Here is a 557400-nt window from a genome sequence, read left to right as displayed (position 1 = left end):
TGAGCAAAACTGATCGTGTGTACCCCACTGATGCTTGGGACAGTTTACACTGCAACAGAAAATATTGGCGTAGATATACAATACAATGTGTACGATGCCGAAGAGCACCACCAACGGTTATTGGCACCTCTTGAAGCAGGTGTAATCTTACCATGCCTGCAGTGGAAGGAAGCAGGCGCATGAAACTTTGTGGCTTTGAACGACAGTAGTAAAAATTGTGGCCAAAATCAAATTAAATTCGCAAAAATATTTGATTGCTTGAGTTGGAGTATTCCCCCAATGGCTCAACTTAATTTATTACCCTCTATTACAGAGAGTAATGTTTTTCAAAACGAACTGACAGTGTTGCAAAATGTTACTGATCGCTACCAATGTCATGATTTCATCCCGGCGAAGGGAATTATCAATTGGCTTCTCAGTTTTTGAAATGATGCCTTTTTAGCGAAAAACCGAACTCTTTAAGTGTCTAGTATTTCCATATGAATGAGAATCACACCCACTTTTCGGGTTTTCCAAAGAAACACCAAAATAAAAATATTCTGCAACATGTCAGCACGTATCAACTAAGAATTCATGGAATTCTGTGAGTTGAAAAAATATCTTAAAGCCTGGGTACATAAGCTACCTAGCCTGATTGCCTTGCTTTCCCGCTTCATTTCGGACATAATAAACTTAGAAGAATAAAGAAGGCCGAGCAAATTTCGAACTGGGTTGCCCTTTTCCTTTTTATTCTTTACAGCCTGTTTCTGTATGTCGAAAGAAGAATGTGTGCGAAAGAAACACGTCCAAACTCTTGTGTGTTTTTCAAATTTGTTTTTTGTTGTGAAGCAAAAGAAAAGTTTAATTATTTGGAAAACTAATGTTCGGGCGTGTTTCATTCGCACACATTCTTCTTTCGACATACAGAAACTCCCTGTTAATCAAGCAAGCAAGGTAATGCTTGGTTTACATTTACGAAATCCACTCGATTTCAACTGTCAATTCCATTGCTTAAACGTCAAATGAAATCGAATGGATTTGTGATGAGTTTTTATTTGACGTATACGCAAGGGAAGTGACAGTTGAAATCGAGTGGATTTCGTAAATGTAAACCAACCATAAGCAGTCGAGGTAGTTTATGTAGCCAGACCTTTATTCCAGTACAGATATCACGATCAGTCCCGGTCCACACTAGAGCAATTTCATTGGACAAATTTCATGAAAATAGGCGTTCTTACTACACTACAGCAACTTCATGATATTGCTCTACAAGGGAACTCGATCTAGGGACGCATAATTTGATGAATTTTTTTCAATGAAATCACTTTACTGTGGACCGGTACTGAAGTGATGAAAATTCATAGTAAATTAGATCAAGAGCTATTAATGTGATTGAAAAAAAAACTACCATGTATTGCAAATATTGATAACAAATTAACACATTTTATGGCAATTTTAGTTTTGTATAGGAGAAATGCGTAAGTTGTTTTAGCAAACTTCGTGCGTTGTATTTCTTAATTATCAATACTTGTCTAATCAATAACTGTAAGTATCTGAATGTTAAATATTTTAGCAAATAAACAATAATAAATTAATAGTCAGTAGGTGGTACATACGTACATATATGCATAGAAGATAAAGAATTCAAGTCTAAAAATACCACTTATGCTTATGACAATTATGAAGTAATACATATACCTATTATACATATACCTATTACAAACAAGTGTAATTCACGACTCACGACGGTATGTTTTTCCCAGCAAAAATTTGCAAGTTCTCAGTCACAAAACTCTTCAAAATTCTCCAAACTCGCTCTCTTTTGCTGGATAATTTGTTATCGAACAAGCCATTGTAAAGGCCCTGATATTGCAGTGTCCAGTAATAGCTCCCGGCATTACTCTAACTTCAGCTTTAGATTAGAAGTCACGTAGACAGAGAGTTAGTTTTTTTGGCTGACAGAGTTGGCCAGATGGATCTCGACACAAGGCACCTAGGTTCATTATGCCATAATTCACTGGCTCTTTCTTCAGAGAACGTCTATTTTTTTTTTTTTTTGAAAAAGTGACAAATTGGTGGTTTGATGGAGTCAGCGATTGCTAGACTGCGATCCTCGTCTGCTTTTTCATTATCAATAAAATCGCAGTGCTCTGGTACCCAGCATAGTTGATAGCTGTTACTTAGCGTTTCCAAGGCTGTTTTACACTTGAGGACGACCTCATGCTTGATGGCTTTCAATCGGTTCAAAAATGTCTGCATCCAGACTTTTTACTTCAGCCTGGTAAACATTACAGTTGCTATCTAACCTGTAAGTGTACTCAAGAAATAGCCTTTCACAGTAGACGCCAGCCACAGTTTTCGATGCAGGGAATGCCACCAGACAAGGGATCCATAGGATAAGATGGGCCTCACGACGGTGTTATGCAACCAGTGTACAATCGATGGGTTTAGACCCCAACTTTTTCCAATAGAATTCTTGCATATAAAGTGCAATTGTCCGGATGTTTGGAGTTCCTTCACACCTGTCCCGAATTTTCCTGAAGAATTTTTCTATATTGTCATGGCATGTTAACTTCATGACTTTTGTGTTATACTTTCGTAATAAAGCTTTTTAAATATAAATCTTTCTTTGGTCATTCAATAGCCATATAGTCTATCTAGTCTTGCCTTCCTCACCTCCCAAGAAGAATGGTCATCTTCAGAGAATACTTGGCAGAAAAGTATCATCGCTTCTACTAATTTTCGCGTAGGCCGCAGGGTTGCGTCCTGCTCTTCTTCCTCCTGTTCTTCTTCTTGTTGATCCTCTTCATCTTCCTGTTGTCGTAGTTGTCGTTGTTCACGACGGCGCAGTTTTCAAAGGACATTTGTCTTAAAAATGTCCATGTATTTTTCGATGTAAAATGCATCGATCAAATAACCAGTTTCTACGGTGTTTATACGAGTTGGGAGGTGTGGGGTATTCATAAATTCACCTTCATATGTGATATTTACATTCCTGAGTGAACGAACAATGGCGCAGAAAATATGTGCAGGTTCACGCTCCATGTTATATGGCGCGCTTGGTCTAAAAACCCAGTGGGAAGTTCAATTTGGGAAAATAATGGTACGTGAGTAGGCTGTTTTACACTTGAGGGCGACCTCATGCTTGATGGCTTTCAATCGGTTCAAAAATGTCTGCATACAGACTTTTTACTTCAGCCTGGTAAACATTACAGTTGCTATCTAACCTGTAAGTGTACTCAAGAAATAGCCTTTCACAGTAGACGCCAGCCACAGTTTTCGATGCAGGGAATGCCACCAGACAAGGGATCCATAGGATAAGATGGGCCTCACGACGGTGTTATGCAACCAGTGTACAATCGATGGGTTTAGACCCCAACTTTTTCCAATAGAATTCTTGCATATAAAGTGCAATTGTCCGGATGTTTGGAGTTCCTTCACACCTGTCCCGAATTTTCCTGAAGAATTTTTCTATATTGTCATGGCATGTTAACTTCATGACTTTTGTGTTATACTTTCGTAATAAAGCTTTTTAAATATAAATCTTTCTTTGGTCATTCAATAGCCATATAGTCTATCTAGTCTTGCCTTCCTCACCTCCCAAGAAGAATGGTCATCTTCAGAGAATACTTGGCAGAAAAGTATCATCGCTTCTACTAATTTTCGCGTAGGCCGCAGGGTTGCGTCCTGCTCTTCTTCCTCCTGTTCTTCTTCTTGTTGACCCTCTTCATCTTCCTGTTGTCGTAGTTGTCGTTGTTCACGACGGCGCAGTTTTCAAAGGACATTTGTCTTAAAAATGTCCATGTATTTTTCGATGTAAAATGCATCGATCAAATAACCAGTTTCTACGGTGTTTATACGAGTTGGGAGGTGTGGGGTATTCATAAATTCACCTTCATATGTGATATTTACATTCCTGAGTGAACGAACAATGGCGCAGAAAATATGTGCAGGTTCACGCTCCATGTTATATGGCGCGCTTGGTCTAAAAACCCAGTGGGAAGTTCATTTTGGGAAAATAATGGTACGTGAGTAGAAGCTCCATCGCACAAAGTAAGTAAAATTTATTTCTTATTTTTCCTTATTTAATTTAGTGTTAAAAAAACCCTTATTTTTAATATACAAAGAAATATTGTTAGATATAAGCAAACTGCGAGTAGTAATGTTTAGATGTTTTTTGGAACCGCTCATGGCCCTATGGGCTAGGTTACTGTAATAAATAAATTAAATTAAAAAAAAAAATTTAAAAAAAAAAAATGGGCACCAATGCTGTTCGCTGCTGCATATACATATAATTTGCAAACATTTTTGTATGTCTTCCGTTGTATTGTGTTCTCGAGTAACAGTGCCGATTAATATTTCCCAATCACCTCCCAGTCCAGATAATAGGAAGCCATATTGTGATGTTACAGTGTCACGTAACACTCTAAAACGTCAAAACAGTAAGTCAAATTTTAGCACCAATGCTGTTCCCTGCGGCGTATCTAATTTCCAAACATCTTTGTATGTCTTCCGTTGTATAGTTTTCCCGAGTCAAAGTGCCGATTAATATTTCCCAATCACCTCCCAGTCCAGATAATAGGAAGCCGTATTGTGATGTTACAGTGTCATGTAACACTCTAAAGGCCTGCGTACATAAGCTGCCTTGCCTGCTTACCTTGCTTACTTCTGATAAAAGAATAAAAAAGAAAAGGGCAACCCAGTTCGAAATTTGCTCGGCCTTCTTTATTCTTTTATATTTATTATGTCAGAAATGGAGCAGGAAAGCAAGGCAATCAGGCGAAGCAGCTTATGTACGCAGGCCTTAATGGCGTAAAAAATGAGGACGCATTGTTTTTTCTTCAGCTGACTTATGTCGAAACAATTCAGTAAGTTTTGTTTTTGTCGATTCTAAGAATCCCATTTGGCACTGTGGGTATATTGTGCCCTCTACGTATTAGAGCTGCGGTGTTACATCATCTTAAAAAACGTTTTTCCAGCTCAGCGCGGTCCTGGATACTAAGGCCTTCATCACCAACACTTTCCTTTCTTCGTCGTTATATGGCGCTCTGACACGTCCCATTGACAAGCGGAAGTCGATTATTTGCTTGTTTGCCATTTTTTAAATATTATTGACTTTATATTACGTACCGTACAACAATTTCGGAGAGCGCGCTGCGACAAGCCCCAAACAATCATCCGAAAAACTGAAATTTTTTCGTTTTATAACACTTTTTTTAATTTATTGTTTGGCTTGCTTTCTTCCATCGTTCGTAAATTTTGTTCTACAAAAAAAAAAACACATGTTGACAATGTTGCCGCATTTCAAGTAATAACGATCAATTCGGTGTGATTTAACGAGAGAAAGCGAAATTCGAAATTTGTTTATGTACTAGTTATTAATAAAATTGAAGAATAGATTAGAATTAATATAGAATTTTCAAAAATATCATCGGTACAACCAATAATTTCTTCTTTATTATAATTTCAGGAAAAATAAGAATATCACTTTTCATGCTGGCGCTGGCGGAATGACATTAACAATACATGCAAATGCAGTGTATATTTACAACGATTATAACGGTACTGGTGGTGATGACGGTGGCAACCACGATTTTTTTTCCGAGGAGGTCCTTTCAGATGATGCTGCTGGTTTCGGCGAGGTCCTTTCAAATGATGTTGCTGGTTTCGGCGAGGCCCTTTTAAATGATTCTGCTGGTTTCGGCGAGGTCCTTTCACATGATGCTGCTGGTTTCGGCGAGGTCCTTTCAGATGATGCTCCTGGTTTCGGCGAGGTCCTTTCTAATGGTGATGCTGGTGGCGACACGGCAACCACGTCGTTCAAATGGAGCGAGCAATTGAAGCATGCGTGGATTATGGTCAGGATATTAAAGCTGCTGCAGAATACTACCATGTCCCACTTGCAGAGCTATTGGACAACGTACAACAACATCGCGAAGATCACTTAGTCGATAATATCAGCACCACAAACAGCAGAACTTTGAAGAGACAGAATGAGTTAGACCTAGATGAGGAAATAGAACAGTGCATTGGAAGGACAAAAATAAAATCAAAGAAGTTCACCATCGTCGATTTAAAGATGACAGTGGAAGAATCCATAAGAAGAAGATTTTGCGTATTGCCAAAAAATATAAGATACATAACGACGCTTTACGTTACCATCTAAGGAAGGTGCCTGCCTATTTAAAAAGAAAAGAAAAACAAATAAAACAGAAGAGTGCAGAAAGAAAACAATTACCAAGTGTAAAACGCCTGTAAAAACAAATGACTCAAATGACATTCCAAACATTAGCTTTGTTCCAGAACTAAAAAGTTTTTAAAATTTTTACGACTTCTACACATTTTACCCGAAAACCCGTTCCCGTACACAAAAAAGTTGTAAAATGTTCTCTTCTCTTTAAACAAAAGAGGCGTCATTTCTCTTTAAAAACTTTTTACTCGACAAATTCGAGCGTGTAAAGAATAGCAACATGGATGCCGACGTCTGATTGGCTGATGCGCCGAATTTGACATTTGTTCCAGCTGTTTTGAGGGGTTTTCCATTTTTGCGTTCCCGAACTTTTTGAAAAAACTTTTGGGTGACAACAATTTTTCTCTCTTTCTCTCTTTTATGAGTTTTACTTTTAAAAAGTACGAGAACAAAGCTATAATGTGTGTTCGTTTACCCAAAATTTGTGCGAATTTTTACTGCACGTTTACTCTACAGTACAATGCAAAATACCTTAGTCGTTTACAACAAGTTACTGTACTTGTACGAATTTGTACAAAATATTGAGTAAACGAACACACTTATTATTATCAATTTCCTCTCAGGCCCATACCTACAGTGAATCACAGTCAAAAGTATCCACTTCAGTTTCTTTCATTAAAACTGTGATTGCTAAGAATTGGTTAATGATAGCGATTTCATTCCTTTTTATATTTTTACAGTAGCTTTGTTCCTTTACTTTTTTAATGGTAAGGGTGGTAAAAGAGAAAAGTGTCAAAATTGCTCTCTCATAAACATCTTTAGCAGAAAAGTAAAGCTGTGTTCCTTTACTTACCTGAGGTTACCATTTTAACCATTTGTTACCATTTTTAACCTGCAAAGCGTTCCTTAACCCCGAAAAGTGGCAAAACTGGAAGCAATTTTTAAGAGAGTGAGAGGGGAGAGAGAGCGAAAATGGCTTTCTCTTCTACCACAGGCTACCAGCAAAATTTCTGCAGGTAGAAAATGGCAGAACTGATTTTTCGACTTTTGTTTGACAATTATTTCACAAAATGGACGATAAACCGAAGAAAAAGTCGAACACTGACAACACTATATTAAAAACTGTGAAATAAAAGACGAAAATTGATTTTTTATGTTTTTTCTGACATTGCTGCTAGACCTACCATTTTTCCGTTCCTTTACTTTTCTGGTAAAAATGTTCATGAGAGAGCAATTTTGACACTTTTCTCTTTTACCACTCTTACCATTAAAAAAGTAAAGGAACAAAGCTTAAAGGAACGGAAAAATTTTAGATCTGGCAGCAATGTCGGCGTTCGACTTTTTCTTTTTCATTGTGAAATAATCGTCAAACAAAAGTCGAAAAATCAGTTCTGCCATTTTTACCTGCAGAAATTTTGCTGGTAGCCTGTGGTAGAAGAGAAACCCATTTTCGCTCTCTCTCCACTCTCATTCTCTTAAAAATTTCTTCCAGTTTTGCCACTTTTCGAGGTTAAGGAACGCTTTGCAGGTTAAAAATGGTAACAAATGGTTAAAATGGTAACCTCAGGTAAGTAAAGGAAAAATTCAGATATCGTGCACCGAAAATTTAGTTCAATTTTTGCCAAAAAGGCTAAAAGCTGTAAAGGATAACAAAGGATGTCATACCATACTAAAAATCCTTTTTGTTTCATGAAACTTTTAGAGTGCATACTTTTCACTGTGAGGTAGAAATCGATGTTGTTTAACCATTTTTATTTTTTATCTAAATTTACCTGAATTTCTTTAATTTTATTTTATTATATTTTAGTTAAGACCCTAATGTAAAAATATAAAAAAGAATGAAATCGCTATCATTAAATAACTCTTAGCAATCTCAGTTTTAATGAAATAAATTGTAATGGATACTTTTGACTGTGATTCACTGTATATGTTTTCAAAAATGTTAAAGAAATTGGCCACCACACAATCAGGGGCCTAATTACGTGATTCGATTCGATCGAGTATTTGCTCGTGAAAAAGATTTCGACACGATAAAAAAGCGGCATGACGAGATTCGATCGAAATCGTTGATCGAATGTTTCGAGAGTAACCGGTAATCGAACTATGAAAACCTATGTGTACTATAGGGAATATTATGAAGGTAGATGTAAAAAGGTGTTTTTTGAAAGCAAGAACCAAAAAAAACTAAATTATGAATGAAAAATGTAAATATTTGTGGAATTTGTTGAACAATACATTCAATAATAATTTCGGAATGAAGTTGTGCTATGGAAATAAGAAAATTATTAATTCTTGCAAAATCTTTTTGACATTGTTGTAACGGATTGCTGATACATCAACCTTAATAATCCTCTCTCAAAATAAATGAGAGAGAGTTTGGTCGATGTTTTGTATTAGCCTCTCTGAGAGAATATTTCCTTTGGTAAACAACGGGGGATGAAATGTTTAAAATGTACTTCCCTTATACAATAAAGGCTATTAATCAGGCATGTCACAGATTCCGATCGGAATGGTTGCAATTCCGAAATTTCATTTCGATCGTTTTTGTCTTAGCTTCTTTAGATTCCGATCGATTTTGTGAAGTCAAAAAACTTAATTACAGTCGGACCTCGATTACCCGTGATGGTCGGGACCGGAGCCATTACGGATAATCGATTTTCCCGGATAATGGAGGCAATGTTTTGTGCAATTTTTGAACATACAGTCAACCAAAAAAGTCTACATACACCCTATAAATCTCGAGTTTTAAGGGTAAGGAAACATTTTTATGAAAATCCAAGTACATAGATCTATTTCACATCCCTAATGAACAATATTACATACAACAAAAATATATTCCATAATACAAATAACGGTAAATTCTATAAACATTGAAAAATTAATCGAGAAAAAGTGTACATACACCCAATGAAATATTAAGATTACTGTAAAATTTATGGAATAAGCAGTACAAATTTTACATTTTATTGCTTTATCGAATGTCTCTGGTTGTCTATGATATATTTTTGACAAAATAGGAACACATTTGTGCTTTAATTGACGTTATTTAAGGTCAGACTTCGCGTATAGCTCGTTAAGGCGGACCCTTGCAGATTTCTTTGAGTTTTTCAGTCTGATAGTTTATGAAACCCCAGGAAATACAGTGGGACTAATTATTTTGAGATCCTAGAGCACTTTGAAGTTGTTCTTTTGGATAATTTATGCTCCTGAGCTTCGCTAAATATGCGAATCCCTGAGTTTTTTTTATAAATTTTATAGTTTTCACAGCATTCCAAGGGTCAAATTACAAGCAAGAACCTTGGAATTACTTTGTAATACATTTTTGGACCTTAACTCAATCAGAAATGTACAACATTATTCTCCAAACCCGCTCCTTAAGTTTCCAAAGCATCAAAATAAAAGCACCACCAAAGAATGCATGCAATTTGTATGAAATTTACACTGTTAACTAGTATGCCCTCGTATTATGACCGTTAGGGTCACTTGAAGCGCAACAAATGTCGGATACTTTTACATTGCTGATTCAAGGCATGCTCGAGGATTGTACCAGACCTTATTACAAGGTAATTCGAAGGCTTCTGCATGTAATTTGCTCCTTGGAATGTTGTGAAATCTTTAAAATTTATAAAAAACTCAGGAATTCACATATTTATCGAAGCTCAGGAGCATATATTATCCATAAGAACAACTTCAAAGCGCTTTAGGGTCTCAAAATAATTAGTCCCACTGTATTTCCTAGGGTTTCATAAACTACCAGTCTGAAAAACTCAAAGAAATCTGCAAGGGTCCGCCTTAACGAGCTATACGCGAAGTCTGGCATTAAATAACGGCAATTAATCCACAAATATGTTCCTATTTTGTCTAAAATATATCATAGACAACCCGAGACATTCGATAAAACAATAAAATGTAAAATTTGTATTGCATATTCCATAAATTTTACGGTAATCTTAATATTTCATTGGGTGTATGTACACTTTTTCCCTATTAATTTTTTTGTTTTTATAGAATTTACCGTTATTCGTATTATGGAATATATTTTTGTTGTATGTAATATTGTTTATTAGGGATATGAGATAAAACTATGTACTTGGATTTTCATAAAAATGATCCCTTACCCATAAAACCCGAGATTTATAGGGTGTATGTAGACTTTTTTGGTTGACTGTATTTTTAAGTAAAAATTACATAATATTGTACAATAATATGAAAATCTGCAATTTTTATTAAATTTGTTACAGTAATCCACCAAATTTTAGAAGGATACATACTATCTTCATCATCAGATTCATCTGAACTGACTTTGTCCCATGGTTTTTGTGATACCATAAATACACAAATTGTGTAATACGGGAGAATTTCCAGTTTTCTTTTGTTTACCTTTTGTTTGCTTAATCAGATTAATTGGAAAGTGTGTTTTTACTCCCGGGCAATGAAGTTTATAACGAAAAATAGAAGAAAAGGAAAAAAGTCGAACTTTTCTTTTCTATCACGGATAATGGAGGTTCCCGGATAATCGATTCACGGATAATCGAGGTTCAACTGTATTTATTTTAAATGCGAAATTAAAAGTAAATTTGTCAATAAAACATTTTAATTATTTCTAAGTGTTTTTAGAGTGTTTTAAAGTGGCAGATTTAAACAAAATAAAAATACAATTTCGTTTGCAAAATCAAAAGTGGTTTCATTCCGAAAAATTCTTCGTTTTTCCCCTGTAGGAAATGTCAATAGTGAATCTATACTGACTCACTACTGACATTGTCAACAGTACTACTGACAAACTGTAGACAACTAATGTAATTTCCTATAGACATTTTGTATGAACGTGTCATTCGAAAGTCAGTACTGACAATGGAACTAGTATGTCAATAGTAAGTCAGTAGTTCCTGAGGAACCATGTGTTGACATTGGAGGTAGTGAGTCAGTATAGACATTGGTGGTAGTAAGTCAGTATAGACATTGGAGGTAGTAAGTCAGTATAGACAATGGAGGTAGTGAGTCAATAGTACCAGATTTTCAATACTAAACTTTTTAGCTTATTTGGAACTTTTCATAGATAAAACAGCTATATAGTCTGTTTAATAAGAAGATGAAACTACACATTTGTTTAAATACTATATTTTATTAAAGAATAAAATAAATAATATTTAAAATGCTAAAAATGTACAAATTGCGTATTATAGCTCATTTAGACTAGCCATAAATCCTCGACTGGATTTAATAAATCCAGTACAAATCTCATTGCATTTAGATATACATTTTGGAGGATTTAAATGGCAGTCAGCTGATTTTTGTTCATAGCACAATTACCAAGGTAGATGCATCAGCCCATCTGAACGAATGTGAAACGTCAAAAGAATTTTTTGTAAATTGAATTCGTCTCAAAAAACATACGTCAAATTACAAATGTATTGTTTAATACTAAAAATGTTAGCACATTATGTTACAAATGCTAACTAACGAGCAAATAAATTATTTTTTTATCGCAGTTTGCCCATCTAAAATAAATAAACGAATTATTTTATCGTTTAGACATCATAAATATTAGTCTTGATTGATTAAAATCAACTTTGTACATCAAAACAAATTTAATTTTTCCGCTTTGTTTACAAATTTTTACATTTTAAATTATTTTTAGTGTAGCAATTCACAAATGCATCTACCTTGTTTCTTGTGCCAGCTTGCAACTTTTTGTATTTTCTAGCAACATGTTGCTAAAAACAGAGTTGTATACGAGGATTTATGCCAGATTTAAAACAAATCCACTCAATTGGAGGATTTATTTTTGTATGGGAAATCTGGTAGATTTTGGCTGGATTTAGCAAATAAATCCTGATAATGCGCTAAATCCGGCTAATGGTGTCATATCTAAATGGCATATTACAGTATTTTTATCTTTTTAAATGGCTAAGCCAAAGATTCCACATAAGTAAAAATTAGTAAATAAAGACAATGTTTTCAAGGCTGCTTAAACATTTTAACATATAAATAATAAAAAACGTTTTCGTTTTGTTTTCTTGGCCAAGTCGCACCAATGACTTGTCTGTTTAAAATAGTTCTTCTTCTGTTGCACTTAACGTTTTATCAGGCGATTCGCTGAATGTTGATATAACATCTAGGAATTGAAAAGAATAAACATGTATAAACTTAAATAAAAAATATGTCCTTAAATTTTCTTGCCTATTACAGCTGTATAACATTGGAAAAATCTCACAATCGTTTTTTGCCAATTAATTCTTCAGCATTGTAATTCATTATTATGTTTAGTTGCATTCAGCATTTCAGGACAATATATACATCAGGCTCCACAATCTTCTCTAAAGGTTCCACATAATGTCTAATTGTCGAAATTTCACCACAAATGTTGTTAGTCGCCTCAGAATTCGTACTTTGCTATAGAATTGTTTATTTTTCACATGTCTTTTATATTTTCTTTTGCTCATACTTGTTATTTAAATTATATGCTTTAAGTTTTCACGATATTTTATTGATTTTTACAAAAACACTTTTTTCACCAACCGCAAAAATCATTTTACGCCAAACAATTAAGAAAATTAAAAAAAGGATGCTTCGTTGGGCTATCATCTGTCAATATACACAATGCTTCTTCTTTTTAAGGTAAAGGTATCAATAGTTGACAACCTGGTGACAAAGTGTTGACTTTGTCACCATATTAGTAGACAAAGTGGCGACATGTCAACACATGACCCCACACTTCCTACAGGGTCGTTTTCTGAAGAAGCTAAATACGGAATCAATTCCACTTTCGATCGGAATTCGTTTCTGTGACATGCCTGAATATTAAATATTTTTTTTTCTTTTTTCCAGAAATGCTTATTTTTCAACTTATTTTTTAACGACTGCAAAAGTAATTTTTGGTTAATGATTGCATGCATTTTAATTCTAAATTTATCACAATTTCTCAAAACGACTGCAAAGGATTTTTCCCAATTTCTCTTATGTTGTCTAAAAAATGGTGCCAATTATTTACTAACATCGTTTTTCTTCTATAAAACGACAACAAACAACAATTTTTACATTTTAAACAAAAAGACAATAAGGAAATCTTTCATTTTATTTGTTTACGATAGGTAATTTGGCCTCGAGAAATTACTCGCAAATTTATGCTCAATTTCTCGATAATTTTACTCGATAACGAATGTTGTCATCCCAACTTTGAGTACTCAGGTCGAAACAACTCGATATCGAATCACATAATTAGGCCCCAGGTATGTGATGAAAATCGATTTCGATTTCAAAACGAGTCGAAAGCGACTGTAGGTGTGATGCATGTACATTTTTCGATCTAGAATTGTTTTCGATATCGGTTTCATATTCCATTGTGTTCTATGGAAAATTGATCAAAAAAGGGTGTGATGCAATCCGATAATCGTTTATTTTTCTCGTTTTGAAAATGGTCATATTTTTGTGGTCGATTTATAAACGATGTAATGAATTTTGAGAGACTATCAGGTATGTGATGAAAACCGAATCGACTCGATTTACAGAATCGAAATGGTATATAATCGGAGTGATATTGATGATATAGATGGTTTTGCTTAGCAAATGCCCCTTATTTGAATAATATTTTTAATATCCATTTTCAAGTTTATTAAAATATTCACCAAAGTTAGAGATATACGATTTCGATTTATGGCAAAACGAGTCGAATCGTTTTCCATCACATGCCTGTAAATAAGGGGCCTAATTATGTGAGTCGATTCGATCGAGAAATTACTCGTGAATTTGTTTTCGACACGATAAAGAAACGGCATTATAAGTCTCGATCGAAAACGTTTAAGCATTGTTATCGATTTTTTCGATAGTAACCGGTAATCGAACTGTGAAAACCGGTAATCGAACTGTGAAAGCCTATATTTTCTTAAAGGAAAATAATTATAGGTAGATGCCGAAAAAGTATTTATTTTAAAACAAAAACGAAAAAAGCATTATTATGAATGAAAAAATGTAAATTTTTGTGAAATTTTTTGAAAAATACTGTGAATAATAATTTCGGAATAAAGTTGTGGTAAGAAAATAAGACCATTATTAATGTTTGGAAATCCTTTTTTAAATTGTTGTGACATATTGCTAATGCATCTACCTTAATAAACTTACGGTTGTTTTGGCAGAATTATTAGAAACATTTTTGGTTGGCGCAATTTTTATAAGAAATGAACATAAAATTAAAATAATAAAATGGATCCATCTGTGTTATTCTTGTTATCTTCTTCAGACGAAGAAGATGACAACATTAATTTAATTCGTAAACAAATTCGTTCACACAGTGAACCTTTATCTTTACCGGAAGCTGCGTAAGTGTTTTAAAGTATAAATCATAAATTGATCAATTTAAAATGTATATTATATTTCTTCGCAGATTTCTACAGAGATTCAGGCTGACAAAAGAGGCTTTCCGTTATGTACTTTCTTGTTTGGAATTTTCGTGCCAAAGTTCAAAATCTGTCCCCCCAATTTTGCAGTTGGCAGCAACGTTGTCCCTTTTGGGAAGTGGCGGTTTCCAATATACTGTAGGGAATGATTTCCTTTTAGGTCTGTGTCAGAGTGTTACATCAAAAATTGTTAAACATGTTGTAAATGAAATGGAGCGAAAACTATGCCCACAACATATACGATTTTCTCCAGAGCAATCTACTATATGTAAGGAATCATTTTATACCAAATATGGAATTCCTGGAGGTTCGTATATAATATTTAATATATCATGCAATAATGAACAACATTATATTAGTAATTGGATGTGTTGACGGAACCCATTTTGGCCTACAAAAACCAACGGAAAATGAGCATATGTTCTTTAACAGAAAAGTTTATCACAGCCTTAACTCTATGATAGTAAGTTTTGTTTATAGAAAATGTTATTTTCATCAAATTTTATTTACATGACTATAGATTTGCGATCATGAATATACAATTTTGGCTATATGTTCCAAATATGGCGGTGCGCGCACGACTCTTTTGTTTGGAAACATTCAGACCCAAGACGGTTGTTGGAGCAGTTATACACCAACAATAACTTTAGAAATGGTTGGCTTTTAGGTAAGCGCTATTGCAATTGTTGATTAAATAATAATTTTGTATCATTTTGTAATCCTTTTTCAGGAGATTCCGGTTACCCACTAGAGCCATGGTGCATAACCCCATATAGAAATCCACCGGAGGGATCAGTCGAGGCCAAATTTAATGAAGTGCACTCTTCAGCGAGATGTATTATAGAAAGAACCATTGGAGTTTTGAAGGCCAGGTGGAAAATTCTCTGTCATGACAAAAGAAGCCGGTATACCCCAGAAAAAGTAGCCCAATTTGGAAATGTATGTGCCGCATTACACAATATATGCCTGAAATTCAAAGTACAAGGGTATACCGACACTGATTTTAATGAAGAAGCTCCTACAATAGAAGTAAACACAGGCAACCAAAACAAAGTAGGAGAAAAAATAAGAGATCAAATTAAAAGAAATATGTTTCCAAACTAATAAAAAGTTTGTATTATTAAATAGTGAAATTATTATTTATTTAATTCATTTTTAATACATAAATTTTATAAGTATAAAAGTACGTTTTTATTTACTTCAAGGCTCTAGTATGGGTTGGGACTAATGGTAAGTAATTTAATTCGATGGTGCTTTAACATTAATAGTACGTTTGCATTTACGAAATCCACTCGATTTCAACAGTTAATTTCTCTGAAATCCATTGAATATAATTTGGGGTGTTAGCAAAGGAATTGACGGCTGAAATTGGGTGGATTTCATAAATATCAACGTACTATAAAGGAACATAATTGAATACATGTGGTACATGTAATTGTAAAAGGTACATATATGATCATTAAAGATAAATTATCACAAATTTGATCGTTCTTTAAGAATGTTTAACTGTAAGTTTTTTATTTCCAGTTCCACCTTTTTTATTTCCATGTTTGTACGGTGCTCTTCCTCTTTCAGTTTCATGGACCTTTTAATTTATATATTTCTTCTTTTATTTTAAGCGATTTCGTTTTTGCTTCTATCAGCGATTCCCAAAATATCTTTTGCTCGCGTCTTCCTTCGTCTTGCTTTTCTATATTTTCTTTTAAAAGGGATATCTTTGAAGTGGACTTTGCACGAGAGTTGCTTTTTAGCGATCTGGAACTACTTGTTGGCTGCATGGGACTATTGATTGGTGTTGTGACGTTTGTTGGCATTGTATTGATGCTTTCATCTTCGCTATGGTTAGTTAAATCCAATTGCACTTCATCATCACCTTCTAGAAGTCTTTGAACTTGTGTGCCGAAACTTTCAACAGACGAAAGTCCTTCTACAGCTGCAGATAAGCCAGCAGCCTCCAATATTAGCTCCTCGGAATGTGTAAGCAATTTTTCCTCATAGGGACCCCCTCCAGTCTGTTTCTTGGAAGCTTTATTAAATGACAGCTTCTTTTTCACAATATGCTTTTGGTCTGTAAATACCTAATTATAAGAGTTAACAAAGACTCTGAATTAGAACGATTGCCATAATATTATATGTGTCTAGTTATTTGCAAATTATTGCTAGAAGAAATTTCTGTAGCAATAACTTGCAAGTTGTTAGTTAAGAAATGTGAACGAAGTGTGATAACAGACAACTTTCTGTAACAATTTGTGTACAATCTATTGGTAAACAGACAGATCCATTTTTGAATTCTTACCTTTCGCCACAATATTGTATTCTTAATTGGGGGCCCCGCGGCATTTAATTTAGTTGCAAGTTGCTCCCATAAACGATTTGAACATGCCCGAGCTTCTGGACAACTAAATTTTCCTTTGGCCAAAGATGGGTGTTGGGACATGAATTCTGCCATAATCGCTTTTTGTTTAAAATTTATTCTGTTTACTTTTGTAGTCCTAAAAAATAACAACTTTAATTTTGTTTTCTTTGTTTTTCACAGAAATACTTACATGTTCCTCTTATTTCCTTAAACGACTGCAAAAATTTGTGTTTAAATTCTAAATTGAATACGAAAATTATTTTTGTTTCAGTTTTGCTATTATTTCTCAACACAATTTTTTTATTCTTACTTTGTTCAGAAATCTTCACATTTATTAACTAATTTATCTGTTTTTTGCATAAACGAAAGCAAGATTCAATTTGCACATTACTTTTCTTGCATTTTCTTTCCTTTTGCTTGTTTACGATTGGTAATGAAGCAACGAGAAATGTCTCGCAGAAAATTGATCGATAACTCGATAATTTTACTCGATACCGAATGTTATCATACCAACTTTGGGTACTCGGTTCGAAAAAACTCGATATCGACTCACATAATTAGGCCCAAGGATCCGATATAAAGTAAAGACACAAACGTCTTTCTTTGTTGAATGCTATACATGCACTGTTTATTTAAAGTCAAATTATTCTTAAGAACTAAATACAAAAATATTACTTAACCTACTTAACTAGTGTGTAGAAAAGAGAAAGAGTGCACATATGTATGTCTACGAACGCATCTGCCATACAATCTTATGGAGAGGTCGTAAAATACTCTTATCCTACATGTAGCAAGCAACCACATGGTTATTAGCCTGCTCATAGATTGCCTGTACCAATCTATTTCAGACTTTCTTCTAACGACCTCCACGATAAGGAGGTCTGCTTGCCACATGTTTACAAGTGGACTGTATTTAAACTAGATCCCTATTTAACAAAATGATCTCTAATCTACACATGCAACCCTCACCAAGACATTCATTATATTTATTAGAAAATTAATATGTTTGTTGTGTTTTTAAGACAAATAAATGCACGCTTTGAATAAGGAATAATTCAATAATGATGTTTTATTAAAATGGTAAAAAGGAGATTAACAACCGATGTGTGTGATGGAAGAATCAAAGAATTGAAGTGAAGAGTTAAACGTTACAATTAACAGTAATCTCATAAAGTTACAAAGTGGAATAGATTTATATACAAAGAAGATAAAGATTAAAAATAGAATTCAATAACATAGAATAAATAGTTGCCATATATCAATTTTGGATACTACAATTCTCCCAGGCTAATAACGAACATGATCTGCAAGATGATTAGGAGGTCTTCTAACTCGGCTTGATCTTCTTAATTCTTGAGTTTGATGTTGTAAAGCTGGTTGTACTAGCGGTTGAGATGTAGCTAAGCTTGGTGGATAGGTAACACGGCGTTCAATTCGGATTTCATCAAAAGGTGGTTTTTCTTTTGCCGGCTGATCAGAAAAGGTAACAGTCTTCCGTGGAATTTCGACATTGGATTTATAAAGTTGGTTGATATGTCTTTTAAGTTCATACCCATTATCGAGTTTCACTTGGTAATGAAGATTTCCAAATTTTGCTTTAATTGTTCCGAATTTCCAGGTTGGTTTATTTTTGTCATACCATCTCACTTGCACTCTGTCTCCCAGGCTTAAATGTCGTATTTTTGAGAAAATTGAAGATGATTTTATTTTTTTCCAAGGGCGAATGGCATCCAATTTTATTCTTAGTTCCCTACCGAGATATAATTGAGCTGGACTTTTCCCATTTGCTAGCGGCGTAGCCCTGTATCGAAAGACAATTTGTTGAACTTTTTCCATTAGCGTTGATTTATCATTTGCCATTGCTTTTAATTTATATTTCAGCGTTTGAACATATCTTTCAGCTAATCCATAAGTCGCTGGATGTCCTGGCGCTATGAATTTCTGAATAATTCCATTCGAAAAGCAGAAGTCATGAAACGTTTTACTTTGAAAAATAGACGCTTTATCCGAAACAATAATTTGTGGCAAACCATGTGTCGCAAAAATGTTTTGCAATAAGCATATTGTTTTCTCAGTTGTCGGTGCTTCCCGAATCACTTTTACCTCTGGCCATTTTGATTTGGCGTCGACCAATACAAAAAAGTAATGATTTTGGAATGGCCCAGCGTAATCTATATGGACTCTCTGAAAATTTTCATCTGGTTCCTCCCACTGATGCGTAGTAACTTTGGATGGATTCTTTTTCACTGTCGCACAATCAGAACAGGATCTTACCAAATTTTCAATGTCTGCGTCGATGCCTTTCCAAAAACAGTATCTTCTGGCCAATTGCTTCATTTTGACAATGCCAACATGGGTGTGGTGTAATTCTTTAAGAATGTTTGCACGGAGCTTCAATGGGATGACAACACGTTCGCCTCGGAAAATGACTCCATTTTGAATTGAGTATTCTGGATCAGAATTTTTACCACTCATCAAATCCTTTTTCAGTTTAAAAAGTTCATTATCTTGGTCCGTTTCGTTTGCAATGGTCACAGCCGTAATTGATGATGTGGAAATTTGATTAACGATTTGATTTTGTATACTTCTTATTTCTTCTTCCAGAAAGTGATTGAATTTTGTAGTTTTTGAAATTGGAGCCCTGGACAAACAGTCTGCGTTTACATTATGCTCCCCTCTGCGATGTTCGACTTTGTAGTTGAAGTTTTGAAGAAAAGATGCATATCTTAGCAATCTTGAAGACGTCATAGCAGGAGTGTTTGCATTTTGATGAAATATACGAGAAAGCGGTCGATTATCCGTTATAAGTGTAAATTCTCTTCCGTGAAGATAAGTAAAAAATTTGTCAACAGCAAAAATTATTGCTAAAGCTTCTCGATCTAGCTGACTGTAGTTACGCTCTGCTTTCGTCAATGACCTCGAAACAAAAGCAATGGGCCGTTCAGCCCCATCCATTATATGCGATAAAACAGCTGCTATTCCAGTAGGACTGGCATCACAAGCAAGAGTAACTGGTAACATTTCATTATAGGGAACCAAAACCCTGTCCGAAGAAATTTCTTGTTTTAATTGTTTAAATGTGTATTCACACTCTGGAGACCATACAAATTTTCGACCTTCTTCCAATAGTTGACGTAATGGTGTTGTTATTGTAGAAACATTAGGAATAAATTTAGAATAGTATGTGATCATTCCCAGAAAACGGCGTAAATCATTGACATTCTCAGGTCTTGGCAAGTTGACTATAGCCTCTATCTTACTTGGGCATTTTGAAATTTGATTATAGCTCACTATGTAGCCCAAATATTTGAGTTGTGTTCTGAAATACTCACATTTATTTTTGTTGACATGAAGATTATTTTCTTTTAATTTTTCTAGGCACTTGACCAAACGGTCTTCACATTCTCTTAAAGTGGCACCATGAATAATGATATCGTCGAAGTGAGAAATTGTTCCCTCTAAGCCTTGTAAAATCTGGTCTAGAATACGGTTGAATTCGCTTGGAGCAGTTTTGATTCCAAAGGAAAGCCTGTTCATACGGTAAACTCCTCTATGCGTTGAAATAGTTTGAATATTTTTGCTATCATCGTCGACTTGAACATGCAAATAAGCCTTATAGAGGTCTAACTTGCAAAAATACCTTGAATTTTTGAGGCTATTGAAGATTTCGTCGATTCTTTTTATGGGGTAGTGAGCCGGTTCTAATTGAGGATTGACAGCTACTTTATAGTCGACACACAAGCGCACGTTCCCATCTGGTTTTGGTATTATCACAAGCGGTGAACCCCAGTTACTGGTATTTATCTTGGTAATAATGCCATCTTTCTCCAAACTGTTTAATTCCATCTCGACTTTTTCACGAAGAGCAAACGGTACCTGTCGCTCTCGCAAAAACACAGGTTTCGCACCCTCTTTTAATTTTAAACAGCATACGGCATCCGGAATACATCCTACCTCTTGTTTGAAAATATCGGCGAACTTTTCCATAATTTTATCGATCGAATTTACCACATAATTTCCTTTCGCATTGTCAGTTGAACGTTCCAGGTCGATATCATTAAGATTTATTTTTAGGTGACGAATCCACACTCGTCCCAGCAGCGGTGAATGATTGGATGACACGACATACATTTCTCCCTTCGATGTTTTATTGTTGTATTTGACGTTGACGTCGACGACACCCACTGTCTGAAAAACATCACCGGTATATGAACGAAAAGATATGTTTGTTTTCCTCATAGGATTCTTTATGTTCAGCTTCTTGAAATCGTTTTGTGGTATCAGCGTGTACCCAGCACCAGAATCTACTTCAAATACTTGTTTTCTGCCTTCAATCAGAATTTCCGTAAAAAATTTATGTGTATCCACTGCTGATATTTGTTTATGTTTTGAATAGATATCGATTACACTGTTGATTCCATAAAACTCATCACTATGGTGAGTATCGCTGTTTGACGTTTCTGAACAGTTATCGATTGAATGAGTGTTGACCTTCTTTTGTTTAAGTCTGTGTTGAATGCATACTTTCTGTATATGACCAGTTTTACCGCATAGACGACATTTCAACGTGTTTTTATTTAACCTGCAATCATTCGACACGTGATTAGTACGTCCACAACGAATACACATACCTTGCAATCCTAATTGTTTATAATTGATTTTTGTTGAAGTTGATCTTATCCGGCTTTGACTGTTACTTCGATTTCTTCCTCTTCGATTGTTTTTTTTGAATGTGGTGAATTTCTCCTGTTGATGTTGAGTTGTTGGAAATCGCTTTGTTATCAACTTTCGCAGCTTCTAACGTTGTTGCTTTTCCCACTACTTCCGAGAATGATGCATTTGGCGTTTGCAACAGCTGTTCGCGAATATGTCTGTCTCTTATGCCCCTGATGAACTGTGCTCGTAGAAAAATCTCAGCCACCGATTTCTCGCACACACACACAAAACCACAATAAGCAGAACGTTGTTGTAAAACGGACACAAACTCTGTGATGGTTTGGTTTTCATTTTGGATTTCAGATAAAAATTTGTGTTGTTCTACCAACATGTTTTTCTTGGGACAGAAATGCGATTCAAGCAATTTAATTAATTCATCATATTTCATGTCACTTATGATTCGCGGAGCGGCAATGTTCGAAAGAATTGAGTATGTTGAAGACCCAATGTACTGCAACAAAAGTTTTCTACATGTTTCTTTATCAGCAAATACACCTTTAAGTTGAAAATGAAGTTCTAAACGTTCTTTATATGTTTTGAAACTTTCTGTTTTATGATCGAAATTGTCGAAGTTCGTTACTATGTTAACGCTTGTTGTTGTGGCTGTTGCTGCAGATGCCTGTTGATTCTGCATTGTTGCTGCCATTGTTGAGATGGCTTGTAATAATGTTTGCAACTGTTCTGAGTCCATTTTAGGTTATGTGAATTCACTTATTGAAATTAATTAATTTTGTCGAAATTTTTATTCACACTTTGTTTAAATCGAGTTTATACTCGTCGCCAATTCCTTGTTGTGTTTTTAAGACAAATAAATGCACGCTTTGAATAAGGAATAATTCAATAATGATGTTTTATTAAAATGGTAAAAAGGAGATTAACAACCGATGTGTGTGATGGAAGAATCAAAGAATTGAAGTGAAGAGTTAAACGTTACAATTAACAGTAATCTCATAAAGTTACAAAGTGGAATAGATTTATATACAAAGAAGATAAAGATTAAAAATAGAATTCAATAACATAGAATAAATAGTTGCCATATATCAATTTTGGATACTACAATGTTCACGTGAACAATGCCTGTATTACGAGAAAAGGATTGAAATGTAAGCTCGGATAGAGAATAGATAAATTTAGATTTATTTTCCCTACTTTTGGCATATTTTGTTGAGAAAATATTTGATATTTTGATAAAAAATCATAGAACAAAAAATTTACGTTTAACATCTGTGTTTTCTCCAAATTGGTGAAGGTCCAGCTTAATATGTTGTTATGCACTGTTTGTAGTTCTCATCATGCAGTAGCACAAGAATTCCCTCACTAAGCTTCCATATAAGCCCACTTAAATAAGAACACACGTTTATCTTATTTTTCATTAAATTTATTTCGGTTTTTGCCTTCGCCACAACAAAAAAATATTTTGTGCCGCTTTCATCTGAGGATTTGGGGTCACTAGTCTGTTTTTTGTTTGGAGGCATTTAATGAAATTGAAACAAGGTGAATTGAAATTCGATGCGGTTTCCACCACATCTAAATACGATTCACTCATTTTGGGCAAATCGTTTTCATACCAAATCGATTCGGAATTCATCACATACCTGAGTATCTTTACCGCAAAACCAAAGTAGTATTCAAACAAGAAATGAAAGCAATCTTATGCTTGGTTCACATTTACGAAATCCACTCGATTTCAACTGTCAAATCCATAAATCCAGATGAGATTTCATTTGACGTTTGAGCTATGGAATTGACAGTTGAAATCGAGTGGATTTCATCTGTCAATTCCTTTGTGTATACGTCAAATGAAAACTCATCTGAAATCGATTGGATTTCATTTGACGTTTGAGCAATGGAATTGACAGTTGAAATCGAGTGGATTTCGTAAATGTAAACATAGTATTAGCATTAGAATGGCAAGATGTCGACTAGAAAAGACGAAACAAAGAATTGATTATATGGGCAGTAAAAGATTTAATGAACAAATATAAAATCCTTGCAAACGCTTTCAAATTTTAAATCAGCTTGCAAGAATTACTTGTGTTCTAGAAAAGAAACACTTCTAATATAAAGAACTACATAATAATTTGCTTATAATAATTTGTTTTTCATAATTTTTTATACAAGTTTTATCCAATGATAATATTTTTTCTGTAGTGGGATTCTGTAACTCATTTTTGCTGTTACCGACAAAAATCGGTAAAATTAAATCGCAAAATTAAAGTTGGCTTCACTGTTTGTGTCGGTAGAGGCTAGCGACTACTTTTTATTCATCGTTAACTTACCGAAAAATTTCGTTAATTATCGAAATTATAAGCATTTTAATTTTACCGGCAATTATCGATAACAGCAAAAATGAGTTACAGAATCCCACTACTGATGTTATTATAAGAATTTAAAATGTTGTCAACTGCCTCAATAATGCCTTTTGGCGCTGAGGCTTCACTTAAAATGAATTAATAAAAAACATTTGAAAAAAAGTTACTGAGAGCTTGCTGAGTACATACTTGCAAGTACTTTTTACTTGCGAAGTTATCGTACAGACCTATTAACAATACATGCAAATGCAGTGTATATTTACAACGATTATAACGGTACCGGTGGTGATGACGGTGGCAACCACGAATTTTTTTCCGAGGAGGTTCTTTCAGATAATGCTGCTGGTTTCGGCGAGGTCCTTTCAGATGATGCTTCTGGTTTCGGCGAGGTCCTTTCTAATGATGCTGCTGGTTTCGGCGAGGTCCTTTCAGATGAAGCTTCTGGTTTCGGCGAGGTCGTTTCTAATGGTGATGCTGGTGGCGACGGTGGCAACCACGTCGTTCAAATGGAGCGAGCAATTGATGCATTCGTGGATTATGGCCAGGATATTAAAGCTGCTGCAGAATACTACCATGTCCCACTTGCAGAGCTATTGGACAACGTACAACAACATCGCGAAGATCACTTAGTCGATAATATCAGCACCACAAACAGCAGAACTTTGAAGAAACAGAATAAGTTAGACCTAGATGAGGAAATAGAACAGTACATTGGAAGGACAAAAATAAAATCAAAGAAGTTCACCATCGACGATTTAAAAATGACAGTGAAAGAAGCCATAACCCTATTCGGGAAACCGATTTTGCACATTGCCAAAAAGTATAAGATACACATAGCCCAGAAAGTCTGCGTTCATCTTACTACTTTTCAAAAATGATGCTAAAACTTTAATAAATAGGTAAATGAGATCAGTTTTTCTTTCAAAAATATGTTATTGGCACTCTTTAGTACCAGAATAAAAAGAAAAATTCCAGAAAATATATTATTATTGCGAAGATAACGGTAGAAAAGTGTTACAAGTGCTAAATTAGAGCCCCAAAAAGTCTGCGTTCACTTTGTATGTTGCAATAATACCGTTAGTTTTTTTTTTGAATTTTTTTGAAGTTTTCTCCCATTTTTAATCAATATTGTCACAACTGGTCACTCTGTGAGGTCGCTTGCAAACTTAACTTAAAAAAGTAAGTTATTTCAAGAATGGAAAACAAGGGCAAAGAAATTGGCATCGATAAAAGGAAAATTCTAGGTAAATTATGGAAATAGCTATCGAAATATTGGCGAAACTGTAGGTAGAACAATACATAGAGTGATAATTAACTATAAACAAACCAGAATTTTTACGTCAAAACCCAGATCTGGGCATTATATAGGAGCCAAAACCTTACAATCTCAGCAGTATGCTTTGAAACGTTATGTTGTTGCAACCAAAATTTCGTAGTTCTTCTGCATTTTGGTTCAAATTGCGCTTCATGATGTTTAGGTAACCATACTTGTCCATTGTCGATTCAATAAATACAAGTTGGCCCACTCCAGCAGCTGCTACACACCCCAAATCAAAACAGCACCCTCGCCATTTTTTACAGTGTAAAACAAGATTTTATTTTTTCAAGCGCTGTTCGAGCTTTCTCCAAACAGTTTGAAGTCCTTTCATTGCAAACATATAGAACATGCTTTCGGCCGAAAATATGACATGATTCCGGAATACTTGGAGGCTTGTTTATGTATTCATTAGCAAATTCAATATGCTTCTGCCTGTTCACTAGTGATATGTACGGCTTTCGCCGTGCGACTATACCATGATATCCAGCTTTATGCAATATTTTTCTGGCGGTTTGTGCACAAATACTTTTTTCGGATGCCATTTTCACATTTTCAACAATTTTTGCAGTAATTACACTGTGCGACAACAAAAAAAATGACGAGGAAAATCGAGTAGATTATGAAAGTAGAGCTAAAAATATGAGACACGTGTATCGGCGTTTTAAAAGTTTACGTCGGAAAGTAACCAAAATAGGCGGGGCAAGTTCCGCCCATTTTTAATTTTTTCGAAATATTCGAGTTAAGATATCTTTGAATCCTTGCATTTCAGGTATATAGTGTCTTTGGCAACTTTACAGAGGAGTATGTGGGCAATATTTTTGTTAAATATTTTAACCCTCATGCTGTTCATCAAAGGGGTCTTTTTTGTCCTTTTTTCAAAAATCTTTCAAAAACTCCTTAAAAATGTGATTGTATCAAATATCAATATTCTACAAAATTGTTCGCCATAAAATTTTACTATAGGTCTCAGAATACACCAAATCTGTAGCTCTTGTCTAATCGCCAGGAATCACTAAAAACGAAAAACACGTTTTAGGGTTAAAGTCGGACTTCATCTGAAATTATTCAAAATTGTCCAACAAAACATAATTTTAGAGGGATGACGTCAAAGACAAAAATATTCTCCGTCAAATTTTACTATAGGTCACCAAAGAAATGAAATGCCTATTTACATTATATATCATAAAAATATCAGTATCAATTTTGTTGAAAAAACATGAAAATATTTCCCAATCTTTTTGATGAAAAATTGTTCCTTCTTTTTTCGAGTTTATACATTAAAGTAATATGAAACTTGGTTATAGGTGAAAAGTGTCAAAAGATGAAAAATTCTACACAAAATTTCACTATGAGTTTCAGACTAAACCATATATCTAGCTATACTATTTCCTTAAAAAAATTAGATTCCAAATTTATATATATTTGGATGAAATTATATGTTCTAATTTTGGACTGTTAATTTTACATAATTCCATACTGGATCAAAATCTAGCAAAATCCTTTACTTTTTGGGAATATTGTTAAAGAAAGAAATGTTCCAAATGAAATTTCATTATGGGTCTCTGAATAAAAGAAATCTGTAACCATAGTATATAACATTCTTAGCAGCACTTGTTTTTGATATATGTATATATTTTCGGTCCATATTTCCCAATTTTCATACAGTTTGTCGTTGTGATTGGATACTGTAAATATCATATTGATGGTTTTTCGTTGTGAATTCATACAGAAGATGTTGTGCGTTCCATTCATAATGCTTTTGAAATATTTGTGGTGCATATATATTTGGAATATAAAAAACCCACATTGGACCTGCCCAAATTGCGTATTTTTAGTACTTTCAACTTACATTCCGTAGTTTTGATAAGCCATTGGTTTCTTATATTGTAAGTGAAAATACATTAGAGGTCTACGGCTATGGTCAAGTGAAAATATAGGTGTCATATGGGCTCTCACATGCAAAATTTGGTGTGGTCCAAAAAACTACAACGATGGGACTAACTCCTACTTCGGTGGCATTTACGGAATTAATTAGCATTTGACATAAATAGCTGTATCATGAATGACCATAACGAACCCAGTTACGATATAGTCATTTACGTCAATTTCTATGGTATTCCGTAAATGCCACCAAAGTAGGAGTTAGTCCCATCGTTGTAGTTTTTTGGACCACACCAAATTGTGCATGTGAGAGCCCATATGACACCTATATTTTCACTTGACCATAGCCGTAGACCTCTAATGTATTTTCACTTACAATATAAGAAACCAATGGCTTATCAAAACTACGGAATTTAAGTTGAAAGTACTAAAAATACGCAATTTGGGCAGGTCCAATGTGGGTTTTTTATATTCCAAATATATATGCACCACAAATATTTCAAAAGCATTATGAATGGAACGCACAACATCTTCTGTATGAATTCACAACGAAAAACCATCAATATGATATTTACAGTATCCAATCACAACGACAAACTGTATGAAAATTGGGAAATATGGCCCTAAAACATATATATCAAAAACAAGTGCTGCTAAGAATGTTATATACTATGGTTACAGATTTCTTTTATTCAGAGACCCATAATGAAATTTTATTTGGAACATTTCTTTTTTTAACAATATTCCCAAAAAGTAAAGGATTTTGCTAGATTTTGATCCAGTATGGAATTATGTAAAATTAACATTCAAAAATTAAAACATATAATTTCATCCAAATATATATAAATTTGGAATCTATTTTTTTAAGGAAATAGTATAGCTAGATATATGGTTTATTCCGAAACTCATAGTGAAATTTTGTGTAGAATTTTTCATCTTTTGACACTTTTCACCTATAACCAAGTTTCATATTACTTTCATGTATAAACTCGAAAAAAGAAGGAACAATTTTTCATCAAAAAGATTGGGAAATATTTTCATGTTTTTTCAGCAAAATTGATACTGATATTTTTATGATATATAATGTAAATAGGCATTTCATTTCTTTGGTGACCTATAGTAAAATTTGAAGGAGAATATTTTTGTCTTTGACGTCATCCCTCTAAAATTATGTTTTGTTGGACAATTTTGAATAAACTCAGATGAAGTCCGACTTTAACCCTAAAACGTGTTTTTCGTTTTTAGTGATTCCTGGCGATTAGACAAGAGCTACAGATTTGGTGTATTCTGAGACCTATAGTAAAATTTTATGGCGAACAATTTTGTAGAATATTGGTATTTGATACAATCACATTTTTAAGGAGTTTTTGAAAGATTTTTGAAAAAAGGACAAAAAAGACCCCTTTGATGAACCGCATGAGGGTTAAAATATTTAACAAAAATATTGCCCACATACTCCTCTGTAAAGTTGCCAAAGACACTATATACCTGAAATGCAAGGATTCAAAGATACAGTCAACCAAAAAAGTCTACATACACCCTATAAATCTCGGGTTTTATGGGTAAGGGATAATTTTTATGAAAATCCAAGTACATAGTTTTATCTCATATCCCTAATAAACAATATTACATACAACAAAAATATATTCCATAATACGAATAACGGTAAATTCTATAAAAACAAAAAAAATAATAGGGAAAAAGTGTACATACACCCAATGAAATATTAAGATTACCGTAAAATTTATGGAATAAGCAATACAAATTTTACATTTTATTGTTTTATCGAATGTCTCGGGTTGTCTATGATATATTTTAGACAAATAGGAACATATTTGTGGATTAATTGCCGTTATTTAATGCCAGACTTCGCGTATAGCTCGTTAAGGCGGACCCTTGCAGATTTCTTTGAGTTTTTCAGACTGGTAGTTTATGAAACCCTAGGAAATACAGTGGGACTAATTATTTTGAGACCCTAAAGCGCTTTGAAGTTGTTCTTATGGATAATATATGCTCCTGAGCTTCGATAAATATGTGAATTCCTGAGTGACCCTAACGGTCATAATACGAGGGCATTCTAGTTAACAGTGTAAATTTCATACAAATTGCATGCATTCTTTGGTGGTGCTTTTATTTTGATGCTTTGGAAACTTTAGGAGCGGGTTTGGAGAATAATGTCGTACATTTCTGATTGAGTTAAGGTCCAAAAATGTATTACAAAGTAATTCCAAGGTTCTTGCTTGTAATTTGACCCTTGGAATGCTGTGAAAACTATAAAATTTATAAAAAAAACTCAGGGATTCGCATATTTAGCGAAGCTCAGGAGCATATATTATCCATAAGAACAACTTCAAAGTGCTCTAGGATCTCAAAGTAATTAGTCCCACTGTATTTCCTGGGGTTTCATAAACTATCAGACTGAAAAACTCAAAGAAATCTGCAAGGGTCCGCCTTAACGAGCTATACGCGAAGTCTGACCTTAAATAACGTCAATTAAAGCACAAATATGTTCCTATTTTGTCAAAAATATATCATAGACAACCAGAGACATTCGATAAAGCAATAAAATGTAAAATTTGTATTGCTTATTCCATAAATTTTACGGTAATCTTAATATTTCATTGGGTGTATGTACACTTTTTCTCTATTAATTTTTTAATGTTTATAGAATTTACCGTTATTTGTATTATGGAATATATTTTTGTTGTATGTAATATTGTTCATTAGGGATATGAAATAGATCTATGTACTTGGATTTTCATAAAAATGTTTCCTTATAGGCCGTTTATATATAACAAGGTTAACCCAGTGGGTCTGGGTTTCAAATGTCATTTCCATTGTATATACTTCAAACAAATCCTCATAAAGAAGGTTAACCCTGCAAAAAACTATAATATAAACGCCGTATTACCCTTAAAACTCGAGATTTATAGGGTGTATGTAGACTTTTTTGGTTGACTGTATCTTAACTCGAATATTTCGAAAAAATTAAAAATGGGCGGAACTTGCCCCGCCTATTTTGGTTACTTTCCGACGTAAACTTTTAAAACGCCGATACACGTGTCTCATATTTTTAGCTCTACTTTCATAATCTACTCGATTTTTCCCATCATTTTGAAAAAAATTGAATTTTGTTGCACAGTGTTATCGGACTGTTTGTTTTAACTATATTAGTTATGTTACGCTCCTCCCGTTCTGATAATATTTTTGACCGTTCAAAACTGAGCTTTGATCGTCCAGATCTGGGCATTGACTTCAAAATCCCGATTTTTTATAGCTAATTATCACTCTATGTATAGACTAATATGTTCTACCTACAGTTTCGCCAATATTTCGATAGCTTTTTCCATTATTTACCTAGAATTTTCCTTTTATCGATGCCAATTTCTTTGTCCTTGTTTTCCATTCTTGAAATATTTTACTTTTTTAAGTTAAGTGTGCAAACGACCTCACAGAATGACCAGTTGTGACAATATTGATCAAAAATGGGCGAAAACTGCAAAAAAACTAAATGTACTATTGCAAAATGCAAAGTGAACGCAGACTTTTTGGGGCTCTAATTTAGCAATTGTAACACTTTTTTACCGTTATCTTCGTAATAATAATATATTTTCAGGAATTTTTCTTTTAATTCTGGCAGTAAAGAGTGCCAATAACATATTTATGAAAGAAAAACTGATCTCATTTACCTATTTATAAAAGTTTTAGCATCGTTTTTGAAAAGTAGTAAGGTGAACGCAGACTTTCTGGGCTATGTGTACATAACGACGCTTTACGTTACCATCTAAGGAAGGTGCCTGCCTATTTTAAAAGAAAAGAAAAACAAAACGGTATATGAGGGTACAGAAGAGTGCAAAAAGAAAACAATTACCAAGTGTAAAGCGCCTGTAAAAATAAATGACTCAAATGACATTCCAAACATTAGCTCTGTTCCTTTACGTGCAAGAATCTTCAAGTTTTACCACTTTTTACTCGAAAAGCGTTCCTTTATCTCGGACACCATACAATTCATATGGGAACAGTTTACAACTTTTACTACTTTTGCCGGTTTTACCATTTTCAAAAGTAAAGGAACAGACCAATTATTAACAATTTCCTCTCATACAGCAAATTTGTTTGAAGTTAGAAAATAAATAACAAAAACCATTAACTTCTGTACTACTCATTTCACCATCATCATAATAAAAATAAAGGCCTGGGTACATAAGCTGCCTCGCCTGCTTACCTTCATTTTTAATTTCAAACTCTTTTGAACAAAAATGGTTAATCAAGTAACATACATACATAAGTGATCTATTTTTCGGATGCCGAAATGGGGACCTAACTTCTCCTGTCGTCGAAAAACTACAGGAGTGGAAACTAATTCCAAAGGAAGGCATGCTCAAATGCAACCGGGGTCATGCACTAAAGTTGTGTCCTTACCCAAGTTGTGATGGATGGATATGGAGGTATGTATATAAAAGTACAGCTTTGTTTTTCCCATTGTAACTTTTTTTATTTTAGATGCAGTAAAACATTCCGGGGCCGTACAAAGGGCAAATGTAATTTCAGACGTTCCTTTCGGAAAGGAACGTTCTTTGATAAATTAAAGTTGCCCATTTACAAAATCCTTGTTTTTGTGTTCATGTGGACAAAACGTACCGGTGGATTAAATGGCATAATAGATGAAATATCAATTGGTTTGCGGGCTGTAGTGGACTGGAACAACTTCTGCAGAGAAGTTTGTATCCACAGTTCCTTTCAGACCCAAATATAAATCTGCGGCCCCGGAAAAATTGTCGAATTGGATGAAACCAAAGTGGGGAAACGAAAATACCACCGCGGACATCATGTTGAGGGGCAGTGGGTGTTTGGAGGTGTTGAACGTGGTTCCACTAACAGTTTTATGTTTCCAGTGGAGGATCGGACCCGAGACACCCTACTGCCCCTCATTAAAACATATATTAAGCCAGAATCCAAAATTATTTCCGACTGCTGGAGAGTAAGTATAACAGTATATTTAAAACAAAAAAATAAATAATATATTTTTACTTTTTAATTTTAGGCATATAACACACTATCCGAAGATGGATACACCCACCACCAAGTAAAGCACTCAGAAAATGTTGTGGATCCACAGACCGGTTTTCACACAAATACCAAAGAGGGGCTATGGCGCCATCTGAAAAGATCGATTCCTGAATATAACCGTAGGAAAATATTTTTCGACGGTTATATTCAGAAATTTGTCTTTTCAAGATGGTGCCGTGCCAATAACAAGAATGCATTCTTGGAATTTCTCAAATTCGCGGGTTAGCTGTATGATCCAACAAAATCTTCAGCTGACTCCGAATTTGAGAAACCAAGAATGGATTCTTCTTCCTCTAATGTATTGCTGGAAAGTGGATCCACAAGCGAGGAATCACAAGAGAATGAAGCCGATACTGAAATCGGCAGCGAAGATGCTAAAAGCAAAGATGAACCACCCGCCAAAAAATTAAAGATTTAAAATTAATAGCAAAACTATTTTTTAATTTGTTTAGTAATTTCTTTTTGTCTAAATAAGTATTTTGTCTTACTTTATGTTACAATTAGAAACATTTTAAATTACAAATTTTTCTTTTGAATTATAATTTTTTTTCTGTAAATAACCGGCCTTCTGGGGTGCCACCGTGGTGCAATGGTATGCACGCCCGCCTTGCACGCAGAAGGTCGGTGGTTCGATTCCCCGGCCAGGCAACATCAAACATTTTTCAACGGTGGCAAAATACCCCTCAGTAATGTTGGCGACATTTCCTGAGTATTTCAGCCTTGTAAAACTTCTCTACAAGTGGTGTCTTTAGACACGCCGTTCGGACTCGGCGATAAACAGTAGGTCCCATATCATTGAGCTAATATGAATCGGGGTGCACTCATTGATATGAGAGAAGTCTCCCTTGTCCCGTATGGGATGTTGTGGAACAATGTTTTTTTAACCGGCCTTCTGCCGTGGATTTAAGACTTTCTCCTATGGACAGTTGCAAATCTCGGGAATGTAAACAAAATTTCTTTTAAATCGCCGGCCTTCGAATTGAGTTTAATAAATGTGTTTAACTTAAACACTTATTTACTATATTTACTTTAAACACTTATTTACTAACAAAGGGATTTTCCGGAACTTTCGAAGCCTATATCTCGGGAAGTATACATTACAAAAGTTATACGCCGTTGGAATAAAAAGGACTACCTATGGTGCAAATGTGGCCCGGGAAGTATGAACTTCCCCCCAACAAACTTTATGGGGGTTATCAAGAACGGCAATTCCCCGTGATTTTTTTCACTTTCTCCCTTAAGTTGCAACGGCGGAAAGACAAAACTCACTGAGAAATTTCATTCATGATAACCCCCTATATTTTCGTAATCAGGACGTAAAGATCTATGTACCTGTGGTAATCATTTCAGATTTTTCCGCCAGATGGTAGAGTATTCAATTTATGTCCAAAAAACAAATTTGAAAAACACACTCGAGTTTGGTAGTGTTTCTTACGTATTATGTGTGTTCGTTTACTCAAAATTTGTACAAATTGTTACTGGACGCTGTTCGTTTACTCTTCAGTACAATACAAAAGACCTTAGTCGTTTGCAAGAAGTTACTGGACTTGTACAAATTTGTACAAATTATTGAGTAAACGAACACACCTATTGTTACGAATGTAACTGATAGATTTAAGTTAATTTAGTTTAATTTCCGTTAATTTAAAAATTTGAATTGTAACGTAAAGTTTTTATTACGCAGTTACTTTATTTAAGCAACAACAACTACCATGTAGAATTCTCTTTATCATTCTAGTTCTTACTTTACCTTCCGTTAATGTGCTTTTGTTTTGTTTTGCCATAATCATGTAATTATCGTTTAGTTTGCTACTTCTTTATTTCTTGCATTTGTTTGTTGTTGTAATTACGTCATTAGTGTGTTTGTCCACTTGTATTGATCTTCGCCCATGTATGTGAGTTTGGCTGTTCGCTTAGTGCGAATGTGCGTCTGTGTGTTCGATGCACAGATTCGAGGATTCGTTCATGATACCTACTTTTTCTCCATCGGAATTTTTTGTTTGTGATAGGAAAGAAGGGAAAAAGAGAGAATTTCCGCACGGAATTTTCATTCATGATTGGGCTGATAATGAAGATTTTTTTCATCGCAATTCCTTACGTGCTGCATGACTGCAAATTTTTAATAAAAAACTGAACATTTATTTTTAGTTGATAGTGGAGGGTGTGATTTAAATTATAAAAAAATAGTTAGGGGCCTGAATGGTTGGTTGTACGCGCTTGTTCCGTAGAGTGCATCTTGTAAACTTTGCCGACATTTTGTTCGATTATTTTTTAGTGAATTAAATTGGACTATGGATATCGAATAACCAAATTATGGCTGCAAATAGTCTAATAACTGCATTTTAAAAAATTGGTCTTTGATTGAAATGAATACAAATTTAACTGTGCATTTGTATGCCAGCTATATAAAAATATGGACCTATCTTGAAAAATTTTTGCAAAGAGGAGTTCTACCCCCGGAGGCACTAAAGTACCACATTATAGCTAAATCAGGGATAACAAGTAAAAATTTAACGAATCGGGGGTACCATAAAAGGGGGCTACATCGAAACATAAATCCATATTGAAAATCGGAATGTACCGTTATATGGGGGCTATACCAAACATTAGTCGATATCTGCTTTCCGAGATTACAGGAGTATTAGCTACAGTGATCTGAATGACAGATTAAGTCAGATAAATTGGTGTGAAGTATACAGAATACCTACAGCCGATCTACAATTACAATTTCTTCAACAAAACATTCTTCATTTGTATGATTCCACTGTTCCGATGAAATATAACAACAGCAACCCTAAATCGAAGCCCTGGTTTAACTCAAATATTAAAGTCCTAATTAAAAATAGAGACGCAGCGTATTTCCGGTGGAAGTGCTTTAAAACAACAGAACTCTACGATATATTTCGTTCCTCCCGTAAGTTAGTGAATAGAGCGATTAACACAGCAAAAATTGAGTACTACGCCAGTCGTTTTAGTTCTGCAATAGACTCACAAAGTACTTGGAGAACAATTAATGACATTGGTCTTGGGAAATCGAAGACTCCGTCCACCTTTCAAGGTGATGTGGATGAATTAAACAAAACATTCATTAATCACCCTTATTACGGTTGGCGTAGTCGTATCCAAAATTGCAAGCTGACGTGTTGTAACGTCTAATTGGTATTATGTATGTTTTTGTACAAAAAAGCAAAAATTTCAATTTTTAAAGAATTCTTTTGGTAACTGACATTATTAGAATTATTGGTAGATCATTTTTAAACTTTTAATTCAGAAGAAAAACTAACCCTACAGTTTTTACAATCAAAATAAGTGTTTGGCGTAGACGTTTTTGTGTTCGTTGGCGTAGTCGTTGTCGTAGGGATATTTTTTGGTACCACGTAACATTTACGACAACGACAATTTTTTTCTCATACAAAATTTAAAAAATATATATTTTTTTAATTGTAAAACAATTCGTTTGAAATCATCTTTTGAGCAAGAACTAAGAAATTTACATTGCATCAATCGTTATATGAGGACTCTAACAGATTTTCAATAGAACGTTTGTCATCTGATAAAGACACGAAATTTATCTTATGAAAATGAATCAAAGTAGTAAAATTTGTATTTATTATAGTTATTTTCCAATATATTTTAATAACCATTGCCAAAAAATTCTTTTGAAATTAATTTGTTTTTATTTTTATATGCTGTCGTTTACAAAATCGGTCACGACTCTTTCCTCGTATTTCAACGCCATACGTAATACCTATTTGTCGTGATACGCCAAACGTAATACCGATTTGTCGTATCAAAAAAAAAAAATGTTGTATTTAAACCAAGAAATTCGTTTTGGGAATTACAAATGTATTTCTTTCGATTTTTTTAGGATATTAAATGCTATAAAAGACAAAAAAATTCGTTGTATATAATTTTTCATCATATAAAAATTTATCTTACGACTACGCCTACGTCTACGCCTACGACAACGTCTACGTCACTTGAACGTCTACGACTACGCCAACCGTAATAAGGGTGAATATTTCGTCTCTTCGAGCAAATTCTTCTTTTTATGATAATCTTGAAGTCTTTGCTGATGGACATTTTGAGTTTAGAAACGTCACTGTAGATGAAGTCTTACAGAGCTTCGCTGCCGTCAAATCTAATGTCATTGGGCCTGATGGACTTGACCCCAAGTTCCTACGGATACTTCTCCCAAGTCTTCTGCCATTTATTACACATCTTTTCAATACTATTCTCACAACCAGCACTTATCCTGTGCAATGGAAACATGCGAAGATTATACCTGTTTTGAAGTCTAACTTGGAATACCGACCAATAGCGATTCTATGTTATTTGTCCAAAATATTTGAGAAGATACTGCACAAGCAAATATCTGACCACATCCATCGCAATTCTTTGATAATAGAAACCCAATCGGGTTTCCGGGCCGATCACACTTGTACCAGTGCACTTATAGAAATCTCTGAAACAATAAGATGTGCGATAGATGATAATGATCTCTGCTTTCTAGTTCTCCTCGATCACTCTAAAGCATTTGACACAGTTGATCACAACAACCTTTGCTTCAAACTACGTAGATTCTTCAATTTTTCAAATACTTCGACACATCTTATACTATCCTATCTCTCCAATAGATCTCAATCCGTGTACTCGGGAACGAAAGCTTCTAGAGCCTTGATGGTTGATAAAGGAGTACCACAAGGATCTATTTTAGGACCTCTCCTTTCCACACTCTATGTCAATGACCATCCCTTCCAATTAGTACATAGCAAGGCACACATGTATGCGGATGATGTACAGGTCTACATTAGTTGCCCTTTGAACGATATTGTGCAGTGTACACGGAAACTAAATGATGACCTCGAAAATGTTTCCAAGTGGACCAAAGAAAATGGCCTTTTATTGAATCCAAATAAATCCAAATGCATTATCTGCCACAAAAATAACAAGTAAAACGTCGTTAAGTTCGGCTGGGCCGAACTTTTTATACCCTCCACCATAAAATAGTGTTAATTAAAATGGAATAATTAGGGTCCTTTCACAGTTTTAGGTGGAACAACTTTTCGACAATGGATAGAATCCTACTGCCTCCCACTATTGCTTAAATTACACTGTGAACACAAATGTTGGGGCAGAGATAATTCCTTTTGGAGATGAAAGCCCTTGGTGTGTGTATATTAAAAACCCCGAAGGACAGATGCGCCGTGAGTCGAACTTCCGCGTTATGGCGTGATGAAGTTTTTGCAAGAGACCCTGTAAGCCATCATGAATTAGCATTATATCTTTGTTTGTTGTTTTTGTGGAGCACTTAAGCAATAGTGAACAAAGATATAACGCTAATTCCTGATGGCGCCATAACGCGGAAGTTCGACTCACGGCGGATCTGTCCTTCGGGGTTCATAATATACTCACCAAGGCCTTTCTTCCCCAAAAGGAATTTTCCGTGCCCCAGACTTTCACCTCCATTTTGTTGCACGGTGTTATCTAATCTAAAAAATGTGTTCAGCTAGGTGAAAAGTACCACCTACGGGGCTATATCAAAGAGTCAACCTATATTTAAATTTTTTGGCGGAAAAGTTTTATAACTGCAGGGAACTTCAAGAGTCAAATTGAGGGTAGTTTCATCAAAAAAAATGTAAACCTTCAAAAATGGACCCATGTTGACGAATTTTAGTGAAGAAATTTCGTGACCACTGAAAATTCCCGAAAATCGGGTGGTACAGTTATATGGGGGGATATACCAAAACATGGACCTATATTGACGATTATTTTTGAATAGACAAAATTGTAGCTAAATTCTCAAAATACCGATTATTACAGCTAGTTCGGTTAAAAATTGCAGCTAACATTCTCAAAATACCGAAAATCGGGAGGTACCGTTATATGGGGGTTATACCAAAACATGGACCTATGTTGACGATGTTTGGTGGAGATGTTTCATGACCACTGAGAACCTCAAATGGCAAATTACAGCTATTTCGGTAAAATACTGTAGCTAACATTCTCAAAATACCGAAAATCGGGAGGTACCGTTATATGGGGGCTATACCAAAACATGGACCTATGTTGACGATGTTTCGTGGAGATGTTTCATGACCACTGAGAACCTTAAATGTCAAATTACAGGTAGTTCGGTAAAAAATTGTAACTAAAATGATCAAAATACCGAAAATCGGGAGGTACGGTTATAAGGGGGCCATACCAAAACATGGACATATGTTGACGATGTTTAGTGGAGATGTTTCATGGCCACTGAGAACCTCAAATGTCAAATTGCAGATAGTTCGGTAAAAAATTGTGGCTAAAATTCTCAAAATACCGAAAATCGGGAGGTACCGTTATATGGGGACTATACCAAAACATGGACCTATGCCCACATCCTTAGGGATATAAGTTTGTTGATCACTAGGAACCCTAAGTGACAAATTATAGCTAATTCGGTCTGCAAATGTGGCGAAGAACGTCAAAATACCTCAAATCCGGAGGTACCGTTATATGGGGGCTATACCAAAGAGTAGACCGATATAGCCCATCTTCGAACTTGACCTGCCTATGGAAAAAAGACCCTCGGGTGCAAAATTTCAGCACTCTATCTCAATTATTGCGGACGCTAGAGTGATTACAACAGACGGACATGGCTAGATCGTCTTAGAATTTTATCCTGATCAAGAATATATATACTTTATAGGGTCGCAAATGTTTAGTTCGATGTGTTACAAACGGAATGACAAACTTAATATACCCTCCATACTATGGTGGAGGGTATAAAAAGATCACCTTTGAAAGTGTTGACATTCTACTGGACCAAAATATAATTGAAATTGTGTCTAGTGCTAAGAATTTGGGGGTCATTTTTAACTCATCTCTTAGCTGGGGAAGTCATATTAACGTTGTGGTAGGACAAACTTATGCTAAGTTACGTGCTTAATGGTTAACCCACTCGTTCACTCCACTTCATATACGTGCTCTCCTAGCAAAAACCTTCCTGTTACCCGGACTAACCTACGGATCCAAGCTCTTTGCAAATTGCGACGCACCGAGCAAACGTAAATTAAATATAGCATATAACAGCATTGTGCGTTATGTTCACGGGATTGGTAGAACAGAACATGTGTCACCTTTTACTCGATCACTTTATGGAGTTAATTTTGATGATTATCTGAATATGAAAAATTTAATTTTTCTACATAAGGTCTTAGTCAAACAAAAACCTATTTACCTGTTCAATAGATTAAAATTCACAAGATCTAATAGAGGCAGAAAAATTATTCCCCTAAAACGCCGTAGTTTGGTGTCAGAACGGCAATACTTTATTAGCACCATTCGTCTGTGGAATTCTCTTCCAAGTCAATTGTAACGCATCAACAACGTTCATACATTTAAAATTAAACTTCAAAACTATTTTCGAAACAATGAAACTAAGACCTAATCCTATATCATTGTTTGTATATTTTTTGACATTTTTCTTGTTTTGGCTTTGTGTTAAAACCCATTATTTAGTATTAATATTAATCTTGTATTGTGTTTTTTATTATATAATTGTTATCCCGTAAATTATTTTTTTTAAGAAGGATATGTATCTACTATAATAATTCCTGTACTTTAATTTATAAGATTTTTATCTTGTTGTGCAGGAATATCAAATACATATCAAATATCAAATTGTTCATATTTGGGAATGTTCATAATAGGCTGAAATTGTCTTGTGTAAACGCCTAATTAAAAAAAAAAAAACATTTTTATTTTTTTTCAAATTTTTTATTTTGGATTTCTTTTTCGTATATAATGGAATTTGTTTTCTCTTATTTAGCTCTTACGGTTAAAGTTAAGTAAGAAAAAGAAAATTTTACATAGCATTTTATAAAAACGTATGTGTGATATATGTTATATAGTATGTATTTTTAGGTTTTGTTTTATTGTATGTTGTTTGTTGTATATAAAAATGCCTATAGAGTCGTGACGTAGCTACAGATTGTTAAACACTGCTGCACAACAACACTTGTGTCATCATGTCATGCAAAAGGATCATTTCATTCGCGTTCATTTACTTTGATTCGAATGTTCTGGTCCGTCCGGTTTATAAATTTTACACTTTAGCTTCTTACTAACATTTCAAAGATTATTACCTGAATATAATTTCAATAGTTGTTGGTGTTTCTATTAACAATTCTTTTTTTTCGTTTAAAATTATTTTTTGTTGGTTGATTGGTTACTGGGTGTGTTGTTGTTGGCTGCCTAAGATGTTAGTTTTAAGTAACTGTCTCGTCGTTTATTAGGTTGCTAACAAATATTTTGTTGTCCATGAAAAAATTGCTAATTAAATTTTGCGAGACCTCCAAAATGGACCTCTACTAATTTTGTTTACAATTTTTGAATATTGTAGTTATACATTTTTAAAGAAGTGTGAATTTCCATTTATAGTATAAATAAAACATCTTTCGAAATAATTAAGGAATTAAAAAATAGAATTTTTTTAAAAACAGGAACCAAAGGAACTTTGACCTTCACAAACAACACCATATCACATCAGTTAACAACAAACACTCTCTGCTGTCTTATTTCCAAAAACGAGTAATCGTTTTGCCGTGCCATGCAACCCAGAGAGTGTAGGTTTGTTGCCTAAGTTGTGATGGTGTTCTGTGAGGCCATTTTGTTGTGTTTTTCTCTTAAAAATAGTGTTGCTTAATGGTGTTGAGGAGCAGGTTTTGCAATCACACCTTAGTATAGGAGTGTTTGTATTACATATTATATAATAATCATCTTTTTTATAAATCGGTTGCCTATATCTGTTGTGGTTTTTGTTGTTGTTGTTACTTTATAAAAAGAACAGAGGTAGTTTTTGTGTTCTAACTTGATTTATTTCTTCTTGTTTTTGGCATTTTTGCCATCGGCATTATTTTCCACTTTTTGCTTCTTCTTTTGGGGTTGTGCCTCATCTTCTTCCTCTTCGCCATCATCCTCCTCGTCAGATTCATCATCGTCCATATCTACAACTTCGACTTCATCTTTGATGTTTTGGCCGTGAATGTAGACGGGACCGTTACCCTTGATCAATGTGAAGGTAGCGGATGTTTCATAGAATTCGATATCAGGATTGACGGCACGAGTTTCGCCAGCTTTCAAAACGGCAATGGGAATTTTCAAATTGTCTTTAACAGTGTGTACCTGAAAAAAGAAGAGTCAACAAAATACAATTAATAAATAAATCGATAAAAATGTTACGAGTACTGTGGATGGATAAGAAATTGTAAATCAAAATCAATTGATGTAATAAAAAAAGCAAAACCTCTCAGACAAAAAAATTATAAAATAATTTGTCATTTATTAGCTTTTCTACTCGAAACAGTGTAGAGCATATTGTTTGCATTTGATAACAGACTATGTGTGGAGTATTATGGCCCAGTCACCCCAAAACCCATTTTCATGGTCGGTGTGTGTTTGTTTGTATAGAATGGTGTACTTGCAAAAAAAAGTTTTGTTTGATGTGTGAACGAATGCAGCGAGAATGCAAAGGCACTTTCTCCTACACAGGTATTCATTTTTATAAGAGAGAGTACAATCACCCCGTTTTATGAATTGCTGCTTATTAATGTAGTCCGTGTAATCCTTATGAGACAACGAAAATCAAATTTAGATAAATATGTATATTTATATTATATTAGGTATACCTAATAACATTTGTATCCGATTTGATTAATATTCGATAGCTTGACTATAGAAGATTAGTAAACAAAGAACGTGGTGAAACATATGACCTTGAAAAAAAAAAAAAAATAACGTGGACCCATCTAGAATGATAGTGATTGCTATTGGTTTTAGTCAGTATCAAGAGGGGGAAAACCTCTGTTTTGATTTGTATGTTCGCATCGCTTAAACCGTAGAAAATTGCAGAAAGTTATCGAACAGCATTTTGCAAAAACTTGCAAGAAAGTCAGCTGTTTCCGAAAAAGTATGCAACTTGTTTTTGTTTCTTTTGATATTTTAAACCAAACGAAACAAAAACATAAATTTTATAATTGCAGTTTACTTATTTAATGCTTTAATCCTATCCACAACGCTTTAGAATCTAAAAAAATTTGCAATAGTGAAATTTTCTTGGTCAAAAATGTTAACATTTCGAGTTGTTTACATTGAACAGGTGATTAAAAGTCAGCTGATCAGACTTGCAAATTTTTTCCCAGCAAAACTCTCCAAACTCGCTCTCTTTTGCTGGATAATTTTGTTATCGAACAACATTCAGTAAAAATTTGTACGAATTTGTAAAAATTTTTGGGTTATCGTACAGACCTATTATGGTACCAGAAGTAGAGGTAGTGGTGTAGATGTGTATATTTGTAGGGGCTCATGGACATATGTATACGTGCTTTTATTGAAAATAATTCTATTGTGGACTGAAATGAATAAATTGCACATGAAGACCTTTTGTTAAACCCTTTTGGAACTTGAATTGGAAGAAAGTTTACGATGCAGAAATTTTCGGCCAAGTCAAATACTCAATTCGTATGTGATGGTTTTTCTTAGGAAGTATAGACTTGACAACAAGGACAATGAATTGCAAACAAATTATAAATTTTCGACCATACGGTTACGGCTTTCAGAGTTATGGTGCGCACAATTTTTCCGGAACATTTTAAACTTTTGTGGGAGAGGGTGATAAAAAAAAATTACGAGTCAGAAAAGCACACGTTCGGATAGGGTCATTTCGTGTTTGCCAATGACCACAAACGTACCCCTCGCACAGAGCAGATTGATATTGCAGAGTACTCGAATAAGCAGAGGATGATACTGGCTTTGCATGTTTTAGAAAAAAAAACCTTCGAATGGATGACGGATTCCCAAAAAGGCATTGGGGGTTATCATGAAAGAAATTTCCCCGTGAGTTTTGTCTTTCCGCCGTTGCAACTTAAGGCAGAAAGTGAAAAAATTCACGGGGAATTGCCGTTCATGATAACCCCAATGATGTTCGTTTTGTATAACGGCACAGTAGGTGACGAAAGAATTTCCCAGATTAAATTTAAAATTTTTGCTGGGATACTTATAAACCTGTTGGCCAACTTTTTCCGCTGTCAGACTCACAAAAAGCATAATTCTTCTTACGAGTATATCATGAATACCATTTGGGAACGGGTTTTGGAACATTCGGGCCATTATCGAGGAAAATATGGAGAATAAAATTATACTTTGTAACATAGACTACTAAAAACTTTAGGAATGATAGGTTGTACTTTTTTGGAGGAGGTACCTGAAGGAATGGACCGACATGTTTGGCCGAACTTGGAACTAGATCTAATTTTTGGAGTATGACTTTTTAGAGCTTTCGGTTAATCATGTTAGGAAACATAGACTTGGCAACGAAAACAAGTAATAAAGTATCAGTCAGCTTTGCTGACAGAGATATACCCTCAGCATGTATATATTGAAACAATTTCCAGCCACTACATATGGTGCCATAGGGGGTTTTTACACCTTTCGGGCTGTTTGCTCAAGAAGTATGGACTTGCACCTGAAAAAACTTTTACCATCGTAATTGAGGCAGCGAATGCAAGTTGCTTAAAGTGAACTTATCCGAAATTTTGTGTGGGAGGTACCGGATGGAGTGGACAAATATAGTGCATATTTGAACCTGATCTTTATCTGGTAGATATATTAGGATGTGTAAAGTATGGACCAATTCGGCCACTCCCTTCAAGAGTTACCGTACGAACAATTTTTCCGAACATTTTTGAACTTTGTGGGGGAGGTACCTGACGGAGTGGACCGATATGGCTTATCTTCGAACTTAAACTATGTTTGGAAAAAATATTACTAAGGCCAAATTTTGGACCGAATCGGCAGATCCGTTCGAGAGTTATCTTGCGCTTCAACCACCTCACACGGTGTCATAGGTTTTTATTTCAACTTTGGGGCTATTTTCTCAGGAAGTGTGGACTTGCCCTGATGAAACTTGTACCGTCGTATGGGGGGCAGTGAATACAAGTTGCTAAAACAAAAATCAAAGCGATTCGAGAGCAGGTCCTAAACTGAACTTATCCCAAATTTTGTGTGGGAGGTACCCGAAGGAGTGGACCGATTGAGTCCATATTTGAAACTCATCTAAGTCTGGTAGACATTTCACGATTTGCAAAGTTTGGACCAAATCGGTTACTCTCTTCAAGAGTTATCGTACGTACAAATTTTCCGAACATTTTCGAACTTTTGTGGGAGAGGTACCGGAACCCATCTTCGAACTTAAACTAAGTTTGGACAAAATATTACGAAAGCCCAATTTTGGATCCTCGAAGAACGTTTTGAAATTTTGTGAGAGAGGTACAGGAAGAAGTTATCCGATATAGTCCATCGTCGAACTTGTAAAGGATGGACGACTAATGTCAGTCACTCTTGCGGATAGTTATCGTGCGCAACAGTCATTTTAATTGATCGCCGTAGGATTTTTAAAGCTTTTGTGTCATTATGTCAGGAAGCATAGGCTTGCCCACGACAAACAATATATCATTGTAATCAGAATAACAAGAGGCTACATTTGATGAAAAGGTTGGACCAATGTCAATAACTCATTTCGATACTTATCGTGCACACCAGTCATTTTAGTTGGTCACAGTAGGATATTTAAAGCTTTTGGAATGAACCAGAAGGAAGAATGGACTTGCCTACGAAAAAGTATGTAGTTGAAATCAGAATCACAAGGGCTACCACCTTCGATGGAAATGTCAAAACCATCATCGAACAGCTCTTAAACCATTCTCAAGCGAAAATGTGGAACTTTGAAAGAGATGTCCGACATAGTCCATCTTCAAACTTGAAACAAGTTTAAGGTGAATATTACAATGGGCAATTGGGTGCCACCGTGGTGCAATGGTATGCACACCCGCCTTGAACGCAGAAGGTCGTGGGTTCGATTCCCCGACTAGGCAACATCAAATTTTCAACGGTGGCAGTAATGTTGGCGACATTTCGTGAGTATTTCAGCCATGTAAAACTTCTCTACAAGTGGTGTCGTAGGACACGCCGTTCGGATTCGGCGATAAACTGTAGGTCCCATATAATTGAGCTAATATGAATCGAGGTGTACTCATTCATATGAGAGAAGTCTCCCTTGTCCAGTATGGGATGTTGTAGAACAAAGTTTTTTTTTTTGTTTATTACAATGGGCAAAGAATGGATGAACCAAAATCTGTTGTTGTTGTAGCAGCATAAGATGCTGGGTTGGCAGCCGCTGGCCGAAACACTTTTGGTTTCGGGTCTATCCGGTACGAAAGAACCCGCTGCCGTGGGATTGAACCAAAATCTGTGACTCCTTTCAATAGTTATCGTGGCCACCAACCAATTTAGTTGGTCATCGTAGGATTTTTAGAGCTTTTGGACCATTAGAATTGCCAACGATAAACATTATGTTGCTGTAAACAGGACCAAAAAGACTATCTTGGGTAAAAACTTCAAAACGATCGACGAACAGACCTTCAACTGCAGTTCATCGGGAATTTTGAACTCTTGTGAGGAAGGTGGTACCCAAAAAGGGTTTGATGTATGTTTGGAAGAAATTTTACGATGTATCAAATTTGATACTCTATTCGTAGGTTATCTTTTTGGCCACTGCCTCAAGAAGTATAAACTCTCCCCAAAAAAAATTTTACCATTGTAATAGAAGCCACCGTGGTGCTTACCGTCCGCATTGCACTCAGAAGATCCCTGGTTCAATCCCTTACCAGAACATCCAAATTTTCGGTTGTGGCAAATTCCTTCAGTGTAATGTTGACTTACTTTTCCTGAGTATTTCAGCCATGAAAAACTTCTCTACAAGTGGTTTCGTAAGACACGCCGTTCGGACTTGGCAACAAAAAGTAGGTCAGACTTGGCAATAAAATTGAGCTAATATAAATCGGTGTGCACTCATTGATATGAGAGTCCAGGGATGTTGTGGGAACATACGTATGTATGTTATAGGAACCGCCAGGTCAACATTCTACAAAAATTAAAAACGCTCCTACCTAAAATGTCCTTATTCTGCACTTTGGCGAAATGTTTTGAAATTTAGTGTGGGATGTACCAGAAGGAATTGACATGACATGATTTATGACTACAAAAAAGCTTATCGTGCCACCATCCATTTTAGTGAAAATTTTTGAACTTTTGTGGGGGAATTACCCGATGGAGTGGGCCGATATGACTGCCCTTATAAGGAACTTGATCTAGTTTTGTACAAAATATCGATATGCAAAGTTTTGATCAAACCGGTAAATCCGCCGTTCGAGTTAAAGTGCGCACTAGGGTGGTTTTAAAAATCGGTGTCAGATTTTTTAGGCGGCACTCCCCTTAAGTGTTCAGTTTTGTTTGATTTTAAGACTGCCAAAGTTTGAGCACAATCACAATATTTAACACGTGTCACTGGGGCCTCAAAGTTTCAATGGGCCCTATATAAAGCTAATATTAAAATCCGAACTGATTTTCACAATTTTTTGTAGGCTTAGTTTTTTAGGCACAAGAAATAGCTGGTAAAATGTTTTCATTGATTTTACGATAAATAGGGTCTGTAAAGCGATTTCGAGAAAATTCGCCTTTGGCCCTATACAAATTACTATGGAAACTTCGAGGCCCCAGTGGCACGCGTTAACATATTTCGATTGTGCTCAAACGTTGGCAATCTTAAAATCTAACAAAACTAAAGACGTTGCCGCTTAAAAAAATCCGACATCGATTTTTTTTCCACCATCCACAAATTACTTGTGATCGAAAAACATTATAGCGATAAGACACATTTTCTTTTACTATGTATCGTGTCAATACTCTCTCTCGTAGTTAGCCTGAAAGCTGAAGCTATTTTAAAAATACAGCAACCTTCGGAAATAATGATAAAATTAATTTGAACTTAAATTTACGTGAATACTCCATCATAAAACTGATTTTATTATTTTGTTAATTTATATTTCACGCAAAATTCAAATAAATATCGTAGCAAAAAAAAGAAAACTACTACAAAATATTATACATCGCTAGTAAAAAAAACTTTGTTTTGCATTATGGTGAAAACAAAAAAATTTCCATTGCCCGAAAAAAACTTTCCATTTCATCTGAAAATATGCACATTAAATTGCGAGGGTAATTTTCCATTACGAAAAATAACCGATTTTTTCAACATTGATAATGACCGACAACGACGACGTCAAATTGGATTTGATTTAAACAATTAAACAAAACATACAGTTCAATAAAGTCCCAATTTTTTACTCATTCACCTAATGATGACATAAATATCAGCTTGTATAACATATTATCACAAAAAATAACATTAAAACAATTGAAATTAAACAAGTGTTTTGAGAGATGGTGAGTAGAAGATACAACTAATATGCGATAAAGGCTACATTAGTGGTAAGTCTATGGGCAGAGGATGATATGAACTATGAACAAACAAATAGAAGGAATTTCCATGTTATATTGTTCTGCAGAATAATAGAAATAATACCCCCATCACACCCCACACTTTCAAGAGGTAAACAATCAAATCTAAAAATATGGAAATAATAATTGAAGAAAAACAAGCTTTGCAGATGAACAATCATTTCTGAAAAGTGCTGCATACCTTATCAAAATTATTAAGTCGAAAACTTATATGAATAATTTGAGGTAAACATACATATGTCATTATAATTTAGTCTTCCAAGGATCCTAAAACTGTTCCGCGGGAAATTTCAAGAATAGTACTATGTTAGAGGAAATTTTTTTGTATCGTATTGTTATATCAGATATAACAAGATAAGCTCATTCAAATCAAGTCAGAAACCGAATATGCATGAAGAAGCCAATGTATTTGGTAGGAGATAATAAGTGTGGTTCGTTTAAGGTGCTGTTAAAATTGATCAGACGATCATAGAAGTTGTTTCCAAAAAGGGAGCAATCAATGAAAAACAGCCAGAATATGTTCCGAAGCCATAATTTTTCAATCATGGCAACGGTCTTGCAAATGATCGAGATTTTGGCAGACCGATGAAAAACTATTCTCAAAAAAGTAGCTAAGAATTTTAGTTCCCTTGACAGAACAAATCAGCACAAGAAAAAGAATCTTCTTTATATTGCAAGAATGCCACATTGATGAGGTTTTTGAAACATTCGGAACCAATGTCGAGAAAAGTTTGGAGAATAAAAATATTGCGTTGTTACAAAGAGCACAGAAATTAGTAAAACTTTAGGGAGGCGTACGACGTGTCGACCTAAATATTGGGACATTGCGGGGCCCATATCACAAGAAGTATTGGCTTCCCCCGACAAAAAAAAAAAAAAAAAAAAAAAATCAACACAATCCGAGTATAGGCCTTAACCTGGATTGAAGCGCAAAAGTGTTCAACTTAAAATGGACCAACATAGTTCATCTTGGGGGAGGTGGATCTAAATTTGTGAGTCATTCCTTTCAATAGTTTTCGTACCAAACAGCCATTTTAGTTCCACTAACATCCCAGACGGGACAAGGGAAACTTTTCTGCACACCCATTCATATTAAGCTCAATGATATGGGACCTACTATTTATCGCCGAGTCCGAACGGCGTGTCTTAAGACACCACTTGTGGAGAAGTCGCCAACATTACTGAAGGGTATTTTGCCACCGTTAAAAATTTGGTGTTGTCTGGCCGGGGAATCGAACCCACGACCTTCCGGGTGCATTACCGCCGTGTTTCGGCACCGTAGAATTTTTACAAGCTTTCGGGCCATTATGACAGCAAGCATGGACTTGTCCACGAAAAACATTACATCCCTGTAAGCAAGGTAGTCCTTCCATAAAATGTTTAACATTATTCTCGAAGAGCTCTTAAACTGCACCTAAGCGATTTTTTGGACTTTTGTGAGGTAGGTAGCCGAAGGAATACTCCATTCGTAAGTTATCTTACCCACCTCCAGTCATTTTAGTTGGTCACCATAGGATATTTAAAGCTTTTTGAGTAAAATGTCAGAAAGCATGCATGGACTTGCTTACAAAAAAACCTTTTATCACTTTAAACAGGACCACAAGGACCACGTTCGGTAAAATTTTCAAAACGATACTCGAATAGCGCTGCAGCTAAGCGAAAATTTTAAACTTTTGTGAAGGTGTTGTCCGATAAGACTCTCTTCATGGAACTTGGTGTACGTTTGAATAAAAAAGTTTCGTCCAAATCGAATACTCAAATCCTCATCAGCTCATTAGCCATTTTAGTTATTGTCGGCTGGGCTTTTCAGAGCCTTTGGGTCATTATCTCAGGAAGTGTGGGCTTGTGCCCCCGAAAAAATTGTGCCATTGTAATAGGCAACGCAAGGACAACTTGTTGAAAAAATTCAGAACTATCTGAGACATGCACTAGTGTGAAAAATTTTGAAATTTTGTGTGGGTGAAGGGTTAAAGCCAAGTTTAGGGCCTCATCCCTGATCACCTTTTTATATGTACTGGATACACAATTTGCGTTATTAAAGTCCATACTTCTCGAAATATAGGCCACGAAAACTCCAAAGGAAATCTTATCGCGTAACCGCTGTTGAACTATGACCATAGTTGAAAGTCTTAAAATATGAGAACAAGACCGAAAGATTGATTTTTAGAATCTAGTCCTCACAAGCTTTAAATATATGTCAACATTGGTTGGCTTTCAAAAAAATCAATTATGGGTACTCGCGTAACTTTATAGGCCTACATCTCGGGAAGTACAGACTTCCGCAACACAAAATGTACATATTAGGGTTATGACTTTTTGACATTTTTCCTCAAAAATGATTTCCTGTAGCAGGGATGAATGAACTTTTGCCTATTAATCACTATGCTATCATTTATTCCATTGAAATATAAAAAAGTTCACGCACAAATCGATTTTAAAAAAATAATTTTTTGAAAAAATATATGAAATGAAAAAAAAAATTTTTCTAAAAATTATTATTTGTTGCACGAATGAATAAATATAACCCTACTAATAACTATAATAAAGTTTATTTCATTCAAATATTAAAAAAGTCGCGAAAAAAGTCACTTTGAAAAAATTTTAAATTTTTTGTTTTTTTGTTAAAAAATTATATTTTTGAATAAAAGCGTTTACGACATTTTTACGATTCTCAGAATTGAATAAAAATAGCGAGAAACAAATTTTATGTCATTTTAATTATCTTATGTGGCTCTAAAGTTTATTTTCAATTATATATCTGTTTTCAGTGACTTCAAAAAATTGTCCATAATTTTGATAAATTCAAATTTTAAAATCATTTTGTGCGTGAGGTTTTTTCACAGAATCACCTTATAATTAAGATTTTATGTAATCTTATGGCAAAACTCATCACGCTATGATACAGGGATATGAGGTTGTAAAAAAGTCATAACCCTAGTACATATATCATTGTAATTAGGGCTCCAAACAGATCCACCATCAGGCCTTAAACTTGACATGTCCCCAAATCGGTTACTCCCTTCTAGAGTTATCGTGTGCACCAATCTGGCAAGTAAATTTGAACCTTTGTGTGGGGAGGTTGTATCCAAAGATGGGCCATCTTCAAACTTAATTAGAACAAGTAAAAAAAGCGTTAAGTTCGGCCGGGCCGAACTTTTTATACCCTCCACCATAAAATACTCTGAGCAAAGACGGAATAATTATTTTCTTTCCTGTCCACAATTTTAGGTGAAGATATTTTGTGACCGCTGATACCTAAATAAGCTAAAATAATGTATTCAATCGGTCGGGAACCCTATATGGGGCTATATCAAAGTGTGGACCTATGTTTTGGTGGAGAAATTTTATGACTACTAGGAACCTCAAATGTCGAATTGCAGATACTTGGAAAAATTTGTAGCTAAAATCAAAAAAACCGAAAATCGGGAGGTACCGTTATATAAAGGCAATACCAAAACATGGGCCTATGATGACAGTTTTTGGCGGAGATGTTTTGTGATTACTAGGAAACTCAAATGTCGACTTACAAATAGTTCGGTCGAAAATTGTAGCTAAAATCTTCAAAATACCGAAAACCGGGAGGTAACTTTATATGGGGGCTATACCAAAACATGGACCTATGTTGACAGTTTTAGGTGGAGATGTTTTGTGATTACTAGGAATCTCAACTGTCAATTTACAGGTAGATCGGTCAAAAATTTTAGGTAAAAACCTCAAAAGACCGAAAATCGAGAGGTACCGCTATATGGGGGCTATACCAAAACATGGACCTATGTTGACGGTTTTTGGTGGAGATGTTTTGCGGTCACTGGGAACCTCTAATGTTCAATTGTAGGGTAGTTGGGTCAAAAATTGTAGCTAAAATCCTTAAAATACCGAAAATCGGGAGGTACCGTTATATTGGGGCTATACCAAAACATGGACCTATGCTGACGGCTTTTGGTGGAGATGTTTTTCGGTCACTGGGAACCTAAAATGTTCAATTGCAGGTAGTTTGGTCAACAAATGTAGTTAAAATCCACAAAATACCGAAAATCTGGAGGTACCGTTACATGGGGGCTATACCAAAACATGGACCTATGCTGACGGTGTTTGGTGGAGATGTTTTGCGATCACAGGGACCCTGAAATGCTTATCTGCAGGTAGTTCGGTCAAAAAATTTTGCTATAATCCTCAAAATACCGAAAATCGGAGGTGCCGTTATATGGGGTCTATACCAAAACATGGACCTATGTTGACGGTTTTTGGTGGAGATGTTTTCCGGTCACTGGGAACCTAAAATGTTCAATTGCAGTTAGTTTGGAAAAAAAATGTAGTTAAAATCCACAAAATACCGAAAATCGGGAGGTACCGTTATATGGGGGCTATACCAAAACTTGGACCTATGTTGACGGTGTTTGGTGGAGATATTTTGTGACCATTAGGAACCCCAAACGTGAAATTACAAGTAGTTCGGTCAAAAAATGTGGCTAAATTCCCCAAAATACCGAAAATCGGGAGGTAGCGTTATATGGGGGCTATACCAAAAAGTGGTCCGATATAGCCCCATCGTCGAACTTGACCTGCCTATGGAAAAAAAGACACTCGGGTGCAAAAATATAGCGCTCTAGCTCAATTTTTGCGAACGCTAGAGTGATTACAACAGACGGAAATGGCTAGATCGTCTTAGAATTTTATCCTGATCAAGAATATATATACTTTATATGGTCGCAAGTGATTAGCTCGATGTGTTACAAACACAAAAACAAACTTAATATACCCTCCATACTATGGTGGAGGGTATAAAAATATAAATACAAAATTTTGAACCGAATCGGTTGATCCTTTCCAGAGTTATCGTGCACACCAGCCAGACAGACGGACGGACAAGGCTCCAAATTGTCTGTCGGATGATTTCGTTCAAAAATATTTGGGTTCTACATCCATTTTTGGTCGTAATAAATTTCTTTATGTTTGGTTCTTTCTAATAACAAGGAGCATTATAGTGTCCAGAGCAAGTAACTACCCTCTTCTTTGAAAATCAAGTTGATATTTAACCATCATTACGTTTAGTTGGAAGTTTATATTTATCATTCCATCAACAAAATTCCTTTTCGAATTTAACTGTCTAACGCCGTCACTATAAATATATAAACCAGTGGTGCTAAGAAAAATCGGTGTCTCTCCATTACTAAACAATGTCATCTTAAAAATAAAGGGAGGATAATTGTTGTAATGCTAGCGTAAAGAGTATAGCACCAATGATGATATAAATCAATTCTTATCTTTTTACCAAGAAATACAAAAAGACACCAATTGATCATTGCAGAAGTGTCAAATTTATAACACATCAGAACAACAACAACAAGAAGACATTATCAAAGTGACGTTTCTGCTGTTTGGATGATGAGCACACAATGATAATGAAATAAAACGAAACTAATACGGTTCTATATGATTAATAAATGGGTTGTGGGCTTGTCGAAAGTTATCAGCGATTGCTCTCAAAAATAAAAAAATATATATTTGAAATGTTTGTTTTCTTTGGTGTAATCTACAGTCTCTTCTCAACTAGACAATGTCCGGCACACGTTAACTCTAAAAACAAAACATAGACAGCGCTTCAACGCCGCAAGTGACAACTTATCACATGCGAATTTATTCAGTCATTCAGTTTTCATAAGCGTTACAGAACGAACGCTTCAAGTACGCGCTTTTCGAACAATATAAAATTTTAAACAAATTTTCTGCCAAACTGGACGAGAAAACTTGTTTCATTAATAACAACAATATGACAGACGATATTGAAGGTGTGCAAAAAAATACAGTTTATCTACCGTTCTAATAAGACAACAATAGTTTGTTGAAATATTTAATAATTTGATTTTAGTTTTAATATTGTATTCAAATTAAATCGAAATGTTAAGACATTACATTGAAGAAATCATTTTAAACGAAATCTTAGTAAACTAACAATAGTGAGAATTTGTTTTCAAACCCCGCAAATGCCGGTTACATTAAATAACAACGTGATTTGAATTTGAAATTTTTAATTGTTGTGCTTAGTGTTGCTGCTTTGATTCAAGTGTTTAAATAATTAGTAACAAGCGTTTTTATTATGTAGTCCCTGAGCCCCCATACCGGAAGAACAAATATGAATTAAAATAATGTAGTGTGAATTTTTCTTATGTAGATTTCGTTGTGATGTGCGCGATAAACTTTGACATACATATTAACTCATAATCGCGCAAGTAATTTTGTTTATTTTTCAATTTTTGAAAATTATTTGTACTGAGTGATAATGCAAACAATCTCTTGCCAACAACTTTGTATTCTTAATGGTTTCAACGCCACATGCCGGCAATAAGTGTTTATATAATGTAACATGTAATCAAAATAATTAGAGTCCAGCATCTTTATTTGTTTGCCAACCGCAAAAAAGCTAACCGACCAATGTGACAAATAACCTTAAAGTGCAAAGAAGTCATTTTTATAGAAAAAAAAGTTACGTTATAAATGAAAGTACTAAATGTTAATAAAACAAAATTTATGATTATGTCTCATTATAATTGTTCCACAAACACCCCATACGGGACAAGGGAGACTTCTCTCATATCAATGAGTGCACCCCGATTCACATTAGCTCAATGATAGGGGACCTACAGTTTATCGCCGAGTCCAAACGGCGTGTCTAAGACACCACTTTTGTAGAGAAGTTTTACATGGCTGAAATACTCAGGAATTGTCGCCAACATAACTGAGCGGTATTTTGACACCGTTGAAAAGTGTTTTGAGGTTGCCTGGCCGAGGAATCGAACCCATGACCTTATGTGTGCAAGGCGGGCGTGCATACCATTGCACCACGGTAGCACCCAATTATGTTTATGTAAACCCTGATTGAACTCGAGATATTGGCTGACTTCATAAATACAATATTTACATTGAAAATATTGACATCATAAAACGGCGAAGTAAATATGTGTGGCAACACTGACATGTCAAAAAAGACATGATATAAGTTATTATTTGGACGAAATTTGCACATCGTAAAATGTATTCCAAACATGCATCAAGTTTCATCAAGGTCCATTATTCGGATGAAACCTTCGGGTACCTCTCTCACAAAAATTCTATTAAGTGCAGTTTAAGAACTGTCCGAGGATAGTGGTCCTAATAATACTTTTTCGTGTTTCCTGACAAAAAAAGGCTCAAAAAAATCATCCAACCTTTGACTTTGGTCCAATCCTTGCACATTGTTCGAGGATTGTTTTGAAATTTTCATCAAAGCTAGTCCTTGTGATTCTTATTCATTTTCATTTTTTTTCCATTTCCATACATACAGAAAACAAGTAAAAAAGTCGGTTTTGCCGTCAGAGGTATACCCTCAGCCTGTGTATATTGAAAAAATTTTTTCAAAAAAAAAAAAAAAAAAAAAAAAAAAAAATACGGGGTTTTAAAAATTTTAGGCGTTTGAACCGACAAAAATGGTGATTAGGATTAAAGATCAAAAGTTTTGCGGAGGAGATACTAAAAGGAATGGATCGACATTGACCATTATGGAAGAGGATCTCCAGCCAAAACATATGGTGCCTATGGGGGTTTTACACCCTTCGGGCTGTTTGTTCAAGAAGTATAGACTTGCCCCTAAAAAAGCGAAGGCAGCGAATGCAACTTGCTTCAACAAAAATCAAAGTGATTCGAGAGCAGGTCTTAAAGTGAATATGTATCCGAAATTTTGTGTGGGAGGTACCGGATGGAGTGGACAAATATAGTCCATATTTGAACCTGATCTATATCTGGTAGATATATTAGGAGGTGTAAAGTATGGACCAATTCGGACACAACTTTCAAGAGTTACCGTACGAACAATTTTTCCGAAAATGTTTGAACTTTTGTGGGTGAGGTACCTGAAGGAGTGGACCGACATGTCTTATCTTCGAACTTAAACTATGTTTGGACAAAATATTACTAAGGCCATATTTTGGACCGAACCGGCAGATCCGTTCGAGAGTTATCTTGCGCCCCAACCACCTCACGCGGTGTCAAAGGGGTTTTTTGCGACTTTCATGCTCTTTTCTCAGGAAGTATGGACTTGCCTCTAATGAAACTTGTACCGTCGTATGGGGGGCAGTGAATACAAGTTGCTAAAACAAAAATCAAAGCGATTCGAGAGATGGCCCTAAATTGAACTTTTCCGAAATTTTGTGTGTGATGTACCCGAAGGAGTGGACCGATTGAGTCCATATTGAAACTTTATCTAAGTCTGGTACACATTCCAGGATGTACAAAGTATAGACCAAATCGGTTACTCCTTTCAAGAGTTATCGTGCGAACAAATTTTCCGAACATTTTCGAACTTTTGTGTGGGAGGTACCGGAAGGTGTGGACCGATATAGGCCATCTTCGAACTTCAACTAAGTTTGGGTAAAATATTACGAAAGCCAAAATTTGAACCGAACCGGTTAATCCGTTCGAGAGTTATCGTGCGCTCCAGCCAGCAGGACAGACAGACAGACGGACGGACATGGCTAGATCGACTCCAAATTGTCTGAAACACATTTCGTCCAAACATACTTGGGGTCTAAAACCATTATTTCGATGAGGCACATTTTCATCGTATCAAAGTGTATATACCCTCTTTAGCCTAAAGGCTGAGGGTATAAAGAAGAATTATATTTTTTGGTTAGACTTAATTGATTGAACCTGTCAAAGGAATAACGCCAAAAAATACCATGGAAAAGTCCTCTCTTGCCACCAATGAAATTTCTATTTACTTTAAAAATTAGGGATCTCTCCCCGTAGGACATTTAGGTCCACCACTCCTGTTATGATTTTTGGTACAGTCATATGCTGAGATTAACTTTGGGAAAGCCGACTGATTTCTTTTTACTTGTTTTGGCCCAACAGCGTGCAAAATTGTCCCGCCAAGTCTACTCAACTAACTCGAGAAGCATTATGATCACGGCCCTAAAACGGTAGATTGAAAAAAATTTAAACAGATCATATCGTATTCTGCTATTACAAAAACTCTCCAAGTTTTATTGATTCGTGGGAACAAATTGAATACTCTACCAGCTGGCGGAAAAAATCTGATTTTTTTAAATTGTATTTTTTTCTAAGTAGCCAGTAGGCCAATTTAGCGCACGGGAACAACATTTTTTTTAATTTAATTTTTTCTTACTTTAACAAGGGAATTTTCGGAACTTCAGAGGCCCATATCTCGGGAAGTATGGACTTCCCCCCAAACAAACTTTATATTTTTGTAATCAGGACGTAAAGATCTATCTGTGGTAAACATTTCAGATTTTTCCGCCAGCTGATAGAGTTTTCAATTTATGCCAATTCGTGTACTTTGGGTGCAACTTCTTAAGTTGTTAGTGGACAAAATGTCTCCTTTCGGTATTTCCGGCAGACACCCGTTCCCAGGTAAGACACAATGTTCGGAGTCGATAGGAGGATATGGTATCATTGAACTAAAATGGAATCAGGCAGCAGCCATTGATATGAAACAAGTCTCCCCTTATCTCTTGGGAGATGTTCATGGAAAAAAGTTGTTTCAGCCCAAAAGAAAACAAAATTAAATGGAAGGCAATTTGTGGCAATTTTCCTTGTTCCTTCTTAAAGTAACGAAACATGTTGCTGTTGGCAACAGACCATGACATACCTATCTTATCTAAGTCATTTCAAACAAAATTCTTTTAAAAGTGACACTCTTTATGAGAGAGAATTATCAAAAAAAATAAAATTTAAATGTTACTACCATTTGTTGTCCTACAAAAAATATTTACTTAAGAAATTTGTATTAAAAAACACATGCCGGTTGTGTTTTATAGAGCACAATGAACGGGCTCTGTTTTTGGGGAAAAACAATATTTAAATATATACCTGCATGGCAGGTAAAAACAGAGCATTGTCTTAAAATGAATATAATATTAAAAATAATTAACCATCAATCAAAAAAGAAATTTTTTTATGAATGAAAATATTTCAATAAAGAAATAGTTTTTTTACACTAAGTCTAGTGGCGACCAGTGATAACAATATTTGATCAATCACGGTTATGGTTGGCTGGCTGAAGGTGGCAAATATTTAGTTTGTTAGTGGAACTAATAACATAAACCAAACAAAAACAAAGAATTTATTTGAAACCAAGGCAGAACTAAATAATTACTGCTAATTAATAATAATTTGTGTTTTGTTTCCCCTTTTTTTCTCCCCCAGCAAAACTATATCACGAAGATTTACCAAATCTCGGACGAATAGTAAAAAATCGCAGCAAGCAATGCTGTAAACCCGCAACGTTTAAAAAATTCCTACCAATTTTGGATTGGTTACCCAAATATAATGTGAATTTTTTGATAGCTGATTTTGTGGCTGGATTAACGGTGGGCCTTACCACCATACCGCAGGCCATTGCCTATGCTTCGGTGGCAGGGTTGCCAACACAATATGGCTTATACTCAGCATTTATGGGGTGTTTTGTATATATTCTATTGGGCACCTGTAAGGATATTACAGTGGGTAAGTTTGCACCTTCTTTTGGGAAAAGAAAAAATATAAAAAATGTTTTTTTAGGACCCACTGCAATTATGGCCTTAATGGTACAAACCCATGTCACCGGTAGTGCCGATTATGCCGTGTTACTATGTTTTCTATCCGGCTGTATAATTTTGTTATTGGGTATTCTAAATCTTGGTGTATTGGTGAGATTTATTTCCGTACCAGTTACCACAGGATTTACAACAGCAGCAGCCATTACCATAGCCAGTGGTCAAATAAATAATTTATTTGGCATTAAAAGTAAGTTGAGTGGAATTTCTCATTGGGAATATATGATTTCTAATTCATTTTTCTTTTGCCCCAAAAACTATAGGTTCATCAAATGAATTCTTGGCAGCGTGGGAGAATTTCTTTACCCACATTGGTAATGCCAAGCTCAATGATGCGCTGTTGGGTGTTATTACTCTAGTGGTGTTGCTGTTGATGAGGGTAAGTGGTAGATATAAATAACAATAAAAACACTCGGTAAATGTGGTGAGATATACATTCACCTGTAATAACATAAAGGACATGTAACAAAATTAGTTTGAAATAAGCGGGTATGTTCTGAGACACACTTCACGCCTCAAGCATTGTGTTCACCCCATTTTAAAACCAGTAAGGAAAGGATCAAAGTCGGGCGGGGCCGACTATATAATACCCTACACCACTGTGAATATGTAAAATATAAATCGGAGCTATATCCAGATCTTAACCGATTTTGATATAATTTGGCACATTTATTTCCAGACCGAATTCAGTCACACATCCAAATATCATTGAAATCGGACTTATATAGCTTGTTTGGAGCAGAAATATGCGAAATCGGCCGTAAATGTATATGGGTGCTATATCCAAATCTGAACCGATTTTGATATAATTTGGCACATTTAGTTCTAGACGGAATTCAGTCACACAATCCAAATTTCATCAAAATCGGACGTATATAGCGCGTTTGTGGCAGCAAATTCGTGAAATCGGGCGAACATATATATGAGAGCTATATCAAAATCTGAACCAATTTCGATATAATTTGGCACATTTATTTCTAGACCGAAGTCAGTCACACATTCCAATTTTCATTGAAATCGGACATATATAGCGTGTGTGGTACAGGAAATACGTGAAATCGGCCGAAAATATATATGGGAGCTATATCCAAATCTGAACCGATTTCGATATTATTTGGCACATTTATTTCTAGACTGAATTCAGTCACACATTCCAAATTTCATCAAAATCGGACGTATAAAGCGTGTTTGATGCTGCAAATTCCCGAAATCGGGCGAACATATATATGGGAGCTATATCCAAATCTGAACCGATTTCGATATTATTTGGCACATTTATTTCTAGACACACATTCCAAATTTCATCGAAATCGGAAATATATAGCGTGTTTGGTACAGAAAATACGTGAAATCGGCCGAAAATATATGTGGGAGCTTTATCCAAATCTAAACCGATTTCTATATAATTTGGCACACTTATTTCTAGACGGAATTCAGTCACACATTCAAAATTTCATCAAAATTGGACGTATATAGCGTGTTTGGTGCAGCAAATACGTGAAATCGGCCGAAAATATATATGGGAGCTATATCCAAATCTGAACCGATTTCTATATAATTTGGCACACTTATTTCTAGACCGAATTCAGTCAAACATTCCAAATTTCATCAAAATTGGACGTATATAGCGTGTTTGGTGCAGCAAATACGTGAAATCGGGCGAAAATATATATGGGCGCTATATCCAAATCTGAACCGATTTTCACCAAAAGCAATAGCGTTCTTCCTATGGCTAAAAAAGTTGTAGTCCCCAATTTTCAGCTGAATTGGACAAAAAATGCGACCTGTACGTTGCGAACAAAAATACATGGACAGACAGACGGACATGCATAAATCGACTCAGAAAGTGATTATATGTATATCCCCATAAGGAACTATGGGTCTATTTCGTTTCCTTTTGTATGTTACATACAAATGCACAAAGACATAATACCCCTTACCACATAGTGGTGTAGGGTATAAAGGGGAGTAGTCCGTCCATAAAATACACGAAAAATAAGCGTAAATGGGGTGAACAATATTCTTGAGGCGTGAAGTGAGAGGTGAAGTGTGTCTAAGAACATACCCGAAGATCAACTGGTGCTACTATGGAGGGGTTACAAATCTATATTTCGTTCTGCTAATGGTACAAATGTTCTGCATTGAACCACTTATTTCCAAAAATAATCCCAGTAGGCGATTTAAGAAAAATTGAAGATTTTAATATAACATTGATTTTGGTATCGGCGGTTCACACATTATTCTCCACACAACTGATTTAACCTCTTATCCTTATCTTTACAGAAAATCAAGGATTTACCATGTTCCATGAAAATGCTAACAAAATATATCTCCCTATCGCGTAATGCATTGGCTGTTATAATTGGCATTGTACTGTGTTATTGCTTTAGCAAAGATGGCAAATTGCCATTTGCAGCTAGTGGTGAAATAACAAAAGGTATACCCGACTTTAAGATTCCACCGTTCAGCACCACAGCTACTAATGGCACAACAATTGGTTTTGGTGAAATGATTTCAAATCTTGGGGCATCAATCGTATCAATTCCACTTATTTCAATATTGGAAAGTATTGCCATTGCCAAGGCCTTTTGTAAGTATATATTGCATTCCACAAAAGAGAACAATAATTCAATGTATTTTCATTTACAGCCAAAGGCAAAATGGTGGATGCTTCCCAGGAAATGATTGCTTTGGGATTTTGTAATGTACTAAGCAGCTTCTTTTCATCTATGCCGATTACCGGCTCCTTTACTCGTACCTCAATTAACAATTCAAGCGGTGTAAAAACAACCATGGGTGGTGCTGTTACCGGGGCATTGGTCCTTATGGCATTGGCATTTTTAACCACAACCTTTTCATATATACCAAAGGCCACATTGGCAGCAATTATTATATCGGCCATGATATTTATGGTTGAATATGAACGCATTTTTGAAATTTGGAAATCTAAAAGTAAGTATATTTTTTAAAAATTGTTCGCTAATAGAAATAATTATAAACTAAACGCTCGCTCCTTTTTAGAAATCGATATGATTCCTCTGACCGTCACATCATTGGTATGCTTATTCTGGAGTCTGGAATATGGCATGGTTTGTGGCATTGGTGTCAATGCCATATTCATTCTTTACAAGAGTGCCAGACCAAAAATACAAATAAATTTGGAGAAAATCAATTCGACATCAGTGGCTATGGTACAAGTAAAGGAAAATCTATGCTATTCCTCTGCAGAATATTTAAAATCGAAATTAATTAAATTTGTGACAACACAAGGCGATGGTGTTGTAAAAGTGGCTATATTAAGGGGAGATGAAATTACCAATATTGATTCAACTGTAGCCATGGTAAGTTCCGCTACAACTACTTCTACAAAATACAACAAAACCCGAATTGAAATAATAATTTATTCTATTCACTCTTTCTTAGAATATTATCTCAATGAAGGAGGATTTATCCATGTTGGGTTGCAGTTTAATATGTTGGAATTGGAATTATGATGCAGCTGGTGTTGTTTGCCGTTTACATCCCAAAGAAAGATCAATGTTTAAATTTGGCAAATCTCTTGAGGATATAGTAACTGATGCAATGCAAAGTGCAGCATTACAATTGGAAAGTGTTAATGTCCACGAAGATTTGTAGCTTTAAAATTTGTTAAGCAAATACATAGAAGCGGTTATCTTCTTTCATTTATAATCTACCTTAATGCACACATATTGTTCCATATACATTTAAGTTGTTCCTTCCATTGTTATTGTTACTCAAAAAGACTGTTCAAATAGTAAGTTAAAGTAATTTAAAAATAAAACAATTTTAAATTATAAATTTTTAAATATTTTTTATTAATCGGTTTTGTGCCACGGAAAACACATGCACACCCAAGCTGATTACATCTGTGAATGTGGCCTAAACATTAATGGTCGGTTTCTCTAAGACGATTCGAATACAAATTCGTTAGTATTACAACCAAATTCCTGTTATTGTAGAATTTTTGTTTAGTTGAAAACAAAAATTAATTACATATTTTTCAAACACCCAGAAGTTTGGTAGTAGCTCGAACGAATTTGAATTCGAATCGTCTTAGGGAAACAGTGTATACGTGAGAAGTACGTATATCGAATAAAATCGAATTGTAGTGTTAAAAATGTCGAGAAGCTGAAAATCTTGCAATGCTGTTAAAATTGCAAAAGTACCCCAAAAGTGGCCTTTAAATGTCTTTAACCCAAAAAGAGTTAAACTTGTGTGTGGTAGGTACACGAAGGAATGGAACGATGAAGTTTAATTGATGATGATGTAGATATCACTGTGCAACATTTTTAAGGTGATCTTGTGCAAACAATTCGAACTGAGGATTTTTTGTACAGTACAGAACCAAACGACAAGAAACCCTCGTTGGGTTTTGTTGTGTCAGATCCAGCTCGGATTTCATGGTTAAATATTGACTTTTTAAAGAAATTCTGGGCTTTGTCTCTGAAACCTATGTGAATCTTTTTCTGACCTCTGAAGCAAATTTGTAGATATGGGCAAGAATAAAATATTTAGAGAAATAATGAATTCGAAAAACTACATTTATTGCCCCAAATTTCAAAAAATATGCAAAAAATTCCACAATTTTTATACATTTCGCACCGTATGTCCAAAACTCTTCAAATCATGTCATTGTGTTAAAATGCCTCTATGCTGTTGTTTTCAGTACATTTTTATACCCTCAGCATTTATGCTAACGAGGGTATGTATATACACTTTCATACGGGCAAAATGTGCCTCATCGAAATAATGGTTTTAGACCCCAAGTATGTTTGGACGAAATGTGTTTCAGACAATTTGGAGTCGATTGAGCAATGTCCGTCCGTCTGTCTGTCTGGCTGGCTGGAGCGCACGATAACTCTCGAACAGATGAACGGCCGATCCGGTTCAAATTTTGGCTTTCGTAATATTTTGCCCAAACTTAGCTTAAGTTCGAATATGGGTTATATCGGTCCACTCCTTCCGGTACCTCCCCCACAAAAGTTCGAACATTTTCGGAAAATTTGTGCGCACGATAACTCTTGAAGGGAGTAACCGATTTGGCCACACTTTGTACATCGTGAAAGTTCTGCCAGACTTAGATGAAGTTTAAATATGAACTCAATCGGTCCACTCCTTCGGGTACCTCCCACACAAAATTTCGGAAAAGTTCAGTTTAGGACCTGCTCTCGCTTTGATTTTTGTTGTAGCAACTTGTATTCGCTGTCCCCCATACGACGGTACAAGTTTCATAAGGGGCAAGCCCATACTTCCTGAGATAATAGCTTGAAAGGTGCTAAAAACCCCTATGACACCGTGTGTAGTGGTTGGAGCGCAAGATAAATCTCGAACGGATCTGTCAATTAGGTCCAAAATTTGGCCTTCGTAATATTTTGTCCAAACATAGTTTAAGTTCGAAGATAAACCATGTCGGTCCACTCCTTCAGGTACCTCCCTCACAAAAATTCAAAAATCTTCGGAAAAAATATGCGCACGATAACTCTTGAAGGGAGTGACTGATGTAATCCATACTCTGCATATCCTAATATATCTAGCAGATATAGATCAGGTTCGAATATGGACTATATTTGTGCACTCCTTTGGGTACCTCCCACACAAAATTTCGGATAAGTTCACTTTAAGACCTGCTCTCGAATCACTTTGATGTTTGTTGAAGCGATTTGAATTCGCTAACTCCATTACGACGGTAAAAGTTTTTTCAAGAGCAGGTCCATATTTCTTGGGAAAACACCCCGAAGGATGTAAAAAGCCCTATGTCACCATATGTGGCTCTCGAACTGTTCTACCGATTTGGTGCAATATTTGGTCTTCGTCATATTTTATCCAAACTTAGTTTCATGGGGCAATACCGGTCCCCAACTACCGGTACTTCTCCCCAATATTTAAAAAAAATCACTAAAATGTTAGGTCGATATCACTTGAATGGTGCAACCAATTTGGTCCAAACATTGGATCTCCTAATATTTTGTCAAAATTTAGTTTAACTTCTAAAATGGCCCATATCCGTCCTCCCTAAGGGTACCTCCCCCACAAAAGTTTAACATTTGTGTTAATTCCTAATCCACATTTTTGTCGGCAAGTTCAAATGTTGAAAAAGGGCCACAAAATTCTGAAGAGACGATAGATACATTCTATCTGTCCGTAGAAAAAAGTTTCAATTCACATTGGCTGAGGTTATACCTCTGTCGGCAAAGCCGGCTGACACTTTTTTATTCGTCAAGGACTTTTGGTCCAAATATCCCACCGAAATGGATGAAACTTGGTATTAAGTCTTCGTTAGGGGTATGCAACTTTACAACTGAAATCTGTCCGCATAGGTCCACGTCTTCATATATCCCCCATAGAACGGTACCTACCGATATTCGGTTTTTTGAAAGTTGTAGCCTCAATATCCCACCAAAATGACTGAAAATTGGTATTTAGTCTTCGTTGGGGTATAAAACGTTCCACCTGAAATTTGTCGGCATAGTTCCACGTCTTCATGTAGCCCCCATAGAATGGCACCTCCCGATTTTCGGTATTTTGAAGGTTGTGGCCACAAATTCCACCGAAATGACTGAAATTTGGCATTTCTTCTTCGTTGTGGGTATAAAACTTTCCACCTGCAATTTGTCGGTATAGGTCCACGTCTTCATATAGCCCCCATAGAACGGTACCTCCGGATTTCTGGTATTTTGAGGGCTGTGCCCTCAATATCCCTCCGAAATGGCTGAAATTTGGTATTAAGTCTTCCTTTTGGGGTAAAAAAACTGTCCAGCTAAAATTTGTCGGTGTAGGTCCTCTTATTCATATAGCCCCCATAGAATGGTACCTACCGATTTTCGGTATTTTGAAGGTTGTGACCTCAATATCCCACCAAAATGACTGAAATTTGGCATGTTGTCTTCGTTGTGAATATAAAACTTTCCACCTGAAATTTATCGGTATGGGTCCACATCTTCATATAGCCCCCATAGAATGGTCCCTCCCGATTTTCGTTATTTTGAAGGCTGTGGACTCAATATCCCACAGAAATTACTGAAATTTGGTATTTTGTCTTCGTTGTGGGTACAAACCTTTCCACCTTAAATTTGTCGGTATAGGTCCATGTCTTCATATAGCCCCCATAGAACGGTACCTCCGGATTTCTGGTATTTTGAAGGTTGTGCCCTCAATATCCCTCCGAAGTGGCTGAAATTTGGTATTAAGTCTTCCTTTGGGGGTAAAAAAACTGTCCACCTAAAATTTTTCGGTTTAGGTTCAGGCCTTCATATAGCCCCCATAGAACGATACCTCCGGATTTTCGGTATTTTGAAGGTTGTGGCTGTGGTTATACATTTCTCTATTTTATTGACCTGTCTGAAGAGAATTTTAAAAAGAAAAATTGTACATACACTCAAACATTTTTGTACCTATTATTGAAATATTTGTTGCATAAGAAAATATGTAAAATGCATAAATTTTTCATATGCAAAAAATTATGCATTTTGCATAATTTTGCATATGTCATAAGTTTCGATTGCAATGTAATCAGAAGCCAAAAATATGCCCAGTCCCAAAAATTGACATGAATCGGACCAAAAATAGGGGTTGCATAAAATTCCGCTGTCTATTGATGACCGTAGATCTTTAGCGTCATTATCTTGTAATGAGAAACGCATGGACTACCTTCATAAAAAATTCTAAATGATCCTTCAGCAGCCCATAACGCACTTAATCGAACATTTTATTAGGTCATGAAGGAGCGAATCGATATTTGATTCTGATGTAAATATTGGAAATATATAAACTACGATGTGCAAATCTTGGACTCATCCGTCTTGGATAACCTAATCGTTATTTTTTTTTTTTAAATTATTATAGCAATAATATATATTTTTACTATAAGTTTTGTTGGAATTACAAAATGCTTGCAATTCAATTTATTTATTTATTTATTTAACGTTATAGTAACAAAGCACATTTTGCCATCTAGTTACACAAAACAACAGAAATTATACTACTCTGAGATCAAAAAACTTAATAATATAATAAAAAATAAAATTTAGAAATATGCTACTAATAAATTGAATTGAAAATAATGAAACTTAATAGTAAAATAAATAATAAAATTTAAAAATATAATAAGAGTAAATTGCATTGAAAATTATGAAATATTAGCAAAAATAAAAAGGGGATATAATCCCAGTATTTCACTTAAACTACTCACAATATTCATTAATGAAAATTGAAACAATTCAGACTTATACGATTTCCCTAACATTACAACGCAATAAAAATGTTAACTTTAAAATCCCAGTTTTGCAACGTAAAGAAAAAAATAAAAACACAGTTAAATTTGAATTTCATTAGCTCGAACATAAGCAACAAACTTCCTCTTAAAAGTACAGGAAGAAAAACTAAACGTTTTAAGCTCAGGCGGTAGGACATTAAACACACGCGCAATTCCTACAAAAAAAGTCTTTTCCAAAATCCTCTAATTTAAACCCTCAAGTTACAAGGGCACATCAGCATTTCAATTTGTAATCTGAAAATGTACATATATCTCGGAATATCAGCCATTGTGTCGTATGGCATATTAATTTGTTTTATGTTTACATTGATTTCAACTAATTGAATTTGTTATATAGTTAATTAAAATCAAGGTTGTTATGACTTCATTAAATAGAAATTGATGTACTGAACAAGTGGCAATCACAGACAATGTTCAAAAAATAGGTTTTAATTATATTTACAATTACATTTCTTTCAAATTTTGATTAACTCTTAACGTTATCTGTCTGTTTAACCGATATTCAGCAACAATTATTAGCAAGTCTTACTGGACTTATTTCGAACATTACTTCATTGAGAACTTGCCATTCTTTTTAGAACTAGCAGGAAAATGGAAACATATATTGATTAAGCAGTTTTTAAATTCTTACAAAGTTGATAATATTTTTAAGTACATAGTCCCAATTTACATTGGGCGAGTTTACTTGCGGCAATTGTCATTTTGTAGGAGAGAGAGGTGAGGCATATGGTAACCCTTTGCCTCTCAGCACCCTTTCTCACCTACAAACTGACAATTGCCGCAAGTAAACTCGCCTAATGTAAATTGGGACATACATTAATATTTTGATCAAAAGAATATTTGAATTGTAGTTTACATCATTGAAATATGTTATTATCCAATTTGATTTAATTACAGGTTAACCTGATTTTGCATTGTAGCTGTTGTTGTCTTTAAACAGTATATACCGCGTCATAAGGTAATAATTTGTCATTGTTAATATACATTGAAAACTTCAATATTGTTTTGTGTTTTCTTTTGTAGATTTCTAATCATGTCTACATTCTTTTTTATGTTTGATGGCATAACATAATATTTAAGTTGACATTATAGGTAATTAATACTAAGAAAAGATATCAAAAATATATAGTTATGACATCATTACACAAATGATGTATTAGAGTAATGACAACAGTGATCGTTAAGATATTGTCATCCTCTTGATATAATGTTACGTTCTAAATAGTCACATACATACGTCATTTATTTAATAATGTGTCATTGAATAAAAAACGATTGCTATTTAAACTAGAACAGTACACAAACTATATCCTAACTGAAAAGTGGTGTTTACACTGAAGATACTTTTAGTAAGCATTTTTTGAAAGTACATATTGAAACTACAAAAACCCTAGTTGGGTTTTGTCCTGTCAGATCCATTTCGGATTTTATGGACTCATCTAAACCATGCTAAAACTACAGTTTTTTTGCATTTATCGCGTTTTTGGCAATTTTGTGGCCCTAAACTAGTAGAACTTATCTTTTGAACAGACCAAATAACAAAAACTCCATCATGGGCATCACAATCGATAAAATATAGAAAATTTTACATAATTGCTGAAATTCTGGTCAGTATCGGCTAAACTATTGGGAGTTGAACTAAGTTACCTTTTGCAACTCAGCAATTCTTCGAAACATTCTGAACAATTCTTCGGAACTCTAAAATGCTTACTTCATGTTGTTTCAGCAGTATTTTGCATCGTATCTTTTACAACACGGATTTCAAACACAGTTCACATCAACAGTTTATTCTCGCATTTCGGATTCCACCACATTATTATTATGACGATACGGAATTCAGCCTTAATTTATATCGTCACCATAAATGCCCGATGACGTAACCCACAAAATCAAAACTTTACAGGAGAAGCAAAAAACGTTATAAAATGAAAAACTGTTTTATGGAATATGCAGCGGTGTGAAAAATAATAAGGACAGTGACATTCACAACTTTTGGTCGCTCCTAAAATGTGTAAAATGGAAGAATTTGCGATGGAAATTTGTTTTTGAAAATGTACATGTATTGCAATAAGAAATCCAGTTACGATTTTGGTTTCATTCTGTTTAGTTTTTATACAAAACAAATATTTTTCATAAAATCCGTGATTTTTGCTGTGAAAAATAATGACAGTTTTTTCGTTTTAGTAAAAATAAATTGATATTATTTTTTGTGATTCTTTCCTGTAAGTAAAAGTTTAAAATGAATTAATTTCTATTCATTAAATGATAAATCTACCGGTATTTTTTAGTTTTTCTTTGCAAATATGGATAAAATACGCATCGTTAACATGCTACTCGAGAAATCATTAAATGTTTACATAAAGAAGGAAATTCATACAGAAAAATTACAGAAAAAGCTTAGAATCTTTAAAAACAATGGTGAAGAATGCGGCTAAGTGAACTTCAAAGATAAAAGTCGTAGCAGAAATCCAAAAATTGCAACTATAATAATAAATGCGTTATTTGATTATTAAAAAAGATCTTTTTACCACATCTTTACAAATAAAATACTACTTAAATATTTTGACGCATCAACAACTCCTAAAACCCTCTGTGGTGGCCACATTAGATCTCACAGTGTCAGAAAAGTATAATTTTAAACGAAAAATTATACACTTCCCACGTAGTGGTGTAGGGTATAAAAATATTCAGCAAATAATACAGTTTGCTAGAAATCACATCGCTTGGTCTAAGAAAAATTACGTACCATTCTTTGGTCTGATGAAACCAAATATATTTTTTGTTCCGATAGAGGAGTTTATGAGGGTTGAAGACATAAAAAATCAATAATATAACCCAAAATATACTCTGAAGGCGGCTAAATATGGCAGAGTTAACAGCATGGTGTGGGGCTCATTTTCTTACTATGCTGTGGGGTCTCTATACAGTATTCAAAGTGTTTTTTAAATCACCAGATTACATTGAAATTTTGAAAAATATAATTCTTCCGTATGCTGAAGGGGGTGTCCCTCTCAAATGAGTCTTCAGCAAGGTTAATGACCCAAAAATGACGGCAAAATGAAAAAGGTGTTCCACGATAATTAAGTTAAGTTGTTAGAATGGCCCATACAATCCCTTGATTTGAACCCGATTGCAAAGTGTTGTGGAATGAAGTTAAAAAATCAAGCAGGGGAAAGTATCCATCAAGTATGACGACCCTTGGCAACTTATACAGGTTCGTAGGACGCGATACCAGTAGAGAAGTGCCAAAATTTGGTCGACTCGATGTCCAGACGATGCGCTTCCGTTTTAGAAAACAAAGGATCGTCTACAAAGTATTAATGACACTGAAACACTTTATCTACCATTATTTAGTAAAATCCTGCATTAATTTCTTTCAAGTTTGGTCCTTATTAAAAGATGTCATGAAGTGTCCTTATTATTTTTCACACACCAAACTACGACAATTCGTATAAAATATAAAAGATAAATAAAATATGGTTACAAGCAATCAAAATATTTTTATAATACTTTTTCTTAACATTTTAAGAAAACAATAAATTTTATAAACTAAAGTAATTTTTACTTTTTTAGTCAGTTTTCAATGTAATCTTGGTTATGGGTTGAAGTGTCCTTATTATTTTTCACACCACTGTAATTCTTATGAGGGCGAGTATTCGAGATATTATCAATCCTATACGAATGGGAGTAAAAAATGAAACCAAAACAGCGGAAACGCTTGGTTTTTTATCTGTCATTACAACAAAATCTGCAAAATTATCCCATTTTCCGAAATATCATTTCTTGATAGGATCGTTGTCTTTGAACGTTGCTTGAAAATTTGCCAGCGCATGTATTTTAACTTTATGTATCAGATCCCATAAAAAAACGAATTTCGATTTGCGTGTGGGTTTCGTCTTCGGGCATTTTTGGTGACGATATGGTCTGTTCCAGAACTGCAAGAATCTACTAAGTTTTACTATTTTTTTCGATAACATAAAGAAACAAATGTTATCGTAGTAAAATGTAGTAGTAGTGCAGATTCTGGAACAGAGCAATAGTGTCTTTGTAATAAGTTACATATATATGTACATATAAGAAGTCAATTAAAGATAGCTGTAATTATAATTATGGCTGACTTCATAAAAGCAACATGATTCGTCTCGTCGCTACTTCATAAATGCAGTACGTCTTTTTATAGATATCGTCGCGACTTCATAAATGCAACAAGACGCGTCACGCTGCGCAATAATTGCCAAATTTAAAGAAAATTTTGTTCCAGTAGTGCGTAAACTCGACTTGTTCCTTATATTTTATTTGTTATTATTTTTTATATTTTACTCTGTTCCAGAACCTGCAAGACGCTACTAATTTTTACTACGATAGCATTTTTCCTTTTATGTTATTCAATTAATTAATTCAACTATATACATACATACTTCAGTTTGATAAATAAAAATAATTAGTCCTATCATAAATGTCAACTCCTTGTAAGTTTTCTCATTATTTTCTTTATTGATATTAAGTGTGTCTGCGTACTCGATAATTTGTAATAATTATTACAAATTATTACTGAATGTTGTCTTTTTACACAAATGTTCAGTAAAAGAGAATGAATTGAGAAACTTGTTTTGAAATTTTTTTACTGAGAACTTATAATTTTTACTGAAGGAATTTTGTTCAGTAACATATCATATAATTTACATTTCATGATTGTAACGGCTGCAAGACGAAAAAAGGAAACCACGTCTGACCAGACATGCATATATCACACCTACACATCGATATCCAAATGTCAGAAGTAGGGATAAGGTTCTAAAGTCTCTGTTAGTACTTGGATTACATGTAAGGAATCGATGTTATGCACACACAGTACAGACCTATCACGCTTGAGCTCGACTCAAGTTGCCTAACATCAATATGGATTCCGGAAAATGCATAGTACTACAACAGCATTACACGCCATAACCTCACTCATATCAATAGAGGACTAAGCCAGAACAGGCCGTGCGACTGAACAGGCATTGTGGTCCGTTGACCTGACCGTCAACCACGCCAAGCTGTTTGAGGATATAGCCGTGTTTGAAACATTGAATTATCAACTATATGTGTGGAATACAGAAAACAAAAAGTCCAAACCCCGTAGGGTGAAACACGGAGTTCCTCAAGGCGGGGTGATATCTGCGGAACAGTTTAACCTCTACCTTTTGCTACCCTCCCTCCAGACGGCATAGAGATCGTAATGTATGCGGCGGATACGATCTTGGCGTCGGTTCCTATCGTTGCATATTTTATGGGTTAAATGTCAACATAGCTGACGTAGTACAGTTCTTACATCTGAGGAATATGAAAATATCCGCCGCTAAATCCACTACCACACTGTTAATTACTTAGACGGCAGAAATGAAGCTTCCACTGAACGTAGTGGTAGTTGGTGTACTGATTCCGACCACTAACTAACCCAAAATATTGGGTGTAAGGTTCAATCGCATATTTAGGTCGTCTCCGCAAACCACGTTATTTGCTATAAGACCAGAAGCAGGAACAAGGTCCACAAGAAACCTTGTTGATGTCTTACAATGCAATAGAACGGTCTGCGGTAAACTATTCGGCGCCAGTGTGAGCATCCCTGTCATGATTTAATGGACAGGCTTCCCCCACCCCATGTATGTCAGGAGAGGAACAAAGGTATAAAAGAGAAACTCTAGAGTCTAGACCAACGAACCTATCATGCAGGTTTAGATAGTGTGTTAATGCCATACTTGAAGACCACCACCATCCATCGCAGCAGAAGAACGCCAGTTGCCAAGGCAAACACGAGTGGTTTTAGCCCAGTTAAGATTCGGACGATGAATCCGCCTCAATTCATATTGAGCCCGAATTAATTCCACGATAACTAATACATGCGGCCAGCATGAAGGCTATTTGAAATGGTATTTTTAACAGCTTGAGCTGTCATATATGTCATGACTGTCTGTGGACTGCTTCGGGAAGAATCTTAAAGTACTACTTCGTCATGGAGAAGTCCCAGCAAGGGTTATTATTGTTGAAGCCATCCTCCGACCTATAACAATTATTTACATACATGCAATAACAACAATTTAGTGTAGGACCGCATTTTCACAATTCTTTTCCAACTGTATCGAAACATGCACTGAAATCTCTACACCACATTACACGACTTCCAACTTACTTTTTTGCTGGAATTGGTAATCAATGATTTGTCATACCAGAATCAAACCCAGCAAGGTGGTAACAATCCATGGGTCAGGTCAGACTTGAGCCTTGCACGTGTTTTGGTATTGTGTATGTGTTTCAATATGGCTTTGACCTGTGATGGCTTATCAAACATATAACATTACTCAAATACACAATTATACACCAAGTGAATTTTGCATAAAACACTGTACTTGACCTTGAACTATTCACATGTAATTGATGGGAAAACAATTATTGGTTGTTCTCTAATTACATTTTCAATATATAAATACTCGTTATGCCTTCTTAATCCTGTATACATTACCCAGATTTCCTTTTTTTTAGAAACCTATCCTCCACTTTTTCCACAGCCGCCGGCCGGTAAGCAGAGTAGTAGTGGTGGTGGTAGTAAAGTGATATAGAGAAGACATATTAATGACGCTTTTTCTCTAGATGTTGTTGTTGCTACTGCTCTATAAAATACATTGTACAGGCATGTGTTTTAAATGATGGTACACACAAAATATACATATAGTATAAAACACGTATAAAGAGACAATAAAAAAACTGCCAAAAATTATAGACTCTTAGCGAGTAAGGTTAACCTCCTAACCACGATTTTCAAGCTTTAAAAATGTATTCAAGGTTATACTCTAAACTTGATCCCTTCTCTAATCACGACTTTTTGAAGTTGAAGTTTGGCTTACCTCGACAACATTGAATTCACCCTCTTTTGCTTCAGCTCCCAAAAGAATTTGTCTGATGATTAATTTTTGGCCTCTTGGAAAATCTTCATCGTTGGACAGAACTTCCCATTCAACTTTGCTGCCTTCGCCGCTCAATGTAACACCTGAAAAGGGGGGAAAACATATCATAAGGATAATGTACAAATTAAATTTCAAAACACAGTTTTGCACTCGAATTTTTATCTCTAGACATCAACGAGCGCCATTTTTTGCATGCTTTTTTAAGTTGTGAAATTCGTCGCAATTTAACCAATACTAATGCCATTTTATTGCCGAAAATCTCTTTTTAAATATTTACCATAGAATGATTCGTCAGACATTGTGATTTTATGGATTCCTTTGGATTAAAATAATATGTAGCTGTATTTCACGCGTCTTTTGCAGAGAAAATCGAATTTCTTTCTTTTTTGTTTTAAAAGACAGCAGAAAGCAAGCCGGCAAGACGAAGATAGGGTTAAGTGAGAAACACAAAAAAATTATTGCAAATTGTGTAGCCATATTTCGAGTAGAAGCTGCAGCAGGAGTTGCCAGAGTTCATAAATTACAATATTGGAGAGTTTCATGGAAAATGTTTTGCTCAAGAAAGTCCCGGTCCACACTAGAGTGATTTCAATGAAAAACTTCATAAAAGCTCTGTTCCAGAACTAAAAAGTTTTTACAAGTTTTACCACTTTTACACATTTTGCGTTCCCGTACACAAAATTTGTATGAAAATCGTTTACGACTTTTGCCACTTTTACGACTTTTACCACTTTATAAAGTACGGGAACAGGCCAAAAATTAAATTATGCGTTTCTAGAACGACTTTCATAGTCCCGGGCCACACTAGAATAATTACACTGAAATTTTAACATGAAATTATGAGTCTCTAGATTGAGTTCCATAGTAGAGCAAAATCATGAAATTGCTGTAATGGAGAATTCGGCCTAAGAACACCTAATTTCATGAAATTTTTTAATAAAATTTACTCTAGTGTGTACCGGGACATAGTAAAGTAAAATCATGAAATTGCTGTAGTGCTGAACTCGATCTAAGAACGCCTAAATTCATGATTTTTTTAAAATAAAATTCACTCTAAGTCCCAGTCCACACTAGCGTGAATTTCGAATTTCGGAAGTCGATGAAATCACTCTAGTGAACACCGGGACTAATATCAATATGTATAATAATTTCATGAAATTAGGCTTTCTTAAGGCCTGCGTACATAAGCTGCTCTGCCTGATTGCCTTGCTTTGCTGCTTCAATAATAAATAAAAGAACAAAGAAGGCCGACCCAATTTCCAACTGATGGCAACCCAGTTCGAAATTTCGTCTTTATTCTATTATTTTTATTACGTCAGAAATGAAGCAGGTAAGTAAGGCAATCAGGCAAAGCAGCTTATGTAGCGAGGCCTTTATGGCTATATCACACCATAGGCTTTTTCACTTTTATGACATCAGATGGTCTGTATACCCAATTGGTATACCCAAAATGACAACAAACATGTGAAAAAGCATATGGTGTGATATAGCCATTAATTCCAATTTAGTCCCGGTCCACACTAGAGTGATTTCATTGACAAAATTGCATGAAATTATGCGTCTCTAGATAGTAGAATAAAATCATAAAATTGCTATAGTGGGGAATTCGATTTAAGAACACCTAATTTCATGAAATTTTTTAATGAAATTCACGCTAGTGTGGACCGGTACTTATGCTACGTTTACATTTACGAAATCCACTCGATTTCATCTGTCAATTCCATAGCTCAAACGTCAAATGAAATCTCATCTGAAATCCATTGGATTTCATTTGACGTTTAACCTATGGATTTGACAGATGAAATCGAGTGGATTTCGTAAATGTAAACATAGCATTATATATGCACAGTAAATGATTTCGTTTTACGAAATCCTAGAAACAAATGAAGTGTATTTACATCTGTTTTTTGTGTCATTTGCTTACGCACACAATCGCACATACACACGCACACAATAATTTTAATTCCAAAAAAAAAAAAATTTCACAACACTAGCTGTGTCTGGTTACCCTAAAATTTGTAACAATTTGTACCAATTGTTGCTGGAAGTCGTCTGTTAACACAAACAACCAGCAAAAGAGAGCGATTCGAGAGAGACATTTTGACAGTTCTTTCACTGAGAGCTTGCAAATTCTTGCTGGACAAATTTCTTCTAGCAAGCACTTGCAAGCTCTTCTTCTTCCTGAAAACAATCAATCAGCCGTTTTTAGTTTTTTGTTGATTTATGTTTGTGAACATTAAAAACAATTTTATTGTGGAAATAACATAGTCTAATTGTATTGTTTTATGGAGAACAAATTTGTAAAGTGGAAAAATACTTTTTTGTTTTATTTTCTTTTTTATTTTTAATAAAATACAACGTGTTTGCTTCCTTTGTTGCGGACAAATTGTTCTGTTTTGGCAAGTCAGCTGATTGCTTGCTGGTTTCTGCTGGGAAGGTGTCTGTTTACTTTTTACAATTTTCTAGCAAAAGAGAATAAAAACTCCTTACTCTCTGAGAAAGTTCTTGCTGGTCAATTCTTGCTGGGAAAGTAACCAGACAGACATACTAATGTTTACCAACTAATGCTAATACCCCGGTTACACTATTGAAGGTTAACCCACTGGGTTTAATAGATCCAGTGGGTTAATCTTTGCTGGATACACTTAGCTTTTCGAGGATATAAACTGTCAGCTGATGTTTGTTTACGTATACATACAAAATAACTAATAAAGTAGTGTGTTACACTTTTACAATTTCTCGTATGAGATATCGTCCCCCCTTTGCTCATATTGGTATATTTTACACACAGGGGTACATTTTTGTATCATGGTATCAATCGTACTTTTTGTTAAAAAAGTGTCTAATGAAAAAAAAATAAATTATTTTATGATTTTCAAATAACTTTAGATTTATTAACTCCATAAAATCTCATGCGATCAATCGTAAACGTGTAAAACACGACAAACTCTGTTGCAAAAACAGTTGCAACTTTTGGTACTTTTTGAGTAGAGTTGGATTTTTTTGCACAAATACCGAATACAACACTGTATTTTTGGTGGATTTGTGCCGGATTTAAAATAAACCCAGCCATGAGAGGATTTAATTTTTGTATGGCAAATCTGGTCAGATTTGAGCAGATTAAGCAAATAAATCCTCATGAAGTGGGTTAACCCGGCAAAAAGCTGTAGTGTAACCGTGCTATAAGTTTACATTTACGAAATCCACTCGATTTCAACTGTCAATTCCATAGCTCAAACGTCAAATGAAATCTCATCTGGATTTCATTTGACGTTTAACCTATGGAATTGACAGTTGAAATCGAGTGGATATCGAAAATGTAAACCAAGCATAACTTGACTTAATTCAAAATTAAAGAAAAATATAACTTTTGCAAGTTTTTTAACCATTTATTTACACTTTTGTCATCGTTTGAGTATTTTTGTTTTTCTACAACACACACAAACGAACAATGACATCATAAAAAGTTGCATTTTTTGGTAGTTCATGACGAAAAAGCAGGGTTGCGTATAATAGTATGGTGTTTTCGTGCATTGTTTAGAATAAATGACGCAGCTATCGTCATTTATTTTTGTATGGTAAATGACGCAAAATGTTGCCTGTTTTAGCAAATAAATGACGAAACAGCACATTAGTCCCGGACCAAACTAGCGTGACTTTCATTAAAAAAATTCACGAAAATATGCGTTTCTAGATCGATTTCCATAGTCCCATACTAAAGTAATTTTATGAAATTGCTGTAGTGAGGGATTAGATCTAAAAACGCCTAATTTTATGAAATTTTGTAATGAAATTCACTCTAGTGTGGATCGGGACATGAACCAGCTATATAAACTATACAAAGACATGAATATAGTTAAACGTATCGAGATGCAACGATTGCGTTGGCTAGGCCATATCATGAGAATGAGCGATGATGAACCCGCTAAAAAGGCGTATGAATACATGCCTCATGGCGGTGCACGCAGAATCGGCAGGCCTAAGCTTCGATGGAGCATACAAGTGGATGATGAAATGAAAAGGCGCGGTATTCCAAAAAGTCAAGCGAAAAACAGAGAGGAATGGAGATCTTTTCTTAGTTCGGTCTATGGAACAAATGTTCTGTAATGGCCAACTAAGTAAGTAAGCCTGAAAATTGCCGGTACAAGCAATTTTTTCCACTTCTATACCCCTTACGTGTCTCTCCTACAAACTGAGACTTGCCGCAAGTAAACTCGCCTAATGTAAATTGGGACATAGTTGAGTATAATCATGAAATTTTTGTAGTGGGGAATTCCATCAACTAGGCGTTTACACCAGACAATTTGTCTTCAAATGGAACTCTGCCCCCCTATTCTGTAACTTTTTAACAACTTTACTCATTGTTTATTTTACAACAATTTCATTTGTATGTTTTGTAGTTGTTATAAAAACAAAAGCAATTTTAACAACATTTTAATCGAAGTTACAGAATACCTCGACTGATGTCGGCTGTCTCCCAGCTGTCGGGTTCACAAATTTTTGACATTTTTGTAAAAATAAGTGAGATAATAGGCCTATTCGATAACTTAGCAAGTAAAAAGTATTTGCAAATTCTTGCAACTTCTTGCAAGTACTTCTCATTTCTGAGCAAGTTTGTTATCGAACTGTATTTTGTACAAACTTTTTTTACAACTGTTTTTGCAGTTGTTTTGGACGCCTTCGTCACACAGGCAAGTTTTGGGTTTTTGATACGCAGCAAAAAAAATTGGAAGTTGTGCAATTGGAGTTATGATTTCACAACATCTTTCGATGTAGTCCAACAGAGTTATGAAAAAAGCACACCGTTCGATACATTTTATAAGGAGTTGCTTTACAAAATTGTATTTATACATAACTTTATTAGCTTCGTTCCCGTACTTTTTAATAGTAAAACTCGTAAAAGAGAGAACTGCAAAAAATTTGTTTTCACACACAAGTTTTTTGAAATAGTTCGGGAACGGAAAAATGGAAAATACGTCAAAAAAAAACTGGAACAAATGTCAAAGTTGGTGTATAAGCCAATCAGACGCCGGCAACCATGTTACTATTTTTTTACTCGCCCAAATTTGTCGTGTAAAAAGTTTTTAAAGAGAGCGTCATTCAGCGCCATTTTTGTTTAAAGAGAAGTGAACATTTTACAAATTTTTGTGTACGGGAACGCTTTTTCGAGTAAAATGTGCAAAAGTCGTAAAAATTGTAAAAACTTTTTAGTTCTGAAACACAGCTATTGTTAGGATTGATGCTCAAATTCCGCAATTTTATTGTTTTTTAAATGTAATGTTATGAGCTATTGCTGCTCGGAAACCGAATAGTTTCTTAGCTGGATTGTGTTTTATTCATTTTATATGCCGATACCTTCACTAGTTCTGTTGTTATTTAGTGGAAAGTAGTTGTGTATTTGAAGTTTTTATATGTTTTTTTATTGTACCTATGTTTAGCATCTCTCCGATTAATGTTTTATTTCTGTTAAGTTAAATATCCTGTTGTTTTGTCAATTTCTTTAATGAAGTCTTCGGACTTGGAAGAATAAATAAATAAAATTAAATTAAAAAAATACGGGAACGGAAAAATGACGGAAATTGCAAAAACTCCAGTAGAAATGTCAAAATCAACTTATCAGCTGTCGTATTTAGATGTAAATGAACGTGCTGCTAGTTTCTACTAGGACAAAATTGTATGGCAGAAAACTGGAGAAGAGGGTGTTATTCGGCGCTATTATTGTTTAAAGATATGTGCAGTTCTTGCTATATTTCGGAGTACGGGAACGCATTTTTAGCACTAAACGGGAAAACTGCTGCATGCAGTCATATTTTGCAGGTTCTGAACACAACTTTTATCTATCAAAATTTATTATTATGTGGTTCAAGAACTGCAAGAATGTGCTAATTTTTGCTATATTTATCGATAATATAAAGGAAAAATTGTTATCGTAGTAAAAAATTTTAAATTCTTACAAGTTCTGCAACAGAGCAATGATGTATCAGCTATAAAGTCCAATTTACATATGCACATTAAATGATTTCGTTTTACGAAATCCTAGAATCAAATGAAGTGTATTTACATCTGTTTTTTGCGTTATTTGCTTACGCACACAATCGCACATACACACTTATACAATAACACAAACACACGCACACAATATATTTATTCAGAGAAATAGGAATTTCACAACACAAATGTGTATCAAATAACTTAAATTAATTCTAAAAACAAAAAAACATAATTTTTGCAAGTTTTTTAAACATTTATTTTCACTTTTGTCATCGTTTGAGTATTTTTGTTTTTTTACAACACACACAAACAAACAAAGACATCATTAAACAGTTGCATTTTTTGGTAGTTTATGAAAAAAAAAGAGAGCTGCTTATAATAGTAGCTCTGTTCCAGAACTAAAAAGTTTTTACAAGTTTTACCACTTTTACACATTTTGCGTTCCCGTACACAAAATTTGTATGAAAATCGTTTACGACTTTTGCCACTTTTACGACTTTTACCACTTTATAAAGTACGGGAACTAGAGTTGTTAAAATCTAGTTCGTTTGAACGACCTAGTTCAAAATATAGTTCAGTGGACACCGGTTGTTCCCATGAACGAACTGCGAATGAGTTATTTTATCTCTTTGTTTTAATAAAATAAACCATACGCAAACGAACTATGGTACTGAACTAGTTCACTAGATTTAACAACTCTAACGGGAACAGGCCAAGTATGGTGTTTTCGTGCGTTGTTTAGAATAAATGACGCAGCTATCGTCATTTATTTTTGTATGGTAAATGACGCAAAATGTTGCCTGTTTTAGCAAATAAATGACGAAACAGCTCCAAATGACGAAAAAGTTGCTAATGTAAATTGGACATAAAATATTTTTTTATTTTTTTCATTTGTTAGTACTATACACAGTTAATACGATATATTAATAATTTGACGATAAGTTTCAAAATAAAGTTGTAAAGTTCTATATTGTCGTATATTTTTGATGACTAATTCAATTTACAACAATTTGTTTTGAAAATTCATGTTCGATCAGCTGCGCAAATGCATCCATCTTGATTATTATATGTTTGCAATCAACAAAAAATAAGTGTAAACACCGGGGTGTATTTCAAAATTTCGTGAAATCCAGTGGATTTTGGATCGCAAGTGTAAACTTGGATTTGTGTATTTTCGGGTTAAAAACAAACTCTACACTAAATTTCATATTATTGAAACTTTCTGTATTGGAATTCCCAGGTGCTGCCGGTGGGTGACACGCATTTAAATTAGGTTGTTTGTGTCATTCTTTTCATGGTACAAATACACAGGTAGCCGCATCGGCAATTGTTGGTAACATAAGATGTCAAAATTTGACATCAATTCAATGCAATTGACACATTATGTTACCATCAGCTGGCTTGATAATGCTACCTGTATTATTGTACCATGATTCTTTTGTAGTATGTTTTTTCAACGATATGGCTACTCTCTGTATTAGCTGGATTGTTGGAGAGCAACACAACGAACCAAACGCATTTCAATAGCCGTTTTGGCACGTGTAAAGTGACAAAGTTTTAAGCAGAAACTACCCGAAACTTAATATAAATATTAATATATTTTGAATATATTTCTTAAAACAAATTAAATAAATACAAAATGGAAACAGAATCTTTCTACGGTAAGTTAATTGCACAGGAAGATTATAAAATTTCGTTGTATTGATTTTGCAAATTCACTGGTATGGTACAGTCGTCGTTCAGTCGTTAAATCTCTAATCAAACATGTCTGAGACGACACGAAAACCGATGAAATTTAAAGCCGGCAAAAGAATAACCTTGTAAATGATTAATAATAATTAACGCTTTTATTGTTTTATTTCCAGGTGTTGAATTAAGCGAAAAAGATCCCTTGGCCCAATTCGAAGTGGCTGAAACCGACAAAGGTCTACAAGATCAAAAATTGATTATTAAACAGATCAGTCTTGGCGCCGAAGCCAATGATGAGTTTAATGTTGTACAGGTAAGGAAGGGGAACGTGTTGCGTTGTTGTGTGTGTTCCGCGCAGCACATGTATTGGCGGCGTTGCGGTATCAAATTATTTAGTTGATGTTTAATTAACACTCTTCTTTGTCTTTATAGGCTGAAGTGAAAATCAATGAAAAAGAAACTCTTAAAATCCCAATTGCTGTACTCAAGGCTGGTGAAACTCGTGTCCTTAAGCCAAATTTAGAATTCCCCAGTGATTCGGTAACCTTTAAATTGACATCAGGTAAAGGCCCCGTTTACATTTGTGGGCAACATTTAGTCCATGACATTGTTGATGAATGGGGCAATGCCGAAGAAGAAGATCTCGATGATGAGGAAGAGGATGATGAAGATGATGCCCCACCACCACAACAGAATGGCAAAAACAGCAAAAAGAAGTAAAATTTGATGTCCAAAAGATTAGATGTCAAATTATAAATATACCCCCACACATCAAAGAAAATTCCTTTATATATCTTGGGAGCACACACTCTTTTCTAATATCCCCCGTTTTTAGTTCTATAAAAATAACCGTAATATCCCATATTTCCCTCCCCAGTTCTCTAGCACACAAACACTGTATGTACACACTTACTATAAGTTTATATGTAATTAAAATATAAAAAGTAATTACTTAAAAAATGATAAATATAAACTAAAATTCAAAGAAACAAATGTTTTTATTTTGACTTCATTTTTATACCCTCGGCATTTATGCTACAGAGGGTATATCGTCAGCATAAATGCCAAAATTGGTAACTTACAAAATAATCGGGTATGTTCTGAGACACACTTCACCTCGCGTGTAAAGTGAGAGCGGAATTTTTTTACAGCTTTAAGGCTTATTTTTCGAGTATTTTATGAATGGACTAGAGTGAACTCTTTTTAAATATGCTAATGAATCTTAGCCCCAAGAAATTCTCAAAAATTAGGGTATATGGGGTGAAAAAAATGCTTGAGGCGTGAAGTGTGTCTCAGAATATACCCTAATAATTTTACAGGAGAATCAAAAAGCGTTATAAAATGAAACCCCGTTTTATTGGAATATCATATACGAATGGAAGTTGAAACCAAAAGCACGGAAACGCTTGGTTTTGGGAACCGTCATTACAACAAAATTTGTAATGTTATTCCATTTTCCGAAAAGCTTTTTCTTGAATAGGATCGTTATTTTTTAACGTAGAGGCTTGTAATTTTGCAAGAACATGTATTTTATTTATTTATTGGCTATCAATACGTAGAAAGCCTAGGGGGCAAATTATACATGTATTGTGAGATTACAATTAAATTATTCTTAAATTAAATTATGTATGTATTAGATTCAATAAAAAAAATAATTTTGACTTTTTTGGAGATACGACTTCGGGCATTTATAGGGACAAAATTGACTCATCGAATAATGGTTTTAGAACCCAAGTTGTTTGGACGAAATCCGTTTCAGACAATTTGGAGTCGATTTAGCAATGCCCGTCTGTCTGTTGCGCACAGTAACGTTAAAACGGAGCAACCAATCGGGTCCAAAAATTTGTAATACAGTTGAACCTCGATTGTCCGTGAATCGATTAAACAAAACATGTGACAAAGTCAATTCAGATGAATCTGGTGATGATGATATTATCAGGCATGTCACAGAAACGAATTCCGATCGAAAGTGGAATTGATTCCGTATTTAGCTTCTTCAGAAAACGAAAAACGAAAAATTTTTCGGAATGAAACCACTTTTGATTTTGCAAACGGAATTGTATTTTTATTTTGTTTAAATCTGCCTCTTTAAAACACTCTAAAAACACTTAGAAATAATTAAAATGTTGTTTTATTAACAAATTTACATTTAATTTCGCATTTAAAATAAATAATTAAGTTTTTTGACTTCACAAAATCGATCGGAATCTAAAGAAACTAAGACAAAAACGATCGAAATGAAATTTCGGAATTGCAAGCATTCCGATCGGAATCTGTGACATGCCTGTATGTATCCTTCTAAAATTTGGTGGATTACAGTAACAAATTGAATAAAAACTGCAGATTTTCAAATTATTGTACAATATTATGTCATTTTTACTTAAAAATATGTTCGAAAACTGCATAAAAGCATTGCCTCCATTAGCGGGGAAAATCGATTATCCGTAATGCCTCCGGTCCCGACCATCACGGATAATCGAGGTTCGACTGTATTCTGTCCAAACTTAGATTAAGTGCGTAGGTGATGGCTCATCCAAACATTTTCCGCCAAAATAGTACACACGATATCTCTAGAAGGCAGTAATCGTTTTGGTTCATACTTGGACACTTCGAAAAGTGCAGTTTAAGACCGGCTCTCGAATCCCTTTGATTTTTGTTAGAACGTGTATTTGCTTCCCCTATTACGATATGTTTGATATGGTAATGATTGTACCATGGTGTACCCGTCTTATGCGGTGGTCCACCACTCTAGTAATTGTTTTTTATACAGTCATAGCCTGGGGTATTTAACTGTCAGCAAAGCCGAGTGCTTCTATTTTAAGTAATGCTTCTCGAGTTCCCATGCCGAATTCGAATTCAAATTGCGCCTCTGACCTGAGTTTCCCAATAAAAGTCTACACATGTAAAATCTAATGACTAGTTTTTGGTTTTAATTAAACGGTATCTTATATAACTACATATGTATGTACGTTTTTTACTTAGGTATTAATAAAATGCATTGAGTTGAAAATGCGATTTTTTAAATTGTATAAATTTAAATATAATCTACAAAAATACATCTTTGTGCTATGTGCGATGATTTACATGCGGGCCATGGACATTTTTTGCCGCGGTACCCTGCAAAAAACAAACAACGATTATTCGCTTCAAAGAAACACTTTAGATTCTGTGAAAATTACTGACTTTTACCTTATATGTATGACACGTCGCCGGTCACTGGGATGTATTAAATCGTTCTTTTGACTCCATTCAATTTGTTTCAATTCATATCGTAGTCGTTTCCTATCAAAATAGGATATCACACAACTGGCGGGTATCCAAAAGATTGAAGTGAACACAACAACGGCCACTAATTGGAGGAGGAGTGCATTGTGGGAGAAAATGAAGTTAGTGTGAGTGAAGTGGTAAATAGTTGGACAATCAAATACTTACAGACAATGTTATCCTTTAAGAATCTCAACACACGATTGATATTAATTTCTTCGATAATATCCCAAAAACGTTCCACAACGTCTTGTATCGTTTTCTCGCAGACACCCTAGAATAAAATGTTTAATATATATTAAAACTATGTAGAGCATCCCTTAAGTATAACCCACCTTATTACAAAAACCTTGAATACATGGTGTACCATCTGGTAAGACATCTGGTGGCTCGACGGGGAAACATGTTTCGTTAATACTCATGCGGCAGCATCTATAAATAGTTAGAAAATAGATAATACAAAGAATTACTAAAAATATTAAGAATTTGTTACGTGAAACTACTGGATACTAAGAGGGATAATCGTCCTGGCAAGACGCCGGCTAACTACGTTGTTTTCATTTGAGTTTGTTATCCCATCTAATCCCCTCAGTACGAAAGTACTGGGTACGAAACAAAAATTATAATTGAATAGTTATAAAAATTGCTCATCAATCCCACGGCAGCGGGTTTTTCGTACCAGATTGACCCGAAACCAGAGTGTTTCGGCCAGCGGCTGCCAACCCAGCATCAAACCTATGCTTCTACGTAGTTTTCTACCATCAAACTGTCTTATAACATATCTTCAAGTCAGGGCATAGTTAGCTTAAGGTAAACACAAAAAGTTCCCCTTGTGCTAGGTCAGTCCAAATCTTACCTCTTGCAAGCGTCCTGAATTATATCGCACATACAGCTCTGCAGTCCCTGTGTTTCACAATATGGAACTAAAAAAAAACAAGAAAATATTAATTTTCCAGGAATATCGCAACCAAACTTAAAACTTACTGCATTTGCCGCTGCGACACTGGCCCCGTTCTTGACACATTGTACCGTCATCCATGGCGGGTGATTTTGGGCATTCAGCATGTGTCCCGGTACAACGTGCTTCTCTTTCACATGTGGCATAGACCTGATCACGACACTTTACTCCAGCTGGCATAAATTGGCAATTCTGACAACATGGAGAATTTTTATCACTACAAACTGCTCCTTGATTGCGACGCAATTTACAATTCTTGTCACAACAAGCATCATTGTCCTCCGTGCCCAAAAGACCAGCATCACATTGTTCATCACCTTCAACACGAAGATTACCACAAAATGATTCTTCAGGTTCGGAGAAACAACGACCCGATTTGGCTTGTAAAACTTTGCGTATAGAACGTAGGGAGCAGGGGGAGAATTTCTGAAAGGGTAAAGAATTATAAGTAGATACACTTGCAACAATTTGGAATACATATGATGTCTTTAAGTGGATACCTACCTTATTGTTGACATCATAACCACTAACGGAATAGGTGTACATTAAAAAACTACCACCCTGTGAGGCACTCGGTGAACATTCTGGTATATCAGGATCATGTTCAGATCCCCAATTATGCCCAAACTCATGGGCTGTTACCAAGTCAGCTTCACGTGTAATTACACGTTGACCATAGTGGTTACGGGAACTGCTCAAACCCGAATTTAAGTAGAGTGTATAGCCATTTTTGAAATACTCTAAGAAAGATAATGAGAATATTGTTAAAAAGCGGAAGTAAAACAGATTATGCTATGATAAAAATAAAAAGAAAACATAACCTAAACAAAAAAAAAAAAAAAAACATTTTTAAGAAAAATTTAATGATCTGTTTCTCTAAGATGATTCGAATTCAAATTCGTTCGAATTACTACCAAACTCCTGTTATTCTAAAATTTTTTATTTGATTGAAGACAAATGGTCTGTTCCAGTACTGAAGAATTTACTAATTTTTACTATTTTTTTCGATAACATAAAGGAAAAAATGTTATCGTAGTAAAAACTAGTAGCTTCTTGCAGGTTCTGGAACAGAGCAAAAAATGAATCAAATATTTTTTTAAACCGGATATTGGTCGTATTTCGAACGAATTTTAATTCGAATCGTCTTAGTGAAACAGGCCATAAATAATTTTAAAGGCAAACTATTACAAACAAAAACCTTAACAAAAGAGTTCTTTTTCTTTAATAAATTTCTACTTAAAAATTATATTTTAAAAACAAAAGTGTAAATAACTTTTAAAATCCATATTGGGTTTATTGTAATTGTTGGTAACCTGGTGTACAAATGCCTCCTACAGAATTACGCCTAGGTGAACCCACATATGCCAAGCCTAAAATTCCACCTTCGAATTTCAAATCCGTAAATAGATGAGCTAAACAAAAATCTTTATGACTGTATTCACGTGAAAAGACCTGTCATTTTTATGATACAGACATTTTAAAACAGATATTTTATTTTAATTCGTTAAGTTAATCATTTCATAAAATATCCAATAACATGCACTGAAATCTCCAAACTTACCTCCAATAGATTTCGAACATCCCACTTTTCTCGTATCATATTATAATGGGCTTCACCACCACGTAAACGTGTCGGTTCTGAATGTACAACAATTTTCTTTATGACAAATCCCATGCCCTTGAAACCTTCCTGATCGGAACGATCTTGCCACACAGTGTCATTGTAGATTTTATGGACACGGTCAATGAGGCTTATCTATAGATATACTAAATTAAAATAAATGTATATTATTTCTACATGACAGAAACCTACCAAATAATTTATGGTAGTTTTTGTGTTGCCACCACCCATTTCTTGGAAAAATCTGTAGTCCGCCACCAACAACAGTGGACATCTGGTCTTTGTCGGAGTATATTCATATTGATCTGCCTGCCGCTTTGATCTTTTGTGGGGTTCATTGTGTACGGAAGATAAAAGCTGAGATTGAGGTTGATGGTCATGATGGTGATTGTCAGCTTCATTTTCAGAATCTTCATCATCATCAGCTTCTAGTTCTATATTAAAAAATAACTCTTACGATTCCTCCTTGTCTTTTCGTTTCTAAATTACTTACCTAAACCTTCCTTAACATAGCCACAAGTAAGCGGAGCTCCACCCATATCACCTTTTTGTGGATGCTGCCAGTTCATTTTTATGTCCGATGTACGATAGGCAACCATGGTATTGTCTTTGGCAGTAGGCAAGTGACGCCAAGAAGGCTAAAATCACAACAAATTAAAACCCACTACAAAAACACCACTAAAACCGCGTACCTCAACATGATATGCTTCATCTGGTAAATTAATGGACATTGTCATTAGGCCATCTTCAATGTGAGCTCTAACCGAAGAATCTACTTCACCAAAAACTCTTCCAGCGTAAAAATTATCATGGTCTGCAACAAATACAATGTACATCGCCCTCATAATATTTACAACCCTTATAATATTTACATCCCTTTTATAACTTACCCAAATGGACCACTGTTTCATTGCCATCACCGTCTACTGTATAGGCCTTAAACTTACTATGCAAAACTTCTCGATGAGGATGTAAAATTAAACGAAAATTTTTACCCAATGTTTTAAATTCCACTTCTTTGATGACATTAAAGGGATTGGAACTGTGCTTGACACCTCTTTTCACAATGCGATGTTGGACATCGTCCTTGTGAAAAATTTCATAGTGTTTAAGGGTTCGATGTAGAGAATCTTAGAGAAAACAGCATCAATATTTAAAATATCCATATCATTATAATTGTCTACACATATTTCCGCTACTTACCAACATTTCCAATAAGAAATAAAACAAATATTACAATAAATATCAAATTGTCCTTAAAATTGTCCTTTTTCATCCTTCTAATTAATAGAATAGGGATACGTAAAATCGATTTCGGTTAATCGATTATTAACCGTAAAATTTCCAAAAGTCGTAGTCGACTATTGACTGTGCGAAAAATCGATTATTCTTAGTCGATTTTCGGAAGACGGAGTCAACTATAGCCCTGTTCGATAACTTCGCAAGTAAAAAGTATTTGGAAGTTCTTGCAACTACTTGCAAGTACTTCTCTTTTACTGAACAAGTTTGTTATAGAACAGCATTTTGTAAAAGTTTGTACAAATTTGTGCAAACTTTTGAGTTATCGTACAGACCTTATTATTCGTAGTCAACCATTAAGTGGGGTACACACGATCAGTTTTGCTTAAATAATCGGTTGCTTGCCAGTGTGGCCGTTCATTTTTGTCAGTCATCAGGCTACCACAAAATATTTTGTGGTTGATGGACAGTTTGACAGTAATCGATAATTTCGAAAAATCGACAGTCAAGACTGATCGTGTGTACCCCGCTTTAAGCTGGGTACACATTGTCAGTTCTGAATGACAGCTTTGTTGTTGCTTGCTAGTGTGGCCGTTCATTTTTATCATTCATCATGCAACCACAAAATGTTTTGTGGTTGCTGGTTGGTTGGACAGTTATCGATACTTGAGAAATATCGACATTCAAAACTGACAATTGCTCTGTTCCAGAACCTGCAAGAAGCTACTATTTTTTACTACGATAACATTTTTTCTTTATGTTATCGGAAAATATAGTAAAAATTAGTCCCAATTTACATTAGGCGAGTTTACTTGCGGCAATTGTCAGTTTGTAGGTCAGAGAGGGTGCTGAGAGGCAAAGGGTTACCATATGCCTCACCTCTCTCTCCTACAAAACGACAATTGCCGCAAGTAAACTCGCCCAATGTAAATTGGGACTTAGTAGATTCTTGCAGTACTGGAACAGACCAAATGTGTACTGCTCTTAAGTCTAAAGTGGGGCACACACGATCAGTTTTGACTGTCAGTTTTGCTCAAATAATCGGTTGTTTGTCAATGTGACCACTAATTTTGTCAGTCATCAGGCAAATATTTGTGCTCTGTTCCAGAACCTGCAACAAACTACAATTTTTTACTACGATAACATTTTTCCCTTTACATCTTTGTGTTTATTTCAGCTTGAGTCCTTTTCCTTTATGTTATCGAAATAAATAGTAAAAATTAGTTCGTGTGTACTAGATCTGGCAAAAAATCGATGGCACTATCGATAGTATCTATTATTATTTAAAAACTCAATATCGATAGATAGTTTTGCCTATCGATATTATCGGAATAAAAACCCCTAACCTGAAATCCATTGAAATAGATAGAAATTTCGCTGCTTTTCGGTTATATGTGTGTGTAAAGCTGAGTACACATTGCCAGTTTTGAATGACAGCTTTGTTGGTGCTTGCTAGTGTGGCCGTTCATTTTTGTCATTCATCATGCAACCACAAAATGTTTCGTGGTTGCTGGACGGTTGGACAGTTATCGATAACTGCGAAATATCGACATTCAAAACTGACAATGTGTACTGCTCTTAAGAAAGTAAGTCCGTAGTCAAACCGTACACATTTTTCGGTAAAATTAATGCTCTGTTCCAGAACCTGCAATAAGCTACTATTTTTTACTACGATAACATTTTTTCCTTTATGTTATCGGAAAAAATAGTAAAAATTAGTAGATTCTTGCAGTTCTGGAACAAACCAAAAATGTATTTTTTACATTTTTTATAAAATAAAATCAGTTGTTTATTCTCCTTTACATTTCTGTGAAATACTTTTGCATAATTTCAAGAATATCATTGACATTTCCGCCATTTTCATCTCCAAATTAATGGCGACGACAACTTAACGATAATATCGATAGCAATCGATATTTTAAAACATTATATCGAAAATATCTAATGTTGGGAATATCGATGGTTTCCCAGCTCTAGTGTGTACCCATGGTACAATTATTACAGGTAAAAGCAAGTGTTGTTGTACAACAATCGATACAACAACCACATAGAAATTTGTTGTTGTACGTAATACAAGTGTCATAGCCATATGGGCAAAAATGTAAACAAATATAAAAAAATAAACACACATTTTGAGGGTTCATAAATATTGTTTTGAAAAATGTCAAGGCTTCTTAATTAAAAAGAGATGAATAAAAAACGTTAGATTTTCAATTTTAACGTTTCCACTACATTTTTTCTTAACAAGGAGTTGTTAGCGGTATGTATTTCTCTAAATAAAATATTTACAATCAATAATTGATTATTTTTCAGATGATATCAATAATTATGAAGAAAGAGGACGAGGATGACAAAACCTATTCCATTGAAAGATATCCAAGTGATTTGTTGAAAATAGAACAAGAACTTAAAACTGATGTTTATAATGATTTGGATTTGCTGGTGCAAGATTTTGAATTGTTGGTTAACAACGCAAAAGCTTTCTACAAACCAAGATGCTGTGGCATTGTGGCAATGTGTTACAGCTCACAAACAAAAACTACTGGAATACAGATTCGCCGAAGATGAACCGAAGAAAAGAGGCAGCAGACGTTTGACTTCCTCAGCCGATGAAGATGGTACCGGTAATAAGAAAGATGACTTGAATTTATATGAAGAACTGTTTCATCTGTAATGACATCGGTGGATAGCACCATGAATGACCGCCCATTGCATAGAATGTTTTTGCTGCCCTCCAAGAAAATGTATCCTGATTACTATGATGTTATTGAATATCCCATTGATTTGAGATTAATTGCCACAAGAATGCCTGTCAATTGAATGAACCGGATTCACAAATTTACAAAGCTGCTAAAACATCGAAGAGATATTTACCCAAAGAAGGTTAGAAATGGAAAGTGAAACTCATAAAAAGGCCAAACCATTGATGAGTGCTGCCATTGCGGCCCTCAAAGAGGAAGTAAATAGTGCAGAAGATGAGGAGAACATTAAGAAAGGGAAAGGACCGTGGGCCTTACTCGATCATCACCAGGTTTCTCACAGGGCCTATATTTTGAACTTCTAAAATTTTGAACTTCTAAAATGTCCCATTTCCATGTGTCAAATCCACACGAAGTTAAATAAAGGAGAATATTACATGAAAAGGGTTTTTTTAAATATGTTTCCATTACATTATTGAGCTAACGTGAATCGGCGTGCATTCATTGATATATCGTCATCATAAATGCCCAAAGTCGTAACTAACAGAAAAATAATTTCACAGGAGAAGCAAAAAGGTTATAAAATGAAAAACTGTTTTATGGAATATTCATCATATGAAGGCGAGTATATGGGATATTATCAATCAGATACGAATGGGAGTAAGTAATGAAACCAAAACCGCGGTAACACTTGGTTTTGGTATGCGTCATTACAACAAAATCTGCAATGTTATCCCTTTTTTTGAATAGGATCGTTATTTTTTAACGTAGAAGCTTGAAATTTTGCAAGATCATGTATTTTAGTCTTATGTATTAGATTAAATCAAAGAATGAATTTTGATTTTTTGGAGATACGTCTTTGGGCATTTATGGACGATATGTGGTATGTTGGACACGGGAGTCCCAAGTAATTATATTATGCTAATAAGTAATTATATATCAGTAACAACGATTCGTTCTTTTTCACTTGTTATAGTAGCGGAATAGTAATAAAACACTATTAATTTTATATACATACTAATTTTATTTTGTATTTTATGAAACTCAAAATGTTACAAAATATTGGCAATTAACTGCCTGTGTACCACATTCATGAAACTTTTACGATTCCATTTTATTTCCTGCGTAAAAGAAAAATGCAGTAAACACATAATATGGATTATTTATGTAAGACTAACTTTTTCTCCTTGTCTGTATCTATTTCCATTTCCTCACAATATTCTTCAACCAATTTGGAATGGAATGGTATATTTACATCTGTTGAATAGAATAAAATATGTACATGTTACATAAATGTTCAATTCTAAATAACATACAGCTACTTACCATTCCATAGTCGAATGCACAAGAAATGGTTCTGCACGTGGCATGAGCTTCCATTTTTCCTACTCTTCTCGTATCCTCCGGTTAAAAGTTATCCCAGCATATACAGTCATTCTTCTTGAAATCCTTTTCATAAATTTTAGCCCAGTCACGCCTTTTATGTGGATCTAATGGAATGTTGAAATAAGGTCCTTTTCCTTCATTTCTATTTCATCGCAGAATACGCACTTCCTTATTTCACTTTCTCTTCTAACTATGAGACAATAACCATTATTTATGAAAATATTGCATTTCTTTGTACTTACCGATGTATATGCTAATATAAAAATTCAATTTTTTATATTTTTACTTTCTAATGTGTTTGTTTGTGGATGATTTATTTTTAAACTTTCAATACAAGGGTTGACAAAAAAGTATACACAATGACAAAACGTCATATACATTTTGACACTAGTATTACGTGTCAATCTAATCAGCTGGGACTTGCTTTTACCTGTATTATTGTACCATGGTGTGTACCCCTCATATAATAGAGCTGGCAAACAATCGATGGTACTTTTGATATTATCGATATTATATTTTAAAATTCACTATCGATTGTTATTTTTTCTATCGATATTATCGGACCAAATTGTAGTGTATACCCTGCGTTTACATATGACAGTACAGTTGAGTACATGTATTGATTGTCAAAAACTCAAAACTTGCCTGTGTGACGTAGGCGTCCAGACAACTGCAAAAACAGTTGCAAAACTATGTTTTCCGTTCATATATGTAGTTTTTGTTCATTTTCTTTTGTTTTAAACACAGTTTAATACCTATCCCATTTATTTTTACAATAATAGCTGTGTTCCAGAACTAAAAAGTTTTTACAATTTTTACGACTTTTACACATTTTACTCCAAAAACCGTTCCCGTACACAAAAAAGTTGTAAAATGTTCACTTCTCTTTAAACAAAAATGGCGCTGAATGACGCTCTCTTTAAAAACTTTTTACACGACAAATTTGGGCGAGTAAAAAAATAGTAACATGGTTGCCGGCGTCTGATTGGCTGATACGCCGACTTTGACATTTGTTCCAGTTTTTTTGACGTATTTTCCATTTTTCCGTTCCCGAACTATTTGAAAAAACTTGTGTGTGACAACAAATTTTTTGCAGTTCTCTCTTTTACGAGTTTTACTATTAAAAGGTACGGGAACGAAGCTAATAGGTGTGTTCGTTTACTCAAATCAGAGTTGTATTTGCAGAGTCTGTCTTGTCTAACCCTGCGTTTACACATGACAGGACAGTTGACTTCATGTATTGATTGTCAAAATCCCAAAACTTGCCTGTGTGACGTAGGCGTTTAGACAAATGCAAACAGAGTTGTAAAATAATGAATTAAATTCATCGATTTCTTTTTGTTTCCGTTCGCATATTTGGGTATGTTCATGTTCCTTTGTTTTCAACACATTTCAATTATTATCTCACTTATTTTTACAAAAATGTCAAAAATTTGTTAACCCGATGATGGACAGCGGGAAGACAGCCGACGAATGTATGTATGTATAACTCTGTTCCTTTACGTGCGAGAATCTTCAAGTTTTAGCACTTTTACACGAAAAGCGTTCCTTTACTTCAGACACCATACAATGCATATGTCCCGGTCCACACTAGCGTGAATTTCATTAAAAAATTTCATGAAATTAGGTGTTCTTAAATCGAATTACCCACTACAGCAATTTTATGATTTTACTCTACCATGGAGGTCGATCTAGAGACGCATAATTTCAAACAACTTTTTCAATGAAATCACTCTAGTGTGGACCGGGACTATGGGAGCACTTTACAATTTTTACTACTTTTGCCGGTTTTACTATTTTCAAAAGTAAAGAAACGGACCGTATGTGTTAAGCTGGGTACACATTGTCAGTTTTGAATGACAGCTTTGTTGTTGCTTGCTAGTGTGGCCGTTAATTTTTGTCATTCATCATGCAACCACAAAATATTTTGTGGTTGCTGGACGGTTGGACAGTTATCGATAATTGCAAAAAATCGTCATTCAAAACTGACAATGTGTACTGTACTTTAGTAAATCAGAGATGTATTTGAAGACAGTATGTCCTGTGTAAACGCCTAGTTATGGTCTGTTCCAGTACTGCATGAATCTAATAATTTTTACGATTTGTTTTCGATATCATAAAGGAAAAATTGTTATGTTAAGCGTTGTACACACGATCAGTGTTGACTGTAAATTTTTCGGAAATATCGACAAATGTCAAACTGTCCAGCAACCACAAAATATTGTGTGTAAGTAAGGTATGACGTACAGCAAATACCGCCTTTGTCCCTAAACACACAATTCCAACCATAAAGGAGAGGAGACTCTGTTATGGTATGGGGTTGTATGAGTGCTTACGGTGTAGGGAATCTTGTTTTTATCGAAGGAAATAAGGATAAGATATATTGGGGGTTATCATGAACGGCAATTCCCCGTGAATTTTTTCACTTTCTCCCTTAAGTTGCAACGGCGAAAAGTCAAAACTCACGGGGAAATTTCATTCATGATAACCCCCATTATTTAAACATCCTGAAGGACAATTTGAAATGTATCGTTGAAAAAATGGGATTTGGGACAACATTCCAATTTTATCAATATATGAGCCCGAGCACAAATCACATATGTATTTTTCCAAAATGGATGCTATGTAATGTTTGGTTTACAATCGGCGTATTTTCGTGATTTCGAGCGGAATCATGCAAAATGTATCATGATTTCGCATACAAAAATGAAATCATCTCATTTCGTGATTTCAACGAAATCAACATCGAAATCACAGTACACATGATATCCAACCTTGTTTTTGCCTAAAAAAGTACCAAAAGTTGCAACACTTTTCACGTATAACAATAAACAAGGTAGAAGGTCAATTGCTGCAAAAAAAAAAAAAAAAAAAAACAATACAAAGCCAACAACAATAACAGGCAATCAGCACGGCCTTACTTGTCGACTACGCATAAAGCAAACACAACATTTTGTTGTGATCTCTGCTTACTGCAAACAACACTACTTATGCTTGTCTTCTTTGCGATGCAGACAGCATAAAAAACAGTAGTGGGTATATGATTTTGATTATTCTGACTCAATTGTGCGGTCAACAGATTTAGGAGGATACAGAAAATTTCTCGTTCTGTTTAATTTTCTGGTCACTCTTATTGACCTGTTTATCGATACAGAGTCAGCGGTTAAGAGAACTGATGAGGAAGTTTGGCTGCTTCCGAAACTATAGTCTTCTCTGCCTCCGCTCGTAGTAATCAATTTCATTACCCACTGTTAAACATTTTGTTTCTTTCTTCAATAAGCGGGGGTAAAAACAACAAGAAAGTTGTTTTTGCATTACAATAAAAAACGCCAACAACAATAATAGGCATCAGCACGGCCTTGTTGACCAATGCGTAATGCAAAAACAACTTTCTTGTTGTTTTTACCCCCGCTTATTGAAGCAACACTCCTATGTTCGTATTCTTTGCGAAGCAAAGACGACATAAAAACAGTGGTGGATATGAAATTCTTTAGTTCGACTCAAATTGTAGGGTAAACAGCTTTAGGGCCATACAGCAAATTTCTCATTTTATTTAATTTGCTAGATGGCTTTATCGACCTGTTTATCGATACAGAGTCGGCGAAAAAGGGAACTGATGAAGTTGTTTGGTGACAACTGAAACTATAGTATTCCCTACCCTTCGCCCGCAACTAATCAATTTCATATCCACTTTAAAATATTTTGTTGTTATTCAAACAATTGAATTGCAACAAAATATGGACTCGAGCTGAAATAAACACAAAGATGTAAAATTCTGCAGTCCAATAATAAAAAACGCCAACAACATTTTGTTTCTTCAAATTTTAAAGCAACAAAATATGGACTTTAGCTGAAATAAATACACAACCAGGAAAAAAAATAGTATCAAAATTTGTAAACAGTGTGAAAAAAATATTAAATTACTTTGTTACAATGCTATTTTTCACTGTGTTCTCGTACTTTTTTAATGGTAATGTTAGAAAAAAGAGCGAATTGTCAAAAATTGCTTCCCCATACAAAATTTTTTAAAAAATACGGGAACGAAAAAATGACGGAAATTGCAAAAACCGCAGCAGATATGTCAAAATCAACGTATCAGCTATTGTATTTGGATGATAATGAACATGCTGCTAGTGTCTACTATGCCAAAATAGTATGGCAGAAAACAGGAGAATTGGGTGTTATTCGGCGCTATTTTTGTTTAAAGAGTAGTGCAAATCTTGCTAGATTTCGGAGTACGGGAACGCATTTTTAGCACTAAACGGGAAAACTGCTGCAACTATTAATATTTTGCAAGTTCTGAACATAAATTTTATTTATCAAAATTAATTATTATGATGTCTTAACGATAAAATCATTTTGTATTTTTTTCATTTGTTAGTACTATACATAATTTATACGATATATGTATAATGTGTGTTCGTTTACTCAAAATTTGTACAAATTGTTACTGGATGTTGTTCGTTTACTCTACAGTACAATGCCAAAGAACTTAGTCGATTACAAGAAGTTACTGGATTTGTACAAATTATTGAGTAAACGAACACACCTATAGATAATTTAACGATAATTTTTTAAAGTTGAAAAGTTCTATATTGTCGTATATTTTTGATGACTAATTCAATTTACAACAACTTGTTTTGAAAATTCATGTCCGATCAGCTGCTCATATGCATCTACCTTGATTGTGATATCGAAATCAACAAAAAATAAGTGTAAACACCGGGATGTATTTCAGGATTTCGTGAAATCCAGTGGATTTTAGAGCGCAAATGTAAACTTGGCATAACTGTCTGATTTGAATCTTATGGGCAATTTATGGAGTATTTTGGAGACAAATATACAAAATCGTAACATCTAAAGTATAGGAACCCTGAAAATGCCTTGCAGGAAGGATGGGGAAAAATTCAGATATCGTGCACCGAAAATTTAGTTAAATTTTTGGCAAAAAGGATAAATGCTGTAAAGAATAACAAAGGATATCATACCAAGGGCTGAAACCCTAAAAAAATCCTTTTTGTTTCATGAAACTTTTTACTGTGAGGTAGAAATCGATGTTGTTTAACCATTTTTATTTTTTATCTAACTCTTATGTTACACGCTAAAACTTTCATACGAAACTTTCCCATTATTTTGGCATTCTTAGGTCGAGTTCCCCATTACAGTAATTTCATAAAATTACTTTTCTATGGAACTCGATCTATGAACTCCAAAATAATGGGAAAGTTTCGTATGAAAGTTTTAGCGTGTAACATAAGAGTAAATTTACCTGAATTTCGTTAATTTTATTTTATTTAAGTTAAGACACTAATGTAAAAATATAAAAAGGAATGAAATCGCTATCATTAACCAATTCTTAGCAATCGCAGTTTTAATGAAAGAAAGTGAAGTGAATACTTTTGACTGTGATTCACTGTATATCTCAGACACCCAGAGGCATTCGCCAAAACAATAAAATGTATAAATTTTGCTGTTAAATTCATCAATTGCAGGTTAATACGCATATTTCCTTGGGGTGTATGTACATTTTTGTCCCCATAATTTTTAGGTTTTTGTAAAATTTACCGTTATTTGTATTATGAAATATACTTTTGTTCTATTAAATATTGTTCATTAGTCAGAAGAAATAAAACTGCATACTTGGAATTTCATAAAAATCACTACTAACCCTAACTAGGCGTTTACACAAGACAGTCTGTCTGCAAATACAACTCTGATTTACTAGCACATACATACATACAGTTGTCGGCTGTCTCCAAGCTGTCCATCATTTTTTCACAGACAGCCGGGTTAACAAATTTTTGAAATATTTTTGTAAAAATAAGTGAGATAATAATTGAAATGTGTTGAAAACAAAAGAACATGAACAAAAACCAGGGTTCAAAATGCTAACGCCATATTAGCAAAAGCACCGAATATTTGCAGCTTTGCCTGCTAAAATTTCTTCGAAATATGTTTAGCAACAATGAACAACGGCAACATGTAGCAACAAATTTCAGAAAAATATTGCTAGCGATGCTGATGCTATTTGATATTGTTGCTTTAATAAAAAAGCATCGGACTCGCATACTCATATTTTGCAGCACACATGATCAACACATATCAGAAAAGAGAATAAGCAACAAAGTTTCAACGGCTTAGCCATGTTTTCAGCAACAATTGTTTTTGAGATCAGGGTTACCAGTGTAATGCACTAAAAATTACGATATAATTAATTCCACTTTTTCGTTCAAAGGAAATGTGAATTGTTGGTGAAGCCGTTCAAAATATATTTCTTTTATTTTTAAACAATAATAATTAGTATTCTTTAGGTTCTACCATATGATGGGAGCATTTTGACATTAAATGACATCTTTTTATTACTGCGTTGGCAACTCTAATGACAAAAAACACACTCTCTGGCTAATTCGCTGGGTCGAATGGTCAGCCGACTGCTAAATATGTAGCGTGATTGTCGATTATGCCTAACGAAAAAAGATTAGGCGTAAAAAACGAAATAAGCAAAAATGTACAAAAATAAATATGCGTTCGGTTGCTTATTTAGCCGTGTGTGATAATATTGTGTAGCAGTAGAAGTGTACAGCTAATGCTAATGTTTTTAGATGCTGGCTTTTAAACCCTGACAAAAACAAAATATTTGAACGGAAAACAAAAAGAAATCGACTATTTTCATTCCTAATTCTACAACTGTTTTTGCAGTTGTCTGGACGCCTACGTCACACAGCCAAGTTTTGGGGTTTTGACAATCAATACATGTACTCAACTGTCCTGTCATGTCTAAACGCAGGGTAATACCCGAGATTTAGGGGGTGTATGTAAACTTTTGTCCCTGACTGTATATCTTACATTTAATTCATTGGTGTCCAAAATAAATGAGAGAGAATTGTTGTTAGAGTAATGTCCCTATGTTAAACAACGGCTGACATGGCTCTCACTTGGATTTGTTATTCTCTGTTGTTACGACAACGTGCAGGCGTGTACATCCAGCATTTAATTGCACACATTTCATTCATAAGTCCATATTTATATTAGGCAATTTTCCTTGCGGCAATTGTCAGTTTGATGGAGAGAGAGGTGAGGTGTATGGTAACCCTTTGCCTCTCAACACCCTCCAAACCATCAGTCAAGTCTAACCCCCTGTTTTTGCAACTTATTTTTGTTCGTTCGTCTATATTCGTAATAATTTAGGCATCTATAGCTCAGCCCCCAGAAGACATACAGTGAATCAAAGTGACGTGGACTTTCTTTCATTAAAACTGTGATTTCTAAGAGTTAATTAATGATAGCGACTTCATTCTTTTTGATATTGTTACATTAGTGTCTTAACTTAAATATTATAAAATAAAATTAATAAAATTCAGGTAAGTTTAGAAAAAAATAAAAATTGTTAAACAATATCGATTTCTACCTCACAGTGAAAAGTATGCACTCTAAAAGTTTCATGAAACAAAAAGGAGTTTTTAGGGGTTCAGCCCTTGGTATGACATCCTTTGTTATCCTTTACAGCTTTTAGCTTTTTTGGCAAAGATTTAACTAAGTTTTCGGGGCAAGTATCAGAATTTTTCCCCATTCTTCTTGCAAGGCATATTTCAGGGTTCCTATACTTTAGATGTTACGATTTTTTATATTTGTCTCCAAAATACTCCATAAATTGTTTTTTGTTTTTTAATTCATTTATTTCTGTTTTAATTCATTACAAAAGCTATTTTTTGCCCCAGCGCCTTGAAGCTTTATAGAGGCAATTTTTTATGATTCAAATCCGAGGATCGGGGAGGTGTTTGAATCACTTTTGGACAGTTACATAGCATCCATTTTGGAGAAATATGTACACAGTCTTACATAAGTATATGTACGCCCCATAAATCTCGGGTTTTAGAAAAAGTAATGATATTTATGAAATCCAAGTACACAGGTTTATTTCGTCTCACTAATAAACAATATTTAATATAACAAAAGTATATTCCATAATATAAAAACGGTAAATTTTACAAAAACCAAAAAATGACACTTACAAAAGTATACGTACGACCTTATATTGACGGTAGTGGTCATAATACAAAAACTACGTTGTTCATAGTGTAAATTTCATGCTTTTTGGTAGTGATTACATTTTGATGCTCTGGGAGCAGGTTTTTAACAGAATACTCCAAATGAGCTAACTCTCCTCTCTCACTCTCTTAAAAATTGCTTCCAGGTTGACTACTTTTTGGGGTTAAGGAACGCTTTGCAGGTTAAAAATGGTAACAAATGGTAAAAATTGTAACCTCAAGTAAGTAAAGGAACACAGCTATAATTAATTTGCTTGCTTTCATTTGTTACCCTGCGTTTACACATGACAGGACAGTTGAGTACATGTATTGATTGTCAAAAACCCAAAACTTGCCTGTGTGAAGTAGGCGTCCAGACAACTGCAAAACCAGTTGTAAAATTTTGAATGAAAATTGTCGATTTCTTTTTGTTTACCGTTCATATATATTTTTTTGTTTTTTGTTGTTGTCTTTTTTGTTATTTGAAATAGTTTTGTTTTCATTTGTTCAAAAATGTCCATGTTTACTGTCTACGAAAATTATCAGACAGTGTCGAGGCAACTAGCCAAATGTTTGTATGTATTAGTAAATCAGAGTTGTATTTGCAGACAGTCTGTCTTGTGTAAACGCCAAGTTAGAGATGAGACATATTTTATCGTAGTTCGGAGAGTATTTCTACTTGAACAACGTAGAAAAATCGTCGTTCGTTCTCAGAATTTTGAATGGGGAATCAAGTAATTTATTCGTATTTGAGGGTCGAACAACGAATAGAGAACGAACGACGTACTGTGGAAACGGGCTATTATTTCAGACACAATACAATTCATATGGGAGCAGTTTACAACTTTTAAGCGCCCCATACACTATCAAATGTTGATGTCAACATTTGTAGTAGTATGTGTAAATTTTTCTAAATATGAAAATGTGTGTGTGTATTTTATGGATTGAGGAAAATCAAAATAGTTTTGATTTTCAAAATGAAACCCGATCAATCCGACGAATATGGTTTATTTTCAAAATTGTCAAAAAGAAATTTTGAAAAAAGAAAACATATGCTCTGTTCCAGAACCTGCAAGAAGCTACTATTTTTTACTACGATAACGTTTTTTCCTTTATGTTATCGAAAAAAATAGTACAATTTAGTAGATTCTTGCAGTACTGGAACAGAGCAAATGTGTTTGGAAAGAAATAAAAAAAGTTTAAGTTCATTCGTTTTTTAGAGGAAAATTTGAAGAATTCGGTTGCAGATTGAATGCTTTGCTACACACTTATCAAGCACACACGTACAGAAGGAGTTCATCGGATGGACAAGCCCATTTGATAGTGTATGCTATTCTTTACTATTTTTTTTACCATTTTCAAAAGTAAAAATGTAATGGAACAGACCAATAGTTTTTCATGTTTTCACATCAATGGATGTACTCAGTGTTGCCAGAGGGTTTGGTGCATGAAATACAGTGATGCCACATTTTTTTCTCCTTCTCTTCCATTCCATCTCTATACTCTCTATACACTCTATACAGGCGAATTATTTTTGCAAGGAAAAAATAGGAAAAGTGAATGAATTCGTTGTACAATTTTCTTAATTTTATCCACATTTTTACAATTAAATTGCGGAAAAAAGTAAATAATTTGCAAAAACATACAATGGGGTTTGAAAAAAACCAATAAAAAATCGAATGCAAACGGTGCCGAAAGTGAAAAAACTGAAATTTTAGGCAACAGTAGCTGGAGAAAAAACGACACGGCTAGAAAAAGGAGGAAAATTCTACGCAGAGCTAACTGAGAGAAGAAGCTTAAATCTTCTGTTCATCAGTTATTTGGAGTTCTGGATTTTCCACGTAGGCCATGAGTGGAAATATGTGTGATATTTGTTCAGATTTCCAACAGCTATTGGAGTCGTGTAAGTTAATATTAATGTAAAGAGGATGTGTTTCGTTGTTGTGTTCAACGCCTTGCAGACAGACAATCCATGCGAATTTTGTGCTGGATGTCGTATAGAGAAAAGGGGAATGTAATTTACGAGAAAAAATGTAATGTTCGATGTTTATGTGAAAAAGCCGGTGTTATTTGGAATTCAACTTGAATTGTGGAATCCTTTGTCAGAAGGGCACAATATGGTAGTGTAATTTTTAACTTGAAGAAACGGTGTTAGTCCAGTTTGGGGACTAGTTTAGAAATGTTTGTTACAGATGGGAAAAGCCCATATTCATACTTCGGAGATTTCCAAACTTCTGGAAATTGGGTGTTTCAAAGTGGCCAATACTCCTAATACTCCTATACCTAAATCTCGGTTTAAGCTTTGCTGGGTTTGAGTCTGCCCAAGATGAAAATATTTTTTGTCTGTGTCTTGCTCTATATACATTTTATGATTTTCAACCTGATCGGCAAATTTTAAACCTTTCGTTTTCTACATTTCTTTTCAGACGAGGCACGAATAACCAGCAATGATGCCAAACATTCAATAATTTATAAAAGTGAAATTGAAACTGCCTTTGGTTATATACAGGCATGGCCACAAAGACAATGTATGTGTCTGTATCGCGACACCAAGAATTTCGAACGTTTCAATTTACTCATACAGTCGATGATATGCCTTGCCGTTCATCATTTGAAACACATTAAACGATTAATTGAGGACTACAAAAAGATCACAACCCATGCTGCAGCCACTCAAGCACCTTCACAGACCCAACAATCACCACCCAGCAGTTCCTCTACAGCAGAAGGCGGCCAAACAAAGGAGGGTGAGAAAACTACCAGTTCAGCAACGAAAGAAGAAAGTAAAATCGAAGAAGTAAAGGACTCAAGTAGTCCCCAAAAGCAGAAGGAATCAGATAATGCAAAAGATAGTAAAACTACCGATAAGTCGGGTAGCATTACGGAAGATGAAAAACCGCAACAGTCTAGTTCATCAGCAGCTGTATCATCGAAATCGCCAGAAGACTCATCACAACAATCATCGTCAGCAGCAGCAGCGGTGGCGGCGGATGCAACAAGCACCCCACATCCATCAACTTCATTATCACCTTCATCTTCAACAGTATCACAGCACACAGAAGAACCTTGGATATTACCCGAAGTAGAGAAATTACTACTATTGGTATCCAAAATCTTCTTGCTCAACTTTCCACTGTACATAGCCTATAAACATAGTACACATGCTCGCTTAGATGATATATCGGCTGAAGAGGCACAACATTTGGCCATATTTTGTGATTTACATGATAATGAAATACCCGTACATTTGTTGAGAAACACAACACTGTTTTGTAACTCCAATGGATTTGCAGCAATGAAACTGTGTTTTGATCAGCCTGATTTGCCAGTAACCACAGCTCATGCCATTACCGCCACAGTCTCGAATATAAAACTATGGTTGCATTATGGATGTATTGTCCAGTTATATGTTCCCCTGAGGAGTAAAATTTTACAATATATGTGCAAGTTATCCGATCAAAATCTTAGAACAGCTGCCACCAGGGCCATGGCGGATTTTGTGTGGTCAGCTGTAAGGGATCCCCTGGATGCATCGGTTAGTTTTGATGTTGAAGGTTTGGCATTGGCCTTTAAATATTTCACATCAACAACATTAACCATGAGATTGGCAGGTAAGTTCAAATACAGTATTAAATGTTTATATCACTGATGTATGTTTTTGTTTCTTATTTTAGGTATTACCCAAATTAACGCCCACATCAACATATTTGGTGAAATCGAAACAGTGGGTGAATTTGAGGTGGTGGCCCAAAAGATTGCCAACTGGTTAACAGAGAATCAAATAATCCAACATTTGTTTGGGCCCAATTTACATGTAGAGGTATTGAAACAAGCCCACATTGTGTTGAATTTCTTGGCGGTGGAAAATCAAATTACCGAGGAACACATAAAGCTTATATGGCAAGCTACGCAGCAGCTGAAACATTCTTCAAAGGCCATATTTGATATTTTGCCATCGCTGGTAAAGAATTTAGCTCCAAAACCGGCCATGTATTTGTATACTCTGCTGTGTCGCATGGATCCCAAAGAACATACAGAACAAAGTATTTATATTGCATCGGCCTTAACTAAACTTATTTGGTCACGGGATAGTGTTCAGCTGAGTTTGGAAGAAGAATTAATGGCGGCAAATGCAACAGCTACTAGTTCGGATAGTGGCAGCATGGATGGTAGTAATTCGGATGAAGGTAATGGGGATGACAGCAGTCTGGCTAGTGCCCGTAAAAGTCCCATAGACATTGAAAATGTATGTTCATCGGATACTGGTGTATCACCCTGTAAACAGGCCAGACGCAGGCGTCAAGTACCCATAATTCCTTTGGGAAAAATTGGAAAAGATTTAACCGAAGATGACTTGAAAATTATCATTTCAAAAGCTGAAAAGAAGTGAGTATTGAGTTACATTTCAAATTTAATATTTCAAATTTCAAATCGAATAATTCGAATTACAGAATAAATAATTTGAATTTCAAATGGAATCGAATGATTCAAACTACAAACGAATTTCTGAAAAGGTGTAAAAAAGTACAGTTTAAGAGTTCCGCTTTGATCGGTTATGTTTGTTTGGTAGATGGCTTAACTTCGCTTTAGGGGTTCCTTACGGAAGAAGTCCATATTTTTACCAAACGCAGGTTGACTTGATTGTAAAAAGGCTTCAAAAATAGAGCACAACTGCAAATTTGCAACACTTTAGCACCGGAAGTGTTTACTTTCCGAGTTATGGACTGTCAAAGTTCAAGAGAAATCCTAAACCTGTGTTGAGGTTTCAGTTTGAGTATAAGTTGTAGGGAAATAAATGGTAATTTGTACCCTAACTTAGGATCTTTCTATAGAAGATGTTTTTAAATTCCGGCCGCTAGGTAGGCGGAACTTGAAGATCCATTTTCGGAGAGTATTAATTTTCGCAGAAAATGGAACATAAGATATACAAAGTCAGAATTGTCTGTGGCCGATAGTGAGATTTTTTTGAGTTACCGACAAAAAGTTCATATAAAAGTTGACAACACTCTTGACATCGGTAGAACTTTGCGACAGCTTTTTATTCGTCGCTAACTTACCAAAAAACATCGGTAATTACCAAAATTATTAGCATTTTAATTTTACCGACAATTGTCGGTAACTCAAATTTTTTAGAGAATCGCACTACAGCTCGTTGTGATCTGCACACAAAGCCAATTCACTTACCAATGATTTTCCCTTTACAGAATGAAAAATCATCGAATTGTAAATATCATCGACAATTCCAGTAGTGAAGATGACATGACCCAAGGATCTCTTAACATTGCATTACATCGTAAGAAATCACGTAAACGGACACGTAAGAACAACAGTAACATGCCGCTAACACGTTTGGCTTATGAAATTGTTGAGGCCATCTGTGATGGTGGCGAGGATGAGGCATCAAGTGATGATGGCGACGATGGTGATGATCCAGAAGCTGAGCTGCTTAATGACAGCGATGACTGCAGTGATAATGGCCAGGTGTCAGGTGAAGTTCTGACACATTTACATGGTGGTGGTCCGTACATAAGAGCTATAGCTGAAACTCATATCAGTGAACTGTTGAGTGGGGCTGAAAATGAAGGCAGCTATTCATCACCAATGAGCAATAAATCCGAGAAAAATCTAGCAGATTTTGATGATGAAGATGTATCGCCATGTGAAGAGGAAATTGCTCAGTTGGTAAGTTCTCACGCCCAAAGGGTATCACATAATTGTATGCCACCTGCCTTGGCGGCGGCAGCAGCGGCAATGGCTGCGGCGCACACAGCAATGTCTATGCAAAAGAATGATGCTAATGTTGCGGCAGCGGCAGCAGCTGTGGCGGTAGCAGCTGTTGCCACGGGAAATGCCCAACAATCGTTATTGGCCATGCAGCAACAGGCAAATGCTGCAGCAATGGCCAAAGCAGTAACAGCTGGTCTTCAAACGAATGCTGCATCCAGTAAACACTGCAATGAGGGGGATATTGAAACGAGTAAGGAATGTAACAAGGCTACAACTTCATCCATATCGCCACAACAGCCAACATTTAAAATCAATGATGTCTGTCAACCGGGAAATACACTGCTATGGGATTTATTGCAAGATGATAAAATTGTAAGTAATGAGATTAAATAAAGTAAATTACAATAACCCTAACTTTATCTTTCAACAGGGTCAACTTGGCGAATCATTGGCCCTGGAGGCTGAAAAAGCACTGGCCACTCTCTTGTGCTTTAGTAATGATCGCCATCTGCGCACCAAATTCATTGAAGGTTGTCTACAAAATCTAGCCAATAATCGCAGTGTTATTGTTTCACTACGTTTACTGCCCAAATTGTTTGCATCATTCCAACAATTTCGTCCATCGGATACACATCAGGTTACCATGTGGGCCGAACGTCAACATCGTATGATGTATCATTTTTTCAACAATATCAAGTATTATTCCAAACGGCATATGGAATATTTGGTGGCCAAGGCATCGGGGGAGCAACAACAAATGGCCTCAAATGAACTGTCATTGTATTCACACAAGACACAGGTGTCGGTGCGTTTGCAGTTTTTGTCATCCATATTTTCATCAATGGGATCGCCAAAGACTTTTCGGTAATTAAATATTTTGGGGAAAATCTTTTTATTTATTTATTTTTTTGTATTTTTTTAGTTTGAGTCTGGAACAAGTGGATGCCTTGTGGGAGTGGTTAGCCCATGATGCAGATTGCTGTGATTGTTACTTCTCTTGGTTACAAAGTCAAGCCAAGGGTGGAGATCAACATGCATTGGGTTTGGATGCCTTGCAGCATTTGTATTTGAAGAAATTACCGGAATTAAGACCCGAGGACTTTTCAATGGTAGCATTGGGTTTGTTTCAACAATTGTGCAGTTTGGCACGTATGGCAATTGCTCATTATGAAAAGCAAATGGATGCCATATCAACAAATTCATCTAACATTGTGGGTATGTTTCATCTGTGGAAAATTGCACTGAGGGCACACACATCTGAAGTATCACTGGCCGCCATTCAATACATAAACATGTATTATATGGGGCAACAATTGAGGCTGGAAAAAGAATTTGTATCACAATGCATGGAACATCTTACACAGGCTGCCAATGCTTTGGAATGGTAAGTGGAAATATCAAGGATAAATAAATAATTAAATAAAGTAAAATAATATAAATAAAATAAACTGAACATAAAAAATAAAAAAATCTATTAGCCTTCTTATTCTGAATATAAACTCCCCGTGAATTATGTTTTCTGCTGATAAACTTACGGCGGAAAATTTACGTTCAGAATAAGCATATTAAATCATTCTTAAAAAAATTTATTTTAGTAATAATGAGGATGAGAATGCCTTAATGTGTGTCCAACGTGGTCTAATGCTACTCAATACCCATTTGGATACCTTTCGCCGGCGTTATGCCTTCCACTTGCGTCGTTGGGCCATTGAGGGTCAGGGCATTGGCTCCCATAGTAATCTTAAAAATGAAGGTTCTGGACCTGCTATACGAATTATACTGCAACCAGCTGGTCTGTCTGAAAAATCCATATTACACATGCATGCTTGTGACTTGATAGCTGATTTAAAAGCCGAAATATCGAAATGGTAAGTAATATGTTTTTAAGTTTAATTTGTAATAAATGTTTATTTGCTTTATGTAGGTGGGAGAACCTACAAGGTACTTCTAGTTCTGGAGTATCAGCCCCAGTTTTGGGTCTTCTCTTAAGCGAAGGACCATTACGCATAATAACACAAGGACAGGAACTTTCGTCGGAATACGATGAACGGACATTAGGGGATGCTGGATTTAAGGATAATCAGGTGAGTACCATTAAACAGTAAGTCTATTACCCCCCGACGAACTGCTATAATTCTCCCCACCACTTCAATTTTTAGTTCTTTTTAGGGATATACATAGAATGACTTTTTGAGTCGATTTATACATGTCCGTTCTTCCGTCCATTCGTTCGCAACGTACAACTGACATTTATTTTCCGATTCAGCTAAAAATCAATTTGTATGTCTGATGAAATTAAATTTGGGATGTGTGCCCGAATTCGGTCTAGAAGTAAGATTGCCAAATAATATTGAATTCTGTCGAGATTTGAATATAGGTTTCGGCTTAGTTCGTTTATTTGATGCACCAAACTCGATATGTACGCATGCACAATTTCAGTGGAATTAGGAATGTGTGATGAAATTTTGTCTTGCATTAAACTGGCTAAATCGAACCAATTTTAACGAAATTGGGAATTTGGTAAATTCGGTAAATTATATTAAAATCGGTCTATGTAGCTCCCATATTTCCAAATATATTTCACATATTCACAGTGATGCATGGGATCATATAGTCTGCCCCGCCCGGGCATTTTAAATTTCCTGGGAAGAAAGTTTTGATTCAACACATCATTTCTAATAACTACAACAACTATTCCAATTCACTTTCGCTTTAACTTTTCTTACCCTCCCTTTTTTCAGATTGTATATGTCTCCCTGGGTGGACGTGGTGCCAGACGCAAAGAAACCAATATCGACCATCCATCTATGCAACCGCCACCGCCCAAAGAATGTTTACCAACAGTATTATTATTACAGCCAAAATATTTTGAAAAGCTATTCTCATTAATGCAAACTTTGGGCGATATGAAACCGCAACCGAATAATTTGCAATTGCATACTAAGGCCCAGATTTTATCACGACGTGTATGGGATATTTTAGCAATACTGCCAACAAATCCCACAATACTCGATGCATTTAAGGGTTTGGCCAATGATTTGTCCGAATGTGATCAATACGACAGTGGGCAAGAACAGCAGAAAGAAAATAAACACAAAGAAATCAAACAAAAGCTATGTGACCTCTTGGATCCAAGCAATTTGCAGAAATTTATGTATTCACTACATATTGTGGAGAGTTTGGCATTGCATAGTGTATTTCAGCAACGAGGAGGTGCCCCGTGTTGTGGCGGTGTCAATGGTAACATTATAAGTGTAGAATCAAGTCGCGGTAGTGCTGGCAGCACTGCTTCCAAATCAAAAAAGGCAAACAGCAGTTGTGCCGGAACTTGTTCTGGTTCTGGCAGCGGAAGTGGTAGTTGTACTGGAAGTGCCGGTGGCAGCATATCATCTGGTGCGAGAAGGCGCAACAGTGTTGAAAGTCCTCTAAGCAATAATAATAAAGATCAACAAGAGGAAGACTCGCCCAAACACATGAGTAGTGATGAAAGAGATAAGGATATGTCGTCAGATGCGGCTGGACAAAAGGAGGCTGGCGCTAACTCATCCATGGTTTCCATGAATACACCGGAAAGTGAGCAGCGTAACACATCGGGTAATCATCTGACTACAAGTGACAAAGAACCCAGTAGTCCCATAAAACACATGGCCAAGAAAGCAAAGAAAACTGATTGTGCTGCTGCCCATGCCTCATCGACGACCCAGGTGGAAACATCAGCACCTGTTGATAATAAATGGAGTGAAGTATTTATACGCAGTGGTGGTTTGAAACATCTTTATGACATCTTCATATCGGGTCAATTACAGCAAAGCTCCTATCCCAAAGAGCTGTTGAATGAATGGCGCCATGACTGCTTGGCCAGCCTATTGCGCATATTATGGCTATTGGGTTTTGAAGAGGACTATCATGAAGATATGCTGGTTTCCATTTCAAAACCAAAAGAATTTATGCTCGAAATGATGTCTGTAGATTCGTGTTTAAGGCGCTTATCCTCGATATTGAATGATGAGGCGTATAGCAATTATTTGGCCACCACTTCAAGTTATCAATATCACCACTTAAGAACTGGATTTTGGGGCAGAGCCCAAGTTGTACAATTCGCCATGAATATTATGGTTAGTTTTGTGCATGCATCTGCTGAGGCCAGAAAGTCATTGTGGGCACATGCCGAGTACTGTAATTGGGTGCAAAAATTCATTTTGGAAGATCCTGAACCAGCAGTGAGGCGTGAAATATGTGCTGGACTTTATCGCATATGTTTGGGCAATTCACAAAGTTATCAACTGCTGCTGGCTCCATTACTAAGGAAATTGATATCCTTCCTGCCTGTGGCGGAAAAAATGACTTCTTACAATCATCACAACCCCTATATGTTGACAGATGATGGAAAAGAGCCGTATGGACCAGCATGTCGTGATTATTTTTGGCTCTTGGCTCGATTGGTCGATACCTTATCCCCCGAAATGGTAAAATCCTCTCTAGAGGCATCATCATACAATGAAGATGCCATTGATGTGGAAAAATTATGCCAATCCGTGGCCCAAAGTATACTCACCCGCGAATTCTATGAAACTCGTTATGGTATGCAGGATGATGGCTTGGTTGGCCTCATAAATCTCATGTCGAATTTAGTTAAATATGATCCCACCTTTAAGTTCAGTCCACAAGCTGTACAATTCATAGAAAAGATATTTGAATTTTTGTTCGATATGCCCTCACCGAATAATCGTCAAAAACCTAAATGCAAATCAGCCACATCACGGGCGGCAGCATATGATCTGCTGGTGGAGCTGTGTAAGAATTGTCCCAAAAATTACACTTTCTTGCATCAAAAGTTACTGGCACAACATACACCGGGACCAAAACCACCATACCCTTGGGACTATTGGCCACGTGATGAGGGAAGATCCGAGTGTGGCTATGTAGGTCTTACGAATTTGGGCGCCACTTGCTATATGGCATCTTGTATACAACATCTTTATATGATGCCACAGGCTAGAGCTGCTGTATTGCGGGTACCACCCGGCAAGGCACAAAAACATGCACCCACTCTATTAGAGTTGCAGCGCATGTTTGCTTATCTCCTGGAATCTGAACGCAAAGCGTATAACCCCAGGTCATTTTGCCGTGTCTATCAAATGGATCATCAGCCACTAAACACCGGAGAACAAAAAGATATGGCTGAATTTTTTATTGATCTTGTCTCCAAGCTGGAAGAAATGACTCCCGATCTTAAGGATTTAGTTAAACGTCTATTTTGTGGTACTTTAAGTAATAATGTCGTATCTTTGGACTGTGATCATGTCTCTAGGACAGCTGAAGAATTTTATACGGTACGTTGCCAAGTAGCTGATATGCGTAATTTACAAGAATCATTGGATGAGGTAACTGTCAAAGACACCTTGGAGGGAGATAATATGTACACCTGTTCACAGTGTGGCAAAAAGGTAAGGGCCGAGAAACGGGCCTGCTTTAAGAAATTGCCACAGATATTGTGTTTCAATACAATGCGTTATACGTTCAACATGGTGACAATGTTGAAGGAGAAAGTCAACACCCACTTTTCTTTTCCCATGCGTTTAAATATGTCGGATTATGTTGAGAAAACGCTAATGCCGCATCAATATAAAGGTGGGTGGGTGTTGTTGGGGGAGTTGAGATTGAAATGGTTATTTATTGTTTTTGTTTACTTTCCAGAGGACCGAGAAAAACGAAAAGCAGAGGGAAATACAAACGATTTGGAGGACGATCTAGAAGAATGTTTAGAGTAAGTATTTGCGTGGAAGTGGTTGGTAGTTTTATGTTAATATGCTATGATTTATATTTCTCTCATAGATATGAGCTGGTTGGTGTGACCGTTCACACCGGTACTGCTGATGGTGGCCACTATTATAGTTTCATTAAAGAACGCAACAAATCTGCAATGCAGCATGATCGTTGGTTCCTTTTCAATGACGCCGAAGTGAAACCTTTTGATCCATCACAAATAGCAGCAGAATGTTTCGGTGGAGAAATGACGGTAAATAACAGCAATAACACAAATGTAACATATAATTGAAAATGCACTCATGTTTTTTTTATTCTATTACAGAGCAAAACTTACGATTCTGTAACAGAAAAATATTTAGATTTTAGTTTTGAGAAAACTAATTCGGCCTATATGCTGTTCTATGAACGAAGATTGCCCGAACATCTAAAGGAGAAACATGCACATCTTTTGGCTTCGCCACCAATTGCAACGATCCTCAAAGAGAAAATACAAAACCGTGGCGATGAAAGTGTAACAGAAAAGGAAAGCGGCGTACCCATTAAAGAAAAAGATAAGGACGGGTCATCATCACAAATGGAAGTTGAAATCGATGATGGGACTTCGAAAGACAAATGTGATAGTAGCAGTAAAAAATCTGAAAAGGCAAAAGAAAATGAAAAACCTAACACAGAAATCGAAAAACCATCGACATCAACTGGAACAATATCATCATCGTCATCAACGTCATCTGCTGTTGCAGTATCACCCACCACATCATCCTCCATGTCAAATAAAGCAAATGAACATCATTTTATCAGACCACAATTAAGCAAAGAATTAGAAGACTGGATATGGCAAGATAATAGACAATTTTTACAAGATCGTAATATATTTGAACATACATATTTTAAGTAAGTCCATGATTTGTAAATTGTTTTTGGAATATGTGCAATTATTTGCATCTTTTTTATAGCTTTATGTGGCAAATTTGTGGCCATATACCACAAACTTTAATAGCCCAACAAGATGTCACTTGTATGGCTGCAAAATTATCTGTTTCGTTTTTTATTGAAACATTTATACATGCCAAAGAAAAGGTAAGGACTTTTAATATTTTTACAATATGTTTAGGCCTGATCTATCATTTACATTTTTTATGTATATTCTTATAGCCCACCATGGTACCTTGGGTGGAACTTTTGACAAAACAATTTAATGCCAGCCAGGAGGCTTGTGAATGGTTTTTGACACATATGTCAATGGAACCATGGTGGCCAGTACAAGTTCTAATTCAATGTCCAAATCAAATGGTTCGGCAAATGTTCCAACGTTTGGTGATACATGTCATTCAAAGATTGCGGTAAGTTAAACATTTTAGTTTGGACACTTGTAAGTTTAAAAAGTCTTCTGTCAAAGGACTTCTGTCTACTAGAGAACAGCTTAAAAGGACTTCTGTCTACTAGAGAACACCTTAAAGGTTTTCTGTCTATTTGTGATAACCCTAAAATAACTTTTGCCTAGTAGAAAATACCTTAAAAGGTTTTTGTCTACTAATGAGGCCCTTAAAAAATCATGAAAATTGTGCTCAATAAACTGCTATAAACCCTTAAGCCAGCTTCTTATATACTTACATATTTTTTTGCTAGGGGGAGACAATGCTGCCTCAGATATGAGGCCCGACATGGCCCATCCTTCCACTCCTTTATACATATCTCGCACAAAAGTTTTTAATAGTCTTTGTGGTCTTTGTTAACATTTTATTCTGTGTAGAAGGTGTTGTCTAGGTTTGTCAGTGAAATAAACAGACCCACTGTTTGTGATCAATCCCACGGCAGCGGGTTCTTTCGTACCGGATTGACCCGGAACAACACAAAACCAATGTTCCGGCCAGCGGCTGCCACCTCAGTGTTCGTATTTGTTTCGTTTTTCTGTGTTGGGAGCAGCATATCCCGGAATGCCTGCTCCGAATTCTATTGGTACGAGCCGGGACGGAGGAAAACCCAGGACCAATATATCTGTGCTCAGTTTGTCACATTCGCATCTTCACCCACATCCAACCTTCGGTGAGATGCAATAGATGTCAGGAGTGGGTGCATCTAAGGGGTTGCTCTGGACTCGTCCACGTGAGGGACTACGACAGGGACTATGTTGCTGCATGCTGTGTGAACACAGTTCCCAGTGAGTCGTCGTCAGATTACGAGACTCCCTCGTCGTCTGATTACGAAACTCCCCCGCAGTCCCCTCGACAACAACCGCACACGCAGCCTTTAACACCAGCCGTTGTTGTCCCAATCCCCGAAAATGCAGCCTTTTTGCAATTGAATTGCAATGGACTCCGAGGTAAGATCGAGGAGATAGTAGATTTTATGAGTCGGAAGAACATCAAGGTCGCGGCGGTGCAGGAAACCAAGCTGAACAACAACCACAGCTTAGAGCATTGTGATGGTTACAATGTTCTGAGGGAAGATCGCACCAGAAGTGGAGATGGGGGATTGGCTTTCCTATTGCACCAGTCTGTCCAATACAGACCTATCTCGCTTGAGCCTGCCCCTAATGACCCATACATGGAATGTATGGGGGTAGCAGTCAGGTGTGGAGCTGCCGAGATAGAGTTGCTGAATGTATACATCCCGCCGAGAAATAGCTGTATCCCTGATTATAGGCCTGACATTAGCCCGCTCTTGCAAGGTCATAATCGTCTGGTCTTGGGGGATTTTAATGCGCATCATGAGATGTGGCATTCGGCCCTCGGAAACGACCAGAGAGGTACAGCGCTGGCTGAGCAGATTGATAGCTCTACGTTTTGCACGGTCAATGAGGACGCCCCTACCAGAATTAGAGGAGAGTGTCACAGTTCGCCTGACATAACCATCGTGTTACCTGGTCTGACAAATGACGTTACCTGGCAACCCGTCATTTCCCTTGGATCAGACCATCTCCCCATAATTGTCTCCATTAGCAGACCACCCGACTTCATCACCTCTGAACGCCGCACGTTCGTCAATCATAAAAAAGCTGATTGGCCGAGTTTCAGAGAGTTCACCAATCACCGCTTCAGAGAATTGCCCAATCCTTCTGATGTTCGGGTAGCGGAAAGGACGTTCCGGGACATCATCACTGCTGCAGCCACTCGCCATATCCCTGCTGGTCGAATACCCGAAGTAAGACCAAATTTCCCAGCAGAGGCGACGGGATTAGCAAACGAGCTTCGTCGTATCAACCCCAATGACCCCAGAGTCAGGGAGCTGACACTGGAAGTTAACAGGCTGGTCGGCGAGCATAAGCGGAACAAATGGTTAAATCATCTGAAGAGCTGCAACATTGGAGCCGGTATAGGTGAATTGTGCGCAACGGTTAAGTCACTCTCGAACCCTGGAAGAAGGGAAGATAGGACCTCAGTCACGTTTGGCGACGTTACGTTGACTGACCCGAAGAGGTGCGCAAGTAATTTCAATCGACAGTTTGTCGAGCATCCCGAGAGTGACAGGGCGAAGAGAAGAGTATTACGTCGCATCAGATCTCTTCCTGCCGAGGATGAACCACCATAATTTACAATGGATGATGTTGCCAATGCCATCAGCAACGCTAAATCATCCAAAGCGTTGGGCCCTGATGGAATCTCCATGGTAATGTTGAAGCAGCTGGATGAGCCGGGAGTCGAGTATCTCACCAAACTTGTCGCTAGCCACCCTCGTTGTTCCCGAAGTCTGGAAAATGGGCAGGGTGGTCTCACTACGGAAGCCAGGCAAGGATGCCAGCAAAAGTGAATCGTACAGACCGATTTCGCTTTTGTCGCCCGTAGCAAAGACACTTGAGGCCTTGCTCCTCCCCAGTATCAGAAATAGCTATCAAGTTGCCGATCATCAACATGGATTCCGTAAGCAGCACAGCACGACAACAGCGCTGCACGCCATTACCACATATATCTGTAAAAGACTCAACCAGAGATGGCCGTGCGATAGAACAGTGATGGTGGCGCTTGACTTATCAAAAGCCTTTGATACAGTCAGGCACTCCACGCTGTTTGAGGACATTGAGCAGACAACCCTCCGGCCAAGCTTGAAACGTTGGATAGTCAACTATATGTGTGGACGCCAGTCGTACGTGGAATTCAGGAATAAGAAGTCCAAACCCCGTAGAGTGAAACAGGGAGTTCCCCAAGGTGGGGTGATATCTCCGGAACTGTTTAACCTCTACCTCTCCTGTATTCCACCCCCTCCAATCATTGAGATGATTGCACGATCCTGGCGTCGGGTACCTATCCTGATGACATCTGTGAGAGTGAACAACTATTTAACCGATCTTACCACCTTTTTCCATTCGAGGAATATGCAGATTTCCCCCACAAAATCTACAGCCACTCTGTTCACCACATGGACAGCGCAGTTTGGACGTGAGTTGAATGTCGTGGTCGACGGTAGCAGAATTCCGACCACAAACTGCCCTAAAATTTTAGGGGTCACATTCGACACTACATTCACACGCCACAGCTATCTGCGACAAGTTGAAAAGTAGGAACAAGGTCCTCAAGTCCCTGGCCGGCAGCACTTGGGGTGCAGATAAAGAAACCTTGTTGGCCACGTATAACGCGATAGGTCGGTCTGTGGTAAGCTATGCGGCTCCAGTCTGGTCCCCGAGATTGTGTGATTCGAACTGGAAAAAGATTCAAACTTGCCAGAATGCCGCCCTGAGAACAGCGACAGGGTGCCTCCTCAAATCTTCATCGGACCATCTACATGAGGAGGCAAAAATTCTTCCTGTAAAGCAACACCTGCTTGGATGTTGCAGTACCTGCTTGGATGTTATTGTGTAAGCCATCCCAATCACCATCTTGTGGGTAGGCCCGGCCCATTCAGGGAGATCAGGAAGGATATCCATGCTCTAGAGGGAGAGGTCCAACGATACAGGAGAGAACCCCTAGATCAACAAGCATATCAAGCAGGATTGAATAGCATTCACACGGACGCAGTTGCCAAGGCCTTAAGCAATTATAGTGTGAATAAAGTACTCGGAGTACATCCTCCATCTATCGCAGATGAGGAGCGTCAGCTGCCACGACAAACCAGGGTAGTTTTGGCTCAACTACGCTCGGGATATTGCAGTCGCCCAGTATGCGGCATGGGCCCGCACGACACACAACACCTTTTTAACTGCCCCGCCAAACCTACCCTAACTCCGGTGGATCTGTGGCTACATCCCATCGAAGCAGCCACTTTTCTGGAACTGGAGATAGACCCAGAGCCAGATTGAACAGAGGAACGAACAAATAAACATAACAAAAACACTGTTACAACAACAACAACAACTGTTTGTGATACTTAACCAACAACTGCCTGAAAGTTGTCGCTGGAAACTTCTAAACTATTTATTAATTATATTTATTTTTAAAATTCCGAGCAGCTATTTTTTTGTACATATACAGGCTGAGGTCAATTGGTAGGTAAACTTACTGATGATTTACTTTTTTAGACGTTTTTTGCTTCAAACATTAAAAAATCTATAAATTATGGTTCAGCAATAGGTGTTGTAGATTCTATGCTGATAGTCGTAGATAATGGGATCTTTGTTGTTGAGGACGGAAGAGGCGACATGGTTGTTGAATCTACTGCTGCTGGGGAGGGAGGCCTACTTGTAGTAGTACTCTGTTCATTTGTTTTAGCAGGTTTTATAGTTGTTACAGGCTCTGCTGTTGGCGAGGGAGGCCTACTTGTAGTAGTACTCTGTTCATTAGTAGTTGCAGGTTTTATAGTCGTTACAGGCTCTTCTTGTTGATTTGTATCCACAGAAAAGATATCCAAAAGGTTCTAAAAAAATCCAATTAATGAAGCATTTTAGTACCAAAAAGTTTAGATCAATTAGAAGAAGGATTATTACCTGTGTTATGTTATCCAAAAATGTCAAAAATTGATGTTTAGTTTCTGTCAAACTAATTTCCAATTCACTTAGAAAACTATTCCTACGGGTTAGGCCATTTTCGCCGCCATAGTCCGCAGAGTGTATGGGCAAAAATGCAGATATTTGTGAGGAAAATATCACAATTATTGCAACAGAAAGGAATAGCTTCATTGTTTTCTTTTATTAGGGAGTATTATACTCAACTCAAAGTTAATAAATAAAATGAGTGAATCGACTTTACGATCTTTAGCATTTAAACTAAATATTAAGTTCAAATTGGCGTTATTTGTTTTAAGTTTGAAAAACATTTGTATAAACAATGCCATGTTTAGGAAATACATATGTAGCTAAGACTAGAGAAGGTCACACAAGCTACGGACACTTACGCGTTTAAACCTTTCCCGTGTTATTATATATCTTAAGAACTTTATAGATTTATTTGTTTTTATAATATTGTTGTTTATATTACAGACCTTCCCATTCTCATTTATATTTAAAAACCGAATCGGATGTTGATGACAAAGAGGTTATTGGTACAGCTTCATGTGTTACACGTTTCATAAGTTCATTGACCATACTAATGGAACATGGTGCTAAAGCACATTTACGCAATCTGTCTGAATTCTTTGGCTTGTTGTTTGAATTTTCACGGATGGGTGATGAGGAAACTTTGTTCCTGTTACGTATTGGCGTTATAAAAAGTGTTGCCGATTTTTATTTAGGCAATAAGACACATGATAATGTAAGTTAAGATTTGTTGTTGTAATTTCGAATAAAAGTTACTAAAATCACATTTGTTTTACAGCTTGAGGTTGGTTCGGATAACGATGATAATTCCTCAGATGAGGCATTGTCTGTTGATAAGACCCGGCCAGCTTCATTAGATAAAATGATTGCCTTGGTGGCCAGTTTAGTTGAACGATCAAGGGGACCAGATTTGCGTTTGAAATTATCACCCAAAGACTATAATGCCATTGCTGGGGGAAAGGCAAGAAAGACGATACATTTGGAATTTGACAAATTTTCATATTTTACCTTTTATTTTTTCCAGGGTTTTCCATTCTTGTATCAACAAATCAAGGATAACATCAATCCTCATCAAACCAGGCACCTAATACATGCCCTTTGTCGTTGGGATGAACGTTTGGCCAATCAAATAATTACCATGTTATTTAGTTCGGTAACAAAACACACCGAACTGTGTGGTCCCTTCTTTAAGCTGTTAACACTACTTACCGAAACTCAAGGTGGGCCCTCTGGCCTGCCATGTTTTTCACAATTGGTTTTGCAACGTGTTTGGGATGCTGCTGAATATTGTCCACAATCAGCACTGGATTGGTTAGCATTTCAGGCACCCAAAAATAAAATAGCCCATGCCTGGATATTACAATCGGCTGATACATGGGTGGAGCAATATCTTCTGGCCCATCACAATTCAAGAGTTCGTAATGGTATGTTTACAACAACACAAATTTCAAGAAATAATTTTGCTTTATTATATGGAGCATTCGAATTAATTTCAGCTGCTGCTTATTTATTGGTCTCACTGGTTCCATCACAACCATTTAGGGCTAATTTCCGTATACATTCATTGCACAAATTATCATCGTCTTCATCATCTCATGTATATCGGTGAGTGGTGGACTTATTTGAATTCCATGTAAATTCTATAATGTTTTCTTTTGTGGTGTACTTTATAGCGAACTTAATAACGATGCTCAAATAATTCTACACAATATTATTAATTTGTTGCTACGTTTATTGCGTCCAGCAAGAGCCTATGCTGATATTGGTGTCCATGGTACAACAAAATTAACTTCTTACTTTAGCCTATTGGCATATTGTATGGCTTCCAAGACTGAAAAACTTATGGTAAGTAATATATACACAATCTAATGTATAATTCATAATAGCTCTATTAATTTCCGCGTTTTATAGATGGGCCCTTATATGCGTGCTTTGTGGGATCTGTTTCATCCTCGTTTGTCAGAGCCAAGTGTCCCAGCTCATCACAATAAACATGCTCTGTTAGCATTTTGGCATCACACAATTGTCGATTGTCCCGAAAATGCCTTGATTGTTGCCAATTGTCCAGAAATCACAAGAAATATAGCATTTAATTACATATTGTAAGCATTTTGCACAACTTTTCCTTTAAATAGTTTTATTATTTATTTTTTCGCACACAGAGCTGATCATGACGATTCAGAAATAGTGGCCTATAACCGTGCCATGTTACCAGCCTATTATGGCTTATTACGTCTATGTTGTGAACAAAGTCGTAGTTTAACACGCCAACTTGCTGCCCATCAAAATTTACAATGGGCCTTCAAGAATATCACTCCACATCCCACACAATATGCAGCCGCTGTAGATGAACTTTTTAAATTGATGACCCTATTTGCCACACGTCACATGGATGCCAGTGATCTGGAAAAACATGAAGTCACCACATTCCGTCGCACCACATTGTCAGCTTACTTAACGGGGCTGGATGCCAGAGTATCTTGGGGTACATTGATTAATGCTTTTCGAATATTGGGTAAGTTTGCTGTTTTTTTGTAACATCGAAAATTTAGCTCAGTCCGGCACCACCCTCCTCACCACTTGGTATATATAACTTTTATACGATCAAAAATCGAAATAATGGCTTTAGACCCCCAAGTATATTTGGAAGATATCCGTTCAAACAATTTGCGCTCGATTTACACCGCCTGTCACGATAAATCTCGAACCGATTTTGTAAAACATATTTTATGCACACTTAGTTTAAGTTCGAAGATGGCCAGATCGTGGGCCTGTCCATGTTTCTTATTATTACATAATATTCTTTACATAATAATCCAAAAGCTCAAAAAATCCTACGGTATCCAACTGAAATGGCTGGTTGGCACAATAACTATCGAAAGTTATGACTCCCAAAGTTAGATCCACTTCCAAAATGGACTGTTTCGGTCTTTCTCTGCAAAAGTTCAGCACTTTCGCATATATTCGGAACGTCGACTAAGATAAATGCCCCAAATTTTATATTTTTGTCGGCAAGCCCATAACTCCAAAAAGGGGCACAATTCCGAAAACCTTCTAAAAAATAATGTATAGCCGGTATTCGATCTGTCCATAGATTAAAGTCTTATTTCACACAAGATGAGAACATATCTCTGTCGACAAATCAGACTAACCTCCGATATTATAAGTCTTCTTTTGTTATAGTTTGGATTTACCGAACAGATTTATAGCGTTCCGGTTTACTTAAAGTTAAAAGTGATGATTGAATTTCAAGGAGGAGCTTCTTTTCATTAACTTTCAATGTAAAAATTATATTTTTAAAGCCTCCAAATAAGTTTATTTTGCGTTTTCAAATCCATCAGATAGTAAAAGAACACATGTAATAATGGCCCTAATACTTACTGTTTTACTTCTTTAAACATTTTTTTCTGTATTTCACTTGAAACTCTTCAAATTGTGTTCAAATCTAACATTTTATCTTTTGGCGCTTTCAGTTGACAATGAAGAAGATCGCCTCCTGGTCATATATAATGGTGGCTTGGAGATGTGTTTTGAGGCTCTGCACACATTACATTCCATGCATCATGAGGCCACGGCTTGTCATGTTTCGGGCGACCTACAAGAGCTGCTCAGTGAAATGGTCCTGCTTTTGAGCACTCTGCGCCTGAGTACTCGTCTCGATAGTAATGCAAGTAAGAAACAACAACAACAATTGGAACAACAGGTGCAACAGTTGCAGCAACAACATCAGCAGCTACTACAAAAACAACAAGAACAACTAAAACAACAACAATCGCAACAAACATCTCCCCAACAAACACAACAGCAGCAGCAGAAAGAAAAGCAGTTACAACAACAAATGCAACAGATACAATTACAACAAATGCAGCAGCAATTGCAGCAACAACATTTTCTACGACAACATCAACAGCATACAGCTCTGCTAAAGGGTCTTCCCGATGCCGTCAAGAGATTGGCTACATTTTTAAATACCTACAGCCCACCTGAATTATGTTGTCTAGCATTGGATGTCCTTAAGGAACTTGTGCGTAATCCCAACTTGGATGTAACCAGTATTTTGGCACCAATTTTACTTAACTGTCATTTATCGGCGGCCAGTGCACCCAATGCCATTGGTCCCCTCGGTCCGTATTTTCCACGTAGAGGTGGAAAAACAACATGGCCCACCATGGCAAAAAATATGCCACGACCACCAAGACCGATGGTGCAAATGTGTATACCACACAGCGAACTACTGCATCGTGGTGTAGACTTTGCCTATGATGCCCAGGTGGAGGCATTCTATAGGCCCTATCATGACTTTTTGGATGTAATGATGAGAATGGCTGTAAATACCAATCAATTGAATGACACCCTGGTTCGGTTGAGCTGTTTGGCGGCTATAGAAGCTGCGCCATTGGGTTTTAATTATTTCCCCAAATTTTGGGTTGGCATTTATAATAATAAGAGTACTAATAAGTAAGTATTGAAACCAAGGTTTTGGAAATGTATCTTTATCTCGTCTCGTTTTCTTTAGATATGCGGAATTGTTGCTTAATACTCAATACTTAGTGGAATATATACATATTATATTGCGTGATTGTCGTGTCTCATTAAGTGATCAATATATTCGAGGATTTTTGGAAATTTATTATCCCAAGGTAAGGAAGTTATACGAGAAACCTTGGAAGGCTATTTCAATGTGTTTTTTTCTATTTCATCTTTCAGGTTTCTTCCCAGCTACCCATTGCACGCCTCTTGTACTCGATTAGTTATTCTATGCATTCTAAGGAAGATTTAGATGACTTATGTGGTGATCTATTTGCCATAAGGGTGTTTGCCCAGTGCACTGGTATACCAGCATCGGTGCGTAAACAACTTAGAGGATCTCTAAAGGCTTTGTTGTATAAAAGCGCCCGATATCAAGAAATTGCAGAAGACGGTAAGACAAAAATCTTTGTTAAAATGTTGGCTTTATATTCCTAACATAGGATTTTTGGTACCACATTCAGAATTATTCCCCAATAAAAAGCTGAAATTAGACAACGATGACAAAGAACAGGATGATAAAGATTTGAATAAAACTCCACTTGAGGTTGATCCGGTGACCAGCAAGAAGGAAGAAGACGATGATAGATCAAAAACCCATGAAGATCAAAGAGTCGATGATGAGGATGAAAAAACTGCCACAAAACCTAAAGAAAATTGTCCCAAGATGGAAGAGGAAGAAACATTAAAAAGATGTCTTATGGAAGATAACGAAAATGAAGAAGTTAAGAAAAAACCTAAAATTTCTTCGGAAGAGATAGAGGAGACCACGGACAGTAAAACTGTCAGTAGGGAAGACAACAACCCCAAGGAGGCTATTAAATCACCCACAAAGGAGAACAAAGAACCATCACCAAAGGCATGTCTTTTGGAAACACCTTCAACATCAGCGGCGGCAGCGGCTGCTGCTGCAGCATCAAATTCCTCTGCCTATGATAAAAACCCCACAAAGAAATCTGCTGATGAACGTTTAATGGATGAACATGAGAAGCGTATCAAACTATTGCTAACCATGGAGACATACATTAAAAGCATTTTGATTTTAATGCAAAAGGAGGAAAGTAATTCTCCAAATAATGCTGGAAATCAAAATATACTCGATGAGACCATGGAAAGTGAACAGAATACAACTCCAATACCGGAGAGTAGCGATGAAGGTGGTGGCGGCGGTAACGGTGGTAACAATAATAATTCACAAGGCAGTGCCTTTAATTGTAATTCCACCAACAGCAGTAGTAATAACATCACAACGACTTCACCTGAAAATCAAAAAGAGACGAAAGAGGATAAAGATGATGAGGACATGCCCTTGACTGCCCCCTTGACTGGAGATGACGAAAAAAAGAAACCTAATAAAGAGGAGGAAATGCAACAAAAATCCGGGGCTTCTCCATCGAATGACAATGATATTCAACAACAACAGCAACAGTCTAGCCAAGGGCCAGCTGCTGCAACCACAACTACTACAACGAGCACAGCAACACACACCCAGAAAGCGATTAGTGATGATATTATTAATGCAAACATGGCCTCAACGTCCACGGCTGCTAATTCGCCGCAAATTTAGTTATCGTTTAATGATTTGTTAAATATTTTGTTTTTTGGCAAAATGCTAGATTAGCAGTGCTAAGCACTTTGACTAATTTACCTTTTTTTATAATTATGTATTTTTAGTTTGTTTTTCTTTTTTATCTCTTTCCCCTTCTCCCCTACATTATTATCTCTCTGCTGAAAGTAGGCATTGTTTAGAGACTATGCAAACTTTGTTTCTCCAACAAACTATTACTAATAATGTTTTTATATTTAAATTTCTTACCTAACATTTAAATTAAGCTTTAAGCTAATTTTCGTTTCTAAATCTAAATCCTAATATTTTTATCCTAAGATTGTTATTAATTATAATTTTAATAGTTCTATATATTCCTATTCATCTTTTACCTTCTTTTACTTTCATTTTAAGTTCCATTATATCCCAAAGTTTTATTTTCATTTCACCTATCCCGAAAACAGGTGGGCAAATGTGTATGTAAACTATAAGAAGAAAAAATGTTTTTTGTAAACAATATTTGCTTTCTATAGAAGGTATTTATAACTCTCTCTCTATCTCTCTTTTATATAAAAAAATTGTTGTGTATAAGAATTCAAAATCTGATAATGTGCATAATCTGGTTACACTCTTAAAAGTCATTGTGGTTTTTATACTATTTTATGCTAATTGAACAACTATGTATTTCAATTATTTTAAATTACAAGGAAAAAAACATAAAAGAATTTCATAAATATGGAATAATAATTGTAAGATTTTTTTGGCTACAATATCATGTTTTCTTTAAAACTGGATAGTCTAAGGTGTGCGTGAGAATCGTCGTTGCACATATGCATGCAGTTTCAAACTGCAGGTAAAGTTTCTCACCAATATTTATTATGTAGACACATGCAAGCTCTAAACATTTTTACAATCTGAATTTAAAAAAAATCTATAAATAAACGATAATTTTTAAAATAATATTTATTTGAAATTTCATCTTCATAGAGTGGAGTAAAGAAAAAAAAATTATTATAGTTAAAAATAAAGTCTATGAAATTCCCAGATAAAAAAAACAAGTGAAACATGACCAACATATCGAAACCCTACTTTCATTTTCTCCGTGTTAGGCTATGATAAATATTTAATTCGTAAAAAATAGAAATGGATTTCTCTTAAAATGATGTTATAAAAAAATCGACATTGGTTAAACAGATGAAGATGAATTCACGAACACTTCATTTGCAATTGGATGTTTTTAACGAATGTATGTGTACGTTATCCAAAATTAAATATTTGTCAAATATGTATTTTAGCTGTATTTTTATGAATTGTCATTATTTGGTGTCCAAAAGGGTTAAAAAACAGCAAGTGCAGTCATTGTTCCGAACATATTGAGGGTTAAGTTGAAACGGCAAAAAAAAAAAAACAAAACTCACGGGCAGTTTTCATTCAGAATAACCCCCATTATGATTTGTTGGAAGTAGTGATGAGGTTTCGTAAGATATATAAAAGTACAGTGACTAAACTGGGCAATACATGTATAGATAATGGCAGAAAGCAGAGAGTAAAATACAGGGTGATAATGAATGTAAACTCCCCGTGAGTTTTGTCTTTCTGCCGTTTCAACTTAAAGGGATATAATTGGGCTGATAAAATCCTCAATGAAAAACACGCGCAGCACATGGACAAAAGCCGAGAAAATCTAAAAATTCAATTGGTCACATTGGTAAACAAATTAAAAATGAACTATTGGAATGAAATTGCACTAAACAGAAACGAATGAAAAAATAACGTAAGACGCATCACGGATGATTCAAATGCAAATGCAAAAGAAACTAAGAAAGCTAAGGCGGACTATGATGATAGCCAGCAAATGCGGATTCTTCAGTCACACCTATGAAATCTATATTTATTACATCTGTTTGTGATCATCATCGAATCAGCTTCATTGGGTTGACATTCAAATTCATTCGAGATCTAATAGGTGAGTGTTTATTGATAACTAGACAGCGGAATCCTATGCAAATGCATATATGGTTAGGATGGTCGTAGAGAAAATCTGATTAGACAGAAACTCGTTTCATTACAAAATAAAACGAATTAGGCCCAGAAATTTTTGCATAATTTGCATATTTTGCATATCGCGCATATTTTGACATATTTTTACATATCTGCATAAAATGAGCATATGCAAAACCATATGCAAAAATATATTCAAGGATTTTTGGTCTAAATATCCCACCGAAATGGCTGAAATTTGGTATTAAGTCATCTTTAGGGATATGCAGCTTTACAACTGAAATCTGTCAGCATAGGTCCAAGTCTTCATATAGCCCCCATAGAATGGTACCTCCCGATTTTCGGTATTTTGAAAGTTGTAGCCTCAATATTCCACCGAAATGACTGAAAATTTGTATTTAGTCTTCGTTGGGGGTATAAAACATTCCACCTGAAATTTGTCGGCATAGGTCCAAGTCTTCATATAGCCCCCATAGAATGGTACCTCCCGATTTTCGGTATTTTGAAAGTTGTAGCCTCAATATTCCACCGAAATGACTGAAAATTTGTATTTAGTCTTCGTTGGGGGTATAAAACATTCCACCTGAAATTTGTCGGCATAGGTCCAAGTCTTCATATAGCCCCCATAGAATGGTACCTCCCGATTTTCGGTATTTTGAAAGTTGTAGCTTCAATATTCCACAGAAATGACCGAAAATTTGTATTTAGTCTTCGTTGGGGGTATAAAACATTCCACCTGAAATTTGTCGGCATAGGTCCAAGTCTTCATATAGCCCCCATAGAATGGTACCTCCCGATTTTCGGTATTTTGAAAGTTGTAACCTCAATATTCCACCGAAATGACTGAAAATTTGTATTTAGTCTTCGTTGGGGGTATAATACATTCCACCTGAAATTTGTCGGCATAGGTCCAAGTCTTCATATAGCCCCCATAGAATGGTACCTCCCGATTTTCGGTATTTTGAAAGTTGTGGCCTCAATATCCCACCGAAATGGCTGAAATTTGGTATTAAGTCATCGTTAGGAGTATGCAACTTTACAACTGAAATCTGTCAGCATAGGTCTACGTCTTCATATAGCCCCCATAGAACGGAACCTCTGGATTTCTGGTATTTTGAAGGTTGTGGCCTCAATATCCCACCGAAATGACTGACATTTGGTATTAAGTCTTCCTTGGGGGTAAAAAACTTTTCACATAAAATTTGTCGGTTCAGGTTCAGGCCTTTATATAGCCCCATAGAACAATATCTCCCGATTTGCGGTATTTTGAAGATTGTGGCTGTGGTTATACATTTCTCTATTTTATTGACTTGTCTGAAGAGAATTTTAAACAGAAAAATTTTACACACAAACATTTTTGTACTTATTAGGGGTGTCTTTTTACTTACTAAATGTTGCTGAAACATTTTTTCAGCAACTTTTCCTTTATACAACTGTCAAAATCTGCAACATTAGTAATAATTATTACAAATTATCACGTAAAAAGACACACCTATTATTGAAATATTTGTTGCATAAGAAAATATGTAAAATACATAAATTTTGCATATGCAAAAATTTATGCATTTTGCATAATTTTGCATATGTCATATGTTTCGATTGCAATGTAATCAGAAGCCAAAAATATGCCCAGTCCCAAAATTTGACATGAATCGGACCAAAAATAGGGGTTGCATAAAATTCCGCTGTCTATTGATAACTGAATGAATTGAAACTTTAATTTTTAATCTGATGAATTTTTGTATATATATTTGTTAGAGCCTCACGGTGGTGATTCGATTATATTATTTGTTTTCTGGAACAAAGAGTGTTAGCGGTTTCCCCTAAATACCTCAATGAAATCTTGTAAATGTGGTGTCGAACAATGATCAATGTCGCAGTGTTCAAAATCCACAATTTTTTCAAATAAAATTATACATTTTAAAGTAACTGAGGTAAGTTGGTAAAATTTACAGAAATATAGGGGTCGATTATGAATAGCGACCCAACTCCAGTTGCGTTGCCGACAGCTAATTTCAAAATAGAAAATTCCGTTTCTGCATTGAAATGCATACTTTTTTGCCATTTAATTAATAGCTGAAGGTTCAAAACACTGATCTTGAATGTATTTGATAAAAATTTCTGTCGTTTCACTCATTTTAATTGTATGATTTTCTCATCTGGCAACGCAACTACAGTTGAGTTGCAATCCATAATCGACCCCATAGATTCAGTCCAAATATACATGTTCACTTTCGGGAGATTTCTCACTTTCACAATCTCATCCTATTGTAAATGAATATGGAGGTACCCAAAGGAGTATATCGATATAGGCCATCTTTGAACTTGATCTAGGTATGGCAGATATATTAAGATGTACTGTTTTAGTTATGATCACAAGGACTACCCGCTATTAAAGTTTCAACTTTATCCGAGAGTTTATCTTAAAATGCATTTAAGGGCAAAAGTGAAGAACTTTTGTGGAGTAGGTACCTGAAGGAATGGGCAGACTTGCTCACCAGACTTGCTTGTCATCGTATTATGTTTTAGAGTAACAAGGACTACCTTCGATAAAAATTCGCAAGGATCCATGAACACCTCTTAAACTGCACTTAAGCGAGGGAGTTACTCAAAGGAATTGTGCGATATAGTCCTGGTTCGAACTTGATTTAAGTTTGAGAGAAATATTACTACTTTGATATCGTGTTCACCAAACAAGTTTAGTTGGTTAACGTAGAATTTTTTGAGCCTTTGGATCATTTCCCCAGGAAGTATTGGCTTGAGCACAAAAATTATATCGGGATCCACTTGGGAGCGATGTTTTTCTTATTTGTTTCCTATAATAAACAAGTATGAAAGTATTAGTTAGCTGTGCCGACAGAGATATATCCTCAGCCTCGAACCGAAAGAAGTAGGTTAGGTTAGGTTTAGGATGCGCAGCTGCCGTGCCGGCAGCCACTCCACTCGGAGACCTTAAGGTCCATTGTGATCATCCTGACTATTGTTTTGTATATGGTGATGATGTGACGGGGATGTAAGTCGTCTATGGATGAAGTAATTGCGGTTCCGGCTATATGGTGATGTGTGCAAGTAAAAATGGTGATGATGTGAAGTAGAAGTGTGATGTTTGTTATGGATGAGGCTGTATGATGTTACGTGTCTATAGATGATGATGTACCGTGATACGGCTATATGGTGATGTGTGCAAGTAAATGGTGATGATGTGAAGTAGAAGTGTGATGTTTGTTATGGATGAGGCTGTATGATGTTACGTGTGGTGATGATGGCGAGTGAAGACATGACTGTGATGTATATTCTGGATTGATTGTTGATTTGTGCATACGGTGATGATGGTGTGCAGGAGAGATGGCTGTGATGTGTGTTCTGAATGGTGCTTTTTGCCTGCAGATGGTGATACATGATGATGATGAAGTGTGCTGTATGGAGAGGATGGTGTATTAGGTTGGAAAGACGGGAAAGGAGGGAAGTGGAGAGTGATGAGACAAGAGAAAGAAAAATAAAAAGAATGAGTGATTGTAGAGGAGAAATAAAAAGAATGAGTGATTGAAGAGGAAAATACCAGATTTAGAAGAGGATTGATTATAAAAAGAATATATATAAGACTACTCAGAGCCTATGTTGATCTGCCCCAGAGCCAATTTAAGCTCTTGCAGTAAGCTAACAGGACTGTAGGGTCAATGGAGGAGAAGAAAGAGAGAGATTCAATCACATGCGCACCAAAAAGTTTATGTCTTTTGACCATCAGTCTAGGACACCTACACAGAAGGTGCTCGATTGTCTCAGTCTCCTCCTCATCCTCGCATAACCTACAATACTCAATGTTGTTGCCATCCCACTTTCAAGTCATAGATCTTATTCGGCAATGGCCAGTTATGACCCCTGTAACGAAAGAAGTAGGCTTTTTTTTAGTTTTTGGGTCAATTTCTCAGGAATTATGAATTCAACCCAAAAAAATGTACCTTTTTAACCAAGGCAAATTTAGAAAGGTGATCAAATAAATATCTACAAAAGATAGATGAAAACGGCAAAATATTCTTTGCGAAGTTTAAATAAAATGCTATACACATACATATATTCTTGATAGAAGTGAAATATTAGTTATTTATTTTTGATTAAAAATATGTTTTGACAGCAAATGAAGACATCAGTTGGTATTCTTGTATCACCTTCTCTCTTCCACCATGTTTTTAACTAGAACCGCCAACAAAACATGTTGCCAAAACTTCAAAAACAATCCCAGACGAGTCCTGAAATTGCCCTCTTTCTAAACTTTGTGTGGGAGGTACCCGAAAGAGTGGTCCGATGTAGTCGATGTTCGAACCATGGTGTAAGAAAGAAGGTGATACAATAATAGCAACCTATGTCTTCATTTGCTGTCAAAACATATTTTTAATCAAAAATAAATAACAAATATTTCGCTTCTATAAAAAATATATGTGTACCACATCTTTGTTTAAGCTTCGCGAATAATATTTTAACGTTTTCTTCTAACTTTTGTGGATATTTCGCGCAAAAAAATTTGATAACAAATGAAGACTACAACCTAACGTCAACTATTGGATCACCTTGTTAAATTCGCCTTGGTTCGAACATAATCAGAGTCTGTAAGGAATAAAACAATGTGCAACGTTTGGACCAAACCTATTTCACCCTTGTGGGGTTATCTTATCGAAAAATTTAATTACCGAAATATGAGCATTTCAATTTTACCGATTTTTGTTGTTAGCTCAAAAATTGAGTTACAGGATTCCACTATTGAGCCTATTCTCCCCTTTAAGAAGAGAATTTAGTTAGAAATAGCGCTAAGATTGAGTACCTTAAGTTTGAGGTTAGTTGTAATATATGTTATTCATAGGAGTAATTTTTTTCCAAGTGCATATATCAATCTGTTGTAACACCTTAAATTACTCCTAGGATAACTCCCACTTGTATTGACACATTTTACTCCAATAATGATTATGATATGTCATAAGTAAATATAGGTAACTGTTTCCCCTTCACCCATACCACTTAAGAAGTCTCTCAGATGTATAATATTTAATAATATTAGCCTTGGTTAATTGATAATTTCTATTGACTTCAAAGTTCCTTATATAATGAATTAGGTTGGCGTTGTCGTAGTCAAAATTGGAAGATGACGTGTCGTAACGACTCATTGGTATTATGAATGTATTTGTGCTAAAAGGCAAAAATATAAATTTTTAAAGAGTTCTTTTGGTAACAAAAATTAATAAAATTGTTATTAGATCTCTTTTAAACTTTTAATCCAGAAGAAAAATCAACTCTACAGTTTTTACAATCAAAATGATTGTTTGGCCTAGACGTTTCTGTAGTCGTTGTGGTAGGGTTATTAAAATTTACGACAACGACAAATTGTAAAATAATTAGTTTGTAATAATCTTTTTTATAAGAACTGAGAAATTTGCATTGCATGAATTGCTATATGGGGACTCTAAAATATTTTCAATAGAAAGCTTGTCATCTGATAAAACACAAGTTAAATCTTAAGAAAATAAATAAAGTTAGTAAAATGTAGTTTTTATTTTAGATGTTTTCCAATATATTTTAATAATTATTGCCAACTTTTTATTTAAATTGATTTGATTTTATTTTTATATGCAGTCGTAACCAAAACCGGTCACGTCTCATTGTCGTATTTCAGCGCCATACGTAATACAGATTTGTTGTATCAAAAAAATAATAGTTATTTTTAAGACAAAAAAATAATGCTAACAATTATGATTTTTTTATATTTCATGGTGTAAAATTCAAAATTTTTCGATCTATATTATTTTTATTATGTAAAAAATGTAAAATACGACTACGACAACGTCTACGACACTTGCATGCCTACGAGTAACCAACAATAATAAGACCGATTATCCATTATGTGTACACGCGTGATATTTTTAATAAAAGCATAACCTGATTGATATCTAGTATGTTTCTGCACACATTTTACAAATATCGATTATATCCCGTCCAAATTCCGATACACATTTCAAATTTTATTGAAATCGGGCATATTTAGCGTGTTTGGTGCATCAAATACATGAAATCGGACAAAAATATATTTGGGAACTATATCCAAATCTGAACCGATTTCGATATACATATTTTGGCACATTTATTTGTAGTTTAAATTCCGTCACACATCCTAAATTTGGAGTCTGCATCTGTAACAGTTTTGTAGATATTTGCATACAAAATCTAAATTTTTTGAAGGCACCTCCGCTTCTGATGCTATATCTCCGGATAAACGCAGAATTTCTAAACTTTTTATAACCTATGTTACTTTGCCTGAATCGAGAAAAACTCAAGTTAATGTTTAAGGTCATACAGGACAAAAATGGTGCAATAATCCAATATTTTAAAAGATCAGTTCTACTAAACAAAACTCATAGAATATAACAGTAGTTTATTTTAGTCAGATATCTGTGATAGTCTAGAAGTTATGGCCAATTTTTATAATTGCAAAAAGTTGCTGAATTGTTCCATGGAATCTTTTTTTCATGTTTTTGGCAGTTTGTGTCACATGGAACACATTTTGTCACATTTCAACCAAAACACTTTTTATCAATCGTGTTCCACCTCCCATATATGAAGTGCTACTGTTGAGTTGAAAAATCAGGACTTTAAATGAAACATTTATTTTTCTCATATAAATACAATAAGGACCATTATTATAGGTTTCCTTAACATTTATTTAAGGGATTGCCTCCACTTATCACTATTTTTTGTGGTAAAATCGGACAAAAACGGATTGATATTTTGCATTTCTATGGTAACATAAAACATTTAATGCGTCCACACTAGCTTCAAGTCGAATGAACGTTTTTGCGTATATTTTTGTGGACTTACATCAAAATTTTGTCTTTAAACTAGGAATTTTTTTGTTTAAACGATTGATAAATTTTCGTTTTCATATCGACACCTCCAAATAATAGTATGCTAAGTCTAAAAAGTGAGTTTTGCAGGGGAAGCTCTAAAAGTTTGGAAATTTCTTTGACCTTCAGTACTATGCTAAGTAAATATTTGTTTATAACTTCTGTTCGGATTGTCCGATTATTACCAAAATTTGACAGAATTTAAGTTAAAGGACGTTAAATATAAAAATGTAAAGAACTTGAAAACATGCTAAGTCGACTTAGCATACTATTGTTTGGAGGCGTCGATATAACAATACAATATTCAAAAATATTTGGATTTAGAAACTATTATTCTTCAGTTTTTAAACCAAGTCCATTAAAACAATTTGTTCCATACGCCACATTATATTCGTAACTTGGCAAAAATGGGCAATTTTTTGTTCCAAACGCCATCATTTTTGGTGCGGAACAATTAGTTTTTGTCTCTTTTTGTTCCATACGCCAAACGACATGGATATGGAACTAATAAGTTCAATGTTGTTTTGTTCCATAAGCCAGGCTTTATGGATATGGAACAAAACGACAAGATTTTTTGGGTCACAAAGCGGATATGGAACATACTGGCATCTGAATATCTCAGAAACTATAAGAGATAGAGAAAAACCGACCAACAAATCTGAAAGAGCACGGTTCAAAACCTTGTAAGGTACCTTTATCTCAAAATGTCAAAAACGGCGTAGGGAACACTTAAGCATGACACCGACGATATGTAGATGTAATTTCAAAAACGACTCAAAAAAAAAAAAACTAATACAAACCTGTTTCATACCAATAACTTATGTCATGTTCACACGAGCGTTTGAAGTACGTTGTTCGAGAGTCGAAATACGTACACGAATTAACCCGTTTCCACGACACCATTCGTTGTTCACCGTAACGTATTTCAATTCTTCTCACTTTTTGTTTCCTGGTTTTTAAGGAAATTTGAACAAAAAACACACATGATACACATTAAATGAACAGGAAATACTATAGCCATTCCTTTGAATGTATGTTTTATATTTAATTACACGTTTTTCATCATATTTTCCATAAATTCTGTAAATTTAGCTATTTTCAATATATTTTTATGTATTTCTATTTTCAAATTAAGGAGAGAGAGAGAGAGACATGTCAAAACAATATTTGTGTATACAGACTTTCAGGCAGGTATTTGATTTTTGTTTCTAGATTTGTACGCGAAATTAAAACAATGGACCAAAAATGGAACTGCAATGAAAGAGAATAGAAAATTTGCTATGCTTTGAACGTATACTAATCGTTGAACCGTTTACCTTTAATTCATGTTTTCCATTTTTTCTAAAAAATCCATACATTTTTAAATTTTATATTTTGTCTGTCATAATTAATTTATTTGGATAAATGCTCTCATTTGTTAGAGATGGGACTTATTTTATCGTTGTTCGGAGAGTATTTCTACTCGAACAACGTAGTAAATGCTTTGTTCCAGAACCTGCAAGAAACTACTATTTTTTACTACGATAACATTTTTTCCTTTATGTTATCGGAAAAAATAGTAAAAAATGGTAGATTCTTGCAGTTCTGGAACAGACCAAAAATCGTCGTTCGTTCACAAAATTTTGTATGGGGAAATAAGTAAATTATTCGTAGTTATGGGTCGAACAACGAATAGAGAACGAACGACGTACCGTGGAAACGGCACATTAATAAAACGTTGCTCCTTCAATATCTATGGCATACTGTCAGTATCATTTGTCACATTTCCTTAATCGTCTTCCCAGTATGATGCTTTACTGACTTTCTGACCCCAGCACATTTCGGCTTGTTCACACTCACATTTTTCTTGATCAGCATTAGGGGTGTCTTTTTACTTACTAAATGTTGCTGAAACATTTTTTTTCAGCAACTTTTCCTTTTTACAACTGTCAAAATCTGCAACATTAGTAATAATTATTACAAATTATCACGTAAAAAGACACAGCTATTGTTACCTTTGAAAATAAGGGGTTGATTATGGATAGCAACTCAACTGTAGTTGCGTTGCCAGAAGAGAAAATCATGCAATTAAAATGAGCAAAAATACGGAAATTTTTGTCAAATTCAATCAATATCAGTGTTTTGAACCTTCAGCTATTAATTTAATTGTAAAAAGTATAAATTTTAATGTGGAAATAGAAAATTCTATTACTAACTTTTCTGTGGGCAACGTAACTGGAGTTGGGTTGCTATCCATAATCGACCCCTTAGTTTTCCTCTATATGGCGTTGCTACGTATTGAGTGGCAACAATATTTCTGCTTTACGGCGATTCTAATCGTTTCATGCACAGTATTGAAACACTATTTTACATACATATTACACTGTACAATACAAAAAATAATTAAAAGAAAATTCGGCCAGATTATGAAAGAGGACCGGAAAAAAGAAGACACGTTTATTGGCGTTTTGAAATTTTACGTCGGAAGTAACCTAAATAGGCGTGGCAATTTCCGCCCATTTCTACAGGTATTGAATTTTTAGGTATAAAGTGTCTTTGGCAATATTACTGACAACAATGCGGATTATCTTTTTATGGAAAGAATTAACCCTCATGTGAGTCATTAATCGGGTCTTTTTGGTTCCTTTTTTTCAAAAACGTTTAAAAACTCATTTAAAGTGTGATCGTATCAGATCAAAATATTCTACAAAATTATTTGCCATGAAATTTTTCTACGGGTCCCCGAATACACCAAAACTCTAAATCGTGCCTAAACGCCAGGAATTTGCCAAAAGTAAAATAATGTTTTAGGGTTAATGTTGTACTTTATCTGAGTTTATTATGTTTTGTCCATGGCAAAACTACCAGGTAGTGGTAACACGCCAGCTGATCGAATATGAAAAGTCAAATCCCTTTATAAAAAAATAATTTTTGTTGTAATTTCCCCAACAACATAAAGAAAGTTTTGACATAACATATACAAAATTTTACGATGCCACTACCTGGTTAATTGTGCCATGGTTTTGTCCCAAAAGACTTCATTCTAGATAGAAGACGTCAAAGACAAAAATATTCTCCATCAAATTTCAATATAAGTCGCCGAATAAATGAAATATGTATGAAATTTTATGGCAAATAATTTTGTAGAACATTTTCATCTGATACGATCACACATTAAATGAGTTTTTAAACGTTTTTGAAAAAAAAAAAGTAACAAAAAGACCCGTTTAATGACTCGTATGAGGGTTAATTCTTTTTATAAAAAGATACCCCGCATTGTTGTCAGTAATATTGCCAAAGACACTTTATACCTAAAATGCAAGGGTTCAAAGGAATCTGATGTCGAATATTTCAAAACCTGTAGAAGTGGGCGTAACTTGCCACGCCTATTTAGCATGGTAGAACAAATACAAGGTAAAGTTAATACTACAACAAATACAACTCGAACAACAACCACAAAGGAATTTGTTTTTGTTTGTAACGTTACTGCCAGTTGTATTTGTAAACAAAACATGGAAATGTCTATAAATTATTGGAATTTAAAAAACTAATAATTTTTCACATTTGGTTGAATATTTTGGAAAACATGAATGAAAATTCGTTACATTTTCAATTTTTATGGTTCCACATCATTTCACTAAATGCATAAATTCTCGCAGAAAGTAGAATTCTTGCAGAAAAGTTTGGGGTCGCTGGAAATTCATAGAAAAAGGAGAAGCTGTTTCAATGTTTTGTTTTAGAAATCAAAGAAGCACATGTTTATTAGGGCTTTAATTTTTTTAAATTTTAACAAAATACCTCACATATTAACAAACGTTGTATTGCCTCTACAAGCGGTGATTTACTGCGCGGCTTATCGTTCGAACTTGGAGGAGGTTACATATCATTGATATGAAGAAGTCTTTCTGGGAAATGGTTTTTTCCGAATCAAACATTTTTTTCTCAAAAAATATATGTCCCTAATGTACATCGAAATAGAAATGAATGTATAAAATGTCATATGAAATTTGACACTAACACTTGGTCTGTTCCTTTACTTTTAAAAATGGTAACAGTGGCAAAAAATGGTAAAAGTGGTGAACTGCTCCCATATAAATTGCGTGCTTTTTAAAGTAAAGGAACGCTTGGCAGGTTAAAAATGGTAAGAAATGGTAACCTCAGGTACGTAAAGGAACAGAGCAACTACAACCAAGTTCAGTCAGCTGGGTATTGCTGCTACCTTTTCTTGTTCTACCATGCCTATTTAGGCTACTTCACGGCGTAAATTTTCAAAACGCCGATACACGTGTCCTCTTTTTTCGGTCCACTTTCATAATCTGTGTGGGGTTTCTACACCTTTTTCAGGGGCCTAATTATGTGAGTCGATTCGATCGTGAATTTACTCGTGAATAAGTTTTCGACACGAGAAAAAAACGGCATGATAAGACTCGATCGAAATCTTTGATCGAATGCTTCGAGAGTAACCGGTAATCGAACTATGTGTTCTTCAGGGAATGTTATGAAGGTAGATGTCAAAAAAATGTGTTTATTTCAAAGCAAAAACTAAAAAACAAAATTATGGATGAAAAATTTAAATATTTGTGGAATTTTTTGAACAATACATTGAATAATAATTTCGGAATGAAGTTTTGCTAAGAAAATATGAAAATTAGTAATGTTTGCAAAATTGTTTTGACATTCTTGTTACAGTTTGCTAATACATCTACCTTAATAATTCTCTCTCAAAATAAATGAGAGAATTTGGTGGGTGTTTTGACTTAGCCTCTCTGAGAGAGTATTTCCTTTGGTAAACAACGGGGGATGAACTGTTTAAAATGCACTTTATTAAAAGTTGTTCACCTATAAAGTGAAGGCTATTAATATTAAATAATTTTTTGTTTTGCAGAAAATCATATTTTTCAACTTGTATTTTAACGACTGCAAACACTAATTTTTGGTTAATGATAGCATGCATATGTATGTATGTATTTATTTTAATTCTAATTTTATCACAATTTCTCAAAACGACTGAAAAGGACTTTTCCCAATTTCTCTTGTTATTTTGTGTAAAAAATGCTCACAATTTGTAATTCGAATTATTCTATTTCTAATTCGAATTATTCTATTTGTAATTCGTATTATTTTATTTGCAATTCGAATTATTTTATTTGTAATTCGAATTATTCCATTTGTAATTCGAATTATTTTATTTGTAATTCTAATTATTCTATTTGCACCATTTCATTATTTTAAACTCTCTCATCTCTAGCTACTTTGATACAAGCGATCATCACATTAAATTCATACAATAAAACAAGATTTTCAATAAATTAAAACTGTACATAAACAAACGACGAACGTCATGTGGTTGTTGTTTAATATTTTCTTCGTTCATAGAGTAATTTGAATTGAACAACGTACAAAAATCGTTGTTCGTTCTCAAAATTTTGTATAGGAAATGAAGTAATTAAATCGTAAGTTGGGTTCGAACAACGAATAGACAGTGAATCACCGTCAGTATGAACAAGGCATAATCGGATAAGGTCTTTTGCATTGTACTGTAGAGTAAACGAACAACATCCAATAACAATTTGTACAAATTTTGAGTAAAAGAAAACACATATTTGCTCTGTTCCAGAACCTGCCAGAATCTACTATTTTTTACTACGATAACATTTTTTTCTTTATGTTATCGGAAAAAATAGTAAAAATTAGTAGATTCTTGCAGTTCTGGAACAGACCAATTTTAAATTTGTTAACGTTAAGAGCAGTACACATTGTCAGTTTTGAATGTCGATATTTCGCAGTTATCGATAACTGTCCAACCGTCCAGCAACCACAAAACATTTTGTGGTTGCATGATGAATGACAAAAATGAACGGCCACACTAGCAAGCACCAACAAAGCTGTCATTCAAAACTGGCAATGTGTACTCAGCTTTAAGGTCTTCACCCGGGAAAACATGTTCGCTGTCGCCGTGTCTTTGTATGGGCTGTAAAGAAAAGTGTTAAAATTCACAGCATAATTTTAGGCATTATATTGAACAGCGAATGTAAATCACAAATTCAATAGTTTTAGTAATTCTCCTAAAATTATAATATACTTTACTGAAAATGTATAGAATCTTATGAGACAAGTGATCCGGTAACACTGTTTTTTGCTTGTTTGGGCCTGTTCGATAACCCAAAAATTTGTACATATTTGTACAAACAAAATGCTGTTCGATAACAAACTTGTTTCAGTAAAAGGAAACTTCAGTTCTCTCTCAAAAACTTGCAAGTAATTTTTACTTGCGAAGTAAGGCCGCCATCAGACCATCTGCTTTTTCACATGTATGACATCAGCTGTTCTGTATATTAATATACCCAAAGTGACAACATACATGTGAAAAAGCAGATGGTCTGATGGCCGCCTAAGTTATCACAGACCTAATGAAAACGTAACATATTTTGGCACAAACAAATTTTCAACTGCAAATATCTCAGCATCTAATTGAGCTATCTTCGTGAAATGTATGGTCATTAGAAAAATCATACAATTTTTAAAACTTTGCGAATGTTAAAAATGTCAATGTCAAATTTAATATTTTCATACGAAATTGAATCTCTTATTGTTGCCTTCATTTCCCAGGTTATAGAAAAATCACATCACTTCGAGGAAAACAACTCTCTGCTAAATTTCATGAGATCACAAAATTTTTAACTCTACTACATACTAAACACCATACCAAGGTAGTGTACCTGTTGATTATTAAAAATAACTACCGTTACATAAAATCGTTGCTATCGATAGTAACGATAAACGTTAAAAGAACAGTCATGCGCATTTAAAATAACCATCGACTATTTTTTTCAGGCAAATAGAGACACAAACCTCATAAAGTAGCAAATTTTTGTATTCTACAGTTCACAAAAAAGAATTTCTTAATAAAAATGCCTTGCAAGGGATGTGAAAAAGGTAAACAATTGTAATTTTTTGTTAATATATTTTATTAATTACATAATAAACATTTAACAATTGTATTTTATTACTACAGACTGCAAATGCACCACCACAAAGTGCGATGAACGCTGTAAATGTGCCAAGGATAATAAATGCAATTGTATGAGTGGTGAAAAGGAGGCAGCCTCAGGAAAAACTTGCTGTAGCAAGCAAACCAAAAGTGATTAAATGAATGAATGGTTTTGTATTAAGATGGAATTTGACTTTTACAAGTTTATAGAAAAATGAAAGAAAAATAAAAATGAATAAAAACTAAATGGGACAATGTGGATTGTTTAAATAAAATGGTTTTAAAAACCTACATAGACGTAGAGAAAAAAATAAGATAAACAGTTGTTTCGCCGATTCTAGAAATGACTTGAAGTGGACGTGAAACTTAAGCGAAGACAAGAGGAAAAACATTCCTTTGAAAGGTTTGCCTGGTGTATACATGGGACAAACACACATATCGGTGATATAAGAAGCACTGAAACATTCGGGTATGTTCTGAGACACACTTCACCTCTCAATTCACGCCTTAATCATTTTGTTCTCCCCATTTACGCTTATTTTTCGAATATTTTATCAAGGGATGTTAGCCCCAAGAAATTCGCAAAAAATACGAGTAATGGGGTGAACAAAATGCTTGAGGCGTGAAGTTAGAGCGAAGTGTGTCTTAGAACATACCCGATTAAAAAAGTCTTTTAAGGACTTTTCATCAGCAACCAAAATTACTCTAGTATCATTTAATGACATTTTTACCAGGAAAATACTGTAGTATGCAAGCAACATGTTAGCTTACTGACAGTATCCTTGTCTCATGTAAATGGTCACATTCGACATCTTGGCACATTGAGTCACTCGAAGTTTACGCCATTGGGTGTCACTCAAAAAGTATATGCAGACCGGGACTGTGTAGCTTATCATCCAGCGGCTAATGGGTTTGTACGTGAGTGTTATGAGTGTTTTTTTCTCCGTCGCAAGAGATCATCTTGTTACACACCATGAAGTCAGATGTATTGATTCAATTTGGCACTTATTTCTTCTACGTTAACCATGATGGTGCAGTCATCGGTATAGCAAACCATCTGAAACCATCAAAAAAAAAAAAATAACGTTTAAAAAGAAGCGGCAACAAATCTCCTTGCGGTAAGACCATTTTTAATTTGCGATGTTTTGATTTACTTCACATATGACCGTTTTCCATTGAGGTAATTTCCAAGCCATGAATGCTTTTTCCAATACCGAGGAGAGGGGTGATATGATTATCTCAGAAATTATTGGTTGGACTTCAACATTTGTGAAGGAGTTTCCAAAATTTCTATTCTCTATCTCGAAAGGGCCGGTTATTTCCTGCAGTTGTTGTTGTTGCAAACCGTACAGGCAAAAGAATAATTTAATAGGTAGGCATCCACATCCAGACCTATTTTAGGTTTTGGTCGTTGGGATATGGATGTTTAGGGATCGATTATGGGTAGCAACCCAACCCCAGTTGCGTTGTCCACAGCAAATTTGATTTATTGCATTGATTTATGGATTTTTTAAGTGAATGGAGTCAGCGATGAGTGATATTATTCTAATAAGAACATTTTCTTCAGAATGTGCGAATTGGTGTAAGCTTTTTTTTAATTAGTAGGCAAAAATAATTTTTGTGTATAAAGTAATAGGAACTTTTTAAGTTTGTAACGAATTTAAAAATTGTATGTTGATACGGAGTAATTTTAATTAGGGGTTTAACGAGTATATCGCTAGTTTTACTTATTCCTAATGATCGCAAGAACTCGTATTTTGCATATTGAAGCATTGTGGCGTTTTTTTGCATATTTTTAAAATTTTTTTTAAAAAAATCCAAAAAGATAAATTCGTATATTTTTCTTGATTATTATATTTTGCGTGTTATTACATATCGTCACCATAAATTTCCGAAGACGTATCTCAAAAAAAAAAAAAAAATAAAAATAATAAATAAAATAAAATACGTTTTTGATTGAATCTAAAACTAAAACACATGCCCTTGCAAAATTTCAAGCTTCTACGTTCTAAAATAACGATTCTATACAAGAAAAGGCATTTCGGAAAATGGAATAGCATTGCAATAATTTGGCATATATGTATGTACGTTTGTGTGATCGTTGTCGTGTCGTTGAGGAGACTAACACGTTTTCAATAGAACGTTAGTCGTCTGATTTAAAAACCCCGAAGGTTATATTACTTAAATGAATAAAAGTTATAAAGATTGTATATATTATGGTTATTTTCCAATATATTTTAATAATTATTGCCAAAAATTCTTTTGAAATTGATTTGTTTTTACTTGCTGTGCTGCGTTAATAGAATTAACCATGACTCTTTTTCTCGTATTTCAATACATATAGTCTGTTCCAGAACTGCAAAAATCTACTAATTTTTACTACTTTTTTTTGTTTTGTTCGATAACATAAAGGAAAATTTTTTTATCGATGTAAAACATGTTAGATTCTTGCAGGTTTTTGTATCATATAAGAATAAGCAAAATCCGAAGTCTACTAATGACATATTTTACAGTACATTTTGTATGCTTTTATTAAGCAAACACATGGCGATTATAAATATTTGCAATAATTTTGTCGTGTAGATGTCTTAAAATATGAAATTTCATAAAAAATATGACATTTCTTGAATTTTTTTTCAAACTCCCACACTGTTTGCTGGGGAGATTTTTCCCACAAAAAGACACAAAATTCTCCCACAATTCAAGATAGAGAATGTATACTTTTTTCCCATGGCACAGTTGTCGCAATCACAAAATTTTTGGCCAAAATTATTTTTTTGAAGTTTCATATTTTTATAATTTTTTTGCGCGGAATAATAAAAAACACTTCAAACCATCCGAAAATAATTGGTTTTTCTAAATACCATTAATAGCCGCTCGTTGGTGTAATGCTACAGTTGAAAATTTTTTGTATAAAAAATAGAACAGACTGTGTGCTGTAAAATATATACATTTTGGTGTGCTGTGTGGTCGAATGGGTATACGAAATTCAGACCAAAGTTATTATGAATCTGGAAGCTGATAATAAGTGCTTTCATAATATATAAAGAAAGAACGAAGAAAGTTGTAATATCTGGGTAGGGAGATAAAAGTTTGTGTGTATATTGAAAATTATTTTTTACAAATATTTTTGAAATCTTCTTAAACTTTAGAAAAAATGTAAAAATATCGTCTCCTCCAAAAAATTTTTGGAAGCTGGCAGGGGTATGTACTATCATATTCAGATGAAATATTTTGCCTTATTTTGCCTTTTTTAGAAAAAATGTATTTTTCTACTTTAAGTTGAGTGAAATTTTTTATAAATTGATGTTTTTATTGTATATAGTATTGAACTGAAAATGTGGGATAAAGACAAAGTTTCATCCGATTTTTCTTAAAATTGATATTTAAGGTTTTAATAGTATAAAAAACATTTCTGCAACATTTTTTGAAAATTGGCCCACACTGTGACATAGCCGTACCGTCTGATTTAAGATATTTTAAAGATTTTACAGTAGTCGTGTCAATAATCTCACAGACGTATTTAATAGAGCATTGGATACATCTGATCCACTTATATCATCTATACGCCTAAACGCCCGCTTACAAGAAAGAAAGCGGTTAAACCTGCCATCTGAAGTAATCGAATTGTTAGTTTGTGAACTAAACGATGAATTACGGCCCGCGAATGATACTGGTTGTGATGAAACCACAGATGAAGAATTCGAAGAAGAATATGGCGATGAAAATATAGTTCTGGAAAACGAAATATCTACATATATTCAATAATTAATTAATTTAAAACTTAATAGAGTTCTTTTATTTTCTTTACTTAATAGTATAAAACAACCTTCTTAAGCCTGTTTTAAGTCATACTTTTATAAAAAGAGTAAATTTTGAATTATGTTTACCGCATTTTATTTTGTTTTACAACTCATGTTTGTACTAAAACATCACATTTTGTACCCTAACATTTTGTATGCCTTTGCATATCTAAAAACCTAATAAATAGTACTATATTGTACCTTATGATTGCAGAAACGCGTTTTAACGGATTTGCAATAAATATTAATATTATTGTTGGCGTTTTTTATTGTTGGATTGCAGAATTTTACATCTTTGTGTTTATTTTAGCTTTAGTCCATATTTTGTTGTAATTCAATTGTTTGAATGTTTAAAATATTTTGTTGTTATTCAAACAATTGAATTACAACAAAATATGGACTAAAGCTGAAATAAACACAAAGATTAATATTATTATAATAAATATTAATCTATTTATAAACGAAAAGTATACATTATGTTGTATTAAATAATTTTGGCCAAAAAAATTTGAATTGGGACAACTGTGCATGGGAACAAATTCCCAATTCGAACTTCATTCAGAATGAGGGGAGATGGGAAATGGGAAAAAAACTCCCACAAAATTTTATTCAGAATACGAAAATGTGGGAAAGGGAAAAAATTCCCAACTCCCATGCGTTCAGAATAGGGCTGTATGTCTTTTATTAAGCGCTTTAACTCGTTCGTTAATTGGTTAAGACGTCTTTTATTTTCTCTCGTTCGGTTTTTCTGCCATATTCTTCTAGCGTTCCGTTTGGTAGATATGAGATCTCTGACAATTTTAGGGTAAGATTTGGAGTTAAGGCCATGTTTATATTACAGCCGTTTGCAGGGTTAACCTTCTTTATGAGGATTTATTTGAAATATGAGTAATAGAATTGACATTTGAAACCCAGTGGGTTTGTTAAATCCTGTTATATATAAACGTACCATAATAAATTGTGATTGATAACTAGGCGTTTACACACAGACAGTATTGGCAAGACAATAGCAAAGTTACAAACCATTTTCACAAATACATTCATATTTTTCTCTATACATATTTGAAAATTTATAAATGTATTTGTGAAAAAGGTTTGTATTTTTGCTATTGTCTTGCCAATACTGGCATTTGTAAACGCAGGGTAAGGTTGAAGGTCATGGTAGAATAAGAAAAGGTAGCAGCAATACAGAGCTGACTGAACTGGGTTGTAACGTTAGTGTCCAATTTCATATGACATTTTATACATTTATTTCTATTTCGATGTACATTAGGGACATATATTTTTTGAGAAAAAAATATATCATTCGAAAAAAAAAACATTTCCCAGAAAGACTTCTTCATATCAATGATATGTAACCTCCTCCAAGTTCGAACGATAAGCCGCGCAGTAAATCCCCGCTTGTAGAGGCGATACAACGTTTGTTAATATGTGAGGTATTTTGTTAAAATTTAAAAAAATAAAGCCCTAATAAACATGTGCTTCTTTGATTTCTAAAACAAAACATTGAAACAGCTTCACCTTTTTCTATGAATTTCCAGCGACCCCAAATTTGTCTGCAAGAATTCTACTTTCTGCGAGAATTTATGCATTTAGTGGAATGATGTGGAAACATAAAAATTGAAAATGTAACGAATTTTCATTCATGTTTTCCAAAATATTGAACCAAATGTGAAAAATTATTAGTTTTTCAAATTCCAATAATTTATAGACTTTTCCTTGTTTTGTTTACAAATACAACTGGCAGTAACGTTACAAACAAAAACAAATTCCTTTGTGGTTGTTGTTCGAGTTGTATTTTTTGTAGTATTAACTTTACCTTATATTTGTTCTACCATGGTTGAAGGTGTTGTAACAGCTTCACCATGTTCCCCATCACCATTTGTTGTTAAACCATCCGGACCAATTGCTGTGGAATTCTTTGCGGTTTTTATACTTGTAAGCACATTATCCGTTGTGATGTTGGCTAGTCTGTGTTTGATCGGCAAATTGCCTGCAGATTGTTGTTGCTGTAATGGATGGGGTTTTGTCGGTGGGTCTGGTGTTTGTTAGGTTTGTGATTAGATACCTACTTGTTTATCTCTTTATTGAGTCTTGTGGGTCGATTTCGTATTTCGACGCGAGTCGGTAGCATTGCCAGTTGCAATTTTTCCATTACGTATGGCAAAAGTCGCCCGACGACGTCAAATTCTGTCGCCATAAAGTTCATTTTTCGGCGACAACAAATTTGCTGTCGCCCTGCATTTTTGCAAACGAAAAAATGAAACGTAGATCACATTTTCATTTATTTTAAGTGAATTTATTTAATATTATATACGTTTTTTGGTGTTTCAGTACTTATATTGGTAAAAATTACTACAAAACAGGAATTTGAAATACTGCTTGAAAAAATAGAAGCACACCCAAACGTAGCTCGTAGAGTCTGACTTTTTGGGTAAACTAAAGCCACTTTTGATGAGGTGTGGAAGGATGTTGTGGAGCAATTAAATAGTTGTGTGCGTACACCAGATGAATGGAAGAGTATGGACTCATTTTAAATCCAAACAAAAGAAAAAGATGTATTAACACGTTCGCGGACACCCAATTTTTTCAGAAGTTAGTTTTTTTGTATTTATTAAATAATTATTAGTCCTATTACAATTTTTTATTTATTATATTATGGATATTGATAAAATTAATAGTACTATGTACTTTAATCGCAAAAACGTACGATTGTATAGAAGTAAATGACAAAAAATTGACTTTGAAAATGAATGCTACAGCATTCACGTCCGCGAACGTGTTAAAATAAGAACATTACAGCTACAGGAGGTGGACCATCACAAGAAATATCTTTGTCGTCGATGGAGCAAGCGGTAGCAGACTTACTGCAAATTAATACGGTTTCAAATCCTGCAGGTGCGATCTAGGGAATTGAAGAGACATGGGATGATAATAACAGTGAAATTGGACAATCTGCTGAGATAGAAAATGAAAAACTTCAAAATGAAGTAGAAATTGACAACGTACTTGCCAACTAAACGTTTATACTAAAAACTTTTCTATTCAGATATAAATGGCGAACATCTTCCTTTGGTCCCATTATATGTACGTGTGTTCCGACAATGCATCCGACAACGCCCGGGAAATTTGTTTTTGAATAAAAATAATTTTTATTTTGACGCTTTTCCTCTTCTGTTAATTTGGAAACAATTCAAATTGTACACAGTTTTTCCTCTATTAACTCCAGAAATTCGGTAATACCTTTGACAATGTGGGTTGAGCCATCCCGAGGTTAAAGTCATTGACATGAGATGTTTGAAAGCTTCCTTCTGCAAAAAACCTTAAAGCAGAACACACTTTAAGTAGTGGCTGTATTGCTGTGGATCTGTGGGTTTTTTTGAAGTCATTTTTAATGCCTCCACTATATAAATAACAGCGTATTTTGGAAGCCGAAAATAGGCTTTAAACCTAAAAAATTAATAAATATTTTGATGAATGTTGCAAACCAAACAAACTCACAATACTGATGGCAATTCTAAAGGATTAGATTTATCTCTTAAGTGTCGTCTGATAGATGCTACGTTCACTATCATCAAAAAATAGTTCCACTAAGCTTATCATTTTAGAAAACTATAACTTTTGCGTACAACTTGTTCTGATATTTTTTTCTAATTTATTGAAATCAAAACAAAAAACGCTCCGCTACATCACCGATAACTTGTTATCGACGATTATTTCCTATCGCTTTACGTAGTGCATTTTTTAAATTTTGTCACAGAGACGATATACGACGCGACAAGACTCGGCTCGCAATACGGAATCGACCCATTGGATTCTTGTGTCCGACGGGTTTGCTTTCCTAGTGGCGTCCCGTTGGTCGGCTAACATCGAGCTCTTGGTCGGGAGGATTGGCCTCATTTTTTGTATCCGTTTCGTCTCAGTTATCGTGGAATAAGATTAATTTTAATGACCAGCAGACGTCGCACGTCCTAATATAGAATGTTATATTCCCCATTTTTGTATACTCATAATAGGAGTCTTCAATTGTTTGCTAATAAAATTCTTTGCAGTTTAATAAATCAAAGCAATTTCATTTTTTTGTGAGTTTAAGGGATTTGAATTGTTTTTATTTGTATTTGTATTTTTTTTTTACTATTTTTCAATTTAAACATTGTTTTAAATTCATCCATTTTAATCAGTTATTTCGGCAACAGTTACTGTTGCCTCATTTCAATTAACTCATATTTTTGTTGTTGCATTTCTCTTTTTTTTCTTCAAATTCTTGTTCATTTTTTTTGCAATGCAAACTCAAAAAATGTTTAGGATTTCTATTTCATACCTTTACCATGAGTGGATATGTATAAAATAATATTTTATATAAGTATGTATATATGTAATTAATTAAATTAACAGAAATCATCAGTAAAAAAAGGGAAAACAAATAAAAATAATTATTTATATAAAAAAATTCTTTCTCATAATTAGAAAACAAAAAAATAATAGTACAAATATATATTTTTAAATATTCTTAATGACACATTAAAAGAAAATTAAATTAAAGCAAACTTACAACAACAACAAACAGAAATACATTTCAGAAATGTGTGGAAAGTGTAACAGCAGTAGTTTTGGGAAAACAAACGTTGAAGTTTTGAAAGTTTGATAACTAAATTAAACAAATCAAATATTCCATTTAACGCCAGCGCTTTAGTTGTTCTTTTTTTGTTTTTGAAAAAATAATTAATGTTTTTATGGAGTTTTATTTTAGATTGTTGACTTTACCTCTATAATTTTTTAAGTTAAGCATAATTTATTTTAAACTAGAAATATATTTTTAATTTTTTATTATAAATTTACGTGGCTACGTTAAGAAAAAAGAAAACAAGACAAAAGGGTTTGGGGTGGGAGAGCGAACAAAGAAAATGGAATACAAAAAGGGGGACATTTTCTTTGGGGTCTCTCATCAACTGTACAAAATCGGTAAGTGCCAAAAATTTGGATCCTTGTTTTTGCCATTGTGACCATTTGATATAGGATTTGTTGGGAGGATAAACGAAATAATTTCTTAAAAAATAAATATTACAACATGTTTATATTTGTTTATCTTCAAATTTATATAAAAAAGTTCATTTATTTTGCAGCATTGGAAGTGTTGTGGTTGTTGCCATGGTTTTTCTTGGATTTTCTTTTTTTACGATTTGAAACCGTAATATTTGTAGACCCATTGGCCGCAGCCGATGATGATGATGCTGCTGCTGTTGAGCCAGATGTTGATGCTGCTGCATGATGTTGTTGACTCTGTTGCCTTTGCAGGAGCTTTTGTTGTTTGGCTTCATTACAGGTGGCTGAAAATTTACTCCATATAGACGCAAACATTGTTGAGGAATTAGAGTTGGCAGCTGAAGTAGCAGCATTTAGGGTTGGCGAGGTTAACATGCATTTATTTATAGTTGTTTCTTTTCCATTATCAATGTAGTTGTTGTTCGTTGTGAGTTGCTGTTGTTGTTGTTGCTTTAAATTATTACTATTAACTACCGTGGATGGTTGTTGTTGTTTATTTGCAGAATTTTTAGTTGATGTTGATGCTGCTGCTGATGACGAGGACGATGATGAAGATGATGATAACATATTTGTTGTTGTTGTTGCTGTTGGTGGCCCTTTTTCATTATTTGCCTTGGGCTTAGCCCCTACTCCTCTTCTTCCTTCACCACCACCACTACTTCTACTATTGTTTACTTTAGTTTCGCGGGCTTCTTTGGACATGGCATTTTTGGCGTATTCTCATGAACTTTTTACCTTGCCATTCAGTGATGTGGTTCTACCGCCACCGACCACATGTTCAGCGGCATGTGTGGCCACATGTTGTATGCCCTTTTCCATGCAACCCTGATATATGGGTTTCATAAACTGAAAAATAGAAAACAAGAAATTCGCTGTAGATTTGCAATGATTAGCTATTGACAATAGAACCACTTACATTAACCCACAGTACCGTCGCAAAATCATCCAGTTTAACACCAAAATCACTTAATTCTCCGCTGTATCTGTAACAAAATCAAAGGCAAAAAAATTGAGGTTAATATCAGATTATTCTGTAGGGTAAGAGAATATTAAGTGTATTGGGTGATCAACAACAAATTGAAAGGAGTCATTCAGCCCTATTATGAATGTTAACTCCCCGTGATATTTCTCATTTACTGCTTTAAGTTGAAACGGCAGAAAGGCGAACTCAGGGGGAGATGACATTCATAATCGCCTTGATTACTTTATCCCATATCCTGAGAAGACTTATCTTATATCAATGTGCAAGTGCAAAACGATCAATGGGACCACCTTTTTGATTTTGTTTAGCCTGGAAATCGAACCCAGGTATTCAGTGTACAAAGCACTATCCATTGCAGCACCGCGTAGCACCCAAATAACGCTAAAAGTCTTGGAAAAGTATCTCTGAAATACTTTCAAATATTCCTACGGTGACTAGAGTTGGGTAATCTAGTTCCTAGTTCCTTGTACTAGTTCCAAAACGTATGAGTAACATCATGAAATATAACGTGTGACAGTAAGTATACGCAGTTTGTTCAAAGAAAAAATGTGGGCCATTGGAACTGCGAAGTGAACTAGATAGTTCCATATAGTTCCCTTGGCACAACTCTAACGGTGACCAACCATGTTCTACAATAGAGTACAGTACTCTGTTTTAGGTCTCCGTGCTCTATTTTTTTAATTATTCTATTTGTCCTCTATTTTCATTGGGCGTATTCTCTCTCTATGTGTGAATACCTAGGTAATCCAATGAAATGAAGGAACCTTAGGCAGAAACATGTGTTGTTGGGTCGTTAGAAGACCTCCAAAAGTCTTTGTCTATACAAGACCTCCAAAGGTCTTCTGTTGTCTATAGAAGACCTCTGGAGGATTTTCTGTTGTCTCTAGAAGACCTCCAGAGGTTTTCTGAAGTCTGTAAAAGACCTCCAGAGGTTTTCTGAAGTCTGTAAAATACCTCCTGAGGTTTTCTGTTGTCTTTAGAAGGTCTTCTGTTGTCTTTAGAAGACCTCCAATGTTCTTCTGTTGGCTTAAGAAGACCTCCAAAGGTCTTCTGTTGTCTTTAAAAGTCCTCCAAAGACCTTCTGTTATCTTAAGAAGACCCCCAAACGTCTTCTGAAGACCTCCAAAGATCTTCTGTTATCTTTAGAAGACCTCCAATGCTCTTCTGTTGGCTTAAGAAGTCCTCCAAAGATCTTCTGTTGTCTTTAGAAGACCCCCAAAAGTCTTCTGTTGGCTTTAGAAGACCTCCAAAGGTCATCTGTTATCTTTAAAAGGCCTCCAAAGGTCTTCTATTGGCTTTAGAAGACCTCCAAAGTCTTCTCTTGGCTTTAGAAGACCTTCAAAGGTCTTCATTTGCCTTTAGAAGACATCCTAAGGTAATCATTTGCCTTTGGAAGACCTCCAAAGGTTTTATGTTGTCTTTCGAAGACTCCCAAAGGTCTTCTGTTGGCTTTAGAACACCTCCAAAGATCTTCTGTTATCTTTAGAAGACCTGTAATGCTCTAGACATCTAAAGGTCTTCTTTTGTCTTTAGAAGATCCCCAAAGGTTTTATATTGTTTATAGAAGACCACCAGAGGTGTTCTGTTGTCTTTAGAAGACCCCCTAAAGTCTTCTGTTGGCTTTAGAAGGCCTCCAAAGGTTTTATGTTGTCTATAGAAGACCACCAGAGGTCTTATGTTGTCTTTAGAAGACTCCCAAAGGTCTTATGTTGTCTTTAGAAGACTTCCAAAGGTCTTCTGTTATCTTTAGAAGACATCCAAAAGTCTTTTGTTATCTTAAGAAGACCACCAAAGGTATTCTCTTGGCTTTAGAAGACCTCCAAAGGCCTTCATTTGCCTTTAGAAGACCTCCAAAGTTCTTATGTTGTCTTTAGAAGACTCCCAAAGGTCTTATGTTGTCTTCAGAAGACTCCCAAAAGTCTTCTGTTATCTTTAGAAGACATCCGAAGGTCTTTTGTTATATTTAGAAGACCTCCAATGTTCTTCTGTTGGCTTAAGAAGACCTCCAAAGGTCTTCTGTTGTCTTTAGAAGTCCTCCAAAGGTCTTCTGTTATATTTAGAAGACCCCCAAAAGTCTTCTGAAGACCTCTAAAGATATTCTGTTATCTTTAGAAGAACTCCAATGCTCTTTTGTTGGCTTAAGAAGTCCTACAAAGATCTTCTGTTGTCTTTAGAAGACCTCCAAAAAGTATTCTGTTGGCTTTAGAAGAACCATAGAACAACCATTTTAAAATATCTGTTAAGGGTTTGCTTACCTTATGTACGCCCACAAAGCTAATGTCAAGAGAGCTATGCCCATAATTAAATTGCTGAAATTGGCAAAGGTGTACATGCCCACCAGGCCAAAGATGCCGCTTAGAATGTAAAAGATAACAGCCACAGCAAAATATACGGCCGGGGTACGGGCGGCTTTGAATATATTTTTGCTTTCATTGTGCGATTTATAACTGATGTACATTTCCTCAAGATCTGAATCCAATTGTTGGCGGAATCTTTCTGTGAAATCTTCGCCGCCCATTTTGCGTTTGGCCAAAAACTAAAACAAAAAACGGAAATTTATTACAATCTCAACAAATAAGAAAAGTCTAAAGATGTTGTCCTACCTGAAACACAGCCTTATCCTTCACTCTTAAATGTTCAGCTTCCAGATGACCTGTGCTTAAGTACGGCCGTGTTCCACCGCAAACATCTTCCATTAACTGGTTATACATTTCTTTGGCCGCAGCCATGGCTGTCAAATGATTGGCCTCGGCAGTGGCCACCAACATACTTTTGGGTTCGGGTAACTCATCACCCTTATAGATGGTCATGTACGATTGGAAATATTGTATGAGATCACGGGCACGTATACGTGTACCGCCAATTTCCTTGTATACCAAATTATCCGGGGACAAAAGCATGGGCACCAAACTGCGTAGACTTTGTTTAAATTCCGGTGTAATATCCTTGAGACGACCATCAAAATTGGGATTTGTGGCAACATTTAGACCGGGATGGGGCATCAAGAAACAAGCTACTTCTTGGAAACATGATGAGATGTGACGTCTTAGCGATTGCAGTTCAGGATGTTGTTTGTCCGATATTTCAAGACGTTTCTTCAGTATTTGTTCACCACCCAAGGCACCATATTCAGCCTCATAGGGAAAACTCCAATCACGCACCAAAAATTGCAGACGTTGGAAAGGTTTTTTACCCGAATCAGCCAATGCCAAACGACCATATTCTGTGAAAAGTTGAAGATGTTGCAAATCATCCTCTTGGATATTTTGTGACAAGTTGTAGATTTGCACCGATGACAACATGGTGCTCAATGCAAAAACTGTGGCACAATCACGTACAGTACTTTGGCTGTCAAAGGCTCCTTGGGTATCCAATAAGATGATGGCAATTTTATCACCATTGGGATAGTCGTGGAGGAAAATGTCGGACCACATGAGTATGCCAGTGGTGTCACGTTCTGAACCGCCACGCCAAGAAAAGCCAGTGAGCGGGGAATTTTCATCACCCAACCAATCGGTCACATCATGACGTACATACTGTAAGTAAAGAAGATGGGGGAGTTAGAAAAAATCTATGTTTATCTATTTGTGGTGGTGGTGAGTGTGACTTACCTTGGAGTACATATATCTAAGGAAAAAATCCAACAAAAAACTTTTACCCTTGCGAAAAGCTCCAGCCACTGAGACCACACAAACATAGCGATCTTTGACCTCTTCACGCATCAGCACCTCACTCAATTGATCTTCATTTAGTAGAAATGTGTGCTCCTCCGATGTGGAGATAACTTGTACCGCCTCTCCAGGCATTGTGTTAGGGTATTCCTTTGTTAAGTGTCTATTATGTTTAATTAAATTCTTCCAATTATTGGAAATTTATGGGGACAGATAAAGTAGAGCAGCTACTCCTAAGGACCAGATTCGAAAACAAAAACAATTACGCCAATGTCTTCTTCTGCAATAAAAATAAAGAAATAATAACATGAATTTTTATGGAATATTTTTTTTAAATAATTATTTATAGTATTTTGTTCAATTTAAACAAATGCCTTTCTCTATTTTACGTTGACAAAATCTTTTGCAAGCGTCCGTAAAGGTTGCTGTTGTGGTGAGTGTTGTGCACGTTCATCAAATAATTGCGGTGCAATATTTTCATGTTTTGACTCATCATAATAATCTCTTGTGTAAAGAAGAGCAGAGAATGTTGGGAATGATCAACATCAACATCATCATTATCAGCATTTAGTACCAAAAACATACAATATTTTTACAAAAAAAAAAAAAAAAAGATTTATTTAAAAATAGTTTTTGTTCAGAAAAAATATTGTGTCAGTTGTCTTTACGCCAACAGCGGAAGATGCCATCCATGTCGTTATATTGCTTAAAAGTATGTACAAAATGTAGTTAGAGAAATGAGACAGCCAGCCAGCCAACCTACATACTTGGAGGTCTATTTTTGAAGAGGCAAAAATCAAAGAAAACGAAAAAAAAATAAAAAGGTGTTTTGCTATTCATTTTCTCTTGAAAGTTGTCAAACAACTGAACATCGATGTTTATGCTTCATGAAGAAATAGAAAGGGATTTGTAAAGGGACAAGTGGTATGATAAGTTCAGTGAAATGTTCACCAGCATTTCGTTTTGATGCATTCTGAGGTGAATTAAAGCCGACATCCTCGCCATACCAATTAAAAACAATTGAACACATCTCATTAAATTTGGGAACAATATTTTCATAATGTTCAACAAGCATAAGTTATGACATGGATGAGATTGAGGCACTTTAAATGATGGACATCATGAAATCTTGAACTGTCCAATTTTATTATAGAATGTGAATTTTCAAAACAATTGTGTTAATTGTTTAGAATTTAATGAACATTAAAATACATCGATTAGCTATTAGCTAAGGAAGAACATTTTTAGAAAACGCATTCAATTTTGCTGGAACCTTTTCAACATTCAATATTCTGCACTTCCCAATATCTTTCATTTCCCCCTTTGTATCACAGTTAATTATTCCAAATATCCCAAAAAATTGCTTACGTTTTATTTATTATTTTTAATAATATTTAGGTTGCAATTTACGAAAACCGGTATTTCAAAATAATAAACAAATTGGTGGAATATTTTTTTTACTGTGACACAATGTGTAATTTTTATGAACACACACACACATGTTACCACACTGAGATTTGTACGGATTTGTATTTCAATACTTGGCAATTATTTTGTTTATTTTGAAATATGACTAATTTTAATTGTGGCGGGTATATTTATTTATGGTTGATGGTTGTTGTTGTAGCTTTAGCTTAGATCATGGGAGGAGATGTTGACAAATTCAAAGAGAATAAAAATTAGAGAATTACATTAATTTTATGTAAAGAAAGATATGGGATATACAAAAACATAGTAAAAAAAGAATCAGTCGTCTTCGCCAGGAGTAGTGGACCTGGATGTCCTTTGAAGAGACCCCTAATTTTGAAAATAGCATTTCCGAAGGTTACAAAAGAAGTTTTGGAAGTTTCCAACATAAGTTTTTAGACGCTTGTGGGGTAGGTATCATAAAAATAGGACTAATTATTTCGCCGGCAGACCCAAACATAAAAATCTTAAAAAAAAATCCATTATAGATAGAATAGAAAAACAAGTAAAAAAGTTTCAGTCGGCTTTGCCGACAAAGATATACCCTCAGCCTGTGTGGATTGAAATACTTTTTTCCAAAAAAAAAAACATATGTATTTATGGGGGTGTTCAAAATTTTGGGCGTATGAAGCAACAAAAGCTCAGAAATTTGCGGGAATATCGATAGATAGGGATTTTTATACCCTCCACCATAGGATGGGGGTATATTAAGTTTGTCACTACGTTTGTAACTACTCGAAATAATCATTGTAGACCCCACAAACTATATATATTCTTGATCAGCGTGCAATTCTACATCGATATAGCCATGTCCGTCCGTCTGTGGAAATCACTCTAGTGTCCGAACCGATTGACGTAGGTGGATGAAATTTTGGGAAAATCTATTATTTGTACGTAGGACTTTTGGTATTGAAAGCGGGCTATGTAGGTCCACGCTTTCGTATAGCCCCCATACAAAATAACGCGTGACGCGTCGTCGTTTTAAGGAATTTTTAAGATATTTGTCCCATTTTACCACCGAATTGGTTGTAATTTGGTATTTTGTATCTCCAGAGGCCAAAAAAACATTCCTACCAAAGTTGGTTTATATAGGTCCACGTTTTGGTATAGCTCCCATATAACGCCCCATATAAAGTACGCGTCATTTTAATATATTTTGAATGTATTAGTCCCATTTGACAACAGAATCGGTTGCAACTTGGTATTTTGTGTTTCCAGAGGCTAAGAAACATTTCTACCATAAAATGTTTATATAGGTCCACGTTTTGATATAGCTCCCATAGGACGATATCCCGATTTTCGGTATTTGAAGGTTTTTGGCCTCATTATCACACCGAAATGGCTGAAATTTGGTATTTAGTATTGGGGGTATAAAACTTCCTCCCCAGAAATTTGTAGGTATAGGTCCGCGCCATCATATAGCCCCCATAGAACGGTAATTTCCGATTTTCGGTATTTTGAAGGTTGTGGCCACATTAATCCACCGAAATGGGTGAAATTTGTGGTGGAGGGTATATAAAGTTCGGCCCGGCCGAACTTAACGCTTTTCCCACTTGTTTTATCACAGGACCACTTGGTAAAAATGTCCAAAGGATCCTCGAACCGACCCTTAACCACACTAAAATGTTGAACATTTGTGTGGGTGGTACCACAATGATTGGGCAGATAGGGCCCAAATTTGGACATAAACTAAGTTTCGACAATATTTAGAGATCCAGAGTTTGGACCTTGATATCGCGCGTACCATTTTAGCGAATATTTTCAAACTTTTGTAGGGATGGTACCGGAAGGAGTGGACCTATAAGCACAACCTTCGAATTTCATCTAATATTCGAAGAAATATTACAATATCCAAAGTGTGGACGAACGCAGTATTCGGTTCGAGCACATGTGGTGCCAAAGGGATTTTTACAACTTTCGGGCTGTTTTCTCGAGAAGTATGGACTTGCCCCTTAAAAAACTTTTACTTTCGTAATTGAGGCAGCGAATGCAATTTGCTTCAATAAAAATCGAACTGTTTCGAGAGCAGGTCCTAAAGTGAATTTATCCAGAATTTTGTGTGGGAGGTACCCGAAGAAGTGGGCAAATATAGTCCATATTCGAACCTGATCTATATCTGCTAGATATATTAGGATGTGTAAAGTATGAACCAAATCGGTCACTCCCATCAAGAGTTATCGTGCGCACAATTTTTCCGAACATTTTTTAACTTTTGTGGGGGAGGTACCTGAAGGAGTGGACCGATATGGCTTATCTTCGAACTTAAACTAAGTTTGCACAAACTATTACGAAAGCCAAATTTTGGACCGAATTTGTTGATCTGTTCGAGAGTTAGCTTGCACTCCAACAACTACACACTGTGTCACGAGGGGGTTTTTTGTACCTTTCAAGCTATTTTCTCAGGAAGTATGGACTTGCCCCTGATGAAACATGTACCGTCGTATGGGGGGCAGTGAATACAAGTTGCTACAACAAAAATCAAAGCGATTCGAGAGAAGGTCCTATACTGAACTTTTCCGAAATTTTGTGTGGGAGGTACCCGAAGGAGTGGACCGATTGTGTGCATATTGCAACCTTATGTAACTCTGGTAGAAATTTCACGATGTGCAAAGTTTGAACCAAATCACGCACAAATTTTCCGAACTTTTGTGGGGGAGGTACCGGAAGGAGTGGACCGATATAACCCATCTTCGAACTTAAACTAAGTTTGGACAAAATATTACGAAAGCCAAATTTTGGACCGAATTGGTTGATCCGTTCGAGAGTTATCGTGCGCTACAGCCAGCCAGACAGACGGACATGGCTAAATCAACTCCAAATTGTCTGAAACACATTTCGTCCAAACATAATTGGGGTCTAAAACCATTATTTCGATTACTAAAAACTTTTGTGAGAAAGAGTAGCACTAAATATTATAATGTTGTATTCATGATCTCAATGGCTACCAACTATTAAAGTTTCAACATGATCCGAGAAGTTATTAACTTTGGAGGAAGTTCCTGAAAGAATGAAATGACTGGATCTAATTTTGGCAGTCATTTCTTTCAATACCTTCTAATAATTTTTAAGAGTTTTTGCATCAATATGTAAGGAAAGATAAACTTGCCCACGAAAATAATATATCGCTGTAATCAGTATCACAAGGACTACCCTCGATGAAAATTTCAAAACAATCCTTGAGCCGCCCTTTGTCTGTACGGAAGCGAAATATTTGAACTTTTGTGAGGGTTTGAGTGAAATATTACGATACAAAGATTGGATAGTTACCGTGCACATCTGTCATTTTAGTAGGTCACGATTTTTTTTTTTGGAGCTTTCAAATCATTTTTTCCGGAAGCAGGAGGGCCACAAGGAGCTGTACGTTCCTGGAACAGCCCTTAACTGCACATAATAGAAAATTTTGAATTTTTGTGAGGTAGACACCGAAGGTGTGGTCCGATATAGACCTTCATGGAAGAACATTTTATAATATGCACAGTTTTGGCCAAATCGGATACTCAATTCCTAAGTTATCGTGCTGTTGTTGCTATAATTGTAGCTGCATAGTTTTGATGATGGGTTGGCTGTCGTTGGCCGAAACGCTTTTGGTTTCGGGTCAAACCGGTATAAAGAACCCTCTGCGGTGGGATTAATCATGCTGTTGTTGTTGTAGCATAGTTTTGATGCTGGGTTGGCTGTAGTTGGCCAATATGGCCGTCATGGGATTGCATGCGTCATTATAGTTGCTGCAGGAACTGATTTTTGAGCTTCTGGGCCACAATCTCTGTAAGTTTTGATTTCCACCGAAAACATTGTACCATCCTAACAGGGCAAACATTTCTTAACGCTGCGAGAGAAGTCTTGACTTGCCCCTGAAAACCCCTTTAACGTGGCCAGGAGGATAACTTGTTGAAAATCTATCTGAGAGGTGATCTTAAAATTCACTTTTTCGAAAATATTGTGTGGGAGATACGTAAAGGAGTTTTGGTCTAATAATCTATATTCGAACCTAATATGTATATGTCTCGAAGAAATGTTACAACATGTAAAGTTTGGGCCACATCGGTTACTCTCTCGAGTGTTATCGTGAGCAACATATTAGCGAAACGTTTGAGTTTTTGTGGGGGTGGTTGCCGAAGAACGAAGAAGTGGATCGATATGCATCATCTTCGAACTTGATCTAAGTTCGGACAAAATATTGCAAGGTGCAAAGATTGACCAAATCTTTTGACATCTTCGGGCGATATTGAGCGCACTATTTTAGGGACAAATTTTATATTTTTTTATGGGGGAGAGAAGTAGCCGTGGGAATGAATATATGTTCCTCGGAGCCAGAATGAGACACCCTGTTGCATTTTTTTTGTGGTCTGCCGTTGCTACCAGCCTTTCCTGACTTCAATAGGGACTATTCAGCCCATTTTTGCAGACTTCGGAAAAGATGATGTTCTCAGTTTGGGGACACAGCTTCTCGATTGGAAGAAATAATAAAAAAATATTTTCCCAGAATTAATTAGGAGGGGAGAAAAGGCGTCTCTTATATCAAATGTTACAGCCCCTTTATATCGCTTAAGGTCCTTTTATATAGCTATAATATTTTTTTCGTCGAATACGAAAGGTGTGACATTACCAGTTTTGGTCGAAATTAGTAAAGTATGTGAAAGTGGTAATTTCACCTTCTTTTTAACTGCCGAACATTTTCGAATCAGTCAACAGGATTCGGGTTCCGAATGGATGCCCAATAATTACTTATTCTCGTCCAAATGTTGCAACACTTCAGACGATCAAACCACTTTCCCATTGTTGTTGATTTCCTCACTTTGGGTTTGTTACAAGTTGGTCTCCCACAACGTTTAAACTATGTACATGCCGGAAAATTCGTTCTGCCAACCAAACATTAGAATGATTGGACTGTTCCCTGAAGGAGTATTTGCCCTGAAATTAAGAAGATGACCTAAGCCAACAGAATTGACAAATGCCATTAAACGTAATTTTCAGACCACTAATTTTGGGGGGATCGTTCGCATTTCCAGCTTCAAATTGTGCGACCGTAAAATATCATCCAGCGTGTTGGATGTACGATCGTTCCGAGGCGCAAACAATGATTAGGACCACTACCTTGTTGCAGCAAAGGTACGTACCCGTTTAAACGTTGCAAATAAAGCACGAACAGACACAACGCGGAAGTTGGACATCGATAGGCAGCAAACACAACAGATAGCCACAGCATATTCCACTCAACTAGCCCAATTGCTTAACGCGAGCACTCCTTGTCCGATAACATAACAACACAATGGCAACATATTGCCCACTCCATGCAAACAGCCGCAAAATCCATACTTGGATTCCAGAGACCTCCACAAAGGAATTCATGGTATGACCAGGAGTGTCGTGCTGCTACCGAAGAGAAAAATGCGGCATATAGAACTACTTTACAATCAGTAGCAACGCGTAGCGCACGAGAGAGATATCGGGAGAAAAGGAGAGAAGAGAAACGTCTTTTCCGCAAGAAAATAGAGAAATGGAAAAGCGGGAGTGTGAAAAAATCGAGATGTACAGGAGCCAGAATGAAGTCCGAAAATTTTACCAAAGAGTGAAACATCAAACAGATGGCTTTGGTACAGGCACATCCTCCTGTAGAGACCAGCAATGTAATCTGGTAACAGATACAGATAGCGTGCTCAGAATATGGAAGGAACATTTCTCCAATCTGCTGGTATCCAACAGTAGCGAAGACGACGAAGATACCACAGTCCCAATCCCAGAAGATGGTATAGAATGTATACCGCCCGGCCAAGATGAGGTAAAAACAGCAATCAACCGGCTGAAGAATAACAAAGCAGCAGGAGCCGATGGCTTACCAGCCGAGCTGTTTAAAACCGGAGGCGACGCGCTGATAAGGTGTATGCATCAGCTAGTTAGCACCATCTGGCAGGAAGAACGCGTACCCGACGATTGGAACCTGAGCATCCTATGTCCCGTCCACAAGAAAGGAGATAAGATTGTATGCTCCAACTATAGGGGCATAAGTCTTCTCCCTATTGCCTATAATATAGTGTCTGGGATATTGTGCGAACGACTAAAGCCAATGGTCAACGAAATAATTGGACCGTACCAATGTGGCTTTAGACCTGGCCAGATATTTACCCTGCGACAAATCCTAGAGAAGACCCAAGAGATGCAGATCGACACGTTTCACCTTTTTGTCGATTATAAAGCAGCATTCGACAGTCCCCTCCGATCAAAGGTATTCCACGCAATGTCTGAATTTGGTATCCCCGCAAAGCTCATCCGGCTTTGTAAGATGACTTTAACTCATACTAGGTCCTCAGTTAAAATTGGAAAGAACCTCTCCGAAGAATTTTGTACCAAAAGAGGTTTCAGGCAAGGATACAGCCTTTCGTGTGACCTATTCAACATTTTGCTGGAAAAGGTAATACGAGATGCAAATGTCAAAAGAAATGGCACAATTTACACCAATAGCCACATGTTACTTGCCTATGCTGATGACATATACATCATGGGACGATCAGTAAATGAAGTAACTGATACCTTTAGAAAGGTCGAAGAAGAATCTGCGAAAGTGGGTCTGGCGGTAAACGGCGAAAAGACCAAATTGATGGTGTCGACGCGCAAAGCGTCCATAGAGCTCGGACCAACTGTGGAAGTTGGTACCTACAATTTTGAGGTAGTTAAAGACTTCGTCTACCTCGGCACTGCCATAAACACAACAAACAACATCAGTTGTGAAATAAGAAGAAGAATTGTATTGGCCAACAGATGCTACTATGGTCTAAGTAAGCAATTTAAAAACAAAGCCACATCTCGTCAAACAAAAATAACACTATACAAAACGCTGATACTACCCGTGCTTATGTATGGCTCCGAAGCATGGGTACTTGCGCAAGCAGATAAGGCAGTGCTTGTTGGAGAGGAAAATTCTTCGAAAGATCTACGGGCCGATTTGCGTTGACGGTGAATATCGACGTCGTATGAACCACGAGCTATATAAGCTATACAAAGACATGCATATTGTTAAACGTATTAAGATGCAACGATTGCGTTGGCTAGGCCATATCATGAGAATGAGCGATGATGAACCCGGTAAAAAGGCGTATGAATACATGCCACATGGCGGTGCACGCAGAATCGGCAAGCCTAAGCTTCGATGGAGCATACAAGTGGATGAAGAAATGAAAAGGCGCGGTATTCCAAAAAGTCAAGCGAAAAACAGAGAGGAATGGAAATCTTTTCTTAGTTCGGGCCAACTGTAATGGGCCAACTAAGTAAGTAAAATATCACGTTAAGAAGTAGTGGGTTGGCAGATGACGTAATTTTTCAGGCCGGAGAAATAATTGTTATACCAGGCGAACTGTGACACTCTCCATATTTACCATCGACCTGATTTCACTTTAAAACAAACTCCAAGGAAGATTCAAATAGATTGGTATTTTTGTCCACTATTAGACTGATTTGGAAACCCCTTTATGATTCCAAGCCACGACAACGGGTTTCTTTCGTACCGTATTGACCCGAAACCATAGTGTTTCGGCCAGCGGCTGCTAACCCAGCAACAACAACAGTGTAATTTTATATTAGCTGATAAACAATTCGCAGTTAATATATGAAAATACCTGTCCCCACAGTTCAGTACCAAAATAGGTTTTAGGCAGCCTGCCGAAGAAGGTTATGTCAATGAGTTTAATCTGAAAAAATAAAAAAGAAGATTACTCTCTCTTCGGTGTTCTTTTGGACTGAGTAAGCAGTTGAAAAACAAATTCGTGTCAGTCGAAAATCACTCTATAAAACACTGAAACAACCATATGGGTCAGGTCAGAAGATTAGGCACTTGTGCAAGAAGACATGGTAATGATATATAAATATAGTATATATTTTTCCGTTAAGGTTCGTCCTTTCCGTGATATGGGTCCTGACTTTTTACTTTTATCATAATTACAACCATAACTTTTAAACAATATGTGTATCATTTAAAGCTCACTGCGAGTACTTTCTAATTCAGTTAATGAATCCAAATAATAATTTAGTTTTCTAATAACAAAACTTTCATTTAAATTGTAAGATTTTTTGAAACCCCTAGTTATCCTGATTACAACTACAACCGGGTTATAATTAGGATAGCTAGGACTACATGTATATGTGGTAAGAAACATACTTTTATGACCGATATCTATAAACAACGCATACACTGGGAAGAAGGCACCTCTTTCGGAAAACTAAATATCGTTGTATTCAAGGGCTACATGTGGTAAACAAATTCAAACCGATCCCAGGGGTAAAGTCATATCTCGGGAATTATTGACTACATTTAAGACCCGTATACACTGGCTGGGCCATGGCGTGATCTAAAAAGTTGTTTGGTATGCGCAACAGGCGAATATAAAAACTTCAATTGAAATCGGAATTGAAGGTAGTCATTCCAAAGCTTTGTGGGTATTGAAGCAGCGCAGAAAAACGGCATTCTTTAACAATATTCTACTTTTCTTTTCAAAATCATATGTTCTGTTTTATCCATTTAAGTAAGATTTCCGGGTGTGCGTGCTGTGTCAAAGATTTCACAGTCACTTGATCTACAAAATTTGACAGTTTGTTTAATACGAATAAACCTTTTACAAAACCCGGGATTTATTTAATACCTATAAAATCTCTCCCTGAACCCTGATTGTAAAGATACCCAGTATACCAATATAATATATGCAACAACACAGCTATTTGATAGCTCGGCACAAACTGAATACTCTACCAGCTGGTGGAAAAATCTGAAATGTTTACCACAGGCATATCTTTACGTCCTGATTACAAAATTATAAAGTTTATTGGGGGAAGTCCACACTTCCCGAGATATGGGCCTCTTAAGTTCCGAAAATTCCCTTGTTAAAGTAAAAAAAAAAAAAAATTAAAAAAAATGTTGTTTTCGTGCCTAAAGTAGCTCATTTCCATAGGAGAAGAAAGTCCTAAATTCCCGGCCGAAGACCGGCTACTTAAAAAAAACTTACAATTTAAAAAAAAAATCAGATTTTTTCTGTCAGTTGGTAGAGTATTCAATTTGTTCCGATAGCTCAAAGCTGTTTTTTGTTGGGGTTAAAACACTTGCACACACATTGTTCTGAAGATGATCACGATGACACATAAACAATGAAATTATTTAACAGAAAAAAAGAAATAAAAACAACAATAACACCATATAAGATATGTACATATAAGCGTAGGTATATTACAAAGAGTATATAAACAAACACTCGTACACATTTACAATGGATGTGAGAAATAAATTGTTAATGATCGCAAATTGACAAGATTTTTAAGACTATAAGATGTCATTTCATGTGTTGATAGATATGAACGAACGTGGTGTGTGTGGAAGCTAAGCCCACAAAAAACATAATACACGTCAATATTAAATAATTAATACATTAATTAATTAAATTGTTATTATTAAGGGATTTCGACTTATTTGTGCTGCAATTTCAAAATTCATTTCAAAGTGTGGGAATAAAACGAAATACTCGCATGTTTAGTTACGTGCATAGTTGGTTTGGTGAGCCACTTCGACCTTTGATGACGTTGACATAAAATTTTGTAAACATTCGTGTGTGTACATAATATATTTTAATTAACAAAAAAAACTTTCATTCATTTTTTATGTTGTTTTCGAAAACCGATAAGCATTGCAGCAGCTGTCGTGTTCAAAAGAAACATTGATATTTGGCCATACACATGGTTTTAGGGTACCTCCACTTGTCGTCTAAAAGTGATAAGATTAAAATTATTGGATTTTTGTTATTGTCCACTACTGGCTTATTGTCTTAAAAACACACATACGCACGCACTCAATTTAAATCAACAGGTTGGGGAGTTTTTTCAGAAACCTCTTGAATAAAATGCATAAAACGTCCACAAGTTTCTTTGGTTATTTCAATTTATTTTACTTATTCACACAATTTTTTTTTAAGAAATATTCAAATTTTCCTTTTTTTAACTATTTTTAAAACTTTGTCTTGCATTCCTATGCACACACTCATATTCACTGGTTTGAAAACCCACAATCATAACCACAACAATTTGATTTATTAGTCAATGTCCGTCCGTCCGTCCACATTCATTCTTTTGTCAGCGAACAAAGAATGTCTGCTGTAAAGTATGTTAAATAGCAAATGAAGAAATCGTAAAACACACATACGTAAACCGAAAAAAGAAGTAACACACAAATGTTGTTACAAATCTGGTCTGGTAGTTCTTCTTTGTTGCCCGTTGAAATTTGTCCAAGGGTTATAAAGTTTATTTTTTTGTTTTTTTAATGGAAATCTCAGTTATTGCAGATACACACATTCGTTCAGTTAGGAGAGATATTCAATACTAAATTGCCAGTAAGCAGGCGTGTTTAGATTGAGATACACTTGTTCGATGCAACAGTGGGAATGTGTCAGAGATGGGAGTGTTTTATTGACATGTTCATTTTATATTATCGTCTATGGAAAGTGGGAGTTGCTACTGTGGAATTTTGTAAAGGGAGGTAACATTAGAAGAAGATCGATATGGACCATTTTCGATGTTAAATTACAATTGGACAAAATATTAGGAGATCAAAAGTTTGGACCAATACATTTTAAGGTCACTTTTCGGATCACGAACAGTCGTTGTAGTCATAACTTAAAATTATATACTATATTTTTTATACCCTCAGCATTTATGCTAACGAGGGTATATACACTTTCATACGGGCAAAATGTGCCTCATCGAAATAATGGTTGTAGACCCCAAGTATGTTTGGACGAAATGTGTGACAGACAATTTGGAGTCGATTGAGCAATGTCCGTCCGTCTGTCTGGCTGGAGCGCACGATAACTCTCGAACGGATGAACCGATTCGGTTAAAATTTTGGCTTTCGTAATATTTTGCCCAAACTTAGTTTAAGTTCGAAGATGAGTTATATCGGTAAACTCTTTCCGGTACCTCCCCCACAAAAGTTCGAAAATGTTCGGAAAATTTGTGAGCACCATAACTCTTGAAGGGAGTAACCGATTTGGTCCATACTTTGCCCATCGTGAAATGTATACCAGATTTAAATAAGGTTTCAATATGGACTAAATCGGTCCACTACTTCGGGTACCTCCCACACAAAATTTTGGACAAGTTCAGTTTAGGGCCATCTCTCGAATCGCATTGATTTTTGTTGTAGCATCTTGTATTCACTGCCCCCCATACGACGGTACACATTTCATCAGGGGCAAGTCCATATTTCCTGAGAAAATAGTCTGAAAGTTACAAAACAAACCCCTATGACACCGTGTGTGGTTTGAGCGCATGATAACACTCGAGCGGATCTGCCGATTCGGTCCAAAATTTGGCTTTCGTAATATTTTGTGCAAAGTTAGTTTAAGTTCGAAAATGGGTTATATCGGTCCACTCCTTCCGGTACCTACCCCACAAAAGTTCGAAAATGTTCGGAAAATTTGTGAGCACCATAACTCTTGAAGGGAGTAACCGATTTGGTCCATACTTTGCACATCGTGAACTTTCTACCAGACTTAGATGAGGTTCCAATAAGCACTCAATCCGTCCACTCCTTCGGGTACCTCCCAAACAAAATTTCGGAAAAGTTCAGTTTAGGACCAGCTCTCGAATCGCTTCGGTTTTTGTTGTAACATCTTGTATTCACCGCCCCCATGCGGCGGTACAAGGTTTATTTGGGGCAAGTCCATACTTCCTGAGAAAATAGCCTGAAAGATGCAAAATGTCCCTATGACACCGTGTGTAGTGGTTGTTGTTGTTGTTGTAGCAGCATTTAAACCTACTTAGAAGCATAAGTTTAATGCTGGGTTGGCAGCCGCTGGCCGAAACACTATGGTTCCGGGTCAATCCGGTACGAAAGAACCCGCTGCCGTGGGATTGGTGTGTAGTGGTTCAGGTACCTCCCACACAAAAGTTCGAAAATGGGAGTTACCGATTTGGTCCATACTTTACACATACTTATATATATATATATATATATATATATATATATATATATATATATATATATATATATATATATATATATATATATAAGATATAGATCAGGTCCACTCCTGCGTGTACCTCCCACACAACATTTTGGATTAATTCACATTAATGGGCCGATTCCGTACAGCGAGGCGAGTCATGTCGCGTCGTCTATCGTCTCTGTGACAAAATTTAAAAAATGCACTACGTACAGCGATAGAAAATAATCGTCGATAACAAGTTATTTTTATTTTTTTTTTTTATTTTATTTTTATTCGTTAGTAAAAATGTACGGCGACAGCTAATTTGTTGTCGCCGGAAAATGAACATTTCGGCGACAAAATTTGACGACGTCAGGCGATATTGCCATACGGAATCGAAAAATTGCATTTGGCGACGCGACACGACTCGCCTCGCTGTACGGAATCGGCCCATAAGACCTGTAGTGCGATTCTCTAATGGGCCGATTCCGTACAGCGAGGCGAGTCGTGTCGCGTTGCGAAATGCATTTTTTCGATTCCGTATGGCAATATCGCCTGACGTCGTCAAATTTTGTCGCCGAAATGTTCATTTTCCGGCGACAACAAATTAGCTGTCGCCGTACATTTTTACTAACGAATAAAAATAAAATAAAAATAACTTGTTATCGACGATTATTTTCTATCGCTGTACGTAGTGCATTTTTTAAATTTTGTCACAGAGACGATAGACGACGCGACATGACTCGCCTCGCTGTACGGAATCGGCCCATAACACATTTTTTGAGTTACCGACAAAAATCGCTAAAATTTAAATGCTTGTAATTTCGGTAATTAACGATATTATTCGGTAAGTCAGCGACCAATAGAAAGTAGTCGCAAAGTTCTACCGATAGCAACAGTGTTATCAACTTTTATTTGAACATTTCAGTCATAATTTTGCGTTTTAAAGTTACCGATTTTTGTCGGTATTTTAAAAACTGAGTTAGAGAATCGCACTACTGCTCTCGAATCACTTTGATTTTTGTTGAAGCAACTTGCATTCGCTGCCTCCATTACGACAGTAAAAGTTTTTCCAGGGGCAAGTCCATACTTCTTGAGAAAACAGCCCGAAAGGTTTAAAAAAACCCCTATGGCACCATATGTTGTCCCTGAGAGCTCGAACCGAATACTGTGTTCGTCCACACTTTGGATATTGTAATATTCTTTCGAATATTAGATAATATTCCGGTACCAGCCCCACAAAAGTTCGAAAATATTCGCTAAAATTGTACGCGCGATTTCTCATAGACGTAGCAACCGATTTGGTCCAAACTTTGGATCTCTAAATATTGTCGAAACTTAGTTTATGTTCAACTTTTGGGCTCTATCTGTCCAATCCTTGTGGTACCACCCACACAAATGTTCAAGATTTTTGTGTGGTAAAGGGTCTGCTCGGGGATCCTTTGGACATTTTTACCGAAGGTTTTACTAGTGGCCCTGTTTACAGCGATATTATGTTTTTCGTAAGCTAGTGTGATAAAAAAGCCCTTTCTATCGATATCCCCGCCAATTTTTGAGCTTTAATCCTATCCATACTTTTGTCGTTTAATACGCCCAAAATTTTGAAAACCCCCCTAAATACATAAGTTCTTTTTTGAAATAAAGTATTTCAATCCAGACAGGCTGAGGGTATATCTCTGTCAGCAAAGCCGACTGATACTTTTTTTTACATGTTTTTGATAGGGGAAGCCATTTCTTCCTGAGATATGGGCTCCGACGATGTGTTCCAATATCTAGGCCCACTACTTCGTACACCTCTGACACTAAGTTGTTAGTAGTCTTTGTTACAGCGATATTCTCCACACACTCTCTATAAAGGCCCGAATGTTCCAAAAACTCCACCCAAGTGGTACTCTTGAAATATAAGGAAGTATTAAGATGTTTTGTGCAGACCGTGTTAATTGGGCCCACTGTTTATGATACCAACCCCACAAACGCCAATGAAAATGTTATTTTGAAAATTCCTGTTATTGCTTTTTTGTACATTCATAGGCTTAGAGTATTTAGCTGTTGGCGAAGCCGACTGATTCATTTTTAATTGTTTTAATATATTAACGGAACTTACATATCCGATATCTATCTACTATTTTTTCTCCAGAAACAAGATTTAAAAATACATACATTCTTCATTGATTTTCTTATCAATTCCGAATTCCCATCTCTGGTGTCACTGACAACGTCATCTAAAGTTCGAAAAGCTAATAAACAAAACCAAAAACAAAGTCAACGTGTTTGGAGAAGAAAATAATGAATGCATTACGATCAGGTTTGTAGCCATTCTCTTGAAATTGCTCAATTGCAAGGCCGGTAATGGTTAAATCGGTGAGACAGCATTTGGAGAGCAAATTTACAGTCATGTTTTGTTTTGGAAACCTATATTTCAAGAGAGCCAGAGTAATGAAAACATTGTAATATATTAATTTTTTAATGAGTAAGCAGTTCACTACTAAATGCAATTGATACACGTTTATGACTCAGGAATTAAAACAAAATGAATATCGAACAGGTAATAAAATGTAAAAAAGGTACATAAATACATATTGCTAAAGCTGGAATAGCAATTCCTTTGTTTGCAAAGATGCTCAGCAATTCATGGATGGAAATTGAAAAAAGTAGACAAATTAAATCCAGTTATGTATGTATATGTAAACGTACTATAAGATCGATGAATTTATACAATAAAGAATTAACGAATGTTTATTCAATAGATATTAGAAGCATGAGTAGCTTCGTATCAATAACCTGTAGCAATAAAGTTTTCCACCTGTTTGAACGTTGTTTACGGGATAGTGGGGTTCTATGATCCCAAACCACCCGAGTCTCTATTTGCCAGAGGGCCGGTTTGAGTGCAGCGTAAAAACTGCATGTTGGAGAGCTGCAAGATCCGTAGTTCGCTCTACTTTTCCAATTACGTCATAAGAAGTAAAAAATAATCAGCCGACAGTCAAATACAAACAGCAGAATATGACTACAGAAAACAATAACAGGAGTGGTAGACATACATATATTTTTCATAAATTTTAAGAAATATTACTTTTGTAGGTAACAAAAGAAGTTATGGGTATTTTTAAGTGTTTACAGCGTTTGCGGTGTAGGTATATAATAAACAGTGAACCTGATTATTCCACTGATGCAACTCAGTCTATACCAGAAAAATATAGTAATTCTTATATTGCAGGAATCCCACATGGAAAGAATTTTGAGCCATTATCGAGAGAAGTATGGAGAACAAAATTGCAAACACCACTTAATATTGCGAGATTTCGAGACCCATATCTCAGGAAGTAGTGTCTTCCCCTAAAAACGTATAAAGTTGTAGGCATTATCTCAACCATTTAACACGTTCGGAAAAATCTAGAGAGGTGCAAAAATTGGCACCCAATTATTTTCAAAGTTACTTATATTGTACTTATTAATTACTTTTTTGTTTATTATATAGTGTATATATTTTTGAAATCAGTCGTACTGTGTATATTAATCAGAAAAACGTAAGATTGTATAAAATAAATAAAACTTCGCTTACAATGTGAATGCTATAGCAAACAAAACATGATGCAAAACATTATCAAAACGAATGCTTGAGCATTCACGTCCGTGAACGTGTTAAGTTTGGCCTTAAATTTGATTAAAGCACAAATGTGTTCAACTTTTGCTGAATAAGTACATACATAAAGAAATTACCGCCATGGTCCATGTTGGAACTGGATCTGATTTTAGGAGTCATTCCTCGATAGTGCCAACCAGCTATTTTAGATGTTCAGGTAGATTTGTTAAAGCTTTTGAGTGATTATATCAAATCAAACATAGGTATATTCGGTAAAAATAAATATATTCGGTAAAAATTTCAAAACTATCCTCGAACAGCCCTCAAACTGCATTGAAGCGAATTATGTCAGAGAATCAAGTTCATACTTGCCCACGAAAACATGATCTCGTTGCTATTGAAACCAAAAGGTATTCCTATTTGAAAATTTTGCCTTTTTAGGATCATTTTTAGTATTAATTTTTAATTAATTGGAATCGAGCTTGATGATCAATCAATAATGCAAGTGAAAAAGGAAAGTCGACGATTCGAACCCACACATCCACCACTATGTGACATAACATGTTTGGCCTTTGGTAAAGGCTCCTCAGACATATACAATAACAATGGGGATTTTCCCATTTAGCTGTGCTTTCATGACAAACGCTTAGCGCTGCCTTTGAAAGTAATGAGTTTGGCTCTGAACGCTAGCACGCCTTGACAACACTTTTTCCTGTGTTTTTCAAGGACGTGGGTTCAAACCCCAGCATGCCTCAGATGATTTTATCATTTTTATACCCTCAGCCTTTAGGCCAGGGTCGCGCTGTCTTTGCAAAGAAGTATAGTGAGGGCGCCCACTGATTTGTTTTTGCATTTGCTTCTCTCTCTCTCACGTACAGTGTACGTGTAAATAAACAAACGATGAATATCATGTGGTTGTTGTTTTTTTCACCCATGCATACACATATGCTGTAGTATTGATGGAAATATTATGGGCGACGCCGCTTTAGGCTAAGGATGGTACAGTGGCGGCCATATAATTAAGAACGACATCATATTCAAAAGTATTTAACTTGCTACGTTCCAAATATTTGAATATTTATATGGAACAAGATTGGTAAATAAAGTACAGGGTAAGCACTTTCAAATGAAGCCAAAACATGTTTTAATTCTCCCTCGTTTATACGAAGGATACCACGATTTATTAAAATAGTCATATATCAACCTGGCCACATAATTAAGAACGATATAAGTAAAAGTTACTTTAAGGTAATTTTCATACACAATATGTGAATATATCGTTATGTATTTTAGAAATCGGTTATTTTGATTCATTTTTAGTATCAAATGTCCTTCAATGGTACATATTATTGAGTCTAAGTTTGATAATCAGGGCATACATAAGGTTTTGCAAAATTTGCTCATAATTTGACGAATTTATTTTATTTTTGGGATCTAAAGCCACAGTTTTGGCTTCCTCTCATTTCCTCGATGACGCTCTAAACGATACCCTGTGATTGTCGTTCCATAGTCGGAGCTTGTTTACCCTTAAATTGGTTTTGAACCCACTTCTTTGAGTCCTTTACGAGGGAATTGTCTGGGAAATAGTTTCGTATGAGCCATTTCCACCTTATAAATCGGTAGGATTGTTGCCTGCAGGTAGTAGACAGGAAATAAACAAATAATTTCGTTTTGTACAAAAAATTGGCCTAACGGTACACCAAACAAAAAAGAAAGGTATAATATTTTGAAAGCCTTCATTGCACAATGTCTTTGTGGGTGTGGTAGGTATAGTTATGTAAGACTTTTTAATCAATGAAGCTCATATTAATATCAAAACTAATAAAATCAATAATTTTTATGGATGAAAATACAAAGTTTGTATAAACTAATGTCTGATGTACATACACAACATTATTGTGGAATTGGAGCTTTCAAAACATTATGTTAATAAATGTTATATTCGGTGTGGAATTCTTCCAATTTTGGTGTAGACGTTATATTATTGTTTCATTTCCTGTCTACAACCTGAGGACAAAAATCCTTCCGCTTTATAAGGTGGAAATGACTCTTATGAAACTATTTCCCAGACAAATCCCTCGTAAAGGACTCAAACAAGTGGGACAAAAGCCAATTTAAGGGTAAATAAGCTCCGACTATGGAACGACAATCACAGGGTATCGTTTAGAGCGTCGTCGAGGGAATGAGAGGAAGCCAAAACTGTGGCTTTAGATCCCGAAAATAAAATAAATTCGTCAAATTATGGGCAAATTTTGGAAAACCTTAGGTATGCCCTAATTATCAAACTTAGACTCAATAATATGTACCATTGAAGGACATTTGATACTAAAAATGAATCAAAGTAATCGATTTCTAAAATACATAACGATATATTCACATATTGTGTATGAAAAATACCTTAAAGTAACCTTTACTTATATCGTTCTTAATTATGTGGCCAGGTCGATTTATGACTATTTTACTAAATCGTGGTATCTTTCGTATAAACGAGGGAGAATTAAAACATGTTTTGGCTTTATTTAAAAGTGCTTACCGCGTACTTTATTTACAAATTTTGTTCCATATAAATATTCAAATATTTGGAACGTAGCAAGTCAAATACTTTTTAATATGATGTCGTTCTTAATTATATGGCCGCCACTGTATATACACTTTGATACGCTGAAAATGTGCCTCATCGAAATAATGGTTTTAGACCCCAAGTATGTTTGGACGAAATGTGTTTCAGACAATTTGGAGTCGATCTAGCCATGTCCGTCCGTCTGTCCTGCTGGCTGGAGCGCACGATAACTATCGAACGGATGAACCGATTCGGTTTAAATTTTGGCTTTCACAATATTTTGCCCAAACTTAGTTTAAGTTCGAAGATGAGCTACATCGGTCCACTCCTTCCGGAACCTCCCGCACAAAAGTTCGAAAATGTTCGGAAAGTTTGTGCGCACGATAACTCTTGAAGGGAGTGACCGATTTGGCCCATACTTTGTATAGTGTAAACTTTCTACCAGAGTAATATGAGGTTCCAATATGGTCTCAATAGGTCCACTCCTTCGGGTACCTCCCACACAAAATTTCGGAAAAATTCAGTTTAGGGCCATCTCTCGAATCGCTTTGATTTTTGTTTTAGCAACTTGTATTCACTGCCCTCCATACGACGGTACAAGTTTCATCAGGGGCAAGTCCATACTTCCTGAGAAAATAGCATGAACGTTGCAAAAAAACCCCTATGACACCGTGTAAGGTGGTTGGAGCGCACGATAACTCTCGAACGGATCTGCCGATTCGGTCTAAAATATGGTCTTCGTAATATTTTGTCCAAACATAGTTTAAGTTTGAAGATAAGCCATATCGGTCCACTCCTTCAGTTACCTCCCCCACAAAAGTTCAAAAATGTTCGGAAAAATTGTTCGTACGGTAACTCTTGAAGGGTCTTGAAGATCAGGTTCAAATATGGACTATATTTGTCCACTCTATCCGGTACCTCCCACACAAAATTTCGGATAAGTTCACTTTAAGACCTGATATCGAATCACTTTGATTTTTGTTCGCTGCCTCATTTACGATGGTAAAAGTTTTTTTAGGGGCAAGTCCATACTTCTTGAGCAAACAGCCCGAAGAGTGTAAAAACCCCCTGTGGCACCATATGTTGCGGCTGGAGATCCACTTCCATAACGGTCAATGTCGATCCATTCCTTTTAGTATCTCCTCCGCAAAACTTTTGACCTTTAATCCTAATCAACATTTTTGTCTGTTCAAACGCCCAAAATTTTTAAAACACTCTAAATATATACGTATTTTGGGAAAAAATTGTTTCAATATACACATGCTGAGGGTATATCTCTGTTTGGCTTCTTTTAGGAAAAGAAAACTTTTCTGCAGAAGATTTTTAATATTGGTTATTATTTTTGAATAGCCCCCATATAACGGCACCTCCCAAGTCAACGTTCCCAACCGATATTGTCTGGGGTTCAAAAAATGCTTAATGTTGTTGATGGCATTAGGCCAGAAGACCGCTAAAAGGGCTTTGAATTCTCACGTCATTTTATTATTTTATGACAAAGCCCCCGTATAACAGTACCTTCTCAAGCCATATAGCCTGGGTGGTGAAATTAGTTCAAAAGAGTAAAACCCCAAAAAAGCTTTTGAATTCTCAGCCCATTTTTATACCCTACACCACACAGTGGTAAGGGGTATTATGTCTTTCTGCATTTGTATGTAACATACAAAAGGAAACGAAATAGACCCATAGTTCCTTTTGGGGATATACATATAATCACTTTCTGAATCGATTTATGCATGTCCGTCCGTCCGTCTGTCCAGGTATTTGTGTTCGCAACGTACAGGTCGCATTTTTTGTCCGATTCAGCTGAAAATTGGGGACTACAACTTTTTTAGCCATAGGAAGAACGCTATTGCTTTTGGTGAAAATCGGTTCAGATTTGGATATAGCTCCCATATGTATTTTCGCCCGATTTCACGTATTTGCTGCACCAAACACGCTATATACGTCCAATTTTGATGAAATTTTGAATGTGTGACTGAATTCGGTCTACAAATAAGTGTGCCAAATTATATTGAAATCGGTTCGGATTTGGATATAGCTCCCATATATATTTTCCGCCGATTTCACGTATTTTCTGTACCACACACGCTATATATGTCCGATTTCGATGAAATCTGGAATGTGTGACTGAATTCAGTCTAGAAATAAATGTACCAAACTATATCGAAATCGGTTCAGATTTGGATATAGCACCCGTATATATTTTCGGCCGATTTCGCGTATTTCCTGCTCCAAACACGCTATATAAGTCCGATTTCAATGATTTTTGGAATGTGTGACTGAATTCGGTCTGGAAATAAATGTGCCAAATTATATCAAAATCGGTTAAGATCTGGATATAGCTCCGATTTATATTTTAGATATTCACAGTGGTGTAGGGTCTCATATAGTCGGCCCCGACCGACTTTGATTTTTTCCTTACTGGTTTTATTTTATGACAGAGTCCGCATATAACGGTACCTCTCAAGTCCAGATTCCGCACCGATTTGGTATTGGGTGTGGTAAATTTAAAATGGATATGAAGAAGAGTTTAACCCCAAAAGGGGTTTGAATTCTAGGCCAATTATTTATTCTTTTTTTTTTTCATTCGTAAGTATCAGGTGAATTAGTACCTATTTCTATTACTGTACCTGATTCTCATAAAGTATAGCAAAATGAATGTTATGACTCTCTACGTAGGAACTTCAGTACTTTAGAATTTTTCATAAATTTACAGGTACAATAATCCATCGGTGATCACAAATATGCTGCGGATGGTGCTGTTGTTTTAATTGTTATTCAACCCTTACCGCGATAAACCTCTGGCTGCCAGTACAAGTAAATTGCGAGTAATTTTAGCCCAGCTAAGATAAGGAAGTAGCAGCCGCCACTGTTCCAATTGCGATCGAATTGATGCAACACAAAACATGCCCAACATATGACCACACTGCACCGATCTTCCCAACAACATTACACTTCAAACAACCATCAAAAGGGCCAAGGAAGCTGCATTAAAACACTGGATATTTTAGCAATGAACCGAATAACCGAGAATTTAGCCATGAAAACTCATTTTAAATTTCAAAAACACAGTTTCCAACACTGTTTTTAGCCACAAGAAAGCGAAATAAGGTAACAAAATAAAATTGACGTTAAGAGAGTGGCAGTTTAAGCCATGGTTTAAAACAGATGGCTAAAACATGGATGGAGTTTATGCGGTAGATAGAAAGAGAGATGACGACATACAAAAACAAGGCAAATAAAGAAAACACACAAAAAAACAATACAATTGTTGTTTCTTTTTACCTTGTGGTGAATGGTGGGTAGGTAGGTAATCTTATAACTACTATTCACATTTTAGCGTTATGAGTCATTTGAGTTCGGATTCTCCCATATGGGGAGAGAGAGGGAATATAAGCAACTTTATATTCCGATCTCTCCAATGAGAAATATACTCCAAACACAAAAAGAGGCACTCAGTGTGGATTTAACTGGGACTTGGACATAGTATGTATCTCATCTGAAGCAATGGCAGAGCTTAATCAATTATGAGCTGAGTTTGTAGTGTTCTTTTTTTCGGAATACTAGTGGCTGTCATTTTTAATGGTCTGCCAAACTGCCAGTCGTTGTCATACCAATGAAGAGTGAAAAAATATTCTGGACATAAAATCGTTTCGTTTTTTTTCTTTTCTTTTCCAAGTGGAAATGTATTTGTCTACTGGGTACTGCTGCCGTTGCTGCTTTCGTTGCTACTAATGCTGACGGAACAAGCGTTGTGTCGTGTGCTGGTGGTGGTTTCATTGATGTGATGATGATCATCATCTTTAGTGTGGTTTCGAAAAACAAAAAATTGAAAAAAAGTTATAATTAAACCAGTGATTTCTAGTAGTAGTAAGAGCAACAACAACAACAGCTACGAAAAAACCAAACAACCATAGAAAACAAAAGTGCATTATGAAAAGCAGAGAAAAAGCCGCTGCAGCCCAACATAATTAATTGAAACGAATAAAAAAGCAACAGCAACTGCGGCCATAGGTAATTTGTAGAAGAATGTAAAATTCACCCACAATCTAAGCTTGAAAAAATTTCATTTGAATTGCAGAGTTAAATTGTTAAGCCATGGCGCAGAAACAACAACGGCGGTTTACCGTCAACGCTCCCAACAACAGAAGACAGAAAACAAGAAACAACAAAACACCTGGCCACCGCCCTAAATTTGCCATAGAAATATTGTTATTCTTAATATTTTTGGCATTAACTCTTCAGCAACAAGAAAAAATTGCAACAGCAGCTCAAGGCATTGAAGAGACACCGTATTATTACCTGGGTTGTTATACAGCCCGTTTGGATTTAACACAAGAACAATTGTTCAGCAAAGTGCCCCAGGTGTGTGTGGAAATTTGTGAAGTGAAGGATTATGAATTTGCCGCCCTCTCCGATGACAAGTGTTACTGCACACACACAATAACACCTGAAGAAAAACAGGATGATTTGTTATGTTCCACCCGCTGCATTGCCAGCAAATCGGAATATTGTGGTGGTGCTGGGGTGCACAGTTACTATTCCACCGAAGTGGCAAGAAGTGCGGCTGCCAAAAATCTCAAAGTTATAAATGCCACCGAAAATAGCCTAACCATATCCTGGCTACCACTTAACCCCATGAAACACTTCATATCCGGCGTGGAGTCCACCCCCATGATACGAATCACCAACTACATGATTAAAACCGAACGTCTTCACACCTATTCGATGCAACCGTTTTTCCCTCAACCCGAATTCATTGTCCAGGGTAATGAGACAAAATTTGAAATAACCGATCTGCATCCGGCAACACATTATCAAATAACCGTTCAATCATTGTGTGAAAGTAATACTCAAGGTGCTTCGAAATGTGGCAGCTCAGTGGTGGAGGGTACAACGCTGATAGGTGAACCAAGTCCTATGCCACCACCACCAAAAGTTCTAACCACAACCGACAAAACCATCACAATACAAATAAAACCTGTGCGCAACAACAATGGTCCCGTTACAAAGGTATTGGTGATTGTTGAACATGTCGATGATGCAATAACCCAACCGTTTGACAGTGCGCTGCTGGGTAGCTATACGGAGGCAGAGGAAAATGGTTTACCATATTACATAGCAGCGGAATTGGATTATGATCGTCCGGGTGATAATAGAACGAGGAAATTTATTGTTGGCGATGGCAAACGCTACGGACGCTATACAAATCCACCGCTGGATAATAAAAACTCGGATGTTCATATCAGTTTGGCTGTGGTGAGTAGACATTTAAATTAAGCTTCATTATTAGGATTAAGAGAGATTTTAAGGACAAAAGAGTTTAATATTCGATTGGAAGAAAGAAATAGTTAAGGTAAAGAGGAAACTGAATTTAATTTTGGACAGTTGTTTAAAAACTGGTAAAAAACAAGTAAAAAGAATCAAGCGGCTTGCAGACAGCCTAAGACTGTGCAAAAACAGTAACAGGGTTTAATAACCTATATCAGACTCCCATCTTTAAAAGTAAATAATAATATCGTTGGTGACAAGACGAAGTTTTGAAGCCTTCCGAAAGCCTAAGAAGGAATGGACCGTCACCGTCCGTATTGGAACTAATTTTTGCAGTCCTTCCTTTAGTTATGGTATCAATCAACCATTTTAGTCGGTCACCATAGACTTTTAAGACGATTCCGTAGGTGCCGAAAGAAGTTTTAAATGTTTCCAACGTAAGCTTTTAGGTGCTTGTGGGATAAGTATCATAAACAGTGGGCCAACAGGCCCAACCAAATCTACATACCAAAAAATGCTGATATTGCTATAATACATCTAATAAATGATCAAATAATCCAAGAAGTGGCCTTAAGCTGTATTAGCGCGTAAAGGTGTTTAAAGAGGTACTTAAAGGAATGGACGTATAGCCCATGTTGGTACTTAACCTAATTTTGGGAGCTATTCCTTTCGATGTTTGTCGCGGCAACCAACAATTTTAGTTGCATTTTTAGGAGCTTTTTGGTCATTATGTCAGGAAGCATGGACTTGCCAATGGAAAGAAATTTCATGTATCATTATAATCAGAATCACATGAACTACCTTTGATGAACATGTCAAAACAATCCTCAAACAACCATTAGACATAATTTTGAACTATTGTGAGGAATACACCGGACACAGTTGTCCGATATAGTTCATATTCAAACATGCTTTATGTTCGATGTGGAAAGGTAGTGCCGGGCCAATGTCAGTCACTCTTTTCGAATGTTTTCATGTCCACAAGCCAATTTAGGTGGTCACCGTAGGACTTTGTAGAGCTTATGGACTATTATGTCAGGAAGCATGGACTTGTACAACGAAAACCATTATATCGGTGTAAACAGGACCACAATAAATATCTATTTTAAAACGATCCACAAACAGCAGAGCACCGAATTCTCGCTCGATCTCAACTCGCGAGTAAAAAAAATAGAGCAAATTGAGGGGGGTTACTTGCCCCCTCCCCACCACCAAACCAAAATTTATCCCACGCCCCAAATAAACTTGCCCAAAACCCACCACAAAAATTGCCCCAAAAAAATAACTACCTCACCCCAAAATTTCACTCGCGAGTAAATCGGAGCTCTGACAAACAGCCCTTGAACTGCTCTTAAGCAGCGAGTATATTGAGAGAGGTACCCGAAGGTTTTTTCCGTTGTAGACCTTCTTGGAACTTGATATACATTTGGAAGAAATTTTAAAATGTACTTTGCACTTTCGGCCAAATCGGATATACAATTCGTAAGTTATCGTGCTCATCAGAAATTTTCAGAGCTTTTGAACCATTATTTCAGGAAGTATGAAATAAATGATCTCGAAAAAATTTTTATGTCGTAATATTAAAACAATCTAAATCAAACATTTCAAAACAATCCGCGACATATCCTTATACTACAAATTTGTGAACAATTTTGGAATTTTTTATGGGAGGTATACGAAGCTATACATAGTGGGCGGATATAGTTCATATTTGAAACCTATTTATGGCTGCAAGAAATATTAGGATGTGCAAAGTTTGGTCCAACTTTTGTAGGCGATATATTCGGACCGATATAGTCCTTCTTTTAATATTACGACGGGCAAAGTTTGGAGCAAAATTGGTTACCCTCACCGACCGAGAGTTATCAGGCGCACAATTTTAGCAAAGATTTTTAACTTTTATGGGAAGAGACAGCGGAAGGACGGAAGGAAGAACGTATCAAAGGGTACATACCTTAGCTAACCTAGATGCTGAAGTATTGTTGTATTATTTAAGCTCTGTAGACCTACATAAGTGTTTGTAAATAAAAATTCCTTTTTGTTTCATTTGTCCCGACGTTTCGTCAATATTTGTTGACATCTTCAGGGGATACGTCTATTTTATTAAAAACATCAAATTAAAATCTTATCTTCATGAAATTATGAAGGTTGGAAGCAAAATAAATGGACGAAATGAAATGGCTGGGAAGCCAATATCATGGGGAGCCAATGCTATATAATACATTTATTAGTCCAAGAAGGCTTCTGTGTTACAAGTGAAGAAATAAATAACAATTTTAGTTTTAGGAGGTCGCGAGGAGGTCATGACCTCTGACAACTCGACTTTATAACCTTAACCTATCACACGGAGGCAGGTTCAATGCTACGTGTTTGTGTATTTTTCACCATGAGAGCGGCAGTGTATCTCAGAATGGCTGTTTCGAGCTCCTGGGCAGTGAATCTGCCCCGTTTGCCAGATCCCGAAAAAGGCAAAATTTCCCAGCAGATGTGAGGGCACTAGCAATCGAACGTAATGAGCTTCACCGCACTCACCTCGAGGATCCAAGTATTATAAAAGTAAAAAAGTCAGGCTACTGGTGAGGGCAGATACATATCGTCACCTGAAATGACCAAAGACGTCTTTGGGCATTTCTGGTGACGATATATATATGTTGTGTTTACCGTGGGTACCGTCCTTTCGGTCTAAGACCACGGTGTTCACACAACACCGCGAGACCAGCCCACGCCCATTGCACTGTAGTAAGGTACCAATTGTGTACAAGAGTTTGGCCATGTTCACCCTCTTGGTTTGGTGCGGAACCCATATAAAATTCCGCGATTCAACTCCACATTTACACCGGAAACTCTACTCGTGATTTGGGTACAACCACTTACTCTCACAAGGAGGCCGATACCAACTATCAGACCAGGTCAAAAGACCCAGGGGCAACTGATACCCGCGGTGCCAGAATTAAGTCTATGGTATGACTAGTTAATACCCACACTGAGCCAGGTCTTGTGTCCCACAATTGGTGAGGACAAACGAAAAAAGTGGCTAGACCATTATCGAATCAATGATATATGAATGACAAAACGGCTGCTACTTTCAACAACGTGACCCAAGGCCAGTCAAAGGATTTCAGTAGAGGCGAATTCTACAGCCCGATTTTTCTTCTATCATATCTACCCATATCAGAGGAGGACTTATCCTGGATAGATCGTGCAAAATCTGGCGATTCTTAACTTATCTAAGGTTATTAATACTACCAATCATACTAAGCGGAAGACTATCTTCCATCCGTGTTCGCAAAGTTGGATAATCAACATGTCCTGCATTAGGTAGGCAAAGACTCATACAGGGAACTAATATAATCCCGCGGCTACTATACTAACTATAATCCCACGGCAGCAGGTTCTTACGTACCGAATTGACCCGAAACCATAGTGATTCGGCCAGCGGATGTCAACCCAGCATCAACCTATGCTTCAACGTAGGTTTCATGCTGCTACAACAACAACAGATAACTACGGAATTTATTGACAATAGAGGGCATAGGAAAGACTATCCTCTATGCGAGTTTGCAAAGTTAGATAATTCACTAACCGTGTGGAAATAAGGTACAATTTCTACATACCCGCAACTAAATCTACACCACACTTGTACGCCACTTGGACAGCTATAATAAGGCCTTGAACATATTGATAGATGTTGTGATTCTGACCACCAATACCCCAAGTGTTGGATGTAATGTTAGATAGCTTATTTAAGTCCTCCATACATGCCACTGTTATTTCAAGTCGGTGGCCGGCAGCTATTGGGGTGCTGACTACAAAATTTTATTATCCGTGTAAGTTCTGCGGCCAGATTCCCAAACTGAGGACTGTCACAGAGAGTCCTCTCATAAGGTTGAACATATATTACCGGTATATCAGCACATACAAAACGTCGGTGTCATGCTTAAGTGTTCCATACGCCATTTGCCTGATTCGAGAAAAACTCAAGTTAATGTTTAAGGCCATACAGGATAAAAATGGTGCAATAATCCAATACATTAAGAGCTCAGTTCTACTTAACTAAACTCATAGAATATATCAGTAGTTTATTTTAGTCAGATATCTGTGATAGTCTAGAAGTTATGGCCAATTTTTATAATTGCAAAAAGTTGCTGAATTGTTCCATGGAATCTTTTTTTCATGTTTTTGGCAGTTTGTGTCACATAGAACACATTTTGTCACATTTCAACCAAAACACTTTTTATCAATCGTGTTCCACCTCCCTTATGTGAAGTGCTACTGTGGAGTTTAAAAATCAGGACTTTAAATGAAACATTTATTTTTCTCATATAAATACAATAAGGACCATAATTAAAGGTTTCCTTAAGACTTATTTAAGCGATTGCCTCCACTTATCACTACTTTTTTTGTGGTAAAAATTTCGATCGGACAAAACGGATTGATATTTTGCATTTCTAAGTAACATAAAACATTTAAACGCGATTTTCTTATAATACCATTTTTGTAGTCGGTTAGCTTCAAGTCGAATGAACGTTTTTGCGTATATTTTTGTGTACTTACATCAACATTTTGTCTTTAAACTAGGGATTTTTTGCTTAAACGATTGATAAATTTTCGTTTTCATGTAACAATACAATATTCAAAAATATTTGGATTTAGAAACTATTATTCTTCAGTTTTTAAACCAAGCCCTTTAAAACAATTTGTTCCATACGCCACACTTTTCCGTTACTTTGGCAAAATGGGCAATTTTTTGTTCCAAACGCCATCATTTTTGTTGCGGAACAATTCGTTTTTGTCTCTTTTTGTTCCATACGCCAAACGACATGGATATGGAACTAAAATGTTCAAAGTTGTTTTGTTCCATACGCCAGGCTTTACGGATATGGAACAAAACGACAAGATTTTTTGGGTCACAAAGCGGATATGGAACATACTGGCATCTGAATATCTCAGACACTATAAGAGATAGAGAAAAACCGACCAAAAAATCTAAAAGGGCATGGTTCAAAACTTTGTAAGGTACCTTTATCTCAAAATGTCAAAAATGGCGTATGGAACACTTAAGCATGACACCGACGAAAAGCAGATTAGACATAGGAAATGGAGGTGGATTGGCCACACCTTAAAAATGTTTATAGCATAATCAGGAGGGCGCCTGAATGGAATCCCCAAGGATCACGAAATCGAGGTCGACAAAGAAACACCTGGCCTAGAAGATAGCGATGCTTTTTGGGAGCCCTATGCTCCCAAGAATAGTAACAGGAAAAAAATCAGCACAACAAGAAGTTGTCAATGAAATTAATGCTCCGGACGTATCGTCACGAGTATATTGGTCACAATATTGTGGGCAGGCTTTAAAGGGAATGTCCAAAGGTACAAACGCGAACCCATATATATCAGCCAAAATTTCATAATATTCACACCAGGTAGTACAGATGACCGAAAACATGTGTTAAAATGTCCAACCAAAATTTGACAGAATTGTTGATTAGTACACCAACAAAATCGTCCTTTTAAATGTTAGCATATACTCCTTGCTCACTGAAAATCGTAGTTTGAGCCTACGACAATAAATCTCAGCGAATGTTTGATGGAATTTCCTCATTATTAAACCAGTTAAGACTTTTCTACAAGCGGTATCGTATTATTGTGACTTAGGTGGTCCTATCAGAACGTTTGTTGCATAACCCGAACTATGAATAGATTTCCCCAACCACGCCGAACTATTTATTTCCCCAATTTTCGATACCATTCGTTGAGATATTACCCATAACTTCGACACTCCTTTCTTGCATTATTCTTTCTTACGAAATGACCTAGCCAAAGTTTATACTTGTCCAGGTGAATATGTAGTTGGTACAGCTGGTGGTTCATAATACACACAGTTTATCCATGATGAATTCATTTCTCAGCAAGTAAAAAAGTATCAGTATCAGATATATATCCTCAGCCTGTGTGGATTGAAATACTTTTTTCCAACAAAAAAAAAAAAAAAAAACATGTATTTAGGGGGGTTTTCAAAATGTTGGGCGTATGAATCGAAAAAATATAGATAAGATTAAAGCTCAAAAATTTCCGGGGATATCTATAGATAGGACTTTTTTACCATACTAGCCTACGAAAAACACAATATCGCTGTAAACAGGGCCACTAGAAAAACCTTCGGTAAAAATGTCCAAAGGATCCTTGATCAGACCCTTAACCACACAAAAATGTTGAACATTTGTGTGGGTGGTACCTAAGTATTGGACAGATAGGGCCCAAATTTCAACATAAACTAAGTTTCAACAATATTTAGAGATACAAAGTTTGGACCAAATCGGTTGCTACGTCTATGAGAAATCGCGCGTACAATTTTAGCGAATACTTTCGAACTTTTGTGGGACCGGTTCCGGAATATTATCTAATATTCGAAGGAATATTACAATATCCAAAGTGTGGACGAACACAGTATTCGGTTCGAGCTCTCAGGGACAACATATGGTGCCATAGGGGTTTTTAAACCTTTCGGGCTGTTTTCTGAAGAAGTATGGACTTGCCCCTGAAAAACTTTTACTGTCGTAATTGAGGCAGCGAATGCAAGTTGCTTCAACAAAAATCAAAATGATTCGAGAGCAGGTCTTAAAGTGAACTTATCCGAAAATTTGTATGGCAGTGAGATACCAAAAGGAGAGGACAAATATAGTCCATATTCGAACTATGATCTATATCTGGTAGATATATTAGGATGTGTAAAGTATGGAACAAACAGGTCACTCCCTTCAAGAGTTATTGTGCGCACAATTTTTTTTTTGAACTTTTGTGAGGGAGGTACCTGAAGGAGTGGACCGATATGGCTTATCTTCGAACATAAACTTAGTTTGGACAAAATATTACGAAGGCCACATTTTGGACCGAATCGGCAAATCCGTTCGAGAGTTATCTTGCGCTCCAACCACTACACACGGTGTCAGAGGGTTTTTTGTACATTTTAGGCTATTTTCTCAGGAAGTATGGACTTGCCCCTGATGAAACTTATAGCGTCGTATGGGGGGCAGTAAATACAAGTTGCTACAACAAAAATCAAAGCGATTCGAGAGCAGGCCCTAAACTGAACTTCTCCGAAATTTGTTTTGATTGAGTCCATATTGTAACCTCATCTAAGTCCGGTAGACATTTTACGATGTGCAAATTATGGACCAAATAGGTTACTTCCAAATTTCCCGAATATTTCCAAACTTTTGTGGGGGAGGTTCCCGAAGGAGTGGACCGATATAACCCATCTTCGAACTTAAACTAAGTTCGGACAAAATACAACGAAAGCCAAATTTTGGGACCGAATGGGTTGATCCGTTCGAGAGTTATCGTGCGCACCAGCCAACAAGACAGACGGACATTGCTAAATCAACTCCAAATTGTCTGAAACACATTTCGTCCAAACATACTTGGGGACTAAAACCATTATTAAAGCATAAATGCTGAGGGTATAAAAATCCGATTACTGCTTCATCTGCTTTCGAAATTACCCCATCTACCTAAGCACGGATATGCCAGTATCTTCTAGAATGTGATTTTTTGTTTGGCGAATGGTGGGTTCTATGATTAAACTAAGGACGTCCCATATTTTTGACCTAATAATGGAATCGGTTTGTACTCATTGGTGTCAGAGAAGCCTTCCTTCTATGCTTCGGGGATGTTCGTGAGAATGGTTTGTTTACTAAACGACTTTCAACGATCCCCTCCATGTGGTATTGTTGTGCCTAGATATTTGCATTCGATAAACATCGTATGCAATTTTCTTGTGCCGATAGGAGCAGAAATATGAATTTCTGTCGGGCTCTGTTGCTTTCTCAAAAGCGCCAACTAGATATTGCCTTAATATTTGTATACGATTGCATAAAGTTCATATGAACATTTCTAGATAATGAACTCGTATACCGATCGAAACATAGGTATGCCTTTTTGTTACTTTGAACGAGGTCTTCTACGAATTTCTCTTTCAATGAAACCTCATAATTCCTGGAAATAAATATTTTCCGATTAATTCTTAAAATTGTCATAATATAAAGTAAATAAAACTGTACCTCATATATACGCTCTCTAAATTTAACGATAATTGTATATCCAACTTTAATTTTTTCCATATTTTCTTCCTTCTCCACCCACACAGGTCAGCACATTGAATAACGTTACAAAAATCTTGTATGCACGCAGTACCCACGAACAACATGTCAGCTCCATGGATAATTTCACCTATTCCACCTTTGAATCTGGATCCAACTCCGTAGTGGCGTTGATTGTTACCTGTTCTATATTTGGTGTATGTTTTATACTCTCCGTTATAACGTATTTCTATTTACGTTATAAAACCTGTCAAATGCGAGCCATAAGAGGTGGCAATTCCCACGAAATGACAATGCAACAACCAATTATAGATCGTGAAAATAATGGTTTTGTGGTGGAGGATGACTTGCCACACACCACGGAGAACTTTAAGGAACAACTAAATGGTTTGGTGGATCGTTTGGAAACCAGCAAGAGGATACCGCGCAATAATTTACGTCTAAATGTCAATGACATTGTCGCGGTGGGTAACTATGGAGATGTCATAACTGGGAAGTTGTTACAAAACGCTTTACCAGAATCATCAGCCGAATGTCAGTTACATGTTTTATCTTTGGATGAATTAACCAGCACCGATCAGGGGAAGTTACTGCAAGAATTTCGTAATCTCATAAAACTGCAGTCGCATACCAACATTTTAGATTTCCATGGTGTATCGGCTAGCACAGATTGGTTTTATTTTGTATTTGAACATCAAACGGTATCATTGAAGAGACGACTGATCGAAAGTAGACGGGCACCCAACTCAGCACCCGTGCAACGCATAACATCCTTGTCGGAACAAATGATTTTGCAATGGATTTATGAAATAGCCAGTGCCATGGACTTCTTATCTAAATCCAAGGTTATACACAAACATTTGTGTTCTCATTGTATTTATGTTACGGCTGAGATGACATTGAAGGTTTCGGTTTTCGGTCCCACCCCCTATGTTCAAAATCAAAAGAAAGTTGATCAAACACGCTGGCTGGCACCAGAAGTTCTACGCTATCAACATTATTCCACAAAATCAGATGTTTGGTCATTTGCCATTGTTGCATGGGAATGTTGTTCATTGGGTGGTACACCATATCCTCAAATCAATAGTTCCAATAAAATATTGGATGCCTTGAAGAGTGGTTCACGTCCCGCCCAACCATCATTTGTATATCAAGATCTTTATCAAATGTTATTGAATTGTTGGACTTTGGAACCAAGTGAACGTTCCAGTTTTGATGATATCACTTTTAATGTGCGGCAAATGATGACGTCACCGCGTCATTCGTTGTGTTTTGATGTCCAGGAAAATAAGCCGGGTGCAAATAGTAACATTTTGGATGCCTTGCCATTCTATATGCCAGCATTGGAAATGGAAAATTAATCGAAGGGGAGGAAGATCTTCAGCAGTTTTCCCACACACAGAATGCATGTACAATTGAATGGTCATTTAATTTTGAATAAGCTTTAATATATTTAATAGAAATTTGTAATCACAAACAATCACTCTATATTATTTAATTTGAAATACAAATAAAAAATATTGTATTTCTTAGTCGTGTAGTAAAAATAAAATGTAATTTATGTAAATAAAAAAGTTTAGAATATAAAATATAAAAAATCTTAAATTTGTTGGTCTTTTAAAACTAAATTCAATGCAATTTATTTTCATAAGTGGAGACCTAGTACCAAGAGCGGTTCCAAAAACTATAAAATAGCCAAAACTTTATTTTACTCTTTCATGGTTAATTTAGATTCCAGCTGAAATTAGAACTACTTCCCACGAACATCCCAAAAAATACAATGCAGAACATGTATCCAAAAAATGATAATAGGTAGATCATAGATAGGGACATTGATAATATTAAGGAGTGTAAACTGTTCACCGCCAAGTCTAAACGGCGAGAGAAATTCACATGGCTGAGACACTAAGGAAACGTTAGCCAACATTATTACGCCGACGAGTTAAAACACCGTTGAAAACTTACGTTCCCTGACACTGCGATTCGCTCCTAAACTATTGATAAATATAAAAACATAAGAAAACCTTAATCCAAAACGTTCTTTCGTTGGCAAACATTCGATTTCAAGTAAATCATCAAACACTCCCTCAGTGAACTCAAAAAAAAAGTATCGGACAAAAACAAATCTGCTGTTGTTTTGGTAGCAAAAATAATTTAGATAATTTTTTGTATAATTTTATGACCTACATATAAAGATTTCGATTATCAAAAATTAAAACAAATAGAAATTAATAAAACACCCAAAGAATATTGGTAAATATTTAGATTTGTTATTCAACTGGAAATATGAAAAATAAGTATGAAAGGAACATTCACGGGATAAAAAAGGTTCCTTTAGGAAAAAAAATCTCCTTCAAAGGATTAGATGATCTTTATTCTTTCGCGGAGCTAATGCAAAGATGTTTTCTATATATACAATATTGTTTCGGATACATTCCATTCTATGGAGGATCTTTCTTTACCCAGATCTATTATTTCGGATGTTCTATAGAAGGTCATTCCGGAGGTGTTCCATTAAATAATTGGATTTTACTTAAGATTCTCATTCTAAAGAAGAATCAGTTATTGAACCACTAGGGCTACCGCAGGTCTGCCATTGTATACCCATAGAGAGCTTTTCCGCAGATTTAACCTGTTTAATGCAGAATCTAAGAGGTGTTCAATTTTATGGAAGACACTCATCAAGAGGTCTTTTATTTTATGGAAGAAGCTTTTACTTGTTTAAAGCACAATATTAACATTCTTACATTTTTCAGAAAACACTGAAGATGTTAAATTCTACAGAAAACTCTCAAGAGGCCTTCTTTTTTGTAAAACATCCTTCAAGAGGTCTCTATTCTATAGCAGTCCTTTTAAAAGGCCCTCTAGTCTTAAAAAATATTCTTTAAAAAATCCACGATTTTTTTTTAAAAAAATATTTTTTTAAATCCACGATTTTCAGAAAATTGGTTTTCAAAAAATCCAAGATTTTTGAAAAAATATTCTTTAAAAAATCCACGATCTTCAGAAAAGTAATTTTTAAAAAATCAAAGATTTTTGAAAAAAAAAAAATATTTAAAAAATCAACGATTTTCAAAAAAGCATTTTATAAAAAAATACATGATTTTTGAAAGGAAAAAAACCTTTAAAAAATGCACTATTTTTAAAGAATTATTCTTTAACCCCTTCAGTGTCAAAAATAATTTCTGTCCATGTAAAAACATTGCTAAATTTCGAATATATTAGATAAATGGACTGGGAGGGTTAAGAAATGCAAGAAATTTTGAAAATATGATTTTAAAAAATTCACGATTTTTGAAAAAATAGTTTTTAAAAAAATCACTATTTCTGAAAAAATACTTGTTAAAAAATAGAGAGATTAAAAAAAAAATTTGAAAAATCAACGGATTTTGAAAAGAAAAATACATTTTAAAAAATCCACGGATTTAAAAAAAAAACTTTCTTTAAAAAATCCACGGATTTAAAAAAAAAAAACATTCTTTAAAAAATCCACGGATTTAAAAAAAAACATTCTTTAAAAAATCCACAGATTTTGGAAAAAATATTCTTTAAAAAATCCACGTATTTTGGAAAAAATATTCTTTAAAAAATCCACGGATTTTGGAAAAAATATTCTTTAAAAAATCCACGGATTTTGGAAAAAATATTCTTTAAAAAATCCACGGATTTTGGAAAAATATTCTTTAAAAAATCCACGGATTTTGGAAAAAATATTCTTTAAAAAATCCACGGATTTTGGAAAAAATATGCTTTAAAACATCCACGGATTTTGAAAAAAATATTCTTTAAAAAATCCACGGATTTTGGAAAAAATATGCTTTAAAACATCCACGGATTTTGAAAAAAAATAATCTTTAAAAGCTCCTCGATATTTGAAAGAATATTTATCCGTGATTTTTGAAAAAATATTATTTAAAATATCCATTATTTTTGAAAATATATTCTTTAAAAAATTCACGATTATTGAAAAAAATATTCTATAAAAAATTCAAGATTTTTAAAAAAATATTCTTTAAAAAATTCACTATTTTTGAAAAATATATTCTTTAAAAAATGCACGAAATTTTGAAAAAATATTCTTTAAAAAATCCACTATTTCTGAAAAAATACTTGTTAAAAAATATAGAGATTAAAAAAATACTTTTTAAAAAATCGACGGATTTTGAAAAGAAAAATACTTTTTAAAAAATCGACGGATTTTGAAAAGAAAAATACTTTTTAAAAAATCGACGGATTTTGAAAAGAAAAATACTTTTTAAAAAATTGGCGGATTTTGAAAAGAAAAATTCTTTTTAAAAAATCCACGGATTTAAAAAAAAACATTCTTTAAAAATCCACGGATTTTGGAAAAAATATTCTTTAAAAAATCTTCGATATTTTGAAATACTATTTAAAATATACACAATTAAAAAAAAAAATCTTTAAAAAATTCACGATTATTGAAAAAAATATTCTATAAAAAATGCACGATTTTTGAAAATTTGTTCTTAAAAACTCCGATTTTTGAAAAAAATTTTTTAAAAAAATACGATTTTTGAAAAATATATTATTTAAAAATTCAAAGATTTTTGGAAAAATATTCTTTAAAAAATCCACGATTTAAAAAAAAATTCTAAGGTTTTTGGAAAAATATTCTTTAAAAACTCCACGATTTTTTTTTTGAAAAAAAAAACTCCACGATTTTTTTGAAAAACAAATCTTTAATAAATCCAGGGTTTTTTAAAAAAGTATTCTTCAAAAAATCTACGATTTATGAAAAAAATATTCTTTAAAAAATACACGATTTATGAAAAAAATTTTTTTATAAAAAATTATATTTAAACCAATAAGGAAAGGATCAAAGTCGGGCGGGGCCAACTATATGATACCCTACACCACTGTGAATATGTAAAATATAAATCGGAGCTTTATCCAAATCTTAACCGATATTTCGATATAATTCGGCACATTTATTTCCACAACGAATTCAATCACACATTCCAAATTTCATCAAAATCGGACGTATATAGCGTGTTTGGTACAGAAAATACTTGAAATCGGTCGAAAATATATATGGGAGCTTTATCCAAATCTTAACCGATTTCGATATAATTTGGCACACTTATTTCTAGACCGAATTCAGTCACACGTTCCAAATATCATTGAAAGCGAACTTTTATAGTGTGTTTGGTGCAGCAAATACGCGAAATCGGCCAAAAATATATATGGGAGCTATATCCAAATTTTAACCGATTTCGATATAATTTGGCACACTTATTTCTAGACTGAACTCAGTCACACATTCAAAATGTCATCAAAATTGGACATATAAAGCGCGTTTGGTACAGAAAATACGTGAAATTGGCCGAAAATATATACGGGAGCTATATCCAAATCTGAACCGATTTCGATATAATTTGGCACACTTATTTCTAGACTGAACTCAGTCACACATTCAAAATGTCATCAAAATTGGACGTATATAGCGTGTTTGGTGCAGCAAATACGCGAATTCGGCCGAAAATATATATGGGAGCTATATCCAAATCTGAAGCGATTTTCACCAAAAGCAATATCGTTCTTCCCATGACTAAAAAAATTGTAGTCCCCAATTTTTAGCTGAATCGGACAAAAAATACAGACGGACAGACGGACATGCATAAATCGACTCAGAAAGTGATTATATGTATATCCCCAAAAGGAACTATGGGTCTATTTCGTTTCCTTTTGTATGTTACATACAAATGCACAAAGACATAATACCCCTTACCACAGTGTGGTGTAGGGTATAAAAATGCACGATTTTTGAAAAAAAATATTTTTTTAAAATCCAGGATTTTTGATAAAAATATTATTTAAAAATCTACGATTTTTGTAAAAATAAAAAAATGATTACAATATTCAAAGGCTTCTGAATAATATTTCCTTTTATGTGATTTCAACCGCATTCTGTTAATGGATCCAGCTTCGTCAAATGTTACATTATGGTCAGTATTAACCGAATCAAGCGAAACCTGGGCACTAAAGGTGGCAGATCAAAAAAGATTAAATTTTTTTGAAATGTGAGTATATCTACGCATTTTAAAAATTCGTTGGACTAAACGCGTCTCAAATGAGCAGGTACTTAGACGTATGAATGTCGAACCACAAATAAGACGTACCATAAAAACCAGGAAAACATCTTATTTGGACCATTTGGACCATATAATGAGAAATGAACAAGTAAGAAAGTATCAGTCAGCTGAGCCGACAGAGATATACACTCAGCCACGTACCCGAAGAAAAAATGTTAACACAATACTTCTGCAGGTTTTTTAGCTGTTGGGAAAATTTTCCAGGATGGAAAAGGCCGCAAAAAACTACATATTACAACAAAATTCAGAATGATCCAAGACGAGTGAATTTTTTTCCAAACTTTGGGTAGGGTGTACCCATAGGAGTGATCCGATGTAGTACATATTCGGACCTAATACAAATCTGTAGGAAATATTTTTTTTCTTTATTAGTTTATGGATATTTTCCTTACAGACTATATAATTAAATATGTTGTACTTAATTTTCTGAATTTAAATATATTACAATTGTACTTTTCAATTTACAAAGTTTGAGCTAAATCGATTTCTCTCTTAAAGGGTTATTTTACGCATTAGCCAGTTTAGGTGGTGCCGGTAGGATTTTCTGGATCTTTTTGGGTCATTATCTCAGGAAGTATGGACTTTCGCACGAAAAAAATTACAACGTCGTAACAGGGGCCGCAAGTGCAACCTGCTGCGTCACAAATTAATAAGATCAGAGAGGAGTTGTTAAACTATACTTTTTCCAAATTTTGTGTGGGAGGTACTCAAATGAGTGGACCGATATAGTCCATATTAGAACCCGATCTATGCCTGAAAGTAATATTACCAACAGCAAAGTTTGGCTCAATTCGGTTATTCCCTCCTAGAGTTATCATGCCCACAATCTTGGCGAAAAATTTTGAACTTTTGTGGGGGAGGTACCGGAAGGAGTGGACCGATATGGTCTATCTTCGAATTTAAACTAAGTTTGGACAAAATATTGAAAGACCCAAAATTTTAACCAAATATATTGATCCGTTCGAGAGTTATCGTGCACTCCAACTACGACACATGGTATTATATGGGTTGTTTGCAGTTTTCGTGCTGATTTCTGAGGATATATGGACTTGCTCCTGACAAAAAATTATATCGTCGTAATGGGGGTAGTGAATACAAGTGGCTGCAACAAAAATCAAAGCGATTCGAGAGTAGGCCTTAAACTGCACTTAAGCAAAATTTTGTGTGGGAGGTACCCGAAAGAGTGAACCAATAGGGTCCATATTGGAACCTCATCTATGTCTGGTAGAAATGTCACCATGTGCAAAGTATGGACTAATTCGTTTACTCCCTTCAAGAGTTATCGTGCGGACAATTTTTCCGAACATTTTTGAACTTTTGTGGGGGAGGTACCTGAAGGAGTGGACCGATATGACCCATCTTCGAACTGGACAAAATATTTCGATACCCAAAATTTGAACCGAATCGATTGATCCGTTCGAGAGTTATCGTGCGCACCAGCCAGACAGACAGACGGACGGACGGACATTGCCAGATCAACTCAAAATTGTCTGAAACGGATATCGTACAAACATACTTGGGGTCTAAAACCATTATTTCGATGAGGTACATTTTTGGCCGTATCAAAGTGTAAATACCCTCTTTAGCCTAAAGGCTGAGGGTATAAAAACAACACGGATTAACAACATTAAAGAATGGACGGGACAACACGAAGAACGACGTCTCTTGAACGCCGCCAGAAACCGAAACCTTTGGATAATTCAATAAAAAAATGCCATTTAATTATATAACAATATTAACAATTAGGGATCCATTATGCATTGCCACTAAACTTGAGCATTGTCAATTGCCAGCCCCAAGAACGGTCAAAACGAATTTCAATTAGGTTGCTCTTTCCCTTAGTTCTTTTATTTGAGCAAAGCAAGCAACAGTCTGGTTATATTTCTATCTTTAAAGGATGACTTTTAAAGTTGTGCGCTGCGTTGAGAAGTTGTCCACTTGATAGAGGAGAAATTGTGCCAAAGTTGTATCATTTCAAAGTTGACGATAATAGCTGTCGATAATCGACCCCAAAATTAATTGAAATAACATAAATTGTAATTGTATGATCGCTAATATCCGAATACGGATTGGCAAATAAAGAAAACGTTTTACTCCACACTAGTTTTATAAGTTATAAATATTTTCCCTGAAGATGCAATTTAAAGGAATTGCGAAATATTGGAAATAATAAAAACAAAAGCATGACCTCAAGCTCGAAAACCACTTGTTTAATTTGAATACAAATACAAAAGGTCGAACAAACAGCACTGAAGAAAACGTTTTACAAAAACAAAAAATTAGGCATATATTTGTCGAGTTTTGGTTCCACAATAATACCAAACGAAGATATCAATATGGATATTATCAAACTCGAGCATTACATGTTGGACTTATTGACAATTTGCCGTCAGTCATGAACCAATTTGGGATTCCTTGAGTATATTATTTTAAAAGAGTGTTGTGTGACAATACTAATTTACACCACGTAGGTATATTTCAAATACATATTTCTGAACTATATTTAGTTGTTGCATTTACCAACATAAACAATTCTCAAGGCTCTAATTTATGCCTGTAATATAGAACAAATAATAAAGATTCCTCTTCCTCCTTTTGGTAGAATATGCACAGTATTGTGTATTTTACGTAATTTTATTTATTTTGAATAGGAAAGAAAGAATAATAAATCATTAACATTTTTGTAAAACCAAAAATACCTACAAACAAATGTTATGAACTTGAATATTATTTATCTGTTGTCATTTTTAAATAGTTTTAAATATTAATTATAGCATGAATATACACTAATACACATTTAGGCTACTATAGTATATAAGTAGAGACAGACGGTTCGTTAAATAAGCCAAACATTTCGCAAAACATGTAAATTGCACATCACCAAAATTCATTAATAATATTTATTTACATTTGTATGTGATAGTGTGTTGTATATTGTTTAATATAATTATATATTTTAAACAATTATATGTATTTGTTTTCAAACACTAGATTTCGAACTTGGATTGTTTTGAATTTAAAAAGGCACACACAGTTTATTTATGCCCACCTTGACTTTGAACAAAGGCTGGCTTCCAAGTATGATTGGTTGTTGTTTTGTTTAGAAAACTTTTTTCTTTCGTTAAGTGTTAAAATTTGTTTGTTGTAAAACAAAAACTCGTAATTATTTCCTGCGGTAAAAATCTAAAAAAAAACACTGTTTTCGTTTTATGGAAAGAACAGCAATACAAGAACAGCAATGACGACAGAAAAAAACGACAATTAAAGGTGGGTAACGAACGCACGGGCAAATGGAAAATTATTATTTTTTATTAAACATTTAATAAATATTCGATACTAGAAAAAAAGAAAGCGCTACGAAACAACGATTTGTTTATAACACCACGTCGACAAATTCAAAACTAAATGTATTTTAGCAAAAATATTTCGAACATTTCGAATACCAAACAACAAAAACAAAAATAACATCAGCGCGCGAAAGGCAACAACAACAAACATACATTGCCAATATCAGACACATAGGGTATCGTTAGGGGGCAAATATAACAATCTCGAAATAATTATGGGGACGACAACAAGCAGAGTCACCACTCGCTCGCTAGCTAGCCAAACATACACATACTGCTCAGATCCTCAGATAGCCGACAACACCAGCCAGCTGCTTTTGGCTAATCCCAAAAAAGAGAAATGACTACAAATTTGTAATTTTTCTAATACTAAATATTTTCGAAACTTATCAGAAATTAATAAATGAGAAATTGCATATTCGAATATAAATATTGGCAGAGAGACAGATTATTACAATAAAATATAGAGAGGTAGAGAAAAGTGGATAAAGAGAATTCCAATTAAAACATTTAGTTAGGAATGTCGAATGGATATTTTTTGAGAAAATTTGAGAAAATTAATCTCTAACAAGTAAAAAAGTGGCATTCGGCTTTGCCGACAGATATATCTTATATATCCACAATTTTTTAAAAAATAATCTTTAAAAAATCCGCGATTAATAAAAAATAAATCTTTAAAAAATCCACGATTTTTAAAAGATTAATCTTTAAAAAATTCACGATTTTTAAAAAATATAAATTTAAAAATCCACGATTTAAAAAAAAAAACCTTTAAAAATCCACGATTTAAAAAAATCTTTAAAAAATCCACGATTTAAAAAAAAACCTTTAAAAATCCACGATTTAAAAAAATCTTTAAAAAATCCACGATTTAAAAAAAATCTTTAAAAAAATATTCTTTAAAAAATGCACGATTTAAAAAAAAAAACAATCTTTAAAAAATTCACGATTAAAAAAAAACAATTTTATAAAAAATTCACGATTAAAAAAAATTAATCATTAAAAAATCCATAGTTTTTAAAAAACAATCTTTCCAAATCCACGATTTTTTAAAAATTAATCTTTAAAAAATTAACGATTTTTGAAAAATTAATCTTTAAAAAAATCCACGATTTTTTAAAAATTAATCTTTAAAAAATCCACGATTTTTGAAAAATTAATCTTTAAAAAATCCACGATTTTTGAAAAATTAATCTTTAAAAAATCCACGATTTTTGAAAAATTAATCTTTAAAAAATCCACGATTTTTGAAAAATTAATCTTTAAAAAATCCACGATTTTTGAAAAATTAATCTTTAAAAAAATCCACGATTTTTTAAAAATTAATCTTTAAAAAAATCCACGATTTTTTAAAAATTAATCTTTAAAAAAATCCACGATTTTTTAAAAATTAATCTTTAAAAAGTCCACGATTTTTTAAAAATTAATCTTTAAAAAATCCACGATTTTTGAAAAATTATCTTTAAAAAATCCACGAATTTTGAAAAATTAATCTTTAAAAAATCCACGAATTTTAAAAAAATTATCTTTAAAAAATCCACGAATTTTAAAAAATTATCTTTAAAAAATCCACGAATTTTGAAAAATTAATCTTTAAAAAATCCACGAATTTTAAAAAATTATCTTTAAAAAATCCACAATTTTTAAAAAATTAATCTACACAAAATCCATGATTTTGAAGAATTATTCTTTAAAAATCCACGATTTTTGACAAATGAATTTTTAAAAAAAATCCACGATTTTTGACAAATGAATCTTTAATTTTGAAAAAATAATCTTTAAAAAATCCACGATTTTTAAAAAATTAATCTTTAAAAAATCCACGATTTTCAAGAGAATAATCTTTAAAAATGTACGATTTTTGAAAAATTAATCTTTAAAAAATCCACGATTTTTGAAAAATTAATCTTTAAAAAATGTACGATTTTTGAAAAATTAATCTTTAAAAAATCCACGATTTTTGAAAAATTAATCTTTAAAAAATCCACGATTTAAAAAAAAAAACTATAAAAATCCACGATTTAAAAAAAACCTTTAAAAATCCACGATTTAAAAAAATCTTTAAAAAATCCACGATTTCAAAAAAAATCTTTAAAAAAAATATTCTTTAAAAAATGCAAGATTTAAAAAAAAACAATCTTTAAAAAATTCACGATTAAAAAAAAACAATTTTATAAAAAATTCACGATTAAAAAAAAATTAATCATTAAATAAATCCACAGTTTTTAAAAATCAATCTTTCCAAATCCACGATTTTTGAAAAATAAATATATAAAAAAATCCACGATTTTTGAAAAATTAATCTTTAAAAAATCCACGATTTTTGAAAAATTAATCTTTAAAAAATCCACGATTTTTGAAAAATTAATCTTTAAAAAATCCACGATTTTTGAAAAATTAATCTTTAAAAAATCCACGATTTTTGAAAAATTAATCTTTAAAAAATCCACGATTTTTGAAAAATTAATCTTTAAAAAATCCACGATTTTTGAAAAATTAATCTTTAAAAAATCCACGATTTTTGAAAAATTAATCTTTAAAAAATCCACGATTTTTGAAAAATTAATCTTTAAAAAATCCACGATTTTTGAAAAATTAATCTTTAAAAAATCCACGATTTTTGAAAAATTAATCTTTAAAAAATCCACGATTTTTGAAAAATTAATCTTTAAAAAATCCACGATTTTTGAAAAATTAATCTTTAAAAAATCCACGATTTTTGAAAAATTAATCTTTAAAAAATCCACGATTTTTGAAAAATTAATCTTTAAAAAATCCACGATTTTTGAAAAATTAATCTTTAAAAAATCCACGATTTTTGAAAAATTAATCTTTAAAAAATCCACGATTTTTGAAAAATTAATCTTTAAAAAATCCACGATTTTTGAAAAATTAATCTTTAAAAAATCCACGATTTTTGAAAAATTAATCTTTAAAAAATCCACGATTTTTGAAAAATTAATCTTTAAAAAATCCACGATTTTTGAAAAATTAATCTTTAAAAAATCCACGATTTTTGAAAAATTAATCTTTAAAAAATCCACGATTTTTGAAAAATTAATCTTTAAAAAATCCACGATTTTTGAAAAATTAATCTTTAAAAAATCCACGATTTTTGAAAAATTAATCTTTAAAAAATCCACGATTTTTGAAAAATTAATCTTTAAAAAATCCACGATTTTTGAAAAATTAATCTTTAAAAAATCCACGATTTTTGAAAAATTAATCTTTAAAAAATCCACGATTTTTGAAAAATTATTCTTTAAAAAATCCACGATTTTTGAAAAATTAATCTTTAAAAAATCCACGATTTTTGAAAAATTAATCTTTAAAAAATCCACGATTTTTGAAAAATTAATCTTTAAAAAATCCACGATTTTTGAAAAATTAATATTTAAAAAATCCACGAATTTTGAAAAATTAATCTTTAAAAAATCCACGAATTTTGAAAAATTAATCTTTAAAAAATCCACGAATTTTGAAAAATTAATCTTTAAAAAATCCACGAATTTTGAAAAATTAATCTTTAAAAAATCCACGAATTTTGAAAAATTAATCTTTAAAAAATCCACGAATTTTGAAAAATTAATCTTTAAAAAAATCCACGAATTTTGAAAAATTAATCTTTAAAAAATCCACGAATTTTGAAAAATTAATCTTTAAAAAATCCACGAATTTTGAAAAATTAATCTTTAAAAAATCCACGAATTTTGAAAAATTAATCTTTAAAAAATCCACGAATTTTGAAAAATTAATCTTTAAAAAATCCACGAATTTTGAAAAATTAATCTTTAAAAAATCCACGAATTTTGAAAAATTAATCTTTAAAAAATCCACGAATTTTGAAAAATTAATCTTTAAAAAATCCACGAATTTTGAAAAATTAATCTTTAAAAAATCCACGAATTTTGAAAAATTAATCTTTAAAAAATCCACGAATTTTGAAAAATTAATCTTTAAAAAATCCACGAATTTTGAAAAATTAATCTTTAAAAAATCCACGATTTTTGAAAAAAATAATCTTTAAAAAATCCACGATTTTTGAAAAAATAATCTTTAAAAAATCCACGATTTTTGAAAAAAAAATAATCTTTAAAAAATCCACGATTTTTGAAAAATTAATCTTTAAAAAAAGATTAATTTTGAAAAATTAATCTTTAAAAAATCCACGATTTTTGAAAAATTAATCTTTAAAAAAAGATTAATTTTGAAAAATTAATCTTTAAAAAATCCACGATTTTTGAAAAATTAATCTTTAAAAAAAGATTAATTTTGAAAAATTAATCTTTAAAAAATCCACGATTTTTGAAAAATTAATCTTTAAAAAATCCACGATTTTTGAAAAATTAATCTTTAAAAAAAGATTAATTTTGAAAAATTTATCTTTAAAAAATCCACGATTTTTGAAAAATTAATCTTTAAAAAAAGATTAATTTTGAAAAATTAATCTTTAAAAAATCCACGATTTTTGAAAAATTAATCTTTAAAAAATCCACGATTTTTGAAAAATTAATCTTTAAAAAATCCACGATTTTTGAAAAATTAATCTTTAAAAAATCCACGATTTTTGAAAAATTAATCTTTAAAAAATCCACGATTTTTGAAAAATTAATCTTTAAAAAATCCACGAATTTTGAAAAATTAATCTTTAAAAAATCCACGAATTTTGAAAAATTAATCTTTAAAAAATCCACGAATTTTGAAAAATTAATCTTTAAAAAATCCACGATTTTTGAAAAATTAATCTTTAAAAAATCCACGATTTTTGAAAAATCAATCATTAAAAAATCCATGAATTTTGAAAAATTAATCATTAAAAAATCCACGAATTTTGAAAAATTAATCTTTAAAAAATCCACGATTTTTGAAAAATCAATCTTTAAAAAATCCACGAATTTTGAAAAATTAATCTTTAAAAAATCCACGATTTTTAAAAAATTAATCTTTAAAAAATCCACGATTTTTAAAAAATTAATCTTTAAAAAATCCACGATTTTTAAAAAATTAAACTTTAAAAAATCCACGATTTTTAAAAAATTAATCTTTAAAATATCCACGATTTTTAAAAAAATAATCTTTAAAAAATCCACGATTTTCAAAAGAATAATCTTTAAAAAATGCACGATTTTTAAAAAATTAATCTTTAAAAAATCCACGATTTTTGAAAAATGAATCCTTAAAAAATCCAAGATTTTTTAAAACTTGATCTATAAAATATTCTCGATTTTTCAAAAATGAATCTTTAAAACATCCACTATTTTTGAAAAAAAGACACGATTTCTCAAAAAATAATTTTTGAAAAAATTTATCTTTAAAAAAATCCAGGATTTTTGAAAAATTAATCTTCAATAAAGCCCATAATTGTTGAAAAATTAATCTATTTGTGATTTTTGAAAAACATTATTAAAAAACCAACGAATTTTGAAAAATTAATCGTTAAAAAATCTACGATATTTGTCAAGATATTTTTTAAATGCACAACAATGGTCTTTCTCATTGTTTTTCAAATTAAATAGGAAAAAGAATGTTTAAACACCTAAAAAATAGTACGACATGACAGTAAACTTTACATCACAGCGCCGTGTGACATACCTAAACTGCCATCCCTACTTGTTAAAATATCCATAAACATGATCCAATATCCATTATTAATCTATTAATTATACATATATGTATATTACGAGAAAGAGAGCGTTAGAGAAAGTATTTAACACTCTCCTAATGATTTACTTATTCTTTATTCACTTCATGCCTTCTTTCAAAAAAAAAAAAAATTAAGTCAGCGAAGCAGCAAGTCAATCATCCATCCATAATTAATTGATGTTTAAAGGTCATTGATAAAGCGCAAACAAAAATACCAAAAAAGCGTAGCAGAAACGCAATGACAAAAGTAAATAAACAAATAATAGGTGACGTTTACAGTGAACAGACTAGACTGGTGGGAAGGCAAATAGAAAAATGAAATTGTCATTATTTTAATTGTAATATTCTGGAATCCCAAACCCAAGGCATATTGCCTTGCCTAACCAAACCATAATGGAAGCTTATCTAAAAGATGTATATTTATAATTTTAGGTATTGTTGCCTGTCGTTGAGTTTGTAACATGTATGATGATGATGTATGTATGTATGAATATTTGACCATGAATATTTTAATGTTTTATTTTTGGTATCTCTCTGCCTCTGGTGGTTTGTGGTATGAATATTGACCAGATTACCTACTTTTGTTTCTCTTCGTTGTTGGTGATGAGGTTGTTGCTGTTGGATTGTATTGTGTGAATCGAATCGAATCTACGTAATAATTGCCAAGAGATCACAAATAGCCAAATGATTGTGTATGAAAACCGTTTCAAGTCAAGTGGGATGTGTTGGTAAAAATGTTGTTTTTGTTTGTATTGAATTGAATTAGTCACGTTTTTTGCGGGGTGTTGCACAGCATAGCATCATAGAGAAGGAAATGCAAAATAAAATGCGTAAATACATACATACGTCTGCAAATATTTTTTATAAAAATTATTCAAAATTAAATTAATAAATATTTTAAATAAACATTTCGTTTTGAACGTGAATTTAATAAAAATATCTAATGCATTTGCCATGAAAAATCTGAAACCAATGGCTATTTGTTCATTACAACGAAAAAAAATTATATCGTTGTAAGCAAAATAACAAGGACCATAATATAACAAGGATTATAATAATTGTTCTACAAACATCCCAGAAGGAACAAGGGAGACTTCTCTCATATCAATGAGTGCATCTCGATTCATATTAGTTCAATAATATGGGGCCTACATTTTGCCGAGGAGTCCGAACGGCGTGTCCTAAGACACCACTTGTAGAGAAGTTTTTCATGGCTGAAATACTCAGCATTACTGAGTTGACATTGATGTTGCCTGGCCGGGGAATAGAACCCACGAGCTTCAGCGTGCAAGGCGGGTGTATATACCATTGCACCACGGTGGCACCCATATAACAAGGACTACCTGCTATGAACATTTCCAAATAATCCTCCAACAGCTCTTAATGTACACTTGCTTTTTTGGTTAGATAGAGATATATAACGGAAGGAATTGCCCAATATAGTCCATTTTTAAACTTGATTTAAGTTTGGTTGGAATGTGCAAATGTTCGACAAATGTTAGTCGCCATTTTCGACAGTTATCGTGCCAACCAGCCGTTTTAGTTGGTCACCATCGAATTTTTAGAGCTCTATGTAAGGAAGCATGGCCTTGCCTACGAAAAAATTATACCGTAGTAGTCATATTCACAAGGAGAGAATGAAAACTTCAAAACAATCCTCGGACAACCCAAAAACTTCACTTAAATAAAGATTTGTGAACTTTTGTGAGGTAGATACCGGAAGTAATTGTTCCATATTGTCCATCTTGGAACTTGGTGTTTGGAAGAAATTTAACGATGACGAAAGTCAAAATTTCTGAAAGAAAAGGTGCTTCTAAACACACTTTATGAAAGGGTGCTGCTTCTATACACACTTTCTGAAATAAAGGTTGCTTCTATAGATCCTTTTTGAAAGAAAGGGTGTTTCTATAGATCCTTTCTGAAAGAAAGAGTGCTTCTACAGACCCTATCTGAAAGAAAGAGTTCTTTTACAGTCCGTTTCTGAAAGAAAGAGTGCTTCTACAGGCCCTATCTGAAAGAAAGAGTTCTTTTACAGTCCCTTTCTGAAAGAAAGAGTGATACTACAGCAGTGTTGCCGAATTTGACGATTTATCGTCATTTTGACGATTTTTTGGCCCAAAATTGGAAAATGACGATTTGACGATTTTTATGCCCTAAAATGGCGATTTTTCACGCTAGCCAAAATTGTATGAAATAAAACAGGATAACTATACTTAAACCAAAATTTAACGAAAGAATTTAAAGAAAACAATAATGCAAACTCGATTTTATGAGCTTTTTTAATGTTCTTAGAAATGTCCAGCCAGATTGGCTATATTTAGGTACATATCTCGAATACAGGTAGTTTAATTTTTTTTACCTCACATTCGAATTATATCAGTTGAAATTTTTCGTTTAGGATTTCTAATGGCGGAAAATCGTCTATCTCGTTTTGAAAAATATAGGACTCCAGCTTTCTGCGCTCTTTAAGAGGTCAGTTAGTCAGTCATAAGTCATGACCGAAAGACATGGACGGTCACACAGTCAATCAGGCGATATTTGAGCAAAGCTGTCATTCAAAACTGTAGAGTTGTGTAGTTCCGGAACGAACTAGTTCGAAGGAACTAATCCGGACAAGGAACTATTAGAACTATATCCAGCTCTTTCATTCATGTAGTTCGTTTCATTCTCCTTCCTTCAGTTCCACACTCACATCGATCTTTCTCGTTCATTATTCAGATGATGCACATTGCTAAATAAACGTAAATTACAATCGTTGCAATTTATTATTTTTATGTTAATTTGGTGTGTCAATTAATGCACCAAACGATGAAAACAAAACGAACGATGGAAGAGAACTATTGCGGTCTCTGAACTATTTGGAACGAAGGAAACAAAAGAACGACGAAAGTGAAAGATTCATTGAACTACGTCGGTCCCCGAACTATTTGTAACTATGGAGTTATATTAATGAACTGGTTGCTTTTGGGAAAAAAGAACTAGAAAGATCGATCAGCTCCTTGCTGCATTGTTGCAAACTCGATAGCCATAGGGGAAACTCGCATCTGGTGAAAGCTTTTTATGGTGACAGTTAAGTGAGATTAAGTTAGCTTAACTGCTGTGGGTTGTATACCTTATATAGTCAGTCTCATTGTCATAACTATAAGCGAAAAATTCACTTAAGCGGTAACCAAGCCTAGTTTTTGGACTATGTTGACGATTTTCCAAATTTTATTGACGATTTGACGACTTTTTTGACGATTTCCCATCAAAAAACTGTCGGCAACGCTGTACTACAGTCCCTATTGACATTTTCTATAGACCATTTCTACAAGAAAGGGTGCCTCTATAGACCATTTCTTAAAGAAAGGGTGCCTCTTTAGACCTTAATTTGGTGCTAATCTAAAACATTAACATATACCAAAAATGTTAATAAGCAAACTTCTGATTCATAGAGAACTAGAAATATTAAATTAAGTTTTGGAGCTTTTAGGAAGTATGGGCTGACTTTTAATAGGGACCATGTAAACAAAAAAATCAAATAGATCCGAAACGAGTCCTCAAACTGCATTTTTCCCAAAATTTTGTGTGGGAGGTACCGAAGAACAGAACCGATATAGGCCATATTCTAATCTGATACATGACTGGATGAAATAATACGAGGTACAAAGTTTGGACCAATCAGAAACTCCCTGGGAGAGTTATATCTTGCGGAATTGCAATTTTAGTTGGTGTCTTTAAGTTTTCTTTGAGATTGTAGGTCATAATCTCAGGAAGTATGAGCTTGCCCCAAAAAAAAATGCACCGTCGTGAAAGAGATCCGAAGGACAACCTGCTGAACATTTCGAAACGATCCGAGAGAAGCTCTTAAACTTTAATTTTTTTTTCGAATTTTGTGTGGGATGTACCCGAAGGATTGGCCCGATATAGTCCAAATGGAAGGAATAATACGATATGCAAAGTTTGGACCAAAATCGGGTGCTCCCTTCGAGAGTTATCGTTCACATTATTTTACCGAAAAATTTTGAACCTTTGAGGACGAGGTTCGCGATGGTGTAGACCGATATGGCCATCTTCGAATTTAAACTAAGTTTGGGCAAAATATTTTATATGTAATATAATAATAATAATAATTGTTCCACAAACATCCCATACGCGACAAGGGAGACTTCTCTCATATTAATGAGTGCACCCCGATTCATATTAGCACAAAGAAATGGGACCTACTGCTTATCGCCGAGATCGAACGGCCTGTCTTAAGACACCACTTTGTAGAGAAGTTTTACATGGCTGAAATACTCAGGAAATGTCGCCAACATTACTGAGGGGTATTTTGCCACCGTTGAAAATTTTGATGTTGACAGGCCGGGGAATCGAACCCACGACCTTCAGCTTGCAAGGCGGGTGTGCATACCATTGCACCACGGTGGCCAAAATATTACGAAGTTCAAAATTTGGTTCGAATTCGAGAGTTATCGTGCGCACCAGCCAGCCAGACGGATGGAAAGGGCTAAATCGACTCCAAATTATCTCATTAGCCTAAAGGCTGAGGGTATACAAATTCGGAACAAATTTCCTTTTGCGACACGTGGCGGAAAAATTTGACACTTTCACCAAAGGTAGTCCTTCCGACCCTTATTCCAACCTTGTATAACTTTTGTCCCCGAAATGTATACTCCCCGAGATAAAAAACCCTAACCTAACCTTAATTTAGACATATTCACTAACCTCGAATCGTATGGAAATTTTGTTATTACGGGTAAGTCTTTTCCCTCGAACACACCAGTATGCAATATGTATGGGGAAAGTCCACACTTCCCGAGAAACAGCCCTCTGTTAAATTGTAAATTTTTCACTAAGTAGCCGGCCTTCTGCCGGGGATTTAAGACTTTCTCCTATGGGCAGGTGCAAATCCCGGGAATGGGAACAAAATTTATTTTTAATTATATATATAACTAGCGGACCTGGCGAACTTCGTCTCGCTATTAAGGTATAAAATTTCATACAAAAACTCAATTTTCGATTTTTCCAATTTTCCGACTTTTCCAGAGAGATTTTCCAAAGTTTTCTTCCGTAAAGACCTTCTCCTCGAAAATACGAATAACTGACAAAAAATTTTACAGAAATCGGCCTAGCCGTTCTCATTTTATGAATTACTATACATTTTTTACACCATTTTTATATATATAGAAGATATATAGATTTAATTTAAAAAATAGTGTATTTCATAAGCTTTACTATGACACCCATATTCTGGATTCATAAATTAAATTATTTCTCAGGATAAAAAGCACTATCTGTGGTAATTTTTTTTTTTTTTTCATAATTTTCTGCGATGCTTTGCCAAAGTTATAGGTTAGGGCGTTTGTGGATCTTTGGAGGCCCCTATCTCGGGAAGTATACATTTCCGCAACAAAAGCAATACATGGTTGGAATCGGGATAAAAAGCACTATCTGTGGTAATTTTTCATACCTAATTGTGTCCCCCAACGACGCTTATTTGGTTCATTTATATTTATGTCGAATCTGTGCTCTCAATGGCTTAATTCTCTGACGCTTAAGTATTTGGCAGTTTTCTGGAAACCCTAAATTTCGTAAAGCAATGTCAGTTGAGTTTTTTCACAAACGTGTTTTGGCCCAGGTAAAAAAATCACTTGTTTTCTTCCGAGCAAATTCGCGTGATGCACTATGAAATATCTTTTGGCAGAAAATTCCAATTATAATGCAATTCCAATTGGAAATACATAGAACATGCGATTGCACTCAAATGCAACACTATCGCGAGAAAGTTCTTATCAGCTATTGCCTAAAGACAAGGTAGACGAACATATTTGGCAAAAAAAAGATGATAACTGCTGCCGATTGATATTTTGTTTTTAATTGACACTACTGTCGGCCTGCGTTTGTATTCCAAGGATCGCAAGTTTGGCTCTCTAAAATAATAATAAAAAATAACTCACTGCTGACTATGTACATAAAAGTCCAGAACAAAACAAAAACATTTGAAAGAATTGTAAGTTTAGCTGAATGTCAAGGTACCAATTAACAGAAAAAAATAATTGTAAAGACCCATATTTATGTACACCTCATTCAACTAGAAAGCAGCTTAGGCAATGCAAAAAAGAAAATATTAGATAAACAAATGTGGGGGGATGACATTACCATAAACAAAAATAGTGTGGATATGAAAACAAAAACGCAGCAAGACCATAACCAAAACACGTATCCATCATTGTAGAGCTCAATTTATTCCTTCCTTCCATCCATATATACACAACAATTACCAACAACGTTACGACAAATCAAAGTGCGGTAGGGCAACGTCAAGTCTAAGTCCTCTGCTGTTGTTGTCCATTGTTGTGTATACTTCGTAACCACCAAATTAGCACACACATTTGCCCAATGTGTATCCCCCAGGAAACCTCTCTCCAAGGGGAACAAGGAATTGACATGGGACTTAATTACCACTGGCCATTCACTGGCATTTAGGGGTCACATTTCCTAGTTTACATTTTCTGTTGGCAAAAATTGAAATACTGATGCACCACACACACAACAAAACATCGTTGTTTTTCGTTTATTTCTCATACCTTTACACCACCGACCAACCAACCAACAACTTCACGCAATATAGAGAGGCAACATTCGACATTATTGATAAAATTCAACAATTTAATTAAAAAATTCACACAAAATGACTTACTTGTGCCGTTATTTAAACGTTATATTTAGATGGAATATGGATTTGAAGGGAAAATTATAAAAAACGATTGGATATTTTTTTTGCTAATGTTCACCTTACAAAAACTTTTTCTCTTCTTTGCGTATGGTTTCGAAGCAAATAAAAACTTCTAGGAGACTACCAAATAACGAATTACCAAATAGAGAGTACATCCAGCGTTGCCAGTATTGGGAATTTTTCCACCAAACTGGGGATATTTTTTCGGAAATAGGGAAAGAAATTTGAAACTGGGAATTTTATGGGGAAAGCTTAACAAATTCTAGGATTTTTTGACGACAAATCAAAATAATTCTTGATGAGAATACACAAATCCAAGGTCATATAATACCCCTGTTACACTTAACCGAATTAACACAGTGGGTTTGGATTTCAAATGTCAATTCCATACCACAAACGTCAAATAAATCCTTTTGAAGTGGTTTAACCCGGCAAAAAAACTCTAGTGTTATAGTACATTTAGACTATGCTGGATTTAGCAAATCCAGTGGATTTAAGTTGTCATTTTCATACAATATATGTCAAATAAAACCAGATAATTGCTAAATCCAGCATAGTCTAAATCAGGCATAACCGTACTATATGGCTCATCTCTGGTTTTTCAAATCTACCAGTTGACCCCCGTTTAAACATGCAAGTGACAGTTCGAAAAATACCAATACACTCACTCATGTTGACTTGCACACCAACTTTGCAGTCCCAGTGAATTTATTAAATTATTAAATTCCTAAAATAGTAAAAACAACTAAATTCGTTTCGTTGAAAGTAGAATTGAAACCCGTGTTCGAATTGTTTGTATTTTTGGGCGGAACACTGTTTAAACTTGGTGTTACGAAAGATATCAGGTTCCATTGACTAAATCAACAGCAGAGCAGACCATAATACGTATCGGCGGATCTATCAGTTATACTAATAAAGATGTGGAGGAATCGGCGTTTTCAGGAATAAACCTGCAATCAATTGAAGTACTCATAGATTTAATACAATTTTTCAATATCTTTCATCGTACATTGCTCCAAAGTCCCGGTCCACACTAGCGTGAATTTCATTAAAAAAATTCATGAAACTAGGTGTTCTTAAATCGAAAAAAAAAAAAAAATAACATTTTGTTATAAAAATATATAAACGACATATGTGAAAAATAATGCTCACAACTAATTCCCAACTAACTAAAGTTTTTTGTGTTTTTCTACAATATTTCTATAGATTCTGGCACAGTGTTCTGTGTCTACCTTATAATTCATACGCTTTTCCGCTGGTACATTAATTATGTGCAGCATTTCTAGCATGTATCTGCGTCTACTGTTGCTCTCTTGCGTTAACACATCCACATCCTTGAAGTTTGGTGTGTGTCCCGATTGTGCACAATGTGCTGCAAGGGCAGTTTTTTGCTCCAATGGCTTGTTTTTTATTCTCTGATCCGATTTGTGGCCACACAATCTTGTCTTCAACTTATTCTTTGTTGTGCCAACATATACTTTGTTGCACGAGTTTGACGAGTCACCATTACATTTTATTCTGTAGACAACATTGGATTTTTCTTCTGTGGGGGTTTTTGATTTTGTCTGACTGAAGAAGTTTTTGTTTGTGTTGTTATTCTTTAGTGCCAATTGGTATCGTTTTTTGTCATATAAATTTGAATGGGAAAATCTTTCGGAAAATCCTGGTATATACGTGAACCTTTTAAATATCTTCTGCTCCTTTTGTTCATTATTGTTGGAGGGTTTTGATGTTACCTGTTGTATCAATTCATTGATGGTTTTGTGGGGAAAATCGTTCATCCTTGTTTATGTTTTTTGAATAAAAAACGTTGTCGCTAATGTTTAGAACTCTCCTTATGAAATTTGTGGCCGTGTTTATTCTTATTCTCCTAGGGTGATTTGAGTGGTAATTAATTAGCCTGCCCGACGATGTTGGTTTTTTGATATCAATCCAATAACAATGTGTTTCTTTTTCGAAGAATAATTGAGTCTAGGTATGACAGTTGATTGTTGGTTTCACATTCCATTGTGAACCTTATTTGTTTGTGGTATGTGTTTAAAGTTTCAATGGTTTTGTCGATCTGATCTTTTTTTACTATACAAAATATGTCATCAACATATTTTTTAACTTCCTGGGTTTGATGGTTAGTTTTTCCATCGATTCGTCAAGAAGCTTTTCCATAATAATGTCCACAATGATTGGGGAAATTGGTGAGCACATTGGCATCCCTTTTAATTGTTCATAGAACTTGTCATTGTATAGAAAGTATCTCGATTCCTTGATGCATAAGTTTAAGATTTCTATAAAAAGATTTTGTGGTATATTTGTATGTTTTTCAATGATGTTCCACTTTTCTTTGATGACGTTGATTGCCAGGTTCACTGGAACACTGGGAAATAGGGATATAACATCAAAAGATACTAATATTTCGTCGTCATCAATGTACTGATGACTGGATTACAGGACAAATGCAATAAGCTTATCACAAAACTCTACGATTTGAAGATAATCAATGAAATAGATAAAAACCAATTGATTAGCAGAACTTCGGTATCTCCAAAGATTTACTGACTTCCAAAAATACATAAGGAAGGAACCCCATTGCGACCCATATGTTCATTTGTAAATTCGCCGACATATGCCTTATCCAAATACATTGGAACAATTTTGAAAGTCCTAACAATGGAATCAAAATATAATATTAAAGACGCAATCGGGTTCAAATCTATAGTTAGTAATCAGTACATTGATGACGACGAACTGTTAGTATCTTTTGATGTTATATCCCTATTTCCCAGTGTTCCATCGAACCTGGCAATCAACGTCATCAAAGAAAAGTGGAACATCATTGAAAAACATACAAATATACCACAAAATCTTTTTATAGAAATCTTAAACTTATGCATCAAGGAATCGAGATACTTTCTATACAATGACAAGTTCTATGAACAATTAAAAGGGATGCCAATGTGCTCACCAATTTCCCCAATCATTGCGGACATTATTATGGAAAAGCTTCTTGACGAATCGATGGAAAAACTAACCATCAAACCCAGGACGTTAAAAAAATATGTTGATGACATATTTTGTATAGTAAAAAAAGATCAGATCGACAAAACCATTGAAACTTTAAACACATACCACAAACAAATAAGGTTCACAATGGAATGTGAAACCAACAATCAACTGTCATACCTAGACTCAATTATTCTTCGAAAAAGAAACACATTGTTATTGGATTGATATCAAAAAACCAACATCGTCGGGCAGGCTAATTAATTACCACTCAAATCACCCTAGGAGAATAAGAATAAACACGGCCACAAATTTCATAAGGAGAGTTCTAAACATTAGCGACAACGTTTTTTATTCAAAAAACATAAACAAGATACGAAAAATATTAAGGATGAACGATTTTCCCCACAAAACCATCAATGAATTGATACAACAGGTAACATCAAAACCCTCCAACAATAATGAACAAAAGGAGCAGAAGATATTTAAAAGGTTCACGTATATACCAGGATTTTCCGAAAGATTTTCCCATTCAAATTTATATGACAAAAAACGATACCAATTGGCACTAAAGAATAACAACACAAACAAAAACTTCTTCAGTCAGACAAAATCAAAAACCCCCACAGAAGAAAAATCCAATGTTGTCTACAGAATAAAATGTAATGGTGACTCGTCAAACTCGTGCAACAAAGTATATGTTGGCACAACAAAGAATAAGTTGAAGACAAGATTGTGTGGCCACAAATCGGATCAGAGAATAAAAAACAAGCCATTGGAGCAAAAAACTGCCCTTGCAGCACATTGTGCACAATCGGGACACACACCAAACTTCAAGGATGTGGATGTGTTAACGCAAGAGAGCAATAGTAGACGCAGATACATGCTAGAAATGCTGCACATAATTAATGTACCAACGGAAAAGCGTATGAATTATAAGGTAGACACAGAACACTGTGCCAGAATCTATAGAAATATTGTAGAAAAACACAAAAAACTTTAGTTAGTTGGGAATTAGTTGTGAGCAAGAAGAGATGTACCGATAGTCGATAAAGAAAAAACAAAAATGTAATTATTTTTCACATATGTCGATGGTCAGACTAGCAAGGTTCCTTGAAACCAATTTCGTTAAAGTTTCTTTTCAAGTTTCGTTAGTGTCCACACACGTTAACGTGAAATTTAAGATTTTTTGGTGTCCCTTTATTTTACTATTCGCATTTGTTGTGTTTCTCATACCAAAAAACAAAGCAAACATATATAAATAAAGTAAACAGCAACACAAAATAATTAACATTAATAATTAAATTAATAGTAATAGCTAAATCTTGTCTATTATATTAATAAAATGTTTTTGTTAAATCTTTTTATGCTTGTTTCGTTGTTAACGTTGGCTTGAGAAAATCACAATGAAAGAAAAAATCTTGCAACGAACAACCAGAAGAGGCAACACAACAAACACAGAAAACCATGTACATGGGTTTCACTACTTCATACCCCTCGCCTATAAACTTGACGTCGCCATGTTGAAATCGTGCTAGTCTGACCATCGACTATGTCGTTTATATAAGCTTCGTTCCAGTACTTTTTTAATGGTAAAATGTTCAAAAGAGAAAACTGTCAAAAATGAGTCCAACACACACATTTTTTCAAAATGTACGGGAACGGAAAAATGGCAGAAACGTCAAAAAATCAGGAACAAATGTCAAAAATGTGTAAAAAGTTTCTAAAGAGAAAACTATTCAGCGCCATTTTTGTTCAAAGAGAAGTGAACATTTTGCATCTTTTTTGGTGTACGGGAACGCATTTCGAGTAAAAATGTGCAAAATGTGTTAAATGTGTAAAAACTTTTTAGTTCTGGAACGAAGCTATATTTTTATAACAAAATGTTATTTGTTTTTTCAAAAGAAAATCCCTGATTATAAACACCGATGATGTTCGAAATATTGGAAGAATAAAAATAAAATAAAAACAAAAAAATTTGTTTTATTTTCTGACCTAAAAGCCAAACTAAACCAACAGAGAACGAAATTTACTCTAGTGTGGACCTAGACTTTCAAAATGGAGTGCTTCCTGCTGGTATATTTCTGGGGATTTTTCGAGATGAATAATTCATTAATTGGGGACAAGGCTCACAAAAATACTGGCAACACTGATGTACTGTACATCACACAATGACAAAGAAAAAGAGAGGGAGACGATAAACGAAAATAACCAAAACAAAATTAACTACAAAAGAATGAGGTATGAAGCGGAACGAAGAAAAATGAGCAGCCCATATTTCTGTTGATGACACCGTTTGTACATTTCAGGAGAACCGAGTTGAAATAATTTTACGGCGTCACAAAAAGAAAACATGGCAACGTTTTCATGCCCATCACAAACATAGCGCAAACGTAAACCGTCAGCGTATTTGCGTATATTAACAAAGACATAAATACAACAAGATAAGACATTTTTTTGCTATCATTCTTCAGTGAATGGCTTTTGAATTCAAAGACATAAAGTAATAAAGACCTGACAAAATACATATACATTTTTACGTATTTAACCGAATTTACTGATCCAATTGACATAGAATTATTCTTGAATAGATCCTTGAATTCATAAATTTCGTTTCTGATACCATTACATGAAATGTTCCTCCTTGGTTGCGATTTTTAATTAAATGCAACCTGTTAAGGGTAATGTTTCTATACAAAGTTTCGTAAAAATTTTTTCGTTGCATGCATTTTGTCTAGTCTTAGTTGTATTTATGTCTTTGATATTAAGTCTGTCTGGTTACTTTCCCAGCAAGAATTGTCCAGCAAGAACTGTCTCAGAGAGTAAGGGGGTTTTATTCTCTTTTGCTAGAAAATTGTAAAAAGTAAACAGACACCTTCCCAGCAAAAACCAGAAAGCAATCAGCTGACTTGCCAAAACAGAACAATTTGTCCGCCAACAAAGGAAGCAAACACGTTGTATTTTATTAAAAATAAAAAAGAAAATGAAACAAAAAAGTATTTTTCCACTTTACAAATTTGTTCTCCATAAAACAATACAATTAGACTATGTTATTTCCACAATAAAATTGTTTTTAATGTTCACAAACATAAATCAACAAAAAACTAAAAACGGCTGATTGATTGTTTTCAGGAAGAAGAGCTTGCAAGTGCTTGCTAGAAGAAATTTGTCCAGCAAGAATTTGCAAGCTCTCAGTGAAAGAACTGTCAAAATGTCTCTCTCGAATCGCTCTCTTTTGCTGGTTTTTTGTGTTAACAGACGACTTCCAGCAACAATTGGTACAAATTGTTACAAATTTTAGGGTAACCAGACAGAGCTATTTCTGATTGATTTTTATTATAACACGTTTACATATAAAGCCTATTTTTTCTAGCAAAACTTGCACTTCTCTTCAAACAATGCGATTTTTTAAACATTTTTTAATAAATAACTTTTTTCTCTACAATGTATAGTTTTCCTGCATTTAGGATTTCTTTTAAAAGTGCCAAAACTTTGAAGGGTAATTTAGGTGTATTCTTACATGCCAATCCCTTTGTTTTTGATTGAGAAACTTCATTCCTAATAAATCACTGACATTACATGAACGTAACATTTAAAAAGCATGGCATTCTTGCTGAAGTCATATCTGATAAAAGACTAATAGGTATTTTACACGATATGTTTTTTACATATGTAAAATAACATATCGTGTAAAGTACCCATAAATACCGAGTTCGACCTAATAAAAAGATTTCAGAATAACATTTGAATTAGGTCGAACTTGATCTTTAGTCATTTACCAGATATGACTTAATTATGGGTACTTTACACTATATGTTTTTTACATATGAGTTGTCACTTTGCATATATGTTTGGTATGGGAGAAGTGACAACTCATATGTAAAAAACATATCGTGTAAAGTACCCATTAGAGTTGTATAGTTCATGAATGAACTAGTTCAATTGAACGATTCATCGAAAAGAGCGTATGGACTAGATCAGTCAATATAGTTCATTATAGTTCACTGAGCGCCAACCGAAATATCCACGAAGAACGATCAACGAAAGAACGACTCACAATCTAGTTCAACATGTCGTTCACAAATGCATAAAGTGACGCCGTCGTCTGTGTTATGTGATGCCCTCGTAACATGGTACAATAAGTCCATATTTACATTAGGCAATTTTCCTTGCGGCAATTGTCAGTTGGAAGGAGAGAGAGGTGAGGCATGTGGTAACCCTTTGCCTCTCAACACCCTCTCTCACCGAAGAACTGACAATTGCCGCAAGGAAAATTGCCAAATGTAAATATGGACTTATTACAGGTAAAAGCAAGTGTTGTTGTACAACAATCGATACAACAACCACATAGAAATTTGTTTTTGTACGTAATACTAGTGTCATAACCATATGGGCAAAAATGTAAACAAATATAAACACATTTTGAGGGTTGATGAACATGGTAGAATAAGAAAAGGTAGCAGCAATACACAGCTGACTGAACTGGGTTGTAACGTTAGTGTCAAATTTCATATGACATTTTATACATTTATTTCTATTTCGATGTACATTAGGGACATATATTTTTTGAAAAAAAAAAATATATCATTCGGAAAAAACCATTTCCCAGAAAGACTTCTTCATATCAATGACATGTAACCTCCTCCAAGTTTGAACGATAAGCCGTAAGCATAAATCCCCGCTTGTAGAGGCGATACAACGTTCGTTAATATGTGAGGTATTTTGTTAAAATTAAAAAAAAATAAATCCCTAATAAACATGTGCTTCTTTGATTTCTAAAACAAAACATTGAAACAGCTTCCTCTTTTTCTATGAATTTCCAGCGACCCCAAACTTTTCTGCAAGAATTCTACTTTCTGCGAGAATTTATGCATTTAGTGGAATGATGTGGAAACATGAAAATTGAAAATGTAACGAATTTTCATTCATGTTTTCCAAAATATTCAACCAAATGTGAAAAATTATTAGTTTTTTAAATTCCAATAATTTATAGATATTTCCTTGTTTTGTTTACAAATACAACTGGCAGTAACGTTACAAACAAAAACAAATTCCTTTGTGGTTGTTGTTCGAGTTGTATTTGTTGTAGTATTAACTTTACCTTGTATTTGTTCTACCATGGTTGATGAATATTGTTTTGAAAAATGTCAAGGCTTCTTAAGCTCTGTTCCAGAACTAAAAAGTTTTTACAATTTTTACCACTTTTACACATTTAGCGTTCCCGTACACAAAATTTATATGAAAATCGTTTACGACTTTTACAACTTTTACGACTTTTACCACTTTATAAAGTACGGGAACAGGCCATTAATTAAAAAGAGATGAATAAAAAGCGTTAGATTTTCAATTTTAACGTTTCCACTACATGTCTTCTTAACAAGGAGTTGTTAGCGGTATGTATTTCTCTAAATAAAATATTTACAATCAATAATTGATTATTTTTCAGATGATATCAATAATTATGAAGATTATGTCAATTCAATGAACCGGGTTCACAAATTTACAAAGCTACTAAAAAATCGAAGAGATATTTACCCAAAGGAGGTTAGAATTGGAAACGGGTAAAGTGAAACTCATAAAGAGGCCAAACCATTGATGAGTGCTGCCATTGCGGCCCTCAAAGAGGAAGTAAATAGTGCAGAAGATGAGGAGAGCAGTAAAAAAGGAAAAGGACCAATGTAGGCCTTATTCGATAATCACCAGGTTTCTCACAGGGCCTCCATTGGGTACATAATTATGGAAAATACCTATACGCAGATTCGATCCGGTATATTTTGAATTTCTAAAATGAAATTTCATGTGTCAAATCCACACGAAGTTAAATAAAGGAGAATATTACATGAAAAACGTTTTTTTAATATGTTTCCATTACATTATTGAGCTAACATGAATCGGCGTGCATTCATTGATATCTCGTCATTATAAATGCCCAAAGTCGTAACTAACAAAATAATTATTTCACAGGAGAAGCAAAAAACGTTATAAAATGATAAACTGTTTTATGGAATATTCATCTTATGAAGGCGAGTATACGGGATTTTATCAATTAGATACGAATGGGAGTAAGTAATGAAACCAAAACCGCGGAAACACTTGGTTTTGGCATGCGTCATTACAACAAAATCTGCAATGTTACCCTTTTTTCGAAATGCCTTTTCTTGAATAGGACCGTTATTTTTTAACGTAGAAGCTTGAAATTTTGCAAGAACATGTGCTTTAGTCTTATGTATTAGATTCAATCACAAACCGAATTTTGATTTTTTTGAGATACGTCTTCGGGCATTTATGGACGATATGTTGTATGTTGAACACTACTAATTTTATATACATACTAATTTTATTTTATTGTTGATTTAATTTCTTATCATTAATTTTATATACATACAATATTGTTACTTTAATCTAATCGGTATAATCAAAGATGAAGCATACTTAATTAAAATGTGTAAAATTGTATTTTATGAAACTCAAAATGTTACAAAATATTGGCAATTAACTGTCTTTGTACCACATTCAGCAAACTTTTACGATTCCATTTCCATTTTATTTCCGTCTACATTTGGCAATAGTAACTTGCGTAAAAGAAACATGCAGTAAACACATAATATGGATTATTTATGTAAGACTAACTTTTTCTACTCGTCTGTATCTATTTCCATTTCCTCACAATATTCTTCGACGAATTTGAAATGGAATGCAATATTTACATCTGTGGAACTGAATAAAATACATGTTAAATAAATTTTCAATTCTAAATTACATACAGCTACTTACCATTCCATAGTCGGATGCACAACAAATCGTTCTGCATGTGGCATGAGCTTCCATTTTTTCCTCCGGTAACAAGTGATCCCAGTCATTCTTCTTGAAATCCTTTCCACAAATTTTAGCCCAGTCACGCCTTTTATGTGGATCTAATGGAATGTTGAAATAAGGTCCTTTTCCTTCGTTTCTATTTCATCGCAGAATACGCACTTCCTTATTTCACTTTCTCTTCTAACTATGAGATAATACCCATTGTTTATGAAAATACTGCATTTCTTTGTACCTACCGATGTATATATATGCTAATATCAAATTAAATTTTTTATATTTTTAGTTTCCAATGTGTTTGTTTGTGGATGGTTTATTTTTAAATTTTCAATATAACGGTTGACAAAAAAGTATACACAATGAAAAACAATGACAAAACGTCATTTTGGCACTAGTATTACGTTTTAATCTAATCAGCTGGGACTTGCTTTTACCTGTAATAATTGTACCATGCCCTCGTAATGTGATGTGTTTGTTTATGTTTTGGGTCAAGGTAGTGGATCCGAATGATTGAACTGGATATTGACATATGAACTAGATTACTGAACTAGTGCAGCTAAAAGAGCTGAACTGTTGAACTAGATCTTTTAAATGAACTAGATTGTACAACTCTAGACTTAATGTCTATATTACACCATATGCTTTTTCACATGTATGGCATCAGGTGGTCTGTATATTAGTATACTCAAAATGACTATATTGTTACGAATGTAACTGATAGGTTTAAGTTAATTTAGTTTAATTTCCGTTAATTTAAAAATTTGAATTGCAACGTAACGTTTTATTACGCAGTTATTTTATTTAAGCAACAACAACTACCATGTAGAACTCTCTTCATCATTCTAGTCGTTACATTACCTTTTGTTAATGTTCTTTTGTTTGTTTTGCCATAATCATGTAATTATCGTTTAGTTTGTTACTTCTTTTCTTGCATTTATTTGTTGTTGTAATTACGTCATTGATCATCCCCCATGTATGTGAGTCTGGTTGTTCGCTTAAGGGGTGTTTACACTATTCATGAATGTCAAATGAGATGTCAAATTTGCTACCTGTGAATGTTGTACACATAGTGTGACCACTATGAACATTTTTCATCTATCAAAATGATGTGGCAACGCATATGTACATTTTTCATTTAGGGAGCGCTCGATTCGGCCATGTATTTTCGTATGCAGTTGAGAAATTAATTGTTAGAAGAAAACAATTTTACCAAAAAATGAAGGAAATAGGTAAAGAAAACGAAAATGTAAGTGCGATTAGAGTTTTCATTTGCGTGATTTATATTTTGTGGTCATATGAAATGTATGCTAGTGTGAACGCAAAAACTAAAAGTGGTATGGACTTTGACAAACATAAAGGATGTCGAATGGATAAAAGAAGTGACAGCTCATATGACATTGATAGATAGTGTAAACAGCGCTTTAGTGCGAATGTGCGTCTGTGTGTTCGTTGTACATATTCGAGGAGTTGCCAGACATTTTCTAGAGGACTCTCGAACAGGGAGACTTTGGGATATAAATACAGGGGAACTGGCAATGACGAGTGAGTTGTGTTTTAAGCGTTGAAGTGAACAGATCGGTTAAAGAATAGCTGCGTGCTAACTAGAGACTTGCTGTGTGCTTAGTAATTAAAGTCGGTTCCGAATAAGTGTAATGAAGTAAATAAAGCATTGTAGAAACGTAATCTAAAACGAACCCTGTTTTATTTGGTACAAATCGTATCGGGGAATAAAACAACGTCTACACGGAGATTAGTTAAACCTAATTCCGTAACAATATACATGTGAAAGAGACTATGGTGCAATATAGCCATAAGCAAGAATGCCATGCTTCTTATGTGTCGAGGCCTTTATGATTAAATTTTTTATCGCATATTTATCCACGGTAGAATGATAAAAGGTAGTCGCATCTGTCAAATTTGGGTAAATACAACCCTGTATGTCTGTACGGAAGCATGTCAAATGCAGAATAACAATAATACGGCATGACATTTCATAACAAAAAAAAAAAAAACAAGTTTGTTTATTTTTTGAAATGCATAGATATTTTCTGTGAACAATCAAATCAATTCATTTTTGTATTATTGCTGGCAGATATATTAACGCCGAATCTTTCAGTCGATTAATCAACATTTCTAACCAAAGAAACCTCTAAATATTTCCGCGGACACCGAAGCTGCATTGCCTGCTTACCTTGCTTGCTTCTGATAAAAGAATAAAAAAGAAAAGGGCAACCCAGTTCGAAATTTGCTCGGCCTTCTCGGCAATCAGGCAAGGCAGCTTATGTACGCAGGCCTTAATAGCGTGAAAGGACATAAATTGATAGATGATGATTCTTTGTGGCTCAGAATAATTTGCTTGTTGGCAAAAGCATGGTGTAAGAAAGAAGGTGATACAATAATAGCAACTTATGTCTTCATTTGCTGTCAAAACATATTTTTAATCAAAAAAAAAAAAACAAATATTTCGCTTCTATAAAAAATATCTGTGTACAACATCTTTGTTTAAGTTTCGCGAATAATATTTTAACGTTTTCTTCCAACTTTTGTGGATATTTCGCGCAAAAAAAATTGACAGCAAATGAAGACTACAACCTAACGTCAACTATTGGATCACCTTGTTAAATTCGCCTGGGGCAAAAGCTACCATTGGTCCGGAAATAAAAACCGCACGGAACTTCTCTTTATTGATTTTACACAAACCGCACCATTTAACCAACTTCTTGTGGGAATCTACACGGATTAATGGTTCGCGACGGAAGACAGTTTGTTGGCGATTCCTTCATGCATACCTCGACACAAACATCGCGGAGGGTAATCTGCACAATTCCCAGTCATTTATTGATATATTATTTGTTCCTTTCGCTTTTTGAGAACCAGGAAGAAAGGAAATTCAGAAATATTGTTACAATTTTTAAGTTAAATTCACATTTTTGTATAAATACATTTGTATGTATACACATACATATGTACATAAGCATTGCGTGTCAAATTCAATTTGACAATGAACGTACTTCAAAATAAATACTTTGAAAAAAATTTAATCAGCTGTTAGCACGGGGTTACCTTTTATCATTCTACCATGATTTTATCAAACGTCGATTTTCTTAAATTGCATAGGTTAAATGAAGGCATGGAATGACAGATAACAGACAATAATATAATAAAATGCAAAAGAGCCAAAAATTTCAGAAAATGTCAGAGTTTTACGCAAATATTTGCAACCATTTTTTTTGTGGCGTTTAAACTACCTGTGGCTTTATGTGGGTAAATTTTAATTGAAACTGAATCTACTTCCTCCCTCATATCTATCTTCCTACTAATCTAATCTACTTCCTCTCTCATACGCATTTTATATAACCGCCACTGATGTTGCTTCATCGCCGAAAAGGTTTTTTATGTTGCCTTCCCATCATTATGCTTGTTCCAGAACCTGCAAGAATCTACAATTTTTTACTACGATAACAATTCTTTTATGCTATCGAAAAAAATAGCAAAACTTAGTAGATTTTTGCAGTTCTGGAACAGACCAATTAGTTCAGCTTTCGATATAAGTTGTGTTCGAGAGCCTGAAAGTTAGTACTATTTAAGGTGCCATCAGATCATCTGCTTTTATATACAGGCTGACTTCCGAAACGTCAGTTGCTTTGTATTCGTGCATGAAACTAGGGGTTCTTAGATTTGAGTTTCATACTAGAGTAATGCCATGTTCATACCGAACGTTGTTCGCTCTCTATTCGTCGTTCGACCCCGAACGACTAATTAATTACTTAATTCACCATACAAAATTTTGGTGAGCGAAGGACGATTTTTGTACTTTGTTCAGCTCTAATTACTCTTCGAACAACGATTAAATTGTCCCATCTCTAAAAAATTAGAGTTGTTATCGAAAAATTAGACATTTGAAAATAAAAAATAATAACAGAAATATTTTCAGAGAAAATTAAAAAGCAAATAGAAATATTGGAAATAAGCGGTTTGTATACATCGAACGGAAGTGATAATGATATTTCAAGACTAGTTATATGCCCAAAAACGTATATGTTTTTATAAAAACAAAATTTAAATTGAAGAAAAGAGCTAAACAAAAAACAAACGGGGAGCATACACCGTGTTTTAAGAAAAAAATGCCAAAAACGGTTTCAAAGATTTCTTCATCAGGTGAGTGAGTATAAAATGTTTGTTATTTTAAGTGAAATGTTTATATTTTAGCTCTGTAACAAGTACCATCATAGCGTATTTTCATCTGCAAAATGAACAGGAAAAAAGAATTTATAAGAAAACTAGTGATTAGCCAAAGAAGGTTGGCACATTTACAATTATTTGCGGCATCCGGGTCGGATATAAGAAAGGTATTAAAGCTGCTGGAAATGGACTTGGAATACAATATCTCATTTGCTTCGGAACGACTGTGCTGGACAAAGGTAAAAAGATACAAGTTTGATATGCATATTGTTACGAATGTAACTGATAGGTTTAAGTTAATTTAGTTTCATTTCCGTTAATTTAAAAATTTGAATTGTAACGTAAAGTTTTATTACGCAGTTACTTTATTTAAGCAACAACAACAACTACCATGTAGAAATCTCTTAATCATTCTAGTTCTTTACCTTTCATTGTTGTGCTTTTGCTTTGTTTTGCCATAATCATGTAATTATCGTTTAGTTTGTTACTTCTTTATTTCTTGCATTTGTTTGTTGTTGTAATTACGTCATTACTGTGTTTGTCCACTGTATTGATCTTTCCCCATGTATGCGAGTCTGGTTGTTCGCTTAGGTCGTCATCAGACCATCTGCTTTTTCACATGTATGTTGTCACTTTGGGTATACAAATACTACAGAACAGCTGATGTCATACATGTGAAAAAGCAGATGGTCTGATGGCTGCCTTAGTGCGAATGTGCGTCTGTGTGTTCGTTGTACAGATTCGAGGTGTTGCCATATGTTCTAGATATTTCTCGAACAGGGAGACTTTGGGGTATAAATACAGGGGAACTGGGAATGACGAGTTAGTTGTGTTTTAAGCGTTGAACTGAACAGATGGGTTAAAGAATAGCTGCGTGCTAACTAGAGACTTGCTGTGTGCTTAGTAATTAAAGTCGGTTCCGAATAAGTGTAATAAAGTAAATAAAGCATTGTTGAAACGTAATCTAAAACGAACCCTGTTTTATTTGGTACAAATCGTACTGGGGAATAAAACAACGACCACACGGAGATTAGTTAACTCTAATTCCGTAACAATATATTGAACATTTGTTACTTCTGAGAGAAAGTATGAAGAATCAGGCAAAGCTGGAAGTTGTCTTTTTAGCTGCAGAGTCAACAATGATTTTAATGATATATCTAAGCAGTAATGCTAACGAACGAACCTAACGAATATATTTTCGGAAACACAGCCAGTATTGGGGAAAGACATCCAGTATTGGAACAATCATTTATATCCATACAACAGCACTGATTGTTTTGGAAATGTTATTCTGTTAACCCTGTCCCATAATATGTAGGGTATATCAAATTTGTCATTCCGTTTGTAACCACATGCCAATATTTGTCGGAATCCCTATAAAGTGTATTTTAGACTTGTGTCAATCTCGTTCAATTGAACGATACGGTTCAGTATCTCATTCAATGGACTCCGGCAGTTTGTATGAAAAACCGCATATACTGCTATTCACACGTTAGTTTGTATGATGTTACTCATAGGTTTTTGAACGAGGGCAGGGAACTATGAACGAGATTGCCCAACTCTAGTGCATATATATATATATATATATATATATATATATATATATATATATATATATATATATATATATATAATTGATCAACATCAAATTCTAAATATAACAATGTCCTTCCGTATGTCTTTCTAAGTTGGTTGCTGTAACAGTATATTGTTCAGTTCAAGGAATGTTGCTGCACAAAGCTACTGGTGTTAGTTGTATAGGTTCCGCAGGGCAGTTGAAAGGGTGCTTGCCTATACCGCAAGCTGGTGGGATGTTTTGTACGGTGACATCAATACATGCCGTATATGAATTTAGACGGCCGAATCATCCTGAACTTAGTCGAGCCAAAACTACTCTGGTTTGTCGTGGCAATTGGCCGTCGCCAGATGAGATAGATGGTGATGTACTAGGATTATTGTGTGATAGGCTTGCTGACTTAGGTGTTGTCTGCGGTAACCTTCGACATCTCTTTCTAGATGATGAAGATGCCAGCTTACATTGCAGGAGGGGATGAGGCGAAGGGTCCTATTCGCCCTACGGTGATTAGCATGGCTCTCACGGCAACATTCGAGCAAATACTGTAATGAGAGCATACCATTGTGTTGATGTACTGGAATAAAAATATTTCTCAAGGTTTCTTTATCTACACGCGAAGTGCTGCCGACTGGGGACATAGATGTGGCATGCGCGGACGACGTGAACATAATACTATCGAATGTTACTACCAAAGTCTTGGGGTAGTTAGTGACTGGCATTGATTAGGATATTTAACCCTGTACTAATGTCAGCAGTTAATGTTGTGAACAGAGTGGACGTAGTTTTGGATATTTGTATATTACTCGCGGTAACACCCAAGATCGTACAATCATCAATACCAACTGTCTGGAGGGGGGAGGAATACAGGGGAGGTTAAACTCCGTGTTTCATTGTACGTGTGTGGTTGCGAGTCAATGAGGTATTGAAGAACCCGCCGCCGTGGAGTTGGTATTTAGCCTCGATAGGGCTATACAACTTTCCTACCACATGTTGAAACAAGCCAGTATTTTGAAGGTTTAGCCTCATTGTTACATACTTCGCTTAAATTTAGTATTTACTCATTAGAAGAGGTTTTAAACATAATTTGTTTCGTTTTTATATAGACCCATAGAACGATACCGCCCAATTTGATCGTTATAACCAACCAACAGTCTCCCTTGTCCCGTATGGGATGTTTGTGGAACAATTATTAAGCAACATTTTGAAGAGTACCTACTAAATAGGTGTAATTTGGTATAGAAGTTTGTATTACTCCTAGGTTTGGTATTGGTAAGTTTTGTCCAAACTTAGTTTAAGTTCGATGATGGGTCATATCGGTCCACTCCTTCCGGTACCTCCCCCACAAAAGTTGAAAAATATTCGGAAAAATTGTGCGCACGATAATTTTTGATGGGAGTGACCGATTTGGTCCATATTTTACACATCCTAAAACATCTACCAGATATAGATCAAGTTTGAATATCGACTATATTTGTCAACTGTTTTGAGTACCTCCCACACAAATTTTCGGATAAGTGATCTTTGAGACCTTGCAACTTGCCTTCACTGCCTCCATAAAACCGCCCGAAAGGTGTAAAACCCCAATGGAATCATGTGTAGAGGCTGGAGAGTTTGCTGTGGTCCTGTTTACAGCCATATTATGATTTCCATGGTCAAGTCCATGTCCTCTGGCATACTGGTCCAAAAGTTGTACTATGTCCCACTGAAATGACTAGTGGGTGCGGAAAGATATAACTTCCATAACTATGTCGGTCCATTCCTTCAAGTACCACCTGCGCAACACTTTTGAACTTTAATCTTCAAGTTCAAGTTCAAATGTCCAAAAAAGAGCCAGAAAATTCAGAATTCTGAAAGTTTCAATTCACATAGGCTGAGGGTATATCTCTGTCGGCAAAGCCGACTGATACTTTTTTACTTGTTTAATGTTAACTTGATCCTGAAGATTGTTTGATATTTATGTTGGTTATGGTCATTAAAGATTTGTTGTTCTCATTTTGAATTTATACTTTCTTCACACTTGATATACCTATACATATTATTTTTTAGGAGCGAACACAAAGCTTCTGGGAAATAGACTGCCAAAGAGCTGATGACTCATTCTTTAAAAATAACTTTCGAATGAGCCGAGTTGTGTTTAATCAGTTATGTCTTTTATTAAATGGTCTTCGCAAAAGTGACACGATTATGTGTCAGGCAATACCTTTAGAAAAAAGAGTTGCAATTGCCTTATATGCGTTGGGTTCATTTGCGGAATACAGGACAATTGGCAACTTGTTCAGTGTTGGGAAGAGTACTGTCTGCACTATTCTTTTGGATTTGGAGAGTATTATCCCATTTACTTGAAAAATTTTCCATTGACAAGGGAAAAAATTGAAGGCCTGTGTACATAAGCTGCTCTGCCTGATTGCCTTGCTTTCCTGCTTCATTTTTGACATAATAAAAATAAAAGAATAAAGAAGGCCGACGAAATTTCGAACTGGGTTGCCCTTTTCTTTCTTATTCTTTTATCAGAAGTAAGCAAGGTAAGCAGGCAAGGCAGCTTATGTACGCAGGCCTTTAGGCACGAATCCAAGAATTTGAAGCTTTGGGGTTTCCCCAATCTATGGGCGCAATCGGTATGTTCTACAAAGAGTATAATTTAGTTCGGTAATGATTATGTGTACGCTCGTAGGTGGCTGCCACATTGAGGCCCATCCACCCTGTTTAAGTAAGAATTAATATATTTCAGTTTAATTTGCATTGTTTGGAAATGCTCTTTTGTCGCTTTACTTTCATTGTGTTTGATTCACTCAATCGCTAGAAAACTGCCTACTCCTTTTTTGTAACAACATTGATATGTCATCTAGGAGTTTTCTTACGAGTGTTGTTCTTGCGCCTTCGCGACCTTTCGGCATTATTATTGACACTTCGTTTTCGATCGCCATCCGTAACACAGGTAATCTGTTCGCCTTGCTATTTTCCCTTTATAATTATTAATTTATTTACTCAATAAAGCTTCTGCTTTTATTATTTGAAAATTAAAACGTTCGTGTTTTATTTCTTCTCTTTTTCGAAACGCAATTTCGGCGCCTTTACACACCCAAAGATGACACAACTGATTACTACAACTACAAAGGATGGTATTCAGTTGTACTACCTGCCTTGGCGGACGCGAGGTAAAGCCTTAATTTTGTATATTACACTGTGCAACATTTTAAAGACAATCTTGTGCAAACAATTTCTCCTGTGGATTTTTTGAAACCACAGACCCAAACGACAAAAACCGTAGTTGGGTTCTGTTGTGTCAGATCCAGCGCGGATTTTATGGCTTAGTCTAAACATGGCTAAATATTGACTTTTTACAACAAATCGGGACTATAGCTATGTTCCAGAACTAAAAAGTTTTTACAATTTTTACCACATTTACACATTTTGTGTTCCCGTACACAAAATTTATATGAAAATCGTTTACGACTTTTACAACTTTTACGACTTTATAAAGTACGGGAACAGGCCATATATCTCTGAAACCAATGAGAATCATCTTCTGACCATAGAAGCAAATTTGTAGAAAAAAGCAAGAAGAAAAATTTGGAGAAATAATGAACTCGAAAAACTGCACTTATCGCCCCAAAATTTATAATGTATCTAAAAATTCCATATTTTTTTATATTTCGTACCATATCTCCAGAACTTTTAAATATTTCGTAGTATTATCTTTAGGAAAATAATGTTATACACCACTATCCATCCCATTGTTTTTAGTATATTTTTCAACGACAATTTGGTCCCGGGCCACACTAGAGCGATTTCACTGCAAACATTTCATGAAATTATGCGTCTCTAATTCGAGTTCCATAGTAGAGCAATATCATGAAATTGCTGTAGTGTACTGTATGTACTTTCCAAAAAATCATACTAGAAGCTGTTTGCATTTTGAGTGTCGCACATTGTTATAAACTATATTTCAATATGTATTTTTATACCCTCCACCATAATATGGAGAGTATAATTAAATTTGCCATTCCATTTGTAACACATTGAAATATCCGTCTGTCTTGTTGAAATCAAGATATATAATTTCGTATAGAAGTTTCTATTATGTGGATATTACTTGGTATTTTTAAATCTCAATGGGAAGAAAATTATCAGTATAAAGTTATTATAATCAGTTAAGATATTATTCTCCTTCAAGGAATTACTAATTGTTTATATTTACTTCAATACAGTGGTGGTGTAGGGCCGAGCCGAACTTAACACTTTTGTTACTTGTACAGATGTCGATTTATTTATGTGAAGTGCGGTAGTCCCGGGCGATGTAACGACTCCCAAATTTTTGAAGGGTCTTCTTTAAAGCAGCATTTGGAAAAATGTAGTCTGCTGAGGCAATTAAAAAAAATATTTGTGGAGTAGACATTCCAGTTTTTATAATTGGAGATTCCGCTTTTAAACTAAGGCGGCCATCAGACCATCTGCTTTTTCATATGTATGTTGTCACTTTGGGTATACTAATATACAGAACAGCTGATTCATACATGTGAAAAAGCAGATGGTCTGATGGCGGCCTAAGCGATAAGATGATGAAGCCGTATTTATATCAACTATAAGTCTGTCTGGTTACTTTCCCAGCAAGAATTGTCCAGCAAGAACTTTCTCAGAGAGTAAGGGGTTTTTATTCTCTTTTGCTAGAAAATTGTAAAAAGTATAAACAGACACTTTCACAGCAAAAACCAGCAAGCAATCATCTGACTTGCCAAAACAGAACAATTTGTCCGCCAACAAAGGAAGCAAACACGTTGTATTTTATTAAAAATAAAAAAGAAAATGAAACAAAAAAGTATTTTTCCACTTTACAAATTTGTTCTCCATAAAACAATACCATTAGACTATGCTATTTCCACAATAAAATTGTTTTTAATGTTCACAAACATAAATCAACAAAAAACTAAAAACAGCTGATTGATTGTTTTCAGGAAGAAGAAGAGCTTGCAAGTGCTTGCTAGAAGAAATTTGTCCAGCAAGAATTTGCAAGCTCTCAGTGAAAGAACTGTCAAAATGTCTCTCTCGAATCGCTCTCTTTTGCTGGTGTTTTGTGTTAACAGACGACTTCCAGCAACAATTGGTACAAGTTGTTACAAATTTTAGGGTAACCAGACACAGCTAATGATGCAATAAACGACACGTGGCTGGAATCATTGCAATTAACTGAAGACAATCGTTCGTATTCTGAAGACGTTGTTTCCTTGTCAGACCCTAAAACTGGTCAAAATGCAGAACAAATAAGAAGAGCCCTTTCGATATATGTATTTGTGTAGGTATTATTATGGATGGAAATAGTTTGATTTTAATTTATTTTGTTTTTAGCACAAAATTCATTCTCTCACAATTATGATGGTCTGTACACTGATGACAACAATGAATAAATTTTTCATCAAAAAGAAGTCAGACGAATGCCAAAAATATCGAAACGCCACACAGATTTAATGGAAAATCCGAATGAGTTAAAATATGTGTAGTATATAACAGTTACGTATGTATATAACATCTGTTTTCTAATATTTATAGACATAAGATTCTTTTGTACACATTTTTTTAATCATAACGTTTATTTCTGTTTAATTGTTTTATTAATTATTATTCTATTATTAAATAAAATATATTTTAGTGATATTTTGTTTTGTTTTATTCTCAGAAAAAATACAAAAATCAAGTTGGCCAATTCATAAAATGCATTCAAAACACAAAAAATATTAAACGGATATTAATACGATAATTAAATATTAAATTAAAAAGAAAAAACAAACATAGTAATAATTATGAATGAAAACAACGCATGACTAAATAAAACTGTAAAAACATCAATAACTGTAGGATTTTCTCAAAAATTCAATTAACGCGTTTTGCTCCTCCGCTTCTCTTTCCACAAAGTTTTTGGGTAAATTCTCCTTTCTTTCTTCAATTGCTTCCTTGTTTTTTTTTTTCTATTTCTGTTAGGATGTCAATTTTCTTTTCCATTTTACATACATATTCCTTAGTCTTTCTTCTTTTCTTTGATGATGTTGATGGCATTTCTGCATCGGCTGAATGGTTGCTTAAATAATCTTCGTCAATGGCAATTGGTGGTGATGGAGGGCAAAGTTCATTGGTTAATAGGTGTGTACGATAACCCAATAATATGTACAAATTCGTACAAATTTTTGCTGAATGCTGTTCGATAACAAAATTATCCAGCAAAAGAGAGCGACTTTGGAGAGATTTTTGGAGAGTTTTGTGACTGAGAACTTGCAAATTTTTGCTGGGAAAATTTGTCCCGCAAAAATTTGCAAGCCTGATCAGCTGACTTTTAATCACCTGTTCAATGTAAACAACTCGAAATGTTAACATTTTTGACCAAGAAAATTTCACAATTGCACATTTTTTTAGATTCTAAAGCGTTGAGGATATGATTAAAGCATTAAATAAGTAAACTGCAAATTTAAAATTTATGTTTTTGTTCCGTTTGGTTTAAAATATCGAAAGAAATAAAAACAAATTTCATACATTTTCGGAAACAGCTGACTTTCTTGCAAGTTTTTTGCAAAATGCTGTTCGATAACTTTCTGCAATTTTCCTTGCTTGAGAGAGTAAAATTCACTGAGAGAGGTTGCTGGAACTGACTGAGTAATTCTTGCTGGGAAAGTTATCGTACACACCTAATATATCGCACGTCAATGTGGCATCAATATCTAGAACAATACATTTGAAAATAAGAAAAGCGGTGAGAAAACGATCTAATATGTTCAGTAATATTTATAATCGCATTATGTATGTGTGTAAATGCACACTATAACCGTCATGTCCAAACCGACCAACTTTAAAACTGACTCTGTGAACCTCGTCTTAGTCCCGGTCCTCACTAGAGCGAATTCATTGAGAAAATTGCATGGCTTAAAAGCTCCAAGAAATCTTCAAGGCACCAGTTAAAATTGCAAATACGCCAGATAACTCTCGCAGGGAGTTTCTGGTTTCTCCAAAACTTGCACATAGCATTATTTCATTTATTCATGTATCACGTTGGAATATGGACTATATTGGACCCGTTCTTCGGGTACCTCCCACACAAAATTTGGGAAAAGTGCAATTTGTGAACTCGTCTCGGATATATTTAACATTTTTTTACAAAAGGTTGTTTTCATGGTGGCTAGTAGAAAAGACTCTTATTTCTTTACGTTTCCCAAAAGAATGAACTTAATATACAGTGCGTAACAGCTATCAATTGAGGACTTAACCAAAAAATCGATGCTGCAGAATAGTGTTATAGAGCGGGAACTATCAAATGGCATTATACCATCAATTACTACACACATTTGGAAAACATCGAACATATCCCTCTCAGTTACTCAATTTATACTTACTGTTAATGCTGTGCAACACGAGAAATTCCGTGTTGATGCTTTTGCAAGGTGCCAGCAGCATCTGTACATCTTAGAACAGATCCCAATCAGAGGGCGATCCTCCAGTTGTACCAATTTTCTGTTTTTCTTTCCCGCAATTTGTTATACATATATATGTACATATTCTATTAATATTTTGATGATAAAACTTACCGAAAGCGAGCTGTCACGTTATGCATCTTCGTTTTTAGTTCTCCAGCCGTGCAAGAAACATAAAAAATATATGTACATAATATTATCTTTTGAATTTGTATTTTAAAAATTATTACTCACCTTTTCCTTCAAAATGCTCCATTTTATTTCTTTTCAAATTATTTAACAAAACCGAAAATGTGTATAACTGATTTTGAAAATGGAAAAAGAAGACTTGTCAGAATTTATTACGAATGCATCGTATGAACAGGTTAGTTCGTGTACGTAATTGTGAGAGCGAAATACACTGTCTCAAACTATTGTCCGTACCCCATACAACTGAAAATATATTTGATTACATTTCGAAAAATACTTACCCAAATCGAATGGGGTGATTTCATTTTTCTAAGTCCAACACGTAGTGATAAAAATTGCCAATTAATAACAAAATAAAAATGATACACTTTTATTTTTAACGAAAAACTTAAAAATAGTTCAAAATATATACTCAAAAAATTGTCCGTACCCTATATATATGCATATATAAAATATATATTTTTTATGATGATAATGTCGTTAATATTTGGTGTAGTATCCTTTAGCTGCGATAACGTCTCTTAAGTGATTTTTCATCGATAAAGCCAGTTTGTCTGTCGTTTCTGCACCAATATTCCGCCATTCTTGAACAATGACATCTTTCAGCATTTGCTTGTTCGTTATTTTATGCTGCCGAACTTTTTTTTCTAAAATGCCCCATAGATTTTCTATGGGATTTAAATCTGGGCTCTGGGGAGGATGAGGCAACACTTCTTTAACGTTGTAAAGTAGCCATTCTCGCACAACCATGGAACTGTGCTTAGGGTCGTTATCGTGCAGGAAACGGTAATCGTCCTGTATGCCCAAATTAATGGCGCTAGCTTTTAAATTTTCTTTCAAAATATTTAAATAACTAAATTTGTCCATCGTGGTTTCCACAAACACGAGATTTCCCACACCTCCAGCAGCCATTGCACCCCAGACCATCACAGATCCACCACCGTGTTTCACAGTTGCTTTAACATTCTTTAACTGCAACGCGGTGTTATCTCTACGCCACACAAAACGTCTTCCATCCGATCCAAAAATATTAAATTTACTTTCGTCAGTAAAAATAACTGTTTTCCAGTAATCGCCAGGCTTGTCTTCATATTTTTTGGCATATTCTAAGCGCTGTTTTATATTCTTTTTTGATATAATAGGTTTTTTGCGTGGAACACGTGCCTTATATTCGTTGTCATGAAGAAAGTTCCGTACCGTTTGTGCGCTTAAAGTGACATTTTCATCCTTTTTAATATTGTTAGCTATTTCTACAGCACTTGTTTTGGGTTCCAGCTTAACCATTCGGTCGATCTTTCTTCCCAATGGAGCGTCTATGATTTTTTTACGACCTCTTCCTGGAGCAATTGACAATGAACCTGTCTTTTTGTAATTTTGTATTACATATTGCACGGATGATTTTGGTCTAGAAATATTTTCTGCGATTTCATTAGGTGTGTTCGTTTACGCGATTATTTGTACAAATTTGTACAAATTGTTACGGGATGTTGTTCGTTTACACAATTATCCAGCAAAAGAGAGCGAATTGAGAGAGCACTTTTGACAGTTGTGTGACTGAGAACTTACAAATTCTTGCTGGGAAAATTTGTCCAGTAAGAATTCGTAAGTTAGATCAGCTGTTCATTAATCAGTTGTTTTGCGGTAAACAAACAAAACAAACAAGAGTTTGCAGAATAAATTTATTTTTTAACACTTTGGAAGGAAATAACATAAGTAAAAAATAAATAAATAAAGAACTTTTGGTTAACAATTTAATTTAGGTTGCAAAACAAAGCGCGGTGACTGGAATACCTTTGGATATGTCCAACCAAGGAGATGCTGGAAGAACAGGTACATATTTGTTGTAGACGCTTCATAAATGGTTGTTAATTGTTTTCTAATTTGTGTTCATACTTTACAACAGGCTGTGTGGTCAAGTGATTCATGTTTTGGACGAAATTTCTTTTAGGCTATTTGATGTAAATTTTGTTCTGTCCACCCGTTCATCTGACTGAAGCGCAAGGTGACAACCGAACGGAGTACCGATTATAGTGGGGCAACACAAAATTTCAAATGTGCAGTTTAAAAGAATACTTCCTGAGATTACTATCCTTAAGTTCTAAAAAAAAACATTCAGGCACCGAATAAATTGCTAGTCTTCAAGATAACTTTCGAAAGCTTAAACATTGGCCTTCCAAACTCACATAAAATTCGAAGATTGGATTATATTGATGTACCGTACCCCCATAAAACTTCAAACATTTTGGCTTTAATAAAGGCTGATACCTGTTCACAAATAAATTTTGAAGTTTTTTTAGGATAGTGGGTGCCCCGGTGGTCCAATTGTAAACACATCCGCATTGCACCGTGAATACCCTGGTTCGGGCAATTTGGAGTTGATTTAGCCATGTCCGTCCGTCTGTCTGGCTGGCGCGTATGGTAACCAATTTGGTCCATACTTTCTACATCGTAATATTTCTACCAGACATAGATCGAATTTCGAATATGGACTATATCGGTAAATTCTTCGTGTACCTTCCACACTAAATTTCGGAACCGCATCCAACCATATGATTTTTGTGGAATCACCATCAGAATTTACTTGTGGATTTGTCTCATCCTGAGAATATGAAGATGGCAATTCCAAACCAAGTTTTACCGCGTCAACTCCTGGTTCAGGATTTGGCGAGAACACAATCTCATGAAAATCTTCTTTCGAAGTCGTTTGGGACAAAACAGAAAACTCTGGATCTAAAAGATAACCAATATTAATTAAAACAAAAATACTTCGTTTGTATGTTCCTGGGGAGCACACCAAATCCTACTTCTTTTTATTATTCATTTTGTGCAATAAAACTGTTCCAAATTATGGTTTTGTTGATTTTGTTTATTTGCGCCAAATTTGTTTTTTTTTTTTATCAGCTGTTATCTTGCAAGTGTTTTGCTAGATGCTGTTCGTTTACCTTTTGTAATTTTTTCTCTTGTGAGAGTAAAATTGTTATTTATTCTCAGTAACTTCTTGCTGAGTAAATGTTACGGGAAAAGTAAACGCACCTATTATAACTTTTTCCTTCATTATGCAGTTTAATAATTATTCTTTAATGACAATAGGAATCTTAGTCTGTGTTTAGACACACAAATTTCTCGGGAAAGTAAATTGAGTTTTTGGGAGAGAGCGGAGAGGAAAGAGCTCCTCAATACTCTTTCCTACCCCCTATTGCCTAAAAACTGAATTTACTTTCCCGTGTGTCTAAACACGGACTTAGAATGGTTTTTATTATTCGAACCCATATTGCTAAACTGTTACACGCACTATTCCGACAAATCTCTTTATTAGACTGGACAACTTGTCTAATTTCATTTCAACTTCAATAATTAAAGATCCGTTATGTTAGAGAAACCCATATTTCTCTCTGGCCAATGATTCTTTTTGTTTTGTTATTTGCATAAAATTGCAGTGAAACATTTTTATTTAATTTTTATTTTGCAATTATTATAATCAATTGATGTACTTTTAAAAACAATTTACTTAACTCGAATCGTGCAATTATTTTTCGAATTATAATCAAATATATTTTCAGTTGTATGGGGTACGGACAATTGTTTGAGACAGTGTACGTAATTAAAGTGCTGGTCTGAACATGGCATAATTTTATGAAATTGCAGTAGTGGGGAACTCGATCTAAGAACCCATAGTTTCATGCACGAATACAAAGCAACTGATGTTTCGGAAGTCTGCCAGAGTTTATGATTTTTGCTATCATACCTGTTGTGGGATTCTCTAACGCCTTTTTAGGTTACCGACAAAAATTGGTAAAATTAAAACCCAAAATTATGAATGAAAATTATAAGCATTTCAATTCCAACTATTTTTGTTGGTAACCAAAAAAAGCGTTAGAGAATCCCTACTAAAAATGTAAACAACAGCTTTGCCCAACAAACAAAACAGCTGTTCCCTTTATGTTTACAAACGAGTATAAAGCGCGCTCTACTCGAAAAAAGTACATACGTCCATATTTATATTAGGCAATTTTCCTTGTGGCAATTGTCAGTTTGATGGAGAGAGATTTGAGGTATATGGTAACTCTTTGCCTCCAAACACCCTCTCTCATCGACAAACTGACAATTGCCGCAAGGAAAATGGCCTAATGTAAATTGGGACTACATACATACACATGTATATTTCCTTGGGGTGTATGCAAACTTTTGTCCCTATCTTTTTTGGAATTTCATAAAAATCATTACTTACCCTAAAACCCGAGATTTATGGGTCCCTAACTGTATGTATCTGTGCCACTGTATTTTAAAAGAAACACATTTCCACAATATTTTTTAACAATACAAAACAAATAACTAAAATAAAACAATCCACAAAACAAATATGAAATAAAAAAAAATAAACAAAACAATTAAAACTTACGACGTCTTTTAGATTCGGGTACCTCCCACTCCTCGTTGGAACTACTGAATTCTTCTGAACTAGTTACTTCGAATATCGCTGGCCTTTCTGAGGAACCCATTATTACTTTGTCGAATTTGCTGTCAGTTGCAGGCCTGGTTGGGTCATACATCTGACCAGCAAACGGGATGCATTGTAAGAATGGGTCTTTTTTGTTCGATTTACACCATCTCAAAAATATACAATTTTTAATATAACCATTATAACAAATTTTGTGTCGGTTATATTTCGCCAACGACGCTTTAAGATGACGCCATAACCCTTAGATTGTGTTCGTGTGCTGGCCCGTCACCGGATCCACAATGATCAACGAATGGTTTACTCGGTAATGAGTATACCCCTCGTCAGCGAAGCTATCATGCGCCCGCAATATAAAATTATTAATACCAACATTATAAGATTCCTGAAATTATTACCGCTTAATAGTTGGCAGCAGTGCTTCGCGCGATCGGTCTTCTACCGGGACTATAAAACATTGATACCTCTTTCGACGCCGCCAAAAACCCACTGACTCTCCACATGGTGGCCACGGTTGTATTTACGTTTACCGATTTTAGGCTCATATATTTCAACTACCATTCCAGGTCCTCGAATTTCAAGGAGGGTCTGAAAGGAGCTTCATACAAATAAAATAATAAAAAAATAGGATCTCCTACCTTTTTGGCTAAGTAAACCAATACAAAATCATTAACAAACTTAAAAAAAGTATTAATAAAAATATTTATCTCACCTGGACGAAGAGAAGAATACCACTTGGGAATAGAATCCTAGTTTAGGAAAAAATTTATGATCAAGATGATGAACTTTGAGTGGTACTGGATTAGTTCGTGCTGTTTTATTAAATCGACAAGCTGTAATGGCAAATTTATTTGCTTTTTATTGATTTTTTTCTTTGAATAAGTGAATGTGTTGAATCACATTCCATTCGCGAGTGACCAACTACTAAATACTTGTGTTCTATCGTTATACATATTTTTCTCTACACATAAGGAAAGTAAAGCGTTAGATAGTACTTCATTTCGATTCTGATAGTCAGCCATCAGAATAAATAATAATATGGTATTTGTTCGGTGATTGATCAAGTGAACTTCATAAATATTTAATAATGCATGTTGCAAAAGTTGATGCAACAATATTTCCTTCCGTCTCATCCCAGATAAAGTTGTCAGAAACGTGACTTGTAACATTGTATATGGTAAAGTTGTGCACTTGTAGTTTCATTTTGTAATACAGCTTTACGGTTTTCATATCGTCATAATAAACCACTCAACTTGAAAGAATATGCATACTTTATGTGTGTACGATAACTTCGCAAGTGAAAAGTTTTTGCAAGCACTCAGCAAGTTCTCAGTAACCTCTCTCCACCAATTTTGCTCTCTCGAAGCAAAAAATTTGCAGATTGTTATCGAACAATTTGCAAAAACTTGCAAGAAGTCAGCTGATTTGATAAACAAGAAGAAGTTGGAGGAAAAGATTAAACTTAACAATTGAAGGTGGGTACAATTTCTTATACCCTCAGCATTTATGCTAACGAGGGTATGTATATACACTTTCATACGGGCAAAATGTGCCTCATCGAAATAATGGTTTTAGACTCCAAGTATGTTTGGACGAAATGTGTTTCAGACAATTTGGAGTCGATTTAGCAATGTCCGTCTGTCTGGCTGGTGCGCACGATAACTCTCGAACGGATGAACCGATTCGGTCCAAAATTTGGCTTTCGCAATATTTTGTCCAAACTTAGTTTAAGTTCGAAGACGGGCTATATCGGTCCACTTCATCCGGTACCTCCCCCACAAAAGTTCGGAAAATTTGTGCGCACGATAACTCTTGAAGGGAGCCACCGATTTGGTCCAAAGTTTGCACATCTTGAAATTTCTACCAAACTTAAATGAGGTTCCAATATGGACTCAATCGGTCCACGCCTTCGGGTACCTCCCACACAAAATTTCGGAAAATGTCAGTTTAGGACCTGCTTTCGAATCGTTTTGGTTTTTGTTGTAGCATCTTGTATTCACGGCCCCCCATTCGGCGGTACAAGTTTCATCAGGGGCAAAACCCTAATTCCTGAGAAAATAGTCTGAAAGTTTCAAAAAACCCCTATGACACCGTGTGTAGTGGTTGGAGCGCAAGATAACTCTCAAACGGACCTACCGATTCGATTGAAAATTTGGCCTTCATAATATGTTGTCCAAACTTAGTTTAAGTTCGAAGATAAGCCATATGGGTTCATTCCTTCAGGTATCTCCCCCACAAAAGTTCAAAAAATATTCGGAAAAATTGTGCTCACGATAACTCTTGAAGGGACCGACCGATTTGGTTTATACTTTACGCATCCTAATATATCTACCAGATATAGATCAGGTTTGAATATGGACTATATTTGCCCATTCTATCGGGTACCTCACACACAAAATTTCGGATAAGTTCACTTTAAGACCTGCTCTTGACTAACTTTGATTTCTGTTGAAGCAACTTGCAATCGCTGTCTAAATTACAACGATAAAAATTTTGTCAGTGGCAAGTCCATACATCTTGGAAAAACAGCCCGAAAGTTGTAAAAAACTCCTATGGCACCATATATTAAAGCTGAGGTGCACAATAACTCTTGAACTGATAGACCGATTTGGTCCAGAATTTGATCTTTGTCCAAACTTAGTTTAACTTCTAAACTAGCCCATATCGGTCCTCTCCTTAGAATACCTCCCCCACAAAAGTTCAACATTTGTGTCCAAGTGCAGTTTAGGGTCTGTTCGGAGATCCTTTGGAAATTTATACCGATGATGTACAGCCATATTATGTTTTCCGTGGACAAGTCCATGCTTCCTGGCATACTGGTCCAACAGGTGTACGATAACCCACTGAAATGACTAGTGGGCGCGATATCTATCGCAAAGATATGACTCTCAAAATAATATCCACTTCCGTAATGCACTATGCCGGTCCATACCCTCCTCCTCAAATGTCCAAAAACTGGCACAAAATTCTGAAAACACCCTAAATACATTCGATCTGTCCGTAGATGAAAGTTCCAATTCACATATGCTGATACTGCGCCAATGTTCCCAAACTGCGTTCCACCCGGCTATCGTGTTAAGTAAGGCCTCGGCCCTTAGTGTTGCTACAACTACAATTCCCTTTCCAATGCACAAATATAAAACATACTGGAACGCAGTGCGATGTTTGGCATACATATTTATTAATATCGTTCGGAATACCTAGCCGTCTACGTTGCGTTTCTCCTACTCCATGGATGCACAGCTATTTGCTTGGATTTGATACCTTTAAAAAAAAATAGTCACCACAAACTACAAAACAAGTTATTTTACTTACATTATCGTTTTCCATAATTTATTTAATAATTTGTTGCCTTTTTTATATCTATTTATTTTAATAGCCAAACGTTTGTTTATGTTTTTGCCAAGAAGTCCCCCACAAAACATTCGAATTTAAATCAGCTGATCAAACTTGCAAATTCTTACAAGAAAAATTTTCCTTGCTAAAACTTGTAAACAAAAGTCTCCAAAACTCTCCAATAATCTCTCACAATTGTCTCCAAATTCTCTCTCTTTTACTTTGCAAGTTTGTTATCGAACAGCATTTTGTAAAAGTTGGTGCAAATTTGCACAAACTTTTGGGTTATCGTACAGACCTTTTATCTTGTCATCTCTGACCTTTATTCCATCAAAGGAAAGTACACATATTCTTTCATTTGGTGGTTTATTTTCAAATTCGAGAATAACTGTTTCTGTTTTTTTCCGCAAAACACATGGGGCTGTCTGGGAAGTAAAGATCGACATAGTCTGTGGGTGAGGATTTGAAGTTCAAGAAATCTTGTTCAATTTTAAAAGCTGTGCTAGAAAATAAGAGTTTTGTTATGAGAAGCTTGATCTCCCTCGATATTATGTCGTTCCAAATTTGTTTATAGGTACGCTCATCTTCAGCCACAGTTGGAGATGTAGATGCAGCAGCAGATTCAACCGCAGTTGGAGGTGCATCAGCAGATTCAGCCGCAGTTGGAAATGTAGCAACAGATTCACCCGCAGTTGGAGATGCATGGGCAGATTCAGCCGCACTTTGAGATGTAGCAGTAGATGCAGCAACAGGTTCAGTCGCAGTTGGTGATGCAGCAGCAGATTCAGCGCAGCTGCAGAAGTAGATACAGCTTCAACTAAATCTGCAGAGGACGTTGTTAAAATGGGTCAGGCCTATTGGTATAAATATATTTGTTTTATTGCTTCCTCCCTAAATGCAGATAGCATATATATTTATTATAAGGGCCTAGGTACATAAGCTGCCTCGCCTGCTTGGCTCGCTTTCCTGCTTCATTTCTGACATAACAAAAATAAAAGATTAAAGAAGGCTGAGCCAATTTCGAACTACGTGGCCCTATTCTTTTTTATTATCTTATCAGAAGCAGGCAAGACAAGCAGGCGAGGCAGCTTAAGTACCCAGGCCTTTAAAGTCAGCTTCAGGCCCATAGTATTGCCGTAAAACGTCTATCCATGCTGTCCTAACAGAATTTAACTTATTGTTTGGCATCCTCTCGTTGTTGTTGCATGTTGGAGGACAAAATTTCTTAATTGATGACATCTGAAAATAAAATAAAAAGCGGTTAGACAGGATATAGTTCTCATCTCAAATAGATGTCAGGATAAATAGTATTTCTAAGGATCCTAATGTTCTTCAAGGATAACGAGAAGAATAATTACAAACTCCTGACTTATGGAACTGATTTTAATAATAATTAATATTTGAAATTTTTTCTATTCTGCTTAGATTAAAGCAAGTTTTTATGTTGTTTTCTTTTCCAAATTATTATTTTATATTATTTTAAATTTCGCTTTTAAGAGTTTATTCATTATAGACCCCAGTACTACGTTTGCACATAATCGGATTTAATAAACCCACTTGGTTTCAAATGTACATTCCATTGTGTGTACGTCAAAATAAATCCCCATAAAGAAGGTTATTTCGACAAAAAGCTCTAACGTAAACGGCGTTTAGGTTAGGTCGGCGATTTGGAAATCTCTCCAGTCGAAAGGCTATTCTAATTCTAAATGAAGTCGCTACATGTATCCTGTGGCCCATAGTCAGACGGTAAGGCCAATCCAACTCTATACGAAGTCACAACATATACATACCTCCCTAATCCCACTTATATCAGCAATTGAACCAAAATAATAAACATAGTTTTTTTTCTCATTTAAATGTTTAATAAATTAATTAAGTACTTATTTTTTACTATTACCTCTAAACCTAATATTAACATAAATTCAATTTCTTATAGGTGTACCCTCCCCCTCCCTTTTAACAGCCAACTCATTCATTGTCTTCGACTATGAAAACCATCATGGCAAGCGGTACGCTTGGAACCCAAACACGAGGCATAGGCCATGGCATGGGGTATAAAATTCTGCTCATACACCCCGGTAAAGAGATGGGCAAATGGTCCACTGGCAAAGACAGCAACATCATCACCACCATGTGTTTCGGATTCCAATGGAACTGTGGTGGGGAATTTATAGTCTTTGTGTTTCATATTGATATCCTTGAGATTTTTCCTCTTCAAACCCACGCCGGCTTTAAGGACATTATTGTCATAACCAGGTCCATTGGCATATGACAATGTGGCATAGGGTAGCTCATCCAAAGCCAGTTGGCCGTTATTAATACCGAAGATGTCATTTTTACGACTAGAATAACCAGCCACTGACATGGTGTGGGAGTGATCTGATGTAACAACAATCAGGGTATCATCTTGAGATGTTTGTTGGCGGGCAAAACGTATGGCCTTATCGAATTCTGCAGTTTCATCTAATGCCTTCAAAGCCAAGGTATCATGATGGGCATGATCAATGCGTCCACCCTCCACAAAAAGGAAGTAACCTTTGCCCTTACTTTGCTGCTCGAGAATTTGTAAGGCTTGTTCTACCATTTCCCTGAGGCTGGGTATAACCGAACGATCAGCATCTAAGTGATATGGCATGTGGTTGTCGGCAAAAAGACCCATTACACGTTCTGTGTCTTTTGGAAGATTTCGAAGTTCTGCTTTGTTTTGTACAAAAGCTGCTTTGGAACCATGCATTGCTTGCCATACTTTGATTAAATTACGACCATCTAAACGTTTTCCGTTCTCTGCTATGGGTAAGAAATGTTCACGACCACCTCCCATAATGACATTTAGTTTGCGTCCAACTTCATTGTATATCAATTGGGTGGCAATATCTTGACAATTCGCAGGATTATTGTTAGTATTAACAATTTCAGCATCATTTTCCCAATTACGATTAGCGGCATGAGCATAAACTCCGGCGGGTGAGGCATGTGTTACTGTTGTTGTGGTAATTAGACCCGTGGCCATACCTTGAGCTTGGGCCCAGGCGGCAATCGAATGGACATGATGCTCGCTAATATTTTGAGCCTCACAATTGTTCAGTTCAATGGCGGCGGTTACTCCCACGGTGGCGTAATTGGCCTTGACACCACCCAAATAGGCAGTGGCAGTACAGGCGGAATCGGCTACTTGCGAGTTGGCACAATAAGTCTGGAAGGAAAGTAGAACAAAATATTATAAATTAAATTTTTTTATAGGAAAACAGCAAAGAAAGGGAAATTTATAGAAAAATGTTTTCTTTGTCGGCTTTGTAGACTTGTTAGGGAATGTCTAAGTGGAGCCGACGGGAAAATAGCAAAGTGGTTCTGGATTTTTGTTATAATTTGTAAAGCAAGAAAATTAAGCCAAATTATGTGAGTGTTTTTTTTTACTTTCAGGAACTACGAGATTTGCTCTGCTTCTTAAATTACAAGGGAATACCAGAGCTGAACCTTAATTCTGACCTTTATAATTAATTTATTTTGTCCCTTACCTTGCTCAGGCCAATATAGGGGAACTTTTCAAAAGTAAATTGCTTCTCTTCTCCACCGAGATAAACTCGTCCAGCCGTTATGGTTGGTATGGACATACCATCACCCAGAAACATAATCACATTTTTTGCCATATTTGTATTTAGCAAAGATTTACTTGACAATTGCTCGCTCAGTGTATCCTGGGCAACATCATTCCAAAATTCCAGATATTTTTCTTCTGGCTTGGATGAGTCGAATTTCAGCATTGGCATGGCTCTTTTATATAGGCGATCGACGGGTTTAAAGTTAAATGTCGGATGCATACGGTGATCGTGATCACTAGTATCATCGGGAGAGGAAATCACTGGAAAAAGATAGACGTAAAGTAGATTTTAAAAATGATTTGCTATATGTTAGGGAAGATTTCAAAAAGATCACTTACTGCCTCATTTTTGAGAAATAAAACAAAAATTTTATTACACATCACTTACCTCCACACTGTACCATCTTTAAACCAATCGTCAAGATCAGCAGGACAGTCAACGAGTTTTTAAATGTTTTCAACATTTTCTTTTGTATTTTGAATGGCTCAAACCTATTCGGCTTAAGTTAGCAGTTTGAAGGTTTCTTTAGCTCTGATGCTTCGTGATTTCCAATTGAGCTATTTATAGTCATTTTTCAAATAAATACTTTCGTTTTGATGCCATTTCATCTGTTATGCTTGTATAAAGGCTTGTGTAGTGTGGGGGTATTTTTACAGATAAGAACGAATTGATTCAAAATAATATTAATATTAGAAATGTATTTCTTTTCTATTTTGTTTAGATTAAGACACGTTTTTATGTTATTTTCTTTTCGAAAAGGGTGTTGGTTTTCAAATGAAAATGTGTTTGTATTGTTATTATTTCTTCCACTTTTAAGAGGTCATTGTTATTATGGGTTAGTGGGTAATTTACACTAGGTTAGCGGATTCATTAGCTGGTCAAGTGACTATGCTATTTTCGTCAAAAAATATACATACATACATACATAACAATTGGTCTGTTCCTTTACTTTCGAAAATGGTAAAACCAGCAAAAGTAGTAAAAGTTGTAAACTGCACTCATATGAATTGCATGGTCTCTGAAGTAAAGGAACGCTTTTCGAGTAAAAAGTGGTAAAACTTGAAGATTCTTGCACGTAAAGGAACAGAGCTAATATGTGTAAATTTCTGAATTTACAAAATGTTTCCTCTTGGTCACACTAGAGTCGTTTCATTGAAACAATGTCATATAATCATGCATCCCTATATCGAGTTCGGTGCTAGGGAATCGATCTAATTTTTAAAGTTCCAATAAAAACACTCTCGTGTGACCTTTGACATATTAAAGCCGTTACAAAAATCAATGTGTTTTTCGGCAATTAAAGCCTGTTGTGATTGTTACATTTTTTCGCTTCATATTTTTCAACTCTGCTATTTTATGTTTATTAGTCTTTCTGAAACCATATTATTATATTATGGTATTGTAGACTTTCTGAAATCATCGTCGAAAAATGTCCAAAAATCAGGTTCGCATGTACTACCTGACTCAATAATATCAGCAATTTTGTCTCCTTGTTTTTGGAATTTCAATTTGCATATTCTTTTCCTTAAACGCTTTACTATAGTTCCATAATCTGAACTGTTTTTCTTAAAAGCTTTTATTTTGAAGCGTGGGTCAAAGTACCCCCTGCATATGCATCACAGTGCTAATATTGTTATCTTTGGTGAGAACATGTTGGCAGAAGACCATTGTAAAATTCGATAGAAAAATTACGTTCGAGTGTGTTACACAGCTTTCCGCAGAAATTTCTACAGTCATGTAATGAATGGGTTATGTATGAATAGGTAGAACTTATTACATGGTGCCCCACTGTTTGAAATTAAGGACCAAATCCAACCGTGCATGGGATGACGACATTTTTAATATCTGACAGTTTTAATACTTTGAAGCGTGGGTCAAAGCACATTCTTTATATACATGTATATGAAAGTGCTAATACTGTTCTCTTTGGGGAGGATAAATCGGCAATATATGTACTGTTTTAAAATATTCCTAAGAGCCAGTACGTTCGAGAGTGTTACACAACTCTCCGCAGAAATTTCTACAGCCATCTAAAAATGGCTTAAATATAGGTAGAATTTATTAGATGAGAGAAATAACGGATCAAACCCGACCTGATCCAGGATAAGGTTGTTATGACGGCATTTTTAATATCATGAATTCGTTGAAGCATCTTGTATGTTGAGTTCCAACGGGTATCCACGTTCTGTTTTAAATTTCAACTCTGTAATGCTTCTTCCAAACATTTGGGATTTTGTTGAAGAAGGTATGAATGTTGCGCATTTTTACCAAAAGTTACTAGGCGTCTACACCAGACAATTTGTCTTCAAATACACCTCTGATTTACTAACACATACGTTTGTCGGATGTCTTACAGCTGTCCATCATTTTTTCACAGGCAGTGGGGTTTACAAATTTTTTACATTTTTGTAAAACTAAGTGAGATAATAATTGAAATGTGTTGAAAACAAAAGAAGAACAAAAGCAAAATATGTGAACGGAGAACAAAAAGAAATCGACGATTTTCATTTATAATTTTACAACTGTTTTTGCAGTTGTCTGGACGCATACGTAACACAGGCATGTTTTGGGATTTTGACAATCTATACATGAACTCAACTGTCCTGTCATGTGTAAACGCAGGGTAATGGGTACTTTACACGATATGTTTTTTACATATGAGTCGTCACTTCTCCCATATAAAATATATATGCAAAGTGACAGCACATATGTAAAAAACATATCGTGTAAAGTACCCATTAGGGACATTTTATCAATCAGGCAAGACAACCAAGTCCACATTTACATTAGGCAATATTCCTTGCGGCAATTGTCAGTTTGTAGGTGAGAGAGGGTGTTGAGAGGCAAAAGGTTACCATATACCTTACCCCTCTCTCCATTAAACTAACAATTGCAGCAAGGAATATTGCCTAATGTAAATATGGACCAATGCAAGGAAAGTTTACAACAGTTGTGTTCCTTTACTTACCTAAGGTTACCATTTTTACCATTTGTTACCATATTTATGCCCATAATTTCTAGCCCTAGGTAACCGGGAAGGTAGCTACCTATTAGTTATCTTTACCTACGCGTTTGGTAATTTCTGCGTGCCATTTACCGAGGCGTGTAAATTTTGAAAACTTGTGGTAACATTGGTGACGTTCATTCATGATTTCGTAAAAACATTGCCACATATAAGTGTTTTACAATTTTTAACACATTGGCAACGATCAGCCAGGTAAAATCCTTGGTGTAAGTAACAAGGCCGTTTTCGACCTGGTAACGTTACCTATGGATTGAAATTATGAAATGTTGCTTACACGGGGGACATCTATGAACTAATAGATAACTACGCGTAGAAATTACGGGCATTAACCTGCAAAGAGTTCCTTAACCCCAAAAAGTGGTAAAACTGGAGGACATTTTTAAGAGAGAGGGAGAGGAGAGATAACAAAAATTACTTTCTCTTCTACCGCAGGCTACCAGACAAATTTCTTCGCGTAAAAAATGGTAGAACTGATTTTTCGATATTTGTTTGACGATTACTTGACAATGACGAAAAAATGAACAAAAACAGAAGAAAAAAAACGAAAGCTCACAAAAAAATAAAAATTGTGAATTAAAATAAAAAAGTGAATTTTTATGTTTTTTTTTGACATTGCTACCAGATCAAAAATTTTTTCGTTCCTTTACTTTTCTGGTAAAACTGGCAATTTTGAACAATTTTGACAGTTTTCTCTTTTAAAATTAAAGAAGTAAGGGAACAAAGCTAACATTGTCAGAGCCGATAGCCAAACTAATCAGCTGTTATACTTAGTTTCTTCTACAATCCGGAAGGCATGATGTCATTTGACTATAATTTTTAGTATTTGTTAATTTTTTCAGCGTTAAGGCCTAGGACTTAATCTGCCTTGCCTGCTTGCCTATCTTGATTCTGATAAAAGAATAAAAAAGAAAAGGATAAGTCAGTTCAAAATTTGCTCAGCCTCCTTTATTCTTTTATTTTTATTATGTCAGAAATGAAGCAAGAAAGCAAGGCAAGCAGGCGAGGCAGTTTATGTACCTAGGCCTTTACGAATTGGTGCAATTATATGGGCGAACTAGGAAATGTTTGCTTGGTTGACATTTTAATGGCGTATAAGCGTTGTTATTGTAGCAGTACTTGGTGTACTGAGTTCGCAGCCGCTGGCCAGGGCAATGTTGGAAGTCGAGGTCGAGCTTTTTTCATCTCCTGAGATTGTCTTCCTTTTTCCTTTTGATCCTGAGATAACACTAAACGAAATTCTAACAGCCATGTTATATTAATTCTGCAAAATTAAACACTGATTACACTGTACAACAAAATCTAACTTTTTTTTTAAAATTACAAGAAACCCCGCACAGATTATGAAAGAGGACCGAAATAAAGAAGACACGTGTATCGGCGTTTTGAAAGTTTACGTCGGGAAGTAACCTAAATAGGCGTGGCAAGTTCCGCCCTTGCATTTTAGGTATAAAGTGTCTTTGGCAATATTACTGACAACAATGCGGGGTATCTTTTTATGAAAAAAATTAACCATCATGCGAGTCACTAAACGGGTCTGTTTGGTGCTTTTTTCAAAAACGTTTAAAAACTCCTTTAAAATGTGATCTTATCAGATCAAAATATTCTACAAAATTATTTGTCATAAAATTTTACTATAGGTCCCCGAATACACCAAACTTCTAAATCGTACCTAAACGCCAGGAATCTGCCAAAAGTACAATCCTAAAATGCACATACCATTACAAGGGTCACTCGAAAACCTTCTGGCCTAGGCAACTCACAGTGTCGCCAGGTGTCATTTGATATTTTTTTTTTGGAAAGTTTGACAGTTTTTAGTCTAAGCGTACTCAGGTCAGTTTGACATATGACCATGTGTTGGGTTGTTTACAGTGACTTGAAAAAATCACTTTGCAAAAATGGAATTTACTTGTAAACATTTTCGTCCGATAATTTTTCATAACTTTCGACGTGGATAATCACGGCAAGAGGGCATCGATCAAACTAAATCTTTGTATGTCGATAAAGGACCATCCCATTCAATTCAATCGTGGCGGGCACTCACTAAAAAAACGAAGGTCATGAGGGTCGTCCAAAAACGGCCGTTGAGCCAGAAAAAAAATTAACCGTTCACACACCGATAATCCAAAATCGTCATGTTAAATACCGTGAGATAGAGACATCCTTGGGCATTTATTCCACCAACTGACATTCGATATTGTATGAATACTTGGCGGCAAAAATGGGGGTTTTCTCGTTGGATCCCGTGTTGATCGGTACAAGCAATTTCGAAAAAAATACGATCGTCGTTCTTCGAAAGACGTTTATAAGGTGGATACAGGTGACGAATCATTGAACTATGCGTACGAAAAATAGCAGCAATCGCCAGAAGATGCTGCAGAAGCGTTCAAAACCTATGTTTTGGAGGTGTAAACAACCTTACACATGGTCGTATGTCAAACTGTCCTCAGTGCACTAACTAGGCGTTTACACCAGACAGTGTGTCTTCAAATACAACTCTGATTTACTAACACATACATACATTTGTCGTTTGTCTCTCAGCTGTCCATCATTTTTTCACAGACAGTAGGGAAAACAAGTTTTTGACATTTTTGTAAAAATAAGTGAGATAATAATTGAAATGTGTTGAAAACAAAAGAACATGAACAAAAACAAAATATGAGAACGGAAAACAAAAATAAATCGATGATTTTCATTCAAAATTTTACAACTGTTTTTGTAGTTGTCGGGACGCCTACGTCACACAGGCAAGTTGCGGGATTTTGACAACTAATACATGAAGTCAACTGTCAATCTGTCTGTCAAACTTTTAAAAAATGAAAAATGACACCTGACGACACTACGTGTTGCCTAGGCCAGAAGGTTTTCGATTGACTCTCGTATTTTAGCAGGTAGTAGAACCTAGTGTTATACAATGCAATTTAGAGTTTTTTTAATATTTATTTCGAAAGGTTCCGGTTAGATCTTTATAACCAGTTTAATTTTTTGGGCATGTGCCAACGGACTAAAACCAGAATTAGACGTTACATAGCCATAACGCTATAACCATAGAAAACCAAAACCCAATTGGTTTCTTATTGTTATGTCACTACTGATCGAATACATTGATTTCCATAGGTTTGGTTCAATCAGCTGATTGATATGGCCTTATGGCGTTATGGTTATGTCACGTCTAATTCTACCTTAAACGCCAATCATTGGCGGTTTTCTACATTTACAAACTTTCAATCACACCAATACTTTTTCAATACCTCTAAAATTTGTTTTCATTTTATTTTCGTGATTCCTTCACATTATTGTTGTCATTCACATCTCTAACGCCCTCTTAAGAAAAACTGATAACAACTCTTATGATGATGGTTTGTTGCTCGCTGGATCGATCACATGTACAGTTGGTCAAGTCTCGAGACTTTCCATGAATTAACAAAAATTTTCAATTTATGTTTCAAACTATGTTTGTCTTGATTCCATAATCTCTGAAACACGTGTTAATCTTACGAAAAATGTATTCTTATCAATATGATGTTGTTATTTTAAAGAGGCTAGGTTTGTTTTGTTCACGTGACGGAAAGAAGCCGACAACGTTTGCCTGACATCTAATTGAGAAGCTGTTTTAATCGACAAACAAAAAATAAATAAAAATAAATAGTGAACTTGTGGGGGAAAATTTTTACGCAAATAATAGATTATCTAGGAAAAGCGTTCTAATCTATTTTATATTTTCTTGTATGGGGGTATGCGGGAAGATGAAAACTGTAATATGGACTTACCTAATATTTATTTTCAATTGAATGCAATCAGCTTTAGTGCTATCTTATGCAATTCTGTCATCATATTTCATTATTATTCGAAAAAATATGAATATAATTTTTTTAAATTTAATGTCATGTTTTGATTTCGATTTAGTTCAGATTTAGCGATGCGATTTTCAAAATACATACCTAACAAAGCGACACAATTGGTCTGTTCCAGTACTGCAAGAATCTACTAATTTTTACTATTTTTTTCGATAACATAAAGGAAAAATTGCTATCGTAGTAAAAAATAGTAGCTTCTTGCAGGTTGTGGAACAGAGCAAATAATGAAAGAATTTGTTTTGCGAAAAAATATAAATTTGGGGAACAAGAATTTAAAAATGTAATATTTAGTGATGAAAAAGTTCAATTTGTTCCGGTGAAATTTAATTTCATGAAAGGCGTTCTTAAATCGAATTCCCCACTACAACAATTTTATGATTTTACTCGACTATGGAACTCGATCTAGAAACGCCTAATTTCATGAAATTTTTTCAATGAAATCTCTCTAGCGTGGACCGGGACTTTGGACGGACCTGATGCTCAACATAAATACTGGACAGATTTGCGACATCTTCAAAGTCGAATTTATGCTTTGTTCCAACCAAAATGAATGCCGAAACATAGGTTGAGTTATTAGAGAACAATTTAATAGATTTTCCTGGAGAACTTTAGGGAGTTAAGTGGACTTTCCAGCAATTCACGAAGAACTCTTTAAAGGCACGAAACATACCAGCAAAAAAAAATTGGAAGTTGTGCAATTGGAGTTATGATTTTACAACATCTTTCGATGTAGTCCAACAATGCACTCCGTTCGATACATTTTATAAGCAGTTGCTTTAGAGATCCCTAGAAAACAAAAACTGTTGGTTGATCCCTACCCGACATAATTTCTTCAAAAGAGAAACAAGTGTGAACATATGAAGAATTTGTTATAAAATAAAAAAATACAAACTAAAGTTGTGCAAATTTTTGTGGTAATTTACGAGACGGACATTTTTAGTGGAGTTGGAGTCGAAAGCTAAACTAATGATGGGAAGGCAACATAGAAAACCTTTAGGATGACGAAGCAAAATCAGCTGCGCTTGGATTAAATGGAGAACGGAGGAAGTACACTCAATTGTGATTGAATTTAATGGAAACTTTTTTAATTTGTGTTTAAATAATAAAGATCTTTTTATTCTTGTTTTACACAAATAATAAATGCATTTTATTTATTCTGGGATATTTCACAATAGCTTTCATTTTTACTGCATCTTTGGATTGTTAAACAAGTAAAAAAGTATCGGTCGGCTTTGCCGACAGAGATATACCCTTAGCCTGTGTGGATTGAAATACTTTATTTTCCAAAAAAAAAAAAGAAATGCATGGAAATATGCATTGGATTAAAGCTCAAAAATTGTTGGGGGGATATCGATAGATAGGGCTTTTGTACCATACTAGCCTACGAAAAGCATAATATCGGGCCACTAGGGAAACCTTCAGTAAAAATGTCCAAAGGATCCTCCAACAGACCCTCAACTACAAAAATGTGTTGAACATTTGTATGAGTGGTACCCCAAGTATTGGACCGATAGGGCCCAAATTTGAACATAAACTAAGCTTGGACCAAAAATTTTGAGATCGAAAATTTGGACCAAATCGGTTGCTACGTTTGTGAGATATTGCCCTTATCAATTTAGCAAATATTTTCAAACATTTGTGGGAGAGGTACCGGAAGCAGTGGACCTATAAGCACTACCATCGAATTTCATCTAATATTCGAAGAAATATTACGATATCCAAAGTGTGGACGAACGCAGTATTCGGTTCGAGCTCTACAGCCACTACATATGATGCCATAGGGTTTTTTTACAACTTTTGGGCTGTTTTCTCAAGAAGTATGGACATGCTCCTGAAAAAACGTTTACTCTCGTAATTGAGACAAAGAATGCAAGATGCGTGATTCGAGAACAGGTCTTAAAGTGAATTTGTCCAAAATTTTGTGTGGGAGGTACCCGAAGAACTGAACAAAACAAATATAGTCTATATTCGAACCTGATCTCTATCTGGTAAAAATATTAGCATGTGTAAAGTATGGAACAAATCGCTCACTCCCATCCATAGCTATCGTGCGTACAATTTTTCCGAACATTTTTGAACTTTTTTGGGGAGGTGCCTGAGGGGTGGACCGATATATCTTATCTTCGAACTTAAACTAAGTTTGCACAAACTATTACGAAGGCCACATATTTGGGGTCTAAAACCATTATTTCGATAAGGCACATTTTCATCGTATCAAAGTGTATATACCCCCTTTAGCCTAAAGCCCGCGGCACATACGGTACGTTGTGTGACGCGTTGCGCGTTGAAAACAACAACCACATGAAAAATGTGTAAGTGATGCCAAGTTTGTTCTTGAAGTTTTCATGTGGTTGTTGTAACGCAACGCTCAACGCGCCGTATGTGCCGAGGCCTTAAAGGCTGAGGGTATAAAAACACAATCCGAAGAGTGCCTTTAAATTCAATCCAAAAGACTACATAAAAAGTAGTGATTTGGATCGAAAACGGAGTGCATCCTAGCTATGTATGTGCTGTGGAAGCAAAATGCGGTGAATCCTACCTGCGCGCTCTCTTGTAAAATTCATAAGTGAATTCAAAGGAGTACATCGTTTACTCCAACGGCAAATGTACTGTACACTTGTAGTGATTCAACTGCATCCGCGGATGCAAACTTTTTGCTGGATTGTCCGTTTTCGAGCAGCCATTATAATTAAATTTGTAAGACGTCGAAATATACATCGGAGACCCTATAAAGTAAAGATATATTTTTGATCAGGGCAAAATTCTAATTCTAAGTCGATATAACCATGTCTGTCCGTCTGTTGAAAGCAAGATACAGCTCGCCACTTTTAAGGTAGAACTTTGTAATTTGGTACAGAAGTTTCTATTACTCCTAGGATGTTTGGTATTGCAAATGGACTATATCGGTCCACGTTTTGATATAGCCCCCATATAATAGTACCACCCGATTTTCGGTTATTTTGAAGGTTTTAACTTCATTATCACACCGAAATGGCTGAAATTTCGTACTTAAGGTATAAAACTTTCCCCCAGAATTTTGGTTCACGCTTTCATATGGCCCCCATCGAACGGTACCTCCCGATTTTTGGTATTTTGAAGGTTGTGGCCACAATAATCCACAGAAATGGCAGAAATTTGCTATTTAGTCTTCATTTGGGGTATAAAACTTTCCATATGAAATTTGTCGGTATATGTCCACGCCTTCATATAGCCCCAATAGAACAATTGCTCCCGATTTTCGGCATTTTGAAGGTTGTGGCCTCAATATTCCTCCGAAATGCCTGAAATTTGGTTCTTAATCTTCGTTTGGAGTATATATAAAACATTCCAAATTTTCGATATTTTGAAGGTTGTGGCCTCAATATTCCACCGAAATGGCTGAAATTTGGTATTAGTCTTCGTTGGGGATATTATTTTGAAAGGTTTGTGGCCACAACCTTGAAAATACCAAAAATCAGCCATCGAAATGGCTGAAATTTGGTATTTAGTCTACGTAAGAGGTAAAAACATTTCCGCCTGAAATTCGTCGGTATAGGTTCATGTTTCGATATAGGCCCCATAGAACTGTACCTACCGATGTTCGTAATTCTGAGGGTTGTGAAGTCAATATCCCAACGAAATTATTGAAATTTGTTATTTAGTCTTCCATGGGGTTATCAAATATTCCAGAAGAGAATTATCAGTATAGGTCCTATTGATTTTCGGTATTTTGAAGATTTTAGCCACATTATCTTACTGAAATATCGGAAGTTTGCTATTTAGTCTTCTTTGAGTCTAAAAACTTTCCGCCAGGAATTTGTCAGTATAGATCGAAGTTTTGATATAGCCCCCATAGAACGGTACCTCTCGAATTTCGGTATTTTGAAATTGCTGAAATTTGGTATTTAGTCTTCTTCATAAACGAAAGGAAACTAATTGTTCCATTTTACTTCAATACAACTCGCGGGTGGAGGGTATAACAAGTTCGGACCGGCCGAACTTACCGCCGTTCTTACTTGTTTTATTTATAAATATGTCTAAAAGTCAAATCAAAAGTCGCTGAACGATTATTTTATGTGTCTCCCTCTTTACACAATGTCTCTATTTTCGTTGCTATGGTTAAATAAAATAGACAAATATTTAAAAATATTTATAAAAAGTCATCATCAGTACCATGGCCTTTCATTTCCTTTATATTTATAAAATTTTTTGGTGTCTATCACGTGAACAAGTTTATATTGAGATTCTAATATTCACGTGAACATGAGCATACAAATATTTTCGACTTTATCAATACGTTTGTATATGTATGTATGTGCGGTCTCGAGATTTACACACTTTCTTCACTAGTTTGACTTGAATAATTATAAACAAGAGGGTGAGAGTATTTTGGAAAGATAGGTAACACATTTTCTTAAATAGATTCATTAATACCCGATAACACTTGAAAGCTTATGGGAATGCGATATATCTTCGAGCTACAAGTTTTGGAACAGACCAATAAATATGAATATGAAATTTTCCTATAGCCCCATATAACAGTACAACCCGATTTCAGGTATTTTGAAGATTTTATATTAATTCTTAGCCCGAATTGGCTGTAACTTGGCATTTGGAGTTCCCAGGTTTTGGTATAGCCCCCATATAACGGTACCACCCGTTTTCAGGCATTTTAAAGTTTTTATCTACATTTTCGGCCAATATTGTCCGTAATTTAGTTATGGTGTTCTCAGTGGTCAACAAATTGTATTTACTAAAAAGTTAAAAATAAAAAAAACATTTTAAAAAATTAAGCTACAGTGTTTTGTTTATAAATGCACTAAAGCGTAAAAAATAATTTTTTAATCGAGCTATATGATCTATAATGCAAGTGAAAAAGGAAAGCCGACGATTCGAACCCACACACCCACCACATGCATGTTTCGCCTTCGGTAAATGCTCTTCAGACATATCGGATGTGGAGCGGCTTCGCTGTCCTCGAACTTTTCTTCTTTCAAATGCATTTTTGTTTTGGTTTTTTTTACAACAACAATGAGGATTTTCCCATTTAGTTGTGCTTTCATGACAAACGCTAGCATTTAAATTAAAAATGGTGACAAAATTAAACGGCAAGCGTTTTATTTGAGAGATTCCATCATCAAGCGATCAATTATTGCCTAGGTTTTAGTGTTGGGCAATCTAGTTCCCGGAACGGATCGATCTTTCTAGTTCCTATTCCTAAAAGGAACTAGTTCCTTAATATAGTTCCATAGTTCCAAATAGTTCTGGGACCGATGTAGTTCAATTAATCTTTCTTTTTCGTCGTTATTTTGTTTCCTTTTTTCCAAATAGTTGCGAGAACGATACAGTTCAATAAATCTTTCTCTTTCATCGTTCTTTTTGATACATTTGTTCCAAATATTCAATGAATCTTTCTCTTCCTTCATTCTTTTTTCATCTTTTGGTAGATTAACTGACATAAAAATAAATTGCAGCGATTGTGTTTTGCGTTTATTTTACAATTCGACAGCATCTGAATAATAAATAAAACGAAGGAGAGAGATCGAAGTGAGTGTGGAATTAAAGGAAGAAGAATGAAAATAACTATATGAACTAAAGGAAATATATGAATGCAAGAGCTGGATATAGTTCCAATAGTTCCTTGTCCGGAATAGTTCCTTGGAACTAGTCCATTCCGGAACTACACAACTCTACTAAGTTTTAGTGTATTTATAAAAAACACTGTAGCTTAATTATACCCTCCACCATATGGAGGGTATAATTAAATTTGTCATTCCGTTTGTAACACATCGAAATATTCGTCGGAGACACTATAAAGTATATACATATATTATTGATCAGCATAAAATTCTATGTCGATTTAACTATGTCCGAATGTCCGAATGTCCGTCCGTCTGTCTGTTGAAATCAAGATACAGCTCGCAATTTTAAAGATAGAGAGTCAATATTTGGTACAGAAGTTTTTATTACTTGCAGGATGGTTGGTATTGAAAATGGTATATATCGGTCCACGTTTTGATATAGCCCCCATAGAACGGTACCTCCCGATATTCGGTATTTTGAAGGTTTTAGCTTTATTGTCCCATCAAAATGGCTGAAATTTGGTATTTAGTTATCGTTGGGTGTATAGAACTTTCTACTTGAAATTTGTTGGTATAGGTTCACGCCTTCTTATAGCCCCCATGGAATGGTACCTCCCGATATTCGGTATTTTGAAGGTTTTAGCTTCATTATCCCACCAAAATGGCCGAAATTTGGTATTTAGTTATCGTTGAGGATATTGAACGTTCCACCTGAAATTTGTTGGTATAGGTCCATGCCTTTATATATCCCCATTTCCGACTGAAATTCGTCGGTATAGGTGCACGTTCCGATATAGACTCCTAGAACAATACGTCTAGTATGCATATTTTGAAAGTAGATATTTAGACTACAAAAACCCTAGAAGGGTTTTGTCCTGTAAGATCCAGTTCGGATTTTATGGCCTCCTCTAAACCGGACTAAATCTACACTTTTTTTGCATTTATCAGGCCTTTATCTCAGAAACGAATAGGATTTTGGCCTTGGCGTCTTTAGCAATATTGTAGCCTTAAACTAGTAGAACTTATCTTTTGAAAAACCACATAAGAAAAACTCCCTCTAGGGCATCAAAAACTATAAAATATAGAAAATTTTACATAATTGCTGAAATTCTGGTCAGTATCGGCTAAACTATTGGGAGTTGAACCAAGTAACCTTTTGTAAAAATCTTCCAAATAAAGATCTCAAAAATTCTTTAGAGCATTCTGAAACTCTAAAATACTTACTTCATGTTGTTTCAGCGGTATTTTGCATTATATCTTTTACAACACGTATTTCAAACACAGTTCACACCAACAGTTTATTCTCGCATTTCGGATTTCACTACGTTATTCACATTCTTATTAAATCGTTGTTGAAAAATGTACTGAAAACAACGGCATAGAGGCATTTTACAACAATGACATGTTTCAAAGAGTTGTGTATTACATTCCAGGGAATATTTTTCCAAAAGAAAATATTTAGAAAAAAATAACGGTTTTGGAGATACGGTGCGAAATGTATAAAAATTGTGGAATTTTTGCATATATTTTGAAATTTGAGGCAATAAATGTAGTTTTTCGAGTTCATTATGTCTCCAAATATTTTATTCTTGTCCTTATCTACAAATTTGCTTCAGAGGTCAAAAGAAGATTCGCATTGGTTTCAGAGATATAGCCCCGAATTTCTTTAAAAACTCAATATTTAACCATGTTTAGATGGGGCCATAAAATCCGTGCTGGATCTGACACAAAAAACCCAACTAGGGTTTGGGTCTGTACTTTCAAAAAATCTTCAGTTCGAATTGTTTGCACAAGATCACCTTAAAAATGTTGCACAGTGATATCAAACGTACACTCTAACAGTAATCCTAATTCCAATCTTCAGGATTCCAGCTCTATCCGCTAACCCAAATCCAATTTTTACCCAATTTAGTACCACTTTGTACTATCGTACACACCAGCACGAAATTCCAAATCTAACTCCATACATCTATACTACAATACAACAGCTATCCTAATTCCAAATATCAGGGTTCCAGGCCAATTGTACCAAATTTAGTAGCATTAGTACGAATTTCTAAACCTACCCCCATAAGTCAATCCTGTAGAGTAACTATAATTCCAAATTTTAAGATTCCGTTCATCCAAATGCAAATTGTACCAATTTTAGTACCATAAGTAAAATAAATTATATCCACGCTACTTCCCAACCTCTATTCCCATACCAAATTTCAAGATTATAGCTATAACCATTCAAAATATACACTTCGTACTAAATTTAGTAACTTTTCGTACACTTATGGGTCGAATTTTCATAAACCCTTTGGTACATCTTTCTAATTCTCCATTAGTGACCCTCATTCCAAATTTCACAAGTTCACAAGGTTTTAGCTTCATTATACCACCAAAATGGTTAAAATTTGTTAATTAGTCTTCGTTGAGGATATAAAACGTTCCACCTGAAATTTGTTGGTATAGCTCCACGCCTTTATATTGCCCCATTTTCGACTGAAATTCGTTGGTATAGGGGCACATTTCGATATAGCCTCCTAGAACAATACCTCCTGATTTTCGTTATTCTGAAGGTTGTGACCTCAATATCCCACAGAAATGACTGAAATTGCTATTTTGTCTTCTTCATAAACGAAAGGAAACTAATTGTTCCATTCTACTTCAATAAAACTCGTGTTGGAGGGTATAACAAGTTCGGCCAGCCCGAACTTAACGCCGTTTTTACTTGTTTCTAAAATTATTTAGTATTTCAGTTTCTATTTCCATAATTGTTTAATTATTATCATTATAAATAAATATTAATAAATATTATTAATTAATTAATTATTAACAATTAATAATGTACATAAATACATTTCAATAAGTCTATTATTCCCGAATAATGAATGCAACTCCCACTGTGAATAGTTATACCCTCAGCCTTTAGGCTAAAGAGGGTATTTACACTTTGATACGGCCAAAAATGTGCCTCATCGAAATAATGGTTTTAGACCCCAAGTATGTTTGTACGATATCCGTTTCAGACAATTTTGAGTAGATCTAGCAATGTCCGTCCGTCTGTCTGTCTGTCTGTCCGTCTGTCTGGCTGGCTGGTGCGCACGATAACTCTCGAACGGATCAATAGATTCGGTTCAAATTTTGGGTATCGAAATATTTTGTCCAGATTCGATTTAAGTTCGAAGATGGGCCATATAGGTCCACTCCTTCAGGTACCTCCCCCACAAATGTTCAAAAATTGTCGCAAAACTTGTGCGCACGATAACTCTTGTAGGAAATAACCGATTTGGTCCATACTTTGCACATCGTGTAATTTCTACCAAACTTAGATGAGGTTCCAATATGGACTCAATCGGTCCACTCCTTCGGGTACCTCCCACACAAAATTTCGGATAAGTTCAGTTTAGGACCTGGTCCCGAATCGCTTTGATTTTTGTTTACGCAAGTTGTATTCGCTGTCCTCTATACGACGCTGTAAGTTTCATTAGGGGCAAGTCCATACTTCTTGAGAAAATAACCTGAAAGTTACAAAAAACCCTCTGACACCGTGTGTAGTGGTTGGAGCGCAAGATAACCATCGAACGGATCTTCCGATTTCGTCCAAAATTTGGCTTTCGTAATATTTTGTCCAAACTTAGTTCAAGTTCAAAGATGGATTATATCAGTCCACTCGTTCCGGTACCTCCCCCACAAAAGTTCGAAAATGTTCGGAAAATTTGTGCGTACGATAACTCTTGAAGGGAGCAACCGATTTGGTCCATACTTTGCACATTATGAAATTTCTACCAGACTTAGATGAGGTTCCAATATGGACTCAATCGCTAAACTCCTTCGAGTACCTCCCACACAAAATTTCGGAAAAGTTCAGTTTAGGACCTGCTTTCGAATCGCCTTGGTTTTTGTTGTAGCATCTTGTATTCACTGTCCCCTATACGAAGGTACAAGTATCCTCACGGGCAAGTCCATACTTCCTGAAAAAATAGCCTGAAAGTTGAAAAACAAACCCTATGACACCATGTTTATGGGTGGAAGCGCAAGATAATTCTCGAACGGTTATGCCGATGCCGGCCAAAATTTGGCCTTCGTAATATTGTTTCCAAACTTAGTTTAAGTTTGTAGATAAGCCATATCGGTCCACTCCTTCAGGTACCTACCCCACAAAAGTTCAAAAATATTCGATAAGTTCACTTTAAGACCTGCTATTAAATCACTTTGATTTTTGTTGAAGCAACTTACATTCGCTGCCTCAATTACGATGGTAAAAGTTGTTTCAGGGGCAAGTCCATACTTCTAGAGAAAATAGCCCGAAGGGTGTAAAAACCCCCTATGGCACCCCCATGGTCCATGTCGGTCCATTCCTTTAAGTACCTTTTCCGGAAAATTTTTGAACTTTAATCCTAATCAACATTTTTGTCGGTTCATGCGACTAAAATTTTGAAACCCCCTAAATACATAGGTTTTTTGTGAAAAAAGTGTTTCAATTTTCACAGGCTGAGGGTATATCTCTGTCGGCAAAGCCAACTGATACTTTTTTACTTGTTGTTGTACACTTTGTTAGAATTTTAGTACTAAAATTGATTGGTTGATGTCTCTGAAATAGCAAACTGCTGCCACCACTGTGTTGTTTTAGCCAATGCTCGAACCAAACATTTAAACAATGTGGTGAATTCCATGAAAACACTGAAAAAATAATGGGATGAAATAAACAACACAATGAATGGACAGTATTTAATAGTATCAAGTATTCAGTAGTATCAACGTGTAAAAATATTAACGATTTTCTATATATAAATAAAGAAAATTGTAGTTTGTAGTTGTATTTTTTTAATTTTCGGACCATTATCTCGGTTATTATGGACTTCTTCAAGAAATAAGGTCTCAACAGGTCTCAAATTGTGCTTAAGGCGGAATGAGTAGACCGATATACATATGTAGCCTGTCTTCAAATTTGATGTAAGTGTGGAAGACTTCGTGAACCGTAGAGGTCTTAAAGTTTTTACAGCATTAGGGTACATACTTCAAGAAGTCTGGACTTGTCCCCAAAATAATTAAACTGTATTAATGTTTTCGTCCAATCATTTTTCACAACATTCGACGTAGATAATCACTTTGAAAAACTGGTTTAATGAATTCAATGGTGGTTAACACTCGCCAAAAAAACGAAGGTCGTGAGGGTCGCCAAAAATCAGTCGTAGAGCCAGAAAAAAATAAGCCGTACGCAAGATAGCCATGTTATATACCGTGAGATAGAGGCATTCTTGGAAATTTTTACCACAAACTAACATTTGATATTGCACGAACACCTGGCCGCAAAAATGGATTTTTCTCGTTAGATCCAGCAAAATTGGACAATCAAAACGGCTCTTATGGATTGGTGCAAAAAATAGTTAAAAAAAAAAACGATCGCGGTACTTCAAACGACATTTATAAGATCGTCACAGACGACGAATCTTGGATCTATGCTTCAGTTTTATTTGCGCTCATGCTCCCACTGAAGACAAGAACGAACAGACCAAAAACATATTTTACGAACGCTTAGAAGAACCATATGACCGTTGTCCTGCCCATGACATTAAAATTATTCTAGGCGATTTTAATGCCAAAATTGGAAAGGACAATATCTTTGGAAACAGTCAGGAAATTCAGTCTCCACAGTGAAACATCTGACAATGGTATGAGGCTGATAGACTTTGCAGCTACTACCAAAAAACTTGGTATTTAGCAGTGCCAGATTTAATCATCTCGATATTCATAAGGGCACCTGGCTGTCTCCAGATCAAAGAACAAGTAATCAAATTGATCATGTTGTGGTAGATAAAAGACATTCATCGAGCGTGTTGGATGTACGATCGTTCCGAGGCGCAAACATTGATTCGGACCACTACCTTGTTGCAGCAAAGGTACGTACCCGTCTAAACGTTGCAAATAAAGCACGAACAGACACAACGCGGAAGTTGGACATCGATAGGCTGCAAACACAACAGATAGCCACAGCATATTCCACTCAACTAGCCCAATTGCTTAATGAGAGCACTCAACACAATGGCAAAATATTGCCTACTCCATGCAAACAGCCGCAAAATCCATACTTGGATACCAGAGACCTCCATAAAGGAATTCATGGTATGACCGTGCTGCTACCGAAGAGAAAAATGCGGCATATAGAGCTACTTTACAATCAGTAGCAACGCGTAGCGCACGAGAGAGATATCGGGAGGAAAGGAGAGAAGAGAAACGCCTTTTCCGCAAGAAAAAGAGAGAAATGGAAAAGCTGGAGTGTGTAAAAATCGAGATGTACAGGAGCCAGAATGAAGTCCGAAAATTCTACCAAAGAGTGAAACATCAAACAGATGGCTTTGGTACAGGCACATCCTCCTGTAGAGACCAGCAAGGTAATCTGGTAACAGATACAGATAGCGTGCTCAGGATATGGAAGGAACATTTCTCCAATATGCTGGTATCCAATAGTAGCGAAGACGATGTTACCACAGATCCAATACCAGAAGAAGGTATAGAATGTATACCGCCTGGCCAAGATGACGTAAAAACATCAATCAACCGGCTGAAGAACCTGATCATCCTGTGCCCCATACACAAGAAATGAGGTAAGACTGTATGCTCTGCATAAGTCTTCTCCATATTGCCTACAAGATATTGTCAGGGATACTATGCAAACGACTAAAGCCTATGGTCAATGAAACAACTGGACCATACCAATGCGGCTTTGGACCTGTCAAATCCCCCATTGACCAGTTATTTACCCTGCGGCAAATCCTGGAGAAGACCCAAGAGATGCAGATCGACACCTACCACGTTTTGTCGATAGCCCTCTACGTTCAAGGTATTCCAAGCCATGTCTGAATTTGGTATCCCTGCAAAGCTCATTCGGCTTTGTAGAATGACGTTAACTGATACTCGGTCCTCTGTTAAAATAGGAAAGAACCACTCCGAAAAATTTAGTACCAAAAGAGGTTTCAGACAAGGAGACGGCCTATAGTGTGACTTATTCAACATTCTGATGGAAAAGGTTATACGAGATGCGAAGGTCAAAAGAAGTTGCACAATATATACAAATATATGTTACTTGATTTTGCCGTTGACATTGACATTATAGGTCGATCGGTAAAGGAAGTAACTGATACCTTTCCAAAAGTCGAAAGGGAATCTGCTAAAGTGGGTCTGGCAGTAAGCGGCGAGAAGACCAAGCTGATGGTGTTGGCGCGCAATTCGTACATAGAGATCGGACCAACTGTTGGTTCCTATAGTTTTGAGGTAGTAAAATACTTCGTCTACCTCGGCACCGCCGTAAACACAACAAACGACATCAGTTGTGAAATAAAAAGAAGAATTATATTGGCCAACAGATGCTTCTTAGGCTTAAGTAAGCAGTTTAAACAAAAACAACCCTTTACAAAACACTGATACTATCCGGACTGATGTATCGTTCCGAAGCCTGGTAGTACCCAAACTTTGGACGAAATGTGTTTCAGACAATTTGGAGTCGATTTAGCAATGTCCGTCCGTCCGTCTAGCTGGCTGGTGCGCACGATAACTCTCGCATGGATCAACCGATTCGGTCCAAAATTTGGCTTTCGTGATATTTTGTCCAAACTTAGTTTAAGTTCGAAGATGGGTCGGTCCACTCCTTCCGGTACCTCCCCCACAAAAGTTAAGAAATGTTCGGAAAATTTATGCGCACGATAACTCTTAAAGGAAGTAACCGATTTGGTCCATACTTTGCACATCGTGAAATTTCTACCAGACTTAGATGAGGTTCCAATATGGACTCAATCGGTCCACTCCTTCGGGTACCTCCCACACAAAATATCGGAAATGTTCAGTTTAGGACCTGCTCTCGAATCGCTTTGATTTTTGTTGTAGCAACTTGTAGTCACTGCCCTCCCAGACGCTATAAGTTTCATCAGGGGCAAGTCCATACTTCCTGAGAAAATAGCCTGAGCGCAAGATAACTCTCGAATGGATCTGCCGATTAGATCCATAATTAGGCTTTCGTAATATTTTGTCCAAACTTAGTTTAAGTTCGAAGATAAGCCATATCGGTCCACTATTTCAGGTACCTCCACCACAAAAGTTCAAAAATGTTTGCAAAAATTGTGCGCACTATAATCCTTGAAGGGAGTGGCCGATTTGGTTCATACTTTACATATCCTAATATATCTACCAGATATAGATCAGGATCGAATATGAACTATATTTGTCCACTCTCCGGTACCTTTCACACAAAATTTCGGATAAGTTCACTTTAAGACCTGCTATCGAATCACTTTGATTTTTGTTGACGCAACTTACATTCGCTGCCTCAATTACAATGGTAAAAGTTTTTTCAGGGGCAATTCCATACTTCTTGAGAAAACAGACCGAAGGTTGTAAAAACCCCCTATGGCACTCCCATGGTTTATGTCGGTCCATTCCTTTAAGTACCTCCTCCGCAAAACTTTTGAACTTTAATCCTAATCAACATTTATGTCGGTTCATACGCCCAAAATGTTGTGACATAAATACATAATAACAATAAGTGTACGAAAAGTACTAAAAGTTACTAAATTTAGTACCAATTGTATATATTGAACGGATATAGCTAGAACTTTGAAATTTGGTATGAGGATCGTGATTGGGAATGGGCGTGGATATAAGGAAACTGTTTGGGAAATTTTTACTTATGTACTAAATGGTACTAAATTTGGTTCAATTTGCATTTGGATGAACGGATAGAGCTGGAGACTTGAAATTTGGAATTAAGTACTTATGTGTATGAAAAGTACTAAATGGTACTAAATTTGGTACAAATTGGATTTGGGTGAACGTATAGAGCGGGAAACCTAAAATTTGGAACTAAGATTGCTGTTGGAGTTTAGTATAGACATAGTTGTAGTTTTTTGAGGTAGTTTTGGAAATCCTAACTTATGTATACGAAAAATACTAAATGGTACTAAGATTGGTACAAATTTGATTTGGATCAACGGATAATGCTGGAATCTTAAAATTATGATTTATAATTATTCTACAGGATTGACATATGGGGGTAGGTTTAGAAATTCGTACTTATGTGTACTTAGTGGTACTAAATTTGGTGCAATTGGGCTGGAACCCAGAAACTTGAAATAATGATTGCTGTTGGAGTGCAGGATAGATGTATGGAGTCAGTTTCGGAAATTCGTGTGTACGATAAGTACTAAATAGTACTAAATTTGTTAAAAATTGGATTTGGGTGAACGAATTAAGCTGAATTCCTTAAACCTGGAAATAAGGCTACTTTTAGAGTGAAGGATTTCGATAGTTTAGGGAATGTGTACGAAAAGTACTACATGGCACTAAGTTTGGTACAGATCGGATTTTGATCAACGTATAAAGCTGGAATCCTAAAATTTGGGATTATGATTACTATACAGGATTGACATATGGAGGTAGTTTTGGAAATTTGTACCTATGTATGTGTACAAAAGTATTAAATGGTACTAAATTTGGTACACATTGGATTTGGGTTAGCGGATAAGCCTGGAATCCTGAAGTTTGGAATTAGGATTACTGTTGGAGTGTAGAATTAGGATATGGAGGTAGTTTCGGAAATTCGTAATTATGGGTACGAAAAGTACTAAATTTGGCACAATTTGGATTTGATTGTACGGATAATGCTGGAATCCTGAAACTTGGAATTAAGATTTACTGTTGGAGTGTAGAATTAGGATATGGAGGTAGTTTTGAAAAATTGTACATATGAATACGAAAAGTACGAAATCGTACTATATTTGGTACAATTTGGATTTGGAGGAACGGATAGAGCTAAAATCCTAAAATTTGGAATTAAAATAACTGTTGGAGTGTAGGATTGAGATATGGAGGTAGATTTGGAAAATCGTACTCATTTTACTAAATGGTACTTAATTTGGTACAATTTGAATTTGGGTGAATGGATTGAGCTGGCCATTTTGGAAATTCCTACTTATGTCTACGAAAGTTACTAAATGGTACTGTATTTTGTATTGGTTGTAGGGAAAGTTTTTGAAATATGTACTTTATTATTACGTACGGTACTAAATGTTACACCCAATACAACGTTAGTGTGGAAAAATATATATGTAAATATATATGTAAAATATCTACCATGAAGGTACAAAAGTAGTAAATTGTATAAAATTTGGTATTGGGTCTTTCTGGATTTCTGAAATTGTGTAAGTGCATACCAAATGCATGCTATGTAGTACCATTACATTTGGAGTTATTTTGGTATTAGATGAAGGGATCCTAAAATTTTGCACTATGGTCACAGGTGATGTGAGGAGAAAATTTGAACTATAAGCGTACTAAACGTACTGGAATGGAATAAATCTGGAATTCTGAAATTTGGTAACATGGTAACTATTGGTGAGTGATGTTGAGATAATGAGGTCATTTTGGAACTATAAGTACTATAAGCATGCGGATAGTAATAAATGGTACTAGATTTGATACAACTTGGATGAAAGGATAAAGCTGGAATTCTGATATTAGGGTCACTGCTGGTGCGTAGGGTTTAGATGAGGAGGTTGTTTTTTAAATAGGTACTATAAATTTGCAAGTTTGGAATTCTGAAATTTGGAATGAATGTCACTGTTGATGTGTTTGGTATTAATACGAACGTATTTGAATTCGAGTCTTGCAGCTACCCGCAATAAGTGTACGAAGAGTTTTAATGTTGTACCATTAGTATTAAACGCATTTTACACTTGCACTTAAAACAGTTGTTTTGGGAGTTTACGTCATTTATTTGACAGATATTGTATGGAATTGACAACATAAATTATGCATGTTTTATAAAACAGGATAAGTGTAAAATGGGTTTTAGGCAGGTTAGAAATCGATTTTTGTAATTTTAACAAATTTTTCATATTTTGAGCATTACTTTTCGTTAACGACGTAGCGGGCACATGCTAGTATATAAATAACAAGTAAGAAAACGTTAAGTTCGGCCGGACCGAAATTTGTATACCCTCCACCAAAATTAAATTGAAAGAGAATGGAATAATTAGTTTACTTTCATCTACGAAAGTACTTAGCTCCGCCTAATTACCAAATTTCAACCATTTTGGAATTATGAAGCTAAAACCTTCATAATACCGAATATCGGGAGGTACCGTTCTATGGGGGCTATATGAAGGCGTGGACCTATACCAACAAATTTCAGGTGGAACGTTTTATATCCTCAACGAAGACTAATTAACAAATTTCAACCATTTTGGTGGGATACAGAAGCTAAAACCTTCAAAATACCGAATATCGGGAGGTACCGTTCTATGGGGCTATATGAAGACGTGAACCTATACCAACAAATTTCAGGTGGAACGTTTTGTATCCTCAACGAAGACTAATTATCAAATTTCAACCATTTTGGTGGGATAATGAAGCTAAAACCTTCATAATACCGAATATCGGGAGGTACCGTTCTATGGGGGCTATATGAATGCGTGGACTTATACCAACAAATTTCAGGTGGAAAGTTTTATACACCCAACGATAACTAAATACCAAATTTCAGCCATTTTGGTGGAATAATGAAGCTAAAACCCTGATTTTCCTGAAATTGTAATGGAATGTACAGGGCCCCGGTGAAAATAGGCTACAAATTAATTTAAAAATCCCTCCAGCGATTTTTTCTTGTTTATGGATTTTTCTCATCTATTAACATTGCTGTCTCAGAATCCGCAAAAACTTCCCAGTTTTAAGCGGTTTCATTTAAAATTAGTTAAGGTGCACCCTTCATGACATTGTTTTATAAGCCCCAATTGGAACTTCTATATCGCAAAAATGGTAAAACCTACGAAAATAACATTAAGGTCAATCTTGTAGAGAATTTTCACTGCTATAAGATTTGCTCTAATGCAATTTCGATAGGGCTTGCGGTTTCCGAGCAAAATCGTGAACACATAATGAAGCCCTAAAAATTTGAACTTTGACCGCGATTTATTTGAAAATCCCTCCGGCGACTTTTTTCGTTTTTTGATTTTTCTCATCTATGAACATTGAAATTTCAGAATCCGCAAAAACTTCCCAGGTGTAAGCACCTTTATTAATTTTCCCGTTTAGAGTTAAGCTTGATGATCGGCCATTTTTTCTAAGTGAAAAAGGAAAGCCAAGGACTCGAACCCACACAGTCACCAAATTACGTTACCTGGTTTCGCTGTTGGTTAAGCAGCTCTTCAGACGTATCGTCTGTCGAATGGCTTCTCTGTCTCTGTAAGCACCTTTCATTTAAAATTAGTTAAGGCGCACTGTGTATATCCACATTTCAAACGCATTTTTTCTTATCTCATACTTTTATTGTCCAGGATTCGGCTGAGTTTAGTAATACTGGCCATATGTAACATTTAACAAAACGCATTTTTGTTGGTAGGCTTATATCGTGACTGTTAAGCGTTTTTTATACCCTCCACCATAGGATGGGGGTATATTAAGTTTGTCACTACGTTTGTAACTACTCGAAATAATCATTGTAGACCACACAAACTATATATATTCTTGATCAGCGTGCAATTCTACATCGATATAGCCATGTCCGTCCGTCTGTGGAAATCACTCTAGCATCCGAACGGATTGACGTAGGTGGATGAAATTTTGGGAAAATCTGTTAGTTGTACGTAGGACTTTTGGTATTGAAAGCGGGCTATGTAGGTCCAGGCTTTCGTATAGCCCCCATACAAAATGACGCGTGACGCGTCGTCGTTTTTAGGAATTTTTAAGATATTTGTCCCATTTTACCACCGAATTGGTTGTAATTTGGTATTTTGTGTCTCCAGAGGCCAAAAAACATTCCTACCAAAGTTGGTTTATATACTTACTTACTTAGTTGGCCCATTACAGAACATTTGTTCCATAGACCGAACTAAGAAAAGATCTCCATTCCTCTCTGTTTTTCGCTTGACTTTTTGGAATACCGTGCCTTTCCATTTCTTCATCCACTTGTGTGCTCCATCGAAGCTTAGGCCTGCCGATTCTGCGTGCACCGCCATGTGGCATGTATTCATACGCCTTTTTAGCGGGTTCATCATCGCTCATTCTCATGATATGGCCTAGCCAACGCAATCGTTGCATCTCGATACGTTTAACTATATGCATGTCTTTGTATAGCTTATATAGCTCGTGGTTCATACGACGTCGATATTCACCGTCAACGCAAATCGGCCCGTAGATCTTTCGAAGAATTTTCCTCTCAAACACACCAAGCACTGCCTTATCTGCTTGCGCAAGTACCCATGCTTCGGAGCCATACATTAGCACGGGTAGTATTAGCGTTTTGTATAGTGTTATTTTTGTTTGACGAGATGTGGCTTTGTTTTTAAATTGCTTACTTAATCCATAGTAGCATCTGTTGGCCAATACAATTCTTCTTCTTATTTCACAACTGATGTTGTTTGTTGTGTTTATGGCAGTGCCGAGGTAGACGAAGTCTTTAACTACCTCAAAATTGTAGGTACCAACTTCTACGGTTGGTCCGAGCTCTATGGACGCTTTGCGCGTCGACACCATCAATTTGGTCTTTTCGCCGTTTACCGCCAGACCCACTTTCGCAGATTCTGCTTCGACCTTCCTAAAGGTATCAGTTACTTCCTTTACTAATCGTCCCATGATGTCTATGTCATCAGCATAGGCAAGTAACATGTGGGTATTGGTGTAAATTGTGCCATTTCTTTTGGCATTTGCATCTCGTATTACCTTTTCCAGCAAAATGTTGAATAGGTCACACGAAAGGCTGTCTCCTTGTCTGAAACCTCTTTTGGTACAAAATTCTTCGGAGAGGTTCTTTCCAATTTTAACTGAGGACCTAGTATCAGTTAGAGTCATCTTACAAAGCCGGATGAGCTTTGCGGGAATACTAAATTCAGACATTGCATGGAATACCTTTGATCGGAGGGGACTGTCGAATGCTGCTTTATAATCGACAAAAAGGTGAAATGTGTCGATCTGCATCTCTTGGGTCTTCTCTAGGATTTGCCGCAGGGTAAATATCTGGTCAATGGTGGACTTGCCAGGTCTAAAGCCACATTGGTATGGTCCAATTATCTCGTTGACCATAGGCTTTATTCGTTCGCACAGTATCCCTGACACTATCTTATAGGCAATAGGGAGTAGACTTATGCCCCTATAGTTGGAGCATACAGTCTTATCTCCTTTTTTGTGGACGGGACATAGGATGCTCAGGTTCCAATCGTCGGGTACGCGTTCTTCCTGCCAGATGGTGCTAACTAGCTGATGCATACGCCTTATCAGCGCGTCGCCTCCGGTTTTAAACAGCTCGGCTGGTAAGCCATCGGCTCCTGCTGCTTTATTATTCTTCAGCCGGTTGATTGCTGTTTTTACCTCATCTTGGCCGGGTGGTATACATTCTATACCATCTTCTGGGATTGGATCTGCGGTATCATCGTCTTCGCCACTATTGGATACCTGCAGATTGGAGAAATGTTCCTTCCATATCCTGAGCACGCTATCTGTATCTGTTACCAGATTACCTTGCTGGTCTCTACAGGAGGATGTACCTGTACCAAAGCCATCTGTTTGATGTTTCACTCTTTGGTAGAATTTTCGGACTTCATTCTGGCTCCTGTACATCTCGATTTTTTCACACTCCCGCTTTTCCATTTCTCTCTTTTTCTTGCGGAAAAGACGTTTCTCTTCTCTCCTTTTCTCCCGATATCTCTCTCGTGCGCTACGCGTTGCTACTGATTGTAAAGTAGCTCTATATGCCGCATTTTTATCTTCGGTAGCAGCACGACACTGGTCATACCATGAATTCCTTTGTGGAGGTCTCTGGAATCCAAGTATGGATTTTGCGGCTGTTTGCATGGAGTGGGCAATATTTTGCCATTGTGTTGTTATGTTATCGGGACAAGGAGTGCTCGCGTTAAGCAATTGGGCTAGTTGAGTGGAATATACTGTGGCTATCTGTTGTGTTTGCAGCCTATCGATGTCCAACTTCCGCGTTGTGTCTGTTCGTGCTTTATTTGCAACGTTTAGACGGGTACGTACCTTTGCTGCAACAAGATAGTGGTCCGAATCAATGTTTGCGCCTCGGAACGATCGTACATCCAACACGCTGGATGAATGTCTTCCATCTATCACAACATGATCAATTTGATTACTTGTTCTTTGATCTGGGGACAGCCAGGTGCCCTTATGAATATCGAGATGATTAAATCTGGTACTGGTAACTACCATGTTTTTTGCAGCTGCAAAGTCTATCAGCCTCATACCATTGTCAGATGTTTCACTGTGGAGACTGAATTTCCCGACTGTTGGGCCAAAGATATTCTCCTTTCCAATTTTGGCATTAAAATCGCCTAGAATGATTTTAATGTCATGGGCAGGGCAACGGTCATATGTTTCTTCTAAGCGCTCGTAAAATATATCTTTGGTCTGTTCGTCCTTTTCTTCAGTGGGAGCATGAGCGCAAATAAAGCTGATGTTGAAGAATTTAGCTTTTATTCGAATTGCAGCAAGTCTTTCATTCACTGGGGTGAAGCTGGATACCAGATGTTTTAGTCTCCGACTAACTACGAATCCGCAACCAAACTCATGCTTTACGTCATGGCAGCTATAATACAGTGCGTCACCTTTAGGTGTTGTTGTGACGCCTTTCCCAATCCATCGTATTTCCTGTATGGCAGTAATATCGGCCTTGTACTTTTCAAGTACGTCTGCCAATGCGAAGACTGCACCTTCTCTATAAAGAGTGCGAACATTCCAGGTGCAGATTCGCAGATCATGGTCCTTAAAACGTTTGCGGGGTTCTTCAACTTTAGAGGGGTTTGTTTTTCTTTTCTTTCGTTTTTTCATAGTAGGCAGTTTTTTTTCTAGGGGAGGGTTACTAACCCGACGCCCAAACCCAAGTTTTTAACGTTCTTATGGGTGAACGCGCGGCACATGTTAGCTCACTACCTTTAACGGGTGTTAAAGGCAGTTCCCCAGGTGACACCACGGGGAGGTCAGTGTCCACTTGAGATGAAAGAGGGACCAAGATAAATCCTGGGCTTTGCCATGTTAAAACCGGTCAGGACCGTTCCTTGGTATCTTCCATCCCCTACGTCACCCAAGTTGGTTTATATAGGTCCACGTTTTGGTATAGCCTCCGTATAACGCCCCATATAAAGTACGCGTCATTTTAATATATTTTGAATGTATTAGTCCCATTTGACAACAGAATCGGTTGCAACTTTGTAGTTTGTGTTTCCAGAGGCTAAGAAACATTTCTACCATAAAATGTTTATATAGGTCTACGTTTTGATATAGCCCCCATAGGACGATATCTCCCGATTTTCGATGTTTTGAAGGTTTTGGCCTCATTATCACACCGAGATGGCTGAAATTTGGTATTTGGTCTTCGTTGGGGGTATAAAACTTCCCCCCCCCCCCAGAAATTTGTAGGTATAGGTCCGCGCCATCACATAGCCCCTATAGAACGGTAACTTCCGATTTTCGGTATTTTGAAGGTTGTGGCCACATTAATCCACCGAAATGGCTGAAATTTGTGGTGGAGGGTATAAAAAGTTCGGCCCGACCGAACTTAACGCTTTTCCCACTTGTTTTATTTCAGGTTGCATAATTTTTAGTGACACCTACTGTATGTATATGTCAAAATACTTCATATTTCACTGAAATAGAGAAATGGCACAATATTGCATTACAGAATTAAAATATACATAGTTTGTTATTCGGATACCTTCCCTTAAAAATAATAGTACACATCTTTACAGTGGGTCTAAGTGAATCAATGAAAAAATAAAAGAAAAAACATTGAAATTCATCCTAAATAAACAATTGAAATGAAAGGATTACATTAAAAGCAACAATTAATCGGCGAGAGAGTGTTTGATGAAGACATTACCGCAATAAACACACACATACACACAAACATCGCACCACGACTTGTGATAGAAAACATCAGACAACCATAACAAATGCCAAATAACATTTTGACAGGCAACAAGACCGCAATGGTATGCATGCACGGCAAATTCATAAGGAGAATACAGACTGACAAACACACAAACACATGTGCAACGTCACGCCCGCCCACCCTTGAAAATGTGTGGTTGGTTGAAACTTCATAAAGGTACACAGGCAACTAGAGTTTGTGCGTTTGTTGGGGGAAGGGGGAGGCAAAAGAAAACAACGCAACACAAACAACATCAAATACACTTGTCAATTTTTTTCTTGGGAGGCTGTTGCTGCTGCCAACACCGCCATAAAGGTGAGAGTTGTTGTGGGTGTGTGTTTGTGTAGAAAGAGTTGCCATTTGAATTGGTATTCGTTTGAAATCGATCACAATTGCCCAAAAAGTAAAAGAAATAAATTAAATGATGAAAGAAGACCAATGATGTATTTTGAACACAGACGACCAATCTGGTCTTCTACAGACAGAGGATTAATTAGTTTTCCTATAGAAAGAAGAACAATGAAGTCTTCTATAGAGATAAGACAAATAAACAGAATACAAATGCGGTCTTATATAAACAGAAGTCCAATGTGAGCTTCTATAGACAGACAACCATTGAAGTCTTTTATAGACAAAGGACCATCGAAGTCTTCTATGAACAGACGACCGATGATGTCTTCTGTAGGCGGAAGACCAGTGAGGTCTTTTACAAACAGAAGACCAATGAAGTCTTTCAAGTCTTTAATCCCACTGCGGCGGGTTCTTTGATACCGGATTGTGTTTCGGCCTCCGGCTGCCACCTCAGTACACATGTTTGTATTTGTATCGTTTTTCTGTGTTGGGAGCAGTATATGTCGGAATGCCTTCTCCGGATTCTTTTAATCCTTGCCGGGACAGTGGAATACACAGGACCACTTTTATAAATATAAAAAAATAAATAAATAAATAAATAAATAAATAAATAAATAAATAAAATAAAATAAAATAAAATAAAATAAAATAAAATAAAATAAAATAAAATAAAACAAAATAAAATAAAATAAAATAAAATAAAATAAAATAAAATAAAATAAAATAAAATAAAATAAAATAAAATAAAATAAAATAAAATAAAATAAAATAAAATAAAATAAAATAAAATAAAATAAAATAAAATAAAATAAAATAAAATAAAATAAAATAAAATAAAATAAAATAAAATAAAATAAAATAAAATAAAATAAAATAAAATAAAATAAAATAAAATAAAATAAAATAAAATAAAATAAAATAAAATAAAATAAAATAAAATAAAATAAAATAAAATAAAATAAAATAAAATAAAATAAAATAAAATAAAATAAAATAAAATAAAATAAAATAAAATAAAATAAAATAAAATAAAATAAAATAAAATAAAATAAAATAAAATAAAATAAAATAAAATAAAATAAAATAAAATAAAATAAAATAAAATAAAATAAAATAAAATAAAATAAAATAAAATAAAATAAAATAAAATAAAATAAAATAAAATAAAATAAAATAAAATAAAATAAAATAAAATAAAATAAAATAAAATAAAATAAAATAAAATAAAATAAAATAAAATAAAATAAATAAAATAATAAAAGAAAATAAAATAAAGTAAAATAAAATGAAATAAAATAAAATAAAAAAAAATAAAATAATAAAATAAAATAAAAAACTGTCAGAATGCCGCTCTGAGAACTGCAACAGGGTACCTCCTCATATCTTCAGTGGACCATTTATGTACGAGGAGACAAAGACTCTTCCATTAAAGCAAAACAATGGCACGCTTTCGTTGCAGTACTTGCTCGGGTGTTACCGTGAGAGCCATCCTAATCACCATATAGTGGATAAGAACCCCACCCAGTCATGTCGGGGGGATCTTCATTTTCTATAAAGAGAGGTCCAACCTTACAAGATGGAACTCCCAAGCTTATCAAACAGGTTTAAATAGCATTCACACGGATGCAGTCGCAGATGCCATAAACAACTATGGTATGAATGCGGTCCTCGTGGCGAAGGCCTAATTGGCCTTCTTTCCAAGCAAGTCCTCATTGTTGTTGTTTTTGGTCGTATAATCCCAAAAGTGGCAACGCTGCTTATTTCTGCGCGGTTGTGTGTTTGTTTGTGTTTTTTTGGGAGGAGGTGGGGTAGTACCTGTTTTGGGGAAAAAAGAGTTTTCCACTTGATGCCCTCTATGGCACTCTCAGACTCTCTATTTCTTTCAAAGGGGGAGAATAGGATACATGAGATTTTCAAATTCTCTCTTCCGCTCCCAAAAGTGAGAGAGAAAGTGAAAAGTTGTTTTTCACAGCATCCACAGCATTTGAATGATGTTGGCCAAAATAGTTCGCATACAAACGCTAAACGTTCAAATACTACAAAAATTCAAAGCAAACGGGGAGCGCGCGCGTTTTTTAATATTAAAGCAAAAACAAAAATAACAGAAAAACAAAAAAAAAAACATAATATATATTTTTTTCTACACTTTACATACATATAAATATATATACCATAGATATATATACATACTTAAATATATACTAAGGTAAAGAAAAAAAAAAAACAACAACAACAAAATAATGAGAAAAACCAGCAGTTTAAGAAACATTTTTTTTTTCTGAAAATTTTCATTCAATGCATTGTGAAAAAAAAATCTGCAAAATAAAAGTTTTTGTTTTAAATTAAAGAAAACAAAGTGAGTTATTAAAATTAAAAAAAAAATACTTGAAATGTTGTCATTATAATTAAAAAATTAAAAAAAATTATCTTCAAATCTCCACCAAAAGTAAAACAAAAATATGGCCAAATTGTTAATAAAAGAAACTAAAGTTTTGCAAAATAAATTTAAATAATTAAAAAATATATATTTCAAAATAGAAGTAATAAAAAAAATACTTTTTACTTTAGTGTTTGTGCTTTCTTCCTATTTTTTTTAAAGAATTTTCTTTAATTTTCTTTGGTGTTAACTTTTGTTGTTTTGTTTGTGTGTGAATTAAGTTGACAAAAGTTTGTAAAAAGCAGCGAAAAAATAAACAAAATAAAGAAAAATTACATGAAGTGGAAAAGAAACATACATAAATAATGTTTTTATGTATATACTCCAAAAAATAATAAGAAAAAAAATAATTAAAAAATATTAAAATCCCAAGTTGTGAAAAATATCCTGGCGAAAAGTTGAAAAAGAAAATGTTCAATAATTTCATTCAAGCGCCCAATAATTTTGTTGCCTCGTTTTGTGTACACTTCAAGCCATACTCCTCCTCCATTGCCGTACCATCATCAACACCTTCATCTTCTCTCGGCACCGAGAGTCAAGTCGAGTCGTCGTCGAGTGGAAATGTCAAAGTAAATCAAAAATAATGGAATATTGATTTTTTGTTTTGCGTTAATACCACCTCCTCGCCGCCACACCACGTACTCTTCGTTCGCTGTACGTTCGTTCGTTCGTGTTCCTCCTAAGGCCAAAGGTAAATGAAAACAAATGGATATTTTGTGCTTAGTTTCTATGCCTTCTTCGTCTTCTTCTTCTGCAATTTGCGTTTATTTCTGTTTTCATCTCATGACAATTGTCATAGAAATGTGTGTATACATATCTATAAACAAACTCACATACATACCTACATACTCGTACATATGTATGTACAGATACATATAGAGTTAGTTATACTTTTGAAATATATCGTAAAAATGAAATGAAATTGGGGGATGAAACAAAAACAACAACAGCAATTGAAGTTACAATTGTAATCAAAGTTTTTTATTTTTGTTTATTTTGGTGAATTGAATGGTTCTGGAATGTTTTAAATGCAAACTTAAAGAATTTTGTGGAAATAAGAAAAATCGAACAAAATCCTATAGTGTATTTTACAGCAATACATGTATAACTTATATTGTTACCTCGCATGAAAATAGTTTTTATATTGTTTAGGGACACCCGTCGGATCGGTTTGAAATTCTTATGCAAGGAACATCCTTACCTCCCAAGACATTGGTTTTGAATTTTTCGGAAATATTTTATTTTATCACCATTTCATTGTTTTGAGCATCACTCGGATTGGCTTGATATTTTTATCATATATAGTTCTTGTTATCCTGATCTCCAGTGCAAGTCCATGCCCCTCGGGTAAGAGTCTTGACATTTTGAAATTTATTTAAACGTGGACAAAAAAGCTTATGGAGGGTATTTTTGAGCGTGCAGCCAACTTTTGCACCTTTAAATAGGATATAACAAGTAAGAAGGCATCAGTCACATGTGCCTATAGAGATATACCCTAAAACTCGGACCTAAAGAAAAGAAGTAAACACAATATTTCTGACGTATATAGGGGTATTTTGAGTTTTTGAGCCAATTTCTCACCAAGTACGTACTTGCCTCCGAATAAACATGTATTACCGTAACTTGGGCTGCATGCACAACAACATGGGCCTGAAGACTCAAGATTTAGAGAACTTACTCGTGAAGTCAACAGGTTAGAAGGCGAAGCAATGCAACATTGGTACAGGATTAAGTAAATTGTGGGCTCGAATGCGGGAACGAAGAATGATAGAACGGCTGTTACTTTCAACGGCAGTAACTGACTCAAATAGATCAGCATGTTATTTTAACCGGCAGTTTATAGAGGTGATGTAGGGCATGGAAGATACCAAGGAACGGTCCTGACCGGTTTTAACATGACAAAGCCCAGGATTTATCTTGGTCCCTCTTTCATTTCAAGTGGACACTGACCTTCCCGTGGTGTCACCTGGGGAACTGCCCCTAACATCCGTTAAAGGTACTTAGCTGGCCTTTTACAGAACATTTGTTCCATAAGCCGAACTAAGAAAAAATCTCCAATCCTCTCTGTTTGCTGCTGTATTTTCCCAATCTGGGATATGTAGTTTACTGATATCTCGTTTCACTTGTTCGCTCCAACGAAGCTTTGGCCTTCCAGATCTGCGAGAACCTCCATGCGGCCCGTATTTATACGCCTTTTTAGCGGGTTCATCATCACTCATTCTTATAACATGGCCTAGCCATCGCAATCGTTGTAACTCGATTCGTTCAACTACATTGATATCATTGTATAGTTGATACAGCTCGTTGTTCATACGACGCCGATATTCGCCGTCAACACAGATTGGCCCGTAGATCTTTCGAAGAATTTCTCTCTCGAACACACCAAGCACTGCCTTATCTGCTTGAGCTAGTACCCGTGCTTCGGAACCATACATTAGCACGGGTAGTATCAGTGTTTTGTAAAGTGTTATTTTTGTTTGACGAGAGGTGGCTTTATTCCTAAACTGCTTACTCAGCCCAAAGTAGCATCTGTTAGCCAACACTATTGTTCTTCGTATTTCACAACTGATGTTATTTGTTGTGTTTATGGCGGTGCCGAGGTAGACAAAGTCCTTTACTACCTCAAAATTTTAGGTATAAAATTGAATAATTGATGGTGTGGGGTTTGTGGACATATTACGCGTCGATACCATCTACTTGGTTTTTTTCGCCGTTTACTGCCAGACCAACTTTAGCAGATTCTCTTTCGACTTTTGCAAATGTGTCAGTTACTTCCTTTACCGATAGACCCATGATGTCAATGTCGTCGGCATAAGCCAGTAACATGTGGCTGTTCGTGTAGATCGTTCCATTTCTTTTGACCTTCGCGTCTCATATGACCTTTTCCAGCAGGATGTTGAATAGATCACACGACAGGCCATCTCCTTGTCTGAAACCTCTTTTGGTAATAAACTCTTCGGAGAGGTTCTTTCCTATTTTAACTGAGGATCTCGTCTCAGTTAATGTCATTCTACAAAGCCGAATGAGCTTTGCAGGAATACCAAAATCAGACATGGCTTGGAACACCTTTGAACGTATAGGGCTGTCGAATGCTGCTTTAAAATCGATGAAAAGATGGAAGGTGTCGATCTGCATTTCTTGGGTCTTTTCCAGAATTTGTCTCAAGGTAAATATCTGGTCAATGGTGGATTTGCTAGGTCTAAATCCGCACTGATAGGGTCCAATAATTTCATTGACCATAGGCTTTAGTCTCTCACACAATATGCCAGATACTATCTTATGTGCAATAAGGAGCAGACTTATGCCCCTGTAATTGGAGCACACAGTCTTATCACCCTTCTTGTGGACTGGAAATAGGATGCTCACGTTCCAATCGTCGGGTACGCATTCTTCCTACCAGATGGTGCTAACTAGCTGATGCATACACCTTATCAGCGTGTCGCCTCCGGTTTTGAACAGCTCGGCTTGTAGGCCATCTGCTCCTGTCGCCTTATTATTCTTCAGCCGGTTTATTGCTGTCCTTACCTCATCTTGGCTGGGCGGTATACATTCAACACCATCTTCTGGGATTGGATCTGTGGTATCTTCGCCGTCTTCACTGCTATCGAATGCCAACAGTTTGGAAAAATGTTCTTTCCATATCCTGTTCTTTCCTATCTGTATCAGTTACCAAATTACTTTGTTGGTCTCTACAGGAGGATATGCCTGTACCAAAGCCATACGTTTGATGCTTCACCCTTTGGTAGAATTTTCGGACTTCGTTCTGTCTCCTGTACATCTCTATTTGTTCACACTCCCTCTTTTCCATCTCTCTCTTTTTCCTGCGGAAAAGACGTTTCTGATTGATACCGTGGATTCTTTGGTGGAGGTCTCTGGTATCCAAGTACTGATTTTACGGCTGTTTGCATGGAGTGGGCAATATTTTGCCATTGTGCTGATATGTTATCGGGACGAGAAGCGCTTTACTAGCCCAACGCCCAAACCCAAGTTTTTAACGTTCTTATGGGTGAACGCGCGGCACATGTTAGCTCACTACCTTTAACCGGTGTTAAAGGCAGCTCCCCAAGTGACACCACGGGGAGGTCAGTGTCCACTTGAGATGAGAGAGGGACCAAGATAAATCCTGGACTTTACCATGTTAAAGCTGGTCAGGACCGTTCCTTGGTATCTTTCATCCCCTACGTCATCAGCATCTGCAGTAGGAACAATGTCTTCAGCCCTTCGGGTGCGGACAAAGAAACTTTGTTGACTTCTCACAAAGCAATAGGTCGGACTGTGGAAAGCTATGCGTCGCCAGCATGGTATGCAAATGTTAGCACTACCCAGTGGAAGAATATTCAGACCTGCCTGAATGGCGACCTGAGGACTGCAACAGGATGCCTCCTCAGACACCTGTGGACCATCTCCATGAAGAGACAAAGTTTTACGGGTGCATCAACACAACTGGATGTTGTCGATGCAGTACCTGCTTGGGTGTTATCGCAACGAGCATCCTTGTCTCGATTTAATGGATAGGCTTATCAGGTAGTTTTGGATAGCATTCACACTGATGCCATACTTGGGGACCACCCCCCATCACCTGTCTCTTGATTCATTATGGACGAAAACAGAGAACCTGCTAACTGAAATAATACACGATCAAGCATATTTGCTTTGCTACAACACATGTTAAAACGAGACCAGACGAGTCCTTAAACTGCACTCATTCCCAAATTTGTGCGGGAGGTAAACGAAAGAGTAGTCCGATGTAGTCAATATTCGGACATTATCCGAGTCGGTTTCTGCCTTCGTCGGAAGAACGCGTTGCAAAAAATTTCCAAACTATAAGAGACCAGCTGTTAAACTATACTTTTTCCAAATTGTGTGTGGGAGGTACACGAAAGAGTATACAGATTTAGTTCATATTCAAACCTGTCTATGCCTGACAATAATATTGCCATATGCAAAGTTATTCGGTTACTCCCTGCGAGAGTTATCCACAATGTTTGAACTTTTATGGGGAGGTACCAGAAGGAGTGGACCAATATGACCTAGCTTCGAAATTAGCCTAAATGTTTGCAAAATATTACTAAAGGTAAAATGTGGTTTGAATTGGTTGATCCGTTCGAGAGTTGTCGTGCGTACCAGCCATACAGACAGACGGTAATGGCTAAATCAACTGAACTTATGTATGGTTCCGAAGCCTGGGTACTTGCGCAAGCAGATAAGGCAGTGCTTGGCGTGTTTGAGAGAAAAATTCTTCGAAAGATCTACGGACCAATCCGCGTTGATGGTGAATATCGACGTTGCATGAACCACGAGCTGTATCTGCTATACAATGACATCAATATAGGTAAACGTATCGAGATGCAGCGATTGCGTTGGCTAGGCCATATCATAAGTATAAAGTCGGGCCACATGGCGGTGCACGCAGAATTGGCAGGCCAAAGAATAGATGGCGCAAACAAGTGGATGAAGAGATGACAAGGCGCGGTATTCCAGAAAGCGAAGCACTAAACAGAGAGAATTGGAGATCTTTTCTTAGGTCGGTCTATGGAACAAATGTTCTGTCCAAACATACTTGGAATCTAAAACCTTTTTTTTGGTCCTATTAAAGTGTACATACATACCCTAGTCAGCCTAAAGGCCGATGGTAGAATATATGGTATTTTCATAAAGGTGTTAGTAGTAAAACTATCTCGGAAAGTCAATTTACCAATATTTCGTTCAAAAGCAGTCGGGGAGCAGAACACAAAGTGACCGATATTCTTTAGAAGAGCGGTAGTAGGCCAGAATGCATTTAAAAGTGTCCGATATTTTGTTCAAAAGCCGTCGTGTGCCAGAACCTAAAAAGAAAATGACCGATATTTCTTCGAATAGCAGCCCTACATCATAAGAAGTGAACGCGGTATAGTTGATGTCGGAGAGTCAAAAGCTTTTGTGGACCTTGACTCCCGCAGTACCGCCGCATAGTGACTCAGAATTGTTTATTCATGGTAAAAACTCTGTAACTTTTGAACGGATAGAGATATTTTCATAATTTTTTGTTTGACAGATAACGTAATCAATTTCGATGCTTTAAAAAGATTCGAATTTGGTCTATCAGTTGGAGAGGAATTCAGGGTCAAAATTAAAATTTTGAGTTTTTTCATATTTTGCATCAAAATATAAGTGTTTTTGAGTTTTTTGTTGTTGATTTTGATATGTACTCTTTTAAAAAGCTTAAACAACTATGAACAAGCCATATAAATACAACAAATTAAAACAAGTAAGAACAGACTATAGTCGGACGGGGCCGACCATGTGATACCCTATACCACTAAACGCGTCTTCTTGGGATAAAGTTATAAGATGTGCATTAGAAATTTTACCAATTTTCACACAAAAGTTTTGATCAATTTAACTCGCTAAATATTATCCGATCATACCGTTGACTTGCACGCTACTTCTTCATCTCAAACCAAAACTACGTTTAAAATTTCGCGCCGATCGGACTATTATTGCGACCTACAGAGCGGCTACAAAATCGAGCAAAAATTTTGTTTTTGGTCCATTTCATCCCTTTAACATTTCACGATCATCGCCAAAAACTAATCAGTTCTATTCTGGTCCAAACCCGACCTCCATACTAAATTTCGTGACAATCGGTCCATAATTGCGGCCTCTAGCTTGATTACAATTTTTAATGGACGGACAGACGGACGGACGGACGGACGGACACACATCGCTAAATCGCTTTATCTCGTCGAGATATGAAGTTTGGTATACCACATGAGGGGTCTACGACGAATATTTCGCGGCGTTACATGAATTTTTGGGAAAACAAACTTATTATACCCTTTTCCACATTGTGGTATAGGGTATAAAAAGTTAAAAAAAAATAATGAAAATGTTTTCAAAAATTTTTTTTCAAAAGATTAATTTTTTTTCCAAAATTAAAAAAACTATTTGGGTTTTCAGAAAACTCACGTAACTCTTATAAAAACTCATACTCATTAAAAAAATGTCCATTTGTGTAATAAAGCTATAATTTATATGGGAAACGGTATGGAAAAAACAAACATTTTTACCCATGTAATATCAAAAAAATTAAAAAAAGTGTTAAACGGATGGAACGGTGTAGCTACGAAACTATGTATGGGCTGAAAGAGGACACTCTCAGGCATCATTCTTTGAAAACGGAACTTTGTTCCAAGCTGTACCCTAAAATATCTAGTCCACTAAATTTAGAATTTCACTAAAATTTAGTACCTGAGAAAAAATTAAATAGCTCACTTAGTGTAAACGCTACGGTAATTTATTAAACGGGTTTTTAAATACAATAATCTTACCTACTTAACAATCAATGAGTACAATATCTGTTTGAGAAATAGCTATTTCTTTCTTCCAAAATTGCGAAAAAAATTTCGTCTTTAGGAGCACATCAAGCCCATACCTTCCAATATTTTGACCTAATTTTTTGGTTTTCTTAGTTTCAATATGTTTACTAACGAATCCTATATAGAAATGAACAATCAGTGAAGACAAAAAATTGGGGTTTTGGCCAGGAAAATCGATTCCTGAACCACTGTGCGCCGTCGACAGCGACAACGACATACTCGTATTCTGGAGAACAGATGCTATCCAAGACGAATCAGCCGTACCCGAACATATCGCAACTAGCCTACCCGTAATGAGTGCCACATTGATCTTCATACCCAACTTATCGAGTGAGAGAGGGCAAACGGCAGGCTAGATTCCTTAGGATATTGTATATTTAGGATCCATAAGCCATCTCCGGTGCGCCTTAAGCACATCGGTGGCCTAACAGATTCATCAATTGGTAAATTGATCGACTTAAAGACAAACCTAGTTAGGTCGTCTTCTAAATCTTTTCTCATTACGTTACTATGACCAGGAACACTGCAAAGTTTAAACTTATTGTGCATATCATTCAGAGCCCTTCTATAATAAAGTATAGAGCAAGAGTTTATGATCCATGAGTTGAGAGTCTTTAGGGTCCGCCTGACTATCGACTGTATAGTCACGGGTCCTGTAAGAGGCCGGGTTAAAATCCTCTAATCAACTCTGCGGCTTTTCTGATATCACGAATTTCTGCTTGAAAGACGCTACAGACTATCCAAAGGAGAATAACATGCAAGCCAAAAGTCTCGGCTTGAAATAATTACTAAAGGAGAGTCAAACCTGAAATAGGCCAGAATCAAGCTGTTATTAGTTGGATTGGAAATGGCAATCGAATATTATTGCAAAATTTCCCACCCTAAAGTTTAAAATGTTTGCACTTATATGGTGTTCAAGGCGAGGATTTTAAGGCAGGTCACTACTACAACGGTATAATCCATACAAGTTTATTGACACAGATCTACATTTATTTGGAACCCACCATACAAATCCAAAAATTGCAAATAGCTCTGCATTTAATTGGAGTTTAATAAAAAAATATATAAACCCTATATATGAGTGAAATCGAACACTTTAGCAATAAGTGGTTTTTAATTTCCTTTAATTTTGCTCAGCTAATGCTGCTCCTCAGCAAAACATTTCATTAGATTCTCAAATTTTTTTGACCAAAGGTTCAAGAGATATCGCGCGATGGATTATGTAAAAACTATGTGCAAAGAAATACTCATTACCTGTCATATTATTATATTATAAGTCGGCTAACTATCTAAATGGTATACACTTAATAACATCCTTACAAATTGCCTTACAAATTGCCTTTTTCTACTGAAAAGCATTATTCTTCTTCGTTCAGATAGTAATAGATAACCTTATCTGCAACCCAATTGTCCCTCTTTATATACATATGTACATTTCTCTGGATCTGGTTCTGCAAACTAAAATGTTCTTTACCACCGCGAAGTCTATTTACTGGCAGTGATCATTTAAAATACATAATTTTCATAATTATTCCAATATTAACTCTTCAACGTCAGTTTTGTTCGAAAACACAATCTGTCCTGTTTGAATTAATGGATATTAAAAATTTCCATACATATTGAATAACTTTGTGCTATTAAAAACAATTTTATTCAGTCAATGTCCGTTTTTGTGTGTATGTGTGTGTGTAGTTGGATGGATTTTAATTAAAATCAAAGCTTATAAAAACAGTATGTGTGTGTATTGGTTGTCAATATTTAATATAACGTTAATATTTGTGTGTGTGCGTGTGTTTCTGGTTGAACTGTAAATTTTCACTTAAAACATAAATAATTATGTGTACTTTGTGTGCGAGAGTGAGCTCTACGTGTGTATTTGTTTGTGTCTGTGTAATTAGAGCGCTTAAATAAACATTTAAGCAAAAAATATTTATGTATATACATATATATATTTATTAATTACTTAAGTTGAGCCATTTAAAACCTGGACACAGTGTTTTGGAATAAATGTAAATAAAATAAATAATGAAAATAATGCATTAAAGAAAATAGTGTTGAAGTGTTGAGTAGATGGAACACTGTTGCCAGCGCATTTGGCTGTTAAGTTTTCCATACATTCATATGTATATGAGGCTTAAATAGTAGTTATATACAATACAATCCCAATATTTTGTAATTCCTGTGGGCCATTTCGAAGCGAATTATCTGGGTTTAATACTACGAAAGCCGTTTTACTGACAGACAATTAATTACAAGCTATTGAGATTTTCGATTTATCTCTCATCTCGGAGACCTATAAGCTATTGTTACTAAAGTAATTGGTGTATTTACGGTATTTTAGAATTTAATAATTTTGAATTGACGTAAGGAAATTTATTATTAAGTTTTTACTTCGTTATTGTTTTTGTTGTACTCTTTCTCATATTTCTTTTGATCATTTACTTTTAATCTAATAACTCTATGCAACACTGAAAATGCAAACAACTTCTATTGTGCATTTTTTGAAAGTACATATTGAGACTGCAAAAACCCTAGTAGGGTTTGGTCCTGTCAGATCCAGTTCGGATTTTATGGCCTCATCTAAACCGGGCTAAAACTACAGTTTTTTGCATTTATCTCAGAAACGAATAAGAATTTAGCATTGTTCTCTTTGACAATGTTGTAGCCCTAAACAAGTAGAACTTATCCTTTGAACAGACCACATAAGAAAAACTCTGATATTCTGCTCAGTATCAGCTAAACTATTAGGAGTTGAACCAAGTAACACTTTGCAAAAATCTTCCAAATAAAGTTCTCAGAACATTCTGAAAGTCTAAAATGCTTACTTCATGTTTTTTCAGCGGTATTTTGCATCATATCTTTTACAACACGTATTTCAAACACAGTTCACACCAACAGTTTATTCTCGCATTGCGGATTTCACTACATAATTGACATTTTTATTAAATCGTCGTTGAAAAATGTACTGAAAACAACGACATAGATGCATTTTACAACAATGGCATGTTCTGAAGAGTTGTGTATTACATTCCAGCGAATATTTCTCTAAAAGAAAACATAACGGTTTTGGAGATATGATGCGAAATGTATACAAATTATGGAAATTTTCGATATTTTATAAAATTTGAGGCAATAAGTGTAGTTTTTCGAGTTTATTATTTTTACAAAAAATTTATTCTTGCCCTTATCTATAAATTTGCTTCAGAGGTGAGGTGAAGATTCGCATAGGTTTCAGAAATATAGCCCAGAATTGCATTAAAAAGTCAAAATTTAACACAACAAATTTGACACAATAAAATCCAACCAGGGTTTCTATCGTTTGGGTCTGTACTTTCAAAAAATCCTCAGCTCAAGTTGTTTGCACAACATTACCTTAACAATGTTGCACAGTGTAATGTTTCCACATTGTGACATCATTCATTGTAACCGCTTCTACTCTCTCTTATTTATTACCTCAGCACCATTTGTTGTTTAAATGTATCCATCTGTTTGTATGCGTATCATGTCGCGAACATTGGATAATATCCCTGATTGAGAATGCTAGATCAGTTTATGCATCAGCGAACGAGTATAACTACGCGAGAGTAGTAGGTTATCGAGTTTAGTTGTAATTCAGACCGCGAATTAAAACCATCAGTGAAGTAAAGATTTATTCGAATGGAGTAAAGTTGTGTGCTTAACAGAGTTAAGCTGTGTGCTTAGTAAAGGCCTGCGTACATATTGATTGCTTTGCTTTCCTGCTTCATTTCTGACACAATAAAAATAAAAGAACAAAGGAGGCCGAGCAAATTTCGAACTGGGTTGCCCTTTTCTTTTTTATTCTTTTATCAGAAGCAAGCAAGGTAAGCAGGCAAGGCAGCTTATATACGCAGGCCTTAAAGTCTTGTGTGAATAATTAAAGTGAATAACGTCAGTAAAGCATTGTAAAATCTTAATCTAAACGAACCTTAGCTTTATTTGGTACAAATCGTATCGGGGAATAAAACAACGTCTACACGGAATTGTGTTACCTAATCCTATAACAATATCAATGAGTGCAACCAGAAGAAGTTTTACATGGATGAAATCCACAAAAAATGTCGCCCACATTACGCTGAGCGGTTTCTGCCACCGTCGCACTGCCATGCACACCAGACAATATCAAATATTCTGCGGTGGCAGGAATTTACTTGTAGCCCCAAAACATAAAATGTTTCAACCAAGGGTTGATCCGCATATTTTCTGTGTGCACATAAAACGGCATATGGTAATATATAGATTACTGTTAATATGTGTCTATATTGAAACGGCTTTAAAGGCGTCTTTTAAGGTGTCTGGCTATTTAGAGATGGCTGTTAAAGCGCCTGTCTATATAAACACGACGCTTAAGACATTATACTATCAGGGATGGAAGTTAATCTTTCTTATACAGTCCGCTGTTAAGGCGACTGTTAAGTCAGAGACGAATGTTAAGATAGAGACGACTGTTAAGACATCACGGCAGATGTAGAGACGGCTGTAAAAGTATTTGTTGTCTTATATATACCATTGATAAGGTGCCAATCTATTTAGAAGAGGCTGTTAAGGCGACTGTCTATGTAGAGAGAGAGAGCTCTTAAGACGCTTGTTAATTTAGAGATACTGTAAAATCATCTTTTGTCTTATACAGACCGTTTTTAAAGCGCCAACATGGATAGACACCTGAACAGCCTCCTCTAAATTGACTGACGCCTTAATAACAGTCTGTATAAGTCAACAGATGCTTTTACTGTCATCTCTAAATATACAGACGTCTTAACATCCGTTTATACATAGACATATGCCTTAGCATTCGTGTCAACGTAGACAGATACGTTAAAAACCGCTTCTAATTAGGGTTTTTAACGTAACTGTCTACGTTGACACGAATGCTAAGGCATATGTCTATGTATAAACGGATGTTAAGACGTCTGTATATTTAGAGATGACATAAAAAGCATCTGTTGACTTATACAGACTGTTTTTAAGGCGTCAGTCAATTTAGAGGAGGCTGTTCAGGTGTCTATCCATGTTGAGACGACTGTTAAGGCATCTGTCTATGTACTGATAGCTGTTAAAACGTCTGGTTAATTAGAGATGACAGTAAAAGCATCTGTTGTCTTATACACACTGTTTTAAGGCGTTGGTCTTTTTACAAGCGGCTGTTATGGTGTTTGTATACGTTGAGACGGCTTCAGTCTATGTAGTAGCGGCTGTTAAGGTGTCTGTCTATGTTGAGACTACTGTTAAGTAGAGTTGTGTAGTTCCGGAACGAACTAGTTCCAAGGAACTATTCCGGACAAGGAACTATTGGAACTATATCCAGCTCTTGCGTTTATATAGTTCCTTTAGTTCATATAGTTCCTTTCGTTTTTCTCGTTCCTTCAATTTAACGCCTACGTCGAACTTTCGTTTTTGCTGTTTGTTCGCTGCAATTTATTTATTTATTTTTATGTCAATTCATCCACCAAACAATGAAAACATTTCGGTCTCGGAACTATTTGGAACGAAAAAAAAAACAAAAAGAGCGACGAAAGAGAAGGATTCGTGGAACTATTTCGGTCTCGGAACTATTTGGAACGAAAAGATCGATGAAAGAGAAAAATTCGTTGAACTAAATCCATGTCGGAACTAAGGAAATACTGTAAGGAACTAGTTCCTTTTGGGAAAAGGAACTAGAAAGATCGATCCGCTCCGGGAACTAGATTGCCCAACTCTACTGTTAAGGCATATGCCTATGTATAGACGGCTGTTAAGACGTCTGGTTATTTGCAGATGAAAGTAAAAGCATCTGTTGTCTTATACAGACCTTTTTTAAGACATCAGTCTACTTAGAAGCGACTGTTAAGGCATTTTGAGACGACTGTTAGAGATTACAGTAAAAGCATCTGCTGTTTTCTACAGCCTGTTTTCAAGGCGTCTGTTAAAAGTGCCTGTTAAGGTCCATGTTGAGACGGATGTTAAGACGATTGTTAAGGTGTCTGGCTATTTAGCGATGGCAGTAAAAGCATATGTTGTCTTGTACATACCGTTTTAAAGGTGCAAGGCATATGTATGTTGAAGCGGCTGTTAAGGTGTCTGATTATTCAGACGTGGCTGTTAAGTGTCTGTCTATGTTGAGACAACTGTTAAGGCGTCTGGTTATCTAGAGATGACTGAAAAGCATTTCTTGTCTTATAAAGGCCATTTTAAGGCACCAGTCTAATTAGAAGCGGGTGTTTAGATGTCTGCCTATACTGAGACGGCTGTTAAAGCATATGTTTATGTATAGACGGCTGTTAAGGCGTCTGGTTGTTTACAGATGGCAGTAAAAGCATCTGTTGTCTTATACAGACCTTTTTTAAAGCATCAGTCTATTTAGAAGCGGCTGTTAAGGTGTCTGTCTACGTTGAGACGACTGTGAAGGCATCTGCCCATGTAAAGGCGGTTGTTAAGGCGTCTGATTATTTAGATATGGCTCTAAAACATCTGTTGTGCTAAACAAACCATTATAAAGCGTTAGTCTATTTAGAAACGGTTGTTGGGGTGTCTATTAAGGTATATGTTTATATATAGACGGCTGTTAAGGCGTCTTTTTATTTACAGATGACAGTAAAAGCATCTGTTGTCTTATACAGACCGTTTTTAAGGCACCAGCCAATGTTGAGACGACTGTTAAGGCATCCGGTTATATAAAGATGGCTGTAAAAGTATATGTTGTTTTATACTGACTGTCTTTAAGGCGTCGGTCTATTTGGAAGAGGCTTTTTATGTGTCTGTCTACTTTGAGACGGCTGTTGAGGCATCCGACTATGTTGCGACGACTGTTAAGGCGTCTGATACTTTAGAGATGGCTGGAAAAACATGTGTTTTCTTAAACATACCGTTTTAAAGGTGCAAGGCATATGTATGTTGAAGCGGCTGTTAAGGTGTCTGATTATTCAGACGTGGCTGTTAAGTGTCTGTCTATGTTGAGACAACTGTTAAGGCGTCTGGTTATCTAGAGATGACTGAAAAGCATTTCTTGTCTTATAAAGGCCATTTTAAGGCACCAGTCTAATTAGAAGCGGGTGTTTAGATGTCTGCCTATACTGAGACGGCTGTTAAAGCATATGTTTATGTATAGACGGCTGTTAAGGAGTCTGGTTGTTTACAGATGGCAGTAAAAGCATCTGTTGTCTTATACAGACCTTTTTTAAAGCATCAGTCTATTTAGAAGCGGCTGTTAAGGTGTCTGTCTACGTTGAGACGACTGTGAAGGCATCTGCCCATGTAAAGGCGGTTGTTAAGGCGTCTGATTATTTAGATATGGCTCTAAAACATCTGTTGTGCTAAACAAACCATTATAAAGCGTTAGTCTATTTAGAAACGGTTATTGGGGTGTCTATTAAGGTATATGTTTATATATAGACGGCTGTTAAGGCGTCTTTTTATTTACAGATGACAGTAAAAGCATCTGTTGTCTTATACAGACCGTTTTTAAGGCACCAGCCAATGTTGAGACGACTGTTAAGGCATCCGGTTATATAAAGATGGCTGTAAAAGTATATGTTGTTTTATACTGACTGTCTTTAAGGCGTCGGTCTATTTGGAAGAGGCTTTTTATGTGTCTGTCTACTTTGAGACGGCTGTTGAGGCATCCGACTATGTTGCGACGACTGTTAAGGCGTCTGATACTTTAGAGATGGCTGGAAAAACATGTGTTTTCTTAAACAGACCGTTTTTAAGGTGCCAGCCTATGTTGAAGCGGTTGTTAAGGTGTTTGTCTATGTTGAGCGGCTGTTAAGGCGTCTAGTTATTTAGAAATGGCAGTAAAAGTATCTGTTTTCTTATACAGACAGTTTTTAGAGCGTCGGTCTTTGGAAGTGGCTGTTAAGGTATTTCCCTAGGTTGAGACGGCTGTTAAGTTATCTGTTTATGTATAAACGGCTGTAAAGGCGTCTGGATTTTTTGAGATGACAGTAAAAGCATATGTTGTCTTATACATACCAGCCTATGAAGAAGTGGCTGTTAAGGTGTCTGATTATTCAGAGAGGCCTGTTAAGGTGTATGTCTATGTTGAGACGACTGTTAAGGCGTCTGGCTATGTATAGTCGACTGTTAAGGAGACAGGCACAGTTTATACAGTTGGCCATTCAGCCCAAACTAGTTAGCCCTGACTATTTAGTTTGCTGTCAAATACATAAAATACAAAGGAAATCAAATCACAATAATGAACAATCTATTATGTTTGTTGTCAAATGTTGTTAACAGAACTCTGAATGGCCAACTGTATAAACTGTGGAGACAGGGTATTTAGAGATGGCAGTAAAAGCATCTGTTGTATGTACTAAACAGACCCTTTTAATGGTATCTTTCTGTGCTGAGGCGACTTTTAAGGCATCTGTTTATGTATGAATGCTGTTAAGGCGTCTGGTTATTTAGAGGTGGCAGTAAAAGCATATGTTGTCTTATACAAAAAGTTTTTAAGGTGTCAGTCTCTTTAGAAGCGACTGTCAAGTAGTCCGATTACTCAGAGATGGCTGTTAAGGTGTCCGTCTACGTTCAGACGATTGTTAAGGCGTCTGGTTATCTAGAGATGGCCGTAAAATCATCTGTTGTCTTATAAAAGCCATTTTAAGGCACCAATGTTATTAGAAGCGGCTGTTTAGATGTCTGGCTACGTCGAATCGGCTGTTAAGGCATCTGTCTATGTACAAACTACTGTGAAGGCGTCTGGTTATTTAGAAATGGCAGAGAAAGCATATGTTGTCTTGTACAGACAGTTTTTAGAAGCGGCTTTTAAGGTATTTGGGTATGTTGAGACTGGGTGACGTAGGGGATGGAAGATACCAAGGAACGGTCCTGACCGGTTTTAACATGGCAAAGCCCAGGATTTATCTTGGTCCCTCTTTCATCCCAAGTGGACACTGACCTCCCCGTGGTGTCACCTGGGGAACTGCCTTTAACACCCGTTAAAGGTAGTGAGCTAACATGTGCCGCGCGTTCACCCATAAGAACGTTAAAAACTTGGGTTTGGGCGTCGGGTTAGTAACCCTCCCCTAGAAAAAACAGCCTACTATGAAAAAACGAAAGAAAAGAAAAACAAACCCCTCTAAAGTTGACGAACCCCCGCAAACGTTTTAAGGACCATGATCTGCGAATCTGCACCTGGAATGTTCGCACTCTTTATAGAGAAGGTGCAGTCTTCGCATTGGCAGACGTACTTGAAAAGTACAAGACCGATATTACTGCCATACAGGAAATACGATGGATTGGGAAAGGCGTCACAACAACACCTAAAGGTGACGCACTGTATTATAGCTGCCATGACGTAAAGCATGAGTTTGGTTGTGGGATTCGTAGTTAGTCGGAGACTAAAACATCTTGTATCCAGCTTCACTCCAGTGAATGAAAGACTTGCTGCAATTCGAATAAAAGCTAAATTCTTCAACATCAGCTTTATTTGCGCTCATGCTCCCACTGAAGAAAAGGACGAACAGACCAAAGATATATTTACGAGTGCTTAGAAGAAACATATGACCGTTGCCCTGCCCATGACATTAAAATCATTCTAGGCGATTTTAATGCCAAAATTGGAAAGGAGAATATCTTTGGCCCAACAGTCGGGAAATTCAGTCTCCACAGTGAAACATCTGACAATGGTATGAGACTGATAGACTTTGCAGCTGCAAAAAACATGGTAGTTAGCAGTACCAGATTTAATCATCTCGATATTCATAAGGGCACCTGGCTGTCTCCAGATCAGAAAACAAGAAACCAAATTATCATGTTGTGATAGATGGAAGACATTCATCGAGCGTGTTGGATGTACGATCGTTCCGAGGCGCAAACATTGATTCGGACCACTACCTTGTTGCAGCAAAGGTACGCACCCGCTTAAACGTAGCAAACAAAGTACGAGCAGACACAACACGAAAGTTAGACATCGGTAAGCTGCAATCACAACAGATAGCCACAGCATATTCCACTCAACTAGCCCAATTGCTTAATCAAAGCCCTCCTCATCCCGATAACATATCAGCGCAATGGCAAAGCATTGCCCACTCCATGCAAACAGCCGCAAAATCCATACTTGGATACCAGAGACCTCCACCAAGGAATCCATGGTATGATGAGGAGTGTCGTGCTGTCACCGAAGAGAAAAATGCGGCATATAAGGCTACTTTACAATCCGTAGCAACGCGTAGCGCACGAGAGAGATACAGGGAGAAAAGGAGAGAGGAGAAACGTCTTTTCCGCAGGAAAAAGAGAGAGATGGAAAAGCGGGAGTGTGAAAAAATCGAGATGTACAGGAGCCAGAATGAAGTCCGAAAATTCTACCAAAGAGTCAAGCATCAAACTGATGGCTTTGGTACAGGCACATCCTCCTGTAGAGACCAGCAAGGTAATTTGGTAACTGATACAGATAGTATACTCAGGATATGGAAAGAACATTTTTCAAATCTGTTGGTATCCAATAGCAGCGAAGAAGACGAAGATACCACAGTCCCAATCCCAGAAGATGGTATTGAATGTATACTGCCCAGCCAAGATGAGGTAAAGACAGCAATAAATCGGCTGAAGAATAATAAGGCAGCAGGGGCCGATGGCTTACCAGCCGAGCTGTTCAAAACCGGAGGCGACACGCTGATAAGGTGTATTCATCAGCTAGTTAGCACCATCTGGCAGGAAGAACGAGTACCCGACGATTGGAACCTGAGTATCCTGTGCCCCGTCCACAAGAAGGGAGATAAGACTGTATGCTCTAACTATAGGGGCATAAGTCTACTCCCTATTGCCTACAAGATCGTGTCAGGGATATTGTGCGAACGACTAAAGCCAATGGTCAACGAGATTATTGGACCATACCAATGCGGCTTTAGACCTGGCAAGTCCACCATTGACCAGATATTTACCCTGCGGCAAATCCTGGAGAAGACCCAAGAGATGCAGATCGACACCTACCACCTTTTTGTCGATTATAAAGCAGCCTTCGACAGTCCGCTGCGCTCAAAGGTATTCCAAGCCATGTCTGAATTTGGTATTCCCGCAAAGCTCATCCGGCTTTGTAAAATGACTTTAACTGACACGAGGTCCTCAGTTAAAATAGGAAAGAACCTCTCCGAAGAGTTTGGTACCAAAAGAGGTTTCAGACAAGGAGACAGCCTTTCGTGTGACCTCTTCAACATCCTGCTAGAAAAGGTAGGTTATACGAGAGGCAAACGTCAAAAGAAGTGGCACAATCTACACCAATAGTCACATGTTACTTGCTTATGCTGATGATATAGACATCATGGGTCGATCAGTAAAAGAAGTAACTGATACCTTTATAAAGGTCGAAGGAGAATCTGCTAAAGTGGGTCTGGCGGTAAACGGTGAGAAGACCAAGTTGATGGTGTCGACGCGCAATGCGTCCATTGAGCTCGGACCGACTGTGGAAGTTGGTTCCTATAATATTGAGGTAGTAAAAGACTTCGTCTACCTCGGCACCTCCGTCAACACAACAAACGACATCAGTTGTGAAATAAAAAGAAGAATTGTATTGGCCAACAGATGCTACTTTGGATTAAGTAAGCAGTTTAAAAACAAAGCCACATCTCGTCAAACAAAAATAACGCTCTACAAAACACTGATACTACCCGTGCTGATGTATGGCTCCGAAGCCTGGGTACTTGCGCAAGCAGACATGGCAGTGCTTGGTGTGTTTGAGAGAAAAATTCTTCGAAAGATCTACGGACCAATCTGCGTTGACGGTGAATATCGACGTCGCATGAACCACGAGCTGTATCTGCTATACAACGACATGAATATTGTTAAACGTATCGAGATGCAGCGATTGCGTTGGCTAGGCCATATCATAAGAATGAGCGATGATGAACCCGCTAAAAAGGCGTATGAATACATGCCACATGGCGGTGCACGCAGAATTGGCAGGCCAAGGAATAGATGGCGCAAACAAGTGGATGTTGAGATGAAAAGGCGCGGTATTCCAGAGAGCAAAGCAACAAATAGAGAGGAATGGAGATCTCTTCTTAGTTCGGCCTATAGAACAAATGTTCTGTAATGGGCCAGCTAAGTAAGTAAGTAAGGGTATGTTGAGACGGCTGTTAAATCATCGGTTGCTGTATAAATGGCTGTTAAGGCGCCTGGATATTTAGAGATGACAATAACAGCAGCTGCTGTCTTATACAGCCTGTTTTTATGGCGTCGGTTAGATGTGCCTGTTAAGGTGTATGTCTACGTTGAGACGGATGTTAAGGCGTCTGGATATTTAGAGTGACAGTAAAAACATATGTAGTCTTATACATACTGTTTTAAAGGCGCCAGCCTATGTTGAAGCGGCTGTTAAGGTGTCTGATATTCAGAGATGGCTGTTAGGGTGTCTGTTTATGTTGAGACGACTGTTAAGGCGTCTGGATATCTAGGGATGGCTGTAAAAGCATCTGTTGTCTTATAAAGGCCGTTTTAGGGCACCAGTTTAGATGTCTGCCTATGTTGAGACGACTGTTAAGGCGTCTGGCTATGTATAGTCGACTGTTAAGGAGACATGATATTTAGAGATGACAGTAAAATCATCTGTTGTACTATACAGACCATTTTAAAGGTATCTTTCTATGTTGCGGCGACTTTTAAGACATCTGTTTATGTATCGAATGCTGTTAAAGAGTCTGGTTATTTAGAGGTGGGAGTAAAAGCATATGTTGTTTTATACAGAAAGTTTTTAAGGCGTGAGCCACTTTAAAAGCGACTGTTAAGGTGTCCATCTACGTTTAGACGACTGTTAAGGCGTCTGGTTATCTAGAGATGGCCGTAAAAGCATCTGGTGCCTTATAAAAGCCATTTTAAGGCACCAATGTTATTAGAAGCGGCTGTTTAGATGTCTGCCTACGTTGAATCGTCTGTTAAGGCATCTGTCTATGTACAAACTACTGTTAAGGCGTCTGGTTATTTAGAAATGGCAGAGAAAGCATCTGTTGTCTTGTACATACAGTTTTTAGAGCGTTGGTCTATTTAGAAGCGGCTTTTAAGGTGTTCGGCTATGTTGAGAGAGCTGTTAAATCATCTGTTGATGTATAAATGGCTGTTAAGGCGCCTGGATATTTAGAGATGACAGTAACAGCATCTGATGTCTTATACAGCCTGTTTTAATGCGTCGGTTAGATGTGTCTGGCTATTTAGAGATGACAGTCAAAGCATATGTTGTCTTATACTTTCTGTTTTATTCTCTGATCAGAGATGGCTGTTAAGGTGTCTGTTTATGTTGAGACGACTGTTAAGGCATCTGTCGTCTTATAAATGCTGTTTTAGGGCACCAGTTTAGATGTCTGCCTATGTTGAGACGGCTATTTAGGCATCTGTCTATGTATAGTCGACTGTTAAGGAGAGAGGATATTTAGATATGGCACCAAAAACATCTGTTGTACTATACAGACCCTTTTAAAGGAATCTTTCTATGTTGAGTCGACTTTTAAACCATCTGTCTATGTATGGAAGGCTGTTAAGGCGTCTGGTTATTTAGAGGTGGCAGTAAAATCATCTGTTGTCTTATACATAATGTTTTTAATGTAAAGGCGCCGAAATTGCGTTTCGAAAAAGAGATAAATAAAAACACGAACGTTTTAATTTTCAAATAATAAAAAGCAGAAGCTTTATTGAGTAAATAAATAAATATAATTAAAGGGAAAATAGCAAGGCGAACAGATTACCTGTGTTACGGATGGCGATCGAGGCGTTAGTCTATATAGAAGCGGCTGTTAAAATGTCTCTCAATGTTGAGACGGTATTTACAGATGGCTGCAAAAACATCTGATGTCTTGTACAGTCCGTTGTTAAGGCGCCAGCCTATGTAGAAGCGGCTGTTAAGGTGTCTGATTATTCAGAGATTACTGTTAAGGTGTCTGTCTATGTTGAGACGACTGTTAAGGCGTCTGGCTATTTAGAGATGCCAGTCAAAGCATCTGCTATTTTATACAGAATGTTTTTAAGGCGTCGGTCTATTAAGGAGCGGATGTAAAGGTGTCTATATGCGTTGAGACGGTTGTATGGCTGTTGAGATGACTGTTAAAGCATCTGGATGTTTAGAGATGGCTGTAAACATCTGATGTCTTATGTAGACCGTTTTTAAGCCGCCAGGCAATGTACAAGCGGCTGTTAGGGTGTCTGTCTATGTTGAGACGGCTGTTAAGGCATCTGACATTGTATAGACGGCTGTTAAGGCGCCCGGATATTTAGAGATGACTGTAAAAGCATTTTTCTTGTCGTATAAAGGATGTTTTTTAGGCGTGAGTCTAATAAGAAGGGACTGTTAAAGAGTCTGATTGTTCAGAGGTGGCTGTGAAGGTGTCTGTCTATGTAGCGAGATGACTGTGAAAATCGTCTGGATGTTTAGAGATGGCTGTAAAAACATCTGATGTCTTATGTAGACGGTTTTTATGCCGGCAGGCTATGTACAAGCGGCTGTTAAGATGTCTGTCTATGTTGAGACGGCTGTTAAGGCATCTGACTTTGTATAGACGCCTGTTAAGGCGCCCGGATATTTAGAGATGGCTGTAAAAGCATTTTTCTTGTCGTATAAAGGATGTTTATAGGCGTGAGTCTAATTAGAAGCGGCTGTTAAGGAGTCTGATTGTTCAGAGATGGCTGCTAAGGTGTCTGTCCATGTAGCGACGCCTGTTAAAGCGTCTCTTTATTTAGAGCTGGCTGTATAAGTATCTGCTGTCTTTTACAGACCATTTTATAGGCGTCGATCTATATAGAAGTGGCTGTTAAAGTATATGTCCTATGTTGGATGGTAGCAAAAGCCACTGTTGTCTCATACAGACCGTTTTTAAGGCATAGTAAAAACACATGTGTAATTAGAAGCGCCTGTTAAGATGTCTGTCTATGGTTATTTAGAGGTGGCTGAAAAAACATATTTTGATTCACACAGACAGTTTTTAAGGCGACAGTTTATTTAAAGCTGCATAAAGCCATTAGGCTTGACTTTGAAATTAGTGAAATAAATAATATGACTGTTAAGGCTTCTGTCTACATAGAGACGACTGTTAAGGTTATTCTATATAGTTGCGGCTGTTGAGGCTTCTATCTATTTAATGGAGGCTGTAAATGTAAATATTTTCAATTTCAATTAAATTTATTCATAATAATTGTCTAGGAATAGGCGGCCGATAAAGCTGTTGCCTATTTAGAGCAAACCCGTTCGTGGGTATTGATTTGGTTACGAAGTTTTTCGGCAAATCACACACACGCGACCCGAACGCAAAGTAAGAGAGAAAATGTTTTGATTTTTTTACTTCAGTCTTGTACTGAATTTCATGCAAGCAGGTTGATGCCGCTTTATTTGTTTATTTTTGGGTACACAGAAAAGATTTTGCAGTTGTACAGCAAATATGTGGAGGGAAGAATTTGAAAATGATTTTTGTTTTGTATTAATATTTTTAATGACGCAGAATGCCTCGTCTGCAATGCAACAATAAAAAATGTATGTAGGGTAAGTGCACCTAATGTCGGCATGTACCAGTAGTCGGCACCTTTTGAATTTGAACTCAAATAACTGAAAATTAAGAAAACAAAATAGGAAAAGAATCTTCAAAATGCTTTAACAATATTGTCAGCTAACTTTATATAAAATTTCATTGAGCTAGGACCAATTTTTATATCGAAATTTAAGTTTTTGTCAGTGAAGGGTTTTCACCACAACCGAAAATGCATGTTTCTTAAGAAAAAAATTGTGGAGATGTTAACCTTATAAGCTCTGTAATTATATTAAAATGAAGAAATTTTCCACAACATTTTTGTTAATTAGGTAGAGAACAGTTAGAAGAACACTTTAGAAAAAGAAATGTTTAAAAAATATTTATAATTGTGCAATTTTTGCTGATGCCGACTTTAGGGACAAAAAAATGTAAAATTTGCCTGAAGTCGGCATGGGGTTTTAAACATTAGTTTTTTCCGATTACTTTTAGCTAAAAATTATAAAAAATACTAAACAAATACTTTAAAGGCTAATTACACTGTGCAACAAGGTTTCTGTGCGGTGGAAAATTCCTTTTGGAGATGAAAGCCCTTAGTGAGTATATTAAGAACCCAAAAGGAAATTTTCCCCATAGGTCAAGTTTCTGAGATATCGCGTGATGAATTTTTTGAATTTTCGCCTGTGATGCTTGAGAAAATAGCTTTATATCTCTGTTTGCCGTTATTGTAGCTTCATTTTGAGATTACATGTCTTCAGTCAAATCGAATGGCGAATCTTTTTGTAGGACATTTCATTCTTCTAACTCAATTCCTTTCATGTCCTTTTCGTCCTTTCTTTCTTGAACCGTAGTAAAAGTACCACAAGATGAGATTTTACAGCATCCAAATATTCCACAAAAATGTTGCTCAGAGAATTTTAGGTATGGTTCTCATTGACAACTAATCGATATTGTCATGTTTTCATTGTCTTTTTGACATTTACCCGATGTTTGTTCAGAAAAAACCTATGTTTTGTTTTTCTGAATATTCGTTATTTGTTATTTATTGGTCGGTAGACATACCCATTGGTTATCGCTTATATTGACATCTGGGATGTATCTGAAATATTTACCATATATAGCTCCCGATATGCTGAACACGTTAATGACAAATTTTCTTGGAGAATAGATCCGGTTATCTAATATTTTGAACCGGATATAGGGATATAAAACCCGGATTTTTTACCGATTTTAAGTAACCGATTAAGGTTATATGTATACCATTAGAAAGCTAATAAAACTGCCAATCAGGGAAAATAATTTTTTTGACAGCATCTTACCTGAGTTCGGTGCTAAAACAAAAAACCCGTATTCTTGAACCGTTTTTAAGGAAAAATATCACTGCGCGTAAATAAGAAGATCAAAGCTTGGTGGGTGAAATATTCTTTTGGCCGATGAAAGTGGATGAAGTTAATATTATGAACCCGGAAGGACAGTTATGCCGTAGGTCAAACTTCTGAGTTATAGCGACATGGAATTTATGTTACGGGTTTATTGTCGTTCTCTTAAAGTTCACCAAGAATGTATGCATCACGCCATAACTCAGAAGTTTGACCTACGGCATAACTGTCCTTCCGGGTTCATAATATTAACTTCATCCACTTTCATCGGCAAAAAGAATATTTCACCCACCAAGCTTTGATCTTCTTATTTACGCGCAGTGATATTTTTCCTTAAAAACGGTTCAAGAATACCGGTTTTTTGTTTTAGCACCGAACTAAGGTAAGATGCTGTCAAAAAAATTATTTTCCCTGATTGGCAATTTTATTAGCTTTCTAATGGTATACATATAACCTTAATCGGTTACTTAAAATCGGTAAAAAATCCGGGTTTTATATCCCTATATCCGGTTCAAAATATTAGATAACCGGATCTATTCTCCAAGAAAATTTGTCATTAACGTGTTCAGCATATCGGGAGCTATATATGGTAAATATTTCAGATACATCCCAGATGTCAATATAAGCGATAACCAATGGGTATGTCTACCTACCAATACATAACAAATAACGAATATACAGAAAAACAAAACATAGGTTTTTTCTGAACAAACATCGGGTAAATGTCAAAAAAGACAATGAAAACGTAACAATATCGATTAGTTGTCAATGAGACCCCTACCTAAAATTCTCTGAGCAACATTTTTGTGGAATATTTGGATGCTGTAAAATCTCATCTTGTGGTACTTTTACTACGGTTCAAGAAAGAAAGGACGAAAAGGACATGAAAGGAATTGAGTTAGAAGAATGAAATGTTCTACAAAAAGATTCGCCATTCGATTTGACTGAAGACATGTAATCTCAAAATGAAGCTACAATAACGGCAAACAGAGATATAAAGCTATTTTCTCAAGCATCACAGGCGAAAATTCAAAAAATTCATCGCGCGATATCTCAGAAACTTGACCTATGGGGAAAATTTCCTTTTGGGTTCTTAATATACTCACTGAGGGCTTTCATCTCCAAAAGGAATTTTCCACCGCACAGACCTTGAGTTCCAATTTGTGGCACAGTGTTAATAAAAAATTTGAAAGGAACTTTAGCGATAAGCAATATTAGCCATGATTTGAAGTACGTACGTTGTAGGGTGCAGACAACTGGGTAATAGATGCCGACTATTGGTACGAACTAATTTATTTAAACAATATGTTTAAATTTCCTTATTTTTTGAAGTAAAATCAATAGAAATGTATATAAAAAATTAGAAATGTATAAATAACTAATGCCAACTACTGGATCATATCATGCCGACTATTGGGTAATGGTGCCGACTACTGGTGAAAAAACAGTATTTCACTAAAATTGTAATTTTTGCATGTTGATCAGAAATAATCAAAAAAATTGTTTATATATTCTAAAACTACACAAAATAACGAATCATAACAACTTAAATTCAATTTGATTGGACATTTAGACTCGGAATTACATACGGCTAAAGATACGAGAATCCTTAAAGTGCCGACTACTGGTGCACTTACCCTATGCTTAGAAAGTCTTAAAAAATCATTTTTATATACAACTAGCGGACCCGGCGAACTTCGTCTCGCTATTAGGGAATAAAATTTCATACAAAAACTCAATTTTCGATTTTTCCGACTTTTCCAGAGAGATTTTCCAAAATTCTTCCGTAAAGACCTTCTCCTCGAAAATAAGAATAACTGACAAAAATTTTTACAGAAATCGGCCTAGCCGTTCTCATTTTATGAATTACTATACATTGTTTACACCATTTTTATATATATAGATTTGTTTTTTCTCTCAAAAAAATTAACATATGAAGAAAAATACTTTTCAAATTATGAAGTTATTTATATTATTTTTAATTTAAGTCATACAAAGCGAACGCGCCAACAATATATTTTTCATTTCACACTCAATATGAAAATCATCACCCTGTTCTGTCAGTGTAATTTTACTCACACATAAACAATTTAAGCGCTCGCTCTTCTTGGTCGGCTATGATTTAGAGACGACTGTAAAGTAGTTTCTTTATTTAGAAACGGCTTTACAACAGTTTTTAAATAAAAAGCAACGCCTGTTTATGCAGAAACGGCTGTGAAGTCGAATTTGTATGTAGAGCCATCTGTTAGAGGAATGTCAATGTGGAGATGATTCTTAAGGCAACAGTGGTGTACATGTTATACATGTTATGACGACTGTTAAGCGCCTGTTAATGTATATGTGGCCTGCTAAAGATTCTGTCTATCTAGATATGGCTGTTAAATGACAGTTATATTCAGGCTGCTGTTAAGTTATATGTCCATATAGAGGTGACTGTTAAAATGCCTGACTTTATTTTATATAGCCATCTGTTAAGTCGTCTTTCTATATAGCGAGATGGAAGTTAAAAGTTAACAGTATTCTTGTTACGACATCAAGTAAAATCATAACAAGCAAAATGGAAATAATATAAATAAGTCATACACGCGTACATATGTTTCATGCCTATCGTTTTACCTTTTTTCTTACTTCCGTTCTAAAGATACAAATTTCCAATTAATTTTGCTCGTTGCAAAATTAGATTTCGCAATAATCCAATTACCGACACACGTTTCCAAATTTCCATTTAAATTTCCAAATAATTTTGCTCGTTGCAAAATGATGTATTCTTTTCAAAAACTAAAACAGCAAAATAATTCACAATAATTCACTTAATTTTACACTGTGCAACAGTAAGCATACTCTGACACCGCAGTGTGATAGAACACCAAAAATTAGAAGACCTGTGTCTCGCCGTTTTTCTCTATCTCATCAACTTTCGCTGTTATAGGCCTCAAAAGGTTTGAGGCTTTGATGTACACGCAGAGAAAAAATATTTTTCGCTTTTGTTGGAACAAAAATATCTGTTTTGGTTCCAAAAATGTATTTATTTTGTTCAAACATTGTAATCCAAATCCAAAAATACCATCTTTTGTTCCAAACATAGAAAACAAAAACAACTTTCGAATTTCCGCAATATTGTAAAAATCGTTAACAATACCGATTGTAGGAACTATCATAATCTAATTTTGTTTACAAAAAGTATTGTCAACCCAGAAAATCAGCCCAGAAATTTTTGATTTGAGTGTATATACTTCTCATATACACTTTTCACATAACTTGGATATAAATGTCGCGTATAATATTGCAATCATTGATGAACACAATACATGGTTTGCTGCATTGGCTGACAACAAAACCACAAGCACCCACCACAACATAAGGAATAATTAAACACCATAACAAACTCCAAACCTCAAAGCACAATGAAGATAGAAGAATGAAACAAAAACAGAAACAAATAAAAACAAGAGTCTCATTGTTGGTATGCATACACACAAAAACAAAGATAAAGGCATCATGTCATACAAACAAAACTCACCATAATTGTTTTTTTCAACACGGCATCGAATAGCGAGAGAAGAGAAAAAATTGTCGAAGAAAAGAGAGAACTATTGTCCAGTTGACCAAAACTATTTTTGGATTTAACAAAACCCAATTGTTGGAATCACAATACTACATTTGGAATTTAACAATATCTTTACAATACATATTTTCCTCTTCGAATATTGTTGGATCAATCATATTTTTTTTCTCTGCGTGTAGAATGGGTCATTTAGTCAGGACTATATCTTCCAAACCGTTAGGAAATTTGAATTTATCTAGGAGGCAAAGTTGTAGCTCTTGTCTTAAAGAACAAAAATTGTGAACACATACAATCCATTAAGCTTCATCTGCAAGGTCAAAATCGCCATGGTCAAATTTCTTTTAAAATTTTTCCTTTGGGTTTTGTTATATAGCTTTCAAACCGATCAAAATCAAAAACCAACTAGAAAGATGTACCTTACATCTCAGTAAACAACTTTCTAGAACATACGAACTCTGTAGAAACGGATCTTAGTGGTCAAAATAGCAAAGCAATTGCGATTTTTATCCTCTTTTCTAGGATTCTGCTCCGTAGATATTAAACCGTTCAAAATTCAAGAAAACAATCAACCACAATAACGTAACAAAGGCATCAATTAACAGCTTTCTGGAACATGCTAAATGTCTATGAAGGGTTCTTAATGTTAAAAATAACAAAAATCTTTTGAAAATATTCAATTTTTATACTTATTTCTCCGACTCTGGTCGAAAGATACGCAACCGACCAAAAATTTAGGATACCGTCAACCACAAAAATGTACCTAAGATTTCAATAAACAACTTTTTAGAAAATATAAACATATGGGTTTTTATTTTTTTCTTATTCTCTCCGTCGGCCATATACAAATAAAATAAATCCTCCTCAAAAAGTCCATAGACTTTAAACAAATTTTTGAATAATGCTCAAAATTATCCTTTCATAACTCATAAACAAATATTCTTTAAAATTATCAGTATTTGTTGTTGTTGCCGTTAACGGATGAAAAGGATTCCGTTATTTTCATATTTTATTTCATATTTTTAGTGCTGTTGTTGTTGTTTTTGCATAAACATTAAATATCTCTTTTACGACTATGGATGTTGTTATTGGAGTTTTCTATTATCCTGAAATTTTGCTGTCGTTATCCTTTGGTGTTCGTGTAACTTGATTCGTTTGCTGTATGTGGTTGTGTGTGTGTTTGGTAAATGAACTTCGTTGAATTTGAATATGAGCTGTTTGTGTTCCGTACCCGTCTGTTAAAAAATCTCAATTATGAATTATTCTCATATTTTACTGTTTTTGTGTTATGGAGTTGTGATTGTTGTTGTTGTTGTTGATTATTGCCATAGTCTTGTTTTGTATATCTATGCGTGTATTGTTCTGCAGCTTCTTCTTCTTTTCGGTTCGTTTGTGTATTTTTATTAGCATCATCCTGATTGTGAGATGTTGAATTTAGAACACATTCCAACACACACAAACATACATACATAAATACAAGGATAGACAAATAAGCTTGTATAGCACGAAATAAAATATATGCCAAAAGATGACAATTGTCTGATAGAAGAGAAGACAGTTAAATTTAAAAGAGTTGCCAGATTATGTGCTTTTGGGAATGAATGTTATTTAAATTAAAAATAAAAAAGAGTTGCCAGAATATAAAGGTTTTTTTTTATTAATTGGAATGTTACTCTTGTGTCAGACATTGAAAATATAACATGAAAATTGTTTACCTTTTAAGAGAGAGGAGAGGAGGTGAAGGAGCTCCCTTTCTCTCTTCTTTTCCCATAATTCAAAACATTTTCATAAAAATCGTCATAGTCTGGCACAACTCTTAGAGAGATAGTTCTGAGACTGTATATTTGATTTTGTTCACACAACTATTTTAATGACCTCTTTGTGGCATTGCTACACCTATAAAAACTGTTTATTAAGGTGTTTATATATTTTAAAATCATTGTAAATATTTTAGTTAATTGTCACCGCATTCTGTATAGTTTATTTATGCCCAATGTATTTTTATATTTTTATTGTTTTTTTTTTTTAAAGAATTTTCATTGGCATTAAGTGTGAATACCCCACAAGCAGCCATAGTTATGACTTTGAATTTTGTTTATTTACCGTAACATTTGCAGTTACAACAATAGCTGTGGTCGGCAATAAAAAAACATCACTTTGTATGCTAATTTTATGGCCAACAAAATATTTATTTTTATAACAACAAAACATTAAAGAAATTTTCAAGAAAAAAAAAGAGTTTAGAAATTCAAGAACAACAAAAGAAATAAATAATTTTTGGATATATCCCAGCAAAAAAACTCATTAAAAATCGACCTATTAAGTCATTATTTTTACAAAGGCATGTCACCAGAAAACTGTAGTTATTTTTGGACCACTGAAATATCTTCTTAAAATAATGAGTTAGTTTGATTTGTAATGAGTTTGTTTGCTGGGTGGTTAGTGTAGTGTGTAACTAGGCGTTTACGCACAGACAGTACTCGTATTGACAAGACAATAGCAAAGTTATAAACCATTTTCAACAATACATTTATACTTTTCTCCATACATATTTAAAAATTTATAAATGTATTTGTGAAAAAGGTTTGTATTTTTGCTATTGTCAATACTGGCATTTGTAAACGCAGGGTTAACGTGATTTATGTACGTTGACTCTGAAGGATAGGTACTACGCTGAAGCCCTTGGACTGTTTGAGAACTAAATATATTCTCCTCTCTCTTTAACCACATTACCGTCTTATTTTGGTTAAATTTGGAATAGAAAGCGTTCCTGGCATAGCTGTTGAGGTGTAAAGAGAAAATTAAGCAGACAGTGGATTTTGAGACTCCAGTTAACCCGCATGTCTATTTAGATACAGCTGTTAAAGTGTGTGCATATGTAACCATAGACTAATAAATGTATAGACAGAGAAATTGTAATGTGTTTGTTTTTTTTAGGTATCGCCCTTACGGAAACTGCGCAGCGTTTTCACTCAATTGCACAATGTTTTCGGGTAAATTGCAATAATTGCAATAATGCAAATATTTGTGCCAAATAATTCCCAAATATTGTTTTTTGCCAGAATAAATAGTTTAAAAATTTTTTTGAAATTTTTGCCTATTAGGTCGAAGATCATTTTTAATATTATTATATCCTCCACCATAATGTGGGTATGAGGGTATAATTAAATTTGTCACTCCGTTTGTAACACATCGAAATATTCATCGGAGACCGTATATAGCTCTTCGTTGTTCCCAGAATTTTGTAGGTATAGGTCTAAGCCTTCATATAGCCCCATATAGAACGGTACCTAAAGATTTTCGGTATTCTGAAGGTTTTGGCTTCAATATTCCTCCGAAATGAATGAAGGTTTTGGCCTCAATATTCCTCCGAAATGGCTGAAGTTATTTAGTCTTCGTTGGTGGTATAAAACTTTCCCCCAGAAATGTGTCGGTACAGGTCCACGCCTTAATATAGCCCCCATAGAGCGGGGCCTCCCGATTTTCGGTATTTTCAAGTTATGGCCACAATAATCCATCGAAATGGCTGAAATTTGGTATTTACTCTTAGTTAAGGGTATTCAGCTTCCCCTCTAAATATCGACGCCTCCAAACAATAGTATGCTAAGTCGACTTAGCATGTTTTCAAGTTTTTTAGATTTTTATATTTAACGTCCTTTAACTTAAATTCTGTCAAATTTTGGTAATGATCGGACAATCCGAACAGAAGTTATAAGCAAATATGTACTTAGCATAGTACTGAAGGTCAAAGAAATTTCCAAACTTTTAGAGCTTGTCCTGCAAAACTCGCTTTTCAGAATTAGCAAACTATTATTTGGAGGTGTCGAACGTCCTTTAACATAAATTCTGTCTAATTTTGGTAATGATCGGTCAATCCGAACAGAAGTTATAAACAAATATTGACTTAGCATAGTACTGAAGTTCAAAAAAATTTCCAAACTTTGAGAGCTTCTCCTGCAAAACTCACTTTTTAGACTTAGCATACTATTATTTGGAGGTGTCGATATGACGTTATAAGTTTACGCCTTCATATTGCCCCCATAGAACTGTACCTCAAGATTTTCGGTATTTTAAAGGGTGTTGTTCCAATATTCCTCCGAAATGGCTGAAATTTGGTATTTAGTCTTCGTTGCTAGTAAAAACTTCCCCCCGAAATTTGTCCTACCCCTTCATATAGCGCCCATAGAACGGTACCTCCCGAATTTGGGTATTTTGAAAGGTAGCCACATTGTTTTACCGAAATTGCTAGAATTTATTATTTGGCCTTCTTCATAAGCGAAAGGAAACTAATTGTTCCATTTTACCTCCATACAACTCTTGGTAGAGGGTATAACAAGTTCGGCCGGCCGAAATTAACGCCTTACTTGTTATACCCTCAGCATTTATTCTAACGAGGGTATATACACTAGGGTGGGGCGATTTTTGTGGAAGCAAACAAAACTTAATGAGCCCTTCGCGTTTCTGATTCCTGGGATTGAACTGAGCAAAAAAGTCCACTGGACCATATATCTACCGCGAAAATCGAGCCTCCCGATTTTGACTTTAAGTTTTTTATTGACGTTTTTTTGGATATTTGGCCAAACCATTGGGATTTTCGATCCAACATTTATCGACATTTTCCGAAAAGTTTGCACATTCTTAGGGCCAAAACTGCCTGAAGGAGCGTTCCAATGCTTTTGCGATGTATTAGAGAGTTTTCAATTACTGTCTTGGCTACAATGTTTGTCTTTGTGTTGGATCGAAAATCCCAATGGTTTGGCTGTTATATGCCAAAATATCCAAAAAACGTCAATAAAAAACTTAAAGTCAAAATCGGGAGGCTCGATTTTCATCGTAGACATATGGTCCAGTAGACTTCTTTGCTCAGTTCAACCCCAGGAATCAGAAACGCGAAGGGCCCATTAAGGTTTTCAAATCGCCCCGGCCTAATATACACTTTCATACGGGCAAAATGTGCCTAATCGAAATAATGGTTTTAGACCCCAAGTATGTTTGGACGACATGTGTTTCAGACAATTTTGAGTTGATTAATCATGTCCGTCCGTCCGTCTGTCTGGCTGGAGCGTACGATAACTCTCGAACGGATCAACCGATTCGGTCCAAAATTTGGATTTCGCAATATTTTGTCCAAATTTAGGTTAAGTTCGAAGATGGGTTATATCGGTCCACTCCTTCCGGTACCTCCCCCACAAAAGTTCGAAAATGTTCGGAAAATTTGGGCGCAAGATAAGTCTTGTAGTGAGTAACCAATTTGGTCCATACTTTGCATTATTATTAATATCCAGGTTCCTAGGTGGAACATAGGGCCACAACAAAATTTTTCCAATTATTTCTATTTAAAGCTAAAATTTTAATTTCATTCCATGATTTATTCGCCTTCCTCAGTTCTTCTAAAACTTGCCGTCTCCGCGTTAGCAAAGGTCTCTACGGCGGCTACATTGCGGGTTCCACTCAAGGGCTTCTTTGGCAATATTTCCTTCTTGTTTCCTCAGTGTATGACCGATCCATCTCCATTTTCTTAGTCTGATTTCCTTGACTATTGGATTTAGGTTGCACCTTTCATAAAGAGATTGGTTTGTAATCACATTAGGCCAATGTATTCTCAAAATTCTTCTTAAGCATCTATTGACGAATGCCTGGAGTGAGTTCGCTATTCTTGAGGACATGTTCCATGTTTCGCATCCGTACAATAGAACAGATTTTACATTTGAGTTGAACAGTCGTATTTTTGTACTCCGTCTGATTTGCGATGATCTCCATATATTGTTGAGTGCTCCGAATGCTTGCTTTGCCTTTCGAATGCGGCTATTTATATCTAATTCAGAGCCTCCTGTCGACGTTAACATACTGCCGAGATAGATAAATTCTTCTACTTCTTCCAAAGGGGTGTTGTCCAAGGTTAATGGTGTTGCGTTTCCATACTTTGCATATCCTAATATATTTACCAGGCATAGATCAGGTTTAAATATGGACGATATTTGTTCACTCCTTCGGGTACCTCCCACACAAAATTTCGGAAAAGTTCAGTTAAGGAGCTGCTCTCGAATCGCTTTGACTTTTGCTGTAGCAACTTGTATTCACTACCCTCGATACGACGGAATAAGTTTCATCAGGGGCAAGTCCATACTTCCTGAGAAAATAGCCTGAAAGTTGCCAAAAGCCCCTGTGACACCGTGTGTAGTGGTTGGAGCGCAAGATAACTCTAGAACGGATTTGCCGATTCGGTCCAAAATTAGACCTTCTTAATATTTTATTCAAACACAGTTTAAGTTCGAAGATAAGCCATATCGGTCCACTCCTTCATGTACCTCCCCCACAAATGTTCCGAAAAATTGTGGCCACGATAACTCTTGAAGGGAGTGACCGATTTGGTCTATACTTTACACATCCTAATATATTTGCCAGACATAGATCAGGTTTGAAATGGACTATATTTGTCTATTCCTTCGGGTACCTCCCACACAAAATTTCGGATAAGTTCAGTTTAGGAGCTGCTCTCGAATCACTTTGATTTTTGTTGAATCAACTTGCATTCGCTGCCTCAATTACGACTGTAAATGCTTTTTCAGAGGCAAGTACATACGTCTATAGAAAACATCCCGAAAGGGGTAAAAACCCCTATGGCACCATTTGTAGTGACTGGAGAGCACGATAACTTCCGAACCGATCAAACTTTGGATCTCCTAACATTTCGTTCAAATTTAGTTTAACTTCTAAAATGGTATATATAGGTCATATGTGCCTAATGGACTATGTCTGTCCACTCCTTCAAGTACCTCCTCCGCAACGCTTTTTAACTTTTATCCTAATCAAAATTTTTGTCGACAAGTTCGAATGTCCAAAAAGGGCCACAACATTCTGAAAAACCCCTGACATAGGCTGAGGGTATATCTCTGTCGGCAAAGCCGACTGATACTTTTTTACTTGTTTTTAATTAATGTTTCGTAGGAACTTGTTTTTTTATTAATTAATGTTTCGAAGCTTAATGACCATTGCTTGGCTGTTGGTAAAGTGGATCATTAGACATATCGGCTGTGAAGTAGTTTCTCTGTAATCGAAATCTTCTTTTTTCAAATGCAGTTTTTGTTTTTACAAAAACAATGGGTATTTGGCCATTTTAGTTGTATGTCTTTCATGACATACGCTTAGCGCTGCCTTTAAAATTAATGAATTTGGTCCTGAACGCTAACACGCCGTGACAGCACCTTTTTTCCTGTGTTTTTCAAGGACGTGGGTTCAAACCCTAGCCTGGCTCAGCTGATTTTATTTATTTGAAAATTTTGCTTATTAAGGCGAAGCTCATTTTTAATATTAATATTTGATTAATTTCTCGTTGGTATCGAGCTTAATGACCGTTAATTTTTGCAAGTGAAAAATAAAAGCCGAAGATTCGAACACACAAATTTATAGTTATTGCCATTTTAAAAATTGAGTGCGTAGCCAACTGACTCAATTCACACAAAGTAAAAGAATTTGGGTGAGAGGATTTCTTTGTCTATACTGTTATTAGTCTATGATGTAACAAAGTCTGCTAAGGCAAATGTGTCTGTAAAGGAGAGTAACTATGTGGTGAAGACTGTAAAGTCAAATATCTAAGCAGAGAATACTGTTTAGGTTTCCGTCTATATAAATGCGGCTGTTAAAGCGTAGATAGACCCTTTCTGAAAGAAATAGTGCTTCTATAGACCCTTTCTTGAAGAAAGGGTGCCTCTATAGATCTTAATGTGGGGCTATACCAAAACATTAACATTCAAAGGCAACTGTAAAGCATTTGTCTATTTATGACTGCTATAAGGCTTCTGTATGTTAAGAGAGGAGTGCTAAGTCATCTGTCTGTATCAGGGGTGCTCAAAATATTTTAATTTCTTTGCGAGAGCCTTTCCTTTGCTAAATAACGGCAGATGAGAAAAAGAGGTCTATACAGTGACGTCTCTATGTGGAGACGAAAGTTAAGTCGACTGTAAAGACATCTGTCTGTTTAGAGATGGCTGTTAACGCGACTATAAAGGCATTTGTCTTTTTAGAGACGAACGCGTCAGTTTCAGTCGAATGTCCATGTAGAGACGAATGTTATGGTTTCTGGCTATTCAGAGACGTCCGATAAGGAATATGCCTTTATAGAGATGGCTGTTATATCGTTCTTATTTGTAGATACGACTGTTTAGGCTTCTGTTTTTGAAGAAGTTGGATTTTAAGGCTTCTGTCTATATAACAACCGCGCCTGTCTAAATCGAATGCCTATGTAGAGACGTCTGTTAAAGCACCTGTCTATGTAGGTACGTCTGTCAATACGAATGTCTATGTGGAGGCGATTGTAAATGATTTTTGTCTATTTAAAGACACTTACAAAAACAAATGTACACAGTCTATACAGTCGGACACTCAGCCCAAACTAGTTAGCCCTGACTATTTAGTTTGCTGTCAAATACATTATTGTGACATAAAATACAAAGGAAATCAAATCACAATAATGAACAATCTATTATGTTTGTTGTCAAATGTTGTTAACAGTACTCTGAATGGCCGACCTTCTGTAGGCCTTGCAACTGTCTATTTAAAGGCGGCTGTTAACGAGTCTGTCTAAGTCGAGTGTCCATTTAGAGGTGACTGGCATGGTTATTGTACATTTGTATATATATTGTAGATTTGTTAAGGCTTTAGTCTATTTAGAGAGGGTTGCTATGAAATCGGTCTATGTAGAGACTGATGTAAAACACTCTCACTATTTTTGGACGGCTGTTAAAAAAAATATTTATTTCCATAGTAAGGGTTCTCTTCATTTATAGAGGACAGTTAAGTGGCTGGTATCGCGAGAGAGAAAGAGGTAGTGCTTGCATCTGCGAATAGAGCGGGCAGTTGAGACGTCTGTTGAAACAAAGACCACTTATATGGCATACATATATCGACAATTGGGTGACGCCGTGGTGCGATGATATACACACGCGCCTTGCACACTGAATGCCCAGGATCGATTCCCACGGCAGGCAACAACACATTTTCAACGGAATGTTGGCAAGATTTCTTGATTATTTAAGTCACCGGACAAGGTGAAAAAAGTAGGTGGCGTATCCTTAAATATGAATATTTGGACATCGTAAAATTTCTCCGAGACATGAGGTTTCAATATGGACACTATCGGTCCACTTTTTCGGTTACCTCCCACAAAAAAATTCGGAAAAGTGTCGTTTAAGACCTGTTCTCGAATCGCTTGAAGTTTTGTTACAACAACTTGTATTCGCTTCCCTCATAACGATGGCACAAATTTTTCAAGGGGCAAGTCCATACTTTCTGAGAAAATGACCCGAAAGGTGTGTAGTGGCTTAAGCGCACGATAACTCTCGAACGGATCGACCGATTTGTTTGTTTGACCTTCATAATATTTTGACCAAGCTTAGTATTAGTTCGAGGATGAGCCATATCGGTATTGAAAAACGGGATATATCGGTCCACGTTTTGATATAGCCCCCATAGAACGGTACCTTCCGATTTTCGGTAATGGCTGAAATTTGGTATTAAGTCTTCTTTGGGGGTATAAAACTTTCCCTCTGAAATTTGTCGGTGTAAGTCCACGTCTTCATATAGACCCTATAGAACGGTACCTCCCGATTTTCGGTATTTTGAAGGTTGTGACCTCAATATCGCACCGAAATGGCTGAAATTGTGCATATAGTCATCGGTGGGGGTATACAACTTTCCATCTGAAATTGTTCGGTATAGGTCCACGTCTTCTTATAGTCCCCACAGAACGGTACCTCCCGATTTTCGTATTTTGAAGGTTGTGGCCTCAGTACCCCCCGAAATGGCTGAAATTTGGTATTTAGTCTTCGTTGGGGGTATACAACTTTCCACTTGAAATTTGTCGGTATAGGTCAACGTCTTCATAGAACGGTACCTCCCAATATTCGGTATTTTGAAGGTTGTGGCATCAGCATCCCTCCGAAATAACTGAAATTTGGTATTTAGTCTTCGTTGGGGGTATTAAACTTTCCATGTGAAATTTGTCGGTGTAGGCCCACGGGTTCCTTAAACTTTCCATCTGAAATTTGTCGATATTGGTCCACGTCTTCATAGAGTCCTTATATAACGGTAACTCCCGATTTTCAGTATTTTGGAGGTTGAAATTTGGTATTTAGTTTTCGTTGAGATTATAAAACTTTTCACCTGAAATTTGTCGGTATAGGTTTTTACATAGACCCCATTGAACGGCACTCAAGGATATTTTGAAAGTTTTAGGTATTGCCCAAATTAATGTATTTCGAGGGTTTTTTGTAAAATTTTCGAATCGAGATTGCTGTAATTTTGTATTGTGTTTAGTCAGAGGCTAGAAAGAACAGCAACAAGCTCTTTTAAAGAGTGTTGCAACCTTTTCCTTCTGAAGTGAATGTAAACTGAGATTCTGGAATCGCAATGGGTAGAAAACCAACACACAGAAAATTATCAGTATTAGTCAGTTAAGATATTATTCTTCTGCAAGGAATTATAGTTAACGTAGATAAAGAGCTTGTTGTTCATATGTACTTCAATACAGTGTTGGTGGAGTGTATAAAACATTCTTACTTGTTTATTTTATTTTATTTTATTTTATTTTATTTTATTTTATTTTATTTTATTTTATTTTATTTTATTTTATTTTATTTTATTTTATTTTATTTTATTTTATTTTATTTTATTTTATTTTATTTTATTTTATTTTATTTTATTTTATTTTATTTTATTTTATTTTATTTTATTTTATTTTATTTTATTTTATTTTATTTTATTTTATTTTATTTTATTTTATTTTATTTTATTTTATTTTATTTTATTTTATTTTATTTTATTTTATTTTATTTTATTTTATTTTATTTTATTTTATTTTATTTTATTTTATTTTATTTTATTTTATTTTATTTTATTTTATTTTATTTTATTTTATTTTATTTTATTTTATTTTATTTTATTTTATTTTATTTTATTTTATTTTATTTTATTTTATTTTATTTTATTTTATTTTATTTTATTTTATTTTATTTTATTTTATTTTATTTTATTTTATTTTATTTTATTTTATTTTATTTTATTTTATTTTATTTTATTTTATTTTATTTTATTTTATTTTATTTTATTTTATTTTATTTTATTTTATTTTATTTTATTTTATTTTATTTTATTTTATTTTATTTTATTTTATTTTATTTTATTTTATTTTATTTTATTTTATTTTATTTTATTTTATTTTATTTTATTTTATTTTATTTTATTTTATTTTATTTTCTTCTTTCTATTCGATTCCACACAATGTCCGTTAATAAAAGATACTCTCCATTTATCTGTCAGTAAATTGGAGCCATAACGATTTAAATTTTGTTTTAATTCACTTCAAATACCAGATGTATAGCAGTTGTGGTCCAAAATCCATGGAATAATAAACAAATTATGTTTGGATGTTGAATAAATGTATGGCTGTAGTCCTAATTAACTCCAAGCTAAATATTATTCGATCAACAGACAGAAAGCCAGATAAACAAAAACCATCAGCAACTTCAGCCAATCAAATAAATCTCTTCAAATGTAAACAAACACCGTAAACCTTCATGGACTCCCAATAGCATACGCAAACATTGAGTCAATCGAAATCTGCTTGTTGTTTACACTAAAAAACACACCGTATTTTACATTGTTTACATTAACAGCTCCAGAATATCTTGATTATTTATTTGTGTTGGAGAAATTAAAAATTTCTTTCGAAAATTGAGAAAATTTTCCAATTTTAATTTAAGTTACTACATTTATGGGTATCAAATACATTTGAGATGTTATGAGTATTAAATTTCAATACGAAAAAATCAACATTCCTTTTCTAACTAATTATTCCTTGGTGAAAATTACCTCCTCCTTTCCTCCCAACATAATAACTCATTGGGGTCCAATCATATATCCCATTTATGTTGTGCTCCAATTCCCCACTTGTCATTGAATCTTGTCTTCTCCTGTTCTTTGTATTTCTCTTTGAATCCTTTACAAAAAAATAAATAAAGGACAACATCACTGTGGATGTGTAATTTATTTTCTTATGGCAAAATAGTGTCTTCCTGTTGCCTTGAAAGATATCTCAATTTCCAAACAACAACAAGAACTAAAAAGCAAGAAAGGCATAAAGGAAAGTGTTGTTTGTCTATCTGTCCTTTAGCAGTGTTCCCATTTTCCCTTCATTGACTTGCTGCTGCTGCGGTTGCTGGTCTTATTGGAACACACATGTATAAGTTGTCAGTTGTGTCATCCCACCATCCCTTGATGCCCTTTCATGGTTTAATTGGGTTGACACTATGTGTTTGGAATATTTAATCAAAGATTGGTGAAATTGTTGTTGTTGGCAGTGGTGGAGGTTTTTGGTGATAAAGCTAATAGAACGCTTCGTTTTTATAATCCTCTCAGGGAAACCAGTTTGACAAAGTTAAATACAAAAGAATACTCTCTAAATTATGACAGGAATATTAAATAGTTTTGAAAAGAAGTTCACTTCTTTGATTTCTTAAAATAAAGGACAAGAAGTAAAGAAAAGATGACAGTAAAAAACTAGAAACAAGTAAAGAAAAATCAACCAGCCTACAAAAAAGTTAATACCTCGTGATATAATCTTCCAAAAGCTCCAAAAACCCTGCGGGTGTCTGCATAATGCAACTTACAAATTGAGTATTTGGTTTGGACGAAATTTTGCACGTAGCAAAATTTCGTTCGTAGATACACCAAGTTCCAGGAGGTCTATATCGAATAATTATATTTGGGTGCCCCGAATAAAAAAATGTAGCATACAGAAGGTACTGCTTGTGGTCCTCTTTGGAACGATATAATGTTCCTTTCCTTGATGTTTCTCATGCTTCCTGACATATTTTATAGCTGGGATAGGCGATGTGCGCTTACTGAGAGCAAGTGAGCGAAAACTTCAATGTAAAATGCATTGAAATGTATGATCACTTGCTCTCAGTAAGCGCACATCGCCTATCCCTGTTTTATAGCCTTATTATACCCTCCACCATAATATGGAGTGTAAAATTAAATTTGTCATTCAGTTTGTAATACATCGACATATTCATCGGATACCCTATAAAGTATATATATTCTTGATCAGGGCAAAATTCTAAGTCAATGTAAATATGTCCGTCTGTCCGTCCGTCCGTCTGTTGAAATCAAGATACAGCTCGCAATTATTAAGATAGAGCTTTGTAATTTGGTATAGAAGTTTCTATTATTTCTAGGATATTTGGTATTGTAAATGGGCTATATGGGTCCACGTTTTGATATAGACCCCATAGAACGGTACCACCAGAATTTCGATATTTTTAAGGTTTTAGCCTCAATATTCCTCAGAAGTGGTTGAAATTTGGTATTTAGTCTTCGCTGGGGGTATAAAATTTTTCTCCAGAAATTTGTCGGTATAGGTCCACGTTTTCAAATAGCCCCCATAGAACGTACCTCCCGATTTTCGGTGTTTTGAAGGTTGTGGCCACAATATTCCTCAGAAGTGGTTGAAATTTGGTATTTAGTCTTCTTCTTGTTGAAACAGGTCCGCGCGTTGGTATAGCCCCCATTCGAACGGTACCTCCCTATATCCGGTATTTTGAAGGTTGTGGTCTCAATATTCCACCGAAATGGCTGAAATATGGTATTTGGTCTTCATGTGTGGCATTAAACGTTCCATGTGAAATTTGTCGGTATAGGTCCACAATTACGTATAGCCCCCGTAAAACGGTACCTGCCGATTTTCGGTATTTTAAATTTTTTAGCCTTTTTATCACACCGAAATGGTTAAAATTTTGTACTTTTTCGTCTTCGTTTGGGGTATACAACATTCTCCCAGAACTTTGTTGGAGATAAAAGCCTTTATGACTGAAATTCGTAGATATAGGTTCACGTTTCAATATAGCCCCCATAGAACGTTACCTCACGATTTTCGTTGTGACCTCAATATCCCACCGAACGATTGAAATTTTTTATTTAATCTTCCATGTGGTTATAAAATATTCTAGAAGAGAATTACCAGTATGGGTCCGCGGGTTTCTATATACCCCATAGAAGCGTCCCTTTTGATTTCCGGTATTTTGAAGGTTTTACCGAAATATCGGAAATTTGGTGTTTTTGTCTTCTTTGAGTCTAACAACTTTCCGTTAGAAATTTGTAGGTACAAATCGACATTTTGAAATAGCCGCCATGTAACGGTACCTTCCGAATTTCGTATTTTGAAGGTTAGCCACATTGTTGAAATTTGGTACTTAGCCTTCTTCATAAACGAAAGGAAACTAATTGTTCCATTTTACTTCAGTACAACTCGTGGTGGAGGGTATAGCATATAGCATAACGCCATACTGGCAAAATGTGCCTCATCGAAATAATAATTTGGAGTCGGTAAAAGTGATCACCTGAAAGGTTTAAAAATCCCTATGACACCATGTGTAGTGGCTGGAGCGCACGATAACTCTCGAACTGATCAAACGATTTGGTCCAAAATTTCGCCTTCGTCATAGTTTGTCCAAACTTAGTTTAAGTTCGAAGATGTATTTTTTTAATTAAAGTGTCACCTAAATGACAAGATGCAAGCAATTTGGTACAAACTTTGGATCTCCTAATATTGTGTCCAAATTTAGGTTAAATTCTAAACTGGTCAATATCGGTTTTTTTCCTTAGGGTATCTCTCCCACAGAAGTTCAACAATTTCGTTTAAGTGCCTGGTCCTCCTTTACACATAATTATTGTGGAAAATAATTTTGGTTTTGTGGGCGGTATTCGAAGTGTCCGTAGATGAAATTTTCAATTCACAATGGCTGATACTTTTTATACCCTACACCACTATGTGGGGAGGGTATTATAAGTTGGTTTTGGCCAAAAAGTTTGTAACGCATCAAAATAATGGTCGTAGACCTATACATATATATACCAAAATGAATGTCTCGACGAGCTGAGTCGATCTGGCTATGTGTGTCTGCCCGTCCGTCTGTCCATCTAAACCTTGTAATCACGCTACAGGTCGCAATTTTATTCCGATCGTCACCAAATTTTGGTGATAACTTTCGAACGGATCATCCAATCTCTTCACAACTTTGCCACTTGTAATATTTTGTCCAAACTTGTATCTAGTCGAGAAAGGGACATTTCGAACGTCCCCTCAAAAATAAAAAAAACCCCACATCGTAATAGTTCTACCAGACATAGATAAGGTTGAAATATGGACTATATCTATATCGGTCCAATAGTTCATGTAGCCCCGCATAAAATTTTCAAATTTTACTCCTTCCTGTAGTTAGACTAGAGGGCACAGTCAATTTTTGTCGGTCATAGTAGGACTTTTTGGACTACTTTATCAGAATTGCCTACGAAAAATACTGTATCTCTGTAAAAAATATCATTAAACAGTCATCAAACTGCATTTAAGCGAAATTTGTGAACTTAAGTGAGGATGATACTTGAAGAATTTATGTTTGAGGAAATATTACGATACTCTAATATTGGACCAAGAACAGTCATACCTTTCAATATATATGTTACAAGCTGTCATTTTTGTTGGTCACCGTAGAATGTTTTAAAGTTTTTGGGTCATTATGTCAGGAAGCATGGACATCAATCACAAGGACTACCTTCAATGAAAACTTCAAAACGTTACTTGGAGCAGCCCTAAACAATTTTTTAACTTTAGGTAAATGAAGGAGGTGTTCGATAATAGTCTATCTTCGAACTTGATTTAAGTTTGAGAAAACGATGTGCAAAGCCTGAACCAATGTCAGTCACTCCTTTCGATAGTAGTACAAGTTCAGGTTCATGCTAACTTACCAAAGAAAAATATTTTAACAAGAGTAGTACCTTCAGTAAAAATTTCAAAACGTTTCTCGAATAACCATTAAACTAGGCTTGAAAGAACATTTTGAATTTTTGTGAGGAGGTGCCGAAGGTACGTTTATGAAACTTTTTGTACTTTCGGAAGAAATTTTCGTAAGTTATCGTGCTGATTAATCATATTAATTGGTGCCGAAAGGAAGTATGGACTATAGCCCGAAATAGTGTACTTTCGTTGATGTAATAGTATATGATTTGAATGTGAATGACTAGGTTTGATAGGCTTGCTCTTGTAACATTGGACTTCTCCCTCTCTAGATAATGATATGCCTGGGTTGGGTGGTCATATCGATAATTTGTTGATTCTCACTGTAACATCCGAGAAAGTATACCATTGTGGTATTGTAATAAAATAATCTTCGTATCCTCATGGTGACATGAGCAAAGCGCCCTCTGTAGGAGGGTGGCGTTCGGACAGAATTTGAATATTTTTCCATCGCGTTACACTTGTATTCGCGAAACACACTAGAGCTGCATAGCTTACCAAAGACCAACCTATTGCGTTTTATTTGGTCAACAAGGTTTCCTTATCTCCATTCCAAGTGCTGCCGGCTAGGGACTAGAGGACCTTGTTCCCACATATCAGCTTGTCGCACATAGTTGTGGCATGCGCGAACGACATACTGACCCCTAGAATCTTAGGGTAGTTAGTGATAGGAATTCTGTTACCATCGATAAGGACATTCAACTCTGTGCTCATCTCCGGAATCCACGTTGTGAACAGAGTGCCCGTACATTTAGTGGTGGATGTTTGCATATTTCGTGTGGAAAATTTGGTAAGATCAATCAAATATGAATTCAGTCTTTCAAAAATTACATTAGAGAAGGTATCTGACGTCAAGATCGTACAATCAATCATTCGCATATGTAACCATCTCAATACTGTCTGCAGTGGGTGGGATAACAGTTCCGAAAATATCACCTCAAATTAGGGACTTCTTGGTCCTGAATTTCACCTAACTTCCAAGGTTTCAAAATTGGATGAAGGGTAATTTGCTCGATGTCCTCAGATGTAAGTCGAACCACCACTTACATGTTAAGTCTTCAGCTAATATGTGTGGAAATAGTGTGCAGCGATGTACTGCTTACGGAACCAATGTTGATGATCAGCAACGTAACGTTTCTAGAGTCATTGCTACGGGTGACAGTAGCGCCTTACTTAAGTTGTGGAACCACACTGGCCATTTTCTAGACTTTCGGCACGATATTTGGTGGTTACCGATAGGTTAAGGACAAGTCAGCGCAGCGTCGCTAAACATGACTGAGGTCCAATCTTTCTCTTTTCCAGGGTTGAGAGTGACTTAACCGTTGCCCACAATTCACTAATTCCGTCTCCAATGTTGCAACTCTTCAGATGATCTAGACACGTATTTCGCTTGTGCTCACGACCAATCTTGTAACTTTCAGTGTTAGCTCCCTTACTCTGAGCTCACTGGGGTTGGCTCGACGAAGACCATCATGCTTATTTACTGATCCCGCCGCGTTTGCTGGGAAATTTGGTCTTACTTCGGATATTCGACTAGCAGGTATGAAGCGAGCGGCAGGTATGGAACATCCTTTCCGAAACATCAAAAGGGTTAGGCAATTCTCGGAAGCGGTGATTGCTGAAATCACTGAAACTAGGTCAATTAGGCGTCCAGAGGTGATGAAGTCGGGCGTTCAACTGATGCAGACGATTATGGAGAGATGTTTTGGCTCAAGAGAAACTACAGGTTGCCGAGTGATGTCATTTGTTGTACCAGGTGACACGATGGCTATGTCTGGCAGGCTATGACACTCTACTTTAATTCTGGCAGGGGCGTCTTCATTATCCGTGAAAAAGTCTGAGCTATGAATCAGTTCAGCTCTATACCTCTTTGGTCATTACTTAGGACCGAATGCCACAACTCATGATGAACTTTAGAGTTTTTTAAGACCAGTCGATTAATAGCTGTACTTCAGGTTATATGTCCAAAATTAATTCTTAAAGAACCGTTTCAATAAATTACGGTAGCGTTTACATGAAGTGCGCTATTTTATTTTTCCTCAGGTACTAAATTTAAGTGAAATTTCAACTTTAGTGTACTAGAACTTTTAGGGAACAGCTTGGAACAAAGTTCCATTTTCAGAGAATGATGCCAAGAGTAAAAATGTGTGTTGTGCTATAACCTACAATTGGTTGGTTGGTCCTATAACCTACAGTAAATGGGGGTGTATACGTTAACTAACTCCAGCTTGGCAATTCTCTACTTGACTTCTACCAGTGTACATTCCATGCATGGGTCATTAGAGCCAAACTCAAGCGAGATAGGTCTGTATGGAATAGACGATCTTTCCTCAGTACGTGGTAACCATCACCGTTATATGGGTGTTATGCCAAAACAAGGATCTATGTTGACATTTGATTGATGAAGATATTGTCAGACCACTGGGAATTTCAAATGTTAAATTAGAGGTAGTGCGATAAAAAAATAACTAAAAGTTTCAAAATACCGGGATGTACCATTATATGAGGCTATACCAAAACATGGGCCTACGTTGACAATTTTTAATGGAGAAGCTTTGTGGCCACTGGGAACCTCAAATACCAAATAAAAAAGTTAAATAGTTCTACTTTGTGGACAAAAGACTAAAATCAACATTGTGTTTATTGGACCCCCAACCTACAGCTAATATAAAATTATAGCAATTATTACATACATACTTTGTCCATTTGTTCTCTTTTATTTCCCATAAAAATTACAATCCAAATCATAAAACTGAGAAAAAGGTTTAACCTTTGACCTGATAGCGAACGATGTAAATTCTGTTTAATTACCAAGGAGTTGCCTTTCTTTGTTTATATGGGCCATAAAAACTAACAACTCAAAGGAAACAAAAAAAAAAAAACAAGAATAAAAACAACAGAAAAAAATAATTAATTTTATTTGCTGGTGTTTATTTGAAGACTATAACTCTAAACAACTTCTTAAGAAAGAGGAGAAAAAACATTATCTGATAAAAATGCCAGAGAAAAAGTCATAAACAGTTTACATAAAATTCTCAAGTAATTCGAATAGCAAATGAAATGTTGTGATGTATAACCAAAATAAATGAAGGAAAAGAAGAAAAATAAGAATAAAATGGAAGACGAGAAATATGGAAACAAAAACAATACATTTCACGAAGTAAATACGACAGAGTGAGAGAGAGAGAGAGAAAAGAAAGTGAATTCAAACAAAACAGAAGCTAAAATATATATCACAGAGATACAAAGAGGGAGAAAATCATGTTTTCATGAAACTAAACAAGGAAGACCAGAGATAAAGTAGGAATAAAGAAGGATGTTTAAAAAGTGACAGCTAGAAACAGGTGGTAACACCATTTCACAAACAAATTTGACATTTAGTATTCCTCTCACTTTCTGAAGCAGTGATGAGTGATAGAAATGAGAAAGAGAGTTAATATTTCATTGAGAAATATGTAATGGAGAGATGTAATACATGTAAGTTTCAGAGAGAGACGTTGTAATGGCATGTCTTTGGATGCTGTGAGAGTAAATGAGACTATTCAAATACAGTAGTATATGAGAAAACTTTGAAGTGGATTCTGTGAGAGCTGAGAGTGATGAGAATTCATATATTGGAACCCAAGAGATGTATTATTCAAAACAAAACACTTATCCAACATACCCACATACATTTAAACAACTTAATTATCATGTTAACTAAAAAATGATAATAACGAAGTTTTGTGTGTGTGCTTATAGCACAAGGATGTGAGTTGAAATTGTACTTCCCATCATTGTATTACCATTATCATCGACGTTGTCGTATTCGTTGACGTTTGCTGTTGTTGTTGTTTTCGTCGTCGACGACGTCATAATAACTCGTGCCGCCATTTTAATACCTTTTAAAGCAAAAACCAAACAGCAGGAGCATCATTTATTTTATACATCACAAGAGTGGAGTGAAACTCGCCCCGTCCCCCAACCACACACCATCTAAACGTTTGGCAAATTAAACCACCATGGAAAAAATATAACACAGTGTAACGAATTTTCTTGTTTTCATTTTTAATTAGAGGTAAATTAAAATGAAATTTGTAAAGTATTTAATTGTGAAGAATGTACAAATGGGGCGTACATTTTTCTTGTTATATACGAACTGCACGCCGATAGAAGTTGTTTTTTGTGGTTTAATTAATTTTAAAGTATTTTGTCATTGAGAAAACAAGTTGAACGGCACACAGACTACAGTCGAGGGGAGACCAATCATGTGTGGCATTCATATATTGATACTTCATAGGTTTATGGATAAACAGGTTTGGGTAACATGCAATAGTTTGTTGTTGTATGAATTATTTTATACAAATCAATATCTATTTTTGTGCAGATTAAAATGGACCAGGGGATCTAAAGTATTAGACAGAAATAATGTCTAATAAAATAATAAGATCAGGTAGTACAACTTGACCCATTAATGATTTTGAACTTTGAAAGCTCCGAAATCAGGTGGGATTATACCAAAAAATTTACAAACCGCGGATCGGATTCTAAGCCCATAGCAAAGTGCAAAAGGTCTATATGAAGTGGAGATAACAATTTCTTATAAGACCGGGAGGTACCGTTATATGAGGGTTATACTAAAACAAGGACATATGTTGAAAATTGTTGTTGGAGAAGTTTTGTGACCACTTACTTACTTACTTAGCTGGCCCATTACAGAACATTTGTTCTATAGGCCGAACTAAGAAAAGATCTCCAATTCTCTCTATTTGTTGCTTCGCTTTCTGGAATACCGCGCCTTTTCATCTCATCATCCACTTGTTTGCGCCATCTATTCCTTGGCCTGCCAATTCTGCGTGCACCGCCAAGCGGTCCTTGTTTATACACCTTTTTAGCGGGGTCATCATCGCTCATTCTTATGATATGGCCTAGCCAACGCAATCGCTGCATCTCAGAGCAGATACAGCTCGTGGTTCATGCGACGTCGATATTCACCGTCAACGCAGATTGGTCCGTAGATCTTTCGAAGAATTTTTCTCTCAAACACACCAAGCACTGCCATGTCTGCTTGCGCAAGTACCCAGGCTTCGGAGCCATACATCAGCACGGGTAGTATCAGTGTTTTGTAGAGCGTTATTTTTGTTTGACGAGATGTGGCTTTGTTTTTGTTTTTTTGTTTTTTTTTTTTACTTAAACCAAAGTAGCATCTGTTGGCCAATATAATTCTTCTTTTTATTTCACAACTGATGTCGTTTGTTGTGTTTACGGAGGTGCCGAGGTAGACGAAGTCTTTTACTACCTCAATATAATAGGAACCAACTTCCACAGTAGGTCCGAGCTCAATGGACGTATTGCGCGTCGACACCATCAACTTGGTCTTCTCACCGTTTACCGCCAGACCCACTTTAGCAGATTCTCCTTCGACCTTCATAAAGGTATCAGTTACTTCTTTTACTGATCGGCCTATGATGTCTATATCATCAGCATAAGCAAGTAACATGTGACTATTGGTGTAGATTGTGCCACTTCTTTTGACGTTTGCCTCTCGTATAACCTTTTCCAGCAGGATGTTAAAGAGATCACACGAAAGGCTGTCTCCTTGTCTGAAACCTCTTTTGGTACGAAACTTTTCGGAGAGGTTCTTTCCTATTTTATCTGAGGACCTCGTGTCAGTTAAAGTCATTTTGCAAAGACGGATGAGCTTTGCGGGGATACCAAATTCAGACATGGTCTGGAATACTTTTGAACGTAGCGGGCTGTCGAAGGCTGCTTTATAATCGACAAAAAGATGGTAGGTGTGGATCTGCATCTCTTGGGTCTTCTCCAGGATTTGCCGCAGGGTAAATATGTGGTCAATGGTGGACTTGTCACGTCTAAAGCCGCATTGGTATGGTCCAATTATTTCGTTGACCATAGGCTTTAGTCGTTCGCACAATATCCCTGACACGATCTTGTAGGCAATAGGGAGTAGACTTATGCCCCTATAGTTAGAGCATACAGTCTTATCTCCTTTCTTGTGGTCAGGGCACAGGATGATCAGGTTCCAATCGTCGGGTACTCGTTCTTCCTGCCAGATGGTGCTAACTACCGGGTGAATACACCTTACCAGCGTGTCGCCTCCGGTTTTGAACAGCTCGGCTGGTAAGCCATCGCCTCCTGCTGCTTTATTATTCTTCAGCCGGTTGATTGCTGTTTTTACCTCATCTTGGCCGGGCGGTATACATTCTATACCATCTTCTGGGATTGGATCTGTGGTATCATCATCTTCGCTACTATTGGATACCAGCAGATTGGAGAAAGGTTCCTTCCATATCCTGAGCACGCTATCTGTATCTGTTACCAGATTACCTTGCTGGTCTCTACAGGAGGATGTGCCTGTACCAAAGCCATCTGTTTCATGTTTCACTCTTTCACACTCCCGCTTTTCCATTTCTCTCTTTTTCTTGCGAAAAAGACGTTTCTCTTCTCTCCTTTTCTGCCGATATCTCTCTCGTGCGCTACGCGTTGCTACTGATTGTAAAGTAGCTCTATATGCCGCATTTTTCTCTTCGGTAGCAGCACGACTAGGGTGTCCAAAACCGAAACCGGTTAACCGGTTACCCGGTTTTGAGTTACAAAACCGAAACCGGTTTTCGCCAAAATCGTCATTTACGGTTAACCGAAAAAACCGGTTATTTGTGTCGGTTAACCGGTTTTAAAAAATAGTAATATTTTTAAAATTTCATTACAATTGTATTCTTGAAGGTAAACTAAACTTAACTAACACAAGGTACGGCAAAGTTTTAAATGTCAGATACCTTTAAATTTTAAAAATATTTTGTGTAAAATGTAGAGTTGTGGAAATTTAGTTAGTTCACTACGCAGTTCCAATGGTACACACCATTTGTATGAAAAATCTGCGTATACGTGATATCACACGTTAGTTTGTATGAAGATACTCATACATTTTGGAACTAATACATTGAACTAGGAACTAGAGCTATAGTAGCTACAATTTAAAACGAGTATTTGGTCCAACTTAGTCATTATGACCGGTTAACCGGTTTTGAAAATTTTTAAAAACCGAAAACCGGTTTTAGAAATAATTGAAATTTTCGGTTAACCGAAAACCGTTTTGTTTGGAAAAACCGGTTTTTTGGACACCCTAAGCACGACACTCCTGGTCATACCATGAATTCCTTTGTGGAGGTCTCTGGAATCCATGTATGGATTTTGCGGCTGTTTGCATGGAGTGGGCAATATTTTGCCATTGTGTTGGGACAAGGAGTGCTCGCGTTAAGCAATTGGGCTAGTTGAGTGGAATATGCTGTGGCTATCTGTTGTGTTTGCAGCCTATCGATGTCCAACTTCCGCGATGTGTCTGTTCGTGCTTGATTTGCAACGTTTAGACGGGTACGTACCTTTGCTGCAACAAGGTAGTGGTCCGAATCAATGTTTGCGCCTCGGAACGATCGTACATCCACCACGCTGGATGAATGTCTTCCATCTATCACAACATTATCAATTTGATTACTTATTCTTTGATCTGGAGATGCCAGCCAGATGCCCTTATGAATATCGAGATGATTAAATCTGGTACTGCTAACTACCATGTTTTTTGAAGCTGCAAAGTCTATCGGCCTCATACCATTGTCAGATGTTTCACCGTGGAGACTGAATTTCCCGACTGTTGGGCCAAAGATATTCTCCTTTCCAATTTTGGCATTAAAATCGCCTAGAATGATTTTAATGTCATGGGCAGGGCAACGGTCATATGTTTCTTCTAAGCGTTCGTAAAATATATCTTTGGTCTGTTCGTCCTTGTCTTCAGTGGGAGCATGAGCGCAAATAAAGCTGATGAGGGGTTTGTTTTTCGTTTTTTCATAGTAGACTGTTTTTTCTAGGGGAGGGTTACTAATCCGACGCCCAAACCAAAGTTTTTAACGTTGTTATGGGTGAACGCGAGGCACATGTTAGCTCACTACCTTCAACGGGTGTTAAAGGCAGCTCCCCAGGTGACACCACGGGGAGGTTAGTGTCCACTTGAGATGAAAGAGGGACCAAGATAAATCCTGGGCTTTGCCATGTTAAAACCGGTCAGGACCGTTGCTTGGTATCTTCCATCCCCCACGTTCCTCAGTGTAGGGATGCTTTTAGTCAACATTGATATAGATATTGGCCTGTTTGCAGTAGGTATGTTGAACACATACAGTTTGTCAAGTAATTGTTTTCGAAACAAGAAAACTAACATTTTTCTGTATTAATTTATGAAAAATGTCTGATAATTGGGATAAAAATGTCGGGTTTTTTGCAAAAAATAGTTGGTAGACTTATTAAAGACAAGATAGGATGTATAAATAAAAAATTGACCCGCGTAGTCCAACAAAAAATAACGAAAACCCATAACTACATATAATTCAAGCTGTCAAATAAATGTTTTCAAAATTTAATGGAGGTTCCAAAATAACCCATATTTTTGATAAATTCTTGAAAATCATGACATTTTATGAATGTTATTCTTAAAAGGGGTTAACTACTAACAAGTCTCAACAATATTAGGCATAAAATATGCCTACTAGGAGGGTTACCATATGGACCAAGGGAGTACCAGGTCATATTACATGTAAACAGGGTCCTATAGGTCTTAAACCGGGAATATCTGAAAACTAAGACGTTTTATGAGTTTTTTAGTTCAAGAGGATGGACTGCCATCAAATACAATAAATATTACCTACAGGATAATTAGATCAGAAGGGTTGCCAGATCGACTAAAAAGGTACCAGGTTATATAAACAGTGAACGAGGCCACCTGGGCCCCGGAACAGGGCACCGAAGTGTGTTTTTTTACTTAAAATTAATTAAAAGATAATGACATTTCACTAAACAATCAGAAATATCGCAGTAGGAGACTAATATTGCTTAGAAATGTATGGGATAAAGGTTTCGACAATTTTCAGAAATGCATACTTCGACATATTGGACACATTTCGCATACTCTGCAGTACTACTGTAGTACATTTTTAAGGGAAAAATTATGTTGATGGGTAAATAATGCTTCAGTGTTAGCAGGGAAGCAAAAAATCTTGGAGAATTCCTCTGAACTCGCTATAAACAATTGAAATCGGAGTTCTATTAAAAATCAGCATAGACTGACAATATCTTATATATGCATTTCTAAGCGATTTTTGTACTTTTATGTCGTATTTTGGTTTATGTTGGAGAATTCCCTTATCCCTTTATTCAATTTGAGTTAAGTAAACAAATTTTAGGCCCTGGTTATGGATACTGGTGGCCTCGTTTACCATTTATATAACCTGTCACCTTTTAGTAGATCTGGCAACCCCACTGATCTAATTATTCTGAAGGTAATATTTATTGTAATTGATGGCAGTCCATCCTGGTAGATTAAAAAAACTCATAAAACGCCTTAGTTTTGAGATATTCCCGGTGTAAGACCTATTGGACCCTGTTTACATGTAATATGACCTGGTACTCCCTTGGTCCATATGGTACTCCCTTGGTCCTAGAAGGGATATTTTATGCCTAATATTGTTGAGACTTGTTAGTAGTTAACCCTTTTTAAGAATAACATTCATAAAATGTCATGATTTTCAAGAATTTACCAAAAATATGGGTTATTATGGAACCTCCATTAAATTTTGAAAACATTTATTTGACAGCTTGAATTATATGTAGTTATTGGTTTTCGTTAGTTTTTGTTGTCTTTAATAAGTCTACCAACTATTTTTTGCAAAAAACCCGACATTTTCATCCCAATTATCAGTCATTTTTCATAAACTAATACAGTAAAATATTAGTTTTCTTGTTTCGAAAAAAATTACTTGACAAACTGTAGATGGTCCTCTGACTTTTGCCTGTTTCACTTAATATTTTATAATAAATTATCAATTTCATGGGAAAACTCAGTAATCTTTTCCCCATGGAGCCACTGTTTTGTTTTAACTTTTTCTATTTGCTCCATTGCTGTCATGAATTAAAGAACAACAACAATAGCCTCATATTTTATATCATATATAGTCTCCTTGTTACTATTATAACTACTTTCCTTTCTCTCTCTTTTTCACGAGCCTGTCTCTCTTTCACTCACAACAGCATCCATTGTACCCCAGCCTCCTCCCCCACATCAAATGGCATCATCTTCATTGCCATACCAAACAAAAGGGGATATCAACAACAACACAAAACCCAAAGAACGATGTTAACAAAACGAACCCACGAACATAGGCAGGCAGGCAGGCAGGCAGGCTGGTAGGCAGACAAACAGACAGCCAGCCAGCCATCGACTTGGTTTATTACAGCGTCTCCTTCATCCTTTTTCATACAGCCAAGTTTTATAGTTTCAAGTAAAAAAACCAAATATACAAACAAACCCAAATACATATAAATTGTTGGCATATCTGTCTGTATAACACTTGAAGTGGAGAGAGAAGTCAACGAGTGGTTTGAGGTGCCGTTTTATATTTGTTTTTGTCTGCTACAAACGAACATCATAATGATGATATTTTAATTGCCAACATTCATAGTTGCCATCGTCGTTGTTGTTGTTATAGTTTTTATTACAGCATAGTAGTAGTCGTATTGCTGCTGCAGCATCAATTGGTGATGTTGGAGTGCGGACTGGCGGGCTGGCTGGAGTGGCCAAGTAGTGGAAACATGTAACGATGCCAACTTTCTCGGTCGCAGTTAAATGTTAAGAGTAGGGCGCCATATGGTTTTCTAGAACACACGCATCATCGGCAGCTTTTTATCAGGAACAACTACAACAACAACAACATAGAGTAAAGAGCCACAACTAACAACAATGTTAACAGATGAAATAGGGAGATGATATCCACAACTCGGCCATAGTAGTTTTGTAGCCTATTTATGGCAATATATTACAGACAGACACGCAGGCACACACAGACACAGAGAGACAATCGAACACACGACGCAAAAGGGGCACAAGGACCTACATTGTAACACACTGACACATTGAATTGAATGTTGACATCAAATAGTTGGTTGTGTGTTTGGATGTGAGTATGTATATGTACGTACATATGTGAAAATATTTATGTGAATGTATTTAATGTTTGCTTTTGAAACTGGCATTATTATTAAATTTTACGAGACAGAAAAGTGATAAAAGTTTAAGCTCCTACTTTTTATACCCTCAGCTTTTAGGCTAACACTTTGATACGATGAAAATGTGCCTCATCGAAATAATGGTTTTACACCCCAAGTATGTTCGGACGAAATTAGTTTCAGACAATTTAAAGTCGATTTAGCAATGTCTGTCCGGCTGTCTGGAGCGTACGATAACTCTCGAACGCATTAGACGATTTGTTCCAAAATTTGGATCTCGAAATAGTTTGTCCAAACTTAGATCAAGTTCGAAATTTGACCATTTCAGTCTACTCCTGCAGGCACCTCCGTCACAAAAGTTCGTTAAAATCGTGCAACGAGAATCCGATTTGTTTTATACTATGCAAATATTTCTTCCAGACATAGATCAAGTTCGAATAGGGGTTAAAGGCAGCTTATGAACTCTTCTAGTTATGAATTTTTTGCAGCCGGTTGTGCTCCCAGCTCTTTCACGACGATAATTTTTGTTTTGTAAAGTCCATACTTTCTGAGATAATATTCCAAAAGCTCTAAATAATCATACCGGCAACAACTCAAATGACTGACTGGCCCAATTCCAAGGTGGCGGGTTCTTCGACACCGGATTGATCTGGAACCAAACAACACCCGTGTTCCGGCCAGTAGTTGCCACCTTATTGTACACATATTTGCATATGTGTCGTTTTTCTGTGTTGGGAGCATCCACTTTTGAAGGGTTTTTGAGTTGTGACATTCGATCCTAGGCAATGATGAGAGGGGCAATCTGGCTCAGCTGATTGATAGCTCTACGTTTTACACGGTCAATAAGGACACCCTTGCCAGTATTAACGGATAGTATCACAGTACGCCATATATAACTGTCACCTGGGGAACTGCCTTTAACACCCGTTAAAGGTAGTGAGCTAACATGTGCCGCGCGTTCACCCATAAGAACGTTAAAAACTTGGGTTTGGGCGTCGGGTTAGTAACCCTCCCCTAGAAAAAAAGCCTACTATGAAAAAAAAACGAAAGAAAAGAAAAACAAACCCCTCTAAACGTTTTTAGGACCATGATCTGCGAATCTGCACCTGGAATGTTCGCACTCTTTATAGAGAAGGTGCAGTCTTCGCATTGGCAGATGTACTTGAAAAGTACAAGGCCGATATTACTGCCATACAGGAAATACGATGGATTGGGAAAGGCGTCACAACAACAGCTAAAGGTGACGCACTGTATTATAGCTGCCATGACGTAAAGCATGAGTTTGGTTGCGGATTCGTAGTTAGTCGGAGGTTAAAACATCTGGTATCAAGTTTCACCCCAGTGAATGAAAGACTTGCTGCAATTCGAATATAAGCTAAATTCTTCAACATCAGCTTTATTTGCGCTCATGCTCCCACTGAAGAAAAGGACTAACAGACCAAAGATATATTTTACGAGCGCTTTGAAGAAACGTATGACCGTTGTCCTGCCCATGACATTAAAATCATTCTAGGCGATTTTAATGCCAAAATTGGAAAGGAGAATATCTTTGGCCCAACAGTCGGGAAATTCAGTCTCCACAATGAAACATCTGACAATGGTATGAGGCTGATGGACTTTGCAGCTGCAAAAAACATGGTAGTTAGCAGTACCAGATTTAATCATCTCGATATTCATAAGGGCACCTGGCTGTCGCCAGATCAAAGAACAAGAAATCAAATTGATCACGTTGTGATAGACTGGAGATATTCATCGAGCGTGTTGGATATATGTACGTTCGTTCCGTGGAGCAAAAATATACTCGGTCCACTACCTTGTTGCAGTGAAGGCACGTAGCCGTCTAAACGTTGCAAATATACCACGAACAGATACAACGCGCAAGTTGGACACCGGTAGGCTGCAAACACAACAGATAGCGACAGAATATTTCACTCAACTAGCCCAATTGCTTAATGAAAGCACTTCTCGTCCCGATAACATAACAGCACAATGGCAAAATATTGCCCACTCCATACAAACAGCCGCAAAATCCATTCTTGGATACCAGAAACCTCCACCAAGGAACTCATGGTATGACCAGTAGTGTCGTGCTGTTACCGAAGAGAAAATACGGCATATAGGGCGGCTACTCTACAATCAGTAGCAACGCGTAGCGCACGAGAGAGGTATCGGGAGAAAAGATGAGAAGAGAAACGTCTTTTCCGCAGGAAAAGGAGAGAAAGGCATGAGTGTGAAAAAATCGAGATATACAGGAGCCATAATGATGTCCGAAAGTTCTACCAAAGATTGAAACATCAAACTGATGGCTTTGGTACAGACACATACTCCTGTAGAGACCAGGAAGGTAATTTGTAACTAATACAAATAGTGTGCTCAGGATATGGAAAGAACGTTTCTCCAAACTGTTGGTATCCGATAGAAGCGAAGACTGCGAAGATACCACAGATCCAATCCCAGAAGATAGTATTGATTGTATTGTGCCCAGCCAAGATGAGGTAAAGACAGCAATAAACCGGCTGAAGAATAATAAGGCGGAAGGAGCCGAGCTGTACAAAACCGGAGGTTACACGCTGATAAATTTATTCATCAGCTAGTTAGCATCATCTGGCAGGAAGAACGAGTACCCGACGATTGGAACCTGAGTATCCTGTGCAGCGTTACCGACAGTTTTTGGTAGGAAATCGTCAACAAAATTTGGAAAATCGTCAAAAATCTTCAACATGGTCCAAAACTAGGTTTGGTTACCGTTTAATGCGATTTTTTTTTCGCTGATTGTTTTGTCAATTGGATTGACAACATAAGATATACGAGTACAACCCATCTCACTTAAATGTCACTATTATGGTTATCGAGTTTGCAGTAATTCATCAAGGTAAAGCTGTGTAGGCATTGACAGTTTTGAATTTCAGCTCAGCTCAGCTTTATCCGTACAGTTAAATTTTGGTTGTTGGGCAGTCGGAAATCGATAAAAAGAGGACATTGGTAGGATGCTATAAAACTTAAAAAATATCATGAAATCGAGTTTGGAACATTGTTTTCCTTCAAGTCTTTCGTGAAATTTTAGTCAAATATCCGTTATTGTCTTTTATTTCATGCATTTTTGGCTTACGCGAAAAATCGTCATTTTTGACAATAAAATCGTCAAATTGTTAATGTTCAAACTTAGGCCGATAAATCTTCAAATTCAGCAACACTGATCCTGTGTCCCGTTCACAAGAAAGAATATAAGACTGTATGCTCTTACTATAAGGACAAAAGTCGTATCCCTATTGCCTACAAGATAGTGTCAGGGAGATTATGCGAACAACTAAAGCCTATGGTCAATGAAATAATTGGACCAGACCAATGCGGCTTTAGACATGTCAAGCCCACCATTGACCAGATATTTACCCTGCGGCAAATTCTGCAGAAGACCCATGAGATGTAGATCAACACCTATCACCATTTTGTCGATTATAAGGCAGCCTTCGACAGCCCGCTACGTTCAAAGGTATTCCCAGCCATGTCTGAATTTGGTATCCCCGCAAAGCTCATTCGGCTTTGTAAGATGACTTTAACTGATACTAGGTCCTCAGTTCAAATATGAAATAATCTCTGCGAACAATTCAGTATCAAAAGAGGTTTCAGACAAGGAGACAGCCTTTCATGTGACCTGTTCAATATCCTGCTGGAAAAGGTTATACGAGATTTGAAGGTCAAAAGAAGTGGCACAATATATACCAATAGCCACATGTGAATTGCTTATACTGATGACATTGACATCATGGGTCGATCGGTAAAGGAAGTAACTGATACCTTTGCAAAAGTCGAAAAGGAATCTGCGTCTGGCGGTAAACGGCGAGAAGACCAAGTTGATGGTGTCGACGTGCAATGCGTCCATAGAGATCAGATCAACTGTTGACGTTGGTTCCTATAATTTTGAGGTAGTAGAAGACTTCGTCCACCTCGGCACTGTGAAATAAAACGAAGAATTATATTGGCCAACAGACGCTACTTTGGCTTAAATAAGCAGTTTAGGAACAAATCCACATCTTGTCAAAGAAAAACAACGATTTACAAAACACTGATACTACCAGTGCTGATGTATGGTGCCGAAGTCTGGGTACTTGCGCAAGCACACAAGGCAGTGCTTGGTGTGTTTGAGAGAAAAATTCTTCGAAAGATCTATGGACCAATCTGCGTTGACGGAGAATATCGACGTCGTGTGAACAACGAGCTGTTTCTGCAATACAACGACATCCGTATAGATAAACGTATCGAGATGCAACGATTGCGTTGGCTAGGCCATATCATAAGAATGAGCGATGATAAACCCGCTAAAAAGGCGTATAAATACGTGCCACATGGCGGTGCACGCAGAATTGGAAGGCCTAGGCTTAGATGGATCAAAAAAGTGCATGAAGATATGAAACGGCGCGGTATTCCAGAAAGCAAAGCAGCAAACAGAGAGAATTGGAGATCTTTTCTTAGTTCGGCTTATGGAACAAATATTCAGTAATGGGCCAGCTAAGCAAGTAAGTAGTACGCTCTGGATGATGCAGCCGTCTAAATTCCATGAAAAAATCTGCCAAGCACGTGAAACAGGCACGAATGATACTCAAATAACTCTTGTATTATTGTGGATACAACTTATAGAAGCAGCCGCATTCCTAGAACTGGAGATAACCAAGAGTCAGGTTTAGCAGAAAAAACGAACTTTGAACAACAGGAACAACGAAAACTAGTTTCCACAAATTTTCATAAAGGAGTCAGAAGAGATTTCTCTCATATTAATGTGTTCAGCCCTATTCCATGTTACGGTATGTTGGGCATCATAGTTCGTTGTAGGTGGCTGAAATACTCAAGAAATTCAAGACCATTAATAAATTAAGTTACAGTGTTTTATTTGTAAATGCACTTACAGCTAGAAAATTATTTAATATTGTCACAGTTTTTAATTCAAATGCAAGCGTTTTATTTGAGACATTCCATCATAAAGAGTTATTTTCTAGTTTTAAGTGTATTTATAAAAAATAAAACAGTAACATATTTTTTTTTAATTATTTTTTATTTTTAACTTTTCAGTAATAAAATTTTTTGACCACTGAGAACCTCATAACAAAATTATAGCCAATTTAGGCCGAAAAATTTGATAAAAACTTTAAAATGCCTGAAATTGTGTGGTACCGTTTTAAAAGGGCTATAACAAAACCTGGACTTATGCCCATAATTTTTGTGGGGAAGTTTTTGAACCATTGCACTACCACTACCATTGATCTACCCATAATTTTGGTACAACATCTGCCAACACTGACAGCTATGACATGGACCTTTTTAAAAATATATTAGGTTTTGTTCCATTCGAACGCGATCTTCTTAGGAATAGATTCAAAAGTCGGAACATTTAACTAATATTTTTTGTTGTACAACCTATATTTTAAGTGCAAGTAAATATATTCAAAATATCGCGAATCTAATACGTATAGTAAAATATTATAGTGGATTTTGAAGGAGGAGGTAATAGCTTAATTTTCATTAAAAATAGTGTTTTAGCGTGTTGTAGAATTCTTGTTAGCTGCATATTTTCTTAGTGTATTTCGTAATGCCAATTCGATCATATATTTAAATTTGACCTAAGGTTTTTGTCATGATGACAACCAGTGCCCACCTCGGGAATAATTTTCCAAAGTAAGTCATGGGTTTAAGATTATTCAGTGTTAAAATCAGCTGCCATCTAGTGCCAGACTATAAATGAAGGGTTGCTTACTAAAGCTGCACTAGAATAGGGTTTCTATGGATATATTAGCGTATAACTCTGTTATCTGACAACGTACATTAACATAATTGGCATCAGTGGCAAGATGAAGAAATCTTCTTTCAAATTTGTCTTACATTGGCGGTACGTGCCTTCCAGGAAGAACGCTATAAGATCTATATTAAAAATTTTACCAATTTTCAGACAAAAATGTTGATTTTTTAAATCCGATAAATTGGTTGGATTTTATGTTGTTTTGGAGATAGTTGTGTTTCCCCAAGTCTATTTTTGCGTCATAAGATAATCGGGACCTTTGTTCATGTCATTTTGTATTAACAGCATAAAACAATTCTTAAAGTATACCCCCTCCAGAGGGGAAAGGGGGAGAATGTTACGCTCATGGTTTCTTAAAACACTCTTCGCAGCAGCACAAAGATGTAACCGGTGCATTGGTTTGATTTGCCAATGCCAATTTTCAGCCAATTCGGGTTGGAAATGAAGATAAAATCTTTAAAACACATAAAATCGGGTGGTAGCGCTATATGGAGGCTATACCAAAACCTTGACATATGTCCAATATTTTTGGTGAAGAAGTTTCGGTACCATTGGGAACCCCAAATGCCAAATTACACTCAGTTCTGCCTAAAAGTGAAGATAGAATCCTTAAAATACTTTAAATCGGGTGGTACCGCTATATGGGGGCTATAAGAAAAAATTGACCTATATTGGTTTTGGTTTCTTATTCGTGTATTGTCACCCTAATCTGAAAAGTGTGCCAAGTGTTAGTTCGTTGGTCAACTGTAACTGTGTGGAAAATGAATTACTAGATTTGAACTAAAAAGACACAAAGCAAGTTAAATAAACCCCTGTAAAAAATATAGAGACTCAAAGTAAGGCATTACCATTGCACCATATTGGTGCCCAATCTCCTGTAAAGAAGAACAAAAAAACGTCTAAGTAAGGCTGCAGCATGACCACTGTTGGGTAGAAATGCTCGGTCCCATACACAAAAGTGTAAAAAATACATGAGTCTCTCGCAATTTGCCCACCATTGAACATGACACTTGTTATTAAGGATATGATGAGTTCTACTTTCTCATTTTTCCGATAAGTTGTCGGGAGGAAGATTTCGAACATTCAGATTATACTTCATTCACTGTGTTCAATTGTTTAATTTCATCGATTTTGTGACATCTATGAGTCTGTAATGTTTTTACCATCGCGAAGTCCACCAAATTTATTCCGTTGTTAAGTCTTTTGCTACAGAAGCCTACTTTTAACAATGTTGGCCAAATATTATTATCCTTTTCCATTAAAGAACGTGCAACAACTCTAATGTCTATGGTCTAGGTGCTCGTAGAATATTCCTATTAAACATTCCGAACACTTGCCTTCATTCTGTGCAGAAATACTTCATTGGGTGCGGATAAAACTGATAAATTATATTTTTATTAAAGATTCCCGGGCGAAATATCCACATTTTTTTTCAATTTATTTTCACAAAATACCCCTTCGGCATAAGCTTCATATTTGGTGAATAATGGACTGTGGGACGTATGATTATTGCAGTAAATAAAGTTAAGTGTTGGCGGTTTCAAAAACAAAACCCCCTTTGAAAGTAATAAATTCCATGAAGTCACTCTTATGGTTCTGTCTATTATCATAACTCATACTCTCTTAACTGGCTCTCTAAATACACATACATATATTTTTTGTGAATGATGCTAAAATTAGTAACAGCATTTAAAACAAAAACAACAACAACTGTTGCTGTTCTTATGCATAACAAAATATATGTATGTGTGTGTGTGTGTACTTTGTGCTTATTTATGCATGCGTACAGCAATAAAACGATAGTCAAGATGATGATGAATGGTATCAAATTGCTGATTGATGAGAACTGGAAAGAGAGATAATTTATACTATTCTCAATGAAATAGTGAGCTCTAAGGATTAAGATAAATATATGGAGAAGAGAAATTAAAAATTACGAGGAAAGTATTGAGAGAAACATAGAGGGAGAGAGAGACAGGATTTTGACTATGAAGAGATAAATAGTTGGAAAAGAGTTATGTTTTGGTGTAAACTATTACTTCGCCTAAGAGTGTCTATGGACTACGGTTTAATGAATACACCAGGAAAGTAATGCAAATTTCTTCAGTGAGCAGCAAATACTTTTTGTAAACACAGTGTTGCTTATTTAATATTGCGTATTTCAACCAATAGTTCAGAAAAGTGTGGCCCATCCGCATAGATTTTTTAAAAAATATTTTCTAACAACCATCTGGGCCATTGGCGTGGATTTTTAAACGAATATTTTCTAACAACCATCTGGGCCATAGGCGTGGATTTTTTAAACGAATATTTTCTAACAACCATCTCAACCACATGCGTGGATTTTTTAAACGAATATTTTCTAACAACCATCTCAGCCACAGGCGTGGATTTTTGAAACGAATATTTTCTAACAACCATCTCAGCCACAGGCGTGGATTTTTTAAGAGAATATTTTCTAACAACCATCTGGGCCAATAGGCGTGGATTTTTTTAAAGAATATTTTCTAACAACCATCTCAGCCACAGGCGTGGATTTTTTAAGAGAATATTTTCTAACAACCATCTGGGCCAATAGGCGTGGATTTTTTTAAAGAATATTTTCTAACAACCATCTGGGCCAATAGGCGTGGATTTTTTTAAAGAATATTTTCTAACAACCATCTCAGCCACAGGCGTGGATTTTTTAAGAGAATATTTTCTAACAACCATCTGGGCCAATAGGCGTGGATTTTTTTAAAGAATATTTTCTAACAACCATCTGGGCCAATAGGCGTGGATTTTTTTAAAGAATATTTTCTAACAACCATCTGGGCCAATAGGCGTGGATTTTTTTAAAGAATATTTTCTAACAACCATCTGGGCCAATAGGCGTGGATTTTTTTAAAGAATATTTTCTAACAACCATCTGGGCCAATAGGCGTGGATTTTTTTAAAGAATATTTTCTAACAACCATCTGGGCCAATAGGCGTGGATTTTTTTAAAGAATATTTTCTAACAACCATCTGGGCCAATAGGCGTGGATTTTTTTAAAGAATATTTTCTAACAACCATCTGGGCCAATAGGCGTGGATTTTTTTAAAGAATATTTTCTAACAACCATCTGGGCCAATAGGCGTGGATTTTTTTAAAGAATATTTTCTAACAACCATCTGGGCCAATAGGCGTGGATTTTTTTAAAGAATATTTTCTAACAACCATCTGGGCCAATAGGCGTGGATTTTTTTAAAGAATATTTTCTAACAACCATCTGGGCCAATAGGCGTGGATTTTTTTAAAGAATATTTTCTAACAACCATCTGGGCCAATAGGCGTGGATTTTTTTAAAGAATATTTTCTAACAACCATCTGGGCCAATAGGCGTGGATTTTTTTAAAGAATATTTTCTAACAACCATCTGGGCCAATAGGCGTGGATTTTTTTAAAGAATATTTTCTAACAACCATCTGGGCCAATAGGCGTGGATTTTTTTAAAGAATATTTTCTAACAACCATCTGGGCCAATAGGCGTGGATTTTTTTAAAGAATATTTTCTAACAACCATCTGGGCCAATAGGCGTGGATTTTTTTAAAGAATATTTTCTAACAACCATCTGGGCCAATAGGCGTGGATTTTTTTAAAGAATATTTTCTAACAACCATCTGGGCCAATAGGCGTGGATTTTTTTAAAGAATATTTTCTAACAACCATCTGGGCCAATAGGCGTGGATTTTTTTAAAGAATATTTTCTAACAACCATCTGGGCCAATAGGCGTGGATTTTTTTAAAGAATATTTTCTAACATCCATCTGGGCCAATAGGCGTGGATTTTTTTAAAGAATATTTTCTAACAACCATCTGGGCCAATAGGCGTGGATTTTTTTAAAGAATATTTTCTAACAACCATCTGGGCCAATAGGCGTGGATTTTTTTAAAGAATATTTTCTAACAACCATCTGGGCCAATAGGCGTGGATTTTTTTAAAGAATATTTTCTAACAACCATCTGGGCCAATAGGCGTGGATTTTTTTAAAGAATATTTTCTAACAACCATCTGGGCCAATAGGCGTGGATTTTTTTAAAGAATATTTTCTAACAACCATCTGGGCCAATAGGCGTGGATTTTTTTAAAGAATATTTTCTAACAACCATCTGGGCCAATAGGCGTGGATTTTTTTAAAGAATATTTTCTAACAACCATCTGGGCCAATAGGCGTGGATTTTTTTAAAGAATATTTTCTAACAACCATCTGGGCCAATAGGCGTGGATTTTTTTAAAGAATATTTTCTAACAACCATCTGGGCCAATAGGCGTGGATTTTTTTAAAGAATATTTTCTAACAACCATCTGGGCCAATAGGCGTGGATTTTTTTAAAGAATATTTTCTAACAACCATCTGGGCCAATAGGCGTGGATTTTTTTAAAGAATATTTTCTAACAACCATCTGGGCCAATAGGCGTGGATTTTTTTAAAGAATATTTTCTAACAACCATCTGGGCCAATAGGCGTGGATTTTTTTAAAGAATATTTTCTAACAACCATCTGGGCCAATAGGCGTGGATTTTTTTAAAGAATATTTTCTAACAACCATCTGGGCCAATAGGCGTGGATTTTTTTAAAGAATATTTTCTAACAACCATCTGGGCCAATAGGCGTGGATTTTTTTAAAGAATATTTTCTAACAACCATCTGGGCCAATAGGCGTGGATTTTTTTAAAGAATATTTTCTAACAACCATCTGGGCCAATAGGCGTGGATTTTTTTAAAGAATATTTTCTAACAACCATCTGGGCCAATAGGCGTGGATTTTTTTAAAGAATATTTTCTAACAACCATCTGGGCCAATAGGCGTGGATTTTTTTAAAGAATATTTTCTAACAACCATCTGGGCCAATAGGCGTGGATTTTTTTAAAGAATATTTTCTAACAACCATCTGGGCCAATAGGCGTGGATTTTTTTAAAGAATATTTTCTAACAACCATCTGGGCCAATAGGCGTGGATTTTTTTAAAGAATATTTTCTAACAACCATCTGGGCCAATAGGCGTGGATTTTTTTAAAGAATATTTTCTAACAACCATCTGGGCCAATAGGCGTGGATTTTTTTAAAGAATATTTTCTAACAACCATCTGGGCCAATAGGCGTGGATTTTTTTAAAGAATATTTTCTAACAACCATCTGGGCCAATAGGCGTGGATTTTTTTAAAGAATATTTTCTAACAACCATCTGGGCCAATAGGCGTGGATTTTTTTAAAGAATATTTTCTAACAACCATCTGGGCCAATAGGCGTGGATTTTTTTAAAGAATATTTTCTAACAACCATCTGGGCCAATAGGCGTGGATTTTTTTAAAGAATATTTTCTAACAACCATCTGGGCCAATAGGCGTGGATTTTTTTAAAGAATATTTTCTAACAACCATCTGGGCCAATAGGCGTGGATTTTTTTAAAGAATATTTTCTAACAACCATCTGGGCCAATAGGCGTGGATTTTTTTAAAGAATATTTTCTAACAACCATCTGGGCCAATAGGCGTGGATTTTTTTAAAGAATATTTTCTAACAACCATCTGGGCCAATAGGCGTGGATTTTTTTAAAGAATATTTTCTAACAACCATCTGGGCCAATAGGCGTGGATTTTTTTAAAGAATATTTTCTAACAACCATCTGGGCCAATAGGCGTGGATTTTTTTAAAGAATATTTTCTAACAACCATCTGGGCCAATAGGCGTGGATTTTTTTAAAGAATATTTTCTAACAACCATCTGGGCCAATAGGCGTGGATTTTTTTAAAGAATATTTTCTAACAACCATCTGGGCCAATAGGCGTGGATTTTTTTAAAGAATATTTTCTAACAACCATCTGGGCCAATAGGCGTGGATTTTTTTAAAGAATATTTTCTAACAACCATCTGGGCCAATAGGCGTGGATTTTTTTAAAGAATATTTTCTAACAACCATCTGGGCCAATAGGCGTGGATTTTTTTAAAGAATATTTTCTAACAACCATCTGAGCCAATAGGCGTGGATTTTTTTAAAGAATATTTTCTAACAACCATCTGGGCCAATAGGCGTGGATTTTTTTAAAGAATATTTTCTAACAACCATCTGGGCCAATAGGCGTGGATTTTTTTAAAGAATATTTTCTAACAACCATCTGGGCCAATAGGCGTGGATTTTTTTTAAAGAATATTTTCTAACAACCATCTGGGCCAATAGGCGTGGATTTTTTTAAAGAATATTTTCTAACAACCATCTGAGCCAATAGGCGTGGATTTTTTTAAAGAATATTTTCTAACAACCATCTGGGCCAATAGGCGTGGATTTTTTTAAAGAATATTTTCTAACAACCATCTGGGCCAATAGGCGTGGATTTTTTTAAAGAATATTTTCTAACAACCATCTGGGCCAATAGGCGTGGATTTTTTTAAAGAATATTTTCTAACAACCATCTGGGCCAATAGGCGTGGATTTTTTTAAAGAATATTTTCTAACAACCATCTGGGCCAATAGGCGTGGATTTTTTTAAAGAATATTTTCTAACAACCATCTGGGCCAATAGGCGTGGATTTTTTTAAAGAATATTTTCTAACAACCATCTGGGCCAATAGGCGTGGATTTTTTTAAAGAATATTTTCTAACAACCATCTCAGCCACAGGCGTGGATTTTTTAAACGAATATTTTCTAACAACCATCTCAGCCACAGGCGTGGATTTTTTAAACGAATATTTTCTAACAACCATCTCAGCCACAGGCGTGGATTTTTTAAACGAATATTTTCTAACAACCATCTCAGCCACAGGCGTGGATTTTTTAAACGAATATTTTCTAACAACCATCTCAGCCACAGGCGTGGATTTTTTAAAGAATATTTTTTAACAACCATCTCAGCCACAGGCGTGGATTTTTTAAAGAATATTTTTTAACATCTGGGCCATAGGCGTGGATTTTTAAAGAATATTTTTTAACATCTGGGCCATAGGCGTGGATTTTTAAAGAATATTTTCTAACAACCCTCCCAGCCACAGGCGTGGATTTTAAAAGAATATTTTCTGACAAACCTCTCAGCCACAGGCGTGGATTTTTAAAGAATATTTTCTAACAACCATCTCAGCAACGGGCGTGGATTTTTTAAAGAATATTTTCTAACCAAAGTTTGTGTTGGCAACACTGTTTTCATTGATTTTGCCGCACACATACATATGCGTGTTTATATGTAAATTAATCATGATTTTGTGTGTGAATGGGGGAAGTTGTTTTGCAAAGGAAGTGTGGGTTACTCCTTCCATAAATCTCCTTTTCAAATGTTGATGATGATGACTTTTTAAAGTCAGATTTGTTTTGCCATAACCATGCTACTGTACTGGATTCAGGCCATATATTTTATGTTTGTATGAGTGTGTCTGTGTGATTTTCAGTTTGCTTGCATTTGTAGAGGAGGGTGGTGGTTGTTGGCTTTTCACCTCACTTGATTTGTTGCTGCAATTTTGTTGGGGATGGTTGATGGCTTTTGTGGCATTGCTGGGTCGGTCGTACGTAACAAATGAAAAACCTCCGAGACGACGACTACGACGACATTAATACATATTGTATACGACCTTCACCTATTTTTCCCATTTCGGCCCAATGACTTTTTCCATCACCAACGCCATCAACAGCATCACAAACAGTGGCATAACAAGAACAATGAAATCAACAACAATAGCAACAACAACAATGACAATAACTGCAGCAGTATAGAGTGGCAGTGGCACAAAGTTGTTGTTAACAATAATGAAGATACAAATGGAAGTGTGACGAGGGCGACAATAACAATCACAATACCTGATGTTGTTTTCTTGTTGTTGCAGTAGGTTGTTATTGTCATTACTGTCATTACCACTCTTTGTGTGAGTGTGTGTGTGTGTGTGAATAGATTGCGATTTATTTTTGCCAATATTAATACAACCTCTAACACGTTGAAAGTATGTCAAAGTCTACACACACCCAATGTATCCTAGCAAACGGCAATAAAGAGGGAGAGAGTGCGAGGAAGAACACACTTCACTCCAAGCCCTCTTGTGACTGACTTTATTATTATTTGCCATATCTTTAAGTTGCCTCCAAGCTGTATGTTAAGTGAGACATTATCTGGTAAAATGCACATTTAGCCACCGGCCATGGATGACACTTTTCATGTCTCTTTTTTTGTTGTTTTGATTCTTCTATGCGATTTGTTGTTGTTTTTGTTCATTCAAGTTGAGTGCCATCCAAGTCCTGATGCTAGGGGTTGCTAAGAATCATGTTGTACAACTTTTTTTCTCTTATCGTCGTTATTGCGTATTCAAAGATACGCAAAGTAAGAAAGAAAAAAAAAATAGAGAAACACACAAATTCTTGTCCACATCAATTTAATCCCCCAATGGACAGCTTATTCTTGTGGGATAGACTTTTATGTTATACATTTTAGATGATTATAATTTATGTGTTCGATTCAAGTCAACACTGGACTACAGATATATAGTTTTAGAAATGTTTTGAATTATTTAATACTACAGCAACAGTTTGTTTAGAGAAATGCTAAAAGAAGTTTGGGTTTCTCTGGGACGTATACTTCACGTCAACATGTATACGTGAAATAGTACTAACAAATATAAATATTTTATAAAAAATATTTTTAAAAAATATTTTTCATTCACCATCAGAGCCAAGGACTTGGATTTTTTAAAAAATATTTTTCACTCACCATCGGAGCCAAGGACTTGGATTTTTTAAAAAATATTTTTCATTCACCATCAGAGCCAAGGACTTGGATTTTTAAAAAATATTTTTCATCCGCCATCGGGGCCATGGACGTTGATTTTTTACAAAATATTTCTCATCCACCATTGGGACCATGGACGTGGATTTTTTAAAAAATATTTTTCATCCAACATCGGGTCCATGGACCTCCATTTTTTAAAAAAATATTATCATCCACCATCGGGACCACGGACGTGGATGTTTTAATAAATATTTTTCATCCACCATCGGGGCCGTGGACGTAGATTATTTAAAAAATATTTTTCATCCAACATCGGGGCCATGGACGTCGATTTTTTAAAAACTATTTTTCATCCACCATCTGGTCCATAGACGTGGATTTTTTAAAACATATTTTCATTCACCATCGAGTTCATGGACGTGGATTTTTTAAAACATATTTTCATCCTCCATCGGGACCATGGACGTTGATTTTTTAAACGTGAAGGTGGATCTTTTAAAAAATATTTTTCATCCACCATCAGGGCCAAGGACGTGGATTTTTTAAAAAATATTTTTCATCCACCATCAGGGCCAAGGACGTGGATTTTTTAAAAAATATTTTTCATCTACCATCAGGGCCAAGGACGTGGATTTTTTAAAAAATATTTTTCATCCACCATCAGGGACAAGGACGTGGATTTTTTAAAAAAATATTTTTCATCCACCATCAGGGCCAAGGACATGGATTTTTTAAAAATATTTTTCATCCACCATCAGGGCCAAGGACATGGATTTTTTAAAAATATTTTTCATCCACCATCAGGGCCAAGGACATGGATTTTTTAAAAATATTTTTCATCCACCATCAGGGCCAAGGACATGGATTTTTTAAAAATATTTTTCACCACCAGGGCCAAGGACGTGGATTTTTTAGAAAATATTTTTCATCCACCATCAGGGCCAAGGACGTGGATTTTTTAAAAAATATTTTTCATCCACCATCAGGGCCAAGGACGTGGATTTTTTAAAAAATATTTTTCATCCACCATCAGGGCCAAGGACGTGGATTTTTTAAAAAATATTTTTCATCCACCATCAGGGCCAAGGACGTGGATTTTTTAAAAAATATTTTTCATCCACCATCAGGGCCAAGGACATGGATTTTTTAAAAAATATTTTTCATCCACCATCAGGGCCAAGGACATGGATTTTTTAAAAATATTTTTCATCCACCATCAGGGCCAAGGACATGGATTTTTTAAAAATATTTTTCATCCACCATCAGGGCCAAGGTCATGGATTTTTTAAAAATATTTTTCACCATCAGGGCCAAGGGCGTGGATTTTTTAAACAATATTTTTCATCCACCATCAGGGCCAAGGACGTGGATTTTTTAAAAAATATTTTTCATCCACCATCCGGGCCAAGGACGTGGATTTTTTAAAAAATATTTTTCATCCACCATCAGGGCCAAGGACGTGGATTTTTTAAAAAATATTTTTCATCCACCATCAGGGCCAAGGACGTGGATTTTTTAAAAAATATTTTTCATCCACCATCAGGGCCAAGGACGTGGATTTTTTAAAAAATATTTTTCATCCACCATCAGGGCCAAGGACGTGGATTTTTTAAAAAATATTTTTCATCCATCATCAGGGCCAAGGACGTGGATTTTTTAAAAAATATTTTTCATCCACCATCAGGGCCAAGGACGTGGATTTTTTAAAAAATATTTTTCATCCACCATCAGGGCCAAGGACGTGGATTTTTTAAAAAATATTTTTCATCCACCATCAGGGCCAAGGACGTGGATTTTTTAAAAAATATTTTTCATCCACCATCAGGGCCAAGGACGTGGATTTTTTAAAAAATATTTTTCATCCACCATCAGGGCCAAGGACGTGGATTTTTTAAAAAATATTTTTCATCCACCATCAGGGCCAAGGACGTGGATTTTTTAAAAAATATTTTTCATCCACCATCAGGGCCAAGGACGTGGATTTTTTAAAAAATATTTTTCATCCACCATCAGGGCCAAGGACGTGGATTTTTTAAAAAATATTTTTCATCCACCATCAGGGCCAAGGACGTGGATTTTTTAAAAAATATTTTTCATCCACCATCAGGGCCAAGGACGTGGATTTTTTAAAAAATATTTTTCATCCACCATCAGGGCCAAGGACGTAGATTTTTTAAAAAATATTTTTCATCCACCATCAGGGCCAAGGACGTGGATTTTTTAAAAAATATTTTTCATCCACCATCAGGGCCAAGGACGTGGATTTTTTAAAAAATATTTTTCATCCACCATCAGGGCCAAGGACGTGGATTTTTTAAAAAATATTTTTCATCCACCATCAGGGCCAAGGACGTGGATTTTTTAAAAAATATTTTTCATCCACCATCAGGGCCAAGGACGTGGATTTTTTAAAAAATATTTTTCATCCACCATCAGGGCCAAGGACGTGGATTTTTTAAAAAATATTTTTCATCCACCATCAGGGCCAAGGACGTGGATTTTTTAAAAAATATTTTTCATCCACCATCAGGGCCAAGGACGTGGATTTTTTAAAAAATATTTTTCATCCACCATCAGGGCCAAGGACGTGGATTTTTTAAAAAATATTTTTCATCCACCATCAGGGCCAAGGACGTGGATTTTTTAAAAAATATTTTTCATCCACCATCAGGGCCAAGGACGTGGATTTTTTAAAAAATATTTTTCATCCACCATCAGGGCCAAGGACGTGGATTTTTTAAAAAATATTTTTCATCCACCATAAGTGACATGGATGTGGATTTGACGTTGATTTTTTTAAACATATTTTCATCCACCTTCGAAAACCAGTTTACGAATATTTTTGTCACACCACAAACACTTTCTCACTCTGAATCAGTCTAGAGCAGCTCTGGAAATATGCAGAACTCTATATGATATTTTCCAATTTTTGTAAACCTGTGTCCTGCATTATAGATTTTGTTGTTGTTATTGTGTATACTCTACATTGTATACTATTTACACAATTTTCAATTTGTTGCTTTTGTTGTCATTGCTGTTATGTTTTCGTTTTTTCTTTTTGCAAATTTTATGTTTTATGGATTATTTTGGAGATACACAAATTTTTATGTTTTCTGGCTATGGTCCATTGGCAATATTCGTCGACCAACAGATTCCGAACATGGCTACAAACTCACTCACACAATCGAGTTGAAGTATATTTTGGTCTCTGAATGCTTCTTTAGGTTGGTTGGCTTTTTGTTGCAAATTTGGTTTTTATCATTTATTACTTTTGTTGTTGTTGCTGATGCTGTTCACTTTTATGTGAAGTTATAAAAATTCATGTTAAGTTTTCTTTTGTTCATTTTACCAGATAGACCAGACCATCATCTACGGCTGATGTCTGCTTTGGTGTCTCATTGCGGATGTTGGGGGGTGTGGGGGAGCCGAGTTTAAAGCATTGCTGCAACAAATGTTTAAAATCGATTTTTTAATGGTAGTCTTTATCCATTTGAAGTTGTTGTTTGTGTGTGTTTGTTGTTTTCAGTGTGTCATTGTAAAGGCAATTTAATTTTAATACTTCGGCTTATGAAAACATGCGGTGGTGTTTTAACTGCGGCTATCTTTAAACGAGCTAAAGTTGTAGCATGCAAATGGGATTATTATGCGATTTGTTGTAGTTAAAACAAAGTTATATGTTGTTGTAAAGGTATTATTATATTTTTATTAAAAAGAAATTATTTGTATTTAAGCGCAAATATATTTTAAAGTATTAAATCCACAGACCTCAGAAAACTATGCCAATGGTGAAATTTTTGAAATTAATAATGAATTTTTTTTTAAATCCACGCCTGTGGTTAATGAAAAATATTTTTTAAAAAATCCACGGTTAATGAAAAATATTTTTTAAAAAATCCAGGGTTAGTAATTTTTTTATTTTTTAAATCAACGGTTGATGAAAAATATTTTAAAAAAAATCCACTGTTAATGAAAAATATTTGTTAAAAAATCAACGGTTAATGGAAAATATTTTTAAAAAATACACGGTTAATGAAAAATATTTTTTAAAAAATCCACGGTTAATGAAAAATATTTTTTAAAAAATCCACGGGTTATGAAAAATATTTTTAAAAAATCCATGGTTAATGAAAAATATTTTTAAAAAATCCACGGTTAATGAAAAATATTTTTTAAAAAATACATGGTTAATGAACAATATTTAAAAAAAAATCCACGGCTAATGAAAAATATTTTTAAAAAATCCACGGTTAATGATAAATATCTTTTTAAAAAATCCACGGTTAATGATAAATATCTTTTTAAAAAATCCACGGTTAATGATAAATATCTTTTTAAAAAATCCACGGTTAGTGATTTTTTTTTTAAATCAACGGTTGATGACATTTTTTTTTTAAAAATCCACGGTTAATGAAAAATATTTTTTTAAAAAAGCACGGTTAATGAAAAATATTTTTTAAAAAATGCACGGTTAATGAAAAATATTTTTTAAAAAATCCACGGTCAATGAAAAATATTTGTTAAAAAATACATTGTTAATGAACAATATTTTTAAAAAAATCCACGGTTAATGAAAAATATTTTTAAAAAATCCACGGTTAGTGATAAATATCTTTTTAAAAAATCTACGGTTAATGAAAAATATTTTTTAAAAAATCCACGGTTAATAAAAATGATTTTTTAAAAAATTCAGGGTTAATGAAACATATTTTTTAAAAAATTCACCGCTAATAAAAAATATTTTTTAAAAAATCCACGCTTAATCCACGGTTAATAAAAAATATTTTTAAAAAAAAAATCCACGGTTAATAAAAAATATTTTTTTTAAAAAAATTCACGGTTAATAAAAAATATTTTTTTAAAAAAATCCACGGTTAATAAAAAATATTTTTTTTTTTTAAAAATTCACGGTTAATAAAAAATATTTTTTTAAAAAATCCACGGTTAATAAAAAAATCCACGGTTAATAAAAAATATTTTTTTAAAAAATCTACGATTAATGAAAAATATTTTTTAAAAAAATCCCTTGGTTAATGAACAATTTTTTTAAATCCACGGTTATTGAAAAATATTTTTAAAAAAAATCGACGGTTTATGAAAGATATTTTTTTAAAAAATCCACGGTTAATGAAATATATTTTGTAAAAAATCCACGGTTAATGAAAAATATTTTTTAAAAAATCCACGGGTTATGAAAAATATTTTTAAAAAATCCATGGTTAATGAAAAATATATTTTAAAAAATTCCACGGTTAATGAAAATATTTTTAAAAAATCCAGGTGTTATGAAAAATATTTTTAAAATAATCCATGGTTAACGAAAAATATTTTTTTTTATAAAATATCCACGGTTAATGAAAAGTATTTTTGAACACATCCACGTTTAATGAAAAATATTTTTTTAAAAATCCACGATTAATGAAAAATATTTTTTAAAAAAGCCACGGCTATGGTTAATGAAGTTTAATGAAAAATATGTTTTAAAAAGTCCGCGGTTAATGAAAAATATTTCTTTAAAAAATCCACGGTTAATGAAAAATATTTCGTTAAAAAATCCACCTTTTAATTAAAAATATTTCGTTAAAAAATCCACGGTTAATTAAAAATATTTCGTTAAAAGTCAGCGGTTAATGAAAAATATTTTTTAAAAAATCCACGGTTAATGAAAAATATTTCTTTAAAAAATTCACGGTTAATGAAAAATATTCCTTAAAAAAATCCACGGTTAATGAAAAATATTTTTTAAAAAATTCACGGTTAATGAAACATATTTTTTAAAAAATCCACGGTTAATGAAATATATTTTGTAAAAAATCCACGGTTAATGAAAAATATTTTTTAAAAAAATCCATGATTAATGAAAAATAATGAAAAATATTTTTTAAAAAATCCACGGTTAATTAAATATATTTTGTAAAAAATCCACGATTACTGAAAAATATTTTGTAAAAAATTCACGGTTAATGAAAGCTATTTGTTAAAAAATCCACTGTTAATGAAAAACATTTTTTAAAAAATTCACGGTTAATGAAAAATATTTTTTAAAAAATCCACGGTTAATGAAAAATATTTTTTAAAAAAATCCATGATTAATGAAAAATATTTTATTAAAACATCCACGGCTAATGAAAAATATTTTTTAAAAAATCCACGGTTAATGAAAAATATTTTTTAAAAAATGCCCTGGTAATGAAAAATATTTTTTAAAAAAATCCATGATTAATGAAAAATATTTTATTAAAATATCCACGGTTAATGAAAAATATTTTTTAAAAAATACACGGTTAATAAAAAATATTTTTTAAAAAATCCACGGTTAATGAAAACACAGTTAATGAAAAATAGTTTTTGAAAAAATCTACGGTTAATATTTATTAAAAAATCCCAGGCTTTGTTGATGTAATATATTTTTTAAAATATCCGCGGCTAAGGTTAATGAATATATGTTTTAAAAAATCCACGGCCATGGCTAATGAGAAATATTTTTAAAAATTTCAGGGCTATGGTTGATGCAAAGTATTTTTTTAAAAAATTTACGGCAGTCTTGGATTAAAAATATTTTTAAAAAATCCAAGGCTGTGTTGAAGAAAAATATTTTTAAAAAAATCCACGCCCATGGCCGCGATGTTTGATGAAAAATATTTTTAAAAAAATCCACGCCCATGGCCGCGATGTTTGATGAAAAATATTTTTAAAAAAATCCACGCCCATGGCCGCGATGTTTGATGAAAAATATTTTTAAAAAAATCCACGCCCATGGCCGCGATGTTTGATGAAAAATATTTTTAAAAAAATCCACGCCCAAGGCTCCAATGGTCGATGAAAAATATTTTTTAAAAAAATCCACGCCATGGCCGCGATGGTTGATGAAACATATTTTTCAAAAAACCCACTCCGATGGTTGATGAAAAATATTTTTTAAAAAAATCCACGCCCAAGATCCACGTCCGTGGCCCCGATGGTTGATGAAAAATATTTTGTTAAAAACTCAACCCCATGGCCCCAATGGTTTAAGAAAAAAATATATATTTTTTTAAATCCACGAACATGGCCCCGATGGTTGATGAACAATATTTTTGTTATATTAATTTTTTTTCTTATATAGACCTTCTGGCAATTTCAACCTTTACGGTGTATACCAAAGAAATAAATGGAACACCATTAGTTTCTGTCTCCAATTGTTCCTTCGGTATTATTGCTATAATTGTCCTCATTTTTATCCCTCTTCTGTGCGATAATTTGCACACAAACGCCCACAACAACTGTCTTTGATAATTTAATCGGATTTAATTCCCTTTATTGTGACCATTGTTGTATTGAACGGCAGCTAAATACCTTGAAATATTTGTTTGCTTGGGTGTATGTGTGTGTGTTTTGTGTGCCATACCAAGAATTTGTAAATAAACACATACGAATATACGAACAGCTACATCTATAAATGTATATAAATGGTGTATAGATGACTTGTACATGGTAAACTACTAACGAGGCTTAACAAGGTCAACAATGACTTTTGTATACCCACCCATAAAAGGATAATTCTTATTCATGGCTTGTGATTTGGATATGGGGTGGACTCTTTGTATTTAATTTCTAGCAAACGTATTAATAAGTATTGTCTTTAATTTTCCAATGACATTTTCTTGGCAATATATGGAGAAATTTTCTTGAAAACGTTTGTTTAAGATAAATATCTGAATTTAAATATATTTTCTGTCAAAATTAATATATAATTTATAAGTGAAAAATAATTTAAAGAAATACAAAGTATGCTGTATATCTTTTAGTGTGAGTCGTAATATAGACAAAATTTGAATCTCATTCCTAAAAAATATTTCAATTATTTTTATTTAAAAATTTTTTTTACAAAATTGATACATATATTTTTTATTCCAAATATTATTATTAATGAATTTCAATTGAAATAAAATGGTTTGTCTATTTGTTAATTAGTAGATATCGCTCGTTTTCTCAAAGAGTGGCATAACTCAAACTATGGGTTTTCAATGTCTGTTTTTTCTACGACTTTCACATTGTTTTAAGTAGTAATTTTATATTTTTGTGTAATAACCTTTTGAAAGCGGGAAGTCAAATTTCAATCGACAACTTAAAACGCGTTTTACTCGAAACTTTTTCTTTAAGTAAATGAGCAATATGCTGAAATATGATTTTCATATAAAAATTCAAAATTGAACATCTTATGTTAATCACTTACTTAATATTTTAAAATGTTCTTTCTATTTCAGGTAAATACTTTTTTAAGTATGGTATACTGGTTTGATCTGATTGGAGGCACGTCATGTGAGTAAAATTAACCAAAACAAGTAAAAAAGTATCAGTCCGCTTTGCCGAAAGAGACATGCACTCAGCCTATGTGAATTGAAACTTTCATCTACGCAGATCGAATGTATTTAGGGTCTTTTCACAATTTTGTGGCCCTTTTTGGACATTTGAACTTCAAAGTTCAAAAGTGTTACGGAAGAGCTACTCGAAGCAATGGACCGTCATAGTTCATTAGGGAAGTGAATCTTATTTTGGGAGTCATATCTTTTCGATAGATATCGCGCCCTAGTCATTTCAGTGGGTCATCGTATAAATTTTGGACTCGTATGTCAGGAAGAATGGACTTGTCCACAGAAAACATAATATCGCTGTAACCAGGACTACAACGAACAGCATAGGTATACATTTCCAAAGTATCTTCGAAAAGACCTTAAACTGCACTTAGACACAAATGTTGAACTTTTGTGGGGGAGGTAGCCTAGGGAGAGGACCGATATGGGCCATTTTAGAAGTTAAACTAAATTTGGACAAAATATTAGGAGATCCAAAGTTTGGACTAAATTGGTTGCCCCCTTCAAGGGATATCGAGCGTACCATTTTAGTGACATTTTTTTAAATATTGGGAGGAAGTACCGGAAGTTGTGGACCGGTACAGCCTATCTTCGAACTGCAATTAAATTTGGAAAAAAATATGACGAAGGCCAAAATTTGGACTAAATCGGTTGATCAGTTCAAGGGTTATCGTGCTCTCCAGCCACTACATATGCTACATTAGAAGTATGGACTTGCAAAAACTTTAACCGTCGTAATTGAGTGAACGCAAGTTGCTTCACGAAAAATCAAAGTGATTCGAGAGCAGTCCTTAAAATGAACTTATCCGAAACTTTGTGTGGAAGGTACCCAAAGGAGTGGGCAATGTAGTATATTCGAACCTGATCTATATCTAGTAGATGTATTAGGATGTATAAAGTATGGACCAAATCGGTCACTCTCTTCAAGAGTTATTGTGCGCACAATTTTTCCTAACATTTTTGAACTTTTGTAGGGAACGTACCTGAAGGAGTCTACCGATATGGCCCATCTTCGAACTTAAACTAAGCCAACTTAAACGAAAGCCAAATTTTGGACCGAATTGGCAGATCCGTTCGAGAGTTATCTTGCGCTACAACCACCACACACGGTGTCATAGGGTGTTTTTTGCACCTTTCAGGCTATTTTCTCAGGAAGTATGGACTTGCCCATGATGAAATTCATACCTTCGTATGGGGGGCAGTGAATAAAAGCTGTTACAACCAAAATCAAGGCGATTCGAAAGCAGGTCCTAATCTGAACTTTTCCGAAAATTTGTGTGGGACGTACCCGAAGGAGTTGACCTATTGAGTCCATATAGGAACCTCATCTAAGTATGGACCAAATCGATTACTCTCTTCAAGAGTTATCGTTCGCAGAAAATTTCCGAACATTTTCGAACTTTTGTGGGGGAGGTATCTGAAGGAGTGGATCGATATGGCTCATCTTCGAACTTAAACTAAGTTTGGATAAAATATTACTAACACTAGCCAGACAGAATTGTCTGAAACACATTTCGTCTTAACATACTTGGGGTCTAACACAATTATTGAGAAGAGGCACATTTTGGGGCACTGAGTAGTAGGTAAGATAACCCTCGAAGGGAGAAACCGAGTTGGTCCAAACGTTGTACATCCTATTATTTCTTACAGACTCTGATTATTTCAATATTGACTACATCGGACCACTCATTCTTGTTACCTCCCACACAAAGTTTTGAAAGAGTGAACACGGTACGCCTGAACCAAATGGAAGGTGCTGACACCTGGGTTGTTTCTGTGAATCTTAGATAAAGTTCGAAGATGATGTTCATTGGTCCACCCTTTCCGGTATCTCCCCCCCCCCCCCAAACTTAAAAAGGATTTCTTCAAAATGGTTGAAACGATTTATCTCAAACTTTCGATTTCGTAATATTTGGTCCAAATTTAGTTTGTGTTCGAAAATGGGCCACGCCTCATAACATCTCTAACAAAAATTCAACATTTTTGTTTACAGCATTTGTTTGAAGCGATATTCGTTATAAAGTCATAATGGTCCAAGATCCATGGTCCAGTTGGGCGCGTATCTCTCGAAAGAAATGTCTCCCAATATAAGATCCACTTCTAAATGGACATTTATGCTTTATTCGCCATTACATTTTGTTTAAATTCGGCCTTTAATTATAGAGACCTTCGGTTAGATTGAGATTTTCCTCTGTGGACAGATCGAATAACGTCTACAGGACCAAAATCCCTTTCCCAAAAAGGTTTGCTATTTTAACTGAGGACCGGGTATCAGTTAAAGTGATCTTACAAAGCCGAATGATCTTGGCGGGTATACCAAATTCAGACATATCTTGGAATACCTTTGAACGTAAGTCGCTGTAGAAGGTTTTTCTTTAATCGACAAAAAGATGTTAAGTGTCGATCTGCATATCTTTGGTCTTTTTCAGAATTTGCCACAGGACAAATATCTGGTCAATGGAGGATTTGCCAGATCTAAAGTCGTTGGTATGGCCTAAGTATTTCGTGGACCTTAGGCTTAAGTCGCTCCATAATCCTTTAAGCAATAGGGAGCAGAATTGTGTCCCTATAACTAGAGCCCACTGTCTTATCTCCCTTTTTGTGGACGGCACTCGCGATGCACGGGTTACAATCGTTGGCTATTCTTTCTTCCTGCCAGATAGTGCTAACTAGGTGATGTATATACCTTATTAGCGTGTCGTCTTTGGGTTTGAACAGCACTGCTGGTAAGCCATATGCTCCGCCCTGCTGTCTTATTATTCTTCAGTCGGTTTATTGTTGCCTTTACCTCATCTTTGTTGGGCGGTATACATTCATTGTCATCTTCTGGGATTGGATCTGTGGTATCTTCGTCGTCTTCGCTAGTATTGGATATCAACAGTTTGAAAAAATGCCTTTCCATATTCATCCTGAGCACACTATCTGCATCAGTTACCAAATGATCTTTCTGTCTCTGAAGGAGGATTTGTCTGTTAGGTTTATGACTTTTTTACAACCTCTTATCCCTGTATGATATTTTGATGAGTTTTTACCTAAGATTATATAAAATCTTAATTATAAAGTGATTCGACAAAAAAAGCTTCCGCACAAAAAGCTTTTTCAGAACTTTTGAAAATTATTTAAAGTCACTGTAAGCAGATATTTAACTGAAATCAAGGTATATGGGCACATGACATAACCGTTTGTTTCTCACTAATTTTATCATCGTATTATACCATATATATATTTATATTATATGTAACGTTTTTTCACATATCATACAAATTAAAAGTGGTTTGTGGAATAAAAGTTATTTTAGTCGTTAATAGGTAAAAGACCATCCAGGAAACAGGAACAGGAAATAATTTTTTGAAAAAAAATGTTTTTCATTTCATAGAAATTTTTCAAAAACATTTTTATTCAAAGTGGTTTATGCGGATTCTTGTTTTATAATAAAGTGGAATGAATATTATTTTAGACATTAATATGCAAAAGTTCATTCATTCTCACTACAGCAAATCATTTTTGAGAAAAAATGTAAAAAAGTCATAACCCTAGTGCATGTACCAAAGTCATCGCTTTGATAATTCTTTGGTAGAATTTTCGAACTTCATTCTAGCTCCTGTACATATTGATTTTTGGAAAAGACGTTTCTTCTCTCGCCTTTTCTCCCGATACATTTTCCGTTCGCTACGGGTTGCTACTGATTTTAGGGTAGCCCTGTATGCCAACTACTTTATTTGCTGCGTGTAGTCGGGTACGCATCTTGGCTGCAACAAGGTGGTGATCTGAATCGATGTTTGCTCCTCGGAACGATTTACATTCAACACGCTCGATGAATGTCTTCTATCTATCATAACGTGATCAATTTGATTTCTTGCGTTTTTTTTTGCTCTGGAGACTGTCAGGTGGCCTTATGAATGTTGGTATGCTTAAATCTAGTACTGCTAACTACCATTGTTATTTTTCCGCTGCGAAGTGTATCATCCTCATTCCATTAACAGATGTTTCACTGAGGAGTCTGAATTTCCAGACTATTGGGTCAAAGATATTCTCCTTATCAATTTTGACATTAAAATCGCCTTGAATGATTTTAACGTCATGGGCCTGCCTATATGAGTGATATGGTTCTTCTAAGCGATCGTAAAATATATCTTTGGTTTGTTCGGAGCATGATCACAAATAAAGCTGATGTTGATGTTGAAGCAGCGGAATGAAGCAAGACTTTCATCCACTTCGATGATTTTAAAGGGGTTTATTTTTTTATTTGCCTTTTTATAGTAGGATGTTCTTTATAGAGGTAGGTTACTGCCCAGAAACACAGGCCAAGTTCTTATCGTTATTTTGAGGGCCCGCGCCGCCCATGTTAGCTTCAAACTTAAGATGAAAAATGGACCATGTTAAATTCTGGGCTTTGCCACGATAAAGTCGGTCAGGACAGTTGCTTGGCATTTTCAGATCATTGCGGGATCTGAAAGTCAACTTGAGTGAACAATATTTTAGAATGAAGTAAATATTACATCTATTTTCTATAGCTTTTACTGAATATATGAGAATTAATTATTAGCATTTATTTAAGTGCATAAAGTTTTGGAAATATTTTTATATGTGCAGTATATGTATGCTGAAGTACATCCAAACATTTCTATGTTCATTCCCGTAACATAGGAATGTATTGCCAGTAACACAAGTACACAATATGTATATGTATGTAGTAAGTAAAAGGCAGAATCAACAAACGCCCTAACAGAACTTGCCTTCAATTGCCTTCAAATAAAACTTTACACAATTTTGTATTCCACAGTAGTTGTGTGTATGCCAATTGCACACACATACACTCACGCACAACGGCACACACACACTTACAAAAAATGTGAAGTGGGTCAATCAAATGCATAAAACTTGTCGTCGGTTTCCTTTTTATTATTATTTGGCTTTTGTAATTTGCTTTTCCTGCTGCCACCATCACCACCAGCAAACGACAAAAAGGGCAGACCACATTCTGGCCTTGCCTTTGTCAATTGTTCAAATTGGTTGGGCAAAAAAGAGAGGGCGATGATGGCATTGATTGGTTGGAAATAATTTGTTTTAATAACAGGTATGGACAAATAATTTTACTTTCATGTCAATACCAATTCACAATTGAAATTCCCAATCGGGTTTCTAATTAAGTGGCCATTATTTGTGAATTTGCCGATACGTACGCATTGGTATTTTTTTCTTACGACTTTTGTTGGAGCTGTTGGTGAATACATTGTGGATCATTTTAAAACTGGGCCAATGCAGGTTTAATTGAATAAGCAGACATTTTTTTGAAATTTAAAATTCTTTTACAAGTTTTGTAGGAAACAAGGAGGGATTGTTTATAAGCTCCACACAATCAAGGGCTAGTTTAAGATGGAAAAGGGAGACTTTATTTCACATTAGGGACGTAGTTAGAAATGCATCTCAATACCATTTTGGCGAGATCCAATTCACAAACTTGATCTTTTGTGAGTAAAATATGTATACAAACATGTAAAAAAGTGTCAGTCGGCTTTGCCGACAGACATATACCCCCAGCCAATGTGAAGTGAAACTTTCATGTACGGACAGATCGAATATATGTAGGGTATTTTCAAAATTGTGTGACCCTTTTTGGATACTTGAACTTATCGATAAAAATGTGGATTAGGCGTTAAAAGTGTTGCGGAGGAGGTACTTGAAGGAATGGACCGACATAGTGCATTATGGAAGTGCATCTTATTTTACTTACTTAGCTGGCCCATGACAGAACATTTGTTCCATAGACCGAACTAAGAAAAGATCTCCATTCCTCTCTGTTTTCGCTTCGCTTTAGACGAGGTAGACGAAGTCTTTAATAATAACAATTGTTCCACAAACATCCCATAGGGGACAAGGGAGACTTCTCTCATATCAATGAGGGCACCCCGATTCATATTAGCTCAATGATATGGGACCTACTGTTTATCGCCGAGTCCGAACGGCGTGTCTTAAACACCCCTTGTAGAGAAGTTTTACATGGCTGAAATACTCAGGAAATGTCGCCAACATTACTGAGGGGTATTTTGGCACAGTTAAAAATTTTGATGTTGACTGGCCGGGGAATTGAACCCACGACCCTCAGCGTGCAAGGCGGGTGTGCATACCATTGCACCACGGTGGCACCCAAGTCTTTAACTACCTCAAAATTATAGGTACCAACTTCCACAGTTGGTCCGAGCTCTATGAACGCTTTGCACGTCGACACCATCAATTTGGTCTTTTCGCAGTTTACCGCCAGACCCACTTTAACAGATTCTGCTTCGACCTTCATAAAGGTATCAGTTACTTCCATTACTGATCGGCCCATGATGTCTATTTCATCAGCATAAGCAAGTAACATGTGGCTATTGGTGTAAATTGTGCCATTTCTTTTGACATTTGCATCTCGTATTACCTTTTCCAGCAGGATGTTGAAGAGATCACACGAAAGGCTGTCTCCTTGTCTGAAACCTCTTTTGGTACTAAACTGATCGGAGAGGTTCTTTCCTATTTTAACTGAGGACCTCGTATCAGTTAAAGTCATCTTACAAAGCCGGATGAGCTTTGCGGGGATACCAAATTCATACATTGCATGGAATACCTTTAATCGGAGGGGACTGTCGAATGCTGCTTTATAATCGACAAAAAGGTGATATGTGTCGATCTGCATCTCTTGGGTCTTCTCCAGGATTTGCCGCAGGGTAAATATCTGGTCATTGGTGTATTTGCCAGATCTGAAGCCACATTGGTATGGTCCAATTATTTCGTTGACCATTGGCTTTAGTCGTTCGCACAATATCCCTGACACTATCTTATAGGCAATAGGGAGAAGACTTATGCCCCTATAGTTGGAGCATACAGTCTTATCTCCATTCTTGTGGACGGGACATAGGATGCTCAGGTTCCAATCGTCGGGTACGCGTTATTCCTGCCAGATGGTGCTAACTAGCTGATGCATACACCTTAACAGCGCGTCGCCTTCGGTTTTAAATAGCTCGGCTGGTAAGCCATCGGCTCCTGCTGCTTTATTATTCTTCAGCCGGTTGATTGCTGTTTTACCTCATCTTGGCCGGGCGGTATACATTCTATGCCATCTTCAGGGATTGGATCTGTGGCATCATCGTCATCGCTAATATTGGATACCAGCAGATTGGAGAAATGTTCCTTCCATATCCTGAGCACGCTATCTGTATCTGTTACCAGATTACCTTGCTGGTCTCTACAGGAGGATGTGCCTTTGGTAGAATTTTCGGACTTCATTCTGGCTCCTGTACATCTCGATTTTTTCACACTCCCGCTTTTTCATTTCTCTCTTTTTTTTGTGGAAAAGGCGTTTCTCTTCTCTCCTTTTCTCCCGATATCTCTCTCGTGCGCTACGCGTTGCTACTGATTGTAGCATTTTTCTCTTCGGTAGCAGCACGACACTCTTGGTAATACCATGAATTCCTTTGTGGAGGTCTCTGGTATCCAAGTATGGATTTTGCGGCTGTTTGCATGGAGTGGGCAATATTTTGCCATTGTGTTGTTTTGTTATGGGGACAAGGAGTGCTCTCATTAAGCAATTGGGCTAGTTGAGTGGAATATGCTGTGGCTATCTGTTGTGTTTGCAGCCTATCGATGTCCAACTTCCGCGTTGTGTCTGTTCGTGCTTTATTTGCAACGTTTAGACGGGTACGTACCTTTGCTGCAACAAGGTAGTGGTCCGAATCAATGTTTGCGCCTCGGAACGATCGTACATCCAACACGCTGGATGAATGTCTTCCATCTATCTCAACATGATCAATTTGAGTACTTGTTCTTTGATCTGGAGACGGCCAGGTGCCCTTATGAGTATCGAGATGATTAAATCTGGTACTGCTAACTACCATGTTTTTTGTAGCTGCAAAGTCTATCAGCCTCATACCATTGTCACATGTTTCACTGTGGAGACTGAATTTCCCGACTGTTGGGCCAAAGATATTCTCCTTTCCAATTTTGGTATTAAAATCGCCGAGAATGATTTTAATGTCATGGGCAGGGCAACGGTCATATGTTTCTTCTAAGCGCTCGTAAGATATATCTTTGGTCTGTTCGTCCTTTTCTTCAGTGGGAGCATGAGTGCAAATAAAGCTGATGTTGAAAAATTTAGCTTTTATTCGAATTGCAGCGAGTCTTTCATTCACTGGGGTGAAGCTTGATACCAGATGTTTTAGCCACCGACTAACTACAAATCCGCAACCAAACTCATGCTTTACGTCATGGCAGCTATAATACAGTGCATCACCTTTAGGTGTTGTTGTGACGCCTTTCCCAATCCATCGTATTTCCTGTATGGCAGTAATATCGGCCTTGTACTTTTCAAGTACGTCTTCCAATGCGAAGACTGTACCTTCTCTATAAAGAGTGCGAACATTCCAGGTGCAGATTCGCAGATCATGGTCCTTAAAACGTTTGCGGGGTTCGTCAACTTTAGAGGGGTCTGATTTTCTTTTCTTTCGTTTTTTCATAGTAGGCTGTTTTTTCTAGGGGAGGGTTACTAACCGGACGCCCAAACCCAAGTTTTTAACGTTCTTATGGGTGAACGCGCGGCATATGTTAGCTCACTACCTTTAACGGGTGTTAAAGGCAGTTCCCCAGGTGACACCACGGGGAGGTCAGTGTCCACTTGAGATGCCATGTTAAAACCGGTCAGGACCGTTCCTTGGTATCTTCCATCCCCTACGTCACCCGGATCTAATTTTGGAACTCATGTCTTTTCTATAGATATCACGCCCTCAAGTCATTTTAGTCTGTCATCCTATAACTTTTGGACCAGTATGCCAGGAAGCATGGACTTGTTCATGGAAAATATAATATCGCTGTAAACAGGACCACAACGAACAGCTTCGGTATACATTTCCAAAGGATCCTCGAATCTTCGAACAGACCCTAAACTGCACTTAGACACAAGTGTTAAACTTTTGTGGGGGAGGTATCCTCAGGAAAGGTCCAATAGGGGCCATTTTAGAAGTTAAACTTAATTTGGACAAAATATCAGGATATCCAAAGTTTGGACCAAATTGGTCGCCCCGTTCAAGAGATATCGTGCATGCTATTTTAGTGACAGTTTTTAAATATTGGGGGAAGTACCGTAAGTTATGGAACGGTATTGCACATCTTCGAAATGAACAAAATTCGACAAAATTTGGACAAATTTTGGGACCAAATCGGCTGATCAGTTCGAGAGTTATCGTGCTCTCCAGCCACTATATATGGTACCATAGGGGTTTTTTTACACCTTTCGGGGGCTGTTTTCTCAAAAAGTATGAACTTGCCCCTGGAAAAACTTTTACCGTCGTAAAATCAAAGTGATTCGAGAGCATGTCTTAAAGTGAATTTATCCGAAATTTTGTGAGGGAGTTACCAAAATGATAGGACAAATATAGTCCATATTCGAGCCTGATCTATATCTGGTAGATATATTAGGATGTGTGAAGTATGGAACAAACCGGTCATTCCCTTCAAGAGTTATCGTGCGCACAATGTTTCCGAACATTTTTGAACTTCCTGTTAATAACTTTAAAGTTCATTATAAGAAGCCTAACACATGCATGTTTTATGGTGCAGTCAGGGACACCGATGAGACATTCGCCAATTGCCGCGAGCACTCATATGTGCACAACATTTTCGTGCTGCCTTATTCGGTTAAGGCAATTTATTATTTAACACAGGCAAGGACATCTTAAAGACTTTACTTGTGTTTGGAGAGCCCATGTTGGTTTTAAAGGAAACACACGAAGTTGTAAAAGAAACTTTCTCAAGTTATTGGCAAAGTTTTTCTGCACAAGTCGACAATATTTAGTCCATTGTATGTAAGTTACTGATGCTGATGGCTACGATGAACGGCAATGATGATGGTTCATAAAAACAGACTGGCTCTGGTGACTTCAATTTCCCCCAAAAACCAACCTACCACCCATTTCGAATGAAACACTTGGTGTTATGGTTTTAATGTTTTTTTTCTTATTTTTGTTTGTTTTTCTTTGAGTTTTTTATCACCATCACTTAATTGTTCTTTTTGGTAGTTGTTGATGCTGTTGTTGTTGCTTTTTGTTTATTATGAGCATGTGTTTTTTTTTTATTTTTCAAATGGAAAGTGCCAGCCAGCCAGCCAACCAGCCATCCAACCAGACACCCTGTGTGAATGAATTACCTACCTACCTACCTTTCCATGATCAATGACCTGAATATAATGATAGGCATGGCTGCAGGTGAATACTTTGCATTCAGAGAGTGCTTCAATATAAAAATAATGGCACCACTGCCACCAAAGTGCTTGTCATTTATGATTCACTGAGTGAGTGAGTGAGCGAATGAATGACAAAAAATAACTGAAACTTTAAAGAACTCTTAAAGCTTTTAAAATATTCACAACCGAACACCAGACATCATAAGGGTCTTTAAAGTAAATGAATTCTTAGAGAAGGAGGCATGGTGGCAGAGATCTATGGTTGAAGAGGATAATAGCATATTTAATAGCTTTAAATGTTTACAAGACATTTGAGGTGGTTGGGAGATTTAAAGCGCTGCAATGAAAAAAGATCTTTAAAATTATGTAAAACAAGTGAAAAAGTATCAGTCGGCTTTGCCGACAGAGGTATACCCTCAGCCTTTGTGAATTGGAAATTTCATCTACCGTCAGATCGAATGTATTTGGGGTTTTTGCGCTATTTTGTGTCCTTTTTGGACATTTGAACTTGCTGACGAAAATGCGAAATTAGGATTAAAGTTCAAAAGTGTCGCAGAGGAGGTACCTAAAGGAATGGACCGTCATAGTCCATTATGGAAGTGGATCTTATTTGGGAGTCATATATATTCGATAGATATCGCGCACACTAGTCATTTCTGTCGGTTATCTTATAACTTAAAACATAATATCGCTGTAAACAGGACTACAACAAACAGCATCGGTATATATTTCCAAAGGATCTTCGACTAGACCTTAAACTGCACTTAGAAACAAATATTTAACTTTTATATGGGGGGGGGGGGGGGGGGGGGGGGGGGGGGGGTGGTTCCCTTCATTTTAGAAGTTAAACAAAATTTTGACAAAATATTAGGAGATCCAAAGTTTGGAAGAAATTTGTTCAAGAGATGTCGTGCATACCATTTAAGTGACATTTTTTAAATATTCGGGAGATGTATTGGAAGTTGTGGACCGATATTGCCTATCTTCGAACTGAAACTGTGACAAAATAATACGAAGGCCAAATTTTGGACCAAATCGGTTGATCAGTTCGAGGGTTATTGTGCTCTCCAGCCATACATAGGGTTTTTTACAGCTTTTGGGTTATTTTCTCAAGAAGTATGGACTTGCCTCTGAAGACAATTTTACCGTCGTAATTTAGGCAGCGAATGTAAGTTGCTTCAGCAAAAATCAAAATGATTCGAGAGCAGGTCTTAAAATGAACTTATCCAAAATTTTGTGTGATAGGTACCCGTAGGAGTGGACAAATTTGGTCCATATTCGAACCTGATCTGCGAAAAAGATTTCCGAACATTTTTGAACTTTTGTGGTAGGAGATACCTGTAGGAGTGAACCGATATGGCTTATCTTCGAACTTAAGCTGTGTTTGGACAAATATTACGATGGCCAAATTTTGGGCCGAATCGACAAATTCGTTCGAGAGTTATCCTGTGCTCCAACCACTACACGCGGTGTCATGAAGGTTTTTTTGTACTTTTCAGGCTCTTTTCTCAGGAAGTATGGATTTGCCCCTGATAAAGCTTGTACCGTCGTATGGGCGGCGGTGAATACAAGCTGTTACAACGAAAATCGAAGCGAATTAAGAGCTGGTCATAAACCGAACTTTTCCGAAATTTTGTGTGTTGTCCATATTGGAACCTCATCCAAGCCTGGTAGGAATTTTACGATAAGCAAAGTATGGACCAAATCGGTTACTCCCTTCAAGAGTTATCGTGCGCACAAATTTTCCGAACATTTTGCAGTTTTTGTGGGGGAAGTACCGGAAGCAGTGGACCGATATAACCCATCTTCGAACTTAAACTAAATTTACAAACAAAATATTACGAAAGCCAAATTTTGTACCGAATCGGTTGATCTGTTCGAGAGTTATCGTGCGCTCCAGCCAGACGAGCAGAGAGACGGACGGACATGGCTTAATCAACTCCAAATTGTCTGAAACGGATTTCGTCCAAACATACTTGGGGTCTAAAACCATTATTAAAACCTCCGTTATCATAAATGCTGAGTGTATAAAAGAGGGACCGTCTACATGATGAGGCTAAGATTGTATCGCTGCATTAGCACAACAAGATTATGTTGATGCAGTAACAGCTTTGGTCGTGAGCAACTCTGCCACAATCTTGTGGAAGGCTATTTCCATCCAGGCATGTCAAGAAAGGTCTTTGTGATCTAAGGATAGAGGATCAAAAAATTTAAACGGCGACCTCAAGCACGATAAGTTGTATATTTTTAACTGCCCAGCCATACCTCTTTCCACTATCCTGTCTCCCGATTCTTTACGAACGCAGGCAGTCCATGTTGCAGGTTGGACACAAAAGCACCAGAACCAGACAAATGAAAATCATACACGAATGATCATTTTTGCTTTGCTACAACAACAATGAACACGATAACTTACAAGCTTGTCCGAAACTTTATAAAACTTATATTTCTTCCAAACTTTGATAAAAGTCCGAGGTGAACTGTATGGTTCTACTGCTCAAGAATAGTTTTGAAGTTTTCACAGAAGGTAGTCCTTGTGATACTGATTTGTTTTCCGATATAATGGCCAGAAATCTCTAAAAAAATGTACGGTTATCAACTAAAATATTGGCCAATACGAGGGACACAAAAAACTTTCTGGCCTAGGCAACACGCAGTGTCGCCAGGCGTCATTTGACATTGTCCGTCTGTCTGGCTGGTGCGCACGATAATTTTCGAACGGATCAACCAATTCGAACCAAATTTAGGGTTTCGTAATATTTTGTCCAAACGTAGTTTATGTTCTTAGATGGACCATATGGGTCCACTCCTTCGAGTACCACCTACACAAAATTCGGATAAAGTGAAGTTTAAGTGTTCCTCTCGGATCGTTTTGAAATATTTTTCAGTAAGTCGTCCTTGCGGCTCCCTTTACGACGGTACAATTTTTTTCTTGCGCAAGTCCATACGGCACCAACCAAAATGGCAGATCCGCAATATTATTTCCGCAGGGTGTTTCTGATTGGTTCATACTTTGCACATCATATTATTTCATCCAGTCATGTATCAGGTTGGAATATGGACTTTATCGGTCCACTTCTTCGGGTACCTCCTACACAAAATTCGGATAAAGTGAACCTTAAGAGCTCCTCTCGGATCGTATTGATTTTTTTTCAGTAAGTCGTCCTTGCGGCTCCCTTTACGATGGTACAATTTTTTTCTTGCGCAAGTCCATACTTTCTGTGATAGTGGCCTAAAAGCTCCAAGTAACCCTGACGGCACCAACCAAATAGTCCGGTCAAAATAGACATGCGTATAAGGGGGAGAGCTAGGGTTGGCCATTAGAAGCAACGTCCTAAAAGTCCCCATCGATCCCATGTGTGCAAAACAAGTTATTCGGGGTCAAAGGTCATTTTTGGAGGCATTATTCAGTTTTTTTTAATTTTTCTCAAAAACGGTAATACTTAGCAAAAGCCCGCTAAAGTAAAAGTTGTAGATTCAATAATTGTCTACAAGATTGGTTTTTATGATTCTTAAAAAAGAATTACCATTTTCGAGATATCTCGATCTAAAGGTCAAATAAAAAATTAGCCGCGTAAGTACATTATGAGGCGAACCGGTTAAAGTAACGACACTATGTGTTAGATACTTTCAAACGATATCCACTTTGCAGTAATCGGTTCAGTAGAACCGGGGTCTAACCCGGTTTTTAAATTTGGCCTTTCGGGTCTAATAACCGGCGAACCGGATCCGCAACCGTTGAAAATTATACATTTCCGTAATCAGCGCAACAAACCCTACCATCGGACAAAACTTGAAAAAAATCGGAGAGTTTTCGTTGGGGTCGTTCCCGTTGGGCTTTCGATTATACATGTGGGTTAAATGGGCTATTTTTGCATAAAATGACTCTAATATTGAATAACTCTACTAAACACGCTCCGATTTTGTTGGAATTTTTTTAGAAGATAGCTATAATTTCTCTCTTCAAGAAAATATATATTTTTTGGGGGACAGACCCGATTACTTCGCTTATTTTAGCCGGTTCGTCTGAATATGTGCATATTTCCCTTATAAGTGCATAAAAATCATGTGTTTTTTAGAACAGCTATATCTCATGAATGGTTCCTTCTAAGAAAAAAATTGTAAGGGTCAAACTTGTAGATAATTTTGTCTAAAATATTTACTTTAGTCACTTTTTGATTAGATCAACCGTTTTCAAAAAATAAATCCGAAAACCTAAAAACTCTTAAATTTTGACCTTTGACCCCGAATAATTTTTTTTGCACACATGGGATCGATGGGGACTTTTAGGACGTTGCTTCTAATGGCAAACCCTAGCTCTCCACCAAAATTCAGCTTTGTGGGAATTTTTGCTATTTCAATGTCTATTTTGACCGGACTAAAAATGGCAAGTCCGCAATATAATTCCCGCAGGGTGCTTCTAATTGGTTCAGACTTTGCACATCGTATTATTTCGTCCAGTAATGTATCAGGTTGGGATATGGAGTATATCGGTCCACTCCTTCGGGTACCTTCCACACAAAAATTCGGAAAAACTGAAGTTTAAGATCTCCTCTCACATCGTTTTGATTCTTTTTTTAGTAGGTTGTTCTAGCGGCCTCATTTACAACGATAAACAGTTTTTCCGGAGTAAGTCAATACTTCCTGAGATAATGGCTAAAAAGCCCCAGAACCCTGCCGGCACATACAAAAATTGATATTGTGCAAGATAACTCTAAAACTTTTTCAAAACTTAGTTTAACGTAATTTAATATTTCGAATCCTTTATGAAGGAGTTTCATTCCTAAAAATGTTTGGTATATGTCAATGATTTGGTATAGCCCCACATTTCGGTACCTACAGATTTTAAAGGAAACTCATGATTCAAAATAAATAAATTTTATATCCGGCATAGTTATTGTGTTTGGTTTTGTTATTTTTTTTGTCAGTGGTCGAGGGCATAACTCCGTCAGCACAGCTGAATGATGCTTTCTTACTTGGTAAACCAATCCTGACAATAACATCAAAATTTTCTGCGGTGGATATACACTTCAATGTATTGGGTGCTACGCCATTGCAATTATAAACATTCCCCATCCTCAAAATGATGCGGACTACCTTTCCAGAACATTTTAGCCATGTAAAACTTCTCTACACGTGGAGCTACAACGTTTTGACTTGTCGACAAAAATGAAGGATCATTCTTGTGAGATATAACACCCTTGCCTCATGTCGATTTTCATTCGAAATAATTTATTATTATTTTATTTATGTCCATATTTCACTACAATATTTCATGGAACTACCGACCACCACAGAGCACATCTTTGTGATTCATAAACTATTCATTCATTATTAAATTTCCCATATTTCCTTCGCTAATTTGTCTGTTTGTTTGATAACAACTACGAGTACGAGTACTAGCCAGCCTGTGCTGATGCTACTAAGGTGGCGTCGTTTCTTTATTGCATGCCATTTGTTGACATTTCCCATTCGCATCGACATGGCTGGCGATTCGATGATGATGGTGGGTTGTGGGCGTGTATTTTTCGTTCATGAATTACGTTCGAACGATCGAATTTTTATTGAATTTGATTTATAGTTTATTTTTGTTGTCTTCTCATGCGCTACACTGCTGCTTGCTTTTGATATTATTTTTGGTATTTTATTGAGTTGTTTGTTTATTTATAGTTGTTGTAAAACCATTACTGGCCAGGCAGAGGCAGCCAGCCACCTAGCAGTAGTTGCTGTAGTTGCCAGCCACACAGTATTTCTGTGAGCCAATTACACTCGAAGAATTATTGACAATTGTTGTTTCTGGTCGATGGTCTGAATAAAAGTCCAATGAGAATGAGAAAGGTGATTGTTAAAGTTATTGTTTCGCCATTCAATTAAGAAACACACAATACGAACAATCAATATTCTGTTAACAAGAAAAATGTTTTGGGTGGGGGTGGCAAGAAATGGCAGGGCTTTGTTTATTTATTATTTGCAAACTTTTCCTACCACAGTAGTGTTATTTTTTTTTGCTATTTTGGCAATAAAGTTATTTTATGTATTGGCCTATCGTCAGGTTGTTTGCTTAACAGCGACATACAGTTGCGTTCTTTTTACTGTATGTACATACATACATATTTTAAATATATTGACGTTGCTAGGTAATCTTGTGTAGTCATCATTAAGGTCGCAGGTGATTTCGATTATTGTTATTTCCAAAAAAATATTTATTTTATTGATTATTGGGATCACTAGAAACGACAAAAGCATTTATTGTGTTATTAATCCAATATATACTCACATACGTATGTATCCAAGATGACATTCGAAAACCGTAATAATACAAAAATGCGGCACACGTATAATATTTCTTCATTCAGAACCTTAATCCACAAAAGAAATTTTCAACACCCAGGCTCTGATCCCCATACTTTCGATCAGTAGTGGAATTCTGTAACTAATTTTTCGAGTTACCGACAAAAATCGCTAAAATTAAAATGCTAGGTTAACAACCAAAATAAATCTGTCGCTAAGTCCTACCGATAGCAACAGTGTTGTCAACTTTTATTTATACTTTTCATTCATAATTTTGCGTTTTAATTTTACCGAAGTAAAAAAAACGTTAAATTCGGCCGGGCCGAACTTTTTATACCCTCCACCATAAAATATTCGGAACCAAAACGGAATAATTATATTCTTTTCTGTCCACAATTTTAGGATATATTTTGTGACCACTGATATCTAAATAAGGTAAAAAAGCATACAAAATGCATTCAATCCGTAAGGAACCTTACATGGCGCTATATCAAAGTGAAAATCTGGAGGTACAGTTATATAGGGGGCTATACCTAAACATGGACCTGTGTTGATGGTTTTTAGTGAAGATATTTTGTGACCACTGGAAACCCCAAACACACAAAAATGTATTTAAAATCCACAAAATACCGAAAATCGGAGGTGCCGTTATATGGGGGTTATACCTAAACATGGACCTATGTTGACGGTTTTTAGTGGATATACTAATGTGTAATTTGATTCAAGTTAAAAAGTGTTCAACGAGGTACTTGAAGAAATGGACCGAAATAGTCCATTATGGAAGTGGATCTTATTTTGGGAGTCATATCTTTTCGATAAATGTCATGTCCACCTGTCATTTCGTATAACTTTTGGACTAGTATGCCAGGAAGCACGAACTTGTCCACGAAAAACATAATATCTCTGCAAACGGGACCACAACAAACAGCATCGGTATACATTTCCAATGGATCTTTGAACAGACCCTAAACTGCACTTAGACACAAATGTTGAACTTTTGTGGGGAAGGTGACCTAAAGATTGGACCGATATGGGCCATTTTAGAAGTTAAATTATATTTGGACAAATCTCCTAATATTTTAATCTCCAAAGTTTGGACCAAATTGCTTGCCAAGGGATATCGTGCATACAATTTTATTGACATTTTTTTAATATGGGGGGAACTATCGGATGTTGTGGACCGGTATTGCCATCTTCGAACTGAAACTATTTTCGGACAAAATGTGACGAGGGCCAAATTTTGGACCAAATCGGGTGATCAGTTCTAACGCTCGAACGTGCCCTCCAGCCACTATATAGGGTGCCATATGGCCTTTTTTACACCTTTCGGGCTGTTTTTCTTAAGAGGTGTGGACCCATGAAAAAACGTTTACCTTCGTAATAGAGGCAGCAAATGCAAATTGCTTCAACAGAAATTTATGTGATTCGAGAGCAGGTTTTAAGGTGAACTTATCCGAAAATTTGTGTTGGAGGTACTCGAAGGAGTGGACAAATATAGTCCACTTTCGTACCTGATCTATATCTGGTAGATATATTAGGATGTGTAAAGTATGGACCAAATCGGTCACTCCCTTCAAGATTTATCGTGCGCACAATTTTTCCGAACATTTTTGAAATTTTGTGGGGGGAGGTACCTGAAGTAGTGGACCGATATGGCCCACCTTCCGTTCACAGTTATCTTGCGCTCCAACCACTACTCACCGTGTCATAGGGGTTTTTGCACCTTTCAGGCTATATTCTCACTGATGCAACTTGTACCGTCGTATGGAAGGCAGTGAATACAAGTTGTTGCAACAAAAATCAAAGCGATTCGAAAGCAGGTCCTAAACTAAACTTATCCGAAATTTTGTGTGCGAGGTACCCGAAGCAGTGGACCGGTTGAGTCCATATTGGAAGTCTTGTAGAAATGTCACGATGTGCAAAGTATGGATCAAATCGGTTCCTGCCTTCGAACTTTTCGAACTTTTGTGGTGGAGGTACCGGAAGGAGTGGATTGATATAGCCCATCTTCGAACTTAAACTAAGCTTGGGCAAAATATTACGAAAGCCAGCATTTAGACCGAATCGACGGATAGACAGACAGACGGACGGACATGGCTAAATCAACTACAAATTGTCTGAAACGGATTTCGTCCAAACATACTTGGGGTCTAAAACCATTATTTCAAAAGAACGGTTTTAGACCCCAAGTATGTTTGGACGAAATTCGTTTAAGACAATTTGGAGTCGATTTAGCCATGTCCGTCCCTCTGTCTGTCTGGCTGGCTTGTGGGCATAATAACTAACCCTCGAACGGATCAACTAATTTGAAGCAAGTTTTGGGTATCGTAATATTTTGTCGAAGTTTAGTTTAATTTCGAAGATGGGTCATATCGGTCCACTCCTTCGGGTACCTTCCCCACAAAAGTTCAAAATTTTTCTGTAAAATGATGTAAACGAAAACTCTCGAAGGGAGCAATCGATTTGGTCCGAACTTTGCACATCGTATTATTCCTTCCAGATATAGATCGGGTTCGAATATGGACTATAACGTCCAACTCCTTTAGGTACCTCCCACACAAAATTCGGTTAAAGTGAATTTAAAGACCTCCTCTCGGATCGTTTTGAAATTTATTTCATTAAGTTGTCCTTGCGGCTCCCTTTACGACGGTACAAGTTTTTTTCTTGTGCAAGTCCATATTTCCTGAGATATTGGCCTTAATTGTTTAAGAAACCTTGACGGCATCAACCAAAATGGCAAATCCGCAAGTAATTCTCGCAGGGAGTTTCTGATTGGTGCACACTTTGCACATCATATTATTTCATCCCGTCATGTATCAGGTTGGAATATGGGCTATATCGGTCCACTCCTTCGGGCACCTACCGCACAAAATTCGAAAAATGTGAACTTTAAGAGCTCCTCTCGCATGGTTTTGATTCTTTTTTCAGTAGGTTGTTCTAGCGCCCTCATTTTCAACCGTACAATCTTTTTCCGGAGTAAGTTAATACTTCCTGAGATAATGGTCCATGCACCAAAATCCTCCCGGCACATACTAAAATGGCTATTGTGCAAGATAACTCTAAAACTGTGTCAATATTTTCTTTCTAACTTAGTTTAACGTAATTATAATTAATTATAATAATATTGCGAGTCCTTTATGAAGAAGTTTTGTTACTAAAAATGTTTGTTGGTATATGTCAATGATTTGGTATAGCCCCACATTACGGTACATACAGATTTTAAAGCAAACTCGTGATAAAAAATCAATATATTTTATATACGGCATAATTATTGGGTTTGGTTTTTTTTCAGTGGCTGGGGGTATGACTGATACTTTCATACTTGTTAATCCCTTCAAAACGCACAATTTACAATTTGAGCAAGTTTAGTTGCAATAAGTGCCTAAAATATTGTAAAAAACCCAAATCGACCCAAAAAACAAAATTTTTTTATTGTATTTCCTACCCCTAAAATGTTTCCTATTGACCCAAAAACCTTATATATAAATTTTATGACGATCCCCGTGGTGTCACCTGGGGAACTGCCTTTAACATCCGTTAAAGTGAGCTAACATGTGCCGCGCGTTCACCCATAAGAACGTTAAAAACTTGGGTTTGGGCGTCGGGCTAGTAACCCTCCCCTAGAAAAAACAGCCTACTATGAAAAAACGAAAGAAAGTATAAACAAACCCCTCTAAAGTTGACGAACCCCGCAAACGTTTTATGGACCATGATCTGCGAATCTGCACCTGGAATGTTCGCACTCTTTATAGAAAAGGTTCAGTCTTCGCATTGGCAGACGTACTTGAAAAGTACAAGGCAGATATTACTGCCATACAGGAAATACGATGGATTGGGAAAGGCGTCACAACAACACCTAAAGGTGACGCACTGTATTATAGCTGCCATGACGTAAAGCATTGCGGATTCGTAGTTAGTCGGAGACTAAAACATCTGGTATCCAGCTTCACCCCAGTGAATGAAAGACTTGCTGCAATTGGAATAAAAGCTAAATTCTTCAACATCAGCTTTATTTGCGCTCATGCTCCCACTGAAGAAAAGAACGAACAGACCAAAGATATATTTTACGAGCGCTTAGAAAAAACGTATGACCGTTGCCCTGTCCATGACATTAAAATCATTCTTGGCGATTTTAATGCCAAAATTGGAAAGGAGAATATCTTTGGCCCAACAGTCGGGAAATTCAGTCTCCACAGTGAAACATCTGACAATGGTATGAGGCTGATAGACTTTACAGCTGCAAAAAACATGGTGGTTAGCAGTACCAGATTTAATCATCTCGATATTCATAAGGGCACCTGGCTGTCTCCAGATCAAAGAACAAGTAATCTAATTGATCATGTTGTGATAGATGGAAGACATTCATCCAGCGTGTTGGATGTACGATCGTTCCGAGGCGCAAACATTGATTCGGACCACTACCTTGTTGCAACAAAGGTACGTACCCGCTTAAACGTAGCAAACAAAGTACGAACAGACACAACACGAAAGTTAGGCATTGGTAAGCTGCAATCACAACAGATAGCCACAGCATATTCCACTCAACTAGCCCAATTGCTTAATCAAAGCACTCCTCATCCCGATAACATTTCAGCGCAATGGCAAAGCATTGCCCACTCCATGCAAACAGCCGCAAAATCCATACTTGGATACCAGAGACCTCCACCAAGGAATCCATGGTATGATGAGGAGTGCCGTGCTGCCACCGAAGGAAAAATGCGGCATATAGGGCTACTTTACAATCCGTAGCGCACGAGAGTGATACAGGGAGAAAAGGAGAGAGGAGAAACGTCTTTTCCGCAAGAAAAAGAGAGAAATGGAAAAGCGGGAGTGTGAAAAAATCGAGATGTACAGGAGCCAGAATGAAGTCCGAAAATTCTACCAAAGAGTGAAACATCAAACAGATGGCATTGGTACAGGCACATCCTCCTGTAGAGACCAGCAAGGTAATCTGGTAACAGATACAGATAGCGTGCTCAGGATATGGAAGGAACATTTCTACAATCTGCTGGTATCCAATAGTAGCGAAGATGGTGATACCACAGATCCAATCCCAGAAGATGGTATAGAATGTATACCGCCCGGCCAAGATGAGGTAAAAACAGCAATCAACCGGCTGAAGAATAATAAAGCAGCAGGAGCCGATGGCTTACCAGCCGAGCTGTTTAAAACCGGAGGCGACGCGCTGATAAGGTGTATGCATCAGCTAGTTAGCACCATCTGGCAGGAAGAACGCGTACCCGACGATTGGAACCTGAGCATCCTATGTCCCGTCCACAAGAAAGGAGATAAGACTGTATGCTCAAACTATAGGGGCATAAGTCTTCTCCCTATTGCCTATAAGATAGTGTCAGGGATATTGTGCGAACAACTAAAGTCTATGGTCAACGAAATAATTGAACCATACCAATGTGGCTTTAGACCTGGCAAGTCCACCATTGACCAGATATTTACCCTGCGGCAAATCCTAGAGAAGACCCAAGAGATGCAGATCGACACATTTCACCTTTTTGTCGATTATAAAGCAGAATTCGACAGTCCCCTCCGATCAATCCATGCAATGTCTGAATTTGGTATCCCCGCAAAGCTCATCCGGCTTTGTAAGATGACTTTAACTGATACTAGGTCCTCAGTTAAAATTGGAAGAACCTCTCCGAACAGTTTAGTACCAAAAGAGGTTTCAGACAAGGAGACAGCCTTTCGTGTGACCTATTCAACATTTTGCTGGAAAAGGTAATACGAGATGCAAATGTCAAAAGAAATGGCACAATTTACACCAATAGCCTCATGTTAATTGCTTATGTTGATGGCATAGACATCATGGGACGATCAGTAAAGGAAGTAACTGATACCTTTATGAAGGTCGAAGCAGAATCTGTGAAAGTGGCTCTGGCGGCAAACGGCGAAAAGACCAAATTGATGGTGTCGACGCGCAAAGAGTCCATAGAGCTCGGACCAACTGTGGAAGTTGGTACCTACAATTTTGAGGTGGTTAAAGACTTCGTCTACCTCGGCACTGCCATAAACACAACAAACAACATCAGTTGTGAAATAAGAAGAAGAATTGTATTGGCCAACAGATGCTACTATGGTTTAAGCAAGCAATTTAAAAACAAAGCCACGTCTCGTCAAACAAAAATAACACTATACAAAACGCTGATACTAGCCGTGCTAATGTATGGCTCCGAAGCATGGGTACTTGCGCAAGCAGATAAGGCAGTGCTTGGTGTAATTGATTGGTGTGTTTGATTGATTTGCGTTGACGGTGAATATCGACGTCGTATGAACCACGAGCTATATAAGCTATACAAAGACATGAATATATAGATAAACGTATCGAGATGCAACGATTGCGTTGGCTAGGCCATATCATAAGAATGAGCGATGATGAACCCGCTAAAAAGGTGTATGAATACATGCCACATGGCGGTGCACGCAGAATCGGCAGGCCTAAGCTTCAATGGAGCATACAAGTGGATGAAGAAATGAAAAGGCGCTGTATTCCAAAAAGTCAAGCGAAAAATAGAGTGGAATGGAGATCTTTTCTTGGTTCGGTCTATGGAACAAATGTTCTGTAATGGGTCAACTAAGTAAGTAAGTAAGACCACTCAAGTGCTCACCTGAATTAATCTGCCTCTTTGGGGATCTCACCCCACTGTGCGAGGGTTGTAACTAAGTTCAATACTTCGTTTTTCATTTCTTTTTAAACTAACCGATTGTAATAAATTTCCATACTTCTAATTAAAATGTTGTTTAAAAAATATTCAACAGCTCAAGCAAATTTAATTAAATCAATCAATCTTGAAAATTCTTCAACAGATGTTGTGAAAATATTTGTAAACATATTAAATTTTTTTAGAAAAGAAAATCAAATTAGCTAAACAAAAAAAAATCAATAACAAGAAAATGCAAAGAAAGGCCCCAAAGCACAGACAAATAAGCAAATAACCAACGAACTGAAAAAAAACATATTTGGGCAGTCGACAAAGCTGAAACGAAAATATGTTTACTTGTAACGATTGAAAAACTCTTTGAAGCTGTTGTGTTTAATTTTTTTCTTTTTGTTGTTGTTGTAACAAAACAAAATCCCAAATAAATTGGACTTAAAGTTCAGTCCCATTTTCTGCGATTTTTGTTTGCTTCTTTTTTTAAATACATTTCATTTTCTAATATTAGTATTCTCTATCTACTCTTTTTGGTAGTAACAATAAAACATAAATTTCAACAACAAAAATAACAAATATAAAAACAAAAATTATATATAAGAAAAAGAAGACAGAAGAATACCAACAATCAAGATGGAAGAATTTTATTTGGGATCCATACCTAAACAAAAATCCAAAGAAAAGCTAAACAAACACAGACAAACAATTCGTTTGAAAGTTTTACAACATTACCACTACCAGTGTATACCATGGTAAGCGTTTAGACTACGCCACCCTGCAATTCCACCATTAACCCCAAACTTATTACCAGCATTGTTCGCAACATCATGGAGGCCAACAGATGTAGTAATGATGGTGGTGGGTGGTAGTTTTGTTAAGCCAAATTGTTGTGTTTATTTGCAAATATGTGTGTATTTGTGTATTAGACACAAGTGTTCTCAAAGATATCCACATACAAACATATATACCAAAGACACTTTGAGAAATTTATTGCGGCTTAAACCACAAAACAAATTGTGTGAAAATAACCACAAACCAAACCAAAATTAGAACTAAAATCAATAATGGAAATGTGCGAGGGCTGCACCAAAACAATCTGGCCTAGGCAACACCGCGTGTTGCCAGGCGCCATTTGAAATTTTCATAGTTTTTAGGCTAGATGTAGACAGGACAAGTCAAGTGACTTGAAAAAAATGGAATTTACTCGTAAACAATTTCGTCCAAGAATTTTTCACAAATTTCGACGTGGATAATCACGACAAGAATGCATCGATTAAACTAATCATTAAATCTCAAATTAATCAAATTAAATCTCGCTAGATCCAGCAAAATTTTTGTGCAAAAAAATTGTTTATAAAAACGATCGCGGTGCTTCAAACGACATTTATAGGATCGTCACAGACGACGAATCTTGGATCTATGCTTAGGAGCCCGAAACAAAACATGAATCGACCATTTGGGTCTTCGAAAGCGAACCCAATCCAACGAAAGTTGTTCATGAAGAAGATCTTCGAAGCAAATGGTCCTCTGTTTCTTTGGCAAACTGACCATGTGAGCGTTACAATACAATCTGTTTGCCTGAAGTCTCCTAAAAATTCGAAAAACGAAGGTTTTTTAGTGCCCCCTGTATCAGTGGGCTTTGCCGACAGAAATATACCCTCAGTCTGTGTGAATTGAACTTTCATTTATCAAATCTAATACCGGGTATGCAGATCTTGTGGCCCTTTTTGAAAGTCTGACCTTCCCACCAAAAAATATATATTTGATTCAAAAAGTGTTGCGGAGGATGTACTTGAAGGAATGGGCCGGTAAGTGGATCTGATTTTGGGAGTCATTCCTTTCGATAGATATTGTGCACATCAGTCATCGTATAACTTAGAAGTTTCGGGTCACGATGTCAGGAAGCATGGGCTTGTTCTCAAAAAACATAACATTGCTTAAACAGGACCACATGGTGTAGCATCGGTATAATTTTCCAAAGTATCTTCGAATAGATCCTAAACTGCACTTAAACAAAAATGTTGAACTTTTGTGGATGAGGTACCCTAAGGAGAATACCCGTATCGATAATTTCTGAAGTAAAACTAAATTTGGACAAAGTATTAGGAAATCCAAAGTTTGGACCGTTAGTAACACTTTTTAGCACTTATTGGGGTGGTACCGGATGGTGCGCACCGATAGTGCTCTTCTCCAAACTTAAACGTAGTTTGGACATAATATTACGAAGCGTAAATTTTGGAGTGAATCGGCTGATCCGTTCGAGTGTTTTCGTACGCATGGTGTCAAAGGGGTTTTTACTGCTTTGGGGCTATTTTCACAGGAAGTATGTACTTGCCCCTGGAAAAAACTTGCACCGTGGCAGAGAATACAACTTAGTACAAGGAAGATAAAAGCAATTCGAAAGCAGACCTTAAACAGCATTTTTCGGAAATTTTGTGTGGGAGGTACCTGAAAGAGTCGAGATATATAGTCCATATTCGAACTTAATATATGTATCGTAGAAATATTACGTTGTGCAAAGTATGGGCAAAAACCGTTACTGCCTTTAGGAGTTATCATGCTCATATTCGGACGAAGACTAAGCTCGGACAAAATATTATTACAAAAAAAAATTATATTATTATGGCCAAATTTTAGACCGAATCGGAAGATCCGTTACAACTTTCGGGTTACTTTCTCAGGAAGTATTAGCTTGCCCCCGATAAAATTTGTACCGTCGCACAGTGGTTCAGAATCGTTTTTTCCTGGTCAAAACTCTGTAACTTTTGAACGGATAGAGATATTTTCACAATTCTTTTTTTGTTAGACAGATAACACAATAAGCTTTCCGGCGAATAATAAGCGGTCAAATTCTGGTCTGGTAGTTGCAGAGGAATTCAAGGTCAAAGTTAAACTTTTGATTTTTTTTTACTATTTTTCATCAAAATATCAGTGTTTTTGTGTTTTTTATATCTTCTTATATTAAAGATGGTCAAACGCCAATAAATAAACTATAAAAATACCAAAAACTAAAAAAATCAAAAAAAAAATTTAAAAATTTATTTCACAAAATTTTCACAAAAAAATACAAAAAAACTAAATTTTTTCAAAAATTAAAATAAAATTCTCCTTGTATGTATAACTCATATAAAAACTCATATAATCCAAAAAATGTTAATTTGTGTAAAAAAGCTGTAATTCATATGGGAAATGGTATGGAAAACACACACCCATGTAATTTCAATAAATTTAAAAAAGTGTTAAACGGACGGAACGGGACAGGAACAAAAGTATATATGGGCTAAAAGAGGAGACTCTCGGACATATTTCTGTGAAAACAGAATATTGTTCCATGTTGTTCCACCAAAGTTCTAGTCCAATTAATTTGGAAATTCATAAAATTTAGTACCTGAGGAAAAATAAAGTAGCTCATGTTGTGTAAACCCTACGGTAATTTGTTTAAACTATTTTTAAAGCCACAGTTCTACCTACCTAACAAAAAAACAGCTAACGCAATATATGTCATAGTTTCCGAGAAATAGCTGTTTCTTTTTCCAGAAGTTTTCAAAAATTACGTATTTCTCAAACATGGGAAAAATGTTCGTATTTAGGGGCACCCCACGCCCGCACCTTCCAATATTTTGACCTAATTTTTTAGTTTCCTTAGTATCAATATGTTTACTATCGAATCTCGTATAGAAATTAAATATCTGTGATAAAACAGAATTTTGATTTTTGGCCAGGAAAATCGTTTCTTGAACTGAGCTTTTCCGAAATTTTGTGTGGGAGGTACCCTAAGAAGGGGACCGATAGATTTGGAACTTCATCTAAGTCTGGTAGAGATTTTACGATGTGCAAAGTAGGGACGAAATTGGTTACACACTTCAAGAGTAATCGTGCGCACAAATTTTCCGAACATTTTCGAACTTTTGTGAGGGAGGTACCTGAAGGAGTGGACCGATATGGCTTATCATCGAACGAAGGCCAAATTTTGGACCGAATCGGCAGATCCGTTCGAGAATTATCTTGCGCTCCAACCACTACACACGGTGTCATGGGGGTTTTTGCACCTTTCAGGCTATTTTCTCAGGAAGTATGGACCTGCCCCAGATGAAACTTGTACCGTCGTATGGGTTGCAGTGAATACAAGTTGCTACAGCAAAAATCAAAGCGATTCGAGAGCAGGTTCTAAACTGCACTTTTCCGAAGTTTTGTGTGGGAGGTACCAGCAGGAGTTGACCGATTGAGTCCATATTGGAACCTCATCTAAGTCGGGTGGAAATTTCACGATGTGCAAAGTATGGACCAAATCGGTTACTCCTTTCGAGAACTATCGTTTGCATAAATTTTTCGAACATTTTGTGGACCAATATAACCCATCTTCGAACTTAAACTAAGTTTGGAAAAATATTACGAAAGAGTTATCGTGCGCTCCAGCCATCCGGATAGACGGACGGACATTCCTAAATCGACTCCAAATTGTCTGAAACAGATTTCGTCCAAACATACTTGGGGCCTTAAAGCATTATTTCGATGAGGCACATGTAGCCCGTATGAAAGTGTATATGGTAAATTTCAAATTTCCTTTACAATTCCATCGAAAAAAAAAAAATAAGAAAATTTTTAACAAGCACATTCACGATTTTTGGTACATGGGTTAAGAAAAAAATCGTGGTTTCAAATCTGTTCGCGTTCACAAAATTGGGTGCTGCGCCCAAAAGTTATGGGGGGTTTTTTCCCCTTATAAAGAAAAAATATTTAAAAATTCCCTTTGTGTTGTAATACCAAAATGTATATATAAATCGGTAAAAACATTTAATATCTATCCGTAGACGCCTTAATATTTGCTAAATTTATTTTCATTTTCGCGGAAAATCAAAAAATAATGAAGGAATCTTGGAGTAAATTTTATTTATTCTAACTCAGAGTCCATAAAAATCTCTAAAAAATAAATGAAAAATTCGTACAGAATCTAGACAATGTCCAGAAAAATGTGAGACCAAAATTTTATAGATAAGGATTTTAAATTGCATATTGCAGCTACAACAAAGGACAAAAGTTTATTGTTGGAACATTATGTCAAGAATATATTTTTTGGTTTAATTCGAAAAATTTTAGAACATTTTTTGGGAGTTATTCTACTATTTCGCTAAATTTCCAAACAAAACCTGAATTATTTTGCTAAAACCTCTTCAAGGAAAATAGTTTATCATCGTGAAAGTATATTTGCTTAGTGTGATAAGCAATAGAATTAGGAAATAAAGAGCGATATTGATATTACAATCAAAGAAAAAACATAAAAGTTAAAAAACGTATAACGCGCGAAATGGTTAAAATCAGTTGAGGCGCATGTGCTTTTCGCATAGAGCGAGTGCATCCCTGTCAATATGTTTGCATTTTTCCATGTTTCATTCAGCGACCAAAGTGTGCCATCAGTTGCATCTTACTACACCAAAACGCTTCATGTGGGTAAAAATAACGCGATGTTCATATGATTATAAGGCGCATCCGATTTCAGTGACCCCCTGTTAAAAATACGTCAATAAGACAAATGTTATACAGATTCGTCAAGAACCGCGGATGTGCTACCTGATTCTATTTTTGGTTAAATACGAATACTACTCCCGAATCTCTGTAATTTATGACACACCTTTTTGACAAATATTAGAATCGCGTATAAGGGATTCCATTTATCTAAAAAATTTTAAGGGAAATCGCGGTTTAGTATGCGGATTAGTCAAAATAAAATTTTGCTTATTTTCCTGTTTTCAGGGTATCTATATCAGCGGTTTTAGTGGATGGATCCGATCGCGATAGGGCTCATTAAATCCGGCGCGAAAAACTAAAATCACGCGGGGTTCAAGGGTACCTGAGTCACAGTTGGAAATTTTGAAGCCAAAAAATAGGTTTTTAAAGAAAATTTACGCACCAAAAATTGGACTTTGAGCTCCTATTACTATGGAGCTGTACGGAGCACACTCTTGAGATACACATCAAACGACGTGGAATCACGAGTTCTACAATCTAATAAATTGTTTAGGTCATTATCTGGTTGCGCCCTCCAATTATAAGAAAAATTCAAAAAACCCCGATTTCAAAACTTCAAAATGTCAGCATCGATTTAAGGGGGATGAACTGTATATATTGAGAAGTCATACATTAGAACCATGTTGCCCAAGGGATATTCTTCAATTCTTTCTTTGAGCTCAGGTCTGAATTTTCCCTGGTTTGACCAGAAATCAAGAAAAAACACAAAAAAACTTGCTAACTTCAACACATTTTTACCCATTTTTTTATATTACCACCAACACAGCTTCCACGTAATTTATTTATTATGGTCTATACTATGAGACCCCGGCTAAAACACTTCAATTAATATAAATATATTCATATTATAAAAAATATATTGACAGTTCGCGACTTTTTAAATGGTGAACCTCAACTTCAACGATTGTAAAACATTTTTGAATATTACCATATACCCTCGTTAGCATAAATACTGAGGGTATAAAAAATTACCAGAGGGCTTTTTAAATAAATCGCGGTAAATGTTAACATTTTTAGTGTTTTTTTAGGTTTTCTCGATTTTGCCGCAAGTTCTATCGAAATGGGATTAAAGAAAATTTTGTTGCTATGAAAATTGTCTACAAGATTGACCTTTATCATATTTTCGTACGTTTTATCATTTTTGATATATAGAAGTTGTAATTGGGACAATGTACTGACTGTATCGCCTCCTTTTAAAACAATGTCATGTACGGTGCTCCTTAACTAATGTGATCTTTGACCGCGATTTCTTTTAAAATACCCTCCGGCGTTTTTGTTTGTTTTTTTTTAATTTTTTGAAATGAAAGTTGGTTCAGGCGCACCGTAATAATTAATGAGTGTTTGATACAGAGTGTATGTATTCGACTACAAAACGAGTGGTGTGAGTTAAACGCTTTTTTTCCTATGTTTTTCCATGGTAGTTGGCTTTTTTACAAGGGTGGGTTACCAACCGTCCTTCTTTCTCATGAGGAATTGGGTTTCATCTACCTCGGCATCGCTGCAAATGAGACAAGCAACATCAGTTCTAAATAAGGAGAAGAGTAGTATTGGTAAACAGATAGATACTAATTTGGACTAAGTGCAACAAAAAACGTGGTAATGTATAAAAAATATATAAATCATATTGAATATGGAAATGGTGAACATAGGCGACTCTGTTGTACTAAAACCTATTTTTAATACCAACATTTAATCGATTTAATTCATTTTAGTACTGGACACTGTAGTTAGAATAGAAATCTGCCGTATCGTACCCCTACACAGCTACCATTTTTTTTATTTCGAATTTCTAAAACTACGACCACATATCACAGACATACACCAACAGCGACTCACTTACACAGAATTCCCTTCCCTTCACAACAATAATAACGTACATTCACAACTCAGGGTTATAGCTTCAGTGGGTTCGCCAAGTACCTGAATAGGTCCGTAAAATTTTCGGCATTCAAAATGGCCATAAAAATCCTCGTTTTCGTATATCCCCATATAACGGTACCCCTCGACTAAATGTATTTTAAAAATAGAACAAATCTATTTTGTCCAATTTTCTTTAAATTTGGACCTTGAACGCTCAGAGGATATAAACGTTTAATTTACAAAAATGTCCACTTCAATCTACAATTATTAGAAGAGATATTTTGAAGATTTTATGCACATTTTCCAACCGAAATTCGGAATTTGTGAGAAGTTAGAAGAAATTGGTTTTTGAATCTTCAAAAAACTTTCTTTGTTAATCTCCATCAGTGACCCTCATTTCAGGATTCCAGCTCTATCCGTTCACCCAAATCTAAATCATACTAAACTCACTACCATTTAGGACTTCTCGGCGTTTGATACAACTTTCTTACTCTTCATCAATGACCCTCATTCCAAATTTCAGGATTCCAGCTCTATTCGTTCACCCAAATCCAAATTGTACTAAATTTAGTACCATTTAGTACTTTTCGTGCACTTATACTTCGAATTTCTAAAAACATTTCCTTGTTACTCTCCATCAGTGATCCTCATTCCAAATTTCAGGATTCCAGCTCTATCCGTTCACCCAAATTCAAATTGTACTAAATTGTACACGAACGTGAAACGCCGTTAATTCTGGATGAGGGGCGGCGAAACCGATCTGGTAACTCTGTGACGAAGTCTATGTTTCGATATGACAACACTCTTTGAAGTTGTCACTCGCCGGCCAAATTTGGGCGAATTTGTGACATTAAAAAGTTGAGTGCGCGTTTTTTTCGTTGAGAATACAAAATATTGAATTCGATTAGAATTGTTTGAATACACAATTCGTGATTGTTACTATTATTAATTAAAATTAGTTAAAAGAACACAGAAAAAAAGTGTTTTTTATTTCTTATTTTTCTCTTGCTGTTTGTGCCTTTTTCCATTTTGGTTGTCTCCCATTTTGCTCCACCGAGCCGCTATATTTTTTGTCGTTGGGATTTTGCCCAAATTGTTTTGAAGAGAAACAAGTGCCTTTTAGTACTTTTCGTACCCTTATTGTTCGAATTTCCAAAAAACCTTTCATTGTTACACTTCATCATTCCAAATTTCAGGCTTTCAGCTCTATCCGTTCACCCAAATCCAAATTGTACTAAATTTAGTACCATTTAATACTTTTCGTACCCTTATAGTTCGAATTTCCTTTTTGTTACTCTTCATTAATGACCCTTATTCCAAATTTCAGGATTCCAGTTCTATCCATTCACCCAAATCCAAATTGTACTAAATTTAGTACCATTTAGTACTTTTCGTACACTTATAGTTCGAATTTCCAAAAATCCTTTGGTACATCTTTCTAACACTTCATCTGTGACCATCATTCCAAATTTCAGAATTCTACCTCTTCTCGTTTACCCAATACAAAGGGTACTTTATTTAGTACCTTTTAGAACTTTTAGTACCCTTCTAGTTCGAATTTCCAAAAACCCAGCCTTATCTCACCCCTACACAGCACACTCAAAATTTCAAGTTTCTAGTTTCAACCGGTTCGCCTGGCCGTTGATGAATCAGTCAGTCAGTCACTCACCTCACTGCTCTTTTTATACCCTCAGCATTTATGCTAACGAAGGTATATACACTTTCATACTGGAAAAATGTGCCTCATCGAAATAATGGTTTTAGACCCCAAGTATGTTTGGACGAAATATGTTTCAGACAATTTGGAGTCCATTGAGCAATGTCCGTCTGTCTGTCTGGCTGGAGCGCACGATAACTGTCGAACGGATGAACCGATTCGGTTCAAATTTTGGCTTTCGTAATATTTTGCCCAAACATAGTTTAAGTTCAAAAATGGACTATATCAGTCCACTCCTCCCGGTACCTCCCACACAAAATGTTCGGAAAATTTGTGCACACGATAACTCTTGAAGGAAGTAACCGATTTGACCCATACTTTGCACATCCTGAAATGTGTACCAGACGTAGATAAGGTTTTAATACGGACTCAATCGGTCCACTCCTTCGGGTACCTCCCACACAAAATTTCAGAAAAGTTCAGTTTAGGGTCATCTCTCGAATCGCTCTCATTTTTGTTTTAGCCACTTGTATTCACTGCCCGCCATACGACGGTATAAGTTTCATTAGGGGCAAGTCCATACTTTCAGAGAAAATAGCCTGAAAGTTGCAAAAAAAACCCGTATGACACCGTGTGAGGTGGTTGGAGAGCAAGATAACTCTCGAACGGAGCTGCCGATTTGGTCCAAAATTTTTCCTTAGTAATATTTTGTCCAAACATAGTTTAAATTTGAAGATAAGCCACATCGGTCCACTTCTTCAGGTACCTCCCCCAGAAAAGTTCAAAAATGTTCGGAAAATTTGTTCATACGGTAACTCTTGAAGGGAGTGGCCGAATTGGTTCATACTTTACACATCCTAATATATCTACCAGATATATATCAGGTTCAAATGTGGACTGTATTTGTCCATTCCATACGGTACCTCCCACACAAAACTTCGGATAAGTTCACTTTAAGACCTGATATCGAATCACTTTGATTTTTGTTGAAGCAACTTGTATTCGCTGCCTCAATTAGGATGGTAAATGTTTTTCAGGGGCAAGTCCATACTTCTTGAGCAAACATCCCGAAGGGTGTAAAAACCCCCTATGGCACCATATGTAGTGGCTGGAGATGCACTTTCATAATGGTCAATGTAGATCCATTCCTTTTAGTATATCCTCCGCAAAACTTTTGATCTTTAATCCAAGTCAACATTTTTGTCGGTTCAAACGCCCAACATTTTCAAAATCTCCTAAATACATACGTTTTTTAGGAAAAAATTTGTTTCAATATACACAGGCTGAGGGTATATCTCTGTCGGCAAAGCCGACTGATACTTTTTTAGTTGTTTTATATATATAGAAGAAGAAGATTGTAAGGTAATGGGTGTCTTCGCAGGTTTAGCGTGTTGTATACATAGAAGACCTCTGTAGGCGTTCCAATAAGTAGAAAATATCCTTGAATTGTAACATCTTCTACATATTGTCTGCGATGGTACCCTGGTGCAATACTGTGCAGCCTTGCACGTGAATTCGATTCCCGAGCCAGAAGAACTCCTGTAAATAGAAGACCTCCTATTTATAAAATCGCGAAATACTTAAAACAGTATAAATATTTGTTTTGAAGAGTGCCAAAAATTTCCAAAATTCTTAAAATCGGGAGATGTTGTTAAATGAATTTTATATCAAAGCGTGGTGGACTGTAACATTTTACCCGAAATTTTGACAGAATCTTAACAAATTTTATTGCCCATTTTAATGACTAATTTTTAACATTGTAAATTAATGCGATTCCATTTCCGCTTTTTATTTTCAGATTTCATTAAAACGACGAACTAACAGATAATGAAAATCATTAGAAAACCATAAAAAAGTGTGAACTAGACGAAGTAGAAGAAGAACAAACATAAAACTAAACAAATAGTCAAAACAACACCCTAACATCCAAAAGTCATGTAAATTTATATTACCTGAGTGCTAAGTGAGAAGAAGAACGGCGAGAAAACAAAAAACAAGTACCGAATAAAAACAAGCGAAATTAACACAACCAACCCACACACACAGCACATAAACTGTGAGTGAGTGAATGAGTGGCTGGTGTTAATGGCCTACAAACAAATCTTCCGAAGCAGCAACAAAACACCTCCTCAATTGAAGAAGAAAAAAGTAGTCATTACAACAATAGCAAAACAGCAGGATAGCCGATGTGAAGTTCAATGAAACATACATACATAACAAACAGAACAGTGGAACACTGAACAGCAGCAGCAGCAGATAGGCGTGCAAACAAAAACAATTCAATAAAACGAAATTTGTTTTTATGGTGGGTTGTAATGTAAGCTCTTGACTAAAATCTTGAACGAAATTTGCCGACAGAAATTAAACTTCCAAGGACCAACCCTCCAGAGGGAGTCTTTGGATTCTCACCCAGCCCATTTTATCCATGACGTTACGTTATCAAGTCTTGACTGCTGGTTTTTGGAAATCAATTAAAAGCTGCTTTAGCAGCGGCAGCAGTCGGCGACATTAACGCCATTGCCAATCACGCACATTTCTTGCACGACAAGAGGTAGCTAAATCGAGCCATTAAACGTTCTACTGAGCCTCGTTGGCTCAGCATGTGTGGCTTTTTGTAACACAAATCCTGTCAGCAAAAATTAATACCAGCATCATCAGCAGCAGCAACCAAGCACCCACCCCCTCTCACACAAGCAACCGTTATAACAAATGTCCCACATCTGAGGCCACAAGAAGACCGCCACAGCACTACCAATAAAATGTTAAAAGGTAATTAACAAAAGAACATAAATTGCAAATTGAAAAAAAGAATAAGAACTAAACTAAACTAAGAAAATATATGCTACGCCTTGAACTTTTCTCACCCCTTCCTTTGATTCCTCTCAAACAATATTGATTTTTTTGCTCTTCAATTTTTTTATTTCGTTTCATCCCACCCTTTTTTGTAGTTGTTGTTATTTTCTTTAATGAATAATTAGAAAGTAATTAAATTATAATTAATTTCCGTACAATATGTTTTTTATTGTTGTTTGTTTCTTTGCGGATTATTTGTTTGTCTTTTTTGGTTTGGTTTCTTTGAATTCTTATTTTCCATGTGTGGGATTATTAAATTTAGAAATAGGAAATTAAAATCGAAGGAGATTAAAAACAATTAAATTTTAAAATATTCTTTGAATACAAAGAAGTTTAAATTGTTGTTGAATTAATTATGATATTTTGATTATTTATGAAGTTGTTTGCGGGTAAATTTTGTTTTGAAATCAAACAATTTTTTTATATTTTCATAATTGTCGAATGAAGGTTTGTTATATCTGATCTGGTGTTCTTGAACCAACTGTTGCGGATTCTGAAACTACAATGTTCATAGATGAGAAAAAAACAAGCGCCGGAGCTCTTTTAAAATAAATCTCGGAAAAAGTTCGCATTTTTTTGGTTTTTTAAGTTTTTACGATTTTGCTTGAAAACCGCAAGACCTACCGAAATGGAACTAAAGAAAATGTCGTAGCAGTTAAAATTCTATACAAGATCGTCCTTTAGATATTTTTGTATGCTTTACCATTTTTGAGATATAGAAGTTCAAATTGGGACAATTCACTGACTATAACGTCTCCTTATTAAATAATGTCATGACTGCAATTTCCCAACTAAAATTTATATATCTGAACAATTTTACAACCTAGTAAAAAAAGACAAGGACGAACATACCAAAGATATATTTTACGAGCGCTTAGAAGAAACATATGACCGTTTTACTGCCCATTAATTTTAATGCCAAAATTGGAAAGGAGAATATCTTTGACCCAACAGTCGGCAAATTCAGTCTCCATAGTGAAACATCGAACAATGGAATGAGGCTGATAGACTTCGCAGCGGCAAAAACATGGTAGTTAGCAGTGCCAGATTTAAGCATCTCGATATTCACAAGGGCACCTGGCTGTCGCCAGATTACAGAACAAGAAATCAAATTGATCACGTTGTGATAGATGGAAGACATTCATCGAGCGTGTTGGATGTACGATCGTTCCGTGGTGCAAATATAGACTCGGACCAATACCTTGATGCAGCAAAGGTACGCACCCGGTTAAACGTAGCAAACAAAGTGCGAGCAGACACAACACGGAAGTTGTACATCGGTAAGCTGCAATCACAACAAATAGCCACAGCATACCACTCAACTGACCCAGTTGCTTAAACAAAGTATTTCTCGTCCCGATAACATATCAGCACAATGGCAAAATATTGCTCACTCCATGCAAACAGCCGCAAAATCAAAGAAAAACCAGAGACCTCCACCAAGGAATCCATGGTATGACCAGGAGTGTCGTGCTGCCACCGAAGAGAAAAATGCGGCATATAGGGTTACTTTACAATCAGTAGCAACGCTAGCGCACGAGAGAGGTATCGGCAGAAAAGGAGAGAGGAGAAACGTCTTTTCCGCAGTAAAAAGAGAGAGAGAGAGATGGAAAAACATGAGTTTGAAAAAAATCGAGATGTACTGGAGCCAGAATGAAGTCCCTAATTCTACCAAAGAGTAAAACATCAAACTGGTGGCTTTGGTACAGGCCCATCCTGCTGTAGAGACCAATAAGGTAATTTGGTAACTGATACAGATAGTGTGCTAAGAATATGGAAATAACATTTTCCCAAACGGTTGGCATCCGATAGTATCGAAGACGGCGAAGATACCACAGATCCAATCCCAGAAGATGGTATTGAATGTATACCGCCAGCCAAGATGAGGTAAAGACAGCAATAAACCGGCTGAAGAATAATAAGGCTGCAGTAGCTGATGGCTTACCAGGCGAACTGTTCAAAACTGGAGGCAACACGCTGATAAGGTGTATTCATCAACTGGTTAACACTATCTGGCAGGAAGAACGAGTAACCGACGATTGGAACCTGAGTATCCTGTGCCCTGTCCACAAGAAAGGAGATAGGACTGCATGCTCTAACTGTAGGGGCACAAGTCTACTCCCGGTTGCCTACAAGATCGTGTCAGGGATATTGTGCTAAAGACTGAACTTATGGTCAACGAAATAATTGGAGCATACCAATGCGGCTTTAGACCTGGCAAGTCCGCCATTGACCAGATATTTACCCTGTGCCAAATCCTGAAGAATACCCAAAAGATGCAGATCGACACCTACCACCTTTTTGTCGATTACAAAACAGCCTTCGACAGTCCCCCTGCGTTCTAAGGTATTCCAAGCTATGTCTGAATATGGTACCCCAGCAAAGCTCATTCGGCTTTGTAAAATGAACTTAACTGACACTCGATCCTCAGTTAAAATAGAAAAGAACCTCTGCGAAGCGTTTTGTACCAAGAGAAGTTTCAGGCAAGGAGACAGCCTTTTGTGTGATTTCTTCAACATTCTGCTGGAAAAGGTAATACGAGAGGCAAACGTCAAAAGAAATGGCACAATCTACACCAATAGCCACATGTTACTTGCTTATGCTGATAATATAAACCTCATGGGTCGATCAGTAAAAGAAGTAACTGATACCTTTATGAAAGTCGAAGGAGAATCTGCTTAAGTGGGTCTGGCGGTAAACGGCGAGAATACGAAGTTGATGGTGTCAGACCAATTGTTGAAGTTGGCTGTTATAATTTTCAGGTAGTAAAAACTTCGTCTTCTCTCAAACACGCCAAGCACTGCCTTATCTGCTTGCGCAAGTACCCAGGCTTCCGAACCATACATCAGCACGGGTAGTATCAGTGTTTTGTAAAGCTTTATTTTTGTTTGACGAGTGGTGGTTATAATTTTAAAGTGCTCACTTAAGCCAAAGTAGCATCTGTTGGCCAAAACAATTCTTCTTTTTATTTCACAACTGATGCCGTTTGTTGTGTTTACGGCGGTGCCGAGGTATACGCAGTCTTTTGCTACCTCAAAATTATAGGAAAAAACTTCAATAGCTGGTCCGAGCTCAATGGACGCATTTCTCGTCGACACCATCAGCTTGGTCTTCTCGCCGTTTACCCCCAGACCGACTTTAACAGATTCTCCTTCGACTTTCATAATGGTATCGGTTACTTATTTTACTGATCGTCCCATGATGTCTATATCATCAGCATAAGCAAGTAACATGTGGCTGTTTGTATACACTGTCCCACTTCCTTTGACGTTTGCCTCTCGTATAACCTTTTCAAGCAGGATGTTGAAAAGATCACACGAAAGGCTGTCTCCTTGCCTCAAACCTTTTTTGGTACAAAACTCTTCGGAATGGTTCTTTCCTATCTTAACTGAAGATCTTGTGTCAGTTAGAGTCATTTTACAAAGTCGAATGAGCTTTGCGGGGATACCAAATTCAGACATGGCTTGGAATACCTTTGAACATAGCGCACTGTCGAAGGCTGCTTTATAATCGACAAAAAGGTGATATGTGTCGATCTGCATCTCTTGGGTCTTCTTCAGGATTTGCCGCAGGGTAAATATCTGGTCAATGGTGGACTTGCCAGGTCTAAAGCCGCATTGGTAAGGTCCAATTACTTCATTGACCATGGGCTTTAGTCGTTCGCATTATATCCCTGACACTATTTTGTAGGCGATAGGGAGAAACTTATGCCCCTATAGTTACATCATACAGTCTTATCTCCTTTCTTGTGGACGGGGCACAGGATGCTCAGGTTTCAATCGTCGGATATGCGTTTTTCCTGCCAGATGGAGCTAACTAGCTGATGCATGTACCTTATCAGCGTGTCGCCTCCGATTTTAAACAGCTCGGCCATCAGCTCCTGCTGCCTCATTATTCCTCAGCCGGTTTATTGCTATCTTTACCTCATCTTGGTCGGGTGGTATACATTCAATACCATCGTCTAGGATTGGATCTGTGGTATCTTCGTCGACTTCGCTACTATTGGATAACAACAGTTTGGAAAAATGCTCTTTCAATATCCTTAGCACACTATCTGTATCAGTTGCCAAATTACCATTCTGGTCTCTACAGGAAGATGTACCAGCGCCAAAGCCATCAGTTTGATGTTTCACTCTTTGGTAGAACTTTGACAGTTCACCATTTTTTAATATGGATATTATTAATTTCGTTTCGCTTACGATTATTAGGTTCTTAATGATCCCACAAAAAATATATATTCAGATCGGTTTATTTGTTTTCGAGCTACAGTGGGCACCGCAAACTACTTCAGTAAAAAACAGTATTTCGTAGGCGGAAATTTGTCAGAAAACTATGACAGCTTTTTCAACAGAAAAAATTCAGAAGCACAGTGGTTCAAAATCGTTTTTTCCTGGTCAAAACTCTGTAACTTTGGAACGGCTAGAGATATTTTCATAATTCTTTTTTGTTTGACAAATAACACAATTAAAAGTTAAAATTTTGAGTTTTTTCATATTTTGCATCAAAATATGAGTGTTTTTGAGTTTTTCACATGTTTCAATCTATTAAAAATGATCAAACGCCAATAAAAACCCGTAGAATAAAAAAAAAAAAAAAAAAAAAAAGATTGTACCTTGTAAACAATTTTTTTAATTTTATTCAAAATATTTAAAATTTGTCCAAAAAATTAAAACAAAAAACTCCTTGGGTTTTCATAAAACTCATATAACTGATATAAAGTCTCATTTATGTATGTCAAAAAAGCTCTAATTCATACGGAAATTTCAATACAGTTAAAAAGTGTTAAACGGGAGGAACGGCACAGGTATATATGGCCTGAAAGAAGACAATTTCTGCCTTCATTCTGTTCCCTAAAAGTTCTAGTCCACTAAAGTTGAAATTTCACTAAAATTAAGTACCTGAGGAAAAATAAAATAGCACACTTCGTGTAAACGCGACGGATATTTACGAGCCCTAACCACTATTAATTCGTACACAGATCATATTTCAACAATATGTTAATAAAATGTGTATATTAGAGCCACCAAAAAACAAATATTTTTTTTTATTTTGGAGTTCCTGTCCCCTAAATTTGTTTCTATTTGACCCAAAATCCGTATCAACCGTGCGATCTTTGTTTCCATAGTAATTTCTATGGGGCCAAAGGTGCATTTTCATGAAAATTTTCTAAAGGCCCAATCGATGAAAAAACTTTGCCAGTTCATTATTGTGTCTAAGAAACGATTTCTTAAAAAAAATTTATGACGATCGGTTAACGATAACCCGTGCCCCAGGCGACTCTTTTTATCCCCTCATCATTTATGCTAACGAGGATATATATTTAAAACCGCAACGTGATAGAAGACCAAAATAACGTATTGCCCCTTAACATACACTTTCGTGGTTAAGATTACTTGAAACCTTTATTCCAAAGGGGATCATTTTCTTCAAACCGTTAAGAATTTTGATTTACACTTGTAGGCCTTTGCCTACATAACTCTTCATCTTCAAGGACAATATCTCGGATTCTACAAGGTCTTGCATAGAAGTCCAACAGGTTCTTTCACAGCAGACATAAATGACTTCTAATAAAAAAACAACAAGAGGAGACCAGTGAGTCTTCTCTAAAATGGTCTGTAAATCTTCTAAAAGATCTTCCCTAAGTATATTTGGAACATGCAGACATTATTCCAATCAATTGACCCAAACATGTTTCCGATATGCATTTTGTAGTCAAAATAGAGATTGAGTTTTTTTTTAAATTATGATCATTTAAATAATTTAAATTGATTTGACAAATTTTGATAAATGTAGAACAGATTGTTGCCCGGAGTCGGAGTCGAGCTTTTTTCCGCGACTCCAGAAAAATTTGCTAGACTCCAAATCCAGATTCCGACTCCAAAGCACTGGGTTTTAGACCCTAAGTAGGTTTGGACGAAATGTGTTTCAGACAATTTGGAGTCGATTGAGCAATGTCCGTCCGTCTGTCTGGCTGGCTGGAGCGCACGATAACTCTCGAACGGATACACAGATTCGATTCGAATTTTGGCTTTCGTAATATTTTACCCAAACTTAGTTTAAGTTCTAAGATGGGCAATATCGGTCCACTCCTTCCAGTACCTCCCCCGCAAAAGTTCGAAAATGTTCGGAAAATTTGTGCGCACGATTACTCTTGAATCGAATTAGTCCATAGTTTGGCCATCGTGAAATGTGTACCAGGCTTAGATAAGGGTTCAATATGGACTCAATCGGTCCACTCCTTCGGGTACCTCCCACACAACATTTTGGAAAAGTTCAGTTTAGAACCATCTCTCGAATCGCTTTGATTTTTGTTTTAGCAACTTGTATTCACTGTCCTTCATAGGGCGCTACAAGTTTTATCAGCAAGATAACTCTGAAACGGATCTGCCGATTCGGTCCAAAATTTGGCCTTAGTAATATTTTGTCCAAACATAGTTTAAGTTGGTAGCTTCAGGTACCTTCCCCACGAAAGTTCAAAAATGTACGGAAAATTTGTTCATACGGTAACTCTTGAAGGGAGTGGCCGAATTGGTCCATACTTTACACATCCTAATATATCTACTAGATCTAGATCAGGTTCAAATATGGAATATATTTGTCCACTCCATCCGGTACCTCCCACACAAAATTTCATTTAAGTTCACTTTAAGACCTCATATCGAATCACCTTAATTTTTGTTGAAGCAACTTGCATTCGCTGCCTCAATTACGATGCTAAAAGTTTTTTTCAGGGGCAAGTCCATACTTCTTGAGAAAACAGCCCGAAGGGTGCAAAAACCAAAAACCAAAAACAAAAAATGTAGTGACTGGAGATCCACTTCCATAATGGTCAATGTCGAACCATTCCTCCGCAAAACGTTTGATATTTAATCCTAATCAACATTTTTGTCGGTTCAAAACCCCCTTAAATACATACGTATTTTGGGAAAAAGTTGTTTCAAAATACACAGGCTGCGGGTATATCTCTGTCGGCAAAGCCGACTGCTACTTTTTTACTTGTTTTCATAGTACTTTGTATGGGGGGCGAAAGGCGAATTTTCTGAAAATCGCTCTACTGGCCACAATTATTTTTCAATCGATGAAAAAAATGTACCAATTCATTATTGTGGATAGAAAAAGGATCATAAAAAAATTTTTGAAAATCTATTCTCTTTAGACATACACTTAATGTTAATTAAGTTACATGTTAAATATTGAAAAAATACATGGTGTACGAATTAATAGTAGTTAGGGCTCGTAATGAAACGGTTGTTAAAGACAACAATCCTACCTACCTAAAAAAAGACAATGAACACAATATCTGTTATAGTTTCCGAGAAATAGTAATTCTTTCTCAAGAAACGTCCACACCTTCCATTTTTTTAGTTTCCTTAGTTTCAATATGTTTACCATCGAATCCCATATAAAAATTAACAGAAATTTGGTCAGAAAAATTGATTCCTGAACCACTGTGCGTCGGTGTTAAAGTTGGTCATCGAATAAATTCAAGCTTTTGAACCACGAAAAACATCTTCAGTAAAATTTTCCAATGAAGCTTTCAAAAGACTTTAAAGTGGACTTTAACACAATCTTCGAGCTTTATCTAAGATTTTCAAGAATATTACATATGCAAAGGTTTAACCAACACAGTAAATAGGTCGAGTTATTGTGCGCGCCAGCCACTAAACTATACAACCTGTAGAGGTATTTTACAGTTTTCGGAAAGTATGGCATCTAAAAAAACTTGTACCGTCGTAATAAGGTCGCCTAGTACAACCTGTAAAAAAAATAACAAGTTAAAAAGTGTTAAGCTCCGCAGGGATGAACTTCGTCATAAAAATGTGATGAATTAAACTGAAATAAATAGAAAGTTTTCTGACCACTGGGAATAGGAATAACCATTTATCATCTTAATAACCAACATAGGGTGGTACCGCTATATCGGGATGTACCAAATCATGGACCTATGTTGAAAATTGTTGCTGGAGAAGTTTCGTGACTGCGGGAAGCCTCAAATGTAAAATTACAGAAGATGTTGTGTGACAACTGGTAATCTCAAATGCCAAATGCAGGTAGTTCGCTAAAAAGTGGCTACAATTCTAAAAATACCGCAAGTCGGAAGATACCATTTTATGTGGCCTATGCCAAAACATGGACCTGTATAGAACATTTTTGGTAAATAAGTGCTGTGATCACCAAGAACCTCCAATATCAAATTACAGCTAGTTCGGTTAAAAAATGTAGCTAAACCTCTCAAAATAGCTAAAATGGGGAGACACCGTTATATGGGGGCAATACCAAAACATGGACCTATGTTGACAATTTTCCGTGGGGAGGTTTCATGTTTGCAGGGTACCTTTAATGTTAAATTACAGTAAATTGTACTTCTTCTTCTTCTTTATTTGCAAATTCGTTTTCCGAATATTAGCGACCAATACAATTTAGTTACATTTCAAAATTGTACATAATTTGATTTCATAAATTATTTATTAAATCCGCAAATCTTTCTCTGTGTCTCGCCATGCTGAATAAGTTTGTCTCATCTCGAATACCAGTCCATTCTTTGATGTTATCAAGCCATGTTAATTCCTTCCTTCCTATAATCGGGTTTCCTTCAATTTTTATGCGGGTTATGTTTTGTAATAATTTATATTTTTAGTTCCTCATGATATGTCCCAAATACGCAGTTTTTCTCCTTCTTATGTTTGATATTAGCTCTCTTTCGCAATGCATTTTCCTCAATACTTCAGCATTTGAAACATGGGCAGTCTAAGGAATTTTAAGTATCCGCCTATATATCCATATTTCAAAAGCTTCTAGCTTTTTAATGTCAGTAGATTTTACGGTCCATACTTTCATTGCGTACAGTAGGACTGACCAGACATATGCTTTAATAAATCGAGTTTTCGTGTCAAGATTAACGTCATGGCTGGTAAAAACTCTCTTGTACTTCAAAAATGCAACTCTCGCCAATTCTATTCGGCGACGAGTCCCATTGCTCGGTAATTGTGGCTCCGAGATATTTAAAACTCTTAACTCTCTCTACGTTTAAATTATGAATTTTTAATACTGAGTTATTATGTCCTTGCTTTTTGCTTATAACCATTGTAAATTGTACCTCCCAAAACGGGAGGTACCATTATATGTTCGAGCTTGACCTGCCTATGCAATAAAGATACTCGGGTGCAAAAGTACAGAGTTCTAGCTGATTTATTGTGTACGCTAGAGTGATTACAACAAAGGGGCAGTCGAGATCGACTCAAAATTTTATCCTGATCAAGAATCTATATACTTTGTGGGGTTGTCGAGGTTCAGAGCTAATCATCAGTTAGAAGAGAAGTTATCGATATAGAGAACCTCAACTTTATCATTTACTAAATACCTTCTCTAAACATCAAATCATCATAACAATCACTCTGAAAACCTTTGAAGCAGAATTAGCCACCTAGCCGCGAAATTATAAAATAAAACCAAGTTAAAGACAACCTGCGTCTCGAAATTCTGTGTTTTATTTAAACCTAAACCCCTAGTTTCCCTGTAACACGTAAGTTTCGCACTGATACTGACCTGCGAGGGGTGCGGTTGTAACATACAGAACACAATCATGGTTCGGGATTAACTTCAGTTCCGGCACGGATCAATAAAATTCGAAGCAAACATTTTAGGATGTGTTGCTAAGACGGTTAAAGCAAGCTTCAAATGTTATATTTAAATCTTTAAATTGTTTTAAATTTCATTCTTATAAAATAATAAATTTGATGTTATTTTTATAAATGGAAGTAATTAAAAAATATATTTAATCATTTTAATTGCTGTAAAGAAATATTTTATGAGAAATATTTTCTTTTCAATTGAATGCACACTTTTATTACATTTCCAGTTAAATGTTATTGGAAACCATAGCTACACAATTTTTGCCTTAAATTCCATATACATATCGCTCATTCACTCAAAGAGTGGCACATCTCAAAAAACCATGTTTCGAGAAAGACGCGTTTTAAGTTGGCTATTGAAATTTGACTTCCCAACTTAAAAAGATTATTACACAAAAACTAAAATAACTACTTGGACCATATTTTGCAAACAGCTAGCCATATGTCAGTGCTAAATTTCTGTGCAAGTGTTTTAGTGTTTCATAAAATCAAAACACTTTTGTGTTGAACTATGCGAAACACGTAGTAAATGAGCTGTAACTCGTCGAGTTTTAGAGATATCAGCATGATAATTTGACACAAGATAAAGTAGAAGTCGCAGAAAAAATAGAAATTGCTAACTCGGAAAACGGGTGACGTAGGGGATGAATGATACAAAGCAACGGTCTTGACCGACTTTAACATGGCAAAGCCCAGGATTTATCTTGGTCCCTCTTTCATCTCAAGTGGACACTGACCTCCCCGTGGTGTCACCTGGGGAACTGCCTTTAACACTCGTTAAAGGTAGTGGGCTAACATGTGCCGCGCGTTCACCCATAAGAACGTTAACAACTTGGGTTTGGGCGTCGGGTTAGTAAACCTCCCCTAGAAAAAACATCCTACTATGAAAAAACGAAAGAAAAGAAAGAAACGTTTTAAGGACCATGATATGCGAATCTGCACCTGGAATGTTCGCACTCTTTATATAGAAGGTGCAGTCTTCGCATTGGCAGACGTACTTGAAAAGTACAAGGCCGATATTACTGCCATACGGGAAATACGATGGATTGGGAAAGGCGTCACAACAACACCTAAAGGTGACGCACTGTATTATAGCTGCCATAACGTAAAGCATGAGTTTGGTTGCGGATTCGTAGTTAGTCGGAGACTAAAACATCTGGTATCCAGCTTCACCCCAGTGAATGAAAGACTTGTTGCAATTCGAATAAAAGCTAAATTCTTCAACATCAGCTTTATTTGCGCTCATGCTCCCACTGAAGAAAAGGACGAACAGACCAAAGATATATTTTACGAGCGCTTAGAAGAAACAATTCTACCAAAGAGTGAAACATCAAACAGATGGCTTTGGTACAGGCACATCCTCCTGTAGAGACCAGCAAGGTAATCTGGTAACAGATACAGATAGCGTGCTCAGGATATGGAAGGAACATTTCTCCAATCTGCTGGTATCCAATAGTATCGAAGACGATGATACCACAGATCCAATCCCAGAAGATGGTATAGAATGTATACCGCCCGGCCAAGATGAGGTAAAAACAGCAATCAACCGGTTGAAGAATAATAAAGCAGCAGGAGCCGATGGCTTACCAGCCGAGCTGTTTAAAACCGGAGGCGACGCGCTGATAAGGTGTATGCATCAGCTAGTTAGCACCATCTGGCAGGAAGAACGCGTACCCGACGATTGGAACCTGAGTATCCTGTGCCCTGTCCACAAGAAAGGGGATAAGACTGTATGCTCAAACTATAGGGGCATAAGTCTTCTCCCTATTGCCTATAAGATAGTGTCAGGGATATTGTGCGAACGACTAAAGCCAATGGTCAACGAAATAATTGGACCATACCAATGTGGCTTTAGACCTGACAAGTCCACCATTGACCAGATATTTACCCTGCGGCAAATCCTAGAGAAGACCCAAGAGATGCAGATCGACACATTTCACCTTTTTGTCGATTATAAATCAGCATTCGACAGTCCCCTCCGATCAAAGGTATGCCACGCAATGTCTGAATTTGGTATCCCCGCAAAGCTCATCCGGCTTTGTAAGATGACTTTAACTGATACTAGGTCCTCAGTTAAAATTGGAAAGAACTTCTCCGAAGAATTTTGTACCAAAAGAGGTTTCAGACAAGGAGACAGCCTTTCGTGTGACCTATTCGACATTTTGCTGGAAAAGGTAATACGAGATGCAAATGTCAAAAGAAATGACACAATTTACACCAATAGCCACATGTTACTTGCCTATGCTGATGACATAGACATCATGGGACAATCAGTAAAGGAAGTAACTGATACCTTTAGGAAGGTCGAAGCAGAATCTGCGAAAGTGGGTCTGGCGGTAAACGGCGAAAAGACCAAATTGATGGTGTCGACGCGCAAAGCGTTCATAGAGCTCGGACCAACTGTGGAAGTTGGTACCTACAATTTTGAGGTAGTTAAAGACTTCGTCTACCTCGGCACTGCCATAAACACAACAAACAACATCAGTTGTGAAATAAGAAGAAGAATTGTATTGGCCGCTAAAAAGGCGTATGAATACATGCCACATGGCGGTGCACGCAGAATCGGCAGGCCTAAGCTTCGATGGAGCATACAAGTGGATGAAGAAATGAAAAGGCGCGGTATTCCAAAAAGTCAAGCGAAAAACAGAGAGGAATGGAGATCTTTTCTTAGTTCGGTCTATGGAACAAATGTTCTGTAATGGGCCAACTAAGTAAGTAAGTAACTCAGAAAACGCATTTTTTGAGTTATGCCACTCTTTGAGTAAATGTACGATATGTATGTGTGCAGTACAACTCTGGTTTTCGCCCACACCTCTCTTCTATTTGCTTTATGCAAATATTTACAGCATTGTGCATATCGTCAGTTAATAATAAATTCTATTTTTACTTCTTTTTGCAATTAAAATAAAAAATACCGAACCAAAATTAAAACAAACAACAACAAAAACACTTTACCACAACTGTCAACTTTAGAACAATTCTCGAAATTGTAATTTATTGTTATTTTTCCATTCAATTTTTTTTTGAGTGGCTAAAATTTGTCATGTTATTATTGTTGTTGTATTTTTATGAAACCTCCCACAACGGACAAACAAACAATGAGTGGTGGCTTACATAAAAAAGAAAAACAACAAAAAAACCAAAACATTTCTGTTTTGTTGCCAATAAAAGGATGAATGTTTTTTAAGCCTACTGTTTCAAATATAGGACATGTCATTTGTATGCAAGGTCTTTATTTTTGGCTATAAACTAAATTCAAGTGCTGTAGATATTGAACAGAGTGCTTTTCGGAAATTGCTCAGTTTTTTTAATGGCTTTAGTTGAAAATTAAATTTGGTATACTTGTCCTGAGATTTTTTACTATAATTAAAGGTAACAAGGTGAGCTTCTCGGTGAGCTTTGTGATGCTTGAGAAGAGTAAGGCCTTAAGATTTGGCGACAAAAGCGAAGTCGGTCTATACGACTCACCTTTGCTGAGATCAATTTTCCCAGAATTCAGAAATAAATGTGGGTGGTTCTCCATTGCCGAACCCCCGGCTCAATCAATCTTCTTCAGCATTACCATGACCCAACGCTTTGGGTAATTTAGCGTTCCTAAAGGCATTTGTAAAAACATCCATTTGTAAATTGTGGTGGGCGGAAGGAAATCTATTGTCGATTGAAATAACTTGCAAACTTCTTTGAATCAATCAGAGGCACACTTTGGTTAATTCTGAATTCTTTAATTGGTATTACCTTCGATTTTGAATTATGCGATTTAAAAAAAATTCTCGACACTTCTAAACATCTTAGCAGATTTATGCTGAGCAACATCTCGTCATTACAATAAATAATTTTTGTCTTAATTTCAAATTCCAGACAAGTCAAATAATTTTAATGGCCATGCAGCAATATCCAAATAGAAGAAAAACAGAACGAAAAAATCACAAAAAAGCTGCTTTGCACGATTTGCAGTGACATAAACGAAATGAGAATGTCAACGATTTTTGCTAAACATTTTTAAGCCCATAAATGTTTATGGCCAAATAAATTTCTTTGCTATTTGAAATCACTTGTAGTCGCGAAGTGAATTTTCTATGAAACGGATTTTCTTCGTATTTTTCTGATTCTTGCGTTAAAATAAAAATAAAAATAAATCCCAACAAACACACACACACACACACACTAACACACAATTGAACATCAACATCATCTCTCGTGGTGGAGAACTAAAAAAGAAAGTGAAAAAATAGCTGATAAAATTGTAGCACGTGCCAAACATTTTTCAAAGAATAAAAAAAAAACAAGCGAGCGGCGTAGCTGACATGGCACAGCAAATATCCCACGCAATGTAAATGTTGGTCGTCGATCTATGCAAGCGTTTTTCCAGTGTTGTTTTTTCTCTCGTTCGTTCGTGTCATAAAGACAACAAATGTGGGGTGATTGTAATTTTGATGATGATGTAAAAAAAAAACAGCAAATTATTGGCAATAAAAATGACAGAGTGTAATAGGCCATAAACTAAGAGAACAGAACAGAACTATGGAATTGATTTGTCAAGGAGGGGAAATAAAATCAATATATTTAAAAGGGTGATAGGCGGACAAGGAGACAACACTGAACTTTAATTTTAAACAAATTAAAAATATAGAGAAAGATGTTCCCCTTAAAAACATTTCCCCTTATCGAATGAAGACATCATCTTTAAAGGAATTTACATAAAACTGAATGATATTCAAGGTAGAAATATTGATTCCATATCATCCATCCATGAACGTTAATTCCCATCTAATCCAATCTGTTCACATTTCCATCTCCATTATCATTGGGATATTTGCAAAATTAACCATGCCGCCGTTTTCACAAATGATGTGTTGATGTGCGCTGCCAGGCATCTTCATAATTCATTACGACGGGTTATGTGGATATATGTGGCCGACTGCATGGCTGACTGGCATTCAAAATCACTCAAATAACAAATTGACCGCTAATTTCAAAAAAACATATCGATCTGTGTCGAAATGCATGTGAACTCAATATTTGTTGTTGTTGTTGCTGCCAATGCTGCTTTAAAAATAGAAAATGTTTGTTATTGATTTTGACGCAAATTAATCAATTTGTTGTGTGAAATGTTCTCTTAATTCTATTAATAAATATGTCAACACTATGTTGAGATATTGAGATGTGAAGACATTTTTAAAATCCGGTGAGAGACAGTGTAAAAAGTGGATGAACTTTGAGGTTTTTTAAATTAAAGTAAATAAATAGAACTGGAGACTTGTTAATGTAAGCGAACTCAGAATATGTTTCCAGACTTTTTAATGGATTAATATTATAGCCTCCACCATATAATGCTGAGTACAATTTGTTAGTCCTCCAAATAATCTTTTGCGAACATATAATGTATATATAAGTGAAAGGTGAATCCAAGTTGTTTACTATTGTAATAAACGAATTATTGTAGTTTACCATAAAATATAACTATATTGGGGGGCCATACGAATTGTTTTTGAACAAAGCTCAATAATGTGACTAAACAAGTTAATTTACGTGAATCTATGACCTCGTAAATAAACGGTCTTAAGTTCGGCCGGGACGACCTTTTTGTACTATACTATTGAAGTAAAATGGAACAGTTAGTTTTCTTTCGTTTATGAAGAAGACTAAATACTAAATTTCAGCACGTACGGTAAAACATTGTGGTTAACCTTCCAAATACTAGACTTGTGTCGGATCTCGTTCTTTTTGATTCTTTCGTTCATATTCAAAACAGTAACCACCACCATTTTTTGCACACAGACAAACTCACACAAGCTGCGTCAGCGCTAGTATCACAAATTTGCACACACACAAAGTGGCTCATATCGTTTCGTTTGAACGAAAAAGAGCCAACGAACGAAGTGAAAGATCTGGATCTTTATGGAAGCGTGGAACTATCCCGACATGTTTCAGGTAGATTGTTTTATACATACATACAACGAAGACTAAATACCAAATTTCAGCCATTGCGGTTGAATATGGAGACCACAACCTACAATACACCGAACATCGGGGGTACCGTTCTATGGGGACTATATGAAGACGTGAAACTATACCGACAAATTTCAAGTATTTCTGTTGGATATTGACGCCACAATCTTTAAAATTCAGAAAATCGGGAGGTACCGGTCTAAGGGGGCTATATGAAAACCTGGACCTATACCGACAAATTCCAGATTAAAAGTTGTATACCCCCAACGAAAACTTAATACCAAATTTCAGCTAATTCGATGGGATATTGAGGCCACAATCTTTAAAGTATGGAAAATCGGGAGGTTCTATCCGTTCTATAAGCCGATATAGCCCATTTTCAATACCAAACATCCTAGGGGTAATAGAAACTTCTACACTAAATTATAGAGCTCTATCTTAAAAATTGCGACCTGCATCTTAATTTCAACAGACGGACGGACATACGGACACTGTTATACGGAATTAGAATTTTATGCTTATCAAGAATATATGAGGCGCTCAGGGCCAAAATTGCTAAACCCACATGTACAACAAAATCAAAGTGACTATAAAGATCTAACCGGAACGGCATTGTATAACTCTAGATTATACTATTGAAATATTGAGTTATTTACAATTTATTTCAAGAGGTCCCGGTTAGATCTTTATAGTCAGTTTGTTTTTTGAACATGTGGTTCAAGCTGTTTTGATGCTGAGCTCCTCATATTTAATTTATAGGATATCCGAAGAATATTTCGATATGTTACATAAGGAATGACACATTTAATTAATTATATCCTCCATATTATGGTTGAGGGTATAAAAAAGTATCAGTCAGCATCGGCGCATGTGATTGTACAAAAACAGTACCAAGAGCCATTAACGTTTTCATCGTAAATTTTAGGCGTTTGTGGGGTAGGTATAATACGTACTGGGTCTTTTTTCACTGGAAGACCTAATTAACATAGTTTATAGCGAGGATATATTTCAACTAATAAGAGGGATGTACAAAAAAGTGACCCTAACTATTGGGTCATTTTGGGGCCATTATCTGAGGAAGTATGGACTCACTTACGAAAAAATGTTATCGTTATAATAGGGTAGGGTAATATATGTCCTTTGCCAAAAATTGTGAAATTTGGTCTGGAAGCTACCTGAAGGAGTGCAACGATATAGTCCATATTCGAACCTAGTATACATATATCTGCAAAAAATATTGGGATTTGCAAAGTTTGTTACCAAATAGGGACTAATTTTAAAAACACGTAAAAAAAGTATGAGTCGGCTTTGCCGACAGAGATATACCCTCAGCCTGTGTGGATTGAAACTTTCATCTACGTACAGATCGAATGTATTTTTTCAGAATTTTGTGGCCCTTTTTACACATTTGAACTTACAGACAAAAATTTGGATTAGGATTACTGTTCAAAAGTGTTACGGAGGAGATGCTTGAAGGAATGGACCAAAATAGTCCATTATGAAAGTGGATCTTATTTTGGGAGTTATATCTTTACGATAGATATCGCCCGCACTCGCCCGAAGCATGAACTTGTCCACGGAAAACAGAATATCGCTGTCAACAGGGCCACAACGAATAGCATCGGTATACATTTTCAAAGGATCTTCGAACATACATTAAACTGCACTTAAACAAAAATGTTGAACTTTTACAGGGAAGATACCTTAAGGAGAGGACTAATATGTACCATTTTAGAAGTTAAACTAAATTTGGACAAAATATTAGAAGATTCAAAGTTTGGACCAAACTGGTTACCCCGTTCAAGAAAGTGTATCGTGAATACCATTACCGGTATTGACCATCTTCGAACTGAACCTAAGTTCGGACAAAATATGACGATGGCCGAACTGCGGACCAAATCGACTACACATGGTGCCATAGGGGAAAAAAATTGTTTCATCGTAAAGGGGGTCAGTGAATGCAAGTATCTTCAACAAAAATCAAAGTGAACCGAGAGCAGGTCCTAAAGTGAGCTTTTCCGAAATTTTGTGTGGGAAGTACCCGAAGGAATGGGCAAATATAGTTCATATTCGAACCTGATCTATACCTGGTAGATATATTAGGGTGTGAAAAGTATGGACCAAATCGGCCATTATCTTCAAGAGTTATCGTGCGCACAATTTTTGCGAACATTTTTGAACTTTTGTGGGGGAGGTATCTGAAGGAGTGGACCGATATGGTTTATCTTGGAACTTAAACTAAGTTTGGACAAAATATTACGAAGGCCAAATATTGGACCGAACCGGCAGATCCGTTCGAGAGTTATCTTTCGCTCCAACAACTACACACGGTGGCATAGGGTTTATTTGCAACTTTCAGGCTATTTTGTCAGGAAATATTTACTTGCCCCTGATGAAACTTCTACCGTCGTATGGGGCAGTGAATGCAATTTGCTACAACAAAAATCAAAGCGATTGGAGAGCTGGGCCTAAACTGAACTTTTCCGAAATTTTGTGTGGGAGGAATGCACCGATTGAGTCCATATTGGAACCTCATATAAGTCTGGTGGAAATTTCAGGATGTGCAAAGTATAGACTGTCTGTCCGATTTTGATGCCAATTGGAAAATGTTATCAAATTCGGACTAGAAATAAGTTTGTCAAATTATATTGTAATCGTTTCAGATTTGGATATAGCCCCCATCTATATTTTCACCCGATTTGAGGTATTTGGGGCACCAATCACACTCACAGAAAAAAAATTGTACCCATTTTCGTGGTCTTTTTTCTGTGCTACGTGTGACCAAATTTGATGAAATTTGGGATATATAACGGAATTTGCACTAGAAAAAAGTTTACCAACTTATATTGAAATCGGTTCACATATGGTTATAGCTCCCAAATATATTTTTGCCCCATTTTAGACATTTGGTGCATCAATCTCGCTGTGTATGTCCAATTTTGATGAAATTTTAAATTTGTGAAGGAACTTGGGCTAGAAATAAGTTCGCCAAAGTATAGTGAAAACGGTTCAGATTTGAAAATAGTTCCCATATTTGTTCGCCCGATTTCTTGTAGTTGACGCACCAAACACAAAATTGGATAGACATTCTCATAAAACTTGGAAAATGTGACTCAATTTGGTCTAGAAAAAATTTCGGTTAATTACACTGTGCAACACTGAAAATGCAAACAACATCTAATGGGCATTATCTGAAAGTACATATTGAGACTACAAAACTCCTAGTTGAGTTTCGTGTTTTTAGATTGGGTTTGGATTTTATGGCCTAATTTCTTTTTTCCATTGATCCGGGCTTTATCTCAGGAACTAATAAGAATTTTTCAGGAAGAGTCCTAGAGTAGTAGAACTTAAGTGTCAAATAGACGAACTGGTAAAAAGTTAACATAATTTCTGGAATTGTGGTCAGTTACAGCCAAACTATTGAGAGTTGAACCATGTAACCTTTCGCAAAAAATTTCAAATAATGTGCTCAGCAATTCTTCAGAACATTCTGAAACTGTAAAACATTTATTTCATGTTGTTTAGGCGGGATTTCATATCGTACTTTCTACAAAACATATTTCAAACAACGTTCACACAGGCTGTTTATTATCATATTTGGAATTTCAATGCATTTTACAGCAATGATATGTTCTGAAGAGTTGTGTATTACATTTCAGTGAATATTTTTCCCAAATATAATATTAAGAAAAATTTAACCGTTTTGGCGATACGCTGCGAAAACTATACAAATTACGGAATTTTTAGATATATTATAAAATTTGAGACAATAAATGAGGTTATTCGTGTTGATTATTTTTCCAAATAGCTTCTCTTTGTTCTTATCTACAAGTTTGCGGCGGATGTCATGGAAAGATTCGTATTGGTTTTAAAGATATAGCCCCGATTTGCTTTAAAAATTCAATATTTAACGATGTTTAGATAGGGCCATAAAATCCGAACTCGATCTAACAAAACAAAACCCAAAGAGGGTTTTTGTCTATTGAGTCTGAACTTTCATAAAATTTGCATTAGAAGTTGTTTGAACAAAATAATCTTGAAAATGTTCTGTTATATTGAAGTCGTGTTGGTGTAGGGTACCATATGTTCGGCACCGCCCGACTTTTAATAAGGGGTTGCGGTCTTTAGGAGTTCTTTAACGGACACTGATATCTAAAGAGGATGCTTTGATAGAAGAAGACCCTTAAGGAGGCTTGTCTTTAAAGAGCTCATTCTACATATGTAAGATCCTTCAATAGGGGCTTTTGTCTAAAGGAAACCCTTAAAAAGGATTGTATAAAAGATCTTTAAGGCTGGTTTTTATCTGTAGAAAACCATAAAAGGGGGAGTCCTTTAAAAGAGGGTTCTACATAGGGAAGTCTCTTTAAAACTAGTTTCTGTATATTGAAGACCTTCAAAGAATGGTCTTCTTCTTCTATGTATAGAATACTTCTAGGGAGGCGAAAACCTTCAAAGGGTAGTTAACCCTTAGAAGGACCTTGAATAAAGAAATATATTTATAGAAGACACTTCAAATTGAGGCGACATTTTATAAAGGTCCCTTTAAAGAGGTCGTTACTCTTAGAAGAGATTTACAAGGGAGTATCTATCAAACGAAAGCTGTTTAAGGAGGGATTTATGTTTACAGAAGACACTTTATGGTAGTATACTTCTTAAATTAAAACATTTTAAAGGTGTTTTAAACTCCCTTTAAAAGTGAATTTTATCTAAAGCATCTTAAAAGGAGCTTTTATGTGGGAAACCTACATACTTGCGAAGGGGCTTCTTTTTATATAGAACCCTTTAAATTGACATTCTTATCTATAGAAACGCTTAAAAAGCTGATTCTGTTTATGGAAGATACCACTGTGTTCAATTTTTTGAGTCATGTTTTATTAACCATATTCTGACTCCACAGTTCGATAGAACACCCAGAAAGGAGAAGACACGTGTTTCGCCGTTTTACCCTATCTCGTCAACTTTCGCGGTCATATGCCTCCGAAGGTTTGAGTCTTTGATGTAAAAAGGGGTCATTTAATCACGGCTATATCTTCCGAACCGTTAGGAAATTTGAATTTATCTCTGAGGCAAAGTTGAAGCTCTCGTCTTAAAAAAAGTGTAAAAATTAAGTATTTTCAAAAGTGTTTTGCTATCTTTACCATTAAGAACCATTCATAGACATTTCACATGTTCCAGAAAGTTGTTTATTGATATCTTTGCTACATTGTTGTAGTTGGTTGTTTTCTTGAATATTGAACGGTTTAGTATCTGTGGACCAGAACCAGAGAAAACAGGATAAAAATCCCATTTGCTTTGCTATTTTGACATTTAAGAATCGTCTATACATAGTTTGTATGTTCTAGAAAGATGTTTATTGAGATCTGAGGTACATTTTTGTAGTTGCTTGTTTGCTTCAAATTTGATCGGTTTAATAGATGTAGACCAAAACCCGAGAAAAAATTTGAAAGAAATTTGACCTTGGCCATTTTGACCTTGCAGATGAAGTTTGATGGATTTTATGCGTTCACAATTTTTGTTCCTTAAGACAAAACCTACAAGTTTGCCTCTGAGATAAATTTAAGTTTCCTAATGGTTTGGAAGATATTGTCCTGACTGTATGACCCTTTTTACATCAAAGCCTCAAACCTTTGGAGGCCTATAACCGCAAAAGTTGATGAGATAAGAAAAAACGGCGAGACACGTGTCCTCTCTTTCTTGGTCTTCTATCACACTGCGTTGTCAATGTGTACTCAAAGGGGGCTCTTTATGGTCAGAAAGCAACTCCTAACAAAGAAATCCCTTAAAAAGGTTGCTTCTATTTACCGAAAAACTTTTCAATTACGTTCACGGTGCGCCTTAAAAAAATTTAAATGGAATGAGCTTACACCTAGGAAGTTTTTGCGGATTCTGAAACTGCAATGTTCATAGATGATGATAGATGTTTCTAAATAAATCGCGGTCAAAGTTCACATTTTTAGGGTAATTTTAGGTTCTCACGTGTTTGTTTGCAAACCGCAAGTTCTATGGTAATGGGACTAACGAAAATGTTGTAGCAGTGAAAATCGTCTGCAATATTTTCTTAAGACTCATTCCGATAGGACTTGCGGTTTCCAAGCAAAATCCTGAAAACCTAAAATAAACCTAAAAATGTGAACTTTGACCGCGATTTATTTGAAAATCCCTCCAGCGATTTTTCTTTCTTGTTTTTCCCAGGTGTAGGCTCCTTTCATTTAAAGTTAGTTAAGCCAAAAAATGTCTGAAAATTGAGAGTTAATCTTTGTTTGGGCATCAAAACTTTGCCCCAGAATTTTGTGGGTGCAGGTTCACGTCTTGAGGTAGCCCCTATAGAACCGTATTTTCGGTATTTTTAAGGCATTAACGGCCGTTGTGAAAGAAACATATTTTTGTAAAGAGTTGTAGGTAAAAGTCACAATTTTCGGTGTTTGGAAGGGTTTTGCCACATCATACAACGGAAATTGCTAAAATCTGGTTTCAATATAATTTATAGTGAAGGGTGTAAAAAGTTTGCCTCTGCCGAACTTATCGCCGTTTTCACTTGTTTTATCTATGAAAGGCAATTATATCAATTGAAAATTCCGCTTTCATAGGGACCTTTATCTATAAAGAAGTTCCCTGAAATGGAACAGGTAATTTTTTCTTCTGAATGTTTAAAGCCCCAGCCTTTAGGCTAAGTATGTTTGGACGAAATCCATTTCAGACAATTTTGAGTCGATTTTGCCCCGTCCGTCCGTCTGTCTGGTGTGCACACAAATTTCTTGTCCCAATTCGATGATGGGCCATATGGACCCACTTCTTCGAGTACCTCTCCCAAAAAAAATTCAAAATGTTTTGATAAAATATTGTACACCATAACTAATGAAGGGAATAACCGATTTGCTCCAAACTTTGAACATCGTTATATTTTTTTAAGACATACATTAGGATCGAATGTGGATTTAATCAGGTCACTCCTTTGCGTTCTAACCACACATAAACTTAAAAAACATCAGCTCTCGCATCCTCACTACGTTTGTTACCAAAATATATTTTTCAGGGACAAGTTCATGCTTTCTGATATAATTACCTTATAGTTTTAGAAAAAAACCTACAATGGACAACTTGGTGTCAATTTAGCCATGTACTTTCGATTGTGTTGTTGGTATTTGATCTGTTCGTAGATGAAACTTTAAATTTGTGACCAAAGGTCTGGTTCATACGAAAACATGAATGGTCATATTTCGACGAAATGTTATGGTTAATAACTCATGAAAGCCCATTCTCAGGTGATGTATAAAACAAAAACCCATGACCTTCTCTATGCATGGCAGACCTATCTTCCAAATTCTATTGGAGATAAATATTTCAAAGAACAAACATTTTAATTTTATTTTTTGGAATTTCCTATATCTGTTGTCCGCCATATTTCCATCTGCCTAAATGACCTTGAAAATCATGTGACAATATATGTTTTGCACGCTCGTCTATTTAAAACATGAGAAAACATATCATGCTTATGTTGGAATGAGTTGTGTTTTTATTTTCGAACACTTTTCCAAATGATTTATTTTTGAGAATTTTATAAACAAAAAAAAAAAAACTAAAAACAAAACAAAAAATAACAACAACAAAATAAAATAAGAATGCTACACAAAAACGCTACTCAGTTTAATTTCAAGATTTATCACACATCATTATTTGTTGTTAAGACATTTAAAAAAAATGTGGAATTTGAAAATAAAATTAACAAACTTAATGGATTTTTTGGTTGCTATTTTTGTGTGAGTGAGTTCTGCTTCTTCTTCGTCTGTGTCTTTCATAAACAGAAATCAAAACACTCGGGTGATCATTCATTCATTCTGGCGACATGTTGAACTATGGCCATTTCTGTTAAGCAAATAAAAAACAATCACACATTCTCTTCTTGTTGATTTTGTTGCTGTGGCCAGCCAGCCACCTGTCGCTGTCTGTTGTTGGCCCATACAAGTCATTCTTTTAAATGGGTCTCCTCACCATCATCACCACCACCAACACAGAAGAGATTGCCTCAAGAGGCCTGCCTGTTGTTTGTAAAACGCCAACCATTTATATTTTGCTTGTGGCGTACTTATTTCTTCCTCTACAGCCAATCCTTCAGTTTTAATGATGCGCCAGCTAGCCAACCAGCCCAACTAGACAACGTAACAAATGTCCTCTTTATAGCAAAAACAGCGGCAGGCAGGATAGATGTGTCTGCAAAAAGAAAAATATCTCAAATTATTCTTTGTAAAAAAATGTAAAAATTAGCACGTCGTGCTTGTTGCACATTTTTTCCGATTTCAAATCTCAAATTAGACGTAATATTTCCCTACATAGAACGTGTTTATGTGTGTGTAGAGATGTGTGAGTGTGGCTATGCCAAAGCACAGTTGCACAAATATTTTTATTGCCAAATATATGTTGAATGCTTAATTGAAAGCACACTTTTCTATTAAAAATAGTCATAAAGAGAACAGCAACAACAATAACAAAAAGCCTGTTTATGTCACAATTTTTTATAGCCTCCATCATCATCATAGGATGGAGGGTATATATGAGTTTAGCGTTTGTTGTTATGCGTGCAGGTATCTAAAGGAATTTAGATAAGTGATAGCAGTTAGTTTGCAAAACTTTTTCGACCAAATGTCTAAATTATCTCATCTAGTCTAAAAATGTGTTCAACCTGGTGGTACCATTATATGGGGTCTATATCAAAGTGTGATCTATACTGACAATTTCAAATTACGGGTAGTTCCGTCAAACAAGGTTGCCGAAAATTGGGAGGTACTACTGAGGACCTCAAATGTCAATTTACAGCTAGTTCGGTTAAAAATTTTACCTAAAACCCTCAAAATACCGAAAATCGGGAGGTACCGTTATGTGGGAGATAAACCAAAACATTGGCCTATGTTGACAGTTTTTGGTGGAGAAGTTTCGTGGCCACAGAGAACCTCAAAGGTCAAATTACAGCTAATTCGGTTAAAAATTGTACCTAAAACCCTCAAAGTACCGAAAATCGGGAGGTATCGTTATATGGGAGATAATTCAAAACATGGACCTATGTTGACGATTCTTGGTGAAGAAGTTTCGTGACCACTGAGAACATCAAATGTCAAATTGCAGCTAGTTCTGTTAAAAATTTTAGGTAAAATCATTAAAATACTGAAAGTCGAGAGGTACCGTCATATGGGGGCTATACCAAAACATGGAGCTATGTTGACCATTTTTGGTGGAGAAGTTTCGAGGCCACAGAGAACCTCAAAAGTCAAATTACAGCTAGTTCGGTTAAAATTTTAGCTTAAACCCACAAAGTACCGAACATCTGTACCGTTATATGGGGCTATATGAAAACCTGGACCTATGTTGACGATTTTTGGTGGATCAGTGTCGTGGCCACAGAGAACCTCAAATGTCAAATTACAGCTAGTTCGGTTAAAAATTGTAGCTAAAATCCGCAAAATACCGAAAATCCGGAGGTATCGTTATATTAGGGATATACCAAAACATGGATCTATGTTGACGATTTTTGGTGGAGAAGTTTTGTGGCCACAGAGAAGCCCAAGTGTAAAATTACATTCGGTTAAAAATTGTAGCTCAAACCCTCAAAATACCGTAAATCGGAAGGTTCCGTTATATGGGGGCTATATGAAAACGGACCTACGTTGGCAATTTTTTGTGGAGATGTTTTGTGATCACTGGTGACCTTAAATGTTAAGTTACAGGTAGTTTGGTCCACAAAATACCGAATATCGGGAGGTATCGTTATATGGGGGCTATAGCAAAACATTGACCTATGTTGACAATTTTTGACCACTGAGCTAGTATCCTCAAAAAAATACTGAAAATCGGGAGGTACCGTTATATGGGAGCTATACCAAAACATGATCTGATATAGCCAATTTTCGAATTTGACCTGCCTATGGAAAAAGAGATACGCGGGTGCAAAAAATCTAGCTCAATTTTTGCGGACGCTAGAGTGATTACAACAGAGGACATGGGTAGATCGACTCAAAATTTTATTCGGATTAAGAATATATATACTTATAGGATCGCAAATGATTACTTCAATGTATTACAAACTTATTTAATGTACCCTCCATTCTATGGTGGAGGGTATAAAAACAAACTTATATAACCTCCATACTATGGCGGAGGGTCTATGAAGAGAGAGGTCTATGAAGACGTGACCCTAAATACATATTTGGACATTTTTCGGCTCAAATTTAACTTTCCCTAGAAAAACAAAAAAATAAAATTATACTGCTGTTGTCATGATCACAAGGTACAGGTAGAAATGGAGCAACATAATGAATCAATTTCGGAACTATATTTCGTAGGTACCGTAAGACGTTTTGAGTTTTTATCAGAAAGCGAAAAAAATAATTTTGTTGTTATCAGAATCACAAGGGCTACCTTCGATAAAGTCCTCGAACAAAGGAATAAGTTGAACTTTTGTGAGGAAGTTACCGGAAGGAGTTGTTCGATATATTCCATATTTATCCTTGATTTTAGTTTAAAATAAGTATTACGATGTGCAGTCACTCCTTTTGATATCGGTCACAGCAGCTTTTTTGCTTTTTAGAGGTTTTGGACCGCAATGCCAGGAAGCATTGGCTTGCTCACGAAAACGTATATCGCTGTAGACAAGAACACAATGAGCCTGCCCACAAGATAGCGGCAGGGATGTTCCGGCGGTATCACCCAAGCTCCGGTAAAATATTCGTTTCGTTATGAATAAGGTCAAATGGTGTTATGAGGAGGCACTCCGTTGCAGTCTTCAGGTCGGCTGCATTTGCATGATGGCACTGGCACCGCAAAGCTGTCCACATACCGGCGTACCCCAAGTACTGTGGTCTAGCAACTTGAGAACGTTGTTTCTACTTTTGATCTTTTCGCAAATATCTGTATCTTGCGAGAACAACTTAACTTGATGCTGTCGAACGTTATCTTAGGATCGTAAGTGGTCGGAATTAGGATACCATTGAACATTAGGTTAAGGGACAGCCTCATTTCGGCTGTCCAATTGCTGAACCGTGTGGCAGTGGATTTAGTGGCGGCGCACTAAGTCAGTCATAAGGTCTGGGGTTCAATCCCTGGCCGAACATACAAATTTTCGGCTGTGGAAAAATCCCCTCAGTATATATTTCCTTAATATTTCAGCTTTTGTTTTTGACTGATATGTGCGGATATGGTGTGTAATGCTGTGGCGGTGCTGTGCATCGGAAGCTATGCTTATGTTGGTTTCCTCTAGAATCGTTGTTATAGACGATTTACCTCTGCTGGCATCCTTTCCGGGTTTCAGTACCGGAACCACCCTGCCAACATTCCAGACTTCTGGTGCAATATTGGTTGGTCTAGCCAAATTTTTAGCTTATATTCTTCTGCTAGCCTGTTGACTAAAAGACTAAGTTCTCTATCTCGGTTCGTACGGCGAAGCTCATCTTGCTAGTCCCGTCGTCTATACTGTTAAAATTGATCGACCAGCTGTTATGAAGCAAGCACCTGCAGTAGAGATGATGGCCCGTAAAACTTTCTCAGCTATCCGCGAATTTGAGGGAATAGACAGCTCTGTTTACGGAGATGATATTCGAAAGAAGGTCTGGACACGTAATTTATCAGATCGGCTGCCACACAGGTGATGCCTGGCGAACTGAGGGAATCTTGTATTATTCTCGTAGGAGCGTAGCCGAACAAATTGGGCAATTAACGCTGAAAATATGGACTTGCCCTTGAAAAAAATGTATGGTCAACTAGGACCTGCTGAAAACACATAAGCGATCCGAGACATGTGCTTAAACGTCACATTCGTAAAAAGTTTTGAAATTTTATTTTTGAGGTAACCGAAGGAATGGACCGATATGGTCGGAGCTGATCTACATATGTCTGAAAGAAGTATTATGATGTGCGAGTGTTATCGTTATGACAATTTTAGCGGAAGAAATTTTATATCAGGTAGATGACCTAAATGTGGACGTTTGCGAACCATTTTCGAACTTGAAACTATACATTACGAGGTGCAAATTTGGACCAAATCAGTTGGTCCGTGTGAGAGTTATCGTGCGTAACAGCCCAATGGACGAGCATGGATAAATCGACTCCAAATTGCGAGATGTAATATTTTCCCCGACTTACGGACTGAAATGAAATCGATGTTGGTGGAGTGGTTTGAGCCTTTTTCGTCTGTCCTGGCTAGTGACCACGATAACTCTTGTATGTTCATACTTTGTACATCATGAAATTTCTACCCGACTTAGATGAGTTTCCAATATGGTCTCAATCGGTTCACTTCATCAGGTACCTCCCACAATAAATTTCAGAAATGTTCGGTCTATGACCTGCTCTCGAATCGCTTTGATTTTTGTTGTTACAACTTATATTCACTGTCCCCTATACGACGGTAGAAATTTCATCAGGGGCAAGACCATACTTCCTGAGAAAATAGCCTTAATGGTGCAAAAAAAAAAAAAACACGGTGACACGGTGTGTAGTTGTTGGAGCGCAAAATAACTCTGCCAATTCGGTCCAAAATTTGACCTTCGTATTTTTTCCAAACTTAGTTTAAGTTCGAAGATAACCCATATCGGTCCACTCCTTCAGGTGCCTCACCCACAAAAGTTCAAAAATGTTTGAAAAATGTGTGTGCATTATAACTCTTAAAGGGAGTAACCGATTTGGTCCATACTTTACACATCCGAATATATCTACCAGATATAGATCAGGTTCGAATATGGACTTTATTTGTCCACTCCTTCTGGCACCTATCGCACAAAATTTCGGATAAATTCACGTTAAGACCTGCTCTCGAATCACTTTGATTTTTGCTGAAGCAACTTGCATTTGCTGCCTTAATTACGACGGTAAAGAGGCAAGTCCATACTTTTTGAGAAAACAGCCCGATAGGTGTAAAAATCCCTTGTGGTACCATATGTAGTGGCTGTAGAGCACGATAACTCTCGAACTGATCAACTCATTTGGTCCAAAATTTGGTCTTTGTCATATTTTATTCAAATTTAGTTTCAGTTCGAAGATGGACAATACCGGCCCACAATTTCCGGTACATCCCCCCCAATAATTTTTAAAAAAATTTTACTAAGATGGTATGCACGATATCTCTTGAACAGGGCTACCAATTTGGTCCATACTTTGGATCTCCTAATATTTTGTCCAAATTTGGTTTCAATTCTAAAATGGTACATATCGGTCCTCTCCTTAGGGTACTTCTTCCAGTTCTACATATGTGTCTAAGTGCAGTTTAGGGTCTGTTCGAAGATCCTTTGGAAATGTAGACCGAAGCTTTTGTTGTGGTCCTGTATTTTCCGTGGACAAGTTCATGCTTCCTGGCATACTGGAACAAAAGTTATACGATGACCCACTGAAATGACTAGTGGGCGCGATATCTATCGAACGAAACGACTCCCAAAATTAGCTCCACTTCCATAATGGACCAAGTCGGTTCATTCCTTTAAGTACCTCCTCCGCAACACTTTTGAACTTTAATCCAAATCCACATTTTTGTCGACAAGTTCAAATGTCCGAAAAGGGCCACAAAATTCTGAAAATACCCTAAATATATTCGATCTGTCCGTAGATGAAAGTTTCAATTCACATAGGCTGAGGGTATATCTCTGTCGACTGATACTTTTTTACTTGTTTCGTAGTAAGATAGTCCAAATTTTTTAATTGTTCACATTTGCGAACGCGCTGCTTTGTGACGCCATGACTCGATAATGATTCTTAATAGGATCATTACTCACATTAACAGTCATCAACAAATCACCGGCAGTTACTTGTTTTTATAAAAATAATTTCTAAACAATCTCTGATTCACGCATTAAAAGAATGGCAAATCATATTTTTCGTTTGATGTTTAAATACGATATTTTTCTTCTTCTTATATTTAGCTGTCGTTTCAATAACGTGAGGAATAATGCACCATAACTTTTATATTGTTGTTATGTAGGATGCGGTGGTGCAGGGTATCACATTGTCGGCACACCATCAATGGTCTTGTTTATATAAAAATCTTTATTATTTAATAAATACACTGGTCTACAAATTTGTATCTTTTTTTAATTTAAACATAAATTGCTTTTTTTTTATTTGATATTGTTGCCTATTAAGGCAAAGATAATTTTTAATATTAATTTTAATTAATTTCTCGTTGAAACCGAGCTTAATGACCGTTTATTTTTGTAAGTGAAAAAGGAAAGATGAAGATTCGAATCCACATAACCACCACTGTGTGACATGCATGTTTCGCCGTTGGTAGAGCGGCTCATCAGACATATCGGGTGTGAAGTGGCTTGTTTGTCTGATGAGCCGCTCTAGCAACGGCATGTCACATAATTGTGTGGGTTCGAATCTTCGGCTTTCCTCTTTCACTTGCAAAAATAAACGGTCATTAAGCTCGATTCCAACGAGAAATTAATTAAAAATAAATTACCTTCATTTAAAGAGATGGACACTTCTAAGCCCAAGTTGAAATATAACTTTATTTTTAATTTCTAATGTATCCTGCAAAGTGTCTAGCCCTTTGCTCAGACAAATCCACATTATTCAAAAATGAAAATATTGTTTTATTCATACATTTAAAATTATTTTTATATTAACATTATATTCGCTATAATATTAATATTAATTAATAAATACATTTTCTTGATTAAAATTAAATAAAAATAAATAAAATTAATTAAATTACGCAACTACTCAATGCCGCGAAAATAAATTCATCATTTTCACTGCATTGAGTAGTTGTGTTATTTATTTAATTTTAATTATTTAAATTCATAATGGAGAGCCAATCTGTCGACTAGTGTTTTAGTATAGAAATTTATGTTGTTTTTTATGAAATTAGACACAATTTTATTGGTCGATTTTCTTTTTTCAAATAAAATCTAATAAATTTTCTTCATCATCGGGGAGATTATTATTTTCATTGTTAACGATAATGATGTTGTTTTTTTCTTGTTATTGTTTTTTAGAATTTTTTTTTTCAAAAATTATTTAACACCCACAGGTGGATGCATCACACAGTATTAATGAACATATGAATATGTTCTAATGATGCATTAGATATATGCATGTAAATATAAAATCAATTATTAATATGTTTATTATTATTGCTACATATTTTTAAAACATAAACATAAACAAATATATAAAACAACAATTTGAATTAAAATACAGAAAAAAAATTTTGTTTAGTCACTTTTCGCACTCAACGCCGATGACATTTTAATTTATTACTATTTAAAAATTCATCTCAAAAAATATTGACTCACTTGCCAACAGTCAACATAGAAACCTACAAATGACCAACGCACACACACACAGACACATAACCGCATTGAAACAACAGCAAATAAGAAAAATATTTGCATTTGTTGGCGTTTTTTGATACGACGACAAAAAGTTAATTTCGAAATATGTATGTACACATATTTTCAGTTGGCGTAGTTGTGTTTTTTTTGCAATTTTTCTTTTGGGCGTTTTCAATGAGACATTTAAGGGGGAAGTGGTGATGTGATGATGATGGCCACCATCACCACACCAACGACCAGAGAAAATAAATGTGTGACGCCTCAACTAACTCAAGCGTAAATTTGAGACAGTTTTAATTTAGACATCTTCAAACAGATATAAAGAATGATGTGATATGAGATGTCAAAGGAAGGGATGTATTTTTATCTATATCGCCTATTGCTTGGTAGGCTGTTGAGTAATACTATACTCCAGCTAAGGCCATTGCGTGGTCTTAGCTATTTGTTGTTAAATTCTGTGAACAGATACTTTCCATATTAAAATTGCACAGACTTATTTTTATTTGGACTATGGCACATATAACTAACGTCGTGGTTATACGCTGTCATGTTCCTAATTGAAATTTGAGACAAGTAAAAAAGTATCAGTCGGCTTTGTCGACTGCTAAATAGGCAAACGGCAAATTTCGGTTCGCTCAATAGATCATACTTTCGGACTATCATTTTTTGCAAGTTAGTCCAAGTTATTTAATTGTTCATATGTGCGAACACGCTGTTTTGTGACGACATACCTCGTTTAATGTTGGATAATAGGGTTATTAGTCTCATTAAGGACCCTCACCAAATTCGAAGCGGTTACTTGTTTTTATACCCTCAGCATTTATGCTAACGAGGGTATATACACTTCGATACGGACAAAATGTACCTCATCGAAATAATGGTTTTAGACCCCAAGTATGTTTGGACGAAATATGTTTCAGATAATTTGGAGTTGATTTAGACATGTCCGTCCGTCTATCTGTCTGGCTGGAGCACACGATAACTCTCGAACGGATCAACCAATTCGTTCCAAAATTTGGCTTTTGTAATATTTTGTCCAAAGTTAGTTTAAGATCGAAGATGGCTTATATCGGTCCACTCCTTCCGGTACTTCCCCCACAAAAGTTTGAAGATGTTCGGAAAATTTGTGCGCGCTATAGCACTTGAAGGGAGTATCCGATTTGGTCCATACTTTGCACATCGTGAAACTTCTACCAGACTTAGATGAGGTTCCAATATGGACCCATTCGGTCCACTCCTTTGGGTACCACTCACATAAAATTTTCGAAAAGTTCAGTTTAGAATTTGCTCTCCAATCGCTTTGATTTGTGTGGTAACAACTTGCATTCACTCCCCCCCCCCATACGACGCTCCTAGTTTCATCACACTTCCTGAGAAAATAACCTGAAAGGTTCAAATCCCCTATGACACTGTGTGTAGTGGTTGGAGTGCAAGATATGTAACTTTCGAACGGATCTGCCGATTCGGTCCAAATTTTGGCCTTCATAATATTTTGTCCAAACTTAGTTTAAGTTCTAAGATAAGCCATATCGATCCACTCCTTCAGGCACCTCCCCACAAAAATGTTCAAAAAAATGTGCACACGATAACTTTTGAAGGGAGTGACTGATTTGGTCAATATTTAACACATTCTAATATATCTACCAGATATAGATCAGGTTCGAATATGGGCTATATTTGTTCGCACCTTCGGGTACCTCCCACACAAAAATTCGGATAAGTTCAGAGTAGATCTTACACTCAAATTACTTTGATTTTGTTGTCAATCTCGGGGAAAGTCCATGAAAAAGCAGCCCGAAAGGTGTAAAAAACCCCTATGGCTCCATATCAAATAACAGTTAATATTTGTAGTGGCTGGAGAGCACGATAACTCTCGAACTGATCAACCGATTTGGGCCTTCGTCATATTTTGTTCAAACTTAGTTTCAGTTCTAAGATTTGCAATGCCGGCCCACAACTTTCGGTACCTCCCCTCAATATTTAAAATATGTCACTAAAATGGTATGCACGATATGTTTTGAACGGGCAACCAATTTGGTCCAAACTACCAAAATAAAATCCACTTCCAGAATGATCTATGTCGGTCCATTCCTTTAAGTACCTCTTCCGCAACACTTTTGAACTTTAATCCTAATCCACATTTTTGTGGGAAAAGGCAAATGTTTAAAAAGGGCAACAACATTTTGAAAAGACCCTAAATACATTCGACCTGTCCGTAGATGATATTTTCAATTTACATTGGCTGAGGGCATATCTCTGTCGGTAAAGCCGATTGATACTTTTTTACTTGTTTCGCTTAAACAGCTTGAAATATTAATAGCGAGAAATTTTCCTCTTCATGAGACATTTAGGTTATATTATTGTACCTTTTGTTATTGTCATGTATGTCATGGTACGTATAACTAACGTCGTTAGGTATACGCAATCATGCTCGAGAATTAACAAGTAATACCGGCAATAACTTCAGCCGGCCCTCCAACATAAAAATACTTGAAACAAGATTTCTGCAATTTCGGTTGAATTATGTTGCTGAAATTTTAAAATTCTCGGTGGCTACCGTTCGGTGCGGACTATACACCGAAAAATTCAGGTGGAGTGTTTTGTACCGGTGGCTACCGTTCTGTGCGGACTATACACCGAAAAATTCAGGTGGAGTGTTTTGTACCCCCCATAACTAAGTTTCAGCCATTTCCGTGTGATATTGAGGCCAAATCCTTCAGAATATCGAAAATCGGGAGAAGCCATTCTATGGGGGCCTTATGAAGGCTTGAATCTATACCGAAAAATTCCAGCTGGAAAGTTTTACACTCCTAACGAAGAGAAAAAATTCAAAATACTGAAAATCGGGAGGTACCGTTCTAATGGGGGCTATATGAAAACGTGGACCTATTCCGACAAGTTTAAGATTGAAATTTGTATACCCCTAACAAAATCTAAATGCCAATTTTCAGCCATTTAGGTGGGCTATAGAGGCCCAAACTTTAAAATATCCAAAAGCGGAAGGTACCGTTCTAAGGAGGCTATATGAGAACGTTGATCTACAAATTTCAGGTGGAAAGTTGTATACCCCTAATGAAGACTAAATGACAATTTTCAGCCATTTCTCTTTGATTTAATATTACGAAAATTGGAAGAACCCTTGTATGCCATTTTTCAATACCAATCATCCTAGGAATAATTTAATTATACGCTCCATATTATGGTGGATGGTATAAAAAGTATATGTCGGCTTTGCCGACGGAGATACACCCTTAGCCTGTGCGCATTGTAACACTTTTTCCTCTAAAAAATTATATACTTAGGGAGTGTTCAGAATTTTGTGGCCTTTTTTGAAGCTCAGAACTTGCCGACAAGAAATATATACATATTTTCATAAAAGTTTAAAAGTCTTGCGGAGAGGATACCTGCAGTAATGAGCCGACATAATCCTTTTTGGAAGTGGATATTATTTTGAGAGTCATTCTTTTCCACCACCAGTCATTTCAGTTGGTCGCCGTGTAATGTAGAGCTTTTGGACCTTTATGTCAGAAGGCATGTACTTTCCAACGAAAAATATACTTTCACTGTAGACAGGACCACAACGAGTGCCTTTGGGGCAAATTTTCAAAGGATCCTCGAACAGACCTTTGGTTGTATTTAAATATATTGACATTTTGTGATGTGTGTTTTAACCTAAGAAGTTGACCGATATGATAACTTTTCGAACTTAAACTAAATTTGGGCAACATATTACGAGATACAATGTTTTGAGCAAATTGATTGCTCTCTTCAGAGATATCGATATGTGAAGGTGGTACCAGAAGGAGTGAATCGATAAGAACCATCTTCAAACTTTATCTAAGATTCGCACAAATACTACGATATACAAAATTTGACTAACAGAGTATCCATTTTCTCAGGATGTGAAGAAAACTTGTACCGTCGTAATAGGGGACATGTTGCAAAAAAAAAAAAAAAAAATAAAATAAAAACGATTTGAGAAGAGGTTTTAAACTGCACTTTTCCTAAAGTTTGTGTAAGAGGTATGGGAAGGAGTTGACCGATATGATCCATCTTCAAAATTAATCTAAGTTTGAACAAAATATTATGAGAACCAAATTTTGAACCAAATCGGTGACCCGTTCTAGACCTCAGTGAAAATGTTGAATATTTGGGAGTTGGTGCTAGAAGGAATAGATCGCTATATACCATCTTGGAACTTGATGTAAGCATGGAGGAAGTATTACAATTTCCAAAGTTTTTACCGATTGGGGAGATACTGAATTTTAGTTCAGGGGAGAAATGTTTTTAGAGCATTTGGATCATTGTTGCAGCTGGCTTGGGCTTGAAGGTATTCGAAAAGTGGGCCGATGTAGACCATATTGTAACATGACATGTGTATGGTTTTAGCCGTTCCTACAATATTCCGTATACAATATGATATGCAATAGAGAGCACGCTTATGCCCCTATAATTTGAGCACACAGCCTTATCTACTTTTTTTCTGGATGGGACATAGGATGTTCACTTTCCAATCAATAGGCAAGCGTTCCTCCTGCCAGATGGTACTAACCAGTTCATGCATACATTGTGACAAGGGGTCGCATCCTGGCATGAACGGTTCGGCTTGTAAACTATCGGATGCTGCGGCCTTGTTTTTCTTCAATCCGTTTATTGCTGCCTTTAATTCATGCTGCCTGGGTGGTATACTTGCAACAACATTTTCTAGGATTGCATCTGTGACATTTTCAACGTATTTGTCAATATTAAATACCAAAAGTATTGAAAAATGTTGTTTCCATAGCCTGAGCCCTAGGGCTATAGCCCTAAAAATACCATCCCAGTGGGGAATATTTTTCTGAAAACGAAATCCCATTTTTTAGATCGATGCGTTCTTGCACCGAAATCAATTTCTAAAGACCTTTGATAATTTTGGTACCCTCAGCCTTTAGGCTAAAGGTCGAAATAATGGTTTTAGATTCCATGTACGTTTTGATGTAATCGGTTTCAGAAAATTTGGTCTCGTTTTACGCACATGGCTAAATCGAACCTAAATTTTTGATACGATGAACATGTCGAATCTAAAAACTCTAAACCGTTTCAGACAATTCGGTTTATTTTCGGTCGATTTAATCAGGTCCGTCTGTCCGGCTTGCTGAAAGATGGGCCATATTGGTCCATCCCTTCCGATAACATGATTTTTTTGCAGCACATTGTGCTTGCGACCCCTTTCACTACAGTACATTTTTTTTCTGTGGCAAGCTGGATGGTACGATAGCTCACGAACAGATGAACCAATTTGGTCCAAAATTTGGTTCTCGTAATATTTTCTCTAAGCTTAGATCATGTTCAAAGATGGATCTTATCCCTAATAATGTCGGATAATATTGTTGGATAATGTAGGTATACTTGAACACCATGCAAGTATAACGACATTATCCAAGATAGCTCTCGAAAGTAGTAACCAAGTGGGTCCAAACTTTGCACTTCGTAATATTTCTCCAGATATAGACCAGTTTGTAAAACGTACTCTATTGCCAACCTCTCCCTCCTCGTGCACCTCCCAGACAAATGTTTAAAATGTTTGACACAACTGCAGTTTGGATACTTGTCTGATCGCTCACTGCCCCTTTCACGACAATATATCTTTTTTCTATACTTCCTGAGATAATGTCCAAAAGCTCTAAAAAACCTTACCGGCATCAACTCAAATGACTGCTGAATACTAAAACTTATGAATTTCATGCCAACGTACATCAAGAGAACATAATAGGGTACTTCAATCACAAACGTTTCCGCTTCAGTACAGTTTAAGGGCTGTTCAAGTATCGTTTACAAATTTTTACCGAAATCCTTCCGGTAACTCCCACACAAAATATCAAGTGTTCGTTGCGACAGTATAATTTTTATCGGGGCTTAGTTCAAACTTTAATAACCTTATGTCCACCAGCTCGGGCTCTCAAAGAGAGTCCTCAATTTGGTCCCGTTTTTACACATCGCACAGTGGTTCAGGAATCGATTTTCCTGACCAAAACCCAAATTTTTTGTCTTCACGGATTTCTAAGTTCTGTATTGGATTAGATAGTAAACATACTAAAACTAGGGAAACCAAAAAATTACTTCAAAATATTGGAAGGTGTGGGCGTGGCGTACTCCTAAAGACGACCATTTTTTTCGCAATTTGGAAAATACGTAATTTTTGCAAATTTCTGCAACATTTTATTGAAATTCCAAATGTGGTGGACTAGAACATTTAAGGAACACCTTTTAACAATGTTCCGTTTTCACAGAATGATGCCTGAGGGTGTCCCATTTCAGTCCATATACAAGGTGGCGCAAAAGTAATCTTCCGATGTTTTTTGGCTGTAATTCAAAAAAAAAAAAAAAAATGAAAAAGTTTGATTCTTCTTGTGGATTATTTTTATTTGGTCTTTTAATTTTTTTACATCAAGTCGTGAATATGATATCAGATAAATGGCCGCCTGTCACAGTTTATTGTTATTTCAACCCTTTTTATGGCATTTTCCATCACTTTGGCCAAAACTTCCGGCGATAGGTCCTCACATTCTTAGCCGATATTGTCTTTAAGAGCTGAAAGAGTCTGAGTATTGTTGACATAAACCCGCGACTTCAAAAAGCCCCACAAAAAGAAGTATGGAGCGCCTCGTCACTCATGATTATTTTTGATGAAAAATCGTCTTCCTCTTGGTGATTAAGGATGGCTTGATCGTATGTTAGACGCGATTGGCGGTCAGCATCTAACAGCTGATGCACCGTCTGGACTTTGTACGTAAACATCTTCAAATCTTGCACCAAAATTCGCTGTAGAGACCGTCAACTGATACCCATTTGCGTGGCACGTCGTCTGGCCTATGTCGACGGCGCTTCCATGACACCATCGGCTACAGCAGGAATATTCTCTGTAGAACGGATACTCCGGGGTCTGCCATGCCTGGCAGCATCTCCTGTTGTGCCAGTCTCTTCGAGGCGAGCGGCTAAACGTCTGCGACGAAATTCACGTTGTGCCAAAGTCACCGTCCGATTATTGGTCAAATAAATAGTAACCAATATTCCGCGTTCTGGAGCAATGTAGCGTAACATTGTTTTTTTTACGTGTATTTCGCATGTGTTTACTAGACAAATGTCAAAACAGAACTGACATTAGGAGCCAATCGCAAAAATTATAGCATTTTCTGATAGGAGGATTACTTTTGCGCCACCTTGTGTATTTTTGTACCCGTCCCGTTTGAAATTAGATGGGTAAAAAGGTGTGTTTTCCATACCGTTTCCCATATAAATTATAGCTTTTTACACAAATGGGCATTTTTAATATATGCATTTTTATAAGAGTTATATGAGTTTTATGAAAACCCAAGGAATATTTATACCCTCAGCCTTTAGGCTAAGGAGGGTATATACACTTTGATACGATGAAAATGTGCCTCATCGAAATAATGGTTTTAGACCCCAAGTATGTTTGGACGAAATGTGTTTCAGACAATTTGGAGTCGATTGAGCAATGTCCGTCCATCTGTCTGTCTGTCCTGCTGGTTGGAGCGCACGATAACTCTCGAACGCATGAACCGATTTGGTTCAAATTTTGGCTTTCGTAATATTTTGCCCAAACTTAGTTTAAGTTCGAAGATGAGCTACATCGGTCCACTCCTTCCGGTACCTCCCCCACAAAAGTCCGAAAATGTTCGGAAAGTTTGTGCGCACGATAACTCTTGAAAGGAGTGACAGATTTGGTCCATTCTTTGTATAGCGTAAACTTTCTACCAGAGTAATATGAGGTTCCAATATGGTTTCAATTGGTCCACTCCTTCGGGTACCCCCCACACAAAATTGCGGAAAAGTTCAGTTTAGGGCCATCTCTCGAATCGCTTTGATTTTTGGTTTAGCAACTTGTATTCACTGCTCAGGGGCAAGTCCATACTTCCTGAGAAAATAGCATAAAAGTAGCAAAAAACCCCTATGACACCGTGTGAGGTGGTTGGAGCGCAAGATAACTCTCGAACGGATCTGCCGATTCGGTCCAAAATATGGCCTTAGTAATATTTTGTCCAAACATAGTTTAAGTTTGAAGATAAGCCATATCGGTCCACTCCTTCAGGTACCTCCCCCACAAAAGTTAAAAAATGTTCGGAAAAATTATTCGTATGGTAACTCTTGAAGGGAGTGGCCGATTTGGTCCATATTTTACACATCCTAATATATCTGCCAGATATAGATCAGGTTCAAATATGGACTATATTTGTCCACTCCATCCGGTACCTCTCACACAAAATTTCGGATAAGTTCACTTTAAGACCTGCTATCGAATCACTTTGATTTTTGTTGAAGCAACTTGCATTCGCTGCCTCAATTACGATGGTAAAAGTTTTTTTAGGGGCAAGTCCATACTTCTTGAGCAAACAGCCCGAAGAGTATAAAAACCCCCTATGGCACCATATGTTGTGGCTGGAGATCCACTTCCATAACGGTCAATGTCGATCCATTCCTTTCAGTATCTCCTACGCAAAACTTTTGATCTTTAATCCTAATCAACATCTTTGTCGGTTCAAACGCCCAAAATTTTGAAAACCCCTAAATACATACGTTTTTTGGGAAAAAAATGTTTCAATATACATAGGCTGAGGGTATATCTCTGTCGGCAAAGCCGACTGATACTTTTTTACTAGTTTTTTTTTAATTTTGAAAAAAAAAATTAATAAAATTTTAAATTTTTTTTGAAATTTTTTTTCCAAGTGTTTTTTTTAATTTTTTGTATTTTTATGGTTTGTTTATCGGTGTTTGACCTTCTTTAAATGGTTAGAAAATATGAAAAATTCAAAAACACTCATAATATGATGCAAAATATGAAAAAAACTCAAGTTTTTAATTTTGGCCTTGAATCCCTCTGCTACACAGAAACGAGTCTTTTTAAAGCACCGAAAAGCTGATTGTGTTATCTGTCGAAAAAAAGAATTATGAAAATATCTCTATCCGTTCAAAAGGTACGGAGTTTTATCAGGAAAAAACGATTCTGAACCACTGTGCATCGTAATTTTTCATCCAAACTATTGTTACAACCGTAAGTCATGCTTTGGAAAATAACCCATATTGGGTTTGCTTCTTTTCAAAGAAAAGCCTCAGTAAATCTATACTTTCACTTACTTAGTTAGGAAAGGTAATTCCGCGTATAATTTTTTGTAAAAATTAACTCCAATGGGACTAGCCATAAGCTGCAGCTTCGAAAATTATTTAATTAATATCATGTCAACTGTGATCATACTAGCTTTCTTTGGGTTTCATCGTATGTCGACTGTTCGTAATAGTAGCCCATGTGTTGTATAAGTTATGAGAAATGTCCATAAGTTAATTATACAACCCAATGCACCACTTCGTAGGCCTCATACTAGCTGGGATTAGTGGAAGCCTTGAAAAGTACATACATATTATTACAAATAAAAAATAATGCCTTTTGTTTAAATGGATTCTTTGTTAAAATTTCCATTGAATTGAACTGACCAAAAAATCTATTGAGATTATTTTCAATATTTACCAAGAAATAATGATATCATCATCGCCATCATCATCATCATTATTAAACAATAGCCATGAAGGGTAAAGACCATTAAAATAGTACACACAAATATTCATATTTGATATTAAATAATTTTCATATTTTGAAAAAAGAAAAATACACACACAAAAACAAACAATGAGACAAAAATTTCAATGAATATTAGTCACTGCCTATTTGGTTGCCTGCTGATGCCACTGCTATTGCTGGTCGAGACAAAACCTCAATTGTGGAGACGTAACGGCACAAACAAAGTATGGGTAGGGAGACGAGTCGAATCGTCAGTGGACGAAATGATAAAGGCAGTGTCATGCATGGCGGCATGTTTTGCAATAGAGCATTAAAAGTGTGCAGCTATTCATATATGTATGTGGTTCGGTTTCTATAGTTACACATTAAAAATTGCACAAAACTATTTAATAAAGTGTCTAAATTTGCTATGAATGTGTGTTTGTGTGCGAGTGTGTGTGTAAATGATTATAATAGACTTTACAGTAGATTTGTTAAGATATATTAAACCAGAACTAAGTAGGTGCAGATATCATTTTTGCCAAAACCCACACACACACACACCTTACCCTTTTAGTCTGTGCAATTTGCAGATAATACCCAGCGATGACGAAAGGTTGGTGAAGACATGACACAGTGGTTTGAGGGGAATGAAAATAAACAAAAAAATAATTTATCTAATGTCATTAATAAAAAATGATATATCGTATTCGACGATTTTGGATTGTTGAAGTTGATTTCCATTTGAACCACTGTTCAATTGCTATGAAATTTATTTATATCTAATATGCAAATACACGTGTGTTCTGGTTATTAGTTCGAGAGCATTTAATGCAATTTCTTAATAACAACAACAACAATAATAATGCCAATTGTAATGGTAGATGCGAACAACAAAAGCCATACTGCATTAAGTGGTGACTATATTGAGCAAAAAAAAAAAAAAAAACAAAAATTACAATAATTGCATTTTATTTCAATTTATTTATATCATTAATTATAAAAAAATATATACAGAGTGAGAGGGTGAAAGAGAGAAAATTTTAAATTGCATTTGTTCAAAAGAAACAACCAAATGACAAAACTGGCCAGACAAATGCAAAATTTTTCAAACATTTTGTTGGAAAAGCCACTAAATGAAACGACTCATCAACTTCTAGACAGTGACAAAAAACAAAAAGCAAACGAAATCCCATTCAACGCCCAAAGTAATAGACTTTAGATACAGCTCATGATGATGATGACGGCACCATGTCCATCGTCTTTTGTCGTCTAACAGAAGATGAGCAACCGCCGAAATGACTGAAAGCCATCTAAACGTATAACAAAATATAACAAATAAATCATTTTGAGTTGTATTTCACATGCAATTCATTTAAAATTTCTTGATATGAAATTGTGAAAAAGAGGAAAATTACCAAGAAACGATGCTTAATGCATTTTGAATGGTTTTTTGTTCTGTAATGATAAAAATATGTTACCGAGAAGCATGTATGTATGTATGGTTGGTTGACTGGGCCTCTGATAGGCATACATAGATCATTTCGAATGAATGGCATAATACTTTTGATCATCATCATCAGTATCACCATCAAAAGCAACATTATTATCATCATGATTTTATTACACATTACAATTTCTATTTTAATTTTATATTATTAATAAAATTAGAAAAAAACTACATTAAATAAAAAAAAAGGTACAGTTGTACTCTTAGTATTTAGTTTTGACGACTGCGTATTAGTCGATGTAGTCGAACAATTGATTCTGTATATTTTGTATGACAACAACATGAACAAAAAAGAACAATTCCGAACATTTGTCATAGAGCATGTTTGTCACAGTGAATGGGATTTTTTTTTGTACAATATCCTCATGAATATTTACATATAGTCATGAATATTACATCTATCATCATACAACTTCTAAGAATATTTACTTTTAATCCAAGCTGAGACATATAAAATATGAAATATATAATATAGATATAATATAAAATCTTTATAAATAAAAATCAAATGTAGGTAATGACATCAGTTGAGAACGGTTGCACCGATTTGGATAATTAGTTCTTTTTGCGAAATGTTTGCCATAACCCGACTTAGGTTTTTATGCCACGTCCACTTTTTCCAATTTTTATATTTTCTACAAAAACTACTGAAGCCATTTTTCTGAAAATGTACAGGGATGACCTTACGTTTAAAATGGGCTACAACTTTTGTTGAATTTCTGAGGGGGCGGGGAACTTCCCCTATACCCTATTTCTTTAAAAATGCTATATCTTTATAAATAAAAAATCAAATGCCGTTCGTTGGTAATGGCATCAGTTGAGAACGGCTGGACCGATTTGGATAATACTTTTTGTGAAAAGTTCGCCATAATCTGATTTAACATCTGAACACGCCCACATTTTTCAATTTTCAATTGTTATCTTTTCTACAAAAACTACTGAACCGATTTTCCTGAAATTGTCAGGAAATGTACATGGATGGGATGCGATATTTTAAAAAAACGCTATATTTTTAAAAGTTATGAATGTATCGGCTTAAAAATTTATGAATTAATCTACAATCTAGGTACTTCTTTGGGGCCTGAAGACCCGACCACGCCTGCTTTATTAAACATGTTATGTCTCCAATACTACTGAACCGATTTCCATGAAATTTGCAACAAAAGCTCAAGGTTTGCCGTTGTTATGTATATTTTATGAATTTAGGAGGAGGTGGGGTACTTTCCCTACGCCTTTCTTTTAAACACTGTATGTATAAGCCAAACTTATGATTAAATCAGATTCAGCATAAATTTCGGGGGGCAATGGGGTTGTGTGTACCCTAGGTACATATTTGGAGCCAAAATAACGGACCACGCCTACTTTCTTAAATATGTTATATCTTGAAAACTGATGACCCCACCCACTCTTTTCAATACATATTTTTCCAAAACTACTACAACTATACAAAATTTAAAATATAAAGTATAAAATATAAAAAATTAAAATATTAAATATAAATATAAACAAATAAGCAAAAGTTATAGTCGGACGGGGCCGACCATGTGATACCCTACACCACTGTCCCTGGGAATTAGCTTTCAGCAAATTAAAATTCCTTTATGGAACAAATAAGCTTATTGTAAGAAATACTTTTTTTGGATTCTGCCACCTTATCACATTAAGCTTGGCACCTACAGTTTATCGCCGAGTCCGAAGGGCATGTCCTAAGACACCACTTTTAGAGAAGGTTGATATGGCTGAAATACTCAGAAAATGTCGCCAACATTACTGAGGTGTATTTTGCCATCGTTGAAAGTTTGATGTTACTTCGCCGAGGAATCGAACAGACGACAATTTGTGTACAAGGCTGATGTGAAGTTGAAATATAGATCAACTCAATGGAATAATATTAGAAACGAAGATACGTAATATTTTTTTTTGCTTTGAGCATATTAAATGTCTCCGAAGTCTATTCTTGAAAAATCAAAAAATGTTTTGACATATCTAATAGGGTTCAACCGTGGTGCAATGGTATGTACACCCGATTTCACGCTGAATGCCCTAGGCCAGGCCACATGAAATTTTCAACGGTGACAAAATACCTCTCAGTAATGATGGTGACATTTTCTGAGTATTTCAGCCATGAAAAACTTCTCTACATGCGGTGTCTTAGGACACGTCGTTTGGACTCGGCGATAAACTGTAGGTCCCTAATCATTGAGCTAGTATGAATCGGGGTGAACTCATTCATATTAGAGAAGCCTCCCTTGTCCCTACTGGGATCTTTGTGGAACAATTATGTATATCATTATACATTTCTAATAAAAGTTACAAAATTGGAAAATAGCCATTGGTAGCCTCTTCTGATACATCTATAAATTTTCTTCGAATATCAGGTTCCTTTTTGGAATACACCTAATATAAATAAATATATAAGCCGCTGCAAATATACCCAATTACAATGCAATTTGCCATATCTGGCCGTGAAATTTTCGACAGACGGACATTGCTCCAATTTTATTGAACACTGCAAATGCTATATACAAATTTTCAAAAGGAACATTGTGAGTTTATTAAAGATCTATCGTCCAAAAAAGTGCACTTGTACCATACATATTGTTTGAAAATAGTTCATTGTAGCATGGGAAGAAAATGTTGTATTCTACACAAAACCTCTTATATATTAGGCAGTAGGCCCGTTAGTTACCCAGGAGACACATTATTGCAATTTGCATCAGGGGAAAGGTCAGTATTTATTTTTGCATATGTAGGCTACTTTGCTGGTACATGCCCTCCAGGAAGTAAAATATGGACCAAATTTAAATTTTTTATATTTTTCATGCAAAAGTAATGGTCCATTTAACCTACTAGATAATATGAGATCATCATCCAAAATTGTAGGTATGTTCTTCGACCTAAACTCTTACATCGTGCAAAATCTCGTGACTATTGATCTATAACTGCGACCTCAAGCGTGCTTCTGATTACACTACAAACAAATAGCTGAATATATTAGGCTGTAACTCTGTTATATGAGCACGTAAATCAATATAATTGGCATGAATGGAAAGGTCAAGAAATGGCCTTCCAAATTTTATTTACGTGGGCGGAATGTTTCTTCCAGGAATACAATTTTCACACAAAAGTTGTGGTTCATTTAACCCGCTAAATATTATCTGATCACTATCTCAAATTGCAAGCTTCTTCTTTGTCATATACTCTTACCTTAGTTAAAATTTCGAGGCGATCGGACCATTTTTCCGACCTACAGAGCAGCTACAAAATCGGATAAAAATTATGAATTTGGTCAATAACAATAGGTGTCTATTCTGGTCTGAACCCGACCTCCTTGCAAAATTTCGTGACGATCGGTCCATAATTGCGGTATACCACATTGGGGGTCTCCGACGAATATTTCGCGGTGTTACATGAATTTTTCAAAAAACAAACTTATAATACCCTTTCCACATAGTGGTGTAGGGTATAACAATATAATATATAAAATATAAAATATAAAATAAGAAACATGAAATATAAAGCACAAAATATAAAATCTATATATATATAAAATTCTTCGAGACTGCCATGATGTTCGAAATTAAACTCCTCCGAAACGGCTGGACCGAATTCGATGAAATTTTGTATGTGGATTTTTTAGGTCTGAGAATAGGTTTTTAGCTATTTTTTATACTGGTCAGTGGAGTGACCAGGGTACCTCCCCCACAAATTTTTTTAAGAAAACGTTAAATCAAAGATAATTTTGAACGTATTGGTTAAAAATTGATTGCAATACAATGGTAATAACTGTCTTGATCCTGAGTGGTCATCTCGGAAGTGGAATATCGCGGTCAGCCCAATTTTTTAAAAATGTATAATTATAGTTAATATGCTTAATTTTAGTAAGCGTGACTACAAAAACGCTATAAGCACTGGCTTCAATAATTGGGAAAGCGCGATCAACCCCACATTTTGGAATACAGTACAACCCAAATAACGTTATATGTCCCTTGAACGAAATTCCAAAAAATCGATTGAGAAATCAGGCAAAACATAATTTCAAAGATGGGTAAATAACTAGAACGTCTAAAAAATTTACATTAGTCACTAAAGCGATGGGACAGCAATTCGGTGCATACTGACATGATTTTCTAAATTAAACTTCCGAATCGGCTGGACCGAATTGGATGAAATTGTGTGTAGGTTCAAAAGGTGGTACAATACCGAAAATGGAGGGTGCGGGGGACCTCCCCAACATCGGGTTTTAACAAATCGCTAAATATCAGAGATTAGAGATTGGTACTTAATACAATTGCAATTGTTACCTCTGCCATTAATGGGTGTTTTGGAAGCAGAATACCGCGATTGCGTCCAATTTTTGAAGCAGTAAGTAAGTAAGACAGCAAACATGGCATGAACATTGACTTCAGTGCTTGGAATAACTCGATCAAGACCACGTTTTTAAAATTTTAGATAAATTCAACTATCATTTTGAAGTAATTTTTATAAATCACTGATGTTTTGATGTTTAGGAGTGTTATATAATAACATGTTCAATGAAACAGCACTTTTTTAACAACGAGTTCGACGACGTTAAGTTTGATCGTCCCGAACTTTTATACCCACCAGCATAAGTTATATTGAAATCAGGTTTCACCCATTTCGGTTGAATAATGTGGCTAAAACATTCAAAATCGCCAAAATCGTTTTATGTCCAACGTGTATTTATACCGACAATTCACTGCTAAAATATTTGATACCTCCAAGGAAGACTAAATACCAAATATAATCATTTCTGTTGAATAATGCCTCTAAAACCTTGAAAATACTGAGAATCGGAAGGTATCGGCTACATACAAAACGTCTACCGAATATTCTTTGCGGGAATGTTTTATACCCACAATGAGGACTAAACACCAAATTGTAGCCATTTCGGTGTGATAATGACACTAAAAATTCCAAAATATCGAAACTCGGAAGGTACCGTCCTATCTATGGTAGCTGTGTTAGAACGTGGATAATGCCGATAATTCTCTGCAGAAATGTTTTTACTTCCAAGGGATACTAAGTACCAATTATAGCCATTTCGTATGAATAATGTGGATATAAACATGAAAATACCGAAGATAGAGAGCTACCGTTACATGAAGATTGTGAAAACCTGCAACTGTACCAAATATTCTATGTTTTATACCCACACTGAAGACTAAATACCAGGATACTCAGGAGATACCGTTGTAGGGTAGCTCTATCAAAAGGTGGGCATATGCCTATAATTCTTTGCAGAAATGTTTTATGCCTCTAAGGGAGACTAAATGCCAAATAATTGCCATTTTATGGCAACCAGTTTTTAATACTAACCATGATCAAAGTAATAAATAGAAACTTCTGTACTAAATTATGTTAAAAATCGCGAGCTGCATCTTGATTTCAACAGATAGACGGATATCGTTATATCGACTTATTTTTTATGCTGATCACGAATATATACATACTTTATAGGTTCTCCGACGAATATTCCGATGTGTTGCAAACAGAATCATAAAGTTAATTATACCCTTACACATCTATCTTATGGTCGAGGCTATAATAAAAGTACTTTTCTTTTTTAATTAATTTTTCGTTAGAAACGAGCTTAATGACCAATGATGCGAGTGAAAAAGGAAAGCCGACGATACGAACCCACACAACCACCACTATGTGACATGACATGTTTCGCCTTAAGTAGAGGCTCCTCAGACATATCGGCTGTGAGGCGGATTCGATATCATCCAACTTTTTCTCTTTCAAACGCAATTTGTTTTTTTTTTATTTTACATCTGGAGATACCATTTCATGAGGGTTATACCAAAACATCGACTTATTGTAATTTCGATTCGAAAATCTAGAAGGATCAATATTAGATAGATAAATTGTAGATAGATTACTTAGGTTTACACGGAAATCAAAAACGACGGGCCAGCAACGCGGAACCGGGTCAGCTAGTAAAATATAAATATAAAGAAACAAACATAAATATAAAGAACATAAAAGCAGGTATACGCGATATTTCAAACACGTTGAAATTGACGATGCAGGCAGAGGAATGCAAGAATTTTATAAAAAGACAGCGCACGTGATACCGACTTCTTACATCAAACGAAAGAGAAAAACAAACATCGATATTAACAAGATTAAAAAAGAATGAGCTGGAAAAATATGACATCAAATTGAACGAATCGTTGTTTATAAATGATACAAACATAAAATTTTCGCCAATCAAACTCATCGCAGATTAAAGGGAGAAAGAAATAACAAGAGTTAAAATAGCAAATAGAATTTTAACGTATAAAATAACGAATAAAACAAGTCAAAAGGACAAATTTATAAAACGCATTTTTGAAGAAACAAAATAATTGTTGAAGAAACATAAAAATGAAATAATAATTACCAAAGCGGACAAAGGGAACAAAACGGTGGTATTGTACAGGGAGTCATACAAAAAAGGAATGAAAAATCTATTAGAAGACAAGACTACGTATAAATTAATGAGAATGGACCCAACACAAAAACTACTACGAGCAAACAACAAATTAGTAACGGATCTTTATAAACAGAACCGAATTACTTTTCAAGAGAAATTTAAACTAACCGCAAGCGTTCCGAGACTATATGGACTACCGAAGGTACACAAACCTCTTAGACCTATATCATCATCAGTCGAAGTTCCATGCTATAGACTATCGAAACACGTTGGCAATATTTTGAAAAGTATTATAAATGAAAACAAGTAAGAACAGACTATAGTCGGACGGGGCCGACCATGTGATACCCTATACCACTATCCCTGTGCACTAGCTTTCCGGGCTAGCTTTTGATAAATGATAACTTTTATTTAAATGTATACACAAAAGTTTTGATCAATTTAACCCGCTAAATATTATCCGATCATACCGTTGACTTGCACGCTACTTCTTCATCTCAAACCAAAACTACGTTTAAAATTTCGCGCCGATCGGACTATTATTGCGACCTACAGAGCGGCTACAAAATCGAGCAAAAATTTTGTTTTTGGTCCATTTCATCCCTTTAACATTTCACGATCATCGCCAAAAACTAATCAGTTCTATTCTGGTCCAAACCCGACCTCCATACTAAATTTCGTGACAATCGGTCCATAATTGCGGCCTCTAGCTTGATTACAATTTTTAATGGACGGACAGACGGACGGACGGACGGACGGACACACATCGCTAAATCGCTTTATCTCGTCGAGATATGAAGTTTGGTATACCACATGAGGGGTCTACGACGAATATTTCGCGGCGTTACATGAATTTTTGGGAAAACAAACTTATTATACCCTTTTCCACATTGTGGTATAGGGTATAAATACAACACCAAGAACTCCTTTGAACTTAAGAAGCAATTATATGAGATAATTATAGACGATGATGATATGTTGGTATCGTTCGACGTGGTATCGTTGTTTACCAACATACCGATTCATCGAGCGAAAAAGACCATAATGACACAGTGGAACACGATTGGAAACAATACAAAAATACCAAAATCAATTTACTTGAAAATTTTACAATTTTGTCTTAACGATAACAACTCGTCTGCTCCGTCGGAAAAGGTCGTAAGTCCACTTTTTTTGGAAATCGCGTTTTTGTTACAGGATGATAGTACAAGTCAAAACACATCGTATGATACAAAGAAAATGGTAGTATGTGGCGTTTTTCTATATGTTTTGCCTTTGTCGGAAAAGGTCGTAAGTCCACAAAACGTACAAATTTGAGTACGAAAAGGTCGTAAGTCCACAGGGAAATGTATACTTTAAAAGAATACTACAGCTAATGCAGTTCAGATATAATGTTTAACGTCATCCATGGTTGGGGTACAATGTAAAGAACTAGCCTACACCTTTGGATGATAATCGGATGATATTTGGCGGAGCCTGTGGACGAAACTTTTAAACAAAAATGTGATAATTTTTATATTGCAACGAAAATTTACATTTGAAATCTATTTTCCCCTATAAGCGAACTGATTATGAAAGATGGACTTCTGGCCTTTTCATTGATACAAATTGGGATGCTGTATGTGCTCAAATACCTCATATATTGAAAAATTATAAAAGAAATCAAAATTTTTACTGTTTTCACTGTCGTATATCTTACTTAACTTTATCAAATGGTCATTTGGTTTTCTCTAGGGACATTTATTCACATAACGACATTAGTTTGTATTCTGAATTAAATAAAGTAATACCTTCTAACGGACGGGTAAGTGCAATGTTTATATTAATAAATGATTCTAAAATAATAATTGATTGAAATGATATTAAACTAAGAAGGCATCATGATTTTTGCTAACAAAGAGCAGTATGAATTTGGAATGGAATTAGACGATAGTGTCATGAGTCTAGTTCCCTCCGGTTTTAAGGGTGATTCTGAAAGCTCTGATGGCGTCAATGCCAAACATCCTAGAAGTAATAGAAACTTCTATACCAAATCACGAAGATATATCTTAAAAGTTGCGAGCTGTATCTTAATTTCAAATGACGGACAGACGGTCATGGTTATACCGAGTTAGAATTTTACTCTGATCGGATCTTATTGCTTAAATATGTACCCAGGATTGGGGAAACGGAATCGTTCGTAAGTTTTATATATAGCGCATTTAAAAAATAGTCTAATCTGAAAATTACATAGAATAAGTACTTAGGGTTGGAGATTCAACAACCGTTGCCTCGCAAATTAATTTTCTGACCGATACTTTCATAACTTTTACAAAAAAAGCGTTTTGTGAAAAATAGGGCCTGCCCCCGCCCCTTCCGAAATTCAAAAAATATAAAGCTTATTTTCACCTCGGTTGTTCCTTGTATATTCTATGAAATTTTCAAAAAAAATGGTTCAGTCGTTTTTGAGTCTAAGCGGAACATACAAACATACCCACACATTGTCTTTTATATATAAGATTTCACACAAAAGTTTTGGTCCATTAATCGCGCTAATAATTTGTCTTAAACTCAAATCATTCTTAAAATTTCGCTCCGATCGGAATATTACTGCGATCTACAGGACAGCTACAAAGTCGGGTAAAAATTGTGGGTTTGGTCCATTTCACACCTTTCGATCATAACCAACATCTAATTGGGTCACTTCTGGTCGGAACCCGACCTCTCCACAAAATCTCGTAGCGATCGGTCCAAAATTGAGGCTTGTAGTTTTATTACAATTGTTAATGGATGGACGGACACACATAGCTAGATCGCTTTATCTCGTCAAGATATGAAAAAATGGCAAGGGGAGGGGGTCTACGACGAATACTTCGCGATGTTACATGAATATTGGACAAAACAAACTTTTCACATTGTTTTGTAAAGTATAAATATTTTATTTTAAAAACGTCCGTAAATTGTAGGAAAAGGTCGTAAGTCCCTACAAAAATACAAAACTGTACAAGGAAAAGGTCGTAAGTCCAAAGACATCCAATTATATCTCAAACGCGACGGAATTTTATCAAACAAAGTACAGGTATTGAAGCGAAATAAATAAACGAAAAATACTGCCTTTACCACCATAATAAAATCATTAATACAGAAAGCGCTGGAATGTTTTTTCTTCCTCCTGAAAAATTTATTGAAAGGGACTTACGACCTTTTCCGACGGAGCAGACCTACTATTTTAAATATGACGGGAATTCCTACACACAAATATACGGTATGCCAATGGGAAATCCATTATCCCCCACCATAGCCAACATAGTTTTAGACACATTATTGACGCAGATTATAGAAGAACTTGACAAAGAAAATATTTATTTTAAATTTTTGACAAAGTATGTTGATGACACGTTTGCCATAGTAAAAAGAGGGCAGGAAATGAAAATATTGGAGACATTAAACAAATATCACAAAAAGCTACAATTTACAATTGAAGTAGAAGAAAACAACAGCATTCCATTCTTGGACATAAAGCTCAAAAAATTGGGAATAAATTTTACACCGACTGGTAAATGAAACCCACTTTATCTGGAAGAATAATTAATTTCTACTCTACACAACTAATACAACAAAAAATAAACACTGCCACCAGCCTCATAAAAAAGGTATTAACACTAAGCCACGAAGTATATAAAAACAAGAATATAATAAAACTAAAAGAATTGCTCAAACAAAATAGTTATCCGACAAATGTAATCAAAAATCTTATAAAAAAAATCCACATCCCCAAAAGAAGCAGAAAACAACACATCTGGCAACACTAAATTTTTCAGTATTCAATATATTCCCCACCTAACAGAAACAAAACAAATGAAACAACTAATAAATGAAGGAGTAGCATTAGCACACAAACCATATCAAATAATTTCATCACTATACACAAACACCAAAGTTAAAATAGAAAAGACTGATCAAAACAAAGTTGTTTATGAAATTAAATGCAAAGGAAGAGAAGAAGAACAATGCGGAAAAATTTACATAGGCACAACAAAGAGAAGTTTAGGCACACGAATAGCAGAAAACACAGTACGGACATACAAAAGAAAAAAAAAAAAACAACAGCTTTAGCCCAACACTGCTTTGATACAGATCACTCAGCTGATTTTGAATCTGTCAGAAGGAATAGAAAATAAAAGGTATACACTAGAGAGCTTAAGGATACAGTAAAAAGCGGAATATGCAATAAACAGAAAAGAAGACAAAGACAACACAAACGCAATTTATACAATAGCAATATTTTAGTTGTAATTCAAATGCCTGTGATCCGTAGTATCAAGAAAAAGCTGTGATATTTACATTAATTTTTGATTATTTTTGCAATTATTTAATAGTTTATTTGTTGTGTTGTCTAAGAAACCTTCAAATTTATACAATTAAATGTAAAAATTTACGAAAGATTAAATATAAGTGCAACTTTTCTTAGTACTAAGACAAATTTTATGAAATCAAATGTAATTAATTTTTGTTTACTTCATATTGTCGTTGCCAGATTTAATAAAGTATTATCCCGGTAGAAGCTGGCAAATACCAGCGAAACGTCGGATAAGAAAATGAAATAGATAATCTTTATTTTCATTGAAGACCTTTTAGCCTGATAAGACATAGTCCTAAAAATTCAAGATATAAAATATAAAATATAAAATTTAAAATATAAAATACGAAATATAAAATATGATGTATGAATGAATATGAATTTTAGAAATACGTACAATAAGTATACTAAAATTATTAAATGAGATGTGAATGTGGTTTTGGGAAATTTTGTGTGTAGTTGGTTTTGGAAATACTTTAGTACGTACAAGAGGTACTAAATATTGACTTGGGTCTAGGGATAGATTTGGAATTCGGAAGTTTTGAACTGAGGTCAGTGTTGCTGTGTAGGGAAGAGCTTTGGACATATGTTCTGTAGGTAAACGAAAGATACAAAAAACTTGGTAAAAGGTACTTCCAATACAAAAAGTGTTCGGAGAGAGTTTGAATTCTGAATGTTGGTATTAGGGACAGAGTTTTGTTTTGGAAATATATACTATAAGAGTAGGAAAGGTACTAAATTTAGAATTGAAAAAAAAAACGTTTAGTTTTATATGAAGGAATATAATTGGAATTTAAAATCTGGTGTCAGGGTTGAGATATAGCGGCGGTTGTTGGATTAATGGATTTTGTCATGAGGATCACTGTTGAGATTGGATCAGAATATTTATATTTAATACCATGGATTTTAAAAATTGTACTGAATAGTGTACTATTGCTTTCATGTTAGCGTGAAGGCCGTTTTTAAATAACACTTTGCAACACTGAAAATGCAAACAACTTCTAGTATGAATTTTTTGAAAGTACATATTTAGACTTTTTGTAGTAGTAGGGTTTTGTCCTGTCAGATCCAGTTCGGAATTTATGGCCTCATCTAAACCGGGCTAAATCTACACTTTTTTCCATTTATAAGGCCTTTATATCAGAAACGAATAGGAATTTGGCCTTGCTGTCTTTAGCAAAATTGCAGCCCTAAACTAGTAGAACTTATCTTTTGAAAAAAAACCATATAAAACTATTGGGAGTTGAACCAAGTAACCTTTTGCAAAAATCTTCCAAATAAAGTTCTAAACAATTTTCTAGAATATTCCGAAACTCTAAACTGCTTACTTCATATTGTTTCAGCGGTTTTTTTTATTATATCTTTTACAGCACGTATTTCAAACACAGTTCACACCAACAGTTTATTCTCGCATTTCGGATTTCACTACATTTTTGACATTTTTATTAAATCGTAGTTGAAAAATGTACTGAAAACAACGGCAACGAGACATTTTACAACAATGACATGTTCTGTGTATTACATTCCAGGGAATATTTTTCCAAAAGAAAATATCCAGAAAAAATTAACGGTTTTGGAGATACGGTGCCAAATGTATAAAAATTGTGGAATTTTTGCATATATTTTAATATTTGAGGCAATAAATGTAGTTTTTCGAGTTCATTATTTCTCCAAATATTTTATTCTTGTCCTTATCTACAAATTGGCTTCAGAGGTCAGAAGAAGATTCGCATTGGTTTCAGAGATATAGCCACGAATTTCTTTGAAAACTCAATATTTAACCATGTATAGATGGGGCCATAAAATCCGAGCTGGATCTGACACAACCAAACTCAACTAGGGTTTCTTGTCGTTTGGGTCTCTACTTTCCAAAAATCCTCAGTTCGAATTGTTTGCACAAGATTACCTTAAAAATGTTGCACAGTGGAATGCACTGAAATCAAAAGGTCAAAGATATGTTGAAAAAAATTGTTTATTTTTTATTCTTGACGTTTCAGAAAGTACATTGCAGTACTATTGTTTTACAAGAGAACAAAAAGGCCTAAATTAAAATGTCTAAACAAATTAACTGTTATATAGAGGCCATCATCCATGCTAAAGCGTGCGCATACAGTAACATTTTTGAATATGGGTTTTCTCCGTTTTGATATCACATATTCCGAAATTACAGCAACTTCTTCAAAAATACTCTGTTGATCCTTTTTTGGAAATTCGAACTAAAGGTATACGAACAGTACTAAAATGAAATTAAATATCAATTAAAATAGGTATTAGTACATCAACAATTTCAGTGTCCACCATTTTCATATTAAATATTGTTTATTTGTATATTATTGTATATTATTATATTATCAAGGATTAGTGAAATTTTATGCGAAATAACTTTTTAAATCCATGGAATACCTTGAAGTGTGACCAGATCTAAAAAAGTATAGCAGCTAAAACAGCATTGAAATAATGCTAGGCCATCAGGGCGTATAACTAACGCTTTATTGTATACAAAACAATCATACGCTCTAGAAAGACCTAGTTCGGTACATATATTCCACTTAGAATAAGTGAAATTTGATACGAAATATTTTTTTTTTAATTGAAACGTATACATTTCCCAATTTATCCACCACGGTGTCTAACTTATACAGTTTTTACCAAAATAAATAATCATACTCTCCTAGATTCTAACTGACCTTTTCTCAATAAAAACAAATATTCCACATTTTGCAAAAAATATTCGAAGCGCGTGCCTTTTGCAATTTGCAAAAATACAAAATATAATTAATTTAATATTTTCTAGCATAGCATTGAAGACCATACATTCCTTCAAGTATTTAACACACACTAAGAGGGGAATAACAAAACAAAAAGCACGCTAAAATCTCGCACGTGAAGAAAATACCCAAGAAATCAATAACATCAATAGATCATTGGCAGCCGAAGAAAACAAAACATTTAAAAATTATAATAAAAAACCAATTAGAAAAAAATCACAATGGGCGAATGTACTGTGTGGTGGGTTCAATGAATTCATGTTGGTGTTGATTTTTGAGTATCTAAGAGTACTACACTCCTCAATAAAAATAAATAAATAAACAAACGTATTTACCAATTTGAAATGAATAAAAGCTGCGGAGGACAACTGTTAGCATATACAAACAATTCATTACTGGGTATTGGACCCTCAGTGCAATGGACAACAGCATATTGTCCATATCCATTTATGCTGAAGTAAATTAAATATTATGAAAAATTTATTTTATTATTTCCGTTTCCTATGATTTGATGGTTTTGGGGAGTTATTATTCAGTCTTTTTTATTAGTTTTTTTTTTTTTGTAATAATAAAAACAAAATTGTTATAAAATCCGAGATGATAAATCTTTTGTTTTTGTTATTAAATTTCCAGTACCACAGATTTCTTAGAAAAAAATTCAAAACCTCGCATAAACATACATCGTCTTTGTATCTGAAAATTTGCTATGAAAGCAAAAACAACAATTTTTTGTTATTAATTTCAATGAAATTCCAATGTTATGCATTTCATTCATTTGATTGATTCATTGGAAAATAAAATCATGTTTTTCAGTTGTGTTCGATAAGATATTTGCCACATGGCTGCCGGTGGTATTCTTCCTGTATGTGGAATAAATATTTTGTGGAAATTATTTTTATAATTTCAAAGATATTTAAGTTATATATTTTTATATTTAGATTTTGGGAAACATGGAGGAATTCAAGTAATAGCGGAAGTCATATGCTGTGTTATTAATTGGTGTTTATTTTTATGGTTCTAATTTTATAGTCAGAGATAATGTTTTACCTTACAACATAACCGAAATATTCTTTAAAGATTAAAGATAAAGTAAGAACTAATAACAGTAATAATAACAAGTAAAAAGGTATCAGTCGGCTTTGCCGTTAGAGATATACAATTTTTTCCCAAAAAACGCAAATGTTTAGGGGTTAGGTTAGTTAAAAATTTTGGGCGTTTGAACCGACAAAAATGTTGATTATATACAAGTATAGTCCATATTTGAACCTGATCCATATCTGGTAGATATATTAGGATGTGTAAAGCTTGGACCAATTCGGGCACTCCCTTCAAGAGTTACCGTACGAACAATTTACCGAACATTTTTGAACTTTTGTGGGGAAGGCACCTGAAGGAGTGGGCCGATATGGCTTATCTTCGAACTTAAACAATGTTTGGACAAAATATTACTTAGTTCAAATTTTGGACCGAATCGGCAGACCCGTTCGAGAGTTATCTTGCTCACCAACCACCTCACACGGTGTCATAGTTTTTTTTTGCAACTTTCAGGCTATTTCTCAGGAAGTATGGACTTGCCCCTGATGAAACATATACCGTCGTATGGAGAGCGATTCGAAAGCAGGTCCCAAACTGAACTTTTCCGAAATTTTGTGTGGGAGGTACCCGAAGGATTGGACCGATTGAGTCCATATTGAAACCTTATATAAGTCTGGTAAACATTTCACAATGGGAAAAGTATGGGCCAAATCGGTTACTCGCTTCAAGAGTTATCGGAGAGCGATTCGAAAGCAGGTCCCAAACTGAACTTTTCCGAAATTTTGTGTGGGAGGTACCCGAAGGAGTGGACCGATTGAGTCCATATTGAAACCTTATCTAAGTCTGGTACACATTTCACGATGGGCAAAGTATGGGCCAAATCGGTTACTCGCTTCAAGAGTTATCGTGCGCACAAATTTTCCGAACATTTTCGAACTTTTGTGGGGCGGAAGGAGGGGACTGATATAGCCCATCTGCGAACTTAAACTAAGTTCGGGCAAAATATTAAGCAGGAAATAATTTGAACAGAATCGGCAAAAAAAAGACAAAATGTTGATGTATTCAATAAACTCACAAAAATATATGAAGACTGAACACCAAATTTCTGTAATTTTGGGTGGATAAGGTGGCTAAAACCTTAAAAACCCGAAAATTGGGCGGTACCGTTCGACATGGGTTATACCAAAACGTGAACCAATACCAACGATTCTCTTTAAAAATATTTTGCAAGACCTGGCGAAGATTAAACACCAAATATCACCTACATTGCACAGTGGATCCACCCATTGGCCAAAAATAAAAAAATGAATGTTAAAATTTTGGTATTTTTTTTAAAAATATATTAGTTTTTGTTTCATTCGAACGCGATCTTCTTAAGAATAGCTTCAAAAGTCGGAACATTTGACTGATATTTTTTGTTGTAAGTACAACCTATATTTTATGTGTAAGTAAATATATTCAAAATATCGCAAAACTAATACGTATAGCAAAATATTATAGTGGATTTTGAAGGAGGAGTATTTGCTTAATTTTCATTAAAAAACTGTGTTTTCGCGTGTTGTGGAATTCTAGTTAGCTGCATATTTTCTTTGTGTATTTTGTAATGCCAATTTGACAGAAGGTTTTAGTCATGATGCCCACCAGTGCCCAGTAAGATTATTCAGTATTAAAATCAGCTGCCATCTAGTGCCAGACTATAAATGGTGGGTCGCTGACTAAAGCTGCCCTAGAAAAGGGTTTCTATGGATATATTAGCGTATAACTCTGTTATCTGACCACGTACATTAACATAATTGGCATCAGTAACAAGATGAAGAAATCTTCTTCCAAATTTGTCTTAAGTCTTAAAACACTCTTCGCAGCAGCACAAAGCTGTAACCGGCGCATTGGCTTGATTTTTACACTCTAAATATTTTTGGCCACTTTCTCCATACAAGTGGATCCACTGCGCATTGGTTTAAAGTGGCTAAAACCTTGAAAATATCGAAAATCGGGTGATACCGTTCTATTGGAGCTATATCAAAACGTGGACCTATGTACATAATTTGTATCAGAAAAGTTTTTTGGTCCATTGGGAACCCTGAATGTAAAATTTCGGGGTATTTGGGCGTGAGACATATGTAAAATCTTCAAAATCGGAAAAGTGTTCTGTAAAGTGAAAACCTCGCATCTCAAAATTCTACCAATTTGGTTGATAAGTTTAGCTAAAATATTCAAAATACCGAAACATTAAGAAGTACCGTTGCATGGCGACTATCCCAAAACGTGGACCGACCTTCCCAATTTTTTGCTCTCGACATTGTCAGTGAACTATAAGTATTTATACCAAAATTCATCTGACAACGCCAACTCCTTTTATATTTTGCCACCGTTTATTTGAACTCGCGACATAGTGCAGCGTTTTTTTTTTAGGTTATGCGCCATTATCTCGGGAACTATGGACTTACCCTCGAAAAAAATTACAATGACGTAACGGGGGCCGCAAGAACATCCTGTTACAAAAATTTCATAACGATTCGTGAGGTGTAACTAAACTGCACTTATTTCAAATTTTATGTGGGAGGTACCTGAGGGAGTGGACCGATATAATCCATATTCGATCCTGATGTATGCCTAAAGGTAGTATTACCATATGCAAAGTTTGGTTCAATTCGTTTACTCTCTTCCAGAGTTATCGTGCGCACATCTGTCTGTCTGTCTGCCTGCCTTGCTGGTGCGCACGATAACTCTCGAACGGATCAATCGATTCGGTTAAAATTTTGGGTATCGAAATATTTTGTCTAGATTTGATTTAAGTTCGAAGATGGACCATATAGGTCCACTCTTTCAGGTACCTCCCACACAAATGTTCAAAAATTGTCGCAAAATTTGTGCGCACCATAACTCTCGAACGGATGAACCGATTCGGTTCAAATTTTGGCTTTCGTAATATTTTGCCCAAACTTAGTTTAAGATCGAAGATGAGCTACATCGGTCCACTCCTTCCGGTACCTCCCCCACAAAAGTTCAAAAATGTTCGGAAAATTTGTGCGCACGATAACTCTTGAAGGGAGTGACCGATTTGGTCCATGCTTTGTACAGCGTAAACTTTCTAAGAGAGTAATATGAGGTTCAAATATGGACTCATTCGATCCAACCCTTCGGGTACCTTCCACACAAAATTTCGGAAAAGTTTAGTTTAGGACCTGCTCTCGAATCGCTTTGAGTTTTATTGTAGCAACTTGTATTCACTGCCCCCCATACGACGGTACAAGTTTGATCAGGGGCAAGTCCACACTTCCTGAGAAACTAGCTTTAAAGGTGCAAAAAACCCCTATGAAACGGTGTGAGGTGGTTGGAGCTCAAGATAACTCCAGAATTATCTGCCGATTCGGTCCAAAATTTGGCCTTAGTAATATTTTGTCCAAACATAGTTTAAGTTCGAAGATAAGCCATATCGGCCCACTCCTTCAGGTACCTCCCACACAGAAGTTCAAAAATGTTCGGAAAAATTGTTCGTACGGTAACTGTTGAAGGGAGTGGCCGAACTGGTCCATACTTCACGCATCCTTATATATCTACCAGATATAGATCAGGTTAAAATATGGACTATATTTGTCCACTTATCCGGTACCTCCCACACAAAATTTCAGATAAGTTTACTTTAATACCTGATATCGATAACTTTGATTTTTGTTGAAGCAACTTGCATTCGCTACCTCAATTACGATGGTAAAAGTTTTTTTAGGGACAAGTTAATTTTTCTTGAGCAAACAGCCCGAAGGGTGTAAAACCCCCTATGACACCATATGTAGTGGCTCGAGGTACACTTCCTTAATGGTCAATCCATTCCTTTAAGTATCTCCTCCGCAAAACTTTTGATCTTTAATCCTAATCAACATTTTTGTCGGTTAATACGGCCAAAATTTTTAAAACCACCCAAGTACATACGTTTTTTGGGAAAAAATTTTGTCAATATTCACAGGGTGAGGGTATATCTCTGTTGCCAAGCCGACTGATACTTTTTTACTTGTTTTAATGAGTAATTAGTATATGGGGATTTCTGAGTGAAATCGGACACTTTTTCAAGATGAGGTTTTTGATTTCCTTTATTTTTCTCTGCGGTGATGCTGCTCATTTGCAAAACATTTTAGTATATTTTCAGATTTTTTGGACTAACGGTTCCAGAGATACCGCGCCTTGAAAAAGTCAAATTCTGTAAAAACTACATGCAAAGAAATACTCATAACTTCTTTAATATTGGTCCAATTTTTTTGTATGTTTCGTTGTTTTATCAGCTGTTAAATAAAAAATAGAAAAAAAATGCACAGTGGGCTTGGATGCTATTTTCGCGATTTAATATTTAAAATCAATTTTTAAAGATGTTCGACCCCTTCGATTTTCTTTAAATTTTTTTGTATTAAACTACGTTCAATTACAAAAATGTTAAGTCCTATGTGGTAATGGGATTCGGACGATTACTATTTTTTCTGAATTTTTTAAAATTTGTCAGTACAAATTTTCCTTTATACCTTTGTCTAAAATTTGTATTTCCTGAAGCTAAGAGTACTTATTTATCATTATATATTATATATTTATCATAAAAAATAGAAAAAAAATCCACAGTGGGCTTTAATGGAATTTTCGCTGATGCATTTTCAAAATCGAAAAATGACGCTGTTTTTAAGAAGTCTGAGATAAATTCATAAATATAAAATCAAAACAAATGTTTAAAAATGAAACTGTTAATTTTTTTAATAAATTAATAAATTTTGCACAAAGTTATAAAGGAAAAATTGAATTGAAAAATTTTAAAAAATTCAGAAAAAATAGTAATCGTCCGAATCCCATTACCACATATGACTTAAAATTTTTACAATTGAACGTAGTTTAATACAAAAAAATTTAAAAAAAATCGAAGGGGTCGGACATCTTTAAAAATTGATTTTAAATATTAAATCGCGAAAATAGCATCCAAGCCCACTGTGCAAATTTTTTGCTATTTTTTATTTAACAGCTGATAAAACAACAAAACATACAAAAAAAAGATTTTTACAAATTGGACCAATATTAAAGAAGTTATGAGTATTTCTTTGCATGTAGTTTTTACAGAATTTGACTTTTTCAAGGCGCGATATCTCTGGAACCGATAGTCCAAAAAAATCTGAAAATATACTAAAATGTTTTGCTAATGAGCAGCATCACCGCAGCAAAAAATAAAGGAAATCAAAAACCTCATCTTGAAAAAGTGTCCGATTTCACTCAGAAATCCCCATATGTATTTCGTTTTCTTGATATTAATTTTAAGACCGTAGTTTTCACTGCAAGTGGTCAGTCCATTTATTAGTTCTTGAAGTCCTGACATATTATCAGCTATAAAAGTAGTATCATCGGCATACCTTATGTTGTTAACGTTGAACGTTCCATTTACATATATTCCTTTCCGGATACCATTTATTGATTCTTGGAATATTCGTTCAGCGTAGACATTAAATAATAGAGGGGACAGGACACAGCCTTGCCTAACACCTCTGGAAACATTAATATTTTCAGTCAATTCGCCATTGCCCTTGACTTGGGCTGTTTGGTGCCAATACAAACTATTTATGCATTCAACCTCTTTGTCCTCTATTCCACTGGACAACAGAACCTCAAACATTTTGTCATGTTGTACCGTGTCGAATGCTTTTTCATATGTTAAACCCAATCGGGTAATTCGTTCGAGAATTATAGTGCGCACCAGATAGCCGGACGGACAGGATCAAATTCACTCCACTGCTTAATTTTTTCTATGATATTTTACCTTAGCTTAGTCTAACAATTTACAAAAGTAAACAAATGCTTAAGATTAAAATACAAATGCGATAATGTCAGCCTAAAGTATGGTATCGATCATATCGAACAATAATAAATCAAACATCTAAAGGTGTAAATGTTCGGATTTCCTCATACGTTCAATTTCCTACTTCGCTCTCTAGATCTTATTTATTACATTTGATGATAAATTGCAGCTGAAACAAATGAAAAATTATGATTTGAAATAGCAGTCCATCAGCTATCGATCAAGAAAATATACGGAAACAGGTGATAATTGAATGAATCATTACTACAAGGTTTTTTTTTTTATTATTTTTTTTATAAATAAATTATTTCGGAATTTTTTACAATTAAGAAAAAATGCATTGAAACAAACCACTCTACCAACCATTCTAATAAAAATCTAAATTCACAAAAAATTCTTGTGGATTTTTAATTTTATCCAAAATTGTTTTGACAATTTTCTTTATCCACTGCCACAACGGCAACAAATTAAATTCATAATTTATGGCTTGCATTTATGTTATTTTTAGTATTGTTGTTGTTTTTGTTGGTTTTTTTGTTATTATAAACGTTGATGGCAGCTCCATGTCTCTAGAAATTCAGTAGCATCCTCACAGATATGTATATGCATGTATACCATGAACATGTATTTATATTTGTTTGTGGGCGTTTTCTATGAAAACGCACTAGTTGTTGGTATTTGTCTTGCTGAAGAGAGTTCGTCTTTTTATGAGGGTCAAGGTTAATTTTAATCTAAACTGAAATATATAAACAGTTTTTGTTGTTAGGTATATTTGCATTGGTGTTTTTTTTTTTTTTTGGTTTATTTTCTTCGTCTTATTATTGTTGTTGTTTTATATAAATGTTTATATTTGGGATATTTCAATTGTGATTCTGTAGAAATTCAACAAAAATATTTAATTTTGTAATATGGAATGGACTTTCCATTAAATATGTCTCGGATTAATTAAAATCCTTTAACAATAGCATTTTGCTTGGAAATGGATTTAATCATATTCATATCATATTGTTACAACAATAAAACAATAGTGGGATTACAGCGAGTTGTTTATAATGAATTTTGTATTTGAATCTGTGAAATAAATATGTTGATGGGCTTCTATTGACGACTATAAGCACTGTGGAGGAACACAGATATGTAGGTGTTACGTGATATATTTTTATGTTAAAGAAATAATCCGTTGAAGAAACCTTGTAAGAATGATGGATAAACATTTGAAGAATTAAAATTATTCAACTTATTCACACTGAAAAATTAGCAAATAACAAAATTAGATGATAATCTGTCCATCATCGACTTTTGTTATTTGGTATTTGAAAACTGAATATTAGAAGCCCTCAGAGTCTTGAGATTAATTTGGTAATCTGATGTGTTAAAATGGTGGAAAAGATTTCCTACTACTATTACGCCGTTCAAAGATTTGTCAGTATTGAAATAAAACTGCGACCTCTAGCATGATTATGGTTACACTACCCACAATTAAAACTCAGGGATCCCTGTATATACTAGGCTGTAACTCTGTTGTCTGACCACGTATATCATCATAATTGACATCAATGGACAGGTCAAGCGTTCCTCTTCTAAATATAACTTAAAATGGTTGAAAAGGTTTCCGACTACTGTGAATAGTATGTAAGTTTTTTGACCCACAGACACCCAAATGACAAATTACAGTTACTTCTGTAATGTAATTAAAACCGTCAACAAGTTTTTCACCACTCGTAAACCTAAATATCAAATTACAGCGAATACGTTTAGCACATGTATTTTATATGTACGAGTAGAACCATGTATGTTGTTGGGGCAAGGACGCCCATTCAAATTAGCTCAATGCTTTGGGACCCACGTTTTATCACCGAGTCCGAAAAGCGTATCATACGACACCAATTATAGAGAAATCTTACATGGCTGGAATACTCAGGAAATTTTGCCTACATTACGCACAAGTGTACTTTTTATACCCTCAGTATTTATGCTAACGAGGGTACATACACTTTCATACGGCCACAATGTGCCTCATCGAAATAATGGTTTTAGACACCAAGTATGTTGATTTAGCCATGTCCGTCCGTCTGTCTGCCTGGCTGGGGCGCACGATATTACCTGATTACCTGATTTGGTCCAAAATTTGGCTTTCGTAATATTTTGTCCAAACTTAGTTTAAGTTCGAAGATGGCCCATATAGGTCCACTACCTGTAGTACCTCTCACAAAAAAAGTTCACAAATTTTCGCAAAAGTTATGCCCACGTCGTAATATTTCTACCAGACATAGATTATGGACAATATGGGTCCACTTCTTCGGATACCACCCACACAAAATTTCAGAAAAGTGCAGTTAAAGACCTCCTCTCGAATCGCTTTGACAACTTGCCTTCCATACTACGGTACAAGTTTCGTCATGGATACGATGACCCACTACAATGGCTAGTGGGCGCCTTTGCCGACAGAGATATACCCTCAGCCTCAGTGATTACAAGTCGTCACACCAAAAACCAAAGCGATTCTAGAGCAGGTCCTAAACTGAACTTTTCCGAAATTTTGTGTGGGAGGTTCCCGAAGGATTTGACCGATTGAGTCCATATTGGAACCTCATCTAAGTCTGGTAGAAATTTCACGAAGTGAAAAGTATGGACCGGGTGACGTAGGGGATGGAAGATACCAAGGAACGGTCCTGACCGGTCCCTCTTCCATCTTAAGTGGACACTGACCTCCCCGTGGTGTCACCTGGGGAACTGCCTTTAACACCCGTTAAAGGTAGTGAGCTAACATGTGCAGCGCGTTCACCCATAAGAACGTTAAAAACTTGGGTTTGGGCGTCGGGTTAGTAACCCTCCCCTAGAAAAAACAGACTACTATGAAAAAACAAAAGAAAAGAAAAACAAACCCCTCTAAAGTTGACGAACCCAGCAAACGTTTTAAGGACCATGATCTGCGAATCTGCACCTGGAATGTTCGCACTCTTTATAGAGAAGTCTTCGCTTTGGCAGACGTACTTGAAAAGTACAATGCCGATATTACTGCCATACAGGAAATACGATGGATTGGGAACGGCGTCACAACAACACCTAAAGGTGACACACTGTATTATAGCTGCCATGACGTAAAGCATGAGTTTGGTTGCGGATTTGTAGTTAGTCGGAGACTAAAACATCTAGTATCCAGCTTCACTCCAGTGAATGAAAGACTTGCTGCAATTCGAATAAAAGCTAAATTCTTCAACATCAGCTTTATTTGCGCTCATGCTCCCACTGAAGAAAAGGACGAACAGACCAAAGATATATTTTACGAGCGCTTAGAAGAAACTTATGACAGTTGCCCTGCCCATGACATTAAAATTATACTAGGCGATTTTAATGCCAAAATTGGAAAGGAGAATATCTTTGGCCCAACAGTCGGGAAATTCAGCCTCCACAGTGAAACATCTGACAATGGTATGAGGCTGATAGACTTTGCAGCTGCAAAAAACATGGTAGCTAGCAGTACCAGATTTAATCATCTCGATATTCATAAGGGCACCTGGCTGTCTCCAGATCAGAAAACAAGAAATCAAATTGATCATGTTGTGATAGATGGAAGACATTCATCGAGCGTGTTGGATGTACGATCGTTCCGAGGCGCAAACATTGATTCGGACCACTACCGCTTAAACGTAGCAAACAAAGCACGAACAGACTCAACGCGGAAGTTGGACATCAATGGGCTGCAATCACAACAGATAGCCACAGCATATTCCACTCAACTGGCCCAACTGCTTAATCAAAGCACTCCTCGTCCCGATAACATATCAGGACAATGGCAAAACAAAACACTCCATGCAAATAGCCGCAAAATCAGTACTTGGATACCAGAGACCTCCACCAAGGAATCCATGGTATGACCAGGAGTGTCGTGTTGCTACCGAAGAGAAAAATGCTGCATATAGGGCTACTTTACAATCAGTAGCAACGCGTAGCGCACAAGAGAGGTATCGGGAGAAAAGGATAGAGGAAAAACGTATTTTCCGCAGGAAAAAGAGAGAGATGGAAAAGCGGAAGTGTGAACAAATCGAGATGTACGGGAGACAGAATGAAGTGCGAAAATTCGACCAAAGAGTGAAACATCAAACTGATGGCTTTGGAACTGGCACATCCTCCTGTAGAGACCAGCAATGTAATCTGGTAACAGATACAGATAGCTTGGTCAGGATATGGAAGGAACATTTCTCCAATCTGCTGGTATCCAATAGTAGCAAAGACGATGATACCACAGATCCAACCCAGAAGATGGTATAGAATGTATACCGCCCGGCCAAGATAAGGTAAAAACAGCAATCAACCGGCTGAAAAATAATAAGGCAGCAGGAGGTGATGGCCTACCATCCGAGATGCTTAAAAGCGGAGGCATTACACTGATAAGGTGTATGAATCAGCTAGTTAGCTCCATCTGGCAGGAAGAACGCGTACCCGATGATTGGAACCTGACCATGCTGTGTCCCGTCCATAAGAAAGGAGATAAGACTTTATGCTCCAACTACAAGGGCACAAAGGCCTGCGTACATGAGCTGCCTCGCCTGCTTACCTTGCTTGCTTCTGATAAAAGAATAAAAAAGAAAAGGGCAACCCAGTCCGAAATTTGCTAGGCCTTCTTTATTCTTTTATTTTTATTATGTCAAAAATGAAGTAGGAAAGCAAGGCAACCAGGCGAGGTAGCTTATGTACGCAGGCTTTAAGTCTTCTCCCTATCGCCTACAAGATAGTGTCAGGGATATTGTGCGAACGACTAAAGATATGGTCAATGAAATAATTGGACCATACCAATGCGGCTTTAGACCTGGCAAGTCCACCATTGACCAGATTTTTACCCTGCAGCAAATCCTAGAGAAGACCCAAGAGATGCAAATCGACACCTACCTCAAAGCCCCCTACGTTCAAAGGCATTCCAAGCCATGTCTGAATTTGGTATCCCCGCAAAACTCATACGGCTTTGTAAAATGACTTTATCTGGCACTCGATCGTCAGTTAAAATAGGAAAGAACCTTTCCGAAGAGTTTTGTGCCAAAAGAGGTTTCAGCAAGGAGACAGCCTTTCGTGTGATCTTTTCAACATCCTGCTAGAAAAGGTTATACGAGAGGCAAACGTCAAAAGAAGTGGCACAATCTACACCAATAGTCACATGTTAGTTGCTTATGCTGATGATATAGACATCATGGAACGATCAGTAAAAGAAGTAACCGATACCTTTATGAAGGTCGAAGGAAAATCTGCTAAAGTGGGTCTGACGGTAAACGGCGAGAAGACCAAGCTGATGTTGTCGACGCGCAATGCGTCCATTGAGATCGGACCAACTGTTGAAGTTGGTTCCTATAATTTTGAGGTAGTAAAAGACTTCGTATACCTCGGCACCGCCTTAAACACAGCAAACGACATCAGTTGTGAAATAAAAAGAAGAATTGTATTGGCCAACAGATGCTACTTTGGCTTAAGTAAGCACTTTAAAAACAAAACCACAACTCGTCAAACAAAAATAACGCTATACAAAACACTGATACTACCCGTGCTGATGTATGGTTCCGAAGCCTGTGTACTTGCGCATGCATATAAGGCAGTGCTTGGCGTGTTTGAGAGAAAAATTCTTCGAAAGATCTACGGACCATTCTGCGTTGTCGGTTAATATGGACGTCGTATGAACCACGAGCTGTATCTGCTATACAACGACATCAATATTGTTAAACGTATCGAGATGCAGCGATTGCGTTGGCTAGGTCACATAATAAGAATGAGCTATGACGAACCCGCTAAAAAGGCGTATAAATTCGAGCCACATGGCGGTACACGCAGAATTGGCAGGCCTGAGCTTAGATGTAGCAAACAAGTGGATGAAGAGATGACAAGGCGCGGTATTCCAGAAAGCGAAGCACTAAACAAAGAGAATTGGAGACCTTTTCTTAGTTCGGTCTATGAAACAAATGTTCTGTAATGAGCCAGCTAAGTAAGTAAGTACGTTTAGCACTTTTATTTTATAGCAGAATCATGTTTATGCCCATTCAAATTAGCTCAATGCTTTGGAACATACGTTTTATCGCCGAGTCCGAAAAGCGTGTCATACGACACCAATTATAGAGAAATCTTACATAGCTGGAATACTCAGGAAATGTTGCATACATTACGCTGAAGGGTAGTTTTTATACCCTCAGAATTTATGCTAACGAGGGCATATACACTTTGATTCGACCAAAAATGTGTCTCATCGAAATAATGGTTTTTGATCCCTAGTATGTTTGGACGAAATGTGTTTCAGACAGTTTGAAGTCGATTTAGTCATGTTCGTCCGTCCGTCTGTATGGCTAGCGCGCATGATAACTCTCGACGGATTAACTGATTTGGTCCAAAATTTGGCTTTCGTAATATTTTGTCCAAATTTAGTTTAATTTCAATATGGGTCCACTCCTTTGGGTACATCCCACCCAAAATTTCAGAATAGTGCAGTTTTAGACCTTCTCTCGATTCGTTTTGATTTTTGTTGTAACAACTTGTATTAAGGCCTTTCATACTACGGTACAGGTTTCGTCATGGCCAAGTCCATACTTCTTGAGAAAATAGCCCGAAAGTTGTAAAAACCCCCTATGACTCCAAGTTTTGTGGTTGGAGCGCAAGATAACTCTCGAACGGATCTGACGATTCGGTCCAAAATTTGACCTTCGTAATTTTTTTCCAAACTTAGTTTAAGTTCGAAGATAACCCATATCGGTCCACTCCTTCAGGTACCTCTCACACAAAAGTAAGTAATTGTTTGAGAAATTTGTGCGGATTATAACTCTTAAAGGGAGTAACCGATTTGGCCCATACATTACACATCCGTATATATCTACCAGATATAGATCAGGTTTGAATATGGACTATATTTGTCCTCCTTCTGGTACCTATCACACACAATTTCGGATAAATTCACGTTAAGACCTGCTCTCGAATCACTTAGATTTTTGCTGAATCAACTTGCATTTGCTGCCTCAATTACGACGGTAAACGTTTTTTCAGAGGCAAGTCCATACTTTTTGAGAAAACAGCCCGATAGGAGTAAAAATCCCTTGTGGCACCATATGTAGTGGCTGGAGAGCACGATAACTCTCGAACTGATCAACCAATTTGGTCCAACATTTGGGCTTCGTCATATTTCGTCCAAACTTAGTTTCAGTTCGCAAATGGACAATACCGGTCCACAACTTCCGGTACTTCTCCCCAATATTTAAAAAAAGATTCGCTAAAATCGTATGCATGCTATCTCTTGAACGGGGCAACCAATTTGGTCCCAACTTTGGATATCCTAACATTTTGTCCCAATGTAGTTTAACTTTTAAAATGGTCCTTATCGGTCCTCTCCTTAGAGTACCTCCCCCACAAAAGTTCAACATTTGTGGCTAAGTGCAGACCGATGCTGTTCGTTGTGCTCCTGCTTACAGCGATATTATGTTTTCCGTGGACAAGACCATGATAAGAGGCATGCTGAATACAAAAGTTATACGATGACCCACTAAATTGGCTACAGAGATATACTCTCAACCTCAGTGATTACAAGTTGTCATAACAAAAACCAAAGCGATTCGAGAGCATGTCCTAAACTGAACTTTTCCGAAATTTTGTGTGGGAGGTACCCGAAGGATTTGACCGATTGAGTCTATATTGGAACCTCATCTATGTCTGGTAGAAATTTCACGAAGTGAAAAGTATGGACCAGATCGGTTACTCCCTTCTAGAAGTCTCGAGGGACATTCGATGAGGCACATTTTGCCCTATGAAAGTGTATATAGCCCCGTTAGCATTAATGTTGAGGTTATAATTATAGATCTGTTCATAGGGCATTCTGGTCCACGACTACCCAGTTTTAGGGTTTAGCTGTCGGGAGAGTCACTGATTCTTTTTTGTTATTGTCATGTGTTATAGCTTCTCTCCCATTATGGAATTTCCGTCTTTCGAAACCAAATATGTAGTAAATATCTGCATAAAAACATGCATTCATTCCCATAACCCCAAAGGGAAGGCCGAGACGCAATGGTCATTCTGATCTGTATTAATGAAACAATGTATCATTAAAAAGCAACAACAACACTAGCATAGAAATCGACATGAACATCGAGTAAAACAAGTGAATGCAAGTGAAAAATATTTCGTAAGAAAAAAAAACACAGAGAACACATAAAAACAATGCAAAAGGTGACTACTTGGGGTTAGCTATGGCATAACTCACAGTTGTAATAGAAAAACGAAGAAAGCCCATTCGAGAAGAGGGGCAAAAGGGGAGAAGTATTAAAGTTCTTTTACTTATGTATATCTGATGTATCTGTCGTCTGTTCATGCTTTCTATTTTCATTGCACTTGCAACAATTGCGGCTGTTCAAAGTTATTGTCTATCATTTATTTTTGTTGTTGGCGCTATTGTTGATGATATTATTTCTAATGCAGTCAGTCGGCTGGCTGAATGGCCCGCCTGCCTGCCAGACGTTGTTGCTGCTGCGTTTTGTGTGTCTCTCATTGATTTGTGTCTGATCTAAAAGTAGTGTTGCTGCCTCTTTGTGTTCTTTTGTTGCTTTTGTTGTTGTTGCTGCTATATTTCGTTGTAAGTTATTGTTGTCGTCGGCACTGTCGTTGCCGCTGTTTTAGTGGGCAATGAGCCAAATGAATTCCCTTACAATTGTTGTTGGTGTTGTTGTTATTTTGAGTATGTTTTTGTGTGTTCGATATTCCTTTGGTATTGTTATTATTTTTTTTTTTGCTACACTTGTTTATGTTGATCAAAGTTGTTATTATTGTTTTTGTTGTGTGATACAAATTGTAGACGCGCTCGACAACATTTTTTTGTACATTAACATGAGGCGAGGTATTTGAAAAAATTAAAACAAAATGAATGTAGTAAAATGTAAATAAGAGATAGGGACGGGGAAAACAATACCTCAAAGAAAGGGTTATTCATAGCGTTCTATTTGCAGTTCTTTAGTCACTGTTAAAACTCCAGACAAGGACGTCGGATGTTAACTTCCTAAATTTGGCAAATGGTATGAAACAATTTAAACAACTTCCATTTTAATGTTGAGGATTTTTCGTACATTTTTGTAACTTTTAGTTTCCATCTCTGATATGGTCTCATCATTGCTAACAACAAAAATAAAAATTTTCTCTATGTGTACCATAAGTTATGGCATGTGTATTCTCTTGAGAAAACCAAAAAAAGAGTCTCATCATAAAAAATGTGTACATCTCAAATTGTTGCTATTTTGTTATTGTTGAGAGGACTTTGGCCACTCGGTGTACAAAAGGCATATGGTTGATCATCATGATTGTATTTGTTGTTGTTATTTTTTTATTGCAGTTGTAAACATCTAAACAAAACCGTTTTAATTAAAGAATGTTGTAATATTGTTCTCTTTGAGTGCCGTTGAAATAATATAGACAGAAATTGTCATATTATGGGGGATGGCATCCCAATGTAAATACACGGAGGAATGAAAAACTAAAATTTAAAAAAAATATCCTAAGAATAAGATTTTGAGGTGGAAACCAATGGTTATCATTTTCATTTTGCACAAAGAATGATGTGAGTAGATACTTTATCGAGAGTTTAAAAATATGAAATATGAAGATGTTTCAAGAGTTTTCAGTAATAATAACTTAAGGTAGTGTACACGAATTCTAAAAAAACATCCCTGAAGGGACAAGGGTTCAAGGCTACACCACAACAGTGTCTACATCAATAACTGTTGGCTAAAGCGGTTGGAAAATCGTAAGAATAAAAAACAAGTAAAACAAGTAAAAAAGTGTCAGTCGGCTTTGCCGACAGATATATACCCTCAGCCAATGTGAAGTGAAACTTTCACCTATGGACAGATCGAATGTATTCAAGGTCTCTTCATAATTTGGTGGCCCTTTTTTGACATTTGAACTTGCCGACAAAAATGTGGATTAGGAATTAACTGCACTAAGACACAAATGTTTAACCTTTGTGGGGGAGGTACACTTAGGGAGGACCGATATGGACCATTTTAGAGGTTAAACTAAATTTTGACAAAATATTTGGAGATCCAAAGTTTGGACCAAATTGGTTGCCCCATTCAAGTGATATCGTCCTAGAATATTAGTGACATTTTTTAAATATTGGGGAGAAGTACCGGAAGTTGTGGACCGGTATTGTCCCATGTAACTAAGTTTGGATATAATATGACGAAGACCAAATGTTGGACCAAATCGGTTGGACAGTCCGAGAGTTATCGTGCTCTGCGACAGCCACATATGGAGACATAGGAATTTTTTACACCTTTCAGGCTGTTTTCCTAAGAAATATGGACTTGCCCCTGAAAAAACTTTTACCGTCGTAATGAAGGTAGCGAATGCAAATCGCTTCAACAATCAATCAAAGTGATTCGAGAGCAGGTCTTAAAGTGAACTTATCCGAAATTTTGTGTGAGAGGTACCAGAAGGAGTAGACAAATGGTAGATATATTAGGATGTGCAAAGTATGGATTACATCGGTCACTCCCTTCAAGAGTTATCGTGCGCACCATTTTTCCGAACATTTTTGTACTTTTGTGGGGGAGGTACCTAAGGGAGTGGACCGATATGGCTTATCTTCAAATTTAAACTATGTTTGGACAAAATATTACGAAGGCCAAATTTTAGACCGAATCGGCAGATCCGTTCAGAGTTATCTTGAGCTCCATGCACTACACACGGTAGTGGGGCTTTTTGCATCTTTCAGGCTATTTTCTCAGGAAGTATGGACTTGCCCCAGATGAAATTTTTACCATCGTATGAAACTTTTACAATGATTACAAATTGTTGCAACAAAAATCAAAGCGATTCGAGAGCAGGTCCTAATCTGAACTTATCCGAAATTTTTGTGTGGGAGGTACCCGAAGGAGTGGACCGATTGAGTCTATATTGGAACCTTATCTACTAAGTCTGGTAGAAAATTCACGACGTGCAAAGTATGGACCAAATCGGTTACTTCCTTCAAGAGTTATTGTGCGCTCAAATTTTTCGAAAATTTTCGAACTTTTGTGGGGGAGGTACCGGAAAGAGTGGACCGATATAACCCATCTTCGAACATAAACTAAGTTTAGACAAAATATTAAGAAAGCCAAATTTTGGACCGAATCGGTTGATCCGTTCGAGAGATATCGTGCGCACCAGCCGGCCAGACAGACAGAAGGACGGACGTGGCTAAATCAACTCCAAATTGTCTGAAACATACTTGGGGTATAAAACCATTATTTCGATGAGGCACATTTTGCCCGTATGAAAGTGTATATACCCTCGTTAGCAAAAATGCTGAGGGTATTAAAAGTATCAGTCGGCTTGGCCGACTGAGATGTACCCTCAGCCTGTGTGTATTGAAACGTCCATCTATTGGCAATATCGAATCTACGGATTATGGATTTTGCGGCGCTTTTTGAAATTTGCAGACAAAAAATATATTTGGTTTGAATCTCAAAACTGTTGCGGAGGATTAACTTGAAGTAATGGATTGACGTAGTCCATTTTGGAAGTGGATCTTATTTTGGGAGTAATTTCTTTTTGATAGATATCACTGTGTGTAATTTTTTGAGTCATAATTTATTAACCATATTCTGACTCCACAGTGTGATAGAACACCAAAAATGAGAAGACACGTGTCTCGCCGTTTATCCCTATCTCATCAACTTTCGCGGTTATAGGCCTCCAAAAGTTTGATGCTTTGATGTAAACAGGGTCATTTAGTCAGGACTCTATCTTCCAAACCGTTGGGAAATTTGAATTTATCTCAGAGGCAATGTTGTAGCTCTTGTCTCAAAGAACAAAAGTTGTAACACATATAATCCATCAAGCTTCATCTGCAAGGTCAAAATCGCCATGGTCAAATTTCTTTTAAAATTTTTTCTCAAGTTTTGTTATACAGCTTTCAAACCGATCAAAATTGAAGCAAACAACCAACTAGAAAAATGTACCTTAGATCTTAGTAAACAACTTTCTAGAACATACGAACTCTGTAGAAACGGATCTTAATGGTCAAAATAGCAAAACAATTGCGATTTTTATTCTCTTTTCTCGGCTTCTCCTCCATAGATATTAAACCGTTCAAAATTCAAGAAAATAATCAACCACAATATTGTAGCAAAGGCTTCAATAAACAACTTTCTGGAATATGCGAAATGTCTATGAACGGTTCTTAATGGTAAAAATAGAAAAAATCTTTTGAAAATATCCAATTTGTATACTTTTTTCTCCGACTCTGGTCCAAAGATACGCAACCGCCCAAAAATTAAGGATACAGTCAACTACAAAAATGTACCTTAGATTTCAGCAAACAAGTTTCTAGAACAAATGAAGATTCTAGGAACGATTCTTCAAGCTCAAAATTCGATTATTTTAGATCATTATTTCCTGTTCAGGTCCGTAAATAACAACCCTTTCAAATTTTCTTGAGTTTTTAACAGTTTGTTATTTCCAAACCTGAGCAGGGGGAATGTTAAAAATAATTTAATTGTTCGTGAATTTCAGCCCTGAGAATCATTCGTAGAATCTTCATATGTTCTAGAAAGTTGTTTACTGAAATCTAAGGTACATTTTTGTAGTTGACTATATACTTATTTTTTGGGCGGTTGGGTGTCTTTGGGCCAGAGTCGGAGAAAAAAGTATAAAAATTGGATATTTTCAAAAGATTTTTGCTATTTTTACCATTAAGAACCGTTCATAGACATTTCGCATATTCCAGAAAGTTGTTTATTGTTGCCTTCGCTATGCTATTGTGGTTGATTGTTTTCTTGAATTTTGAACGGTTTGATATCTATGGAGCAGAATCCTAAAAAAGATTATAAAAATCGCAATTGTTTTGCTATTTTGACCATTAAGATCCGTTTCTACAGGGTTCGTATATTCCAGAAAGATGTTTATTGAGATCTGAGGTACATTTTTGTAGTTGGTTGTTTGCTTCAAATGTGATCGGTTTGAAAGCTGTATAACAAAACTTGAGAAAAATTTTAAAAGAAATTTGACCATGGCGATTTTGACCTTGCAGATGAAGCTTGAAGGATTATATGTGTTCACAATTTTTGTTCTTTAAGACAAGAGCTACAACATTGCCTCCGAGATAAATTCAAATTTCCTAACGGCTTGGAAAATATAGTCCTGACTAAATGACCCTTTATACATTAAAGCCTCAAACCTTTGGAGGCCTATATCCGCGAAAGTTGATGAGATGGGGAAAAACGGCGAGACACATGTCTTCTCATGTTTGGTATTCTATCATACTGCGGTGTCAGAATATGGTTAATAATTTTCGTGGTGCACAGTGTATTCATGGCAATCATGAATAGAAAAAGAAGTTCACTTTTTAAAATTATTTTTCCGTGCGGAAAATTCCGAGGGAAATATTCATGATTGCCCTGATTGTGTCCACCAGTCATTTCAGTTGGTCTGAAAGCATGGACTTGTCCATGAAAAACATTATATAGAGCGTTTTTACAGCTTTCGGGCTATTTTCTAAGGAAGAATAGACTTGCCCCTGAAAAAACTTGTACCGTCGTAATGGCTGCAGCGAATAAAAGTTATTACAACACAGACCAAAGCGATTTGATAGCAGTCTTAAACTGCATTTTTAAGAAATTTTGTGTGAGAGGTACTCGGAGGAGTTGACATATATAGCCGATTTTCGAACCTGATCTATGTCTCGTAGAAATATAACGATGTGCAAAGTATGGACCACTACGTTCGAGAGTTATCGTGTGCACCATTTTAGTGAAAAGTTCGAAACTTTTCACTAAAATGACCCATCTTAGAACTTGATTTAAGTTTGGACAAAATATTACGACTGCCAAATTCGAGAGTCAGTGTGCGCTTCAGCCACTACACATGGTGTCATAGCGGATTTTTAGAGCATTCGGGCTATTTTCCCATAAAGTATGGACTTGCCCCTGATAAAACTTGTACTGCCGTAATGGTGGCACTTTTCCGAAATTTTGTGTGGGAGGTATACGAAGAAGTGGACCTATATAATTCATATTCGAACTTTATCTATGTCTGGTAGAAATATTACGATGTGTAAAGTATGGACCAAATCGGTTAGCCCCTTCGAGAGGTATCGTGCGCATAATTTTTGCGAACAATTTGAACTTTTGTGGGAGTGGACCGATATGGCCCATCTTCGAACTTAAACTCAGTTTGGAGAAAATATATATAATTGTTCAACAAACATCCCAGATGGGACAAGGGAGACTTCTCTTATATCAATGAATACACCCTGATTCATATTAGCTCAATGATATGGGACCTACTGTTGATCGCTGAGTCCGAACGGCATGTCTCTTAAGACACCACTTGTAGAGAAGTTTTACATGGCTGAAATACTCAGGAAATGTCGCCAACATTACTGAGGGGTATTTTGCCACCGTTGAAAATTGTTTGATGTTGCTTGGCCGGGAAAATGAACCCAAGACCTTCAGCGTGCGAGGCGGGTGTGCATACCATTGCACCACGGTGGCACCCTTGGACAAAATATTACTAAAGCCAAATTTTAAACCAAATCGGTTGATCCTTTCGAGAGTTATCGTGCGCTCCAACTACTAGACTTGGTGTCATAGCGGATTTTTACAACTTCGGGCTATTTTCTCAGGAAGTATGGACTTGGCCCTAATGCAACTTGTACCGTCGTGATTCGAGAGCAGGTCCTGAACTTAATTTTTCCGGTATTTTGTGTGGGTACCCGAAGGAGTTTACCGATAGACTTCATATTGAAATATCATCTATGTCTAGTAGAAATTTCAAGATGTGTAAAGAATGGACCATATTTATGAGTTATCGCGCGCATAATTTTAGCGAACATTTTCGAACTTTTGTGGGGGAGGTAGCTGAAGGAGTGGATTGATATGGCCAATCTTCGAATTTAAACTAAGTTTAGACAAAATATTAGGAAGGTCAAATTTTGGTCCAAATCGGTCGAGAGTTATCGTGCGCTCCAACCACTACCCTTGGTGCCATAGCTGATTTTTTCAACTTCGGGTTATTTTCTGAGGAAGTATGGACTTGGCCCTGAGGCAACTTGTACCGTGGTAGGGAGGCGGCACATACAAGTTGTTACAACAAAAATCAAAGCGATTCGAGAGCAGGTCCTAAACTGAGCTTTTCCGACATTTTGTGTAAGAGGTTCACGAAGGAGTAGACCATTAGAGTTCATATTGGAACATCATCTGTGTTTGGTAGAAATTTCACGATGTGTAAACTTACACTGTAAAGTGTGGACCAAATCGGTTACTACCTTTAAGAGTTATCGTTCGCACAATTGTAGTAGTGGATCGATATGGCCCATCTTCGAACTTAAAGTAAGTTTGGACAAAATACTACGAAGGCCAAATTTTGGTCCAAATCGGTTCATCCGTTCGAGAGTTATCGTGCGCTCCAGCGAGCCAGACGGACAGACGGACGAACATGACAAAATCGACTCTAAATTATCTGAAACGGATTTCGTCCAAACATACTTGGGGTCTAAAACCATTATTTCGATGAGGGAAATTTTGCCCGTTTGAAAGTGTATATACTCTTGTTAGCGTATATGCTGAGGGTATAATAAGCTAAAAAACATATGGGGATTTCTGAGCAAAATCGGACACTTTTTTAAAATGAGGTTTTTGATTTCCTTTATTTTTTGCTGTGATGCTGCTCATCAGCAGAACATTTCAGTATACCTTCAGATTTTTTATGAATAACGGTTCCAGAGCTATAGCACCTTGAAAAAGTCGAATTCTGTAAAAACTATATTGGTCCAACTTGATTTTTTTTTACATTTTGCACATTGGGCTTGGATCCAATTTCGCCGATTTAATATTTGGTGCACCAAACACGCAAATTCTGTTCGATTTTGATGTAATTTGGACAATGTCACTAAATTTGGAGTCAAAATAAGTTTTTCAAATTATATTGAAATCGGTTCAGATTTAGATACTGCCCCATATATATTTTCGCCAGATTTGATATATTTGCTGCACCAAACACGCTATATACGTAAAATTTTGATGAAATTTGGAATGTGTGACTGAATTTGGTCTAAAAATAAAGGTTCCAAAATATATCGGAATTGGTTCTTATTTGGATATAGCTCCCGTATATATTTTCGGCCGATTTCACGTATTTGCTGCACTAAACACACTTTATATGTCCGATTTCGATGAAATTTGGAATGTGTGACTGAATTGTGTATAGAAACAAATGTGCACAATTATATCGAAATCGGTACACGATTTCACGTATTTGCTGTACCAAACACCCCATATATGTCCGATTTCGATGAAATATGGAATGTGAGACTGAATTCGGTCTAAAAATAAATGTGCCAAATTATATCGGAATTGGTTCAGATTTGGATATAGCTCCCATATATATTTTCGGCCGATTTCATGTATTTGCTGCACCAAACACGTTATATCTGTCCAATTTTGATCAAATTTGAAATGTGTGACGGAATTTGGTACAGTAATAAGTGTACCATATTATATGGAAATCAGTTCAGGTTTATATAAATCCCCATATATATTTTACATATTCACAGTGGTGTAGGGTATCATATATTCGCCCGACTTTGATCCTCTCCTTACAGGTTTTGTATTAAACTACGCTCAATTACAAAAATGTTTAGTCCTATTTGGTAGTGGGATTCGAATAATTACTATTTTTTCTTAATTTTTTACAATTTGTCAATAAAATGTTTCCCTTATACCAGTGTGAAACGTTTGTTACTTTAGGAATTTATTTTAAACATCTTAAAAACTGCGTCATTTTTTGATTTTGCTGTTCACAGCAAAAAATAAAACAAATCATTTTGAAAAAGTGTCCGATTTCACTCAGAAATCCCCATATGTATATTTTCCACTTTTTTGGAACTGTTGTGGTGAAAGAAAATCCAATTTCAACGCACTTCTTATTTTTATTTTATATTATTTTATTTTATTTTATTTTATTTTATTTTATTTTATTTTATTTTATTTTATTTTATTTTATTTTATTTTATTTTATTTTATTTTATTTTATTTTATTTTATTTTATTTTATTTTATTTTATTTTATTTTATTTTATTTATTTTATTTTATTTTATTTTATTTTTATTTTATTTTATTTTATTTTATTTTATTTTATTTTATTTTATTTTATTTTATTTTATTTTATTTTATTTTATTTTATTTTATTTTATTTTATTTTATTTTATTTTATTTTTATTTTATTTTATTTTATTTTATTTTATTTTATTTTATTTTATTTTATGTTATTTTATTTTATTTTATTTTATTTTATTTTATTTTATTTTATTTTATTTTATTTTATTTTATTTTATTTTATTTTATTTTATTTTATTTTATTTTATTTTATTTTATTTTATTTTATTTCATTTTATTTTATTTTATTTTATTTTATTTTATTTTATTTTATTTTATTTTATTTTATTTTATTTTATTTTATTTTATTTTATTTTATTTTATTTTATTTTATTTTATTTTATTTTATTTTATTTTATTTTATTTTATTTTATTTTATTTTATTTTATTTTATTTTATTTTATTTTATTTTATTTTGCTCTCAAGATTTGATCATGCGAACTTCTGATACGTAGCCGAACACACTACACACTAGGGCACGCGTATGAACATTAAGGGCTGTTTAAACGCTTACGTGTGCTTACGTGTGTACCATCAACTGTTCTTTGTTTATATTTTTTTTTTTTTTTGTTAAAAGACCTGGCCAACGGATTGCTTTGAACACACAACCCTCGAATAATGACTTACGGATCCTAATTTTCTCTGGGGAAAGTCGTCTGTATAGATGACCAGGAGGGTGTCTTTGTAAGCGGCCCGAAGAACTTCTATAGAGACGATCGTTATGGACGCGTATATAGACCAGAAGTTGCCCACTAGAGCAACTTTATATGCGACCAGAAATATGTCTTCTTGGACGACCGAAGAGTTTATAGACGTCATTATAGGGGACCAGAAGATAGATTGTTAAATAGATAGATAGTTAAATAGATAGAAATTAAATAGAGAGATTACTCACCTTACTTACTTAAACCGTAATAACTGTAAAATTTTAATCAGGATCATATATATGAAGAAATATGTATCTAATTTCTGTTTGTTTAAGGTTCCACTGTACTATTTTATGGCACATGTTAGAATGTTTGTATGGGACTTGTTTGAAAAACATTTTTAAATATTCAATGACATTTTTTGTTATAAAAATAAAATATACATACATAGATATATGTTTGTTGCCGATAGCATAAAACAATACCTATTTGTCTTCGTCAACATATTGTTATTGTTGTTTGTTAAGGTTTTGTAGTTCGAGTTGTTGCCTTGTTGTCAGTGCGTGAGCGTGAGTGTAGTTGTTACGTATAGGAAATGTATGCCGACTAATACATCATTGTTCTCATAGAAATAAATCAGTAGTTGTATGTGCGGGTGTTCTATTCATATATAGATATCTATGTATATACAGTCATATAGTACACGGATATGTATTTTAATGTTTGATGATAATGCTATTAGCTATAAATGAATCCTTGTATTTTAGAAATTAAATGAAAATAAATAATTAACGAAAAACTTCCGGCTATAAAGTTAATGTAATTCTTTTGTCTTTAAACTATATTAAAATCCTTTCCTCTATATAGCAATTTGAAGATATATAATTAAAAATAAATATTTTATTACAAATTTTTAATAATACCAATAACTTAATAAACAAATCTCATTTAACAATAAACCTTCATGTATTGAAAAATGTGTGCATTTAATTTTTAATATACAATTAATTATATACATATATTTATTTTTTGAAATTAATTTATTTTTCTACGTGATTTTTCCACAAATTCCGATTATGTTTCATTGAATTTATTTTCTTCTTTTTTTATTATTCATTTTTGCAGATTTTATGATTTATGTTGTTGTTGTCGTTGTCGCCTCCCTCAGCCACCACAAGCACCAGCACCATCACCACCAAAGCCATAGTCATCATCGTCATCAACATCAGCATCATCACAAGTTTCATTACAACCACGACCATCATTACCACAATAATAATAACAAAAATAAGAACAATAAGAACAACAACCACAAGAACCACCTTCAAAGCCACCTACAAACGAACCACAACAGCCACAAACTTAGACTCAGTTTTGGCCAAAATCCGAAACAACAACAACAGCAACCAAAGAGTGGGCAATAATCGCCTCCCCCAATCAAATCGAATAATCAGAATTCCCGCTTTAGAGCCGCCATTCAACCACCAACAAACACCACAAACCATAAAGCAAATTCATCAGCCATTAATGAAAAACGAAACAAAAAAAAAGTAAAATAAATCAAGCAAAAAAATACAACAACAATAAAGCAAACTGATAGTCCAAAATTATAAATCATCGACGAAAGACACCGACAGCAAAACAAAAAACCAAAAAAAAAAAAAAACTAAAGAACAAATCATCAGCATTAAAATTCAGTATCAAAAAAAAAACATCATCGTCATCGTCCATTGCCATCGTCATCATCAACGTTTGTGTTGTAGTTGCCCGTAAAAATCCAACACCGATTCCCTTATCCTCGTCCTCGCCACCTCTGTCGTCATCATGGCTACCATTAACTCGGTAAGTATTTTGAAATACATAATTCTTTTCGTTTTTATTTTATTTGAAATGCTTTTATTGATTTATTTTTGTGTTTTAATGTTGTTGTAATACACATAAAGAACTTATGAGAAGATGATTACAAACATACAAACGAACATGTGGTCATTATGATCACACATGCGGAAATTTGTTTGCTCTTTTTTTCTTGTTCGGAAAATTTAATTTTATAGGCTTTTAATGATTCACTTAGGATTCCCTTTTTATGGGCGGACATTTTTTTCATAGGCATTCTATATTAAGCGGAATGATGGCTATTTTCAAAATGCCGACCCATGAACAGAAAATACGTTGGCTTTCTAGAGACATACATATATACATGTATGTGTACATAAATAAATATTAAATCTATTTTTTAATGTTTTATGCTATCGCCCCTCAGCAATATTGTCTTGTTCTCTTCAAAATGTTAATTTATTATAAAAAATTTGTAGAAACAATTTTCAAAACTATTCCAAAATTCTAATTCGTTACCTACTTTGCCTATGTACCTCTACTATATTAATCATACGATCAATGTTCTCTTTGTGAAGATAAATTTAAAATGTCTCCTCCCTCCCCCAAAAACTGCTGACCCTTAAATGTTATGACAAAAGACAATTAGCATTTTAACCGCAAAAATAAAAAAAGATGAAAGACTTTGCCATAAAATTTATAACACAACAACAAAATGTCACATTAATTTTCAAATTTTTGAAAAATATTTCATTATCAATTAGAATTTGTTGTGACAAAAAGATTTATAGCATTTTAAATAGAAATGGATAAATACATTATCGTTTTCAGTGAATACTTCTCGTGGTTTCTAAAACTGAAGAAAATTTATTCCAGGAACGTAGAGAAAATATATACGACATATTTCAGAAAAACTTTTTAGAATGGACATGCTTTTTGTAACAAATGATTTTAAATTAAACATAATATACATACATACATATGACAACGGTTTAAAGAACATGCACTCAACGATCAAAGAATTTGATATGTCAAAAAATTTTGATCGCTTTATTGCTTGATTTGTTTAGTTATTGCCTCTCATGGGTTATGGACTTAACCAATAAAAAAAATTGCAAAACCATTCATGAGCTGGGTCTAAACTGCACTTTTGACAAAAATGTTGATCCGCTCGAGAGTTACGTATGCACCAGACAGTTCTTTCGTACCGGATTGACCCGACACCAAAAGTGTTTCAGCTAGCGGCTGCCAAACCAGCATTATATGCTGCTACAACAACAACAGACAACGATTTTTTTCGGGATACATTTTTGATTGCATATATCTTATTAGGCCATATACATATGTATGAGCATATAAATTTATTTCTACATCTATTAGATAGTCAAACACAACTCAATGTCCAAACACGAAATAATGAGTTTCGCGCCATACAAAGCAGCGGAGCCAAACCATATTTGCCTGACCCTACTTCAGGTGGAAGGGTGCTATATTTCGTCCAAACTAGTCAAAATTTTCACCGCTGGCATTGGGCAAGGAAAGTCTTTTTGCCCTAAACCGGCAAAGCAAGTTACGCAAAACCAAAATTATACCGCCCGATAAGTTTAACCTAATTTTTACTGAAAGTATTGGAATGGGTGGTCCACACCATTACACTGTGCAACAAAACTCAATTTTTTCAAAATGATGGAAAAACCGAAAATGGCAGAGCTAAAAAGAGGAACACAAAACTTCGGAAAAGTTCAGTTTAGGGCCATCTCTCGAATAGCTTTGATTTTTGTTTTAGCAACTTGTATTCACTGCCCCCCCATACGACGGTACAAGTTTCATTAGGGGCAAGTCCATACTTCCTAAGGGGTAGTGTATATTGAAACCTGTGTATATTGAAACAATTTTTCCCAAAAAAATGTATTTACGGGGTTTTAAAAATTTTGGGCGTTTGAACCGACAAAAATGTTGATTAAATATCAAAAGTTTTGCGGAGGAGATACTTAAAGGAATGGATCGACATTGACCATTATGGAAGTGGATCTCCACCCACTATATATGGTGCCATAGGAGGTTTTTACACCCTTCGTGCTGTTTGTCCAAGAAGTATGGACTTGACCCTGAAAAAATTTTTACCATCGTCATTGAGGCAGCGAATGCATGTTGCTTCAACAAAAATCAATGTGATTCGATTGCAGGTCTTACCGGATGGAGTGGACAAATATAGAACATGATCTATATCTGGTACATATATTAGGACGTGTAAAGTATGGACCAATTCGGTACTTCCTTCAAGAGTTACCGTACGAATAATTTTTCCGAACATTTTTGAACTTTTGTGGGGAAGGTACCTGAAGGAGTGGACCGATATGGCTTATCTTCGAACTTAAACTATGTTTGGACAAAATATTACTAAGGCCAAATTTTGGACCGAATCGGCAGATCCGTTCGAGAGTTATCATGCGCTCCAACCACCTCAGACGGTGTCATAGTGTTTTTTTTGCAACTTTCAGGCTATTTTCGCAGGAAGTGTGGACTTGCCCCTGATGCAACTTGTACCGTCGTATGGAGGGCAGTGAATACAAGTTGCTAAAACAAAAATCAAACTGATTCGAGAGCAGCTCCTAAACTGAACTTATCCCAAATTTTGTGTGGGAGGTACCCGAAGGAGTGGACCGATTAAGTCCATATTGGAAGCTCATCTAAGTCTGGTAGACATTTCACGATTTGCAAAGTATGGACCAAATCGGTTACTCGCTTCAAGAGTTATCGTACGTACAAATTTTCCGAACATTTTCGAACTTTTGTGGGGGAGGTACCGGAAGGAGTGGACCGATATAACCCATCTTCGAACTTAAACTAAGTTTGGACAAAATATTACGAAAGCCAAATTTTGGATCGAATCGGTTGATCCCTTCGAGAGTTATCGTGCGCTCCAGCCAGCCAGACAGGCAGACAGACAGACAGACAGACGGACGGACATTGCTCAATCGACTCCAAATTGTCTGAAACACATTTCGTCCAAACATACTTGGGGTCTAAAACCATTATTTCGATGAGGCACATTTTGCCCGTATGAAAGTGTATATACCCTCGTTAGCATAAATGCTGAGGGTATAAAAACATGTATTAGGGATAAAATCCGACTTCATCTTAGTAAATATTAAGAGAAACATTCCCAACGATATGCTCAAATACAAACAACGTACATACGTTTAAGGCAGATCAGTGGAAATCGCATTACATGAGATATGTTTTACCAGTGTTGCCGAATTTGAAGATTTATCGTCATTTTGAAAATTTTTTGGCCCAAAATTGAGAAATGACGATTTTATGAAATAAAATATGATAACTATGTACATATGTATATTTTATCCAAAATTTCACGAAAGACATTAAGGGAAACTATGTTTATAGCCATTTCCACCCATATTGGCGACATTTAGGTACATATCTGGAATGAAGGCGTTTTAAGGGGTTTTGCATTTCCTTCGAATTATATCAGCTGAAAATGTTCGTTTAGGATTGTTAATGGATGAAAATCTTCCTTCCTTGAAAAGTTTTGAAGATAAAACGGGAATTGTATGTACCTCGTTGTCGAAAAAATTATGAGTCCAGCTTTCTTCACTTTCTACTAATGCCCTCTTTAAGCGGACACTCAGTCAGTTTTGGATGACAGTTTTTATCAATGTCCCACCAGCTGTTATTCAAGCTTTACCTTTACAAAACTCAATAACCATTGGGACAACTCTCATCTTGGGAAAGTTGTTTTAAAAGATATTTGAGCGATATTGGGTTAGATTTATTGCTGTGGGTTGTATATCTTATGTATTCAGTATCATTTACATACTGCCTGAGAAAAAATTGTTTAAAACGGCGTTTACACCTAGTTTTGAAACATTTTGACGATTCAAATTTTATTGACGATTTGACGAAGGTTAGATGGGGGGAGGGGGTTGTTGGGATAAGATCACCTCTACTATGGATTATTAAAATAAATATTCTAGTAAATCGCTTTGATTTTTGCTGTAACAATTTGTACTTGCTGTCAATACTTCCTGAGAAAATAGCCTGACCCTTAAATTTTGGGGGGAGGTACCGAAAGGTGTGAACTGATAGTGTCCATTTTCGAACTTAAACTAAGTTTGGGCAAACATTTTACGAATCCCAAATTTTGGACCGAATCACTTAATCCGTTCGAGAGTTATCGTGTGCACCAGCTACTACACATGGTGACCGAAGGGAGTCCTTTAGAGCTTTCTGGCATTTTTCTTACGAAGTATAGATTTGCTCTTGCAAAAACTTGTACCGCCGCAAATGGGGCAGCGAATATAAGCTGTTGAAAAAATCAAAGCGATTCGAGAGAAGGCCTCAAAACTGCATGTTCCGAAATTTTGTCTATATTCGATTCGTTAAATCTAGTTCGTTTGAACGACTAGTTCAAAATATAGTTCAGTGGACACCGGTTGTTTCCGTGAACGAACTGCGAATGAGTTATATTATCTCTTTGTTTTAATAAAATAAATCATACGCAAACGAACTGAACTAGTTCACTAGATTTAACAACTCTATATTCGAACCTGGTCTATGTCTCCCAGAAATATTATGATGTGCACAGTTGGTCCATACTTCCCGGTTGCTGCCCTCGAGAGTTATTGTACGCACCATTTTAGCGAAAAGTTTTGAACTTTTGTGGGGGTGGTACCCGAAGAAGTAGACTGGCACGTCTTTGAACTTAAAGTATATTATAAAAAAATATTGTGAAGACCAAATTTTGGACCGAACCGATTGATCCATTCGAATTATCGTGCGCTCCATCCAGACAGACGGACGGACATTACAAAATCGTCCCCAATTTGTCTGAAACGGGGATCTATTATTATTTTTCGAAGAGGGTCATTTTGGTCGTATGCAAAATGTACCCCTTTAATGGCCCGCATGTGGGTTATGAAATCAGCAACCCAAGAAATATAGGTCAAAAATAGATTTTGGCCAGATTTTTTGGAAAATTTGCCACTGTGCATAGACGCGGTTTTTGGAAATTTTTAGTCAAGGAATTCCGGCTATTAAAAAGCAGCTCTCGTAGAGGAGTTATTTGAAGTGATGGACCGGTGTACTTTTTTTTTTATTTATTTATATATTTCAATTCAATTTCATTACAATATTTATATGTCGCCCCAGCGCCTTAAAGCTATAGGGGCTAATGTGTTTGATTATAATTCAAGAACGGAAATTATATAAACAAAATTATTAAATTATTTGCTATTTTTTTAAAGTAGAGAAAATATATATTTAAAAGAAAATTAAATTACTCCAGAAGCATTCCTGTGTTTGCCAGTAAAAACGATTTTAACTGAAATTTAATGAAATTTCTGTCAGATTCTTATTGTCGTTCGGAAGATGGTTATATTCCAGACAACCATTATGTTCTATACATTGTTTTGTGACTTCTAATCGGCATCTCTTTACCCTTAGATTCGAGCAGTTTCTGGTATCTACCAAATTTTGACTAACGTTAAATAGAATTGACGTATGTCCAATGTTCTTAACAGCTTTAAACATATATGTTAGCAACTGCAATTTATAAATACCGTACAGTGGCAAGATATTTTTTGATACATTACCATATAGACGAAGTGTGGGAAATAATCGAGGTAAATTGTATACAGTTTTGAGAGCATTATTTTGGAGTCTTTGTAATGATTTAAAATTAGTGGTTTTCTTGTAGCCATAAATTAGTGCCATGTAGTTGAAATGACTTTGGATCAAAGAGTTATAAAGCAGAAGTTTAGTTTCGACGCTAAACTAATTTATGTGCACATTACATGACAAATTATTGTGCATATGAATGCCCAAATATTTTAATGATTGGCTTTCATAAATAATAGTTTCTCCAATTGAAAAATTGAAATGTAGATAATTTTGTGGACATCGGGGTCTAAATCTTATGATTTTTGTTTTGTTGGAGTTAATGACAAGTTTATTAATCCGACAGAATTCAGTTAACATTTTTGCATCATCTTCCATTTGGCCTTTTAATATAAGTTCGTGGTTATACGGATATAAAAGAGTTATGTCATCGGCATACATGATTAATTTTCCATGAATACTTAGCTTAGATATGTCGTTAAGATAGAGAGTAAATAACATGGGTCCCAATACGCTTCCTTGAGGTACTCCGTGCTGTGCAATACCAATATTTCCTCTCACGCCATTGATTTCAACAAATTGCTTCCTGTTTTTTATGTAACCTTCCAAAAGTTTCAGTTCTTTGCCTTGAATACCATAATATGGCAGTTTTGAAAGTAATATACGGTGGTCAATTAGATCAAAGGCTTTCGAAAAATCATAAAACACAGCACCTACTCCTCCGAAACATCCATCCAGGCTTTCACAGATTCTGTTTACAACGTTTACTACGGCCTCTTGGGTACCACTGTGTTTTTTGAACACGAATTGCATAGAAAATAACTTGCCAATATTTTCTCTTTAAATTTTCTTAGGGATTGAAGCTCGCCATTCTCCCATGGTGTTAGTAAGGTTTTTGAATTTACTTTGATTTCTTTTGTAGTACTGTGCGTGCTTATACCTTCTGAAATTATGGATACGATATTTTGCATATCGATGGAAGGATTTCCTGAATATATGAAATCTGCTGTATTATTTCGAATATGTGATGTTTTATTATTATAATTACCCAGCTTTATGAACTTCCTAGTTATCTGACTATTTTTTATATGACTTCTTAATCGACACCATATAATGTTGTGGTCTGAAAGTTCACATTCGATTGAGTCAATACACATCCTATTTGCCACATTGCTATAAACATGGTCTATAGACTTTTTACTCATAGGTCTCGTAATTAATGTGTGACATGTTTCATAGTCCACAGAAGCAAGAGTCGAATAAATGTCAGATGATTCACTCGGATTAAGCTGGTCTATATTCGAATCTCCAACAACTATAGACGCTGTACCATAACTACCACATAACTCATTCTCTAAGTACTCAACAAATGTGTTAACATGACATTTCGGGGAACGGTAAAAACATGTAATTCTCAATTGATGATGAATCTATCCAAGGAAATTCTAATAGATTCAATAAAGTTTTGACTTTCACAGAGTTCAACTGAATATGCCAGATTCTCTCGTATATATACGGAGGTTCCTCCGTACCCATCAAAACGACAACTGTGTATGGCATTATATCCTGGAATTTTATACAATTGTGTTAAGTCTCTCTTAAACCAGGTTTCCTGAACCGCTATAATGTCAGGAAGAACAGGACATTGTGCAATAACTGCTTTAAATTGACTAAAGGAGGATATGCTTCTGGAGTTCACAGACGTGATATTGAAAGTGGAAATATTGGTTTTAGAAAAATTTTTTGCAAATAAATCTATATTTTCAAAATATTTATTATTATCCAACATTATATTGAAAAAATTAAAGAAAAATTATTCGAATATATATATATATGATATGATATATATGATACGAAAGTACATGGGTCATCTTTCTCCTTATCAGTATCTTCATCATCATCTGAAACTGGCACCATTCTCATCGACCTTCTTCTAAGAAATGTGTTTGTAGCAGCTTGTATTAATAAGTCATCAACGTCTTCCTTTCTTCGAATCAACTTTGGCTTGTTTATGGCACTTTTTTTGGCATAGATTTTATTTCCATTTGTATATATGAAATTATATCCGACGGTTTTCAATGTCTTGGTGTAATTAAATAGTTGAAGTGACTCTTTGCTCAAAAAATCAATCACAAATATAGACTTAGTATTTTCATGTTCTTTAAGATTTTTCTTAGCTTCCATGAGCTTATTTTTTGCAGATTTTGTGTTAAATTTGACTATCAATGATTGATATAAATTAGGGAACTACTTCTTTCTATAGTTATTGAGCCCATCAGCATTATGATCTGAAGCATGGGTTTGGCCACGAAAAACATTATGTCGCTGTAAACGGGACCACAAGAACTACCATCGGTAAACGTTACAAAGCGATTCCCGAACAGCCCTTAAACTGCTATATCGCTCATTTACTCAAAGAGTGACACATTTCGAAAAATCAAGTTTCGAGAAAAACGTGTTTTAAGTTGCCGATTGAAATTTGACTTCCCAACATAAAAAGGTTATTACACAAAAAATAAAATAACGAATTGGACCATCTTTTGAAAGAGCTAGCCAGATATCAGTGCTAAATTTCCGTGCAAGATCAAGCATGATTTTAGGTGTTTTAGAGCTTCATAAACTCAAAAAAACTTTTTTGATGATTTATGCCAAACTCCAAAAAAATAAGCTGTAAATCGTTGAGTTTTAGAGATATCATCTAGAAAATTTGACAGGAGAAGTAGTAAAAAAAAATAGAAATTGTTAACTCCAAAACCCCATTTTTTGAGTTATGGCACTCTTTGAGTAAATGAGCGATATGACCTTAAAAGCGAAATTAACACAGTTTCAAATGACAATAAAAAGTGCCACCACTCACTTGGCTATTTGTCCGCATTTGTCCATTTTGCGTTTTTCTTTCTGCAATATTACAAAATTTATAGACCATTCCGAAATGAAGTGTCACTTGCGGAACATTAAATCTTTATGACAGATAATAAATCTTTTGGCACAAAGTACCTTCATTAATTGTACACAAAAATAATTCACAACAATAAAATGAAAACAATTCACATAATTATGTCTAAATAATACTTGTAAATGATTATTTAATACATCATTGACAAGTGGACAAGAAATAAATAAATGAAATAAAGAAACGCAAATACCAGAAAATAAATGGAAAATAAAATGTATTAACACCCACTGCCGCCCAAAATGATGCAATTCTAAATATAGGCAAAGTAAACGGGTGAGAGAGTGTAGTTGTTGTCGCCAGTCAAAATATTGAATATACCATAGGAAGATGTACATATGCAAGGCATTCTTAAAAATATTAAAAAATGACGTTTATGAATTACATACATATCTGAATGAAAAGATTGTGTTCCTCGGAGAGCGAGGGGACATAATTCCAAAATCACTCAATTTTGAAAAAAAGAACATTTCTTTTGGCATACTTTCTATTGTTTTGTTTAGCATTTCCGCTTTTTTGCTAGCATGTGTCCTACACAAAAATTATCATCTATCTTTGTCACAATGGGATGTTTTAAAGCTCATATTTGTTAGTAAACGGATGGGAATTTATTTTAGAAATGACAAATATTATAATATTGGTGGTGTTTTTTATTGCCATGGCTGTTACAATTTTGTTCTGTTTTTCAAAATAGTCTGGCTTAATCTAATTTGGGGAAGATTTGGTATTGTCGCCAACGGATAAGGCAAAGAAGTCTATAGTTTCGTCTAATGTTTGGGTATAAAAAGTGGTGCAACTTCGGTGCAGCATATCCTCACAAAACAAAGAAAAAATGGAACTGATGAATTTTTCTGCCTTACCATTTGACGACCGCTGGCAGACTATATGAACACATTATTTTTTACCAGAACAAGTAAAAGGGTATCAGTCGGAGTTGGCGAGAGTGGTTTTTTGGTGGTTTTACAAAATCGATGTCGGATTTTTTATGTAGCACCCCCTAAAATGTTTAGTTTTGTTAGATTTTAAGATTGCCAAAGTTTGAGTACAATCGGAATATGCTAACACGTGCCACTGGGGCCTCAAAATTTCCATCGGCCCTATATATTATTATCTAAAATTCTGACTCTATTTGCAAAATTTTTTGTAGGATTACTTGTTTAGCCACAGGAATGAACTAGTAAATTTTCTTCATCGTTTTTTCAGGCGTCAACTGAAAAGGTCCTACTTCAAACATAAACCAACCTTAGACCAGGGTTTCGGAGTCGGAGTCGAGCAATTTTGCTGATTCGAAAAAAATAACTCGACTCCGACTCCGGGCAAAATTGTTTAAATTTATCAAATGAATGAATGAAACTTTCTAACAGAGCTCCGATTTGCTCATTTTTACTTGCGAGTGAAACGTACTCGCAAGTGGGAGTACTCGAAGAGTGCGAGCAAAAAGTATGGTTTGCTCGTTTTTACTCGCGAGTGGGATTACTAGAATAGTACGAGTTTTAAAAGAAGTTTACTTTACTCGAAGAGTAAAATGGAGTAGGAAAAATTTATTAATTGTGGTAGCGACTATGTGGTAGCGAAGTGGTTTGGTCAAACAAAATTTATTAAGCTACTGTTACCAATTATTTCATTTTTTCTTTGTCATAAACATTTTGTATGTTAGGAGATTTCAAATGAAAACTTATACATAGACAAATAAAAGAGAAATTGTAGTGTGCTTGTTATACCCTCAGCCTTTAGGCTAAAGAGGGTATTTACACTTTGATACGACCAAAAATGTGCCTCATCGAAATAATGGTTTTAGACCCCAAGTAGGTTTTTACGATATCCGTTTTAGACAATTTTGAGTAGATCTAGCAATGTCCGTCCGTCTGTCTGGCTGATGCGCACGATAACTCTCGAACGGATCAATAGATTCGGTTCAAATTTTGGGTATCGAAATATTTTGTCCAGATTCGATTTAAGTTCGAAGATGGGCCATATAGGTCCACTCCTTCAGGTACCTCCCCCACAAATGTTCATAAATTGTCGCAAAACTTGTGCGCACGATAACTCTTATAGGGAATAACCGATTTGGTTCATACTTTGCACATCGTGCAATTTCTACCAAACTTAGACGAGGTTCCAATATGGACTCAATCGGTCCACTCCTTCGGGTACCTCCCACACAAAATTTCGGAAATGTTCAGTTTAGGACCTGGTCTCGAATCGCTTTGATTTTTGTTTACGCAAGTTGTATTCGCTGTCCTCTATACGACGCTGTAATATTCATTAGGGGCAAGTCCATACTTCCTGAGAAAATAGCCTGAAAGTTACAAAAAACATATGACACCGTGTGTAGTGGTTGGAGCGCAAGATAACTCTCGAACGGATCTGCCGATTCGGTTTAAAATTTGGCTTTCGTAATATTTTGTCCAAACTTAGTTCAAGTTCAAAGATGGATTGTATCGGTCCACTCCGTCCGGTACCTCCCCCACAAAAGTTCGAAAATGTTCGGAAAATTTGTGCGTACGATAACTCTTGAAGGAAGTAACCGATTTGGTCCATACTTTGCACATTATGAAATTTCTACCAGACTTAGATGAGGTTCCAATATGGACTCAATCGGTAAGCTCCTTCGAGAACCTCTCACACAAAATTTCAGTTTAGGACCTGCTCTCGAATCGCCTTGGTTTTTGTTGTACCATCTTGTATTCACTGTCCCCTATACGAAGGAACAAGTTTCCTCAGGGGCAAGTCCATACTTCCTGAAAAAAAGTCTGAAAGTTGAAAAACAAACCCTATGACACCATGTTTATGGATGGAAGCGCAAGATAACTCGCGAACGGAAATGCCGATTCCGGCCAAAATTTGGCCATCGTAATATTGTTTCCAAAATTAGTTTAAGTTCGTAGATAAGCCATATCGGTCCACTCCTTCAGGTACCTATCCCACAAAAGTTCAAAAATATTCGGAAAAATTGTGCGCACGATAACTCTTGATGGGAGTGACCGATTTGGTCCATACTTTACATATTCTCATAATATCTACCAGATATAGATCAGGTTCGAATATGGACTGTATTTGTCCACTCCTTCGGGTACCTCCCACACAAAATTTTGGATAAATTCACTTTAAGACATGCTATTGAATCACTTTGATTTTTGTTGAAGCAACTTACATTCGCTGCCTCAATTACGATGGTAAAAGTTGTTTCAGGGGCAAGTCCATACTTCTTGAGAAAACAGCCCGAAGGGTGTAAAAACCCCCTATGGCACCCTCATGATCTATGTCGGTCCATTCCTTTAAGTACCTTTTCCGCAAAATTTTTGAACTTTAATCCTAATCAACATTTTTGTCGGTTCATACGACCAACATTTTGAAACCCCCTAAATACATACGTTTTTTTTGTGAAAAAAGTGTTTCAATTTGCACAAGCTGAGGGTATATCTCTGTCGGCAACGCCGACTGATACTTTTTTACTTGTTTTTTGTAGGGGTCGCTCTTACAACCAATATGCTGTGTGTTCACTTAATTGCATTTTGTTTTTGGTAAATTGCAAGATTTTTTTGACTTTTTTATATGAGGGTGTAGATCCGGCCAAATACTACCCACATATTGTCTTTTACCATCAAAAATATTTTAAAAATGTATAGTTCTTGCCATTTTAAAAATTGAGTATCTCGTAAACTGACTCAATTCTCATAGAGTGAGAGCATTTAGGTGAGAGGATTTCTTTGTCTATTCTTTTATTTGTCTATTAACTTATATTTTTCTGAAGTTTCTGTACAGAAAATGTAAATCATTAACAAATTTTGCAGGATTTGTTTTTTTAATTTTTTGTTTGTATCCTTCTTTTTGGGAGAAACTTCCAATGAAATCTGAATTAATTCTTCATGTCACATCATTCCACTATTAAATACGAAGGGTTCTTCGTGGACAATATATTGAAAACCAATTAGAAATTTGTTTTGCTGCTTTAACCAACATTTTGTTATTTGTTGCTTACCATGAGGAGAAAATAATAAAGAAAAATTTATATGTGTGCGTCAAAAACTGCTAAAATCTGGTATATGTAGCATACCCACTTGCATTTTTTCTATATTATCAACAAAATATAATTGTACCCTCAGCTTTTAGGGTTATGAGATAATATACATTTTGATACGTTCAAATTTTATACCCAACATATGTTTGCACGGACACCCCGTCCGTCTGTACCTCAGTTTTCTGACAGACTGGTCCAAGTTTTGAATCTCGTAATATTTTGTACAAATTAAATTTAAGTCAGTACTTCCGCTATAAAAGTTCAACATTCGCTAGAATGGTAGTAATCAATTCGATCTCAACTTTGCACATGGCAATATTTCTTCCAGAAATATATCGAAACTATATGGATTATATCGGCCCACTCCTTCAAATAGAAATACTTCCAAACGTACAACAAGTTCCAAAAGAATATGTGTTGCCAACATCTTCATGTACGTCCCTCACACAATTCAACATAAGTGCATAAGTGCTGGTTTACTGCGGTATCCAATTTTTAGTGGGCAAGTCCGTGCTTCCTGACAAAGCTCTAAAGGTGACCAACTAAAATGGCTTGTGGGCGCAGTAACTATCATGCAAACAGGCCACAACGTTCTAAAAACTCCCTGAATACATAATTTTTGGGGAAAATATTTTGGTTGTGTAGCCGGTATTTGATATTTTTATAGTCGCAAATTTACACAGGCTGAGGGCACATATCCTGTCGGCAAAGGCGATTTATACTTTTTGACTTCTTTTTCAGAAATCAAAATTCATGACTTTTTTAGTTCGTTTCCAAACGTTTAAAAGTTATGATAAATATAAAACGCGTTTGGGCACAAGTGATAAATAGACCAGGGTTTTATTGGGTATTATTAGAGAATAATTATTATATAATATAAATGAGCAAAATTAAAAAACGGCGGAGGGATTTTCAAATGAATCGCGGTAAAAGTTCACATTTTTGGGATTTTTTAGGTTTTCACGATTTTGCGTGGGAACGACAAGTCCTATCGAAATAAAACTAAGGAAAATGTTGTACAGGATTTTCACTGCTACAACATACACTTTAAATACATTTCGATAGGACTTGCCGCTTCCCAGCAAAATCTTGAAAATCTCAAATAAACCTAAAAATGTGAACGTTACTGCGATTTATTTAAAGTTCCCTCCAGCGATTTTTTTCTTGTTTTTTGACTTTTATCATCTATAAACATTGCTGTTTCAGAATCCGCAAAAAAATTTCCAGGTGTAAGCCGTATTCATCTAAAGTTAGTTAAGGACATCGTACATGACATAGTTTTATAAGGAGGCGATACAGTCAGTGCATTGTCCCAATTTAAACTTCTATATCTCAAAAATGGTAAAACGTAGGAAAAAGTAATAAAGGCCAATTATGTAGAGAATTTATACAGCTACAACATTTTCTTTAGTCCCATTACCATAGGAGTTGCAAATTCCTAGCAAAACCGTGAAACCCTAAAACACTCATAAAAATTTGAACTTTGACCGCGATTTATTTGAAAATCCCTCTGTCGATTTTTTTTGTTTTTTGATTTTTCTCATCTATGAACATTGTAGTTTCAGAATCCGCATAAACTTCGCAGGTGTAAGCACCTTTCATTTAAAGTTAGTTAAGGCGGACCGTGATTTATATTGTGACATATATTATTTTGTCACGACTTAGCTAGAGTTTGCCGATTGGCTTCTGATATTTGTTTCTGAGATATTTGTTCGACCATGCTGTGGCATAGCCCAAACATGAGTTTTGTAGTCTCAAACAGTACTCCGATCGTCCGTATCGTCTGTATCAGACTCTATCACTTATTGTAAAAAATCAAATTTGGCGTTTTTAAGGCATTAAAGACTATTTTATTCTTAGGTTATCGACACAATAACTAGATATAGAAGTCAAATCTGTGCTCGCGGTCTCGAGTTTTTCTTCTTTTTAAAGGTTAAGAATTCGTTTAGGTATTTCGATATGTAATTAAAAAAATAGGCGTTATATTCGGGTCGAACTATACCACTATACACTATAACTCAATTCGTCCTACTCGCAATTATAGTTATGTGGATTGGATTAAAACGTGGATATATTTTACCCACTTTCTGCATGGATAATCGTCAACAAAAAGGGATTCCAAAATCTGTATTACAGCTGATACTCTAAAAAGTAGATTAAAAGCTTTGAAATACAGAAAATCTTGCCATAGCAGAAATAATGGCAATTCTCTGTGCTTTTAAAATTCTGGGATATACCATAACTTGGACCTTTATTTTTTAATTATATAGGTCCAAAATACTGATAACTGGGCGCAACTTTTATATGGCGACTATACCGAACGTGGTCCGATATGGTTTATTTTCAATTCTAAATATCCGAGGTCTTTTATGCTCTGTAAAAAGTTAAAATGTTATCCTTGAGCTTTCTTTCTCTACTGAATTTATATACTTAGTGTCAATATTTCATATAAAATCCACAACAAAACCTTAAAAAAGCTTTACGTAACGCTACACACCATTTCAAATTTTCATGATTTTTAGTAAAGTTGGGCCCCCTGAAATGAAATCCTGCGTACGTCCCTGGTCGGAAGTTCTGACGAGGGTGGTCGGAAATTCGGAGGAGGTTGTTCGGAAGTATGAAACCTCATACGATAGTTTATTTGACGTTTGAAGTTTTCCCAGTGTGCACAAATCTTCTTCACCAAAAATTGTCAACATACATATGTGCACACTTTGATGTAGGCACCAAAGGTTGCGCCCTATTAAACATATTTTTAGATACATTTTCAGATCTAATTTAGATGTTTAGGGTGTTTTTGTTTAAAGAATTTGATATTTTCGACCTTTTTGTTGTTACTGAAATGTTTGATTGATTCAAGCTCCAGTTCAATTTTGGAAATATTTTATTTATTTATTATCAATATTTCGCAATTTCTTGAACTGCATCTTCAGGATGTGATCTACAATAAATTTTAAGAAGAACCATAATAAAATAATGGGGAATCTTAAAACTAATTATTCCACTTTAGTTCAAAATATTTTATGATGGACGGTATAAAAAGTTCGTCCCAGTCGAACTTAACGATATTTTATTTGTTTTAGTATACCTTAACCTATGACTTTTAATCGTCTCATAGATTACATAGACATGCTTATTTAATGGAATTTTCACTATCACTATTGGAATGACCAACGATAGAAAATCTTCACTCAGAATATGATCAATATAAATTGATTATGTATTATCAGTTAAGTTATTCTGCTCCTTCAAAGAATAACCCAAAAGTTATGTTAGAGGAAGAGCCTAATATTTTCATAAACAGAGGAAAATTAATTGTTCCTATTTATTGAAATATAGTTCGTGCTGGAGGTTATTGAAATTGTTGTCTTATTAGGACCAAGGTCATTATTTATGAAAGTTTATAATAAATTGAATTTTAATCGAGCTAACATGACCTTAGGATTTTTGTATTGAAAAAGTGAATTCTAGCGAAGTCCCACACACGATCGTTTCGCTGGTGATTTAATTCAGCTCATCAGGCATATTGAATGGGTATGACTAGAAGACAAAGGGTGATTTTTATAACTTCTATTTATACAACCATTATTACAAATTTGCAGATATGAAGTATTTTTGAAGGCCGTTTACTTATCAAGCCCGGCCGAACTTAATGCCGTCCATACTTGTTAAAGTTATTTTGCATAAATATTTTTATCTAAGCCTCTTGACACTTTTGGCAATTGAAAATCATTAAAAATATGTCACTAATGTAATGGATGAGTATATTTTGAGACTTTAAAATTTGCTGGTCGATTATATTTTGAGATTTTAAAATTGGCCTACAACACAACATTGGTATGGCATAAAACGTCCCATTGTGCATTGTCTCATCCAATATGAGAAAATGCAACCATTATACTAAGACAAATATGTCAACAATTTGACCATATGTTTAGAAACAATGTAAAATACATTGTTTTCCTTGTTATTTAAAATTTAGAATATTCATTTATTTTGTTTTGAAAACAAATTGATTATGCTAAACAAAATAATGAATGTATAATATTAATATTTGCTAACAATGAACAACAAGATTAAAAATTTTTACCTTAAATTAACGATATGAATTTCTGATTAAATTTAAAATTTCTATGACTCAATTAAATATTTCGAACTCCATTTTCTTTTTCTTTTCTTTTAATGTACATACGTTTCGCTTCTATTGGCCGCGAATAAACAATTACAAGTCATCAATGTCGGCCAAATTGTATCTGACTAAGGTGTCGAACAGCTGGTGTGACACCACTACCTTGGTAATTGTGTCATGCAATGTGGAAAAGCAAATAGAAATACTCGTATGTTTTGCCCTAGACCCCCATCCTCGCACAACGTCTTCCCTTTTATTTACAATCTTTAAATATTATATGGTAAGGTAGAGAAAGGCTTTCGATGGGAATTAGATAGTTTCACCCTAGAAAGATATAAATACCAGTTACGCATATTTTTTAGGTTTTGTTCCATGTTTCCAAAATTGTATGAGAAGTTATGTCCGCGCCGAAAAATACGTCCAATATTATATTTTATAGACAATATTAGATGTCAATAAGATAACAGAATCTGCAATGCGTGTCCCTTATTACTGGGTTCTTAGAAAAAAAAAAACGCAAATTCCGAAAGAGAACACAACTATAAACAGCCTCCATTCTAACCAAACATTTTATGAACTTTTGGCTAGGGTGTATATCTTACAGATTGAGGGAATTAATGATATATTCTTTCGGACCAAAACCACAAACACGCTTAAACGTAACGTAATTTTCCTTCCTATTAGTATCTAAAAATTGATGTACCACAAAAGGTAAGCAAAGGTAAGACGCCAGTGAATGAAGAAAGAACACACATTATTGGGGGAAAATAGGAAAACAAAAAAGACAGGAAATAATCAGAAAAAAGTAAAAGTGTTTTCAATTTCATGGTCTGTCTTTTGAGTTGCTGCTTCTTAGTTTAGTTTTTTTTTAATAACATTTTTGGCATAATTTTACGTCATCTGCCACTCATGCTGATCCTCTTCGCAACAACAACAACAAACATACATTCTCGCTCTATAGCACATTCATAAATATCGACAGAATACTCAGGTTTTTTTGGGAGATTTTAGATGCGATGATTTAACAGACATTGACATTTGATTGACACGTGAATCATCACACATGCATTTCTTGTTTCAAATTGTTTTGGACTCTCACCTTTTTCGCCGCACCCACCCCACACCAACAAATACACTTTAGAATAGAAATACAATTGTTTTTGGGCGGGAAATTTTTGTAGAAATTAACAAAAACAACGAGTAACCCATAACACAATATTAAATGTTTATTTTATTATTTTATATTTTGTATATAAGCAAAAATTATTGTTAATTAGCGAGAAAAATATGAAAACACAGAAAGCAAATAAACAACTATTTTATGACAGCATAAATGTTTGTGCGAAAATGTAATGCGTGTTTTGTGTGTTGTGGTACATATTGTTAATAAACTTTGAACCGAAAACATGTGTTGTTATGCTGAGGAAGTTTTGTTTGTTAGTCAAGAGGATGCAGATGTTGGAAACTATGGGGATATAGAGGGAAGGTTTAGATCTATTATTAATTTGTTCGATCGACTATCAATTTAGGTGATTCTGCCTCCTCGGAAATTCGAAACCACAAGACCTTGTGAGAAGCACCCCCCTTCACCACTTTCGTTTGGAAACTTTGTAAATAATCTTGAATACAAAAAGTGTCGAATAAATTTGAATGAACTTAACCAACGTCCGCTATGCAGACGATGTTATAATACTTATGAGAGAAATGAATCAGAATGTGATTTGCAGAAGCGCTGAGACGGCTTAAGAAATAGCTTCCCAGCAAAAATACCAATTAGAAAACTCCCCACTAACCCATTATTTTAACAAGGCACGTCGATCGAAATACGTGGTTATTTTCTTACTACTAAAATAAGTAGTTTTATAACTAGTTACGACTTGTAACAACTACTTATTATACCCTACACCACTATGAGGGGAGCGTATTATAAGTTGGTTTTGGCCAAAAAGTTTGTAACGCATCGAAATAATGGTCGTAGACCCATACTTATATATACCAAAATGAATGTCTCGACGAGCTGAGTCGATCTGGCTATGTGTGTCCGTCCGTCAGTCCGTCCGTCCGTCCGTCTGTCCATCTAAAACTTGTACTCACGCTACAGGTCGCAATTTTGATCGGATCGTCACGAAATTTTGCATGTTGATGGGGGTCCCGGAGGGGAAGAAGCCTATTGATTTTGGTGATGGTCGGATAATATTTAGGGGTCGGAAAGGGCAAAAAACTTAGGTGGATAAAAATACAACGTTTTTTTCCAAAGCTAATATCTCAGCTTCTATATGGGGTATACCAAAAGCAAAACCTGACAAATAAAGTAGAAAATATCACCTTTCTAATGATGTAAAGTAGGTACTCGTAGGTGAGCAAACAACGAAGATATCACAATAGTAGCAAATAAAACCCCAATTTTAATTTTTGCGGTTTTAATTATAATGACGAATATCACAGCTTTAGTTGTAAAGTTTCCAAAAGCAAAGCCTGACTATGAAAGTAGAAGATCCAGTCTTTACAATGATGCAAACTAGGTCGGCGTAGGTAACCAAATGACAGAGATATCGCAATAGTCGGTAATACATCCCATTTTACTATTTTTTTGGAAATCACGCTACAGGTCGCAATTTTGATCGGATCGTCACAAAAATTTGAGGGTTAATGGGGGTCTCACAGACGAAGAAGCCTATTGATTTTGGTGATGGTCGGATAATATTTAGGGGTCGGAATGGGCGAACACTTATTTGGAGAAAAGTCAACATTTTATTTCAAAGCCAATATCTCTGTTTTTTTAAGAGGTATATCAAAAGCAAAACCTAGCAAGGAAAGTAGAAAATATCACCTTTACAACTATGTAAAGTAGGTTGTCGTAGGTGGTCAAATAGCAGAGATATGGCAATAGTCGATAATGCATCCAATTTTCCGATTTTTTTGGAAATCACGCTACAGGTCGCAATTTTGATCGGATAGTGACGAAAATTTGAGGGTTAATGGAGGTTTCACAGATAAAGAAGCCTATTGATTTTAGTGATGGTCGGATAATATTTAGGGGTCGGAATGGGCAAACACTTATTTGGAGAAAAGTCAACATTTTATTTCAAAGCCAATATCTCTGTTTCTTTAAGAGGTATATCAAAAGCAAAACCTGGCAAGGAAAGTAGAAAATATCACCTTTACAACGATGTAAAGTAGGTTGTCGTAGCTGCTCAAACAACAGAGATATCGCAATCACGAATTTTTTGGGAGTGGATGCGGGTCCCAAAGAGGAAGAAGCCTATTTAGTTTGGTGATGGTCGGATAATATTCAGGAGTCGGAATAAGCGAAAAGCTTATGTGGAGGAAAGTCAACGTTTTTTTCTTATGCGAATATCTCCGTATCTGGTTGGAGTATTCCAAAAGAAATACCCGTCAATGGAAGAAGAAAAGATCTCGTTTATATTGATGCAAAGTATGTTGGCGTAAGTAAGCAAACCGAGATATTGCAAAATTCAGTAATAAACCCAATTTTTCCATTTTTTGTAATCACGCTACAAGTTGAAACTTTGATCGGATGGTGACGAAATTTTGGGGGTAGATGGGGGTCCACAGAGGAAGAAGCCTATTGATTTTAGTGATAGTCGGATAATGTTTAGGGGTCGGAATGGGGGAAAACTCATTTGGAGACAAATTCAAAGTTTTATTCTTTGTGAATATATCGGCTTCTAGTAGTGGTATTCCAACGGCAAATCCTGTAAATGGAAGAAGAAAATATTACCTTTACATTGGTGTAAAGCAGGTTGGCGAAGGTGTCATCAATTCATTCATTTTTTGCAATCAAGCTACAGGTCGTAATTTTGATCGGATGGTCACGAAATTTTGGTTGCTTATGGGGGTCCAAGAGAGAAAGAGGCATATTATTTTTGGTGGTAGTCGGATTATATTCCCTAAAAGAAATGTTTAGCAGTGAAAAGCTTATGCACAGGGGTAGTGGTGTAGGGTATCACATGGTCGGCCCCATCCCGACTATAGCCTTTGCTCACTTGTTTAACTACTTATTTTAGTGGTTAAAAATAACCACTTATTTCGAGAGACATGTCCTTGTTAAAATATGGGTTAGTAGGGGGTTTTGTTAGTGGTATTTTTTGGGGTTACAACTGGGTTAAGACAAAAAGGCTAAACTTTTTTGTCTTAAAATGAAAATCAATATGGAGAGTAGTCAGAGAAAGGGCTAACAAAGCGTACATATGTTGGTAATCTGTAGAAGGGCTATACGCCTAAAATTGGACTTCAACCCTAGGATGGCACACTGACTATTCAGAAGCATCATCCTATTTTACGCAGCTGTAGTATTGTTGAAAAAAAATGCAATGTAAAATAAGTGAGCATAGGCTATAGTTGGGGCGGGCCGACTATCTGATACCCTACACCACTACCGCTGCGTATAAACTTTTCACTGATAAACATTTCTTTTATGGAGATACCAAATGATGTAGTGCTAATTGAATCAATGAATTTTTTTCTTCCATTGACTGGCTTTCCTTTTGGAATACCCGTACTAGAAGATGTTCGCATAAAAATAAAATGATGATTTTTTCCACATATATTTTTTGCCAATTCCGACCTCTGAATATTATCCGACCATCACAAAACTCAATAGACTTCTCCTTCTCTGGACCCCCATTAACCACAAAAATTTCGTGACCCATCAAAAATGAGACCTGTAGCGTGATTATAAAAAATTAGAAAAATGGGATGCATTACCGAATATTGCGATATCTCCGTTGTTTAGAGTTTAGAAACAGAGATATTTACAAAAGAATGAAATGATCCGATCAAAATTGCGATCTGTGTTGATTACAAAAACAAGTAAAAAAGTATCAGTCGGCTGTGCCGACAGAGATATGCCCTCAGCATGCGTGATTTGAAAATTTTTCAAAATTTTGGGCGTATAAACCGACAAAAGTATGAATAAGATTAAAGCTCAAAAATTTGCGAAGATATCGATAGACAGGGCTTTTTATCACACTAGCCTACAATAAACATAATATCGCTGTAAACAGGGCCACTAAGAAAACCTTCGGTAAAATGTCCAAAGGATCCTCGAACCACACAAAGATGTTGGATTGGACAGATATGGCCCAAATTTGAACATAAGCTATGTTTCCACAATATTTAGAAATTCAAAGTTTGGACCAAATCAGTTGCTACGTCTATGAGAAATCGCGCGTACCATTTTAGCGAATATTTTCGTTTTTTGCAACTTTCGGGCTGTTTTATCAAGAAGTGTGGACTTGCCCCTAAAAAACTTTTACTGCCGTAATTGATGAAGCAAACCCAAGTTGCTTCAACAAAAATCAAAATGATTCGAGAGCAGGTCTTAAAGTGAATTTATCCAAAATTTTGTGTGGGAAGTACCCAAAGGAGTGGACAAATATTGTCCATATTCAAACCTCATCTATATCTGGTAGATATTTTAGGATGTGTAAAGTATGGACCAAATCGGTCACTCCGATCAAGAGTTATCGTGCCCACATTTTTGAACTTTTGTGGGGGAGGTACTTAAAGGAGTGAACCGATATGGCTTATCTTCAAACTTGAACTATGTTTGGACAAAATATTACTAAGGCCAAATTTGGACCGAATCGGCAGATCCGTTTGAGAGTTATCTTGCGCTCCAACCACCTCACACCGTGTCATAGAGATTTTTGCACCTTTCAGGCTATTTTCTCAGGAAGTATGGACTTGGCCCTGATGAAACTTGTACCGTCGTATGGAGGGCAGTGAATACAAGTTGTTACAACAAAAATCAAAGCGATTCGAGAGATGGCCCTAAACTGAACTTTTCCGAAATTTTGTGTGGGAGGTACCCGAAGGAGTGGATCGATTGAGTCCATATTGGAACCCCATCTTAGTCTTGTAGACCCTTGAACCCCGCGTGATTTTAGTTTTTTTTACGCGCCGGATCTAATAAACCCTTCCGCTTTCAAATCCATCCACTAAAACGGCGGTTATAGATACCTTGAAAGTAGGAAATTCTGCAAAATTCGCGCATTGAACCGCGATTTTCTTTGGTTATTTTTACATACGCGATGATATTATTTTCCAAAACCGTGTGGCATAAATTACCGATATTCTGGAGTAATATTTTTATTTCGTATAAAATAGAATTTGGTAGTACATCCGCGGTTCTTGACGAATTTCTTTAACATTTTTTATAATGACGTATTTTTTATAGGCGGTCATTGAAATCGGATGTGCCTTATAATCTTATGTACATCGCTCAATTTTTACCCACATACAGGTTTTTTGAACAGTAAGATACAGCTGACGGCACACTTTGGCCATTGAATGAAAAGTGGAAAAATGGCTACATATTGATAGAGATGCACTCGCTGTATCTGAAAAGCGCATGCGCCTTAACTGATTTTAACGAATTCGCGAATTATACGTTTTTTAACTTTTATGTTTTTTCTTTGGTTGTAATTTCAATATTACTTTCTATTTCATAATCCTATTGTTTATCAAAGTAAACAAATACACTTTCGGGTTTGCCATCGCATTTTCCCTGAAGAAGTTTCAGCAAAGTCCGTCAGTCCTTGCATTGAAATTTAGCGAAGTAGTAGAATAACTCCCAAAAATGTTTTTTCTATTTTTCGTATTGAACAAAAAATATATTTTTGAAATAATATTCCAACAATAAGTTTTCGTCCTTTGTTGTTGCTGTAATATGGCAGTTATAAATCCTATCTTTAAAATTTTGGTCTCATATTTTTCTACGCGTTGTCTAGAATCTGTACGTATTTTTAATTTATTTTTTTTTCGAATTTTATTTGGACTCTAAATTAGAATAAATTAAATTTACTCCAAGATTTTTTCAGTATTTCTTGATTTTCCGCGAAAATAGAAATACATTTAGTATATATTTAGGCATCTTAGAATAGATATTAAATGATGTTAACGCTTTATTAATACATTTTCTTATTACAGCAAATTGCGGATGTGCTCGTAAAAAAAGTTTTAACATTTCTTCCAATGAAATTGCAAAAGAAATTTGAAATTTACCATATACCCTCGTTAGCATAAATGCTGAGGCTATAAAAATATTTTAAAAAAATCGCTGGTATGGTCGTCCCAAAAATCTTTAAGAAGTCCACGTCTATGGTCGTCCAAAAATATATTTTAATAATCCAAGTTTATGGACCTACGAAAAATCTTGAAAAATATCAACGATATCGACCCTCTAAAAAGGGTGTGCTTTATATAATTCAATTAAAAACTCTTGATTTAAAGTCAATTCAGTTTATAGAGGTTAAGAGCATCCATATTGTGAAAGCATCCCATATTGGTTTTACTTCTTTTCTTTATGCCACAGGCTAAGCGTTCTGATCATTTTACTTGTCCCTTTAAGAATTTCTTACCATTTTATATATGCCTTACACTGCAGTTATTGTATTTTCGGTATTTGCAAAAATGTAAAAAATATAACCCTAATGTACGTATATATGCATGCATGAAGCATACATATACCCAGCAAAAATCCTCATTACAAACCTCCATTCCCACCCATTATTTTAACAAGGGCATGTCGCGCGAAATATCTAGTTATTTTGTAACCACTGAAATAAGTAGTCAGAATCTACTCAGTATCTACTTATTTCAGTGGTTACCATCTACCTTTTTCAGTGGTTACAAAATAACCAGACATTTCGCGCGACATGCCCTTGTTAAAATAATGGGTGGGAAAGGAGGTTTGTAATGAGGATTTTTGCTGGGTATCTATCTACAATTGGCTAAAAGCGCATTTCTTTTAGTTTGTGCATAAATTTCTATACAACTTGATGTTACACGTTGTCATTTTATCTTTTTCTCTTGGTCATTCCTAATCGTATGAATTCATATCGAAAAAAACAACAACGAAAAATGTTTGGCTTCTTATCTCTGTCATATGGTCCTGTTTGTTTAGAATGGATTTAGGGCACAACGAACGAATTGTCTGATGAAGAAATAGAAAAATAAAAAATAAGAATAAATTCAAATACAAACGGCATTTGTTGTCTGTTGTTGTTTCATAGTCTGAAATGTTGGATAGAAGCATTCGTTCCTATCCTTGCATGTTGCATATTTGCCGACCGCATGTTCTTGTATATTTTGACATATTTGACTATTTTTATATGTACACAAAATAAAAACAACAACATGTGATATTTGTTGTACATACATATGTAGGACTTAAGTTCTTGTGTACGTTTTATTGAAACGTTTTTCTTAAATTGTTTTAAATAAAATATTTCCATTTGTCTATCCTGCAAAGTAGCAAACATCACAGGTGCACCATCAATCAACCAATGGACATAACCAATTCACCCACTCATCTCGATATTTTATTCCAGTAAAAAAAAAACAATTCTCTTGAAAATTTCCAATATTATTTTTAGTATGAAAACCACTCACTACATTTGGGTGCACAGGTGTATGGATGACATTTGTAAACGAAAATACATTTAAATTATCTTTCACAATATCGGAATGATGTACTTGTAAAAATATATGCATACATAATTTTATGTATGTATATTTATTTAAGACGCCTGTTGAGAACTTTGATCAAGTCATCCAGAATGAGAATTGATTTTTTATTAATTTTACTGCCATTATGTCAGGAAACATGAGCTGTGAGTGTGGATTTAAAAAAATATGAGGAAACTTTTGAGCTGTAAGCGTGGACTTTTAAAAATATTTTTATGACGAACCTTCTGAGCTGTAGGCGTGGATTTTTAAAAATATTTTTATGAGCAACCTTCTGAGCTGTAGGCGTGGATTTTTAAAAATATTTTTATGAGCAACCTTCTGAGCTGTAGGCGTGGATTTTTAAAAATATTTTTATGAGAAACCTTTTGAGCTCTAAGCGTGGATTTTTAAAAATATTTTTATGAGAAACCTTTTGAGCTCTAAGCGTGGATTTTTAAAAATATTTTTATGAGAAACCTTTTGAGCTGTAAGCGTGGATTTTTAAAAATATTTTTATGAGAAACCTTTTGAGCTCTAAGCGTGGATTTTTAAAAATATTTTTATGAGAAACCTTTTGAGCTCTAAGCGTGGATTTTTAAAAATATTTTTATGAGAAACCTTTTGAGCTGTAAGCGTGGATTTTTAAAAATATTTTTATGAGAAACCTTTTGAGCTGTAAGCGTGGATTTTTAAAAATATTTTTATGAGAAACCTTTTGAGCTGTAAGCGTGGATTTTTAAAAATATTTTTATGAGAAACCTTTTGAGCTGTAAGCGTGGATTTTTAAAAATATTTTTATGAGAAACCTTTTGAGCTCTAAGCGTGGATTTTTAAAAATATTTTTATGAGAAACCTTTTGAGCTGTAAGCGTGGATTTTTAAAAATATTTTTATGAGAAACCTTTTGAGCTGTAAGCGTGGATTTTTAAAAATATTTTTATGAGAAACCTTTTGAGCTGTAAGCGTGGATTTTTAAAAATATTTTTATGAGAAACCTTTTGAGCTGTAAGCGTGGATTTTTAAAAATATTTTTATGAGAAACCTTTTGAGCTGTAAGCGTGGATTTTTAAAAATATTTTTATGAGAAACCTTTTGAGCTGTAAGCGTGGATTTTTAAAAATATTTTTATGAGAAACCTTTTGAGCTGTAAGCGTGGATTTTTAAAAATATTTTTATGAGAAACCTTTTGAGCTGTAAGCGTGGATTTTTAAAAATATTTTTATAAGGAACCTTTTGAGCTGTAAGCGTGGATTTTTAAAAATATTTTTATGAGGAACCTTTTGAGCTGTAAGCGTGGATTTTTAAACATATTTTTATGAGAAACCTTTTGAGCTGTAAGCGTGGGTTTTTAAAATATTTTTATGACGAACCTTTTGAGCTGTAGGCGTGGATTTTTAAAAATATTTTTATGACGAACCTTTTGAGCTGAATGCGTGGATTTTTAAAAATATTTTTATGACGAACCTTTTGAGATGTAGGCGTGGATTTTTAAAAATATTTTTATGACGAACCTTTTGAGCTGTAGGCGTGGATTTTTAAAAATATTTTTATGACGAACCTTTTGAGCTGTAGGCGTGGATTTTTAAAAATATTTTTATGACGAACCTTTTGAGCTGTAGCCGTGGATTTTTAAAAATATTTTTATGACGAACCTTTTGAGCTGTAGGCGTGGATTTTTAAAAATATTTTTATGACGAACCTTTTGAGCTGTAGCCGTGGATTTTTAAAAATATTTTTATGACGAACCTTTTGAGCTGTAGGCGTGGATTTTTAAAAATATTTTTATGACGAACCTTTTGAGCTGTAAGCGTGGATTTTTAAAAATATTTTTATGAGGAACCTGTAAGCGTGGATTTTTAAAAATATTTTTATGAGGAACCTGTAAGCGTGGATTTTTAAAAATATTTTTATGAGGAACCTGTAAGCGTGGATTTTTAAAAATATTTTTATGAGGAACCTGTAAGCGTGGATTTTTAAAAATATTTTTATGAGGAACCTGTAAGCGTGGATTTTTAAAAATATTTTTATGAGGAACCTGTAAGCGTGGATTTTTAAAAATATTTTTATGACGAACCTTTTGAGCTGTAAGCGTTGATTTTTAAAAATATTTTTATGAGAAACCTTTTGAGCTGTAAGCGTGGATTTTTAAAAATATTTTTATGACGAACCTTTTGAGCTGTAGGCGTGGATTTTTAAAAATATTTTTATGAGAAACCTTTTGAGCTGTAAGCGTGGATTTTTAAAAATATTTTTATGAGAAACCTTTTGAGCTGTAAGCGTGGATTTTTAAAAATATTTTTATAAGGAACCTTTTGAGCTGTAAGCGTGGATTTTTAAAAATATTTTTATGAGGAACCTTTTGAGCTGTAAGCGTGGATTTTTAAACATATTTTTATGAGAAACCTTTTGAGCTGTAAGCGTGGGTTTTTAAAATATTTTTATGACGAACCTTTTGAGCTGTAGGCGTGGATTTTTAAAAATATTTTTATGACGAACCTTTTGAGCTGTAGGCGTGGATTTTTAAAAATATTTTTATGACGAACCTTTTGAGATGTAGGCGTGGTTTTTTAAAAATATTTTTATGACGAACCTTTTGAGCTGTAGGCGTGGATTTTTAAAAATATTTTTATGACGAACCTTTTGAGCTGTAGGCGTGGATTTTTAAAAATATTTTTATGACGAACCTTTTGAGCTGTAGGCGTGGATTTTTAAAAATATTTTTATGACGAACCTTTTGAGCTGTAGGCGTGGATTTTTAAAAATATTTTTATGACGAACCTTTTGAGCTGTAGGCGTGGATTTTTAAAAATATTTTTATGACGAACCTTTTGAGCTGTAGGCGTGGATTTTTAAAAATATTTTTATGACGAACCTTTTGAGCTGTAGGCGTGGATTTTTAAAAATATTTTATGACGAACCTTTTGAGCTGTAGGCGTGGATTTTTAAAAATATTTTTATGACGAACCTTTTGAGCTGTAGGCGTGGATTTTTAAAAATATTTTTATGACGAACGTTTTGAGCTGTAGGCGTGGATTTTTAAAAATATTTTATGACGAACCTTTTGAGCTGTAGGCGTGGATTTTTAAAAATATTTTTATGACGAACCTTTTGAGCTGTAGGCGTGGATTTTTAAAAATATTTTTATGACGAACCTTTTGAGCTGTAGGCGTGGATTTTTAAAAATATTTTTATGACGAACCTTTTGAGATGTAGGCGTGGTTTTTTAAAAATATTTTTATGACGAACCTTTTGAGCTGTAGGCGTGGATTTTTAAAAATATTTTTATGACGAACCTTTTGAGCTGTAGGCGTGGATTTTTAAAAATATTTTTATGACGAACCTTTTGAGCTGTAGGCGTGGATTTTTAAAAATATTTTTATGACGAACCTTTTGAGCTGTAGGCGTGGATTTTTAAAAATATTTTTATGACGAACCTTTTGAGCTGTAGGCGTGGATTTTTAAAAATATTTTTATGACGAACCTTTTGAGCTGTAGGCGTGGATTTTTAAAAATATTTTTATGACGAACCTTTTGAGCTGTAGGCGTGGATTTTTAAAAATATTTTTATGACGAACCTTTTGAGCTGTAGGCGTGGATTTTTAAAAATATTTTTATGACGAACCTTTTGAGCTGTAGGCGTGGATTTTTAAAAATATTTTTATGACGAACCTTTTGAGCTGTAGGCGTGGATTTTTAAAAATATTTTTATGACGAACCTTTTGAGCTGTAGGCGTGGATTTTTAAAAATATTTTTATGACGAACCTTTTGAGCTGTAGGCGTGGATTTTTAAAAATATTTTATGACGAACCTTTTGAGCTGTAGGCGTGGATTTTTAAAAATATTTTTATGACGAACCTTTTGAGCTGTAGGCGTGGATTTTTAAAAATATTTTTATGACGAACCTTTTGAGCTGTAGGCGTGGATTTTTAAAAATATTTTTATGACGAACCTTTTGAGATGTAGGCGTGGTTTTTTAAAAATATTTTTATGACGAACCTTTTGAGCTGTAGGCGTGGATTTTTAAAAATATTTTTATGACGAACCTTTTGAGCTGTAGGCGTGGATTTTTAAAAATATTTTTATGACGAACCTTTTGAGCTGTAGGCGTGGATTTTTAAAAATATTTTTATGACGAACCTTTTGAGCTGTAGGCGTGGATTTTTAAAAATATTTTTATGACGAACCTTTTGAGCTGTAGGCGTGGATTTTTAAAAATATTTTTATGACGAACCTTTTGAGCTGTAGGCGTGGATTTATAAAAATATTTTTATGACGAACCTTTTGAGCTGTAGGCGTGGATTTTTAAAAATATTTTTATGACGAACCTTTTGAGCTGTAGGCGTGGATTTTTAAAAATATTTTTATGACGAACCTTTTGAGCTGTAGGCGTGGATTTTTAAAAATATTTTTATGACGAACCTTTTGAGCTGTAGGCGTGGATTTTTAAAAATATTTTATGACGAACCTTTTGAGCTGTAGGCGTGGATTTTTAAAAATATTTTTATGACGAACCTTTTGAGCTGTAGGCGTGGATTTTTAAAAATATTTTTATGACGAACCTTTTGAGCTGTAGGCGTGGATTTTTAAAAATATTTTTATGACGAACCTTTTGAGCTGTAGGCGTGGATTTTTAAAAATATTTTTATGACGAACCTTTTGAGCTGTAGGCGTGGATTTTTAAAAAATATTTTTATGACGAACCTTTTGAGCTGTAGGCGTGGATTTTTAAAAATATTTTTATGAGAAACCTTTTGAGCTGTAAGCGTGGATTTTTAAAAATATTTTTATGAGAAACCTTTTGAGCTGTAAGCGTGGATTTTTAAAAATATTTTTATGAGAAACCTTTTGAGCTGTAAGCGTGGATTTTTAAAAATATTTTTATAAGGAACCTTTTGAGCTGTAAGCGTGGATTTTTAAAAATATTTTTATGAGGAACCTTTTGAGCTGTAGGCGTGGATTTTTAAAAATATTTTTATGACGAACCTTTTGAGCTGTAGGCGTGGATTTTTAAAAATATTTTTATGACGAACCTTTTGAGCTGTAGGCGTGGATTTTTAAAAATATTTTTATGACGAACCTTTTGAGCTGTAGGCGTGGATTTTTAAAAATATTTTTATGACGAACCTTTTGAGCTGTAGGCGTGGATTTTTAAAAATATTTTTATGACGAACCTTTTGAGCTGTAGGCGTGGATTTTTAAAAATATTTTTATGACGAACCTTTTGAGCTGTAGGCGTGGATTTTTAAAAATATTTTTATGACGAACCTTTTGAGCTGTAGGCGTGGATTTTTAAAAATATTTTTATGACGAACCTTTTGAGCTGTAGGCGTGGATTTTTAAAAATATTTTTATGACGAACCTTTTGAGCTGTAGGCGTGGATTTTTAAAAATATTTTTATGACGAACCTTTTGAGCTGTAGGCGTGGATTTTTAAAAATATTTTTATGACGAACCTTTTGAGCTGTAGGCGTGGATTTTTAAAAATATTTTTATGACGAACCTTTTGAGCTGTAGGCGTGGATTTTTAAAAATATTTTTATGACGAACCTTTTGAGCTGTAGGCGTGGATTTTTAAAAATATTTTTATGACGAACCTTTTGAGCTGTAGGCGTGGATTTTTAAAAATATTTTTATGACGAACCTTTTGAGCTGTAGGCGTGGATTTTTAAAAATATTTTTATGACGAACCTTTTGAGCTGTAGGCGTGGATTTTTAAAAATATTTTTATGACGAACCTTTTGAGCTGTAGGCGTGGATTTTTAAAAATATTTTTATGACGAACCTTTTGAGCTGTAGGCGTGGATTTTTAAAAATATTTTTATGACGAACCTTTTGAGCTGTAGGCGTGGATTTTTAAAAATATTTTTATGACGAACCTTTTGAGCTGTAGGCGTGGATTTTTAAAAATATTTTTATGACGAACCTTTTGAGCTGTAGGCGTGGATTTTTAAAAATATTTTTATGACGAACCTTTTGAGCTGTAGGCGTGGATTTTTAAAAATATTTTTATGACGAACCTTTTGAGCTGTAGGCGTGGATTTTTAAAAATATTTTTATGACGAACCTTTTGAGCTGTAGGCGTGGATTTTTAAAAATATTTTTATGAGCAACCTTTTGACCTGTAAGCGTGGATTTTTAAAAATATTTTTATGAGTAACCTTTTGACCTGTAAGCGTGGATTTTTAAAAATATTTTTATGAGCAACCTTTTGACCTGTAAGCGTGGATTTTTAAAAATATTTTTATGACGAACCTTTTGAGCTGTAGGCGTGGATTTTTAAAAATATTTTTATGACGAACCTTTTGAGCTGTAGGCGTGGATTTTTAAAAATATTTTTATGACGAACCTTTTGAGCTGTAGGCGTGGATTTTTAAAAATATTTTTATGACGAACCTTTTGAGCTGTAGGCGTGGATTTTTAAAAATATTTTTATGACGAACCATTTGAGCTGTAGGCGTGGATTTTTAAAAATATTTTTATGAGCAACCTTCTGAGCTGTAGGCGTGGATTTTTAAAAATATTTTTATAAGAAACCTTTTGAGCTCTAAGCGTGGATTTTTAAAAATATTTTTATAAGAAACCTTCTGAGCTCTAGGCGTGGATTTTTAAAAATATTTTTATAAGAAACCTTTTGAGCTCTAAGCGTGGATTTTTAAAAATATTTTTATAAGAAACCTTTTGAGCTCTAAGCGTGGATTTTTAAAAATATTTTTATAAGAAACCTTTTGAGCTCTAAGCGTGGATTTTTAAAAATATTTTTATAAGAAACCTTTTGAGCTCTAAGCGTGGATTTTTAAAAATATTTTTATAAGAAACCTTTTGAGCTCTAAGCGTGGATTTTTAAAAATATTTTTATAAGAAACCTTTTGAGCTCTAAGCGTGGATTTTTAAAAATATTTTTATAAGAAACCTTTTGAGCTCTAAGCGTGGATTTTTAAAAATATTTTTATAAGAAACCTTTTGAGCTCTAAGCGTGGATTTTTAAAAATATTTTTATAAGAAACCTTTTGAGCTCTAAGCGTGGATTTTTAAAAATATTTTTATAAGAAACCTTTTGAGCTCTAAGCGTGGATTTTTAAAAATATTTTTATGAGAAACCTTTTGAACTGTAGGCGTGGAATTTTAAAAATGTTTTATGAGGAAACTTCAGAGCTGTTATAACGAACACCATGAACTATAAGGCCTCCGATTGTAATTTAAAAAAAAATTACCGTCTAAAAAAAGGGTGCATTTTTAAACTGATGCAAAAAGTTTTTACCCTCCACCATAATGTTGTACAATTAGGAATATAACTTTGTAGTTGAAATAATTTGAAATATTAATATATTAATTGTATAGTGGATACTATTGCTTACAATATATTTTTAGATTAATTTAAACACTAAGTGATTTAATGCATCCTCATGATTGCTCATAGATGATAAGCACAGAAGCTCATTTATAAAGAATTTGGCGAAACCCTTCCGCTTTCTGCAAGATGATTATTACTGACATGGCATGTTAAATGCAAGTGCCTTAAAATTAGCGGCAATATTAAGAAATGAAAATTTAGACATCAAAAAAACAAAATCCAACCAAAAAGATCTTTAACAAATAACCTAATTAATTATAAATTTTGGTGCAACCGTAACGAACACACAAAATGGTGAAGAAAGCTACAAATTATTGTCGCTCACCCACAACAGTAAAACATTGCAACAATGACAAATACAAATTAGATTTTAAATATATAATTCGTATATATGACATAATAGGTACTATACGACACTGACTAATTCCACACCAACAACTTTTGTTTTTAAATTTTTTTTCAGGTTACCAAAAGTATTCACCTGCCATTGACCACAAGTTTATCATCGGCGCCACGTGTGTTGATGTGTAGTGCTTCTGTGGGTACTGAAGCATCTGTGACACTGCATCTGAGAGATGTCAATTCCAATGATTCCAATCAATCGTCCGCCTCATCAGCAGCCTCAAGTAATGCAGCAGTGGCAGCGTCACATTACATTAGTCACACAACGTCGTCAGTACAGCATCAACACCAGACAGCACATCAACTGCAACAGCACTCGCATCAGCAGCAGCAACAACAAACTACACCTGCCCACACACAGACAGCAACAACAACAGGACACACAAGCACAGCAGCCACAACACTGGATAATGCATTAACCATTGGTTATCCCGATCCAGAAATGTTGGCTGATGTCTTGGGAACATTACAAACAGCGTGTAAGTAGTCAAGGTTAGCAGGATGGGTTGTACTGCATTTTTAATAATTTATTTTTTTGTTGTTTCTTCAGCCTTGAAAAATACCAGTGTTAGCAGCAGTGTCAGTGCAGCAGACAGTACAAAAGTGAATTCCACAAAATTGAATAGCCCCGACAGCAACAGCAACAACAACACCAGTAGCAGCAGTAATAGTGATACAATTATCCACACAAGTTTAAATGGTTCTTTGAAGAATCGCATCACAATTAGCAAACGTACCTCCCCCAATAATAACCACAACAACAGCAGCAGTAACAATGTAACCAATATTGCCAACAGTAATAGCAAGGTGATAGCATCCTCGGTGCAAACTGTATCAACGTCCACAAATACAACAACCACCAGCGTTAATAAAACAAATAGTTATATTAAAAATTGTCTAATACGCAGCAGTAGCTGCAGCAACACCACCAATATAACATCGCTGGCTCAGATAATGAGCAATAGCAGTACATCATCGTCATCATCGGCAGCAGCAACAAATGGCAACAACAGCAACAACAACTCTCTGAATTCCCTTAATCACTCGAATGGTGGCACCTTGTTACAACAACTTAGCACTCAAAATAACAATCACACCGCGAACAACAACAGTAATACACCCAGCAACAACAACAGTTGTAGCAACAGCAATTTCAGCTCCAGCAGCAACGATAGTTGTTTTAGCTATAGCAGCAACAGTAGTAGCGGTAACTCTATTGCCCGCAGCATAACATCACTAAGTCACGGAGGAGCAAGAAAAGTTCCAGGTGGTGGTCCATTGTCAACGTCGTCACCGCTATCACAATCTGCTACGGCAGGTGGTGGTGGTGGAGGAGGAGCAGGACCACCGGGATCAGTAGCAAATAATAATAGCTTGGCAAATTCAGCCAAAATCTTAAAGAAAAATCGTTCGAAAATATCAGCACCCAGCCGCCACGGTCCCCAACAGTGTCAGGTAAGTTAAAAGGCTTTGACAATTTTATCTGGGAAAAATGTTTTTAGAAATTTAATTTTTGAAATTAATCCGGGGAGATAATCTAGGGAGATATTCTTAAAAATCCAAGATTAAAGATTCGATAGTCCCCGGAAAATATTGTCACTATCAAATATTCGAAAAATTTTTATTGGCATATTTTGAAATATCAGTAGCATAGAAATGGTCTGTCTTGTACTTATTTCATTTTACTCGAAAACCAAGGGGTAGCCCTTCACGATTTAAGGGGTAGCCCTTGTTTAGCCACTACAAAGAACTGGTAAACTGTTTTCACCGATTGGACAATAAATGTGGTATGTAGAGTGATTTTGTGAAAATTCGACTTTGGTCCCATACAAATTTGTATACGGCCAAAGTCGAATTTTAAAGAAATCGCTCTACAGTCCACATTTATTGTCCAATCGATGAAAACAGTTTACCAGTTCTTTGTAGTGGCTAAACAAGTAATCCTACAACAATTTTTCAAAATCGGGTCAGATTTTAATTTTAGCTAAATAAAGAGCACATGGAATCATTGAGGCCCCAGTGGCACGTGTTAACATATTCCGACTGCGCTCAAACTTTGGCAATCTTCATTTTTAACAATACTAAACATTTTAGCGGCACCCGCATAAAAAACCGACATCGAGTTTTAAAACCACTCTAATGGGGACAAATCAAAGTGTAGACTTATGTGGATAATTGTTGGTGGAGCAGTTTTGCCACCGCTAGGAACCCCCAATGTCGATTTGCAAATATTTCGATCAAAAATTGTAGCTAAAATCCTCAAAATACCGAAAATCGGGAGGTACCGTTATATGGTGGCTATACCAAAACATGGTCCTAGTATGTTGACAAATTTTTGGTGAAGATAATTTGTGACCTCTGGGAAACTCTAACGTCAAATTACAGGTAGTTCGGCCAAAAATTGTAGCTTAAATGCTCAAATTACCGAAAATCGGGAGGTACCGTTATATGGCGCTATAACAAAACAAGGACCTATATTGCCGATTTTTGGTAGAGAAGTTTTATGGCCACTGATAACCACAAATGTCAAATTACAGGTAGTTCGGTAAAAAAATTTTGCTAAAATCCTCCAAATACCGAAAGCGGAAGATACCGTTATATGGGGGCTATACCTAAGCATGGACCTATATTAACGGTTTTTGGTGGAGATATTATGTGACCTCTGGAAACCTCAAACGCCAAATTACAGGTAGTTCGGCCAAAAACTGAGCTAAAATCCTCAAAATATCCAAAATTGGGAGGTACCGTTATATGGGGGCTATACCAAAACATGGACCTATGTTGACGATGTTTGGTGGAGAAATTTCGTGGCTACTGAGAATGTCAAATTACAGTTAAAAATTGTAGCTAAAATCTCAAAATACCGAAAATCGGGAGGTACCGTTATATGGGGGCTATACCAAAACATGGACCTATGTTAACGATGTTTGGTGGAGAAGTTTCGTGGCCACTAAGAACCTCAATTGTCAAATTACAGCTAGTTCGGTTAAAAATTGTAGCTAAAATCCTTAAAATATAGAAAATCGGGAGGTACCGTTATATGGGAGCTACATAGCCCATCATCGAACTTGACCTGCTTGCAAACAAACAACGCATCTTTCCAAAATTTCGGCGTCCTATCTCCATTATTATGAATGCTAGAGTGATTACCACAGACGGACGGACGTACATGCATCGACTTAGAATTTTACCCTGATCAAGAATATGCGTTACAAACGGAAAAGCAAACATAATATACCCTCCATACTATGATGGGTATAAAAGCCAGGTTTGTGTCTGACGGTTCTTGTATAAACATTCCTTCCTTATTGATATCAATGGGTCTAAAGGTCCCGGTAAAATATTCATAAGAAATACACGTCAATGGGACATACCTATGTCCATGAGAACATATTTGTTTAAACAAGTTAAAAGAATCAGACGTATTTTCCGTCAGGTAAATACTTCTAGTCTTTGATAATAGCAAATGGAACAATAATATAACCTAAATGTCTCATGAAGAGTAAAACTTCTCGCTACGGATAGATCGAATACCAACTACACAACCAAAATCCTTTTTCCCAATAATTATGGATTTTCCGAATTTTGTGGCCCTTTGTGAACATTTGAACTTGTCGACAAAAATGTGCTTTAGGATTAGAGCTCAAAGGAAGGAATGGTTCGACAGGAAGGTGTGGACCGATATTGCCCATCTTTGAACTTAAACCAAGTTTGACGAAAGAGGAGAAATGGGGACTTAGCTTTTTGAATAGCGACATCTGGCGGAAGAAAATTGTACACAAATGAGTTTTGCATACTGTTAATAGACTCAAACAAAAAGTATGTGTTGCCAACGATATATCAAAGAAACAATCGAAAAGGTGAATATCAGCCTCTATTGATTAATTTTTGAACATACTAAAGTTCAAATATGGGCGCCACCTAGTTGTCAATAGTTGAACATAACTGATATTCCCCTTTTGGTTTATATCTTTATTGTTGGTAGCAACTAAATTTGGTTTGTGTCTTTGCTGTTAATAGTTTGCAACACTCATTTATGTTCAATTTTCGACCGCCAGAGGTCGCTGCTCAAAAAGCTGATTCCCCATTTCTCTATTACTGACCAAATATTATAATTATTCCACAAACATCCCAAGGGAGACTTCTCTCATATCAATGAGTGCACCTCGATTCATATTAGCTCAATGATATGGGTCCTACAGTTTATCGCCGAGTCCGAAAGGCGTGTCCTAAGACACCACTTGTAGAAAAGTTTTACATGGCTGAAATATTCAGGAAATGTCGCCTAGATTACTCAGGGGTATTTTGCCACCGTTGAAAATTTGATATTGCCTATCCGGGGAATCGAACCCACGACCTTCTGCTTGCAAGGTGGGTGTGCATACTACCATTGCACCACGGTGGCACACCAATATTACGATGGTAAAATTTTAGACAAAAAATACATGGTGCACATGAACCATCTTTAAATGGTTTAGCGCTAAAATGCGTATACCACAATGCGCAGCATAGCTTACCACAGACCGGCCTATTGCATTGTAAGGGGTCAAAAAGGTTCCTATGATATCATCCAAGTGCTACGGGCTTGTGACTTGAGGAACTTGTTCAACTTCTGATTTTGTCGTAAATTGCTGTGGTTTGCGGAGATGACTTAAACATGGTATAGAACCTTATGCCCAATGTATTAGTGGTGGGAACCAAGGCACCATTGACCAATATATTAAAGGGGAACCACATTTGAGACCTTCAGGTAGTGAACAGTATCGCAGTCGATTTAGTGGCGGATATGTTCATATTCCTCAGATAATAAAACTGCACTATTCAACGAGGATAGGAACCGACGCCAAGATCGTACAATTATCCGTATACATTTCGATCTCTATGACGTCTGGAGGATGTGGAATTCTAAAAAGGTAGAGACTAAAGAGTTCCAGAGATATTATCCCGACTTGGGGAACACCCTGTTTCACTCGAAGGGTTTCAAACTTCTTATTTCTCAACTGGCGTCCACATATATATGGCCTACGATAGGTCAAGTGCCACCATTACTGTTCGGCCCCACGGTCTGTTCTGGTTTTGTCCTCCTTAATGTGTATGGATATGGTGTGTAATGCTGTTTTGGAATTCCGGAATTCATGCTGATGTTGGACAACTGGGAAGCAGCTTCTCAAGTTAGGAATAGTAGTGTCTCTCAGTTACTGCCACGGTGTTGAAAGGAACAGCCGTTATATCATCCTTCTTTTCCGGATTCGAGAGTAATTTAACCGTTACCCACAATTGTCTCAGGTGATCTAGCCACTTTTATCGCTTGCGTTCGCCTACTAGCCTGTTGACTTCAAGAGTAAGTTCATCAACTGATGGGTCTTCAGTGTTCGCACGGCGAAGCTAATCACGTTCATTTGTTAGTCCCGTCGCCTATGCTGAGAAATTTGGTCTGTTTTTGGGTACTCGACCAGTACGTAGCGAGCGCTTGCTGCAGTGATGCTGTCCCGGAAAGTTCTCTCAGACACCCGAGGATCTGAGGTAGTGGTCAGCTCTCTGAAGCAGTGATCCGTTATGAAGCCGGGTGGTCTATCTGCGGAGACGATGATAGGAAGGTGGTCTGAGCCAAAGGAAAAGACGGGTTGCCAGGATACGTCATATATTAGATCTGGTGCCAAAATTGTGATATCTGGCGACCTGTGGCAATCTCCTTATCTTCGCAGGAGCGTCTTCTTTTACCGTGCAAAATGTGGAGCTATCAATTTACTCGGCCAACGCTTTACCTCTCTGGTTATTACCTAGGATGGAATGCCAAAGCTCATGATGGTCATTGAAGTCCCCTAGCACCAGACGGTTATCTGTATGTCCGATAACCGCAGGATTTAGTTAGTGCCGGCAGTGTTTTCTACAGTTTTTATACCCTCAGCATTTATGCTAACGAGGGTATATACATTTTCATACGGGCAAAATGTGCCTCATCGAAATAATGGTTTTAGATCCCAAGTATGTTTGGACGAAATCCGTTTCAGACAATTTGGAGTCGATTTAGCAATGTCCGTCCCTCTGTCTGTCTGGCTGGTGGGCACGATATCTATCGAACGGATAACCCGATTTGGTCCAAAATATGGGATTCGTAATATTTTGTCGAAACCTAGTTTAAGTTCGAAGATGGACCATATCGGTCCACTCCTTCAAGTACCTCCCCCACAAAAGTTCGAAAATGTTCGGAAATTTTGTGCGCACGATAACTCTTGAAGGGAGTAACCGACTTGGTCTATACTTTGCACATCGTAAAATTTCTACCAGACTTAGATGAGGTTCCGATATGGACTCTATCGGTCCAGTCTTTCGACTACCTCCCGCACAAAAGTTAGGAAAAATTCAGTTTAGTACCTGCTCTCGAATCGCTTCGATTTTTATTGGAAAAATGGAGGGCAGGGGATACAAGTTGTTACAATATAAATCGTCCATATTTCCTGAGAAAATAGCCTGAATGTTTCAAACAACCCTTGGACACCGTGTGTAGTGGTTGGAGCGTAAGATAACTCTCGAACGGATCTGCCGATTTGGTCCAAAATATTTAATTCGGAATATTTTGTCCAAACTTTTTTTAAGTTCGAAGATAAGCCATATCAGTCCACTCCTTCAAGTACTTCCCCCCAGAAAAGTTCAAAACTGTTCGGAAAAATTGTGCACATTATAACTCTTGAAGGGAGTGACCATCCTAATATATCTACCGGATATAGATCAGGTTCGAATATGGACTATATTTGTCCACTCCTTCGAGTAACTACCACACAATTTCGGATAAGTTCACTTAAAGACCTCTTTAAGACGTGATCTCGGATCACTTTAATTTTTCTTGAAGCAAGTAGCATTCACTGCTTCAAATACTACGGTAAACGTTTTTTACAGGGACAAGTCCATACTTCTTGAGAAAACAGCCCGAAAGGTGTAGAAACCCCCTATGTCATCATAGTGATAGTGTCTGGAGAGCACGATCCAAAATTTGGCCTTTGATCATATTTTGTCCAAACTTAGTTTCCCTCCAATATTTAAAAAATGTCATTTAAATGATATGCACGATATCTCTTGAACGGGACAATTTAACTGGAGAGCACGACAACTGCTCCAAAATTTGGCCTTTGATCATATTTTGTCCAAACTCAGTTTCCCCCCAATATTTAAAAAATGTCATTAAAATGATATGCACGATATCTCTTGAACGGGGCAACCAATTTACCTTCTAAAATGGCCCATATCGGTCCTCTCCTCAGGTATCTCCCCCACAAATGTTCTACATTTGTGTATAAGTGCAGTTTGGGGTCTGGTCGAAGATCCTTTGGAAATGTATACATGCTTCCTGGCATACTGGTCCAAACTGAATTGGCTAGTGGGCGCGATATCTATCGAAAATATATGAGTCCCAAAATAATATCCACTTCCATAATTGTCTATGTCGGTCAATTTCTTTAAGTACCTCCACCGCAACACTTTTGAACTTTAATCCTAATCCACATACGTCCATAATTTTGAAAATCCCCTAAATATATACTTTTTTTTGGAAAAAGTGTTTCGATTTATATAAGCTGAGGGTACATCTCTGTCGGCATAGCCGACTAATACTTTTTACATGTTAATTAATATCTCAACTGTGAACTTACTCAAGGAAAAAATATATATAATTCGCCTTAATAAGGCAAAAATAAAATATAAGTATTTAATTTTGTATTTTAACTTGTTGGTTTTATTAATATTTTGTATTTCTTACCATTGGAACCCCATTGCGAATGATTGTTTTTAATTAAACAGATTATAATAACAATCATACGCACTTGGGGTTCCAATGTTACACTATTTTATTATAAATATTAATAAGATACCAACAGGTAAAACACAAAAAATACATATCGTTCATTTACTCAAAGACTGGAATAACTCAAAAAATTCGTTTTCTGAGTTATCAATTTCTATTTTTTTTCACACAAACGTTTTTTGAGTTTATAAAGCACTAAAGCACTTCAAATCAAGCATGACATTTAACACCGATGCCTGGCTATCTGTTTGCAAAATATGGTCCAAGTACTTATTTTAGTTTTTGTGTAATAATCATTTAAGGTTGGAAATCAAATTTCAAAGTCAATAACTTAGACATTTGCTAACCGATTTAAAAAATATATGGCTTTTCTGGTGCCCGGACATAACTCCCACGGACATAACTCCCAAAATGATTTTGGGCGTTATGTCCGCTGCCCTTTGCGGACATAACTCCCAAAATTCGTTGGGAGTTATGTCCGTGAACCAAAGCGGACATAACACCCAAAAAAATCGCGGACATAACTCCCAACGATTTTTTCTTAATTTATAAATTATTTCTTTGGTTAATTTTGAAATTTATAGTTATAATTTTAGAGTAGAAGTTAGAATGTAAGCGGAATTATACATTTGAGAAGGCCTAAGTGCCAACCAATACCGAAGTATCCACAAAATCCTCCTGATTTCATAAAATTAGTTAAAAACGAAATTATGCTCGAAATGATGTAAGTAGCAGTTAGGAGAAGTTATTTATTCAAAAATATTTTCGTTTTTCAGAAAGTATTTGAATATTTGTTCAAACACTTTTTATCTTCTTAAATTACTTTACAAAAACTTATTATTTTCTTTAATTGTGAAAATATATTTGTAAAAAATCGCGCGATTTTTTTTAAATTTTTGCCTGCGGCGCTTTTCGTTTTTCAGAAAGTATTTGAATATTTTTTACAACAAATTTTTATCTTCTTAAATTATGAAAATATTTTTGTAAATATCGCGCGATTTTTTTCAAAAATATTTTCGCCTGCGGCGCTTTTCCTTTTTCAGAAAGTATTTCAATATTTTTACAAAAACTTTTTATTTTCTTAAATTGTGAAAATATTTTTGTAAAAAATCGCGCGATTCTTTTTTAAATTTTTGCCTGCGGCGCTTTTCGTTTTTCAGAAAGTATTTCAATATTTTTTACAAAATTTTATCTTCTTAAATTGTGAAAATATGTTTGTAAAAATCGCGCGATTTTTTCAAAAATATTTTCGCCTGCAGCGCTTTTCATTTTTCAGAAAGTATTTCAATATTATTACAAAAATTTTTTATTTTCTTAAATTGTGAAAATATTTTTGTAAAAAATCGCGCGATTTTTTTCAAAAATATTTTCGCCTGCGGCGCTTTTCGCTTTTCAGAAAGTATTTGAATATTTTTTACAAACAATTTTTATCTTCTTAAATTGTGAACATATTTTTGTAAAAATAGCGCGATTTTTTCAAAAATATTTTCGCCTGCGGCGCTTTTCGTTTTTCAGAAAGTATTTCAATATTTTTACAAAAACTTTTTATTTTCTTAAATTGTGAAAATATTTTTGTAAAAAATCGCGAATATTTTTACAAAAACTTTTTATCTTCTTTAATTGTGAAAATATTTTTGTAAAAAATCGCGCGATTATTTTTTAAATTTTTGCCTGGGGCGCTTTTCGTTTTTCAGAAAGTATTTGAATATTTCTACAAAAACTTATTATCTTCTTAAATTGTGAAAATATTTTTGTAAAAACTCGCCCGATTTTTTAAAAATATTTTCGCCAGCGGCGCTTACCTTTTTTCAGAAAGTATCTTCGAATTTTAACAAAAACTTTTTATCTTCCTGTAGGCAGCATTTTTCGTTTAAGTTGGAAGGCAAATTTTGAATATAGTTCGATTTTAACTATTTTAAATCAATTATAAATTATTTTATGAAATGAAAAATGCATATGAACTTAAAATTAATTTTTAAATTCAATTAATTAAAAAAATTAATTAAAAAATTAATAAAAAAATGACCTTCGCCTAATAGGCAAAATTTTCAAATAAAAATAAAAATTTTGTTATGTTGCCGTCGTTGTAATTCAACGACACATAACAGTGGAGAAGGTTTGTCTTGTTTTGCAAACACTTTCGTCGGGGTTGTATGAGGTTGTATGGTTGAACATTTGTCTTTGGCCGCGCTTATACTTCGAGCTGACGATTGATGTTTGGGTACAAAAAGTTTTGAAGGAGTTTTTGAAAAACTATAGTCTTCCCTGTCTTACCCATTAGCGAACAATGCCAAATTTTCTCCACTAATAAATTAGTAGTTTTAAAATATTAAAACAACAGCAATGGGATTAAGCCAGACTAATTTGAAAAAAAAAACAGAAAGGCGAAATTACAGATGTACGTTGTGAAAAAAGGAGATATGTTCGTTTAAAGTTGAAAATCTATGAAATTCGGTTTTTCTAGGCATACCGTTATAAAATCACTTAATGAAGTGACCTAAAAAATTAAAGGTATTTTCGCCTTCCATCTACTCCAACAAAACTGAATTGGTACATTATAGGCGTGTTACTACCAAAACTGATTGATTTAGTAACAATTTATATATTTACGCAGTTCAGGCGACCAATGCTCTAAATCTTGCCTCATTTAAATGTCTGTAATGGTCATTTCTAACATTAACTTAAATTCCTACCACAGATTTCTTTGCATCAATCAATTGGAGCATTAATTTCATATTTCCCCCCTTTCCGCTCAAAAATAATTGACATACAAATCATAAGCATTGTTACTAATTGGTAATTTCTATGTGCTGCGTTATGCTGGTGGCTAAACGTCAACCACTGTGAAGGTCTATTGTCAGACGTCTTCTGATCTCATTACTAAAAATTCTGTACGGCGAACATTTCTAATTAATTCGAAATTTAAAGTAACGCAATTTTGACTGTTTATTAAATTTCGTTTTTTCGCTTTTCGAAAATAGTACAACAAGAACAAAAGCAATACAACTAGTGGGCCATGTTTAGGTGAAGCATGAAACAGGCTTCTTTGTGTCTGTGTGTGTGTGTGTGTGTGCGAGTTTACGCATCATCTTGTTAAAATATTACGAAACTATACCAATTAGTTTCAAAAGAAAAAACGACGACGCATACAGAAACTAAACAAAAAGGAATGTATTTTCTTTTAATTTCATTACGTTTTCATTTCATTCTCATCCAAAGACAACAGCAACAAAAAAATTATGAAATGTACTTGACAAGACATGAAGGAAACTAACGAAAAAATACATATATGTACATGCGGCAGGTACATTGAAAGAAAACAAGGAAAAAAGTGTCAGTCGGCTTTGCCGACAGATATATACCATCAGCCAATGTGAAGTGAAACTTTCACCTACGCACTGATCGAATGTATTTAAGGTCTCTTCAGAATTTTGTGGCCCTTTTTGGACATTTGAACAGGCCGACAAAAATTTGGATTAGGAATTAACTGCACTAAGACATAAATGTTGAACCTTTGTGGGGGAGGTACCCTTAGGGAGGAACGATATGGGCCATTTTAGAAGTTAAACTAAATTTTGACAAAATATTTGGAGATCCAAAGTTTGGACCAAGTTGGTTGCCCCATTTAAGTGATATCGACCTAGCATTTTAGTGACATTTTTTAAATATTGGGGAGAAGTACCGGAAGTTGTGGACCGGTATTGCCCCATGAAATTAAGTTTGGATATAATATGACGAAGACCAAATGTTGGACAAAATCTGTTGAACAGTTCGAGAGTTTTCGTGCTCTCCGACAGCCACATATGGTGACATACGGGTTTTTTTACACCTTTCGGGCTGTTTTCCCAAGAAATATGGACTTGCCCCTGAAAAAACATTTACCGAAGTAATGGAGGTAGCGAATGCAAATCGCTTCAACAAAAATCAAAGTAATTCGAGAGCAGGTCTTAAAGTGAACTTATTCGAAATTCTGTGTGAGAGGTACCAGAAGGAGAATACAAATATAGTCCATATTCGAACCTGATCTATATCTGGTAGAATTATCCTGCGCACAATTTTTCCGAACATTTTTGAACTTTTGTGGGGGAGGCCCCTGAAGGAGTGGACCGATATGGCTTATATTCGAATTTAAACTATGTTTGGACAAAATATTTCGAAGAAAAAATTTTGGACCCAATCGGCAGATCCGTTCGAGAGTTATCTTGCGCTCTAACCACTACACACGCTGTCATAGGGGCTTTTTGCATCTTTCAGGCTATTTTCTCAGGAAGTATGGACTTGCCCCTGATGAAATTTGTACCGTCGTATGGGGGGCAATGAATACAAGTTTTTGCAAACTGAACTTATCAGAAATTTTGTGTGGGAGGTACCCGAAGCAGTGGGCCGATTAAGTCATATTTGAACCTCATCTAAGTATAGTAGAAATTTCACGATGTGCAAAGTATGGACCAAATTGGTTAATTCCTTCAAGAGTTATCGTGCCCACAAATTTTCCGAACATTTTGGAACTTTTGTGGGGCAGGTACCTGAAGGAGTGGACCTATATGGCCCATCTTCGAACTTACATCAAATCTGGACAAAATATTTCGATACCCAAAATTTGAACCGAATCTATTGATCCGTTCGAGAGTTATCGTGCGCACCAGCCAGCCAGACAGACAGACAGACGGACGGACATTGCTAGATCTACTCAAAATTGTCTGAAACGGATATCGTACAAACATACTTGGGGTCTAAAACCATTATTTCGATGAGGCACATTTTTGGTCGTATCAAAGTGTAAATACCCTCTTTAGCCTAAAGGCTTAGGGTATAAACAAATTATAAATGGTATTAAAACTAAGTGAAGGTTTAAAGGTTTCATGGTGGACCTTGAGAACTGTTCAGGGTTTTTTATAGAATATTAGTTTGAACATAGGGACCAATAGTTAAGGATTTTCTTAAAAATTTTTAGGTTGGCTTTGGGGACCATTACTTGAAGAGTTTCTATAAAGAATTTTAGATAGTCTTTCGGGACCATTATTTAAGGATTTTTCTTAAAGAATTTAGGTGGACTTTTGGGGACAATTATTGGAAGATTTTTCCACAAACATCCCATAAGGGAGACTTCTCTCATATCAATGAGTGCAACCCCGATTCATATTACCTCAATGATATGGACCCTACTGTTTATCGCCGAGTCCGAACAGCGTGCCTTAAGACACCACTTGTAGTTAAGTTTTACATGGCTGAAATACTCAGGAAATGTCTCCAACATCACTTAGGGGTATTTCGCCACCGTTGAAAATTTGATGTTGCTTGGCCTGGGAATGGAACCGCAGACCTTCTGAGTACAAGGCGGGTGTGCATACCATTGCACCACGGTGGCACCCAACGTGACAATGCACCCCAACATTATTTGAGGATTTTTTAAAGAATTTTAGTTGGCCTTTGGAGACTATTATTTGAAGATTTTCTTAAAGAATTTTAGGTGGACTTTAGGAACCATTATTTGAGGATTTTCTCAAAGAATTTTAGGTAGCCTTTGGAGACTATTTTTTGAGGATTTTCTTAAAGCATTTTAGGTGGCCGTTGGGGACCATTATTTCAGGAGTTTCTTAAAGAAATTAGGCTGGCGTTTTGGGTCCATTTTTTGAGAATGTTCTCTAAGAAAATGTTTTCTAAACGAATTTTATGTACTTACTTACTTAGCTGACCCATTACAGAACATTTGTTCCATAGGCCGAACTAAGAAAAGATCTCCATTTCTCTCTATTTGTTGCTTCGCTCTCTGGAATACCGCGCCTTTTCATCTCATCATCCACTTGTTTGCGCCATCTATTCCTTGGCCTGCCAATTCTGCGTGCACCGCTAAGCGGTCCGTATTTATACGCCTTTTTAGCGGGTTCATCATCACTCATTCTTATGATATGGTCTAGCCAACGCAATTGCTGCATCTCGATACGTTTAACTATATTGATGTCGTTGTATAGCAGATACAGCTAGTGGTTCATGCGACGTCGATATTCACCGTCAACGCAGATTGGTCCGTAGATCTTTCGAAGAATTTTTCTCTCAAACACACCAAGCACTGCCATGTCTGCTTGCGCAAGTACCCAGGCTTCGGAGCCATACATCAGCACGGGTAGTATCAGTGTTTTGTAGAGCGTTATTTTGTTTGACGAGATGTGGATTTGTTTTTAAACTGCTTACTTAAACCAAAGTAGCATCTGTTGGCCAATACAATTCTTCTTTTTATTTCACAACCAACTTCCACAGTAGGTCCGAGCTCAATGGACGCACTGCGCGTCGACACCATCAATTTGGTCTTCTCACCGTTTACCGCCAGACCCACTTTAGCAGATTCTCCTTCGACCTTCATTAAGGTATCAGTTACTTCTTTTACTGATCGGCCCATGATGTCTATATCATCAGCACAAGCAAGTAACATGTGACTATTGGTGTAGATTGTGCCACTTCTTTTGAAGTTTGCCTCTCGTATAACCTTTTCCAGCAGGATGTTGAAGAGATCACACGAAAGGCTGTCTCCTTGTCTGAAACCTCTTTTGGTACCAAACTCTTCGGAGAGGTTCTTTCCTATTTTAACTAAGGACCTCGTGTCAGTTAAAGTCATTTTACAAAGCCGGATGAGCTTTGCGGGGATACCAAATTCAGACATGGCTTGGAATACCTTTGAACGCAGCGGGCTGTCGAAGGCTGCTTTATAATAGACAAAAAGGTGGTAGGTGTCGATCTGCATCTCTTTTATCTTCTCCAGGATTTGCCGCAGGGTAAATATCTGGTCAATGGTGGACTTGCCAGGTCTGAAGCCGCATTGCTATAGTCCAATTATCTCGTTGACCGTAGGCTTTAGTCGTTCGCACAATATCCCTGACACGATCTTGTAGGCAATTGGGAGTAGACTTATGCCCCTATAGTTAGAGCATACAGTCTTATCTCCCTTCTTGTGGACTGGGCACATGATACTCAGGTACCAATCGTCGGGTACACGTTCTTCCTGCCAGATGGTGCTAACTAGCTGATGAATACACCTTATCAGCGTGTCGCCTCCGGTTTTGAACAGCTCGGCTGATAAGCCATCGGCTCCTGTTGCCCAATTATTCTTCAGCCGATTTATTGCTGTCTTCACCTCATCTCGGCTGGGCGGTATACATTCAATACCATCTTCTGGGATTTGGACTTTGTAATCTTCGTCGCCCTCGCTGCTATTGGATACCAACAGTTTTGAAAAATTTTCTTTCCATATCCTGAGTACACTATCTGTATCAGTTACCAAATTATCTTGCTGGTCTCTACAGGAGGATGTGCCTGTACCAAAGCCATCAGTTGATGCTTGACTCTTTGGTAGAATTTTCGGACTTCATTCTGGCTCCTGTACATCTCGATTTTTTCACACTCCCGCTTTTCCATATCTCTCTTTTTCCTGCGCAAAAGACGTTTCTCCTCTCTCCTTTTCTCCCTGTATCTCTCTCGTGCGCTACGCGTTGCTACGGATTGTAAGCTATAGAGCTCTATATGCCGCATTTTTCTCTTCGGTGGCAGCACGACACTCCTGATCATACCATGGATTCCCTGGTGGAGGTCTCTGGTATCCAAGTATGGATTTTGCGGCTGTATGCATGGAGTGGGCCATGCTTTGCCATTGCGCTGATATTTTATAAGGGTTGAGGAGTGCTTTGATTAAGCGATTGGGCTAGTAGAGTGGAATATGCTGTGGCTATCTGTTGTGATTGCAGCTTACCGATGTCTAACTTTCGTGTTGTGTCTGTTCGTACTTTGTTTGCTACGTTTAAGCGGGTGCGTACCATTGCTGCAACAAGGTAGTGGTCCGAATCAATGTTTGCACCTCGGAACGATCGTACATCCAACACGCTCGATGAATTTCTTCCATATATCACAACATGATCAATTTGATTTCTTGTTTTCTGATCTAGAGACGGCCAGGTGCCCTTATGAATATCGCGATGATTAAATCTGGTACTGCTAACTACCATATTTTTTGCAGCTGCAAAGTCTATCAGCCTCATACCATTGTCAGATATTTCACTGTGGAGACTGAATTTCCCGACTGTTGGGCCAAAGATATTCTCCTTTCCAATTTTGGCATTAAAATCGCCTAGTATAATTTAAAAGTCATGGGCAGGACAACGGTCATACGGTTCTTCTTAGCCTTCTTAAAATATATTTTTGGTCTGTTCGTCCTTTTCTTCAGTGGGAGCATGAGCGCAAATAAAGCTGATGTTGAAGAATTTAGCTTTTACTCGAATTGCAGCAAGTCTTTCATTCACTGGGGTGAAGTTTGGTACAAGATGTTTTAGCCTCCGACTAACTAAGAATCCGCAACCAAACTCATGTTTTACGTCATGGCAACTATAATACAGTGCGTCACCTTTAGGTGTTGTTGTGACGCCTTTCCCAATCCATCGTATTTCCTCTATGGCAGTAACATCGGCCTTGTACTTTTCAAGTACGTCTGCCAATGCGAAGACTGCACCTTCTCTATAAAGAGTGCGAACATTCCAGGTGCAGATTCGCAGATCATGGTCCTTAAAACGTTTGCGGGGTTCGGCAACTTTAGAGGGGTTTGTTTTTCTTTTCTTTCGTTTTTTCATAGTAGGCTGTTTTTTCTAGGGGAGGGTTACTAACCCGACGCCCAAACCCAAGTTTTTAACGTTCTTATGGGTGAACGCGCGGCACATGTTAGCTCACTACCTTTAACGGGTGTTAAAGGCAGTTCCCCAGGTGACACCACGGGGAGGTCAGTGTCCACTTGAGATGAAACAGGGACCAAGATAAATCCTGGGCTTTGCCATGTTAAAACCGGCCAAGACCGTTCCTTGGTATATTCCACCCCCTACGTCTTATTTAAAGATTTTCTTAAAGAATTTTAGGTGGCCTTTGGGGGTTATTATTTGAGGATTTTCTTAAAGAATTTTAGGTGACCTTTGACCATTATTTGAAGATTTTCTTAAAGAATTTTAGATGGCCTTTGGGGAACATTATTTAGGAATATCTTAAAGAATTTTAGTTGACCTTTGGGGACCATTTTTTGAAGTGTTTCTTAAAGAATTTTAGGTGGCCATTTGGGGAATATTATTGTAGGAGTTTTTTTTAAGAATTTTAGATGGCCTTTGGGGACCATTTTTTGAGGAGTTTCTTAAATAATTTTAGGTGGCTTTTGGGGGCCATTATTAGATGATTTTCTCAGAGAATTTAAGTGGCCTTTGGGGACCATTATTTGAGGAGTTTCTTAAAGAATTTTAGGTGGCCTTTGAGAACCATTATTTGAGGAGTTTCTTAAAAAATTTTAGGTGGCCTTTGGGGACCATTTTTTGAGGAGTTTCTTAAAGAATTTTAGGTGGCCTTTGGGGACCATTTTTGAGGAGTTTTTTAAAGAAGTTTAGGTGGTCTTTGGGGACCATAATTTGAGGAGTTTCTTAAAGAATATTAGGTGGTCTTTGGGGACTATTATTTGAGGAGTTTCTTAAAGAATTTTAGGTGGTCTTTGAGAACTATTTTTTAAGGATTTTCTTAAAGAATCTTAGGTGGCCTTTAGGATTTTCTAAAAGAATTGTAGGTGGTATTTGGGATCAATTTTTTGTCGTCTTTGGAGAACATTAGTTCAGGATTTTCTTAAAGAATTTTAGGAGGACATTGGGGACTATTATTTGAGGATTTTCTTATATGGTTTAGGTGGCCTTTGGGGACAATTAATTGAGGATTTTCTTAAAGAATATTAGGTGGCCTTTAGGGACCATTATTTGAGGATTTTTTTAAGGAATTTTAGGTTAGGTGTCCTTTGCAGAATTTTAGGTGACCTTTGGGGACTATTATTTGAGGAGTTTCTTAAAGAATTTTAGGTGGATTTGGGGACCAATTTTGAGTCGCCTTTGGAGAACATTAATTGAGGATATTCTTAAAGAATTTTAGGTAGTCATTGGAGACCATACTTGAGAATTTTCTTCTTTAGGTGGCCATATTTCTCTACGTGTACTTTTCGTACACATACATTTAAACAACAACAATGACAACAACAAATTTCGAGACAAATGTACAACCATATATTCATATATCTGAAGCATGTACAAACCACAACGCAATTAGATTTAACAGCTGCAACAACAAAAACAGTAACTAGTCGTCATAGTACCCTTCCGACCACAAGAAAATTTAAACAACCATTCATATGGATGGACTCTTTTTCCCAATCTATGTTTATGCCCATGATGTGGGGTGTTGTGGCTGCATAGTTTTTGAATGAATGGCTGGCTAAATGTGTTACAGAATAGAAAATAGAACAAATACTTTCAGCTTTTTTGGGGCGAAGAGAGAATACGGCGGGCAGAACGCAACTAGTCATCTAATTAAAACATATTTTTATTTCATATTTTTTCTGGTTCTGCACTTGTTTTTTCTTGGTGGACCATTTTGTAAAAACGATGAGAGGGAACTTGGTATGTTTCGTCGTTTTTTATATATGGTTTATATTAAAAATTTGAATCAACATTGCAATATTGTTGCTTGATTTTTCATAATGTTTTGCTTCTCTTTTGTTTTTTGTCTCGTTACAGATTTGTAATAAAATATTTGGAAATGCATCAGCTTTGGCCAAACATAAACTGACGCACAGTGACGAACGGAAATACGTTTGTGTTATGTGCTCAAAGGCATTTAAGCGACAAGATCACTTGTAAGTTTATTTGGTATAATATTAAAAAAATATTTAAACATTTTATTTATAAGAAAATCGTTTTATTGAATAGAAAATAATTTGTAATTCAAAACATGTAAGTTCTGATACCGAACCAGATTCTAGCATATTTTTAAGAATGTTAGTGTATGAGAACAGTGATGCAAATAGATACACATTGGGATCACCCCATATTAAAACTTGGAAAATCTATACCGATTTATTTTTTCCAAATCCCAAAATAACTTCTCCGCCATCCACCCCATTGTTCTTTTATTCGTTTTATTCAGCTGATTATGACAATTTTGTGGCATTTAAAAACAAATAATTTGTTTATTAAAAATGAGGGGTAAGGTAAATAAATGTTCACTCGTTTCGTTTTTTTTTTTTTGTTGTCATTGGTTTCGACAAAGAATTTTGATTTGTTGGCGTCACACTCAGCCACGTGTTAACAGATTTTTTAGTAGCTGTCAAAGAAATTCATCACCGTGCCGGAAATCATTTAAGTGGGTGAGACATTCAATGTGTGGTGGCTAAGCAAATGTCATCATACGTTGTGAAGGCAAAAAGTCAATCCAAAGGCATGTCATGTCATAGACCAAACATCATCATTATTTTTTTCTTGAGGTAGAATATTACTTTGTGTCAAAATATGTGCCATATCAAATATTGATGGAAATATTTTCAAAATTTCATAGAAAATTCTTTGGAATTGGGGTGGAAAATTGTTATAGATTACTTGAACACAGTTACATTATTCACATTAGGATGGACGGATTCTGCTTCAGACTAAGTTGAAACATGTGCTGACCCCTAGTTTTATTACAGTAATTGTTAACAAGTATGAACGGTGTTAAGTTAGACTGAACTTTTTATACGCTTCACCACGATTTGTATGGAAGTGAAATGGAGAAATTAATTTCCTATCGTTTATGAACGTACTAAGCTCTGCTTACAGAAGAATATCAATTTCATTTAAACAAGGGTTTATACCAATAAAACATCTATGTTTTGTACTCACTGAGAAACGGAAACACCAAATAAGAGCCACTTCAGAAGAAAAATCTTTAAAAAGAATTCGCATCGGGCGGTGTAGTTTACCTTCCTATCTGATTACACGCTATCAAAAACTAATCTCAAAATTTCAACAACTTCGTTCGACAGTTCTCTACAGATATATTTTATGCTCCCAGCCATTTCAGTGTGAAAACCTTCAAAAAACAAAAAAAAAACTGTTTTTTCCTCCGTGTATATATTATGGGGTTTTATGGGGTTTCCGACGAGTAACGAAGTACTACTACGAAGTGTTACAAACGGAATGAATACTTTATTATATCCTCCATATTATGTTGGAGTGTATAAACAAAATTAAGGAAGATCGAACTAAATATAAATTCATTCTCAAGAATATCAGATGACAAAGAAGGAAGTCGCTCTTCTTACATCAAACGTGCTACTAACTTTTCAACGGCCGCTGCGAGAAAGTCAGCGAAATTTAAGAGTTCATGAGTGTAAGAAACATCATGGTCGCCTGGGAGCAAAATTCACCATTACCTGTAGCTTGCAACGACGAGAAGAGGAGAATGAATTGACTTCCATATGAATCAGTGTGTCCGGTACAGACTTATCTCGCTTAAGCTCAAAAACGTATGCAGGGGTCTGGCCCTGTAATTTGTGTTGAATATCACGGCGCTCTTGAACCAACTTTAAATGAAAGAAGCTTACACTGGAGCGCTTTTTAAATAAATCGCGGTCAAAGTTCACATATTTAGAGTTTTTTAGGTTTTCATGATTTTGCTTGGAAACCGCAATTCCTATAGAAATGGGATTAGAAAAAAATTGTAGCCATGGCAATTCTCTACAAAACTGATTTTTATGATATTTTTGTAGGTGTTAAAAGTTTTGAGATATAGATGTTCAAATTGGGACAATTCACTGACTGTATCGTCTCCTTATAGAACCATGTCAAGACCGCAATTTAACAACTTAAACTTATATATCTCAAAAATGGTACAACCTAGGAAAAAATTAAGAAAACAAATCTTGTAGAAAATTTTCGCAGCTATAAGATTTTCTCTAGTCCCATTTCGATACGACTTACCGTTTTCAAGCAAATCGCGAAAACCTAAAAAAAAATAATAATGTGATCTGAACTTCTATATCACAAAAATGGTAAACCCTAGGAACAAATCAAACAACTTTTCACAGCTACAACATTTTCTTAAGCCCAATTTCGATAAGACTTGCGGTTTCCAAGCAAAATCGCGAAAACCTAAAATAAACCTAAACACTTTGACCGTGATTTATTTTTTTTAGATTTTTCTCATCTATGAACATTGCTGTTTCAGAATCCGCAGAAATTCCCAGTTGTAAGCTCCTTTCATATAACGTTGGTTCAAGAGCACCGTGATATTGTACCTTCAGCCGCTAGGCTAGCGAAATGAACCTCTGCGAAATAATGTTTTGACAAAACCCGCGTCAAACAATTTGGAGTCGATTTATTCCAGTTCATCCTTCTGTCTGGCTCGAGCGTATTATAAATCTCGAACAGATCAACAGATTTGGTCCAAATTTTTGATCTCCCAATATTTTATTCAAACTTTAAGTCATATCGGTCCACTCCTATGTTTGGACGAAATGTGTTTCAGACAATTTGGAGTCGATTTACCAATGCCCGTCCGTCTGTCTGGCTGGCTGGTGCGCACGATAACTCTCGAACGGATGAACCGATTTGGTCCAAAAGTTGGCTATCGCAATATTTTGTCCAAACTTAGTTTAAGTTCGAAGATGGGTTATATCGATCCACTCCTACCGGTACCTCCCCCACAAAAGTTCGAAAATGTTTGGAAAATTTGTGCGCACGAAAACTCTTGAAGGGAATAGCCGACTTGGTCCACACTTAGCACATCGTCATATTTCTACCAAACTTAGATGAGGTTCCAATATGGACCCAATCCGTCCACGCCTTCGGGTACCTCCCACACAAAATTTCGGAAAAGTTCAGTTTAGGACCTGCTCTCGAATCGCTTTGATTTTTGTTGCAACAGCTTGTATTCGCTGCCCCCTATACGAGGGTACATATTTCATCAGGGGCAAGTCCATACTGCCTGAGAAAATAGCCTAAAAGTTGCAAAGAGCCCCTATGACACCGAGTATAGTGGTTGGAGAGCAAGATAACTCTCGAACGAATTTGCAGATTCGGTCTAAAATTTGGCCTTCGTAATATTTTGTCCAAACATAGTTTAAATTCGAAGATAAGCCATATCGGTCCACTCCTTCAGGTACCTCCCCCACAGAAGTTCAAAAATGTTCGGAAAAATTGTGCGCACGATAACTTTTGAAGGGGGTGACCGATGTAATCCATACTTTGCACATTCTAATATATCTACCACATATAGATCAGGTTCGAATATGGACTATATTTGTCTCCTCCTTCTGGTACCTCTCAAACAAAATTTCGGATAAGTTCACTTTAAGACCTGCTCTCGACTCACTTTGATTTGTGTTGAAGCGATTTGCATTCGCTACCTCCATTAGACGGTAAAACAGCCCGAAAGGTGCAAAAACCCCCTATGTCACCATATGTGGCGGTCGGAGAGCACGATAACTCTCGAACTGTTCAACCGGTTTTGTCCAACATTTGGTCTTCGTCATATCCAAACTTAGTTTCATAGTTCAATACCGGTCCACAACTTCCGGTACTTCTCCCCCATATTTAAAAAATGTCACTAAAATGCTAGGACGAGATCACTTGAATGGGGCAACCAATTTGGTTCAAACTTTGGACCTCCTAATATTTTGCCAAAATTTAGTTTAACTTCTAAAATGGTCCATATCGGTCCTCCCTAAGGGTACCTCCCCCACAAGAGTTCAACATTTGTGTCTTAGTGCAGTTAATTTCTAATCCACATTTTTGTCGGCAAGTTCAGATGTCCAAAAAGGGCCACAAAATTCAGAAGAGTCCCTTAATACATTCGATCTGTCCGTAGGTGAAAGTTTCACTTCACATTGGCTGAGGGTATATATCTGTCGGCAAACCCTTAGGGTGGACCGATATGGGACATTTTAAAAGATGGACCAAATCGGTTGAACAGCTCGAGAGTTATCGTGCTGTCCGACCGCCACATATAGTGACATAGGGGTTTTTTACACCTTTCGGGCTGTTTTCCCAAGAAATATGGACTTGCCCTTCAAAAAACGTTTACCGTCGCAATGGAGGTAGCGAATGCAAATCGCTTCAACAAAAATCAAAGTGATTCGAGAGCAGGTCTTAAAGTGAACTTATCCAAAATTTTGTGTGAAAGGTACCAGAAGGAGTAGACAAATATAGTCCATATTCGAACCTGATCTATATCTAGTAGATATATTAGGATGTGCAAATTATGGATTACGTCGGTCGCTCCCTTCAAGAGTTATCGTGCGCAAAATTTTTCCGAACATTTTTGAAGTTTTGTGGGGGAGGTACCTGAAGGAGTGGACCGATATAGTCCATCTTCGAATTTAAAATATGTTTTGATAAAATATTACGCAGGCCAAATTTTGGACCAAATCGACAGATCCGTTGGATAGTTATCTTGCGCTCCAACCACTGCACAAGGTGTCATAGGGGCTTTTTGCATCTTTCCGGACATTTTCTCAGGAAGTATGGACTTGCCCCTGATGAAACTTGTACCGTCGTATGGAGGGCCGTGAATACAAGTGGCTACATCAAAAAACAATACGATTCGAGAGCAGGTCCTAAACTGAACTTTTCCAAAATTTTGTGTGGGAGGTACCCGAAGGCGTGGACCAATGGAGTCCATATTGGAACCTCATCTAAGTTTGGTAGAAATTTCACTATGTGCAAAGTATGGACCAAGTCGGTTACTCCCTTCGAGAGTTATCGTGCGCACAAGTTTTGCGACAATTTTTGAACATTTGTGGGGGAGGTACCTGAAGAAGTGGACCTGTGTGGCCCATCTTCAAACTTAAATCAAGTCTGGACAAAATATTTTGATACCCAAAATTTGAACCGAATCGATTGATCCGTTCAAAAGTTATCGTGCGCACCAGCCAGCCAGACAGACGGACAGGCAGACGGACGGACATTGCTAAAATTGTCTGAAATGGATATCGTACAAATATACTTGGGGTCGAAAACCATTATTTCGATGAGGCACATTTTTGGTCGTATCAAAGTGTAAATACCCTCTTTAGCCTAAAGGCTGAGGGTATAAAAAGGAATAATTTAGGAGGGTTCCAGAAATGTGATGATAACTTTATTCTAAGACCAAATTTCTCTTCTTTTTTTGAAAAATGAACCATAAAAAGCTGATTGTCAAGAGTTCAGAGAATTTACCAATTTACTGCTTCAGGAAGCTGTCCATTCCCACAGATCCACAGGTACCTGTTGGCCGAATACCCTAAATTAGACTAAATTTCTTTGCTGTGGCGACGAGACTACATACACCTTTTTCAGATGTAATTCGAAACATTACAGTTGTAATTCGTAACATTTTAATTGTAATTCGAGATTTCCATTTGTAATTCAAACAATTTAATTGTTATTCGAGATTTCCATTAGTAATTCGAATTATTCCATTTATAATTCGAATTGCTTCACTTGTAATTCGAATTATTTTATTTGTAATTCGAAATATTCCATTTGAATTTCGTATTATTCTATTTGTAATTCGAATTATTGCATTTGTAATTCGAATTATTCCATTTGAAATTTTAAACAGAAAATTTCGAATTATAAATGAAATGTTTCGAATTACAAATAAAACAATACCAATTTCAAATGGAATCATGTTATTCAGTTTATATATCGAGCCCTTCCCGCGAAAAAGGTGTAAGCGACAAAAAACAAATTTTACAGGAGACGGTTTTTATTAAATAACATTTGATCTAACCAACATTTCTTATTAAGTTTTGGTATAGTTCCATTACTAAATGATATTTACTAAAAAAATAAATAATTTGTGGAATATCTTCAATATAACGGGAATTAGTGTCGCTTACATCTTTTTCGCTGTCACGCAATATGATTGTTACATTAAGATGTGGCGGTTACATTAAAAAATTTTATTTGAAACAAATAATTTTTAGAGTAATTCACATCTATAATTTAAAAACAAAGCAACTTACTTTAATAGCAAGTACTTATTCGAAAACTTATAAGATTTAAGCGTATTTCTTGTAATATAGTCAAATAACTACATGGTATATTAATGTACAATTTTGATGTAAGCGACTATTCGCTGTCCCCTAAAAATGTAAACAAAATAAAAAGGGCGCTTTCATCAAAATTGTTTTTGCTCTAATTTCGTAACGGTACGTGGCAGAGTTCTTAAAATTTGGAAGATGGTGTGTAGGAATATTCTTTATCGATTTTCGTAAAAAAAAAGAAAATCGAAAAATGTCGCTTACATCTTTTTCGCGGGAAGGGCTCGATACAATACATATAATTGTTCCACAAACATCCCAGATGGGACAAGGGAGTGCACCCCGATTCATATTAGCTCAATGATATGGGACCTACAGTTTATCGCCGAGTCCGAACGGCGGGTCTAAGACACCACTTTCGTAGAGAAGTTTTACATGGTTGAAATACTCAGGAAATGTCGCCAACATTACTGAGGGGTATTTTGCCACCGTTGAAAATTGTTTGATGTTGCTTGGCCGGGGAATCGAACCCACGACCTTCAGCGTGCAAGGCGGGTGTGCATACCATTGCACCACGGTGGCAACCTGTTATTCAAATTGCAAATGGAATAATTCGAATAAGAAATGTATAAATTCGAATTACAAATAGAATAATTCGAATTACAGTTGAAATGTTTCGAATTACAAATAGAATTCTCGAATTACAAATAAAATGTTACGAATTACATATGGAATTCTCAAATTACAACTAAAATGATTCGAATTACATCTGTAAAAGGAGTTGTTCTGTCGTACGAACCCTGAAGACCCAAGAGTTAGGAAACTTACACTTGAAATCGACACGCTAGTAGGTGGCTATAATCGGAAAAAGTGGCTAATCACCAGTTTAAAGTAAATTGTGGCAAACGCTTAAATCACTCTCTAATCTAAAGCGAATATCTCTCTTCTATAAGAGGTATATCGAAAGCAAAACCTGGCAAGGAAAGTAAAGTAGAAAATATCACCTTTACAGCGATGTGAAGTAGGTTGTCATAGGTGGTCAAACAAAAGAGAAATCGCAATAGTCGGTAACGCATCCTTTTTCCATTTTTGTGCAATAACACTACAGGTCGGAATTTTGATCGGATCCTCACGAAATTTTGGGGGTTGATGGGGGTCTCACAGAGAAAGAAGCCTATTGATGGTTGGCGTACATCCCACCTTTCCATTTTTATACCCTCAGCCTTTAGGCTAAAGAGGGTATTTACACTTTGATACGACCAAAAATGTGCCTCATAGAAATAATGGTTTTAGACCCCAAGTATGTTTGTACGATATCCGTTTCAGACAATTTTGAGTAGATCTAGCAATGTCCGTCCGTCTGTCTGTCTGTCGGTCTGTCTGGCTGGTGCGCACGATAACTCTCGAACGGATCAATCGATTCGGTTCAAATTTTGGGTATCGAAATATTTTGTCCAGATTCGATTTAAGTTCGAAGATGGGCCATATAGGTCCACTCCTTCAGGTACCTCCCCCACAAATGTTCAAAAATTGTCGCACAACTTGTGCGCACGATAACTCTTGTAGGGAATAACCGATTTGGTCCATACTTTGCACATCGTGTAATTTCTACCAAACATAGATGAGGTTCCAATATGGACTCAATCGGTCCACTCCTTCGGGTACCTCCCACACTTTAATCCTAATCAACATTTTTGTCGGTTCATACGACCAAAATTTTGAAACCCCTAAATACATAAGTTTTTTGTGAAAAAAGTGTTTCAATTTGCACAGGCTGAGGGTATATCTCTGTCGGCAAAGCCGACTGATACTTTTTTACTTGTTTTATTTGAGTTGTACTGATGATGCACTTAAATGCGTTTCAAAAAAATTGAACTGTGTTAATGAAGACATTCAGAGCAAAGGCGCTAAGCTATCCCAATTTTAACATTTTAAATTTTACCAGTTAAAAGCTATGCACAGGGGTAGTGGTGTAGGGTATCACATAGTCGGCCCCGACCCCACTATAGCCTTGGCTCGCTTGTTTGATCATACAGCCTTACCTCCCTTCTTGTGGACTGGACATAGGATTTCCCGTTCCAATCATCGAAGACGGCTTATTTCCTGCCTGATGGTGCTAATTCGCTGATAGCTTGAACAACTCGACTACTGCAGGCATTTACCTTATTCTGGCCGGATGGTATACACTTAATATCATAATTCTATCTCTTTTTTGTACGACTCCAGTACATGTGGATTTTTTCACGCTTCCTCTTTTCTTTTTCTCTCTTTTACCTGCGGTAAAGACGTTCTTCCTCTATTACAGTTTTACAGGAATACTAAAATCAGATATGGCTTGGGTCAACATTCATCTTATTGGGCTGGTGAAAATGCCCTTATAGTCCACGAACGGTTGGTACCATAGAGTGAAGACTTGGTATATAGTTATGTTGGCACAAACCGTTTTGAAATTTTGTAAGGGACGTTCCGTAAGGAGTGGAGCGTTACTGCTCATTTTCGAACTAACTAATGACCTGTTTCTCTAAGACGATTCGAATACAAATTCTTCCGATATGGCTCATCTTCGAACTTAAAATATGTTTGGACAAAATATAATGGTTGTTCCGTTTGAGAGCTATCGTGCTCTCAAGTCAGCCAGACAGACGGGCAGGGCTATATGGACCCCAAATTGTCTGAAACAGATTTCCTCCATGCAGACTTAGGATCCAAAACTTTATTTAGAGGATACACGTATGAGGCTTCCGAGGATACGTCTATTTTATTAAATTCAAAATATTCATGATAATATGAACATAACTTACAATATTGGACGCAGACGGACGTAATCGTAGATGGGTTCCTGCTTGTCGGTTCCTAGCCTCCTGTCATCGGAATCTGTAATCAGAACCGCCAGCTTCATACTACTCCTGGTTCCTACATCATATAGATTTACCCAGCGATTTGAAGTCCATCAATTTGCTCCGAATTCAAATTCTCCACTTCACTTCCCTTGGTTTATCCAACACCACATTCCAGCCATTAAAATGTTACCCCAACTCCATCCTATATTGAAGACAACCACCATTTTTCGATACGCAGAATATAGTCTTCAACGAAACGCTGCTGGACTGCGCTGACAACAATGGCCTATCTGTATCAGGTTGGAGCCATTGTTAATTATACTTATTGAGCGTCCGTTGTGTTATAAAGCATTGTCGTTATACAAAATTGATCGTCTTCTCTCTTTCAAACGTTGGCAGGCAGATTGAATAGGATCTCACTTTTTTGCGATTTGGCTTGTCTATGAAAACTTATACATATCTCGATCTCTTTGTATTTCTTTCAGAAATGGACATATGATGACCCATCGAAATAAGAAGCCATACGAATGCAAAGCTGAAGGTTGTGGCAAATCATATTGTGATGCACGTTCCCTGCGACGACATACTGAAAATCATCACGCTGGCATTGTAACACCGCATCAAAATCAAACATTGTCAGGATCGCAAAATAATAATTCCAATTCCAATTTAAGTTTATCCCCTGCAACGGCTAACGGTAAGAAATTTCTCATGAAAATATTCTTCAAAAATTAAAAAAAAATTATTTTACTTCCCCAGGTGATGCCAGTTCACCGGATGGTGCCACCTGTTTAGGAACATATCTTTCGAATGGTGGCACAGTGGTTGATGCCGCCACTGGTCTAGCTTTAACCGAAGAAGAATTGAAAGCTTTAAATGTACCACTGAAGACAACAGGTGTTACCCTGCTCTCGCCCACCTCTACAACATCCTCAATGTCGTCAACAAGTAGTATAACCTCTGGCCCGGGGGCCACAATAACTCTAACCGATAATAGTGGCAACATGGAAGGAGATGGTTTGACTCGAGAACAATTGGATTTGATAAGTAAAATTATGCGGCAAACTAAGCAGACAACGGCCCAGGTTACAGTATCTTCACCCACCAGTTCGCAATCGTATAAGATAGATACAAATCCCCAGCCAGCGACAAATCAACAGCAGCAGCAACAACAACAACAGGTGCAAACACCAAGGCCCAGAACTTGGAATATGCAGTTGGTAAGTAACAGGGTGGTGGAAGCGGTTTGGTGAAGGGCAACACTAGAATATTTTTGTGTTTGTTTTTCCTTAGCTCAACTCCTCCCAAAATGTGGCCATAACTGTGGATGAAATTACCACAGACTCCAATAGCCCCACTATAGAGGCTGCCACAGTTGTCACCACCAAAATCAAAGAAGAAGAAATCGACATTGATTTGTCCAATGCCATGTCAAATCCCCAACTTTTTAATTTGGTAAAAATCGACCAAAAACCGGTCGAATGCAATCTTTGTCATCGCAAATTTAAGAATGTACCCGCCCTAAATGGTCACATGCGCCTACATGGTGGCTATTTTAAAAAGGATCCTGAAACCAAGAAAAGTGAAAAGAAGGAAAATAATGGTCCACCTTTGCAGACGGCCAGCATTGGTGTCCGGGCTCTGATAGAGGAGAAAATCATTAGCAAAAGAAGTAAAGATTTGAATAAGGTAAGGAGGGATTAAATTATAAATTAGAAAAGGAAAGGTGGAAACTTTTTGTTTTTGTTCTATTTTCAGGGTGCCTTTGTAGTTCCTGCTCCACCCTCCAATAACAATCCAGGCAATCCAACAACAATGCGTAGATCAATTAGTGATTTGGATAGTTTTTTAAATCCCAAACAGAATTCGATTAATAATAGCGGAACAATGACAGTACAGCAGCAGCAGCAACAACAACAACAACAGCAGCAGCAACAAGTGACAACCTCAACAAACATGAAAAATTCCCCCAAAACCATGATCCACATGCAGGACATGAATCTGCCACAAAGCATAGAGATTTATAGCAACAAACAGCAGCAACAACAACCACAACAACAAAAGACAATGAACAACATAGGAGTGGGTACCAATACCACTGCCTCTACGTCCAATTCAACGAAACTCCAGGCCATTGCTAGCAGCAGTTCAGCAGGAGCTGCTGCTGGGGCAGTAACAACGATTAACACAACGACCACACGATCAACATCAACCGATCCCAAGGACTCAACCCTTATAGAATTATTGAAACGTGGCACCCGTATTGCAGTTACCCAAAAGCAACCCAATCCCAATATTCCGCTGGGTGGTATATCCAGACAAATCATAACCAATAAAAATAATTGCAGCGTCATAATACCCTCTGAGGTCCAGGTGGTTACCACCAAGGGGAAAATGAAAAAACCCGCCGGCGAAGAACAGCAAATGCAACAGCAACAACAACAAACGATGAACAGTAACAACACCACCACCACAAATCTTACTCTGGCTGATGGTACTCCGCTTTCGTTGACCATTGCCCAGGGCTCAGATAGCAACAGTGGAGAGGTATACACCGTTACCTATACCAGTGAGGGAGCTGGCTTATTTGGTGATGCCGAGGTCTATAATGTCAGTGAGGCAGAAATGTTGCTGCAAACCGTGGACACCATGCAGTTGCTAAGTGAGGATGGTAACCATGGGGAGCCAATAAAGGTGGAAAATAACAGCATTAACACCCCCACAACCTCTGAACATTCCGAACACTTTGAGGTTATGGAGAGTAACAACAACAACAACAACAACAACGGTAATATTATGGACTCCCAGCAGCAGCAGCAACAACATAACACCTGCCAACAACAAACTCTACCAAATTTCCAACATTTCCATTCCAAAGAGCTGATTATGCAGAATTCTTCTACTTCCTCATCTTCGATTCTCAGCCAAAATAACCTGCGTTCCCACACTTTGAGTTTACCCGGCGATTTGAAGGGCCATCAATTTGCTCCCAATTTAAATTCTCCTCTTCACTCCCCCCTGGCCTATCCCACACCACCTTCCAGCCATGAAAATGTTACCCAAACGTCGCCCTATATTGAGGACAACCACCACTTTGGCGATACCCAAAATATTTTCTTCAACGAATCCCTGCTTGGAGGTGGTGGTGGCAATGGCAATGGTCACTCAGGTGATCAGGAAAATGACAGAGTCTTGAAACTGAAAAATGTCCTGGAGGATCATTCTTTTGATTCCAACATCAAGGTAGAGGATTTGCTAAGTGGTTCGGGAGCCGACACTGAATGTGATTTGCGGGAATTTGCCGAGGCAAATCTTTCATTTTTGGATGAAGACCAAGAATTCCTAAGCGATTCCAGAAATGCCACCTCACCCTTATCAGAGTCGTTTTTCACCAGTGGCATTGGCACAGCAGAGGAGGTCAAAGAGGTGTTACGTGAAGTTTTAACCGAGGATCAAATAAATTTGAACTGTGAAAGTCAACAGGAAAATATTATTGATTTGTATTATTTGCCCGGCCTGAGTTTGCAATCGCAAATGATGCCCAATTCCGAGGATCCTTTGTTGTCGTCATCACCCCGCGATTTTGGTCAATTGAAAATAGTCAATTCCCTGCCGCAGCAACAGCAGCAGCAGCAGTTACAACAAATGCAACACATTCCTCAACAGCAACAACAACAACAGTTACAGCAGCAGCAACAACAATCACAACAACAGCACATAAACCAAAACATGGGTTACGCCCAACAACTTCCGCAGCAACAACAAACGGCCCTTAAACTGGCCTTGGATGGTGGCCAGGCCGCCAATGATGTCAACCAAATGATTTTAAATTTACCCCAAAACATCTCCACAACAACAGCAGCAGCGGCAGCAACAACAACAATACATTACAATGTACAAACAATAACACCACAAGTACAAAGCTCCTCCCAGAATCCCGGCAATTTACAAATATCCCAACAGCAGCAGCAAGTCCAGTACATGGCTTCTTCCCAGCAGCAGCAACAACAACACATAAATTCTCTCAATGAGGCCTTAATGCAACCAATAATATATGCCACCAGTGGTACCACCGATAAAATTGAAATCAAATTAGAACAGCAACCAGAAGCCAGTAGTAGCAGCAGCAGCAGTAGCATTAACAATCTGAACCTGAATTCCCAGCCTCAACAACAACAACTACAAACATCTAGAATATTGCCGCCTCAACGCAATAATCCCGCCAACAGCTCCTACTCCTCTTCTCTACAGCCTCTCTCCAATCAAACAAATTCCATTTTAAAGCGGCGCCTCAAGGCCGGAGGTTTACACTCCTCCTCCCACGATTCATCGTCCAGTTCTCAATCATATTCCAAATATCAGGCTCTATCGCCCTATAAATCGAAGCTACGCAAACCCTCTCGTACCCACTATACACCTGCTCCCATACTTAATCCCGAACGCAAGGGACACGGTCTCTATTGCAATGTACTCAAGGAATTGGGTTGTTCCCTGCTCAGTTTTGATAATTTCGATGATTTTGATGATGATCCAGTGGGTTTGGTCGATTTCTCCGATGAATCAAAAGTCAATTTGGGTTCGGCCTATCAAGCGGCAATACCTGCATTTAATCAAAACGTGGATGTAGCTGATGTTGAGGAAACGGTAGCTGCAGATTTAATGTGGAATCCGGAATGTCAGCGGGATGAAAAGATTCTGATGCGTTTTATTGATTTGAGTAAATCGTCAGCGGTTCCCTTGGGTAGCCACACCGAGGAGGTGGCATTGCACACCCTGTTACAGGCCCAAGGCAATACTGCAACGGCCGTCTTGAATCTTTTGCAAACACAATCAAATTCTTTCCAAATGAAATGGTCATCGCAGGAATTGGAATGTTTCCTCAAGGGGTTGGAGAAGCATGGCAAGGAGTTTAGTAAAATTTCCAAGGAGGTAAGTGAAAATGAAAAAGTAGGTTTAAGAAAAAGAATTAAAAAATGTAATTAAAAATGTGTGTGTAGAAGGAACATAAATCTTGAAATGTCTCCCAGTTAGCACAATTTTGGGGTCATGGTCTGGAGTGTGATATATTCCAAATGTTAAGCCAGAAGAGCAAAACTCCAAAAATGTTTTGAATTCTCTGGCCAATTTTTATTTATTGTTAAATTCCCGTAAAATTATGTTGTTACCGTTATTTTGGGGCTATACAAAAATCTATTCTTGTATTCAAAAACTTCTACAGAAAGTCTTTCTTCTCCCAAAGCAACCCAAAAACAAGTTTGCAGCAAAATCGTTTGGGAAATGTGGCCAAGACATTCGAAATTAGTAAAATCATCTGAAACATAGGCATACATTGAAAATTTTCTGCAAAAAGTGTTCTACCCCCAGAGAAACGGTGATGCAAGATTAGAGCCGAATCAATTATATGACCAAAAACCTCGAAATCGCTAAAATCAGGGTGTACTTATAAATGAAGGATACCAAAGGATATGTACTCCAAAGATCTCTATAATTTTTAAGCTGAATCTTTAATCTTGCGAACTATAGCGCATCATATTGGGGACCCATTGCATTGGGTTAATGTTCCATGTAAAATTTCTCTACAAATGGTGTCTTAGGACACGCCGCACAATGGTTCAAGAAACGATTTTCCTGGTCAAAAATCAATTTTTTTTTATTTTGGCGCCAAAAAGAAGTTTTTCTTTATAAATTTATTTTATTTATTTATTTTATTTAACAACCGAACATTAATTCAAAGCCATCGGGCAAAGAAGATGAATTAAATTATAACAATTCATTGTATGTTATGTTTTTTGCCCCATATATTTAATTTCTATATGGGATACGATAGTAAACATATTGAAACTAAGGAAACCAAAAAATTAGGTCAAAATATTGCAAGGTACGGGCGTGGGGTGCCCCTAAAGACGAACATTTTCCCATGTTGCGTCCATTGTTTTTTGTTAAGTAGGTAGGATTGTGGCTTTTAAAAATAGTTTAACCAAATTACGGTAGCGTTTACATAACATGAGCTATTTTATTTTTCCTCCGGTACTACATTTTATGAAATTCCAAATTTTGTGGAACAACATGGAACAATGTTCTGTTGTTCAAAGAAAGATGCCCGAAAGTCTCCTCTTTCACTCCATATATACTTTTGTTCCCGTCCTGTTCCGACCATCTAACACTTTTTTAAATTTATTGAAATTACATGGGTAAAAATGTGTATTATTGATACCATTTCCCATATGAATTACAGCTTTTTTACACAAATTAACATTTTTTGGGTACATGAGTTTCTATATGAATTATATACGTTTTATAAAAACCCAAGGAGTATTTTTTTTAATTTTTCAAAAAAATTTATTTTTTTTGTAATTTTTTTTTTTTTTGAAAAATTTGTAAAAAAAATTTAAATTTTTTTTCTAATTTTTTTTGTTTTTTTTTTTTTTTGTATTTGTATAGTTTATTTATTGGCGTTTGAACATCTTTAATATATAAGAAGATATAAAAAACACAACAACACAGATATTTTAATGAAAAATAGTAAAAAAAAACTTACTTACTTACTTACTTACTTACTTTTGACCTTGAATTCATCTGCAACTACCAGACCGAATTTGAACGCTTATAATTCAACGGAAAGCTGATTGTGTTATCTGTCTAACAAAAAATAACAAAACAATTATGAAAATATCTATATCCGTTCAAAAGTTACAGAATTTTGACCAGGAAAAAAAAATTCTGAACCACTGTGCGCCGTACGGACTGTGAGATAAATAATATCCATAGCACTCTGTGATACAAGAGAGGTATCCTTTGTCCCTTCTGGGATCTTTGTGGAAAAAATATAATTACATATTTTGAGGTTCTCTCAGATATCTTTCTTGGACAATGAAATTCTGGGAGTACACACAACTCTGATTACACTGTGAACACACATTTTGGGGAAGAGATAATTCCTTTTGGTGGTATATTAAGAACCCCGAAGAACAGATCCGCCGTGAGTCGAAATTCCGGGTTATGGTGTGATGAAGTTTTTGCTAGAGACTGGCGTCAATGCCCACGACGGCTCTTGACCAAGATAAGGCATTATTTGCTTATGTTCTGGCCCATGACGGCTCTCGAACCAGGTATCGAGCGCTTTTCCTTATGTTCTGGCCCACGACGGCTCTTGAACGAGATTTCGGTTACTTTTCATATGTTCTGGCCCACAACGGCTCTGGAACGAGATATCGGTCACTTTTCCTTATGTTCTGGCCCACGACGGCTCTTGGACGAGATTCGATCACTTAATTTGTTTGCTGTGGCCCACGACGGCTTTCGAACAGGTTGTCGTACACATTCTTAGCCAACGACGCACAGTGTTGCCTCAGTGGACAAAAATCGAAAAATGTGTTCTTGACTTTTTTATAATTTTATGGTTTTATTTTATTGAGAACACTTCAAATAGGACAAACCTCAAAGATGTTGTCGATATTTGGTGTTACTATAAAGTTATAGCTCGTTAAACATAGAACATTTTTCGTATGTGACATTTACTAAAATGTATTTAAACAAGTAAAAAGTGTCAGTCGGCTTTGCCGACAGATATATACCCTCAGCCAATGTGAAGCGAAACTTTCACTTCCGGACAGATCAATGTATTTAAGGTATCTTCAGAATTTTGTGGCCCTTTTTGGACATTTGAACTTGGCGACAAAAATGTGGATTAGGAATTAACTGCACTAAGACACAAATGTTGAACTTTTGTAGGGCAGGTACCTTTAGGGAGGACCGATATGGGCCATTTTAGAAGTTAAACTAAATTTTGATAAAATATTAGGAGATCCAAAGCTTGGACCAAATTGGTTGCCACATTCAAGTGATATCGTCCTAGCATTTTAGTGACATTTTTTAAATATTGGGGAGATGTACCGAAAGTTGTGGACCGGTATTGCCCATGAAACTAAGTTTGGATATAATATGACGAAGACCAAATGTTGGACCAAATCGGTTGAACAGTTCGAGAGTTATCGTGCTCTCCGACCGCCACATATGGTGACGTAGAGGTTTTTACAACTTTCGGGCTATTTTCCCAAGATATATGGACTTGCCCCTGAAAAAACTTTTACCGTCGTAATGGAGGTAGCGAATGCAAATCGCTTCAACAAAAATCAAAGTGATTCGAGACCAGGTCTTAAAGTGAACTTATCTAAAATTTTGCATGAGAGGTACCAGAAGGAGTAGACAAATATAGTCCATATTCGAAAGTGATCTATATCTGGTAGATATATTAGGATGTGCACAGTATAGATTACATCGGTCACTCCCTTCAAGAGTTATCGTGCGCAAAATTTTTCCGAACATTTTTGAAGTTTTGTGGGGGAGGTACCTGAAGGAATGAACCGATATAGCCCATTTTCGAATTTAAACTATGTTTTGATAAAATATTACGAAGGCCAAATTTTGTACCGAATCGACAAATCCGTTCGAGAGTTATCTTGCGCTCCAACCACTACACAAGGTGTCATAGGGGCTTTTTGCACCTTTCCTGCCATTTTCTCAGGAAGTATGGACTTGCCCCTAATGAAACTTGTACCGTCGTATGGGGGGAAGTGAATACAAGATGTTGCAACACAAATCAAAGCGATTCGAGAGCAGGTCCTAAACTGAACTTATCCGAAATTTTGTGTGGGAGGTACCCGAAGGAGTGGGCCGATTGAGCCCATATTGGAACCTCATCTAAGTCTGGTAGAAATTTCACGATGTGCAAAGTATGGACCAAATCAGTTACTCCCTTCAAGAGTTATCATGCACACAAATTTTCCGAACATTTTGGAACTTTTGTGGGGGAGGTACCGGAACGAGTAGACCGATATAGCCCATCTTCGAACTTAAACTAAGTTTGGGCAAAATATTACGAAAGCCAAAATTTGAACCGAATCGGTTCATCCGTTCGAGAGTTATCGTGCGCTCCAGCCAGCCAGACTGACAGACAGACGGACGGACATTGCTCAATCGACTCCAAATTGTCTGAAACACATTTCGTCCAAACATTCTTGGGGTCTAAAACCATTATTTCGATGAGGCACATTTTGCCCGTATGAAAGTGTATATACTCTCGTTAGCATAAATGCTGAGGGTATAAAAATATCATATTCGTGACAATAGTTTTAAAGTTTCTAGGCTTCGTTTTTAGGCATTTATGGGGTAGGTATCACGAACAGTGAACATAATTCCACTAAACAAATCCATTCAACACGGTCTATAGGAATAAAATTCACTTGGACGAGGTTTTTAGAACATGAGGCCAATAACGAGGAAAGTATGAAGAACAAAATTATAGCGTTGTAATAGAGACCACTAGACTACAGGCCGTAAAAACCTGGAATTAACTGTAGGGAGTGTCTCTAAATACTGAGATATTTCGGTCTCACATCCCGGGAAGTATTTTTTCCACTAGAAAACTTTATACTGCTGTTGTCATTAATATTGCTACTCGATCCTAGTATTGCGCCTAACATCTTGTAAAAAAAAAAAAACAATTTTTTGGTCTTTTAAAGCTTCAAGCCATTATTTCGTCGTTGTAAACAGGAAAATTTTAAGAACTATGCTCGAACAGCCCTTAAAATGAATTTATGTGAAAATATTGCAATTTTTCGGGAAGATACTCGATGGAGCTGAACTGAACTTTAAGGAAAATATTGCTTTTTGCAAAGGCCTGACCAATGTAAGTCATTTTAGTGGGTCAATTTAGGGTTTTCCAGGATTATTTCAGGAACATGGACTTACCAACTTACTTACTCGCTCTTTGCTTTGTGCTTTTTAGTCATTTTAGTTCGCCCCTGAAGAGTTTTTGTGTCGTTATCTTTGGAAGTAAAGATTTGCTTACGACCCAAATTATATAATTGTTATCAGGACCACAAGGACTAGCTTCGCTAAAAATTCCAAAACAATCCTTGAACATGCCTTAAACTGTATTTAATTAAGAATTTAAAGATTTGTTGCGAAGTAACCCAAAAGAGTGAACCGAAATGGTCAATCTCTGAAGAAACAAGATGCCATATACGCTTCCGAGCTCCACGAAGAAAACACAAATTCGTAAGCAACAAAAACCTTTAAGCACTATGGCTGTCAAAACCGCTGAACGACATGAAAGCAGTCGCTACGCATATCATACTGAACTCATGTCGCATTGAATGTGGCTGCCACCACAACTATTCTAAAGTTGGTCGGTTTGGTTCGATCGGACATTTAAAAAGATGCAGCGAATTGAGCGGCCTAATATATGCTGGTTGAACCGATGTTTCCTACATTTTTATCAATGTTTGCCCGATACAAGTTGAAACGACTACATAAGTTTGAGCATACTTCAGCAAAAACTATTCAGGTTTGATGGGACATCTGACGTTATTCTTGTGTAGTAGTTGGGGAATGAAGTCCTTGAACTGTATTCAACATTAGAAATTACATCGGTGTAGTTCCTATTCATTCTATATAAATACCACATTAAAACATAAAAATAAATAATGAAGAGACACTCCATTGCAGTTGATCATAGGCCGGGATTCTGACAGATGTTAATATTAGGACCAGGTTTCAAATGCAACGTAAAAGTTCTTGGTTTATTTTGTGGTTGGAATAGTTTTGCCTTCGACGTGAACAACATAGTAAAAATAGATTTAGAGACCCTATTATAATCTAATATCGTGGGTGGTGTAGAATACGGCAAATATAGAGGATAAATAGTTTCGAAATTACAACCCTTTCTGGGGAAATCCATGTTATGCCCTATGGAGCTACGTTCAACATGCATTTCGTACTCAGACTTTATATTGATTATGCAATATTACTTTTGGAGTTCTAACCTTTTGATAAGCCAAATTCCAAAAAGTTGCTCTGTTCTCGCCTTTTATGAAGGTGTATCTGGTGACAATAATGAGCGATCACCCTGTAGGAGTTATTAAAAACCATTAGGATGTTTTGGTAAGTATATTAAAAAAGTATTCTTTGTAAGTATTGGTTGATGAATCCGATACAATACTGTCTGTATGCGATTTTTATACAAATCCGTTGCCTTATTTTCAATTCTTAAACTTATTGGATGGTTTGAAATTCCCAAAGGTCTATACAACTTGCATTCATCAATTTCAAGTTAACTTAGCTTTTACGTATTTACTATTCTCGGGGAAGCCGGAGTGGTGCCGTGGTAAGCGCGTACCCCAAATTTTCGGCGGTAGCAAATCCTCTCAGTGCAATGTTGACTAACATGATCTGAGTATTCCAGCCTTCTCTACAAGTGGTGTCTTAAAACACTCCGTTCGGACTCAATGTTATAAAGTAGGTCCCATATCATTGGGTGCCACCGTGGTGCAATGGTATGCACATCCGCCATTGGAGAACATCCTAAATTGAGGATGCTAGAACAGTCTATGCATTAGCGAGTGGGTATAAATACGGGAGAGTAGCATGTGAGTGAGTGAATTGTAAATCATCATATTGTCGGGCTTACATCATTTAAACTTAGGAGGCAAAATTGTAGCTCCTGTCTTTAAGAAGAAAAATCGTGAACACAAAAAACCCACTTCGTCTTCAAGTCAATGTCGAATTTATTTTATAATTTTTTTCTCCGGTATCAAACCGATCAAAATGCATGCAAAAGAAACGACTACAAAAATGTACCTTTGATGTCAATAAACAGGTTTCTAGAACATAGGAAGCAAAAATGCCTTTTTCCCCTTTTTCTCTGGTTCTGGTCCACAGATACTAAACCGTTCCAAATTCAAGTAAACAACAAATATAATAATGTAGCAGAAATATCAGTGACCGACTTTCTAGAACATACGAACTGTCTATGAACGGTTCTTAAAGATCAAAATAACAAAAAACTGTAGAAAATATTATATTTTTATAATACCAAACCGTTCGAAATTCAAAATTGCAGACAACGACAAAAATGTACCCAAGATCACAGTAAACAACTTTCCATTCCATTTTTAATTCCATGTTTTTCTTTTTTCTAGCTTGGTTCCAAAACCACTGGTGAATGTGTACAAATGTATTATTTCTGGAAGAAACTATGCGTGGACTATAAAGTGACCCACCTAAAAACGGAGACACCACCACAACCGCAACATCATGCCGCTGATCCCAAGCCGTATGTGTGTGAAATACCTGATTGTTCAGCGGTAAGTATCAATAGCAATTTGCGCCTCATCCCATTCCTAACACTTAAGCTTTAACACAAAAATCGAATCCAAACTTGGCATATTTTTGCAGAGCTTTTCTTCTAAAGCTGCCCTGCATGGTCATACACGCATACATACCTATGGTCGCCAGCATAATAATAGCAACAGCAATAGCCAAAACAGCAATGGTAATAATAACAATGCTAGCAACAATTCCAATAATCATAATAATAATAACAACACAAACAACACTAATCCCAATGCAACAGCATCCTCCGCAGCTAATCATCATGGCAGCAGCAACAGCAACAACCATCACCAAAATCCTTTGCAGAGCGGTGGTAATAGCTCACAATCAACTCAACTAAATGGCAATCAGTCACAGTCGGCTAGCACCGCCGCTGCCGCCAACAATTCCAAAGATCCCAATACAGCCAATAAAGATATTACCGAATTCCCCTGCAAGGTGTGCGGCAAGTAAGATTCCCCCAACATCACATTCCTTGTTCTGTTCTGTCACTGTTAAAACGAAACGATAAAAGAAAGCTACAAAAACATATCAACATACATACGTTTTAAACAAACAAACAAATAATATTATTTTAGTGACAAAGTTTTGTGTGATTTGAAAATTGATCAGTTGTTGGTTGAAGTTTGCGTTATGATTTTTTGTTTCTATTTTCCCTTTTATTTTGGGTTTGAGTTGAATTCAATTTGTTTTTCCTTTGAAATTGCCGTTTCAACATGATGTGAATACGGCAAAACTACTGGTCAGCTCGAATTACAAATTGACGAGTTTTGGCATTCTCAATTATGAATCCTAAGTTAGCCCTTCCCATTTTTTATTATTTTATAATTTGTAAATTTTGCAGCTCACTGCTATTACTAGAAATGATGCGGAATTGCACGTATAAGATATTTCATTTGAATTATAATTTTTTTCCTAGAAAATTTTTATTTTTTTTAGCCTGTAGTTGATTTTTAATTTAAAATTTAAATATTGTAGAAATATGTGTGTGTTTGTTGAAAAAAAATTTACATCGTTGCTTTAATAGATGAAATCCTCCACCCAGTCCATTTTCAGTTATATTTAATTGTTTTGTTAATTACCCATATTATCCCCCTCCCCATTAAACAAATTAGCTTTGTTCACAAGAAAAAAGTATAAATATTAATAATTGTTGTTTCTATGTTGTTGTATTTTTTCAATATGTATTTTCTTTATATATTTTTGAACATTGAACAACCAATCAAACAAACATCCAAAAGCGAAAATTCACAGCTCATAGAAGTTTTTAAGCAAAATCGTTGAATCGTATAAAAAAATCCTCGTTCAACGTCGTATCAGTACAACATTACATCCTGTTGTTCAGCTCCCCAATACAAAGCAAACAAAAAAATCAAAACAAATTTGAAATCAAACACTCAAATCGATCGAACTCAAATTAATTTATTAAATTCGTCATGATCGATTATAGCCAATATTATTAGACCAGCCTAACTACAACAACTTGGATTGTAATTGTAAGTTTTACCAGAATGGTTAAATTTTGTTTTCGTTTTTGTTTCCGTTTTCTCATTTCCTCCACAAACAACAAAACCTCCCAAAAAATTATTTATAATCACAAAAGCCATGTTTTCATTCTTCTTAGTTCTCCGTGTTCCGTTTTTTTATTCAATCTAAAAATTGGTAATTTTTTTAACTACTTCAAAATTGTATCTTTTGTATATAAAAACACAAAATTAAGAAATTTTTGCGGAACGATATTTTTTATATTTTAAAATTGGATTGTTTGAATTACAACTCTGCTTTTTTCACTTCCCCTCATTCACTCTTGGCATTTTACTGAGTTTGCTAACACTGAGCTTTCTCAACTTTTTATGAGCCTATCATATCTAAACATAATTTGTACGACCCTAATAAACATTCCTCGATGATTATACCAATGAAAATATTGGTACAATACTACTTCGCTGTTTTCAAAACCCCGACTTCTTACAATGATTTATTTACTTATTTATAAACAACTTTAGTTATTTGGCGAACAGATTTATTTACTTCTCTATTAAGGGACGATGACGATCTGATAGCCAACTAACTACCTTACAGCGTGCTAATATTTATTTAGTTTTTATTAGTCAGAACGGATGTTTCTGGAAGACGGACCTCGTATCTTCCTCAAAACATCCACTGAAATGGCAACTATATCTATGCGCTCATTAAATAAAACCCATTCAAACAAAGTAATAAAAATACCGACGAAAGAATGAAACAACAAAATAGTACGAAGTTGTAAATACGGATAATAGAATTAACAGTCGATTTGACTTAGAAACAAGTAAGAAAGTATCAATCAGCTGTGCTGACAGAGATATACCCTCAGCCACAGACTCACCAAAAAAAAAAAAAAAAAAAAAAAAAACCAAACACAATAATTATGTCGTATATCAAATATATTAATTTTGTGGGCCTCTTGATAATGTGGGACTATACCAAATCATTGACATATAGGAAACATTTTTGGTATCCAAACTTCTTCGTAAAGAACTCGAAATAATAAATTACGTTAAAATAAATTTGAGAGAAATGGTTGAAAAAGTTTTAGAGTTATCTTGCACGATAGCTGTTTGAATATGTACTGGCAGGGTTTTGGAGCTTGGACCATTATCTCAGGAAGTATTGACTTATCCCGGAAAAAAATTGTGCCGTTTTAAATGAGGCCACTAGAACAACCTACTGAAAAAAGAATATAAACGATGCGAGAGGAGCTCTTAAACTTCACTTTTTTTTTGAATTTTGTCCTATATTCCAACCTGATACATGATTGAACGAAATAATATGATTTACAAAGTCTGCACCAATCAGAAAGTCCCTGCGAGAATTATCTCAGGGTTTCTTGGAACATTTAGACCAATATCTCAGGGAGTATGGACTTGCACAAGAAACAAATTGTACCGCCGCAAAGGTAGCCGCATGGCAACCTGCTGAAAAATTTCAAGACGATCCGAGAAGAGGTCTTAATCTTCACCTTATCCGAATTTTGTGTGTGAGGTACCCGAAGGAGTGGACCGATATAGTCCATATTCCAACCTGATGCATGACTGGATGGAATAATATGATGTGCAAAGTCTGCATCAATCAGAAACTCCCTGCAAGAATTATCTTGCTGATTTGTCATTTTGGGTAGTGCCGTCAGGGTTTCTTAGAACATTTTGCCCAATATCTCACGAAGTATGGACTTGCGCAAGAAAAAAATTGTAACGTCGTAAAGGGAGCCGCATGGACAACCTACTGGAAGAAATTTCAAAACGATCCGAGAAGCTGTTAAAGTCCATTTTATCCGATTTTTGTGTGGGAGGTTCCCGAAGGAGTGGACCAATATAGACAATATCCGAACCCAATCTATATCTGGAAGGAATAATATGATGTGCAAAGTTTGGACAAAATCGATCGCTCCCTTCGAGAGTTATCGTTCACACCATTTTACAGACAAATGTTTTACTTTTGTGGGGGAGGTACCCGAAGGAGTGGATCGATAAGGCCCATCTTTGAACTAAGATTGGACAAAAAATTACGATACCCAAAATTTGGTTCGAATCGGTTGATCCGTTTGAGAGTTATCGAGCGCACCAGCCAGTCATACAGACAGACGGACGGACATGGCTAAATCGACTCCAAATTGTCTGAAACGAATTTCGTCCAAACATACTTGGGGTCTAAAGCCGTTATTTCGATGAGGCACATTTTTGGCCGTATCAAAGTTGTTATACCCTTTTAGCCTAAAGGCTGAGGGTATAAAAAATCCAGCCTTTAAATAACTTATTGATTTTGCACTAAATCAGAGTTCGTCACGTTAAAAGAAATTTTCCAACTGTCAGACCTTGATACAATTTTTCACACATGGAAATTTATTCTCACAAGTGTCAAGAAACGGTTCACAAATGAGCTATTTATAGATATCCCATCTTCTCACAGGGTCATCTATAAGTAGAAGACCCCCAAAAGAAGACCTATTTTAAATATCATCTATGAAAAGGTATTCTAACAAGTAACAAATTAACAGCCGGCTTTGCCGACAGAGATATACCCTCAGCCTGTGTTAATTGAAACAATTATTTCTGAGGGAATGGACCGGAATAGTGCATTTTTGAAGTTGCCATTATTTTTTTTTTGGAGACATTCTTCTCGATAGATATCGCGCCTGCCAGTAATTTCAGTTAGTCACCATACAATTTAGAACTTTGGACCATAATATCAGGAAACATGTACTTGCCTACGAAAAACATATTATCGCTGTAAACAGGGACACTACGACAGGTAAAAATTTGCAAAGGATCCTCGAAGATACCCTTTTTTTCCTTTATTTAGGGTTTCTACAATAATGTTATAATTTGCTTTATCATGACAGAGTGATTTTATTTCTTCCCATGAAATGTTAATTCTATCGACATCTGCTATCGTTGTACGGCGCCAGGTATTTCTTGGTCGGCCACGTCTTCTGCTTCCTTGGGGGTTCCATTCAAGGGCGTATCTTGTGATGCTGGCTGGAGTTTTCCGGAGAGTGTGACCTATCCAGTTTTGTATGCAGTGTAATTTGCGGCTATCTCCAAATCTTGTTTAGTCTTCCAAAAGTCGCTCGGGCTTTAGCTAGCTTGTATTTGACGTCTTCCTCCGTTCCTCCGTTTACAGACATAACACATCCAAGGTAGCAGAAGCTATTTACGTATTCTACTTCTTTGCTTCCTACATATAGTTTGTTGTTATTTTGATTGTTTATCCTCATAGCTTTTGTTTTTTGGATATTAATATGCAGTCCACTATTCTTAGCAAGTAGTACCAAGTCGATTAATTTGTTTTGCATGTCTTGGTGCTTATGTGATATGAGGCATATATCGTCTGCAAAGTCTAGATCCTCGAGCTGTTGGTGGAGACCCCAAACGATTCCTCTTTTCTTTTTGCTGATTTCGGACATTATGCTGTCGAGGGTAACTGCGAACAGTAGAGGGGAGAGGGGACAGCCTTGTTTTACTCCACTATTGGTTTTAAATGCGTCACTATACAAACCGTCATGGCAAACATGTAAAAATGGAGTTGTCGTGCATCGCTTTTATGATCTTTATTATCTTTATAGGTACTCCTTTATCTCCCAGTGCTTTCCAAATTGCACTACGTTTGATCGTGTCGAATGCTTTTTTGAAATCAACGAAGCACAAGTATAGAGGTGAGCGCCATTCGACCGACTGTTCGATTATTATCCGCAGGGTGTTTGGTTGGTCGACACAGCTGCGGTGTGGTCTGAATCCAGCCTGTTCATCCCGTAAAGATTGCTCAATGCCGTGTAGTCTTTTATTTATTATTACTGCGGTTATTTTATATATTGTATTTATATATTGTAATGCCTCTCCAATTATTACAGTCGGTCAGATCACCTTTTTTGGGTAGTTTAATTATAGCTCCTCTAGTCTATTCTATCGACAGCCGTTCTCTGTGCCACATCTCCAATAAAAAGGGGTGAATAATGGATGCAAATGCTGTGGGATCTACTTGCAATAGCTCCGCTGGTAAACCATCTTCTCCATGCGATTTGTTTCTTTTCAGGGCCGTTACTGCATTAATAATGTCTTTCATTGATGGGGGTTCCTCGTTGATATTATGTATATTTTCATTTTTAATGTGTTGAATTTCGTCGGCGTTGTCCTCTGTGCTGCTAATTTTTTCGAAGTGCCGTTTCCATATGTGGGTTTGCTTTTCCGTGTCAGTTATTAGTTCTCCGTTTTCATCTTTAATTCCTCTATTGCTTTTAAGTTTACAGTTTGTTAATTTTCCGACTATCTCAAAAAGTTTGCGCCAGCACTCTCTGCGTCGGTTGTAATCGATTCTAGGTAACGTCTTTTATCATTTCTAGCGGCTCGTTTAACAGGCTGTGTTTTTGTACATTATACTTTGTCGTTGATCGTTTAACATCTGTTGTTTAAGTTGGTTTCTACTTTCAATAAGGTTCCATATTTCATCTGTGATCCACACCTTCCTCTCAGTATTTCTTCGTTATCCTATTGTTTTTTCTTCGATTTCTCTGAATTCGCTGCATACATCTTCCCAGTTCTGATTATTATTGCTCACTACCAATTTCTCCCTTATGCGGTCGCCTACTTCTTTTCTTTTATCCTCATTTTTGAGCTTGCTAGCGTCGATATGTTTCCTTTGCCGCCGGATGTTTGCGTCTCTATTATTCTTTTTCAATTTTATTTTAATTGTGGCTACGATCAGCTCATGATCGTTGTCAATATCTGTACCTCTTTTTGTGCTCACATCCATAAGTGAGCTTCGCCAACGCTGATGAATACATATGTGGTCAATCTGTTTCTTGATATTACCATTGGGGGATGTTCAGGAATATTTGTGTAATTCTTTGTGGGGAAAAATGGACCCACTAATGACCATGCTAAATGTTTGACACAAATTTATTAAGCGTTCACCATTATCATTTCTTTCGCCCATTCCATGTTTCCCCATTATATTGTTTAGTCCTCTGTTGTCGTTTCCTATCTTGGCATTGAAGTCGCCAGAGAGTACTAAAATATCTCTTGATGGTACTTTGTCCATGGTTGAGACTAGCCTGTCATAAAATTCTTCTTTGACATTTTCTTGAGCATCTTCTGTTGGAGCGTAGCATTGTATTATGCAAAGTTGTTTTTTCAGTCTCGTTTGTAGACGTGCTAATATTATGCGGTCGCTTACCGCTTCCCATGATTTCAGAGAGCTTTTTATATTTTTTGATAGTATAATCGGTGTAGTATAAGCGGTGTAGCTTTCGTGTTTTGTCTCTTTTCCACTATACAAGATTAAGTTGCCGTTTGCAGTTTGATATTTATCACTTTTGCACCATCGCATTTCACTAACTCCTAGTATTTCAATTTGATATTTTTGCATTTAAAATTCCACTTGCGCCAATCTTGATGCCTCTCTGAACGTTCTAACATTCCATTGAGCAATTCGTGTCCTTTTTCGTGTGCCAATTGTCGTCATCGAGGGATATGTTGTTTCTTCTTCATTTGTAGAAATTTCGTAAATCGTTTTGTTTCGAATAAATGGGTGATTAGTCCATAGTATCCTAGGATGGTAGTGGGGCTGCCACTTCAAAGCATTCACCCGTGCTTTTTTTTGATTAATTATCATTAATAATTTTTTATAGATTCGCGAACCGCTTGGTACAAGCGAACATACCCTTAACTACACTTAAACAAAAATGTTGAACCGTAGGGTCCACTTTTGAACATAAAAGTTTGGACACAATATTTCGAGATCCAAAGTTTTGACCAAATCGGTTTTAGGAAATATTTTCGAAGAAATATTACGATATGCAAAGTGTTGACCAACACAGTATTTGGTTCGAGAGTTGCCGTGCACATCAGTTACTACACTTGCTGGCCGTAGGGGTTTGTTACAGCTTTCGGGTCATTTACTCCAGAAGTATGGACTTGCCACTCAAAAAACGTGTACCATCTTAAAAGGAGCCGTAAGTGCAACCTGTTGCAAGAAGTATCAAAACGATTCGAGAGAAGGTCATAAGCTACACATTCCCGAAGGAGCTGACATATTTTGTCTAGGGATACGTAAAATCGATTTCGGGTAATCGATTATTAGCCGCAAAATTTCTAAATGTCGTAGTCGACTATTGACTGTGCGAAACCGGATAATCGATTATTTTTAATCGACTTTCGACAGATGGAGTCAACAATTCGTAGACGACCATTAGTCGTAGTCTATTATTATTCGTGGACGACTATTAGACGTAGTTGACTATTGGGTGTGCTAAAACCGCGTAATGGACCGTACTTTTTTATACATATATACATCACGGATCGCATCATCGAAAATGGTTTATATTCGATTATAATCGGTTTTCTGCTGTTAACGAATAATCGAAAGTCGACTTTCAAATAATCGACTAACCGAAAATCGAGTTTTAAGTTTTTCACGAAAACCGTATAATCAAAAACCGATTATTGCATTCCTCTGCAATATCCCTTATATTGTCCATATTATAACCTTATCTATGTCTTGTAGAAATATTACGATGTGCAAAGTATGGACCAAATCGGTCAGTATCGTGTGCACAAAAATTTAGCGAAAAGTTTTGAACTCTTGTGGGGGAGGTATCCAAAGGAGTTGACTGATATGGCACATCTTAGAACTAGCTTTAAGCTTGTGCGTTGTCGTACGCAACATCAATTACACATTGTTCCTTAGCGGCTTTTTACAGCTTTCGTGCTATGTTCTTAGGAAGTATAGAAGGCCCGAAAAAAATGCTGTAACGTCGTAATGGGGCAGCGAATGCAAGTTGTTACAAAAAAAAAACTAAAACGATTCAAGAGGAGGTCTTAAACAGCAATATTCCGAAATTTTGTGTGGAAAGTACCCGAAGGAGTGGACCAGATCGGCTACTCTCTGCAAGAGTTATCGTGCACATAATTTTTCTGAACATTTTCGAACTTTTGTGGGGGAGGTGCTTGAATAAATGGACCCATGTGGCCTATCTTCAAACTTAAACTAAGCTGGGACAAAATATTACGAAGCGCAAAATTTGATTTCAATCAGTTGATCCGTTCGAGAGTTAACGTACGTACCAGCCAGCCCATTTCGAAACATTAGCTTAATATCCTTTTAAAGGGTCTTAAAGAGTATCCTGCTCCCTGGGACTGAAGGTAAAAGGAACTCGGTCACAAGATCCAACTATTCTTATTTAATGGCTTTAATTATAAACAGAACGTTTTGTTCCATAAGTCGTGCACCGCGAAAAAACGCACCTTCAAAAACTGTTCCCACACGAACACACAAACGACCAAAAAATATATACATTTTTCCTACTCGATTTTACTTTTCGAGTAAACCCGCACTCTATTTTGAGTATTTTTACTCCCACTCTTATTTTTTAAACCAGGAGTACTCGCGAGTGCTCGCAAATAAAACAAAAGAGTGGAGAGTAAACTTTTTTTTAAACCAGTAACCTCGCGAGTATAAACGAGCAAATCGGACTTTTTGCCCGCACTCTTCGAGTACTCCCACCCGCGAGTAAAAACGAGCAAATCGGAGCTCTGATGGGGGTTTATCTTTTTATACCCTCAGCCTTTAGGCTAAAGAGGGTATTTACACTTTGATACGACCAAAAATGTGCCTCATCGAAATAATGGTTTTAGACCCCAAGTATGTTTGTACGATATCCGTTTCAGACAATTTTGAGTAGATCTAGCAATGTCCGTCCGTCTGTCTGTCTACCTGTCTGTCTGTCTGGCACGATAACTCTCGATCAATCGATTCGGTTCAAATTTTAGGTATCGAAATATTTTGTCCAGATTCGATTTAAGTTCGAAGATGGGCCATATAGGTCCACTCCTTCAGGTACCTCCCCCACAAATGTTCAAAAATTGTCGTCAAACTTGTGCGCACGATAACTCTTGTAGGGAATAACCGATTTGGTCCATACTTTGCACATCGTGTAATTTCTACTAAACTTAGATGAGGTTCCAATATGGACTCAATCGGTCCACTCCTTCGGGTACCTCCCACACAAAATTTCGGAAAAGTTCAGTTTAGGACCTGGTCTCGAATCGCTTTGATTTTTGTTTACGCAAGTTGTATTCGCTGCCCTCTATACGACGCTGTAAGTTTCATTAGGAGCAAGTCCATAATTCCTGAGAAAATAGCCTGAAAGTTACAAAAAAGCCTATGACACCGTGTGTAGTGGTTGGAGCGCACAATAACTCTCGAACGGATCAATCGATTCGTTCCAAAATGTGGCTTTCGTAATATTTTGTCCACACTTAGTTTAAGTTCAAAGATGGATTATATCGGTCCACTCCTTCCGGTACCTCCCCACAAAAGTTCGAAAATTTTCGGAAAATTTGTGCGTACGATAACTCTTGAAGGGAGTAACCGATTTGGTCCATACTTTGCACATTATGAAATTTCTACCAAACATAGATGAGGTTCCAATATGGACTCAATCGGCCCACTCCTTCGGGTACATCCCACACAAAATTTCAGAAAAGTTCAGTTTAGGACCTTGTCTCGAATCGCTTTGATTTTTGTTTACGCAAGTTGTATTCGCTGTCCTCTATACGACGCTAAAAGTTTCATTAGGGGCAATTCCATACTTCCTGAGAAAATAGCCTGAAAGTTACAAAAACCCTATGACACCGTGGGTAGTGGTTGGAGCGCAAGATAACTCTCTAACGGATCTGCCGATTCGGTCCAAAATTTGGCTTTCGTAATATTTTGTCCAAACTTAGTTCAAGTTTAAAGATGGATTATATCGGTCCACTCCTTCCGGTACCTCCCTCACAAAAGTTCGAAAATGTTCGGAAAATTTGTGCGTACGATAACTCTTGAAGGAAGTAACCGATTTGGTCCATACTTTGCACATGATGAAATTTCTACCAGACTTAGATGAGGTTCCAGTATGGACTCAATCGGTAAACTCCTTCGAGTACCTCCCACACAAAATTTCGTAAAAGTACAGTTTAGGACCTGCTCTCGAATCGCCTTGGTGTTTGTTGTAACATATTGTATTCACTGTCCCCTATACGAAGGTACAAGTTTCCTCAGGGGCAAGTCCATACTTCCTGAAAAAATAGCCTGAAAGTTGAAAAACAAACCCTATGACACCATGTTTATGGGTGGAAGCGCAAGATAATTCTCGAACGAAAATGCCGATTCCGGCCAAAATTTGGCTTTCGTAATATTGTTTCCAAACTTAGTTTAAGTTCGTAGATAAGCCATATCGGTCCACTCCTTCAGGTACCTACCCCACAAAAGTTCAAAAATATTCGGAAAAATTGTGGGCACGATAACTCTTGATGGGAGTGACCGATTTGGTCGATACTTTACACATTCTCATAATATCTACCAGATATAGATCAGGGTCGAATATGGACTAAATTTGTCCACTCCATCCCGTACCTCCCACACACAAGTTTGGATAAGTTCACTTTAAGACCTGCTATTGAATCACCTTGATTTTTGTTGAAGCAACTTACATTCGCTGCCTCAGTTACGAGGGTAAAAGTTGTTTCAGGGGCAAGTCCATACTTCTTGAGAAAACAGCCCCAAGGGTGTAAAAACCCCCCTGTGTCACCCCATGGTCTATGTCGGTCCATTCCTTTAAGTACCTTTTCCGCAAATTTTTTGAACTTTAATCCTAATCAACATTTTTGTCGGTTCATACGACCAGGCTGAGGGTATATCTCTGTCGGCAAAGCTGACTGATACTTTTTTACTTGTTATACCCTACACCACTATGTGGGGAGGGTATTATAAGTTGGTTTTGCCCAAAAAGTTTGTAACGCATCGAAATAATGGTCGTAGACCCATACTTCTATATATACCAAAATGAATGTCTCGGCGAGCTGAGTCGATCTGGCTATGTGTGTCCGTCCGTCAGTCTGTCCGTCTGTCCATCTAAACCTTGTAATCACGCTACAGGTCGCAATTTTGATCGGATCGTCAAGAAATTTTGGGTGTTGATGAGGGTCCCGGAGGGGAAGAAGCCTATTGATTTTGATGTCGGATAATGTTCATGGGGTCGGAATGGGCAAAAAAACTTATGTGGATAAAAAGACAACGTTTTTTTCCAAAGCGAATATCTCAGCTTCTATATGGGGTATACCAAAAGCAAGACCTGACAATAAAAGTAGAAAATATCACCTTTCTAATGATGTAAGTTGTCGTAGGTGATCAAACAAAGGAGATATTACAATAGTGGCAAATAAAACCCAAATTTTCATTCTTGCGATTTTAATTATAATGACGAATATCACAGCTTTGGTTAGGGACTTTTCAAAAGCAACGCCTGACTATGAAAGTAGAAGATCCCATCTTTACAATGATGCATCCAAGTCGGCGTAGGTGACCAAATAACGGAGATATTGCAATAGTCGGTAATACATCCCATTTTTCCACTTTTTTGGAAATCACGCTACAGGTCGCAAATTTGATCGGATCGTCACGAAATTTTGGGTGTTGATGGGGGTCCCGGAGGTGAAGAAGCCTATTGATTTTGGTGATGGTCGGATAATAAGCAAAAAAGTTATTTGGAGAAAAAGTCTACATTTTATTCCAAAGCAAATATCTCAGCGTCTATAAGGGGTATATAAAAAGCAAAACTTGGCACTGGAAGTAGAAAATATCGCCTTTGAACCGATATTACGTAGGTTGTCGTAGGCGGTCACACAACGATGATATCGCAATAGTCGCTAATAGAACCCAACTTTTCATTTTTGCGATTTTAGTTATAACGACGCATATCACACCTTTGGTTGGGACCATCTAAAAGCAAAGCCCGACTAAGAAAGTAGAAAATCCCATCTTTAAAATTATGCAAAGTAGGTTGGCGTAGATGGTCAAATAATAGCGATATCGCAATAGTCGGTAATACATCCCTTTTTTCCACTTTTTCTGCAATCACACTACAGGTCGGAATTTTGATCGGATCATCACGAAATTTTCTCACAGAGATAGAAGAATATTGATGTTGGTGATGTCGATAGTAGTCCAATATAAAATTAAATATTAATTATTTTGGTTCAGTTCGCCTTAAGTCATTTGGTATAAAAGCCAGATTGGTGAAAACTTTCGCATCTCCCTAAAAGAAATGTTTTTGAGTGAAAAGATTATGCACAGAGGTAGTGGTGTAGGGTATCACATAGTCGGCCCCGTACCGACTATAGCCTTCTCTCACTTGTTTTCAAGTAGAATGCTTCTGTGAAGGGTCTAAGTAATCCCAAAGGAGCGTAATGTACCGTATGCTTTTGATATTTGACATATAAATCCAATAACACCTAACCTACAGTAGGTGGACATTAAGATCCGATAAGATCTTAATTATATCATACGGCATAATTTTTTTGAATGATCCCCTGGCCTGACAGTTATAGTATTCTGGAACCTGAGGAAGTGAAGCGAAATCTTACTAAAATGGATTCTCTAACGTTAATATTATAACGTTGCATTGAATATCAAAAAGACTACTTAATATTTTATTGTCAGGATCACAAACGATGCTAGTTTTAAAACTCGAAATTGTTGCACTTTTGAAGAGGAATGGTCCGAATCTAGACTACAAGCAGCCATTTTATTTTGTCATAATGAAATATGGAGTTATCCATGAAAAAATATTTATATCGTTATAATCACAAGGACTATTTTCGATATTCATTTCAAAACAATCCAAGAATAGCCCTTAAACTGGACTTAAAGGCAAAATTTCAACTTTTGTTAGGGATGTGCTGCAGCTGTTCAATATACTCCATCTTTGAAATTGATTTAAGTTTGCGAGAAATATTATGATGTTTGATTTTATCAAAGTGTATTTGCCTTCGATAGCCTAAAGACTGAGGGTATACAAATTGCCATTGAGAATAATATTTGAACAATTCCGGACTCTCTTTAGACAATCCACCACATGTTCGTGAACAAAATAAAACAAAAGTTGTCCTTGAAAACTTTTCTTAGAAAATCTACGATTGGTCCTTGCGAAATGTTCTAAATATCCTAGACTAATTCCTGAAAAATATTGTTTAAAAATCATGACTACGCTTTAAAAAATATAGGCAGAAATCCACAGCAAATCCTTGAAAGAAATATCCTTAAAATGCACTATTTATCTTAAAAAATTCTCTTTGAAAAATATTTCTTTGGAAAGATTTCCAGTCCAGTCCAGGATTGCAAAATATAGTTCCTCTTTAAAAATGGAGAATAATCTTCAAATTTACGTTTGGACACTGACATGTTTTGACCTCCTTATTTTTAAAATTTATTCACATTCGACATGTCCTTTACTTTCCTTTCACCGTTCATTAAACTTATTTCCTTTTCACTTAAGTTTCGTTTCTAACAAAAACGGAAATATTTTCTACTATCACTTGCTCTCTGTCCACGCCTTTCAAATTGCAACAAGACACAGATAAGTAACCCAAAACAGTAGAACTCTTATCAAATTCTTACTGTAAGCATGAATACGCCTGATAGATGTATAAAAATTGGCAAATCTATTTTTCTAACGCATGCTAATAAAACATATGCTGTGTTTAAAAAGCTTTCTTGAACTAAAAAAATACTCTACTTTAAAATTAAATATAAATTATTTATTTCAGAATATTAGCAATTCATGTTCTTTGTGTTTTCTCTCTTTCCGAAAACTGCTTTTCATTTCTTTTCAGAGTATTCAATAAAATTAAAAGTCGCAGTGCCCACATGAAGACCCATCGTGTTACGGACAATGAAACCTCGGTACAAATTACAAATAATCAAAATCATGCCCTGCAACAGCAACAACAGCATCACAACCAACAACAACAGTCCCAGCAGCAACAACAACCATAACAAAAGTTTTAATAAAACCCAAAAAAGAGTTAAAAACAAACAATTTCAAGAAAATCCAAAATTCCTACAAACAAAAACCCTAAAAGAAAATTTGAAAATAAAATCATAGAACTTTAAATAGATAATGTGTAGAACAAAAAAGTTAAATGACAATCGCCATTATAGCAAAAAATTAATTAATTATCAATTTTTTGTTTCGATTCTCAGTAACAATGGCCAGTGAAAAAACATAACTTAGTAAAAATAAGTTTAAAACAAATACTAATTTTTAAAAGCATTTCTCTGTAAACAAGAAGCCAAAATCTTAAAACGATTCAAATGACATTTAGTCTCAATTGTTTAGTTTCATTAAAGCCCAAAGAACAACAACAACACTATGATATACTTAATTTTATTGTCAAAGATAAAAGGCTCTAAATGAAGTTCAATGCCAAATTTGTGTAAAACTAGTCATATATATTTTTAAATTAATTTTAAAATAATTTTTTTTTTAAATTTTACTTACTTTTTTTAAATATTTACACGTGATAAAGAGTGAGATTTAAACCACACACAGACACAAACATCCACACAAAACACATTTAAATAATTATTAAATTTAATTTTTTTAATGAAAACTAAGTCATTTGACTTTTAAACTTTTTATTTAATATTTGAATAATAAACTAATTGTTGGTGTTTTTATGTTCTTAAATGTTATTTTAAAAATGACATAAATAAATCTAATTGTAGTAGCATAATTTATTTATTTGTATATAGAATTATTAAATTAAAAATATCAAATACTTACACATACAAACACAATAAAACAATACCAAAAGAAAAAGACACTTTCAATCTTTGTTTCTTAGAATTAACATAACAAAATGAAAACCAAAAAAACAAAATTAGTAATAATTTAATTTATAATTGTATTATATACCCGCAATGTGGTATCAATCATAAGCCTTCCAAAACAAAATCAATTTAATTATGTACTAAGTTGTAATTTTTAAAATTCTCATCTTCCACTTGATATTATGCCCTACTATTTTCTTCCATTTCTATTTTGGAAAACTTTGTATGGATATCGTAATGCTCTGGTTTAATTGTATGGGGAAAAGGTGTGAAGTAAATGAGTTAAGATGTATTCGAAAAATGAAAAACAAAAAAAAAACAAAAAACAATTGGTGGTTATATATTATGCCATTTTATCGTCTCAAATGGAATTTTGAATTTCCAATCCCTAATAGGGTCACATACATGT

The 557400-nt window shown here is 35.8% G+C and overlaps 11 protein-coding genes, 2 long non-coding RNA genes and 1 pseudogene across 40 annotated transcripts; 6 read left to right on the top strand and 8 right to left on the bottom strand.

Annotated features, from left to right (window-relative positions):
• Positions 1 to 15773: 15773 nt before the first annotated feature.
• Positions 15774 to 17351, bottom strand: LOC141391366 (uncharacterized). Its single transcript, XM_073964273.1, has 4 exons — positions 17229 to 17351; positions 17109 to 17156; positions 16859 to 17054; positions 15774 to 16640 (listed from the first exon to the last, which is right to left on the bottom strand). Coding segments are annotated over exons 2-4 (699 nt in total). The 5' UTR covers positions 17111 to 17156; positions 17229 to 17351; the 3' UTR covers positions 15774 to 16139.
• A 22603-nt stretch (positions 17352 to 39954) lies between these two features.
• Positions 39955 to 73926, bottom strand: Nlp (Nucleoplasmin). The gene is made up of 3 exons (XM_073961796.1): positions 73718 to 73926; positions 73381 to 73523; positions 39955 to 41383 (listed from the first exon to the last, which is right to left on the bottom strand). The coding sequence occupies exons 1-3, from the start codon at positions 73737 to 73739 to the stop codon at positions 41075 to 41077; spliced, it is 474 nt and encodes a 157-aa protein (XP_073817897.1). The 5' UTR covers positions 73740 to 73926; the 3' UTR covers positions 39955 to 41074.
• On the top strand, positions 53171 to 62022 carry LOC141389770 (sodium-independent sulfate anion transporter). The gene is made up of 8 exons (XM_073961795.1): positions 53171 to 53403; positions 57815 to 58114; positions 58169 to 58393; positions 58467 to 58582; positions 60487 to 60793; positions 60853 to 61155; positions 61225 to 61544; positions 61627 to 62022. The coding sequence occupies exons 1-8, from the start codon at positions 53385 to 53387 to the stop codon at positions 61837 to 61839; spliced, it is 1803 nt and encodes a 600-aa protein (XP_073817896.1). The 5' UTR covers positions 53171 to 53384; the 3' UTR covers positions 61840 to 62022.
• Positions 73927 to 80905: 6979 nt separating the features above from the next.
• Positions 80906 to 82113, top strand: Nph (Nucleophosmin). Its single transcript, XM_073964272.1, has 3 exons — positions 80906 to 81092; positions 81297 to 81433; positions 81553 to 82113. Exons 1-3 carry the CDS (start codon positions 81071 to 81073, stop codon positions 81838 to 81840), a joined length of 447 nt encoding a protein of 148 aa, XP_073820373.1. The 5' UTR covers positions 80906 to 81070; the 3' UTR covers positions 81841 to 82113.
• Positions 82114 to 84023: 1910 nt separating this feature from the next.
• Positions 84024 to 88277, bottom strand: Tace (ADAM 17-like protease Tace). Of its 6 annotated transcripts, none has more exons than XR_012409169.1 (14): positions 88167 to 88267; positions 87854 to 88093; positions 87656 to 87777; positions 87457 to 87601; positions 87156 to 87397; positions 86904 to 87098; positions 86498 to 86794; positions 85847 to 86337; positions 85369 to 85768; positions 85241 to 85307; positions 84720 to 84816; positions 84553 to 84658; positions 84304 to 84469; positions 84024 to 84237 (listed from the first exon to the last, which is right to left on the bottom strand). XR_012409169.1 is itself a non-coding variant. In XM_073961792.1 (14 exons), the coding sequence occupies exons 1-13, from the start codon at positions 88237 to 88239 to the stop codon at positions 84306 to 84308; spliced, it is 2226 nt and encodes a 741-aa protein (XP_073817893.1). In that variant the 5' UTR covers positions 88240 to 88267; the 3' UTR covers positions 84024 to 84237; positions 84304 to 84305. The 6 variants fall into 6 exon arrangements, 3 of the variants coding, with proteins under 3 accessions (XP_073817893.1, XP_073817892.1, XP_073817894.1); XM_073961792.1 differs by having other exon boundaries at positions 85847 to 86082; positions 86656 to 86794; XM_073961791.1 differs by having other exon boundaries at positions 84310 to 84469; positions 85847 to 86082; positions 86656 to 86794.
• Positions 88278 to 90271: 1994 nt separating this feature from the next.
• LOC141391364 (uncharacterized) lies at positions 90272 to 92570 on the top strand. Its single transcript, XR_012409627.1, has 2 exons — positions 90272 to 90462; positions 90516 to 92570. It is a non-coding gene; the product is annotated as an uncharacterized lncRNA (long non-coding RNA).
• Positions 91912 to 92659, bottom strand: LOC141391363 (uncharacterized). Its single transcript, XR_012409626.1, has 4 exons — positions 92530 to 92659; positions 92228 to 92477; positions 92080 to 92158; positions 91912 to 92022 (listed from the first exon to the last, which is right to left on the bottom strand). It is a non-coding gene; the product is annotated as an uncharacterized lncRNA (long non-coding RNA).
• Positions 92660 to 101801: 9142 nt separating this feature from the next.
• puf (ubiquitinyl hydrolase 1 puf) lies at positions 101802 to 124552 on the top strand. Its single transcript, XM_073961790.1, has 25 exons — positions 101802 to 102217; positions 102741 to 103925; positions 103989 to 104700; positions 105519 to 106413; positions 106472 to 106905; positions 106964 to 107425; positions 107637 to 107909; positions 107966 to 108125; positions 108783 to 111672; positions 111739 to 111808; positions 111877 to 112060; positions 112133 to 112701; positions 112764 to 112887; positions 112963 to 113150; positions 118157 to 118427; positions 118491 to 118673; positions 118737 to 119136; positions 119209 to 119317; positions 119386 to 119557; positions 119624 to 119814; positions 119875 to 120227; positions 121186 to 122170; positions 122229 to 122352; positions 122420 to 122633; positions 122704 to 124552. The coding sequence occupies exons 1-25, from the start codon at positions 102163 to 102165 to the stop codon at positions 123804 to 123806; spliced, it is 12306 nt and encodes a 4101-aa protein (XP_073817891.1). The 5' UTR covers positions 101802 to 102162; the 3' UTR covers positions 123807 to 124552.
• LOC141390929 (uncharacterized) lies at positions 117257 to 117856 on the bottom strand. Its single transcript, XM_073963858.1, has 2 exons — positions 117665 to 117856; positions 117257 to 117594 (listed from the first exon to the last, which is right to left on the bottom strand). Exons 1-2 carry the CDS (start codon positions 117854 to 117856, stop codon positions 117295 to 117297), a joined length of 492 nt encoding a protein of 163 aa, XP_073819959.1. The 3' UTR covers positions 117257 to 117294.
• Positions 124553 to 149086: 24534 nt separating the features above from the next.
• Positions 149087 to 208043, bottom strand: atl (atlastin GTPase). Of its 9 annotated transcripts, none has more exons than XM_073961780.1 (7): positions 195477 to 195601; positions 195242 to 195388; positions 153083 to 153422; positions 152075 to 153007; positions 151727 to 152007; positions 149406 to 149472; positions 149087 to 149335 (listed from the first exon to the last, which is right to left on the bottom strand). In XM_073961780.1, exons 3-7 carry the CDS (start codon positions 153275 to 153277, stop codon positions 149210 to 149212), a joined length of 1602 nt encoding a protein of 533 aa, XP_073817881.1. In that variant the 5' UTR covers positions 153278 to 153422; positions 195242 to 195388; positions 195477 to 195601; the 3' UTR covers positions 149087 to 149209. The 9 variants fall into 9 exon arrangements, with proteins under 9 accessions (XP_073817881.1, XP_073817883.1, XP_073817884.1 ...); XM_073961782.1 differs by having other exon boundaries at positions 195242 to 195375; XM_073961783.1 differs by having other exon boundaries at positions 195530 to 195595.
• Wsck (tyrosine-protein kinase Wsck) lies at positions 176167 to 187677 on the top strand. Its single transcript, XM_073961779.1, has 3 exons — positions 176167 to 176723; positions 176791 to 177968; positions 186127 to 187677. The coding sequence occupies exons 2-3, from the start codon at positions 176808 to 176810 to the stop codon at positions 187438 to 187440; spliced, it is 2475 nt and encodes an 824-aa protein (XP_073817880.1). The 5' UTR covers positions 176167 to 176723; positions 176791 to 176807; the 3' UTR covers positions 187441 to 187677.
• A 25313-nt stretch (positions 208044 to 233356) lies between the features above and the next one.
• LOC141392158 (uncharacterized) lies at positions 233357 to 236794 on the bottom strand (annotated as a pseudogene).
• A 3945-nt stretch (positions 236795 to 240739) lies between these two features.
• phu (phurba tashi) lies at positions 240740 to 243266 on the bottom strand. Its single transcript, XM_073964271.1, has 3 exons — positions 242887 to 243266; positions 242416 to 242759; positions 240740 to 242093 (listed from the first exon to the last, which is right to left on the bottom strand). The coding sequence occupies exons 1-3, from the start codon at positions 242960 to 242962 to the stop codon at positions 240873 to 240875; spliced, it is 1641 nt and encodes a 546-aa protein (XP_073820372.1). The 5' UTR covers positions 242963 to 243266; the 3' UTR covers positions 240740 to 240872.
• Positions 243267 to 274182: 30916 nt separating this feature from the next.
• On the top strand, positions 274183 to 556980 carry LOC141389763 (uncharacterized). Of its 15 annotated transcripts, none has more exons than XR_012409164.1 (13): positions 468475 to 469191; positions 502215 to 502632; positions 502704 to 503608; positions 520523 to 520641; positions 530114 to 530325; positions 530388 to 530848; positions 530922 to 531317; positions 531387 to 534557; positions 541610 to 541774; positions 541866 to 541962; positions 542044 to 542240; positions 543044 to 543298; positions 555992 to 556231. XR_012409164.1 is itself a non-coding variant. In XM_073961773.1 (12 exons), exons 3-12 carry the CDS (start codon positions 502275 to 502277, stop codon positions 556152 to 556154), a joined length of 6336 nt encoding a protein of 2111 aa, XP_073817874.1. In that variant the 5' UTR covers positions 274183 to 275330; positions 386141 to 387111; positions 502215 to 502274; the 3' UTR covers positions 556155 to 556980. The 15 variants fall into 15 exon arrangements, 7 of the variants coding, with proteins under 7 accessions (XP_073817874.1, XP_073817876.1, XP_073817875.1 ...); XR_012409163.1 differs by having other exon boundaries at positions 542044 to 542251; XM_073961773.1 differs by lacking the exons at positions 468475 to 469191; positions 543044 to 543298 and adding exons at positions 274183 to 275330; positions 386141 to 387111 and having other exon boundaries at positions 541866 to 542251; positions 555992 to 556980.
• Positions 556981 to 557400: the final 420 nt, after the last annotated feature.

The sequence above is a fragment of the Musca autumnalis genome, unplaced genomic scaffold (genome assembly GCF_047663935.1).
Source record: "Musca autumnalis isolate F117 unplaced genomic scaffold, ASM4766393v1 scaffold_1, whole genome shotgun sequence".
Classification (NCBI taxonomy): domain Eukaryota; kingdom Metazoa; phylum Arthropoda; class Insecta; order Diptera; family Muscidae; genus Musca; species Musca autumnalis.
This window is presented reverse-complemented; position numbering and strand designations above follow the sequence as displayed.

Coding starts and splice junctions, on each gene's coding strand:
- LOC141391366 (XM_073964273.1), bottom strand. Junction 16,641..16,858: donor ATACAATATTGTGGCGAAAG/GTAAGAATTCAA, acceptor TCTTATAATTAG/GTATTTACAGACCAAAAGCA.
- LOC141390929 (XM_073963858.1), bottom strand. CDS start 117,856: ATGAAGCTATTCCTTTCTGTTGCAATAATTGTGATATTTTCCTCACAA. Junction 117,595..117,664: donor TTTTGGATAACATAACACAG/GTAATAATCCTT, acceptor GGATTTTTTTAG/AACCTTTTGGATATCTTTTC.
- LOC141389770 (XM_073961795.1), top strand. Junction 58,394..58,466: donor TAATTTATTTGGCATTAAAA/GTAAGTTGAGTG, acceptor CAAAAACTATAG/GTTCATCAAATGAATTCTTG. Junction 60,794..60,852: donor TGCCATTGCCAAGGCCTTTT/GTAAGTATATAT, acceptor TTTCATTTACAG/CCAAAGGCAAAATGGTGGAT.
- puf (XM_073961790.1), top strand. CDS start 102,163: ATGAGTGGAAATATGTGTGATATTTGTTCAGATTTCCAACAGCTATTG. Junction 107,910..107,965: donor AAAGCCGAAATATCGAAATG/GTAAGTAATATG, acceptor TGCTTTATGTAG/GTGGGAGAACCTACAAGGTA. Junction 111,809..111,876: donor GATCTAGAAGAATGTTTAGA/GTAAGTATTTGC, acceptor TTTCTCTCATAG/ATATGAGCTGGTTGGTGTGA.
- phu (XM_073964271.1), bottom strand. CDS start 242,962: ATGTTGAAAACATTTAAAAACTCGTTGACTGTCCTGCTGATCTTGACG. Junction 242,760..242,886: donor AAAGATGGTACAGTGTGGAG/GTAAGTGATGTG, acceptor ATCTTTTTCCAG/TGATTTCCTCTCCCGATGAT. Junction 242,094..242,415: donor CCTATATTGGCCTGAGCAAG/GTAAGGGACAAA, acceptor CTTTCCTTCCAG/ACTTATTGTGCCAACTCGCA.
- atl (XM_073961786.1), bottom strand. CDS start 153,277: ATGCCTGGAGAGGCGGTACAAGTTATCTCCACATCGGAGGAGCACACA. Junction 153,008..153,082: donor TTAGATATATGTACTCCAAG/GTAAGTCACACT, acceptor CTTTACTTACAG/TATGTACGTCATGATGTGAC. Junction 152,008..152,074: donor AGGATAAGGCTGTGTTTCAG/GTAGGACAACAT, acceptor TTTTTGTTTTAG/TTTTTGGCCAAACGCAAAAT.
- LOC141389763 (XM_073961772.1), top strand. Junction 531,318..531,386: donor GAAGTAAAGATTTGAATAAG/GTAAGGAGGGAT, acceptor TTCTATTTTCAG/GGTGCCTTTGTAGTTCCTGC. Junction 534,558..541,609: donor TTAGTAAAATTTCCAAGGAG/GTAAGTGAAAAT, acceptor TCTTTTTTCTAG/CTTGGTTCCAAAACCACTGG.
- Tace (XM_073961791.1), bottom strand. CDS start 88,239: ATGAAAAAGGACAATTTTAAGGACAATTTGATATTTATTGTAATATTT. Junction 84,659..84,719: donor TTCAAGGTTTTTGTAATAAG/GTGGGTTATACT, acceptor ATTTTATTCTAG/GGTGTCTGCGAGAAAACGAT. Junction 84,470..84,552: donor CTTAAAGGATAACATTGTCT/GTAAGTATTTGA, acceptor TCCTCCAATTAG/TGGCCGTTGTTGTGTTCACT.
- Nlp (XM_073961796.1), bottom strand. CDS start 73,739: ATGTCTGACGAATCATTCTATG. Junction 73,524..73,717: donor GTCTGACGAATCATTCTATG/GTAAATATTTAA, acceptor CCCCCTTTTCAG/GTGTTACATTGAGCGGCGAA. Junction 41,384..73,380: donor GTGAATTCAATGTTGTCGAG/GTAAGCCAAACT, acceptor TTCTTTTTTCAG/GTACACACTGTTAAAGACAA.
- Wsck (XM_073961779.1), top strand. CDS start 176,808: ATGGCGCAGAAACAACAACGGCGGTTTACCGTCAACGCTCCCAACAAC. Junction 177,969..186,126: donor TTCATATCAGTTTGGCTGTG/GTGAGTAGACAT, acceptor CCACCCACACAG/GTCAGCACATTGAATAACGT.
- Nph (XM_073964272.1), top strand. CDS start 81,071: ATGGAAACAGAATCTTTCTACG. Junction 81,093..81,296: donor GGAAACAGAATCTTTCTACG/GTAAGTTAATTG, acceptor TTTTATTTCCAG/GTGTTGAATTAAGCGAAAAA. Junction 81,434..81,552: donor ATGAGTTTAATGTTGTACAG/GTAAGGAAGGGG, acceptor TTGTCTTTATAG/GCTGAAGTGAAAATCAATGA.